This window comes from Prionailurus bengalensis, chromosome F2, assembly GCF_016509475.1.
Source record: "Prionailurus bengalensis isolate Pbe53 chromosome F2, Fcat_Pben_1.1_paternal_pri, whole genome shotgun sequence".
Lineage (NCBI taxonomy): Eukaryota > Metazoa > Chordata > Mammalia > Carnivora > Felidae > Prionailurus > Prionailurus bengalensis.
In genome coordinates this window covers 16,580,962-17,134,141 of record NC_057353.1, presented here as the reverse complement: position 1 = coordinate 17,134,141, position 553,180 = coordinate 16,580,962, and the positions used below count along the sequence as shown (strand labels likewise).

The window sequence follows — 553,180 nt, the reverse complement described above, 5'->3', positions numbered from 1 at the left end:
ACACACATTTTTCAGATTTACTTTTTTTTTTTTCTTTTTGCATTCCCATTAATCTCCAAGTCAAATGAGGGCACACTTCACAGTTTCTTATGACTCTTTCTTATTCTTTAAATATAGAAGTTGCATTTTAGACTCTTATTCGTCTCCTTTTTTTCCAGGGAAGATAGCGGGAGGTAGAGAAGATGAGTGGAAACCTAAGGGTTACATGATTCAGTGGGAGTGGAGTAAGGTGGTTAGGATTTTGAGGTAGAGTGGGTTGTTGTTTGCCCCACAACACTACTGTAGTTTAATGTTTTATCAGGTATCACTTGAAGATAGACTCAGACAACTATATAAAGATTCCCACGTCCATATCGTGTTTCAGATTTTGAGGCAACCATCTATACTTCAGACTATATGATTCCAGAGAATGTGCCACAAATCTATGAACAAATAAACTTCCAAAGGTAGTTGCAGAGGAACTGGCATTCATGTGTGGCTTCCCTAAATTCAGGGGACATTTCCTTATGTTTTAAAATAATATTGGGGTGCCTCGGTGGCGCAGTCGGTTAAGCGTCCGACTTTGGCCAGGTCACGATCTCGCAGTCGGTGAGTTCGAGCCCCGCGTCAGGCTCTGGGCTGATGGCTCAGAGCCTGGAGCCTGTTTCCAATTCTGTGTCTCCCTCTCTCTCTCTCTGCCCCTCCCCCGTTCATGCTCTGTCTCTCTCTGTCCCAAAAATAAATAAACGTTGAAAAAAAATTTTTTAAATAATATTGAAAAATTTAAACCACAGCTAAAGGTAAGAATATTCATTTGTAATGTCATTTAACACAGTAGGCTTTCTCCTTCTTAAAGAAAATGAATGTTTAATACCGAATTTTTATACTTTGAAATATAATAATCCTGCAGAACTTTCTAAACAATGATTTTCAGTGGCACAAGGAAATGGATATAAAGTACAACAGATACAGTTCAATACGTTGCCATGGTCCTTTGTATGTTTTCCCTGTGATCCACACAATAAGGCACAGAGAAGCTACAGAATTTCCTCCCTTGTAACAAAATCAACAAGTGATCAGTGTATCTCTTAATTAAAACCATATTCACATTGCTGAAAATATTCTCAGACAAAAAGAAATTTTGTGTCAATAAACTCCAAATGGAATGACACCATTCTCGCCTTAGAAATACATACCTGTCTATCACCATATTTCAACTTTCTTCCTTCCTCCCTTCCTCCTTCCTTTCTTTCTTATTTCTCTTTTCTCCTTCCTTCCTTCCTTCCTTCCTTCCTTCCTTCCTTCCTTTCCTCTTAAAAAACAAACATCTGGAAACCATTGTATTTCCAGGATAAATCTGTCTTCCTGCTGTGAAGAATACACACACACACACACACACACACACACACACACACACACACACCACCTCCTACATTTTAAGACAAGAAGGTAGATGAGCCACATTCAACTGATAAGAAATGGTTATTTTCATTTATAATCAGAAAGCTACAATTTACTAGCTTGATTTCTTCAGAATACTAGTGGTTGTAAATATATTCACGAACTTAATACTAAAGGGGTTTTCACTTAAAATTAATTTTAAAGGCTCACTTTAAGGCTGATGACTTTGATTAATCATATTCACCTATATAGGTCAAATCTCCATTTTCCCTTATGTTCCAATGTCTTTTTAAGCTTATATTGTAAAAGAAAAGTTGTTGAATGTTCAGCTAAATGTCTAGCTGATATTTATGCTTTTATTAAAGGTTTCATATAAATTGGGGCACCTGGGTGGCTCAGTTTGTTAAGCATCCAACTTTTGATTTCAGCTCAGGTCATGATCTCATGATTCATGAGACTGAGCCCCACGTAGGGCTCTGTGCTGACAGTGCAGAGCCTGCTTGGAATTCTCTCTCTCCCTCTCTCTCTGCCCTTCCCCCGTTCGTTCTCTCTCTCTCTCTCTCTCTCTCTCTCTCTCTCTCTCTCTCCCCTCTCAAAATAATAAACTTTAAAAAAATTAAAAATGAAAGGTTTCATATAAGTAAAATTTTAAAACAGAAAGTATTTTGTTTAGACTATGGGTTCCAATATTTTCTTTTAAAATAGGACTCCATACAGATAGGGCAAATATTTTGTTTATCTGTTTTATCTATAATGTAGAGATTATGAACACAAGCTTTGGCATTGAATAGACTCAGGTTTCAGTTCTGGCTCTGCCACTTTCTACTTTGGGCAAATTATTTTACCTCTCTGAGCTTTGGTTTCATCAGTAACATAAGGATAATAGTACTTTTCTCTCCTCAGTGAAACAGAGATAATAATAGTGTTTATCATATAAAATTGCTAGGAGGATCAAATGAACTTAGTAGAATGCCTGGAACATAACATCAGTAGACTGCTATTGTCATCATCATTATTATTAGCTCTAACACAGATATAAAAATACCAATATTTATATTTCTTTTGTGCTAGTTTAAAGAATGGTCAACATTTAGAGGTTTTCTTTTCTTTTTTTTTTTTTTTGTAGAAGTCCTAAAAGTAACAGGAAAAAAAACCATAAAAGAAATACTAAGATATAGTTATGTTCAGAACTTTAGAAAATTGGGCTGGTGATACTGTAAACTGTTGACCCGAATATTAAAAATAAAGACAAACAACTACCTAAGGAGGTAATATAGCATTTTTTTTTCTTTTTAGGTAATATGTTCCACTGAGATCAGTGCTTGGTTTTTACCTACTTTTCAAAATGGGAAACCTTTTCCCTAAACTGGTGCCTGATATGGAACCATCATGACTTTTTATATCATAATAAAGTCCTCTGTTGTTTGTAGTTCTTGCATTGTAACTTTGGAAGAGTTGAAGAGCATAACAATATAAGAAATACCACTTCCCGGGGCGCCTGCATGGCGCAGTCGGTTAAGCGTCCGACTTCAGCCACGTCACGATCTCGCGGTCCGTGAGTTCGAGCCCCGCGTCAGGCTCTGGGCTGATGGCTCAGAGCCTGGAGCCTGTTTCCGATTCTATGTCTCCCTCTCTTTCTGCCCCTCCCCCGTTCATGCTCTGTCTCTCTCTGTCCCAAAAATAAATAAACGTTGAAAAAAAATTAAAAAAAAAAAAAAGAAATACCACTTCCCATAAGGAGAAAAATTGATAAAGTGACACCTACGGGACCTGAATGGCTTCTATTCATTCATAAGTCAGTTGGTAATGGAAATGAGGGCCAGCATTCATTGGAATATTTGTTTTATAGCAGATAAATCAACAAGACTAGAGAAGTAAGAATAGTGCTACCAACCACATGATTACAAAAGCAAAGATGTTTTTGATTCATATTATTTGTATTGCTTCCATAGCACCTTTTCCTTCATTCTACTACAAACTCATCTACTTAAGTGGGTCAGACACCATGAGTTGTTGCTATAGTTTCCAGCTATGCTTATCCTTTGGTATATCAAATGCAGTATCCCACAGCTTCAAAAAAAATGAAAACCACTTTTCTTGGAAAGGCAATTTAAGGATATCCAAAGTCATGAATTGGCTCAGGAAATAATTAACCCGGAAAAGCCTGTTATAAATAGGTAAGAATATGAGAATTAAAGTGACAAATTTATTGAATTTTCTGAGCAAAACCATATAATAAAACACAAAGCCACCCAAGGTATAGGCAGAAAAAACTCAGATATCCATGGGAACTGAAATTGATACTGTTTTATACTGCCTTGGCACAGAGCCAAATTAACTTGTTTCCTTCATCTAGAAAATGGTTCAGAGTATTCTCATTCTGTGTGTTGGGGGTGGGAGTGGTCCACAGCTCAACATCTTTGTTGGGCCAAATTAGCCATGTTCAAACTCAAAACTGAAGTGCCCAAAGTTCAAGTGTGTTTTGTAACAATGTGAAAACCATTTTAAAGCAAGACTACATTAGGATCAAATATAAGGCCTCTTAGATTACAGGACTTTTTCACTTTCTGTATTAGACTCCTGAGAAAAATCCAGGGGAAGTGTTAAGAGACCAGAACCCTTAAAATGCTGGCACAGCTTTTTGATAAATAGTTGCTAGAAATTACTTTAAATTTTGCTAAGATCTGAAGTAAAACCATTATCCTTCCCTATTAAGGAAACCTCATTGTCTTCCAATCTAGTTATTATAAGTATCAAGAACAAAATACAAATCACCCTTTTTTTCTTTCTCATTTTTTTCTTTTTCTTTCTTTCCTTTTTTTGTTTTGATCTCTGGTTAGTCTGTTACATACATAAACTACATCTGTAAATAGTTGGCAATAACTTACATAAGTTGTGTCAGCAGTTACGATGTTCCTCAGAATCATATTGGGCCTGTGAGCTCAAACCTACTGGGTGGACTTTGAAGATAACAATTATTTTAGTTGCTTATCAGTAGGAAATAATAGCTTTTCTTAAACACTATTCATTTGGTGACTCAGTTATTTACTGTTAATTATGTGCAATTAATGATTGAACCCATTTCAAATGCAAAAGCTTAATAGCCCCTGGCTTAAAGAAGTGTGTTGCTGTTATTTCCACAACTGATTCTTTGAGGAGTCTGTGTCTGGCTCACCAAATGTGTCAAAGACTGAAATAGACTTTAAGGGATTATAACGCTTCATATATGGGGAAACCCTTAAATTCTCTAGGTTTTCTAGAATAAACAACCTCAGTCCTTTTAACTTTTTCTCACTTTTTTTTTTTTTTTTTAATTTACAACCAAGTTAGTTAGCATATAGTGCAACAATGATTTCAGGAGTAGATTCCCTAATGCCCCTTACCCATTTAGCCCATCCCCCCTCCCTCACCTCTTTTTTTTTTTTTAATGTTTATTTATTTTTGAAACTGAGAGAGACAGAGCAAGAGCAGGGGAGGGGCAGAGAGAGAGGGAGACAGAATCCAAGGCAGGCTCCAGGCTCTGAGCTGTCAGCACAGAGCCCAACTTGGGGCCTGAACTCGTCAACCTCAAGATCATGACCTGAGCCAAAGTCAGATGCCAACTGAGCCAACCAACTGAGCCACCCAGCCTCCCCTCCTCTTTTTTTTTTTTAAATGTGAAATGACTCTCATATGAATTCTTTCCAAATACTCCATGTTCTTATTTAGATGAGATGCCCAGTATGAGACATGGAACTCTATAAAAGATCAGGTAAGTCCTTAGTACAGTGAGAGCATTCTCTCACAGCTCTTCAATTCACGCTCCTATATTGGAACTTAAAATTATTCTCACATTTAAAATTATATTTCTTCATTATCAGATTTTAAAATCTGAACTCTAAGTGCTTAATTAGCCCATTTATGTATTCTTGCATTATATTTAAGAAGTTATTTTGATTATCCTATGAAACTCCCCTGTACCTATTTTATCCAAACTGTACTTTTCCTTGGTGATTTTGAATTTTGTATTTGTTAAGACAAAAACATCTAAGGTAGAGGGTGCATGTCCTAAGGGTGCTCAAGACAATCTAATACAGATTAGAAAGAACATACCCCAATGTCTATTTTATCTAAACACAAAGAGGATAAGCTTTCTTATTTAACATACATATTGACAATGGCTTGCTCATACAGTCCTTTGTCAGGCAGTCATTCATGTGCTCTGTGAGGTATCCTGAGAAGGGTGGGCTTCCCCCTTGCAGGGAAGCTCTCCTTTATCCAGCGTCACTGTATTGCAGTTTTGTGTAGCATAGGAGGTCATTGATGTGGTTAATTTTGTAAAAACAAATGCTTTCAATAGAATATATATAATACTTTGTACTGAGATGGAGAGTAATCGTGGAAACTCTTTATCTTCTATTGAAGTGTCCAAGATACTTCTTGGGGTCAAAAGCATTGTTCCTGCATACACACTGCCTGGTTCTGACCATAGTTCTGCCATGACCAGCCATGTAATCCTGGGCAAATTATTTAACATCTCTGGGGTTCAGTTTCCCCACCTGTAAATTGGAGAGCATAACTGTACCTGCTGTACCGGGTTGTTCTGAGGATGACATGAGCTAAAAATGTGAAAATCTACCACCAAAATAAGCACTACATAAGCACAGGTTATTATTGTTACTTAAATAAATAAATAGCAAGATGAATGATACATTTTCCTCTGACAACAATACAAGGGATCCAGATTTCCCTACATTTGTGGTGAGTGGTATTTTCCTTTTAAGGCAAACTTTTAACACTGCCTGAGAGACTAACTCCATCCACCCTCTCCTTTAAGTGTACATGTGTTTAGAAAGAAACACTTTAGAGAATGTTTGAAAATTACGTTCAGAAATATTTCTATCAGTGTGTAATTTTGTTGCAAAAAAATGTGTGTGTGTGTGTGTGTGTGTCCTTTTAAAACTCATATGCATAATTAAAAATTTTGGAAACAATTTTTTATTTCTTTAAATATTTTTCAAGTAATTTCAGTGGGCCTCAAACTAATTAAAATGCAATGCCTTTAAATTAGTTTTCAAGAACTGCTGATTGATAGCAGAGAAAATGAGAATGTACTAATAAGACTTCAGCAAAAACCTTTGCAGAACTGGTTGATAAGACTGAAGAAGAAAATGAGTAATTTAATAGGTAGAAACCAACAACAATGCATTTCTTCAATTTAAATCCAAATAGCTTTTTGAAGTATCTTTTTCAGCTATGACAGCTATTAAAATGTAATATCAAAATAAGCTGAACTTAGTACCCGATCTTCAAATCACTATATCATAAGGTGTTAAACCAAGATTTTTAAAAAGTAATGAATTACCAAGGAATAAAGCATCAAATGAAAGCAAAAAGGCTCTTCTACTATTAATAAAATACCATTGAATTATTTAAAATATATTGATTATTTCATGTTTTTAAATTTCGGGTTTCTGGTTTACAATGTGTACAATATATTAGTATAGGAGGTCATAAATTATATGTGTGTGCATGCTGGTTTGGTGTCATCTAAGAATTTAATGTCTTTTGTTCTTTTTCTTCTACATTCAGTAGCTTTTGTTGAGTACCTAGTGTGTGCCAGGTACGGTACTATGCTCAGAGAGGTAGAAATTAAAAATATAATTCTCACCCACAAACAGTAGTTTAAATAATTTATGAAGCATATAATAAAGAACTGTTCCAACAACTAATCTTCACAGAATCACCTATTTCTCAGCTCTCTCCCCTACCTCTTCTCCCAGCCCTTGGCATAGATAATGATTTCCTGTGGGGTCAGGATTTGAATTTGAAACTGGTCATTTGAACACCCACTTAGTTTTCATGTAGTTTATTTTTTTTTTAATGTTTATTTATTTATTGTGGGGAGGGGCAGAGAGAGAGAGAGAGAGAGAGAGAGAGAGAGAGAGAATCCCAAGCAGGCTCTGCTTTGTCAGCACAGCCCCACTAATGTGGGGCTTGAACTCATGAACCATGAAATCATGACCTGAGCCCAAATCAAGAGTAAGATTCTTAACCGACTGAGCCACCCAGGCACCCCTCATGTAGTTTAATTTTTTTTTAATTAAGTAATTTGTTTTGAGAGAGAGAGAGAGAGCGTGCACGCATAAGTGGGGGAAGGGCAGAGAGAGGGAGAGAGAGAATCCCAAGCAGGCTCAATGCTGTCAGAGCAGAGCCCAATGCAGGGCTTGATTCCATGAACTGTGAGATCAGGACCTGAGCAGAAAGCAAGAGTTGGATGCTTAACCGACTGAGCTACCCAGATGCCCCTCATGTAGTTTAAATAAACCATTTCTGACTTATTTTCTCTTTTAGATATCTGCAAGGTGCTTTTCTGAAATATAAATACCACTGATTCAACAAACATTTCCTCTTCAAAGCACTGTGTTAATACAGCGGTTCAAGGTACAACATGCATTGTGCTTTCAAGGGGATTTTATATCCTTGATAGAAAATGAGAAAAGCACATTAATTTTTCCTTATGCTGTTCACTATTGAATATTCCTCAGTACCTTGCCTTTTTAACTATCTCACCACTTCTGCCTGGTGTATTTCTTCAAGCCTGATACCATACTGTTTGAAAGTTTTACAAGTGTGCTATTTGGCTTTAAAAGTTTATCTCGTTACTTATAATTTCCACTCGTGACTGGATAAATTGCTTTTAATTGCTAATTATTTCCATTGGAGAACAATCATGAAAAAATGAAAAACAGGTAGAAGAAAAAACTGCTAGAAGCTAAGAGCATAGAAATTAAACTCCTACAATGGAATCTCATAACATTTCCCCAAATAGCAAAATAATAAAAATAAAATAAAAATAACCCAAACCAAACCAAAAAACAGCGCTGTGAGGTACTGAAGGCAAGAAACTGGATCACATAACTATCTGGGGTCTTATTTACTTTTAAACTCTGCAAAGTCAAAGTTCACAGCCTTGGAGGAACCTGTATCTGTTTGGCTTTTTAAAAGCAAGTGGTGTTAACAATCTGGGGCATAGTGTGGAAAGTCAGACTTAGTTGCAGAAGTCTGTGATAACATAAAATTCAATTTAGAAAAATATAAGCACATTAAGGCAATAAAGAGACAATCTGAATTTTAACTGATACATATGTACTCCTTGGGCTATCCCACTAACCTCCCCAAAATCCAATTTTCACTATAATAATCATTCTCATAGAAAATAGAAAGAAAAAACACCATTTGAAGAAATTTCAGAATAGTGTAGTGATTAGGCACATGGCTTCAGAGGAAAACAGCTCTGGATTTGAATCCTACTTCTGCTTACTAGCTCTGGACCCAGGCACATTTCCTAACTCCTCAGCCTCAGTTTTCTTACTCGCAAATGTAGTTCCTACTTCACAAGGTGGTTGTGAAGATTAAGTGAGATAAACTTATAGTAATGTACCTACTCATTATGGTAGGCAGAACGATGGCATCCCAAAGACATCACATCCTAGTCCCTGGAACCTGTAAATATGTTACATGACATGGCAAAGAATTAAGTTTGCATGGACAATATGCATGGACTTTGGGGCAATTATTGCAAGTGAATTAAGTCAGACAGGAAAAGACAAATACTATATGATCTTACTTATATATGGAATCTAAAACAAACAAAACAAAAATGAACTCAGATACAGAGAAAGGTTCGTGGTTGACAGCATCAGGGATTGGGGAGAGGGTAGATGAAATGAGTGAAGGTGGTCACAAGCTACAAGCTTCCATTTATAAAATAAATAAGTCATAAGATGTAATGTACAGCATGGTGACTACAATTAATAATGCTGTATTGTATATGTGAAAGCTGCTAAGAGAGTAGATCTTAAAATTTATCATAACAAGAAAGACGTAACTATGTGTGGTGATGGATGTCAACTAGACTTGGAGTGATTATTTAGCAGTCTATCGAATCATGATGCTGTACACTTGAAACTAATGTCATGTTAATTATATCTCAATTTAAAAAATTAATTTTAAAAAAGGTTATATGAAATAAAGATTGCTAATCAGCTGACCTTAAGATAGGAAGAATATCCTGGATTTTCTGAGTGGGTCCAAGGTGATCACAAGGGTCCTCAAAAGTGGAAGAAGAAGAAGGCAAAAGAAGAGTTAGAGAAAAAGATGTGACTATGGAAGGATGGTTGGAGAGATACAACATTGCTGGCTTTGAAGGTGGAAAAGGGGGCCTCAAGCCATGGAATGTGGGTGGTCTCTAGAAGCTGGAAAAGGCAAGAAAATGGATTCACTCATAGAGCCTGCAAAAGGGTGCAGCCCTGCTGACACGTTAATTTTAGCTCAGTGACACTGATGTCAGACTTCAAACCTAGAGGGATAAAAATGTGGTTTTAAGTCTCTAACTTTGTGGTAATTTGTTACAGCAGCAGATTAAAAAACAAGTTAGATATATAGATACATCAGCAACTCTACAAAAGTTGCAGTGTGAGGGCAAGTGTGGCATATAGAGAATTGTCTCCCTCCCTCACTCCACGTGGTTTTAGAAAACATGCCAACTCACAGACTTTTCCATTTTTATTTTCTTTATATAACTAATTGCAAGAGTTCAATTTACCATGCCACAGGATTATTCTCCAAGCAATCTAAGTGCTGTTGGCTAACAACTTACTTAACCCATCATGGGTCCTTGATGATGGCAGATGAGTTACAGAATATAAATTTTACCTAAGTACTATCTGGTTTCATATATTTTATTTATTTATTTTTATTTATTATTTTAAAAATTTATCTTATTTTTTAAACTTCTACCACAGCATGGGGCTCAAACTCACAACCCCAAGATCAAGAGTCCCATGCTCTACCTACTGAGCCAGCCAGGTACCCCTGGTTTCTTATATTTTTATTTGTGTCTAGACACCTGAGAATATCATACAAATTAGTTGTGAATTAACTATCCCAGAGACTTACAGGAGTAGCCCTGTCATCTCCTGAGAGGTGAGCACAGCAGTTGTCAAAGGAGGCAGGCCACACTCACTGAGTCCTTCCTGCCTCTTCTTGGCTTTATCAGAAACACATTATATACATTATTGCCTTTAATCCACATAACCATGCCATCATAATCCCCTTTTTACAGATAAAGGAACAGAAATTCAAAGAGGTGAAATAACCCTACCCAGGTCACATGGCAGGAAAGTGGCAGAGCTGAGTCCATTTGATTTGAAGCCCTGGTGTTTCTAGAGCCTTCAATGTCAATAGGTGGTTCTGGGTGAAAGGCAGCAAGGACCAGGTGTAGAAGTTTACAAACTCAAATGCCTAAAGCACCTGGGAAGCACCTCTAATGGTGAGTGTCAGAAGAGGTGAAAGTGAGGTGATAAATGGCAACTGACCATCAGTCTTCATGAGTGGCAAGAGGTGCATGCCCTCTCTAAATGGAATGGCTGATGGCTGCTACCAGCTGATTGTTGCTATGTGAGCACAAAGCCCCAATTGGCCAGATCCACTAATCTTTCAATAAAAACTAGCAATACACATTTTTAATGTGAAATGGCATAATTCCAAAATGCTAGGAACAAATTGAGATTTTCTTAAAATGCTGTGCAGGCCAAACGAGCCACATCTATCAAGCAAATTTTCCCGATCGGCTACAATTTGAGACCAGTAGTGTTAATCCCTAGGGAGTGGTCCCTAGTCTTGCTAAAAGAGAAGCTATGGAAAGGATTGAATTAGATTCTGATTGAGCTCACTGAGTGAAGAAATACCCTAATCTAAAGAACAAGGGAGGCTTATTCCAAGGCATTGAGGCACATTAAAGAAGGGAATATGACTCAACTTTTTCACAGAATCTTCTTAAGGAGACCAATAATTGGGGCACCTGGGTGGCTCAGTTGGTTGAGCATCGGGCTCTTGATTTCGGCTCGGGTCATGATCCCAGGGTCCTGAGTATGGAACCTGCTTAAGATTTTCCCTCTCCTTCTGTTCCTCTTCCACTTGTACTCACTCTCTCAAATAAAAATAAATAAAAGTCATCTTTTCTTAAAAAAAAAAAAAAAAAAGGAGACCAATAATTAAAGCAACTCTAAACACATCAACCCATCTGGGTGTGCTGATACATAAGCACTTTTCGGTGAATCATCATTGATAGATATGCTTATCTGCCATATATCTGTACATGATCATTAGAAGCCAGATTATTTTAATTTTTAAATAGAAAACAGCTTAATAACATGAATCTAATTACATATATATATGCAAAAAGCCTGACATATAAAATCTGTTGAGTAAGAAGAAATGGCATGACTTTGAAAATATTTATTCAAAATAGTACAATATCAAAAATAAAAACTACACTTAAAATTTGCTGATACATATATTAAGCAGAAAGCTCTGGTTTGAGAAACAGAAATAGTTGCAGGACACACTGAGGGATGAACTGATGTAGGAGAAATGCAAGTTGTACAATAGATATCATCTTCGCAGAGTTCTGCAGCCATGGTATAGGTATGGAGGAGACAGCCGCATTAAACCTGAGTTAGGAAGGTTGAAGAGAAGGACAATGGAGGAGGGGAAGAGAGCCCAAGTGGGGGCCAAGCCATTTACACTTATTAAGGAAAGGAGGAGGCAACAGACAGAGGATGAGACCAAGAGCAAGGGGGACTTGAACAGGTATAGAGTGAGGTTAACAAAAACTTACTACACGTTTACACTATTAATAATAGTTTACATTTGAGGTGCTGGATGACTCAGTCAGTTAAGCATCCAACTTCAGCTCAGGTCATGATCTCATGGTCCATGGGTTCTAGCTCCAAGTTAGGCTCTATGCTGACAGCTCGGAGCCTGGAGCCTGCTTCGGATTCTGCGACTCCTGTGCTCGCTCGGGTAGCACGTGTACTAAAACTGGAACAATACAGAGAAGATTAGCCCGCCCCTGTGCAAGGGTGACGTGCAAATTCGGATCCTGTGACTCCCTCTCTCTCTTCCCCTCCCCTGCTCGTGGCCTCTCTCTCTCTCTCAAAAATAAATAAACATTAAAAAATTAAAAAAGTTTACATTTTAAAGTACACTATAATTTTTTGGGGTGCCTGGGTAGCTCAGTCGGTTAAGCATCCGACTTCAGCTCAGGTCATGATCTCATGGTTCGTGGGTTCGAGTCCCGCATTGGGCTCTGTGCTGAAAGCTCAGAGCCTGGACCCTGCTTCGGGTTCTGTGTCTCTCTTTCTCTCTGCTCCTCCCCTGCTGGTGTGTCCTCTCTCTCTCAAAAATAAATTTAAAAAATTTTTTTAAAAATTTAAGTACACTGGGGGCGCCTGGGTGGCGCAGTCGGTTAAGCGTCCGACTTCAGCCAGGTCACGATCTCGCGGTCCGTGAGTTCGAGCCCCGCGTCGGGCTCTGGGCTGATGGCTCAGAGCCTGGAGCCTGTTTCCGATTCTGTGTCTCCCTCTCTCTCTGCCCCTCCCCCGTTCATGCTCTGTCTCTCTCTGTCCCAAAAATAAATAAACGTTGAAAAAAAAAATTAAAAAAAAAATTTAAGTACACTGTAATTTTCAAAGTATTTTTTAAAAGACTATTTTTTAAAGCAGTTTTAGGTTCATAACAACATTGGGTGGAAAGTGTAGAGGTCTTATATAACCCGTCCCCACACATGCACAACCTGCCCCATCAGAGTGGTACATTCATTATTATGGATGAACCTACATTGACACATCATTATCATCAAAGTCTATGGTTTACATTAGGGTTCACTCTTGTTGCATATTCTGTGGACTTGGACAAATGTATAATAACATGTTTTCACCATTACAGTACCCTACAAAACAGTTTCATTGCCCTGAAATCCTTTGAGCTCTGCCTATTCATCCCTCCCTTCCTCCCAACCCCTGGAAATCACTGATCTTTTTACTATCTCCATAGTTTTGCCTTTTTCAGATTGTCATATGGCTGGAATCATATGGCTTCTTTTACTTAGTGACATGCATTAAAGTCCCCTCCCCCCAATCTTTTCATGGTTTAATAGCTCATTTGTTTTTAGAATTAAATAATTTTCTATTGAGGGGTGCCTGGGTGGCTCAGTTGGTTGAGCGTCTGACTCTTGATTTTGGCTCAGGTCATGATCCCAGAGTCATTGGATCAAGTCCCACATCCGGCTCTGTGCTGAGCATGGAGCCTGCTTAAGTTTCTCTCTCTTTCCTTCTCTCTCTCTCTCTCTCTCTCTCTCTCTCTCTCTCTTTCCCCCTCTGCCCCTCTCCCCTGCTCACACACTCTCTTTATCTAAAATAAAAATTAATTAATTAATTTATTGTCTGTATGTACTACAGTTTGTCCATTCACCAACTGAAAACATCCTGGCTGCTTCCAAGTTTGGGCAGTTATGAACAAAGCTGTTATAAATTCCATGTTCAGATTTGTGTGTGTGAACAATACATTTTAACCTTCATAGTCTGAATATAGAACAAGTGTTCTAAGTCAAATCCTAACCAGTCAAATATAACTGGTAGAGTTTATCCTTTGAATATCCTTTGAAACAACAGACAATATGTTACTATGTTAGGAATGAAAAATTCTAAATTGATTTCAACTCATGTTTTGAGGAATGAACTCTCTGTTTTGTCATTTCCCCCCATCTTGTCTCTGCTTCACCCCTTCCCAACCTGGAACACAGTTAGCATGATACAGTGGATCAATGGATGGTGTAGCCAGGACTTTTGCGTTTGTTTCTGTTTGACTATTTGAGGCTCTGACGCTTATGAGCAATGTGACTTGCAGCAAGTTACTCAACATCTTTGGGCCTCTTCTGCCTCATCTGTAAAGCAGGGGTTTTTAATAGTGCCTACATCATGGATGAAATGAGTTTATGTCTATAAACTCTGAGAATAATTACCTGGCACATAAGTGTTTGTCAAATAAAATGAAATATATGTACGTGGATCTCTTGTATGAATGATGGTCTCCCAGGCTTGTATACAATTCTGAATTGTGCTGTTGAGTCAAACTGTCAGGTCTGCAATTTGTTTTTATGCTACTTACAAGCCAACAAGTTAACCTTTACTGTTTTACAGATGCTGAAAGAAGACATGGAATATCTGAGGAAGAGGGGGAAAAAACTTTTATAAAAGTTTATTTATTTATTTTGAGAGAGAAAGGAGAGAGAGAGAAAGAGAGAGAGAGCAGGGTCGGGCAGAGAGAGAGAAAGAGAGAGCGAATCCCCAGGCAGGGCTTGAACTCATGAACTGTTAAGATCATGACCTGAGCTGAAACCAAGAGTTGACGTTCAACAGACTGAGCCACCTAGGCAAAAAAAATTTTTTACCCACAGCACAGCATAAACAGCATGAATTATTTACATTAACTCCTCTTGCCTCAAGTCCCACAGGTGTGATACTAAGAGCCCCAGATAGATGCCACATGTGCAGTGGGTTTGTGTTCATTGGGGGTAACAGTGAGCTTGGGGAGCCCATTGCTTTTCTAGCAAGCAACAAGCTAAGCCAGCTTCTCTTTCCCAGAGGGAGAGGTTACTTCATTCCTCAAGACTGCTTGATGTAGGCAATCCTGGCTGGCTCAGTCAGTAGGGCCTGCTACTCTTGATCTCAGGGTTGTAAGTTCAAGCCCCAAGTTGGGAGTAAACATAAGTTTTTTAAAAAGGGCAAGAAACCTGGGTAGCTCAGTTGGTTAAATGTCCAACTCTTGGTTTCAGCTCTGGTCATGATCTCACAGTTGTGAGATCAAACCCCACATCAGGCACCGGGCTGGGTGTGGAGACTTCTTGGGGTTCTTTTTCTCCCTCTCTCTCTCTCTCTGCCCTTCTCCTGTTCTCTTTCTCAAAATAAATAAATAAACTTAAAAAAAAAGGACTGGGGTGCTGATTTCATCTCAGGTCATGATCTCCTGGTTCATGAATTTGAGCCCCAAATTGGGCTCTGTGCTGACAGCTCGGAGCCTGGAGCCTGCTTTGGATTCTGTGTCTCCCTCTCTCCTCCCCTCCCCTCTCTGAAAAATAAGTAAACATTTAAAAAAATTAAAAAGAAAAAAAGATTGCTTGCTGTAAACACCACCATGAGAAATGGCTTGCGTAAAGTGATATGGTAGAAGGCCTCTAAAATGGCCCATAACGATTCTTACCTTCTGGTATTCACTCCTTGGTGTAATCCCCTCCAGTTGACCGTGGGCTAGAGCTACTGACTCACTTCTAACTAATTTAATACAGCACAAATGACAGGATATTGCTTCTGACATGAGGTTATAAAAAGACTGTAGCTTCTGTCTTGGGCACCTTCTCATGTTCTCTCTCACTCACTGCGAGGGTAGACAGCATGTTGTGAGCTGCCTTATGGAGAGACCTGCATGGCAAGGAAAGGATGTCTTTGGCCACAGTAAGAACCTGAGGCCTACCAACAACTCTGTTGAATGAGCTTGGAAGAAGAATCTCCCTTATTCAAGACTGGGGATGACTGCACCCTGACCAACACCTTGACCTGGAACCAGGGGCACCTAGCTAAGCTATGCCCAGATTCCTAATCAAAAGAAACTGTCAAAAAAAAAAAAAAAAAAAGAAGTTTGTTTTTTAAGCCTCTACATTTTGAAGTAATCAGTTATGTAGTAATAGATATGTAATATAAGCTGTATAAGCTGTTAGGGCCTTACATTCTTGGCATACTGTCTAAGACATGAAGGAGTATGAGACACCCACAGATAACCATTCCCAAACAACAGGGTAAAGCTACAAACCAGAAGCAGACAATGCCATCTTTCTAGAAGAGGGCTGACATGTTAAGTGTCCAGTGTGTAGGGAGAGGCAGACACTGAAACTGGAAAGTAGAATTTGGAAGGAGGCCCTTAGCTGGAACTAGCCTTACTAATCTCAGAGCCAGTTTTTGAAGAATTTTGCTTGCTTGAGGACATAGTGCAGGATAGAAAAAAAGTTTTCTGCTTTGTGCATGCAGTGGGAAGCAAGGTATTTCAGTGTCAAATACTGAAATGCCTACTCTGCATTCAGTGAACCAAATTATCTAGTTGTATATTACTCTCTGTACTCATTTGCCTTCTGTTCATCTGAGCCCCTTGTAAACTTTGTTTAAATATTTTCCTGGTCTTATCTGTGCTTAAGGGAATTAGCAAAGGCTTGAGCCACAGTATTAAAGGGGTAACAGTGCCCCCTGGAGGCCAGAGTGGCAATGCCCAGAGACCACCAGAGGTAGAAGCTAGGATAGGCAAGGGTAATGACAAAATTCTTTATAAACGTTAAGAAAATATTTGATTAAATTAAAAACCTCTTTGATTCAAAGCTTGTAAGAAGTTATTATAAACCATTTATAACTAGATGTGGTGATGGATGTTAACTAGATTAGCGTGGTGATCATTTCACAGTACGTACAAATATTGAATCATTATGTTGTAAACGTGAAACTAATATAATGTTATAAAAACCCATTCATTCAAAATTTTAAAAAGAAATAAATTGGTATGGAAGATTTCTTTACGTTTATAAAGAGATTTTGTTTTCAAAGAGAGTTAACTTTATACTCTACATAATGGGGGGCCAGCAGTACTGTTATTAAGAACATGGACTTCGGCATAGACAGGACTTCCTTTTGTTAACTGTGTGTCCTTGGCCAAGCTGATAAATCTGAGCCTATTTCTTTTTTCTTTTTTAAGTTTATTTATTTATTTTGAGAGAGAGAGAGAGAGTGGGGAGGGGCAGAGAAAGGGAGAGACAGAATCCCAAGCAGGCTTCATGCTGTCAACACAGAGCCTGATACAGGATTCAAACCCACGAACCTCGAGATCATGACCTGAGCTGAGATCAAGAGTTGGATGCTTACTCACTCAACCCACTGAGCCACCCAGGATCTCCTGGGCCTATTTATTCGTCTGTAAAACAAAGATAATATCTCATTGGATTATAGTGATAATTAAATGAGTTCATGTATGTAATATCCTTAGCACTTGGTAGGCACTTAGTTTTTGAAAGCTGCTATCACTACCATTACTACTACTACTTCTACTAAGACTACCATTGTATGAATAAGATAAGAGTGTTAAGTAATACTTAATATACTATTCCCCATGATGGTAATGGAATTTTCAGATAAGGAGAATTTACAGAAGGGGTGCCTGGGTGGACCCTGCATTGGGCTCTGTGCTGACAGCACAGCACAGAGCCTGCTTGGGATTCTCGCTCTCCCTCTCTGCCGCTCCCCATGCTCATGCTCACTCTCTCTCAAAATAAATAAATAAACTTAAAAAATTTTATTTAAAAAAAAAAGGAATTTACAGAAGACATAAATTAGAATAGAGGAAAGGAAGAATCAATGGGCACTAAAACCTAAGAATATATGTAAACATATGGGGAAGAAATACAATCTTTTTTTATAATCTCTATCCAATTTCTATCCAATTTAGAGGGCGTTGTTACAAATATCTAATTAACATCACCAATCTATTGGATAAGTGGTCAAAGGAGATGAAAAAGAGGTTTAACAAGTATGTTATCTAGCAACCTACTTCTTGGTTAAGAAATGCAAAGTAAAACAACTTTCAGCTTTTATATACCTTTTAAAGTCTCAAATATAAATGAAATATAAAAAGTATGGGTATTAGATGGGGCGCCTGGGTGGCTCAGTTGGTAAGCATCTGACTCCTGGTTTTGGCTCAGGTCATGATCTCATGGTTTGTGAATTTGAGCCTTGAGTCGGGCTCAGAGCTACTGGTGTGGAGCTGGTTTGGGATTCTCTCTGCCCCTCCCCTGCTCTCCCTCCCTCTCTCTCTCAAAATAAATAAATAAACTTTTAAAAATGCTTTTAAAAAAAGTATGGGTATTTGAGAAGGCACTGACCATGGAACACAACACATCTGACTTCGCCTCCTACCAGGTGTGAGTGCAGATGTTAATCTCTCTGTACCTCAGTTTCCTTATCTGTCCATATGAGACAGCAATAGCATATTATAGATTCATTGTGAGTATTAGATGAAAAGACATGGGAAGCCCAGAGCATAATATGGCTCTTACCAATAGTCTCATCATCCTCGTCATCATTATCTTCATCATTATTACTTCATTTGCTGATATTATTATAGGCAGAATTGGAAAGGAGTCTAGCCCTTCAGGAGATTACTCAGAGCAATGTGTAATAAGAGCCATAAAGTTCCATATACTCTTTAAATCTGTTTTTCCATTTGTGGGAAGAAATTTAAAGAGAAAAAATTACCAGTTTAGAGATGTTTATAGCAAGGCTAATTATGATCCTCAAAGCTTGGGAACAACCTAATGCCCAGAAATGGGGGAGAGTTAAGTAAACAAAGTACAATAATACAAGATACTAAGTACAAAAGGAATATACAAAAATCATGATTTTACTATGTATTAAGAACCATTTCAAAAATATAATGGAAAAATGACACATAATAATCACAACTCTAAAATACCTACAAATTGGGGCGTCTGGGTGGTTCAGTCAGTTAAGCGTCCGACTTCAACTCGGGTCATGATCTCACAGTTCGTGAGCTCCAGTCCCGTGTCAGGCTCTATGCTGACAGCTCAGAGCCTGGGGCCTGCTTTGGATTCTGTGTCTCCCTCTCAAGATCTCTACCCCTTCCCCACTCATGCTCTGTCTTTCTCTCATTCTCTCTCTCAAAAATGAATAACATTGAAAAAAAAAAAACCCTAGAAATAAAATTAATAAAAAATATTCAAAACCCATTAAAATTATGTTTTACTGAAGGACATATCATTTTTTTTGAAAATGGAGAGTCATATATGGATAAGAAACCTCAGTATTTCCTAAAAGTCAATTCTCTCCATATCAATCTATAAATTAAATGTAATTTTTATCAAAATCCCAATGGAGTTTTTTTTTTTTAATTTTTTTTTCCAACGTTTATTTATTTTTGGGACAGAGAGAGACAGAGCATGAACGGGGGAGGGGCAGAGAGAGGGAGACACAGAATCGGAAACAGGCTCCAGGCTCCGAGCCATCAGCCCAGAGCCCGACGCGGGGCTCGAACTCACGGACCGTGAGATCGTGACCTGGCTGAAGTCGGACGCTTAACCGACTGTGCCACCCAGGCGCCCCCCAATGGAGTTTTTTTAATTTAAAAATTGATTCTCTAGTTTCTCTGGAAGAGTAAATGTTTGAAAATAGCTAAGAAGGTTTTGAAAGACAACTGTAACAAAATAAAAATAAAAGAACTATAAAACTATATAGTAAACAGGGTAGTATGGTACTGATCAGAAAAAAGACAACTAGATCAATGGAATGGAACAGAGTCCAGAAAGTAATCCAGGTTCATACTTACAGGATTTCACATGTGCTCAAGATGGCATTTCTTTACTTCTCTTTTCTTTCTTTCTTTCTTTCTTTCTTTCTTTCTTTCTTTCTTTCTTTCTTTCATTTCTTTCTTTCTCTTTCCTTTTGATATCTTATTAAGTAATCTCTACATGCAACATGGGGTTTGAACTCACAACCCCCAAGATCAAGAGTCGCATACTCAACTGCCTGAGCCAGCCAGGTACTCCTCAGGGTGGCATTTCAAATCAGTGGGGGAAGACTAGATAATTCAACGTAAACAGCAGAAGGATAATTGGCTTAATTACCCATAAACCATGGGTGATTTAAACATCTAAATGTAAAAAAACAAAATAATAAAACTATTTGTAAAAAATATATATAGAAAAATGTCTTTACAAACTTTGGGTAGGAAAGAACTTCCTTAGTCTGACACAAAAACCTGGAAGCCATGATGGATTGATGAGATTGTATGATGATTAAACACTCGTAAAGAGTGATGCCTTTCCTTATGGTCATCCTTCTCTCCTTGGAATCCCCAGGGGAGCAATAGCATGGGGTGAGAGATGGGAGTTGGGAAGCAAGTGGAGGGAGTCCAGGAAGGCTACCCAGGAGTCTTTTACTATGCTTTGCTTTTATCCTGAGCATTGCTCCCTGCTCAGATAAGCACAGTATTTCTAATTTGAAATGAATTTAAATGAAAGGAAAACTCTCTTGTATCTTCTGCCAAACACCAACATAACTTTCGAATAGCAAAATAGCAAAAGAGACTATAAAGTTATGAGTGACTCACAGAAAACATTCACAACCTGGGCAACAAGGGGTTATTATTCACCAAATATCAAGTGTTCTTTTAAAATAGGAAAAAGAAAATAAAAAATAGAACTGACCAAGAAAGTGAATAGGCAATTCAGTGAGAAAGGAATACATGCTGTCAATAAATAAATAAGCATGCGTTCAACCTCACTGCTAATTAGAGAAATGCAAATAAAGCAAGATGGTTTTTTTACCTAGCAGCAGCAGCATATAGAGGGATGGATAGGTGGTGTGAACAGTCAGCAGAAAGGAGGGTTCAAAATAATTATGAAACATATCATCATGCTAATTCTAAAATATGTCATTGGCAAAATATTCTTCCCTATGGAGACAGGCCACTCACACTGTCTGTGTGTCAGCAGGCCTGTATCAGAACAGCAAAAATGTATAAGAGTGATAGCATCCCATGTTAGTATAAGCCCACACACTGTTGGTAGAAGCATACAGCTGTTTTGGATGGCAAATTGGAAGGACTTAATCAATATTTTATTTTATTTATTTATTTTTTTAAATATATGAAATTTATTGTCAAATTGGTTTCCATACAACACCCAGTGCTCATCCCAAAAGATGCCCTCTTTAATACCCATCACCCACCCTCCCCTTCCTCCCACCCCCCATCAGCCCTGTTTGTTCTCAGTTTTTAAGAGTCTCTTATGCTTTGGCTCTCTCCCACTCTAACCTCTCTCTTTTTTTTTCCTTCCCCTCCCCCATGGGTTCCTGTTAAGTTTCTCAGGATCAATATTTTAAATGTGTATTTCCTTTGACCCAATAATTCCACTTTTTGAATCTAGAGTACTGAAATATCCCTAATATGTCTAAAGATATAAGTACAAAAAATTCACATAAACTTCGTAAAGGGGACAATTTGGGACACAACCTAAGTACTAATCACTAGGGGGGTGGTAAATAAATTATGGTACATAGCAGAATTCTCCGGAATGGTTGGCAGACTGGACTAGATAACTCCTCAGATCTCTTACAATTTTCCAATTTTATGACCTTTAGGTTTTTGAGGACAGTTCCAAAAGAGGGGCTTCAAAAATAATTAAACCAATGACATCATTAACAGAATAACCATGCACTCCCCTAAGATAATCATTTAGAAGAGGAAATTAGTATTTTAAAATGTCTGACTGTGATATAATTGTATAGTTAGAGGAGTTGTAAAGATAGTACAGAGTTCCCACATACCCTTTAACCAGTTTTTCCTAATGTCAACATTTTACATAACAATGGTATTGTTGTCAATAATGTTCATGCACTCACAACCTGTTGAATCAACAAAGCCAAAAGAACTAGTGATCTAATTCTATTTACTGCAAGTAATAAGACTCTGCTCCATTGGCAACAGAGGCTAATTATAGCAAAGAAACCAAAGTCGTCCTTCTCAGAGAGACTGACATTGAGGTGAAGAAAACATGTAGTTTGGTCACTGCTGCTTCTGTGCATCCTCAGAGTGGAACCAAACTGGGCTTTTATTAATGCTACCTCCAGTTCAACTATTTTTAATTTTCTAATTTCTGAAGTGAAAAAGGCTGAGGTTAGCAAACTGAAGCATTATCTTAATTGCTTTTAAAAACATCTGAGAAACTGCTATTTTCAGATTCTGTTAATTTAATAACAGTAGGCAAATCACAGTGAGTAAGCAGGTCAAGAACCTGAGAAGACTGAATGATAAAATTAAAACCTTAAGCACAAGCACTCTTATTTAACAGCTTGCATTATTTCTTGCCAAGTGTGGTGAGTGTTGATGGTTCACCAACTGTTTTGTATGCCAGACACTTCAAAGAACATTCCAGAGAGATGGTCTGACTTACTGGAAGTTTGAAGGCTCAAACCCCATATTTTATCCTGCTTTATAAAAATGGTTTTTATTATGAAATATTAGGCATTTTACAGGATTAACTAATCCAGTTTCTACAACAGGTCAATAATAGAAATTTTAAAAAAGGAAAAAAAGAAAAAAAAAAAGAACAAAGCAGTGCCGTGGATGAAGAGACTTAAAAGATTTACCAACCAAATGCATTGTGCAGATCTTATTTAGATTCTGATTTGAACAAACCAACTATAAACAGACATTTTTGAGACATCAGAGAAATTTTGTAATGGAATTGGCATTAGATGTTAGCAATAAATTGTTAATTTTGTGAATATGGCTTTGTGGTATGTAAGAAAATGTTCATATTTTGGAGGTGGTTCCTTAATATATGAAGGGACAAAATTATATATTTAGAATCTGCTTTTAAATAGTTCAGCAAAGGGGGGAACCTGGGTGTCTCAGTTGGTTAAGTGTCCGACTCTTGATTTCAGCTCAGGTCATGATCTCACGGCTCATGAGTTTGAGCCCCACGTGCGGCTCTGTGCTGACAGCACAGAGCCTGCCTGGGATTCTCTCTCTCCCTCTTTCTCGCTGCCCCTCCACCCCTGCTTGCACACACTCTCATTTTTCTCTCAAAATAAACAAATAAACAAACAAATAAACTTAAAAAAAAAGTTCAGCAAAGGAAGAAAAAAAGTAACAGATGAAGTAAATGTCAGCAAACTTAACAATCATTAAGTAATTCCCAAGGTAATGGGATGGGAATTAATTTTATTTATTTATTTATTTATTTATTTTGAGAGAGAGCGCATGCACAAGTGGGGTAGGGGCAGAGAGAAAGGGAGAGAGAGAGAATTCCAAGCAGGCTCCACACTGTCAGTGCAGAGTCCAGTGCGGGACTCGAACTCACAAATTGTGAGATCATGACCTGAGCAGAAATCAAGAGCCAGATGCTTAATAGACGGAGCCACCCAGGCACCCCTGTACTTTTTTTAAATGAAAGTTTAAAATTTTCAAATCAAAAGTTCTCACAAGATACCCACAAAATTTAAATTGGGGGTGGAGTTAGTTATAACTCTAGACCTTCCAGACCTGTGAAAAGTCTATGATGGTCATCACAAACTGCACAAATGATCTTTTACAGATGAATTAAAATCTGTTTCATTTGCCATTGTGGTTTTAGCAAACTCTCTGACAAGAATGAAACACCCGTTGAGCTCACCAAAAACCCCCATTTGCTAAAGTTGCTGTGAATGGGATCCCTGCTTCCTCTCTTGATCTCCTGTAGTCATTTCTACCTTCTGGCTAGAGTTACATTTAAAATCATAAATCTAGTCACCTCATTCTCTGCTTAAAACCCTTCAATGGATTCCAGTTTCTGGAATAAAATCAAAAGCTCTAACGTGGCTCATACAGCCTTATGTGAGCTAGCCTGTGTCTCTCCTAAGACCTCTGGGCTACTCACTGATCCCTCCTCACTGGCTTATTTCAGCTCTTCACTACCAAGTTCTGTTCTGCCCCACGACCTTCCCAGACCCGGTCACCCCTCTTGGAACATCCTCCCCCAACACATCTTCACAGGACACGCCCCCTCCATTTTCTCTCTTCTAGAAACAGTTCTTTTCTCTTTTAGCATTTTTCACAATTTATTTGGTTTTATTTATTTCATGTCTGTTTTCCCACTCTTCATGTGTATTCTGTTTATCATAATACAGCCAACAATATTCAATTTTTAGTGAATCAGTTAAGAAACATTTCTTCCCAAGCTTCTAGTCCCAGAACTACAAGAATATGGAAATTTAGTTTTGAAATATTAGCGAGAGGGAATTTGGTGAATATTATCCAAAAAAATTGGCTTAAACTTCAGAGGAATTATGGTTGAGGGACTGGGGGAGGGGGTGGGGGTAGGGTGGGAATGGTGGTGGGCATTAGAGGGGAGAAATATCAGAGTGTAGCAAGTATCAGAGTGTAGCAAATGATGATCAGGCTGCAGAGCAGCCTTACAAAAGGGAAATGTCAAGGTCACTGTGATTTTTGATGGGTTTGGATTCATAAACTTCCATTTCCCTGTGATGCTTTTTCTGTTCAGTCAGGGCCCTGATTTCCATCCCAGTTCTCTGCGATGAAACACTAACAAGGGTGGGATTAGAGGTGGGATGCAGACAACAGACCAGGGTCTCACTCCTATGCCAGGGAGCGAAAGTTGGTGGAATACACACAAACATGTACAGATCCACAATCACAAGATTTTAGCAAATTTCTTTAAAAATTGAGAGCTCAAGGGGGTACCTGGGTGGCTCAGTTAAGCATCTTGATTTTGATTTTGACTCTTGATTTTGGCTGAGGTCATGACCTCATGATTTGTGAGTTCCAGCCCCATATCAGGCTCTGTGCTGACATTGAGGAGCCTGCTTGGGATTCTCTCTCTCTCCCTCTCTCTCTGCCCCTCCCCCACTCATGCTCACTCTCTCTCTCAAAATAAATAAGTAAAAACAAAATTTTTAAATAAAAATTGAGAGTTCAAGCATCCAAAATTTGAATAAGACAGTTAACAAATCTGAGCCAGTGGACTTCTATGTGACTGTACAGCATATGATTATTTAAAAAATGTTAACACTATTTAGTGCTGATAATGTGCCAGGCACTATTGCAAGGGGTTTACAGCTATTGGCTCATTTAAAAAGTACATATTCTTTCTCAGGTTCTATGGAAAAGTTGTAAAAGTAATCATGTACTGATCACAAAGCAAGCCTCAACAAATAATGAACATTCAATATCTTTACATCTAATCAGATGTAGTAAAAGCACAGAAACATGTAAGACAGCAGGTTCCCTGACAAGGGTAAGGAGAGGCAGAGAGGGAGAGAAGGGGATGGGTGAAGCAGGGAAATATTAGCTCTAATGTTTTATTTGAGACGAAGAAAGGAAAGAAGGAAGGAGGGAAAGAAGAAATGATTGAAGGAAGAGGAAGGGAAATTTCTCTTAAGTGGTCCAAAAATAATCTGCATATGTAATACAGAGAGACAAGGATATGCAAGTATGGCAAAATATTGACATTTGGTAAACAGTGAAAGGTGTGTGGGAACACTTTGTAGTATTTTTTCTATTTTTCTAAAAGTCTGAAATTAAGTTATAATTTCAAAGATTTTATAACAATTATAGTAATGTCAATTTATGGGTAAAGGAGTATCACATTATCTTTTTTTAAGTTTATTTATTTATTTTGAGAGTGAGAGAGAGCGAGAGAGCAAGTGGGGAGGGGCAGAGAGAGAAAGAGAATCCTAAGCAGGCTCCGCACTGTCAGCACAGAGCCCTACTTGGGGCTCAAGCCCACGAAACCATGAGATCATGACCTGAGCCAAAACCAAGAGTTGGACATTTAACTGACTGAGCCACCCAGGCATCCCCATGGAAAGACATTTTGATTAAATGTGATAGATGTTAGAAAATATTAGGCAGAGGAATGAAGTGGTAAATTTTACTTTTATAGAATCACTCCACTTTGGTTATTCTATGGAGAATAGAAACTAGTGGGGTGCCTGGGTGGCTCAGTTGCTTGGGTGTCTGACTTCAGCTCAGGTCATGATCTCATGGTTCATAGGTTCAGGCCCCGCATCAGGCTCTCTGCTACCAGCACAGAGACTGCTTGGGATCCTGTCACTCTCTCTCTCTCTCTCTCTCTCTCTCTCTCTCTCTCTCTCTCTCAAAATAAATAAATAAACTTGAAAAAAAATAGAAAATAGACAACTAAGTAAAAGCAGGAAAACCAATTAGGAGGTTATTGCAGTATTCCAGATAACAAATAATAATAATGGTAATGTGGTGAGAGCATCTGGGATTTTTTTGTTTTTGTTTTTTTTTAGAGACAGAGTGAGTGGGGAGGGACAGAGAGAGGGAGAGACAGAATCCCAAGCAGACTGTGCACTGTCAGCGCAGAGCCTGACTCAGGGCTTGAACTCACGAACCGTGAGTGACCTGAGCTGAAATCAAGAGTTGGAGGCATAACTGACTGAGCCACCCAGGTGCCCCACATTATCTTTTTTACCTTTTAAGTATTTAATAATTAAAAGAGAAAAAGAAAACAATTAAAATCAAGCATAGCAAATTGTCTGTAAGAGGCACCCCTGATGTCAGGAGAGACAAGTCTGTCGTTCCCTCACAGAACACTGCCTTTGAGTGACCTGAAATAGGGAGTTGTCAGGGGGCTCTGCGAGCAGAAGGGGCTGAGGGCTTGGTCCCCACTCTCCTCTGCAGCTGCTGGCCCTATGCAGGGAACAACCTGCCTGGCTCTTCAGCCCTGGCTCCACATCCTGTTTACCTACATTTGGCAGTTTTTCTCTATGACAGGATAAATAGATTAATAAACATTAAGACACACCTAAAATTGTTGACCCATCATTCAATTTCTGTGCATGTATGCCAATGATGTTGTTACTATTTATAGGATGCTCACTGTAAACAAAGCACGGCCCTGGATATAGTAGAAAAGTATAAAAATAAATACAAGATGTAGCCAAACGCTCACTCCAAACCCACAACGTGACAGAGAAAGGAAAGGCATGGGTGCCTACATGTGCCAGAGGTTATACCTTCATTTTTGCTGCCTCATTTAATTTCCAAACCAATTCCGTGAAATAGATTTTATTATTCCTATTTTATGCATAAGAAAGTTGAGAGAAGTCATTAAATAGCCCAAATTACACAAGCACTAAGTAACAAAGTTTAGGCCTGTCCGATTCCAAAGTCCATGCTCTTTCCACATCACCATGTTTATAAAAGTCACAGAAACATACATACTGTAAAATTTCACTTACTCAACAGTCTTGGGGATGAGTCATGCTGGACGGATGAGTAAGTAAAAGGCCATTCTCTAGGCAACACTGTTCAAAGCCTTCTAAGGTTAGAGCAGAGAACACTGTAGAAGCCTCTGGGGAAGAGGATTTTCTTCCTTGCATTTCTTTTCTGTCTTGGGCTTCTGGCATTTGAAGCCCAGGACACCTGGTGTCTGACATGTAGCTCCTGCAGAAGATGCCCGAAAATTCTTTTTTCCTTTTGGCTCTCTCAAAGTACAAATGAGACAGACTGGCAATTCAGAAATAATTTTAGTACATACAACAGAACAAAACAAGAAATATTTACAGAAAATACAACTAGTGTAAAAACAGTTGAATTTCCAAAGCACAGTTTTCTGATACAGATTAGGTTGGGCACCCACTCAGTCCTGAAAATTACAACACTGTCCCTTGGTCCCGAAGGGTGGTGTGGCTCTACAGGTCTGTTTCTCATCTCCTTTCTCAGTGTTTTGCTATCTCCTGGTCAGGCACCTTTCAGTATTTATCTTGTCCTTAGTCCTAGAAATGGGTCTAATAACTCATTCTATTCCTTCCATATATAACCACCCTGAATTTTAAGTTCCTCACCTTTATAATAAAAGGGAATACAAATAAATATCTGAGATCAAATGGAGAGATCATGTAGGTATGTGGTACATAATGAACACTCCTAAGTAATTTTTCTTCTCTTCCCCATCTCTGCACATGTGCATCATCATCATCCTGACAATAATAGCTGATGGTTGAGCATTTACTATGTCACAGGCACTGTTCTAAGCATTTTTCATGTCAATTAGTTTAATCCTCACCACAATCTTATGAGGTGGCTACAATGACCACTTCATTTTAATGAAAACACTTTCATTTAAAAGCTGGGACTCAGTCTAACCAGTTGAGTTCCAGAACTAGGACTTCTAACTACCGCACTACACCACACACACAAGGGACTCCTGTGTTGAAAGTTAGCCATATGGACCTTCAGATCCCTCCCCTCACTATGCCTACAAGTTGACGCCAGAGCAAGAAGAAATAGAATACAGGGAACATAAAAAAGAGCCTACAAGTGTATCCACTCATATATAGTGATATAATTTACGAATAAAAGTACAGCAACTTTATAATCATGGGTACTGTTTGAATTCTTAGACCAGGCATTTAAGACTTCCAAAATCAACTTAAAAAACATGTGTAAAGGTAGATTCATTTGGGGAGAAACATTACCAAGCATAAGTAACTTTGGAAAGGAAGGAATTTCATGTAGGAGGAAGTTGTGGTTTTTTTTTTTTTTTAAGTTTTTATTTATTTTGAGAGAGACAGAGAAAGAGTGAGTGGAGGAGGGGCAGAGAGAAAAGGAGAGAGAATCCCAAGCAGGCTCTGCCCTGTCAGTGCAGAGCCCAACACAGGGTTTGAATTCACAAACCATGAGATCATGACCCTACCCGAAATCAAGAGTCAGGCGTCCAACCGACTGAGTCATCCAGGCACCCCAGGCAGAAGTTTTCTGCTTGTTGTTTATTTCAATGTCAGTTATACTACATTAGAACAATTGCTTATCAGTAAATAGTGAATATTTTCCCATATCATTACGATAGTGATTAAGAACAAGGGTTAAGAGCAGACATGGGTTGAATTCCAACAATACTACTTCACTAGCTGTTTGAACTGTTTTCTCTTCTATGAATGGGAGTGATACCTATCACCTAGGGATATTGTGAGACTTAAGACAATACAATTAAGGTGACTGGTACAGTGCCAGATTTGTAACAAGTACTCAATAAGGTAGTTTTCTTTTTATAACATCACTATAATGGCTAATGAGTATTCCATCTTATGGCTGTGCCAGGGTCCATTTAACCAGTCCCACACTGTTAAAAATCTGGAACATCTTCAATACTATGAACAAACAACAGCAAAATTTTCCCATACATTTCTGGTTATTTCTTTAGGGTTAAATCTTACAAGTGATTTAGTCAAAGAATATCCACATTGTAAACTTGTGACACACATTATCATATTATCAACCAGTATACAGTTTTACCAAGTTATTCAGAAATAATTTTAGTTCAGGGGCACCTGGGTGGCTCAGTCGGTTGAGCGTCCGACTTCAGCTCAGGTCACGATCTCGCGGTCCGTGAGTTTGAGCCCCGCGTCGGGCTCTGGGCTGATGGCTCAGAGCCTGGAGCCTGCTTCCGATTCTGTGTCTCCCTCTCTCTCTGCCCCTCCCTCGTTCATGCTCTGTCTCAAAAATAAACGTTAAAAAAAAAATTTAAAGAAATAATTTTAGTTCAAATATATATTGAAGGGACTTAATCAACTCTTGCCAACAACAGACATTTAAAAGAAATATCCTAATTTTATGGGTCTCCCCAAATCTCATGTTGTTATTTATTAGATGTTTCAATTTCTTTTGTTAAATTATAAAGGTCCTAGGCTCCATAAATTAAAGTATGAGACTGGCAGAAAAATAACTGAGATAGGCAAACGTTTTAATGTAGCATGTTACAGATGGGGTATTTCAAGCCATTCATGAGGGGGTGAGTTTTTCCAATGGTTTTCAAAGTACACCCTTTGGGGAGGGTGGAAAAGGGGGTAAGTACTGCTGGCAAGTTGGAATAATTCTCATTCGTTCCCATTTCAATCACATTGGTCTGTTTTACATATTGAACTTATTGGTAAATTGATCTGGAGGATTCTGGACCTGAAAACAAAACCAAAAACATATTTAATGCAAGGTTTTGGGACAACCGGTATTTTGCAATATAAAATAAGTAAATAAAATCATTTGAATCTTTCCCTCACATCCTATGCAAAAATACATGTCAGCTGTATTAAAACACTAAATGGAAAACACCTCCATAATTACCAGAGAATATGGGAGAGCATTAACTCCTTTTTAAGCATACTGAAAGTAGAGGCCATAATGAGAGGCACTATTTCTCTGTGTTGGTTTTTCCTAAAAATATGTGCCTCTGACAGATTCAAATGTTTTTGTGGCTAACAAAGTGCAGAAATGCTACATATCAATAATACTGCCAGGGTGGCTTAGGGTATTAACATCCCTGTTATCTCTATCAGCACACCCAGATTACCCCAAAATGTACACTGTAAACAAAATAATGTCCAAAATGAAAAATGTAATACATTCTATTATCTTAAGCTGCTAGCAGACTCTTGCCATTAAACCCTTCCTCTCCCTAGACATTTTGGAGGCATCACTGCTTTTTCTCTGGAGTCACAGTGTCATCAGCATAGAAAGGCTCTGAAAGTCCTCAGTAGAAAAACTAACTTTATTTACTCATTGTTTACTAAACTTACTTCACTGTAGAAGCCTCCCCTCAACATGATACCCATTAATATCCATAGAATTTGTGGACACAGTTAGCAAATGCCAGGCTGAAAATTAATATATGAATGGGAAAATGCTAGGCAAGAGGTGTCATGAAAGACACTCTGTCCATTTATTGCTATTTTACCAATGTCCAAATTGAGGCACTCTCCAATGTTGTGATCTGCTGACACCTAGTGCTGATGCTTTAATTTAGTACATGCATACATGATTTTCAATACTTTCCTGTCCACCTAAATAAAAATCCCTGCTTGCAGACTGCCTTGAATTTATATTCTTGTACATCATAATTATAACACACTTATATATTGGAATATTATGCAAGGATTTATGTAAATAATCTAAAGGACTAAGAAAGTATGTCACCTTGTACTTTTGCTCTTCTCTTACCCATTCACATATGTCTTATGAGACTATACATATAAAAAAAAGTAATGCTTATTCTGACTCTTTAGGTCATACCCACGAAAGGAACTGGATTAGACTGTGTTCAGGAGATAGAGCCGGAAGGTTCAGACAGAGAGATCAGGCCATTCTACAAAAACTCAAGAATGCTACCGGGATGAGGATAAAGTGTTTCTTTCAGTAAACCCTTGAACTTTACTTTCTTTTACCCCCAAAGTACCCTTTGAGTTCTAAGTAAAGGGAAAAGAAAAGGAAGAAGGAAAAGTAATAAAACTGCAGTGATAAGTATTCTCCTGGGGCGCCTGGGTGGCGCAGTCGGTTAAGCGTCCGACTTCAGCCAGGTCACGATCTCGCGGTCGGTGAGTTCTAGCCCTGCGTCAGGCTCTGGGCTGATGGCTCGGAGCCTGGAGCCTGTTTCCGATTCTGTGTCTCCCTCTCTCTCTGCCCCTCCCCCATTCATGCTCTGTCTCTCTCTGTCCCAAAAAAAAAAAAAAACGTTGAAAAGATAAGTATTCTCCTGCTCCACAGACATTGGTTATTTGGTCCAGCCATTTAAAATTAATGTTAGTTTGAATTGCAAGCTGTTAGGCTTACGAAGATTAAGATGCAACTTCTGATCTATATTAAATGTGTCTCTGTATGTTTACTTTAATAATGTCAATGCAAATGACACCTGTTTGTACAAATACACTGTATTAATATCTTCCAGGTTTCCTGCTGCTAGTTTGAGAAGATTAGATCACATATTTCAATAAAAATTCTAGTGCTACAAAATCCTGGAATGCCAATTTTGAGGATCACCTGATAACTGTAAAGTGGTCACTCATAAGATAGGGTTAGTATTTTTGAGTATTTGACATTCTCTTTTTTTTAAGTAAGCTCTATACCCAACATGGGGTGTGAGCTCAGGACCTCAAGATCAAGAGTCACATGCTCTACCAACTGAGCCAATCAGGCATCCCCCCTTTAAGTATGACATCTTAGTTAAGTAGTATCAAATCTGAGTATTGCTGGAAACCATAAAGCAATTCCTTACTGTGAGAGGGGCTCCTGGGTGGCTCAATTGGTTGGGTGTCCGACTTTGGCTTAGGTCAAGATCTCGCAGTCCATGGGGTTGAGCTCCATGTCATGGAGCTGTTAGCTCAGAGCCTGGAGAGCTGTTAGTCTGAGCTGTTAGCTCAGAGCCTGGAGCCTGCTTCAGATTGTCTCCCTTTCTCTCTGCCCCTCCCCCACTCTGTCTCTCTCTCTCTCTCTCTCTCTCTCTCTCTCTCTCAAAAATAAAATAAAAACATAAAAAAAATTCCTTACAGTGTATTTACTAGTTCACTTATGCTACTAAGTTCAGAATATATGAGAGTGTGTGTGTTTGTGTGTGCACACATGCATGCATGCTTTGTGCAATTTCTGTTTCTAACTGAATGTAGCACTGGCAGTTAAAGGCCTAGTTCTTTTGAGTTTGGCAAGTCTAGGCTACTGTGTGACATGTGATGACCTAACTCTATCAAAATTACTGTGAAATCTTTATCTATACGTTTTGTCATGATGTTCTTTGGTTTTTACCTGATACAAACAAAATCCTAAACTCTACATGAATTCAGGCATTCAAAACTTCATGTTTTAAGGTGCTCATTTAGGAAATCATAAATATTGTTTTAGATTAGTATCAAAATTACAACACAAAAATTTTAAAAAGTTTTTAGAGAATCTGTGGATTTTCAATGAATGCATGCTTCGATCTCAGGCTGAGAAACACTACCATGGATGACAGCCATTCATTCATTCAACAATATTTATTGAGGCTACTGTGTGCCTGGCACAGGGAATCTAACAATCAACAAACTGCTTGCCCTTATGAACAGCCTTACAGTCTAATGGGGAAGAAGGACAATAGACAAGTAACTATATAATTTCAGATAGTGATTAGTGCTATAAAGTGAGCAGGATAAGGAAATGGAGAGTGAAAAGGACAGAGGTTGGCAGGAATGGCATCTTGCTGGAGCTGACATTTGAGCAGACACCTAAAATGATTACCTGGGGAAAATTTTCCAATCAGAAGAAGAGCAAGTGCAAAGGCCCTGAGACAGGAATGTATTGGAGTGTTTGAGGACTAACAAGGTGGTCAGTGTGCCAAAGCATCCAGCCAAGGAAATGTCTGAAGTACCCAGGCGCCAGATCACAAAGGGTCCTATGATGTTGTAGTAATGACTTTGGTGGTTCCTAAGGAAAAAATGGGATTGCAGAAGGCATGCTTTAGATAGACTAGAGGTGGAACTTCTGTCCCTGGAACTCAGCCCTTTTTTTTTCTTTTACTTTTTAAAATCAACTTTATTGAGGTATAATTTACACACATAAATGCACCCCTTTTAAGAATTCAGTTGGATGAGTTTTGGCAAATGTATATATCCATCTCCTCATCACCATAATCAAAATAAAGAATATTTCCATCATCCTAAAAAAGCTCCCTTGTTCCCTTTTTCAGTCTGCATCCCTTGACCCAGCACCAGAACCAGGAACTCCCTGGAATCTGGAGAATCATTATTTTTAATGAAGACTTAGAGCTGTAAGGACCTAGATCTGTGCTGACAATTGAGAGCCACTAGCCACATGTGGCTACTTAAATTTAATTAAAATTGAATAAAGTTAACAATTCAGTTTCTGGGCGCCTGGGTGGCTCAGTCATTAAGCATCTGACTTCAGCTCAGGTCATGATCTCGTGGTTCATGAGCACAAGCCCCACATCTGGTGAGCATGTGCCCACGCTGCAGGTGAGCTTAAGCCCTACATTGGGTGAGCCCAAGTTTCCCCTCTCTCTCTCTCCCCCTCTCTCTCTCCCCCTCTCTCTCTCTCTCTCTCTCTCTCTCTCTCTCTCTCTCTCTCTCTCTCCCCTCTCCTGGGATTTTCTCTTTCTCTGCCCCTTGCTCACTTGTGCATGCTCTCTCTCTCAAAAACAAAACAAAACAAAACAAAACAAAACAAAACAAAACAACAACAACAAAAACCCAATTCAGTTCCTAAGTTGTACTAGCCACATTTCAAGGGCTACGCTAGTGGCTGCCATATTGGACAGGACAGGCATAGGACTTTTCCATCATTGCAGATAGTTCTATTTGGCAACGCACAGTTGTTACCCAGGTGGAATCTGACCTTTGCCACATGAAAGTAGGCTAAGCAGCCTGAAAACTGAGTAAACCATACAAGTCACATTACCTAGTTTTATGTTACTATCTGTGTTTATTACCTTTATCACCAAATAATTTTAAAAGCCCACGTATGGGCCAGAGTGTTGAAGGAGGAGAAGTGTTCACTGGGATGGCATAACAACAGTAATTACGAGGTTGTTTACTACATAGAAATTCTTCCTCCTTTATAAGTTTAAAGGATGTCCTATTTTATTTTACGTTTATTTATTTATTTTGAGAGAGAGAGCAAGCGAGGTAGGGCAGAGAGAGAGGGGAGAGAAAGAATCTAAACCAGGCTCTGAACCATCAGCACAGATCCATGGGCTCAGATCATGACCCGAGCTGAAACCAAGCGTCAGACACTTAACCGACTGAGCTACCCAGGCACCCCAGGATCCTACTTTTATTAAGGGAAAGGGTGATTTCTTTTATAACTCATAAGGCACCATTTTAAGTAAAATTAAATCTTAAAATCATGGTCTTACTAAATTACATATTTTTTTTCTTTTTTGAAAGGGGGGGTTCAAAGCAAATATGCTGAAATATTAACGTATGTTCAACCTGGTAGTCGGTACATGAGTATTTTTATATAATTTTTCTGTACACTTAAAATGTTTGAAATATTTTAAAAGAAAAAAATGTAGGCTTTCACTTTAAATGTTGGACAAGAATATTTAATGTTATCAAAATTGTTCATGATTTGATTAAACAATTCAGGTTAAAAGTAGTTTAGCACACTAGTACAGCATAATGGTCAGTATGACAGAAGACTCATTATAGTAAACATAATGATTAAGCATACAGGCTTTGGAGCCAGACTGCTTGGGTTTTAATCCTAAGTATGCCACTTACTAGCAATGAAACACTGAACAAATTAAATAACCTCTCTGTGCCTCAGTCCTCATCTGTAAAATAAAAATAATAATAATAGTACCTGGCTCAAAAAATATTATAAGGATTAAGTAAATATATGTAAAGACCCTGGCACATAATAGATCCCTAATTAGTGTTAATTTAATAGCTACTATTATGGTGATGATAATGATGATACAATTTTGGTTTCCTAATACTTTTAGAAAAAAGGAAATTGAACAGTCCATTAAAAATGTTAATTGTAACCTTCTAATTGATAAGACTAATTTTAATTTTTTTACTTATTTTCTAAACATTCTATGTAAATTCCTGTTGTACTTAAAACAACAGAAACCGGGGCGCCTGGGTGGCGCAGTCGGTTAAGCGTCCGACTTCAGCCAGGTCACGATCTCGCCGTCCGTGAGTTCGAGCCCCGCGTCAGGCTCTGGGCTGATGGCTCAGAGCCTGGAGCCTGTTTCCGATTCTGTGTCTCCCTCTCTCTCTGCCCCTCCCCTGTTCATGCTCTGTCTCTCTCTGTCCCAAAAATAAATAAACGTTAAAAAAAAAAAAAAATTAAAAAAAAAAAAAAAAAAAACAACAGAAACCAAAGTCTGGGTTTTAAGTCCTTCCCCAGATATGACCCACAGTCTGATAAACACTAGTTTCCCATGTATGATCCTTGGACCAGCAGTATCAGCAATACCAAAGAACTTGGTAGAAATGCAAATTCTCAGGCTCCATCCCAAATGCACTCATTCTGGGGTGGAGCCCAGCAACCCACTGTTACATTCGATTCTGATGATCACTAAAGTTTGAAAACTATAGTGCTAAAGCATAACCTTTAACTCTACTTGACCTCTTTCACCTTTATATAATAAGAAATACTGCCATTCTTCTTCAAATACTCTCTGCAAATACTCTCTGCAACTCTTGTTCACAAAGTCCTTCTTCCACCCTTTGAAATACCTCTCATGAGCCTTTTGAGAATATCTCCTGTCACCAGTTACTGCCTGACACAGAAAACTCATATGCTTTCTGGAGCCAAGCAGGTAATATGTCTCAAGGGACCTGGTATATGACCTTAGAGAGAGAACTGCTGGCCACTGCACAAAGATGTTCACATTAAAAAAAAAAAGTTAAACTGCTGCTGGCCAAACAAAAACACATGTAAGCCAAGTTTGGCCACTGGCCACCAGTTTGCACTCACTTCTTGGCTAATTCTCTCTCAAATCACTAAGCAGCTGTGATGTAGTGGAAAGAGTGAGTACTAAACATGGAAGAAAACCTTGATTTGAAGCCCAGCTCTGCTACTTGCTAGCTGGGTGGTAATAATGATGATGATCATGTTAACCTTCCAGAGTTAAACCTATCTCACAGGACTGTTTTAAAGACTAAGATAATATTCTGAAAAACACTCCCCCTACAACAAGCCCTCAATTTTTCATAGCATTTGTGGTATTTATTTTCTTATACTGTTTTGATTGATTACATACTTTATTCTACCTATATTTATGAACAATTTAGTTTAGCCTATTTCTTCTACTAGACTTGGAGTTCCTCGGCATCAGGGATGGCATTCTGCATCCTTTCAAGTTCTCACAATACCTACTTCAGTAATTAAGTCCCTCACATATCCACCCTCAGCTTCAACAAAAGCTGATGACTCAAAGTCTGATTATCTGGAGTAGAGATCTGGAGGAACACAGTCAACTCTTAGTACAGATGTATATTTCATATAAGAAAGTATGTGGCTGACTTATAACAATCCCCAAAGTTATGATTCCCTTCCTTTTCCAATATAAAAGAAAAACAATAATGGTTATGCTCTTGTTAAGTGGATGCCTCTTGCTTTTACATTTACTAGGTTTATTAAAAGCAATATAGGAATTTTAGGGGCGCCTGGGTGGCTCAGTTGATTAAGTGTCCAACGTTGGCTCAGGTCACGATCTCACGGCTTGTGAGTTCAAGCCCCGCATCAGGCTCTCTGTTGTCAGTGCAGGGCCCACATTGAATCCTGTCTTCCTCTCTCTCCACCTCTCCTTCTCAAAAATAAATACACATTGAAAAAAAAAAAAAAAAAGCAATAGAGGAATTTTAGAAGTGCCATACTAGAAATTTACGGGGAAAAAGAGGGTTTCAGTTTTAACTGCATTTTATCAATTCAGATAGAGGTGATGCTGGGGTAATGGTGATAGAAGAGGTATATATCAGAGCAGCTAACATTAGGGGCTCAGCTCATTTTCCCATAGGGAATACTGAGATGAGAATAAGAACTATTAGTGGGGCTCCTGGGTGGCTCAGTCGGTTAAGCATCTGACTTTGGCTCAGGTCATGATCTCACGGTGTATGAGTTTGAGCCCTGCATCAGGCTCTCTGCTGTCTGCTTCAGATTCTGTTTCCCTCTCCCTCTGCCCCTCCCCTGCCACATTCTCTCTCTCTCTCTCTGTCAAAAATAAATAAACTTTAAAAAAAGAAAAACTATTAGAAATCTCATCAAGATCTTTTAAAAGTTATTAGGCAATTAAGGTCATGGATTTGGGGAAGAAGAGGAAGGAAGCATGTATATCTCACATAAGCAAGTTAGAAGCTTGCTGCACTCCTATGGCCTTATAAGAAACAGCATGTCGTATTTTGTCTTAACAAAACGTTCTTACTTTACAGGTACCCATGCCTTCTAAATGCCTGTAAAAAAATAATTCACATACTGAACGTGGCATGGTTAATGCCCCTTTATTTGTTAGCCTTCTTACTTTCTGAACTTTGCATCTACAGACTCATTAAGTGACTTGAAGGTTAAATGACCCAATTTAATTCTAGAATTGATCGAAAACTTAACTCCTTTCCCTCCTCCTATGAACTGTGCTTTATATCAGGGTATTTTATTTTTTTCCTTTCAAAAGTATCATTCTTAAAATTAGAACTATAGTAACAAATGGGTTTAAATGTCAGATTTAGTTTTGGAAGAGTATTTCTAACTAATCATTCCACATGGGGAAATGAACATTGGATGAGTCAAATGGATTGTGCTTGACAAACCAGCAAAAGGCTACCCATTTTTTCAGTAAGGTGGGAAGTGGTTATTTTGTCAAGGGTGATTTAGAATGACATATTCACATGCGATTTAAAAAATCTATTTCACTATTCATATGTATTATCAGTAAAGAAAATTTAGCTTGGTGATGTCAAAACATAAAAGTGCATGCCCATGTGCACACTGCTGTCATTTTTCATGTGTTTTGAGGCTTTCATAATTCAATTCTTTGGATTCTGTATGACGAAAATAAAATTTCACTGAAGGTGTAACTTCTCAGTAACAGTAGACAATAATTTCCACCTACTAGGCATATTCAATTTCTCAACTTAAAAACACTCAATTAAAAACCAGTTCCAAGACCATGTATGTAGTTATCACCAAACTATTGTCAGAATAGAAATAAACAACTTTTCCTGCATGAATTAAGAAAAACTTTATTTAAAAAAATTATTTTTTCAATGTTTATTTAATTTTGAGAGACAGAGAGTGAGAGTGTGAGTAGGGAAAGGGCAGAGAGAGAGGGAGACACAGAATTCAAAGCAGGCTCCAGGCTCTGAGCTGTCAGCACAGAGTTAGACACAGGGCTTGAACCTACGAACCATGAGATCATTACCAGAGCCAAAGTCGGATGCCCAACCGATTGAGCCACCCAGGCGCCCCAAAAAACTTTATTGAAAATTATCCCTTTCAAGATAAGTAACATTACCTATCTTGTATTATGGTAACATCATTTGTGCCATGGGCCAGGAGAATTGGATAAGAGAATAATGTTTAAATAATTTCTCTTTCAAACATGTCATTTCTTTTGAAGAAAACTGTAGACAATAATTAAGGTGGAAGTCAGTAGTAATACCTTTTAGGAGTGTCTCACAGATGGTTCATTTCAAAGCATCAAATTCTATTTACCCAAAAAACCTAGTAAGGTAAACAATTCCCTTGGCAGCTACAGAAGACTCAAATGGCCTCATGGACTGCACTGATGTATATATTTTGTCCCAGACGTTTCAGAAATTTTGACATAGTTCACTTATCTAAGGTTTCAGAAAGCAAGACTTTCCAGAATAAGTGAAAGGGGCTCACTGTACAATAATAATTAAAACAATACTAGCTTTCAATTAACATATCAATGTGTTGTGCATGAAGAGGCAATTTCCAAGCACACAATAAAATAAAGCTCTGTTGCCTCCTTAAGGGTAAACATCCTTATCGCTCCTTCCCCCTAAGAGATCCAGAGGCCTAACAAAAGGTGTGAGCTTAACAGCTCTTTTCTTTTGTAGAAAACAGTATAAAAAACACTCTCTGGGTCTGAGATACACTGGTGGTTTGACCTTGGACGAGTCACTTAATTCCTAGTCTGTTTCCATAACTGTAAATGGAGTCGACAATACCTGGTATCGTATGACAGGATTGGTGCCAGAATGAAATGATATATGTGAACGTATTATGTAAACTATAAAGCAACAGTAACCGGAAGTTAGTTATTATTTTATATAATACTGGCCTAAACTTTCCTGCTATGTCCCGTCTGCAATATGGGTACATATCTAGATCTGAATGCCTAACCGTCGCTTGCTGGCTGTGTGAACCTAAGGAAGTCACTTCCTTTTGGGCATGTTTTCTAACAAGGTTTTTATGAAGAGCAAATATAATGTGTACGTAAAGATTGAGGCAGAAATATATTAAGAACTTAATAAATGATAGCTATTATTAGTTTTGAAGAGAGGATCGTAAGTAAATTATATCTAGTTAAAAGCCTTTGCATGTATATACAACTCTACACGCATCCAAAGTACTGTTATTTGTACTGTAAACTGCAAAGACGTACAGGGAACTAGGAAACAAATGGCGCCTCAGTGACCCTCAATACAGAAGGGGAATAAAGCAGAGAAGGGGACTTAGGCGCCTCAGTAGCTTGGAATAGCGGTAGGAATGAGAGGAGAAGTATGGCAGAAAAAAAGACCTTAAGAAATACTCCGAGAATCAATTCATTGTTTACCCCCCGCCCCCCCTCCCTTCTCTCTTACGACCTCCGGCCTAGATTAGGCCATTTCATTCAACTTCCCAGACCGCTATGCCGCTGGACATTTATTTACTGTACCTTCTTCACTGAGAGCCTTTCAATTCCCCTCCCCTTCTATGAGTCGTGAACTTCAGACCCTCGGCTTCCGACACCCATTCCCTTTAATTCTGTTTTTTACCAAGCTTCCCTGTATCCTTCTCTCCGCCTAAGGGGGAAGTGAGGCTGAACGCACCGCAGGGCATCCTAGGAAATGTGGTCTCTCATTCTCTTTTGCTTGAGCCCCAGAGTGAGGAAGACGACAAAGAAGATCCAGTTAAAACTACAACTCCCGGCAAGCAACACGAATGACGATCTCCTTTCTGCCCCCCCTTCCTATTGCCTTCCTCTTCCTCCTCTCCGCTGGTGCTGAACCGCATGGCCTCACGGTATTGTAGTTCTTTGCGGATCCAAAATCCTAGCATTCAATGGCCCGGAGAGAGGCTGCAAGACTCTAATTCCCAGAGGGCAGAGCGGTAGCTGCGCCTGCGCACTCCCAGTGAGGGCGTGTATGTCTGTGTGTCTGAGGGAGAGAGAGAGCGAGAGTGAGTGAGTGTGAGTGCTGGGTAGGGTGGTGGCCGTTACGTTCGGGGCAACGGCTACGGCAGTGGAGAAGTAAGAAGAGAAACAACGTCCGGCGCTTCCGCCTTCGCTTAGGAGGAGGAGGAGCTGGTAGGGAAAGGAAAGTGATTCGTCCTGGGCCTGGACTAGACAGAGTCGGGCCGGTGGGTGTCTGGGCTATGAGCCTTTGAGGGTCGCTTGGGACGCGGAGCGAGACACGAGAGCCGAGAGGTATGTCTCAGCCGCCGCCGCCGCCTCCGCTGCCGCCGCCACCTCCTCCCCCTGAGGCTCCGCAGACTCCGCCGTCCCTGGCGGCGGCGGCGGCGGCGGCTCCTCCGGGGGGGCTCTCGAAACGGAGAGACCGGAGAATCCTCTCTGGGAGCTGCCCGGATCCGAAGTGCCAGGCGCGTCTGTTCTTCCCGGCCTCCGGTTCTGTCAGCATCGAGTGTACCGAGTGCGGACAGCGGCACGAGCAGCAACAGCTGCTGGGGGTGGAGGAGGTGACCGACCCGGACGTAGTGCTACACAACCTGCTGCGGAACGCGCTGCTTGGGGTGACAGGGGCACCCAAGAAGAACACGGAACTGGTAAAGGTGATGGGCCTTTCTAACTACCACTGCAAATTGTTGTCGCCCATATTAGCTCGCTATGGAATGGATAAACAGACAGGCAGGGCTAAGCTTCTCCGGGACATGAACCAGGGCGAACTGTTCGATTGCGCTTTGCTAGGTGACCGCGCCTTCCTCATCGAACCAGAGCATGTTAACACAGTGGGCTATGGCAAGGACCGCTCCGGAAGCCTCCTGTATTTGCATGACACACTTGAGGACATCAAGCGGGCCAATAAAAGCCAGGAATGCCTCATTCCAGTTCATGTGGACGGGGATGGACACTGCTTGGTGCATGCTGTGTCCCGTGCTCTAGTAGGCCGGGAGCTCTTCTGGCATGCCTTGAGAGAGAATCTTAAACAGCACTTTCAGCAGCACCTGGCCCAATATCAAGCCCTGTTCCATGACTTCATTGATGCCGCTGAATGGGAGGATATTATCAATGAGTGTGACCCTCTGTTTGTACCACCTGAGGGTGTTCCCTTGGGCCTGAGGAACATCCACATATTTGGCCTTGCCAATGTATTACATCGCCCTATTATTCTGCTAGATTCTCTCAGTGGCATGAGAAGCTCTGGTGATTATTCAGCCACCTTTCTGCCTGGGCTCATCCCTGCAGAGAAGTGCACAGGGAGAGATGGTCATTTGAACAAACCAATCTGTATTGCATGGAGTAGCTCTGGTAGGAACCATTATATCCCCTTGGTAGGCATAAAAGGGGCTGCTTTGCCCAAATTGCCTATGAATTTGTTGCCTAAAGCATGGGGTGTGCCTCAGGACCTTATTAAAAAGTACATTAAACTTGAGGAGGATGGTGGTTGTGTTATTGGAGGAGACAGAAGTTTGCAGGATAAATACTTACTTAGGCTTGTGGCTGCTATGGAAGAAGTCTTTATGGACAAACATGGTATCCATCCTAGTTTGGTTGCTGATGTCCATCAGTATTTCTACAGGAGGACTGGGGTGATAGGAGTTCAGCCTGAAGAAGTTACAGCAGCTGCTAAAAAAGCAGTAATGGATAATCGCCTTCACAAATGTTTGCTCTGTGGTGCCCTTTCTGAACTTCATGTTCCTCCAGAGTGGTTGGCTCCAGGAGGGAAACTGTATAACCTGGCAAAAAGTACTCATGGACAGCTGAGGCCTGACAAAAATTATAGCTTTCCCTTGAACAATTTAGTTTGCTCATATGATTCAGTGAAAGATGTTCTGGTACCAGACTATGGATTGAGTAACCTGACAGCCTGTAATTGGTGCCATGGCACATCTGTGCGAAGGGTCAGAGGAGATGGGTCTATTGTGTATTTGGATGGGGACAGAACTAATTCTAGGTCCACTGGTGGCAAATGTGGTTGTGGATTCAAACATTTTTGGGATGGTAAAGAGTATGACAATCTACCAGAAGCTTTTCCTATTACTTTGGAATGGGGTGGAAGAGTGGTCAGAGAAACAGTATATTGGTTCCAGTATGAAAGTGATTCATCTTTGAATAGTAATGTTTATGATGTTGCAATGAAACTTGTTACCAAGCACTTTCCAGGTGAATTTGGGAGTGAAATCCTAGTTCAGAAAGTTGTCCATACTATACTGCATCAGACTGCCAAAAAGAATCCCGATGATTATACTCCTGTAAATATAGATGGTGCTCACGCCCAAAGAGTTGGAGATGTACAAGGACAAGAGTCAGAGTCTCAGCTTCCAACTAAAATTATTCTTACTGGACAGAAAACAAAAACTTTGCACAAGGAGGAGTTAAACATGAGTAAAACTGAAAGAACTATTCAACAGAATATTACGGAACAGGCTGCTGTAATGCAGAAACGGAAAACAGAGAAGTTAAAACAAGAACAAAAAGGGCAACCCAGGACTGTTTCTCCTAGTACCATTCGTGATGGTCCGTCCTCTGCACCTGCTACCCCTACCAAGGCTCCATATTCACCAACAACTTCAAAGGAAAAGAAGATCCGAATAACAACTAATGATGGACGACAGTCCATGGTTACACTTAAATCTTCAACAACCTTTTTTGAACTTCAAGAAAGCATAGCCAGAGAATTTAACATTCCTCCATATTTACAGTGTATTCGATATGGCTTTCCTCCTAAAGAGTTAATGCCACCCCAGGCAGGAATGGAAAAGGAGCCGGTTCCTTTACAGCATGGTGACAGAATTACAATAGAGATTCTAAAAAGTAAAGCGGAAGGTGGTCAGTCTGCTGCAGCACACTCTGCCCACACTGTGAAACAAGAAGAGATTGCTGTTACTGGTAAACTATCCAAGGAACTTCAGGAGCAAGCTGACAAAGAAATGTACTCCTTGTGTCTTTTAGCAACATTAATGGGTAAGATCATTTTAACTCAGATGGTATTTCTTAATTGTGAATATTTTTCTGTTGCCTTCATGAAAAACAATCTGTGATCATTATAAAAACGATTTGATTATATAAATATTTTAGGAAGAGATTATTTTCTTCCTCCTAAACAGATGGATGTTAGCATGATTCTCCATTGAGTAAACATTAGGACAACTAAGAAAGTGAAAGTAGTCCATTAACTGTCACCAGATTATTTAAATATAACTTATTCTCATATTTTTTTAATAGCTTATAATGTATCTATTTAAAGTCTTTTAAAATATTTTCCCCCCAGGGCTGTATTGAGCCTGGTCACTTTGTCCCTTTTCATTTATTTTAAAATTTTCTTTTCCTGCATGTCATGTGATTTCAGGACTTCCTGTTTGATGAATTGCAGTTTCTGGTGTTTATATTCTCACTGCACTCCCACCTAATAGTCTCTGTCCTCCATTTCCTGTTCTTCCTTTCCTAGTTCATCACATTTTTATTTGTACATTAGGATTTGTGTTTAAGTAATTTCCTTGCTCAGTGACTCTTTGCTTTCAAACATATTGTACTATTATAACTCCTGAGAAATACAAGAAACAGAGGTGGATGTTAATGTGTTTCTTAAGAAGCATTTCTTTTTAATAATTCAGCATAAATTAAAAATATCAACCAAATATGTAAACTAAAGCTTTAGATGATTTGGGATATGATCCAGTGGTGCACTTTTTACGTTATTTTTATTTGCTTACTCTTTGTTTTTAAATCACTGTTAATATGCTTTACTAAGGCTTAAAGTAGAGTTAAAATTTATATTACATATTAGAAGAGCCTTATTTTTGCTGAAATTAGAGTTTTTAACTAGAAAAGTGATCTGGGTTTTGATTCTGTTTTCTAAGAGTACTAAGTATCAGTGAGTTGGGCCTTGACCTACCAAAATAAAGATTATTCCTGGCTTGTTAAATTTGGGGGCCTAGAAGTTAATAGGAGATCTAAAAGCCCTGTACACATTAATAACTTGATATTGATATTGTAGATTTTATTTTGGCAGACATAGCCATCAAATCGGGGGATATGTCAAGAAATGTACTAGGCACTTTGTGTATTTCTATCTCTTAGAGTTTTTAGTTTCTTAGAGACTGCATGAAATGTAGGAAAGATTGTGTGATCTTTGGAGTCCGAAAGACCTCGAATTTGGCTCCACTACTTATTAACTTAGTGATTCAGGCAAGCTGCTTGACTCCCCGATACTTCAGTTGCCTCTTTACAAAATGCCTTTTGTGGTTGATACACAGGGCAACAGTAAAATCCTCCTAGAACTGTGAAAATCAAATAACATCAGCAAAGAATGGATAAAATTAGATACATGCAGAAGGTAGTTTAAAAACTGGCAATCCTCCAGGTCAAAAACAGGAAAAGAAAAGGTCTTCCTCAGTAGAAGATGAACTCTTGAGGATGTGGCTCATTTCTTATCTAACCTTGGATGCTCAGTACCTAGTATAGTGCCCAGCAGGTTGTAGGCACTCTGAATGTTTTTGATTGGATTAAATAGATGACATTAACATGTCTAAAGAAAGGCTGTGTCAGCAGAAATGGAATGGATGGTCAGCATTGAACATTGAAAAAGAGTTGAAAAGCAGAATTTGGCACTGTTTATACACTACTGTACAAAGGGAAAAGATACATCATCTGGGGTTCATGAAAATTCTGGTAACTAGAAAGATAATCTCTAGGGGCTGGAATATTTGATCAGTCCTCACCATGGCCTGGCTGAAAGAACTGTATCCGTTTAGGGATTCTGTATTCATCAAGTATTCTGATCATTCATTTAACTTCCTAAGTATTGATGTACAGGTGAGAGCATACCTGTAGTCTTCACTTAGAAGACTGTGTTCTCCATTGTAGATAAATAAATTGGCAAGGGTGAGATTATGATCAGTACTGTAAAAGTCTGATTAGCATAATAATATATTTTATAATGAAAATTAGTAAAATGTAGTTCTGGTTTATAATTGGTCACTTTTTGAGTTTAGTTTGAGGTTTCTCAACCTGAATATCTGAGTACTAGACTGTTGACTGCAATGAGTTCAGTAAAGTAGTGTCTTCTTGTTATGATCCCTTTCCTCTTTACCTCCAACATTTATGTTGCTTCCCTTCTCAATACACAAATCTCTTTAAATCTTCTATTCCCAACACAAAATTTGAGCATAAAAAGAGTGTTTTGCTGATTTCATAGTGTAGCACTTGAGAGACTTTCTGCTGTAGTGTACTAAGACACTGCGTGGCCTGTATTAGTCCCTGTATTAAACATTAGTTTTTTTACCTCTAATTTTCTTATAACTGTATTTGAATTATGCAGAAGACATTCTTAATAAAAGCTGATGTGTTGGTAAAAATGTCAGTTTGGGGATAGTTATATATACACACAACCTTATGTAAAGAGTGCTGGAGAACTATTGATGTTTAGTTTGGAGAGGACTGGAAAATGGAAAATGACAGGGCTTATTTATAAAATTGCAAATTTCAAAATGCAGAAATTACTTTGTGAATTACCAGATGTGAACTGAGCTGTTATGAAAATAGTTCATCAAGCATTATGCTGTTTGAATTGTTGGCTCCTTCTCGTTTAGGTGTAGGCTTAAATACCACCTTAGAGAGGCTTTCTCCTGACTACCTTTTCTAAGGGTTTGAGAGACCTTTGCTAACCACTCTAAGTAGGCCCCCTCTCTCATGGTACCCAGTTCATTTCTCTTATAGCACCTATTACAGGTTTCCATTATCTTATTTGTTGGTTTACTTATTCATTTGCTTACCCCACCGTATTTATTATAAACTACTCAAAGGCAGAGATAGTAGTCTATACATGAATTTATACTATCATATTTTGAAGATTAAGTTAAACATTGATTCTGTTCCTTTCTGTGCTTAGCTACTTTGATATTTTTTACTTTCCTTCATATTTTTCAGTTATAAGATAATATTTTTAAAAATTCAAAGAATTTAAGTGTGTATAAAGTAAAATATGATAGTTGCCTGTAACATTTTTACTCCCCAGAGACTGTGTGTGTGTGTGTGTGTGTGTGTGTGTGTGATAAATACATCATTTAATGCTAATGATGCTGCTAAAAGTTGTATGGGCTGGATATACTTCAGGGATTCAGTATAAGGAGAAAAACAGGCATGCCTTTCTTAGAAATGGTTTTGACTACTGATAAAGTAGATCCATTTTTAGATGGGAGGATCTGCAAGAAGGGTGGAGTGATGGCAATGGTTCTTTCAGCTAATGAATACCCTTAGGAGTATTTCTAGTAGAAACAGTCCCATGTTCCTAGTTTAAATTTACATTTTGGCCAGTTTATTTTATGGTCATAGATATTGGAGTTCAGAGTTAATGTTTAGTACCTTTGGGCATCTTTAAAAATATAAAGGGGGGGGGCATTTAAAAATATATTTCATTTCATTACTCAGCCATAAAGAAAGAACGAGATCTTGCCATTTGCAACAATATGGATGGACCTAGAGGGTATTATGCTAAGTAAAATAAGACAGAGTAAGACAAATACCATATGATTTTACATGTATGCAGAATCTAAAAAACAAAACAAAAAAGCAGAAACAGACCCATAAATACAGAAAACAAACTGACGGTCGTGGGGATGGGAAGTGGGCCAAATGGGTGAAGGGGCATGGGAGGTACAGTCTTCTAGTTGCAGAATGAAAAAGTCATGGGGATGAAAGTTAAAGCCTAGGGACTATAGTCAGCGGTATTGTAATAGTGTATGGTGGTAGCTACACTTATGTTGAGTGTAGCATAACCTATAGAGTTGTCAAATCATGGTGTTACACACCTGAAACTAATGTAACATTGTGTGTCAATTATGCCTCAATAAAAACACATAAATAAATTACATATAGGTGTTAGAATTTAAAATTTGCTCACTTTATAAATTGCAAAGTAGAAACTTCAAATTGCCTTTTTAAAAATCTAGTTAGAAAATTAGAATGACGGGGGTGCCTGTGTGGCTCAGTCTGTTGAGTGTCTGACTCTTTATTTCAACTCAGGTCATGATCCTGGGGTTGTAGGATTGAACCCCACATTGTTTAGTGTGGAGCCTGCTTGGGGTTCTCTCTCTCTGTCCCTCTGCCCCTCTTCCCCAAATAAAAAAAAGATTGGAATGATGAGCTTAAAGCCCACTTTTAACCCCATGATTTTATTAGTAGTAAAAGTTAGAAAAATGAAAATTTTAAAAATGTTTCATTTTAACATGCTTTTTAAAAATTAAATATTGCTTCTTAAGGAGGAAAAAAGTCAGATAAACCAAAAGAAAAACCATCTGTAATATCACTGCCATATATAACTTAGGAGAACTGAAGATTTTTAGGAGGAAGACAAAGTTTGGACAGAGATTATTGATGGTGATACAGACTTTTTTCTACATTTATACATACACACAATATGTTGAATATAAATATTTTACTGTTCACTGTGGAGAAACAAATGAATTATAAAGTAAAATTGGGGCACCTGGGTGGCTCAGTTGGTTAAGCATCCAGCTCTTCGGACTTCAGCTAAGGTCATGATCTCACAGTTTGTGAGTTCGAGCCCCACATTGGGCTCTGCACTGACAGCATGGAGCCTGCTTGGGATTCTCTCTCTGTCCCTCTTTCTCTGCCCCTCCCTTGCTTGTGTGCTCTGTTTCTCTTTCTCTTAAAATGAATAAATTAAAAAATTTTTTTAATAAAATAAAAGTAAAATTAATTGAGGACTAACAATATGAATTAATACAATATTTGTTCAATGTTTTACCAAGCTTTTCCTATTCTCCAAGAGTTTGCTTTCTAATGAAATGGTAGAAAAATAATTCTTTCCCTTTTTTGTAAGATTACTCTTAGTAACTTTCAAATAGACAATACAGTATTAACTATAGTCACCATGCTGTACTTTACATTCCCATGACTTATTTATTTGATAACTGGAAGTTTGTACCTAAAAGTCTTTTCCTTTGTTTTTGCTGTGATTTTTTTTATTAGATTCATGAAGAGGTATAGATGGTTCCATTAGTTATATTTTATCAGTATTGACACTGAAGAACAGTTATCATGGTGCTGCTTCAGTTAAGTTTTTCTGAACTTATTTGAGCACTGTTAAAAGGAAAAACATCATTTATACTGTTCATTCATGTACATTCATTCAGTGAATGTTAAGAATGATACTGTCTACCTAGCACCGTGCCAGGCCCTGGAAATAGAAAGTCAGATAGACCAGTGACCTTTTCCTGACTTTGAAAGGCTAGTCTAGAAGGGGAAACAGAAAAATACACTAAATTACCCTGTAGTGTGATGAGGGCTGTGGTACTCATATGCATAGGAGTAGCAAGGAAGGTACCTACCTATCCACCACTCTGAAGAATGCTAGAGAAAGTGACACCTAAATTGAGTTTTAAAGAATATATAGCAATTATTGGCCATTGGGAACCAGAGAGCATTTTGGTGGTGTTGCTTTGTAAAACTCAAGTTTTAGGGTATGATGTGAGATGTGGGATAGGAGAGAATGCAAGGGTTACTCTTATCTGCCATGAAAAAGGAGCTTGGACTTTACCTTATGTTTTTGGGGGAACCATTAAAGGTGCCACTCTGAAGGTATTATGGAGGAGGGATTTGAGAACAAGATTGGAGGGAAAACCAGTTAAGGAGATGGTGGCAGTAATTCGAATAGGAGACAGGCCTGAACCAGGGCAATTGTAGAATTGATGGAGACAAATGCAGTGGAGAGCCATATGATGCTAATGGGGCTCTTGTGCAGAATGTCACAATCCATTTTTCCTGACCTCTAATTTCTTTTTTTGGTTCTATTGCCAACAAATGGAAGTATCTGTATACCAAAGGAAATAATTTGCCTACTTTTTCCTCCTAACCAGTTGTTGATGCCATGGATTTCTGTAAGAAAAGACTGCGGATAGTTCTGTCAAATTTGTAGTAACACAATTTGACCTCTGGTAGAGGTTTAATATCAATGGAAAGGGTAGGTTTAAGCTTTGGAATGATACACAGGATTCCAATCCTGGCTCTGCCACTTACTAGCTGTTTGATCTTGGGAGAATTGGTTAAACTCTGAGCTTGTTTCTTTTTCTGTAAAATAGGACTTAGTTGTGATGAAAAAATGAAACTGTAAAGTTCCAGCTCAAAGCTGGGTAGATAATAGAGGTTTTGATTTATTTATCCTTCCCTTAAGCAACAGAGCATGCATACTCAGTGGGGCCACATATTGCTCTCAAAGGGGGTGAATTTGGTTCTTGGGAGATGGAGAGAGTAAAAAAAACTTTAATGAATAAAATTCTGATGTAGTACATAGACAAACAGTATATCTGTATATCTGTAGTATTCAAATGTAATGAAGGAGGCAGCATAGGAATATAGTGTCTTAAAAGGGTCCTTAGGAACAATTAAAAAAAAGAAGGATCCTTAGAGGGACAGAATGAAAACAAGATTAATAACCACTCCAGTAGAGTTCTAATCGGTTAGAGTTCCAGAATAGTTAAGGAATAGGAATAGTTAAGTTATGTAAAGCACTAAGAAATGTCATTTTTTTTTTTTACTAGTATTTAATGGTGGTCAATTCTGAAGAGTTCCCTAATTTGAGACCTGTTCAGACTTTTACCAAAAAAACTTAAGTGCTACCATTATAATGTTTTACGTTTTCCAAATAAATTGTATTCTGATATTTTATAAAATAGTACAAAGTAATATTGATAAGTAAATGAAAGGTTATCATAGAAATAATTCATCCAAATGAAGTCTAATGATAAATTCAGCAACCAGAACTTCTACTAGAAGTTATTAACATTCTGTATTTGGGGATTTTATTAATATTAAAATTTTAAATGTGTATGCCCACCCTTAAATTTAGCCATTTTCTGGTAATACTGTATCATTAATGAATGAAGTGTTTGTGTGTAAGTAAATGTTCTATTCAACCGAAACTTTAAGTGCCTGGCCTTTTAAAATTTGCATACTTTAAACTGATGTACTGAATAACTTTAGCCAACTGCCATGCAAATTCCTATTCTTGTTTATAAATGTGGGAAGGGGTTAGAGCTCTGAGAGATTGCATGTACATAGTGATTAAGCCTCATCATCAGTAACCTCCATTCAAAACTCAGACCCAGTATAATCTTCTAGTAGGAAAAATAAAAACCTTTCTTTGTTAAGATTAACTTAAAAAATTCTGATCGTACATGTACATTATCAGATGAGAAAATAGTGAAAGTATAAGGAAACAAAAACAACCATTCCTGTAGTTACCAGAAGTAACTATTATGTTCTTTCCATTCTTTATTACCTTTTTGAACAGTGATTATCATTCTTAACTTTTATTTGAACCTTCTTATTGAATAGTCACTGTCAAAGGATGTTCTTGAAAAAATATTTTCGTGAAATGGTGATTTGATTGCGGACATTTTGTGGACTTCTAAAGGTTCTTCTAAATCTCTTCAACAAGTCATTTCCCCTCTAAATTTCTATTTTAAAAAGTCAACTTTGGAACAACACAATACAACATCAATTACTTATCTTCAGTCTACCTATAGACTTTTCTCCCTAGCCTCTTTCATCTATTTTTGTTTAGTTTTAACATAAATATAGAATGTTCTGTATTCTACTTATTAAAAATAAATATCTTCCTATCACTCTCTCTGTTGGTTTAGTTCAGTGTTGAGAAATACTTTCCTTTGAGTTGGATTGAGTCTTCAGATACATTTTGTTTCATATGCCCAGTATTGACTCATGCAGTTTTAAAGACATTTTTGAATTAGTTTCTACATTTAAAAATAGGGAGAATTCACATGAAAAACCTAGCTTTCTGGCTTCTGAAAAGCCAGATGGTCTTACAGCATTGGGCTTACACTCTGCTATGATAGCACTTGGCAGTCAGTGGCTGCCACCTTTAGATAGGTCATGGATTTTCTAGTTTACCGCAGTCCCATCACTCCATATCATCTCCTTATGTTATACCAAGCTGCATCACTTATTTAGGAGATCTACCTTGCAATCTCTGTTCAAGGTTAATCATTAAGCAACACTGGGTGGAATTCTTTTGTTTGTTGCTAATACTGTTTGTTTTTATTTTACAGGAGAAGATGTATGGTCTTATGCAAAGGGGCTTCCTCACATGTTCCAGCAGGGTGGAGTGTTCTACAATATTATGAAGAAAACCATGGGTATAGTTAATATATGATTTTATTCTTAGATAATATCTCCATTTAAGCTATTATAAGATTAAGAAAGATCAGATAGTATTCTTCTAAAAGCTATTTCCAGGGCACCTGGGTGGCTCATTTGGTTGAGCATCCATCCGACTCTTGATTTTGGCTCAGGTCATGATCCCAGGGTCATGGGATCAAGCCTTTTGTTGAGCTATGTGACAGACGCTGAGCCTACTTAAGATTCTCTCTCTTTCTCTCTTCTCTGCCCCTCTCCCCTGCTCATGCTTGCTTTCTCTCTGAAACAAAAAAATTAAATAAAAATAAGGCTATTTCCAACATTTATTTTAGGTATATATTCTTCAGCAGTCTGCCTAATTAAAGTGGATTATTCTCTTGATATGGTCAGCTATATTTTCTGCTATAATATTACAAAAAGTCTCCTATCACTTTCTTGCTCCTATTTTCTCATTAAATTATGTATATGATTCTAAGGACAAATTGTGAAATTAGAAGTAGAATTGATTGTAATGCTAGTGACTTCCAGAACCAGATAATACAGTATTTTTGTTGTTGTTGTTGTTATTGTTGTTGTGTTTTGGCTATTCTTATTATATACCTCAGTGTTTTCTGGATTTTAAGAAATAGTTCATTTTATGTATTTAACTTCTCATATTGTATATGCATTGTTTGTAAAGATATATGCAAGTATGCAACTTCAGAGTTTTAAGGTCTTAAGAGAAATGTTGGCAATGTGTGTGTGTGTGTTTGGATCTCACATGTTTTTTCAAAGATTTGATGTGAATAATTTTGGCCCCACACTTTATCACTCTGGCTTTTCTCATTTTTCCACCTACCGGACCTCTGTAGACATTAAGTGCACAGTCACTATTTATGGATTTTATCTCTTACACACCTTTTTTTCCTTCTTACAAAAACAACCCAACTTGGCTGTTGTAGAAATGTTCAAACATATGTAAAAGTAGCAAGAATAATATAATGAACCCCTGTTAACCCACCACTTGTCTTCAGCAATTCTCAGTACATTTCTATTTACATCAACTGGACTATTTTAAAAGAAATCCAGACATAATATAATTTCATCTGTAAGAACTTTAGTATGTATCTCTAAAAGTAAGAACTTTCCTTAAAAAATTACAATATATTATCACATATTAAAAACATGAAAAATAATTTTTAAAACATCACCAAATATCCAGTGAGTGTTTAAATTTCCTTGATTTTTGATTGTCTCCATTTTTTTTTTCTTTTCTTTTATTTGAATCAGGGACCAAAGAATGGCTGGCTTCCTTCCTTTCTCCCTTGATCTTACTTCTTTCATTCCTTTCTTTCTAAGACAGGATTGTTGAAGCATATTTGCATATAATAAAATTCACCCTTTGTAGGTATTCAGTGTAATATGAATTTTGACAAACATATACAGCCCAGTAGCCACCACCACAGTCAAGATACAGAACATTTCCATCATTCCAAAAAGTTGCCTTGTGCTCCGTTCTAATGAATCCCTTACCCCTACCCCTAGGCCCTGACAACCACTGATTTTATTTCTGTCTCTTTATGTTTGCTTTTTTCATTATTGCCATATAAATGGATTAATTTAATACAACCCTTTGTGTCTGGCTTCTTTGATTTAGCACAGGGGTTGGCAAACTACTGCTTGTGGGCCATATCAGGTCTGCTGCCCGTTGTGTATAAAGTTTTATCAGAACACAGCCAAAAAGAACACAGCCATACTCACATTGTCTATGGCTGCTTTCACACTACAATGGCAGAGTTGAATAGTTGTAACAGAGACTATATAGTCTGAAAACATAAAGTATTTACTGTGTTGTTCCATTACAGGAAAAATTTGCCAATTTCTGTTTTAGCTTAATGCTTTTGAGATTCATCTATCTGGTTGCATATATTAGTAGTTCATTGTTTTTTATGCTGAGTAATACTCCATTGGACATGGATATGTAACATTTTTAAAAATCCATAACCAATTGAAGGACATTTGGATTATTTTCAGTTTTGGTCTACTATGGATAAGGCCACCATAAACATTTGTGAACAGGTCTTTGTGTGTGGACATATGTTTCACTTCCCTTTTGTAAATACCTATGAATGGGATTGCTGAGTCATATGGTAAGTGTATGTTTATCTTTATAAGAAGCTTCCAAACCATTTTCCAAAGTAGCAGGATCATTTTTTATTCCTACTAGCACTGCATTGGAGTTCCAGTTGCTCTGTATCTTTCTTTACCAACACTTGGTAGTATCAGTTTTTGTTTTTAAAACGATTTTAATAGGTTTATAGTACTATCTCATAGTGGTTTTAATTTGCATTTCCCTAATATCCAATGATGTTGACCATCTTCTCATATGCTTATTTGCTTCCTACTTCTTCCTTTGCTCATTTGTTTAAAATGTTTTATTTATTTTTGAGAGAGTGTGATTAGGGTAGGGGCAGAGAGAGTGGGACAGAGGATTGGAAGTGAGCTCTGCTCTGACACCAGTGGGCCCTATGTGGGGCTCAAACTCATGAAATGTGAGATCATGACCTGAACCAAAGCCGGACGCTCAACTGACAGCCATCCAGGCACCCCATCCTTTGCTCATCTTTAAATTGGCTTGAATCTTTATTTTAAGTTGAGTTTTGAGAGTTCTTTATATATTCTAGGCACACATCATTTATCAGGTAAGTGTTCTGCAAATATTTTCTCCCAGTTTGTAATTGGTGTTTTCATTCTCTTAACAGTATCTTTTGAAGATCAGAGATTTCAATTTTGATAACCAATTTAACAATTTTTTTCTTTCATGATTTATACTTTTTGTGCCCTATCCAAACAATCCTTACCTAATCAAAGGTCACAAAATTTTTCTTCTATGTTTTCTTCTAGGGGTTTTTATAGTTTTAGGTTTTGTATTTAGGTTTATGATCTATTTCAAGTTGATTTTTTTATATGTCACAAGGTATGAGTTGAGGTTCATTTTTTTATGTATGGACATCCAATTGTGCCAGCACTGTTTGTTGTAAACAGTATGCCTTGTCCATTGAATTACTTTGGTAGCTTCATCAAAAATCAACTGACCATGGGTTATACACTTGAAAAGGGTATATGCAAAATATAGCATCAGTAAAATTATTTTTAAAAATCAATTGACCATGTATATGTGGGTCTGTTTTTAGATATTATTTTCTGATTTGTTGATCTATATGTCTCTCCTTTAACAAATACTGTAGTCTTGATTACAGTATCATTATAGTAATTCTTGAAATCAGTTGGTATGAGTCTTCCATTTTTATTCTTTTTTTTCTATTTTCTAAAAGTTTTAATTTAAATTCCATTTGACATACAGTGTAATAATTAGTTTCAGGTATACAATATAGTGATTCAACACTTCCATACAACACTTAGTGCTCATCACAACAAGTGCACTCCTTAATGCCCAAACCTATTTAACTCATCCCCCACCCACCTCCCCTTTGGTAACCATTAGTTTGTTCTCTGTAGTTAAGAGTCTGTTTCTTGATTTGCCTCTCCCTCACCCCCCTTTTTTCCCTTTGCTCATTTGTTTCTTAAATTCCACATGAGTGAAATCACATGGTATTTGTCTTTCTCTGACTTATTTTACTTAGCATAATACTTTTTAGCTCTGTCTATGTCATTGCAAACATCTTTATTCTTTACCAAAAAAATTTTTTGGATATTTTAGGTGCTTTGCTTATCCATATAAATTTTAGAATCAACCTGTCAGTTTCTATAAAAAAAATCTGGGATTTTTACTGTGATTTGTTGACGATATAGATCAAATTGAGGATAATTGATATTTTTACATCAATTCTTCTCATTTCAGGAAAACTTTGTTTTTCTCCATTTATTTAAGCATTCTTTAATTTCTGTCATCAAAATTTTGTAATTTTCAGTATACAATTCTTGGAAATCCTAAATATTTCATGTTTTGGGAATGCTTGTAAAAGATGCTTTTTAAAAATTCCAGTTTCCTTTTGTTCTTTGCTAGTGCATAGAAAATTGATTTTTATGCATTGACCTTGTATCCTGTCACTTGCTAAATTCACATATTCTAGTAGCTTTTGATCAGATTCTATGGGATTGTCTGTGTAGGTTATCATATCTTTTGCAAGTAAAAAAGTTATTTTTTTCCTTTTCAGTTAGTATGCCTTGTATTTCTCTCTCTTGCCTTATTGCACTGGCTATAAGTTCATTGTGGAATAGGAGTGGTGACAGTGGTGATCTTTGGGGGCAGGCATTAGCATTCAGCCTCTAGGTTTTTCAGGTTGAAGACATTCCTTTCAATTGGTAGTTTACTGAGAATTTATATTTTGAATGGATGTTGAATTTTATTAGGTGCTCTCTTCCTGCATCTATTGAGATGATCTTATGGTTTTTCTCTTTAGTTTATCGATAGGGTGAATTATATTGATTTTTGGATGTTGAGTCAACTTTGCGGCTGGATTCAAATCACTTATTTTGTTGAGTGTTTTGTGACTTATGTGGGTATGATGGCATGTAATTTTTTTTAATGTTTATTTATTTTGAGAGAGAGAGAGAAAGAGACAGAGAGCATAAGTTGGGGAGAGGCAGAGAGAATGGGAGAGAGATTCCCAAGCAGGCTCCACACGATCAGAGCAGAGCCCAACACAGGGCTCGATCCCATGAACCGAGAGATCGTGACCTGAACCAAAATCAAGAGAGACATTTGACCAACTGAGCCACCCAGATACCCCAGAATGTAGTTGTCTTGTAATGACCGTTTAATCAGGGTAATATTGGCTTCATAAAATAGAGTTGAGAAGTGTTTGTTTCTCTTTTGTTTTCAGGTAGATTTTGTAATAACTGATATTATTTCTTTTTTTTTCCCCTTCAAATTTTTATTTAAATTCTAGTCAGTTTACGTACAGTGCAGTATTGCTTTCAGGAGTAGAATTCAATGACTTATCACTTATGTACAACACCCAGTGCTTATCATAACAAGTGCCCTCCTTAATACCCATCACCCATCTCTTTCATTCCTCCCCCACCTTCCTCCATCAGCCCTCAGTTCTTTATCATTAGGAGTCTCTTACAGTTTGTTTCCCTCTCTCTTTTTTTCTCTCCCTCCCATCCTTTCATCTCTTTTCTTCCTTAAATTCCATGTATGAGTTAAATCATAATGGTATTTGTCTTTCTCTCCCTGACTTACTTCACACTCTGGCTCCGTCCATGTCATTGCAAATGGCAAGATTTCATTCTTTTTTATGACTGGATAATATTCCAGTGTGTGTGTGTGTGTGTATGTGTGTGTGTGTGTGTGTGTTTACCACATTTTCTTCATCCATTCATCAGTTGATGGACATTTGGGCTCTTTCCATAGTTTGGCTGTTGTTGATAATGCTGGTATAAACATTGGGGTGCCTGTACCCCTTTGAGTCTATTTTTTTGTATCCTATAGATAACTACCTAGTAGTGCAATTACTGGATTGTAGGGTAGTTCTGTTTTTTAACTTTTTGAGGAACCTCCATACTGTTTTCTAGAGGATATTATTTCTTTCTTAACTATTTGGTAGAATCCATCAGTGAAGCCATTTGTGCTTGGAATTTTCTTTGCTGGACATTTTAAACTATGAATTTAATTTCTTTAATAGAGTCCTCTTAAGGTTATGTCTTTTTTCTTGAGTAAGCTTTGTTAGTTTTATTTTTCAATAAATCTATCCATTTCATCCAAGTTATCAATTTTATTGGCATAAAATTATTTATAATCTTCCCTTACTATCTATTTAATATCTGTAAAGTCTCTAACTCTTTCATTTTGATGTAGGTAAATCTGTGCCTCTCTTGTTTTGCTGGCCAATCCAGCTAATGGTTTATCAGTTTTATTGATCTTTTCAAAGAAACAGGTTTTGGTTTCACAGCTTTTCTCTATTTTTATTTTCTAATAAAGGTAGAATTATTTAAATTTAAAGCTATAAATTTCTCTCTTAACATCCTCCCCTCTTTTTTTAATCCTTTTCTTTTTGACTTTCCATTTTCACTTTATTCTACATCCTGAACTATATTGATACCAGCTAATAGTTTTTTTAAAAGTTAGTATTTAATTAGGATTGATTATGGTGTTTTCAGTAATTAGGGTAAGTATGCAGTGTCTTTCATGCAACTGAAAGTAACTTCCCTCAGTTTTTTGTGTGTGGGAGGGAGGAGGTGGATGATTGTGGGGATGACTCTTGATTATTTTCTGAATACTTATATGTTTCTGGTTTGAAATTATTTTTAAACTGTTAGCTGTAATGCTAAGACAATTTAATAAAGAAAGAATAATTTTTTCAACAAATGGTGCTGGGATAACTGGATAGTTACACACAAAAGAATGAAATTTGACCTCTACCTCACACCAAATGTATCCACCACCAGAGTATAGGAAGTAAAACTAGAAAACTCTTAGAAAAAAACATAGGCCTAAAACTTCCTGACTTTGGATTTGGCAAAACCTTAGATATGACACCAAAAGTACAAGCAACGAAAGAAAAAAGTAGGAAAATAAAAAGCAAACTTTTGGGGGCGCCTGGGTGGCTCAGTCGGTTAAGCGTCCGACTTCGGCTCAGGTCACGATCTCGCGGTATGTGAGTTCGAGCCCCGCGTCGGGCTCTGTGCTGACTGCTCAGAGCCTGGAGCTTGTTTCAGATTCTGTGTCTCCCTCTCTTTCTGACCCTCCCCTGTTCATGCTCTGTCTCTCTCTGTCGCAAAAATAAATAAACGTTAAAAAAAAAAACAAACTTTTGTGCTACAAAGGACACCATCAAGAAAGTGAAAAGACAGCCCACAGAATGGGAGAAAATTTTTGCAAATTATGTACCTGATAATAGATTTGCATCTAGAATATAAAGAACTCATCAGTAAAAAGGCAACTAACTCAATTAAAAGATGGGCAAAATCTGAATAGATGTTTCTCCAAAGAAAATATATAAACAGCCAGTAAGTACATGAACTGATGTTCGGATGCTCAGCATCATTAACCAGAGAAATGCAAATCAAAACCACAACGAGGTAGTACTTCACACTCACTAGTATGGCTATAATTAAAGAGGCAGATAACAAGAACTATTGGCAAGGAGATGTAGAGAAACTGGAACCCTCGTACTGCTGGTAGGAATGTAAAATGGTACAGTGAGTTGGGAAAACAGTCTGACAGTTCCTCAAAAGATTTAACATGGTTACAACCCAGCAATTCTACTCTTAGGTGTATAACCAAGAGAAATGAAACTTGTCCACACAAAACTTGTACACAGATGGTCATAATAACACTATTCATAACTGTCAAAAGTGGAAACAACCCAGTATTTCCATCAACTGATGAATGGATAAGTGAGATTTAGTATATTCATACAATGGAATATTATTTAGAAATAAAAAGGAATGAAGTATTGGTATGTACTATATCATGGATGAACCTTGAGAATATTATGTTACAGGAAACAAGCCAGTCACAGTAGACCACACATTCTATTATTCCATTTATATGAAATGTCAAGAATAGGCACACCTAGAGAGACAGAAATCAGTGTTGCCTAGGGCTGGGAGTTAGGGAAAGGGGAGAAAATGAGAATGATTGCTAATGGGTTTGGGTTTCTTTTTAGTGTGATGAAAATGTTCTAAAAGTGATTGTGGTAACAGTTGCACAACTCTGTGAATATACAAAAAACCATTCATTTGTACACTTACAACGGGTGAATTGTATGTGAATTATTTCTCAATAGAGCCATTATAGGTTTTTAAATGTTACCGGTGTTACTTATCCTTGTTAGGAAGTAGTTTAGAGCTCTGAAGTAAGAACATCTGATAGCAAATTTTGGTTCTACCATTTACTCCCATTACTACTATTTTTAAAAAGTTTTTTTAAATTTTTTTTCTTAACTTTATTTATTAAGAGAGACAGGGAGGGAGGGAGGGAGGGAGGGAGGGAGGGAGAGAGAGAGAGAGAGAGAGAGAGAGAGAGAGAGAGAGAGAGAGAGAATCCCAAGCAGGCTTCACGCTATCAGTGCATAGGGCTGGAACTCACAAACCGTGAGATCATGATCGGAGCTGAAATCAAGAGTCTGAAACTTAACCTGCCGAGCCACCCAGGTGCCCCTACCTGTGTGACTTCTAAGTCTCAGTTTCTTCATTTGTAAGTGGATATTATAATCTAGAGATTGTTAGGATCAAATGAGATCCTGCACATGAAACAGTTAGCAAAGGGCCTGGCACCTAATAAATAATTAGCTAATGTTTGTTATTATTATTAGAATTTCAGCTGGCATTTGCAGAATAATTAAAATTCTTTTGACTACAACAGCCATTTGAAATGGGTCATTGTCAGAAAATTATTTTACTGTTCAAAATACAATTCTAATATTTGTGGCAAAGTTTTACCTCTTTTTTTTTTAAATTAACTTATTTTTAAGTTATCTCTACACCCCACGTGTGGTTTGAACTCACGATCCTGAGATCAAGAGTCGCATGCTCCTCCAACCAAGCCAGCTAGGTGCCCCTGATCTCTCCTTTTTTTTAGGACAGATTTATGTGGCAAATCATTGTTATTATCTGGTGGTCAAAGAATCAAAGTATATCAAGCCCTCCTCACCCCAAAATTTACAACCATATCCTCCAAAAATTGGAACATACTTCTCTTACTTTTTTCCAATTCACTCTAACAAATAGGTGGTTATATCTACATTTGAACAGGAATATTTCCCAATTTAATTAACCAGACTGTTAATGTTCCTAGTCTTTATATTTGGATAGATATTTTAAAATTAATTTGTTTAAGGGGTGCCTGGATGGCTCAGTCGGTTGAACATCTGACTCTTGGTTTAAGTTCAGGTCATGATCTCACGGTTCGTGGGTTTGAACTCTCCATTGGGCTCCATGCTGACAGTGAGGAGACTACTTGGGATTCTTCTCTGCCTCTCTCAGCCCCTCCCTCTCTCTCTTTCTCCCTCTCTCAAAATAAATGAATTAAAAAAAAATTAAAGTTAATTTGCTTAAAGTATAGTAATTTTCCATGCAGGTCTTTATATAGAGATAAATGCAGACATGAATGAAAAATTTAGTTTTAAAACTTGTACAGGTATCTTTATAATGTGTTTGAACTTTGTGAAAATGGACATTGAAAATTGTGCTGTATACATTCTCTGTGATTTGCTTCTTTTATGCAACACTTTTTCAGATTCGTTCATGTTGATGGATTCAACTACATTCATGTTCACTGCCACATAGTATTCTATTGTATCATTTTAATATTATTCATCTACTGTTCTGATGCATTTTGGGTTTTTTGATATAAGGAAGAATGTAGCTATAAACATTAGTATACACATTTTTTGGTGTATCCAGTGTGATGGAATTGTTGATACGTGATATAGGAACTTTAATACACTTTGATTCTTAAAATTCAAAGGACTATATAAGTTATATAAAATGTAAATAATTATGCTTAAAGGGGTCACAACCCTTAACATATTTGCAGTGATTTTTTAATACAATTTAAATTTTTTTAATAATATAAAGGTTTAGAAAATATAGAAATGGGAAACATCACCTATAATTTTTAAATATTTATCTTATACATATATGTTTTGGCCAGATTGTAATTATAGTACTTAGATTTGTTTCCTGCTATTCATGCACATTTAACTATATATATGAAACATCATAGGTTTCTTATTTATGTCAGTTATTAATAGCTGGATATTACTTCCATTAGGGAGATAGACCATAATTTTCTTAGCCATTCTCTTCTTGTTGAAAGCTTATTTAGATTGTTTCTGGTATTTTGTTATAAAAAATACTGTGATGAACATGTGTGGGACTATGATTCTTTCCAGGGAGGGTCAAGGAAAAGCATCACAATAGCAGCCTGGAAACAATTACAAAACCTTTTTCGATCTAACAGAGGAATTAAAACTTTGACTGACTGATTAATATTAGGCAGTCTGTGGTATATGCTTTACATGTTTTTTCATTTAATCCTCAAATCAGTGAAATGAGTAGTATGCCTGTCATATATTTACCTGATTGTATTATAATGATCTGTTTGTATCTGTCTCCTAAGAATTACATTTTATTTGAATCTTCAGGGTCTGTTTTAGTTCCTGGCACATAGTGAGACTCAATAGATGTTATCTACTGAAATGAATGTTTGAAAAGTTTTGCCTAGGGTCATCCCTGGACTTAACCATTCAAAATTCTCTTCTCTGCTACCTTTGTTTCTCATGCCAAGTTTTACAGATCTTTGAGGGAGGGGATTGGTAATAAACTGACTCCAGGGTTGTGGCCTGAAAGGCACTTTTTAGACCACATCTCTGATTTTAAACTTTGTTTCTTTTTGTCAGTTATCTCTGCCAAAAATGTTCTGTCAAGAGGAAATTCGAGTTGGATTTGTATTAATGGATACTTCTGCTGAAATGAGTGTTTAAAATTACTATATGTTATTTATTCATTTGCAGTTTCGTTCTTTTCTTTGGTTATTTGGAATATTCAGTGAGATACATTAGAACCACTCTGTAGCTTTTTTTCAGTGGAGGGAGGAAGAACTATATATTTTTTTAAAACAACTTTTTTTTTTATTTTTTATTTATTTATTTTTAATTTTTATTTTTTCAACGTTTATTTATTTTTGGGACAGAGAGAGACAGAGCATGAACGGAGGAGGGGCAGAGAGAGAGGGAGACACAGAATCGGAAACAGGCTCCAGGCTCTGAGCCATCAGCCCAGAGCCTGACGCGGGCCTCGAACTCCCGGACCGCGAGATCATGACCTGGCTGAAGTCGGACGCTTAACCGACTGCGCCACCCAGGCGCCCCACAACTTTTTTTTTTTTAATGTTTATTGATTTTTGACAGAGAGAGAGAGAGAGAGCATGAGCTGGGGAGGGGCAGAGAGAGAGGGAGACACAGAATCCGAAGCAGCTCTAGGCTCCGAGCTGTCAGCACACAGAGCCTGACGCTGGGCTCAAACTCACAGACTGTGAGATCATGACCTGAGCCGAAGTCGGACGCTCAACCGACTGAGCCACCCAGGCGCCCCAGGAAGAACTATTCTTAACAACCTACAAAACTGGAGACTACCTAAATGCCCACTAAGCATTCTTGAATTCATTTACCCTACACCTCTGTGTTTCTACAGCGCTTACTAATAGTTTCATTCATTTTAAACTAGTTTGCTTTTGCCTTTATATTTTGCCATAAACATACCATTTTCATCACATGTTGTTGAGAGTTCTATACTTCATCTTTCTTTTGTTGTTGCTAACATGGAAAATCTTTGGTTTTATACCCCTATTTTTGTATACTTGGAGTATACTCTGAGTAACAAATTTAAAATGTAGGAATATTGGATAGTTTAAAACACACACATATTTCTTACATGTATGCTGGAAAGAATATACAGTTTTGGAATGCCATATAGTGAGGTCAAGACCCTCAACTAGAAAAGAAAGAGAAGCTGCTTTCAAGTTCTTCTGTTGCTGTATTAGTTGACGATCAGAAGTAAATCGCAGGAGCATCTATAAGTCAGGCTTATTTTGGTGATTGTGACTTACCAGAGAAGAATAAGAGAAGTAACTGAAATATAATTCCTTTTTTAAAGGAATTGAATTAAGATCTTTTAGCTCTTTTTTAGCTTTCCTGAATGTGCTCTCATAATTACTACTTTAACTAGGGGATATCTTATTTTGAAAGTACATATTTTTTTATATTTGTGAAAAGTATGTACCTAAGGTATGCTGAGAAAACTACTTTTATTCTGGTATTCTGTAATTCAGTAGAATTACTTATGATTTTTTAATTGTAATTCACAATGTGCAGCTTATTTGTGCAACACTTTGCCCTTATAAGTATTTTTGCTGAGTTTTAAATTTGAGTTTTAGTAAATAAAAATATATTTTCTAACTGCTTTACTGTAAGCAGTTGTTTTACTAATTTTGCTAGTATTTTCCCATAACTCAGTTGTTTGTTGCAAGCCCTTTTCCTAACTTTGTAATAGGTTAATGATGGTCTTTAAAAAAAGAAAAAAAAAAGTCCCCTGGGGAACTACAGTAAGGTCTGTTATATTTCTTTTTGTTTAGTAGTGTCAAATTCTATTAATAAATATAATGAGTTATTTTTAAATTAGTTTTGTTTTTCAAAACTGATCTGGCTATTATTGTTGCAAATTCACTATTTCAACTATAATGGTCTTTACTACACTTTTTAAGTAAGATTTTAATATGTTAAACACCTTTTTCCCCCCTTCTTTAGGTATGGCTGATGGCAAGCATTGTACTTTTCCACATCTGCCTGGCAAAACCTTTGTCTATAATGCTTCTGAAGATAGACTGGAGTTGTGTGTGGATGCTGCAGGACATTTCCCCATCGGTCCTGATGTTGAAGATTTAGTTAAAGAGGCTGTAAGTCAGGTTCGAGCAGAGGCTACTACAAGAAGTAGAGAATCCAGTCCCTCACATGGGCTATTAAAACTAGGTAGTGGTGGAGTAGTGAAAAAGAAATCTGAGCAGCTTCATAACGTAACTGCCTTTCAGGGAAAAGGGCATTCTCTAGGAACTGCATCCAGTAACCCACACCTTGATTCAAGAGCTAGGGAAGCCCCAGTTGTACGGAAGCATAACACAGGGACAGACTTTAGTACTAGTTCCATTAAAATAGAGCCTTCTGTATTCACAGCTGCTCCTAGTAATAGTGAGCTTATTCGAATAGCTCCTGGAGTAGTTACAATGAGAGACAGCAGGCAGCTTGATCCTGATTTGGTTGAGGCCCAGCGAAAAAAATTGCAGGAAATGGTTTCTTCTATCCAGGCTTCAATGGACAAGCACTTGCGGGATCAAAGTACAGAGCAGCCACCATCTGATCTTCCTCAAAGGAAAGCAGAAGTTGTGAGTTCTTCTGTGAAGTCTGGGAGTCTTCAGACTGGCTTACCTGAATCTTTTTCCTTAACTGGTGGCACTGAAAATTTGAATATAGAAACAACTGATAGCTGTGTGGCAGAGGCACTGGGAGCAGCATTTGCCACAAGGTCAAAAGCACAAAAGGGAAATTCAGTGGAGGAGCCTGAAGAGATGGATAGCCAAGATGCTGAAATGACAAACACAACTGAGCCAATGGATCACTCTTGATTTATTTAGAGGCTAATAATAAAGGCAGAATGTTTATTGTGAATATGTAACATTTGTTGGCTGGGCCACATAACTCAATTAGTCATAAAAAATCTTGTACGTATATAATTCAAAGATTATATCTTGTTATTCAGTGCATGACAGCAAGTGTGTGATTGGCAATAGCTTTTAATATACTGCTGCCCAGGCTGGCTCTGAATTCCTATAAATTAGTTATTAGATCTGCTGAGATGAGTTTCTTCCATACATGTGGTTCATTGGAAGTTTTTGTAACTTTAATTCCATGGAAGTCTTAATGTTTCAAACATGAAAATTCTCTTGCTAATGTTTGGTTTCTGAAAAGGATAGAACTAGGGGGAAATGAGATTTTGCTAATGTTGATGTCATCAAGATAACCATTCCACATATTTATTAGAGTGTCAAAAGATTTATGTAAATTTGAAGGTTATCTGAACTAAATTGTATCTTAAAATTCATAGAAAGATTTATTAGATACTGGGATCCTGACATTTCCGTGAGCATAAACACATTCATAGAGATATGTATTCTTGGTGAAAAATACCTTGAGAATAGAGTGTAATGATATAACATTTTGCTGATTTAAGCAAGGCTAGGGGGAAAATATCTATTCTAGAATGATAAAGTCAATGTGATTCAGTAATGTTGCTGTCTGAGCCAACACAGCCAATTGTGTGCTCTGTTGTTGATAATATGTTACCATTATTTTTTTAATCCTGGCCTGGTCAAGTACCACTGAATTTTTTTCTTTAATCTTGCAGAAAAGTTGATTTCAAAGTGTGGTAGAAAATATGAAAATAATGGTAGCAGTAGTTAATCTCTAATTTTCAGAGTTTGTCAGATTCACAGAGAATTTATATATAAGAATTTATCTTTATGAATGAGTTACATTGTTCTACAATTTTGATCAATGGTATTTAAAGCTTGTATATGCTAAATGTCTTTGAGCCCCTTTGAACCAAAAATGTTTCCTTTTTTCCCTTAGCATCCATAAAATTTTCTTTATTTGTTGGCTTCACTTGGATTTGGATGCAAATTTTACTGCATCATACCCTGATCAACTGGGCATTTGCTTAAATAGTGTATTCATCAAATCTTTAGTGCCAGTTTCCTCAAGAAGCAGCTTTCATGCTTATTATACCTTAAAGACAAAGAATGTTTATCCTGAGATTGGTATTGCACTATTTTATCCTATTCTGCAAAGCTGTATTCTGAAATGTACATTTCAATCCATCTTTTTCCTTTGTTCACTGAAATTAAGTTGAATTTGAATGGATGAAAGACAAAATGTATGTTAATACAATCTCTTATCTAGAGCATTCAAAGCCTGGCTGTCTCTGTTTGCACATGTAACAGATACAGAACTGTGTTTTCAGTCTAAGAAAATGTTCATCAGAAAGTAATATTATCAGGTGTTTCAAAATTTCAACCTGTTGATTTATTAAGGAATATATATACAGTACTTTGACTTGTGTTTCCAAAGAAGGGAGGTTTTAGATTTCTTTCTATGAAAGTATTTCTGACTTAATCCACTTACTAAATGAACTACTCCATTTTGAATCAGGAAAGAATGGAGAATCTAGACATTTTGCAAGTGATATCTGAGCAAGATATATATTTGGGTTTTATCACATCACATTTTAAACCATATTTTATCTCTTTTCTTCTAAATTTAGTTTCAATTATCTTAATACCTAGCAGGAAAATTTAGGACTTTTATATTGTGCACTCGTTTTGCATAAAGAACTGCAGCTACCAAATAATTATTTAGTTAGTATAGGTGGCTTCTGGGTATAAAACTAGAAATTAGAACTACCACTAACCACTATAATTATTTTTGGGCTCTTTCACCCACTGAAACTGGCTTTTTCTTATTAGTTTAAATACAGGAAAACTGTTTAGCAAGCAGATGCACTGCTTCCAGGTAAATGATATAATCACCTTTTCTTTAACAAATATTTTCTTCACCTGTGGCTTGGCATGTTTAGTTAATAACTGAGAAATACACTCTCATAGCATAAAGTAAAAGTGTCAGGAATAAATTTTATCTTCCTATTATATTAAATATTTGCATTTAGTCAAATTAGAATGCACCTGTGAACATTAGAAGAAGGGCTTTAAACTCTGATAACACTATTAATTTCTCTTGCCACAGCAATGCTATTTAGAAGCCAGTTAGGTATGAATATTATAATAGTTTGGGTTCTCCCTTGATAAAGAATAAAAGGCTTGATTTTGAGAGTGGTCAGATTTTCTGAAATTATTTTAAATTTGTTGAAATTTGGGTGGAGTAACTAGCAGGTTTTGAGAAGTGGGCCAGGTATCATCTTCACAAGTTTCAGAAAGAATTTAAGTGCTTAATTTTCATCCTTTGTCCTTCCATATGGTTATCATAATCAAATACATGACCACAGACTTCTTATTTTTTAGTACTGCCATTTGTGGTCACCACAACTTTGAGTTCAAGCTAGAGATCATAAATCATTAAAATATTTTTTTTAGCCCTAGATGTAACATAACCATAACTCAATCTTATAATTAAATTCTATTTGCGATGTTTCACTGAAACTTAAAGTAAAATTGTAAATTTTTCTCTTCAGTAATACATTTTATAAGTAGTCATACCAAGTTTGAAATGATGACCAAAAGTCCAAGTAGAGTTGAAGATGGTGTATGTTTAGAATAGTGGTAATGACAAACTGGTTGAAATTGAAGAAAACAAGACACTGCCATATATTATAAGCTAGAATATAATGAACTCCAAGAGAATGTTTACTCAGGAACTGGTTAAAAAGTAAGCCTAAGTTTCCCCTTTCACTATGTTTCAAGTATTCTATTGGAAAATGTTAGAATGAAGACCTGAGAGAAATTTAGCAAATGCTATTGACTGTGAAATTTGCTTTATATCTTCTGATGATTTTTAGTTTGGTTTTCACAATCAAGCCTACTGCTTGCAATTAAGACATCAATCTGAAATGCATCTGTGAATCCCAGCCACAGGTCCCTATTGCCATTCTTTTTAAGTATCTAACTTGATTTGAAATGAGCAGACTTTTGTGTATGGTCTCTTACCTCAGGGAAGATCACTTGCTAGCAATTCATATATTACTAATGACAGGTTTTTGAGAATTGTACTGACATCACATGTTAGCTACTAAATGCACAATTATAACTATTACTTTATGGAGCTGCCTACTAATACTGACTGCTAGTGAACATTTTCTTAAAAATTTAGAACTCGCTAATTACTAATCTTTAGCTATGAAGTAAACTCGTAACTTCTGTCATTAATTATGCTTTGATCAATATAGTGACAATATCTAATACTGTGTTTATTTCAGAATATCAGTACAATTTTGTCTTCATTTTTCAATAGGAATTTCAGTTGGCCCACACTTAAAATACTGCAGAGTAGATATTGAGAGTTTCATGGTTCCCAAAACAAGATCTCCATATTAAGATTTTCCTAGAAGCCTTTGCAAAATTGAATTAAGCTGCATTTGATACGAATTTAAAATGACCTTTATCATAGCAGTAGTGAGATACATACTCTACATAAGTTGAGTAGATATATCCTACAGTTCAAGATTATATAACAAAATTGTACATTCTCAAGGCTCTTCACAATATAAGAAATTAATTTGCAAAAGAGAACTATTCACTTGAAAACATACCACAGTAGAATGTTTACTTAAGAAATAAAATAACAAAGCGGAGCTATTGTAAGATTTATAGTTAACTGTAAGTTCTGCCATTCTTAATAATTCTTTGAGATACTGTGTTTCAATTCATATTTAATGATAATTAAATTGTGGGAATTTTAACGTTTGTTCCAAAATAGCAGAAATTGTAAAAAATTGTGAATTATTGGAGAAAATGCCATTACTTGTATATCTGACATTTAATTTTTTAAATTATGGAGTCTACATGCTTTTGTAGTATAATATTAATACAATGATTATTCTCTTGTAAAAGAAAAGGAAAATTAGTAAAAAAAAAAGTTTTAGTTGATATTATCTGCTTGTGAGTATCAATTACTTAGTATTTAAAATTTGAAGGTATTGCATATTTTTCTTTAGAATGCACAAGTCCCTGAGCCTTTTATGCCTATGATAGGGCAATAAAGGAGTGAAAAGGTTATCAATATTTCAGGTTTATTTGACTTTAAGAATTAGTGCCAAGAGCTGGAGAGTCTACTTTTTGGAGAGAAATACTCTTTAGAATATGTAAAAATAAGTGGTAATGTAAATATTTAGAAAAATCACATAGCTAGTGCTTTAATTGCTCAATTAAATAGTATAAATGTTCTATCATCCCTAAGGCACTGGCTGTTACCCATTATTTTCTGATTTTGTGGTTGCTGTATATATTACATTTGAGTAATAAATAATTGGTAATAGTGTATTATAACTATATAGTGTTCTATAGCACACCTCACACTGTACAGTATTTGAAGTTTTCTTTTATATTAATAAAACTATAAGTTAATACATACTGATTTTCCCCTCGACTTCTCCACAGTAGCTTTTTAAAATAATTTTTTATTCTTTAGTTTCCTGGAATTATACTTTAATAATATAATGCATGAAAATATAGTTCAGTTTTATAAAGGAATTCTTACTATAATAAAGTCTTTTCTAAACTTTTAGTGGGACATCATATAGGGACAGAAGTTTCCCCCTTAATGTGATCTCAATGGAAATGAAGTGGACTCAATTAGAAAAGAATGAGCAAAATTTCTTTAGGCATTTTACATAATTGGGTTATGGAACGCTTACTGAATATTTAAAGACAAAACAGACATGTTCCAATAAAGACAGAACTTAGTTTTGTGCTGTTTTTTAAAAAATACTGGTTAGACATAATGAAATGAAGGGAAATAAAGAAAATAGTAACATTTGTATAGCTTAGCAATCAACATGACATACTTACTTTGAAGTTTTAATATGTATGTTTAATATCCAATTTGTTAGACCTGTTTAACTTAGTGAGAGCAGAGTCTCAGACACTAGACTTCTAGAACTGAGTCTGGGCATGCTGCTTTTGGTATGATCCCTCTATGCTTCATTTTCCTCTCTAGGAGGATGATGAGGATATCTACTCCTGGGGTGGTTGTGAGGATTAAAAGAGTTAATACTTATCAGATGATTGGAATAGTGCCTGACATAAAGTAAACACTCAAATGTTTACTATTACTGTTATTTACATATCACAGTAATTCAGTAGAGTTCAGTTGCCATTTAAAAGGGATAAATCCTCATATACAGGACACATTATTTAAATAGTTCGTTTTGTTAGGTTAAAACCTGCTTTATTTGTGATATATGGTTAATGGGCTAAAAACTGAATGGTTTGTATGTTCAAATATTTATGCAAGAGCTTTATGACCACATGCAATACTGAAAATCTGGAGAACTGACAGTCTTGTGCTTCTCACTAACTTGTTCTGTGACCTAAGGCAAGTCATGGAGCCTCTCAAGGCCTCCATTTCTACTATAATCTTTTGGTTCTACAGTTGTTACCTTCTTGTTCTGCTGACCATGTCATCATGGGCTCACTTGCTGATGATCTAGTGCTTATGGGACAAGTGACATTGGTGTGGGCTCCAAGTAAACTAAACAATTAGCTTTGCTTTATGCTTTGGCTGGCTACACTTGTCCCAAACTTGGACTTGAGGTCTTGTACATGCATCCCACTGGTCACATACCGTATAGTTTGAAGCTCTCAAAAACTTCAGTGAATAAAATGAGATAAACATCCTACTCATGACAGTTCAATATGGATTTTATTTTTATTGACTGGCTTTTTCAGACCCCAGTAACTGCAATTATGACTGCATAGTTGATTGTTTCTAATCATTAAAAATGTATACAGAAAAATGAAGTAAGTCTTTAATTGATTTCCTAAACTGTATATGGTATATTGAGATGAAAAACTTACAGGTTCTTTAAACCTGTACTCTTTCCTGGGGCACATGGGTGGCTGAGTCAGTTAAGCATCTGACTTCAGCTAAGGTCATGATCTCGTGTTCTGGGAGTTTGAGCCCTGCATCCAGCTCTGTGCTGACAGCTCAGAGCCTGGAGCCTGCTTCAGATTCTGTGTCTTCTCTCTGTCCCTCCCCTGTTTTCTCTCTCTCTCTCTCTCTCTCTCTCTCTCTCTCTCTCTCTCTCTCCCTCTCTCTTGCTCTCAAAATAATAAACATTAATTTTTTTTTAAACCTGTACTCTTCCCTTGTTGGAACTAAACCTGTCTTTGGTCCATTTGTCAGACCACATAAATCTTCATCTAAAACAAACTGTGTGGGAATCTGGGGGGATTATTCCTGTTTGTCAGTTCCATGTATAGAAAGAAACACGTATAGTATGAGGTCTACCTGTAAAATAATGACTTATTTTTATATTTGATTTATGGAATCAACATTATACTTGAATCATTCATTCATTTAATCTGTTTATTAAGCACTGATCAAAAGCCAAGCTCCTGTTCTAGGAACTGGGGAAACAATTCTAAATGAGACAAAGCCCATGTAGAAGCTTACATCCCAATGATGGAGACAAGCAATAAACACATTCATAACTATCATTTAGTGACCATTTCCCTATATCCAGACAATAGATGAACCACAACATGTAAAATTAGTTAAACCCTCAAAACAACTCTTTGTGGTTGGGTAACGCCATTGTCTTCATCTTTCAGGACACAGACTCAAGTAGGTTAGGTAGTTAACCCAAGGTCCTGGACTTAATAGGTGGCCAAGTAAAATTTGGTGGTCACATAGGTCTATAAAAACGTCTATTGTTAAATCTAGCTCGTTTTCAGGTACGCCAACCTGGTTTGAAATTATTTCAATGTGTGTACCACCTGGCTTTAATTTCATTTCCTACAATTTCCCTTCCTGAACCTCAATCCTCTACCCCAAGTTCTTGGATTTTCCTTCTCCAAATTGGGAGGTGCTTTAGAGAAGGATTTCCACATTTCTTAGATAATTGATCTGGGTAAATTTGAGAATCATTGGTTAGATGAAAGTCCAGTTCCCTCATGGTTACTTGCATTTCCCCTAGAAAACATTTCTATGAAATCTATTATGTGCCAGGTACTTTGCTACACATAAGAAATAATAAAATGGTAAGAAAGACTTACTTCCTGCCATCATAATCTTTAGTGAAGGAGTCATTTAAACAAGCTCACTTGTCAGCATGGGCATCCCTTGGTGGTGAGGGTTACACTACAGGAGGAACTAACCTGACCTACTAGTGGTTTAGAGAAGGATTCCTTAGAAGTGATGTCATTCGAGATCAAAAGAATTAATATGATGTTTAAAAATCAAATTGGCAAGATTCAGTATTACCAAAAATATTTTTTAGGGCAGTGAATCAAACAAAATTAAGTGTGATGTTTATGTTTGCCACCCTTTAGACCCCAAATCCTTCCTGTAAGAGGGTGGTGATCCAGTTTAATGGATAGGGACGAAAAAGTTTGAGAAAGCTCGTGCAAATAGGGTTGCTAAGGAAAAGGAAACACACTGTAGCAGAATGAGATTCTAAATTCAGTGCATAAAACCAACTTGAGAATATGAGCCTATCCTTTGAAACTAAAAGGTATCTTTGCTACTGAATATGACCAGTATAAATAAGATGCATGGATGTATAACAAAAATTTTAGCAAAATAGTAAAGAAAGAATCAAATTAGGAGCTAGAAACCCTCAATTATTTGCTTTTTTCTCCAGCATTACCAGGATTATAGGAAGATTAGTTCCATTTCTTCCTCTAGCTTCTCATGGCCCTGTCATGGTATTTGTCATTTCCTCTGTGTCCATGTAGCAGTAGGACTGCCTAAGTGACTAGTAACCAATGTAAAAGTTGCACTTGGAATATTTCTTCTTTTTTTTTTTTTAAGATTTTTAAAAGTGTTTTTTTATTTATCTTGAGGGAGAGAGAGAGAGTTGGGGGAAGGGGCAGATAGGGAAGAGCCTGACGCGGGGCTCGAACTCACAAACCGTGAAATCATGACCTGGGCCAAAATCAAGAGTCTGATGCTTAACCAACTTAGCCACCAGGTGCCCCCAAGCTTGCTTTTCAAATTAAGACTATTTCATTTTGTGATCTTATGGCAAGTGATTTGGCTATGTCTTTAGTATAATAAACTTTACAATGTTATTAAATTTATTTTTTGGTACAGTGAAATAATTAGAGAAATTAAATCAATAGCTGAAAAAGTATTCTATAAAAGTTTTCATTGAAATGGGCCTTAATTGTATTCCTTTTTAAAAAGTTATTCTCAAAGCAATGAATGTATTTGGCTTAAAAAAAATTCAAAACTAGATAGAAAGACACCCAGTTCCTTCATCTCAATTGCTAAATCAACTATTTCTATTTTGGTGGTTACCTCCATAACAGGTCTAATCTCTTGATTTATCAACGTTAGACAGTATTTGATTCCTCCATTATGAAAGATGAATTCCCTTGCCATTTTTAGGTCATCTTCTAACTTCATATAATATACTTAAGTCTTATTGAGTCATCAGTTTTATTTTATTTCATTTTTATTTTATTTTTTTAAAGTTTATTTTGAGAGGAGAAAGAAAGTGGGGGAGGGGCAGAGAGAGAGAGAGAGGGAGAGAGAGAATCTCAGGCAGGCTCCACACCATCAGCACAGAACCCTATGCAGAACTCGAACTCATAAATCGTGAGTTCCTCCCATGCTACTTCCTAACTTTTATGAGCTATACTATTACTGTTATGTTGCCAAGTCCTAATGTTATTCAAAATATGTTTTGTAGCCATAATTGCTTTAAAAGTAAATATAGTTCAAAAATAGGCAAGGTGATCCCAAATATCAAAATGAGAAGGGTTTTTTGAGACTCCAGCTAGAAGCTGAAACTTTCCCAAGGCAGATATTAGAAGTTAAATAGATTTGTGTTTTAGGGGCACCTGGGTGGCTCAGTTGTAAGTATCCAACTTTGGCTCAGGTCATGATCTCATGGTTCGTGGGTTCTGGCCCTGAGTCTGGCTCTGTGCTGACAGCTCAGAGCCTGGAGCCTGCTTGGATTCTGTGTCTCCCTCTCCCTCCGCCCCTCCCCTGCTCATGCTCATGCTCTGTCTCTGTCTTTCCCAAAAATAAATAAACATTAGAAAAAAATTTTTTAACAGATTTGTGTTTTAAAAAATCCCTCAGGTGGCCAAGTAGAGAGGATACAGTGAATTGGACAAGTCTAGAGGATGAGAGATCAGTTCAAAGACTTGCTGTAATTGGGGTGCCTGGGTTGGTTAAGTGTCCAACTTCAACTCAGGTCATGATCTCGGGACTCATGAATGTGAGCCCTGAATTGGGCTCTGAGGTCTTAAAGTGCAGAGCTGGCTTCAGATCCTCTGTCTCCCTCTCTCTCTGCCCCTTCCCAGCTCACATTCTCTCCCTCAAAAATAAATAAACATTAAAAAAAAAGTCTTGCTATAATTGGTGAGAGATGGAAGCCTGAACTGACCCACTGGCTGTGGGCATGTCAAGGAGAGGATATTGCAGAGACAGTAAAAAGTGAATCCAGACTCTCAGGTTAGGAGTTGAGAGGCTGGATGGTAGTCCTACTAATTTGGAATAGGATACTGGAGTAATTCCAGATTGGTAGAAAGGGAGTGAATTCTAGTCTAGGAAGAGAGTGTACAGTGAGAAGACAGCTAAATGCAATTTGGGAGAATGCCAACATTTAAGGAGCTGGCAGAAGAGAGACTTCCAAAACAGTCTGAGGTAAGGAAATCATGGAGGTGAGGTCACGGAAAACAAGGGTGAAAGTTTCAAATAAAAGGAAGTAATAAAGTCAAATGCTATAGTAAGTTCAAGTAAAATGAAATTGAATTTCTTTCTTCAAGTGTCCATTCGATTTAACAGGGTTTGGTGACTTTTACAGACACAATTCCACTGCATGGTGGTAAAGGTTAGATTACACTAGGACTGAAGACTGATGGGATAGCCACGTCAAGACACCTTTGAAGTTTGCCTGAACGGGAAGAAGGGAAGATAGCAGACACCGGGTTATGGGAGGGAGGGACAGATGGATGAATGAATCGATTTAGATCAATATTTTCAAAACTACCAGAGCCTGTGTCCCCTTTTTATAACCATATACTCTACTCCTTATACCCTACTAAAGTGATATTCATAGATAACTTACAAGTTTTTAAAAAATCAATTTAATGTTCTCCCTATAATACGGAGGAGAAACAGAAGAGATTTATAATAAAATCCAGCTGATACATACGTAGAATCGCTATGAAAATAGCTAGAAACATAGATATTGGTGGGCTCCATTTCTGTCTTAAACCCTTAAGCTGAGTTACCCTCAGTGATGTGATTTTCTAAAATGGAGAAACAACTCTTGATTAAGTCTGAACAAAATAAAACACAACCTTCCTCTGGCTTACATAGTAGTTGTACTTCTGGAAATATTCAGTGTATTTTAAAACTGCAAAAAGACCCAAACACGTGTGTACTTGTGTTTATAAGTAAAAACAGTTGATTCTGGGCTTAAATATAATCAGGTTTATCATTTAGTGTGGGTTGAATGTTGAATGGAAGTCAGGATAATTCTTCCTTGTGCAGAACTGTTTCAAACATGAAAAGAGTTTTCTGTTAGTAGAACTGGCACACTAAATGCCAGTAATGATCTTCAATAACCACAAATTCCCTCCAAATCTTCCAAATTCATTGTTCCATTTGGGAGTTCCTGGATGTCCTAAGCCAGGAGAGTAGGGGAAGCTGAAAACAAAAACAAAAACAAAAACAAAAGAAAAAACAGGATATTGTCCCTGATAAAGTGGAAGTTAATAAAATTAAAAAGGTAGAAAGCTTAGAATTAAAGAGGAGAAGCACATAACCTTCGTATCTTGGCACATGTCATGTTTCCTATAGATAAGCAATAGTCCTGCTTTAAGGATTTTGGGGTATCTGGTAAATTATTTCTCTTGTTTAATGCTCTGAGTACTCTTAATTTGGAGTTCCTATTCTTCATTTTGAACCCTCAGTTATTAGGCTCACTTGTTGTAAATAAGTGCTAAAATTTGAATGCCATGAAAGATTACCTTTTGAAAAGAAAGCACTACTTTGATTACCACAGGCTAAAAATGTTGAAAATTTCAGAGGTGTAGTTTCCTATTGTTGCTATAACTAATTACCACAAACTCAGTGGCTTAAAACAGTAAAAACTTAATATCCTAAAATTCTGGAAGTCAGAAGTTCCACAAGAATCTGCCTGGGCTAAAATCAAGGTGTCAGCATGGTTGTGTTCCTTTCTGGAGGCTCTAGAGGAGAATCCATTTCCTTGATTTATTTAATAGCTCCTACAGGCTGCTTACATTCCTTGGTTCATGACCCTGTTCTCCATTTTCAAAGCTAACACATAACATCTCCAAATCTCTCTCTTTCTCCTGCTTCTTTCTTCCTTTTTTTTTTTTTAACGTTTATTTTTGAGAGAGAGCAAGCAGGGGAGGGGCAGAGAGAGAGGGAGACAAAGAATCTGAAGCAGGCTCCATGCTGTCAGCACAAAGCTGGATATGGCACTGGGCCACGAATTGTGAAGTCATCACCTGAGCTGAAGTCAGATGCTCAACTGACTGAGCCACCCAGGTGTCCCTCCTTCTTCTACTCTTAAGGACCCTTGTGATTACACTGGATCCACCTGGATAATCCAAACTGAATTCCCCAGGTCAAGACTCTTATTTTAATCACACCTGCAAAGTCCCTTTTGCCATGAAGGTATTATATTCACAGGTTCTGGGAATTAGGACACGGATATCTTTGGGTGGCCATTTACCACAAAACAGTAGAGCAAAGGATATTGGTTTGAAATAGGGACACTTATTTTTTTTTTAATTTTTGTTTAAATTCCAGTTAGTTAACATAGAGTGTAATATTAGTTTCAGGTATACAATATGGTGATTCAACACTTCATACAACACCCGGTGCTCATCACAAATGCACTCCTTAATCTCCATCACCTATTTAATCCATCCCCCCTACCCATCTCCTGAAATAAGGACACTTTAAAACATTTTTTCTCTTAATTTTTTTTTTCTTGCAGATCAACGACTTTTTTTTTTTACCTTTAAAAGCCAAACTAAGAATTCCATAGCTGCTTATAACAGTATGATTTCTACTTATAATTTCCATCAAACTTGAAATAGCATCCTTAATGTAAAGTACAGATTACCAAAATATATTGGTGGTGGGGAGAGAGAGGTTGGAGCAGACAATTATATATTCAAGATGTAGGGTTTTTTTGTTTTGTTTTTTAGAGAGAGAGCATGTGAACAGGAGAGAGGGGCAAAGGGAGAGAGAGAGAATCTCAAGCAGGCTCCATGTTCAGTGCACAGCCCAATGCAAGGCTCAATCCCACAACCCTGGGATCATGACCTGAGCAGAAATCAAGAGTCCAACACTTAACTGACTGAATCACCCAGGTGTCCCTACAAGATATCTGAATCTGAGTTTTGTTTTCAGATGGAGCACATAATATTTTGTTTCATCATTTCTGCCAAAGCATACTTACTTAGCATTATCAATGTTGTTTTATATACCATAGTTACACTATTTCCTTCTATTGGCAGCTCATTTTTTAAAATTAAAAAATAAACAAGAGTTTATGCTTTAAAAAGTCAGATAATATAAAAGTACATTCACTTTACATATAAAATGAAAAAGTTAAAGCCCATCCTGCTCCCATCTCATCCTTTTCTCTAAAGTGATACACTGTTAAACAGTTTGTGGTGTGTAGTCCATAGACCATTTTCTATAATGTTAGACACATACCCACATACACACATACCCTGAGTTCTTATGTATACGAATAACATATTAATCATACAGTTCTGCTACTAGCTCTTTGCTCTACATTATACTATGTCTATAGTATATACTATACTGATAGTTGGAATGCTCATGGATAGTAGGGTAGTAGAGTGACTGGAAGCTTGGTTTCTAATTCCAATCTTGGTTCTGCCATTATATGCCCTTGGACAAGTTAATCTTTTGGTGCACTATTTTTCCCATTTATAAAGTGGATGAAAATAATAGTACCTACCTCAAAGGATTGTTACAATTATACAAGTTGTGAATATTGCCTAAGATGAATGTATGCTCAACACCTAGAAGGGCCCAGTAATGTAATAGTCATTTAATTGCATTGCCTTAATATTATACTATTTCTACTAGCTGTATAATTGTTCTTCTCTGATGATGAACCATTCAAACTAGTCTTAAAATCTGGGGCACTTGGGTGGCTCAGTCAGCTAAGTGTCTGACTTCAGCTCAGGTCATGATCTCACAGTTTGCAGGTTCAAGCCCCGTGTAGGGCTCTGTGCTGACAGCTCAGAGCCTGGAGCAAGCTTTGGATTCTGTGTCTCCCTCTCTCTTTACCCCTCCCTTGCTCATGCTCTGTCTGTCTCTCTCAAAAATAAATAAACATTAGACAAATTTTTAAAAATTGGTCTCAAATGTGAAAACTTCCAAAGTGGGGTTTTAATGTAATATAATACTATAAGCACTAAATGACAACTTTTTTGCTTACATTGAATTACAGTATATTAAGATAAAATGTCTGTCATAGGCTATGCACATCTTTATGGCTTTTGCTCAGTATTGCTTTCCAAAAGGATTATACCAGCTTCAGTACTAATATCAAGGAATTACTCAAATTTAGTTGGCAGGATTTAGAAATATTTTGCAACCTTAGCACTCATGAAATGGTATTTCAAACTTAATTTGTACTTTTTATATTTATCCATGTGCTTATTATTTGCCTTTGTTTTGTTCATTGTATAGTGATTGTATTTGAGCATATTAACATATTACTATTCTAGGGACTGGGACTCTAGCAATAAATAAAACAGACAAAACTCTATGAGAATCACAGATACAACTCTATTAAAAGTATAGCCTCTCAGTATATTAAGCTAGCAAAAACTTTTCAAACTAACATAAGCAAAGCTTGGGAGTATTTGGCCTTTGTGGGAGGATAAGAAGTTGGTATAACCATGGGAAGGATGAGTATGGTGCATAATACTGCTGATTTAATATTAATGAAGCAATTTAGCAATGTATTTAAAGACTTGGAGTAAGAAAGTAAATTAGTACATGCTTGAAAAATCATTTTTATAATTGAAAACAGGAATATATTTGTCATGGAGTAGAAAGAAAACTTCATGTGAGGTTTTGTTTTTTTTTTGTTTTTTTTTTGTTTTTTTTTTTTTTGAGAGAAAGAGGGAGGCAGAGGGAGAGGGAGAATCTTAAGCAGGCTCCAGGCCCAGCATGGAGCAGATGTGGGGCTCAATCTCATCACCATGAGATCATGACCTGAGGGGAAATCAAGAGTTGGACGCTTAACCGACTGAGCCACCCAGGCACCCCTATATGAGTTTTAAAAGATAAAATAGTTTTCAAAGAAATTTCCAACACTTGTTCCCAATCTATCTTCCCTTGGTATACAATTCCCTATATCTTAGTGGAACAACTTGAGAAGCTTTAACAGACTATTCAAAACCAACTCTTGGTATTGAGAAGTGTGACAATGAGAAGATCCCTTTGAGTGTTTGCAGTTTTTGGTGATTACAGATAAAGCCACTGTAAACATTTGTTTTCCAAAGTGGCTTTTCCATTTGCATTTCTACCAGCAATGCATGAAAGCTGTATTTTCAGCATCTTCACCTTCACCAACACTTGCACAGTCCTTTCCCTCCCTCATTCTAGCTACGTGGTAGTATCTCACTGAGGTTTTAATTTGCATTTCTCTAATGATTAATGATGTGAAGCATCTTTTCAAGTGGTGTATTTCCCTTTCGTATATCTTTTTTGGTGAAGGGTCTGTTCTAATATTTTGCCCATTTTTCATTGCTTTTTCCCCCTCCTAATTGTTTTGAAAACTCCTTATATACTCTGAAGAAGAACACTTTTTTTTTTTAAAGGTTTTTTTTCAACGTTTATTTATTTTTGGGACAGAGAGAGACAGAGCATGAATGGGGAAGGGGCAGCGAGAGAGGGAGACACAGAATCAGAAGCAGGCTCCAGGCTCCGAGCCATCAGCCCAGAGCCCGACGCGGGGCTCGAACTCACGGACCGCGAGATCGTGAACTGGCTGAAGTCGGACGCCTAACCGACTGCGCCACCCAGGCGCCCCTGAAGAAGAACACTTTTAAAATGTTTCGCTAAAAAAAAAAAAAACAAACCAATTCTCAATTACATTTGAGTATATGTATTCAAATGACTGTGAACCACTTTAACTGTACACTTTGTCCTTCTCTAAGTGATTTAAATGAATTTGCAATCTGATCTTTCTGAGGAATTACCTTTTTCTCTGTCTCTAAAATGATGGGTATTTAGTTTATTGTCAAAATCTAAAATACCTGCCATCAAACTCTAAAAATGTATTCTGTATAAAAAACCTAAAATATAACAGAAATTCTGCTTCCTGTTAGAATATAAATAAACCGAGTAATGTATGACTCAGGAGTAAATCAGAGAACACTGTTTTCAAATGACATTACTTTCTAAATTAAGTTTTTAAAAAAGTGAAAGAACAACACAATAAGGAATGATTTAAAAGGTGTTTTACCTTCCCCAAATCCGTACCTTGAGAAAAAGGAGCTAATACATAAAAAGGCGTTTTAAGTTTTGAAAGTAGTGCATGCACGCTCTTCAATTCACATTTGCACCTGCATCTCTGATTTGCAAAAATTGATGCGTAAAATTTCAAAATAGCAAAATGTAAGTTTGTTATAATATTAACATGTGGTTTAGTGCTCTATGCAGTAGAGCATGGTACCTTGCAAATCTGGATCTTTTACCATTTGTAGTGGTTACTGTAATCTACTTTAATGCTATTTGAACTATTTGAACCGAGCAGCTCCTAGTTTTCATACTTGAATCCTTTAGAATAGTTACAACTGCTGAAGCTCCTTCGGTGCAGTTCTACCCTCTTCCGTCTCTCCTGGAAAGACCGTCACTTTCCACAGTTGACTACCATACTCATTTATCCGGGCAAAACTCCCAGTCCGCTCCTGTCTTCCTGCATTATTCTCCTGGATCAGGGCTTCTTCATCGCGCATCAATTACTTCCCGGAGAGCGAGCTAAGGGCAGGCACTGCCAAGACCAGACGCAGACCTGGATTATTTCCTTTTTCCGTGCCAAGCATCTTTCCAGCTAAAACCTTTTTCACCTGTCACTCCTGCTTATTCTTGATATTCAGTTTTCTGCCACAGCCTTCGCTACTCTAGTAGCTATGATGTCTGGACAAAAATAGCTCACATTTTTGCTTAAGCAATAACGGCCGCGCAAATTTTATGGTTAGATTTGTCTCAAGTCCGAAGACCGCGCCTCCAAACTAATGAGGCGGGATACACCCGGAGGAGTTCGGAGTGGAGGAACTGTGGCTGAGAGAAGGCTGTGGGGACTTGCCTAGGCGGGGCCACCCAACCCCCAGAGACCCTGACAGCACACTCCGGGAAGTTTGGACTCTTACCGCAGCTTCCGGACCCGCCCCTCTGAGAGCACCGGAACTCGCTTTCCCAGAAGGCCCCGCGCGGTGCGGCGCTGGGCGCGCTCCGGGTTCTGTCAAAGCAGGACCGGCGAGCCCGGTCTGCGGCCCCACCCCCTGACTCCCAGCTCCTTCCCCGACTCCCGCGAGTTCCAGTCCCGACTTCCAGCTCCCCAGCCCCGCCCTCAGCCGCGCGCGCTCTCCCCACCACGCCCTCGTCCCCCCGCGTGCGGCCGCTACAGCCAATGAGGTTCGGGGCCGCGTGCGCAGATTCAAACGGCGGCTCTTGAGGGAGGCTGGGCGCGAGATTCGGCGGTGCGGACAAAACCCTGCAGGAGGCTGCGAGCCCTGCAGAGCTGCTCGCTGCGGGGTGAGGGTGGGGGTCGGCGCCAGCCGCGGAGCTGAGCTCGGACCGCAGCTAGGAGGCTGAGAGGCGGCGGGAGGGGTCGAGGGAGGGCGAGAGCGCGCCTGCTGACATGTTGGGGGCATCCCTGACCGGGCCGGGCCGGGGCTAGGAGTGGCGCTGCGGGCCGGGGGCGGGTCGCGGTCCGCCCCTCCGTCCCTCCGTCCTGCCCTGCCGGGGGCGTGCGTTCCACTCTCGGTCGCCTCGGAGAGGGAGCGAGGGAAGCGGCTGGAGGGTCGGAGACAAGGAACATTCGCTTGAGGCTGGAGGAGGCTGAACTGCGTCCCCGCCCAGCCCGCGCCTATGCGGTACTTGAAGGATGGCGAAGAGGTCGCGCAGGTGGGTGACATCCCTTTTACGCAGGCCTGTTGGCACAGTCTCGGCTCAGATTCTCTTCCTTTTCCCAGTGCGTCCCCATCAGGCCCTCCCTAGCTAGGGCAGAGGTTTTGCTTCCCGCTGCTCCGCAGCCGCTTCGGCCCGGCTGGCTGGATCCCAGCCGTGACTTGTGGAGAGTTGGGGACCACTATGTTTAAGGCGCAGAAAGTGAGTAACAAATGGTCAGGTTGCTCTTTTGAGTTGATTCTCCCCACAGCGCACGTCCAGACTCCAATCTCGCACAGCCGCTTCTTGGTCGGAGTTTCTTGCCAGGTAAGTGTCTGTGCGCTTTTAGGGAGTACCCTGCGCACGTAGAAGTGCTAGTGTACAGCCCGGACTTGAAAATGGTATTCGGAGAGACTTTTTTCTGAACTACTGTACCAATTAAAATAGGAACTATGTGATAAACCTGCGCTGGGACTCCTCTGCCATCTTTGCTGCCTTGACAGGTATGGAAAATCCCCTTAGGAATAGCTGATGAGAGAGGACCGTTTTGACGTGTTCTGTAGTTACCATTACGGTGTCTCAACTTTATGTTTATCTTTTTAATATCTTCTGTTGGGAAGATGTCACACTGTTACCACCAGTAGCTTCATCTTAAAACAATGTTTGATTCACTGAATATTTTTAGTGCCCGTGTTTGGCTCTGACTGTAACTAAGTGTTGCCCAGAGGTAGGGCATATTTTTTTGTTGGAAACTTGCTAGGAGGAGTTTACTCATCTAATTTTTATTTATATGTTGCTATAGTAGCTACACCTAAACTGTGTGTAGTAACCACTTAGATGGCACAAAACTAGGGTGTCTTTTGTCACTATTATTAAATAAACCTTAAAAGATGTTTGGTAGGGTTTACAAATGGCTTTCTTTATCTAGGTCCACAACCTTAAGGTCTTAACGAGAGATGTATTTCCAAACTTGGAATTTAGTACTAGGATTCACTCATTGCAGATTTCTGTTAAAAACTGGCAATAGCGACACATAATATTTGCTGCCTTGTTCATTTATTAAGTATCTGCTGTATGTACGGTATTTTCGCAGAAATCAACATGAAATATATGATTAAGTCCTTGTTAGACTGTTATTTTGTGGCAAGTACATTATAGGTCAAACTCTTGAGGTGGAACAAATATACACATACACATGCATAAACCCACCTCTAGAATAGGATTTTCAGCCTTGTCACTATTGATATATTGGATTAGATGATTCTTTGGGGGTGGGGGGGCTGTCCTGTGCTTTGTAGTATGTTTAACAGCATCCCTGGCCTCTACCCAGTAGATGCCAATAACACCCTGTTTCCCCAGTTGTGACAATCATATGTCTCCAGAGATTATCAAATACGTTTTGAAGGCTGGGGGGCGAAATCACCCAGGTGAGAATTGCTGCTCTAATTAACTTCCTAATCTTCAAAAACAATATTAAAAGCTCCTATAATTATAATTACTGAGGAACTCGTTTAGGCCTTTTCTTTTGGATTTTTAAATATACAGAATTTTAAAAATAAAGTAACTTCATTAAGCAAGGTGACACTTGACTATGTCAACTCAGTAATGGAAGTTTGTTTATATTTATTGTGTGGCATTATCTACCTATCACTATTGATGTTAATCTTATTTGAAAGAATGTCTTAGCTAATGCTATCATCAGCATTTAGTTATGGTTAGACAGGGATGCTTGAATGTCAGAACCCTGCCCTCTCTGGTTGATTTTGTCTGTTCTTTTCATAGTTTTTGTATGCTTAATAATAATAGACTAAGAAAGGAGAAGTGATTTAATGACTAATTTGCCTGTGTAGGTTATTTTCTTTTATTGGCGGTACTGTGAGCCCTGAAATCTAAACATTAATTGTACTGTTGACTTTTGTTCCTTGTCAGCTGTATGAATTGAAATGTATTGTAGAATGAGTTAAAAAAGTCATAAGGCTGGAGTCACTAAATGTGGTGGGGTGAAGCTGTGTTCCCTATGGGAGTGTAGAGGTAGAGGATGTAGTGAGAAATTATCATCTCTGTGTGGTGTATTTCTTAGGGTCTTCATACTTGAATGTTTCTTGCTCTAAATTATATTGCTTATTTATGAAAATATGTCTTTTTTATCTTAGAAGAGAATAGAATGTGAAATGTTTTGAAGGAGAAATTATTTGTTGAGCAAAGTGTAGTCTCATGTCTCTTGGCTAAATATCTCAATAATAAATATGAACTTAATTTATAGTTGAATGAGAAAGGAAATAATTTAGTCAATTTAAGATCTCCCCTATACAACTATTTAAGTATTTGAGCAAAAACTGTAATTTGCTGTATAAATGATTTACATAAGACTATGGGCATAAATTCTGTAGTATACTTTTTCTGTATGATATGGGGAAAAAAAGAGTAAAAAAACTGATACCTCAGGTTGAAACAACTGAAGGATGTTGGCTCTTTTGCTTTTTGTTTAAGATTGCTGTAGTGTCTCTGAACTAGATTTACATAAAGGAAAAGGCTCATTTAATGTGACTTTAAATAGTTTTAGATCCCACTGGGGGGTTTAATGATATATTTTACAGGCAATACCAATTGGCATATCTGTTACTAACATGTATTTGATTAAAAAAATTGTTTTTAATGTTTATTTATTTTTGAGAGACAGAGACAGAGACAGAGTGTGAATGGGGTAGGGGAGAGAAAGAGGGAGACACAGAATCCGAAGCAGGCTCCAGGATCTGAGCTGTCCGCACAGAGCCCTACGGGGGCTCAAACCCACTAACTGTGAGATCATGACCCGAACCGAAGTCGGAAGCTCAACAAACTGAGCCCCCACATGCCTCAACACGTGTTTGATTTTTAAGCATCATTATGTATTAAGTAATTAATTTTAGTTTTTAAAAGCCAGAGCTACCCTTAAATAAACTTTAAAAAATGTCATTTAGAACCTAGAAGACCTATTTAAGTAGTAACAGATTCAGATATATATACTTGATAAAGGTAAAAGCCAGATTTTGCATTGGAAAATGTTTTTCAGTGGTTATGTATGTGTGTGAGGGGAAGCAATTTTACTATGTTGTTTCCAGCAAAATGAGTATTATGGGTGAAAAGAATACTGAAGTATGAGAACTGATTTTTTAATCAGCTTTGTCATTAACTAGCAATATTGTTTTAGGAAAGCAAGTAAACTCTATATCCAAGTTTTTAAATCCGTTTTATAGGGGGTTGGATTTTATGGTCTGTATGGTAATTTCTAGATTTAATATATATCCTGTTTTGAACCCTTTTGTAATCATCCTTGCTCATTTAAAAATATATACACTAATGGAATAAAATAGAAAAATTCTCTCATTATTTTCATTTATGAATAGCTAGGTAAAATTCCCTTCAGTATTTATTTCAGTATTGCTATTAGTAATGGTCAAATGAAGTCAATTTTGTCTTACTATAATGATGCTAGCTTGCAGCCTATGTTTGGAAATAAAATATGCATGTATGCAGTACATAATATTAACCACTGGGTGGCCTGATTTCACTTTATTAAATCAACCTGGTAAATTTTCATACCTTGAATTCAATTGGACTTTAAAAAATACAGAATTACCCTGTTAAGACAGTATAATAAAGATATAATTTTGGATTTTGATAAAAATTTCAGATTTGATGCAGTTCATGACTTAAAATATGATCAAGTTGAAGTGATTTTATTAGAGCCAATTTTAAAGAACTTGATATATCTCTAATTTCAAACCAATAGTTTCTTTTCATATAAAAGTAAATTTTAAAAAATTCTCAAGTTCTTCCTTTCAATACCTTTTATTACTCTTTTTAGGTGAGATAATTAATGTCCTTTAAAATTGAACTTCTCCCTAATGTTTTATCTTAATATTGTCAAGTATTTTGTGTTAATATTGTCAAGAATAGTTTGTGTATTATTTCACAGGGTAAGTTATGACTGTAATATCCTATTAGCTCATGCCTAGTGTAGAGTTATTCTTAGCCATTTTCCTGGCCTAATGAGTCATAGTATTTATGTGTGTATGTGTGCATGCATTTCACTTTGCTGTTTAATACTCATCCTAATCACTGCTCATTCATAATTAAAAAAAAAAAAAAACCTTTTCATTTTAATGTAGTGCTTAGCTTATGTATTAGACAGTTATAGAATAAATATTTTCTTTGACTTAAAAAATAGAACTGGAAGAGTAATTTTGGAAACCAAGTCCTGGATGAAGATTCAGAAACCAAATTCCTCTTCTATTTTTGCTTTGTGACAGGACCAATAATTTCACCCATTTTGCTGTCTTCTAGATCAGTCACTCTAGGTTAAAAGTGGCTTATTTGTTTATAAGGTAGGGAGTTGATTTTATTCAGTTATTATCATTATTGATTGCTATAATATAGAAATGCTAAAGGAAGACATTGAAAAGCAGAAAATAGAACGGATTTGTTTTGATGGTATCTAACCATTATTAAGCAATGGAACTTTTTTACTGTTAAATGGTGAAAGTGGGATGTTGGTGAGATTATTTGTGGAGTTTTATCCCTTCTCTTTTTTCTTGGCAAATTGTAGGCATTCTCAGGCATCATTCTGTTGTAGCTAGTGATATTGATAATTTTCTAGGATCTTATTCTGTCACACTTATTTAAAAGTTACATCATCCTTTAACAATTACTTAACTAATATAGAAATAACTTTATGCTAAAACTAAGAAGTAGCTGGGTGGATAGACTCTAGGAAAGTCCCAGTGGTAGAGAGATGATTCTAAGAATTCTACTTTAATCCTCCCTCACACTAACCCACTCAAAAAACCCAGCTTCCTGAACATTGGGCTGTATAACTCTGTCTGAAACTGATGACCATGCTGATGCAAAACAGAGAATGAAACCGCATGTAGAAATAGAAATTTCTCACAAATCAAGTATATGGTTAAAAAATGAGGCAGAATCTTAAAGTTGAACAAGTTTTGAGGAAAACTGCTGCTTGCACACTAGTCTTTTGACCCAAGTAACATCTTTAGACTCTTATCCTTAACTTAAAATATTTTGATAAGAACCCATGGTGAATTTTGTACAGATGTAGATATTTTTTTGAATACTCAAGATTTATATAGGCAGGTCCCCAAATTAAATATTGTTTTGATCCAGAAATAACCCAATTTTAAAAAGCAGTCTCAAATATGCTATTGTGGAAGCTGTTGGGATCTGAGGGGAGGGAAGAAAGAGGGGAAGCTATGAAAAGCATGACTGAGGGCTCTTTGGGATGGCAGGAAGTGTCAGTGTTGGTAGGGACAGTTTTAGGAAAGGTTAGGCAATATTAGTAGATACCCTAAAGAACCCATTCTGTACTGAATATTTTGTTTCAGCAAATAAACAATTAAAATTCTACCACTTGGAAGTGCATTTGGATTTTGAAAGTCCTTTTTAATAAATGGGAATGCCTTTCACCTTCTCCTAAGGATATTTTCATTTGTTAAAAAAAGAAAAAAGTGTTCTTTCTCATATCCACTTGAGGTCAGTTGTACTGAGAGAGGTGGAAATTTTGATTGGATTGGAAGGGAGTGAGGTAATTTTGGGATACAGAGTACTTGGAGGAGGTAAAAGTAAGGAAGATCATTCAATAATCATTAATTTTACAAATATTATAGGTACTGTGTTTGTGCAGAGAGGTCAATGTATCAGATATGGTCTTTGCACTCCTGAACTTATTATTTGGTTGGGAAGGTTGTCATATGTGATGAGCATTAAAAAGGAAGGGTAGGGGCGCCTGGGTGGCGCAGTCGGTTAAGCCTCCGACTTCAGCCAGGTCACGATCTCGCGGTCCGTGAGTTCGAGCCCCGCGTCAGGCTCTGGGCTGATGGCTCGGAGCCTGGAGCCTGTTTCCGATTCTGTGTCTCCCTCTCTCTCTGCCCCTCCCCCGTTCATGCTCTGTCTCTCTCTGTCCCAAAAATAAATAAACGTTGGAAAAAAAAAATTAAAAAAAAAAAAAAGGAAGGGTAGATGCCATGAATATATACAAATGGGGCAGAAAGCCTCAATATGGTGTTTATCTGATTTGGTAGCCTTAGAAATTTATGAAGTCGTTGGATCCTGAACCATCTCCATTGTAACAGTTTCATCTTGGCTAATCAGGTGATATTTCTGATAGCTGAAGATGGCAGCAAATAACAGGTATTTATTTTTTTAAACTTTTATTTTCAGATTAGTTCAACAAAACAAGCATATATGAAAGTGGGACTGGCAGATTAATGTTACAAATAGACACTGGCCTTAGTGAGAGAGCATTGGAATGTTGAAATGTATTGAACTGAAGCAGAGATAGATAGCTATATAGGTAGGGGACTTGGGGTTCTTGGAGTCTTGCTTGGTCAGATATGAAGAATTTTGGTCCTATAGAAGTGACAAATCAAGGGAAATCAAGTTCCTGCAAAGCATCTGTAGACAGTATATGTTAAATCTAGGCCTCCATTTTTCAGTTTTGTAAGAACTAAACTATGTGTAGATATTAGGAACTGCCCACATGTTCTTAAATATATTACATTGAGATTAAACAAATCATCAAACGTTAACTGTTTGAAATCTGAGTGAATTTTTGGAAAAGAGTTGAAATAGAAATAATCATGGATATTGCTGGTCATTCAGCCTATGCACATAATACTAATGTTGAACTACCTCTCTGTGCCACAATCCTATATGAGGTATTTTATGTGTTTTTTCATTTAATTTTATCCTTAATGAAGCACTATCAGGTAGGTGCTCATTTCACAAACAGGTAAACTAAAGCCCTAAGAGGTTAATATGTCCAAAGATGCAAAATAAGTAAAGTTGTAACTAGAACCTGGTTCTTCTGGTGTCTTTGGTGTCTTCCAGGTTCTTCCCTGTTTTTCTATTATGTGGTAGTATAGTGGTTAAGTAGTGGATTTTGGAGTTCAGTCATGCTGTGTTTGGCATAACTATGGGCAAGAAGTTAATTTTCTAAGTCAAGGCTCCCTATTATGTAAAATGGGAATAATAATAATATTTTCTTCTTGGGGTTGTTGTGGGGTTTTAAGAGAGAAATTTCATAGACGACCTAATGTCTGGTACTTAGAAAGTTTAAATAAATATTAGCTCTTGTTATTATCAGATGCTCATGACTGTGTTCAGTCCTCTAGCTACTCAAAGTCTTCTGATTCAGTTTATCATAAAGACCTGCCGTCTCTTCTGGGGATTTGTGCTCTCATGGCTTTAATTGTTCTCTGTATGCTGGTGACTGTCAAAACTATGTGTCCACCCTAGGCCTCCTACCTGAGCTGAAGATATTGGGCTTAGTTGCCTTCTAGATTTGCTCTGCCCATAGGATAGCCACTTCCCACATGTGGCTATTGAGCTGTTGACATGTGGTTAGTCTGAATTGCAATGTACTCTAAGTATAAAATACACACTAGATTTTCTTTAGTAAGAAAAAAGGAATGTAAAGTAGCTCATGATTATGTTGATTATGTGATAATTTTTAATGTATTAAATAACATAACATTATTTTGACATGTTTTTATTTTTAAAATGTGGCTACTAGGAAATTACATATATGGCTGCATTATATTTCTATTGGACTGTGCTATTCTAGATATCTCCTCTTATATATTTCTCAAGTGCCTTGAAATTAGCTAGTCCAAAACTGCCTGAGACTCTCCCCATTCTCTTCTCCCTCCCAAAGTTCTGTTTTTTCCTTCTATTCTTTATCTTGGTGGATAGCTCTGTTTATGCTCCCAAAGCCAGAAATTTTGGAGTCATTGAGTCCTTGCAAAATCTTTTTCTACTTTTTTCATATTTGTCATTTTCATGCGCTTCTTATTGTTGCCACTATTACTACCTTCGTTGGTTTATTCTTTTATGGTTTCTTGATTTTGTTATATTTAGATCTGTTCTACTCAAGGATATAAAAAGATGGAATTCTATCCTATTTTTTTTTTAAGTTTATTTATTTATTTTGGGAGAGAGAATGTGTGTGTGCATTAGTGTACGTGTTCACACAGGGGAAGGAGAGGGGCAGAAAGCAAGGGAGAAAGAATCCCAAGCAGGCTCTGTGGTGTCAGCACAGAGCCCTGTGTGGAGCTCAATCCCACAAAATGAAATGAGATCATGACCTGAGCTGAAATCGAGTCCAATGCTTAACCAACGGAGTCACCCAGCCTCCCCTACCCTATTTTTTTAAATTTTATTTATTGAAGTAATCTTTACACTCAACATGGGACTAAAACTCACACTCTTCTCTGACTGAGCCAGCCAGGTGCCCAGGCCTACCCTATTTTTTTTTTAAATAGTATTGTTACAGTTTCGTTTTTTTAAAAATATATTTGCTTCATCTAAAGTTTTTTATTTTATTTTATTTTATTTTATTTTATTTTATTATTATTATTATTATTTTTTATTTTTTTTAAATGCTCTTTGACGTTTATTTATTTTTTGGGGGACAGAGAGAGACAGAGCATGAACGGGGGAGGGGCAGAGAGAGAGGGAGACACAGAATCGGAAACAGGCTCCAGGCTCTGAGCCATCAGCCCAGAGCCTGACGCGGGGCTCGAACTCACGGACCGCGAGATCGTGACCTGGCTGAAGTCGGACGCTTAACCGACTGCGCCACCCAGGCGCCCCTAAAGTTTTTTATTTTAAAGTAGGACTCAAAGTTTGTTTTTAAATTTTTTTTTATTTTTAATTTTTAATTTTATTTATTTATTTATTTATTTATTTATTTATTTATTTATTTATTTATTTATTTATTTTTTGAGAGAGAGACAGAGCATGAGCTGGGAAGAGTCAGAGAGAGAGGGAGACACAGAATCCGAAGCAGGCTCCAGGCTCCAAGCTGTCAGCACAGAGCCTGATGCAGGGTTTGAACTCACGAACCATGAGATCATGACCTGAGCCGAAGTCGGATGCTCAACCAACTGAGCCACCCAGGCGCCCCTCAAAGTTTGTTTTTAAAATTTGTTACCCTCTGCCTTACCGTTTATTGAAAAATCCATCTTCACACCACTGATTTGATATGTTACTGTTAAAATTTACCGAATTCCCGTTTGGATTTTGTTTTTTTCTGAATGTTCTAGTCTCTTCCATTGATCTGTGTATCTGTGTGCCGGTAGTATTCTGTTTTATTTATTGTTTCTCTACAGTATGTCTTCACTGGGTAGTGCTATTTGTTTACTTTTCCATATGAACTATAGAATCAGCATGTTTAAATTCCTCTGAAAATATAATGGTATTTTAATTTAATTTAAATTTATGAATTATTTTAGGGAGAATGGACATCTGTAATTCTGTTCCTATCCAGGAATGTGGTCTGAATGTTTTTCCATTTGTTCAGATCTAATGTGTATTACAATAGTGTTTTGTTGTTTACTATATTTTGATCTTGTATATTCATATTATTTCTACATGTTTTAATTTTTTTGTTGTTATTGTAACATTAATGGATCATTTCTTCCATTGTTTCTTTTAACTGGATGTGACTGTGTTTTGTATTTTACCCTTACCAGTGTCAGGCCCTAATGATTTTTTACTTGGATTATTATCAAAAATTACTAATTGGTCTTCCTCCATTTCTCTACATCCTGCCAGTGATTTTTCTGAAACATGAGATATTTGTGTTTTACTCCCTTACTTAAAGTCCTTTGACCCTTTAGGATAAAGGTCAAATAAAGAATGAAAGTCAAACTCCTTAGCATGACATAAACTCTTTCCTTGTCTACAATTGACCCCTGATGGCATATCAACTCCTGGTGTCAGTAAGAACTATAGCTACTCTACATTGTATAACTCTTACTTTGTTATATCTTGAATAATCTGTTGGGACGTATGTTTTTAGTCTGGGTGGCTTCTTCAGTCATACCTGTATACACAGATTCAATGATTGAATTTACAAAGTTGCATAAAATTCTTGATTTCACAATTTTTTTTTTAAGTTTATATATTTATTTAGAGAGAGAGACAGACACACACAGTGGAGAGAGAGGGAGAGAGAGAATCCCAAGCAGGCTCCATGCTGTCAGTGTGGATCCCAACAAGGGGCTTTATTTCATGAACCATGAGATCATGACCTGAGCCGAAATCAAGAGTCAAATGCTCAACCGACTGAGCCACCCAGGCGCCCCAACAATTGTGTTTTTGTTGTTGTTGTTGTTGTTGTTTTTTTAGTGAGGATGAGGATGATGACCTCCAGTATGCTGATCATGATTATGAAGTACCACAACAAAAAGGATTGAAGAAACTCTGGAACAGAGTAAAATGGACAAGAGATGAGGTAATTACATGATAAGGTTTAGTAATTTCATACTTGTACTTATTGGTTAATAATATTTAATAAAGGAATTAAAGATCTTGAAAAGCAAAACATGAGAAAAGCTATTCATCAACTGATATGCACATATTTTTCTTCCACCAGAGGTGTGAATAGTGGTATGATGTTAAGACTGACAGAAACACTGTAGTAAATGGGAGAGCTTGTATTACAGTGGCTTATCCTTCTACTAATGGTAATCAGATATGACATGAAAGAATTAGACAGTTATCTATATTTAGCGATAGAGGAATAGGCAAAGGAAAGAAAGCTTTCTAATTTTCACACCTGTTTTAATAGGATGATAAGTTAAAGAAGTTGGTTGAACAACACGGAACTGATGATTGGACTCTAATTGCTAGTCATCTTCAAGTGAGTGAAATATTTTCTTCTATGTATAACATGGATAACATAAGCTATTGGGTTAAATTTGCTGTTTTTCAAAAATGTGTCTTCATTATTTCAGACTTAGATTTCCTTTCTAAAAACATCTCTGTTTTTCTGATCTTCCTATAGTGGCCAAAGGCTTAAAAAGTCCGATTTTTCTAGTAATTAGTTTATATAGGGGCCTAAAAAGATTACTAATCTAAAATGAAAACACTAGGTTTGGGTGGGGCTTTATAAATATCTGCTGATAAATGTTAAAACATTCTGAGAGAAGTTAAATGTATGGAAATCTTTTGGCACCTAATCAATAAAATCAGAAAAAGCTCTGTTGAAAGTTTGTCAACCTTTATTTGGATTTTAAGGTGTTATTGATCTTTAAAAGAATTCTACTTATTGTTCGTTCATCATACTATTCACATGCTATTCATTAGTATGTATGTATGTAATTTTATATTACATACATACATATGTATATAATTTTATAATTTACATACTATTCACATGCTATTCATTAGTATGTAAGTTTATAATTTACAAAATTTATAAATTTATAATTTACATATATTCCTTTTGTTCCTTACTGCATTAAAGGTAGGGAGGCAAAATAGTCACATTTGAATTTGTTTTGACTACTGTGGATATCAGAAATCAGATTACCTATGTTCTTTCTAAATTGTTATGATGCTTTTCAACATAACCTGAAAATTGAGACCAGATAATGGAAAGTGCGTAAGTTTTGGAGTCAGTCTGATCTATATTCAAGTGCCAGCTCTACTAGCTGTTTGCTCTTAGAAAAATTACTAACTTCTTTGATGTTCAGCTTCCTTGTCTATAATATGTAAATAATAGTACTCGTTTTTGTAGTATTGTTGGGAGAATTAGAAATGACATATAGGATGTTGGGCATATTTCCTGACATTTAGCAGGTGTTAGATAAATGGAAACTAAATTAGAAAAGTTATTTATATTAGGTTTACCAGTTTAACTTGAGGGTATAGCAGCAAATGAAGTGAACAAAGAAATGCTACAAGCACATACAGGAGCAGTCTGATTATTTTGAAGAAAATGATAGCCTTAAAAATGGATCAGCATTGATGTTTTGAAGCCATAAATGAAGAAACTCAGTTTAAATAAAAATAACTTGAGACCCACTAGACACAAAGGCAGTGACTGGTAAACAAAGTATTTGTATTTATCCCTTTATATACTTCTAATATTTTTATCATTCATGAAGTTAACTGTTTTACTATTGTTATTATTATTTATTATACATAGGAGTTAATGTTTATTTTTGAGACACACACACACACACACACACACACACACACACACACACAGTGTGAGCAGGGAGGGGCAGAGAAAGGGAGACACAGAATCCGAAGCAGACTGTAGGCTCTGAGCTGTCAGCACAGAACTCGATGTGGGGCTTGAACTCATGGTCTGCGAGATCATGACCTGAGCTGAAGTCAGATGCCCCACCGACTGAATAACCCAGGTGCCTCTAGTTTTTTCTTGATAACTTGGATGTCATCATGTATAAAAATCCTTTAAGTACCATGCAGTGGCCTAGTAATGCCTTTGGGGGTTTTTAAATTGTATAGAGTTAAGTACTGCTGTACTGTATGAATCCAGACCGCTGTGCTATTTGAGTTCATTTGTCTATTTTGTATAGTTTTCTGTTTACTCTCTTTTATTTCTCAATCTTAGATACATTTTTTTTTAATGTTTATTTATTTTTGAGAGAGAGAGACAGAATGCAGATGGGGAAGGGGCAGAGTGAGGGAGACACAGAATCCAAAGCAAGCTCCAGGCTCTGAGCTGTCAGCACAGAACCCTACATGGGGCTCAAACCCACAAACTGTGACATCATGACCTGAGCTGAAGTCAGACACTTAACCGACTGAGCCACCCAAGTGCTCAGATACATTTCTTCATGGCAGTATCTGTGTTATAAGGCACAGTGTAGAGAAATACACTTAAAAATATATAGTCTAAGCCCTGCCAGAGACTTTAATTTAAAAATGAATTGAGACACAGGCATATAAGATAAATATTACAGTTTAAAGAATGTTATTGAATGCATTATTCTTGAAGACTTTCTTTTTGAGTTTAGGCTGACTTGCTTTCTGGAAGACAATTGTTCAATAACAAAATTATCAATTCTTTCAGAATCGTTCAGATTTTCAGTGCCAGCATCGATGGCAGAAAGTTTTAAATCCAGAATTGATAAAGGGTCCCTGGACTAAAGAAGAAGATCAGAGGGTAACATGTTCATATATTTTATTCTCACTGTGTAGGTGGATTGGCTTTTTTTTTCTTCCTAATATATTGTTTTGTCACAAAGGTTATGTTTAAATCACTTTGATTTGGTTGCTGCTTGTAGAAGAATTGAAAGTTGAAGGTCTTGAAATATAGTTTTTCTGAATTGAGTCAAACCAAGTATAATATATATAGCTTTTCTTTGTGAGTTTAGTTTACAGAAGGAAAAATGTTATTAGCTTATTTATCTTATTTAGAGCTTAGGTTAGTAACATTTAGGGTATAGCTTGTTGAAAATTGAGTTAACATTTTAAAAAACAGAATTTAATTTAATTTTAATTTTATCTGATAACATGATATGTGAGGAAGTCATTCTTAACCTTCCCTCTTGACCTATAAAATGCCCCAAAATAAGATAGATACCAGAGCACTGTATTTCTAAAAGGTTTGGTGATTTCGATATTAAGGTAATTGTTTGTTTTATAAAAGACTGAGAAGAATGGGAAAGTTGTTGCCCTCCGCTAGGAATTGGCTTTAGTTCATGCTCTTTATGGCAGAAATGTTGTTAATAGGGTTGAGGAATTAGAGCATTTTTTCCTGCCACTCAAGGGAAAAAAAAAAGTTTACTAGGCTCAGAACTGGTAAGATTTACTTGATGGTCAGTGATAGGTTTTATAATGTGTGTTCTGTATCCTTTTAGTATGAGAAAGGAAGAAATGAGAAGACAATAACTTTGTAGATCCTTCTTGCTTCCAAACTGATGTATTTGGCCTCCAACTGAAGCTTTTTTTAAAGAAAGAGTAGAAAATCTATAAGTCTCAACATTTTTACCGTTAAATTGATTTTCAGTGATAACATTTTAACTTACAAGTCACTTTAATTAGCACATTGTATTTTAGATAAGTTTGAGGTAAACTTTTGTACTTGGCCAATGCTGAATTAGTATTTATTAGTATTTATTAGTTAACTTATTAGTAACTTAACTTAAATAAACTTAACAATTAGTAGTTGTGGTTTGGATTTAATGCATTTAAAAGAAATAGTATTCTTGAGTTGTGTTTTAAAATTCTATCAAGGTAATGCTTTTTCAAATTGAGATGTATTCTCACTGTGTCATGTTAAATTGACATGTAACACTATAGTAGTTTCAAGTGTACCACATAATGATTTGCTCTTGGTTTGTATTGCTAAATAATCACAACAAGGATTCTAGTTAGCATCTGTCATCATATATAGTTAAAAAATTTTTTTTTCTTGTGATGAGAGTTTTTAAGATCTAACAACTTTCAGATGTGCATTACAGTATAGTTTTTATTTATTTTTAATTTTTTTAATGTTTATTCATTTTTGAGAGAGACACATAGCATGAGCAGGGGAGGGACAGAGGGAGAGGGAGACACAGAATCCAAAGCAGGCTCCAGGCTCTGAGCTGTCAGTGAAGAGCCTGATGTGGGGCTTGAACTCACGAACTGTGAGATCATGGCTAAAGTCAGATGCTTAACCCCCTGAGCCACCCAGGCGCCCCTGCATTACGGTATTAACTATAGTCACTGTGCTGTACATTGCATCCCCATGAATAAACTTTTAAAAAGGTATTGCTTTTTTAAACTTTGTTTTTTCTGTTTCTTAGGTTATTGAATTAGTTCAGAAATATGGGCCAAAAAGATGGTCTTTAATTGCAAAACATTTGAAAGGAAGAATAGGCAAGCAGTGTAGAGAAAGATGGCATAATCATCTGAATCCTGAGGTAAAGAAGTCTTCCTGGACAGAAGAGGAGGACAGGATCATCTATGAAGCACATAAGCGGCTGGGAAATCGTTGGGCAGAAATTGCCAAACTGCTTCCTGGAAGGTGCTTATATAAATGTATATACATTTTCCTGTACTTAAACTTGATCTTTATTATGTTACTATTAAATATATTTGCAAGTACCCCATGACTTTTATTTTTTTTTTAGACAAGCAATTTTCGGGGGCCTATTTGTAATAAATTCTGTGTAAGGGATAAAATTACTTTTATAATTGAAATTTAGACAAGCATCCTTTTGGGCCTATTTGTAATAAATTTAGACAAGCAACTTTTTGGGCCTATTTGTAATAAATTCTGTATGAGGGATAGAATTACTTTTATAATTGAAATTTAGACAAGCAACGTTTTGGGCCTATTTGTAATAAATTCTGTGTAAGCAATAGAATTACTTTCTTAATGAAATATTTTATAGCAGTAATTTGTGCAGTAAAATGATAGACCTTCAGATTTGTGAACATTTAATAACTTCCTAGATTGTTTACTTATCAGTGCCAGTCAGACAGACCTTCTGTGTACAAACCTGGTTGGAATAGAATGTAAATTGAAGAGATTTCTTTCATACTAGATTCTATGCACAAGACCAGGGAATAGCAAATACATTGCCTGAAATAAACTATGAAAGTTCATTAGACAAAATTTAATTCTTAATTAATTATGGTATGATTCAAATCATGAGAGTAGTGTATATATCCCTGTGGCTAAAATACAGAATTTCCTTCTGGGAGAGTTATATACCGCTGTATACTATACATTGTAAGTATTACTATACATTGCACTGGTTGAAATTTTTCCCTATTGTAGTACAGTAGACCATCAACCTTGGGAAAATCCATACCTCACTCAGAAGGTATGCATGTTTTGTTTTTTTTTTTTAATTGCTGTATGTAGTCTCTATATTATACTTCATAGTTTATAAAATGCTTTTACCTATATTTTTAATTAATCTTTATATGTAAGTGAAATATGCAGAGCAAACAGTGCTGTCCTTTTTTTTTTTTTAATTTTTTTTTTCATCGTTTTTATTTATTTTTGGGACAAAGAGAGACAGAGCATGAACGGGGGAGGGGCAGAGAGAGAGGGAGACACAGAATCGGTAACAGGCTCCAGGCTCTGAGCCATCAGCCCAGAGCCTGATGCGGGGCTCGAACTCACGGACCGCGAGATCGTGACCTGGCTGAAGTCGGACGCTTAACCGACTGCGCCACCCAGGCGCCCCTGCTGTCCTTTTTTTTTAATAGATAAGGAAATTAAAGCATAGTGTTAAGTTTTTTATTCAGGTTACTCAACTTGGTTTAGAAAATTCTGATGTTTTCAGTCTTACATATATTTTTACTCAACTAGCTTAGTGTTTTAACATAAAGTAGGTTCTCAGTAAATGTATATTTTATGAAGGATAGAATTATTAAGTGATCACCATCTAAATCTAGTTACTATCTGCCACCATCACAAAATTGTTACCTATTATTAACTGTATTCCCTATGCTATACATTGTATCCCCATGTCTTGTTTATTTTATAAGTGGAAGTTTGTACTTTTAATCTCCTTCCCCTATTTTGCCCACCCCCTCTGGCAACCATCACATAGTTCTTTGTTTCCATGAGTCTGTTTCTGTTCTGTTTTGTCTGTTTGCTTTGTTTTTTAGATTCCATAGATAAGTGAAATTGTATGGTATTTATCTTTACCTGACTGTTTTCACTTAGCAGAATACCCTCTTGCTCCATCTATGTTGTAGCAAATGACAAGATTTTGTTCTTTTTTATGACTGAGTGATATTCCATTGTATGTATATGCCATATCTTTTTCCATTCATCTGTCAGTGGCCACTTGGGTTAATTCCATATCTTGACTGTATATAATGCTGCAATGATCATGGGGTGTGTATATCTTTTTGAATTAGTGTTTTTGTTTTTTTCAGATAGATTTCCAGAAGTGGAACTACTGGATCTTATGGTAGTTTTGCTTTTAATTTTTTTGAGGAAACTTCATGCACCTTTTTGCATTCCCAACAGTGCAGGAGGATTCTTTTTTATCCACATCCCTGCCAACACTGGTTATTTCTTGTCTTTTTTTTTTTTTTTTTTTTTTTAGTTAGAGAGAGAGAGAAAGAAAGAATGTCTTAAGCAGGCTCCATGCTTTGCACGGAGCCTGATGTGGGAGCTCGATCATATGACCCTGGGATCATGACCTGAGCAACAGTCAGATGCTCAGCCAACTGAGCCACCCAGGTGCCCTGTTGTCTTTTTAATAGTAGCCATTCTGATCTGTGTGAAGTGATATCTCATTGTGGTTTTGACTTGCATTTCCCTGATGATTAGTGATGTTGAGCATCTTTTCATGTGTCTATTAGCCATCTGCATATCTTCTTTTTTTTTTTTTAATTAAAAAAATTTTTTTTTCTTTTAAGTAGGCTCCACATCCAGCGTGGGGCTTGAACTTAGGACCCTGACTGAGATCAAGAGTCGCATCAAACACTGAGCCAGCCAGGTGTCCCCATCTGCATATCTTCTTTGGAGAAATGTTCATATTCTCTCCTCATTTTTTAATTGGGTTGTTTTTTGATACTGAGTTGTGTGAGTTCTTTATATATTTTGGATGTTAATCCTTACTGATTATATCATTTGTAAATATCTCCTCCCATTCAGTAGGCTTTTTGTTTTGTTGATGGTTTCCTTCACTGTGCAAAAGCTTTTTAGTTTGATGTAGTCCCATTTGTTTGTTTTTGTTGTCCTTGCCTGAGGAGACAAAAAAATACTGCTTAGGCCAATGTCCAAGGGCTAACAGCCTGTTTCCTTTGAATAGTTTTATGGTTTCTGATCTTACATTTAGGTCTTTGATCTATTTTGAGTTTATTTTTGTATATGGTGTAAGAAAGTGGTCCATTTTCATTCTTTTCCATGTACTTGTCCAGTTTTCCCAGCACGATTTATTGATAAGACTGTCTTTTTCCCATTTGGATGTTCTTGCCTCATTTGTTGAAAATTAATTGACTGTGGGTTTATTTCTGGACTATTTGGTTCCTTTGGTCTGTGTTTCTGTTTTTTGTCATTACCATACTGTTTTGATTACTGTCACTTTGTAGTATAGTTTGAAACCAGGGAGAATGATACTTCTAGCTTTGTTCTCTCTCAAGATTGCTTTGGCTATTGGGGTGTTTTGTGGCTCTATACATGTTTTAGGATTATTTGTTCCAGCTCTATGAAAAATGCCATTGGTATTTTGGTAGGGATTGCATTGAATCTATGGATTGCTTTTTGTAGTATGTGCATTTTAACGATCCTTCCAGTCCATGAGCATAGTATATCTTTCCATTTATCTGTGCCATTTTTGGTTTCTTTTATCAGTGTCTTACAGTTTTCAGAGTACAGGTCTTTCACCTACTTGGTAAAATTTATTCCTAAGTATTCTGTTTGATGTAGTTGTGAATGGTATTATTTTCTTAATTTCTTTTTGATAGTTTGTTATTACTGTATTAGAAACAACAGATTTCTTTTTTTTTTTTTAATTTTTTTTTTTAACGTTTATTTATTTTTGAGACAGAGAGAGACAGAGCATGAACGGGGGAGGGTCAGAGAGAGAGGGAGATACAGAATCTGAAACAGGCTCCAGGCTCTGAGCAGTCAGCACAGAGCCCAACGTGGGGCTCGAACTCACGGACTGCGAGATCATGACCTGAGCCGAAGTCGGACACTCAACCGACTGAGCCACCCAGGCGCCCCTAGAAACAACAGATTTCTATATACTAATTTAGTATATTGTAATTCTACTGAATTCACTTATTAGTACTAATGTTTTTTGTTTGTTTTTTTTGGTTGACTCTTTAGGGTTTTCTGTATACAGTCATCCATCTGAAATGGTGACAGTTTTAGTTTTTTTCAAATTTGGATGCCTTTTATTTCTTTTTCTTGCTATGGCTAGGGCTTCCAAAACTACGTTGAATAAAAGTGACAAGAGCGAGCATCCTTGTCTTAGAGGAAGAGCTTTCCTTTTTTTACTATTGACTATGATGTTAGTTGTGGATTTGTCATATAGGGCCTTTATTATGGTGAGGTATGTTTCCTCTGTACCTACTTTGTTGAGAGTTTTTATCATAAATGGATGTTGAATTTTATCAAATACTTTTTCTGCATGCATTAAGATAATCACATGGTTTTTATCCTTTATTTCATTACTGTGGTGTTGATTGGTTTTGCAGATATTGAATCATCTTTGCATCTTTAGAATAAATCCCACCTGATCGTGGTATATGATCTTTTTTTGTTAAATGTTTATTCATTTTTGAGAGAGTGCGTGAGCAGGGGTGGGTAGGGCTGGGACAGAGGATCCAAAGCAGGCTTTGTGCTGACTGCCGTGAGCCTGATGTGGTACTTGAATTCACAAACTGTGAGATCATGATCTGAGCTGAAGTTTGACACTTAACTAGCTGAGCCACCCAGGCACCCCTGATCTTTTTATATATAGCTGAATATAGTTTGCATTGATGGTTTCCTTCTTATTTTTTTTGTTTTTCTATTCTTCCCTCCTTCCATGCTGCCACGCTTTCAATGAGAATATAAGCCCCATGAAAGCAGGGACTTTCTTTCTTTTTTTTTTTTTTTTTTTAAGTGGTTTAAAACAACTAATTTATTTAGTTCATGATTCTTTGGATGGCAGGTGATTGTTCTAGTCCAGGCTGACTGCTGATTTCCACAGAGTTTTTCGTGCATACATGGGCAGCTAGTGAGTTGTCTGATGGCTGTAATTCAGGATGGCCTCATTCCCATGTCCATTGATTTTACACTGTCAGCCAAAGTTTTCCTCCCATCATGCTAGCTCAGTCTCATTTAACATGGTGAGCTCAAGGTTCCCACTGCAACAAGAGTGGACAAGCCCTAATGCAAAACCACTTTTCAAGTCTCTGCTTGAGTCATGTTTGCTGTTGTCCCATTGGTCAAGTCTAGTCACAAGACAAACTGGAGAAATAGATGACACATTTTGACTGAAGGAATTACAAATTCACTTTGCAAAGCAGTATTCATGTTAGGATGGAGAAAGTCTATGGCCTCTTTTTCAATATACCACAGTATATACAGCATTTAACAAAGATGTAACTTCAGTGGAGTAGAGTTAATGTTAAAAAGAAGTGAAGAAACATAGTTGTTTGCCCTTGAATGAGCCACTGCAGGGCTATTGCCAGGAGAAAGAAAAGATGACTAAGTTAACATTTTATGAATATTAATCTGAAAGTTGGGTAGAGGATAGTCTGGAAGAGAGAGAATTTAAGGAAGGATTCAATGTTTATGAAAGCAGCTAGCAGTATCTGGCACCTATCAGTTGCTTACTACATGATCCCTACATCTTAATCTGAATCCAGGTGTGAAGTAATAAGGACATGGACTCTGGTAATGGTATGAATGTAATGAAAGTGCCAGATGTGAGAAGCAATTTTGAATGAATTATTAGCATGCCTTGATTACTAGTGGATTTGGAGGTTAGGGGAGAGAAGTAGAAGGAAATTAAAAAGAAAAAGATAGCTTCAAAGCTTCAATCCTTGATGAGAGAAAGATTGATTATATATTAACAGGTACAGGGAAGGAAAGGAGAACTCACTGGAGTAAATTTTTGTTCAGATACATTATATGTTAGTATAGGGTAGCATCTCCCACTGATCATGTTCAGTGGGGCGTTGGAAATATGAGTGCAAAGCTTGAGGAAGGGTCAGGAATATAGGAATAAATAGATATTATTGTCCATCTTCCATATAGGGATGATTAGAAAATGTAAAAATTGGATGAAGTGCCCGGGACAGAATACAGAGAGAAAAACAGTGTGGAGATGATCACTGGAGGAGAAAAACAGAAAAGAAATCAGAAAGGGATTATTAAAAAAAAAAAAAAAAAAAAAAAAGCAAGAGGGAGGAGTGGTCAAAGGTTTAGGGAACAGGGGTGGAAAAAAATGTCATAAAATATCAGAGCTGCCAAAATGGGAAAGAGTTCAAAACAATTTCCTGAGTTCTTATCAGGAGTATTAGAAAAGAAAAATTTTGTTGCTTCAATAGGAACAACAATAACAAGTTGGGATGAGGTTGTCAGCAATACAAAGGAGCAGTCTAGAAAGATAGCTGATGGCAGATTCCCACTTGCAAGATACCTCTTTTGGATCAAGGGGAAGATCAAATCACTAAACTGTGTTTTAGCTCATCAACTTAGATTACAACTGTACCGTTGGAAACAAAGCAGTTTGACAGGATAAGAAAAATTTCTGACCTGGGCAGATGCATGGGCAGAGTGAATATTTTCTTCATTCATTTTGTTCTCATTTCTAACTTTTTAAAATGATTTCAGTGTGTTATTTCCTAGTTTTGCATGCATGTCCATTGTTTGCTTAGCCACTTTTTTTTTTTTTTTTTTTTTTAGTTTTTTTTAAATTTACATCCAAATTAGTTAGCATATAGGGCAACAATGATTTCAGGAGTAGATTCCTTAATGCCCCTTCCCCATTTAGCTCATCCCCCCTCCCACAACCCCTCCAGTAACCCTCTGTTTGTTCTCCATATTTAAAAGTCTCTTACGTTTTGTCCCCCTCCCTGTTTTATATTATTTTTGTTACCCTTCCCTTTACGTTCATCTGTTTTGTCTCTTAAAGTCCTCATATGAGTGAAGTCATATGATATTTGTCTTTCTCTAACTGACTAATTTCACTTAGCATAATACCCTCCAGTTCCATCCATTCTAGTTGCACATGGCAAGATTTCATTGTTTTTTGACTGCCAAGCAATACTTCATTGTATATATATACCACATCTTCTTTATCCATTCATCCACTGATGGACATTTGGGCTCTTTCCATACTTCGGCTATTGTTGCCTAGTGCTGCTATAAACATGGGGGTGCATGTGTCCCTTCAAAACAGCACACCTGTATCCCTTGGATAAATACCTAGTAGTGCAATTGCTGTGTCATAGGGTAGTTCTATTTTTAGTTTTTTGAGGAAGCTCCATACTGTTTTCCAGAGTGGCTGCACCAGCTTGCATTCCCAAAAGCAGGGACTTTCTTATTCACTGCTATATCTCCACTATTTAGAACTGTGCCTGATCTATAGATGGACAGTTTATCTTTTGAATTAAAAAAGTATTGGGGCTCCTGGGTGGCTCAGCCAGTTGAGCATCCGACTCTTGATTTCAGCTCAGGTCATGGTATATGGGATCGAGCCCTGTGGAGAGTCTTGGGATTCTCTTTCTCCCTCTACAGCTGCACCTCTCCCTCTCTCTCTCTCTCTCTCTCTCTCTCTCTCTCTCTCTCTCAAAATAAATAAGTAAACATGAAAAAATGTATCTAGTTTCATTGTTTGTAAAAATTTTTTTTAAGCACTTACATTTTATACAGTGTTAAAATTTGTGGAATCCTTTTTTTCTTTTTAAATTATACACTTTCATTTCTTAGGACTGATAATTCTATCAAAAATCATTGGAATTCTACCATGCGAAGAAAAGTGGAACAGGAGGGCTACTTACAAGATGGAATAAAATCAGAACGATCTTCATCCAAACTTCAACACAAACCTTGTGCGACTATGGACCATTTGCAAACCCAGAATCAGTTTTACATACCTGTTCAGGCACATATTTTTCATACCTTTATTATTTAAAAAAATTTCTTTAGTTGCTATATGGGAGGATATTTGGTTTCTTAATAAAACAAATACAACATATATTAAGGGGAATAGATATTTAAATTTCCAGACTGAAAAAAAATTGCCTTATCTAGCTGTTAAACCATTAGTGGTGGTTTATCCTACTTGTTTGATTGATAAATATTTTGGAAACAAACGCATTAAAATGTTTCCTTTTATATGTAATTTTTATATTATCTAATTAAGAACCTTAGTATGTACACTTACTAATGCTATCATTCTTTGAATCTTCATTTATGATTCAGTGCTTATAGTCATCTGTGCTTTAACATCCATTGCAGTTTCCTTTTTAAAAATATTTTATGTAATTGTAGTATTACTTATCTCTAAGAGATAAGTGTGTATAAAATGATCTTAAGAAGAAAATAGTCAAAATTCATTCATCATTTTGGGAGGTGTGGTAAATAATTAATTGGTTCTTTGATGACACTCAACTTTGCCTTTCTCCCTGGTAACCAGTCAACTAAGTGATGTCATTCTTTGTTTAGACAGGTTTATTAGAGTAGAGATTGCCCAAGTTCATAATAGGGCAAGCTCTATTTTCTTTACAGTGCATTTTCTTATCTGCAAGACATTAGTTTAGAAGTTTTCATAAGGTTTGTTTTACATTTCTGTGCCTGTCTGTCATACAATTTTTTATGTTGAACAATTCTTGGTTTTCGTCATATAAAAGGTAAAGATTAAATCAGGACTTAATAGTGTCTACCAAAAGATAAAATTTTGGTGTTAAAAGTCTGCTTAGTATGCACAGATTTCATTTGAATGTACTTCATTAAATGTGCATGCTTTTGCACATAATTTTAAAAGAATTAATTAAAAAAAGTATGACATCTTAATTTACAAATAGGAAAACATATGAAGACAGTACAGTTATCTGCTGATATTCACAGTACCTTAAGGTTTTTATTGTTTGTTTCTTTACATTTTTCTTTAGAGTCCTAGATTTCAGCAGCATAAACTGAAACATTCTGCTCTTAGAAAGGTTATCATTTACATTTATTGCTTTAACTCATAGAAACAGTTTTAAAAATTATCTGGGGCCAGGAGAGTATTTAACAGTCTCCATCAAAATATATTAGAAAATAAGAGTATTTCTTATGCTTTAAGAATGGCTTATTGTACTTTTAATAATTCTTGGAAGAATTATGTATTCATAATTCAACTCAAACTACTAAAAAGATGATTCTAATTTGGATTTGAAAGAAAAAAATGGATTGGTTTGAAATGCTGTTACAGATTAAATGAAAAGTTTGAGAAAGATAAGTTTCTAATTCATTGGAAGTTTAATGATAACTGATACAAACCAAGTATTGTGAAAATTAAATTCTTTGTTAGAAGTTATTTTTGTGATTTTGCAGCAGATAGTGATTTAGGTAGGCCATTATAGAAGATGAACAATTTTATGTTTATATTCATTACATATTTAGGTTTTTAAAAATACCTTCTCTTATATTTCATTCCACCATTGCACACTAAATTTGCATGAAACTTCGAAATTCTTATTACAGATGCTTTAGAAAAGAAAGAAAATAATTCTTAGTCTGTTGTCAGAGTATTAAAAAGCACATGAGTGATTATGACGTTCTCTGAGACAAGTAGTAGAAGAAGCTTCATATCTTTCACACAGAGATTGGCATGGGGAGTAGGAGTAGGAGATAAGAATATTGAAAAACCTGCTTTAATGTCTGTTCTTGTGAGTGCTTTGTATGGACTAACCCCTTCCTCTGAAAGATAAGAAAGAACGCAATTACTTTGTTTTCTCCAGGAGATAGAGCAATCCTTCTAAGAGGAGATTAAAAAAAATAATAATTTGGTGGGTAGTGTAGATAATAGATGGACTGATTGGCTGATAAATATAGGCCAAGTAATTCTCATATTTCATCCAGGAAAAGATACAGCTTTCCTAAGAGTTACGACTTTTCGTTAGTAGATTCTAAGAACAAAAATGTAGCTGTTAGAAACTATTATATGAATGAATATTCAAAGTTAACAGAGATACTTCATGAGTTTCTATTGTTGATATTTGTCAAGAGTTTTTATGCTCTGCCTCAGATTTTAAAAATTTATATGGTATTCTATGTATGATACTAATGTTTTAATTCCATTTTAGATCCCAGGCTATCAGTATGTGTCACCTGAAGGCAATTGCGTAGAACATGTTCAGACTTCTTCTGCCTTTATTCAGGTAATTTTTTATTTGTAACAAAAAAAAAAGAAAGGAAAAAAAAAAACCACACTTTCAAACATATATTTGAAAGTTCTGGGGTGCCTGGGTGGCTCAGTTGGTTAAGTGTCCAACTTTGGCTCAGGTCATGATCTCACGGTTTGTGGGTTCGAGCCCCATGTCGGGTTCTGTGCTGACAGCTCAGAGCCTGGAGCCTGCTTTGGATTCTGTGTCTCATCCTCTCTCTGCCCCTCCCCCACTTGGGCTCTGTCTCTCTCTGTCTCTCAAAAATAAATAAATGTAAAAAAAAAAAATTTTTGTTTTTAAAGTTCTAATAGTGCCTATTTCCTCATCCATAAAATTAGGATGAAAACAATACTATCTGTTCTATTTACTTTGAGTATTATTACAGTAAAGGAGAAACTTTTGTGAGTTTGAAAAATATAAGCTGTACAAATGTAAGGTGGTTGACAGCACCAGTAAGGTATTCCTTTCATTCTTCCAACATAAAGCATTAGGTTGTGAATGGACATATTTTTTGTTTGTTTCTTTTGTTTTTCAATTTTTTTTTTTTTTTAAATTTACATCCAAATTAGTTAACATATAGTGCAACAATGATTTCAGGAGTAGATTCCTTAATCCCCTTACCCATTTAGCCCATTCCCCCTTTCACAACCCCTCCAGCAACCCTGTTTGTTCTCCATATTTATGAGTCTCTTCTGTTTTGTCCCCCTCCCTGTTTTTATATTATTTTTGTTTCCCTTCCCTTATGTTCATCTGTTTCGTCTCTTAAAGTCCTCATATGAGTGAAGTCATATGATTTTTGTCTTTCTCCAACTGACTAATTTCACTTAGCATAATACCCTCCAGTTCCATCCACGTAGTGGCAAATGGCAAGATTTCATTCTTTTTGATTGCCGAGTAATACTCCATATACTCCATATAGACACACACACACACACACACACACACACACACACACACCATATCTTCTTTATCCATTCATCCATCGATAGACATTTGGGCTCTTTCCATACTTTGGCCATTGTTGATAGTGCTGCTATAAATTTGGGGCTGCATGTGTCCCTTCGAAACAGCACACCTGTATCCTTTGGATAAGTGCCTAGTAGTGCAATTGCTGGGTCATAGGGTAGTTCTATTTTTAGTTTTTTGAGGAACCTCCATACTGTTTTCCAGAGTGGCTGCACCAGCTTGCATTCCCATGGATATATGTTTTGATAAACTGGGTAGAATATAGATGATATAAGTTTTTTAATGACCTTTTTTTTTTAAATTTCCCAATTCTGGGAGCTCCTGGCTGACTCAGTCAGTAAAGCATGTGACTCATGATCCCAGGGTAGAGATTACTTAAAATAAAATAATAAATTTCCCAAATCATTTCTGTTAAATTGAAAATATTTGCTAGCATTTCTGATTTTTTATTTCTTATTTTATTATTTTTTAATATGAAACTTATTGTCAAATTGGTTTCCATGCAACATCCAGTGCCTATCCCAACAGATTCCCTCCTCAATACCCCTCACCCACCCTCCCCTCCCTCCCACCCCCATCAACCCTCAGTTCTCAGTTTTTAAGAGTCTCTTATGTTTTGGCTCCCTCCCTATCAGACAAATGGCCAGTATCCAAAATCTGTAAAGAACTCCCCAAACTCCACACCTGAAAAACAAATAATCCAGTGAAGAAATGGGCAGAAAACATGAATAGACACTGCTCTAAAGAAGACATCCAGATGGCCAATAGGCACATGAAAAGATGTTCAATGTCACTCCTCATCAGGGAAATACAAATCAAAACCACACTCAGATACCAGTAAGAGTGGCTAAAATGAACAAATCAAGAGACTATAATGCTGGAGAGGATGTGGAGAAACGGGAACCCTCTTGCACTGTTGGTGGGAAGGCAAACTGGTGCAGCCACTCTGGAAAACAGTGTGGAGGTTCCTCAAAAAATTAAAAATAGACCTACCCTATAACCCAGCAATAGCACTGCTAGGAATTTACCCAAGGGATAGAGGAGTGCTGATGCATAGGGGCACTTGTACCCCAATGTTTATAGCAGCACTTTCAACAATAGCCAAATTATGGAAAGAGCCTAAATGTCCATCAACTGATGAATGGATAAAGAAATTGTGGTTTATATACACAATGGAATACTACGTGGCAATGAGAAAGAATGAAATATGGCCTTTTGTAGCAACGTGGGTGAAACTGGAGAGTGTTATGCTAAGTGAAATGAGTCACACAGAGAAAGATACCATATGTTTTCACTCATGTGTGGATCTTGCGAAACTTAACAGAAGACCATGGGGGAGGGGAAGGAAAAAAAAAGCATCTCTTTAGATACCAGAAGGATTGTGATATTGAGCATTTGGGATTTACTTGAATTAAGCTTTATTAGAGAAAATAGATTTTATGTTGCATGAAAGAAAATAAAAATTAGAACAACAACAATAATAATAATAAAGGCATTATTTAAATAGTCTTTCTATTTTACTTATTTTAGCCACCCTTCATTGATGAAGATCCAGATAAGGAAAAAAAAATAAAGGAACTTGAGTTGCTTCTTATGTCAGCTGAGAATGAAGTTAGAAGAAAGCGAGTTTCATCGGTAAGAAATAAGCTTAAGTGTTTAGACCTTGTTAGAAGTCTTTTTGTGCTCTTGTAGTTTTCATCAGCATTGATTTTCATATACTAACACAGAAAGCCTATTCAGTATGACTTCAGATTTTAATACAGACTAAAAATAGTTTTTCTAATTTGCAACTTTGAGGTTGCCTGATTTTGATATACAGCTCTTTGAACGTATTTTACAGTGTTCTGTACTAAGATGCTTTTTGAGTCATAAATGTCAAGCAGACTTAAGGTATGATTATATATCTATACATATGTGTATATGTATATATATAAAAATATATGTCTATATATTTGTAAAATGTGTGGTTTAGATTAGTCTTTGCTTTTATTTTAGACATTCCTTGTAATGATGGCTTTAATAGAAAAAAGTTTAAAAAATAAAGAACTTAATAGACATGTAGAGATTTATGTGCTTCAAAATTACTTTTATTCTGTCCTTGAACATTTTTTCCTATTTACTATATTAAGAATACAAATTCGGTAATTTGGAAAAAAAATAATAACTTAAAAAATATAGGGAAAGGGAATATTTAAATTTTATGTTCTTTAAAGAAATTTTTATATGGATGTTGGGTTTTGGTTACTACATGTGCAAACTCTTGTCTGGGATTTGGTTGGTGAGAACAATTAGGAGTATTAAATTAGGATAAATGGTAATCATCCTAGCTAAACTAGGCTATGCTTGATGGATTAAAAGAAAGAAAAATTTGTACTTAAATGACAGTTTTAAAAGTTTAATATCCTGAGACTTTTTACATTTAGAAAAAGGTTATTCTTGGTTTGGGGCTTAATGAGGGGACTGTCCGTTTAAGGTGACTAGGAACTAATACAAAATTGCTAAATAGAATTACCTGAGATCTTGAAATAGTGTTAGGAGGCAACTGGTAATGTCTTTATACCATTTAAAACAGTATTAATAAAAATGACATTTGTTAACTAATGGACAAGATATATGCCATAGGAAGCATAGTTTTTGTTTTGAAACTGCAAAAACCATGGGCAAATAGGAAGACCTAAAGTGCACTTATTTTAAAGTTAATTTTGTTTTTTTTAAGAGAGTCCAAAAATTTTGGTTTTTTAAGAGAGTTTCTAGGGGCGCCTGGGTGGCGCAGTCGGTTAAGCGTCCGACTTCAGCCAGGTCACGATCTCGCGGTCTGTGAGTTCGAGCCCCGCGTCAGGCTCTGGGCTGATGGCTCGGAGCCTGGAGCCTGTTTCCGATTCTGTGTCTCCCTCTCTCTCTGCCCCTCGCCCATTCATGCTCTGTCTCTCTCTGTCCCAAAAATAAATAAACGTTGAAAAAAAAAATTAAAAAAAAAAAAAAAAGAGTTTCTAGATAATTATATCATGTTTAAACCATTTTTGGTTTTTTTTGAGTCTACCATTATTACTATTATTATTATTTTTATTTTATTTTATTTATTTGAGAGAGAGAGAAAGAAAGCATGTGGGTGGGAAAGGGGCAAAGGGAGAGGAGAGAGAATCTCAAACAAGTTCCACTCTCAGCGTGGAGCTGGACACAGGCTTGATCCCACGACTGTGAGATCATTACCTGAGCTGAAATCAAAAGTCGGATGTTCAACCAACTAAGCCACCCAGGCACGCCCATTTTTAATTTAACAGGAAGATATAACTAGCTAAAAGAAATGGCATTTAAAATGAAGAAAGATATTAATTTTTTAGAACTTGTTTATTTAAATATCACTCTTATAAAGATCTGGTTGGAGATTCTAGATTCTAGAGGGAAGTTGTTGCACCCAGTGAATTAGTCTATACACATAAAGTATGTATGTAAAAGTATTTATTATTAAAAATTATGTGATAGTAATTATTGTCATTTACTGGGTATCCATTATGTTGGAGCATTGTTAGATATGTTTTATGTATTCTTGGTAATCCTTATTATTAACTCTGAAGTTTGTGGTTTGTTGTTAGAAATTCATTTTTCAGGTGTGTCTGAAGGTAGCCCTGTGGTTTTTCCACTGGGCCTAGTCACTTTTGGAATCTTTTTCCCACCTCCAAACTTAATTGAAATGCTTATGGTTTGGAAGCTATCTCCAGAAAGTGACCATAAACTCAGAAGTTGGCTGTGCTAATAAAATAAGATTGCTTTAATTTCTTTTATTTTGGAGAAATTTTAAAACAGGTGGAACTTACTTTGTAACAATGTTGAAAACTTTTTTCACCTTACTTAACTTGAAACTTAACATTTTGTTATTATGAATATCTAGCACAGTCTAGTAATTTTTTTTTAAAGTAATAGGTACCATTTTTTTAGTACTTCCTATGGACAGGGCAATGTACTCTCTAAAATATGGTAGCTACTAGCCCCATTTAATTTTAAATAAAATTTAATAATTGAGTTTCTCAGTTGCACTAGTCACATTTGATTCCTCATATGGCTAGTGGCTCTCATATTGAGCAGTTTCAGATGCAAAAACATTGTCATCACCTCTGAGAGTTCTGTTGGACAGAGCTATTATTTTACATATTTTTCCCCTAGTTTTGTTAAGATATAATTGACATACAACACTGTATGTCTAAGATGTGCAGCATAATGATTTGATGTATATTGTGAAAGGATTACCACAATAAGTGTAGTTAACGTCTGTCATCTGATACAGGTACAAAACTATATTGAAAAAGAAAAAGGGAAAAATATTTTTTTCTTGTAATGAGAACTCTTAGGATCCACTCTGTTTGTTTGTTTGTTTGTTTGTTTATGTATTTTGAGAGAGAGACAGCATGAATAGGGGAGAGGCAGAGAGAGGGGGAGATAGAGAATCCCAATGCGGGCCTCGATCCCATGAACCATGGGATCATGACCTGAGCCAAAATCAAGAGTCAGACACTTAACCAACTGAGCCACCAGGTGCCCCTTAGGATCTACTCTTAACAACTTTCAAATTACATATTGTTTCTTAACCATGACTCTTCAAGGTCTCTTTTCATTTTTTATTATGAGATACTAGGAAACTAAGCTCAAAAGATTGCCCAGGGTACCTCTTTAAAGCGATAAATAGGACACAGTTTCTGACTTCAAAAGATTTACTCCGCAATGAGGACACAGACAGGAAATAGGATACAGTGTGATAAGTCACAAAGTTTTATGGGAACACGTAAGAGAGGTATCTAAGGATTGAGTAGTCAGAGAAGGGTTCCTAGAAGAAATTCTATTTGAGTGCAGTGTTGAAAGACAATGATTATATTCTAGCAAAGTAGGTGAACTGGAACATTATTGTAAATGAAACAGGTAAAAGTGGATGATCAGATGGAGTACTTTCCAGTATTTGAGGTGTATCTTAAATGAAGAATACAAGTTTTCCTTGGTCTGTGTTGGAGAGCATTCTAGATAAAGGGAGCAGAAGTATGTGCAAAGACACTCTAGGGTAAAAGACTGACTCGTGAGGGAATTGCAACAACTGTAGTTGGGTATTTGATATTTCATAAAAGGAGGGCTTGTGAGTGGAAATGTTGGGAGATGAAGTGTGAAAGGTAGAGAGAGGACAGATTCTGGGAGTTTGAACTTTATGTTGTATACACATGCTAATTTTATCTTACCATGACATTATACATTTAAAAAAAAAATAGAGAAAAGAAATAGAGTCAAGAGGTTTAATGAAAAAAATGTTTACATCCATTTTGAGGAAAGACAGTATATTTGCTGCTATATTTTTAGCTGAAATGTTGTGAAGTGTGTTATTCTAGAAAAAACTCATACTTAAAATCCAAATTTATGCTTAGGTTGAGAATGACAAATAATATTCACATTTCTTTTGTACTTTTAGCAACCTGGAAGCTTTTCTAGCTGGTCTGGTAGTTTCCTCATGGATGATAGCATGTCTAATACTCTAAATAGCCTCGAGGAGCACACTAGTGAGTTTTACAGTATGGATGAAAATCAAACTCTGTCTGCTCAGCAGAATTCACCCACAAAGTTCCTGGCCGTAGAGGCAAATGCTGTGCTGTCCTCTCTACAGACCATCCCAGAATTTGCAGAGACTCTAGAACTTATTGAATCTGTAAGTTTGAAATTGTGAGATTATAAAAAGCTCAATTTTAGCTACATGGTTTCATGTTCAAAAACTTAGTTTAAGGGACACTGACCAGTTTTATTTTAAGCATTCCTTTATATGTCATGCTTAATTTTGTTTTGATTTTTTGCAGTGGCTTTTGGCATAAAAAATTGTATCTATATCTCAAGTATATAGTTTGTCTAAAATTTTTAAAAGTTACCAATTTGTTTTTTATTGTACAAGTTGTACAAGTATATTGGAGTTGGAAACTAGAGGAAACTGTAAAGAAGAAAAATCCTCATAAGCCCAGAGTTAATAATTTCAAGTATTTTCTTTCAGGCTGTGTTCTATACATATAAAACATACATATATGCATATATTTTTAAACTGAAACGTACACTTACGTATTATGTTTGTGGATTTTTTTGACATTATATCATGAGCATGTCTTTGTTTTCTTAACTGTTTTTTAAACTTCAATTTTATCCTTTCATATGAATGTAACAAAATTTATTTACTCAGTGTACTGTTATTGAACATTTAGGTGGTATCCAATTTTTTAGTATTGAAAATTGCAGAGCATCTTATGTAAATTTTTGTATAAAATCATGATTATTTCCTTAGGTTAGATTGAATTTCTGGATCAAAGTGTATGGCCATTTTGAAGATGTTCTATACACATTTCCAAATGACTTTATAGAATTTGATAGTATTTTTCTGATACAGAGTAGAGTGCACAGTTTTATGAAGAATTGTACTCTTTGGTAGTAACTTAAAATAATTTATTCTTTTTATTTAAAATACTTTGGCAGTATTCCTCAGCTACTGAATTGGATGAAATATTATTTTAGGATGTTCCAAACTGGAGTGTAGTGAAACCATAATCTGTTTCTTTCAAATGGTCTTTAAAAAAAAAAAAAAAAAAAGAACAAGGAAAGCCTGTTTCTCCTAATAGAAATGAATAACTTTGTGAAAGTCATCTTTCTGTGTTCAATGTCAGATTTAACTAGTTTATAACATTAACTTAAGGATTTATTTTATTGCAGGATCCTGTAGCATGGAGTGATGTTACCAGTTTTGATCTTTCTGATGCTGCTGCTTCTCCTGTCAAGTCTACCCCCGTCAAACTAATGCGAATTCAACACAATGAAGGAGCCGTGGGATGTCAGTTTAATGTCAGTCTTGTACTTGAAGGGAAAAAAAAACAGTTGTAACAGTACAGACAGTGAGGCTGTTCCTGTAACATCCCCAAATGTGGCCAAGTTTAGCACTCCACCAACCATCCTCAGAAAGAAGAGAAGAATGCGAGTGGGTCAGTCCCCAGGCAGCGAACATAGCGATGGCTCCTTCAATGATGGTGGTAATACAGCACTAAAGCACACACCGGTGAAAACACTACCATTTTCTCCTTCACAGGTAGTAGTGTTGTGTTTGTTTATGTTTCCAAATGTTGATGAGCTCGATTACATTAGATGTTTAATCTTACTAGCAGTTTGTTGCTTTGATAAAAATGGATAAGGTATTTAAATGTATACATGAGAGTGCTGAGCTCTGGTAGATCAGAATGTATCTCATAAAGTATAGTAGTTACTTTACAGTATCTTAAAATTTTTAGAGCTAAAAGGGATGTTTTAGGTAAGTAGTCGCACATCTTTATAGGATTCATCAGGAAATAGGCCCAGAAAGGTAAAATGGTTTGCCCAAAGTTACCTGATGGCAGAGCTGAGACTGAGATTGTTTCCTGATTAACTGTTCAACAGGTATCAAGTGTATATTCATAGATGACTGCTCACTGGAAGAATTTCATGTGTCTGAAGGTTTTCTAGGCATGTCAGGAACTATCTGCTTTCTCCTGTAGTTACGTCCCTGGGCAGCAGCAATTTATAAGAGATACAGGGCAAACTGTATCTCATATTTTATAATACTATCTTTCTTAATGAATACTGTGTTTGAGGCTGTGTGCTAAACACTTTTCTTACAGCATCTCAGTTAATCCTCTTGCAAAAAACCTTAGAAGGGAGGTGGAATGAAATTCAGAAGTTAAGCAGTTTGTCCACAGTCAGTTAGTAAGAGGATGGAGCTGATGTTTGCTGAAAGTGTCTTGATAGAGGCTAAAAAGTTTTACAGGAAAAGAAGGAAGTTTAATGGTCAAATAAACTTGGAGGATGCTGAGATATTATTGAAAGTGTATTTTTTTTTTAATTTTTTTTTTCAACGTTTATTTATTTTTGGGACAGAGAGAGACAGAGCATGAATGGGCTAGGGGCAGAGAGAGAGGGAGACACAGAATTGGAAACAGGCTCCAGGCTCCAAGCCATCAGCCCAGAGCCCGACGCGGGGCTTGAACTCACGGACCGCGAGATCGTGACCTGGCTGAAGTCGGACGCTTAACCGACTGCGCCACCCAGGCGCCCCTGAAAGTGTATTTTGATGCTGGGAAAATTAGGAGGATCTGGCTGTATACAAAAACTGTGTTCTCTGAAAATTAAACCCCCTGTGCTTCAGGGGATGCAATTGACATGGACTACAGTTTGAAGAGTTGCATTTCCCAACATCACCCCAGCTCTTAGAGTTACAAAGCATCCTGAGGAAGGTGAAATGGGGTTGGGCACACCAGCAATTTTCTATTTTTGGAGTTTTGAACACTAGCAATTTTTGTTGAAGTATAAATTCTAAGGTGGAAAGTAGCTGAGAAGTTTGAGTAATGATAAGAAAGACCTAGTATCCCATACCAAAGAGCTTGAATTTTATCCCATAACTCATGGGCATCATTGCAGAGTTTTGAGAGGGTTTGACTGCTAATCTCAGGGTTAAGTATTGTAAATATTAGGAGCCAGAAGTGATAGAGCTAGAATTCATTTCAGTTATAAGTAGCCTTAAAGTAATTTCCACTTCTTCCTACCACTGCTTCTATTCTGTTGGCTACAAAAATAGTATTTCATGGTTGTATGTAAGTTAAGATTCAGTGAGTAAATTGTGTCATTTGGAAAATGAATTCTTGATACCAATTCTGGCTACTCCAAAGTTCTGAGAGCTGTATTTTAGGTAAGCAAATTTTCTAGACAGCTGTATTATCAGCAAAGCATGATTATTATTTTCTGAATTCAAAGTATTCTCATGGAAAAGGACACTTAAGATTAATAAAGACACTTATTAATAAAATAATAAAATTTTTCCAGTTACACTGTTGTATGAATCTGTTTTACTTAACAGTTTCTGTAGATTCCTATTTAATAATACACTGTTTTTAAATTGTTGTATGGTGTTTTGTAACTTTTGAATATTTTTTAAACAACTATTTCTTGAATGCCTATTATGTGCTAAACACTTAAAAGAGCTGAGGAGGCAGTGATGAACAAAATAAAAATTCCTGCCCTCATGGAGCTTAATTTTCATGGAGTGGAATGTAGATGAAATATTATTGATAATTCTATTCTAAAAGGAATGGAGAAATATCTTACATTTGAAAATATCTTTGAAAATCCTATCAGTGTAATATTTGTGTAGGGAAACTAATGTTCTAGAAATTGTCTTTAAACTCTCTTCCTTTTTTAGTTTTTCAACACATGCCCTGGAAATGAACAAATTAATATAGAAAATCCTTCATTTACATCAACCCCTATTTGTGGGCAGAAAGTTCTCATTACTACTCCTCTTCATAAGGAAACAACCCCCAAAGATCAAAAGGAAAATGTAGGGTAAGTAGTATTAAATAATTGTGTTAAAGAAAATGGGAAGCACAATTTTAAGAGTAGATTAGTGGGGTTTCTAGCTGGATCAATTGGTGAAGCATGTGACTCTTGATCTTGGAGTCATCAGTTCAAACCCTATGTTGGGCACAGAGCTTACTTAAAAATGTGTAATAAAAATGATCCTGTTTTTAAAAAAATAGGTTAACTTTTTGTCCACTTATACAAATATCCTAATCCCTATTCATATAGGACTTAGAATTGAAAAAAAAGATCATAACCTCATATTTTATCCCTAGTGAAAAAGGTAAACATAGTGGAAGACTTTGATATGAAGCAAACAACATTTTTAGTACTTTTTTACATTTGTTCCTTTTCTATTTTAAGATGATTGATTGCAGAATTAGTTTAGGCAAGCATACTTTAGAATACTCCTGGAATGTTTAAATAAAGCATGTGTATATGCAAGAAAAATTTAGTGTAATGCTTTTATCATGGCTTTGCCTTCCTTAACTCTTCTAAAATCAAATTTTGACTATAATACAAATATCTAAATGATTGGCTAGGTTTAGAACACCTACTATTAGAAGATCTATATTGGGTACCACACCAAGAACTCCTACTCCTTTTAAGAATGCACTTGCTGCTCAAGAGAAAAAATATGGACCTCTTAAAATTGTGGTATGTATACTCTTTTTAATCTTAAGAATTTTCCTAATTTTAATAAAACACAAATTTTGATATTTATCTTTGAATCTTTACATTTTAAAAAAGATGTGCACAGAAATTGATAAAATGTGATTTCTTGATTTATAAGTTAGAATTTGTTGTGTTAATCTTTTTCCTTAACTTGTAACTAAACCTTTGCTTGGCTTGTTTTGAATTTATACTTTTTTTTTTTTTTTTTTTTTTTTTTTACTATTATATCATCTAGAGAAAGCAAATCAAGTGTCAGTTGAACCCTTAATATTAAAACCCACATTCTAGTAGTTTCTGTGGTGGTTACCTGCAGTAGAATAAAATAATTTTAATATTTTGATATACATAAGCACTTTGCTGATAATACTTATGACTCTGATCAGGCTCAGTTTTCTATTCAACCCACATCTCAGAGGTTATTTCTGAAGATAAAAAAGATAGTAGAAATAAAGCAGTTGGTGCTAAGTTTCAAGTAGTATTTACTTAGTTGCTATTATTATTTTAATAATAGTGGTAACAATAGTAGTTCATAAATGGAGGTGGGAAGTATAATCTGTGCTTTTGCATATATAATATCAACTGGAAAGTATGTTAGATGAGTTATGGGCATTTTAATTCCAGACAGATAACAGATTTCTGACAAATTAGGTTCATTAGAAATAAACTATTTTTAAAATATTGGTCACTTCTAGGAAACTTTAGTTATGTTTTTCTATTTATTTTTTTTTAATTTTTTTTTAACGTTTATTTATTTTTGAGACAGAGAGAGACAGAGCATGAACGGGGGAGGGTCAGAGAGAGAGGGAGACACAGAATCTGAAACAGGCTCCAGGCTCTGAGCTGTCAGCACAGAGCCTGACGTGGGGCTTGAACTCACGAACCGCGAGATCATGACCTGAGCCAAAGTTGGACGCTTAACCGACTGAGCCACCCAGGCACCCCTGTTTTTCTATTTTTAGTCATATTTTGGGTTGATTCATTCATTAAAATCTGGTTTGTTTGATTTAATCAGTTTTCTACCAAAAGGAATGTCACACTCTCAAATCTTCTGCTCTTTTCCCTTTCTTTGAAATACTGGATTAGAGGGTATATAGTAGAATCAACGTACTATCTTGTAACATTCTTTAAGATTTAAGTTAATAAATGTGTATATATATCCCATAATTTTTAATATTTGTGTAATATTCCATTGTATGGAATTACCTAATTGATCTGACTAACCTATTTCAGTGTTTTGCTATTCATTTTATTTTATTTTGTTTTATTTTATTTTATTTTATTTTTTATTTTATTAAAAAAAAATTTTTTTTTAAACGTTTATTTATTTTTGAGACAGAGAGAGAGCATGAACGGGGGAGGGTCAGAGAGAGAGGGAGACACAGAATCCAAAGCAGGCTCCAGGCTCTGAGCTGTCAGCACAGAGCCTGACGCGGGGCTCGAACTCACGGACCCCGAGATCATGACCTGAGCTGAAGTCGGCCACTTAACCGACTGAGCCATTTTAAAATTCATCATTAATTCAACAAATAATTGAGTCCCTAATAAATAGGTGCCAGGCACTGGACTAGGCTCTGGGGATGTAATGTTGAACCTGTCAGGTATGGTGTCTGCCTTCATAGGAGTCTGTAGCCTAATTGGAAGTTAGACAAATAAATAATGATCTGAAGGCATAAGAATTCTACAGTGCTTCAGGGCCATTTGGTCAACATATAAATTGAATAAAATTGTTATTTTAGTAATAGTACATGAGAGAGCGCCTGGGTGGCCCAGTTGGTTAAATGTCAGGCTCTTGATTTCAGCTCAGATCATGATCTTAGTTTCCCGGGTTTGAGCCCCGCTTTGGGCTCTGCGCTGACAGTATGGACCTGCTTGGATTTCTTTCTCTCTCCTCTCTCTCTGCCCCTCTCCTGCTTGCGTGTGTGCTCTGTCTGTCTCTCTCTCTTTCTCAAAATAAATAAATAAACATTAAAAAAAGTAATAGTGCATGAGTAATTAGGTTTTAAGTGACCTAAAGTCCCTGTCAGTTTGTTCTTGTTTGGGAAGAATTTATCCATTGGCAAAACAGATGATTTTTGTCAACAATTTAAGATGAAAAGAAAGTAATGATTTAGTAATTACCATTTCTAAAATATCCATATGCTCATACATTTGTTTACAGCAAGTTGACTTTTCATTCTTCCTCCTCCTTCTCCAGTTGTTATTTACTGAGTACCTACTATATGCTAACCATTTATTTTTCTAATGTATCTTATGAGTCATATGCACTTCTTCGAGATGGCTCTGGAATTTTAATCAGGTACACCTTAAGTATCTGTTGCTTTCTTAATAAACATTGATTTTTCTAATGTTCATTGAAAATCACTCAAAAGACTAAAAACTCTGGAAGTCCTTTAAATATAAATCTAAATTTTGGTAGTATCAAACCTAGGAAATATTAAATACAGTAATTCTTTTCTTTGTCACATTAGGACAATTAAGAGAATAATTCATGGTAGCGAATGAATTCACCTATGTCTTAGTCACTTCTCTAGGACATTTGTATTCTTATGAGGGAAAAAGAAATTATAGATTTTTTTTTAAGAACACCTAATCTATATTATTTGTGAAATGTAATCCTTAAAACAAAAACTCGTAGAGCAATGCATAGGATTACTGACATAATTCTTTCATATCTCAGGGTGTAGGTGAGAGCACTTTAAAAATTCTATTTCTGGGGGCGTCTGGGTAGCTCAGCTGGTTAAGCGGTTAAGCATCTGACTTTGGCTCAGGTCATGATCTCTTGGTTTGAGTTTAAGCCCCACCTCAGGCTCTGTGCTGACAGCTCAAAATCTGGAGCGTGCTTCGGATCCTGTGTCTCCCTCTCTCTCTGCCCCTCCTCTGCTCTCGCTGTGTGTGTGTCTCTCTCTCAAAAATAAAATAAACATTAAAAAAAAATTCTATTTCCATTTTTAAAGTTTTTGTAAGTGCTTTGAAATATCATTTATATATGAATGTTATTCTCCCTAGCTTTGTTGACTGCTGGTCATTCTGTGCTGTCAGTTTGTTCTTTATTTGGTGGCACTTTGATTACTTATTTTTTTTAAAGCAGATCTTGGTTATGGAAGGTGTTTGATATACTTAAACAAATTTTTGCTTAGCTATTTGATAGAAAGCTAGATAAATAATATTTTGAGACTGTTTCACTATTCAGCCCACACTCAGGTTTCTTTCCAATATACGCATAGACATGCACACCCACACTGCTTCTTGAACACCGTCTCAGCTCTAAGCCTAAGGCTAGGTGTACAAAAGTATATACAAAGATGAAAAAGATGTGCTCACTGCTCTTAAGTAGCTTACACATTTAGTGGTAAGAAAAATGTGTTAACTAGTAATTACATGCTATATAATAATTACAATGAAAGTAGAATAAGAGCTAGTGTGGTCCCTCCCAATTTGTTATGTATTTCTTATTTTTATATAAAAATATTTGGGAAATTATCTCTCATCAGTTTAATTCTGAGGATCCTGATTGAAGCAGGAGCTACAGTAGCTTCCCCAAGAAGATTTTTGTTTAGTAGCCTGGAATAAAGAAAGTGCCACACTTCATTCAGTGCTTGCAATGTGCAGTATTAGTTTTGCCATAAAACTGATTAGTTAAATTCATTCAGCTTATGTATCTATAGGGACTGGGTGAAAATAATGCCAATAATTAAAAAGTATAAAAGATTGGTTTCTATATATGGGGAAAAAAGGGAATTGCCCTAAAAGACTTTTTAACCCTTTTAAAAACAATTTAGTCACAGCCACTTGCCTTCTTGGAAGAAGATATTCGGGAAGTTTTAAAAGAAGAAACTGGAACAGACATATTCCTCAAAGAGGAAGATGAACCTGCTTACAAAAGCTGCAAACAGGAGGTAATCTTTTAGTATTATTGTTAATAAAAGTCTTGATTTTAAAAACAAAAGTGACTTTACCATAATGTTTCTATTGTAAATTATTCATTCTAGCATACAGCTTCTGTAAAGAAAGTCAGAAAATCACTGGTCTTAGATAATTGGGAAAAAGAAGAACCAGGGACTCAACTATTGACTGAAGACATTTCAGACATGCAGGTTTGTAAAGAATTTTTTTTTTGTTAAGATGGTGGCTTGAAGTCCTAGTGGTTCTTGTTTCTTAGAGATTCATAGAGAGTTTCTTTTAGTATTTATTATTCTGCTTAATTCAGAGAGAAACTATTAACTGTAGAGAATATTTTATTTACTTCCTTGTCTTTTATATTTGTTTTGAGAAGAGTTCACTCACTTATGTATAATGTCAAAAAATGGTAGTTCTGAAAACTTTAAATTTCAGTATTTTTCTTGGGCTAATTTCTGAAATATTTAATTTTACTACATTACTAGAAATTTTATTGGAGCCAAAAGCTTTCTTGGAGGGAAATGAGCAGGGCTTCCACTACCACTTACTCAGTAGTCCCTCTATTTGTCTCCATTTTTGAATTATTTTCCTTTTTCTTTTTTCTCTCTTAGTCAGAAAATATATTTACAACATCTTTATTAATGATACCATTATTGGAAATACATGACAATAGGTGCAACTTGACTCCTGAAAAACAAGATCTAAATTCAACCAACAAAACATATACACTTAATAAAAAGAAACCAAACCCTAACACTTCTAAAGTTGTCACATTGGAAAAGAATCTTCAGGTATGAATTTATAAGTTTCTCTTAGTGATTTTTGTTGTTGTTTATTCAATTATCACTTTGGACTTACCACAAATTATACTTTTTCTTTTTAAATTCAAAATTGACTATAGTAGTAACTAAACATTCACCATTATTTTGTCACTCAAACTAGATTTGCGTTTTTGAGAGACTCCTTCATCAGGACACATATAAACTAAAAATTGGAGTTGTAGCCAGAGTCTCTTCTGTTGATTTCTTAAGTACTATTTAATTTTAATTTTAATTTTTTTTATTAAAAATTTTTTTTTAATGTTTATTCATTTTTTGAGAAGGAGAGACAGAGCATGAGTGGGGGAGGAGCAGAGAGAGAGGGAGACACAGAATCTGAAGTAGGCTCCAGGCTCTGAGCTGTCAGCACAGAGCCCGACGCAGGGCTTGAACTCACGAACCATGAGATCATGACCTGGCCAAAACTGGACGCTTAACCAACTGAGCCACCCATGCACCCCAGCACTATTTAATTTTTAAAATAAAGATATCTAAGTTTCCTTCTGGCATTTCTTCTCCTGTAACAAATATGTATATCCCTTATTGTTATCTTGAAAGGGTAAGTGGTTGGAAGCAGTTTCAGCTTGATTTTGTTGGTATAATTGTTTCCAGTCAACTTTTTGGCTCAGAAGTTGTAAAACAAAATTCTTTTTTCTATTGCTGTGCAGCCATTATGTCGCTGTAAATGAAGCCTGGAAAGTTTTTTTACTACGTTATCTTAAGAATTCAACCCAGATAATTTGAGAGTTCATTGAGGAGGAAGTTCTCTTCTTTATACCACAGTGACTGCAGCGCTAGCATTCTGACATTTAAGCAGTCCTTGAAAACATACTTGGCAATCAAATGTGGCCACCTCGTCTCAGTCCTTAGCTGCCACTCTTCAAAGAGCCATGAAGCACATTCTCTCAGTCCATTTAAAATGATTTGATTTCCCAGTGTGTAACATAGAACTTTTCAGGAAAAAATATATGTAGCAGGCCATACCTATAATGTAGTAATTTTTATAATAGAAGAAAACCAATGAAACAAACACAAACTTGATCTTCTGTTATGAATATATTTCCTAATTTGCAAAACAAAGCGTTCTCAGCTCATTTTTTGACATTGCATCCTCTCTTTGAATCTTTTGCAAAATTTTGAAGCAATAAAGACTGACATTTCTTTCCATGTTAAGACTGATTTGATTTGGGGGGAGTCGTGGGTAGAAACCTTTCAAACTGCCTCCACAGGTCTATAAACAATATAGATAGCTAAAAAACATGGACTTAAGAAAATAAAAATATGGACTTAAAAAAATTGGCCATAAATATCTTGGTATGTATTTTTAAAACATTGTTTAATAAAAAGAATCACAATGCCATTGTCAAAACATGTTTACAGTGATTACTTATCATTAAATCCAGTCAGTTGAAATAATTGACTTTTAAAAGTGTAATTGTGAAGTGGAATAGTTATTTTAGTAATTTTCACATTGCTATTAATATTTCCTTCACAGTCAAATTGTGAATGGGAAACAGTGGTTTATGGGAAGACAGAAGACCAACTTATCATGACTGAACAAGCAAGAAGATATTTGAGTACTTATACAGCTGCCAGCAGCACTTCAAGAGCTCTCATACTGTAATTGTTATTAAAATTGATGAAATGCCCCACTCTCTTACTATATTCTTTACTAAATTAGGTTGCAATGAAATTTTTGTCAAGTAATTGTTTTTAAAGTTTTAATACAGCACTAAAACGGTTTACATCATTTTTCATATTGGGCAGGCAGAAAGCCCAGCCACTTCAGTAAGGGGTAGGTAATTTCATAGTTTATTTTTTAAGAGATGAGATTTTTAAAAATTCTTTTTAAAGAACGAGATGGGTAAACCATATTAGAATGTTACAGATATCCTAAAATTCTCACATATTTTCTTCACAAGATACATGTTGTTACTCTCTTGATGCTGCAGTTTTTTACAGATAGGTTTATAAGTATGTATGACTTCTGCATTAGTCTGTGTATGAGAAGCACACATGGTTTTATGAAGTACTTTTGCCTATGTGCCAATTTCCTTAGGCTATCATTTACAAAGAAATACAATGGAAAAAAAATTGAAAAGGAGAGAAAGTTGCACTACTAATTTTTGGTATTTTTCAAAAACAATAAAATTAACTACAGTGTTAAATGTATTTATTTGAGCATAGTACTAAAAACAAAAAGCATTGAAAAGGGTTTTTTTTCCTTATTAGTAAAGAGTCAGTATTTTCTTCATAAATCTCAGAAGAGTTTTGTTGAATGTATTGTACAGTATGTAGGCGCAAGAAGACTTTGTAAATTGGAAAGAAGTCTTTTTATAATTTATTTTCATTTTTAAAGCTTAAATGTAGATATTTATACCTATACAGGGTGTCTAGAAGCCAATGTTGTTTCCTGTTATTTACAGCTAACATAGTAAAAAACAATTTTGACTTTTAAGTATGAAATAGTAGTAAGTTATAGCTGCAAAGAATACAGTATCTTTACTGTATGTCACATCTACCTAAATATTGCACTATGCCCTTTAAATCATGTTGGTTATAAAATAGTTCTAAAAATTTACTAAATAATAATTTAATATTTTCTTTTTAAATTATATGGGGGGGTCATATAAATTAATCTGGTGATTTGTATATGTGTTTGAAAATTTTGCATTTTGTTTAAACAAATAATATGGTACTTTGGTCCCTAAAAACAGTCTGCACTTAGAAGTTTATTATATTTACTCAGTGTTTCAGAAGTAGAGAACATTACCTTTTATTTATAAAAATATTTTGTCCTTTTATAAATGTTTTGTGTTTCTCTACAGGTTACAACAGTTGCTTCAGTTGCCTGTTTTAGGTGTTTGCACTTATTTCTTTTTTGAAAGAATGTCTTTATTTGCTTTTGTGTAGAGATTTTATGTACTTTTTTTGAGACATATAATGGTGTGCTGTCAACTTAAACACTGACAGGCAAATAGAATTGTACACTGTAGTTGTAATTATTTATAATTGACACACTCTCTCCCTCTCCACTCCTGAAGTATGCTGCTATAGAAAATAGCAGAATCGGCTTGCTGCTATGAGAGAAGGAAAGAGCCACCACCACTTGCACTGTGTGAAAAGGTAAAAAGCAAATGATGGCAAGTTCTCAAGTTAACTTAGTGGAATCAACCATTACCAGGCAAATTCTTGCAAATGCCAAAATACTATGCCTTAAAACAAAGACAGCTTAAGATTTTCTGATGTTTTTATGTTAATAGAAGTGGTAATACTAAGTATTTGAATTCCTAGCTCTTGAACAGTAGACCTAAAAGGGTTTTAAGCTATTTAAATCCACTTGCTCATTTTTGCATATTATATGTAGTGAGAAGTGAATAAAATGTATGGTACTAAGATTATGCCTTGTTGATAACAAATAGATGAACCAATTTGAATCTTCTTAGTGTGTTTGTTAAGTATGTTGATTGCTTCCTAATTAGTGAACTTCTCACAGAAATATCACTTTATAAAAACCAATGATTGTAGCAAAATCATACTGGATCATTTCTATTTCAGTTACTTTGAACTAATAGCACATAATGGTTTTTGTTTGTTTGTTTGTTTTAATGTAGCCCATAGCCCTTAGCTGGTTTGGATGTACATAGTCTCCAATCACCAAAGTATAATATCTTGGAAGAGCTATATTTTTTTAAAGCATAAGTTTTCTTGAGCATTAAAGTATCCCAAGTGTAATATATTGCAGATAAGCTTGGGCTTATTGGACGGACATAGGACATATTTGGGTTGGTATTGGTTGAATCCTTTAGTTAACTGCTTTGTTGCTTTTTGCAAGAAGATTTTTAATCTTAAATGTGTCAGGCATCTTACATCACCTTTATACTGTTGTGTTCATTTGAATTTCTTTCAGTATTTATAAAAATGCCAGACATACATGTAGCAGCCATACTTGCATGGAAACTGACTACACATATATAATATTGCATTTTGTTGTAAGGTTTTCACATTAATACAGCAATTACCCTGACTAAATTGAGTTTTTTGATGTATGGGAAAACTTTCCATTGTAAGAGAATCTTGCATACAATATTGACTATTAACATCCATAATAAAGCATCTGTGTACAAGCTGACTTAGCATTCCTCATTTCACTTTGGTTTTGTTTTATGATGTTCATTGCATCCTTAAGGAGTTGACCCAACATTCTGTTCTTAGACTTTTTCCCCCCTCCTTTAGAACTACCTATACAGGTGATTTTATCTGTTAACACAACTTGACCTCTTTACTCAGGAAGTGGAAATACTTACACAGTCTCTTGCAGAGCCATATTTTCATCTGCTTTTAGGTATTTCCATAGGACTCTTCTGTCAGTACCTTAAATGCATCTTCTCTTTTTCCGAACTTGGACCTACCTTTCAATTTTTTTTTTTTCCTTAGTGGTTTTGCCTTTTCTTCCATCACCCAGTGAAAAGTCTCCTGCCTCCCTCACTCCCTGCATTGAAATCTGCAGTAAATTTCTCAGCCTGCATAAGGCTGTTGCTCTAATTCCATTCTTTCATCTCTTACTTGGATTATTTCCATTCTATAGAAATATCAAGAAATTGTGCTAGTGACATCAGGGTGTCACCTGCAAGGCCAAATGGTCACCCAGTCAGGTCTGTGGAGTATTATATTGCTTCAGTGTATTCATCACCATTTAGATTTTACCTTTAGCTTTCTAGGCTTAGAAATCTGACGGATTAACCCACCAAAAATGAGTTTACCCTTCAGTAGAATGCTGATCTCAAATGTTCAAGACTGACACATGAAAGTAGAATGCCAATCTATTAATTTACAGTGTGAAATACAAATGCTAAGAGGATGAAGCACATTCTCTTCTTCTCTGTAAGCATAAAGAAACAAATACAAAAATCACAAAGAGGGGCACCTAGGTGGCTCAGTCAGTTAAGCATCTGACTCGATTTCAGCTCAGGTCATGATCTCACAGTTTGTGAGTTTTAGCCCGGCATCAGGATTCTTGGGATTCTCTATCTCCCTCTCTCTCTGTCCCTACCCCCCTTCAAATAAACTTAAAAATCACATAGATCTGATCACATATCTTCTGTTCAAAGACCTTCCATGGTTGTCTGTTGTCTCCTGCACTTCCTAACATAGACCTGGTGACTTGGATCTTCCAAGAACATGTATGTGCATGCCTCTGCTTCCATGCCTGTGCTTGTAATGTTTTCTCTGCATGATTACTTTGCTTTGTCTCCTTAGCCTCTTAAAATTTTACTCATCCTTGAAGACACAGATCTGTGAATCATTTCCTAATTATCCTAGTGCTTCCATAAAACTTTCCCACTAGACTTTGTTTTCAAGAGTGGGGACTGCTATTTATAGCTCCTTGTCTAGCATGGTGCTTAGAAAAATCTCAGTAAGTGTTAAATTGAAAGAATTTTTAAAAATTAGTCATGACTATCAGGAATATTAACCATACTTTATACAACAGAATATAAATGGCTTTGGTTTCTTAGTTATCTACATGGAACTAGTTTTACTTTATAGTCAATAAGCTATCATTTTGTTAGAATCTTTTAGCTCATTTTATAACCATGTAATTTCCTACTTAGTTTATGCAGCTATAGAGTGATAGGCTTGCCAGCTAATCAGACTTTTAATTATAATGTAAAACAGATAGTAGTTTTCTCAGAGGTACTTCCCACTCTGCGAAAAGTGAAAATTTATTTTTAATTAAGTAGTGGAGGGTAAAATGAACCAAGTGAAATTCAGTGAAAATTTATTTTTAATTAAGTAGTGGAGGGTAAAGTGAGCCAAGTGAAATTCCATCATAACTTTACATTTTCCCCTTCCCTGGCATTTTTTTTTTTTTTAATGAATAGATATGGTCAAGAATCTGTGAAATATATCAGTAGAAAACCAAAGTAAAGTATATCAGAAAAAAATTATTCATGGCTGACATGTATCGAAAAGAGAATGTTTTGAAAACTTTTTAGTGTCTTGGCATTAGTACATTAAAAGCTGTTGCATTTGAGCAAACTCAGTATTGAAAACAGTGTACTCTAATGCCCTTATTTCTGCAGGTCTCAGATCTGGTGTGCTTTTTCAAGTTCCAAGTACAGAATGTGCTAGGTTTGAGTGGATTTTCCTGGCCAGCACAGGGAAAGAGGGAAGGAGATTGACTTTGCTGTGATTTTACTACTGTAATTTTGTAACCATAGGTCAAAAGATTGGATCAAATTCTGACACATTTGCTAAGCCCCAATACAGTTAGCACTTATTTATTCGTTCAATTAGCAACCACTACTTAACCAAGTACTTGCAGTACCTGGTACTAGGTATTGGGGATACTAAGGTAAACATATAAGGTTTACCATGTAAGGTAAACATATAAGGACATGACCCTTCCCTTAAGGAAGCTGATACTCTAGAAGGGGATGTGAATAAGGGTGTAACAGAAATGGCATCTCTTCCTTAGGCTGAAAAATGAGGTGGATCAAGTAGCCAAGTTTCCTCTTATATTTGTAGATGCTCATTTGAGAATTCGGTTACTGCCTAGATAGTGTGGATTTCTTTTCCCCGTATACTATGGAGAATGGATAGGCTCGCACCACCCAGGGATCTTGCACCACCCGGAAGTTCACAGCCTGAAAATTTGAGTACAGTGTAGCAGATGGGGCCATGTGCCAGTCACACAAGTTATGTCATTTAATCCTCCCCAAAACTCTATTAGGTAAACATTGTTATAATCCACTTTTATGGATATGGAAACAGGCTTAAGAAACTTGTCCAAACACACAGTACAATGTTGAGCTGGTATGCATTCAATCATCTGAGATTTGGGCTGATTCTTTAAAATTAAGCATAGGTTGGGGCGCCTGGATGACTCAGTCGGTTAAGCATCCGACTTCAGCTCAGGTCATGATCTCATGGTACATGAGTTCGAGCCCTGTGTCAGGCTCGGAGGCTGGAGCCTGCTTCGGATTCTGTGTCTCCCTCTCTCTGTTCCTCCCCTGCTTGAACTGTCTCTCTCTCTCTCAAAAATAAATAAAGATTTAAAAATTAAAATTAAGCATAGGATGGGGCGCCTGAGTGGCTTAGTCGGTTAAGCGTCCGACTTCATGACTTAAGATCTGAGGTCACGATCTCATAGTTCGTGGGTTCAAGGCCTGCATCAGGCTCTGTGCTGACAGTTCAGAGCCTGGAGGCTGCTGCAGATCCTGTGTCTCCATCCCCCGCTCACACTCTGTCTCTCAAAAAATAAACATACAAAATTTTTTTTTAAATTAAGCAGAGTATACAGAAGAGTACATAGTGTATGATTTTTTTTTTTCTATGAAAGTACAAAAACAGATGAAACTAATGTATGCTATTAGACGTCAGGGTAGTGGTTATCCTGGGTAGGAGAGTTGTTGAAAGGCTTGAGGAAGGGGGCTTCTGGAGTGCTTCTCACTGCTCTTCTTTAGCATATCTTGAGCCCATTTCTTCTGGTAAAGTAAATTTATGCAAAATGTTTACATGAAATAAGTGAATATTTCCATGGGCTATAAATGCCAAACATACAAATTTTGTTTGTAAGAGCTTACAATCTGATTAACCCACCATTCCCAAGTTCCCTGTCGCCCAGGGCTAGTACACTAGTAGACCTTCACTAATTAATTGAACACTTTTTGCTCAACAAGGAGTGCAAATAGTGATAGATGAGAGGGCCTGTACATTTTTTAAAGTTTAACTTACTTTACCCAATTATAACTTTTAATAGACATTTTTAAATAAGGTATTTTACATTCTTTCCACCCCTGCCCCCACATTCTTTGAAATCCAAAATGCATTTTATACTTCACAGTACATCTCAATTCAGACCAGCCACACTTGAAGGGCTCAATAGCCACATATGGCAAATGGCTAGTGCACTGGGCAATGCAGTTTTAAGTCACCAGGAATTCACAGGGAAAATGTTTTGTAATTCAGAAGAAACACTACTCATTTCAGGCCACAACAGAATAACTTAGTAAATTACAGTCATTGGAATCTTTCCTCTCCGCCTTCCTTTCTCCCTGTGTCTTTTGGAGTTGATTACTTTAATCCCAACTCTTCTCCTTGCTGACCTTGGGACCATGCCTGTCACAAGCTTCAGTTTTTTCATTAGTAAGATGGAGGTCTAATACCTTCTTACCCTCCATATTGCCATCTCTTTCAGTGGATTGTAAGCTCCCTAAGAGAATGTGTCCAGCATTGAGTGCACCACCTAGAACTATGCAAAACACAAAAGATAGAATAGTGAGCAAAAACAAGCAGCCCTGGAACCATGCTTCAATTCTGCAGGGGCAGGGGGGCGGAGATAGAGCTCTAAGCACTATGAAGGAGAGAAATATGGCCCCATGAGAAATTATGACAAAGGAAACTGACCTGTTTTCCTCAAGAGAAAGTTACGTGTGAAGTGAGTTCTAGCAGATGGATCAGCATGAGGTAACTAGGTAAGGAGAGTAAGGCCTTGTGGAGGGAGCAGGCATTCCATATTCAAAGACCCCAAAAGACCCCAAAGACAGAGTGTAATAGTGAGGTTGGTGGAGGAGGACACTGCAAAGGAGGCTCCTGAAGAAGCGGGCAAGCCCTGGTAGGCCATGTAACCCCTGGGAAGCAGTCTGATGGAGATGAGCATGTAGGCTGTGTGTTAGAGGGTGCTCTTGTAATCAACACCTGAGGAAGGGGAGGGAACAGGACTGGGCAGAGGGAGAAGCTGGCCCCATATAGTGCTGTCTCAGTGAAGACCTTGGCCGACTCCATGGGGAGCTCTGAGGCTCAGGTGGCCCTTCAAGATGTCCCAAGTCAGGTGAGGCCAGGTTTTTCCAACCCTGGGTCTCATTGAAAGTGGGCTGTACCGGGGCGGAGGGGGGGGGTGGTGGTGCTGCCCTTTGGTGAGGACTCTCCTCAGAGAGCCAATTCATTGACTTCAGTTTCTTTTGTGGAGTAAGAGGCAGGGAAAGACAGGAGGAACTGATGAGGTGGGAGGCATGTCAGAGATCTGATGAGAGTAAAGAATTTGTAAATGATTGGTGAGAACGGGGAAGGGATTTATCAGGGAAACAGAACTGCCAAGTAGTACTGAGGGCTTGTTTAGGCGAGCATGAGTTCAGGCCCTCTGCTAGGTCCATAATGATGCTTTTGTGTTAATTAAGCCCCACTTGTGCCCTCAGCTGGGGTGCACGACCACAGGCCAGGGGCCCTGCGCTGATACATGGTGATACACATCTGCGTCACCCTTGGCATCCACTGCGAGGACCAGTTGATCCAGGGCAGCAGCAGAAGCAGATTGCATATCCATCTGCCAAATGGATGCAGCAAAAGGACTGAGGGGCAAGGGAGTGTGGAATATTATCAAGAAAGGTGGTTTGTGGGGGCGCCTGGGTGGCTCAGCCAGTTGAGCGACCGAGTTTAGCTCAGGTCATGATGTCATGGTTTGTGAGTTCAAGCCCCGCATCAGGCTCTGTGCTGACAGCTCGGGGCCTGAAGCCTGCTTCAGATTCTGTGTCTCCCTCTACCTCTGCCCCTCCCCCACTCATGCTCTGTCTCTCTCTGTTTCAGAAAGAAATAAACATTAAAAAAATAAAAAAAAAGAAAGGTGGTTTGTGGAATGAGGCCGGATAACCTCACTGCCTCATGAAGTGGAGGTCACTTTGCCTCTTCTGAATTTCCATTGCACTTTATCTGTCTCCTATTTGTAGTTATCATTACTTCTGTGTCTTTTTAGAGCTTTTTGTGTATGCCTTGGCTCCTCTTCTAGATTTGTACATTTCTGAAGAGCTCCAGCTCCCACTGGGCTCCAGCCCTCAACAAATATTTTCTAAATATTCTGGAGAGTTGTTTTCTGGTTTTTGGCTCACCTACATTGACTTGGTTTCTAGATTAGCCAAGTATTTGTTAGTGGAGGAGGAAGGGAGCTTTGGAGCCACACCTTAGGTTCATTATTAAGTCATTCATGCAACCAACATTGACCATGTCCTACCATAAATTAGTAAGGATAAAACAGACTTGGTTCTAATCTTATGGGATTTGATATTTGGTGATATAGGGAAGGAAAAATTCTTCTTCTACCCTTCAAGGTCTTTCAGCTGGACTAAGAATTAAATTTTCCCAGATTAATTCCCAGACAGATTAACAGAGAAAACCCCAAAGTTTTATCATGTGTGACAGAGGCCCAATAATGAAATCTGAGACAGAAAGAAATGATCAAGCCAGGCAGTTTTTATACATTTTGTTTTATTTTTTATTTTTTTTAGTTTTTATACATTTTAGACATAAAGACAATAAATTGTGAGGAATTGACAGGATAAACAAAACAGATGTTTGGGAGCTTTAACTAGTAGGGAATTCTAAGCAGAATTAGGGCCGAGGTAGTAGATTAGAAAAAAATAACAAGATTTGTTTCTACAGCTTTCTCGTCTTTAAAGATGTCTCTGGAGATAAAGATGTCTTTTTACTTCTTAGCACAGGGAGGATATTTTTCATATGGGAGATTTGTTTCCTGCTTTCAGGGTAACAGAGAAGGGTCTGAGTGTCCTTATATCAGCATTTTCTTACGTAGCTTTTATTTAAAATAATCAATATACCAAAGGGGCACATTTTTTGGTGGCCTGCCTTTGGCCCCTACAGTGGAGAGAGAGACACACTAAACAAATAACCGCCCTACTGACTATATAACTACAAACCATGATAAGCATTCTGAAGGAAAAGAATACAATGTTTTATGGATGTCTAGAACAAAAACTCCAGCTAATTGGGTGATTGGGCAGGAAAGGTTTTCATTGGGAAATGATGCTTGAGTAGAATCCCCAGGTGTAGAAGGGGTTAAGAAGAAGAGAGATAAAATATAAGAATATGAACAGAATGAGGGTCGCCTGAGTGGCTCAGTCGGTTGAGCGTCCGACTTCGACTCAGGTCATGATCTCAAAGTTTGTGAGTTCAAGCCCCACATCGGGCTCTGTGCTGACAGCTCAGAATCTGGAGCCTGCTTCGGATTCTGTGTCTCCCTCTCTACCCCTCCCCCACTTGCACTCTGTGTCTCTCTCAAAAATAAATAAACATTAAAAAAAATTTTTTTTAAAGAATATGAACAGAATGAGGCTAAAATTATTTATTGGTTGGCATTTGCTATATAGGCTCTATGCAACCTTTCAACAGGGCAGGCTTTCTAGGTTTCTATGCTACTGCTGAAACAATGCATTCCAAGATCAGAGGCCACAGCTGCAGGGGGTTAGGATGCATGCCTGGAAATGACTTATGCGTCTTTCAATGCTTCAAGAGGACCCAAGAGCTGTGGTACTGGTCAGGGAGTGTAGGAAGAAGGAATGCCAGCTCTTTGATCTCCTGGTTCTCAATTGCCAACTGTAGCTACTTCTGGCAGAAATTTTCCCTACAAATGTGTATCATCTGTTAATATAACTGTATTGACTCTACAAAAATCAAACCCAACATATACAATTAGAGCCTTATCAGTTATTATAATTATCAATATATTGTGTTTGCTATTAAGTACTATACATAATTAATTTACTAATTAGTTTATTGAAATAGTATTAAAAAAAACTTGAAGTGACATAAAGGTATATAAAGGCAGTTATTGGGAAGATTCTTTCTTTACAAACAATATAATAATAAATAGAGTCGGGGCGCCTGGGTGGCGCAGTCGGTTAAGCGTCCGACTTCAGCCAGGTCACGATCTCGCGGTCCGTGAGTTCGAGCCCCGCGTCGGGCTCTGGGCTGATGGCTCAGAGCCTGGAGCCTGTTTCCGATTCTGTGTCTCCCTCTCTCTCTGCCCCTCCCCCGTTCATGCTCTGTCTCTCTCTGTCCCAAAAATAAATAAACGTTGAAAAAATAAATAAATAAATAAATAAATAGAGTCTACTGGATTTTCCTTAGTCACGTCTAGGTTGGTTGGTTGGTTTCTTATCATCCATTCAGCTCTTGCTCATAATTTTGTCATTTCTGCTCAAGGACTATCGACTCATCCTATAGAAGTCACTGTACTCAATTATTTTGGATCATAGAAATTTGAAAGAGAAAGATCTTAGATATCTCTCTGAAAAAATGAACTTATTACACTACACTCTGCTCTATAGTTTCCTATTGCTGCTCTAAAAAATAACCACAATTTAGTGGCTTTAAATAACACATCTTTATTATCTTACAGTCTGGAAGTCAGAAATTTGAAGTCAGTTTCATTGAACTAAAATCAAGATGTGAGAAGGTCTTCATTCCTTCTGGAGGCTTGGGGAGAGACTCCATTTCCTTGCATTATCTAGCTCCTAGAGGCCGCCTGTGTCCATATCTCATGGCCCTTTCCTCCATCTTCAAAACCAGGAATGATTGGCGGTGTCTTCTTCATGACACATACCTGTGGCGTTCCTCTTTCTTTTTTTTTTTTAATTTTTAAAAAATGTTTATTTATTTTTGAGACAGGGAGAGGCAGAGCATGAACAGGGGAGGGTCAGAAGAGAGGCAGACACAGAATCTGAAGGAGGCTCCAGGCTCGGAGCTGTCAGCACAGAGCTGAACGCGGGGCTTGAAGTCACAAACCGTGAGATCATGATCTGAGCCAAAGTTGGAAGCTCAGCTGACTGAGCCACCCAGGCTCCCCTGGCATTCCTCTTCCTAGTCAAATTTCTCTCTGTCTCCTTTTTGATTACACTGGGACCACTTGGATAATCAAAGCTAATCTCCTCAGGTCAAGATCCTTAATCACATCTGCCAAGTCCTTTTTAGTATGTAAGGTAACATGCTTATGAGTTCTGGGAATTCACACATTGACATTTTTGGAGGTCATTATTCAGCCTCCCATATTAGGCTATTATTGTAGTGTGAATGGTTGCATTTGTGGCAGAGGTTTGTCCATGGGCAAATTTTGATTGAGCATTATATAACATATTAACTACATAATGTTTACATAATGCTCAGAAATTGTAGTCAATGAAAAGAAGCTGTCCAGAAAGCCCATTTATAAGGTGGACTTTATCTGAAATACTCCTTGCTTTTTCTGTTACATTATTTTAGTTTTATTCTCATTCTTTACAAACTTTTTTAAGTATAGAAGAGGTTTCTCTACCATTTATTCATTTATCCAATAAATATACATCCATGTATGTGTATGTGGGAAGCGTTCTCCCCAGGCACAGGGCTGGGCACACTCTTCTTAATAGGAACCACCATTCATCAAGCTACATTGATGTTAATAGAAAAAAATTCAAGGGGTGCCTGGGTGGCTCAGCCAGTTAGGAGTCTGACTTCGGCTCAGGTCATGATCTCACAGTTTGTGAGTTCGAGCCCCACATTGGGCTCTGTGCTGACAGCTCAGGGCCTGGAGTCTGCTTGACATTCTTTGTCTCCCTTTCTCTGCCCCTTCCCTGCTCATGCTCTGTCTCTCAAAAATAAATAAACGTTAAAAAAAATTAAAAAATATTCAAATGAGCTCAGCCTAATGTTTGAAAAATATAGAAGCCAAAATTCAAGATATAGAGAAGAAACTGGGTTGAAGGCTTGGGAAGAGCAACAGTAGGAATTAGTACAATTTTCTCTTGCTTTTGGTCTGGAGTGTAAATATGTGGGCCAAATATCTTGAGAGGTGAAATAATGAAGTTTACCATAAAATCAAAAGTTGATAAAACAGATACATGCTACCACTTTTATAAAGTTAATTTACAATTTGAGGTCAATTCTAGCTCTTAAAGAATGCACAATTATTAGACATTTACTTTTAGTATTTAGGGAAATTTCCCTATAAGTATTCAGTTATCTCTAAGTATATTTTAAGCATATACTCTTTTAGGGGCGCCTGGGTGGTTCAGTTGGTTAAGTGTCCAACTCTTAGTTTCGACTCAGGTTATATCTCATGGTTTCATGAGTTCGAGCCTGGCATTGGGCTCTGGGCTGGCAGCGCGGAGCCTTCCTGGAGACTCTCTCCCTCCCTCTCTCTCTCTGCCCCTCCCCTACTCACACTGTCTTTGTGTCTCTCCCAGTAAATAAAATATATATATTATATATATATTATATATATATTTATATATATTATATATATATTATATATATATACTCTTTTTAAACATGGAAGAGAATTTTAGTAAGAGAAATCTTAGGAAGTAACAGCCATACGTCACAACCCACTCTTTAAAATAAGTTAACGAGTAACTTGTTTCCTCTCTCCAGTATTCAAAGGTGGTATGCAGTCGATTTTCCTGCTCCTTTGTCCCAGATCTGCTTGTGAGATGGTGCCAAGCCTCCCTTTTGGGTGTGTTTCTCCTACCCACCTTGCAGCTCTCCCTGTTCATCCCTTCTTCCATTATTATATAAGGGAAGGTACCTGAACTGAGGTTGAAGTAGCTGTAACTGTAAAAGCGTTTCTTTTACAATGGCAGAACTGCACCCCAAGGTTCGTTGTTCGAAATGGAATGAGACACTTGGCATCTCTTGCCTTTTGGGGTATTAGCACCTTTCCCCACATTGTGTCTTATTTCACACGTACCTAATTAGTCCCCGTTTTTCAGAACCTGTAGAATATCAGGTGCAAAGCAGCCATATGAAAGTGGTCCTTAGAGGGATCTATGTTGTAAACTGTGGAATAAATGACCTAGGGACAACTTTCAGAGTTTTTGTAGCATTTTGGGAAAGTTGTCCCAGCAAAAGCTACCTTTTTTGGTGAGGAAGCAGTAACAGGATATAGTTAATCAAAACTTTTGTGGGTTACTTACAAGATAAAAAAGATTGTGGCAGTGTCCCAGTGGTTTGAAGGAAAGCTTTTTTGTGTTGTCCACACTGGATTTCCCTGTAGTGATTGGTAAAAGCCAGCTCATCAAGGGTGGTGAGTCCCTCTGATGAATACAGGCCACCAGAGAGGACAGCCCTGAGCAGTGTGCACCTCCAATGGGGCGTGAAACAGTCACAACTCCAGGCTTTTGTTCCCTAAGCAGACCAGCTTGGGCAGGATATTCATCAGAGACTGCTCCAAATTGGAAACTACAAAGTTATGAATAGTCCGTCTGCTCGCAGGCTAGAGCCGTTGAATCTCTTGAGTCCTCTAACTTTTTGTAATTGCTTCAGCACATCCCGAAACAACAACAACAACAACAAAACCTCAAAATAACCCCAAAAAGGCAAAACCCAAAATCAGGTTTTATGAGGCATTATTTTCAGAAGAAATAATTAAGGGGAAGACCCAGATAAAGAGTTGCTTTACTAAATTCCTAATTTTAGCTATAAATTGCTAGAGAAGGGTTTGTTAAAAACTAACAAAATCTATTGGTCTAAAAATCCATGAAAACTGGCATAAGAAAGAAAAGCATAGATTGTTGAAAAAATGACAATAACCTAACCGGAAAGGAAACAGTCTCTATAAGGAGCAGGGCGGAGCACAATGTTCCATAAGCAGCCTCTACCTCCCCATCATTGGCGTTAGGAAAGTAATAACCAGCCTGGGTGGTGCTGCATGGGTTCCAGCACTGAGTTTTGCATTATTTCATTTGGTTCTCATAGCAACCTCTGCAGGTAGCTATTATCCATTTTATAGATGAGCAAACTGAGGACCGGAGAGGGTATGCAACCTGTCCAAGATCATAATAGCAGATGTGGATTTACTGTAAAGCAAATGAAGGGAATGTTTTAGGGACTCCACTTGCAGGTCCTCTGTGAATTCAGGAGTCACACGGTGTGGAGGCTGGGAGGGGAAACCAGATTGTAATCAGGGAGCATCTCTGTACAAGCAGTTCTGGTAAATTGCCTGAAGAGAGCTCAGAAGAAAAGATCAAAATCTCCAAATCTCCAGAAATTTGTTGTGATTTCCTTTTTCATTCCAAAGAGATACTTAATTCTGCTCTCAACTTTGTATTCTTTTAAAAAAAAATTTTTTATGTTTATTTTCGAGAGAGACAGAGACAGAATGCGAGTGGGTTAGGGGCAGAGAGAGAGAAGGAGACACAGAATCCAAAGCAGGCTCCAGGCTCCGAGCTGTCAGCACAGAGCCAACACGGCTCTGGGCTTGAACTCACGAGCTGCAGGATCATGACATGAGCCGAAGTCGGACGTTCAACTGACTGAGCCACCCAGGCTCCCCTCAACTTTGTATTCTTAAAGACCACCTCTCCTCAAATTGTAAAAGCTTTGGGCCCCATAAGATATACATCTGCCCTCGTAGATAAGTGGTAAGGTGGTAGAAATGCATTTCGAACCTGGGCCTTCTGATTCCAAGACCTGTTCTATTTTTAGACTATGTAGAAACACAGAAAAGTATAAATAGAACATCAGGTGAAAAAAACAGAGTAAGAGAACTATAATTGTAATAATGTAAAATTTTTGTATCTGGTAAAAAACTCAAAGGAAAAACTTTCAAGCTAGCAGTGGATATGTTAGAATTTGTGGATTATGAGAGATTTTTTCCCCCAAATTTTCTGAAATGCTGAGTTACTTTAATAGTATAAGACAAGACTGGAACTATAAGAATTACTTGCATTTGAATTTTTTTTTTTTTTAAATTTTTTTTTCAACGTTTATTTATTTTTGGGACAGAGAGAGACAGAGCATGAACGGGGGAGGGGCAGAGAGAGAGGGAGACACAGAATCGGAAACAGGCTCCAGGCTCTGAGCCATCAGCCCAGAGCCTGACGCGGGGCTCGAACTCACGGGCCGCGAGATCGTGACCTGGCTAAAGTCGGACGCTTAACCGACTGCGCCACCCAGGCGCCCCAGCATTTGAATTTTTTACTGGTTTAACGAATTACAGGATTAGTTAAGTGCTGATAAGGCAAGGGCAATTTACCAACAATTGAACTTAGGAATTCAAATAAATTTCAGCAAGTAGTTAATTTTTTCTTAAAGCATTTGTATATGATTTATCTTATTTTGGTGGAAGAAGTAAGATTGAATTTGATTTCCAAATACCACGAGGTTGCATTTGTTTTGCAACATATCCTGACATCCATTGTGCTTAAATGTGTTTTCTCATTTATAGAGTAGAGCTAATATTGCTTATCCCTCCTCTAAATCTGGTTTCTGGAGGTGGTGGAAGTGAACAGGAGGTTAGAAGGCCAGGATCTTCATCCTGTATCTGACATCAGCCTTGGTCAGTTAACTTAACCTCTCTGAATTTCAGAGTCTTCTTGCTTTCTTTCTTTTTATCTTTCTTTCTTTCTTTTTCTTTATTTTAGAGAGAGAAAGAGAGAGAGAGAGAGAGAGAGAGAGAGAGAGAGAGAATTCCAAGCAGCCTCTGCATAGTCAGCACAAACCTGGACATGGGGCTCCAACCCACCAACTATGAGATCACAACCTGAGCCAAAATCAAGAGTCAGACACTTGGCTGATGAAACCACCCAGGTTCCAGTATCCACTTTCATAAAATGGGCACCTTTGAGTTGGCATAAAATGAAATAATGAATGTGTATGTGTCTGTCAACCATGGATTGCCTATACAAATGAGGCATTCTTGTTAGCCAAATGACCAACTATCAGGAAAATAAGTCATTGTAAATAGAAACGCTGCTCAAATTCTCAGAATAGACTGTCCAACCAGCAGAGGCAAGGATGATGATGAGGGCAGGAAACCCCATTTGTCTCATTAACTACTGTGGTTTGAGCACATAACAGGCAGATAGCAAGTGCTCAATAAATTTTTGTGGGATATATACACATATACATATATGGAAGAACAGTTCCATTTTGCTCTACTCCAATGTTGGGCTCGATGCTAGAGGGTAATTTCGATCATTGATGGATGATGGAAGAATTGCATTTTAGGCAGAGAGAATAAGAATGATTAAAGAGTGGAGAAATGGAAAATTAAGGACATTAAAATAGGGGATGACAAGTGGCTCACTTTGGTTCGAGTGTGGAGTGCAGAGTAAGAAATCATACAGTGAAAATGCACATTAGATCCAGATCCTGAAGAGTGTTTAAAATCCTGGAAAGAGGCTGAACTTTATCCTGAAGGAATTTAGGAGCTTATCCATCTCTGAGCATGATCAAAGAATTATGTGTATAAACTAGAGCCTACGTGTAAATAAGATATGGTATGTATTATTCCCATGGAACAATGGGAAAATTTGTTCTGGCAACAGGATGGGAGAGACGAACAGTATGGTTCATAAGTAATTAAAACTTATTCCCATTCAATTAATCAACCAATATTCATGAATACCTCCTGTGTGCAAGAACTTGTTGTGGGAGCCGTGTGTAGCAATCACAGATGTGCAAGACAAAAGCAAAGATTCATACTGCTTAAAGCTTCCCCCGAAAGATGAACATATACATGTGAAAAGTTTAGCAAAAACACATACATTCCTATATAAAGAAAGGGTTGTATATAAAGAGCTTTAAGAGTTCTTGGAAGACTGGAGGCTGGGCAAGAATAAACATTTCTATGAAGGTCATTGGAACCATTAGCGTATGAGTCTGCTTGAGCTGCTGTAACAAAATACCATATGGTGGGAGGCTTATACAACAGAAGTTTATTTTTTCACAGTTTTAGAAGCTGCAAAATCCAAGGTGCCTGCAAATTTGTTTTCCGTTGATGGCCCTCTTCCTGGCTTATTGAGGGACACCTTCCCTTGTATGCTCACATGACCTTTGCTCTGAGCTTGTGCTCAGATAAAGAGAGGGAGAGAGCTCTCTTGTGTCTCTCCTTATAAGGACACCACTCTTACTGGTCAGGCTCCCCCTTTATGATCTCATTTAACCTTAATTTCTTCCCAGGAGGCCCCATCTCTAAATGCAGTCACAATTGGGGTTTAGGGCTACAACATATGAATTTTGGGGAGACACATTCAGTCTAATAACAATTAGCAACACTTAAAATTCATAGATTAGATAATGGTATTGTATCAATGTTAAACGTCATGATTTTGATTATTATACTATGTTGTAAAAAGGAATCGATTTTCTAGTAAATATTCACTTACGTATTTAGGGATAAAGAAGTATGATGTCTCCGACTCTCTTACTTTAAGGAAACAGTGTGTGTGTGTGTGTGTGTGTGTGTGTAAATGTGTGTGTGTGCATACAGAGAGAGGGAAAGAGAAAGAATGAGAAAGCAAATGTGGCTAAAAGGTCAGCAATTGGTGGAGCTGGTTTGAAGGGCTTTAGGAAAGTCCTTTGTACTATTTTTGCTACTTTTCTTTTAGTGTGAAATCATTTCAAAAGGAAAAGTTAAACAGAAAATGTTTGGGGGAAGTGCAAGAAGGCTGGGATTGTGGGAGAGATAGGAACAAATACTTTCTTCCAAACATTGTCCCCCTAGCCTTCCCTACACCTTTGGTGTTGAGGGCCTATGCTCTAAGTCCATGTCTTATCTCCCTCCTTAAGGATTGCATCCGATTCGCCTCTGCCCCTCACAGGACCAAGGGAAGGCAGGCAGTTGAGTAGTAGGTGGTTGATAAACCTCATTTAAAGGACTTGAAGTAGTAAATTTAATTTATACTTTTATATTTGGTTTACTGTTCACTTTTGGAAGGAGAGAGTATATGATGTAACCAGGGAATCATAAATAATTTGGGGGATAGGTATGATAATAGTATCTAAAGGTACTGGAATTATTGAGCACTTTAGATATAATGATAGGTTAGTTGTGTGGCTTGAGTCCTTTAATTGTTTTCTCTCACTGTAATTTTTACAATGTGGTTATAAAGAAGAATGCATTCTCATGTTTGTTGAAGGAGAAAGAGTAGCATAAGAAATCATTTCCCTAGGCCATAACACAAATAAAAGGCATAGCGGGGACAGGATAAGAACACAAACTCTTTGGAATTCATTAGACCATTGCAGCACTGTATTATATTGTCTGAATTCTATCATTCAGTTTGGGATTGTTTTGATCAACCTTTCGATCTGATTAAAGAATTATAAAATGTTTTTCTAATTCCTTTGTCTATATGAAAAATGATTCTATCTTGGATGAGGATATGCTCTTGAGAAAAGTAGGTGGGCATAATACATTAAAAATTGTTTTTAATGTTTATTTATTTTTTGAGAGAGAGATTGACAGAGTGTGAGCAGGGGAGGGGCAGAGAGAGAGAGGAAGACACAGAATCCAAAGCAGGCTCCAGGCTCAGGGCTGTCAGCACAGAGCCCAACGCGGGGCTCGAACCCACGAACCATGAGATCATGACCTGAGCTGAAGTCGGATGCTCACCCGACTGAGCCACCCAGGCACCCTTGGCATAATACATTTTTAAGTAAAAAAGAATTAACTTATAGAATAATCATTCTGAGAACGTTCTTTTTATTTTGGAGGTGTTCAGATAATAACCTTTCTTTTTAAGCCAATGAGGAAGGGGCACCTGGCTCAGTTGGTTAAGCATTTGGCTCTTGATTTCGGCTCACGATCTCATGTTTTGGTTCATGAGTTTGAGTGATGGGCTCTGTGTTGACAACATGGAGTCTGCTTGGGATTTTTTCTCTCTCCCTCTCTCTCTCTGCCCCTCCACCAGTTGCTCACTCACACGCTCTCTCTTTCTCTAAATAATGAACATTTTTTTAAAAAATGAGGATATCTCTCTTTGGCAAAATATTCCAGACTCCAAAGGTATCACTTCTCTAAGCTCCCAATGTTTTTGAAATCTTAAATTTAAATGTTTGGGACCCACTCCTGGGACTCCTAGATAAAAAACTCCATCTCCAGAGCTTTCTACTGGAGGGTTCCAGAAAGATTTCTGACTTTTACTCTCTTCCAGACACTTCCTTGTATCGTCGATGTTCTTGGATGTGTTCTGTGGTCAATGAACTAGGACATCAAGCTTGAGCAGAAGTTAGGATTTAGGTCTTCTTGTTATTTTCCTGGCACATTGATATCAGAAACTGTACTCATAGTAGTTGGCAGGGTAGTTGCTTCTATAATATTAAATGTGAGATAAATGTGTGTCGTGATGGTATCTTTCTAGAGTCTGTGATGAAGAAGTTGGTCAATGGTTTCCAACCCCAAATCCTCATACAGAACGTGAGGTGTGGGAAAGAACAACTGGCCGGTGGGAAAACAAGGACCATTGCTCTCTCAACAGCTGCATGGATTTTCTTCTCTGATAATCCAGAGAAAATGTCTTAAATGACAAGTCAGGATATGTATTTAGTAAAAACCACAGTGAGAGTAGGTGGCCGAGAAGGTAGAACGGTTGGGTGAGCCAGAGCAGAGGAACCTTAGAGGCAGAACTACACTGGGCTGTGTAATTAATTATCAGTTGTCAGCTCTTGTTTTTTCCCCCGGCATTATAAAGAGAGAGAGAGAGAGATCTCCTCATTTGTGATATTTTCATGAAAACATAAGGTGGAGTGTGTCCTGGGAAAAAATACTAAAGTACTATCATGCTCAAGAATATGATTGCTGTTTTTTAATTCTCGTTTATTATCTTAAGAGTTGAGATGAAGTCATTTCCTGACACAGATATAAATTATTATAAAACTGAAGGAGAGAAAGTTCCAGAGTGTATATTTGGAGTTGTGTGCATTAAATAATTCATGTTAATAGAAAGCTCAAGATATACTTGACTTCCCACCTATAAATAAAATTAGTCCAATTATTTTGTTTGGTTTCACAACTGTGAGTTTACTAAAAATTGCCGAATTGAGCGAGTAAAATGAGTAAATTTTATGGTATGTAAATTGCACCTCAAAAAAGCTGTAAAAATTCAATTTCGTTTGATATGTGTAATCAGTAAAATCGTAACAAAATTAAAAAATAGGAGCAAAATATTTTTAGAAAGGTATAGCTCAGTTCACACCCATGTGTAATACACTGGGGTTGTGGAGGGATGGTCAAAAGTGAGAATCTGACACTGATCCACATGATAACCATGAAAAAGTTTTGAATTTTCAGTTTGCAGACTGTTCTGAAAGGTTTCACTCAAGCAACCAGCCCTCATCTGAATTCCACGACCTCTGATGACTCCATTAATAATTACACCGGGAAAATAAGCATAAGCAAATCCCATGCAAGGTCCCTCTAGCTTGAGTCATGTGTCTGATAGCATGACCAATGTTAATATGTTACTCTTGGTGGGTTTTATAAGCAGAGTTTGGAAACAGAAGACCTATGTTTATCTTTCTTAGTCTTTTTTTTTTAATATTTATTTTTGAGGGAAAGAGACAGAGTGCAAGTGGGTGAGGAGTATTTATTTTTTGAGAGAGAGAGAGAGAGACAGAACGTGAATGGATGGGGGGCTGGCAGAGAGAGAGGGAGATTCAGAATCTGAAGCAGACTCCAGGCTCTGAGCTGTCAGCACAGAGCCCAACTCAGGGCTTGAACCCTGTTGGTGTGAAATCCTCACCAACTGTGAGATCACTACCTGACACAAAGTTGGAAGCTTAACCAACTGAGCCACCCATGCGCCCCTACCTTTCTGAGTTTTTATTTCCTCAGTTCTAAAATGAGGAAACTTTTTCCTCCTTACCTTCCTCCCTACCCGCTCCGTCCCTTCTCCTTTCTTCCCTTCAACACCTGTGTACTGAGCTGCTAACTACTTCAGGAAATAAAGGTAAGCATAACCCATAAGCCCTCAAGGAACTCCTAGTTTAATTTTCAGATACCTAATTACAGTTCGTGTGCTTAGTGATAGCAACTCCCTCAGCTCTTTGAAGCCTGCGACCCCTAAATTAAGTCTTAAAGTCAGTAAATAGGCTTTGGGCCAAGGTGGAGAAGTCTTTGCCAGCAACCGGCTGAAGCACAGCAGAAAGGAATGCTTGGCGGGTGCAGGCAGCATTCACGACGCCCTGGCCATCCCCATCCGCACCATGGAAGCCCGCTCACTCACACAACACCGGAGCCGGGCTAGAGGCAAACACACAAGAGTGCCAACCGACCTCCTGTATAACGTGCATGGGTGCGGAGGCTGCAAGCACAACCCTACCCCGCACCCCTGCACAGCTGACTCTTCCCGGGTTTGAGGAGGTGGTGCCTACCTCTCTTCTCAGACTTCCCTTCACTCACAGCTTGCTCCTTTTTATTTATTAATTTTTAATTTATATATTTTTTAAATATGAAATTTATTGTCAAATTGGTTTCCATATTTGTTTGTTAAAAAAAAGTCTGGCACAGGTGGAAATACCTCACCTCTCCCCGGCCACACCTCCCAAGCTTCCTGCATCTCGCCCACCTGTCTGCTTTTCCCTCCTTGACGAAGGTGAGCTGGACCCTGCGCCTCTCACTCAGCCAAGCTTGTGCTTTTGCAACCCTCCCTTCTCTCCCAGCATCCCTCGCTGCTTGGCCATTCTTGTCATCCTTACAGCGGTGTTGAAATATCTCCCACCTTTAAAAAACAGCCCTCCCTCAGCAGATAACAGTCTCCACATCTTCCATTTTTGTCTTTCTTCACAGCAAAACTTTTCCTCAATTTCCCTCTTATTCTGCTTGCCCAGTTTGCTGTCCTAATCTGATTATCTGACCGCTTAGGACGAGTGACAGTGCCTCTCTCTTCTGCCAGAGCCACTTCTTTCACTCGGCCTCTGGGGTCCTTCTGGTTTTTCCCCTCTCTTACTAGCTGCCCCTTCTTGTTTTCCTTTCCTGTCTCTTCCTCCTCCTATGCCCAACTTCTAAATATTGGTGTTCCTAGTCCTCTGCCCTGGAACTCCTTCTCTATAGTTTCCTTCAGATGACTTCCTCTAGTCCATGCTTTAAATAATATTTGTAAGTAAGTGAAAGAGTGGTCTCCAGCATTCATTTTAAAATTTCTTTGTTATATAATTATAGAAAATGTGTAAAAGTCAGAAAATGCAGATGATCAAAAATAGAAAGAAAAATCAGCCATAAACTCAATATCCAGAAACAATGAGTTAACAGCCTGGTACATATATTTTTTTCTACATACAGACACACCCACGTACATGCATGTATATATCAATTTGCATAAAAATATTTTGTAATGACATAGGATTATATCATATATATCATTTTATAGCTTGCTTTTTAAATTTAAGAATGTTTTTGTGGATATCCTTGGATGCCAACATCCACAGGCCTCCAGCATCACCTTTCATCACTACATGGTATTTTATAGTGTGTACGTTCCACAATTTATGCAACCCAACCCATTCTTAATTGTTAGAGTTGTTTCTAAGTTTTTGCCATCGTGTGAAAAGGTGGTGCTGGGAACCTTTGAGGTCTTTGTCTTTGGGCCCTTCTGGATTGCAGTCTGGGACAGTCTTAGGAGTTAGGAATTGCTGAGTCAGAGGCAAGCGCATTTTAATGCATACTGCCAACTCAATGGGGTCCTGGGGCTGGTCCATCCTGGGGCTGGTCCATCCTCTTTCTCTGGCTGAGAGCCATAACCCCCACCCCCTGCCCTGTCACCTGTCAGTCCTGGGCTGACAAACCATGCTGGTGCCCGCCCTGAAGCACAGGCCCACCTCGCCAGGCACGGCCTTTGTCTTCCTCCCCTGAGCTGCCAGCCGGTCTGAGTGCCTGGGAGGCCCCTGGGCCTTGGCGCACGCCAGCAGTGCGCCCTGTCGGGCCTGGCAGGGTGGGCCTAGCCCAGGCTGCACAAATGCACAAAACTGCCCAGAGAAAGGCCGGGGGCGGGGCTGGGCCGGTGGCCTTTGTGTGTGCCAGACACCAGATGGGACGCAATTAGGGACCTGCGGAGCAGGTCAGATGGCAGGCTCTCCACGGACCTGCTGCTGCTGCTGGTACAGACATTTTGGCGGGAAGAGAAAATTCTTTAAGCACACACACACAAGACTTCTCCTCTGTGACAGGCCTTTTGGACAAATGTCTTTTTGACTTTGTGTGTGCTTAGGGGCGTGGTTGCTGCTCAGAACTGAGCTCTTTCCTTCTGAGATAAAAGACTTTAGCTCTGTCAGATGTGGCGGACAAATGAGGGGGAGTTTCCATATGGCCTTTCAGGGAGCAGAGAGCAGAGCCCTGTTTGTACTCGGGTGAGCGCCCGGCTGGCCATTGTTCAGAGAACTCTTTGAAGGCAAAGGATGTCAGTGAGGGATGGGTTTGTACTGGGTCCAGGCTGTGTGAGCTGCAGAGAGAGAGGGTAATGAAGAGGAAGGAGGGACACAGGGACCTCCCAGAGAGAATCCCCCTGTTGATGTCTTAGGCCAGGGTTCATGGGCAGAGCAACACCTGACAGGTAGGAGATGTGGCCAGCTCCTTGACCAGGTGTTGATTTGTGGAGTGTTTGTGTGTGTGGGAGTGAGGGAGTGGGGAGCAGGGGTGGGGTAGGTTGGTAGGAGATAAGTGGACAGAGCCTTACTCTATCCGCAGCCACATGCCTCATGGCCCTACCACCTGGGGTGATCCTATCTCTAGGTCTGCAACAGAACTGATTCCAGTAAATGGGGCTTACCCCAGTCTGAGGCTTGAGCACTATTTAGACGAAATGGTAAATGCCCTATAGTTTAGGTTTGAATGGGGCATTCATTTCTGTAGCACCACTGACCTGGAACAGTAGACTTAAAAGGAAATGATGTGAAGATCCCTCTCTATCTTCTGAACATCTGCACCACTGATTTACTCTCTTCAGGTCTAGGTGTTCTCTCCAGAAAAGGCCCCTGTTATATCTGCTGTGGTGACTTTGAGTCCAACACATGAGCATACTTCATCATTTAAGCAGAGAGAGCAGTGTGTGCAGGTAATGACACTTGGCCCAAATGTACTATGGGGCATGAGGAGCAGGGAGAGGTCCATAGTGAGTGAATCCAGGGTAAGAGCCCAGCGCAGGGGTGAAGGGAGGAGGCGCTCCAGAGGGGACACCAAAAAACAATTCTGACATGTTTGTCCATGGCCAGCCTTGCTTGAATCCACCTTCCCACCTAACCCCACATTTCTAGAAACCATCCTGGATAATATACACAGACGCCCATCTCTGTTGGGTTGATGTGTCATTGGTCTTCTAAAAAGAGAGTAAAATCTGTGTGGGACAGACAGAAGGATGTCACAGAGAGTCCCCTGGAGTTTCAGGAATTGTCTCCTGGAAGTGGGGCTCTTCCAGAGCATTGCATGGCCAGCATGAGGAGTCAGGAGGCCTGGGCTTGAATCCTATATCCACTTATTCCCCGGGGACTTTGGCCCAGCCTTTAGACTACTGACCCTGTTTCCTTATTGTTAATCAGGAGAGAATAATATCCAGTTCACAGGGTCAGGGTAAAGATGAAATAAACTCCATAAAGACGACGATGTGGTGGCATCTTCCCAGAGAAGCCATCCCCCTTTGCCTCGACTGCAGTAGGCAGGCAGCCTCTTTTCAGAATAGTGGTGTCCTTAGATTATCTTTCTCATTTATTTTTAGTTCTCTGACTCTGAGGGGTTCAACACAGGGGCCATTAACCACGTGTTGCTATTCATCACTTGTAATGTGGCTGGTTTGAATTGACATGTGCGATAAGGGTAAAATACACACCAGGTGTTGAAGACTTAGTACAAAATGGAATGGAAAATATATCCCTAATAATTTTTATATTGGCCAGATATTAAAATGATAATATCTTGGATTCATTGTGCTAAGTGGAAATATTAAAATTAATTTCTGTTTCTTTTTGCTTTTTAAAATGTGGCTTCCAGAAAAATTAAAATTCCATACGTGGAATGCATTATATTTCAATTAGACAACAGCTGACATAAGTATTAGGAAAAAGACGACTTTCTTACTCTCCAGCCCTCATCCTCCCTCATCAGGCTGGCTGCTTGGGTGACACAATTCTCTGATCTGTCTTTATCTTACTCTCAGGAATCCCAGTCTTTCTGACTTGAGTGTTTTTTGTTTTTTCTTTTAATGTTTATTTATTTATTTATTTTCAGGTGGGGGAGCAGAGAGAGAGAAAGAGAATCCCAACAGGCTCCATACTGTCAGTGCAAAGCCTGATAGAGGGGTCAATGCAGGGCTCAATGTGGGACTCGATCCCACAAACTGCAAGATCATGACCTGAGCCAAAATCAAGAGTCTGACACTTAACTGACTAAGCCACCCAGGCGCCCCTGGCTTCAGTGTTTTCTAGTACGAGATTGTTTTGAAGCTGGGAATCTTGCCTTGTTTCTAAAAATCAGGAGCCAAGCAAGGCTCTGCCCTCCGGTTGACTGGCACTGTTCTGGAAATGAATTCTGGCTCTTAGCCTTGTGTTTTAGCACCGGTGATTAGACAAAGCCCAAGTCAAAGGAAAATCTGCCAAGAACTTTCAATGTTTGTTGTCTTTTTATCTCACCGTGTCTTTTCTCTTTTATAAGTTTATTTCTTTAAAGTTTATTTCTCTATTTTGAAAGAGAGAGAGAGTACAGGGGAGGAGCAGAGAGAGAGGGAGAGAGGGAATCCCAAGCAGGCTTCGTGGAGGGATTCCACAGCCCAGAGCCCAATGCAGGGCTGGATCCCACCAACCTATCTGTAAGATCATGACCTGAGCCAAGATCAAGAGTCGGAGGCTTAACGGACTGAGCCACCCAGGTGCCCCTCTCCTTTATAAGTTTAAATCAAAGTGTAAGACAGTTAAGGCCTGAGGGGATATTTTGATATGGTGAGACCTGTGGCCGTGACTTGGAGAAGGTGTCTGTGAGCAGCAATAAGCCCTGAACACTTCAGCAGGGAATTTCCCCACGTGTGGTGGTTCTCCACAAGGACTCAGAGAAGGATAACTCCTTCTCACCTCTGCTGGGAAGCCACCGAGCGTGTCTCACTTAGTTCCCATTGAGGAAGTGATTTCACACCAACCTCTTTGTATTTTGGTCTAGGCCAAGCAGAAGAAGTTGTGTTCTCTTAACGTTGAATTCCCTTCTAAATAGTTTATAATTCCGTTACATTTCTGTTTTTAAGAGGAGTGAAAATGGGAGTCAGGCCAGGGGTGGGGACATCCAGGCCAGGCCCTGCGGGCAGGTCTCCTGCTTCTGCAGTCAGAGGGTCTGCCGACCTTGGCACGTGGTGTAAAGGAGCCTTCCCACTGGCCTGCAGCCCACACTGAGGCTGGAGCTGGGCCTCCTGGGCACCCACCCAACAGACTTGTGGACGTGGATGATGGGGAAGCCTCCCCACTTCTGTTCCAAGTGTGCGTGTGTGTGGGGTGCTAGGGACCCTCCTCCAGGTTTTACATTTTGTTTATTTTTAAAAACATTTTTTAAAGTTTATTTATTTTGAGAGAAAGAGAGGTGGCACAAGCAGGGGACAGGCAGAGAGAGAAGGAGGGAGGGAGAGAGAGAGAGAGAGAGAGAGAGAGAGAGAGAGAATCCCAAGCAGCCTCCACACTGGCAACGTGGAGCCCCATGTGGGGCTTGAACCCACGAACTGTGAGATCATGACCTGAGCTGAAACCAAGAGCACATTCTACCTACCGAGCCACCCAGGCACCCATACGTTTTGTATATTTTTAAAAGGTCCTGTTCTCGCCTGGCTGATAGCAGTTGGGTAAGTCACCCAGCCTCTCCAACACATGATGGAATTGGCAAAATGGTTCTGCAGTCCTATCCAGTTCCCAAGTCCTGTGATGTGAGAAAGAAGAAACAGCTGGTTCAGGGGAATCAAGTTCACCAGAAAAGGGCCTGGATGTTCTTCTCAGAACAGCACATACCCAGAAACAGAACAAACAGAAACAAGTACAGGTGAAAGGAGATTGTTGTCGAGTGGGGTTTCTTATCTGATCATCTTCTCATTTCTGATGATGAACATGCCCAGTGGTAGTCATCACAACCCCAGGCTGTGATAAATCGGAGCCTTTAATATTTACCGTCATAACACACCTATGTTCTGTGGCCATCTCCCTGGGAACAGGGCTTGTGCCACTTCCCAGCCCTCGGGCATGGCCTTGGGGTGGGGGAAGGGGTGCTAGACTCCACTCCAGCCCCTGTTAACTTCGAGATGCTGAGCAGGTATTGATTGCATGGTCATAAGGAAGTGGGGGGAGTGTGGGGATGGAAGACTATGAAGGAAGGGGATAATATCTATGTCTTCCACTGGGATTTGCAGGAAGCAGAAGTCTCATAAATTGTTATCCTTTCCCACTCACTCCCTCACCTGCAAAGAATGCCTGGCGTATAAAAACTCCAAAGCACAGATATGGTCATGTCAATGCTCTACTCAGAAATCTTCAGTGACTTCCTGCTGTCACATTTGGGCATTTGGGACTATGCCTGAACTCCTGGCCTTGCTTCTTGGCTCCCTCACACTCCTAAGTCGGCTTCTCTCATCTCCTCAGAGAAACGCTTCATTTTCCCGCCCCCATACTTCTTCTGGGCTAGCTGTTCTTTCTAAAGTGCTCTAATTCTATGTCTACCTCTTGAAATCCTAACCATCATTTAAGGCTCAGATGGGTCTGCTGACTTCTTCACAAAGCCTTCACAAAGCCTTCCAGGATTTCCTGAGCCAGGAATTTTCTCTCCCTTATCTGAACATTCATCGTCTTCAGTTTCTCTCTCTCTCTCTCTTTTGAGAGATACTACTTGCTTTCTACCTATTAGAATTATTTCTACACATCTTTGACCACTCCTTTATGTACCTGACAGCATTTAGCTCATGTTAGGTACTTACAGGTACTTAATAGATATCCCCTGCAAATATTTCTGGATCCACATATGAGATGAAACCAGCATAAACATGCACGCATTGGTGCTGATGTGGCAGTACAGCAGGACAGCTGCCAGGCCAGGTGAGACAGGGATCTAAGAGCAAATGGCCTCAGACCACCTCAAAGCACAAAGGCTTTCTTTTCTAGAACTGAATCTGCTGGTAGCTTGCCAGCCCTGTCTGCCTCCCAGACAGGATCTATTTTTTTCTCCTTCTCTTTCCTTTTTTGAGCCTCACACACCTGCATCCCTCTCAGATTGAATAAAGGAAGAATTGGAAATACAAGATGCACTTAAGGGAAAAGAAGGACTAATTTTGAAAGATTATGTTGTGGTTAGGCTAATCTCACAATACAGAGAATTTAGTTCTGCGTATTGTTTACCTTAAAAAAAAAAAACATATTTAAAACAAGCTTTAGAGCTGTATGGGCTCGAAACCAGTACTTCTCAAGCTTGACTGCACATCCACACCACCAGAGGGTTTTAGTAAAGTGCAGATCCTGGGTAGAGTCTGCAATTCTGGATTTCTTACAAGCTCCCGGGTGATACCTATGCTCCAGCTGTGTGGCCCACACCTCTAGAAGCAGGGATCTACACATAATTTTCAAATTGTGCATAGTAACTAAGTTTCTCAAACCACTTTGCTCATTTTGAATCCCTATAATATCTTCTTTGTGCTGTTCTCAAGGCACATTTGGTGGATTTCATTTTATTATAGCTATGGTATATATCAAAAGAAATCTCCCTGAAGACAGAAGCCCCAGAAAAAAACTAGCAAGTCCTCCTCGGGGCCCCTGTCTCTTTGCTCCTCATCTGTTTCATGTTCATCCCATTATGTTATTGCCAGAGCTCTACCTCTGTCCCACCTGCCTTCTCTTCTGTGTCTTCAGTCTTCTGTGGGCACTTCACTCATGGCTATTGAAGACATGAAGTCAACAAGGGAAACTAAATCACTGAAAACTTTCTGAAGATTTTGTCTGCAGATTTGGGGCCCAGAATTTAGCCATAGGCTAAAAATTGGGGCTCTAGGGACCTAAATCCCAGTAAGCATGCACTGAAAGCATGTGCCTCCTTAAAAAGGCTGATTGGTTGGGCAGGGAGTCTGTCGGTGGCATCTGAGTCACTCATTCCTGAACCAGGACTTCCGACGTCGAGTGGAATTTCCCCTCTTTTCCATCCCTGGTACATTCATGTGACTCAACCTGAGGGCACAGTAAGTAGGGAGCTCACTGACTTGGTAGGTATGACATTGAGGGTGGGGCAATATTTCTTAACCACAAGTAGCCAAATTATTTCCCCTTTCAAGAGGGGTTATTGTTGCTCATGGTCATGTAGCCATCATTTGAAAACATTTTCAAGAAATTTTTTCTTTTTTTTTTCCTGTTAAATTTAAAGACAAATGGTTTCATGCTTCTTGTGTAGTTCTTTCAGATACACTACAGCTGTGGGTAATGGGCCAGTCTAGGATTGAGGCCACACACAGACACACTTAGGGTCTGTGTGACCTTCAGCAAGTTCCTGAACCTCCCTGAGCCTGTGTGTCCTCATTTAGAAAATGAGATTGCAGGGAGGGCTACCTCATAGCACCTATTTGTGAGAACAGGTGCTGGGCCTATAGTAGCCACATGTACAACACCAAGGGAACCCTAATGTAAACTGTAGACTTTCATAATTTATAAATATTGGCATATCAATTGGAAGGAATGTACCATACTGATGCAAAGTATTCATAATAGGGTGTGAAGGGGTGAAGGAGTATGTGGAAATTCTGTACTTTCTGCCTATTTTTTTCCTGTAAAACTAAAGCTGCTAAAAAATAAATTTAGAAAAAGGTTTTTAAAAAAATAAGTAAGAGATGCATATAGTAAAAAAATACTCAGAGTTCAAAAAGATACGTTGTGAGGAGTGATGTTCTCCCCATTCTTGGTCCCCTGTGCCCTACATCCTGCCCTAGAGGTAATGGATCATTGTGTTTCAAAAAATGTCCTTCCAGGGGAACCTAGGTGCCTTAAACGGTTAAGTGTCTGACTCGGTTTTGGCTCAGGTTATGAACTCACAGTTCCGTGTGTTCATTTGAGCCCCACATTGGGCTCCGTGCTGACAGTGTGGAGCCCGCTTGGGATTCTCTGTCTCCCTCTCTGTCTCTCTCCGACTTGTGCTGTCTCTGTCTCTCTCAAAATAAATAAATAAACTTAAAAAAAATTTAAAAATATTCCATAACAAGCACATATAAATATAAACTGCCTACATTTTTAATATAAATGTTGCATGTTGTATATAATTTTTCATTAAAAAGAAATACTTTTATTTTATTTCTGACTAATACAGGTCATTATTTATTTCTGACTAATACAGGTCAGAAAGTAGTAGAGTAAGCAAAAATCCTCCATAAATGATGGTGACGGGGACAGAGCAAGTGTCAAGTGTGCCCATGGGGTTGGTTGATGGGGTGGTTTTGATGCAGCTTTGTCAAATAGTTGTCCTGTCAAAATAGCTGCGTCACAAAATCTGTATGCAAATAGTCTGCTTCTGCCTCTGATCAGATGGTAATATGACGATCATATGAAAGCTGTACATTCTAATGTGGGTTATTTTCTCCAAAACCTTGGCCAGCAGTCCGTTGATTCTGGTGATATCATCTCCCAAATGTTTTTGGAACATCTCCTTTGTAATTGTTCTTCAAAGCCTGTGCACTTGCATTTTTTTAATAGTGAGAAAAGGGGTCCTCTGATGACTGAACCCTGAGGGTGTAAGCCCTGGGACACCTGATGGAGCTGCCTGTGCACCTGAATTTGCCAATATAGTTACTCTGTTGTTTGCTTTTTGTATAACTGGAGCGACAGACAAAGCAACAACCCCAGCTTACTCCCACCACCTGCATCGTGGTATAAAAATGTGGATGCAGTGGGCTGCTTTGCATTTGAGAAAATGACCGCTAACATCGCCAGTTGATTTGTTTCTGACATTTCCCACCAGATTAAATTAAATGAAATCCAGGGAATTAGACATGAGATCTGTACTGTCCCATATGATAGTTATGAGCCACATGCAGCCATTGAGCATTTACTACTTACTAATATGCTATATCCAATTTACTTAGTTATTAGTTTATCGTTCATTGTTCCTCCGTGGTCCCGCATCTCTGCACCCCACACCACTAAAATATTAGCTCCATGAAGTCAAGGATCTTTGTTTTGTCTGTTTATGTATCTAAAACAGTGTGTGCATATAGTAGACGCTCAATAAATGTTTGTCGAATGAATGGAAAACCTTACCTCTACTTGAAGAGATTTTACTCTGGCTGAAATGTGCAGGGAAGAGCATAGGAGATATATATATATATATATATATATATATATATATTTCAGATCGTGTGATGTATTAGAATTCACAGAAAGAAAATAGTGAGATCTGGAGCCAGACTTGAAAAAAAAAAGTGTAAGAACTGGGGGGTCTGGAGTTTGGTATCAAGAAAGGATATGGATCTTTAGTTACATGGATTGTAGGTAATGCTCCAAGAGGGTGATGGTAAAGCAGGAGGAGCAAAGGGCTGAGGCCTCAGTGTCCGGGGACCTACAGTTACAGCATGCGGGCGGAGGAGGAGAAACTAGCCAGGAAACCAAGGAAGAAACCTAAGGAGAAGAGAACCTAGAGGAGGCTGGCCAAGGAAGCCTAGCAGGCAGAGTCTGGAGAAAGGGAATGTGCAATCATGAGGGTTCCATGCAAAAGCAGGTATGAGATGTAAACACAGTGAGGGTCAGTTTGGGCCTGAGGGGAGTTACTATTTGTTATCACTTACTAGATTTTGATTGCCTGGCTGGTTTTCCGGGTAGTTATTGGTATTTGGATAGCTGCCCTGGTTTGATTGGTTCGTGAATAACTAAGAAATCATAGAGGATCCTACAGTCCATTCTCTTAACGTTTTCCTTGAAAATGTGTATCTTCTTTGTAAAATAAGCTATTATGAATTTATTCTCATAAAGAGATCCATAATCTAAAGTAAATACAGGTTAAATTCCGTTGTCGTTAACCTTGATTATTAATTACCAGTAGCTACTTAGGTAAATCTTGGCTTGCTTTTCTTTTTTCCTAATTTAAAGGAACTATTAGAGGCACCTGAGTGGCTCAGTTGGTTAAGTGCTAGACTTACAGCTCAGGTCATGATCTCATGGTTGTGGGTTCAAGCCGCATGTCGGGCTGTGTGCTGACAGAGCCTGGAGCCTGCTTCAGATTCTGTCTCTCTCTCCCCTCCCCCGCTCTTGCTCTTACTGTCTCAAAAATAAACATTGAAAAAATTTAAAGGAAATATTAAATTTTCTTTCACTTTTTAGAGCAAAATCATAGGTCCCGGTTTACTTGGAACAGTCTTTATGATACCTCTTTTTCTGGCATCCTGTCTGGATTAGCCTTTGTCTCAGATTTCCCTTTTTACTTTATTTACTTATTTATTTTTAATATGTTTATTTTTGAGGGAGACAAGAGACAGAGAGAGAGAATGTGAGCAGGGGAGGGGCAGAGAGAGAGGGAGATACAGAATCTGAAGCAGGCTCCAGGCTCTGAGCTGTCAGCACAGAGCCCGATGCAGGGCTCGAACTCACAAACCATCAGACCATGACCTGAGCCGAAGTTGGACGCTTAACCAACTTGAGCCACCCAGGTGCCTCCAGATTTTCCTTTTTAAAAAGGAGGTATTAATACTGCTGGTTCCAAGAGAAGAAGGGATGATTTTGGTAGCCTCTACCGTGGCGTCTGGCCTTGGCAAGCAGTGTGTGAGATACAGCACAGCAGCCAGAGTTCTTCCTTCAACACGTGGTTAAATCTGAAAGACGGCAGGGCACACTGGTTACTTTTCTTCCAGTTTTCCAGATGCAGCATAACCAGCAGCTTGTTTTCAAGGACAGTGTGCAGCATGCTTGCTGAGAAGATGAAGTGTTCTTGGACAACAGCAGCTAGGGATAATTAACGCCCTCTTGCCCCAGGTGGTGGTCGTTGCTGCTGCTGTACCAGCTATTGATCACTCTTGGTGACTTGGTGTGCGAATCAATTGTGCGGTGACCCATGCTTTGGCCTGTGGGATGCCGTATGCTCCAAGTGCCCAGGCTGACAGTCCATGTGGCCAGTGTGAAGTATGGGGAAATACAGGCTAACATAGGTGCACTTGAGATATGTTTAGGAAATAAAGGCTAAGAAGTTCCACTCAGAGCATATAGGGAGTATCTGAAAGTTCCTGCTACATTGGCTGTGTCATTTATTGTACTGTGTGAATCTGCATTTAGTTTTTACATTGCTTAGTGTGGTAGGCTGAGTAATGCCCTCCTTCTCCTGAAGATGTCCCAAACGCTGGGAACTGTAAATATATCACCTCACATGTCAAAAGGAATTTTGCAGATGTGACTAAATAAGGATCTTGATATGGGAAGGTTATTCTGGATTATCCAGGTGGGCCTGATGTACTCAAAGATCCTTATATGAGGGAGGCAGGAGCTCAGAGTCAGTAACTGATGTTACCACCAAAAAAGAAGTTGGAATGATGTGAGGAAGGGATCATGAGCCAAGGAATTCAAGTGGAGTCCAGAAATAGAAAAACACAAGGAAAATGATTCTCCCTCAAAGCTTCCAGAAGGAACCAATTTTTTAAAAACATTAATTTTTAAAAATTCCAGTATAGTTAACATACAGTGTTATATTGGTTTCAGGTGTATACTACTGTGATTCAGCATTCTATACATTACTCAGGGCTCATCATAAGTGTACTCTTTAATCTCCATCACCTGTTTCACCCATGCCCCCACCCACCTCCTCTCTGGTAACTATCAGTTTGTTTTCTATAGTTAGGAATGTTTTTTTTGTCTCTTCTTCCCCCTTTGTTCATTTTGCTTTGTTTCTTAAATTCCACATAGGAGTGAAATCATATGGTATTTGTCTTTCTCTGACTTAATTCACTTAGCATTATACTCTCTAGATTCATCTGTGTTGTTGTAAATGGCAAGATATCATTAAGATTTCATTCTTTTTATGACTCAGTAATATTCCATGGTGTGTGTGTGTGTGTGTGTGTGTACACACACCTTCTTCATTCATTTATCTATTAATGGACACTTGGGTTGCTTCCATAATTGGCTATTATAAAAAATGTTGCAATAAATATGGGGATGCATATATCTTTTGGAATTAGTGTTTTTGCTTTCTTTGAGTAAATACCCATTAGTGGAATTACTGGGTCATATGGTAGTTTTATTTTTAATTTTTTTGTTTTAGTAGGTTTCACACTCAGTGTGGAGCCTAAAACAGGGCTTGAACTCATGACCCTGAGTTCAAGACCTATACTGAGATCAAGAGTTGGATGCTTAACCGATTGAACCACCCAGGCACACCAATTTTATTTTTAATTATTTGAGGAACCTCCGTACTGTTTTCCACAGTGGCTGCACCAGTGTGCATTCCCATGAGGTTCCTTTTTCTCTACATCTTTACCGACATTTGTTGTTTCTTGTGTCTTAACCATTCTGACTGGTGTGAGGTGATATCTCATTGTAGTTTTGATTTGCATTTCCCTGATGATGAGTGATGTTGAGCATCTTTTCATGTGTCTGTTAGCCATCTGTATGTCTTCTTTGGAAAATTTGTCTGTTAATGTATTCTGCCCATTTTTTAATTAGGTGGAAGGAACCAGTTTAACTGATGTTTTGACTTTAGCCCAGTGAGACTTCTGACCTCTGGAACTGCAAGATAATAAACTCGTCTTGTTTTAAGCCACTAAGTTTGTGTTAATCTGTTATACCAGGATGGGAAATCTCATACACTTGGAATGCTCTTTTGCTTTTGCAATAAATCATTCTGCCATAGTCAACTAAAAAACGAAAAGTTCATGTTTTATGAAAAATAGACACTCCAATTTATGTGTCTCAAGATAACTGATGTAACTTGTAACATGTTCTAACATGTAACTGATGTAACATGTAACTTGAACAAAGTGTCAACATTTATTGTCCACAGCGGAAGGCCATAGTGGCCACAGGAAAAACAGAAGACACAGGTCCACTGAGGATGCATCAGCATCTATTTCAAAAGTTTTTTTTTTTTAATTTTAAGACTGGGCAGAAAGATGATATAGCTGTAGAAGATGCATTTATGGATCACTCAGTGAAGCATGACTTTTCATTAGATCAAATTCCATTTCTTCTAGATGAATTTCAGTCACTTTTAATTCCAAGTTTCATGTATGCATTCAAAAAGTGAAACCATTGATATTAATGTGGTGGCTTCTTTAGTAGCAGAAGAAATGTTTTTTGGTAAATGAGTCCTTTGCATTTAGATTAAAATAAGTTTTAAATGTTTAATCAAAGTATTCAATGAAGGACCAAAAAACTTCAGAATTGGAAATTTATAACAAATTGCAGCTATTGAAAACAAAGTTGCAAATAGGACAATAGTGAAATTTACCCTCACAAGGCAAAGGAGAAATTTAACAATTAAACATTGAAGCCTTAAATGTTGTAGAAGTTTTAACTTAAAAAATCTATAATTGTGCTGATGCTTTGGAGAATTTTGACTTGTGCAGTCTTTTGACAAAACCCCTACTTTTAATTGGATGAATTTAGATTCTGTAGTGGAATGGAATGATAGCTAGCAGGCCTATAATTCTGCAACATTTATTAAAATATTTGTGAAAGAAATGTACTTTGACCTTAGGAAAGATGATATATCCATGAAAATATTTGGTCTGAATTATTCATTTCAATGTAGAAATGATACATTTCAATGTAGAGAAAATTAGAACAGTGAATCATTCTATTTAGCAGAATTTGTTCTCAGTTTACCAGGTATTTGAGCACCTGTAGAGAGTATTTTCCCAACTAAAAATATTGTTGTTCATAGAGGAATAAATTGAAGATGTACACAGTTTAAAATTTGTTAATCATAAAATACAACTTTGCAGAAAATTGCAGGCAACTTCATCAAGTAAAACTTATAAGAATGTAATAAAAAATACACTCTTCAAATTTTTTCAATGAGAAAGATATGACTAAGTAACTGAGTACACAAATATGTACTGAGAATGATTTTATTTTTAGTCTTCAGATAATCCATATGAATACATTTTTTTTCTTAGTTTGCTTTAATATACATGGTCATTGGCTGTTTATTTTAAAGAAAGAATTTTAATTCAGAATATAACTATTATATAGGTCCACTCATATAATAAATTCAATTTGTCCATTAAAATAAATATTTCAAAGTGTATATAATTTTAATTTATTTTTATGTTCACTTTTACTTTCAAGAGTGTGTAGGTTTGGGAGATAAATCAGATGGTTAGCCAGCTATGATTTTTCTCATTGCCTGTAAGTCCTGGGCCATTGGCTGCCTATGACCTCTTTGCTAGTGACATGGATTTTAGTTTTTGTGTTGCTCTCCTTGACAAGCATTGATGGCCTTCCTGCTTCATGACTGCACTTGGGGGTTAGCTTCCTCCAACCACTTAATGCTACTCTTGATAAAACTAATTTGCTCATCTCAAGGAAGCCCTTAAATTCTCTTTTCTTAGATGTAGTACTACTTCATATTTCCTCTTCTGGAGGAGAACACACACACACACACACACACACACAGACACGAGCCTATCTCTTGACTTAGTTCCAATGACTATTTTTTTCTAACCAAAAATTATTTCCTTGGAAATCAAGTTTCTGCTAATTTTGGCATCTCTCTTTTCTGTATGAGTTGCTTTGCATCAAATCACTTGCAATTGCTTAAGTAACCCAGCAATTACCAATTCTTTAAAGCATGTAGAAGAAGTTTTATCTTTCCCTCCTGCTGAATATTTAAAATATGTTTAATGGGGCGCCTGGGTGGCGCAGTCGGTTAAGCATCCGACTTCAGCTCAGGTCACGATCTCACGGTTCGTGAGTTCGAGCCCCGCGTCAGGCTCTGGGCTGATGGCTCAGAGCCTGGAGCCTGTTTCCGATTCTGTGCCTCCCTCTCTCTCTCTCCCTCCCCCGTTCATGCTCTGTCTCTCTCTGTCCCAAAAATAAATAAACGTTGAAAAAAAATTAAAAAAAAATGTGTTTAACAAAGTGAAGTGATTTTAAGAAAAAATTTCATACAATTCTAAAATGTGGTTTTCAGGAGATCTGGTCCAGTGAATTGACAGGTGAGGAGCCAATCATTGGAAAATGGTACAAGTTTAGATAGATCTTTTATTTATTTATTTATTTATTTAATTTTTTATGAAAATTTTTTTCAAACGTTGATTTATTTTTGATACAGAGAGAGACAGAGCATGAACGGGGGAGGGGCAGAGAGAGAGGGAGACACAGTATCGGAAGCAGGCTCCAGGCCCCAGAGCCCGAAGCGGGGCTCAAACTCACGGACCACGAGATCGTGACCTGAGCTGAAGTAGGACGCTTAACCGACTGAGCCACCCAGGCGCCCCTAGATAGATCTTTTAGATAATGACTGATAGTAGTTGTTTGTTGACATAAATTTTAATAAGTAATTTCAATGTCTTTTATAACATTTTATTTTATGAATAGGTATTTATTAAGAAAAATACTTTAAAATATAAGATCAAAAAAATTTTTTTTCAGTTTATTTCTTTTGAGAGAGAGAGAGCACAAAATGGGGAGGGGCAGAGAGAGTGGGAGAAAGAGAATCCCAAGAAGGCCCCATGCTGTCAGCACAGAGTCCCATGTAGGGCTGGAACCCCTGTGAGATCCTGATCCTAGCTGAAACCAAGAGTCGGATGCCCAATGAGGTCAGCCACTCAGGCGCCCTATTAGTGATTTTTTTTTTAAAACAAGGATTATTTCATTTAATCCTCAAAACAATCCTTTGAGGAGGGTGAAATTATTATCCCTATTTGCAGAGAAAGGAGCCGAGATTTAGAGAAGCCAAGCTACTTCCTGAGTTTATGTGGGAAATTATGGAACTGAAATCTTGTCTCAGAGGTGTCTGATTCAACCACATGTTCTAACTACTACTTTATAACGAGATGATTAGGAGAAATCCAGAGGCAGCCCTAGCCAAAACCAGACCAAAAATCATGATCATCTTCAAGAATCAAACCAGGTAGCTTCTGTTTGTTTTTCTCTCTTCATTTACATCTCCCAATTTATTTCAGTTCCTTCTGCTCTTTTTTCAACCTTTTTTAGGCACCTAATGATAGTCTTTTGCTGCTTTCTTTTAAAAGTTTCCTCCAACCTTGTTCTCCACCTATATTTATTTTCTCTGGATAGTAGTGTGCCTTATGAATAAAAGTTTCTCAAAGTGGAGGTCGAACAGAGGCATCAGTGAGAATTTTCAAATATGTGCTTTCATTTGTGATAATCTAACACCTCCTTGATGATCTGGGTAATTGTCTTGTTGCTGAAGTTATGACCATCCCTTCTCAGTGTCAGGCTTTTGTTGATGATGTTATAATGGCATCAGTGTCAAGTAGGTAAGAATATCTTTAATTGTCTAATAGAAGAAGAATGGAGGAAGATGGAATATGTAAATGATGTGTTGGAGCCAAGAGTTTGGACAGCAGCTGGTACAATGGAGGCTTCGTGGTGATTCAAGTAGAAAGTGGTAGGAGCCCTGCACACTCAAGTTTCTCTAGCATAACTTTGCTGCTGTGACCAGCACTGCATTCCTGTTGTGTGCCATGAATTAGCTTCAGCAAAACAGTTCAATGTGTCACATGAGAGTATGGAATAGTTTGGATTTTGTTAATATTTACATTTTCCATATTCAACATACATTTCCATATTTTAAGGTCTATTTTCCTACCTAATTATATGTTTGCACATATTTACGTTGCCTCAGAATAACACTAAATTGAGTCAGTACTGGGGATACAAGTGATTTTTTTCCTTTAAAAGGAGTCTGTGCATTGCTCATGTTTGGGAAGAACTGTAATAGATACTATTCAACTTCTTCCTTGTATCACAACATGTAATGCCTTCATCTCAATCCCTTGGGACTCCTTGCTGAGCACTTATGTGCTAATGGATTAATAAGCTGTTACCCTTGAATCCTTTTATAGATGATGCCTGACTATGGGCAGCTACTGGTGGTGGGGATTTGAGGGCCTCTTGTTGGACAAAGTAAGAGATCATTTTGGCTGGAGGGTCTCTGGACTATTTACGTTACACAGTACAGGCTGAATTTGCCTAAGAGTGAACTGTGGTCTGTGCAAAACTTTGACGCATTCTGTAGAAGACAGGGTGACCAAGTCCTTATGAAGCTCCACGAATGGACACAGGCTTCATTTCCCTGGACCACCCAACATGAATGTCTAGAAAGCTGGTCTGTGGCCTCCAGTGCAGGCACCACCCAGGCCCTGGTGTCAAATTGCCTGCTCCCTCTCAGCCGATCTTGGATATTGGATCTTCTCTTCACATAGCAGGACTTAGGGCTGGCAGATAATTTGGGGATTTTATTCTAAGTGAAATCCCCTTGTCTCAGGGGTACCGAGGGAAAAGTCCCTGTGGCTCAGGTCTTCTCGAGGGTCCTTCTTTTCTTCTAGGTGCAATCAGCAAGGGAATGAGTTTAAATTCTGTTGTCAGAGTCTCAGTGAGCAACAGTTCTGATATTCAAACACCACAAGCAAAGCAAAATAAAACATTCCCTATTTTATGTTATTATAACAATACACATTTGTTGTAGGAGATCAAGAAAACACTGATGTGAAAGTAATAAAAGTTAAATCATCCATAATCCCATTTTCAGAGGCCATCTCTATAAATGTTTTGGTGTATATTCTTTGTTTCTAAATATGAAGTTAGATCTCATATGTTTCTGTTTTTCATTCATATATCCAGCACATACTGAATAGGAGACCCCTGTGTGCTCTTGGTCATAGCAGAGTGAGACACAGTCCTGGCTTCTCAGGAATTACAGTTCGGTAGAGGAGATAAAACATTTCCACAAATATCCAACCCTGATTTCCACAACTCCCAAAGCAGCCAGCATCATGCTCTCTGCAGGGTGGTCGGACACCCACCCATATCATGAACAAATAGTGTGCTGGGGGATATTGGCTTGGAGAGATCATCCGTGTGGCATGCAAGGGTCGGGGGTAGGGGGATTAATTTGCTGGGGCCGCCATAACAAAACACCACAGACTGGGTGGCTTAAACTATAGAAATTTGTTTTCTCACAGTTCTGCAGGCCAGAAGTTTGACATCAAGTTGTCAACAGGTTTCGTTTCTCCTGAGGCCTCTCTCCTTGGCTTGCAGGTGTCTGTCTTCTCATTGTGTCCTCACATTGCCTTTCCTCTGTGCTTGGACACCCCTGGTGTCTCTCTCTCTCTCTTCTTATAAGGACGTAAGTCCTATTGGATGAGGGTCCTGCCCTTATGACCTAAATTAACCTTTATCACCTATGTAAAAACCCTATCTCCAAATATGGTTACATTCTGAGGTACTGGGGGTTGGAACTTCAGCATATGAATTTAGGGGAACACAATTCAGCCCCTAACACGTGGGGCACTTTAAAAATTATTTATCTAATTATTCTAATAAACCAAGCCTGTGAATCTGCTACAAAGCAGACACAGTGAATACGGAAGGGGACAAGCACACATGGGGAGCCTGCCTACTTCCATCCCAGATATCTCCTCCATAGCCTCCTACTTGCTCAGGGCTTCAACATTTGACTACAGGCCCTGAGCTGTAGGAAGCTATCAGTTTCTTAACATCTAGAAGATTCTCTGCAGGGGAACAGAGGAGTTGTTTCCTTAGAGATATACCAGCTTTAGTGCACAATCCATCCAGCTGTCCATCTGATTCTACGATTCCTGGGACTTTTCATCCATGTCCACCCACTGGCATTGCTTTATAGTGACACAGAGTCTTCCCAGCATACAAATTCTTCAGGGTAGTTTTCCTTAAAGTGACACCCCCAAGATCGCCACAAGAATTTTTAAATTCTGGGATTTTATTTCAGTTGATAATCTTAATGCAGAGAACATTTTGTTTTGATTTTTTTAATTCTACAAGAGCAGAAAATATAAATGTATGCTTGATTTTATGTTTGTAACTATTTTTACTAGTATTTATTTATTAATTTATTAATTTTATTTTTCACTTTTGAGAGGAGAGAGAGAGAACAGAGCATGAGTGGGGGAGGGGCAGAGAGAGAGGGAGACACAGAATCTGAAGCAGGCTCTAGGCTCTAAGCTGGATGTGGGGCTTGAACTCATGAACTGTGAGATCACGACCTGAGCTGAAGTTGGATGCTTAACTGACTGAGCCACCCAGGCACCACTATTTTTGCTACTTTAGAGATAATTAAAAAATAATTTAAATTGCCATGGGATAGGTATGGAGCAAGAGAATGTCCCCCTCCACCCTTAAAAGGAATCTGTCTGTGCATCATTGAAATTTGAGCACCACTTGAAGGGGGCCCGCAGTAGAGAATGGAGCAGGGCTGGCACCTGTGTTAGTTTGCTAGGCCTGCTGTAGAAAGTACCACAGGCTAGGTGGCTTCAGCAACAGAAATTGATTGTCTCACAGTCTGCAGGTTAGAAGTCTGAAATAAAAGTATCTGTAGGGTTGATTCCTTCTGAGAGATGTGAGGGAAGTCTCTGTTCCAGGCCTCTCTCTTTAGCTTGTAGATGGTAGTCTTCCCTCCACATCTCTTTGCACTCTGTTCCCTTCAAGTGTGTCCAAATTCCCCTTCTTACAAGGACATGTATTGAAGAAGGGGGCCCTAATGGCCTCATTTAACTTCATTACCTCTGTAAAGACCCTATCCCCAAATAAGGTCACATTCTGAGGTACTGGGAATTGGGACTCTAATCTGTGACTTTTTAGGGGGGACACAATTCAGCCCATAACAGCATCATTCCCCTGAAGTTTGGTTCCATGTCTTTTGCCCAGAGTTTCTTCTACTAAGAGGCACAACCAGGAATGGGGTGACATTTTTTTCCTGGGCCAGGGTGCCATGAAGTGGCACACTCTGGGCAAGAGCCTCCATCACTGCAGCTACAAGCACCATGCCTCTCAGCCTCCCACCTCTCCATTCAGGAATGATCTTGGCAGTTCCAGGGTAATCTGCCTCATGTTCTCATGGAACCCATGGTCTGTGGGGCCACCACCAATGCCTCTACTGTAGCTCCCCTCACATGGTTGGCAAGGCAGGAGTGTTAAAAGGAGTGGTTGGCAAGGCAGGCTCTTATTCCCTCCTTTGGAGGGCATAGTACCAACCCCACTTTCTTAGGAATTCTATTTTCCAGGAAAGCGATGGATTGTCTTGATTTCCTCTAGGTAAACTGATATAGTTAACTTTTAGTTCAACAAGTATTTATTGGGTCCCTACTTAAAAAAAAAGAGTATTTAGTGATCACTCCCCCCAAAACATGTTAGAGGAGTGGGTATCCTTACCACGTATATTATTATCTCTATTTTATCGGCAAGTAATCTGAGGTGAAAGCCTCAGATTTTATGCAAAGTATAATTAAGACCATTCTCCCTCGCTTCCCCTGCTCACCATGCCTTTTCAGTTTAGACTGATCTGTAGTGTCATTTTCCAAAGCCCTTAACAAAGAGTCCAGACATCTTGCCCAGGATGCTATCTGCTCTCATAGTAAGAGGAGTCTCCCTGAACTGACTTCTTTGCCCTTTGCTTCAAGTTCTTTGTAACTGACTTACCTTTGGAAGGTCCTCAGGCCCTTTTCCTTTCTTGGCAAAACTTGTATCATCCTTTCCTTTCATCCCAGCTTGAATGTCCCTGACTCCCCCAGTCAGATGCTTATTCCTTTATTTTTCCTTGGCCTCTAAATTCTCAACTGTGACTAGGATCATGGGGTTTTTGAATTGGTTTATGTCGGTATCTTCCACTAGACTGTTTCATTTTTCAAGCAAGGACTATCTTTACATTTTTGTATTCTCCATGTCCAGGATAGTTTGCTGAATGGTCAGTTTCTCCTGTCTGAAATCATCCTGCTTTCTGATTCTAAGCTTCTTTAAACTCCTTGTCTTTTCTTTCTACCTGCCCTCCCACATTCTCACATCTGATTCCCTGAGCTCACTTCTGCTAGCTCATATCTCCTAACTTCCTCTTCCTCTTGCTTGCCCAGTAATTCCTATATAGGCACCATTAAATTTGGTGTTTCCTTAGGATAAATTTGCTTTTTATTGTCTTATAGGAAGGCAGGGGTTGCATTTCAAAACAGTATTAAATTGTGGAGGAGGATGTGCTTCGTAAATCCCTGTCACAAATCCAAGTTTCATGTGAGGGAGGGGCTGTCATTCTGAAGGTCCTGTATAAATGACTTAGGTGGGAATTGGGCCCACAGTTTCTTATTAACTGTATTTCTAGGCAAAGTAAGGGGCCTAGAAGTGTTCCAAGACTGGAGAAGTGTTCTCACGTCAAGAAGCGTACCTGTTTTATTCTGTGCTCTGCCCCCTCTCAGCACACATGAGGTAGGAATTTTATGTGAGGGAGTACTGACCTGAACACCCCCCTCACTGTTTGTGCTGTTGCCCTGGACACTGGGACAACTGTCTTTCGCAATCAGCTCACCTGCTGAGTAACAGGCTAGGAACATCAGGCAGCATTTCCTTCCTCTGAAAATTAGCTGTGGTTCTGGTCAGGAAGGCTGGAGTTTCTACCCTTCTCTTGGTCCTTAAAATGAAAGACTATCCGACAGAAACAGATTATTGGAAATGCGGAAAATATCCATGCCCTTTGCCCTGAACGCAGAGGAGCAGGTAGGCATGATCTTCATGGTGTAGAAACTGGATAGGGACACCATTCTAGGAGCCTGGACAGTCCCAGGCTGGGGACATCATCATTAGACCTGGCACTTTCTCATACCTCCCTCCCTCCCAAGACATTTCTCCATCAATATTAACTAATTCCAGAAAAGTTCCTGCCTTTGGAGAGGAAACCCAGAGTACAATGACCACTTCTTCTTTAGGGTGATTGTTGCAATCAATAAAGTGTGATGAGACCTTGCAGGCATTTTTGCTGCGGGAGTGGTGGGTGGAGGCAGGGGTGCGAGTCTGGGCAGTAGAGAACCTGGAGGCATTGCTGTTTAGGTCATCTTTTCTGCTGGAACTCCCAAGTGGAGGCTGGAGGGCGTGAAGTGTCCCAGGGAGCATAGATCCACCAGGAAGGAAACCTCCACTCCCTGGGGACACTCAGAGCACCTGGTATTTCTAGACAGCTTGGCTTGGGTGTGGCCAGACTCCCCAAATACCCTTACTTTAGTGCTTCTAATGGCAGAAGACCATGGAGATACGCCCTGGGGGTCTCCAACCTAAGAGCAAATTTTCTTTCAAGGCTTATGTTTGGTTTGTGTGTGTTTTCTTGTTAATTTTTAAGATATGCTGAAACAATCTCAATATTACATTGCATTACACACATTACACACATACCACATTGCATTACAGTGCAAATAACTGCTTTCCTCTGAAACATGTAAAAGTCAACTGGCTATATATTTTTTTTTCAAAACAAACTATATTTTATTAACCTTTTTTGACTTTAACAACCAATGTAATGAAAGTTTCACAACAGTATTTTTTTTGTGTGTGTGTAGTGAGAATTAAAAAAATTTTTATTATTTTTACTTGGCTATTTTACTTTTTTCAGTTTTATTGAGATATAATTGACATATAACATGGTATCAATTTAAGGTGTACAACACAATGATTTGATATATGCATACATTGCAAGATGATCACTATGATAAGCTTAGTTAACATCCATCACTTCACATAGTTTCCATTTTTTTCTTGTGATTAGGACTTGAAGATTCTTTCTCTCCCTTATATATTTGTATTCTATGAAGATATCACCTTGATAATAGTGGTAGCTTCTGACAAAGGCACTGATAATTGAAAGGGAGGGAATGGTACTTTTATTTTTTAATGAATAACTTCTGTATTGCTTGATGTTTTTTTCACAGTGAGAGTATATGCATACATTACTAGTTTGTTTTAAAAATAAATGAAAAAGGGTTCTCTTGGCCTTAGCACCATCTTCTTGGACACCTCTGTGCCATGAGAGCCAAATGGAGGAAGAAGCAAATATGCAGACTGAAGTGAAAAAGAAGAAAGATGGGGCAGAAGTCTAAGTAAATTGCTAGCTTGCGCACCCATGGAAGCCAGCAGAAATAAGGAAAGCCAGAGGGACAGATTGTTGGACTGCATGCCTACTTTCTAGAACTTGATTCAATGCATCTAGAACATCCATCCACCTTTGAGAGATCCACTTTCCTCATACTAAAAGAGTCCATTTTGGTCCTTTACCTTGAACCTGTGACTCTCAGGACTAATTCTATTTTCATTTGTGGCTGAATGTAACCCATGTACAACAAATCATCTCTTTGGCTGTCTTAGCTGAAGGAAAAAAAAAGTAAACAAAAAGGTAAAAATAGTAAAGAAGAACATTTTAAAAGAGTAAGTCTCTGGCATCATCCCCCCACCCCCAAAGACATTACCTTATAAAACCCAAAAGACTCATCCAATCAGGAAACTCACATGGATACATGACTGCCATCTGCAAACCCCACTCGAGTTTCTCCAACTGACCCAGTAGTGTATTTTACCTCAAAAGGATCCAGCCTGCCTTCTCACTGGGTCACTGTGGCTCTGCCCCCTCACCCTGCATGGATACCTAGCTTGCTCTAAGGGGCCAAACTACATTAGGACTGAGTTATTTAGGAAGGGAAGAGCAAGAGGAAGAATGAATATATATATATATATATATATATATATATATATGTATATGTATATATATATATATGTATATGTATACATGATTTATATTTTACTTTACATCTAAAAAATAAATTGTATAGATTAGATGTTGTATATAACATATATAATTTATATTGTTGTTTGATACAACACACTCAAAGAGACCTCAGGCTTTAACTGAAATATTTGAGTGAACTTTGCCTCCACTGAGCAGGTGCCCCTTCAAGGCAAGCTGACAGGTGCTTGTGTGTCAGGCTCCTGAGCCAGGGCACATGGCACTCGCCCCTAGAAAGGCCCTTTAGAGCACTGAACAGACTGGACATGTGCATGTAGTGGGCTCTGGAGTCAGGCTGCCTGGGTTTATATCCAGGCCTGCCACCCACAGCTGTGGGAACTCTCTAAGCCTCTGTAAAGGGAGGGAGTAAAGGAAAGAACTATATCATAGCACTGTTTGCAGCACTGCAGGAGCTGAGGTACTTTAAGCACTTAGCCCAGTGCCTGGAACATGGTAAACACCCAATAAGTGTTTGCTCTGATTAATACACCTGTATTTATCTTAATGTAATGAAGTCCACCACGCCCTGCTGGAGGGCTTAGGGAGATATGTAGGTTTAGCCTGTGGCTTCAGGTAGACCTTGGCACACAGCCCTGGGCAACTGCAAGTTAGTTTCTCCAGTTTCTGAAGCCAGGATGGCTTTCCACCCTTCCTCTCCTCCCGCTGGAGGAATAGAGATTGAACAGCCAGAGCATCCAGGCATTCCTTCTCTTGCCCACTTCCTACTTCTTCCCCTAATCTCCACCTCTCGCCACATCCTGAGAAAGAACAAAGTAGCAACAGATGGGGGAAGTGAGACAGGGCCAGGCTGAATGCACTCAACAGCACCCGCTCCCCAAGCTTGCCCAAGGCAGCATGATGATGGCTCAGAGCCTGGCCAGGGCCCTAGAGAGCCCAGATGACAGATAGCTTTGGCTTTGTTTTGGTTTCTTTATGTTGTGGCAAGAGGGAGGACCCTGAGGTGGAAAATGACCCCCCTGCCCCAGCCTCCAGTCCCTACCCCTCTGCCCTGGAATGGTGGTTTCTCCAGACAGTAGGAAAAGAAAGCTCCCTCCCTGCTCCCAGCCTGCTTCCAGACTGGCCACCTGCTCATACTACAGGGTAGGCCTCTCTGGGACTTTTCATGACAAACAGTCTCCTGGGTTGTTTGGGGATGTGGGGTGTGTGTGAGACACTGGGGAGCCTGCTTTCCTGATGAGGTCACTGTTCCTTGAGTTATTACCTTGCTTTCCTTGGCCTGAGCCAGCAGCAGGAATGCCTTGGAGCAGTTTGTTTGTGAAACATCAAATCCCTGCCTAGTTACATCCAAGCAGGCCAGCTTGCCTCCAGACCCCAATCCCTCAGTAGGTCTTCAGTCCTGTGGGTACAGGTGTCTGTTACCTGCCTTGGAACAAAAGGGCTGGAACATGGTTGGGGCAGGATGGGCAGGGGCCATCTTCCTTCCTGGAGCGGGAGCATGTGGGCAGGGCCTGTGGTCCCCTGGGCCAATGTACTTTGTAGGTTTCATTTGCAGGCTAATTTCGCTGGTAGGGAATATGGGCAAGAGGCCAGGGCAGCATTTGGCAGCAAGGGGATATCTAGAGAGGGAAAGCCGTTTGAATTCACAGTGAAGTCACCCGAGTTGTCACTGCCCTTCACTTCCTGCCTGTGAGCCAATGGCCGTTGGCCTGCACTGACCTGGCCGAGGCACAGCCACCGGGCTGCAAGCACTGGCCCCACAGGCCATGTCGAGGGAGCAGGTAGCCTGGGCCCCTGCCAGCCTGGAGCTCCTGGCTGCCAGCTGCTGGTGGGCCTGGTCCCGCAGTCTGGCCCCAGGCTCTGAACATGATTCTATTTTAGGTTGCTGACTAGCTCTTCAGCCCTCATTCCTGTCTTGAGCTTCCTGAGTCACTTCTCACTCCCAGCTCTGTTTCTTTCTGAATGGAGTGGATTAGCATAACACCATATGTTAGAAGAGCAATTCACAATTTATAAAGCCTTTTTATGCACCAGCTCTCTTCTGGTCTTTCATCAGCCTGTGAGGTCCACCGGGCAGGTAATTTAATCTATGTTTCACAGATGAGCAACAATGGAGGCTCAAAGAAACTCAGGCAGCTTGATCAAGACACCCATGCCCACAGGCACACTGCAAGTCAGTGTGGAGTTGAGTCTTAAGAACCAGGCTTCCTGTCTTGAGTCTGGTGTTCATCCCTACCACTCTACCTGTCCAGGTGTGTCCAGGATATAGGGCACTGGCAAATGAGACACTGCAGGACCACCTGTGGTGGCCATTTCTTTTCTTCTTGATGGAGGAAGTTTGCTTCTGGGGAGCACTGCACTTTGGATCCAAGGTATTTAAAATGCTGGTGGGGGATAAGCAGGACTATAGACAAAGTAGAGGAAGTAGCCTGAATTTGCTCCCCCATGAGGGGCCCTTTCTAGATGCTCACTCCTTCCTCAGCACTTTACCCATTCCTTTCACCTTACCTCCAGGTTCCTAAGAAAACCTCTTCTCCCTTCCTTCACTCTCCTAAGGCATAAATGATTGACTACAGTTTAAAGGGCTATTGCTCCAGGCCTTAGCTTACCTTACAATTATGTAGTTTATGCCTCAACTTACAAGAAAAGCATATTCAAACCCACGGTCTTGTGAAAATGAATTAAAGAAAGTGTCACTAAAATGGAGTCAGGAGGTTCAGGAGGGGAGGCTCTCACACCCTTCCACTTCTCTTCAATTGCAAATTCAATAGGAAAAGGTGGATTTTGCTTGTGGATACCACTTCACTACAACAGCAGGAGGAAGGAAAGCTTTCTTCTCCCCTAGGTAACAGCCCAGCCAATGAGGGACAGTGATAACTCAGCCAATGAGAAGCCATTATACTTCAAACTCCCAGTTTATTCCAATGGGCTTGCTGTTTATAACAGCCGCCTTCTATAAAAGAGCGGTCCTTTCCTTTGTTCCCTAAACTTGCTTGTGGTGTTCGCATAGCTTCCGTGTCCCAGTTTGTAGTTCTCTGCTATTCCTTAATAAGTGCATTTTTGCTGGTTAAAGAACCGGAAGTTTTATTTTTAAGGTTATTAGTCTCCAAGAGAAAGTATAAGTTTTTAGCGACTGGCATAGCCTGAGCAGACAACTAGCGAGAACAAACAGCGGCTAGAGCACGGAGTGGGTGTTGAAGCCTCTGTCACCCCCTCCGTAGCACCAGGCACCACCTCAGCTGCTGATCCATGGGGAAGGTCTGCAAGAATCCCAGGAGGGGGCTGGGCAACCAGGGCAAGTGTGGCGCCTTGGGGAGCTCTGGGCATTGGCCATTGCCAGCTAGTGGGGAAGCGCTCTGATATTTCCACACTTGTACCACCATGCTTGGGGGCGCCTTTGTATATTGATGCCAATTGTCTTGTTTAGTCTTTTCTAGGATATTTGGAGGAAGATGCTACATTTTCTTTTCAAAGACTGAGGAAACGATATCCATGAGGTTCAACAGCTTCTCAAGCTCTCACAGCTGGTGAGTTTCTGGCAGTTGGGTAAATTTAGAGCATGGGGTATCCAAGATGGGAGGCTCTTTGTGAGACAGAGGAGATGGGAGCCCTGGGCTGGCAGAGGGCACCACACGGGCTCTAACCCCAGATGTCAAGGAGCAGATTGTGGGGAAGCAACAGAAAGAAAAGGTGTGTGTTTGTGTGTGTGTGTGTGTGTGTGTGTGTGTTTTGATGCTGGCTGGGAAGATGAAGGGGGGTGGAGGTGGGCAGACATGGGAGACATTGTTGGCTTTGCTTCTTGCCCTATATGGGAAGATTGTCACCCAGAGAATGTGATCACATTTGGAGCATTAGCTGTGGCATTTGATTTTAGAAATAGCTGTGTCTTGTTCATCAGGGGCTGCTGATTAACTCCTGATGCCCACCCCCACCCCCTCCCCCACTCCCTGCAATTGCTAAGCTGCGTAGAATCCTGAGCTCTGTGGATTGTGATGCGAGCAAAAACCTGGTTCATGTTGGAGTAGGACCTCTCTTTGAAGAATTGCTGGGGCCTAGGTTGTCAAAGATTAGGAAACTCAATTTGCTCCTCTGTGGATGGAGTCTGAAATGCTGATCAGCACTTGCCCAGAATTCTAGGTACCACCCCCCAGCCCTGCTATTTCGGGGGCTAGATGGGGTCCAGGTTCCTCCTCCCCTCCCCATTCTTCCTGGAAAAGCACATATGCTTCTTAGGGTATCAGGTAAAGGCCTGGCTGCTTGCCCCCCTGAGAGGAGAGTTTAGCCTCATGACAACCTGTGCTCCAGTGGCTCTGCCCAGGACTCGAGATTTATGAGGTCTCTAGGAGCACCAGGGGTGTGGGAAGGACTTATGATGTGAAATGCTATGAGTCTATCTACTTGGTTTCCCCACAGATCCTGACTAGGGGCTAGGAACCAGGTTGACACGGGTCCTGTGAGTGAACAAGTCCCATGTCAGGTTTCTTCTGCCACTCCCTTGATAGCACATGGCCTTTCCCCAAACTACATGCTCCCTCCCAACAAAGGATATTAATAGTGTGAGTCTTGTGCCAGGTCCAAAGTGACCAAAAAACCCCCAAAATAAAAAACTTTGTTTCTAGGCACATGGCCTGTCTGCAAAATGAAGTTTTTCTTCCTCTGCACTTTGGCAATGCATTCACCACCAGCCTCTCAACAGAGGCTGACATTTCTTATATTAAAAACTACATGCAATTCCTAAGAATTAGAATCCTTAGGCGAGTTATCTTCGTGTGTTTTTCCTTGCTTGTCCCTAGGTCTCTGCCAATTTAGAGTCAGAGACAACACATCACATGATTCCTTTTAAAATTGGGCTCTGGCTGCTGCTGCTCTGCCTGCCCACTGCCCATCTGCCTGCTCTGAAGGCAACCCAAGTATTGGGAGGGGTGGGGGGACTTCCAGAGAGCACACAAGTAAGAACTGAAATATTTGACTGGACTTGGTCCTAACAGAGGCGATTTTATTACCCTAAATGTCCTGGAAACCCTGTTGCCTCTGGCACAGGAAGGCTCGGGCTCCGTCATCCTGGACAGCAGTCTGCAGCTGGCCTCAGCGTCCTGCAAGTGGCTGCAACGTGAGTCACGGGGCAGTCTCCAGCGAGGCTGAACGTGAGGTGGGCACAGAGGAGAAAGGCTCTTCTTCTCTCGCCTCAGGGGAGAGAGAGACCAGCAGGCTGGGATGGCCACTAGCCTCCCCTGGACTTTGTGGTGGGACTGAGGGCTCAAGATCAGGGAGGAGGGTGAGCCCAGAGAGGATGGGTCATGCCAGGCCAAGCCCTGTCAGAAATGGCCCTAGTGTTGACCGTTGGGCAGGGCCTGTAATATCAAAACCAGACACTGCCTTAGGATGGAAAGAACATTCTGGATTCTTTCTCACAATCCTTTTCATTTAGGTAAAGGAGCAGTGAGGTCCAGATTCATAATTCTTTCCCTTGGTGAAAGCTTCTCAGTCTATGAGGGAGCCTCATACTCTTGTGGTGGTTTATTGAGGTCACAAACAAAGCATACTTTATTTTTATTTGAACTGGTCAGTTAGGATGTTTTATGCCAGGCAAACACTTAATCATGAAATATTTAAATTAAAAATAAGTTAGTTCCTTATAAGTTAGATCCTACAGAAATCTCCAGGTGCCACATACAAATAGAGAACATCAGCTATAAATTAAATAAGTTAAAATAAATAGTAGAATAGATACTCTGATAGGTCCAGCATAAATCACCACCCCCCCCCCCATTATCTATACTGTGCAAGACTATTAGTCCATTGAGACTAGGCCCTCACTGAAAGAGAACTCAATGCCCAAATATTCAAGTCATGTTCCAACGTGAGGATTGGGTGCTGAGAGTCTAAAACAATGGCTGAAGGGCAGGGATCAGCAAGGTGAAAGCCCAGAAGCCCAGGCCTTTTATTCCTCCATGCCTCCTTACAGTTGACCTGGAGACATGGAAACAGGTAACTCAGCAAAAGGCAACATGTGGCCACAGAGCAGTAGCCTATGAATAACCATTGAGTCTGAGACTGGTAACGCAGCCAAATTCTTCATTGTACCAAGACCTGACAATTTCCAGCCCAGTCTTGGACTTAAATTTCATCATGGAGTGTCTGATTTTGTTAAATGGGTTGGATTAATTGAAGCTTCTGAATTAGAAAACAAGCCTTTTCGGGGTAGAGTTGACGCTACAGATGACAGATATTCAGGACATGTGCAACTAATGCCCTCCACAGGCAGGCATTTCTAATGGACCACCACACTCCTTCATCTCAGACTCCTCCCCACACAGCACTCTAGGCAGCCTCTGCCCATCATCTGTGTTTAGCATTTGAGACGAAAATTGTTTGCTAACCATGATCCTTCTCTGTGTTCCGAACTATTCTGTGTAAAGGGAAACAAGCACAGGCACTGATGCCTGACACCCATATGGGTCAGGTACCTTCAGACTAATCATGTAACTGCTTTAAACTGTCATCCAGTAGATAGATAAGGCCATCTAACTTAGAGTTGTTAGAAAGATAGGGAGGATGTATGTAAAGTGCTCAGTGTTACGTCTCGTGCATGGTAGGCATTTAACAAATGAGAGCTGTCATTATCACATTATCATTGTAAGTCTATTGATATTAAAGATGGGATTGATGACATTTCCATTAAGAGAGGGAAAGCACAATATTATATATTAGGTTGAACCATATGAAATAAATGATCAATTTATTTTTGACCTATAGAAATGGCAATTTCGTCTAGTTCAACCTACTACATAATGTGTTTCATTTAAGTCACTTTTTCCAACTTTATCAAAATTTTCCTTTCAAACATTGCCCCCAGAGACATACTTCTGTCCCTCAAAACCTTCCTCAGTTACTAGAGTAAGCAAAGCAAGGAGTCTGGTGGACTTAAGGACCTAGTATCTAATACCACTAACTATATCCAGTCACATAACTTCATAAAGCCTTGGCTTCCCCATCTGTAGATTGGGAATAATTGTGCTTTCTTTAACAGGGATTTTGTGAAGATAAGAGATATTGGATGGGAAAGCACTTTTAAAAGTTAAAATCATTATACCAATGCAAGGTATTATTAATTTCACTAGACTATGCCACTTCAGAAAACATTAGCATTCAACATTTAATTTTTAATCATGTTTTTCTATAGAAAAACTGCATGTAAAAGAATAGAGAATTCATGCAATCATGCCAAATGATCAATATCAATCTTGACAATACTGTCAAATGGATATTAGAAGTAGAAGTAAATATATAGTGCTTTGTCATTAAAAATTGTACTTTGTCAAGATGAAATAAATGTGATAAGAGGAATAGTAAGAACCACTGTGTTCACAAGTGCCTCAAACATCAAGCTCTTATATTTATACCAGAAATCACACACATTAGAACAACTCACAAGGAAGACTGAGGAATTGCCTGCTTCCTTCCTTGGAGGTCTTTAAAATGGGTTGAGAAAGTTTGATTGTGGTGTGGTTTGCTTAAAGATAGGTATATAAACTCCATGACCTCCCAAAGCCACTTTCAGACCAATGGCTTTATCGATTCTAAGAAGGCACACTTTTCTTTTGCCTTCGAGGGAAGTTCCTTGCCTGTATCCTAAGCCGGGGCTATCGGTTAGTAAGGGGCGGTGATGTGTTTGGACCAGCTACTAGCAGAGGTGAATGTGGCTCAGTTCCCATCTGGAAGTTTTCTTCCCTTGTACGGTGAACTTTGGCCAACGCAGGGCACCTAGGGAGGGTCACCTTTAGTCAGCCTCAAAGGCGCTGTTAGTAGCTCCCACATATTCAGACTTCTTCTTGTGCCTTGTCCACATTTTCCGGAGGATGCTAGGGACACCGCAGGAAGCACTTCCTGTCAGCGGTAAGGAGGCTTCTGCCCCCTGGGGAAGGGTTGGATACTCTTCAGTCATCTTCTTGAGATGTCTGGATCTAAAGAGAAAAGCCAGGGGTGGGTAAGGAGGACAGTCATTTCACAGAGCCAGACTTTTAATTTTTTCCCTCAAGGAGTAGACCCCATTCATCACTCCCTAACTCACTTTTCCGCTATGTGCAGTATGGAGGATAGTGGCAGGGGCATAAATGTACATGTTGACTTGAGTTTTGCATACACGCTTGCCATCTTAATGCAACACTGAAGGCAGTGAGGGAGTTCCTGGTGGGGGGATTATCCCCTCCTGCTATTCTAGCTGCTGGTTCTGGATCAGTTAAATCGTGGGGGTTATAAACTTGATTAGAAACTTTTCTTACGTACCTCTTTACCTTTGGGCAGGAGCCCTTAACCTTATTTATGAAGCATTTTTGAGACCAGTGTGCCTACCAGCAGGCTCTGAATATGACCTGTAATTACATTTATCTAATTAACCAAAAAACCCTCCCAAATGACACTTCTCTAAGTCTACAGAGTGGTGTTAATGAAGTGGAAACCATCAAAAACACTTCAGCTTAATCCTAGGGAAACAGTTGAGAAGACACTGCAGAGACCCAGGATTATTGCCCTCATTAAAAGGTAATTTAAAGCTGGCATGGATTTTGTTTTAGCATCTTGAGAGTCTGTAAACCAGGCCACCTGTTACTGGTCTGTGGCAGGACCAGGACTGTGTGGGGAGCCCTGCAGGCAGCAGGCGGGGAGACAGCACTTACCCTCTTGTCAGAACAGCTCCGTTCTCTGAGCCTGTGGCTGTCGCCTCTAGCGCGGCTGGGGCTTTCACGGAGATCCGGGCCACCGGAGGAATCTGGGTTGTGTGGAAGGGGAAGGGAATGTGAGGCTGTGGCCATGATCCCAACTCTGGCACTGACTGGAGCCAGTTGACTAAATTGATCCACCACCTAGGACAATGGTCCTCACACTTTGCCAAGCATCAAATCTTCTCTGTGGGGCTTGTTAACACAGTGCTGGGCCTACCCCAGTTTCTGATTCAGCAGGTCTGATATGGGCCTGAGAATCTGCATTTGTGGCAGGTTCCTAGGTGCTCCTAGTCCCAGAACCCCACTTTGAGAACGACTGACCCAGAGAACTTGAAAGAGTTCTTAACTGAGAACCTGTCCCCCCTCATGTTCCCGTTGCCTGTGTCCACTTTGTTGTCAAATCCTGCAGATTCTTGCTTTGAAAGACTGCCTACATCAGTGCCATTCTCTCCATTTCCTCTGCTGCAGCCTTCAGATCCTGTCACCCGGGACCTCCTTGCTTCCAACCAGACCCACCACTTATCCCTGCCCCGCTGGATTTGCAGGGCCTCCCCGCTGCAGGCCAGACCTAGGCCAGCTCTGCAGCCCACACTTCCAGGCTCCTCAAAACTGGGCTCCACCTCATCTATGTGGCTCCAGCTTCTGGGATGCCTGTGGGTACTGTGACAGCTCTGGTCCCAGAAGGGCTGGTCCTGTCTGTCCTCGTGCTCATGCACAGCTCTGCATCTTCCCTTAGCTTTTCCTTGCTCTCTGGATTGAGCCTCATCTCTGCCTGTCCTTCAAGGCCACTTTTTCCAGGAAGTCTTTCCTCAGGCTGGTGGCCCAAGATGGTTTCTCTCTGCCCTTGTGTCCCGTGTCCTCGCAGCTCTGAGTACTTATGTGACATGTTTTGGCATTTCACCAATTCTGTCTTTGTTGTTGTTGGGTTTTTTTTTTTTTTTTTTTACCAATTCTATCTTTCTACCGTTCTCTTCTTGTGTCATGTGCTTGTCTAGTCTCCTGATCCCCAGAAACGTGGCATGGTGTGTGTCAGGGTCTGGGACTTAATCCCTTTGGTGGCCCACTGCAGCCCTCCTAAAGAAGGTGGTGAGTGCTCAAGAAACATGGATTGAATTGAAAAGTAACTGAGGGCCTAACCAGGGCTAATTCCAGAGTTTGCTCAGTCAATGGGTATATACTATGCTTTGTTCCTTCACCCCAGCCCCATTGAAAGCTCAGGGTCACCACATTCCTGGAATTGCTGGGAAATTCCAGGTCAAGGACATCATGATTTCACAGTCCCTTTCTCTCCTGAGCTGGCCAAATGTGTGGGCAGAGTTACTGTGCCACCTTGTGGCCTCTTAGGAGCTCTCCTCCCCATCAGGCCAACAGCCCAGCCCTGGGAACATACATACATACATCCCTCCTCTTCCACTGTCCTTAGTCCTCCTCCAGTGCATGGCAGCATTGAATCAGATTTAGCTGTGCAAGCTCTGAATCAGTCTTTCACCCACCCTGGGATAAGGGGCCTCCTAAGAGCTGCATGACCCCAGCAGCACTGTCTCAGGCTCAGAGGAAAGGGTCAGTCATGCTGCCCTGCCTCCTTGTTCTCTGCATTAGTATTGCCCTCCTCCTTTGAAACTGTGTCCCCATTACTACCCTATCCCGTCTCAACTCATTCTGGCCTCTCAAATGCAGTTATCTCTCTGCCAAGGGTACTGTCTGACTGCAGCCCAGAGTCTGGGGGCAGGTAATCCAAGACTGTGAGCCATCCTCTACCCCTTAACCTTAGTCTTTTCTGGGCTGAGCTGTGGGCAGCTGTTAGAACTGTTGCAGCCTGACAGTCTGCATTCTGTGGTAGTAGCTCAGCCATCTTCAGTTTCTCCTAGGTACTAGGTGGGGGCAGGGGGCTCCTGATGAAACAGCTTGTCCCATCCCTACCCTTTGTAGGGTTTTCCTAGTACAGGGATGACCTAAGTGAGGTATTTAGATTAGATTTTTCTCCTCAGACTGGGAATGAAGTGCTCACTGCCCACTTTGTTCCTTAAGGACGAGAGGGCTGGCCCACACAATCTCCAGGATCTTTTCTGGTCCTCACATGGAATGATCTATCAATCTGGAGAGCTGATGCTCACACAGCCCAGGATGCCTGAGCTGACCTCACCTGTAGCCAGAATTCCACTCCTACTGTGCTAACGCAGGGTACCCACATTCATGCCCAGAAGACAATGTAGATGTCTTCTGTGCTAGATCTGGACATGTACCACCTGATCTCCCTTCAGGGAAAGACAAGCTGCCCAGCTGCTAGGGGGCAGGCAGCAAATGGCTCTCAGCTCCTTTGGGTGGGCCTAGGATGCAGAGGGCCTCTCACCCCAGGGGATGCCCTCCCTGCTGACCCTGACCCACACTCCATGGGGCAGCCTACATACCATAACAAAGCAAGGAGGAAACAAAGGCTTGGCCAGTTGGGCCCAACTCAGGACAATCTGGATGGGTAACACTTGCCCTGGAGCTCCTACCAGCAGGTATCAGGTGTGCATGGTAGTTTAGCAGTTGACTCTGCTCAATCCTACTTCCCTTCTCCTATCACACATATTGACCCCTAATGTACATCTCATACCCCATACCCCACATCTGAGTCTGCTTCCAGAAAAACCTCACATGGAGCAGATGTCCTCCAGAGTTGTCCTGACCTAAGATGGCTGGTGTTTTGTATTTTCACAATGTTCAAGACCCTTACATCTCGTTACCCCTGCAGCTGCCCCTGGGAATCTGTCAGGCATTTCCACCTGGCATGTGCCTACCACAGAAACCACGCCTTTCCCCACCATGTTTGAGATGTCCACTAGGTAATATCTTCTGTTTGCCTAAAAGCTGAATTTCTGGCAAGAAAGAGAGCAACATCCAGTGGTGTGCTATAAGATGATAGACTTGGGGAGCAAAGAACCCTCAGGGAAGCTCTTCTGACCATCTTCAGGCCTGGAACCAAGGGCAGGGCAAGAAGTTTGAAGCACACCAGATAGAACTAACCAGGCTTATTTTACTTACCAAAGATTTTCCATATGCTCGATTCCCACACAGATTTGATGATTTGGGTTCTGAAATCCCCACTGCAAGGATGAACAGAGGAGGCATTAGTCAGTGGAACTCTGTGTTCTACTTCCCCCCTAGTTCTGTGTCGATGATCTCATTAGCTAACTGATCACAAGCTGGGAATTTCTAAAAACCTCCGTACCAAGCAGCAAAATCAGGCAGTAGGGTCAGGCAGTGGGGCAACTGTTGAGTGGGTAATCTGCACCCCTGGCACTCTTCCAGGGGGTGCTGAAACTAAGGTCTAATGAGATCACATGTGTGGAAGCATTTGATACTGTGTGTGCAGTAGGTACTCAGAGAATGTGCCCTTAGCTTGTCCTTCCCTCCTAGGGTGCAACATCACAAGAGGTTATCAGGGGTTAAGTCTTTACAGCTGGGATCTATTCAGCCTGCTGATCCTGGACGCCCCTCTGTGGAAATGAGCAGTGACGTCCTGCCTGTGTTGGGAAGCACTGCTTCAGAATGTGGGGGGGTTGGAGTTTATCAGAGTTCTGAGCCATTGGCTATGGAAGACACATGAGAACCTTCTTGCTAGGCCTTTATTCCTGAGGCCCAACCTACTTCTGAATAATCTCTACCCTGACATCTGCAGCTTCTGAGAATCAAGTTGTTGAGCTGAGGTAGCCAATAACAGGTGGGGGAAAGTTGCCTTTCAATATAATTCTCTCCTTGGGCAGACATTCCAGAACAAGCCCCATTCTTCACACTATAGCGGATAGAGATAAAACACTCCCCAACCCAAGGAAGAAAACATTTCAATGCCAATAAAATGAAGTTACAAGACTCCCAAGATTACATCATAACGTACAGTGCTCTGGCATAACAGCAGCTCATATTTTTGAGTATTTACTGTGTCAGGCACTGTGCGGAGTGTAAAACACATAAACATTGTCTCATTTAATCCTTACCATATAACCCCGTCAGGTAGATATCATAATAGTCCCCACTTTCTAGATGAGGAAATGGAGGCTTTGGAGATACATAACAATTAGAGGAAGCCGGGTGAGGATGATCTAGGGAACGGCAGACTGCTTTGGGGGTCTTGCAGGGCTGGGGAAGCTTGACTGAGGGACTCTGGGAGGTGTTTGCCAGGTAGAGACAGGGAGGGCAATGCAGGGTCAGGGAAGGACCAGGAAACTGAATATAAGGAAGTAGTCACAGAATCACCCCAGAGCTCAGGGTTGCTGCTTGTATGGACAGGCAGGGACAGGAGTGTCACAGGAGGTGGCCCTGGAGAGGTCAGCAGAGGGGGGTTCTGGGGGGCCTTGGGCATGGTCTGCAGGGCAGTGGGGATGGGAAGGACACTGAAGCAGAAGGATGGCAGAGGCAGATTTTTCTGCTTTAGAAGGACCCCTTTGGTAGCCTTGTATAGGGAGAGGGACTGGTGGCTGAGGGCCACGGTGAGGTGCTAGGCACCAGAGATGAAGGGGTCTGAGTCCAGGTAACCTGAGGTAGGTACCAAGAGGGAGAGATGAGACATCCAGGAATTGACATTGTCAGTATTTAGTATGTGGCATAGGGGGTGGAGTAGGGATGGGGAGGACAAAGGGGATGTTAAGGAAAACATCCTACTTGAGGAAGGAAGAGCGGTTTGAAGGAGGAGGATGCATTCCAGTTAAACAAGTTGATTCTCAGGTGCCTGAGGACATCCTAGTAGAGACATTCCAGGGACAGCCAACTCTCTTGGGCCCAGGAGGTGGGTGTCCCTATTCCAGGCACTTGAGGTTCACCTGCTCAGGGCCTCATGGTGAAGGCGTCTTCCTTCAGAGTTCCTGCAATTTCCGAGATCCTCAGAGAATCTTTCTCCCATGTGAGAAGTCTATGTCATCCAGGAACCTTCTCCTGTAGCTCAGAAAAGAAGCATGCCCCCAGATCTGAGGTTCCTGGAGACACACATCCTTTTGATGGGAGGATGGGAGACTCATTGCCCAAGGCCAATACCAAGCCTTTCCTGTGGAAAGCACTGGGTCTGGCTTTGACTCAGAAACCTGCTGTCTCCCCCAACCCCCTCTGGAGTCTATCAGATTGGGGGAGCTGAAGGAATTGAATCCATGCCCAGCTCGATCTTTTTTTTTTTTTTTTTTTAAACCTGACTAGCACATTCCCTGCATGAGCTGACTGTCACATGTTGGGCAGATTCTCTCCATTTCATTACTTACTGTTTTCTTTCAGAATAAAAGACTGACTTGGGCGGTTAAGCTTCCACAGACTACTTAAAAAGGAAGAAAAGTGGCCCCTAAAACTAGACAGTTGGGAAGACATTGTTCTCTAGGGGTGGAAATGAGGGGGGTATAAAGGCATTAGCTAGGAAATTAGAAGACCTAAGATTTACTCTCAGTTCTATTGCTAATAAGCAGTGTGACTTTGAGTCAAACAGTTTCTATGGTTTCAGTTTCCTTTTCTGTAAATGGGCACGGGGTGGTTGCAGATCAGTGGTTCTCTACCTTCAGTGTGCTTTAGAATCACTTGGGAGGCTTGTTAAATCAGAGATTATTGGGTTGTAGCCCAGAATTTGATTCAGTGAGTCTTAGGTGGGATTTACGGCAAGTTCCCAGGTGATTCTGCTGCTCTGGAGACCCCACTTCAAGAACCACCCATTAGACCATCTCTAAATCCTTGCTAATCAATATATTGTCTTCAGACCAACGTCATCAACATCATGGGGAAGCTTCTTAGAAATCTGGGGCCCTGCTAAGTCCTACTGAATTGAAATCTGCATGAAAACAAGATTCCCAGGTGATTCTTTTGCACATTAAAATTCGAAAAGCATGGCTGTAAATTCATTTTATGATTTTGTAGCGAAGATATTCTCTTTTTCTCTTTCTACATACACATGCACCCACCCACCCTCCTATATATAGACACAGAGAAAAATTTATCTCCTCTTAATTTGCAAGGCAGATTGTGGTTTTCCTAATGCTTTCACTCTACATATGTGTATATGTAATCACTTAGCTAGAGAATATGGCTTGATTTATGTGTTATTATATGTAGGATAATAAAAACAGGATCAGGGTGTTAGTGATCAAAGAAATCTTAGAGATCCAGTCCAGCATCTATGGAGAGAGTAGATGGATGGATAAAGATACATATTCCATGATGTATTATTTCAGTTCTTATATAAAATTGCTGACACTGAAAAGCCTTGAGAAGGACATCCCAGACTTTCTATTGTGTATTTTTGGAGTTAAATTATGAATTAGTTTAGGCTGTGGACATAACATAAATAACTTAAACCAGCGACTGAAGGGTGAAATACCATCACAGACTTCAGTGGGCTAGATGCAGAATCCTGTTTAACTGCTTGGGGTGGAAGCCATTTTTCAAAATAGTGCTTAAGGTTAAGACTTACAATGTTTCCGGTTTCCAAAACAAATTTGTCCCTAAATTCTTTTTAGAGATTGTTGAAATAGCCCTAAGTCATTCACATTTACAATTCTGAGATCTTAAGATGGCAGTTTATGAAGGATTGTATAATTTACACACACAGCCTGTAAAATAATGTAAGCTTCTGTTTCTTCATGAGTCATGTCTACACTGGTTTTCTGTCCCCAAAACATAATGATTTTCATCTCCTCTTGAATCCAGCAGGACTTCCTGTGGAGCAAGATGGTAGATGAAAGCATTTGCTCATTACACACAGCCAGGAGTGTTTTTCAGGTAGAAGGTGTTTTGTGTTGCAGCTGTAGGTGGGGCCCGAGAGCGGGTGCATTCAGAGCAGGAACATAACGCGCCAGCCCCGGCGGCGGGGGCGGGGAGGCGGGGGCGGCGGGGGCGGGGGAAGCGCCCGCACGCCCCACGCCACAGGTGCTGCGCTCACCTGGCGTGATGGAGGACGCCAGGGAGGATCGTGAGGTTATTGGACAAAATGCAAGCCAGGCCACAGACACTGTGGCTGCTGGTCTAAGCGCGTCGTTGCCCCCCAGGGAGATTCTAGGGACTCGATCCAGGACGCACATACCGGGTCTGGCTGGGGCCTTGGCAAGGTGGGGTCCCTGCTGCCGAGCACCGTGGAGCCTGCCCGACCTGCGGCCCTCGCCGTCGCGGCGGTCGCTGCGATGTGGCAGCAGCTCCAGGGGCCTCGGAGTGTAGAGGTCTGACTCGATCACCACCTGCCGGGAGGAGGAAGGACAGTCAGCTTGTTCCTCTCCTCCGATCTTCAGATGCACTTTGTGCCAACAGTGAATTACTGGAGTATTCCTTACTCCAGCGAATGCTACCAGCAGTGAGAGAACTTGGGTAAACTGGCCTCCAAGAGTCAACTGTTTTATTCAATTTCAGCATGCCAAATGGTGCCATGGTGTAGGAAAATGAAGTTTCTGGGGGTTCCTCACCAAGCAGCCCTTCACAGAGTCAGGAGCCTGAGCCATCACCTGGTTTGGTAACAGAACAGGCTATTTGAAATGAGAACAGTTCTGGAAATCAGGGTCTTCCATTCTTTGAGCTAGGCAGACACCCTTGTTCACACAGAGGACAGTTTTCTGAATGCTCTAGCAGAGGGAAGAGCTAGGGAGAGGACTCGGAGCCCAACTGATTCTGAGGTTTTAAAAAGAAAGAAGCTGCTGGCAAGACGGAGCAGGCACAGCCCCCCTGCTCGCGTTTCCCCTCCTTGCAGAACGCCTGTGTCAGGTGGAGCTGGGAGATGAAGTTCCACTGTGTGTGCTTCACTAAGTGGAAACTCCAGAAAGCCAGACAGAATGCTAGGAGCTAAGGTGTTTTCAGTAATGATCACCTGCTGAATAGTTATCTTGGGAAGTACATTAAAAAGAAACACCCCTTTCATCAGGACCCACCAAAATGGGCCTTAAAAGTTATAACAAACATACTTAAATCACTGGAATGATTTAAATGTAAAAAGTTGAGACAAATAGTACTGTATTTTATCTTAATACCAGGAGAGATGAAGGGAACCTTAGCAGTTCTTGGCTCATACCCTGCATAGTATTATACATATCTAGGACATTGGGGTCATTCATTCTGAATTTCTTCACTTCTTTGAAGCTGGTTAGTTATCTCCAGTAGTATGCCATGGCTTCTCTGAGGTTAGCATATACTCATTCTCTTGCTCCTTCAGCAGATATCCTGTGAGGCCATGTTCTGTGCCAGATCCTGGGCACTGGGGGCATCTGTGAGTTAGGTGGACCCACCTCAGCCCCGTAGTCTGACCTGTGATAGATCCCCCTCAGTTGTCCATACAGAACAACTGTGCTGCTTTTGGAGGATGCTGAAGCAAATAAGACTAAATTTATAAATATTTTAATAGGGTTATAATTCAATTTAGTGGAGAAAAATTGGATTTTTAATAAATAGTGTTAGAATAAATGTCAGGTCACTGGAGGAAATGAATCTGTGTTCACACTTCTCATACTAAAGTAAATACCAGACAGATAAAGATACATGTTCAAAACAAAACAACAAACACTAGAATTGAATATGGCTCAATACAACATTTGTTACATATGAGGAGGAATTATCCCATGTATGTAGAACTCTTACAAATCAATAAAGAGGAAGAAAACAACAGAAAAATGGGGCAAAAAACATGAGCTGGCAATTGACCATAGAAATACAAATGCTAAACATGAAAAGGTGTTGAATAATAATTAAATGCAACTGAAAACAAAGTTCTTTGTTTTGTTTTTTGTTTGTTTTCTCCTCTCAGATTGTCAGTGATGAAGAAGGGAACTCCATTTGGGGTCATGCAGACTGGAGTTCACACCTGACTTTTGACACCTTGTGGTTATGTGAAAAGGAGATCGATATTCTTGTGTGTCCTTGCTGTATTGGGGCATGGTAAATGCCTGTCATTTGTAGAGATTCTATTAGCATGGCTTGTGCTGTCTCTTTGTGCCACATATTTATCTACAGAATCAGAGAGCAGTTCATATCTCCCAAAGAGTAAAATGGGAGAAGCTGTCACTCTTTGCTTCAGTTTACCACAAATAGTCCTTTGCTTAGAAAATTAATATATCCCAAATTTGGTCTTATCTGGATTAGGAAATTAACTCTTCTCAAACCCATTTTAGGGCCCAGACTCATTCATTCTGTGCCTTTGGAGAAAGCTGATAATTGAGGAGCATGTAGGATTAGTCCTTTTTCTCCTCTGGGCACTGCAGAAGGTGGTCCCTCCACCCCCCCCTCCCCGATAACTTCAAATATTTATTCCTTTTTCCTCCCATTGTACCTAAGGTATACAATGTGTTGATTTGATACATTTATAAATTGCAGTATGATTAGAAGGTGGTGTTTCCATTGAGCTGGGGGCAGCATGGATCCACCTTGCACCAGCTCACTGGGGACTGTGAAGCATAGCAGTGGGTGTCCAGCACTGACCACCCTGTACTAACAGTCCCCTCTGCTCTCCCCTTACCTTCCTTACCCTTGGCACTGTACTTAGCCATGATGTTGCCCCAGAATACTGGAAATTTCTGGATTAATGGTTGTTCAGGGCTCCATTCCCCTGGACACGTAATCTTTGGCCTAAAGGCCTTCCTCTGGAACATGAATCTCCAGGTTGAACAGGAGAGACCTGAACCTCATTACTGACACAGGGCTCTCAGCTGTCAGTGGTATTTCTGGTTTTATTTTCATTCTGTCAGCATTCTTCTAAGTGAGGAGGAGTGAAAACTGGTATGTTTTCAGATCTACTTTGTACAAGGAGAAAGTAAGGCAGGTAATGAGAGCCTGAGGAGTCCATGGGGGAAACCCAACATTTCCTCCTCTGAAAGGGAAATGTTCCCTTTCAGGAACAAGAAACCACCTCCGCAGTCCCTTCTCTGCACTGTGGGGTGGAAGAAGAGAACTGGGAAGGATAGAGGCATTAGCTCCTCAGCCCTCTGCTGGATGCAGGAGGTTTCCTGGGGATGGGGATGAGGCTGGTTACTTCCCAGGTCATGACTTAGGGCCAAGTGCCTCTTCTGGGTATCTTCTACAGTCCCCAAAGGATGCCAATGGCAGGAAAGGAAAGAGAGAGGTGTTCAGCTCTAAGAGGGCTCCAGAGGAGTACATTGGGCCCATACCAGGGAATGGACAGCTGAATGGATGGCTGTGGCCTTCTGAAAGCCTGGGTTATTTTCTGGTCTGTAGGGCACAGTTTGAACTTGCTATTGCTGCTGGTCTTAGAAAAAAATGATCTGAGAGCAGGCTCTTTAGCACCCTGAGTACAGGGGTAAGACCGGGGAATGAGGAGAGGGAAGGGGGAGACCAGGTTAAATGCTGGATTTTCCTTTCCTAGTTAGCAAACTGCCTTTTGAAAGTAGGAGAATGTACTAGTGCAGTATGCTGATGATCCCCTGCTGGTCTTGGGTCAGAGATTGGAAGAACAGAAGGCATGGGCTAATACCGAAGCCTCAGGATTCCATCTACTGACATCCTTGATTCACACTTCTGTTTGAAGTCTAGGGGGCTGGTGGGGCGTTGGAAAGATAGGTGAGACCTAAGTGATGGAGAATCATCATGATTTAGGGCTGATGGGATCCATAGCAATGTTCTAGCCAACTCCCTAATTTTATACATAGGGAGGCTGAGGCCAAGAGAGGTCATGTGTCTTCAAAGTCACAGAGCTATAAGGGGCAGAGCCAAGGATGAGAGCCATGATTTCATGACTTCTAAGTGAGTGCTTTTTGTAAAACCTGTAGAAATGCCTACATCCAGATAAGAAATTTCAAGTACAATTGATTGCTCAGTGCATTTTGAAAAATCAGTAGATTTCTAGACCAATTTCTCCCTGGCAAGGTTGAAATCTGGGAAGAATGTGACATTTACACATTTTATTTCTCCATCTTTCCTGGTGGTGGTACTTATGCTGCTCATTATCCTGGGACTGGCAGTCAGTGGCAGTGGCTCCATTGTACTGGGAGGCCTAACTGACCATACCTTAGTGACGCTGTGGCACTAAGGATGGCTTAGAGAGGAGAGAGATTTGTAAAGGAAGGAACCTGACTCCACATGGTAGCCCAAGGAGTGGGAATAGAAACAAATAAGAATTTCAGGACAAAGAAAGTCATAGACATTGGTAGGTTTGAGCAGTTGCAAAATACTGTTTTTCTTGGGAACTCAAAGGGAAGCCAAGAGCCAGTTGGATGAAGAAACAAAAAATCCGACAGTTCTTTCTTTAGGACTCACTTTCCTCATCTTAGGTAGACTAAAACCTTTCTTGTCTTTTCTAATTTGAATGTTCTGTACAGCTAGGCTAAGTTTTGCAAGCAAAGGATGAGTCAGGCTGTTAGGGGAAGTGAGAAATTTAGAGAAGGGATCAAAGGCCAGAGGGTCTTATTAAGTTGTCTCACCCAGAAGATTGCATAGTTGAAAACAAGACCCTAGCTTCCGATTTTATTTTTTTAATCGAAAGCAAATTTTAATATGTATTCATATACTTGAGTCATTTTTTTCTCTGAGTAAAAATATTTTGGAGAGGGAAAGTCATAAACCATAAACATAACAGTCTTTCTCAAAAATTTCCACTCCCAAGAAACCTGAGAGCCTGGTTCTACAGTGCCCGGTTGAAGTCAATTGGATATTCCAGGAGACTGTGCCCCATGTTTTGGTTCTTTTGTGTATCTTAGGCCTGTGTGGCTTCATCATCACTGCTGAGAGTTGTCTCCTTTATTTAGGTTCTAAATCTTAACTATTGGAAAGCATAATGATTTAGTTTCCATTTTAAAAGCTTTTGTAAATACTGTTCTATCATTATAAAGCCAGTAGGTATTGGTATTAGGAGTGATTCAGACAGGGACATTGTTTAAGGTTAGAAATTCAAAGCAAGGACTTGGTTGAGAACCAAAGATTCCCAATTCCCAAGAGATCTGCTCTGATTCTTGAATGATTTGTGTCTCCTTCAAATCCAGATGCCCCTTGAGCGAAAAGTGTGTTGTGAAACTTTTCTTAAATTCTAAATTACCTGCAGACAATGATTTCCCTTTCCATTTTTGGTAACATTCACTACTCCTTGAAAGTCAGGAGCATTTTTCTTTGAGACTGTGGGCTTAAGTTTTCAAGGACCAGGAAAAAGGTAAGAATCTCTTGCCCTACCACAAAGAAATTTTCCATGCATTAAAAGCCCTTTTTGGAGCACCTGGGTGGCTCAGTTGGTTAAGCATCAGACTTTGGCTCAGGTTATGATCTCGTGGTTTGTGAGTTTGAGCCCTGCATCAGGCTCTGTGCTGACAGCTCAGAGCCAGGAGCCTGCTTCAGAATCTGTGTCTCCCTCTCTGCCCCTTCCCCACTTGGGCTCTGTCTCTCTGTCTCTCTCTCTCAAAAATAGAATTAAAAAAAACTAAAAAATTTTAAAAGTCCTTTTCTTTCTTAATATGTAAAATATTCTTAAAAGTCATTTTAGAAAGACATATGACAGAAAAATGGGCAGAAGACATGAATTAGGAATCTATAGAGAAAAAATATTCAAATCCCTGAAAATGTGAAAAATGATATTAATAATTAAAGAAATGCAAATTAAAACAAGATATTTTCACCTATCAGATTGTCAAAGATTAAAAACATTGTGACATACAGTATTGACTTGGGTATTCTGGTAAGAGTACTTGAAAACAGTTGCTAAGAATTTGGCAATGACTATACATTTTCTTCACGTTTATATCCTTTTAGCATTTTCTTATTTAAAATTGGATATAATTGATATATAACATTATGTAAGTTTAAGGAGTACAATGTGTTGATGTGATGACCCAGCGTTTTCATATCTATGAATTTATCCTCAAAAATATTTGCATAAGAGCATGAAAGATACATTCAAAGATATTGCTTGTGGCATTGTTTTAGTAGAGAGAAAAATTACCATTTGTTGGTAATTTGGTTAAATAATCTAGAAGACTTCAGATTTGATTTGGGTAGAAAATTATACAGTACATTCATATAATGGTATGGTATGCAGTCTTCATAAGGAAGAGGTAAATCTATATGTATTAATTGGCATGTAAAGATATTCAAGATTTATTGTTTAGTGAAAAAAGCAAATTGCACAACAGTATGTTATTGAGCAATGAAGCACAATAATGATATGCTAGTATATGGGAAATTTTCACTTAAAAAGTGCCAACTCTGGGGTCCTTGGGTAGCTCAGTCGGTTAAATGTCTGACACTTGATTTTGGCTCAGGTCATGATCTTGAGGTTCTTGAGATCAAGCCCTGAGTTGGGCTCTGTGCTTGCAGCATGGAGACTGCTTGGAATTCTCTCCCTCCCTCTCTCTCTCTCTGCCCCTTCCCCACTCATGCCCTTTCTCTCTCTCTAAATAAATAAATAAACATTTAAAAAAAAAGTTTAAAAAGAAAGTGCCAATATTAATTGAATGCTTAATGTGTCACAGGTTCTGGGCTAAGCACTTTACATGTATTAGGTCATTTGCTCCTTCCAATGGTTCTTGAGATGTGTGCTCCTATTATTCCCATTTGAATGCTCTTTAGCATTCAAATTGAGTCCAGTATGGTGGGCAACTTGCTCAAGGTTACCTAGCTAGAAATGGATAGGACTGGAATTTAAGCCCAGGCAGTTTGACTCAAAGTCTGTATACCTAACTGTTCTGTTCTACAGCTTTTTAGAATTTTCTGATGTTATACTTTATATGTTCATATTATTTGAAATTTTATAATGGGCACATATTACTTTGGGAATTAAAAAGTAATGTTTATAAAACAATGACTAAAACCCTGTCTCATTCCCAGGACACTTAAATTCTTTTTTTTTTTTTAATGTTCATTTTTGAGAGAGAAAGCATGAGCAGGGGCAGAAAGAGAGGGGGTCAGATGATATGAAGCAGACTCTGCACTGACAGCAGTGAGCCCGATGTGGGGCTCAAACTCACAAACTGTGAGATCATAACCAGAGCCGAAGTCGGACACTCAACCAACTGAGCCACCCAGGTGCCCCTCCCAAAATTCTTTCTAATGGAGAAGAGGCTTTAAAAAATTGAGATACTTAGAAGATCAAAATGGTGTTCTATGAAAAATTGTGATAGAAATAGAAACTCCAGCATAACTGAGGGGAAACAATCAGCAGTTCAACCTTTTCAATGAAAGTACAAAGATGTATTGACAATTTTTGTATAAAGAAATCTGTAAGTAAAATGAGAAATGTACAGTACCATTTGGCTTTAATGACATGTAAACTAATTTTAAGGTAATGTATATGCTTATTAGAATAGCAAAAGGTAATACAAAAAAAATGAAAGTTGATGTTAGTGAGGTTGGAGGCAAATGGAAAAGCATTGCTGGAAGCCTGGCAGCCATTCAGAATTCCTGGTAATATGTGACAAAACTGAAAGCAGAAACCATTTTTTAAGAAAAATCACTATTCTCCACATCTAGCAGTGTCTCTTACACATAGTAGGAATGCAAATATGGGATGGATGGATGGATAAATGAAACTATTCTTATCCTTTTACTTGTTAATTCACCAAGGAATTAATCCACAAGAATAATATTTACTACAAATTAATTGCACTGCTATTTATCATAGTGAAACAATGGAACATAGCCAATTGCCAACAATAGAAGAACACTTAGGCCAGGGATGCTATACTCACATCTTGGACTCTCTTTAAATAAGAACAACAATTTTTTAAGAGAGTAAGATTTACTCTATGTGTCTGGGGAAAATGGCAGAATTGGGGTGGTGGAGTCCAATACGGGGCTGTTTGCTGCCTAGTTGACATTTGTCAATCATTTTGGTGAAGTGGAGGACAGGAAATACAGAACAGAAGTATGCGATAGAGAAAAACTTCATGGTTATTGAGAGCAGGGCAGAGGGAATGAAGAAGCTATATGCTGCTTTTGAACTGAAAACCAACAAAAGGGATGAAAACTGAAGTTGTCCTTACATTCTTGGTCAAGAGGTGTTGAGAACTTTTGACTCTTCTTCTGGCTGGACTGGACACTGCAAAGAGAGAGAAAGGGATAGTTTTAGAGAACACTGGTGAGGCTGATGTAGCCTCAGAGAGGGTTTGCACCTAGAGTGGGGAGGGGCAAGTGGGGAGAATGGGGTGTGATTACAATTTTAGGTGTTACTAAAATTCAGAGCAGCATTACTCACAATAGCCAAAAGGTGGAAACAGCCCAAATGTCCACTAACAGATGAATGGGCAAACAGAATGTGGTATATACATACAATGGAATATTATTCAGCCTTAAAAAGAAGTAAAATTCTGATACATACTATAACATGGATGAACCTTAAAAACATTAAGCTAAGTGAAATAAGCCAGACACAAAAGGACAAATATTGTATGAGTCCATTTATGTGAGATACCTAGAGTAGTTAAATTCAGAGACAGAAAGTAGAATAGAGGTTACGAAGGGGTTGGGGGAAGAAAGGAATATGGGTTGTTATTTAACAGGGATGATGAAGAGTTCTGGAAATGGATAGTGGTGATGGCTGCACAACAATGTGAATGTACTTTGTGCCACAGAACTGTATACTTATAAATGGCTAAATGGTAAATTTTATATTATGTATGTTTTATCACTACAGTAAAAAGCTTAAAAAATCAACCATTAGGGGCGCCTGGGTGGCGCAGTCGGTTGAGCGTCCGACTTCAGCCAGGTCACGATCTCGCGGTCCGTGAGTTCGAGCCCCGCGTCGGGCTCTGGGCTGATGGCTCAGAGCCTGGAGCCTGTTTCCGATTCTGTGTCTCCCTCTCTCTCTGCCCCTCCCCCGTTCATGCTCTGTCTCTCTCTGTCCCATAAATAAATAAAAACGTTGAAAAAAAAATTAAAAAAAAAAATCAACCATTAAAACATGGTAGTTGGTGGGAAAAGGTGTGTACTTTGTTGAAATGGAGATACTCAGACATCTGTTTTCCATATTGCTGCTAAAATGATATACTTGGAACTGAAATCTTCCATGTCACTGCCCTGCCTAGAACTGAGATAACTTCTTGTCACCTACCAGATAAGTGATCAGAGGAGTGCTGGCTGGTGGTATTTTCTGCAGAGCACCTACAGCCATGAAACCTGGAGTACGGTGTGCTGGTTTATAGCCAGGGTTCCCGATTCCTTTCACATGAGGATGAATTGGAACAGGACCCTTTGCCAGTTACGTGACTTGGGCAAATTACCCATCCTTTCCACACCTTACTCTCCTCATCTGTAAGACAGGGTAATTAATAGCAACCATCTCAGAGGGCTGTGACAGGTATTAAATAAACTAATTTTTGTAACGCCCTTGGTCCAGTGCCTGGCAAAGAGAAAGTTCTCAGGAATTAGTGGTTTTTATGATTTTCTTTCTTCTATCTCTGCAAACTGAAGGCAGGTGGAAAGAATAGGTGATAACTTCTAAGTTAGCATTCCTTCAGGATTTCTCTTTCTGGAGTTTTCTCCATTTCTTCCTACTGTCCCCTGACTCCTCTCACGAATGCCTCCCCATTGCTGTTTATCCTCAGAAGAATTATTTTGAATGCTGTGGTATTATTCACCCTAGAATTAAACCTATTTTAGTGTGTTGCTCAGGAAATAACTTCTGGTATAACTTCTTGGTAAAACCACAGCTTTTATCTTTGGTATTTACTGTGAATTTTGTCTATGAAATCTTTCCCTTCAAGTAAGGTTCTTTCTCTCCAGAAAGTAAAAATCCACACTTATTCTCAGTCATAGACTTGATCCCATGCCTTTAAGCTGAACCCAATATATGTATGTATGTGTGTGCTGGACAGGAGGATATAATACAATAACATAAATGTAATAATAGCTTGCATTGAGCTTTACCAGCTGATGGCTAATTTGCCTTATCTCATTCACTCTTCTAGCAACTCTGTGAGCTAGGTATTCTTTGTTAACTACGTTTTATTGGTGTGGATACTGAAGGTTAGGGGCCGCACAGCTGATTGTGGAACAAGGCCCTATACTTTTAACCATTGGCCACACTGCCCATGCTGCTGAAGCTGTGCTCAGAAACTGTTTTGGTCATTTTAGTCATGCTAAACGATAGCATTTGGAAAAGGGCATACCAGGGAGGACTGTAACACTTGTTAGATAAAATTAAGCCAACTTCTATTTCTGCTGTTAAAGAATGTGGGGACATAATGAAGAGTTACCAATCTCTCTTATAAGCAGTGACTTAAGAAGACCTAGCACAGTCTTCTCTCACTGAAAGCCCTCTGCTTGATAGCTTTGGAGAAGGCAAGATGAGGCAAAAAAATAAAAACAAATAAAAGAGGTGAACTTCTTCCATTTATGGTTCAATGTAAAACTGCAAATACTCCTTTTCTAGAGAACTTCCTGAGCAGTGACATGTCCATGAATACTAATGAATATTTGGTTTATTACCCGGAGATGGTCATGAATGAAAATGGCAAGAAAGGAATATAGGATTAAACATTTATCTTTGACTGAATATTCATTGCTCTAAATATGGAATGAAAATAGAAATCATTTTGTAAGTGATATATTTAATGGTGCTTACTACATGCTGTTTTAGATGCATTATATATTTTATCTGTATTTCAGTTTTCCCTCCATAATAACCCTGGGAGATAAATTCTAGCTCTCCCTTTTACAAAAGTGGAAACTCAGACCCAGAGAGGTGAAGTAGCCTGACCAGGGTCACACAGTGTGGAAGTGGCAGTTGTCTCTTGACCACTATGCTAAGCAAATGGGATCAGAGGCCATATTTTAAATTATTTTATTCAGGTGAAGTGTGACATTGCTCTTGAATTGTTGAATAAGTTTTTAATTAAAAAGGGCCGTTGGGCTTTGATTTTTTTCTCCCTTTAAAAATTGTTAAATGGGAAAAAATTACAGAAAATTGACATTTTAACATTTTCATATTTGCTTCCAATTTGTTTTTTCGTGTAAAAGAAATAAAAAAATTAGGCAAGTTTAGATTCCCTTTCTACTCTCCCCCAATTCTGCTTCCGTCCCTCCCCCGGGCTAATAAGATCACTAATTTTATCTGCATCTTTCCAGCCTATGTTTTCATACTTTCTCTGGATATATATCCATAAATAATGTATAGTGTTGTTTTTTATTTCCAGATGTAGTAACTGTTATCATACATATAAAATTTTTCAGCCTGCTTTTTTTTTTTCACTCAACATTATGCTTTTGAGATCTGTGTATACACATAGATCTAGTTCATCCCTGTTGACAACTGTGGAATATTCCATAGTATGATGATACCACATTTTACCCCTCTCCTCCTCAAGGACATTTATTTTCAGTTTTGCTCTCCTAGAATCAATGCCACTGTGAACGTCCATGATAAAAGTATCCAGCAGTGCAACTGCCGGGTCAGAGGGTAGGCTTTGACTTTCAGGTACTTTTCAGAGTCTCTAGAGTTCCAACTCCTGCACGTGGGCAGACTCCTAGCTCTTTTTTCTCTCTCTGTATGTGGCAATAGATGTCAAAAGCTTTATTTATGTTCTGCTGGCTGTCTCTTTGTGACCAGGCTGAGTCTCTCCCTTCCCCCCCTGAGCAGTGGCCCTGTCAGTGGCTGACACGGGAAGAAGAAAGGAATTGTTTGAACAGGGGGTCACAACACCAGCAAACATCCAGCCCCCTCCATTCAAGTCTGACAATGAAACCAGGGCTAAGCCAGAGTCCCAGGCTCTCCCAGCAAGGCAGGGGCTGCAGGGAGGGACAGAGGGAGCAGGAGAGAGGGCTGAGCTTTGGAGGGGATGGACGGGGGAACTGTCCAGTAACCAGACACCTGCTGTCCTCTGAGCTCGAACACAAAGCCCTTCCTGGGACTTGACACCATTCACCCTGGAGCACAAGGGCTTACAGAGTCACACTTTTTGGCAGTGCTAGCTCGAGGTGAAGTTTGGGAGCATGGCCCTGGGATCTGTGTTAGAAGCCAGCCCTGGGTCAGGGCACTATTTGACCACTTTGTTAGACTTTAGGCCAGTGCTGGGAGTATTTCCCCTCACATTTCACAGCATAGCTCGGAATCATACTTTTGAGCCAGCTGGTTCTCATTTCAAAATCCACTTGCTCATTGGAGAACATGAAAGAATCTCTCTGGCTGCCCTGGGAATTTTGTTTTCATCTCTCTTTCCTAAAACAATGGCTTGCTGTTACTTTCATTCGGTGGCGTATTGGGTTGCCAGTGTTCAATTAAGTGAAACTGGGAGTATTTAACCGCCCTCATTCCCACCCCACCCCCTCGATCAATTGTTTCTCAATGATTAATGTCTATCCATGTACCTTATTTTAAACAACAACAATACCATCAAAACAGAGAGCCCATCAAACCCTCTGAGAGACCCGAGGAAAACCATAGTAAAACAGCACGTGATTGTCCTTACCCTCCGGCATAAGGTGCCGCTAAGGAAACAGTCAAGGGCAATTTTACTCACCCTTGGAAGGGATCACGGTGGTGAAAACTTCTATATTTTCATCACTGCAGCTGTAAATCTGATGCATCGTTTCAGCCTTCTCTCCCCCAAAGTGCCGGGAACCGGAAGCCTCTCTCTGAACCCCTAGTCGCGAGGTTTCCTAATCCAGTCTGGCTCGGGGATCATTGTGCAGGTCCACAAAAGACAGGCTGGTGCTGTGATCTCATCTCATTCCAGAGTCTTCACTGCAACATTTTCTAATCCCATCTGTCTTTTTTTTTTTTTTTTTTTTTTTTTTTTTTTTTATGAATCCTATTATTGTAAACCTTTGATTGAGTGTGGAGGCTTCAGTCCCCTCCCAGCCAGGATGTATTTAACATTTTTATTTTGCCTGTCTGCCGCAGTGATTTTGGAAGTCTTTTGTGAAGTAATGATGAAGTGAAATTGCCGACTTGGTTAACGCCAAGCTTGGCTGGAGAATTTCACCCAAAAGGAAACATGAATTTTGGTACCAGCAATTACTCTCTTCATTTTAGAAATGAAGGGGCTCCCCCCCTGCCCCCCCTTCCCAATAACAGGATATTCAGTAATTTGTGTGTTAATTTGGCGTCCTTCTATGTTTCTATTTTAAACAAAAGGACTATTTTTCCAGAGCCTTTTCGCCTCATGCCCGTATGTGACAAGGCTGACAGTTCTAGAGAGCCGTGTACAACCTTGCAGGTGCTTGCAGAGACATGGTGACAAGCAGTGCCCCGACACTCAAGGTGTTACAGGAAGATTAGATTTATAGGAAGATTATGTTTTTGTTATCCTAAATATGCTAATATATCTTATCCTATATATTTTATTATCCTATATTTATATAGAGTAATATATATATATAGCCTATATTTTGTCTTATATTTTCCATATATATATACATACACACACACACACACACACACACACAGACAAACAAGGTATGGCTGAGATGTATGTGTATTATGTCAAACTCACTGCCTTTCATTACACGGTGACAGACTTACTTCTTCATATTGGTAATGATGATGTAATCATATTAATAATGACAGTTGAGGGGCACCTGGGTGGCTCAGTCGGTTGAGCATACAACTTCGCTCAGGTCGTGATCTCACAATTTGTGGGATTGAGCCCCTAATCAGGCTCTGTGCTGACAGCTTGCTCAGAGCCTGCAGCCTGCTTCAGATTCTGTCTTCTTCTCTCTCTCTCTCTCTCTGCCCCTCCCCTGCTCATGCTCTGTCTCTCTCTGTCTCTCAAAAATAAATAAATGTTAAAAAAAATTTTAAATAAAAAAATAATGACAGTTGATATTTATCAAATGCTTGTTAGGAGTTAGGAAGCATGATATATAATTATTTTTTAATGTTTTATTTATTTTTGAGAGAGACAGAGACAGAATGCGAGTGGGTTAGGGGCAGAGAGAGAGGGAGACACAAAATCCGAAGCAGGATCCAGGCTCCAAGTCATCAGCACAGAGGCTGACATGGGGCTCGAACTCACAAATTGTGAGATCATGACCTGAGCCGAAGTCGGTCACTCAACCGACTGAGCCACCCAGGCGCCCCTAATCTCACTTAATATCTACAGCCACCCAATGAGATTAGCTATTATTTTTGCCATTTTATAGGTGAGGAAACTGAGGCCTGAAGAGATTGAGTAATTTGTCCAAGATTAAAATACCTAGTTCATGGCAGAATTAGGATGTAATAACTAATTTGACTCCAAAGTCAATGTACTTAATCACTAAATTATATTCCATTCTTTACCTCCAAAGCCTTGCCCCCTAGTTTGAATCTGGGGGTTCAGAGCTGCTCTTAGATTTGGAGTTGATGTCCACTGCTATTTCTAGAGTAGACAAATTTGGGGCATTTACTCATCAGTTAGTTGTCAGTATAACAATTGTTTCAAAATTGCACCCAGCCACAGAGGATGGCTCTGGGAAGCCATGTTTATTCTGTCAGAATTTGTCCCCTTGACCACATTTGATTTGACCAGGTAGACACCTAACCCAGACTGCTACTTCCTGGAAACAGAAATTGGACCTTAACCTGGGGCTAGAGGGAAGGTATAAACTATCAATATCTAGGTGGTTCTCAGGGTCAATGGGGATGACACTGAGGGGAAGCCAGTGGAAATAAATGGAGCCCATGGTCTGGAAGGGGCCTGAGGCCTCAATGCAAATCCAGGGTAAAGAGTTTTTTCTGGGGGAAGGAAGCAAGTACTTTCACCTTGACCTACACTTGGTGGGTCTGTTGTTACCTGCACAGGTGGGTGAGAGCCAGTGGGAGAGATGGGGGGTTGAGGGTAAGGAAAGCATTGAGAGAGTAAGGGGTGGGTATGGGAGATTGAGAAAGAGCATGAAGAGACAGAGATCAGGGAGGGAGAGTAAAATGCTCCAATTTGATAGTTTTCCATTTCCTGCCTTCTCTCTCTCTCTCTCTCTCTCTCTCTCTCTGGCCTAGTGTCATTCCTACTTTGGGGTCAATGAAATACCTAGGTCTCTACCTGATAAAGGTCCTTTTTGTTTAAGTAGGTTTTGGTCACTTTAAGCTAAAAATAGTACTGTCTAAAAGACATGTCTATAAATTTTATAATCTCCACACTGATTAAATTTTTGAATAACAGATATTTAGAGGAATATATAATGCAATTGAAAGTAAGGTCCAAAATTATGTTAACAGACTGTAGGTAATAAAACATACACGGAATTTAATAAAACTAAATGTAAACATTTACCTTTATATTAAAAAATTATACAGAATTGGGGTGACCTGGTTTAGCACTATTTTATTAAAAAGAAATTTGGAGTTTTGGTTAACCACATGCTTATTAAGAGGTAATAGTAAAGGGCAGGGGCTAAAAGACACAAATGTAGTTTCAAAGACCTGATACTAAATTAAAATTAAGAACACTCTAGGGTACCCAGAAGCCAATCAGGGTCACCTGGATTTAATCTCAAGGAATCCAGGCTGGATTATTTTTTTTTCTAAAACCCAAATTTAGTCAATTAGAGTATGTTGTATTAAGTCTAATGAATAAGCCTGAAACACAGAACTAAATGAGCTAATGTAAGGAAACACACCTAGAGAAAAACAATTCTGAAGAAATCATTTTTACCTGTTGCAAATGTTTTTTAAACAATAAAAATAATACATGCTTTTTATAACACATTCAAAAATTATAGACATGTATACAGAAAAAGTGAAATCTACTTCCCCTATTCTAGCCTCACTTCCTAAAAGCAATCATTGTTTACAGATTGGTGGTGCATTTCCAGATTTGTTGTACTACACACACACATGCATGCATGCATCTGTTCATGTGTGAACATTTATAGTTCCCTTGTTTTTTTAATTTATTTTTATTTTTTATTTTTTACATTTATTTGTTTTTGAGAGACAGAGAGAGACAGAGCACAAGTGGGGGAGGGGTAGAGAGAGAACACAGAATCTGAAGCAGGCTCCAGGCTTCGAGATGTCAGCACAGGGCCTGATGCAGGGCTTGAACCCACGAGCCACAAGATCATGACCTGAGCTGAAGTCGACGCTTATCCAGCTGAGCCACCCAGGCGCCTCTATAGTTACCTTGTTTTAAATTTTTTAAAATGCTTATTTATTTTTGAGAGAGAGAGACAGAACATGAACAAGGGAGGGGCAGAGAGAGAGAGAGAGAGGGAGAGAGAGAGAGAGAGAGAGAGAGAGAGAGAATCCAAAGCAGGCTCCAGCTCTGAGTTGTCAGCACGGAGCCCAACGTGGGGCTCAAACTCATGAACTGTGAGATCATGACGTTAGCTGAAGTTGGACGCTTAACCGACTGAACCACCCAGGTGCCCCTATAGTTTCCATTTTTAAAATAAATGTGGAGAAGACTACTGCTCTATAAGAATTTATCCATTCCTTTCTTGATAGATGTTATAGCTTATTTAAAAAAATTAGAAACAATGCTGCAAAGAACATTCTTATGTATATATCTTTATACATATCTTCTAATTTTTTTTTTTTTGGTAGGATACATATCTAGTTGTGGGAGTGTGGGTCATAGCATATGGGCATTTGAAGTTTTGAGGGATTTTTCCACATCGCTTTCCAATAATTCTGTATGAGTTGACACTTTCACCAATTGGATATGAGGGGCTTATTCCCCACACCCTAGGCAATACTTATTAAATTTTTGCTAATGATCCTGTTTGGCTTTTGGGCTCTGAGCTAAGAATCTTGATCATACTAGACAGTTATGGGGCTCCTAGCCCAGTTACTTTCCAATCCATGAAGGGGTGCATGGCTGAGACCTCGTTTTGGGACATAAACTCCATAATCTGTACGCAACGCGAGTGCACACTGCACTTATAATACTGGTAGCATTCTCTGCCCCTAAGCCTAAGTAAGGCAGTCTGTCCTGGTCTGGAATCCGCTTCTCTCGGATTCTGGGAAGTCACTGATGAGGATTCTACACCCCTGGGACTTGGGCGCCTACTTACTTTCATTTAAAAATTTTGCTTCAACACTTACTCCAAGGGCAGGCAATGAGTGTACTGGAAGACTTTATTTTTTGCATGCTTGACTACCTATCTGGCTGATGGGAAGGGCTGAGTAGTGCTAGCTCTGTGTTTTTCCAACCTCAGAGTTCTGGAGATCTACCTTCACAAAGGTACTAGGAGGAGTCCTGTTAGAAGAAGTTTCATTTAGGTTGAATCCTAAGCAATGCTTCTCAGACTTTAATGTGATAGGAATTAATGCCTTGTTAAAATGCAGATTCTGATTCCACAGGTCTAAGATGGGGTGGGGCCTGAGAGACTGAGTTTCTAAGGGGCCCTGGGAAGCCCTTGTTGTTGGTGCCAGGGCACGCTTTGGAGATAGAGCAGAAAGCTCACTTAAGAGAGTGGATATTCCCTGGCCCAGAGGCACTAGAATTATGAGGGGCTCAGGTCCCTCACCAGACCATTTAAATATGATTCTCCAGGGCCAAGGCGTAGGTATTTAAAAACACCCCTGATGATTATAATGTGCAGCTGGGGCCTGGATGGAGTGAGGTGGTTCTCAAATTGTCTTCAGACAGCAGCAGCAGCATCACCTGGGGGCATGCAAATTCTCAAGCCCACCCTGCCTGCTAAAGCAGAAACTCTCAGATAGAATGCAGCAATCTGTGTTTTAAAAAGCTCTCCAGGGCCTCTGATCTTCTCTCCAGTTTGAGAACCACTCTTGACAGAGCCATCCTCCAATTTTGGACTCGTGGTTCTTAGCCCTGATTGCCTATCAGACCTGCTAAGTCACTTGATATAGCCTGGGCTGCACTCCCATTTTTTTCTGATTCCAAAGATCTGGAGTGGTTCTTAGGAGTATGTGGCATTAAAGGCACCCAGGGGATGTGGATTTAGTGGCTGGCAGAGGGGTGATAGCCCCTCAACATGAATAGTGGCCTATGGTCCCTGGCTCATGCTGTACAGCATTCATCCATTCACTCCACATTTAAGAACCCCATTATGTGTCGACACCATGTTGAAGATATCACTGTGGAACACCTATTATGTACCGGGCGCTTTTTATATGTTAGTCCTACCACAATCTGGCAAGGCGGACCTACTACCACTTTTCAGTAGAGTGTCCCTAATCCAGGTCAGTCATGACTACTTACAACCCCACAGTGCTATTCTGTGCAGACTTGAGGGGCCTCTGTGTTCAATCTTCAGTGGCTCATTTTGTAAAATTGGAGGTACATTTGTAATTTTAGCGGGTGTAACATTCACCTTTCAGTTCCTCTGAGGGAAAGAGAGATGGTTTCAATCTTTAACTTATGCAAATTGACGTTCTTTGTGTGTGTAAAAGACTCTCTTTGTCAGAGGACAGGTGCTTGGAGGGTAGGGTGATCAGATAAAATACAGGTTACCCAGTTCCATTTTAATTTAAGATAAATAACAAAAAGTTTTTCTAGTATAGTATAAGTATATGGTTTTCTAGCATAAGACATATGCCCCATATATCGCATGGGGCCTACTTACATAAAAAATTATTTGTTTTTTACTAAAATTCAAATGCAACTGGGCATCCTATAGTTTTATTTGCTAAATCAGGCACAACTATCGCAGTGGGTTTTCTGGCCTGGTGATGAACGTACTCCATCTCCTAGTGATCAGTGATGCTCCTGTGTTAGAAGCTTGCAGCTAAGGCTGGAGGAGGGGCAGAAGACAAATTCACCCAGTCTTATTAGGTTCTGTAGTAATCAAGATAATCAGACATAGGCTTAGCCTAATAATACTTTAAAAAAAAATAGCACTTATTATGTGCCAAGCACTATGCTTGAGCCTTTTGCTCACTTTTTACTTATTACCACAAACCCGTAAGTAGGCCCAGTGCTAGTATCACCATTTAGCAGATGAGAAAACCAACGCCCCAAATAGCTTACTGATTGCTCTAAGACAGGGTTTCTCAACGGTGGCATTATCAAAATCTGGAGCCAGGTAATTATTGTGGGGACTGTCTGTCCTGTGCATTGCAGGATTTTTAGCAGCATCCCTGGCCTTTACCCATTAGCTGCCAATAGAGCATTCCTTCAGTTGTAATAATTAAACTTGTCTCCAGACACTATACCAAATGTCCCCTGGGGGGGGGGGAAGGGCAGCTGGCAAATTCACCCCTGGTTGAGCACCACTGATCTAAGGTTTGTTAGCTGTTCAGATGTTGAGCCAGGATCGAAACCCAGGCAGCCTGCCCCAAAGCTTGTGCTCTGAGACACTGCAACAATTTCATCCAGAAAAAAAGTTCAGGATACATGAGAAATCTATCATATCACATTTATTTGGAAGAAAATCATTTGAAAATGATATGCAGAGATTTTGCATGACCTGTTATTGCAGCTTGATTTCTTCTTTGGGGTGCTGTCACAGGGCTCTGTACAATTCAGAGTGGATCATGCCTCGACTTGGTAGGCATTTAATATGGTTGTTGAAACATGGCATGAATGAGAAGGTCCCACACTTGTTGCAGGGCGCGTTCTCCCTGCCCTGAAAAGAAAATGAGCTTTACCATGGTTCTTAGGCTGTCCTCCTGTGGCCTGAGGAAGGTACAACACCTCTCATCACTCCCCGTTCAGTACTGAAGACAGCAAAATCCTGAGATGTCCAGACCTCCCTCACCATTCCACAACTGTTCATTCATATTTGAGTTTTTGCTTTTTTTTTTTATTGAGGTCAAATTCACATAACATGAAATCACTATTTAAAAAAGTTTTTTTTTAATGTTTATTTTTTGAGAGAGAGAGAGAGAGAGAGAGAGAGAGAGTGTGAGCAAGCAGGGGAGGGGCAGAAAGAGAGGGAGACACAGAATCTGAAGCAGGCTCCAGGCTCTGAGCTGTCAGCATGAGCCCAATGTGGGGTTTGAACTCACGAACCACAAGATCAAGACCTGAGCTGAAGTCGGATGCTTAACCAACTGAGCCACCCAGGCACCCCTGGGATTCACTATTTTATTTATTTATTTATTTATTTATTTATTTATTTATTTATTTATTTTTAAATTCTTTTTCCCAACGTTTTTTATTTATTTTTTGGGACAGAGAGAGACAGAGCATGAACGGGGGAGGGGCAGAGAGAGAGGGAGACACAGAATCAGAGACAGGCTCCAGGCTCTGAGCCATCAGCCCAGAGCCCGACGCGGGGCTCGAACCCACAGACCGCGAGATCGTGACCTGGCTGAAGTCGGACGCCTAACCGACTGCGCCACCCAGGCGCCCCTGGGATTCACTATTTTAAAGCATACATTTAAAGCATACATACATTGGTATATTCACAATGTTGTGCTATCATCCCTACTATCACCACTACCTAGTTGCAAAACATTTCATCACCCCAAAAGGAAACTCTGCACCCATTAAATAGTCATTCCCCAGTCCCCCTTCCTCCAGCTTCTAGCGACGACTAATCTGTATTTTGTGTCTGCAAATTTATATATTCTGATATTTCATATAACTGAAGTCATACAATTTGTGAGCTTTGTGTCGGGCTTCTTTCATTTCACACAAACTTTTTGAAGTTCATCCACATTTCATTCATTCATTCTTCCAAACTGCTATTTATTGAACACCTACAATGCTTCAATCCCTGAGGATGATGAAGTGTAAACTCATGGAGCTTACATCCTATTGAGAGAGACAGATGATAACCAGCTGCTATGGTCTGAATGTTTATGCCGCCAAAATTCATGTTAAAATCCTAATGCCCAATGTGATGGTATAAGGAGGTGGGACCTTTGGGAGGTGCTTAGGTCGTGAGGGTGGAGCTCTCATGTGTGGGATTAGTGTTATAAAAGAAACCCCACAGAGCTCCTTAGCCCCTTCCAGCATATAAGGACAGTGAGAAAGCATCAGCTATGGACCAGGAATAGTGTTCATCAGAACACAACCAGCTGGTGCATTGATCTTGGCCTTTCCAGACTCCAGAACTGTGAGAAATAAATTTCTATTGTTTATAAGCCACCCATTTGTAGTATTTTAATACAGCAGCCTGAATGGACTGAGACACCAGAATAAATGAGTAAAATGTAAATGTATAAATTATAAAAAGGTAAAAAAGGAGAAAAAATACAGTAAGGAAGAAGGAAATAAAGGGTTGATTTGAAAATTTAAAAGGGGTGGCCAAGGAAGATCTCATCCAAAAAAATGATTTTGAATAGCCTGAGAGGCACGAGGAAGTTAGCCTGCAAATAACTGAGGGAAGAACACTTAGGCAAGGCAACAGCAAGTGCAAATATCCTGAGGCAGAGGTTTGTCTACCTGTTTGCAGAATGTTCTGGACTTACTGGAGTAGAGTGGACAAGGAGACAGGAGATGAGGCCCAAGAGGCCACCAGGCAGCTAGCTACATAAAGGGCCTTATAGGTAGGCTAACTATGGAGTTTATAATCCAAACTAGGCTACTTTTGATGGAGAAAGCAATTGCTATGAAAATTATTCTGGGCAATCAGGTATAAACTGGGATTGTCCTAGTCATGCCAGACCATAACAAGGATTTAGCTTTTACTGAGTGGAACGAGAGGTCACAGGTGGGCTTTGAGCCGAGCTGAGCCATGGTCTGGCTTGAGACCTTCACTCTGGTTACTCTGTTGAGAGAGACTGAAGGGCAGCAAGGGCAGAAGCAGGGAGAGGCATTGGGAGGTCATTGCAATACCATAGGGGCTTGGATCAGGGCAGTGGTGGGAGATGAGGTGAGAACTGGTCACATTCTGGACATAGTTTAAGGTAAAGCCAATAGAGTTTCTGACCAATAGGCTGTGGGTATGAGAGAAAGAGAGAAGTTAAAGATGGAACCAAGAGAAGAAAGAGATTTGGAGGGCAGATCATGTTGTAGATCCAGTTCCCAGGAAGCTGACTCTGAGATGAAATTTGCAGGTAGCAAGTTTGCTGACGAGGACCTGCAGGATCAACTCTTGGGGGCGAAGTGAAGGAAGTGGGGTCAGCCAGAGGTAGCTGCTGGGCTGCCATGTGGTCCCAACAAGGAATTTGGCCAACCCCACGAAGGAACTTTGAACCTGGGCAGCCTTCAGAGTTACCCAAACTGGTTCAAGTTAGTTGGTCAGGCCTCCTAATTGACTACCTATTGACTGGCACTGGTTGGAGGCCACCTTGGGAAGGGCATGATCTTGGGCAATGTAGTTCTTCCCAGTGGAGGACAAGCTCTGGTGGAAAGTCAGCTGTGAGCTGTCAGCAACCAATACTAAGCAGCTGGGGGAAGGGTGTGTGGGTCCAGGAGAATCTGGGTGGCAACCACAGCATGCACTATGGATCAGGACCTAAGTTTTGAAACTGAAGTTTGATATTTAAGGGAAATGTTAAATGACTCTTGTCCCTTTTCTGATACCAGAGGACTGTACAGTCTCTCAGTTCCTTCAAGGTGGCTCTCAACCCATAATGTTCCCCCATTTTACACTGAGCCACTAGAACAGCACTGTCCCATAGAAATATAATGCTAGCCACATATGTAATTTAAAACATTAAAGTAGTCACACTTAAACAGTTCAAAGATATAAGTGAAATTAACTTTAACAATATATGGGTTAAAAGAAATTATTTTAGGGAGAGAGTGCACAAGCAGGGCAGAGAGAGAGAGAGAGAGAGAGAGAGAGAGAGAGAGAGAGAGAATCTTAAGCAGATTCCACACTCAGCATAGAGCCCAATGCAGGGGCTCTATCCCATGACCCTGGGATCATGACCTGAGCTGAAATCAAGAGTTGGACGCTCAACTGAGCCACCCACGCACCCCAATAATATATGTTATTTAACCTCAAAGACCCAAGATATTATCTTTTTATTATATAATCAATATAATAATCCTAATGACATATATTATTTTTTTATGCTAAGTCTTCAAAATCTGGTACGTATTTTACACCTATATTACAGCACGTTTCAACTTGGACTGGTCACACTTCAAGAGCTCAATAGCCATGTGTGACTAGTGGTCACCATATCAGACAACACAGGTTCTCGACCTGCCAAATCTCCCCTGGCTCTTGGGCTTTGCACTTGACATTCTCAGTTTCAGCATCACTTTTACTGGAAGATTCCTGAGGCAGGTCAGGGGTCTGGACTCCATTGTAGCACTACACTGAGTAGTGATGGATTGTTTCTTTGTCTGCCTGCCCCCAAAAAGCTGTGTGCCCTATTCATTGTGTTAACTCCAGTGCCCAATGCAGTGTTGGGCACAGAGTAAGTTCTCAGTATAGCAACACTCTATTTGTATATAATTTGGGAGTTGGGAGGCTAATAGGGGCCCGGATTTTTCTCTCTTTCTCCTCTTCAAGACTTCCAACAATATCAGAATTGATAGAGACATATTTAGAGCTTCCTCTGCGAATCCAGCTGAACTTGAGACAATGTACCCTGGGTGACATTAGGAGGCTTTACCTAACAGAAATGAACTGAACAGTCCTTTGCAGAGGGCAGTATCATTTTCCTTTTGTTGCTTTCCTTTCCATTTGTTCTTTCATTTTCCATTTCTTTACAAAAGCCCCCAAATTAAAGACTGAACATGCACGAAAAGCCACAAAATGCAGAAGTGATGGTGACAATAGGTAACTAACTGCAGTGGAAAATAAACAGGGTGAGAGGTGGGAAGACTGTTGAGACTTCCCAAACAGTAATCTCCTGGCAGTAGAGCTTGAGCTTCAAGTGATGTGGATTCCTGAAAACTCATAGCGGGTGTTGCCTGATCTCCTCCCTCTGAAATGTGTTGCTTTCCTCTTTGGTGATGATGACTTACTTGCCATGTTAAATGCTTGAGCTGTTGTGTGAGTATAGCTTTTTTTTTTTCTTCTTCTTCTTTAAGAGAGAATTTGGCAAGGTGTGCCTGGGTGGCTCAGTGGGGTAAGTGTCTGACTCTTGGTTTCGTCTGACTCGTGTTTTAGGCTCAGGTCATGATCTCATGGTTCATGAGTTCAAGCCCGGAGTTGGGCTCTGTGCTGGAACCTGCTTGGGATTCTGTCTTCCTCTCTCTCTGCCCTCTCCCACTCACTGTCTTTCTCTCTCTCAAAAATAATTAAGGAAAAAGAATTTGGTAAAAATGTTTATGCTAAATAATGGAAACTCCCATATCCTCAATTATTTATTTATTTATTTATTTTTAAATTTTATTTATTTATTTATTTTGAAAGAGAGAAAACGAGAGTGGGAGAAAGGCAGAGAGAGGGAGAATCCCAAGCAGGCTCTGCAGTGTCAGTGCAGAGCCTGATGCGGGCTAGAACTCCAGAACTGCAAGATCATGACCTGAGCTGAAGTTGGATGCTTAACTGACAGAGCCACCCAGGCATCCGCCCTCCATATCTTAAATTAAAAACAAAACAAAACAAAACTTTTCATCATGAATAATTTTAAGCATATGAAAAAGTGAAGAATGTATTATAAGGAACTCCCAGATTCCCATCACCAAGCTTTTACAATGATCCACTCATGGCCCATCTTTTTTTTCATCTGTATCTCTGTCCACTCCCCCCATTTATTGTATTTGGAAACCAATTCCAGATATCAATATATCTGAGGTATCATACATCTCATCTGCAAATATTTAAGCATGCTGCATCTGAAAGAGTTTTCTTTCTTTCTTTCTTTCTTTCTTTCTTTCTTTCTTTCTTTCTTTCTTTCTAACTTAGAAAAACGACTTTGCCTTCCCTTGCTACCTCTGGTTTTTTGGTGAGATCAGAATTGCAAATCAGGTCTCTATGCTCAACTTTATGGTACATTCTTAGGTATTTCAGTGGCTGGTGAGTTAATGACATGAGCAACCAGAGTTGCTATTAGCTCTTGATTTATGAAGCCACATGTTCAGCTTGTATGACGGATGTCATTAACATCGGGCGTGGCGGGCTCATTCATCTGTCTCTGCCCAGCGCTCTTCAGTCATGAACCACTCAACAGATGGGGGATTTCATGGCCACAAATGGAATTGTTTATCCTCTCATTGTTCCCGTGTCAGCAATCAAACTAAATCCATTACCCACCAATAAAAAGATCAGCCTGCTGCCAATTCAGCCATGGAAGGAACCAAGCTATGTTGAAGGGATTTAGAGTTTTAGAGGGGATAAAAAAGTAATAAGCCCCATAAAAGTTAAGACCCTAGAGAAGAGTTTGAGTCTCTCATTCTAAAGCTGAAGGTTTTAAGAGATTTATTTAAAAGGGAAGGCCTAGAAATTCAATCTTTTCTGTAACATAAAATATACTCTAGAGACTCTAATTATTAATAGTGCATAGCTTTTATTGTGTGTTGATGGCTTTATTTCATTAAAAAAATCAAAAGCACTCAAATTGGGCTTTGAAGAAAAAGAAAATGTCAGATTCATAATGGAAAAGCTGCTAAGATGTTAATGGTGTTACTAATGGTAGGAAGATTTTCTTTTGTGTGGGTAAATAGTTGTCTGTTCTTTACAAAGTTGTCCCTCATTGGCCTAGCTAGGGGGTTCTCTGTGCATTGATCTGTAAGAGGGGGGCTCCTAAATTCTGTGGACCCCCCCAGGCTACCCTCCCAGTATTCTCAATGGACCAGGACTTTAAAAGACATCCTAGAATACTTTTTGCTTTTTGCCAGGTTGTTTTTATATCAGGATATAAAAAGATATCTCTTTTTGCAAGAGATATCAGTTCTACTGCTTGTTCATTGTAGCTGAGGGTCTGGGACATGCAGTCTTTGCATTTATTTACTTGAAAAGTTCAAGACTTTGGCCAATGAAAGGTCAGATTGTCTGAGTAGGAAAAAAATCAGGCTAATTGTTTCATGTTCTCCTTTCCATTCTTTTCTGCCAAGTTATCCATGACTTACTGCTGTCATGCTAAGTGATAAGGATCTAGAGATGATTAGGACAAAGTCTTTTACCCTCTGTTAACAGATTAAAGGGGGAGATAGACAAGGAAATACATGATTGCACAAAGAATAAGATGTATTTAAGAACAACAAGAAACAGAGTGATAAGTAGAGGCACGCAGAGAATATCATGGGAATTTGGAGGAGACCCCTAGGGAGGAGGGTGATGCGGCAGTGAAGTGTCCATGTGGAGACAGGAGTCTGGGTAGGGAGGCAGGGGCAGCCTTGCCTGCTTGATATGGAGTGTGTGCCCTCTCTTGAAGGACATGAGAAGCCACTGAAGGATTTTAATTAAAGGAAAGACATGGTCAGACAATTTGTGTTTTATAAAAACTACCCTGGGGGTAGTGTGGGAAATGGATTGCAGGGGTTAAGAAATGGAGGCAGGGAAACCATTAAGAAGGTGATTGCTGTAATCCAAGTGAAAGGTGGTAGGCCTGAGCCAAGGGGGTTGTGTATGTGTTTGGGGTAAAGAGGAAGGTATAATAAGTTGGTTGTAATAGAAAAGTTGTTGAAATGACAACATTGAAAAATATGTAAAGTGCTTAGAGTAGAACTTGTACAACCTACACTCAGTTAATGTTAACTCCTATTTCTTTTTCCTCTTTGGGAATGAGTATTTCCTAGTGGTCATAGCATAGCCCAGAGTAAGAACAGGGAGAGAGTAGGAGGAGAGGGAAAATTAGGGAATGGGAAGGAAGAAAGGACACTGTAGTGAGAATACAGTTCTCCGCAGTGTCTCCTAGAGTCTCTGCCCTGCAGGAAACCTTACCTGTGGATGAGTCTCTATGAAGAAGGAGAGGTGAACTTGGTGTTGGAGATCTTGTGAGATGGTGGCAGTTTTGGAAACCCTGTGGTCAAAGTTACTTGGAAAGGAAAGCCTACCATGGGCTCAGCCGTTCCTTAGCCGTTGTGGCTGAGCCCTTCTATTCCATGAAGCTGTGTGCGAAGGATTTACTCTTCTTTCTGGATGACCAGCTCCTGCCATCTTTTTTTTTTTTTTTTTGTTCTGATATTCCATAATATTGCTGTCCCTTTCTTTATATTTGATAGTTTTTAGTCACTGTTACCCAGCACAATTGTGCAAACTGACCAGGCTGGCTGAGGTAGGTATATGATTGGGCTTAAGGAACTCTTTCTACTTCTGGAAAGTAGAAAGTACTTTCTACTAGAAACTTCTATATAAGATATGCCAAACAGTGTTAGATTTGTCCAAGAAACCAAGAATATGGCTTCCTTCCTCCTTCCCTCACTCCTATCTACTTCCTTCTTTCTTTCCTTCCTTTCTTTCATTTAACCATCCAATCAATAAATATTATTGAGCTGCTCTAACACTTGTGAGATATTTTACTAACTGGGGCTGTGGCTTGCTTCTTCAGGAACCAAGCTACAAATATGCTGATCTGTTTCTCCTGCTGGATTATTAGCTCCTTCAGGGGCAGGGGACTCTCTCCTATCCATCTTTGTATCCCCAGAACCTGGCACAGGATTTGGCACTGAGTGGTTGTTAAGAACAAGATCTGTGTTGGGGCACCTGGGTGGCTTAGTCAGTTGAGTGTCCGACTTCAACTCAGGTCATGGTCTTGTGGTCCATGAGTTTGAGCCCTGCATCAGGCTCTGTGCTGACCGCTCAGAGCCTGGAGCCTGCTTTGGATTCTGTGTCTTCTTCTCTCTCTGCCCCTTTCCCGTTTATGCTCTGTCTCTCTTTTTTCAAAAATAAAGAAACATTAAAAATTTTTTTTTAAGAACAAGATCTATGTCTATGTTCAAATTACTTGCTACCATTTGCTAGCGGTATGACCTCGGTCAATTATACAGCTCTCTGAGACTTGATATTATCATCTGTAAAATGGGGATAATAGTAATATCTACCTCATCAGGCTGTTTTGAGCAATTAAATGACATAACACACCTAAAGCACTTACAGTGCCTGGCACATAAGGGTTCAACCATGTTGTCAATATTAGGTTTATAGTCAATATTATTGAACTAGTTCCCTAGGACTTAGTGTAAATCTGCTAATTTACATGTAAGTTGGGGCAAGACATTTTACCCCTTGGAGTCCCTATTTTTTTTTTTAAGTTTATTCATTTATTTGGCGGGTGTGGGAGGGAGAGAAAGAGAGGAAGAGAGAGAATCCCAAGCAGACTCTACACTGCCAGTGTGGAGCCCAACGAGAGAAGGGACTCCAACTCCCAAACCGTGAGATCCGAAATCAAGAGTTGGTTGCCTAACCAACCAAACCACCCAGGTGCCCCTGCAGTCTCTTCATTTTTTATTTTTTTAATTTCATTTTTTATTTTTTAAAATTTACATCCAAATTAGTTAGCATATAGTGCAACAATGACTTCAGGAGTAGATTCCTTAGTGCCCCTTACCCATTTAGCCCATCCCCCCTCCCACAACCCCTCCTGTAACCCTCAGTTTGTTCTCCATATTTATGAGTGGCTTCTGTTTTGTCCCCCCTCCCTGTTTTTATATTATTTTTGTTTCCCTTCCCTTACATTCATCTGTTTTGTCTCTTAAAGTCCTCATATGAGTGAAGTCATATGATTTTTGTCTTTCTCTGACTGGCTAATTTCACTTAGCATAATACCCTCCAGTTCCATCCACGTAGTTGCAAATGGCAAGATTTCCTTCTTTTTGATTGCCGAGTAATACACCATATCTTCTTTATCCATTCATCCATCGATGGACATCTGAACTCTTTCCATACTTTGGCGATTGTTGATAGTGCTGCTATAAACATGGGGGTGCATGTGTCCCTTTGAAACAACACACCTGTATCCCGTGGATAAATGCCTAGTAGTGCAATTGCTGGGTCATAGGGTAGTTCTATTTTTAGTTTTTTGAGGAACCTCCATACTGTTTTCCAGAGTGGCTGTACCAGCTTACATTCCCACCAACAATGCAAAAGAGATCCTCTTTCTCTGCATCCTTGCCAACATCTGTTGTTGCCTGAGTTGTTAATGTTAGCCATTCTGACAGGTGTAAGGTGGTATCTCATTGTGGTTTTGATTTGTATTTCCCTGATGATGAGTGATGTTGAGCATTTTTTCATGTGTCAATTGGCCATCTGGATGTCTTCTTTGGAGAAGTGTCTATTCATGTCTTTTGCCCATCTCTTCACTGGATTATTTGTTTTTTGGGTGTTGAATTTGATAAGCTCTTTATAGATTTTGGATACTAACCCTTTATCTGATATGTCATTTGCAAATATCTTCTCCCATTTTGTCGGTTGCCTTTTAGTTTTGCTGATCCCTGGAGTCTCTTTAAAAGAAATCTTTAAAAGGTTTCTTTGAAAATGGAAATTATAATACCTGCATGGGTACCTTAACAGGATTATAATGAATAGAAAAGATTTCTTTTTCTATTAATTAAAAAAATAACCAGCTCCAATAAATTATCTAAGCATAAACATCAGAGAATAATAAAAGCTACTATGTTATTATATTATTTTTAAAAGATGACAGATTCTTTCAGTTTGTAAAGAGCACCTACAAAACTCTACAGCTAACCTTACAGTAATGTGAAAATTTGGATGCTTTTCCCCTGGGATCAGGAACAAGGCAAGGATATCTGCTCTCACTCCTCTCACTGCTCTCACTCTTACTCAACATAGAACTGGAAGTTCTAGCCAGTGCAATCAAGCAAGAAAAGCATAAAAAAGACATACTTATTAACAATGAAGAAATAAAACTGTCACTATTTGCAGATGACATGATTGCCTATGTAGAAAATCTCAAGGAATCTACAAAAAAAAAACAACAACAACAAATAAAACCCCCAAACTTCTAGAATTAATTAGTTCAGCAGTGTTGCAGAATATAATATAAATGTGAAAAAATCAATCACAGATATATATACCAATGATGAACATGTGGAAACAGAAATTTTAAAACACACTATTTATAATTGATGTAAAGGAAATGAAATACTTAGGTATAAAAGTAACAAAACATGCCTAGGGACTATGTCCTAAAAATTACAAATGCTGTTGAAATGAAATGCTGATCTAAATAAGTGGAGTAAGACATTGTGTTTGTGGATTGGAAGAATATACTAAAGATGTCAGGTCTCCCTGAATTATCAATAGGTTTCATGCAATTCCTATTAAAGGCACAGTAGGATTTTTTGTTGGGATAGGCAAGCTTACTGTAAAATTTATATTGAAAGGTACATGATATACAATAGCTATAGCAATTCTGAGAAGGAAGGATAAAATAGGAATCATCTTAACCAATACTAAGGTCTATTCTATAGCTATAGTAATCAAAACTATGGCATTGGTGAAGAGATAGACATATAGAACAGGATAGAGAACACAGAAGTAGATCCATACACATATGCCCAATTGATTTTTGACAAAGGCGGAAAAAAAAAAACCAATGGAGGAAAGATCATCTTTTCAATATATGGTGCTGGAGCAAGTGAACATGCATAAGGAATGAAAAGAAAACCTTCGGGACACCTGGGTGGCTCAGTCAAAGCATCCGACTTCATCTCAGATCATGATCTCATGGTTTGGTTTGTGGGTTCGAGCCCCGCATTGGGCTCTATGCTGACAGCTCAGAGCCTGGAGCCTGCTTCAGATTCTGTGTCTCCCTCCCTCTCTGCACCTCCCCCACTCGTTCTCTCTCTCTCTCTCTCTCTCTCTCTCTCTCTCTCTCTCACACACACACTCTCAAAAATAAATAAACATTAAAAAAAAAGGAAACCTCAATCTAAGTTTCATACCTTATACAAAAATTAACTCAAAATGGATCATGGACTTAAATATAAAACCACAACTTTTAGGAAAAACTTAGGCTAAAATCATAGATCTAGATCTGTGGCTAGTCAGAGTTCTTAGACATGACACCAAAAGCATGATGCATAAAAGGAAAAAATGATACATTGGACCTAATCAAATTAAAATTTTTTGCTCTGTGAAAAAGCATCCTGTAAGAAGATGAAAAGACAAGCAATAAACTGGGAGGAAATATTTGCAAACCTTGTATTTGACCAAAGACTTGTATCTGGAATGTATAAAGAATTTTCAAAACTTAACAGTAAAAAAATAAACAATCCAATTAGAAAATAGGCAAAAGACATGAACAGACATTTACCAAAGAGGATATACAGATGGCAAATCAGCACTTGAAAAGATGTTCAACATCATTAGCCACTGGAGAAATGCAAATGAAAATGGCAGGGAGAGCTCACGGCATGCCTACCCAAATGGCTAAAACAAAAAATAGTTGTAACAGCAAATGCTGGTAGGATGTGGGGAAACTCACACGTTTCTGGTGGGAATGTAAAATGGTGCAGCCCCCTGAAACAGTTTGGCAGTTTCTTATGTAACTAAACAAGTGCTTACCATATGGCACTCTTAGACATTTAACCCAGAGAAATGAAAACTTGTGTTCATCCAGAAACCTGTGCACAATTGTTCATAGCAGCTTTATTTGTAATAGCCCCAAGTTGGAATCAATCAAAATGTCCTTCAGTGGCTGAATGGTTAACAAACTGGCACATCCACACCACGGAATACAACTTAGTAATAAAGAAGAAGGAACTATTGGTAGACACCGCAACCTGGGTGAATCTCCAGAGAATTATGCTTAGTGGGAAAAAAGCCAACCTCAAAAGGTTTCATGACTCAAACGTACAAAATTATGGAAATAGGAAATAGATCAGTAGTTGCCAGGGATTGGGGAGGGAGAGAAGTGGCTATGGCTCCAAAAGGGAAGCACAGGGCATCCTTGTGATGGAACTGTTCCAGATGTGGCCTGTAATGGTAGTCACGTGAATCTGCACATAACACTTGCTAGAACTAAGCACATACACAAACGAGTTCATGTACAATTGGTGACATTGAGTAAGGTGCAAGGAGTGTATCAAGGTCAATTTCCTGGTTGTGATATTATACTACAATTGTGCAAGATGTTACCATTGGGAGAAACTGGGTGACAGTATATGGGGTCTTACTTCTTTCAGTTGCATGTGAATCTACAATTATTTCCAAATAAGAATTTTAAAAAAGGTACAGAGAAAGATGAAAGAAATATTAGATTATTTATAATTATCTTTTTTTATTCTATAATTGTTAATCAGTAACTACTTAATCTAACTTCTTGTCCAAGTGACCGATCTGTAATACAGATCTGTCTGTGGCATACCAGCCAGTCCCTGATGGTCTTCTGCCACCTTTCTGAATACATTCCAAGTTCCAACAAGGCACCAGACTTGAGCCATGTTTACTTCTTCAGCCTCAGCTTACCACCTCTAGCCTTGCATGTGACACTCCAGCAATACTGAATTGTTGAAAATTTTCTGCACACCCTATTTTTACTCTGTGCTGTCTGTCATTCCTGCTGTTCATTTTACTTGGAATGTCTCTGTGACTTCCTACTTCTCATCTAATTCTGACTTTCCTTCAAGGTTCAACACAGGAGTCACCTCCTTCATGAAGCCTTTGTGAACTGTGTGTGTGTGTGTGTGTGTGTGTGTAAGTGTGTGTAATTATAACCTTAACTCCCTGTAGTTGAATCAGTCTTGGCTTGGTGTTGCATTTAGTAAAAGTATCACAGCAAAAGTCTGACATGCAGAAATAATTTTAAAACAATCTATAGCATTACTGCCATCTCCCAAGAAACTCCAAAAGGGGTTCCATTCATAACACAGAGCCAAACTTTAAAAACCAAACCAAACACTCTCCTTCCCCTCTTTACCTTCCAGTGCCTTGCTTGTTAGCTGCCCATAATCTCTCCTTCTCTGCTCACCTCCCCCAAGACTCTCTACACTCAGTTTGCCACACATCAAGGTTTTCCTTCTCTTTCCTGCCTCTTGACTAATTACTTTCTTTTCTGCCACTGGCTCTTAGCCCTTTCTCATGTAAATCCTTCAAGACTGTCATTTGCCAGCAAACCCTAGGTTACTGGGGTTACCTTAACAAAATCTGCAGACTGGGTGGCTTAAACAATAGAATTTTATTTCCTCACAGTTCTGGAGGCCGGGAGTGCTAGATCAGGTGTCAGTAGGTCTGGTTTCTCCTGAAGCCTCTCTTCTTGGCCCACCTTTTCACTGTGTCCTCACATGGTCTTCTGTGTGCACACATCTCTGCTGTTTCTTTTGTGTCCAAATTTCCTATTCTTATAAGGACCCAATCAGATTGGATTAAGGGCCACACATATGACCCCTTTTAACCTTATACCTTTTTATGGGCCCTACCTTCAAATACAGTCTCATGCTGAGGGAATTAGGGCTTTAACATATGAATTCTGGGGAGACAATTCAGTCAAGGGAGGCTGAGAATCCAAGCTAGCAAAGATAATATCCCTCCTGTTTGTCATAGGGAGCAATCGATGAAAATTTGAGAGCCTCTCCGTCTCTCTCCCTCCATAAAGTTAGGGAATATCTTTTTGTACTCAATTTTAAGTCAAAAAAATTAAATCTATAGATTTTGGTGTTTCAGGAGCATGACAGCCCTCCTGGCCAGTGCTCATTTCTGGCGAGCTCATCCGAAACCTTTTATCAAGGGTGTGAAAATTAATAAAAGGATATCTTGTTTAGAGTAGAGTTGGATGCCAGCAGGGGGTGCTCTTAGGCCCCACCACTTGTCAATTGCAGACCCAACAGGAAGAGCCAGATCTTGCAGTGGACACTGCTGTCCCAGCTGGAAGAAGAGATGCCCAGCCAACGAGAGACAGTCACAACTCAGCCAATGAAAAGCCACTATACCTTAAACTACCAGTTTACTCCAATGGGCTTTTTGTTTATAATCGCCCTCCCAACTTCCCTCTTCTCCTTTGTTCTGCCTGCTTGCTTCTGTTTTTGCAGTAGTATGCTTGTCCTTGATCGTGATTCCCTGCTATTCCCAAATAAAACCATCTTTTGCTGGTAAAATAACTGGTTGTTATGGTTAATGGGGGCATGTGGTAATTAATTAATGTTCAATGTCAGCAAGAAGAGCCAGAACCAGGAGCCCTGTGGTGCCTCTCAGTGAGCAGCAGGACCACCACCGGGTTGTCTTTTTCTAACTGGATGTGAGTAGTCGTTCTTTTCTCCACTTTGACACTTTTGCCCTTGAAGCACATTTTGATTCTAATTTGTATCCAAGGAGCTACTGTACCAATAATTACATGCACTACTATGTATGTATTCACTCTTTCAACATTCCTTTCCTGTTAAAATGGAAACTGTTAACAACATAACTTTTTTTTTTTAAGTTTATTTATTTATTTTGAGACATAAAGGGAATGAGAGAGAAAAAGAGAATCCCAAGCAGGCTCCACACTATTAACACAAGAGTCAGATGCAGGACTGAAACTCACGAACTGTGAATTCATGAGCTGAGCTGAAATCCAGTTGGACACTTAACTGAGCCACCTAGGTGCCCCCAACATAACTTTTAAAATAATATAACAAGGAGGATATTTCCCTTTCTTTCTTTCTTTCTTTCTTTCTTTCTTTCTTTCTTTCTTTCACACAAGTGAGTGAGGAGCAGAGAGAGGGAGAGGAAGAGAGAGAGAAGCAGGGCTCCCCTGATGTGGGACTCGAGCTCACGAATTGTAAGATCATGACCTGAACTGAAGTCAGATGTTTAACGACTGAGCCACCCAGGTGCGTTATTTTCTTTTTTAAACAGAGATAAGACAGAAGTTTTATCAGTCTGGTAACCTTGTAGCTGGGAGTTTTACATTCTTTAAAATAATTACACTGAAATGAAACTCAGTGTTCTGGTACTTTATATACTTTTTAATGGTCTCATCATGGTTGAAGCAAATACCATCAAGTCTAGAGTCATAAGCAAGCGTCTCCTTTCTGCTCAGGCTTTGATGGGCACATCCCGAAAGGTCTCAGCCTTGAAAATAAAGTGGAAACGAGAGGCAGAAGCTGTGTGGCAAGCCAGTCACGGTGGAGAAGAGATAGGACAGCGCTCAGGCATGGGTTCCCAGTCTGGTGAAGTCCTGAGGTAAGTTTCTGGGCGTTGTCCTGACTCTCCTCGGGGTTTCATGGTCTTGCCACACACTGGGTAGAACTAATTCCAGCTGAAATCTGAGCCAGCTAAGTTTGAAATGTGAGAAAATTGCAATCCTCTCAAAGTGTGGTTCCTGGAGCAACAGCATTACCTGGGAACTAGTTAGAAATGCAGATTCTCACTCCCCACCCAGACCTATTGAAACAGAGACTCTGGGGACCCAGCCCAGCAACACATGTTTTACTAAGGCTTCCAGAAGCTTCTGATGTATGCTGAAGGTTGAGACCCCCACTGCTCTGTTTCTGTCACCACCTATGCCAAGAGGCTGCCAAACAGGCCCAAGTGCAGTTTAACTTTCCTTTACCAAATCAGCGCAACCACAGACCTCTGGTTCCAACCCAGGTTGGCAGGATTTGAATTTCTGGAGGGATAGGAGGAAAAGACTGACCTAAAACTAGCGTCCCAGGTAATTCTTGTTCTGAGGGAAGTTTGTAAGCCCTTAGTACCCAACTGACATCGCTGCAGTGATCTGATAGCTGCTGGGGTAAAAGTCTTCCTGCAAGCTTAGCATTCAGGAAAGGGAAGAGAACTAACATTTATGAGCCAGGACAATGGGACTATGGGCTAGCCACTGTTCTAGACATGTAGCATATATTACTTCCTATTGCTGTTTATAACAACCCTATGAGGTAAAGTTTGTGCTCAGACAATCTAAGTGTTTACCCAAGGTTACTCAGTAACAAGCAGGGCTGGGATTCACCCCCAAGGTGGTTTTGTTACCTCTAATGCCCTTCTGTGTGGCCACCAGCATGGGCAGCTCAACTTCTCTCTGACATGTCAAAGGCTTGCAGAATCTTCTTTTTCTCTTCCTTTTCCTTCTTCCCCCTTTAATAAAATAGAATCCTTTATTTCACAAGTACTTATGGGGTCCCTACTGTGTTCAAAGCACTGTGTTGTACACAAGTGTATACAGTATTTAAATACAATTTAAGAAGCTCTTAGACAACAGAAGGCACTTGGAAGGCAGTGAACTTGGTGGCTGGGAATGGAGGGTCAGGATGACCTTGGGATCAAGTGATAGTCTTACCCTTTACTAGCTGTGTGAAGTTGACAGGTGGGGTGTGTGTGTGTGTGTGTGTGTGTGTGTGTGTGTGTGTGTGTTTATATAACTTAAGTCTTAGTTTCCTCATTTGTGCAAAAAGAACATAGCAGTGCCTCTCTCATAGTGGGTAAACCCTTGATAAAGGGCCTGCCACAGGTTGAGGGTGCATTAAATTGACTCAATAAATAAAATGTTAGTGTCTTTAGTTGATTATTATTGCCAGCTGTAGTAGATGCCCTAGTAAATTGGCTGCTGCATTTGATAAGAGTTGATATTTGTATTTATAAAGTGACAATAATTTGGCTTAAAAATACTACTAAATGTCATGTTCCTATAATCATTCCTTAGCACCCCCAAATCACCCCTACCTGCAGAACCCCCATCCTCCTCTCCCCAAATCCATGGTCTCCTTCCTCCTTTGGAAAACTGTTTTGTCAAGGTATCAAGCTATGTTTTGAGTATATAATAGTTAAAGGAGATGTGAAAAATGAAAGGAAATTAGCCTGTTCTTACTCAGGTGGCCACTCCAGCCTGGTAGTACTCTTTGGACATCTTTCCATTTATATGTTGCCTTACAAACATTCTTTTCTCATATGTAGTGCTTGGTATACCAATCACATGGGTCTCCAGTAAATGTTGCCAAAGCCACTGGGACCAATGTGCGTAATTGCGGAGATTAGAGAGGTTTTTGATGAGAGAAGCAACTTAGACCCTTGGGAGGGATCTTGGTGGAGATGGTTGTTGGTGTTGCCTCTTCCCAGTGCAGCAGTCCTTACACTCACAGACCTGGATGGTTCTAGAACAGCCTTATAGAAAAGGATATTTATATCTTCCCTTGGGTCTTTTTTCTTGGCCAGGAAAACTGGGAACCATGAATGTACTAACACAAACCTGTAGGTTTCGGGGCCCATGGAGGGTTCTAGAAGGAAAAAAAAATGTGAGTAGCAAAAGCAGACTTGGTGGTCTACAGTTTCACTTAAAAAGCAATAATGTAACACTAAAGTAAGTTTCATAATTTTATTTGGGAATTTAAATCTGTATCTGTTCATGTGAACTGTTTAAGATATACTGACATGAAAGGAAAAAAAAAAACACAGGTGACTCTTGCAGGTCTGCACAAATAGCCCAGTACTGGTCGCGCATGTGAGCTCTGTTTCATTTCTTTCTGGTTTGCACTACTACTTATTTTGAAGAGAAGATTGAAGGAGAGGGGAAACAAAGTTAAGACAACAGCGGAGTATAAATAATTTGACGGTGTGAATCAAAAGCCATAAAAATGCCCATATTCTAATTTTTTTAAATGTCTATTTATTTTTAAGAGAGAGAGACAGAGTGCTAGCAGGGGAGGGGCAGAGAGAGAGAGAGAGAGAGAGAGAGAGAGAGAGGAAGAGAGAGAGAAGCAGGCTCCAGGCTTCAAGTCAGTCAGCCCAGAGCCTGATGCGGGGCTTGAACTCACGAACCGTGAGATCATGACCTGAGTCAAAGTTGTATGCCCAACTGACTGAGCCACCCAGGAGCCCCAAAATGCCCATTTTCTAATATAAAAAGTCAACTTGGGGATTAACTAACCTAAGAAGTTAATTTAGAATATGAAAAAAGCCAAATATACATTATTCATTGCTATGTCATTGGTAGGAGTAAAAATTTGGAAGCAATCTTGATGCCCTATAAGGATAAATTATTAAATTTCTATTCAACAAAACATTGTGTACTTTTAAAAATAGTGATTGTGAAGATTATGTGGCAACATAGAAAATACTTAAAATGTCATCCCTCAAGGGAAAAGAGCTGAAAATTACACTACCCAAATGAAAAAGATGGAAAGGAAATACATCAAATGATAACAGCTGTGTTTGGGTAATGGCATGATGGTAGTTTTTTCTTTTGCGCTCATGATTATTTTAATCAGTTTTCCAATTTTATAAATTGGAAAACCAATTAAAAATACCCAAATTAAAAAGCCAATATTTAAAGCCAGAAAGAATGAAATGTGGTTACTTTAATGTTGACTGTTCCGCACAGAGCTTCATGAGGGATTTCACAGGGGACAAAATTGCAAACAGTTATTGCGATTTGTGGGGGGTGTGCATTTATTCCGAGTTGTTACGGTGGTTGGAAAGACAGTGGAATAATAGCAAGAGAAACTAGACCCTCCCACCCCCAGCTGCCAGTAATTCAATCTAGGGCTTCAAGAACCAATTTCTGCCCGTTCAAAATGCGGCTCATCCCTGGAGACTACCTCCTGCAGGCCATTGTGATAGTGATGGCGGGGATGTGGGCTGGCCTCTGCAACAGCTCCCAGAGGGTCAGGCGTTTGATGGAGGGCCTGGGCAGCTGTCTGGGCTTGGGGTTGCTGGTCATCAGAGACAAGGCAGCCTGTGCAATGTTGACCTGGAGGTGAACAGTCCTCTTTCTTATGCTCACTCCCCGGAGGCAACAGTCCCTCATTAGGGTACAGTTTCTAATCCAAACAGCCATTAATCTTTCTCAGGGTTAAAAGGCCAGAAAAGCAAGTTTTGCTCTCTATTTTGGTACTGTACTTGTCTGTCTTTTGCAAGAGCAGACTTACTTCACTGACCACTGGAAAACACCCCACAGCTGTGTCCACAGCTATGCAAAAATGCTGAGCCCAGCATGGACCTGGTGCACAGAGAAGGGATACAAGTGCAAACCGAATAGTCTGTTTATTGTGACCCTTGACAAAAAGGATAAACATGACGTACTTGAAACAAATTAGTATTCTGTAGCATAGGGAAGCGCATGGATTTTAAGTGAAAATTCCACCATATATGATAGTTGACTGAAAGTGATATTATACAAACTTTTGAATAATATTCTTTTAATTTTTCTTGCCTTAGCAAGTAAATGAATCCAAATAAATAGAGCTATAACCCCTAACAACTTTTGGTCTTTTAAAGGTAATCAATAACAAAATAGGATTTGAATTAGAAAGATGCACTTAATTGTTGTCTCAGAAACATAACAGTGTTTGGTTTACAGAAATGGGCTGCCTTTCTTATCTCAGACTCTTTTAATAGCCAGTAAGTCAAGAAACACATCTTTTCCATATTCTCAAAGTGTAAGGACCAGCACGATGGGTATAAAGATAAAAAACATGAAGCCTTCCTCAATCTGTTTCTTCATGCTTGACCTTTAAATCCTTCCTCTACAGAGTGATCATCACTGTGAATACCAAACACTTCTGGTGAGTCACATTTAGACATCTGGCTACTGATAGTAAAGACAGCGAACGTTTAAGAGATAGAGAATTCATTTTTATGTCTCACACTATTTTACATTAAATTTCCCAAACTCAAAATTTCACATTAAGGATTAGGTAATACATAAAATCTAGCCATAGCATATTCAAGCTGGAAGAGGCCTAGGTTGAATAAAATAAAACTCAAGACAGACCAAGGGACTGGAGTGGAACCTAGGGCCTTTGACCCCTAGCCTAATGCTGTTCTAATGATACCACATCACTTTGTAGAATGTAAGAGTTCTAGAACTTACTTGGACTTTTTTTGGGGGGGTGGGTGGGTTGGTGGGGAGACACATATATGTTTTTTCTCTGCCAAATGTATTTTGAGACATTAACAACTTTTACTAAAGTTTCCTGAAGGATCTCAGATTGGCAGAGAATTTAGCTGTATTCTGCCTCGTTCACACAGCTTCTGCTTTCAGAATCCATGATACTCTTGAAATGGAGGGAATTTTAGCTAGATGTGGTCTGCAAGGTATAACTGAAATTCTGTTGGCCCTGTCCTATGCTTGCCTTTAGAGCACTTGATGTAAATAACTTGAATGTCCTATAGGAATTAAAACTATGTCTTAATGATACCATTTCTAAGTCAAAAATATATGCACACATATAATATATATAATAAAAAACATCTACCAAATTTTTAACAGTGGCTATCTTTTGGATGGTTCAATATTAACAAATATTTTCTTTTGTGTTTACCAGTTTTGGGTACCAAATGTATTTTATGTTTATAATTAGAGAAAACTCTAGAAACATTATTTCAATGTTATTTAAAAGATCTCAAGGACATAAAGACTTTTATACAGATACAGTGGGCCTGGTCAAGCTGAATGGCACAGTAAGGCACTTCTTTTCCATTTTTAAAAATCCTGATGTAATTATATATAGCATTACTTATTTGATTAAAACTTTAATTCAGCTTAAAACACAAATAAATCCACAAGGGCACTGAGATCCAGACTGCCAAAGACTTGAGCAGGCAAAAAACATCAGTGTGGTTACCTTTGTGAGGCGAAATGAGCCATAGAAGTTTCTGTAGGCTGGGATTGACAGAGAGGCAAATGATCATGCTACTTAGATTCTACTGGCAAGGCTGAAGTCTATTAACTACAACACTGCTTGATTTTGAATTAATTTATTCTGAGCACCAAAAACATTTTTCCAAAGAGGGAATTACCCTGTAGGGTGTTAGTGTTTTTCTCCAAAGAACAATTTGTTTATTTACCACATGATCAGTCTCTCATATTTTACCTCTTTGGATCTGCTTTAATCTTTAAGTATTAGTTACTAGTATTTTCATAAATTAAGATGAATCTGACTTAAAACAATAAAATGATATTTCTCTCTTTTCTCTGGTCCTTTTAAAATGAGAAAATATGTGTTTATAACAAATCCAAACAATACAGATGTTTATAAAATAAAAAGGGGAAGTATAAAATATAGGGTGAATATTTTCTCTTAATTTTCTGTACCCCAAATTCTATTTCTCTAGTGATAACTTTTGTTATTTTGATGTGTATCATTCTTCTTCCTATATATACACAAATACTTATGTATAATTAAAAAGTAAAAATCAGACCATGCAAATATTTAATTGTTCTGCTTTTTTCCAACTTAGCAGTATATCATGGGCATATTTCCAATATGTTTATCTCATTCTTATTGATAGCACTGTAATATTCCATTACTTAATATACTCTGATTTATTTATCTGTATACTATTAATGAATGTTTAGGTTCTTTCAGATTTTTTATTAGAGTGCTGCCAGAAACATCCTTGCCATCTTCCTTAACACACTTGTGCTCATATTTCTATAGGCTCAATTTCTAGACTAGGGATTACTGGGCACGGGATATGTGCATTTATGTTTTTGATAGATACTGAGCTTTTGCCCATTTTATAAATAGAGCAGTTGAAATCCGTGTGGTTTGGGGCAGGAACATGAATGCTGATGTCTAGCCCAAGGTCCAACATAGTGGGCATTCTTCCACTGTTTACAGAAGTAGTTTGACTTTGAGCATTAGGGAATCTTCTGCAGGATAAACTTATTATCACATTCAGATTGGTAACAGGTATGTCATGTGTGGAAATAAAAAGACAAAGTTCTGGCTAGCTTGGCTTCTGTTGTCAGGACTGTGATGGCCAGTGGTAATTCTTTCAGTGAGAATGAAAATTAATACAGTTTCATTGAAGCTTCAAACAGAGCAGACAGGTCCTCTTCTGACTGAGGGCGTGGTGCAAGCTTGGTGACCCTTTCCTGAAACAGTAAATAAAAGCAGTTACCCAGGGCTTTGAAAAGACAGTTTGTAAAAGGTACTAGGTTATGTAAATTAACTTGGCCATAAGAAACAATGACTTGATAATAGTTATATCTCTGAAATCATATTTTGGGGCACCTGGGTGGCTTAGTCAGCGAAGCATCTGACCCTTGGTTTTGGCTCAGGTCGTGATCTCATGGTTTCATGGTTCAAGCCCTGCATCAGGCTCCACACTGACACTGTGGAGTCTGCTTGGGATTCTCTCTCAATCTCTCTCTCTCTCTCTCTCTCCCCCCCCCTCCCTCCCTCCCTCTCTCCCCCCTCCTTGTCTCTCTACCCCTCTCCCACTCATGCTGTCTCTGTTTCTCTCAAAAGAAATAAACTTAAAAAAATCCTATTTCTTGTTTGCCCTATTCTAGCTGATCCCCAAGTCAGAAGTTTATCGAATGACACCTCTCCCACAAAGCCTTCAAAAGCCATTATGCTTACGTTCTGGCAATAGCCTGCCCAAAGTATAGAACCAAATCAACCTCGGGTAGAACACCGCCTATAATGACCAAACTGCATTGGTCAGCAGCCTATGCCAGGTAGGTCGTCTGGGCAGAGAGCACTGTCCCAGGCATAGCATGTGCTGCCAAGGAAAATAGAACTGGGTTGTCCTTGACTTCAAAGACTGTATACTTTGCAACTTGGACTTAACGTATATTTAAAAAAGATTTCATTAGGACTTAACTCTCAGGCTACAGGCAACAAGTGACTCCTTTTTTTCCTTTTTAACGTTTATTTATTTTTGAGACAGAGAGAGACAGAGCATGAACGGGGGAGGGGCAGAGAGAGAGGGAGACACAGAATCGGAAGCAGGCTCCAGACTCTGAGCCATCAGCCCAGAGCCCGACGCGGGGCTCGAACTCATGGACCACGCGATCGTGACCTGAGCCGAAGTCGGACGCTCAACCGACTGAGCCACCGAGGCGCCCCAAGTGACTCCTTTTTAATATTAACTAAGGTTTTCTGCCTTCCCAAATGAATTCAGCGACTTCCTTAATTTCTCCAATGTTATTGAATGGAGTTAGCAAAGACAGCCAGCACATCCTATTGCTATATATACCCCCATCAGTGTCTTCTTAATCCCAATGGGACAGAGGATTAAAAGATACTATAATGACCACACTGTGTCCAAATTTCTGGGCCTAAGTGAAATTAAGGTATAGGGATTGAGTGTCCAACTCCTGATTTTGGCTCAGGTCATGATCCCAGGGTCATGGGATCGAACCCCATGCCAGGCTCTGCATTGAGGGTGGAGCCTGTTTGAGATTCTCTCTCCCTCTCCCCCTCTCCCCTGTGCTCTCTGTCTCTCTAAAATACAAAATAAAAAAAAAATTAAGATGTATGCTATATTTTTGGTTCCATTCTCACGGGTATCTCAGTTTATTTTCTTTTAAGCACCTATTTGGGAGCATAGCTGGTAGATGAGGCAGCTCTATGAGGGCAGAGCTGTGTTCAGTGCCTATGAGAGTGCGTGACATGTACATAGGTGCCCAACAGTTATCTGATGAATTAATGACAGTGGTGGGAGGGGGGATGTTGACATTTCAAATATTCACATATTCAAGACAGAACTCTGCCTCCTGCCTCCCATTTTCTTCATCTCAGAAGTGATACCCAGTCACTCAGGCAAAAGCCTAGGAGTCCTCTTGATTTTCTTTCCTTTCTCTACAGGTTCACTCCATCAGCAAATTTGTCCAATCTCCCTCCAAAGTAAATCCCAAATCTGACCACCTCTCACCTCCTGTTCCACCACAACCCAAGTCTAAGTCATCCTCACTCTCCCCTCCACAAGTCTGTTTCCACTTTTGCTCTACTCTCGCCCCCTACAGGTCATTCTCCACAGAGCAGCCAGGTGATATTCCCCCCACCCCCCCCACCCCCCCAGTATAAATTGCTCCTATCATTGCTTGCTTCATGCTCTCTGATGACTTCCCACTGCAATTACAAGACTATGCCTCCAGTGCCACCCTGTTCAGGCCCTGATGCTCACCTCAGCTCTGACTCTTCTCCCATCAGTTCATCTCACTTAGCCCCACCATCCCCTCTCAGTCCCACAAAAATGCTCATCTTCATGCTGTCTTAGGGCCTTTCCCCTCTGCCTGGAGCGCTTCTCCCAGATCTCAACGTGGCTGCCTCCACCTCTAGTCAGAAACCTTCTGTGACCACCCTCGCTGGAGTTCCCTCTACACTGTCCCATGTGAAATCACTATCTCATTGCCCAGGTTTTCCTTCATATCATTAATCATTAACTGGAATGATTTCATTTATACCTTATTTATAGATTTGATTAGATGCCCATTGTCTGTCTTCTCTCACTAGGATGTTAGGTCTACGAGGTAGGGAAGAGACTTTATTTTTCTCCTTACCATATCCTGTTCAATGCATGTAAAAACAGGACCTCAGTAAGTAAAAGGAAGGTAAGGTAAAAGGAAGAATGAAAATAAGAAGGATGTATTAAAAAAATTAACTCAGGGGTGCCTTGGTGGCTCAGTTGGTTAGATATCTGACTCATGATTTTGACTCAGGTCATGATCTCCCAGTTTGTGAAATTGAGCTCTGCACTGGGCTCCGTGCTGATAGTGTGGAGCCTGCTTGGGATTCATATACAAACTCTCTCTCAAATAAATAAACATTAAAAAAAAATTAACTCAAAATTGATCTAAATGTAAAGACTTACATGTAAGATGTAATACTAAAACTCTTAGAAGAAAATAGGGGAAAATTTCATGACATTAGATTTGGCAATATTTTCTTGGCTATGACACCAAAAGCACAGGCAATAAAAAAAAATAGGTAAATTGGACTACATCCAAATTTGAAACTTTTATGCATCAAAAGACACTCTCAAGAGAGTTGAAAAGACAGAATGAGAAAAATATTTGCAGATTATACATCTGATAAGGGAGTAATACCTAGAATATATAAATAATTGCTACAACTCAACAGCAGAAAACCCTAAACAACCCAACTCAAAAATAGGCAAAAGACTTGAATAGATATTTCTTCAATGAAGATATGTAAATAGCCAATAAACACATGAAATCAGTCATTAGCAAAATGCAATTCAAAACCACAATGAGTTCCCACTTCCCATCCATCAGGCTATCCTGATGGATATATAAATGGATGGATATATATTTATATAGCTGGATATATATTTATATAGCTATCCTGATGGATATATAAATGGATGGATATATATTTATATAAATGGATGGATATATATTTATATAGCTATAAAAAAATGGAAAACACAAATCTTGGTGAAGATGTGGAGAAACTGGAACCCTTGTGTATTGCTGACTTCACTTACTGTTGGTGGGAATGCAAAATGGTACAGCCTCTATGGAAAACAGTTTAGCAGTTCCTCAAAAAGTTAAACAGAGAAGGTGTACCCTATGATCTATAATTTTATTCCTAGGTATATAGCCAAATAGATTGAAAGCAGGGACTAAAACATATTCATACAACCAATGTTCATAGTAGCACTATTCACAATAGTTTAAAGGCAGAAACAACCCAAATGTCCATCTGAACATAAATGGAAAAGCAATATGTGGTATATCCATGCAATGGAATATTACTCAGCCATAAAAAGGAGTGAAATTCTGACATTAAGGATTTATGCTAAGTGAAGTCATTATACAGACCCAAAAGAACAAATATTGTAGGATTCCACTTATGAAACGAGGTACCTGTAACAGGCAAATCCGTACAGACAGAAAGTAGAATAGAGGTCATCAGAGGTTGGGGAAGGGGAGTTATTGTTTACCATTAAGCAATAGAGCAGAGCTTCTATTTTCTGGAAATGGATAGTAGTGATGGTTGCACCACACTAAATGTACTCATTGGGACTGAATTATGCACTTAAAAATGGTTAAATTAATACATTTTATATTAGATATATTTTACCATGATTAAAAAAAAATAAAGAAAGGAAGGAAAGGGGCGCCTGGTTGGCTCAGTTGGTTAAGCATCAGACTTTGGCTCAGGTCATGATCTCATGGTCTGTGGGTTCGAGCCTCATATCAGGCTCTGTGCTGATTGCTCAGAGCCTGGAGCCTGCTTCTGATTCTGTGTCTCCCTCTCTCTGTGCACCTCCCTTGCTCTCTCTCTCAAAAATAAATAAACATTAAAAAAGACAAAAGGAAGGATGGAAGGGCAGATGGGAGAAGGATGGGGGACAATATGATGAATGTGGGTGAAACCAAATAAGAGTTTATACTGCAGCAGATCTTCAGAGATTCTAAAGAATTTTGAGAATCCAGAGCAAGGCAGAGACCTGTTCATGGCGACCTGCATACCTGTGAGCGGCAGGGTCAAGAACAGAAATTCAGCATTTGCTATGGCCGACGATTATTGCCACAGTATTCTGTTTATAACAGGAGAGAATCTTATTTGGTGATCTCAGAGTCCCTTAAGATGATTCTGTTCATCTTTGGCGAAATAGTTCAGGATTCTCAGAATTATTTCAGGCCAAGTGATTGGGGTTTCTCCTTCACATTTCTAAAGCTCCATGATTGGTTAAATGGGGGCAAGGATGTAATGTTTGTGATATATCCCCCCATGTATCATCTATGCCATAGAAAAGCCAAACTCTCAGAATTAAGATGTGTTCAGCGCTATTATTTATAGATGCATAAAACCAAAGGACAACTGATTAACATGGGCACTGAAATAAATCCTGACTACTACTTTTAGCACATTCATAAAATAACAACATTTTGACTGGCCTGTCTGCCAGGGCGTGGAAGTGCTCATTTTGGTAGACAGCTCTCCTCAGAAATGAAATGTTTGGATTTGAAATGTAAATGTTTTTTTCCAGAGGTTTCAGAAACCCCACTTGGAAGATTAATTTATTCTTGCCTGCTCCCCTTGCAGCCTGGGTATGGCGGTTGGAAGCCTCTGCACACAGGGCTGCTGTTTGCTGCCATCAGTATGGGATGTGGTGTTCGGTCAAGAATACTGGCCTGGTTGTTCCTTCCAGAGAAAACTGATCCCTCCTTGCTGAACATAAAAGAAGCTTTATCAAATGTCGACTACATAAATAATCTTTCTGGCAATATTCTTTGCAGCAACCACTATATCCCTCTCACTACCTTAAATCCTGTAGATACTAATAAGTGAAGATTAGCTTGTGCATGTGTAAAGTTCTGAAGTTGCCATAGCATTCCTGTAAAATGTTCACTGCTGCCAAAAATACCAAACAAAAAACCCATAGTAGTTCTTCATCTGCAAAACAGACAAGCTGATTTCTAAGATGCCTTCTAAGTTCCGTGCATCTCTCCTGTCCTCTCCATATATAGAACACATTGACTCAATTACATGGACTCCAAAATGGAACTAGTGCTACTTTATTAAAATTAACTATGTATGTTTCTCCCAATCATAGAAACATGATTTAAAAAAAAAAAAAGCAGGATACGTGTTGGGGCTGCTTTATGAATACAACTTGAGGAAATCCTGGCCGCCTGCTTTTTGACTTGTATTCAAAGGATTCAATTTGTTTTGCATCTTTTGTGAAACTAAGAAATTAGCTTTGTCTAATTAAGGTTTTGCTATCTGTGATTTCCCAGTGTGACATGTACACTGAGGCATTTAATATGATACCTAATTAACTTGCTATTTTAGTGGATGGTCTCAAATGTTAGTTTGGATTGCTATCTGGAACAGTTTCTGAAAGTAAAAGACTGAGCACAGTAGAATTTAAACAGTAAACACTTGCCAATGTGTGCTGATGGCAAGAAGATGCGTTGCCACTAGCAATCAAATGGCCAAGAATATCACACAGCTTCATCTGAAAATCATGGATACCATCCCTGGAGGTTGACAAACACACATTCCTGAACAAACAGAATTCTTCAGAAATACCCTCCTCCCCCAGTCTTGAAGAATGGACACTATCACTGGAACCATGCTATAAGAGCCAAGCACCATGTCAAAACTGTGGTGACCACTTGGTCTCTGGTATCCCTGGACAGGCTTTCATGGCTTCTTGTCATAAGTTGACTCCTATTAGGTGTAAGGAAACTTCTTAAAAAATTACTACCATTCAGCCATTAAGCTCACCTGCCCAGAAGACTTAGGAGGAGAGAGGGCTGCAGGTTTACAAACATTTGACATGTTTACTAGCCTGTGCTAGGTGCAGTAGAGGATGAAGGAGCAAAACACGTCCTTGCGCTCCTGGAACTTACAGTCTAGTAAGTTTGGATAAAATAACTGTGATGGTCATATTCTTTGGGTATTTAGTCCATTGGACTTGTTGGTTAGAGCTAAGTGTTTCTGTGTTAGCCTAGGAGCTCAGTTACACTTTGAGATGTTTCTTTTTCTCATTCATTTATATTTTCAGATACAACTGAGGCTACTGGATTTGAGTGTAAATGAAGGAAACTGCTGGCCCATGGGCCATGTTTGGTTTGTACAGTGGGTAATACAGGGAACGCAATACAAACATCCAGATTGCTGATACATATATACTTTTAATTGGATGCTCTATGAACACTGGGACCTGAATTTCTGCTTGGAGATAATAAATTGTAACTGAAAAGATGCTCACCCAATGAGCTGGATTATGAGCTTTCCAGTTCACGAAAGTCCCTGCCACTCCCTACTGCTTTAAATTACTTTGTTCATTGCAATTGCCTACCTACCTCCTGAGGACATGTGAGTCCGTTAACCCAATCCATACAAATAACATCTTATGTGAGTGGTGAGATCTTCAACATTCTAAGCAGTTGCCAAGTGGGGAAGAAGCTAGTGTGAGGCCTTTGTTTAGCCAGAGGGATGAGGGAAAAGCACTGCTACTTGTGGTAAGCGGGAATCTGTGTAGCAACATTTAGATAAATAAGACCCAAAGTGACACAGATGTGTGTACAGATGTTATGTATATAAAATGTACACTCTCCCAGATATGTTAAAAAGTGATTTTGTAATGGTATCCATTTAAAGGCCATGCCTATTTTTCACAAAATAGTAGGAATTTTAACTGTTTATAATATAAAACAATATCAGTGGCCCTTTTGGAATGGCTTCACATTGTTTTATAGAGGACTCTTAAAAGAGCAGAAATGGTAAAAAGGGAAATTCTGCTACACTTCAAGACAAATATGGATGTTTTTGCCTTGATTTTTTATAAAAGATCCTTTCAGTTACATCATAACAGCTCCAAAAAGCCACAGGTTTATGGAAGAATATATAGGTAAGGGAGGCTGGCCCCTCCCATAGGGGAAGAGAAGAGCTGTTCTCTGGTATGGAGGAGACCTGGGTTTTCCTCTCCCCTAAGACCCCTCCCCCACCAAGTGGACCATGTTTTTCCAGCAGCTTTGTGCTTCTCCGAAAGGCATGAGGACGCACTGCATCTCTTACCTGGGGCAGCGTTCCTTTCACTAATGCAGGGATATCAGCCTTGGAGTAACCAATGGCAGCTAGGCCATCATCAACATCCAGATCGAATAAGAATTTCCGGAGCGTGTCTGCCAAAATAGGCCCAGCGTCTGGGATCCTGGCAGTGCGGGTGTCAGCTCCTAGAAGACACAAAGTGCTGACTGTAGAGAGAGAGGGTGTCATTCAGTCACACGATAGCTGAATACATAACCTACTGCTGGCTCCCTACCACCGAGGACAAGGGCACTGCTGTGCCTCCACATGGAGGCCAGCCCAGCATCAACCCTGCAGAACACAGATGGGCCAGGCCAGCCTGCAGGACCCTGATATCATTTGCAGGGAAGTCGTCTGGGGTGTGCTAACCTGGCTCTCACATTTCCAATGGGCTCCTTGCCCCTAGTGTTGTGGGAAGAAGAGAAACCGAGCCAAGAGAAGAGACATAGGGAGGAGACCAAAAAAGAAGGCTGGTGTTTGGATGAGGAGGCAGGAGCATTCGTAGGAGAAAACACAGGTTATGTAACTATCAAGGCTTGGAATTTGCTGACATCTAGAGGTATATGTGTTCAACGTCTTTTCTCCCAGCAACATCTTAGGCAAAGAAGAAAAACCCTTTACAAACACCTTGTGAGGCAAGGATATATTGAAGTGCAAAAGCTCCAACACTGACTGCCCAAAAGGAAGAAAATGACAAAAATGGACTATGTGTGGCCAGGGGAGGAAATACTTCCTCTCTATTGCTATGAAACTTTTTATTTTAAGGGCCAGGGCAGGTTACTTTAAATAAATATTACAGGACTAGTCAGGCGGAACCAAGAACAAGACTCTGAGAAAACAGTGTTTAGTATGTAGATAATAATGATGTTGGTGAAGAGTGGAGAAGGTTGCCAAGGGTTGGAAATTTGTAAGGAAAAAATGTAGACACGATTCATAGTTAATACATGAAATCATAGAGACATCAGTCTGGACGAGCCAGGGGTTCTGCCCTCAGGCAGGGGTAGCAGTGAGAGGTCCAGACCCTTAGCACTCCAGCCACCCTCCATTCTAGCTGAACACATTTACTAACAGGAAGTGAAGCACTCTCCAAACAGATGTAGCATTATTTATTATCCGAAATGCCTCATGTTGAGTCTAAGTCCACTTTCTCTGTATTGTTCACCAGGAGACTAGAATGTACAGTTTACCTCCATGCTGAAGCACACTATTAGTTTTAACCTTTTTCTTCAATGGCAGCAAGAACTGTTTTAGTAATCCAGAAAAAAGTATAAATAGACCCAGATAGAAGGCTAGTTGGGAGAGCAGCTGGATGGAAGGTAAACCTTGCCTGACAAGACCAGTCTGTATTACACAGTGGCAGCTGAAATATGGATTAGGTGGAAAGGTGACACACGATACAAGGTTTATGAGGTTTTTATGTTCCTGCGATTGCTGCCATAAAACACACATCAAAGCCTCTGGGTTTTCCTGTGAAGTGTTTTAGAAAAAAAGAGAGGGTGGGAAAGAGAATAAATCGGTATAAAGCTAAGAGAATCTAAGATTACACAAGGAATTAAAATAGTTGATGGCTAAGTATGGAATAACATTAAACAAAACTTCCTATGCAAGGAGGAAGAATTGGTAGGTTCTTCCACCCTGAGCTTTGTCTACCAGAAGAATTGCTTTTCACAGTAGTGTTGTTGATTGCCTGGAATTTTATTTACCTTTAGGTTTTCTAAGACTTTCCCATTTCCCAGATGTGTAGCTGACTACTTGGGCTCCCTCCTACTTACACTGCATATTTACAAGGCATCTAGGCATCTGAGTCCCCAAAATGGCTGAAAAATAAACCCCAGTCCGAAAGGGAAAAGAAACAAGATCATTGGGAAGGTGGACGCCATATTTCCAGCAGCGCATGCTGGGAAATCAAGCCCCTGCACAGCTTCTCTAGCCTGGCTTCTCTCATTAGCATTCCCAGCACAACACCTGGAACTCTGTGAAAGCACAAACGTCAGAGTGTGAAAGAGAAGTGGAGGGAGCAGCACACGTGGAAGGAATCTGTGGTCATGCCTACCTTTTTGGAAATAACCTCTCTAACGGCTGGAGCTAGAAGAGCATAATGAAGTTTTCTTTTTAGCTTTTCCCTTCCTACCCTAAACACAAGTAGGGGAATAAAATGCTTGGAAAGTTAATCAAATACTCAAAGTCTACTTGAAAGAGTTCTCATCTTAAAAAATACCAAAAATTTTTACTTAACACTAAAGCTATCCTGAATATAATTTTATTTCTTATAAGATTCAAAGAGCACTGTGGGTGTCTTATTATAGACATTATTTATTCGACAGAGCAGCAAAACAGATTTTTCTTTTGGGATCTTTTTATAAAGTTTCTAGTTGTTTAGATTCTTTATAATTGGGAATGTGCTGTTACGTCCAATTTAGATTCATTTTATTACCTACTAAACATAGCAAAAGCCAGTTGTAACATTAACAGTATATAAAGATTCACTTTTCTTGGGGATGAAAACAATAGAAATATTATTACTCCAAATTTAACATAAGCAATATTTGGTTCCATTTCATTGTTAATAGAAGCAAAATTACAGAATTTTAGTGCTAGACAGACTTCAGGTAGGTTACTCACATTTTATTATTAAGCTATTTCAAAGCAACTTTCTAGGTATTATTATCCTTTCTGGATTATCTTCAGAAGCAACCTTATGATATGCTCCACATATGTGGGTCACAGATTTATGCGTCATGGTTCATACCCAATATTTCTGCCGTTTCCAGGTGCCGTTCAGGAGACATCTGTGCTGTGAAAGTGAACACTGCTGGGGAGGTGAGTACCACAGAAAGGCCATGAGGCTGAAGAGAAACAAACTGTGGTGACCAGTGGGGCAACGTTGGTTTTCAACATGCATTTTCTAGATATTAAATTACTTTACCCTATACTCCAAACAATTAAGAATTGACAAATATATTTAACAAATACATTTATGGCAACTGTGAGGAATATGAAATTAAAAAAATTTTAACATTTATTCATTTTTTGAGAGACAGAGAGAGACAGTACGAGCCAGGGAAGGACAGAGAGAGAGGGAAACACAGAATCCAAAGCAGGCTCCAGGCTCTGAGCCTGTCAGCACAGAGCTCAGCGCAAGGCCGGAACTCACGAACAGTGAGATCATGACCTGAGCTGAAGTTGGGACGCTTAACCAACTGAGCCACCCTGGCGCTCCAGGAATATGAAATTTAATTAAAGAGTTTATGTTTTTACCACCAGTGGGTGATCCACATTATAATCTTTTGCTTTGTATGTCTTCACTAAGCCTGAAATTGGGTAGGACATTCCATGGCTAGAAAAGAAAGAAAGTCCTTATGTTGACACATCGATACCAGAAATTCAGGTTAACAAAACAAAGATACTTTTATGGGAGAGCCTTCACAGTCTGTTGACCATATAGTTATCTCACAAAGTTATACATTGTGTTTTCTTTGATACAACAATATATGATTATGCATTGGACATTTTGTGTGTTCATTAACAAAACCTCTGAAATGTTCAAATTCAAATGCTCATGGAATTGTATGCCACTAAAAAGTGTTCATGCAGAAGTTGATCCCCAAACACATTGATTAACTTAATGATCTTGAAGAATTTACTTTGAAGTTTCTTTAATAAGCTTCAGGGCATGTGTTTTCTATTTCGCTCTGCACTGCCTTGGCAGTGTGTTCCTGCCCAAGCTCATGATGTGGGTGTGAGTTTTAGGAGCCAAGATGTGCTGCATTAGATATGCAAGCTTGACCTGCCAGTCATCTGTCCCATCAATAATTGATATATCCTTTCAAATGTTATATACTAACATAGTTGGATCATAAATGATTTTTGCAGTTTGAAAGGTTATCAAGAAAAGGCACCATGGTTTTTATTTGTGGGTTTTTTTTTAATTTGTTTTAATGAAAAAAGAAAAAACAAAACCTCTTTATATCCTCTTGAATTCTTAGTGAACAAATAGGACAGTATTATAGTTTACTAGATGACCCAGAATATATATATTGTGAGAAGTTAATGTATTTATAGTTAAAATATTGAAAGTGAAATGCTTTATAATAGTAAAATGGTCTGTAAGTCTTTTTGTGTGGGTTATTAGACGACTTTGGGGTTATTCACCAAAAGATTTACATTTCATAGAAAGATGAAGTATTTTGGTGAACTGTATGAGTACTTATCAAAAAAGGTATCCCTTGCCTATTAGTCTTCATGAGACAGATCAGAAGGTGTTGGTTCTCTGAATTGCTGGGCACTTAGGAATGTACTTTACCTTTCTCAGGCTTCACAGTATTTGGAAAAATATTGCGTAGTGTCTTTTCCTGAAGTGAAAGAGTTCATGTATTTTCCAAAAGTAACTTTTTAATGATACCGAATGACTTTCCTCGATTTATTTTAACAGTTGTATATATTCCTTGTAAAAATTAGAATGATCCATAATCCTATTTCTTCAAGATAACCATTATAAAGTACATCTTCTGGTCTTTTTATGCATATCTTTAATTTATGATCGTATGTGCATACAGTTTTAAACATTGCTTTTGTTACTTAATATTCTTTTTAAAAAATGTGTATTTATTTATTTTGAGAGGGAGGGACAGAGAGAGGGAGAGAGAGGATTCCAAGTGGCCTTTGTGGGGGAGGGCTCTATGTCATGAACCATGAGATCATGACCTGAGCCAAAATCAAGAGTCAGACACTTAACCTACTGAGCCATCCAGGTGTCCCTGAATTATACATTTTAAATGGGTGAATTTTATAGTGTGTGGATTGTATTTCCATAAGGCTGTTACCAAAAAAAAAAAAAAAAATTTAGGGGCTACCTGGCTGGCTCAGTCAGTAGAGCATGTGACTCTTGATCTCAGGGTCATGAGTTTGAGCCTCACATTGGGGGTAAAATATACTTAAAAAGAAAAACTTAAAAAAAATCTATGACTCAACAAATCACATTTGAATTAACAAAACATTCCAGTACCTAAAGTTAAATTTCTTCTTTCTATGGCATATTTAGATCTTACACCTGTCCCAAATTATAAACATTTTAAAAGTAAAAGCAATAGCTTAGGTGAATAAATATAGTCTCAGATTTGCTCACCACAGATGAACACCAGCATTTCCAAAGCCAATGCCAGCAAAAGCACTTGCCAAGTGCATATTAGACCTTGCTTCAAGATCATCAGGATTTCTGACAGCCCTGTGGATGATATAAATATCTACATCAACATTGGCATTTCCTACAAAGAAAGGGCAGCCTTAGGGAAAGATCTGGGGAAAAAAGAAATGCTACTCAGTAGGAAGAAAAATTAGGTAACTTATTCAAACGACATCTTGTCTTCTAAATGAAAACTGAAGGGAAACATATTTTCTCATCAATGGTTTTGGGCAAAGGCATAATAAATACTCTGTCAGGCTGCTCCTGTGATAAAAGTGCCAGGGGAAGAAAGCACTGACCCTTGGGCTGTGAGCTGCTCTAGAAAAGTACCCTGAGAGTCATTCTTCTTCTTCATTTGTCAATGACCTTGACTGCAGCTGTGAATGGACTTCAAGTAAACATATACTCAGAATGCATAGGGCTCAGACCGCTTCTCAGAGTCCCTGCTGCCTCGGGCTACCTGCAGGCTAATTACAGCCTGCCCAGCCATCTTTTTTTTTTTTTTTTTTTTTTTTTTTTTTTTTTTTTTTTTTTTTTTTTTGTGACACTACCCCAAATAGAACCCTCTGGAGGCCTCTTAGTATCTGTGGAAACTACACATGTTATTTTAATATTTATCATTATAGAAGTGGGATGTTATTGTAGGACGAAGCTTTGCTCGCTCTAGATGTCCCCAGTGCCACTTTGAGAAAAGCAAATTCTCAAAGGCCCCTTGCAGATGGAGCTCAACCTTCTCATACACACTTGCTTAGAAACCCTGCCCCAGGGAGGAAGCTGAAAACTGCCAAATGAACCCTCTGTCGCTTGCTCTTTCTGATTTTGCCTGGAGTAAGGGTTTCTGTTATGTAGAGTGCTATAGCCTTTTATCTCCTTTCATTTGGAATGGTGAGGCTTCTGTGGCCCCTTTCCAAACCGGGGTTAGTTTCTTATTCCTTGAATAACAAGATGAAATAGCAGATGATGGGGCTTTAGCTTGTCCTCTGTCCATTTTACCCCCTTTACCTTCCACCATGCTCTGCCAAGCCTTCTGTCCCTGTCGCACACACTGGCTGACCATTATCTGGATCTGCATCTACCCAGTGAAATGCTGCCATGCTCTCTGATGGTCTCCTGAAATGGTTCTATGTCCCTTCCCCCTGCTGCACTACAAAATACAGTTTGAGCTCCCTCTCTAGTACAGCTTCTAACCAGGGGCCACAGGAAGCACCATGTTCACATCTAGGTCCAAACTGCTGTGTTCTTTCCCTCCATTATGTATAAGTACAGAAGTGAGTCTGGTTTTGCATAGTTCCTAATGTTTCAGGGATCAGCTTTCATCTCTAAGTATATCTTTGCTTTCTTAGGAGCCAATCATGGATACATCATTCATAAATCTTTCAAAATCTTTTAGGAAGCTTTTTATATCTCCTGGGACAGACAACTCTACACATGTATTTCTTAAATTCAGTTCATATGAGTTTGCTTAATGGGTTGACTCAGTGTACCTTTGGACAGGGCCTGCATGGGCACAGCCAACATCTGCCTCTCTGAGTCTCATTACCGCTCTTGGTGTAACCAACTCTCAAAGGACATCTCCCCTCACCTTAGCTTTGGTTTTGAGGCTTTGATGAATAATCCTTCTATATGCATCCTTCATAAATCAGGGGCTCATATCTTGTCCCCTTGCCTTTGCCTTTTCAGACTGAAGGATCCAGGTTTCATCCATCCTCATGTGTCTCCCTCCCCGACTTTTGCATCCTTCCGGAGCTTGCTGGTCTCTGGTGCTTCTCTATGTCCACTGAACTGATCTTTTCATGAACAGACTTGCTCAGGATATTTCAGGATCTGGCATGCTACATTTTATGTGAGGGTGGAATGTGGTTTTCTGTTCTGTTTTTTTTCCTTTTTTTCTAAGATTTTATTTTTAACTAATCTCTACACCCAATATGGGGTTCAGACTTATAACCCTGAGATCAAAAGTCACATGCTCTACTGACTGACCCAACCAGGCACGCTTTCTGTTTTGTTTCCATCTCCTCTGGGCCACATACCTCTTCAGATACTTAGCGACGATCCGTAGTGCATGGACAGCCCAAATGTCACTGACTGGGTTGCTGCCCTGGTATGCTGGCCGGGTGATGGGATTTGAAGGGCAGGGGCTCCGCATGTGGTAGGGAAGGGCAGTGTAGGACTCCAGGGCATGGCTAACAAGAAATATTGAAAACACACAGATTGAAAGTATCTTCTTCATTTTCCCCCTCCATTCAGGTTAGAAACTCTCTTGTTCAGTACTGACTCCGCTACAGATGTGCTATGTAGTAGTGATAATCACAATGCATTCCACCAGACTCTGGTCTACAATAGTCATTACTTATTATAGAAGTTGACACAGTGAAGTTTACATTAATAGCACTATAGTGTTTTTTGACCAGTGTGTATTACTGGATTACATATGACTCTTTTCTGGTGCAAATAAATCTTCATGATGTTGAATTTTTAAATATTTGAGTCATGAGGAAAAGCACTGAATCTAAAAAATGATTTCCTTTTAAAATATATTTACCATTTTATCTCTTGTATTTGATCAAATACCATATTACTCAAGGAGGGTCATAGTTACACAAGCCTCCTATTAAGAGTATGCTGCAGTGGTGAGAACACAGACCCTGGGGTCAGCTGTAAATCCTTCTCTCCACTTTCTTGGCAGGCAATGTAATACAGTGAGAAAAGCAGACCATGGACTTGGGTAGTCCTGGGTGTGAATCCTAACTCTGCCACCTCCTGCTTGTGTGAATTTTATTTGAGAGATATTAACTGAATACCTATGATGTGACAGTCACTGTGCCAAGGGGCGGGGATGGAGAAGTGAGTAAGATGGTCCTGTCTTCATCAAGCTCACAGTGCAGTGAAGGAGATGGGCATGTGAAATGGAGGTGTCTCAGAAAGAATGTTTAGGCCACCCAGTGGGGAAGAGTAAAGAATGGAGTGGTCAGTTGTACTTCAGGAAAGGAATGGGGAAGGTCACCAAAGGTTCCATCAAGGCAAGAATGCTCCAGTGGAATTGGAAGATAAATTCTCCAAGCAGATAAACAGCTGAGCATTGGGGACATTCCAGGGCCAAATGTGGCCTTCAGGCAGTAGAAGTGGAAAGCCACTGAAAGACCTGTCAGGTAGAGGTGTGTGTATGTGTGTGTGCATGCATGTAGATGTGTGATGGTTATATTGCATTCTGAAAACTTGCTAAGGCCAGTATGGAGAACAGATAGAAGGACTAGAGGGTGGAAGCAGGGAGACTGATGAGGAGACTACTGCAACTGTCCAAGCAAGAGCTGGACAGGTCTGAACCATGGCGGAAGTAATGAGGCTCGAGAGGAGGGAGCAGACAGGAGAGAGAGTCAAGCGGAATAAGTGGTAGGAAATACCAGCTGTGTGTGGGCATGAGAAAGAAGTTAAGGGACTGCTGCTAAGTTAAGGGACTCGGGAGGAGAGGCTGTGAGGGTGGGGGTGGGGGGTTTAGATAGTTATCAGATTTCATCAAATTTAAGATGTCATCCATTATAAGATACACAATTAAAAAAAATAGTACCACTGAGGAAGAAAACCATACTGTCATGCCACAGATTTTAAGATGTATTCTGAGTTTAGATATGTTAGAATGTGAAAAAAAATGTGCATGTGCAAGTGGATGAAATAGGCAGCTCGGGACATGCTGAACGTGAAGTGTCTGTGCGTCTCTGTGAAGCCGCTGGAAGGAACACTGCTCAGGGATCCATCAGCACATTGCAGCTGAGGTCAAGAGAGCCTGCAGTATGGCTCTGGGAAGTTACTAAACATCTCAAAGCCAGGTTTCTTTTTCGTATGGCACAGAGGTGTGGTGAAGTGGTGGTGTGTAAAGTACTGACACGGTGAGCACAGTCCAGCTTGGGAAACATTAGCTCCCTTTCCTGCCCTCTTCCACAGTGTGGCAGCCCTGGGCATTTCCTGCTTCGTGTAGCCCTAGAGGCAGGCGTCGTGGGTCTGAGATGCTGCATGCCAGCTCCAACTGCTCCTTTCACTGTGTCCCTGTGGCTGCAGCTGTGGCTGGAATGGTCAATCCTGAACAGCAGCTTTGTGGCGCACCCGGGAGCTCACCTAGTCACCAACCTTTATAGGTTCCATGTTTTCAACTAGGGAAGGGAATAATGAGAACCAAAGCTGGGGTTGTTGTGGAACACTAACCAATGAATGCTTAGCAAGTGCTTTTGGCAAGAAAGCACTATCCATACTGTCCATAGACCCAGGAACTGGAGCAGCCCCTCCAGATGGCACTAGTACCTACCAAAGCACATCGAAGCCACTGTTGGCGACCACCCGGTCAGGCATGTGCAGGGTGTGCAGAGGATCAATCAGTCCCAGCGTGGGTTTGATGGCTCTGGAAGCAATGCCTAAGACAGGGATTTTCAATAGAGGCTCTAGGTATGGACACCATTTTAAAAAATTAGATTACTTTAGGATAACAATTTATTCTTAAAAAATTAAAAATATGAGATGAGATTCATTCTCATGAAGGGAGGCAGCAAGACCAGTGGAAAGAGATTTGGAGCCAGAAACCTGGGTTTTACAGTGGGTCTGAAGCTCCTTCTGGTTTGAAAGAGTTGAGTATGTGCATCTCTTCCCAACTCTGGGTTGAATGATGCCACTGGCTATGCTGGGAGTATTATACACCAAAGAAATTGGCCAGTACTACAAATCAGTGCTTACTTGGCTGATTAAATTCCCAAGAGCTGGTTTACTAGCACACCACCGGTTTGTGTCATCATTCTGCAACTTACTATGTATCTTCGGACAAGTCATTTAGTCTGAATTCTTTGTTAGATTAGCTCATGACAATGTAGGGCTTCTATCCTTCATAGCTGTTGTAAGGATCACATGAGAAAATAGTATGTAAAAGTCTTAGAAAAACTGTAAGGTAGAATTTAAGTATTGGCTACTATTATCTTTAATAATGTCAAAGGATAATGTAATTTAATTTTAAAAAGAGAAGTTACTGTAAATGTGCAGTTGAATATCAATTTATTCTGCTACAAAGGCCTGGGACCTCTGGACCTTTCAGGAGTGATGGGAATGTTTTGTTATTTTGATTGGGGTAGTGGTTACATGGGTGTATCTATTTGTCAAAATTCATCAAACTGACAATTAAAATGTATGCATTTTATTATATAAAAAATGTATCTCAATGAAATTGATTTAAAGTGTAGAAAAGATGTCCAAGAAAGGGAATAATCATTTACCACTGACATACAGTTACTAACTTCGGCCAAAAAATGGCCAATCGAGATTATGGCATTTCAATATCCTTTTGTAGGTAATTCTCAGAAAGAAGTCTATTGGACTGTTTCATAGTTTATATGTACTTTGAAAAAGAAAGAAAATGTGTAGGGGCCCCTGGGTGGCTCAGCTGGTTGAGTGTCTGACTTCAGCTCAGGTCATGATCTCCTGGTTCCTGAGTTTGAGCCCTGCATTAGGCTTCTGCTGTCAGCATGAAGCCTACTTCAGATCCTCTGCCCCCCTCTCTCTCTGTACCTCCCTGCTCATGCTCTCTTTCTCTCAAAAATAAAAAATAAGAGAGAAATAAAATGTATATGTATACATATAACCCTCCCCTTAACTCTATAACTCCTTGATTTTTAAATATTAAGATTAAAGAAAAGGAGGTGGGGTTGAAAGGTACGAGAGAGAATTTTTTAAAAAGTTATGGGCAAAGTTCTTACCAGTTTTTACTTTCAAGTGTTCGTAGTCAAAGATGGCAACTCCTGTAGTTTCACTCCCAGTTCCTGAGGTGGTTGGGACTCGAACAAAATAATATCAATTTAAATAATGCTTCTAAATAAAGGTCAGTGGAGATACTTAATTCAGCCTTGGGAAGCAAGGAGCAAAGTTAGAGAAGGAAGCTTTGCTGCGTCTGTTGCTCACCTGATGTCTGTATCTATATTAATAAGCGTGTATGCTTCACATGTATAAGGGTGCCTGCATTTACATGCATGCATAATAGTATGCCTGTCAGCATTAACGTGCATGTTTAACATGTGGATGTGATGGCACCATCCGCATTAATACACACACATGTTTAACATGCATCGTGTCCATGTCTGCATAACATGTAGGCATAGCTAACGTGAATTGCCCCTTTTGATGAGTATGTGTGGTACTTGTATCTGTATTAACACACATGTATGAAATCAGTGCCTGTGCTAACATGTACCTACACCTAACGTGTATGTACAGTGTCCATGTCTATATTAACATGTGTGTATATTTAACCTGTATGTGTGATGTCTGTTTCTGTGTAAACAGCTAGGAACTCTGGGAACTCGAGCAACAGAACTTTAGCAGCTGCAGCCGGGTATTCAAACACAAGCTGCTCAGCATCTCTGGTTAGAAAACTCATATTCGCCTTTTCTAAAAGACATCTTTATTCCCTCTTGGCAGCAAGCACAGTAATGCTCTGCCTTTGCTGGGCTCCGTGGTTTTGTAGTTCTGTCAAGTTTCTAAACTTTACTAATCACCCCTCTGTGTGACGCTGACACAGTTTCACTAGAGGGTTCCATTTTGCAGACATCAATTATGTTGCTCCCTGCTGATTGCTCATTCATGTCAAAGCAGTTCATCTGCCTTCAACTTACTCCTATACCATCACAAGGCCCATTCGCAGTAGGGGCAGACAGGAGGGAGAAGAAAAAGGACAAAACTTGAGACAGATATTTTCCAGTTACCAGTTAGTGCATTTTAACTATAAGACTTTACACAGTAATATGCTAACAGCCATAAAATGGGAGGAAAGAAAAGACCAAAAGATCCTAAGGTCTGTGTGGGACAGACAAGCTATTCTGATCTGGATTTGCATGCATGTCTGTCCCCAGGACAGCCACAGAGCAGATGTTGCCCAGAGTGATGCAGCCTTGCTGGCCACATGTCCCAGGGCAGAGACAAAGCCCCAGGTCAGCTGAAGAGCCATTGTGTGGAAGAAAGGGTTGAGTCAACACCAGAAAAATAATAGCGAATGTTCCCCTTAAACTCCACAGTGGCTGGCAAAATGGGACAAAGCAGAGAGGGGTTTAAAAGACAAACCTGCCAATAGAGGGATCTAATAATATAGAAATGATAACCTTCCCCCCTCCTCCATACAGTGACTTCCTAGCATAAATCGGCAAACTTTCCTACACTGACCCAAATTGTCTCTATCTGTACAATAACGAAGATCAGAATTGTAAACATAAATGAACTGATATCTGTTCTGTTCTCCAAACAATGTAGTGCACTGAAATGAAGAAATCAGAAAGCTTTGGAAACATATATCCTAAAATCCCTGGCTTGTATCTTTCCTAAGGCCTTTTGCCAACTGCAAAATAAAACAGCCAAACAGACAAACAAACAAACAATTTTTACCTGCAATCAGAGGCTTAAGAGGCACAGACACAGGCTTTCCCATCCCAATGGGGGCATTGACATAATCTAGGAAATCAGAGTGAGGGCTAGATGCATACAGATTAGCAGCTTTACAGGTGTCCATGGTGGAGCCACCACCGACAGCAACGTAGGCATCAAAAACTCCCTTTTTGGCAAACTCAATAGCTTCCATGAAGCTTGGAGAAGGGAAAATAAAAGCCATTATGTCATATTTTTTCAGAAATAAGTTGCCGTGCCATTAAACAAGACTTGGGGCAAACTTTAAGCAACAGTGGTGTGTTGGCTTCTACATAAAGTAAATAACAACAATAAAATATACCTTCTATCAGTTGGTTCCACTCTCACATTATCATACATCTTAAAATTTATGCCATTCTTCACTAGGGAATCCATAACCATTTGTACAGGAGGGAGCTGGGAGAGGTTCTTGTCTGTCATCAAACAAACATTTTTAGCACCCATATTTTGTAGGTCCTACAATAACAAAAATAATTTACAAGTTAGGTTTGATTGCCCTAGAACTGTAATAGGCTCTCTTTCTCTCTCTGGTAAACTTAACATTGTACATTTTTCAAAACAAAGGACTCAATTGTTGTCAATTTGTACTTGTTTTAAAAGATATATAACATTTATAGTAGAAGACTGTAGGAATTCTTAAATACTTGCCATTCCCACTTCCTTTGTAACTCCTGCTCCATATCTAATATTTGAAACGGCCATCTGAAAAAAAAAGATTCAGGTACAGGCTGTGTTAGAGGATTGGCCATTTCATTTCTAAAAACTATGAATGAAATGAATCGTTCCTTATTGTGTAGAGAATAAAGTGTATGTTCTTAGGGTGGCCTTCATTTTAACTTATGGCTCCTGAACTAGGAGGGGACAGAGATAAAAACAAGTGATTATATAATTGTAGTGTGATAAAAATTCATCAGAATTCATTGCTCCTTTGTTTTTGCTTCAAAAGATTACTTGGTTCTCTTTTGGGATTGTTATAAAACTAAAGAAGATATAACATACAATGTATATAAGCTAGAGAGTTTGTAGAACTGGGAATTTGTCCTATTTTTCTTTTAATTTTTTCACATTTATTTGTTTATTTATTTATTTAGACAGGGCAAGCACGAGCAGGGGAGGGGCAGAGGGAGGAGGTAAAGAATTCCAAACAGGCTCCACAATCAGCACAGAACCCCATATGGAGCTTGATCTCAGGAAGTGAGAAATCATGACCTGAGTCGAAATCAAGAGCTGGATGCTTAACTGACTGAGCCACCCAGGTGCCCTGGGAATTTCTCCTATTTTGATGGCTGAACAAAAGACCGTATTTTAGACATTATTCATGTTATCAGAAGAATTATATTCCATTACCCCAACAAAGTACTTTTCTAAATAAGGTCTGATCAAATAATGAGATTAGGGAACATCAGTTAATAGCAGATTTCAAATGAGACAATAATGCATTAGCAAAATACTGGAGTTTTTTTTCAAGTCATTCCTAAAGGAAAGAATGGACTTATTATATCTACCTCAAAGGCATAATCTGTTGTTTTCCCAGAAGGTGCAAGTCCAAGAGCTAGAAATGTAGAAAACAGCATCAGCGTAAGCCTCAAAAACAAAGCAAAAATATTTTTATTTGATAGTAAATTGGTATTTTGCCAGTGAACATAAGCATCTCCCTTAAAAAGCCTTAACTAAAATATATTTTCAGGTTTCATTGTTTCAGGTTTCATATCAAATTGGAATTAAAACCTGCATTTTAAGAGACTGTAATGCTAACTTGATGCTGATTGTGTGACAATAAAGTTATTAAAAATATTTTCTTCATTGAAGTTAAAATATACTTTTGAAACAAGGTGTAAAAACCCTCTAGAAAAGAAAAACCTTCTAGATGCTAGAGTTGGGTTACTGTTAGAGAACAACTATTAGTAAATTCATTAATTAGAGTCCTGCTTATACTTCTTATAACAGCTGTGATCAGTTGTTTGAATTTAAAGTTTTTCCATGGAAAAAATTATCACAGTAAGATATTTACATTTTTTCAAGTGAACCCATGTGGAAATTTTAGTTTTCTTTGTGAAATTTAATAAAAATTTTTATAAACTGATATTTCTTTGTAAAGTATCAGGTTTTGGTTATGGCAGAAATGATTTCCTGTTGTGTTAGAACAAGAAGGCTCCACTTAATGAGTCTTAGCCTTGTTTTAATCCACTGATTTTTATCACTCTTGGGTAGGCATAAGAGTGAAAAAAAGTCTACACAACAGTTTTTACTGCCTTTTTTTTTTTTTTTTTTTAAGGAAAAGAGACTACACTAGACGACAGTCTACTTTTGGCTTCCCAAGAGCAAGGGTATCCTTAATTAAAATTCAAATTTCTTTTGATCCTCATCAACTTTAAAGAAATAACCTATTACTCTTGCTACTGAAGTTTAGAAAAAGACCTAAATCGAATCTTAGAAAACAGCGAGGTTATCTTTCTTTAAATTATTAATTTTATTCTTCCAAATAGGAAACTACTAATTCTTTGTTGAAATCAACTAATAATTGGAAAAAACCAGCTTGAAGACAAAATTCTGCATATGTCCCTTAGGAGCTAAAAGGCTGGGCAAGCTTTCACCTAGTAGAAGGTCCTTAATGACTGGGAGGTCCCTTGGCTTATTTTATTCTAAATGGTGAACAACACCAGTGGCAGGAAAAAGCCTTCAGTTAGTTACTCTATCTGTTCTATTCCCCAACAGGCTTCTCTGTGGGTTCTGCTTAGTTTCCCGTATGGGCAGGCCCCCTCGTTTCCATTCTTACGGTGCCCTTTAGATTTGACCTTTTCTTCTACGAGGTGAAATCAGTTTTTGTGTCAGTAATTCATGTGACGTTCTGAGGATAACGCTGAAGCTACAATGAGCTTCCTGCTGTTCTGTGGACAATGGTGTTGGTAAGGATTAAGACGTTTGTGGGAACTGAAAACTTAAGTCATTATTTTTAATTATTAAGAAATAGAATGTTAGTTTTAAAAAAATGATAGACACAAGTTTTTTCCTTCTAGGAACTGCTTTGTTCTTTAGCGTCTTTCTTTTTTGAGATAAATTAAAACCTTCCAAAGATTTCATCTTAATTCTGTTTGATTGACTCAGACAGTATTAAAATCTTATCTGTGCTTTTACAAAGCACAAAGCTTATACAAATCTTATTTGTAGCTTTGGCAAAGAATTCTGTTTGAAATAGAAAAACAGCATAAATAGTATTAAATATATACTTAAGCCAAACATATAATCAGTAGCATGCATTCAGCTACCATCATATAATTAGAACTACATATTACCAACTGCAAGTGAAAAGGCAACCATTTCAATTTTCCTCTCATATCCCTTGATTTTCTTGATTTATCCTTTGCCTAAATGTAATATGAGTGTCAAAGGGTGGGGTGGGGGGGGGTGAAATTGGAAATTTTGGCCAGTTTAAAAACACAAAATATATTATTACCTTGGGAGTAAGTATGAGAATGAGTAGGGCACTGGCATCTAGGGAAAAGAAAAAAAAAGTGAAAATAGAAAATCAAGAGAAGAAGCTTTAATGTAACTTCCACTACAGTCTAGTCTTAAGATTCTGTCAAAACAGTAGCTATTGGCAAACATTACATAGGAAAACCCAGAAATCATCATGGACAAAAAAGTTGACTCAGGATTTTCCCGGTGTTGCGGGATCCTTCTTTCAAGAAGTATTCAAGTGGTACTTAATAAATGTCTGCAGGGAGCTGAGATAAGCCCTCTGGAGATACAATTAAGTTTGAGATGGGGTCTCAGTGCTCTGTGAGGTGTCAGCTCTTTTACTAGGTTAGGTGCTTGATCAAATTGACTGCTCAAGTTAGTTGAGTAGGTTAACTACTCACTGTGCCTCCCCTCCCATTCCCCCTACCCCGGGGGAACTCGAACTTGTATTTCCCCATTGTCTTCAAGGTGTTTAATTTTCTTGAAACTGGCTCTGGACCCCGCCCTATGAGAAGCCCTCACTTGCCTGCAGGCCACCAGTAGGTCACCACCTACTGCTTCCATCCTTCCTCCTCCCAGCCCCAGCGACCTGCCAGCCCCTGGGCGCCTCCTGCTGGTCCCCTCTGTGTCACCCCCTCCCCAGCAGCCTGAAGTGTGCTCATGCCCATCACCCTTTCCTCCCTGAATCCCTCACCTTATCTCAGTTCCCAGTCCACTTCTCTACCCTTGGCTCCGTGTCCCTTCCCAATCCTGGTTGCCTCCTATTTCCTGGACAGTCCCCCTTCCTCCTGTTCGCTTATGCATTTGAGTGTCGCGTAAGGTGTTGTTTTTTTTTTTTAATGTTTCTATTTCTTGCCAGAGGATCTTGTCATAGTGGGATCCCAACAGATACGTGAATGTATGCCCCCCCCAACTACCTTGTTCCCCCTTAAAATTTGGAGCAAAAACATCTGAGGGGGAAGATGGGGAAGAAAGGAAAAGTGCTGAGCTCAATAGTGTTCAAGACCTCCGAGACAGACTTAAGTCAAAGCTGACGTGGGAAGTGGTGAGAGCACTACCATGAGTCAAGCCTGCCACCTCCTGGACACGGCTGAAAACGTCCAGTGTAGTGGAGAGTCCTGGGAGCATCCCAGTGGGGTGAGCAATCCTCAGGCTGCTGCAGGGAAATCAAAGTGGGCAAGGCCAACTTTGTTGTCCGTCAAAGGTGGGTTTTACTGTGAACTTTCCCTGCTTTACCCCCTCCAAGGACAAGGAAGCAGAGGCAAAGGGAAGAAAACAGCCAGACTCAAAACTTTCCAATGCCCACTACCATGGGAACACATGCTTCCTTATACCCTTCCCACTTGTTTTTATTTTGTTTTTAAGGTTCTGAGGCTACCTTGATTAATCATTTCTACTTCTTACTTATGGTTTGAATCCCATCCCCTCTTCCCTTCTTGGGACCTCCATTTGTCCAGTATTTTCCTGGTCTTCCTCCTCACTCAATCTTTGTCATCATATTTAAGAGTTTCATGCTTAAAGGTCTCAACCTCTTGTCCCCTCTGGCTTGATCACCCTCTGGGTCTCCCCTTCTGGCATACATCTGTTGGCTCCATTTTCTTGCCTCCCACACATTGCTTGGCCCCCTGAAATCTGGCTGCTGTCTCAACAAGTTCCAGCTTCTGCTGTACCCTCACTTAGACCTCCTCAGCACCTTGCTCTCCTAGCAATGAACACCGTGGACCACATTCTCCTCAGGTGGGCAAAGTGCTCTTCTCGGCTTTCAGGACTCCCTACTCACCTGGGCTTCCATTAATTACTCTTTCTGCAGCTCTTTTTCCACCCTCCCCATTCCTTAAATGTTGGGTTCCATACTGGGCTCACACCTCACCTCTGTGGCAAACCACGCATCAAGGCCTCAAATATTTCTCTACCCAAATCCATCCACTTCTCTTGGGTCCTCTGCCAATCTCTGGTTTCAGTGTCATCTCTCATCTGGATAACTACAGAGTTCCTAGCAGGCTTCTCTTGGCTCCACCTTTGCCACACAGTGGTCAGGGGCTTATTTCCAGTGATGTCACTCCCTTGTTTAAACGTACTTTGATGACCCCCTCCTCATCACTCAGACCCCACTTCCCACCGCCCTGTTTCAGATATGGCCCTCTGGGCATCCTCACTGGTCCAACTAATCTCTCTAGCCTGGCCTCTCATCTTGCTCCATCTCTGGAGCTCCTTGAAAATTTGTTCTTTTCCTTGAATGGGCCACACATTCTCTTTCTTGCCTCCAGAACTGAACTTTGTGCTTGCTATTTCCTCTTCCTGGAACATATCTTCCCCTGTTCTTCTGGGTAATTAGTGTCCTTTCTACTGTCAGTGCACATGTCACTTCCCCTGGGCAGTCTTCCCTAGGGCTGGAGGCCCCAGGTAGGTACTGTCTCTCTGTGGTCTGTACCATGCCTCCCTCCCCAGAAGAACTGTTATCACATGTACTGTTGGCACCATTCTCCTGTTTCCATCTGCCTCTACATTGTAAATTTTGTGGTTGCAAGATAAGATCTCCCTTGATCATGACTTTATTTGCAGTGGCTACCATCGTACCAGGCACAAAGTAATACTGATTGAAGAAATACTGACTGAAGGCCCGAGTAAATGAAGAAATAAATAAGTGTAGACATTTAAAATCCTCTTAGCTTCTTCTCTCTTTTCCTGTGTACCAAGACACAGAACCTGACATGGGGTAAGGAGAATAGAATAAATTGTGGGTTCCCCCACTTTCTTAGGATAGTCTGAAACCACTGGTGGGCTTCTCTCCTCCTCCTGAGAGGCAGAGGAAACCACAGTTAGAGCAAGGCTCTCATCTACCTACCTTTTGGCTCTGGCCTGATTATTCTGGCCTTCCTCCTGGTATCACTGGCCAGGATAAACTAGCCAAGCTTTCAGCAAAGGTCAGTTCCTCTCCTGTGGAATCTCAGCCTCCCTCATTTACTCAAGGATAGCAGTGCATCATCTCTCTCCTGCATCATCAAAATTTCCCTCTCGATAGATCTTATTCACCAGCATAAAATATTATTTTTCCTGTTTTATACTCACAACAACCTTCACTTGTCCCTCTTCCCTCTCCTGATGTCGCCCCCACCTCTCTTCTTGATTTTAGCTGACTATACATGCTCTCTCCAATTTCTCTTCTCCCATTCTCTCTGGGACTTCTTCCAATTGGCCTTTGCTCCATGACTCCACTGTCTAAGCTTACCAGGTCACTAATGCCTTTCACCCCACTAATATATCACTCAGTTCTCATTTCAGTCCTCATCTTACCCAACCTATCAGTGGTATCCTCTGGTCCACTCTCTTCTCCCTGACAATACTTTCTTCCCTTGGCTTCCAGGCTGCTCCTGGCCTAGTTTCTTTTCATGCTATTGACTCTGAATGCTCTTTTCTTCCCACGCTCACTCCCTGAGTGACCTCACCTTGTCTCATGGTCTTGAATGCCTTCCATACTGACGGTTTCCACCTTTGTCTGATTTAGACATGTTGCTTGAACTCCAGATTCAGCTGCCTACTTGACATCTCCACCTGAATGTCTATTAGGCATTTCATATTTACCTGCCTAAGACTCAGCTCCTGGTCTTCCCTTAAAACCTCTTCCCCACCCGAGTTTAATGGTAACTTCATCCTTCCGATTGATCAGGGCAAAAAAACCTTGTACTCCTCCTTGGCTTTCTCTATCTGGCCCCCAACAACTCTGACCTTACCTCCCCCTCACTCCTCTCCAGTCGTCATGTTCTGAAACCATGTCAGGTATTCTCAACCTCCACGTACCTTCCCAGAGAGCCACATGGCTCGCTCCTTCCTTCCACTGATCTTTCCATAACAGTTACCTTCTCAGTGAGTGTGGTTGGCTGAGACCCGGAAGATATTCAGTTCTTAATCCCTGAAACCTGTTAACATTATAAAGCAAAAGGGACCCTACGGATGTGATTATATTAAGGATTTTGAGATGGAAAGATTATCCTGGATTATCTGGGTGGGCCCTAAGTGTAATCAGAAGCATCATCCTAAGAGGGAGGCAGAGGGAGATTTGACATAAAGGCAATGTGACCACTGAAGCAAGTTGTTACATTGCTGGCTGTTAAGATGGAGGAAGGAGCTATAATCTAAGGTTGCAAGAAGTGCATCTCCAGAAGCTGGAAAGAACAAGATAATGGATTCTCCTCTGGAGCAGCTGAAGGGACTGTGGCCCTCTTACACCTTGTTTTGGGCCCAGTAAAACTGAGTTTGGACTTAAGAACTGTAACAGAATAAATGTGTGTTGTTTTAAGCCACCAAGTTCATGGTAATTTGTTATAGCAGCAATAAGAAACTAATACAGTGAGGTCTTCTCTGACCATCTTCTTTAAAATTGCATCCCTTCTTCTAACCCATCCTCCTTTACTTTCTCTTTAAGTAACATGTAATATACTGTAAACTTTACTAGTCTGTTGTTCACTCCACCTGCCCCACCTCTGCACTTAAGCACCAGGGATATTAGGCTGTTTTGTTTCCTGCTGTACCCCAGGGATGAGAACACTGCAAATCAGCAGTGGAGGTACAGTCCTTCTCTCCTGGGCTTTCTCCTATATGTCTGGCTATGTTCCTGTCCTTTAATGCTGGCTCCTTTTCCTTCATTCGAAGTGCAAATCATTTGCAACCCCAAGCGCTAAGGAGGCTGGCAGATAATGTAAATGAGAGGCTGCTGGCTGGCTGTGCAGCTGCTGTGCGAAGTAAGTGGTGGGCTGCATGCCAGGGCCTCTCAGGAAGCTGGAGTGCTTGCCCTGTTCAAAGGAGGTGGCCCCCACTTCACCTCAGCCTTAGCAGACTTTCCCCAGATGAAATGTGGGCCCAAAGATGCCATTCCTAATTTTCTAAAATTTTTATCTGAAATCTCCCACATTTTAAATGCTTACCCTATTAAAAAAAAAAAAAAGCCCCATTTTGCTACTCTGCCTTAACAATGCTGCTCCCTAGGACCTATTCTCAACCCATCTAGGTTTACAGTTTGCCAAGGACTTTGCTTCCACATCCTCTGTACAGTCCTCTATACACATGGGTGAGTTCCTACTCGCTCCTCAGCTCCAGAACTATATAGTCAATTACCTGCTGGAGGTCTTTGTCTGGACTTATGAGGGATGTTCAGTTTGAAATCCCTAAGGGAAGTTATCATTTCCCTCCTAAAGCTAGGCTTCTTCTAGTTCCCATCTTGGTAAATGGCCCTAATGTGTACCTGCACCCCAGCCAGAAACTTCAACTTCTCCTTCCATCTCACTAATCAGATACAAAATCCTGCTGATTTTAACTGACTCCTCAATATTTCTCGTATCTACTCCTTGTACCAACTGCCTCTCTTTGGTACCTGAAGCTATCACTTTTTAGCTGGAGCATTACAACTACTTCTAGTCTTTCCTCTCCACTGTACACTGCCACCAGAAAGCTCGAACGTGATTTTAATCATGCCACACTCCTTTGTCATACAACCATTCCAAAAACATGTTCTACGTGACACTGGTTCCAAAGGATATGAATGGTGTTCCTTGATAGAAAGATTTTTATGATAACACAGATTTAGAACAAAGAGTTTAAATACACTAGTTTAAAGAGTTTAAACTATTTTTTTTATATCCTATAGGACTTCTCAGAGCCTTTCGTGTGCTAATTATCCTGACTCTCCAAAAGCACTATGCAGCAAAGAACAGTTTCCCATTTATTTGGCCATGGAATTTTTCCCCCCATGGGGCATCTCAAAGTATTAGTGGTTCACAATGAGAACTATTGCTTCCATAGCTTTCGGTATCTATAGGACATAATTCAAATTCTTTAGCGTAGGACTAAAAACAAGGACTGTGAAGCTAGAATATCTGGGCTCAAATGATGGCTGTGCCATTTGCTTAGCTGTGTGAAACTGGACAAATTCTTTTTCTTCATGCTTTTATTTTTTTAATATGTAATATGAGGATAATAATACAGTCTGGCATAGGGGTGTTCTAAGGATTACAGTTACTATTAATAGTACATGTAAAGCCTGTAGGGCAGTGCCTGGCACATGGTAAGTGCCTGATAAATGCTATATTCTTATTCAGGGTGGGTCTTCTGCATTCTCATCTCCTTCTATGAAACTAGGTCCAGATTTTAACTACTTTTAGCTCCTGGAACTACATCTCTTGCCAAAGGGGCTGCTCTTTGCAGTTTGTCTGAAATTCCTCTCTAATCCCTCTCCTTTCCCCTTACCTCTACCTATTGGCTCAAAATTTTACATGTTTTTCCCAGGCTGACTTGTGCATTTGCACATTCCACAAGGATTTATCAGGTGGCTACTATACACCTGGAATTTCTGGAGGGGGGAGTCAGACATGTCATAACATTTAATACCTTGACTGCCTGTACATGCCAGGGAGTGAAGCTCCTGGTGATTTAACACAGCCATCTTTCTCTTCTACGTTCTCTGTCCCCTGAGTTCCCCACAGGCCCATTTCACAAACCCTGTTCCTTCATCCAATTACCTGCTAGACTTTAAACTGCTCCAGAATCTTTCACCTTTGTACCCCCAGCACCTGGAATGGTTTTTGGCATGTAACATACACCCAGTACAAATGTGTTGGTTGGACACATGAATGTGTCTTTTGTCCACTGTGTCAAGACCTCCATTGTTTGCCACGACATGGGATCAGGCACTGACCTCTCCGGGCCTTTGTTTCCTTACCGTAGACCTGGCAGGGTACAACCTGCCTCACCGCGCTGTGCATGGCTGCTTGGCACCCTGTGACAATGCTATCCCACCGGGCGCACGGCTCTGACGCGGAGCGGGTGCAGGCAGCAGTATACCCTACCCCAGGTTCTTGTAAGTAACCCGAGGAAGAACACGTGGAGCCCGGGTGGCTCGCCCCCGGCATGGGCACGCAGGCATCCTCTGGCCCCCCGCCTTCCCGCCCCGCACTCACGCTGCTCGCTGCAGTTGCCTCAACAAGTGCGCGACCCGGGCACGAGTGGCTGCAGCCATGGCCGTGGGGTCTCCTCGGTAGCCAGCCCCTCCTCCTACCCCTCCACCCCCTCAACTGGCCAATCCTGGCTGCCGCCTTACTGTTCCCGCCCACTCGGCCGAGCTTGCCTATCCCCTCAGCTAAGTCTCCTGTCACAGCATTAGCCCTTTTCGGATCGGGACCGTTTTCCCACGAGTCAAAATCTCCGCTGCCTTAGCTGCAGTCCCACCATCCACCTCTGAAATTGCGGTAAAGGTAACTTCTCCGTAGGATCTTGGGTACTTCCATAAGTCTCTCTACTTAAAACCCTTTATTTCACATGTTGGGGACGTAGGGTAAGGGAGAGAAACAAGGGCATTCTTTTTCCACTGATTCCTTTAAAATGCTACTGTGCCTTCCTAAAGTGTTTTCCTAATAAATTCTTAAGACAGTGCATTTAAACTGTTTTAATAGTAAATAAGGGCCTTGCAAAAAGCCCACCAAGGGTTATCTCTTACAGGGCCAGTGCTGTGTCTGCTGAATCAAGTCGAAAAACAAAAAACCAGAAAAATCCCCAAACAAAACAGTAACAACAACATACCCTGGACGGTTGAGAACTTAAAAGATGTTAAGTGCTCTATGAAAAGTTTGGCTTTTGGTGAAGTTAATGTACCATTAAATGATTTCATCAGTAGTTGCAAACTTGCCAGGATTTCACTGTACTCTGTGGCTTAGCAGGGCCAAGTGCTTCACGTCCCTGTGGAAGAGTTGATCATTGATGGCAAAGCATCCTAAGATAGTAACAATTGGACATCTGTGTTTTTAGTAACGTATTGTGAAATTTGAAATTTAACATATTATGAATTTTGAAATTTTTGTTACATATTATGAAATTTGGAATATGAAATTTGCTTTTTTTCCATAGCAATTTCTAAAGGTAACTTATAAAAATGAGGCAACACTGGAAAAAAAGGCAGAATGAACTCCCAACTTTAATTTCCTATCAATTGACAGACCAAAAAACAGTAAGAGTGGCTCACAGGGCTGTAACAGCAGCAAAAAGGCCCTCCTGGAATCTAGATCTACTATGAATCCTTTAAAGAAGATACTCATTTTTACAGATAAGTTACTGAGATTAGGGAAAAAGACCCATAATAGCTATCAACATTTGACCTCCTCATCAAACCAGGTCAGTTTGACAAATGAATCACAGATAACAGCGTACCAATTATAGATTTGGTGGGTTTCTTTATCTCTTCTTAAAACAGACCCCACTGAAGTTAAAAGAAAAATTGGGGACATATATGTTGAAGAGGATTTAAGTATTTTCTGGATTAATGAGGATTAGTACTATTATTTAGTGAAGCCCAAATTTATAATTTACAGCAAGCCAATGTTTTCACAGTATAAAAAAGCAATAAAATCTTTTTACAAAGAGGTATCAGTTTTACTACACTTTCAATATTATATCTGATACCAAAAGAAGTATGAGTTTTCCTAATAAGCCTCACTGAAATCATCATAAATTAACTGCTTTATGTTTTTTAGAAAGTAAATGAAAATAATCTGAACCAGGTATCCCCTTGGTTTTACTTAGGATTTCTACCAACACTCAAAAAGTCAAAAGCAACATTAGACACAGACACTTTTGTTAAATAACCTTGGTTAACAGTTACTTGTAAGTCCAGTTTTGAAAATGTAATCTTTCTGTTCCCCCCTCTGCTTTGATACACTTGTCATAAAAATAATGCAGAAATCAATTACAAGTCTGAAATATGACCAACTCTCCTCTCCCTCTCACCATATTCAAAGTTAAAAAGAAAAAAGATGTGTTTTAAAAAATAGAACTCGTTCCCAGTTTCCACCAAATTCTTTCCCTTATTCTTATGTCCTTTAATCTCCAGCCAAATTCTTGGTTGTGGGAAAAACATTCATTTGCAAAGTCCAACATTTACATCTCTCTTGGGGGGAGGTCAGCCTATCCCTTCAACCTCAAGTTCAACGAAGGCAGCAGAAGCCGCTTTCTTTGATTCCCCCCCCCCCCCCCCGCCCGCCCCGAACTTAACATTTAGTATAGTTCTTTGTTTACAGGCGGGTCCGAGGATGAAAATTACTTCCTTCTCTTTCCTCCTTGGTGTTGTCCTCCTTTCCTCTTGCCACCCAAGCGAGGCGGCCCGGAATTCACCTTGCCTCCCAAGCCCCCTTTCCTCTTCCCTCCCTGGCTGGGCGGGCCACCTTTCCTCTGGCCGCCAGCACCTTGCCGGCCCCCCTTTCTCTTGCCCTTCTGGCTCATTTTCCTCCTCTTGGCCGCCTCCTCCTGGTCCTCCTCCCTCATCTGTTTATTGGTGGCCCTCGTCACGTCCAGCTGAGGCTTTTTGCTATTCATCACACGCAGCAGCTCCAACTGGCTCTTTTTCTCGGCTGCAAAATCCCCGAAAAGGGGCTGAAACTTCCTCTTTTTGCCAGAGCCCCGGGGCGCCTTCTCCTTAGGTAAGCGCTCTTGGAAGCGCCCCACAGAGGCAGTGGAAACCTTGGCCACCTGCATGGCGCGGCCCAGTTCCTCCTTACTCTGGTGTCCCGTAGGGTGCATGCCCGCCGTGCTGGGCAGCTGCATCTTGTGCGCGCGGGCCAGGTTACGCAGCCGGTTCAGCTCATTTTTGGCCACCCGTTCCTTCTTAGCCTGGATCCGCTTGGCGAACTGGTCCTCCAAGGGGTCGGCACCGCCGGGCACCTCGATCAACCACTCCTTGGTGTCGTCGCGAGCGCGCTGGTAGCCCCAGCGGCGTCGCCACTGGCCACTCACCTCGTCCCACACCAGATTGGTCTTCTTCTTGGGACGGATGCCCTTCAGGCGCGCGAACTGCTGCCAGCGTGTAAGCGGCCGTGGCCGGGGCACCGGCTTCTCGCGCGGCAGGCGAGTGGTGGGCTCCGGCAGCCGCGCAACCAGCGCTTCCTCTACGCGCTCCGTGGGCAGCTGCCACAGCTGGTTGATGAGCAGTTGCGTGTTGTCCCGCGCCAGGGCCTGCAGCTCGGCCTCCGGCGAGGGTCCCGCGCGCCGCAGCCCCGTTGGGGGGTTCCGGTCCGAGGCCAGCAGGTTACCCAGGTCGAACTCCAGCTCCAGCTCCTTGTGCACTGTGATGCGCTGCAGCTTCTCTGCCTCGTCCCGCTCAGCCTTTGCCAGCAGCTCCTCCACGTTCTGGCCCTCCATGGCTCCGCCTGGGCTCACTCGTTTCGGGGAGACAGTCCAAATACTTCTCTGCAAACGCCGGCAGAAGCCAGGGCACCGCAACCACGTGCGGTCGCCCAGACGCTTGTTCCGGAAGAGAAAGCTTCGCTTCCGGAGCACCCGGAACGGGCTTACAGTCCTGGCAACCTGAGAAAAGGCCGGCAGAGAGCAGCATTGGAGAGCAGATGGGATTATCGGAGGCCCTTCACCAGCGGCCCGGAGGTAGGCGGTGCTGGCTCGACGAGTCCAAACTACAAATTCCAGGCCTAATTGGGACTGTGGCTCCCAGGATGCAGCGGCGTTAAGGGGGCGGTGCAAATTTGGGGGGTCGCGGTTTGAGGGGGTCCCGCTGCGACTGTTAACAATTTCAGTGTAAATCAGTTCTCAGGATGTTTAGCTTCTCGGTTTTTTCTGGGATTAGACAAATTATATTTTGCCAGAGCCCTGACGTGTTCATGGGGGTCCTGGGTGTGAGCCGAGAAAGACACTTCCCACAGGTACACATAAAGCTAATTGTGGAAGATTTGATTTGCTTTGCAAGCGAGCAGGGGCTGGCAATTAGACCTCCCTAAGTGGACGCGAGGGTGCGCCCACGTCGGCGAGCTGGTGTCTGGTAGCCCAGAGCCCTGGAATCGCATCCTCTCCAGGCTTGTGGTAGAAGAGCACTGAGCTCTGCCGTGAGACTGCCTGAGTTCCAGTCTCTAGTCGTGAGACTGCCTGAGTTCCAGTCCTGGCTGTGCTGTGGGATCTTTGGGTCTTTGGGCCTATTTAAAAACCTGTAAGGGGCGCCTGAGTGGCTCAGTCGGTTGAGCGTCCGACTTCGGCTCAGGTCATGATCTCACGGTTTGTGAGTTCGAGCCCCGGGTCGGGCTGTAGGCTGACAAGCTCAGAGCCTGGAGCCCACCTCAGATTCTGTGTCTCCCCTCTGTCTGTTCCTCCGCTGCTTGCACTCTGGCTCTCACATTGTCTCAAAAATAAATAAACATTAAAACACACACACACACACACACACACACCTGTAAGATGGGGTGCTAACAGTACCTACCTCTTAGGGCTTTTATACGGTTAAATGAGTTAATATGCTTCCAAGGGAGCTTGGTCTGGAACATATGAGCGCTCAATAAATGTTAGGTGAATACCAATTATCATTTATTAAAAAATTTTTAAAAAATTTTTAAAAAATGTTTATTTATTATTGAGAGAGAGAGAGACAGAGCATGAGCAGGGGAGGGGCAGAGAGAGAGGGAGACACAGAATCCGAAGCAGGCTCCATGCTCTGAGCTGTCAGCACAGAGCCCGACGCGGGGCTCCAACTCACGAATAGTGAGATACTGACCTGAGCGGAAGTCGGACACTCAACCGACTGAGCCACCAGGTGCCCCTGAATACCAATTATTTATCTGTGTAATGGCTCTAGGAGCTAAAAAGTCTTACACAGAGATTATACACTAGGTTCTTGACTCAAACTACCTAGAATCAGATCTAGCTTTACAGTACCTGCTTTGAACAGGTTGTTTAACCTAAGTCCAATTCAATTTATAAATTGATAAATATGGAACATTAATTCTTGGTACGTAGTAAGCACTCCGTAAATGTTAGCAGTAGTTAATCACCATATTCCACCGATGGCAAAAGAAGGCTCAGAGCTGTAAGATGAGTCTGTGGTTATACAACAGGAAATGTGGGAGCAAGAGGGATCTTAACTCCAGCTTTAAGATTGTATACATACTCTCTGCAATGTCTTTCAGGCTCTTGATACATAAAAAGTGTGGTCTGTTGACCAGCAGCATAGCATCACCAGGAAGTTGTTAGAATTGGTTTCTGGCTTTAACTGAGATGTAATGATTCAGAACCTTTTTTTTTTTTTTTTTTTGAGAAAAACAAAGTAGCTCCAAGCTTTAATTGAGGCAAATCTTGGAAAAAAAAAAATGAACTGACAATATTACATGTAGGATAATCTTAACCAATAATTTGGATGTGGTTTTTTGCTCCAAAAAATTTATGTTCCTTGTCATTGAGATCAGGAAATTCTGAGTTCAGAATGCCTAAAGAGGACAGACAGTAAAAGTTTTGAGCACCCTATATTTTTGAGATGTCAGTTCTTCTTTTGAGATAAGGCCCCCATTATGCAGCGTTTACCTTGGAATGCACTAAGTTTTATGTATCTTAGATTTCTACAATGGATAGTGTAAGTCTCTTTTATGAGAGGTTTCACCAGAGGGAGATAATCAAGTGATTATATCTGATGGCTTCTTCTAGGTTTTAAACCTTTAGCAGGGATCAGATATGGGGATGGAAAAACATCCCTTGCTTTCAGAACCTTCTTTTATGAATTTATTTTTTTTTTAATTTTTTAACATTTACTTACTATTGAGAGACAGAGAGACAGAGCATGAGCATGGGAGGGACAGAGAGAGGGGGAGACACAGAATCTGAAGCAGGCTCCAGGCTCCGAGCTGTCAGCACAGAGCCCGATGTGGGGCTGGAACTCACAAACCATGAGATCATGACCTGAGCCGAAGTCAGACGCTTAACCGACTGTGCCACCCAGGAGCCCCTCAGAACCTTCTTTTTAAGGAGATCTCTGGGTTATGAGTATGTACATCAAGTTTGGGAGGCATACTGCTGATTTTTCAGTTTATTGGCTTGGTTTTTTGTTGTTTTTTTTTTAAATTTTAATGTTTATTTTTGAGAGAGAGACAGACAGAATATGAGCAGGAGAGTGGCAGAGAGAGAGGGAGACACAGAATCCGAAGCAGGCTCCAGGCTCTGAACTGTCAACACAGAGCTTGACACAGGGCTTGAACCCACGAATCGCAAGATCATAACTTGAGCCGAAGTTGGACACTTAACCAATTGAGCCACCCAGGTGCCCCCTTTATTTATTTTTTTAAAAAGTAATCTCTATCCCCTACGTGGAGCTCGAATTTACAACCTTGAGATTAAGAGTCATATGCACTACCAAGTGAGCCAACCAGGTGCCTGTTTTTTTTTTTTTTTTAAGTTAGGAGTAGTGTAGAGGGGGGTTATGCTGGAAAATTAACCCATAGATATCATAGCCCTTAGGAAACAGAGTCGGTTGAGTCTCAGCTAGAGAGGACATTAGACACAGCCCTATCTATTGTACCTGCCCCCTGAGTTTGGTTTCTGGAGCTCATTGTCTTTCCTCAGCTCTCCTTTGTTCATTCACTCATCAAACATTTAGTGAGCACATTTCATGCATCAGACAATGTGATACAATCTTCTTTCTTCTTCTTCTTCTTCTTCTTCTTCTTCTTCTTCTTCTTCTTCTTCTTCTTCTCTTCCTCCTCCTCCTCTTCCTCCTCCTCCTCCTTCTCCTTCTCCTTCTTCTTCTTCTTCAAGTAGGCTTCATGCCCAATGTGTAGCCCAGTGTGGGGCTTGAACTCACGACCCTGAGATCAAGACCTAGTTGAGATCAAGAGTCAGATGCTTAACTGACTGAGCCATTCAGGCACCCCTCTTCTTTTCTAAAAGCATTTTAGGATTTTCAGGAGTTTTTCTGCCTTTGTCTTAACACTCACCACCAAGTTTTTAATAGCACTCATATTGTGGGGTTAAGGCTAGGTCGAAGGCTGTAGTAGGTAACTGCCTTGACCCTTAAAAGGTTTTGTGATTTGCCATAGGAGAATGTTACGAACAGTGGTAAAGCTCTTCTGGGCTTGGCTTAGCTTCTGATTCATTCATTCATTCAACAAACATTTGAATGATTGCCGTATACCAGACACTAGATACAAAGATTACTGAAACCATATGGAACAGTGGAGAAGAAAAAAGGTTAAGAGAAATTTACAGTGTGGTATGATTGAGCTTTTAATAGGAAGTACATGTTTGTAGGTTTTAGCTCTTCTGTCAATCTTCTGAGTTAGGGAAAAAAAAAAGCAGATGTCAACAGGTGTTAAATGGTATGAATTCTCACTGTATGAAATGCTATTTGGTTTGAATCATATGTGTCAGCTCTTAATTGAACTCTAATTGTTTTATTTTTTATTTATTAAAAAAATTTTTTTAACGTTTATTTATTTTTGAGACAGAGAGAGACAGAGCATGAACGGGGGAGGGTTAGAGAGAGAGGGAGACACAGAATCTGAAACAGGCTCCAGGCTCTGAGCTGTCACCACAGAGCCTGATGCGGGGCTTGAACTCACGGACCGCGAGATCATGACCTGAGCCGAAATCGGCCGCTTAACCGACTGAGCCACCCAGGCGCCCCTCTAATTGTTTTATGATGAATGTTTTTTATTCTAATTTTTTAAAAATTTAAATAGAAGTTAGTTGACATATAGTGTAATAATGACTTGAGTCTCCCATCATTTACTTTGCCAATGATAACTCTGGATACATAACAGATGTTTGATACATGATTGCTTAAATGAATAAACCTATTAAATAGACTTTTTTGAATTAAAAAAAGGATTAATGTTGGCTGTTAGATTCAAGATGAGCAAAATTAGTAAAATGGCTTAAAAATTTCTTAGTGAGGCAAGTAGGTAAGTGCTGGTCTCCATTCGTATCATTTTTATGTTAGGTGAGACTTGGTAGTGTCAGGAAAAAGGAAGCCTACCAAGGATGTGTAAATATATGGGAATATATTTTAGCAGTACAGCCAATGGCTGTACATCGTTTGTTGTTTTTTCCCCTTTGCCTTTTCTCTTTGTTTCCCTTCTTTTGTCCCATAATACAGACAGATCCCAAGTTTGGTCATCAGACTCTGCTTTTCTCTTTATACCTGCTCTCTATGCCATTTCATCCACTTTCATTGTGTCAGCTGCCACTTTTGTGCAGCTGGTTCTTAGAGGTACATCTTTATTCCTTTCCTTTTCAGAGTTCCAGAATCAAGTCTCAAACCACTTGGTGGGCTCTTTCACAATACTCTAAACTCAATACATCTAAGACTAAATTACACATCATCTTCCTGAAAATTTGTTTCTTCCATCATCCATCCATCCACATTTTTTCTCCCAATAAAAGTTTATGGAAGTCCTTTCATGGCCAAGGTACTATGTTGGATATTGGGAATACAATGGTTAGTAAAAGCACCTCAGTTGAAGTTATCATCATTCTAGGCTAGTTACTCAAGCTTGAAACTATGATGTTATCCTTGACTTTTCTTTTCCCAGCTCCAAATCCAATCAGTCTAAAAGTTCTGTTAACTTTGACTCTGTACTGTATCCTTCTCATTCTCACTACTGCAACCTTGCCCTTAGACTGGGTCTCTTGCATCTGCTTCTCCAGATCCTCTCTCCACTCTGCTCTCTGTCCCTGGCTTCCAGTGAGATGTGGCCAGCAGGAGGCAATGATCCAAGATCACAGGGTATAAGAGGTTAAGGTGAGGGCATCTATGCCTCTAGCTCTCTGCAGATTGCTGTGGTTGGTTGGTTCCTTCTGAAAGGCCATAGCTCCAATCAGGCAGCGCTCTCCATTTAGCTATCCTCTCTTAGATCCTCTAGTTGCTACCCTGGTTGCTGGAGGCCTAGAGGTTGGTATGGCTCTTGCTGTTGTAGCACTACTCTTTGTGATTTTCCTTAAACCATGCCCACATCTTTGTAATATTCCCTTTGTTGATCTTTGTTAAATTACCTGGCTTGACTGCTACCTGTTTCCTGCCAGGACTCTGACCGATACCCAGGGAGCTATTCTAGGAGCATCCTTCCAGTTCCTTGCTTTCATTCTTCAGGTCAGTCCAGAAGATTTATCTTCCACCCATCTGGCAAAATCACGCTTCTCATAAACTCCCTTTTCTACCTATCAAAATAATGATTATTCTTGGTCTTGGATGGTCATGATCTGGCCCCGAATAGCTCTTTACTCTATGGCGTCATAGTGCTCCTTAGGCTTGTTTTCTAAATATTTATTCCTCACTCTTATTTTTCTATCTTAGCTACCTTTCTAGAGCCTTAAGAACATTTCTCAAGAATGGCAAAAATGAGGCACAGGACAGAAAAATCAATTTTCGTAGCAACTACTGAGAAATATTTCAATAATAAAAGTGAATCTAGAAGGAGATTTTTTTCTCCCCAGTCAAGGGCAAGAAGGCACGAAAGTAATACCTTTATGTTTCCTCAAAACATAACTTTGTTTAGTAAAACGTTTTTGTAAGCGTTTTTTTTCCATTTTTTGGATGGTGCGTTAACTTAGATTTACTTTCTAAATGTTTCTCAGTTGCCCCTTTTTGGTAGCGGAAATTGCTAGGGATGATTCAATCTTTAATCCTGCTGTGAACATAGTTATTTTGATTGTTTTTGTCTAGGAAGTTCAATGTGCCAGTAATTTGATAAAACAGCAGAAAAGGGCCCTTGAAATGCTTATGTTATTTCCACATGGTTCATTTTTACTGATTTATAATTTTAATTTGGAAGTACTTGAAGGCAAAAATTAATTTTGAAAATTTCTTCATTATAGACAAAATCTGCGTATTCATGTGCAGTTTTAGTCAGAAACCTATATAAAAACCCATTGTTTTGTTTTACAAATGAACATAGAAGACATAGCATTCAGATTTTGTGTAGTTAGTACTGAAGCAGATAGAATAATTACCAAACATTGTACATTTGCCTAGAAAGAACTTTGGATTTTAGGATAGAAAAATGATGGTAGCATTTTAGAATTGACTTAAGTTGATTGCTGTCTGTAAAATACACAATGGTTTCTGTTTTTCGAAAATTGGCAAATGCAGTTTTCCGAGAAAACTGCATTTCCCAAAATCTTATCACCACCTGTAAGATATGTAAGCATCACTGGCTGATGGTTTTCATTCATAAGACTTCTTCACTAAATCACAAGGGATTGAGATTGGTGTTAGGCTTTATATTTTGTCTCCGTAAGAAGTTCAATATAAGAATAAAAGATTGATATAAAAAGAAAACTAAAGTTCCAGAACTTTAGGATCTTTGCACTCAAAGAATCCAGTAACAGAAAATTTAGATCCATTTATTTAAAAAATCATTTTCTATTATATTTTAACTTATGAAAGTAAAATTGCAAAGAACAAAGAATCTCTTTGTGTTTTTCTTTTCTTTTTTTTCTTTTGAAGTTTGTTTTGAGAGAGAGAGCACAAGCAGGGGAGGAACAGAGAGAGAAGGAGAGAGAGAGAATCCCAAGCAGGCTCCGCACTGTCATTGCAGAAACCAATGTGGAGCTTGAACTCATGAACTGTGAGATCATGACCTGAGCTGTTAAGAGTCGGACGCTTAACTGAGTGAACCACCCAGGCGTCCCTGTTTTCCTTAATAGAGTCTGAATGATTTTTGTAAAAGTTTAGAGTAGATTTACTCTAGGCATCTGAGTTCTGAATTTCTTTCTCCTAAGGAAAGCAACTTCATTGCCATGCAGATTTCAATTTGTCCTTGTAATCATCGGCCGTGTGTAAACATGTATTAATCTGCCAATAAAATTTTTCTGCTAAATTTCCCACATAAGCAATATAAAGAATACATAGTGAAGCTATTGTTATGCCAAATAAACAGTAATTCTTGGTTCCTCTTAACCTAGAATTGTTTCTAATCTTTGTTAACTCCATTATTTTTAGAATACATTTATGAAAAATAAAAACAATGGATAGAAACACTAAAAGTATGACCACATATAGGGTAAATTCTGTAGCCTACAGTTTTTCTAGGTGTTTTTACTTGCTAAAGAAAGCAAACGAAAAAAGCCTTAAGGACAATTAGGTGTGACACTGTATCCTTGTCAGCATCCGGAAGTGCACTGCAGTCTAATCTAGGTCCCTGAGCCACTTGTAATGCAGACGATCCTGTTGCTTGTGGTGTGTGTACTTTCCTCCAAGGCTTAAGAAGGACTTATTATTTAGAATGTATAAATAATGTTCCCGGAATTTTCCAGTATTTATTATACTTGCCTCATTATCCAAGACAGCATGACTTTTCAGCTGGGCAAGCTGACTTCTTTAAAAAATTTTTCTTTTTAATATTTATTTTTGAGAGAGAGAGAGAGAGAGAGAGAGAGAGAGAGCGCGAGCATGAGTGGGGAAGGGGCAGAGAGAGAGAGTGAGAGAGAGAGGAAGAAGGAAGACACGGAATCTGAAGCAGGCTCCAGGCTCTGAGTTGTCAGCACAAAGCCTGACACGGGGCTCAAACCCATGAACCTCAGATCATGACCTGAGCTGAAGTTGGACACTTAACCGACTGAGCCACCCAGTAGCCTCTGGGCAAGCTGACTTCTTATGCTGGGTTCTCAGATTCCCTTCTCTGGAAAGTGTATGAATTTTAGAGGTGATACAGTTTAGGTTTCAGGCTTCAGTTTATTCATCTGGAAAATGAAAGGTTTTGGCTAGGTGGGCTTCACCATTCATCTCTAAGATATTTTTCTTTTGTTAAAAACTTGTGCTCTTTAGGCACTCCACTATTATTTTTCTATAAAGTACTTTTTTTTTTTTTAATTTTTTTTTTCAACATTTATTTATTTTTGGGACAGAGAGAGACAGAGCATGAACGGGGGAGGGGCAGAGAGAGAGGGAGACACAGAATCGGAAACAGGCTCCAGGCTCCGAGCCATCAGCCCAGAGCCTGACGCGGGGCTCGAACTCACGGACCGCGAGATTGTGACCTGGCTGAAGTCGGACGCTTAACCGACTGCGCCACCCAGGCGCCCCAAAGTACTTTCTTTTCTGGTTGCTAATTAAAGTTTTTGACCAATATTCCTCATTTTACAAACCTCCTCCTCTTCCTGAGTCATTGATCTCATTTCCTAGGCTGGTTGTATGACTCCACATAGTGAAACAACTCCTTGAATGCACAAGAAGACTGACTACATGAGTACTAATCAATTTTTAAAAATGTAGAGGTTGATTACTGTGTTCTGTAGGTTATTTATGACATTTTTCTTTCTTTTTTTTTTTTCCTTACTATTAAACTTCTTTGAGACTTGGAACATAGGGTAGAGAGTGAGCAGGGTATAATCCATTTTACTATTTGTTAGTTGCTCTGGAAAAATGTCTCAGAGGGAAGAAGATAGACGATATATTTATAAAATGTTTGTATTTATAAAGTCAGGTCTGAGAATGAAAGATTGTGAATTGACTTTATTTGTGTCTGTCTGCGTCCAAGATCTAGACCGTATCTAGATCTTTGAATGTTGCAGTTGTAGAAAAGTTTTTTAAAAAGCTTCGAAGTTAATGCCCTCACATAATAAAATTGGGGCAGTTTTGTGTTTCCTGGTTTGGTGTTGCTTCAGATAAAGCTAATGAGAGAATTTCAATATCAGGAAGGGAAAGTAGAATAAAATACAATAATATTGCTGGTATGTTTAGTAACTATCATTCTGAGAATAAATCTTGCTAATTTCTGGCCTGATTACCTGGGGACAAATTATCTAAGGGGTCATTACCCACCTGAAAAATGGGCTAACATTATATCTCAATTTTAGAGTTCTGTGAGTTGGGTATAAATTATTCAAGCCACTTTTGCAAAGAAACCTAGAGGGATAATCAGGAGACAGATTCTGGCTCCATCTCTGCTACTCTATACGTTTGTGTAGTTTTGTAAGTCACTTCACTTCTTTGTCAGTTTCCTTATCTATGAATTGAGTTTCACTCGCTTCTTTATGCTGCATCTAGCTCAATGTAGCATCTTGTTCTTTTGTTAAGATGGTCTCAGGTAGAAAGAATGAGTGATGGTGAAACACACTTGAAGACACAAGTTCTTTTTAAATTTTTTTTAAGTTTATTTTATTTTATTTTTTAGTAATCTCAACACCCAACATGAGGCTGGAGCTCATGACCCTGAGATCAAGAGTCGCATGCTCTTCCAACTGAGTCAGCCAGTCACCCAAATACAAAGATTCTTAATTGGGGTTCTATGGGTGAACTTACGAAGGACACGAATCCCCTGATGTTTTATGCAAATGTATGTGTGTATGCATGTGCATTTTTTGTGAATAGAAGATTCCCCCCACCCATTAGATTCTTTAAGGCATTTTTGACTCTCTCCCCCTCCTCCACATGGTTAATAACTACTGTACTTTGTAGAAGAGGGAGATAAATGAAGTCTCCCTTAGAGTAATGATGAAGGCTTTTTGAAAGAAGAGATACTGCAGTTGGCCTTTGAGCCTGAGTAAGGTTTGAATAGATGGGAGGACGAAGAGGGGTGTTCTAGTAGATGGTAACAATATGAATAAAAGCATGTGTCAGTGTTTATGGAGCAGGTGCAATATACCAGGCACTGGTTATCTTTATAAATTCTCACAATAGGACTAGGAGTTAGATATTAACAGTGTCTTGTTTTATCAATAAGACTGATGATCATAAGGGTTAAGTAGTTTACCCAAGTTCATGAGGTTAATAAATGGTAAACCAGGATGTGAACCTTTTTAATCTAATCCCAACCCAAGCATATAGATGCTACACGATAGAGATTCCATTAGCAGTTTGGTTTGCTTAGGACAGATGACTTGTATTGGGGACAGGTAAGAAATAGGCTTGGATGAATGTGTAGGGCAGTACCAATTTGGAGTACTTTTAGGATCAAGAATTAAGGAGCCATGGAAGATTTTAGACCAGTGTAGACGTAACTAAAATGGTATTTTCTTTTTTTTTTTTAATGTTTATTTTATTTATTTAGAGAGAGAGAGCACAAGCACAGGAGGGGCAAAGAGAGAGAGAATCCCTAGCAGGCTCTGCATCATCAGCGCCGAGCTCGACATGGGGCTCAATCTCACGAACATGACCTGAGACAAAATCAAGAGTGGGATGCTTAACCGACTGAACCACCCAGAAGCTCCAAACTGATGACTGAAATCCTTTTTTTTTTTTTTTTTAAGCACAGAGCCCAGTGCAGGGCTTGAACTCACAACCCTGAGATCAAGACCTGAGCTGAGGTTAAGAGTCTGACACTTGGGGTGTCTGGGTGGCTCAGTCAGTTAAGCATCCGACTTCGACTCAGGTCATGATCTCATGGTCCATGAGTTTGAGCCCCATGTCAGGCTCTGTGCTGACAGCTTGGAGCCTGCTTCTGATTCTGTGTCTCTGTCTCTCTCTGCCCCTCCCCTGCTCATGCTCTGTCTCTCTCTCTTTCTCAAAAATAAATAAACATTAAAAAAAAAGAGCCTGATGCTCAACCAACTGAGCCACCCAGGTACCCCTGGTGGCTTTTTTTTTTTAAATCAAATCTGACAGTTTTTAATCAATGCATTTAGACTAATTAGTACATTGTGATTACTAATATATTTATTTCAGTTTTATTATATACTTTTTATTTACCTGGTATGTTTTGTATCTATTTTTTTTTTTTGCTTCTGTATCTTATTAGCTTGATTGAGATCTCTTTCTTTCTTTTTGTTGAGATATAACTGATATATAATATTATGTTAGTTTCAGGTGTACAACATGATTATGTATTTGTATATATTGTGAAATGATCACTACTATAAGTCTAACCATACATAGTTTCGTTTTTTCTTTTTTTTTTTAAATTTTTTTAACGTTTATTATTTTTGAGAGAGAGAGAGAGAGAGAATGAGGGGCAGAGAGAGAGGGAGACACAGATTCCGAAACAGGCTCCAGGCTCCGAGATGTCAGCACAGAGCCTGATGTGGGGATGACCTGAGCCGAAGTCAGACGCTTAACTGACAGCCACCCAGGCACCCCTCATTTGTTTTCTTGTGATGAGAACTTTTAATATTTACTCTTTTAGAAACTTTCAAATATGCAACACAATATAATTAACTATAGTTGCCATGCTGTACAATACATTCCCAGGACTTATTTATTTTATAACTGGAAGTTTATACCTTTTCATCACCCATACCCCTTTTTCCTACTCTCCACCTCCCATCTCTGGAAACGACCAAGGTTTTCTTTGTATTTATGAGTTTGGGTTTTTGTTTGTTTGTTAGATTCCACACATGATTGAGATCATATAGTGTTTGTCTTCCTTTGTCTGACTTATTTCACTTAGTATAATGCCCTCAAGTTCTACTCATATTGTCACAGATGAAAGACTACTTTCTTTTTAATGGCTGAATAATGTTTCATTATATGTATATATCACACGTTCTTTATTCATTCATCCATTGATGGACATTCAAGTTGTTTCCATGTCTTGGCTATTGTAAGTAATTGTAAGCAATGAACATGGGAGTGCATAGGTCTTATCAAGTTAGTGTTTTTGTTTTCAGACACCCAAAAGTGGAATTGCTGGGTCATGTGGTAGTTCTATTTTTAATATTTTGAGAACTTCCATACTGTTTTCCATAGTGGATGCACCGATTTACATTCCCGCCAATAGTGCACAAGGGTTCCCTTTCCTCCACGTCCTCACTTGCACTTACTATTTCTTGCCTTTTTTGATACTAGTCATTATGACAGGCATGAAGTGATATCTCAATGTGGTTTTGATTGCATTTCCCTGATGATTAGAGATTATGAGCACTTTTTTAGGTACCTCTGGGGCATCTGTATATCTTCTTTAGAAAAATGCCTATTCATATCTTCTGCCAATTTTTAAAATTGGATAGTTGTGGGTGTTTTGTGTGTGTGTGTGTGTGTGTGTGTGTGTGTGTGTGTTGTGGGTTTGTCTTTTTTTTTTTGCTATTGTGTGGTATGCGTTGTTTATATGTTTTGGATATTAATTGTTTATTAGATATATGATTTGCAGATATTTACTCCTGCTCAGTAGGTTGCATTTTCATTTTATTGATGGTTTCTTTTGCTATGTAGAGGTTTTTTAGTTGTATGTAGTTCCACTTGTTGATTTTTGCTTTTTTTGCCTTTGTTTTTGGTGTCAAATCCAAAACATCATTGCCAAGATTGATGTCTGGGAGCTTATTGCTTATGTTTTCTTCTAGGAATTTTAATGGTTTCAGGTCTTACATTCAAGTCTTTAATTCATTTTGAGTTATTTTTGTGTATGATGTAAGGAAGTTGGGGCAGTGGAGGTGCGTGGGTGGCTCAGTTGGCTAGACGTCTGACTCTTGGTTTTGGCTTAGGTCATGATCTCACGCTTCGTGAATTCGGGCCCTACATAGGGCTCTGCACTGACAGTGCTTGGGATTCTGTCTCCCTCCCTCTCTCTTGTATGCGCACTCTATCTCTCAAAGATAAACTTTAAAACAAAACAAAAAAAAGTGGTCCAGTTTAATTCTTTTGCACGTGGCACTGCCTAGTTTTCCAACACGATTTGTTGAAGAGACTACCCTTTCCCCATTGTATATTCTTGACTCCTTTGTCATAAAATTAATTGACCATGTATGCATGGGTTTGTTTCTGGTCTCTTGATTCTGTCTCACATATCTGCTTTTTTGCCAGTACCATGCTGTTTTGATTATCATAGCTTTGTAATATAGTTCAAGATCAGGAAATGTGATGCCTCCAGCTTTGTTCTTCTTAAGATTGCTTTGGCTATTTGGGGACTTTTGTGGTTCCATACAAATTTTAGGAAAGTTCTATTTCTGTGAAAAATTCCTTTGGAATGTTGATAAGGATTGGAATTTTCTTTATTAAATTTTAACACCCTGCTGGTTTGGATATTCAACATTCTATTATTATTCCTTTATGGTGACTCTTTAAGTGCTAAAAGCGTAATTGACTTAACTATGCTAAGGTCAAACAACTTTACATTCCTCATATCAAATATATGAATCTTAGGATAGTTTAACTCTGATGGCTCCCTTTTCATTGCACATTACTATTTTCCTGAGCTTTAATTCCATCTTGTTTTTATACCTTCCAAATTAATCGTCTTAAAAACACATACAGTTAAATTTAGCCATATGTTTATATATTCCTTTGCTTACTAGTTCTTCTTACATTTTAGCCCTCCCTTGTGGGTTCATTTTCTTTCTTTCTGATATACATCTTTTAATAGTTCTTTCAGAAGATCAGTTAGTGTTGAGCACTTTTATTTTTAATTAATTATTTTTGACATAGCTTTATTTCATTTTTACTCTTGAATGATGAATTGGTTGGGTTTAAAATTTAGGTTGCCAGTTACTTTCCTCGTTTTTTGAAGTTACTATCTGGTTGTTTTCTGCATTTTTGTTGTTGTTGTTGTTGTTAATAAATGCTGTCTGTTGAATTGTCATTCCTATGTAGATAACTTCCAGGGTAGATACAGAGATGTACCAGATCCCCATTCAAGGAGAGACATGCTCTCCAACTGTGGGGACATCACACAGCACTTACCTGTCAGCTCTTTCAGGGTCTTCTTTAGCAGAAGAGAGCTGCATTGCCTGAGTTCACATCCTTCCTGGGTCAGCCTGTATTCTGTGACCAAACAAGATAGAGATATAAAGGCCTAACTATTTCAGTCCAATGTAGGGCACTCTGAAGGTTAATTCTAGATCCTGAATCTCTGCTGGGTTGACTGAAGCTTTGTCAGGCCACATCACAGTGTGTCTTTTTCCTCTGCTCAATCTTGCTGCCACTGGAGTCGATCTCTAATAAACACTTTGTACCCAAAACTCTGTCTCACTGTCTGCTTCTGGAGAACCCAACCTGCATAATTTCCCTCTTCTCTATGGCTTCATTCAAGGTCTTCTCATTGTCTTTGGGTTCTGCAGTTTCCCCATGATGTCTCTAAGTTTCAGATTTTGTATTTATTTATCACATCTAGGATTTTTTTCCTGAATCAAAGGGTTCATGTCTTTTATTAGCTGTGAAATATTCCTAATCATTATAATTTTGAATATTACATTTGCCATTTTCTGTTTTTCCTTTCTGGATCTACAGATAAATAAATTGGAACTTGTTCTGTCCTCCAAGTTTTAATCTTTCTTTCTTATTGTCTATTGCTTTGTTTCTGTGTGTTGCCTTTAGGGTAATTCCTGAGATTTATTTTCAGTTCACTGCTTCTCCTTTCAGCTGTATCTAAACTAACTTTTAAAAATTATCTATTGACTTTTAATGAACACATTATACTTTTGATTTTGGTTAGAAAGCCTAATTGTTTTGTTTTCAAGTCTTTTCACATAGTATCTTGTTCTTTTCATACTTCAAGTTTCTTTTTTGCTTCTTTAATAATTTAGGATATTTATTTTATAGTCCTTTATCTGTTCTAATATTTGAAGTTGTTGAGAGTGTAATAGTGCTTTGGTTGTGTCTGCTGATTGGTTTTTCACATGTTTGTTAGTTTTGAATTGTGTGTTTGTTTTCAGCAGGGCTTTCTTTATCTGTAGGCATCCTATGTGGTTTGGATGCAGGGTATGTCCTCCCAGTGAAGTTTTGAGTTTGCTTCATTATCAGCCTGGAACCCTTTTTATATTAATAACTTGGTTTGGGGGCTTCTAATCATTTGAGTTGTATAAATCCAAATCCCAAGTCTACATGAGAAGGAGTCCATAGCAAAGTTCTAGGTAACACTTTTTTTCCCCCCACAGCTGATCCAGGCTAGGTCAGATAAGATTCTTTATTATAGGGGTGCCTGGGTGGCTCAGTCGATTAAGCGTCCGACTGGCTCAGGTCATGGTCTCACGGTTCGTGAGTTCAAGCCCCGCATCCGGCTCTGTGCTGACAACTCAGGGCCTGGAGCCTGCTTCAATTCTGTGTCTCCTTCTCTCTCTCCTCACACTATATGTCTCTCATAATAAATGTTAAAAAAAAAAGATTCTTTATTGTAATTTACTTGTACTAGTAGTTAGATTTGTTTTCTAGTTTACTCTTTCATCTAAGTTCCTCATAAATCCTGGCTTCTTTGGGCATCTTGGTTTTAACTTCCCACCTCATGTTGCTCGAGACTTTATTCCTCGTGAGCGGTAAAACCAAATCCTTAGTAGGTGATGGAGAAGAGTGCTACATCATTTTCACCTCCCAGGGCTGCTATCACATCTGCTTTTTAAACTACTCTGGTTCCAGTTCTTTATTTGCTTTTGACCCCTGAGATGATCTTTTCCTTTCCATATCCTTTCCACTATGAATTTAAGATTATGTTTTCCTATTTTAGCCAATCATTTTGAATGTTTTGTAGCAGGAAGATTTCAAGCTATCTAGTCTATAGTATAGTTGGAAATGGAAGTGTGGTGTTTGCCACTTGAAATTCGCAGTGGCATAATGTGTGGTATTTGTAAGAATTTTGAAGTATGAAATGTGATGGGCCAAATATCAACTCAGCAACTTTGGATATCAGCAGTATTTTTATTTTTTGCTAGTATTGTGATAAAAAATGGTATTACTTTTTAATTTGCATTTTTCTGATTAGTAGTGAAATTAACATCTCATGATATATTTATTATCTGTATTCCTGTATCCTTTGACTATTTTTCCATGGATTTTTTTTCTTTTCCCTGTTTGGAAGAAGTTTCTATTAATGTATATGTGTGTCTGTGTGTTTAGGTGTGTGTATATGTTAGGTGTGTGTATATGTATATGTGTGTGTGTGTAGTCTAGCTTGTGGATTATGTTTTAACTTTCTTTTTTTTAAATTCTTTTTAACATTTATTTATTTTTGAGAGACACACAGCATGAGTGGGGAAGAGGCACACAGAGAGACACACACACACACATACATACATACATACATACATATACACATACATACACACAGAATCCGAAGCAGGCTCCAGGCTCTGAGTTGTCAGCACAGAGCCCGATGCAGGGCTTGAACCTGCAAACGGTGAGATCATGACCTGAGCCGAAGTCAGATGCTCAACCAACTGAGCCACCCAGGCGCCCCTGTTTTAACTTTCTTTATAGTGAACTTTATGGGCCATTCTTCATTACTGTATAGTCATATTTATCATTCTTTATGTTTTATTAGTGATTTTTAAATCTGGTATAATAAATCTCTACTCTGAGGTCATAGATTTACTATATTTTCTTTGAAATGTTTAAAGTTTTGCCTTTTATACATGAATATGTCTAGAAGTGATTTTTGTTTTTGGTGTGAAATAGGAATCCAATTTTATTGTTTCCTTATAATCAGTTGTTCTAGCACTATTTAATTAAAAGTCCATTCTTTCCCCTTATAACCAACAGTGCCATCTCTGTCTTTATCATTATAATGTATACAGAGTTGTGTTTCTTAGTTTTCTACTGTTTTGTTGTTTATTTTGTCTCTCCCTGTGTCAATAGCAATACTATCTTAATTAGTATAACTTCCAAAAAAAAAAATCTAACCACTAGGAAAAATCCCATTTCATTCTTGTTAGCAATGCCTTGTCTAATTTTGGGTTTTTCTATCTGATATATATTTTAGAATTGGTTTTTATAAAAAAGCATTGTTGAAATTTTTATTGTAATATCTGCATCAGTTTGGGAAGAAGTCATGATATTTCAACATTTTTGAATCTTTCTATGTAGTAACATGACACATCTCTCCATTTACTTAGGCTTTCTTTAATGTGTCAATAATTCTTCATAAATGTCTTATTCAGCTTTTTTCAGATGTTTTTAGGTACTGCATCTATTGGTTTCTATTATAAATGATATTAATAAGCTATGTTTGCAAGTTGCTGTTGTGTAGAAGTACAGTTGATTTTTGAATATTTTATATCCAGCAACCTTGCTAAATTCTTTATTAATTCTAATAATTTATTTTTATTTATTATGTATAAAGTAATATCTTATGTGAAAATGATTATTTTTGTTTCTTCCTTTACAAACTTAAACTTTTTATTGTTTCTTATTTTACTGCTGCTGTTAGGACCTTCAGTAAAATGTTTAGTAGATGGATAATTGTAGGTATTCTTGTCTTCTTCCTGATTTTCAGAGGAATTCTTCCATAATGTTTTACCATAAATAATCATGCCCTGTACAGGGTGAGGAAATTCTACTCCTAGCTTACAGTACCTTTCTTGATGAGTTAGTGTTGAATTTTATCAAAACTTTTCTGTATTAATTAAAACTTTCATATAGTTTTTCTTCTTTTAATCTGTTAATGTGGTTAATTATATGTATATATATATATATATATATATATATATATATACACACATACATATATATACATATTTGATAGATTTTGCATTCTGGGATAAACCCAGCTTTCTCATGATATACTATCTTTTTATACTGCCAGTTTGGGTTTGCTTACATTTTGTTTACATTTCTACATCTATGTTCATGGGTGAGGTGGGCCTGTTATTTTTCTTCTTTGTATATCCTTGTTTTCTTTGGATATGACTATTATATAGTAACTTCACTGGCTAAATTGGGGAGTAGTCCTCTTTTTCCGATCTCTGTGGAGTTTGTGTAAGATTGGAACATCTGATTATTTGAAAGTTTGGTAGAATTCACCTATGAACTTAGCCACCAAGGTGCCTCTTAAAACAGTTTTAGTAGGATATATATTTCTAGAAATTTGGATATTCTTACATCTAAAATTTATTGGCATAAAATTTTTATAATAGTCCCTTTAAAAAAATTCTTCTCTTTATCTGAAGTTACAGCCATCATCTCACTCCTAATATTATTTTATTTATTCTCTTTTTTTCTTGATCAATCTTACTAGAGGATTTTCTATTTTATAAGTTTTTACAAAGATCTACTTTTCAGCTTAATTGATACTCTCCACTGTATCTTCATTTTCCATTTTATTAATCTTCATTCAACTTAGATTTTATTTTGTTATTCTTTTTTTAATTTAATTTTTTTTTTTTTTTAATTTTGAGAGAGACAGAGACAGCATGAGGGGAGGAAGGGCAGAGAGAGAGGGAGAGAGAGGATCTCAAGCAGGCTCCACACTGCCAGCACAGAGCCCAGTATGGGGCTCAAACCCACAAACTGTGAGATCATGACCAGAGCTGGAACCAGGAGTTGGACACGTAACCAACTGAGCCACCCAGGCACCCCTTGTTAATCCTTTTTTTTTAAACTTCTAAAGTTCAACTTAAGTTCTTTAGTTTTCACACTTTATTTTTTAATATGTAAATATTTGAAAGCTGTATCTTTCCCTTCAAGTAATGCTTTCACTGCTTCTTATAACATTTTGATTTATGATATTTTGAATTTCATTTATTGCTCTGTGTTTTCCTGGAATGTATTTTTCTTCCTTTTATATTCAGTTTTTCTATGTCTTTATGATTTAGGTATGTTTCTGGTGAGTAGTATATAGCTGGAATTTTAAAATCCACCTGACAGTCTTCATCTTTTAACTGGGAAATTTAAGCCATTAACATTCAATGGAATTTAGTATATATTTGCATTTGTCTTAATCTGCCTTTTAAAAATTTGTCCTATTTTTCTCCTTTCTTATCTCCTCTTGCTCTTCATTTTGCATGATAGTGTATTTGTTTTCATTTTTCCATTTTTTCTCTAATTATTTAGAAGTTAGGCATTGTTTTTCTTTTCAAGGTTTTATTTGGATTTTTTCCATTTATATGTATTAATGAAGTGTGAGGTTAATCAATGTCTTAACACTCCTGACTGAATAGTAGAAGGTACTGAACTTTGATCACCCTCCATCAAATTATTTACTATTCTTGGCCAGTATTTTTGCTTGCTTGCTTGCTTGCTTGCTTGCTTGATTTATTTATATGTTTATTTATTTTGAGAGACAGAGAAAGAACACATGTGAGCGGGGGAGGGGAAGAGAGAGAAGGAGGGAGAGAGGATCCCAAGCAGGCTCTGCGGTGCCAGTATGGAGCCCAACATGGAGCTCAAACCCATGAACTATGAGATCATGACCTGAGCTGTAACCAAGAGTAAGACGCTCAACCAATTGATCCACCCAGGCACCCCTTAGTTTTATTTTTTTTAAACTCCTAAATTAGAGATTATTTTATTAAAGATGATATGTTTAAATTTATCAGTTTGTTTAGATGTTTACCAATATATTTGCTCATTTTTTTCCTTTTGTCTCTTAAAACTTCTTTTGGGTCCATTTTCTTTCTTCCTAAGTACATTTTTAAAAATTCCTTCATTAAGTTTTTCTAATGGCAAACTCTTATTTTTTTTAATCTGAGAATGTCTTTAGTTTACCCTAGCTAGTAAAAGATAGTTTAGTTGAATATGCAAGTCTCAATTGACAGTTACTTTCAGCTCTTTGAAGATATTGTTCACTTTGACTTTTGGTTTCATTCTTGTTCTTGAGACGTGTGCTTTCTTATACAAACATAATACCACCATGTATTTTGACATAACTATATATTTTGCTAGGTTCATGGACCCCATTATTTATTCTACTTTAGACCCCTACAATGAATTTATTATTTAGTTTTAATTGTCTTTAAATTGAGGTATTCTGTCATTAATGATTTCCTCAAAAAGTATACTTATGTGGTATAAATTCTGAATCCTTTTATGTTTGAAAATGCCTTTCTTCAACTTCTTATGGTTTGGCACTGCCCACTGCTAGGCCCTCTCTTCCCTCATTTAAAGGGATTCATGTCAAGACATACCCCACCAGAGCCACAACAGCAAGTAATTCGAAGGTTTATTACTCACTCAGGCATAGGCAGGTTGAGGGAGGCCCCAGGGAGAGGGGACCCACCAATGAGAACTCTCTCCAACTTCCATATAAATGATATTCTGGCCAGGCATAGAATTCTTGGATTACATTCACTTCTTTCAAAAGTCTCTAAACAGTATTCCTTTTCTTTTTATTCTCCTGGACTCTAGTACTATCAATGAGGATTGTGATAGCAGTTCTGATTCTCTTTCCTTTTTAAGTAACCTGATCTCTCTTTGAAAGTTTATATAATTTTTTAAAAAAATCTTTCAAGTTAGGAAATGTCACCAGAATGTGCCTACATGTGTCATTTTTCATTAATCCTGTCTGGTACTTGGTGTGCTCCTGCTATTTGAAAAGTCAAGTTTTTTTTTCAGCTCAGGAAAACTCTCATTTTTCCTTTTTATTTGATTGTAGTTTCTCTTCTATTCCTTTTCTTTCTTCTGGAATGCCTTTATTTTCTTAAAAATTTTTTTTTAATGTTTACTTTTGAGAGAAAGAGAGTGTGAGTGGGGGAGGGGCAGAGAGAGAGGGGGACACAGAATGTGAAGCAGGCTCCAGGCTCTGAGCTGTCAGCACAGGCTTGAACTCAAGAGCTGTGAGATCATGACCTGAGCCGAAGTCGGATGCTTAACCAACTAGGACACCCAGAAGCCCTGGAATGCATATCAGGCTTCTTGAAACTGTCTTCCATGTTTCTTTTCATGAATGATTTCCTTTTATTTGTATTTTTCTTTTTGTCATTTTTTTTCTTGTGATCTCATAGATCTTCTGGCTTACTACTCATGATGACTACTTTGTATTTCAGCAGTACTAGTTTTTGGATTATTTTTGTAGGTGTTAAATTCAAAAGTGATGTTTATTTTTTAACTTGCGCAGACATGTTTCTTTCCTTGAAATAAATCTACTCAGGAGTCGTCTTCATCAAAATAAAAATCTTCTGTACAGTGAAGGAAACAGTCACCAAAACTAAAAGACATGGAATGGGAGAAGATATTTGCAAATGACATATCTGATAAAGGGTTAGTATCCAAATTATATAAAGAACTTACAAAACTCAACACCCAAAAAACAAATAATCCAATTAAAAAATGGGCAGACATTTTTCCAAAGAAGGCATCCAGATGGCTAACAGACACATGAAAAGATGCTCAACATCACTCATCATCAGGGAAATACAAATCAAAACTACAATGAGATATCACCTCACATAAGTCAGAATGGCTAAAATTAACAATAAAGGAAACAACAGGTGTTGGCGAGGGTGTGGAGAAAAGGGAACTCTCTTACACTGTTGGTGGGAATGCAAACTGGTGCAGCCACTCTGGAGAACAGTACGGAAGAGTTGTCATTATGTTTTTATTAAAATTCTTCTTAGGTTTCTTCTGCCATTAAATCTGCCTCAATAGGAGCCACCTATTCAGGTATGGTCCACAAACTCTGCTCATATCAGCTGTGGAGGGAGATGGAGTTGAATCCAGTATGGGTCAGGATTTGAAGTCTCTTTAAGCAGTGTGGTTCTCAATGGTGGAGAGGTTCAGTGGGTTCCAGCTCTGGTTCTTCCTTAGGCAGTCCTAGCATTGCCCCATGCTTGGTCAGAAAAGCCAATTTCCTCTGCAGTAGCTGGGTCCTCCTGGAGTTATAAACAAGATGTGTCCTACACTGGCTGCTCTGCTCAGTTTCCTTGGGAGCTAAATATCTCAGATGAAGGTAGGATTGCCTCTGTCTTTAGCACATAATCACATACACACACCCTCTTCCCCCATTGGCTGTTTTGCTTATTAAATGATACTGAATGAAGCATGACACTTGGATGTATTTATAAGCCACCCCAAACCTACCTTTCTGGTCTCTTTTTCTGCTTCTGTTTTTATGATACAAAGTGTTTCGTAAGTACTGATTTATCCTTCTGTTTCCTGAACACATGGTATAGTTTATCAAAAGTGGGAGAGATAACCATGAGAGTGTTAGAAACATACACCCAGGCTGAAATTATCCCAGAATCTATTTTCCAAGCATATTTTTACAAAACATAAGGAAACATAGTCTTGTTCAGGATCACATAGCTAATTTTAGTTAATATTAAGTGGTGGAATGTGAATCTTGACAGGAAGGAGACTGGGGGAACAGTGTTCATAGAATATTCCTGCCAGTGAGATGCAGAAATAAAGGCAAGGTATTTTGTGAGGGTTGTTTGTTATGCATTCGTTTAATATGTATCAGTCAGAAGAACTTCACACATAAATTAGGAGGTGACAGTAGAAATGGGTGAGAAATATTTTAAACAGGGTAGCTCCATTAAAGACCAGAAATGTGAAACGCATTGTGTGTTTGAGAAAACAGCAGTTTTGCTGAAACACTTGAGGGGATAGCAGAAAGTGAGGCTGCGAAGGTTAGATGGAGCTAGATTGTAAAGGGGTTTTCATGTTAAACGTTGTGCTACATTTAATCGGTCATTTACTGAAAACTTGTGTGCCAGGGGCCATGACAGCAATGGGGATACAGGAGTGAGAGAGACAGTGTTTCTGTTCTCTGGGAGCTGTAGGCATTAGGGAGTTGATGCAGTGAGGTGATTTAAGGTCTTGCTGCATCTCAGGTCTTGTTTCTGCTTCTGATGGGCTTTTGGAGAAAGAGAGACAGAGAGACAGAGAGAGAGAGAGAGAGAGAGAGAGAGAGAGAGAGAGAGAGAGAGTCTGTGTGTGTGTCTAACTACCTATCTTGCCTCCCATTGCTTGAAGGATTGCATCAGTATTTCCAGTAAACACAGGATGTTGTTAGCTAGGTTAGAGTTCACATTCAACTAGTTAATCATAATTGACTTATTGGAAATGGTCCTGTGGAGAAGTTAAATTATTTTCAAAGTTTCTACTAGAGCAGTTGGAGATTCCTTTGAGGTAGTTCTGTGAATTATTTCACATAGCTGTTGTAAAAAGAATTGCTAAGTAAGGCAATATTGTGTAATTGTATGTATAAATATATATAGTCTGAAATTTTTAATGACTACTAGTTTTTGTTGTCTCTGTTGTCTTTTAACAGCTATAAAAATAAAGGGGAAATGACAACTGCCATTTTAACAAAGTATATTTTACCAAATATCCTTTCCCCTTTCTTTCCTTCCTCTTGGAATCTTGTATAAATCTGTTTTCTTATAATATGCAACGAACGGATTTATTTCTTGACAATATATTTAATAACAAGATGATTTAGCAGACACTATGGATACCTTCTAAATCGTAATTTTTCAATTTCTTGTAAGCAAGTAAGTGTTGAGAACATTTTGTTACATTCTATTTTTCTTCCTGTTTACAGCTCCCAGATTAGCCGTGTATGTAAACTGCGCACCACAGCTTTTCCATTTAACATTCATGATAGCATCCCATGCTACTTGCAGCTTTGAAAATGGACACATGATAGGTGGGATATCTGTATTTTTTACACTTTCTAGTTTGCATCAGTCATGAATCAACAAATACTTGGTGAATGTCCAATGCAACAGAATACCAAGTGCCATAGAAAGATAATAAGATGCCTTTATTGCAGGGATTGTTAATCCAACAGAAAAAACAAAATGCCATTATGGGAAGGCATATAAAAAGTGTGGCAGTAACTCCCAAATAATGTAGTGTACCGTGGTGCATGTATTTGCTCTGTCCCTTACATACCCCCTTACTGGTCCCAGTACTCTTCATGGCCACGTGCTTCCTACTTATCATTTGTGGAAAGAAGGGAAGTCACGTACCTCACTATTTTGGAAATAAGATCCAGTACCTACCAGGAGGAAACAAGATCTGAATGAAGTACCATCTAAATAAAGTGGAGGATAGAAGTTTGAAAGGCTATCTCAATATTTATGAAGTCCTTTCTGATCTGTTCAGTAGTAGCCAGTGCAAAATAAAAAATGATATAACTTATAAATTTACTGCCTGCTAAGAGTGATAAACTTGTAAGTTTAAGTAGAAAAAGTCAGTGTTTCCTTATTTGATGCTGCTGCCCCTTCTGGTTACGTGCAGAGAAGAGGAATGACTTCCCCAGGGAACCTTGTCCTCTAACTATTGTCTTTGGCCTGGAGCCTCCACTGTGCTCTCCTCTCACCTGCATCAGGGCCCAGGCAAGAGCAGGTGCTTAGGATGCTGCCAGAGAGTCATCAGCACTTTCTGACTCTGCAACATTTGCCCTCCCCCTTCCTGGGTCCTGTTCTCTTTGGGTACAAAGGTCAAGTCTGAGCCCATTTGGGAGATGCTCTGGGCCTGCAGTCTGGGACTCATATACCACATGGTCATACATTCTTAGGAACTCTAATTTCTGTTTTGGACTTTCAGTCTTTGTATACTCTTGCTGCATTTAGGTGCAACCTATCAAACTTATTAATGTTTTCTGTAATGAAATTATAAAAATTTAATGTGATATCATTTTAGAATTGAGATAAATGAAAGTGACAACTGTAATTTAAAATGTAAACTATCTGTCCAGTAGAACTGAAATCAGAGATACACAGAATTTTAGAAAATAAAACCTTGAGATACCACAAATACGGGTTTTATAATTTAAAAATGGTCTAAGACCTTTTGTAGCAACGTGGATGGAACTGGAGAGTGTTATGCTACGTGAAATAAGTCCTACAGAGAAAGACAGATACCATATGTTTATGTGGATCCTGAGAAACTTAACAGAAGACCATGGGGGAGGGGAAGGAAAAAAAAAAGTTAGGGAGAGAGCCAAACCATAAGAGACTCTTAAAAACTGAGAATAAACTGAGGGTTGATGGGGGGTGGGAGGGAGGGGAGGGTGGGTGATGGGCACTGAGGAGGGCACCTGTTGGGATGAGCACTAGGTGTTTTATGGAAACCAATTTGACAATAAATTTCATATTAAAAAAAAAAAATGGCCTAAGAACTTTCTAAAGATTCTCTGATACCAGATTCTCCATAGCATAGCATACTTAGTGTTTTTTTGTTTTTATTTTTGTTTTTTGATACAGTGTATTGAAAATGTAGCTCCAAGATCGTGAACCTATGAGAACAATTGATGTAGGTTAGGAATGGTAACTAGTAACCACAGGGCCATTCAGCAATGGACCTGAATGAAGCCCATAGCTCACACATTATTACAATCTATTTGAAGTGATCTTTGGTTTATGGCTTTCTTGGTCTAGAAATTTTGAAAATATTACTTAGTTACTATAGGTTAATCTGGGCCTGGAAATGATTACTCAAGAAACCTCTTAAGTGTGTTAGCACAATCTCCTAGAACTAGCATTTCTGTGAAAGGGTACCTGGGTAGGCCTTCCAAGTGTCTCGTGTGTTTTTTTCTCTGAGTAACCAATCACTTTGAAAGGACCTTTCCAGTTTCTGAGACTATAATATAGTCTCATGTACTCTTAAACTTTATCAGCAAGTAAAAAATAATTAAAAAAAAAAATCAAGATTACAAAGAACTGAAAAACTGTCATGGGAATACAGGTTGTTGAATGTTGACACCAGAAAATCAGATATGGTGAGAAACAGCAGCATCTTTCCTGAAACAATGCTCATATGAACCAAAGTTGTTAGAACTTAGAGTAAGAGAGATCTTTTTTTTTTTTTTTTTTTTTTTTTGATGTTTGTTTATTTTTGAGAGAGAGAGAGACAGTGCATGAGCAGAGGAGGGGCAGAGAGAGAGGGAGACACAGAATGCAAAGCAGGATCCAGGCTCTGAGCTGTCAGCACAGAGCCCAACATGGGGCTTGAACTCAGACAGGGAGATCATGTTCTGAGCCAAAGTTGAATGCTTAACCAACAGAGCCACCCAGGCACCCCTCAAGAGAGATCTTTTTTTTTTTTTGTAAATGTACAAATGTATCACTATTTTTATTTGCATTTAAGCCAAATTTCTGTGAGCTAGAAAGTTAGACAATGTATAATCCATATTTTATACATTAACACAAATTTCAAAACATAAAGTATAGCAATATTCTCTATTATTCAAATCCACATTTTTTTAAATCTAGAATACAATATTTATAAAACTTAACACCTCCTGCAACAAAGCCAACATTATTAGGAGAGTTGTTTGAGGAGTTTTTAAGTGGTTGCAGTGGAGACAATTTTCCTCATTAAGTAACTGTATAGGGATTTAACACATTCTTTTTTTTTTTTTGTTTTGGATTTAACACATTCTTTAAGTTGTTTGAATGCAACCTAGAATGTGGTAATGGTAACAAAATACATATCAATTCAAACATTCAAGACAAAAAGACTTATTTTTTACTTAAGCCAATAATGAATTTTGAAAATACGTTAAAAAACACCCTCCCAACCACTGTTAACACACTCCTTTATGCTTTCACAGCATGTTCCAGGAGTTATCATTTTCTGTGCCTCCACAGGTCTTTCTATTGGGACAGTTATCAATCACCTTTCTCATCTTTGCATTAACCTGTCCGTCTGCCTAGCCCGGTACCTATCTCTAGCCAACATTACAGTTTCTTCATTATTTTGCCTTGCAGACTTGTTCCTCACCTCGTGTGGTCCCTCTTGTTCTTTGCCCATCTCTTGGCATTCCTCTGTGAATCTATGTTTTGCTGCCAGTGATGTTTCAGAACTGGAGGGTTTCTCTGAGTTTCTTTCTTTGTCTCTGTTTCTCATTTTATTGGATCTTCCCCAGTCAAGAAACCCATCCTTTGCCCTAGAATTCGGGCTGCTTTCTTTTTTGTCTCGGTTTCTTTCTGGACTGAACACTTATTTCTCGTTGTTCTCTATGTCTGTACTTATCACTGTTTTCGTATCTTTCTTTCCTTGCTTTCACATGCTCTTCTTTGCTTTTCTCAAGAGAGATCTTAAAGGCAAACAATCAAGGTTGCAGGAAATGATTCAGAATATTACCCATGAATATATTTCCTTGAATATTGATAAATTCCATGCAACATGAGTCAGTCTATGGCTATTACAAAATGAATTGGATATCAGGGATTCCTGGTGCCTCTGTCTTTAGGTTCTTTCTATCATGTGTAGCCTACACTTATTGCCATTAAAGTGGAAACTACCAGATAACACTATGCCACACACACAAAGTGTTTGAGTTACATACACAAAGTGGGTGTTTTTCAGACTTGCATATGTGTGAGAATCACTAAGAGTGTTTGTTACAAAGGTTGGTTTTATTCTGATTCAGGGGATCTGCAGACCACGTTTTGGGATGCATTGCTTTAAAATGAAAGAATGAGAAACAGCATAGAGGTTTCGGTTTGTTTTTTTGGTTAAAGGTCTTGTTCACACTCTTTGGAAGTCATTCTTGTAGTTGCAAAATGTTAGTATTCGTTCAGGAAGGGAAAATAGGTTTTATCATTGTTCAGAGCCCATTTTTCATATATACATGATGAAGTTTATACTCCTAATCGAGAACTTTTCTTTGAACTCTAGGTGTGTATATCTAGCTGTCTGCTGGTACACCTCTACCCAAATGTCTAATAGACTCCCACCTCACTCAGCCACACTAAAATCCTCCTTTCAGGCCTGGTTCACATGCAGTTTTCCCAATTTTGTTTAATGGCAAAATCAGTCTTCCAACTGTCGAGGCCAAAATACTTGGAATTATTCAAAGAATTATTTTTTTAAATTTTATTTATTTTGAGAGAGAGAGAGCAAGTGAGGGAGGTGCAGAGAGAGAGGAAGAGAGAATCCCAAGCACACAGCCAGCATAGAGCCCAGCGTGGGGCTCAGTCTCACAAACCATGAGATTATGACTTGAGCCGAAATCAAGAGTTGGATGCTTAACTGACTGAGCCACTCAGGCACCCCCCCCCCTTTTTTTTAATACTCCACATCCAGTTGACTGACAAATCCTTTTGCTTCTACCTTCAGAATATATCTAGAGTATGATCATTTTATCCCTACCTCTTGCTACATCCTGGCTCAAGCTTTTAACTATCTTTCATCTGAATTATTGCAAGTCTCCTTACTATTGTTGCTTCCATTCTGATTCCTTTATAATCTGTTCTCAACCCAGCAGCCAGAGTGTTCTAAAATTAAAACCACATCATGAACTCTGCAGTGGCTTCCTGCGTCACCCAGAGTAACAGCCAAAAAACTGAGACCGACCTACAAAGTTTGAGATCTCTCTGATCTTTTCTTACATCTCTCTCTTCCCTGCTTACTTTCTTGTAGGTCCACTCTGTTCCACATTATTTCTTGAAGCCACAGGGCCTTTGTACTAGCTGTTCCCTCATTGTACTAGTTGCCTGGAATGATCTTCCCCTGGGATATCTGAATGGCTCCCTTCCTCACCTCCTTCAAGTCTTTGCTTTAATGTTGCCTTCTCCAAGGACCAACTCTTACTCCTTTATTTATTTAAAACTGTGATCCCTTTTTCCTCCTGCCCATCTTTTCTACCATGAGTCCCCTAATCCCCTTTGTCCTGCTCTGGTTTTCCAAAGCACCTCTCCCCTGGTAAAATTCTAGATTAGCTTTTTTTTTTTTTTTAATTGATTGATTGATTATTTTTCTTTCTCCCACACTGGAATGTAAGAGCCACAAGGAAGCAAAATTTTTAGCTATTTTGTTCACTGAGGTGTCCCAGTTCTTAGAAAGGTACTCAATAAATATTTGCTGAGTAAACTCAATGAAATGTTTATGGAATAGTTACTGAAAGTCAAGTGCTGCTCTGAGTTCGAGGAGCACCACTGTGAATAGACAGGACAGTTCTGCCTTCTTGGAGCTTACATTCCTAGTGGGAACTAACTGCACAATAGCAGAACTGCAGAATGTGCAGCATTTTGTGTGGAGACCAGCACAGTGGGGCTGATAAAGTAGCCAGAGCAGTCAGAGATGGAGGAGAATACCTAGTAGCGCCCTCTGCAAAATACAGAGTGGACCGCAAAAGCTGTGGTATGCAGGATAGTGAAAACTTCCAAAAAACAGAGAGTGAATTACAGTATACGAAAGCATAAGAATTACAGGAAAAAAAAAAAGTGAACACAAACAAGAAAGCATTTGTGGGGGAAAAAGAAAGAAAGCTATGTAAACAGCATATAATAGAAACTCCAATAATAGTGGCTTAACCACACAATGGTTTATTTTATCACATAAAAGAAATCCACATGAGGGAGCCAGGTGCCGGGTGGAAGCTTCAGGATTCCACCAGTGACTGAGTGTCCCATCTCTTCCACTACCCTCAGCACATGCCTCTGTCCTCAAAATCACTTCCTGGAAGGAGGCAAAAGGAAAGGCCAAAGGAACCTTCCAGAAAATGACATAGTTCTTATGGGCTAGAACTTGATCACCTGGCCACACCTAGCTGCAAAGGAGTCTAAGGAAACTAGTCTTTTATTTTTTTATTTTTTATTTTTAATTTTTTTTCTTTTTATTTATTTTTTTAATTTTTTTCCAATATATGAAATTTATTGTCAAATTGGTTTCCATACAACACCCAGTGCTCATCCCAAAAGGTGCCCTCCTCAATACCCATCACCCACCCTCCCCCCCTCCCACCTCCTATTAACCCTCAGTTTGTTCTCAGTTTTTAAGAGTCTCTTATGCTTTGGCTCTCTCCCACTCTAACCTCTTTTTTTTTTTTTTTTCCTTCCCCTCCCCCATGGGTTTCTGTTAAGTTTCTCAGGATCCACATAAGAGTGAAACCATATGGTATCTGTCTTTCTCTGTATGGCTTATTTCACTTAGCATCACACTCTTCAGTTCCATCCACGTTGCTACAAAGGGCCATATTTCGTTCTTTCTCATTGCCACATAGTACTCCATTGTGTATATAAACCACAATTTCTTTATCCATTCATCAGTTGATGGACATTTAGGCTCTTTCCATAATTTGGCTATTGTTGAGAGTGCTGCTATAAACATTGGGGTACAAGTGCCCCTATGCATCACTACTCCTGTATCCCTTGGGTAAATTCCTAGCAGTGCTATTGCTGGGTCATAGGGTAGGTCTATTTTTAATTTTCTGAGGAACCTCCACACTGTTTTCCAGAGCGGCTGCACCAATTTGCATTCCCACCAACAGTGCAAGAGGAAAACTAGTCTTTTAATCCAGAGCATCGTCACCACAACTATCTTTGCCATAGTAATAAATGGGTAAATTGCAATTTATTTGAAGAGAATTCAAGATTAAAATACAGCACATACAAGAGCTGGAACCAAGACCTTGATTAAATCATATCTGGTTGGAAGGGTTGGTAGTTAGAATTGTACTGTGTGCATAACTTGATATGCATAACTTGATATATCACTAGTTCTTTGTATTTGAGTGTTGAGGGTGATTAACAAGGAGGGAGATTTAAAAGTTACGAAACTGATGTCCCTTGAACAGATGGTGAGAATTTCAAATTGAAATGGTGCTTTTGTAGTTATAGGCTTTATGCCACTGACATGCAACATTGACTGTTTTTATGTCCTTTGAATAAAGGAGTATAGAAACCCAAGAATTGGTGTATCTTTTGGATCACATTTAGGGAATGTTTGTAAAGAGTATCAGAAGTCCTTTGTTTTAAAATTTAATATTAGTATTTTTTAAAAAAGGAATGAATGTACAGTGAAAAGTACATCATTTCCTACCCCAGATCATTATATCCCTAACCCTCCAGACTTTCAGTGTCTCTCCCCAGAAGCAACTACTCTCACCAGTTTCTTGTATAAGAAGTCACATAAAACTCATGAACCTTGAGAAAATGAATGCTTGGTTCTTACTGGTAACAGTGATGACTCTGATATGTAGGCATTAAGAGGAAGAGCAACCTGAAATGATACCAGCTCTAAGAAACCCATCCTTGGTTAGGCCAGGCAGATGTTATCACTGCCTCTGAAACTCCTTCGCGTCTTTTTATAATTATCATCATTTTTTGCTGCGGTAAAATATAACAAAGTTTGCCATTTTAACTGTTCTTAAGCATACAGGTCAGTGGCATTGAGTAAATTCACATTGTTGTGCAACCATCACTGCTATCCATTGCCAGAACTTTATCCTCTCCCTCCCTCCCAAGCCCCCCATCCCCACCTGCTGAGCCCCTGGTAACTACCACTCTATTTCATTTCCTGTCTCTATCAAGTTTCCTATTCTGGGTATTCATATAATTGGAATTGTACAGTATTTGTCCTTTTGTGTCTGGCTTATCTTAGTTGGCCTAATGCTTCAAGGCTCATCTGTGTTGTAGCATGTGTCAGCATTATCTTCTTTTTAATTCCATTGTATTGATATTCCGTGTTTTGTTTATCTGTTCATCTGTTGATGAACATGTGGGTTGTTTTCACCTTTATGCTGTTGTGAAAATTGTTGCTATGAACATTGCTGTACTAGATTTGTTTTGAGTTCCTGCTTTTAATTCGTTTGTATCCTTTATGTCTTTTTATAAAGTACTGTGGTTTATTGTAGTTGATACACAGATGCTTTAAGTTACCCATTAGATTCCAATCCCTTGAGAGCGGGGCCCATAATTTTTTTCCACTCGCAAATGTACTCATTTGGTCATTCAGCAGTTATATATTGAGTACCTGCTGAGTACCAGGCATCGGGGTAGACTCTGGGGACACAGAGTGCTATGACAAATATGACCTCTATCTTTTTGCAGCAAAAATCTAACGAGGGACATTTTTTTTCTCATTGCATAGAAAAATGACTTGTACATTGTAAATATTCAACAAATATTTGTTGACTTGGTTAACTTACTGACTTCACATGTCCTCAGTGATTCTTGAGGGTATCATATCAGTGACTGGATAGCAGTAAACATTTGGAACAAATGTAAGCTCTGTGAGATTAGGAATCATGCCTTTCTTGTTCACTGTTGTATTTCTAGCAAATAGGATGGTGTCTAATACACAGTATGGTCTCAATAATTTTTAAACAAATACTGATGACATAATTTGTTCTAATGAACTCTGCCAAGTTCTAATGAACTCTGCCCATATATTATGGTTGGAAAAAAGTGAGGCATTTAAGAAAGCCAGAAGAGTAGTGACCAGGTCAGGAATAGAACCTGGGTGTCCTGACCTTCAATTGATGCTTTATGCCCTTGATCACACTAGTATATAAAATTAGAACTGATGTTCCACCTTTCTGCGAAAGATGTGAACTTTAATTAGCTATACTCACAGTATGGAGGTTTAAGGTCTTTACATTTCCTAAAAATGATAATGAATCAGATTCCAAAATAGGCTTGTTAAATGCTATTCTTAAATAAAAAAGATAGTAGCATATGACGATGAATTGCTATTTCTGCTATGAAGGATGAGGTGTTACTGTGCCGTCTGCTTGGGAAGGCCTCACCAAGCCATGTCTAACCTGATATGTCATTTCTTTGCTCATCCAGCTCAACCCCATTTTGGGGGTTTGGAAATGATACCCAATTCCTGGCTGTAAATTAATTATTTAGGCCTTTTGGATCTTTTGAGCAACCTGGTTTGGAAATATTTAATCCTATGTTATAATGAGTTAAAGTTTATCTCGTTAGGAATTCTTGTTACATTTTTCATGAATGAGAAGGCTGAGTCCTTTGATTATTTTTAAGTTTTTGGATTTTTTGTGGATCTTAAAGCCAAGCTATTTTTAAAATTTCAGATATTTCCATTTCCAAGAAGCCTCCATTATTTGAAATGTGCAAATTCATTTCATAATAAAATCTAAGAAGAGTATAGACTAAATTTACACCCAGCGTTAGCTGATCAAGCTCTGAGACCCTCAGAATCTGCTGATAGTACAGGAAATAGAGGACCTTAATTCATAAGGTAAACAATTTTGTGTAAATATGTAAAGAGTTTGACAATTTAATAAGAATGAATTGAGTAGAAATTCTCCAGAAGAACTTGAAGAGAGTAGGAATTTGTCCATTTCTTCCAGGTTGTCCAGTTTGTTGGCATATCATTTTTTCATAGTATTCCCTGATAATTGCTTGTATTTCTTAGGGGTTGGTTGTAATAATTCCATTTTTGTTTGTGATTTTATCTATTTGGGCCCTCTCCCTTTTCTTTTTGAGAAGCCTGGCTAAAGGTTTATCAATTTTGTTTATTTTTTCAAAAAAACAGCTCTTGGTTTCATTGATTGGCTCTACTGTTTTTTTAGATTCTATATTGTTTATTTCTGCTCTGATATTTATTATTTCTCTTCTTCTGCTGGGTTTGGGGTGTCTTTGCTGTTCTGTTTCTAGTTTCTTTAGGTGTGCTGTTAGATTTTGTATTTGGGATTTTTCTTGTTTCTTGAGATAGGCCTGGATCGCAATGTATTTTCCCCTCAAGACTGCCTCTAGTCTTGAGGGGACCCTTTGCTGCATCCCACAGGGTTTGGATTGTTGTATTTTCATTTTCATTTGTTTCCATATATCTTTTAACTTCTTATCTGATTGCCTGGTTGCCCCATTCATTCTTTAGTAGGATGTTCTTTAACCTCCATGCTTTTAGAGGTTTTCCAGACTTTTTCCTGTGGTTGATTTCAAGTTTCATAGCATTGTGATCTGAAAGAGTGCATGGTATGATCTCAATTCTTGTATACTTATGAAGGGCTGTTTTGTGACCCAGTATGTGATCTATCTTGGAAAATGTTCCATGTGCACTCGAGAAGAAAGTATATTCTGTTGCTTTGGGATGCAGAGTTCTAAATATATCTGTTAAGTCCATCTGATCCAATGTATCATTCAGGGCCCTTGTTTCTTTATTGATTCTCTGCCTAGATGATTTGTCCATTGCTGTAAGTCGAGTATTAAAGTCTCCTGCAATTACCACATTCTTATCAATAAGGTTGCTTATGTTTGTGATTAATTGTTTTGTGTATTTGGGGTCTCCTGAGTTCGGTGCATAGACATTTATAATTGTTAGCTCTTCCTGATGGATAGACCCTGTGATTATTATATAATGCCCTTCTTCATCTCTTGTTACAGCCTTTAATTTAAAGTCTAGTTTGTCTGATATAAGTATGGCTACTCCAGCTTTCTTTTGACTTCCAGTAGCATGATAGATAGTTCTCCATCCCCTCACTTTCAATCCGAAGGTGTCCTCAGGTCTAAAATGAGTCTCTTGTAGACAGCAAATAGATGGGTCTTGTTTCTTTATCCATTCTGATACCCTATGTCTTTTGGTTGGAGCATTTAGTCCCTTTACATTCAGTGTTATTATTGAAAGATATGGGTTTAGTGTCATTGTGATGTCTGTAGGTTTCATGCTTGTAGTGATGTCTCTGGTTCTTTGTGGTCCTTGCAACATTTCACTCACAGAGTCCCCCTTAGGATCTCTTGTAGGGCTGGTTTAGTGGTGATGAATTCCTTCAGTTTTTGTTTGTTTGGGAACGCCTTTATCTCTCCTTCTATTCTGAATGACAGACTTGCTAGGTAAAGGATTCTTGGCTGCATATTTTTCCACTCATCATATTGAAGATTTCCTGCCATTCCTTTCTGGCCTGCCAAGTTTCAGTAGATAGGTCTGCTACTATCCTTATGTGTCTGCCTTTGTATTTTAAGGCCCGTTTATCCCTAGCTGCTTTCAGAATTCTCTCTTTATCCTTGTATTTTTTTCCAGTTTCACTATGATATGTCGTACAGAAGATCGATTCAAGTTACGTCTGAAGGGAGTTCTCTGTGCTCTTGGATTTCAATGCCTATTTCCTTCCCCAGATCAGGGAAGTTCTCAGCTATTATTTGTTCAAGTACACCTTCAGCCCCTTTCTTTCTCTCTTCTTCTTCTGGACTTCCTATGTTACGGATATTGTTCCCTTTGATTGAATCACTTAGTTCTCTAATTCTCCCCTCAGCCTCCTGGGTTTTTTTATCTCTCTTTTTCTCAGCTTCCTCTTTTTCCAAAATTTTATCTTCTAATTCAGCTATTCTCCCCGCAGCCTCTTCAATCTGTGCTGTGGCTGTCTCCATTTTATTTTGCACCTCATTTATAGCATTTTTTAGCTCCTCATGACTATTTCTTGGTCCCTCAATCTCTGTAGCAATAGATTCTCTGCTGTTGTCTATGCTTTTTTCAAGCCCAGCAATTAATCTTATGACTATTATTCTAAATTATTGTTCAGTTATATTGCTTAAATCGGTTTTGATCAATTCGTTAGCTGTTGCTACTTCCTGGAGTTTCTTTTGAGGAGAATTCTTCCATTTCATCATTTTGGCTAGTTCTCTGTCCCTTATGCATTTTAAAAACTTGTGTGCTCTACACCTGGGAGCACTGCTCTATTAAAGGATGGTCATACACCATCCAGGGCCTGGCCCTTCAGGAGGTGTTTTTTCAGAGATTGTTACTTGCTCTCTGTTGTTGTGACTTTGTTTTTTTTATTACCCTACTCATAGTGATATTTTGGACCCTCCAACAGGTGTGCTTTGATTTGTTCCTTGGAGTAGCCCTGTAAAGGAAAACAGACAAACAGGAGACAAAAACACGCAAACACACAAATAACACAATAAACAATAGACAAAAACAAAAAACCCAAAACACCAACTACAAGTAAAGAGGAGGGTGGAGGTGGTGCTGATGGAAGAGCACATACAGGGAAATGAGGGTGCGGGGGAGAGAAAAAATAAACATCGATTAGGCCGAGAGACTGAAAGGCTTAATCGAGAGAGAGAGAAAGGATAATCAGAAAGGGGGCAGGGAAAACGAAAGGAAGATAAAGTTACCCAGACAGAGAAACTATATGGCTTGATTATTCTAGAGAGAGAGAAAGGAGGGTAAAGAAGGAGGTGTAGAACACTATCAAGACAATGGATTAAATATGTCTGTTTAGGCAGACCAATAACCAGAGTAACCAGCCTAGGGATGGGAAGAGATAAGGAGGAGAAGTGGGGGCGGGGGGAGGATATATCTATATATCCAGAATTGATCCAGAGTCAGTCCAGGCCATGCTGCAGAGTTTGTCGGGAGTAGCCGTCTGCAGGGATTGTGCCGCTCTGGTGGATGCACAGTTACCCAGTGTGAAGGGGCATGGTGTGGTGTAATCTGGACCCACCTCTGCTATGGGCCCTGGGAGTGATCCCTGAGGCCTCGCCTTCGTTGGGGGGGTGGGGCGGGGAATGGTGACCCCCCAGTCTCTTCTCCATGGAGCCTACCCGGTGGACTCCGTTTGAGTCATCCTCCCTGTGCCAGGGGCGCAGACAGGGCAGTGCTTCTCGCTCTGCCAACTGCCCTGACCCTAGGCTTGGCTAGGATTCAAAGTCCCGCTCCGTGTGCTCTGGCACTAGGGAAGCGCCTCTCAATGTGGCCGATGTGTGGTCCCGGCTGGCTTTGTCTGTGCCACCGCACTTCAGGGAGGACCGCCTTCTCCTGTGGAGTGAGAGCTGCCACCCTTGCCGTGAGCCCCTGGGGTTGGTGGTTGTGTTTTCCCACAGCACTCCAGGGAGACGGCTGCCTTTTCCTACTGCAGACTGTGCCCTTGGCCCAGCCACTGAGGACGCAGGCAGGCTTTGTACTATCACGCAGCCCTCCGGGGAGGGAACTGCTTTTTCCAACTGTGGTCTGAGCCCCTGACCTACAACTACACCCAGGCCCCTGGCTCCCCTCCTCCCCAGGTGCGCGAAAAAGGAGCCGGCCCCAGTCAGAAGAAAGCCCCGCAGTTAGAGATCGGATCCCTCTCAGTCTCAGTCCGAGGTCTCTCTCCTGTCCAGATATGGTCCTACACTTCCCTAGCCGCTCTTTCTCTTCCCTTTGTCTCTCCCCAGAAGGAGGTCCCTCCCCTCCGTGCCCATGCGGCCTTTTTTTTTTTTTTATCTCCCCCAGTTTGGAGTTACCCACCCATCTTTTTTCGAGCTTTCCCATTTTCTTCCTAGTAGATTCAATCTCTTTTCCTCCCAGGCTCTGGTGTTCAAAGTCCTTTGGCTTCTGCACTTCTTTGAGAGACGAGGCAAGTATGGATCCCCCAACTTCTCTGTCATGTTGGCCCCTGCTTTCATCTCCGGGCCCTGCTCCAAGCTCTTGGGGCATCCTCCTCTGACACCCACACCTGCACCTGGGGCAGTGCAGGATCCAAGTGGTACTTGAAGATAATAGAGTACTACCAGTGCTCACCCCAAAGTTAAAAAGGACTGGGATGATGTTGGAAAGAGAATAAGCCTAAATATCAGACTTGTTGTCCTTGCTTGTAATATTTTTTTTGCTTAAAAAAATTGAGATATAATTGACATATAACATTGTGTAAATTTAAGATTACAGTATGTTGATTGGTACATTTATATATTGCAGTATTATTACCACTGTAGCATTAATGAACACCTTCATCATGTCACATAATAATCATTTCCTTTTTGTGGTGAGAACAATTAAGATGTAGTCTTTTAGCAACTTTAAGTTTATAAAAAGTCAACAATATTGTTGGCTAGAATCACTATATTGTGCATTAGATCTCCACGACTTGGTTATTAGTTGCAAGTTCATATCCTTAAACAGTATCTCCCCAATCCTGCCCTTCCCCTCCCCCCACCAAGCCCTCACCCCTGTGGTCTCTGTTTTTATGAGTTCAGCTTTTTTAGATTACAGGTCTAAGTGGTATCATGGACTATTTGTCTTTCTCTGTATGTCTTATCTCACTTAGCATAATGCCTTAAAGGTCTATCCATATTGTTGCAAGTGTCAGGATCTCCCTCTTTTTCATGATTGAATAATGTTCTGTTTTGTATACATATCACATCTTCTTTATCCATTCATTTGTTGATGGACACTTAGGTTGTTACCATGTCTTGGCTGTTGTGAATAATGCTGTAATAAACATGGGAGTGCAGATATTTCCTTAATTTCCTGTTTCATAACTCCTAGAAGAAAACATAGGGAAGAAGCTCCTCGACATTGGTCTTTGCAATGATTTTTTGACCATAATACCGAAAGCACAAGTAACAAAAGAAAAAAAATGAACAAATAGGACTACATCAAACTAAAAAGCTTTTGCACAACAAAGGAAACCATAAATGAAAAGGTAGCCTATGAAACGGGACAAAATATTTGTAGCTGTATATTGGATAAGGGGTTGTTGTCCATGTTGATGTTCAGACTTTTCAGATAATGAAATTTGTTTTTGCCTTTATGACAACAGGAAATGCCTAAAACCTTCAGACTTGCTATCATTGTCATAAGAATGCAGGTATTCCATCAGTTTTGTTTTTGTTCTTATTGTTGCTTAAGAATTTCCATTCATACACTTTTTTAGAGTCAGGAGTAGAAAGATACAATGACCAAATGGTAGCTCATGATGTTTGGTCCTTTACTACCAACCTTACATGATTTGGAAGAAATATCTACAAGTATTGTTATAGGGAGGGCCAGAGCAATAACTAGAAGCCATAAGGTAAAATTAAGGAACTGAAAATGGATTTTGATCAAGTTGTCTTTGTAACTTACTCAGTATTGTTGTATTGGTTTTCTTGGTACTGTCCCTGTTTGTGTTCCAAGAAGGATGGGGGATCTTCCTCTAGTAGGCCACCTTTCTCCCTGCCCAACTATGTGTAATGAAAGCAGGAGTTGAAGTGGAGAGCATTCTTGCCAATAAGCTCCTCTCCTGATCCTGCCAGACAACTATCAGAGTCCTTGAGAAGAGATATCAGTAGTTCCCTTTCTTTCTTTTCAGTAGTTCCCATTATTTTGGTCACTTACATATATCCTTCAGAAGAAGGTTTGACTTTTTTTAATACAGGTGGAGAGAAGCTGTCAGGATAGGGTGAATTGCAGCTGGAGGTGGGAGGAACATATGGGATTACAAATCTAGGGTGGAGTATTTTCACCAACATCTAAGACAGTGAACAGAATCTAGACTAGTAAACAGAAAAGTAATGCTTTGGCAGTCCTAGCCTCTACTAACACGAACAACTTATTGAGGGCTTGTATACTATGCTAAGTGCTTTGCAGCTAGCACCTCACCTCATTAAATTCTTATAGTACCCCACGAAGTAGGCATTATCTTGTATCTTTACTTTATAGATAAGAAAATTAAGATCTGCAGAGACTCACTCTGCTAAGATTATGCAGCAAGAAAGAGTAGGAACCCAGAATTCATACTCAGTTATGGTCTGTCTATAAAACCACTCTGCCATTTTGCATCTTCCAGAATAAAATCTGTCCTTTCCTCAACCTGTACAGCTTCACAAAAGAAGGCCACTTATGGTCTGAAGACTGCCTCCCTAAGATTAGTCAACTGGCCAGCTGGAGCCCCAGGCCAATCTTGTGCCTCCAAAGGAGTTTGGTAAGTATGGATGACTAGGTATGGATTCTGAATATATGAATTTTCTTCACATTGTGAGAATTGATTTTTAGAAGATCTAGGCTCCTACTGTCCAGCAGAGATTGTGCTCCTGTTAGAAGAGAGAAGTTTGCCAGACCTCTATTTCACAGTTTCACATATTCTTGTGCAGTTGTCATCAAGTTGTTATTTTAATACCACAGTCAGTCATACATAATGTTACAGCAAAACACACCTGACATGCTCATTAAAACAAATATCACATTTGCATAATCGCTGTTGATGGAAAGATACACACACAGAGGCAGCTGGAAAACTAATGAGGTTTGTTTAAGCAGCAGCCACCCTCCTCATGCACACACATTCTAGGAACTTTCATGGGACTTCCTAGTCTCCTCCTACCTTCCTACCCTCAATTCTCTTAGAAGAGTCTGAACTAGTATCATTACTTGGAAAATTGTAGCAGAGAATGGAGGGGAGTAATCTGATAGAAACTGAAGCTAGTAGTGAGAGGAAGTGACATTGGAAAAAAGGGGTAATTCAGAGCTGACACTAAATAGGAGTGAGGCCAAAGGAGGGTTTTCAGATAGGGCAGTCTTCTGATATGATGATACGATGGTTTCATATATTTGAAGAAGGGGGTGATTTATTTATTGTAGCTCCCAAGAGCAGAAATGAGCCTGTCATACCAGGGCTCATCCACGGTGGAATGGGCTGGAAGGTCTACGGCCTGCCATATGATTACTGGAAATGGAGAATGCAAAGAGGCCTAGGATATGCAGAATGATTTCCAAAGTGCTTTTAATAGGTCATCTCATTTGATCATCCTGACCACACTGTGAGATAGTTATTACCCTACTTTTTGGATGAAGACTCTAAGGCTGCAAGCAGTAAGCAAACTTCCCAAGCTCACATAACCAGGAAGTATCAAAATGAGGACTGGAACTTAGGACTTCTGGCTTCAAGACCAAACTGATGGACATTCTAACAGTGTGCAAGCCTTACCTGACTTTGGGAGGAGGGCGGAGCTCTATCAGCAGGAAATAAAGGGTGATCTATGGAAGTAGGATTTGGTGGTAGGTTCTGAGTCTCTAGAAGGGTCCCAGGTGGCAAGTAAGTATTCCAAAGTCCCATAATCATATCCTGGGACCAAGGTGGGAAGAATGGAGAACATGACAGCTGTCAGTTTGATAAAGCGCTGTGCTGGCTTTTTAACAATCTTGTGAAGGCAGAATTATGATCTCTGTCTAAAAGAGTAGTTCAGCTTTGAGGCAGGGCTAGATTTATTTGGGTAGTAGTAAAGTGGCCTCTGCCACAGTGGCAGGAACATAAGCAGATCATCCCAAGTCTACTGAAGTAGTTTATTGACTGGGTTCCATGTCTCTGATTTGATCTCTAGTCCAGTCTCCACAGTGAGCTTTCCAAAATACATCTCTGATCACATCACCCCCTTGCTTAAATCATCAGTGGATTATATCCTACTGCTCTGAGGGTAAATATCAGAATCTTTGAGGAGACCCACAAGGCATGGTCTGGCCCTTTCCTACAGGGCCAAACCTCATATTTTACTTCTTCCTCTGTGTTCCAGCTATGCTGATAGGAGCCACGTGCTCTCCTATTCAGTTCAGTCTCCAGATATTATAGATGAGACAACAGAATGAGGGATATTAAATGGTTTGCTTAAGGTCAAAGCAGACTCTTGTTTTCCAGGTCAGTGCTCTTTCTACCACACAGCCTTCACTGCTTTAGTTCATGAGTGTTATCCTATTCTAATGTGACCAACAGAGCCCCACAGAAAAGAAGGAAACAAATAGTGTGTGACTGCTTATTCAACTCTAGTGGAACCATTAATTTTACTTAATTAAGTTCTTTTTTAAAAATTCAGGGTAGAGTCAGAGTCTGGTAAAGCTAATAATAGTGTCTTTCTTTGGATGAAAAGTCTTTAGAACACCTTCAGTCCATCAAATCATATTTGAAAAATGCTCGTGTATTATCCTTGGCTAATGATAGGATGATAATGTGAAGTAAAGATTAAAGGTCAGTTGTCAAATGTAGCTATTAGCCAGAAAAAAAGTCTTCCAGACAGTGTTTCCTGAAACCTTTTGAGCCCTGACATGGTTGATGAACAGAGTGGGTCAGAGCTGTGAATCATCAGAGCCTCCTGTCCGACAGTGTTTCCTTGGGTAGCAGCCTGGATCTGTTCAAGTCCTGAGTTATCTGATGTTCCTTTGTTAAACTGCCTCAGAGTGTACTTTGTCACACTATTATTGATGGAAGACCAAAAATGACACTGCTCAATTGTGAAAAGCTTTGGAGACTATTATAGGAAGTGCTTATTTCATGATTTAATTCCTTTTGCTGCCACGGAGAACTGAGTTAATACTTTCACTCAGTTGGGAAGATATGGACAGTCTATAAGAATGATCTTGAGGTAGGAAATGATGAAGTGATCATTGTCAGAGGTGTAATGCATGTCATATTGTGAATAGCTGTGCTCGATTCGATTGAGTCCACGGTAAGGCATTGAAGAGAAAAGCATTTTCAGCTCCTTTATCCTCTACAACTTGTAAAAGTTCTAGAATTTTAAAAATAAGCTTTGGAAATGACCCCTCCAAAGTACATTTCAAGTTTACTAAAGATTACCATGGCAACTAAATTACTGAATGACTAAAGGAAGTGTGTTTAATGATGTTTTCTCAGCTCATGTACGAGTTCCCTGTTTATTAAAGAGGAAATGCCAGGTATTGATACAACCATGCTCTTTGTAAAGGCAGAGAATGAACATTCTCTGGGGGAGGTATATTGCTTAGCATTATGAAGGAAGTGTGTCAAAAGCCTCCGTATTCATTTTTACAAAAGTACCTGATGAAATTGTTCAGTGGGACACCATTGCTCCTTACATGAGAGTCACAAAGGCAGAGTTTTTACTTTTTAATGGAACCAGTTATTATTATTATTATTTTTTTGAGAGAGAGAGGCAGAGAGAGAGGAAGAGAGATCATCTGAAGCAGGCTCCATACTCAGTACAGAGCTCAACACAGACTCCGTGGCACCTGAGATTGTGACCTGAGCCAAAGTCAAGAGTCAGATGCTCAACCAACTGAGCCACCTAGGTGCCCCAGATAGGCAGTTTTAACTATAGGAATAGCTTTGAGATGATCTGGTGGTAGCTTCTTTCTTACATGCATTTTTGTGTTCACCTATGCTCACTGCATTGAATTTCATACGTTACTGGGTGATTTCTTTCATGGTCTGAAGGTGAAAGGAGGAACCAAAATCAAGCCCCCCCCCTTTTTTTTAATTTAAACTTCCAGTATAGTTAACATACAGTGTTATATTACTTTCAGGTGTACAACGCAGTGATTCACACAAAGTCAAGCCTTGTTACACGTTTTCAGAGGACATTATATAATTGCTGTTCTGGGATTTCACTTAAGCTTTTATAGACCCAGTCTTTTGTTTGTTATTTATGTATATATTCTTAGAAAACTTGTTTCTTTGTAATATACTATAAGCATTTATCATTAAAATATCCTGCTCTATTACTTAAAAAAAATGAAATCTTTAAAAGATTTCATAAAATCTTCATAAAAGAGCATGCAACTCTTGATGTCAGGGTCATGAATTCAAGCCCCACGTTGGGTGTAGAGATTACTTAAAAAGAATCTTTAGGGGTGCCAGGGTGTCTGGGATTTATTAAGTGTCTGACTTCTGCTCAGGTCATGGTCTCACAGTTCATGAGTTCAAGTCCTGCATCGGGCTCTGGGTTGACAGCTCAGAGCCTGGAGCCTTCTTCAGATTCTGTGTCTCCCTCTCTCTTTGCCCATCCCCTGCACGTGCTCTGTCTCTCTCTCAAAAATATATAAACATTAAAAATTGTTTAAATAATCTTCAAAATACAATACCTTGGTGAAGAAAATAGCAACAAAACCATTTGAAATGGATGTTTTCATTTTACTTTCTAAATTAAAGTGTTTATAGTAAGTGCACATGTGTATCATTTCAACCTGGGTTCATTTATTTATATACTCAAGTGATGTTTCTTCCTTGACTCCATTTGAAATTACCATACCATTGTATAGATAGAAGTATAGATTCTTGTGGTTGGCAGGGACTTTAAAAATAATCTAGTTTAACTGCCCACACCCACCTAACTTCAGTTCTGATACTTCCACTGACGGGGCCATTGCTATCCCCAAAGACACCCCACCCCATTACTAAACAGCAATAATGGTTAAAAAATTCTTTCTCTTATTAAGCTAAAAATGGATACCATAAAACTTCACTCTGCTGAACTTGCTTCATTCTCTGGACAAATGAAAATACAGCAAACAGCAAACCAAACAGCAAAAATGAGAAGACTCCCTTTGGGTTATTTAGCTGCCAGTGGGACAGAACTTTTTAAAGCCTTATGTAAAAAGAAGTGAGATTCCCCTAGAAGAAAATTGGGCTGTCTTTGGGCTAGACATTGAAGGAGGTGATAACCTTGTTTTGTGCTCATAGCTTCCTCTTAATCTTTCCCCAAATGAGAAACATCTTTGGCTGTTTCCGTTTTATGAGAGGAGAGAAGGGCAGTTGGCATAGGGAATATAGGGCAAAAGTTGAAAGCTCCGATGATCCTGGAATTTGGAGATACAGGATTTTGGTCTTTAGATTTTTGCAGCCTTGAAGTAAACTTAACCAGTGAGACATTCAGAGAGAGACTCCACAGAGTGGAGGGGGCATTAGAGGATTTTCACTGATTCACAAGAGTGTCAGAGTAGTTATGGAACTTCCCACCACTAAAAGATTCACCACTTTCCGTGGCAACAGCATAACTTTTGAACTGCTTATTGAGCATTCTACCTATGTTGAGTTAAAACCATTTATCCTCTTGTAACTTAGAGTTGTTGGTCCTCGGTCCTTCATCTTTGTGACAACCTTCAAATGTTTGAACATAGCAACCCCATGTTCTTTTCAAGATGACTCTTCTCCCAGCTAAATCTTCCTGGTTTTATGAATAATTTTTATATGAAATGAAATCAAGGAAAATTCACTGTCTTATATCCTTCATTGCATTTAAAAGTGTTTAAACTATTTTTTTGGGAATCTCACCTTGGCTAAACATTGTGTTCAACATTTTACCTTTAGATTATAGTAAATATTACTGGGTATTTTCTGATTTAATTTTCACAACACTCTCATGAGATACACATTACTAGTATCAGCACTTAGCCAGTAAGGAAACTGAAGCCCAGAGTGGTGAACCAACATGCCTGAGGTGCTGGAGCTGACATTCTAATCCCTATCTTTTGAACTTAGGATTCCATGTTATTAGTCATCACAATAGATCGGTTCTGATTTACCAATGAACCTATTAAAGGGCCATATCTGGTCCCAAATACATGACTTTCGGTATGATCTCACTTGCATGGAGCAGAGCAGAACTCAGTTTATTTTGGAGACTTTGCTTCTGATATTGTAGTCAAGATCTTATGAGTTCTTTGGCAAACACATATCATGCTATTGACAAACAATTCCTTGGTTCTTAAAATATGTGCTCTTATCAGGGTATGTCTTCCTAGTTATACTTGTGTGGTTTATCTTTTGGACATAAGTGTAGGAATTTGCATTTATATTAACTTTAATTTTATTTAAATTCTGACATCTAGCACCATTGGTTTTTTTCTTGGCTTCCCACAATAGGTCAGGGTGCCCCTGTAAGTTTCGGTGGTATGTTCTTTATTATATTTTTATTTTGATGATAATTTAACAAATAGGAATACACATTTTCTGGCTAATGCCATTGACCATCTTTTTGCCAAAAACAGATAAGTAATCTCAAAGCCCGCCTTTGTGTAATACTTTGTTATAAACTGATGGGCATAGAATAGAGGAAGACAATGGACAAATGATGCATTTCACCTCAGGAAAAGGTCATAGCCGTCCTGGTGGACTGGGCAAATGCAGTTTTCCCAGTAGTCAGAATATGATGGGTAATCTGAGTCATCATACAGATAGTAGTATAGGTATGTGAGACTCAGCCTGTCATGGCTCAGTACCATATTCATGTTGGTTATTTGGTTTCAGCAAAATATCATGTGTCACATTATATTCATTCAATTTGCATTTTATCTGATTTCATAATAAAAGTTATTGATTTTGTAATAACATTAATCATTAATACTTTACATGGATTATTTAATTTAATCCGGAAGCAACCTATATGATAGGAATTATTGCTCCTATTTTACAGTTGAGGAGACTAAAGCCTGAAGAATTTAAATAACACTCAAAAGATATAATTTATATCAGGTAGAATTGGAGTTTGAACTTAGACATTCTGATTTTAAGTGCCCAGTCTCTTAGCTGTTCTGTTTTATTTCATGAATTTATTTTGTTTTTATAGTTGTACAGGAGATAGAATATAATATACTTATAACTAGTTTTGTATTTGTATATATTTAAGTAATGTATAATCAAAATAGTTTAATTCAGCTTTAAGTATTTACAAGCACTTTTTTTCCCCACCCAGGAGAAGTCATTATATATATTTGATAAACTCTGTCAAGTGCATATTTCACCAGAATTCTCTCTATGACAAGCAGAGCTCAGAGTATGAGACTTGGGTGGGGATTGGAAGTCAGGGCCATGCATTGGAGAGACAAGGGACTGGCCATGGCCACAGACTGTGCTTTCCAGGGAGATGGTTCATTAGGCCATACTAGGCCATACTAGGTCCTGAGCCTCCTGAAGTCAGGACCATAATGACAAAAAAGGACTGGAATGAAGGTGGGAATTCTTTGCTGATTAAATGATCAATCAGAATCAACAAGGAGAGGCTTACTCTATATAATTTGTGAAGACATAAAATATATTTTAGAGGGATTTAATAGGGACTAAAACATTAAACATTTTATTAATAAAATAAAATTCACATACATAAAACAACTTGATCCACCTTTGGTCCACCAAAATTTGTGTCCTACACAAGTTGTAACGTTCTTTCTTTGGAAGGAACCTGGTAGCTATTCTAGTGGTGTGAATCTCAGGTACACAGTTTTGGATAGGTTTCAGGCTGCCTGCAAGGGGTGTTATGTATTCCCAGCCTCCACTGTGGACATTATTATTTTGTAGATATGGGGTGGGATCTGGGAATTTGTACTAAAAACCAAAACTCCTCAGGTAATCAAGATGTGTAGCCAACCTTGGGAGCCCTTGACCTTGCCTATCCTTCACTAGCTATGACTGAGATTCGTACAATTCATCAAATATTTTCATTTCTTCCTCCTTTCTGATTACATGGTGGGATTGCCATTTCTGGCCTTTTTGTGATTCTGGTGAGTAAACTATGAGTAGAAATGATCTGTGCCACTTTAAAATGGGAACGTTTAATATGTGGTACTAGACCTTCAAGGGTCTCTCTTTGCCTTTGGATTGAGAATCAGAAGCATTCAAGAGGATGACTGTCTCATCAGTCTGGGTTCCTGAGGGACCACAGTGAACAAAGCCACCCTAACACCTGCAGAGAACATGTATCATGGGCAAGAAATTCATCTTTGCAGTGTTTAGCCGCAAAGCATAAAATAAATCCATTCTGATGATATCATAATATTTATTTGAATAATGTTAGAATTTTTTATTAAAGCAATCCATACATAATTAAAACATCAAATGGTGCTGAAAAACATATTTTTTTTTAAAAAAAACCCTTTCTTTTGGGGTGGCTGGGTGACTGTCGGTTGAGTGTCTGACTTCAGCTCAGGCCATGATCTCACGGTTCGTGAGTTTGAGCCCATGCATCAGACTCATTTGCTGTCAGCGCAGAGCTTCAGATCCTCTGTCCCCTTTTCTCTCTGTCCCTCCTCCCCTCTTTTTCTCTCTCTCAAAAATAAACATTAAAAAAAAAACCAAAAAAAACCCCTCCTTTTTTCTTCCCTTCTCAATCTCCTTGTCTGCTTCTGAGAAACAGCCATTTTAATCTTTCACCTTGTTATATCTGTTTTTTTCTTTGCTTTCATCTATCTAAACAGTGTTTATCATGTCGTTTCTTGATTTGCCCTGTGTAGATGTTAATCTTTTGTTTCAGTTGTTGAATACTTAGCTCTCTTATATCATGATCACCTCATTTTTTTTTGTGCCCCTAAGCTCCTATATTATAGATTTTGATTAAAGAATCAGTTTTACATTATAAGATTAGGAGCTAAGAAGTGTTGAGCTAAGAAGTGTTCTTCAATTGTATTTCCTTTCTTAAACAATGGTATCTTTTTCTCTCTGGAGTTGATAACTACCTAAGTTTTTTTGTTTTTCATTTGCTTAGTTTTCTATATATCTATGTCTATTCCTGCCTTCTCCCTTTTTACAATACTCCATGTATCTGGCTTAGCAGTAGTTTTTCCAAAATCTCTAGCATATTGAACAATATTTTAGTTTCATCCCTGCTCAAGGTCCCTCTCCCACAGTCATTTGGCCTCTTGCTCTGATTAGGACTGATGTTCTCTAGACCTCATCTACCACAGTCAGCCTGGGACTTCCTTTGCCATTTTCTTGTGTTGGATATGGTATCTTCATTTTTCTTGGAGCTCTCTTAAATTGCAGAAGACCCTACTTGAGTTGCTTCCCAAGAAGAGGTGCATGAGAAGTAATTTTTTGAGTGCTTCTTTGAAAATGTCTTTATTCTGCCCTTACATTTGTATAATAATTTGGCTGGGTATATAAGTTTAGGTTAGATTTGGTTTTCTTTCAGAACTCTAAAGGTACTTTACCTTCTAGAATACAGTGTTCTGTTGAGACTTTAATGAGTTTTGATGATTCCATTCCTTTGAATATAATTTTATAAGGAACTTTACCCATGATATTTTGAAATTTCATGATGATGAGCTGTAGATTGGATTTTTTTGAAAAATGCATTGTGCTGTGTACTCTCTGGTAGACTTCTGCCTAATTCTGGAAATTTTTCTTGTATTCTTTCTTTAATAATCTCCTCCTCATTGTTTTCTTTTTGGGGAACTTCTATTGGTTGCAGAGTTTCTGAACTGATCCTCTGAGTTTTATTTTTTCACTTTTTATTTCCAATGACTTCTCTTTTGGCCCCAGTTTTAATTTTCTGAGTGATTTTCTTCCTTCAACACTTCAATTAAAATTTTCACCTGGTTATAATTTTTAATTTCTAGCGGTGCTTTCTTATTTTCTGATGCTTCCTTTTCACAGCCCAGTTATACTTTATAAATATGATGGATTCTCTTATTCTTTGAAGATATAGATTTTTAAGGTTTGTTTCATTTTCCTCTATTGCTGTGTGGTTTTTTTTTTTCCAGTCTTCTTTTCCCTTTTGTTTGTTTTGAGTTTTCTTTCCTTAAGTGTTTTAAATCTTTGGCTGTTCATTTTTACTTAAAAGGGAAGCAATGAAACGATGATTAAATGCTCTGGGTGCTTGTTGGGGGCTTGTCAACTGGTGAGTTTCATTTCAAGAGTGAGTTCCAAATGGCAGCATATTAAAGTATTTCAGGAGGAGACCTTCAGTTCCCTCACAGAATACTAAAATATCTTCCTTTCTTGATTGTGTGTGTATGTGCATGTGTTGTGCATGCATGCATGTGTATGTATACCTGTCTAAAGATATTCTGGGAGTGGGGCGGGGGAAGGGGACTTTCATTATTTTCCTTCCCTCTCACGGTGTTTCTTCTGTCATACCAGTGTGGCAGGTATACCCAAGATTAGAGCTTCTCAGGTTGTTTCTCTGGAGAATAATCTTCCTGTTTTCTTTGGGGGAAAGATTGTCACTGATAGGGCTGTTAGTGAAGGAAGCTAGAGATCAGCTAATTAGCACAGGTTTTTAAGGTATATACCTGTTTTTAACCATACCTCCAACTCTTACTTAAAAAAATTTTTTTTCTAATCTTTATTTATTTTTGAGAGAGAGAGAGAGAGAGACACAGAGTGTGAGTGGGGAAGGGTCAGAGAGAGAGGGAGACACAAAATCTGAAGTGGGCTCCAGACTGTTAGCATACAGCCTGGTGCAGGACTCAAACTCACAGTGAGATCAGACCTGAGCTGAAGTCAGACACTTAACTGACTGAGCCACCCGGGCATCTTCTTCCCCCAACTCTTACTTTTAAGTGCTGAACTTTGCAGGGGCTATGCAAGGCACATGGCTCATTTCTGGCCATATTCCCTTTCTGCGGGTTCTAAGGTTGGAACAGCATCCACTCTTTAACATAGTTTTAGACAGTTGCTTTCCTCCTGATTTCCATCTTCCAAAAATATGTTGAAATCTCTCATCTGCTGTTGTTTTCTCTCATTCTCTTTTTTTTTTTCTGATCGGATATCATTTTATTTTATTTTTTTTAAAGAATTACTTTATGGGCTTTGGGACGAGCAGAGATCAATGCCAGTCCTCCAGGTTTAATGGGAAGTCTACCACTCCCTCCCTTTTCAGAGGAAAAGGAAGCCCTGGGAGGTTGAGGGACTTTCACAAGGTTATGCACTCACTGTAGCAGAGAGGAGAGCACAGACTTGAATCAGAAAGCCTGATTTTGAATCCTGTATCTGTGGAATACTACTTATTTGATTACTCAAAATTTTAGTTTCTCATATATAAAATAAGGATAATAATAGTGCCTGCCTTTTAGGGTTGTTGTGAGAATTAAATGAACTATGTCATATAAAGAGTTCAAAACAGTGCCTAATATATGTTAGCTATTGTTATTATTACTATATCTTTGTAATTATTATTTACCCCTGCCTTCCCAAAGCTCAAAAACTACTGACAGGAATGTAAAATTCATTGGACATCTTTAGTCCTTTTTCTACTGATAGAATTAGAAATATACATGTGGACCATCTTTTTTATTTTAGTGCATTTTCTTTTTTTTTTTTTTTTGTCTTTTATTTATTTATTTATTTATTTATTTTTATGAAATTTATTGACAAATTGGTTTCCATACAACACCCAGTGCTCATCCCAAAAGGTGCCCTCCTCAATACCCATCACCCACCCTCTCCTCCCTCCCACCCCCCATCAACCCTCAGTTTGTTCTCAGTTTTTAACAGTCTCTTATGCTTTGGCTCTCTCCCATTCTAACCTCTTTTTTTTTTTTTCCTTCCCCTCCCCCATGGGTTCCTGTTCAGTTTCTCAGGATCCACATAAGAGTGAAACCATATGGTATCTGTCTTTCTCTGTATGGCTTATTTCACTTAGCATCACACTCTCCAGTTCCATCCACGTTGCTACAAAAGGCCACATTTCATTTTTTCTCATTGCCACGTAATATTCCATTGTGTATATAAACCACAATTTCTTTATCCATTCATCAGTTGATGGACATTTAGGCTCTTTCCATAATTTGGCTATTGTTGAGAGTGCTGCTATGAACATTGGGGTACAAGTGGCCCTATGCATCAGTGCTCCTGTATCCCTTGGATAAATTCCTAGCAGTGCTATTGCTGGGTCATAGGGTAGGTCTATTTTTAATTTTCTGAGGAACCTCCACACTGCTTTCCAGAGCGGCTGCACCAATTTGCATTCCCACCAACAGTGCAAGAGGGTTCCCGTTTCTCCACATCCTCTCCAGCATCTATAGTCTCCTGATTTGTTCATTTTGGCCACTCTGACTGGCGTGAGGTGATACCTGAGTGTGGTTTTGATTTGTATTTCCCTGATAAGGAGCGACGCTGAACATCTTTTCATGTGCCTGTTGGCCATCCGGATGTCTTCTTTAGAGAAGTGTCTATTCATGTTTTCTGCCCATTTCTTCACTGGGTTATTTGTTTTTCGGGTGTGGAGTTTGGTGAGCTCTTTATAGATTTTGGATACTAGCCCTTTGTCCGATATGTCATTTGCGAATATCTTTTCCCATTCCGTCGGTTGCCTTTTAGTTTTGTTGGTTGTTTCTTTTGCTGTGCAGAAGCTTTTTATCTTCATAAGGTCCCAGTAATTCACTTTTGCTTTTAATTCCCTTGCCTTTGGGGATGTGTCGAGTAAGAGATTGCTACGGCTGAGGTCAGAGAGGTCTTTTCCTGCTTTCTCCTCTAAGGTTTTGATGGTTTCCTGTCTCACATTTAGGTCCTTTATCCATTTTGAGTTTATTTTTGTGAATGGTGTGAGAAAGTGGTCTAGTTTCAACCTTCTGCATGTTGCTGTCCAGTTCTCCCAGCACCATTTGTTAAAGAGGCTGTCTTTTTTCCATTGGATGTTCTTTCCTGCTTTGTCAAAGATGAGTTGGCCATACGTTTGTGGGTCTAGTTCTGGGGTTTCTATTCTATTCCATTGGTCTATGTGTCTGTTTTTGTGCCATTTAGTGCATTTTCTTTTTTACTCATTATGACAGAGCTAGAGTCATTCCCTTTTGTTGAGCCAGTTATAATTAGTTTTAGACTTCTGTTTTGTGAATGTATATGGGTACTAATGGATAAAATTACCTTCAGAGTGCAACTAAAATTAAGTGTGATAGAAGAACACACAAGGCATGTAAGGATTTGGGCTTAAACTGTCCCTGGCTAATAGGTGACTGTAAGCAAACTGGGCTGGTCTGCTTGATGTGCTGATCTGGCCTGCCCTCCTTACAAGGTGCTGAGGGAAAGAAGGTGTTTCCTGTGCAAGCTGTCTGTAGAGGTGGAGGGACTTCTTTTTTTACTGAAAGGTCTGAGGGTGGTGTCGTACTTCTTGGAAGGCATGCTCTGGAGCATGCTCTGGCACTTAGTCCTTGGTCTCTATGGTGAGTCTAGCTGAGGCCAGAGGAGATCCTGGATGCCTGACTGGGAGAATTAATCCAGTATTGGTCAAAAATGTTTGCCCTTAGTAGTGAATTCCTGAGGTATTCAATGAAATACTAAAAAAACCCCTAGCCTGCTAGGGAATGGAAGTTCCTGGGAAAGGCAGTAAAGGAGAGATAGGATTAGAAAAATTAGAGAATCCCCCAGGGAAAAAACGGAGCAGGAGTGGGATGCTTTTTGCTTCTTGTTCTTTTTACATTTGCTCCCACAGCCTGGGCTTCATTCCCCTCCCCTGGTAAGGAAACATAGGAAGAAAAAGCTGAAGACTCATGATGAGTTTGGAAGAGCCAGGAAATGGTCCTTGTGTCATCTGCTACTTGAAGAGATTATTGATTTCACTTCGTTTGTTGGTTTTAACCTCATGGTTTTGGCATGACTGACCATCTTAATGTAGGAATGATTCCGTACTCTAATATCTAATTCCCCTTTCCTTTACCAGCACATTTCCTAAAAACCAATGATAATATTCTGACAAAATCAGAACCCATATGTTATTCATATTCTGTATCGTGGTATATTATCTGTAGTGCTAATATTTGATTCTTGACCCTTGAGGTCATGGCATGAAGTATTGGTCTGTTTCTCATCAAAGAACCTCTCTGGATGTAGAATTATTCTTCCCTGACAGCAAAGCCACATGTGGGCTCCTTGTCAGTGAGGAAACAGAAATCATAAGTGCCTTATTTGTGCTCTCCTGGTGAACCATCAAGAATAGATACCAGGACCACTAGCATTTATTTTCCTATTTGAATTATTAGTATAAATATTAGAAATATGGAATCCAAAAAAATTCATGTGTATTGAAGAATAAGGTTTTTTTTAAGATTCTCATCAATATGGTATACTTTATTTATTTATTATTTTTCTATGTAAATATGGTACACTTTAAACATGTATCAGTGCTGAACTGACAGTTCCATTAGAAGTTGGGGGAGGTGGTGTTTGTGTGCCACCTAGGAGCTTGTATACTGAGAAAACTCTCTCAGAACTTCTGGGTCTGCACTGTTCTTACTAGCTTTTGTTTCTAAGTTGCCCCACTGATACATTGTAAGAAAGCCAAGAGAAGGAGAAGGACAAGTGAGAGGGAGAAATGGAGGGAAGGAAAGAGAGATACTGATTCATTGTTATTTTCCTTTGTGTGCTGTAATTTTCCCATAGAAAAGTTAAAAGTTCTGAGTTACTTGAATAAGGACATTGAGTGTACAGTCAGCCGTTTAGAGTGAATGGAAACCTTCAAATTTGTCAGCATGCCTACATTCAGCCCACGCTTAAGCAGTGAGTGATGGAAGATGAACAGGAGAGAAAAGCATATGGATTGGTGAGTTAGTTATGGAATTATGAATAATGAATAGGTATATCTCAGGGTATTCAGAGTACAGAAAGCCGTGTTTTGGGGCCTAATGTTAGTGTATCTACACTACACTAGTGTATCTACAGATATTAGCCAAAGTTTTAATTTTTTTTTCTCCTTCCAAAATTTGGGCAAAAGCATGGCACAATGTTACTTATGCTTAACAACAGTTCTTCTTCTTCTTCTTCTTCTTCTTCTTTTTTTTTTTTAAGTTTATTTATTTATTTTGAGAGAGAGTGCAAGCTGAGGAGGGGCAGAGAGAGAGTCTCAAGCAGGCTCCATGCTTCAGCATGGAGCCTGACACAGGGCTCGATCCCATGAACTGTGAGATCATCCCATGAACTGTGAGAACAGGGCTTGATCCCATGAACTGTGAGATCCCGTGAACTGTGAGATCCCATGAACTGTGAGCTGAATTCAAGAGCTGGACGCTTAACTGACTGGGAAACCCAGGCGCTTCTATGCTTAACAGTTCTAACAAATGTTTGGTGTAAGTGGAAGCAGAAATAAGTAGCTAAGATGAGACTATAGAGTGATTTGCAGCTTTCTTTCTGTCTGTTGTTCTTCCTGGGAAGACAGTAGAGAGTCCAGAGTAAGAGCTTGGAGTCAGACAACTTGGTCCAATCCTGGTGTTGTGGGTGGAGGGGTCTCTGGATACTGTTTGGTGTGCAGAGTATTTATTGCTACCAACTCTTGTGGACAGGAGAGGGAGGAAGCAGGGAGTAGAGGGAGGAGTGGAACTATAGCGTAGGTCCAGCATAGCATCAGTACCCGCTGGCCCGTTGGGGAGTCCTTGAGTGTGTATGAGCCATTACACCTGTCCCTCAGAGATCCCCAAAGGTCAGACCTTTATACCTCAGTGGTACTCAGCCATCGGGCTTGGGCTGCCCTGGGAAGGGTGTGGTTTTGGGTGAGGTACTGTCTGCAGCTGAGGAGTATCCTGAAGGAGCTGACAGCTTGAGGCTGTCACTGATAGCACTCTCAGGAGCTGGGAGAAGTCCTTCCTTGAAGGGAAGCGGGGGGCAGGGGGTGTCTGGGTGGCACAGCTCCATGTCTGCTACACATCTCCCTTTTTAAAAGGTATACAATCTTGGACATGTTACTTAAAACCTCAGTGGGGACTTAGTTTCCTTATCTGTTAAATAGGGATAATAACTACCTCTCTCTTAAAGTTTTTGTGAGGATTTAGTGAATTATTGAAAAGCCCTTAGAACTGTGACTGGCACATAATAAATGTTAGCTATTATTCTATTTAAGTAATCTTCCCCTCCCCTAATGGTGTCCCATTTAATGGAGAAAGGTTGTAGCATTTTTCAGACTTTGTAAGATATAGTTCACACTCTGGGGAGAAGGTCACAGCAGCCCTTTTTAAAAGAAATCATAATTGGGATACTTCATGTTCTCTCCTTGTCACTTGATGTTATGTGATCTATACTGCTAGCAGAATGTGCTAATGACCTCTGAGTAATAGAATATTAACAATTCCTAATAAGCTGAACATCATAGAGAGCTATTTAAAAATGATTTGTAAATTACATGATTCTGTTCTTAATACTTGTGCATTCCCCTCATAAAATAATATTTTAGGATTGATAATTAAAGGATTTGGTCTTTAACCCTCTAATGATTCATAAATGCTCATTTTTACTGTTTTGTTAAAGTCTAAATGGAAATTTAAGGCCTATTGGAGTTTTTTTAGGTCCTATAGTTTTGAATTTTTCAAATTTTCTTTGAAAAGCACTGAATATGAAAAAAAAGAAAAGCACTGAATATATCAAATAAAGCCCTTTAAATTCCATTCATGACTGAATTTGAAAGGATTATGCTCTCATCTGAGAAGTGGCAAATTACCAATGATGATGATGCTATTGAATTATCAACTAGGGAGAACTACTGAAGAAAATGGGTGGGGGTAAGGCGATGGGGAAAGGAGAATCTGCTAGAAATAAAGACCAATTACTTCTTTCCATCTATTTGTTCACTGAAAAGATATTAATCTAGCACCCAGTGTACCCTAGGTAGGATGCTGGGTGCTGAGGTAAATAGAAAACAAATCCTTCTTTTGAGGAGTTTATGGCCTATTAGGGATTACAGTTGGTGGGGGTGCAGCAGGGAGATGTGCACAGTGTTATAAATGTTGTAATAAAGATACAAGCTGACATTGAGGTGGGAGACCTGCATTTAGGGTCTCACCTGGGGAATGGCAAAGAAGGAAGTGATGTCAGAGATATCATGGATGAAAAACAAGAGGTACTTGACCATCAATCTGCTGATGGAATAAGACAAGGAACTGACTACTTAATAAGAGTTAGACTTTCAAGCCCAGGTGGTAGGAAGAATGGGAATATCCTTGGAAAAATAGGATATTTGGGGAAGATGACAGATTTGGTTTTAGACATGTTAGTTTTAAGCACATTGGAACATCCAGGTAGAAATACCTATCAGGCAGGTATATCGGCTTGTGAGGGAATTCATGGATCAGAAAAGAAAAGAAAACAAAGTTTGCATTGATGAGTCAAAAACAAAGTATATATTCAGTCGAATAGTTTGAGATCAAATGTGTATTGTGCATCCCAAAGTAAAATTTTCATAATTCTATTTTTTATTACATTGAATTTTATTCAGTTGAAATGCCTGAAATGAAGCACAATGATTATATGCTTAATGCTTCATTTGCTAGTATGTCTGTATCTGATTTGCTTCATTATTCTGTGAGTGGCTAAGCTGAAAAGTATGAGGCCTGCTAATGTTTCAAAAAATATAAAATATCACTTGCTTGTCAAATTCAACTAATAGAGAACTATATAAAGAGTGAAAGTCTGCTTTCTTCAGGCCCCAGCCCATCTTGCTCCCCAGAGCTACTGACTGCCTAGTGTTTGGTTTATATCATTATGGTCTTTTAAATGCAAATATAAATATGTGTCTGAATATTTTATATAAGTGGGTTCATACAGTATATGCTTCCTTGCATCCTTTTTTTTTTTCACAGAATAGTATATCCTGGATCTGTTACCTTTTTGAAACATATATATCTTATTCTTCTTACTGCATAATATGTACCTGTGTACAGATGAATTCTAACTCATTTGACCATTCCTCTATGGATGTATGTTTACTTTGCTGTTTTTCCAGTTACATAGTATATCTGCAAACATCTTTGTGTATACATCTGTATACTTGTTCCAGTGTCTTAGAAATGGAATCACTAGTTCAAAGGGAATCCACATTTTTTTAAAGTAAGCTCTATGCCCAACGTGGGGTTCAAACTTACAATCCCAAGATCAGGAGTTGCAAGTTCTATCATTTAAGTCAGCCAGGTGCCCCAGAAATCTACCTTTTAAATTTTGATATATTCAGCAAATTGAATCTGAAGAGGTTATACCAATTTATATTCCCTTAAAAGTTTCTTTTTTTTCTTTCAGTAATTACAGCTGATTTTCATTGTGTACAAAGGAATTTGTATACATTATTTCATTTAATCCTTAAAAGAGTCTTTTGAGGTAGGTGCTATTATAATCTTCATTTTGAGGCATAGGGAACTGAGGCTCAGAGAAATTAAATATGATGCCCAAAATCACATAGCTTGTAAGCAGTAGAGCCAGTATTTGAAACCAGTTTGATATGGGAACGCATGCCCTTAACTACTTCCTGCCCTGCTTCTCCAAAGGAAAAAAAGACCACAAATTGCAGACAATAGGGACCTCTAGAATACTGTGCTTGAGCCTCAAATTCGGTTGATTTTCTTGGGTGCCAAAAAGAAAGGAAAACAGTTCTTTAAAACTAATGTTAAAGACTTCTTTTGAGTCAGATTGTCATTTCCCTGTACCTGTACCTTTCCAGTGATCTTGTCTTGCATCCTGCTCTAGAAAAGCTCAAAGATTCTTTATCTAATCTCATCCCCAAAGATTTAAGTTACTGAGGGACTAGAGGGCTCAGGCCAGTGTTGGCTGTATTCACTGCAACTGTCTTCAGCATCTGCTGACAGTGGCATAGTTTGTGTTCATTATTCTGATGCAGTGGGGTATCTGAGCAAGGGGCACAGAGGAGAGGAACATGGCCAAGACCCAGTGGCTCTCCTTGTGAATATTTAAAAGCCATTTAAATAGATTTCTTTTTATCTCCTAATTTCCTATTGATGACAGCACTGAAACTACTTGTCTCATTTTTCAAATTAAAGCTTCCTAGAGCAAAATGGCCTGGAGACTGAGCAGCTCTTGAGGCTCTATTAATCACACGGGTGAGGGTGGGGAGCCCAATAAATTGTTCAGGGAGTGGAAAAGTACTTGAGACTTATTAAGACCGCCTCTCCCTTCAGCCAACCTCTTCACACCTGCTTCTTTGAGGCTGGTTTCTTGTGAAGGGTCTTTTCATTTTTTTCTTCAGAAATGATTTCATAAGTACCTTTTTTTCAACATACACCTACTGATTTCTCTCAAAGACCTTTGCTGGAGTCAGGCAGCTGGCCCTGGGCCCTTCTGATGCATCTGCTCTCAGAGGACATGACTCTGAGAAGGCATCATGAAGTCCTAAGCTGTAGTCTGCTCTGGGCCATTGTCTCCCTTGGGTTTAGGAACCAGAGTGATGTGGGATGGAATCCTGACTCAACCATTGTTAGTTATATGACACTGGACAAGCAACTTAACTTATATTTGCTCATCTGTAAAGCCTTGGTGTGTCCCTATTGGGATAATATCTGTCTCCCAGGGTTATTTTTAGGATGAGTTATAAGTTGTCTCTCTTTTGTCTGTAACTGGAAAATCAAGTACCAGCTTTGTCCTTCATCTGTTGTGTAGCTATAGAATTTCCAGAGCAGTTGAGCTAGGTTGGTAAGTGTTAGGGCTTTGAGGCTACTTTTCAGAGCTCTATACATAAGATCCTGAGAAAGCACCATTTACTCATTTCAAATCTAGGATTGGGGTGCTGGTAGAGATATCAGTGGGTAACAGTGGTTATCCACTGTTTATCAATGTTAGCTCCATAAAATTTGTGCAAGTTACTTAACCTCTCTCAACCTCTTTCCTTTGTATTTAGATTTTTTCCTTTGTATTTAGATATTTAATGATGTACAACATAATACCAAAAAAAAAAAAAAAGAATGAGACTAATTTCTATGACTTGATGTTGCTTATTGCATCATCCTAGAGCAGGGAGCTGGAGGGAGAGGCTGTTCTCCAAGTAGAACTGAGGTGGAGTTAGTGCTGGACTACTGAAATCACAGCCTGTTTCTCCCCCACTCAATGTACTGGGAAAGGGCCAATGATTTCTTAAACTGATGACTGTTTCCTAAATCAGAGGGCTCCAAAATCTTAGTAGCAGAGGATTGTGGTCCAAACCAAGCCAAAAGAAAGACTGAGGCGTGGAAGCATAGTAACTGACTGGCAGAGAGGCAAACTCAATACCCCATGGGCAAAAGGACATTCTTTGCATCACAGAGACGTTGCAGGACCAGTGTAGCACTAAGAGACTTTGTTAAAAGGAGAAAAAAAACAAAAACAAAAAAATCCTGGGAGAACCTTTCACTAGCACTAAACTTAGAGCTCAGTCCATCAGTGCAGGGGAGGGAAACATCTAGCCCTAAAGCAGCACTGAGTCTGGCCCTCCCACCCCTTCTCCCTGACTCCTTTTAACAGCTGGGCCAGGTTTCTGTTCAGGATGTACAGACCCCAGAAGGACCAGGAAATCTCTCTGAAGGGCCGAGGTGGCGAGGACACTTCTCAAAATACAAATACATTTAATATGGAAGGAGCCAGAGCAGTTCTGGAGGCTTTCCTATATCCAAATCTTTCCTACTTTCTCCCCAGCTCAGAGACAGGCAAGCACAGTCTCCATACCTTACCCTCCACCCTCAAAAGAAAATGGTAAGTGTGCTCCTTCCTCCTTGTACATTCTGTGCACCTAGACAAGACAGAGAGGGAAGGCATCCGGGAGATCAGGTCTGAGGGAGTCAGGGTTGGCATCTCTGTGCCACTGTCTGTGTTGAAAGCTGAAAGCCTAAGAGTATAATGCCAACTGAACTCACTGGCACTACTTTGGGTGCAAGGCTTTAGGGAATTCCAGAAGGTGCCATTATGGAGATTGGATGTGTTATGGAAAGTGCTTGTCAGCTTGGCTGTCTTCTGTTTGCTATCATCAGAGTCAAGTTTGGGGAAGAACAGGGATTTGATATTGCTTACTGCAGGAATTGGGGGGAGGGATACTTTGAAAGATAGTGACATCTCATAGTTGCCCAGCTGTGTTAAAGTTATAAAGCCACTGGATGTGTGAAGAGGCTTGATATCTAGGGTTGCCCGCTCCAGGGATGCCAGGACTTCCTCATCCTGTAACACTGACCCAGAGCCTCCTCTGGGCAAGTTATTGTCCAATAACTGAGCCATAACGGGTTCAGTGGTTCCTACTAGAATGTTTCTCAGCTCTTCCCTTCTCAGTAGTTTTAAACTCCAGATTGCCCAAAGGGTGTTCTTCACACTTAAAGTCAACAGGATTGAAATCTGTCTTTATGTGAGGTGGGCTGACAACTTTTTGTTTCGTGATATTGCTGCTGACCCAAGGCAGGGTGAGGATGCTATGTTGTAAGCTGTCAAGGAAGGGGGTAGATAGGAGATGGCAGTGTGGCTGTACTGTATGTCTCGGAGAAGCTCGTTTTGCTGTCACCCGCTGGGCCACTCTTAGAATTCACTTTAGCTACTATTTCCTCAGTCTTGTATACTCTGCTTCCTGGTGGGCTTCTTGGATTTTCTTCATATCTTCAGCCCATTCAATAGTTTTCTTTTACGAGGAGAAGTCATATACTGTACTTCTCCAACAATGTGTAAACAATCAGGCAAGGAGGAGCCAATAGGTAGACCAACTTTAGCTGGTGTTTTGAATTTGTCTCCTGCCTTAAATGGGACATCATCAAGGTAACTGAAAATCTCATGAAAATCTGTGCCCAACTTCTTAGAAGCCATTTAGAACCTGAACGCCGCTGCCATCCCACAAGCTAAAAGGTGCTGGCACTGGCTGGCCTCCCAGGCTCAGTCCCCACTGAGATCCTGATGGTCCCTAGGGAGAATGACCACCACCACCTCCAACTCTGTCCACCCTGGGCTAGGCCATCACCATTGCCAGTTCTGCAGCCACCTGTTGAAGTCCTCTCAATTTTTTCTTTTTTCTTTTTTCTTGGAAAAAAGGATATAGTGCAAGTCTCTATTGGATATAGTTGCTGTGAGGTTTAATGAGAACTTCATATCCCAATTGCCTGCTTTATTTTTCCATTTAGGTACCTTTCATGATTTTACGTCACAGTTTCCTTGTTTATCTTCCTTGTTTATCTTCACGACTGTCTCCCTTTTCCAGTGTAAGTTCCATAAAGCCAGAGATTTTGTCTGTTCTTCTTTACTCCTCATTTTGCCTTACAAAGTGCCTGGCACATAACAGATACTACAATATTTTGTTGAATGAATGAGTATGTAATGCATGGAATAGTGCCTGAAACATAGTAGGCACTCCATTAATGTGAACTTTAAAAAAAATCAATAGCTACTATCTATAAATTGAGGGTAATAAAATACCTATCTCACAGAATAAAATAGAAGAGCAGAGCACACAGTAAGCCTTCAATTAGTGGCAACTGGATTATGTATGAATAAGTTTTAGTCATTTTCAGCTAAAATATTTTGTGAAGAAAGCACTCCTACTACTCTGTGTTTCAGCTTACAGCTTTTTAAAAGCTTGACTTCATCCTTGTGTGAGGGATGAATAAGGGTTCAGGAAGAGGCTTGTACAGGCAGTGGGTGTTAGGCAATTTTATTTTATTTTTTTAAGTTTTTATCGAAATTCCAGTTAGTTAACATACAGTGTAGTATTAGTTTCAGGTGTAGAATTTAGTGATTCTTCACTTACATACAACACCTGGTGCTCATCACAACAATCTTTAATCCCCACCACCTATTTAACCCATGACCCCCACCTACCTCCCCTCCAGTAACCATCAGTTTGTTCTCTATAGATAAGAGTCTGTTTCTTGGTTTGCCTCTCTTTTCTTCCCCCCATGTTCATTTGTTTTGTTTCTTGAATTCCACATATGAGTGAAATCAAATGGTATCTGTCTTTCTCTGATCAACTTATTTTGCTTGGCATAATACTCTCTGGCTCCATCTATGTCATTGCAAATGGCAAGATTTCATTCTTTTTGATGGCTGAGTAATATTCCATTATATATATGTACACCACATCTTCTTTATCCATTCCCCAGTCAATGGACATTTGGGCTCTTTCCATAATTTGGCTATTGTTGATAATGCTGCATGAACATTGGGGTGCATGTAATCCTTCAAATCAGTATTTTGTATTATTTGGGTAAATACCTAGTAGTGCAAATGCTGGATCATCAGGTAGTTCTATTTTTAACTTTTTGAGGAACTTCCATACTGAGTGGCTGCACCAGTTTGCATTCCCACCAACACTGTAAGAGGGTTCCCCTTTCTCCACATCTTTATGTTAGGCTATTTTATTTAATTTTTTTTCAACGTTTTTTATTTATTTTTGGGACAGAGAGAGACAGAGCCTGAATGGGGGAGGGGCAGAGAGAGAGGGAGACACAGAATCGGAAACAGGCTCCAGGCTCTGAGCCATAAGCCCAGAGCCTGACGTGGGGCTCGAACTCACGGACCGCGAGATCGTGACCTGGCTGAAGTCGGACGTTTAACCGACTGCGCCACCCAGGCGCCCCTATGTTAGCCTATTTTAAAGTGAATTCATTCATCCAAAAAATATTTAGTGAGTTTTTAATCATATTCTTAACACTGTACTGGGTATGGAGATTGTGACAAAGAAAGATGACAATGGCTTTCTTTCACAGCTAATCAGGAATCAGCAGCTTTTCAGAGCTGCAGTGCCGGTTCTCAAGGGGAGCTGTTGGAGGTATTGTTTCTGGAAGGCTTAAAGTAACCTAGCAGTTCTTACATAGGAATTTATACTCTAGATATCATCAGTGATACATACAAAGGTACATACTCACCTACCTACTCATGAATATTCATCACAAGATTAAAAAAATTTAAACCAGTCTAAATATCCTGCAAGAGGGGGTTGTATAAATAATGTGTTCAAATGATGGGATATTATTTGGCCATTAAGATAATATGTGGGGGGCACCTGGATGGCTCAGTCCGGTTGAGTGTCTAACTTTTGATTTCAGCTTAGGTGTGATTCTAGGGATGTGGGATCAAGCCCTATGTTGGGCTCTGCACTGAGTGCAGAGCCTGCTTAAGATTCTCTCTCTCTCTCTCTCTCTCTCTCTCTCTCTCTGTCTCTCTCTCTCTCCCCCCGCCCCCTGCTTCTCTCCCTTGTTTGTGTGCTCTCTCTGAAAAAGGGGGATAATATGTGGAAGTATCTATTACTATGGAAATATGTTCACAATATATTTATTTAAAAAGGTTATAGTATGATCTAAATTTTGAAAGAGTATTTGCAGAAATAATTGATTTTTATAGATACTAAAATTTTTATCATTTTATTTATCTTATTCTAATATTTAAGGTATACATAAGTATTAATGTAAGCACATAGAAATCTGGTATGACACACCTCACGCCAGTCAGAGTGGCTAAAATGAACAAATCAGGAGACTATAGATGCTGGCGAGGATGTGGAGAAACGGGAACCCTCTTGCACTGTTGGTGGGAAGGCAAACTGATGCAGCCACTCTGGAAAACAGTGTGGAAGTTCCTCAAAAAATTAAAAATAGAACTACCCTATGACCCAGCAATAGCACTACTAGGAATTTACCCAAGGGATACAGGAGTGCTGATGCATAGGGGCACTTGTACCCCAATGTTTATAGCAGCACTCTCAACAATAGCCAAATTATGGAAAGAGCCTAAACGTCCATCAACTGATGAATGGATAAAGAAATTGTGGTTTATATACACAATGGAATACTACGTGGCAATGAGAAAGAATGAAATATGGCCTTTTGTAGCAACGTGGATGGAACTGGAGAGTGTGATGCTAAGTGAAATAAGCCATACAGAGAAAGACAGATACCATATGGTTTCACTCTTATGTGGATCCTGAGAAACTTAACAGGAACCCATGGGGGAGGGGAAGGAAAAAAAAAAAAGAGGTTAGAGTGGGAGAGAGCCAAAGCATAAGAGACTCTTAAAAACTGAGAACAAACTGAGGGTTGATGGGGGGTGGGAGGGAGAGGAGGGTGCGTGATGGGTATTGAGGAAGGCACCTTTTGGGATGAGCACTGGGTGTTGTATGGAAACCAATTTGACAATAAATTATATTAAAAAAAATAAGGAAATGTGGTATGACATACATCCAAAAGTCAGTAGTGTCAGAGGGATGATTCTATTGTCTTCTTATTTGTTGCTCTTGGTTATTTTTATTTTCTAAACTAAATTTTTCTTCATTATGTATTAAGTTTTAAAAATTATTGCTCCATCCATAATTGATCTCTAGGTGGTTACATAAGAAATTGTTAACATTTGTTTCCCCCAGGGGAGGGGGCTGGGTGTGGGGACAGGGGTTTGAGGAGTTTTCATTATATGCTGTCTGTACTTTGGAATTTTAAAATACATGAATTCAGTACTTATTGAAAAAAAGAACAAAATAAAAAAGATTATAAATAGTGGCCTGAGAAATTGTGGTGGGTCCCTTGGCTGGACTTTCTGTATGGGTAAAGGAACTCTCTTAGGCAAGTGGCAGCTCCCACAGGTGGGAATGGTGGTTGGGACCATAGAGACTGGCTTGGGAAAGACGTATATGCTCCTTGTGGCAGGAGAGACAAGGCAAACAGGCAAACCAAATGTCTTGAATAAAACTATGCTGCTGACTCTGCTAGTCTCTTCTTCCCTTTGAAGAATCATCCAGAACTTTGGGTATGTCTGAGAGCCCAAGATATGTATCTAATAAATTTATTAGTTTTTTTCTTAATACAAAAATAGTACATGTTCATTGTAGAAGTTTTATAAAGTAAAGACAATGAAAAAATACTTGTAATCCAGTTATAAAGATACTATTATGTTTTAATGACAGCCCTTGATTATCAGTATGTATAAAATATGTGTGTATACACACATGTGCATATAGGAGGTTACACAATGAATACTGCTTTGTAACCTTCCTTTTTCCAGTGAAGATTTCTTTTTTGAGGGGCTGGATAGAGAACAATGACAAAAAGTATTCTAGGATTTCTTCTTTTAATGTTGCTTCTGAAAGATATAAATATTAGGATAGAGAATTTTAGTCATTGAACAGATTCATTCATTCATTCACACATGTATAACCTAGTCTTCCTCCATCTTGATTAGCCAGCGTCCATGGTCTCAGTTCTCATTTACTCATTTAAAACTGAGCCCTCCAACACCAGAGTTTGTGACCCTTGGGCCCCTGAAGACTGATTCTTTTTTTGCCTTGTATCTTCTATCACTTCCTCTCCACTGGATCATTTCCATCAATATTCAAATATGTTCAAACTTCTCTCATCTACCAGTCATCCTCCTAAACCTTCTCTGCCTCAAACATTTTCCATATCAGTCAATGCAATATGCCCAGTTGCTCAGGTCAGAAAGCTAGGAGTCATCCTTAATGCCTCTTTTTCTTTCTCCTTACATGTAATCCCTTGACAGGTCCTATGGACTTTATCTCCAGAATGTACCCCAGATTCATCTACTTTTCTCTATCTTCACTCTCATTGTTTGACTAGATATGGGAACAGCCTCCTTATCTGGTCTTCCTGTAATACATTCTCTACACAGTAGCCAGTGAAAACCTTTGGAGACAAATCCGAATCCAACTATCCCTTTCCTCTGCATAAAGCCCATTGATGGCTTCTTCACATTTAAAAGAATATCCCCTTTCTTATGATGGCCTACAAGGCCCCTGGCCCTGTCTGCCTCATCTACTTTCCCCCTTTAGCCACTCTGGCTTTTTCCTGTTTCTTGAACACTCTTGTATCTCTTGCTGCAGAGGAAGCTTCATGAAGGCAGGGACTATGACTATCTTGTTTATTGCTGACTTTTCAGTCTGTCTTGGTTCCTTGAACATAGTAGTAGGTATTGCATACTTATATTGAGCAAGTAGGTGAATTTATGAGCTAATGAGGATGATGAAGACAAATACGCTTTAAATGAAAGCCAACTGTGGTAAGAGAGGCTTGAACTAGGTGCGTGGAGTTCATGGAGGGGATACTTACTGTAGTCAAGGAGGTCACGGAGGTCATATAGATGAGGAAATGTTCAAGATGGACATCAAGCTTAGACGTAAAGATTTTCTAGGTTTAAGAAAAGGAGTAGGGTCTGAAGAGAATGATGAGTAGTAATTCTGTTGAATTGGGACATAAGAGATATATGTAATAGATCTACACAAGTTAGGGATGCAAAAGTAATTCTGGATCTGATCATGGGGGATCTAGAATGCCAGGTTAAAGTGTTTAGATAGTTTATCTGACAGGTGACCTACCCCTACATTCCAGGGAACAAAATAATCAGAGTCTTCGGAAGGTAAACTGGTCCATGGTCTTAGGTGGTCAACAGTGGAGATGAATGAAAAAAAGAGGGAACAGATGTGAGGAATACCCTAAATAAACTGTTGATACAAATTGATAACTGATAACTGAATATGAGATGAGGAAATCAATGCAGATTTGAACTTGAGTGATTCAAAGAATAGTGGGACCAATAATAGAAATAGAAAATCATAAAAAGAAGATATTTTTTGAGGGGATATATAATGAGTTTGGTTTGTAACCTGTTGAATTTAAGGTACTAATGGAACAGGAACATGCAGTTTGTGATGGAATTTGGGACTAAAGACAGGATTAGAGATGTAGTTTTCACTTATTCATTTGTCCAGTAAATATTTATTGAGTACCTAGCATATGCCAGACACTGTTTCAGACATTGGGAATACAAAGATGAAAAGCATAAACCGTGACTCTGCGATTTCCTTTTTCCCATACCCAGCTTTTTTTTTTTTTTTTTAATTTTTTTTTTTTCAACGTTTATTTATTTTTGGGACAGAGAGAGACAGAGCATGAACGGGGGAGGGGCAGAGAGAGAGGGAGACACAGAATCGGAAACAGGCTCCAGGCTCTGAGCCATCAGCCCAGAGCCTGACGCGGGGCTCGAACTCACGGACCGCGAGATCGTGACCTGGCTGAAGTCGGACGCTTAACCGACTGCGCCACCCAGGCGCCCCCATACCCAGCTTTTTAACCCAAGACCAAGAGAAGACACTCCTCTATTGATAATTATAAATTATCAAGATCGACAATATAACTGTTGTAATATGCCTGATTGTTTATATGTTTAACCTCTTTTATGACTATAAGCTTGTATTAGAAGGGGTTTCATCATGCAAACACAATTGCTTATAATTTATAACCTAGGGTTCAAGGAAATGCTGACATGATGATTAGAGGAAACAGTTTAAGGATGTATAGGTGTCTTTGATTTTGACCAATGATTAGGTCATTTCATCTGCATATCTAACACAGTAAACTGGCACTGGGAGAAGAGCTAAAAATACCAACTCCAATATGCTGGAATTTGGAAGAATTCTGTGTCTCAAAGGGGTAAATTCTGTGGATAGTTTTAGGAGGAGTGTCAGTCTGAAGCCATCTTCAAAGGGGAAACAGTAGCACCTACATTCAACCTTGGATGAAGCAGGGGCGACTATTTAATGAGGTTCTTGTTACTATTTTTCTGTTGGGTGAGGATGGGGTATTGAAAGCAAGGTGAGGAAAACTGTAGGGAGAAATGCAGAGCAAACAGGGAGAAAGAAAAGGGGATACAAGTTATTTACAATCATGCAATTTAACTGCTTTATTATCCTATTTTATTTCCACAATGGCATGCAGGTTTGAAAAAGAATTATCTTTTCCACTTTATAGAAGGGTTAAAAGGACAGGACTAAAAGCCAGCAAAGCTGGGGGTTGACCCAATGGTTTTGAGTCCAAATCTACGATTCTTTGCACTGTACTGAACTGTTGGGAGATGCTGTATGCTCTGGTGTTCTGTCCCACTGCTGTATTTGCTCAGGCTCGTGGTTGAGCTTAAATGTCCTTCACTCCTTCTCTGAGGTCTAAACCCTACTTATCTACACATGTCAGCACATGTCACTTTCTCTGTGAAGCTTTGTCAGATTCTGTCAGCCTTCCAACAGCTCTTTGTCTTTACCTCTCCTATGGAGTCTTTCTTTCTCTATGGATTGCCTCACATTCTTTCTTGGCATTATAATGTTTATTTATATGCATGTTTTATCTCTGCTTGTAGACCCTAAACGCCTTCAGGATAAGCCCTGGATCTGAATCATCTTTATTTTCTAACAGTACTTGGCACAATGGCTCACAGGCATTTAGTAAATATACATTGAATGAGTGGATGAGTGAGCGAAAGAGTCTTCAGGTCTCCTGAAGCAAGTGTGAATCAGCTGGATAACTGCCAGGAGTCTCTTTGCCTCTCCAACTGGAGGCAGGACTGATGTCTCCTGCATGTTATGGAGGGGGATAGCCAGATGAAAAAAAGAAGGTAAAGTTTGATTTGCTTTATGCAGGTGAAAATAGGAAGATGTAAAAGTAGTGAATGGATAAGTTGAGAACTGAGATGTAATCTGTATGATTGTCTGAAGGTTTTAGGAAGACACTTCCAGTCCCTTAGTTCATGTAAATTGGAATAATTGGTACTCTCGGCTGTGTAGATGTGCTACTTGGCACAAAGAGAATAAAAATGTATTAAGTGTGTTATAGGGAGATGAAAAAAGACTGAGAATAAATCAGGATTGTAGTCTTTTCCAGTCATTTTCACTTTGGGCTGAGGTCTGAATTATCCATTTTGGAGTCACATGTTTCTGTCCGCTGCTAGACTGCCCGGTATGCTTGGAGCAAAGTCAATTAATTCAGCGGCTCCATGGCTCACTTCTAACAGACTGTAGTGGAGAAGTTTAGCATTATCAGTGAGAGAGAACTGAAGATTAAGGATGAGGAAACAAATGGAACTATTGCCACATCCCTGGATGAAATCATCCTTGTGCCAAAAAGGTATTACTCTCTCAGCTGTCAAGGGGAGATGCCCAGGGGAGCAACTCAACTTTAGCCTCTGCTATAACAGTTTTGAAGAAGAATGAAAGACTACTTAACTTTAAAGCATGGGACCAAGTAATGTGGGCTTGAAGTATGAGAACATGGTAGCCATGCTTTTAAGGAATCCATAAATGTGTTGTGAGATACTTTGTAAGACTTAAAATATTACATAAATTCTATTATTAAACATGGAAATAAGGGTATATTAATTTGAGTGTTCTATAAAGCCTATACAAAATAGAAGTTTGTTATGTTAAAAATTTGAATTATAGTTAATATGCTACTTAGAATAAACAATATTAAATATCTAATTAGTAATCATTTTTCTTGAAATTCTAAGCTTGCTTTGTTATATTTTCTTTTCTTTGAAAAAGGGGATAATTTGGGGCACCTGGGTGGCTCAGTTGGTTAAGTGTCTGACTTTGGCTGAGGTCATGATCTCTTAGTTTGTGGGTTGGAACCCCGCACTGGGCCTTGTGCTGACAGCTCAGAGCCTGGAGTCTGCTCAGATTCTGTATCTCCCTCTGTCCCTGCTCTTCCCCACTTGTGCACTCTCTCTCAAAAATAATAAACGTTAAAAAAATTTTTTTAAGGGGGGATAATTTGAATGATTTATTTCATTTTTTAAGTAATTGTTTTTATTTTAATGTTTATTTATTTTTGAGAGAGAGAGATATCACAAGCTGACTGAGCCCTCCAGGCGTTCCTAGGTCATTTCTAAGAACTAGAATTACTGTTTCCTTTTTTTCTTAATTTCTGATGGTAAAGTTGATAACTTAAAATAATTTGGTTAGGACTATAGTTTAAGTAGCATATGTTCAGTTTATATGGCTACTTTTAATGCTCCCCGCCCCCCCCCATTTTCTGAAGTAGAAGGACTTTCACTCCTTACTACCTGCAGTCTTTTCAAATGTACAGGTGTTATCTAGGCTAGTGTATTGAGAGGACATTCATTCATTCATTCAGCAAGTGTTTTATTGAACATCTACTATATGCCAGACACTGTAGCTAATGGCATGTAAGAGTGAACAAGATGGACAAGGTGCCTACTTTATTAAAGTTTGTGTGTCAAGAAGGAAAAAATGTCAATGAGATAGAGTGACTGGGTTAGGGAAAGATGTGTGTGTTGGGAGCCATGCAGATTAGGAGACCAGAGAATGATTCCTGAGGAGGTGGTATTTACTCTGTTATTTGAAAGACAAAGAAAGGTCAGTCATATGACAATGATCTGGTAGTAAGGGACTCCAGGAAAGGGAACAACAGTGAGTACAAAGGCATTAGGACAAGGATGAGCCTTGCCAGATAAAATACAGGATGCCTAGTTAAATTTGAATTTCAGATAAATAATGAGTATATACTATCTTAGTATAAGTATGTCCCAAATATTGTATGGGTCACACTTATACAAAAAATAATTCATTTTTACCTGAAATTCAAATTTAACTAGGCATCCTGTATTTTTATTTGCTAAATTTGACAACTGTAGCCTGAGGTATTTAAGCAACAGAAAGAAGTCCAGTTTTGTTGAAAAAGAGTAAGTGGGTGGTAATTTTGGAGATTTTGGTAGCAGCTGGATTGTTCAGAGCTTTATCAGCTAAAGTAAAGAGTCTGGATTTATCCTAAGTGGAAAGAGAAGCCACTGGAGTATTTTAAGCAGGGGAGTAACAGTCTATTAAATACATGGATAGATAAGAAAAGGATGGCCACATATTAATTATATCTTAAGTTTTTCTCTTCTTGGTATATGTAGGGGGATACCTTTACAAATGAATTTCTTTTATGAAAGGGAAATTTATGCCCTGCTTTTAGTCAAATAGGAGTGCAGAGAACTCCTCCTGTGTCTACGGCTTCTCAGTTACCTTCAGCTCAAAATAATCCTTACGCCAAAGTGGCATATTTTGAGGTGGCATATTCTGATCCCCTTCAGTACATTTTATAATCAGTAAGTCCCTGTGCATCTTAAGGTGTTTTCTTGGTAAGAACTCTTTCAGGTTTGAGATCCTGGCCCTTTTTAAATTCAAGGCAATCTGTTGTTTGAGGCTAGCTAGTCCCTCTCTGCCCTCCCCACCCATACCAGTTCTCCTAAAGAGTCCTTATTAAAAGCAAAAGAATTAAGTTATCAGAAAAGGATTTTAGTATCCTGGGGAACCTAATTATATAGAGTCAGTCTGTCTTTTTGGAGAGTTACTGAGTTATCTTAAATGACATAAAAATAAGTTTCTAAATCAAAGTCACATTCACTGCCCATTGTCATCACTCTCTCCCCTCTCCAATGCTTCCTCTTCTGATTAGATTGTATCATAGGCACTGAGTCAGGACACTCTCCCTGTAATCTTAATTCCTGTTGAATACTTGCACTTGATTCACTGCAAGGGGGAAAAGCCATGGTTCTCTTTGAAACTTTGAGTCCCTGAGCTCTTTCATCAACTAATTATCAGCAAAGGACCTGAGGAAGGAAACGCAGTTCATTGGTTCATTAACTCGCACCCTGTAGATCTGTGGGGCAGATGGGGAAAGCTCCAATTAAAGACTGGGGATTTAGGAAGGCTTTCCTGTCAGTCATGAGCTGGAGCAGCAATTGTGATGGGGAGTGGGACTGCTCAGTGTGCCTGGGCTGAGGCTTTCTCCTTAATGAGGGTGAGGTTCCCCGGCCTCCCACAGTGCAGGAAGAGGCAGAGCCCAGCAGCTCTACACACCCACTTCCTTTCTGTCCTTAAAACTTGGTTCAGTGTTTCTTTGTGATATATACATCACTTCTCCTACCAGCTGTGAGGGCAGGAGCAAGAGCAATTAAGGGCATTATTAATCACCAAGTTCTCAGTGAAAGGGGTCAAACTGCAGCAGGATTTGACAAAGCAACAATTCTATCAGCAGCGGAGTTATAAAAGTAGATAGCTCAACATTTTAGAGCTATATTTGGGCTTGTTCTTTCTTGGCCCTAAAAAATCTTATTGAAAGTGAACATCCCAGAGGTGATTAAAAACTCGCCTTCCTTTGAGTTTTGGAATTGTTTGAGTTCTAACAATATTTGAGTTTGGCAAGCTTTGAGTCTCCTTTGGGAGGTTGCAGCAAAGTGAATTGGAAAATGTATCTGTGCTTTTACAGAAGAGAAAGGGTCTCTGCCTTTTATTGTAACATGTGTACTAGAATTTCTTCTTCACTAAAAATCCGTGGAAAATGAGAAAAACATTTTATGGAATTTGTTTTGTAAATGCATTTAAAATATCTATTGAAATTTTGTTGATTTTATAGGATTAATACTATTCAACATTTTTGAAGCAGGCAGTGTTTTTCTTGGTGACAACCCTTCACCCAAAAACAACACTCAACAGAGGGGTCCGCTGATGACTGCCTCTGGGTGATCAGACTGTTCTTTGTGCTGCACTTTGTGTGGTTCTTTCATATTAATTTTCTCATTTAATCAGTCAAGAAATGTTTATTGAGCATCTATTATGGGGCCAGGGATACAGTAGAGAATAAAGTAGACATATTCTCCTTCCTAGTAAAGTTTATAATTCAGCAGGGAAGACAAATACTAAATGATTAGACTTATTTAAACATAAATTATAGCTATCACATTATTTTATCTTTAAAACTGTGAGTATGTACATCTAAAAAATAATCTCACATTTTCTTACCTGGGCTTCTAATTATATTATCTGTGATACAGGCAACAAATAGGTGGTTGGCTTATATGCAAAAGACCAGTCACTTCTCAATTATATCAGTGGCTCTGATATGCTTGCCTCAACTGGGGTGAAAGCCTTGGCAATATGTTTTGCCATGTGAGAACACTGGTTAAGGTTTTTTAAAGAGTATTTTTGGGAATTGTTTCTGTTGAGATGGTGGAATGGGGAGTGGGGAAGAAGGAAGAAAACTAAGTATGAAGAACTTTAATTTTATAGCCTCAACCCAAATACCCTAAAAGCAGATGGACTTGAGGAAACATGAGAAGGGAAATCCCAGGCAGAGTCAAACAAGTGTTCACTGGAGCAGCAATTACAGCCCTAGGTAGGAGGAGGCTCAAATTTCCCCATTACTAGGGCTTTTTCTTTAATTTATACCCTAAATGACTCTTCTCTGGTCTCAGAGGGGACTTCGCAGGGGACTATGAGAAGTAATTAAGTGTTTCAGTAGCCCCTTGAGATCTACCTAGGGAATGTACAAGGTAAAATATAATAGTTTAAGGTTGAGATCAGCCAACAATTTAGCTGGGGCAACCTTTGAAAAGCAACTTACCCAATAAGGAAAAAGTGTTAGCAGAATGCCTAGAGAGAAGCTCAAAAGACAAAGGGTTGAATGGACATTGTTAAGTCCTAGGCTACATCTGGATTAATACTTCCATTCCATGGTGCCCCAAACCACCTCCTTTGCACAGTGTGCAAAAAGAAAACCACAGGCTCAAAATGGAGTCACTTAACGCTAGGCAAAGTCACTAAACCAGGGCTTAATACCTAACCTAATTGCAGTTTCAGTCTGCAGAAATAGATCTGGTCAGCAGCAACGTGTAATCTGTTGCATGAACCTTTCCATCCTTCAAAGGAAGATGAGGTCGTCTACCTAATAAGACCCCTGTTTTTCCCCCTAAGGGAAAGTGACCTTGCCTGGAACAATCCTTTATTTTCTTTTACTAATAACTTCCTTATACCATCCTCCTTCCCATAAAAATCTTCCATTTTATACAACTCCTTGGTGTATCTCTCTATTTGCTAGATAGTATGCTGTTGGATTCATGAATCATTGAATAGAGCCAATTAGATCTTCAAATTTACTCAGTTGAATTTTTGTTCTTTAACAAGGGCCAAACAGAATAACTCAGCCAAAAAGTACTTCTCTTGTTTCTCCTAAAATAATAGTAATTTTGCTCAAATCTTAACCATTGCACAACGTTTAACCAGAAGTGTTAAGATCAGTTAAGCCTGTCCCAAACCCTGGTATTGAAAAAGTTACCAAGAAACCTTTAACTCTTTGGTAACATTGGCTCCTTTAGATCATTAGTGACCAATCAATACTTGCTTATTTCTTTGTGAGGAGGATCAGTACTTTTGACATGGGATTTGTCAGTTTATATTTCATATTATGGCTTGATTCAAAGACATTATGTTATGATGTAGTGGTTAAAGGCATGGTCCTCAGAGCAGACTGATTGGGCTCACTATTTCTCAGCTGTGTAACTTTGGGAAAATTGTAAGATGGGATTAGCTATAGTACTATGGTATAGGGTTATTTTGAAGACTGCATGTGCGTGTGTGTGCGTGTGTGTGCACGCGCATGCCTGCGCTTAGAACAGCACTTGGCGCGTGGCCAGTCCCCAAAAGGGTTAATTAAATATTATCATTTGAATTGTTTAGAGTAACTTTTCTGCTCTTTGGAACAGACATGGTCCAACTTTAATTTGGCTGGTAGTCGTGACTTCTGTCAGTTGCACTGATGGGAGAGGTGTGGTCGTGTGGATGAATCTTTCCTTAAGGACCATTTGTTTGGTTTGTAATAGAGTAAATGTATCCTTTGGGTCTCTTGAAGGACCCACCCAGGCTACATTATAATAAAAACACTTACGTGTCAGGCACTTTATTTGCGTCATTTTATTAAATCTTTACAGAGGGCTCCAAGAGGAAGTACTATAATTATTCCCCAGTTTACAGTTAAGGGAACGGAGACATAGAGAGGTTAATGAAGAAAGTGCACAAGGTCAAACAGCTGGTAAGTGGTAAATGAATTTTCACGCCAAAGCCATCTGATTCCAAAGATTGCTCTTAACAGTGATGCCGTGCTGCCTTGACCTCTTCTGAGCAAGCCCTTGCCCAGAAATATGAGAGAACACCTTCTCTGGGACTCTTGGAAGCCAACAGCAAGGCCTCCACTTGCAAATAAAATGCACATAATGTCACAAAAAGAACTTGTGCCATTTAATGGAGGAGAATCATAAGTTGAGGACATGCAAGGACTAGAGATAGTTCCTCAGGTAACTTTAAAAATTAAGTCCTTGGGGCACCTGGGTGGCTTCGTTGGCTAAGCATCCAGTGTAGCCGACTTCAGCTCGGTTATGATCTCATGGTTTGTGAGTTCGAGCCCCACCCACATTGGGCTGTCTGCTGTCAGCGCAGAACTTGCTTCAGATCCTTTGTCTCCCTCTCTCTCTGCCCCTCCTTTGCTGTCTCTCTCTCTCTCAAAAATAAATAAACATTAAAAAAATTAAATCCTGAGATGGTATGCAACAGATTTCAGTAATCCCAGTCTTTCAAGTAGTCATCAAGGTCACTTGCTGCTGGGCCTGGGGGTGACCTACCACAGGACTGTCCAGGTCTCCTGCTGCTTGGGATTCCCTTCTGAGCTTCTCTAGCAGTGTTCATTCACTCTGTGCTCAGCTGGTCCCTTCCAGCTCTTGCCATACAATTCTGAAGCTAGTGTCTTATGAGAGTTTAGGAATTCTCTTCGAGCAAGGCACTTATTAGTAATTGTTTCTAGCGCTGCTGTGATAAATTTTCACAAACTCGATAGCTTAAACAACATAAATTGATTATCTATAGTTCTGGAGGTTATAATTTCCAACATGGGCCTGCCCTAGGCTAAAATCAGGGTGGTGGTAGAACTACATTCAGTTCTGAAGGCCCTAGGGGCAAAATCTGTTTCCATACCTTTTTCAGTGTCCTTGGCACGTAGCCTCCTTCCTCTGTCTTCAAAGCCAGCAATGGCCTGTGGAGCCTTCCTCATATAGCCTCTCTCTGCAACTGTTGTACCATCCGTCTCTGACCATAGCAGGAATGATGCTCTGCTTTGAGGATTTGTGCAATTAGATTGGGCCTGCCTGGATAATCCAGGACAATTTCCTGAGTTTAAGGTCCTTAACTTTAATCACATCTGCAAGTGACCTTTGCTATGCAAGGTACCACATTCACAGGTGCTAGGGACTAGGACATGGACATCTTTGGGAGGTCATTATTATGCCTACCACAGGAATGAAATTGAAACTGGGGTGTATAATGCCATCAGTTTAGAATACGAAAAATGTCACCCTGTACTGGTTCCCCAACTGCTACCCTTGAACCCCCACCAGCCTTTTTAGCCAGAGATCCTGGGTGAGGTGAGGCTGGGAGTGGGCCCTCCTGTGATCAGTCCATGAACACCAGGAATTTAATCCAGGGGGTCAGCCTCAGTTAATATACATGTATTTTATTCAGAGAGAGTGTGCATATGCGTGCAAGCAGGGAAGGGGCAGAGAGAGAGAGAGAGAGAGAGAGAGAGAGAATCTTAAGCAGGCTCCATGCTCAGTGCGGAGCCTGCAGTGGGGCTCTATCTCAATACCCTGAGATCATGACCTGAGAGGAAATCAAGAGTCTGATGTTTAACTGACTGAGCAACCCAAGCACCCCAGTCTTAGTTAGTATTGCCTTGCAGGGAGGAGGGTGGTCAGTACTATAAGAGTACTGTTCTAGCCTGCTGCTACTCCTACCCACTGGTGGTGTCACTGCCCTGTCCTGGGCATCCATTCTGCTTATTCAGGGGCTCTGCCACAGAATGCATGGCAGTATTGAAGTTGCCAAATACAGAGCTTGCTTCCATGGCCATTGCTGCACTGGCCAGAACTGACTAGCACAGGATGGGGAAGGAATTCTTCCCTCACCCATGGGTGCCCCATGCCCAGGCAGCCCAGGTTCTCAATAATTTCCTTTAATGAAATGGTCTTTTCCATCTGTACTTGTATCAATAGGATTAGTTGGGGTTAGCTGCCTTCAATACCTGGTGAGATCCCTTTACCTGAGCCCTGACCTCAGGGCGATCTTGAGGAGTATTGTTGAGCTTGCCTGCCTCCCAACACAGGTGACAATTATGGTAACTTTGAAGCAGGAAGCAAAGAAGGTAAGGTTCTCATTTCCTTCCTAATGACTCCCACCTGAAGCCTTCAGGCTTCTTACACAAATTCACTACCCCTCATCTTGGGCAGTGTTTAAGCTTAGTCTCTCAATGGGGTGACGGTGAGGGTGAGGGCGTTGGACCATGTTGCCAGCACAATGTCTATTAGTAATTCAAGGGCATTTTGGTGACTTGGCCAGGAATGTGAAGGCTTCAAGGCAACTCCTTGTGGCTACCATCAGAAACCAAAGAACAACTAGCAATTTCCAAATGGCAATTTTTTTAATAAATATTTAAAATTCCATTTCACTGGGCATAATGCCAGGGTTATCAGTCTTCAAACATTTTTGTTTCAGGACCCCATTACACTCTTAAAAATGATTGAGTCTCCCAGTTTTGGTTGATGTGTGTTGGATCTATTGATAGTTTCCACAGTAGAAATTAAAACAATTATATATCAATTCATTAAAAAAAAACCCATTAGGTTAATATAATTAACACATTTTTATGAAAACTAGCTATGTTGTCCAAGACAAAAACATTTTTTTTATTAAAAAAAATTTTTTTTAAGGTTTATTCATTTTTAGAGACAGAGAGCATGAGTGGGGAGGGGTAGAGGGAGAGGGACACATAGAATCCGAAGCAGGCTCCAGGCTCTGAGCTGTCAGCACGGCGCCCAATGTGGGGCTTGAACCCATGAACTGTGAGATCATGACCTGAGCTGAAGTTGGACGCTCAACCAACTGAGCCACCCAGGTGCCCCAAGACAAAAAAAAATTTGAGAGAAGAATCGCCTTGTTTTACTTTTTTTTTTTTTTTTTTTGCCAATTCCTTATGTTTGACTTAGTAGAAAACAGTTGAGTTTTTTATATCTGCTTCTGCCTTCAGTCTGCTCTGATATCACAGTTTGGACCAGCTATCCTGGGGTGATTTCAAATCCTATGTGCAAAAACGCTTTGGAGATGGTAAAGCACCATAAAAAATGCTAGGTGTTTGCTGTTTCTATACAGGGCTGCTAAAAGAGGGAGTAACAGGAAATTCCTTCTCTGAGGCTCATCACACCTCTTTGATTAAACACAGGAGAACTCAGCCCACCCAGAGATGAGGTGTTTCTTTTTACAGAGTTTCAGAAATAACATTCTCACAGAAACTTACATGGAAAAAGTCCATCAGTTTACCAGATACTAAAGTAAATCTGACTCCATACTAGACAAACTGTAGTTCCAAGAACTCCAAGAGATACAGTTGGGAAAATTGACATGACTCTATACTACATTTAAAAAAGAGTTTTTACATACTTTCTTTTTCCCTCCCAAATATGTATACCTTTGAGAAGTAGGCATTCTGAGGCCAGAGAGATTAATGGCAAAATGACTTACCAAAATGTCACACAGTCCTGATAAATGGTAAAACTGGGAATCCAGTCTAGGTTTTCTGATTCCAAAATCAGTAACTTTATTCCATTGCATTACAATGCCTCTGGGTAGTTTATCTCATGCTTATGGGGCCCTAAAGGAGAGGAAAGTAGGAAAGACATGTCTAATTTGGAGGGAAGAACGTAGGGAACATTTTTAACCATGGCTGCAGCACACACAGCTATGGGAACTATTGCTTTCAGGGATAATAGTGTCTTGGGAGATGGAATGGGAAATTGTAGGACACTAGATCATTGGCAGCGGGTAGGATAAGGATACCTGAGTCAGATTTTCTCCTTCACAATTATATCAAACTCTGTCTCTGATTGTAATGTGGTTTCTTCAGCAATCTCTGACAAAAAAAGAACCTGAAGATAGAAAATTAGCTCAGCATTAGGTATTATTATCTGAATGCCCCCAAAATAGAGTTGAAGATGCTGTTCTTTTGCTGCAAGTGGCCCCCAAAGATCTTGAGTGGTTTATCCATCCAGCTACCAGCCAGGCCTACAATAGCGAAGGACAAGAAATGATTGTTTGTTGAGTTTTTTATTTCTCTTCAGATGGCTCTCTTTTGTCTTCCTCAACAACCCTTAGAAACAGGTATTTTACTTTTTCAGTATGGCATAATCAGATGGATACTTCCTAGTCATTGTCTTAACTGACTTATCTACAGCAGAAAATCATGTGAAAAGACTGTCTTTAGTTTCCTTTGAGTTCTCTGATGCCTATGTGCCTTAGCTCCTTCTTACCTCTTTAGTGAATCATTTCAGCTTTTTCTGCAGGCTTCTCTTCTAGGCTAGCACTTAAATGATGATGTCACATGAGACCCTCTGCTGTTTTCTTTGATTCACTGTTCCTAGTCAATGCATTTAGTCTTTTGGCTTCTGTATCCATCTATTTACTGGTAACTTACGAAGCTCTATCTCGGGGTGCCTGGTTGGCTCAGTTGGTTAAGCATCTGATTTTTGGTTTCAGTATGGGTCATGATGTCACAGTTTGTGAGTTTGAGCTCTGCATCGGGCTCTGTGCTGACAGAATGGAGCCTGCCTGGGATTCTCTCTCTCTCCCTCTCTCTCTGTCTGTCCCTCCTCTGCTTGTACTCTTGCTGTCTCTTTCAAAATAGAATAATAGAATAGAATAGAATAGAATAGAATAGAATAGAATAGAATAAAAACTCTATGTCATGTCCAGATTTCTTTCTAGCTTCAGATCTATTTATTCATTTGCGTTTAGGAAGACCTACATTCTCTTAAAACCAAACATGTCCAAAATGGAACTTATTACTGCTGTCCCTCAACTTGTTTCTACTCTGGTGTTCTCTACCCAGCAAATGGCACTACCATTTATCTAATTGTGTAAATCAGTGGCTTAGAGTTACGTTGGACACTTCTCTCTCTTTCACCCTGTAAGGGTAAACTATTTTTCTCCTCTGTTCTCAATACTTCTGATACTAGATGTGTGAGAGTTTCACACCATGCAATTCTCTAATTCTCAATGATACTGACAGGGTGTCCTACAAATTTAATTCTGACACTATTATCCAAAGATAGATTTTGGGCTCTGTTTCACAAGATTTTCCACACTTGCCATGGAAAGTATTTTTCCATACTTTCCATACATACCAACCTCAAGTCTAGGTTGCTACCTGTACCTCTGGCTGATTGGCTATAAATTAGGGTTCCTAGTGGAGCCTGGGTGGCTCAGTTGGTTAAGCATCTGACATTTATTTATTTGTTTGTTTATTTATTTATTTATTTTATTTTATTTTATTTTATTTTATTTTGAAAGGATGGAGGGGCAGAGACAGAATCCCAAGCAGGCTGTGCCCTGAAGCATGGAGCCCAATGCAGAGCTGACAGCACAGAGCCTGCTTGGGATTCTCTCTGTCCTCCCCTCCGCCCACCTTCTCTGTTTGTCTCTCTTGCATGTGCGTGCTTTCTCTCTCATAAATAATAAGAAAAATCAGGGTTCCTATGGGCGCCACCCCCCAGCACCTCCATATGTTCACTAACCCAGAAGCTCACCAAATCTTGTTCAAGAATAATCTACAGCTCCTCCTTCCCAGCATTGGTGGGTGGAGCTGAAAGTTTCAAACCTCTTATCACTTGGTCTTTCTGGTGACCAGTCCCATCCTCAGACTATCTAAATAGGTCCTAGCCTAAATCACTCATAAGCATAAATCTGGTGTGAATAACAAAAAGGCACTCCTGTCACTAAGGAGGTTCCAAGGGTTCTATGAGTTCTGCCAGAAACTGGACACAAAGACTAAATATATTTTTTATTATACCACACACCCTATATACACAATTAATCACTAAGCTTAATTCTGACATAATATTAAGCTGGGATTATTGCAGTGATTCCTAGAGTGGAGAGAGAGAACTCTGAGACTCTGGTCTTCTTCCCACCAATCCGTGCTCTATGGCCTTGTGTTCTGAATGTAGACCTGATCATGCTACTTTACCTTCTAAAACTCAGTGGGTCCTCTTTCTTAGGGCATAAGAATGAGGACATAATGTTATTTTCCCACTTCTTTTCTTGCCACTCTATTTCCTTGCATTCTCCACACCAAACCATACTAAATTTCTTTTAACTCCTAGAATGAACTGTGCCCTTTGTCTTGCTTCCTGATTTTACAAGTGCGGTTTACTCTCTCTTGGAACAGTTTCCCCTTTTCTCTACCTCTGTGCGTGTCTAACTTGATCTTCAGGTTAAGCCAAAATATCAGTCCTCAGGAAATCTTTTCAGCATCCCAAGGGAAAGCTAATTACTCCCTCTATGTGCTTGCATAGCACACACAAACTTTACCTTGGCTCTTATCACAGTGTGTTGCAATTGCCTATTTCCTTGTTTGTGTCCCTATCTGTGGTATAAGTTCAGTTAAGTCAGGAACCATGGTTACGTCATTCAAGGTTATATCTCCAGCACTTGGCATTATTTTTGAGATACATTATAAGTGATTTTAGGCAAATTTTTAAACCTTTTTTTGTCTTTCAGCTTATCGGACTGTAAAATGGGAATAGAAATAGTACCTGTTTTACAAGGTTGCTGTGAGCAACATCTATATATTTAGAGCTTAGAGTGAAATAATACTCAGGGGCTGTCTCAGTATTCATGTTTGAACAAATTCTGTCATCTAACTTTGGAAACCTCCCACCTTGGCTCACAAAATCAATGTAGAGACAGCAGAGCCTAATAGTTAAAATATGGATTCTGAAGCCAGGTTGCCTGGTTCAAATGCGGGTTCTTCTGTTTACTAGCTTTGTGACCTTGGGTGAGTTATGCCTTCAGTGCCTTCTGATTTACTCATCTATAAAATGGGAATAGAAATTGTATCTACCTCATAGGGTTGTTGTGTCCCTGGCACAGAGTAAGGACATTGTAAATTTTTAAGTGAAGTAAAAAATAGTAGTAAAAGTACACAGACATTTGGCATCATGTGATTATCATGTGACAGTTGATATGGAATGACTTCTCCCTGGGTCATTGAGCTCCTGCTCGAACACCAAAGCAGGCCAACATCAGTGGCTCATTTATTGGCTATCCACACCTGCCATTGAATAGGTTCCAAGACCCAAACTTTGTAATGGAATGCAGCCAGTTCTCTAGGGGAGTACAATGTCTGTGAAGCGGGTGGATGAGTACTGATGACTCTCAGGTCAGGATTCACATAATTGCAACAATTTGCAATGCCACTTAATGGCAGCAGGTGTAGGGGATAGAATAGGTTTGAAGGGGCCACCACAGGTGGGCTCTCCACAGATGTGAACTTTGTGTCTGGGGCTTGACAGACTTCAGGATTATTTCTGACAGTGGGAAGAACAACTGCCCTTTGCCTAAACTCTTGTCACACTAAGTCTGAAGGCAAATGCTGACATATTTGTGATAGCTCAGTTCATTTACCTTGGAAAGCACAAATGTTCATAATTAGCTCCCAGTTATTCAACATGTGGCCTCTCTTCTGTTCTCCCTCCTACTGTCTAGCTTTTGACAGTTTCTGTATGAAGTAACTCATGCATAAGAAGGCCTTAAATTAAATATGTCCCTCTTACTGTTCACTGATGGCTTTGGTGAGAGGATTTTAGGCCAGAAAACTAAAACCATTGGCTAGAACAGAGTTTGAACTAGCCTTGTGTTTTAGGTTGAATTGTATGCACCTCAAAAAGATATGTTGGAGTCCTAACCCCCATTACTTCAGAATGTGATCTTATTTGGAGATAGGATCTTTACAGAGGTAATGAAATTAAAACGAGGTTATTAAGGGCATCTGGGTGGCTTGGTTGGTTAAGTATCCGACTTCAGCTCAGGTCATGATCTCACGGTCCATGAGTTTGAGCCCCACATCAGTCTCTGTGCTGACAGCTCAGAGCCTGGAACCTACTTCGGATTCTGTGTCTCCCTCTCTCTCTGCCCCTCCCCCACTCACACTCTGTCTCTGTCTCTCTCTCTCTCCCTCAAAAATAAACATTAAAAAATTTTTAAAAAAATAAAATAAGTTTAAAGTAAATAATAAATGAATTAATGAATTAATAAATTAATTAAAAAGTAGGTTATTAGAGTGGACCCTCATCCAATGACTGGTGTTATTTAGGAAAAAAAGGGGAAATTTGGGCACAGAGATAGACATACATAGAGGGAATACAATGTAAGGAGATACAGGGAGAAAATACCTGTATGTAAGCCAAGTAGAGGAGCCCAGATCAGATCCTTCCCTCTCAGCCCTCAGAAAGAATCAACCTTGGCAAAACCTGACCTTGAAAAATGTAGTTTCCAGAACTGTGAGACAGTACATTTCTGTTTGGTACTTTGTAATGGTAGCCCTAGGAAACTAATACTGGATTTAAATTGTTACTTAGGTAAGTTCTGTATAAAAGGAACCTATATATCTGTTGGGCCAAACATTTATGAAAGGTGTTTCACCACAGAACAATTTTGTCATGTAACACATGGAACATCCTTTGGGAATTACTACCCATAGTGTTTTTGATGTTCTAGGAAAAGATCAAGGAGACTGTTCAAATGGAAATCAGGATTAAGACAGTGGGGTGGGAGACAGAGTCCTTAGAATTTCCTTAGGATGGACATTATAGTCATTAATCTAAGGCAGGTGATGTCAGACTAGATAGTTCTTTGCTGTGGGGGGCTATCTTATCCATTATAGGATATGTAGCAGCATCCTTAGCCTGTACCTGGTAGATGCTAGTAGTGGCTACCTCCCACTCACGACAATATAAGTGTGCCTAGGCATTGCCAAGTGTTCCATTGGGGAGCAAAATTTCTCCTGGTTGAGAACAGGTAATCTAAGGTTACTTAAAAAGTTGGAAAATTAACACTTATTTTCCATATTAAAAGCACCAAGATTTAGAAGTGAGTCAGGAGGTTGAATTGAGTGTGTGTGTGTGTGTTTGCATGTGTCTTGGGGAGGGATAAGGTAGAAAGATGGGAACCTTCATGGAGTCATTTGCAAAGAGATGCAGAAAAGAGGTACAAGACAAATCTAGGCCCCTTTTACTTTGAGATCTCTGTGAGTTTACTGGTATCTTAGTAACTTTCTCATTTTTGTTGATTTTGTTATTGATTGGGTATGCCTCATTATAGCAAGTGTTAGTAAAACTCTTATGACAAAAAGAATATGTGTGTTTTAAGGAACAAAAACGATGAACAAAGGTACACACATAAATAATCTAGACTTGGTAGAAGACTTGAACCAAACCAAGCTCCTTTTTGCCTCAGAATCTTTGCATGGGCTACTCACCTACCTGGAATGCATTTATCTTAGGATCTTCTCAAACATTGCTTTCAAGGAAAGACTTTTCCTGACCCTTCTCTCTAAAGTAATGCTCCCTAAGGCATAAATTTATTTTCTTAACCTCAGTGGTTAATTTTATTCCAATCAAGGGACAAAGATTTTTTTTTTGAATTTTATTTTATGTACTTTCCTGAAAATATTTTCTTGTCTGTTGTGTGTATGTTAATTTCACCCATGTTACTAAAAAAATTGGTATCATAAAGTTATGTATGAAATAAAGAAAATCCTCTTAAACACATCTCGGGGGAAAATATCAAGTGGGCCATTTAGTAATTTGTATATTTTTAATAGACTATAATACAATGTCTGGTTTGAATCAAACATACACACATTTTGCCATTAGTGTGTTTTTCATAAGTTAACAATCAGTTATTAGGTATAAAACATTGTGTTTTTTAGAACCAGGCTCAGTGATTTGTTAAAATTATAACCATGTCAGTTTATATTTTTTTTGTGTATCATTTTATATAATTTTCATAGTAGTTGCACTGAGTGTGTCAGTATGCAAATGTGACTTACCACCATCTAATGGTATCAGCATTTACCACTTCCCAGTGAAGTGTCGAACCCTCACTTCTGTTTAGGTCCCTTTCCCTTTTCCCCTTTTAAATATCATCGTCTTGAGTATCAGATAGTGTTATCATTTTTGTCTTAATTACCAAATATAACTTAGAAAACTTGTAAGAAGGGTAATCTATTCTGTTTGCCCATATTTCTGCTCTTTATGTTGTTTCTTCTTCCTTCCTGATGCCACAGGTTTCCTTCTTCTGTCATTTCCTTTCTGTTTGAAGAACCTGCTTTAGCTGTTCTTTAAGGGTAGGTCTTCCAGCAACAATTTTTTGTTGTTGTTGTTTTCTTTCATCTGAGAAGGTCTTTATTTCCCTTTTTATTCCTGAAGGATAGTTTTTCCAGATATAAAATTCATGGTTGACAGTTCTTTTTCTTTCTCAGCTCTTGAAATATGTTCTCCTTCCTTCTTGCCTCCATGGTTTTAGATGAGAAATCTGAGAGATATTCTGCCATTTAAGTTGGTGTCCTCTATAGGTAATATAATTTCCCTCTGCTTTTGGTTTTTCTTTGGCTTTCAGTTTTCAGAAATTTGGCTTCAGTTTGCATTTATTTTATTTAGGATTCACTCACATTTTTGACTATGTGGCTTTATTTACTTTAGTTACCAAATTTGGGATTTTTTAGCCATTATTTCTTGGAATACCCTTTTTAAAAATTTTTTTTAATGTTTATTATTTTTGAGAGAGAGAGCATGAGTTGGGGAGGAGCAAAGAGAGAGAGGGAGACACAAAAACAGAAGCACACTCCAGGCTCTGAGCTGTCAGCACAGAGCCTAACGTGGGGCTTGAACCCACAAACTGTGAGATCATGACCTGATCTGAAGTCGGACACTTAACCGACTGAGCCACCCAGGTGCCCCTTGGAATACTCTTTTAGCTATTCTCTTTATTGTCTCCTAGGACTCCATATATTGGATCTTTTGTTGTTGACCCACAAGTTCTTGAGACTATTTTTTGTTTGTTTTTGTTTCGCTTTATTTTTAGTCTATTTTCTGTTCATATGGGGTAATTTCTATTAATCTAGTCTCAAGTTCACTGATTCTGTCCTGTTATCTCCACTTTGCTACCGAATCTATCCAGTCAGATTTTAAACGTTTGGTTATTGTATTTATTAGTTCTATAATTGCCATTTGGTTCTTTCCTTTAACTTCTAGTTTTTTGCTGAGATTTAAATCTTTTTATTTGTTTAAAGAGCATTTTTAATTGCTTATTGAGGCATATTTAAGGATGGTTGCTTTAAAATCCTTGTCGGATATTTCCAACATCTGATTCATCTAGGTATTGGTGTCAGTTGATTGTCTTTTCTCAAGTTGTGATTTTCTTATTTCTTGGTATGATGGTTTGTATCCTGGATATCTTGGTTATTACATTAGGAGACTTTGAATCTTATTTAGTATTTTATTTTAGTGGGTAGTCACCCTTTTTAGGTTTAGCATGAAAGTCCTGGCCTACTTTTGTAGGCTGTGATTTCAATGAAAATCTAATTTTCAGAGCCTTTGTTGTACTATTTTTGGTCTGATTGGTGTCCTTGTAGTTTTAACAGATCCCTTCTGGTGCTGCCTGAGTGGGTTGAAGAAGCTTCCCCAGGCTGCAAGGATTCCTGGTAAAGACAAAAAGCACTTCCTGGGTTGACCACTTGTGTCAGAATCCTGTCTCCTTCAGAGAAGGTTGTCTTAGGCCCAAGGAGGAAGGAAAGTCCTTGCCATTAATGCCAGTATAGCTCCAGATAGATTCTTCTTGCTGGTTCTGTAGGTTTGCTCAACCCAGAAATTTTGTATCATAACACCCTATTTCCTTCATAGCACTTGCTGTCTGAAATTGTATTTATCTATTATTTTGCTTTTAGTGTCTGTTTCCCATACTAGAAATAGCTCAGTGAAAGCAGAGTTTTTATTTTTATTTTTTAAAAATTTATTGCTGTTTCTCAGAACCCAGACAAAATAAGTTCTCAATAAATATTTGTTGAAGGAAAGAAGAAATCCTAAGAGGTAGAGAAGATAATGACAGCTATAAGGAGGAGGGAGAGCATACTGAAATCTTAAAATATATTGTCCATTTGGACAAGAGGGCTGAGATTTTTTTAAAAAATTGTTTTTATTTTATTTTGTTTTTTTTTTTTTTTGAGTAGGGATTTAAATTTTTATTCTATTTATTTCTTGATTAGCTCAATAAATACTTATTGAGTACCTATTAGGTACCAAGCACTGTGCTGGGGATTTAAAGTTGAGAAAAGAATTCTGTGCTCTGTTGGGCACCACAGACTATGGAGGAAAGACGAACTGAAAAATAAATGACAATGCAGTGTAGGTTATGAAGGAGAAATGCAAGTTGTGGGGCAGCAGGTCTTATCAGGTTCCTGTGGGTGGGGAGGGGTCTCTAGTCTTTCACATCCGCATAGTGGATGGAATACTGGGAACTCTATAATCTTAGAATCCTCACCATCACTAACGCTGTTTGAACACTTTTTAGGTGCCAGGCACCCAGCCATTGTTTTCCAAGTCCTGGCATCTTCTCTCTCTCTCTCCCTCTTTTTTTTTTTTTTTTTCCTTTTTTTAAGTAGGTTTTACACCTGGCATGGAGGTGAACATGGGGCTTGAACTCATGACCCTGAGATCAAGACCTGAGCTGAGATCAAGAGTCACATGCTTAACCGATGTAGCCACCCAGGTGTCCCTTTAAGCCCTGGCTTCTTTAACCCCCACACCAATCTTTTATCAAGGGTTCTCTTATTGTTACTCCCCTATTTTATAAACAAGGAAACTTGTCCCTTGCTCCCTTGTTCAGGGAGGTCACCTAACTGGTAAGGAGTGGAGCCCAGTGGCTGCTTCCAGGGCCCATGCTCTTAAACCCCACCACTCCCCCCCACCCAGGGGGGAGAGCTCATCTCTACCTCTCCTCAGCCTTGTGCACTTAGGTCAGATTCCCCCTGCCTCCTTGGTGTGCTGGTTGCCTGAATTGCCTTTCTGTAGCTTCATTTGTACAGAAAGAGTGACAGGAACAGGTTCTCCTGATCCAGGATGGTTTTGATGGAAAACAAAATGCTGTTCATAGTCAATGCTGGGATCAAGAGGATCCTCTTCTCTAGGAACTGAGCCCTGGATAATGGTCCATCTGAATTGCCTGAGGTTCTTTACCCCTCTAATGTCCATAGGTGTGGAGTTAGTACTGGGTGTTCCCAACCTAATGGGCTATTCATTTCACTGAGGGCTGCTCTCTTCCTTCCTCAGGTTCTTAGATTCATCTTTGAGACAACCATTCCAAAAGAGGGATTTGATGATGTAAAGATTAAGAGGGCAGACTCTGGAGCCACATAGATGGGCACAAAACCTGGCTCTGTCACTTATTGGTGATGTGACCTTCTGTGGCCATGTGATGATTACACAGCTCACCTGCAGGTGATACTCTATGTGGTTCCTGTGGCACAGGTGGAAAGTGAAAGGACCACTTCAATACTAATACAAAAACACCTATAGCCGTTGTTTATTGAGCACTTACCATGTGCCAGGCACTGGGCTAAGTAAGTACTTTCTATCACTGTTTCATTTTATATGCATAGTCATCCTAGGTAGGTGGCAATTTTCAAAGATAACTACCCAGTATTTTCCATCCCACATGCTGTTCTCACAGGGTGGTAGTATCCCTTCTCCCTGAAATTGGGTGGACCTTTGTGATTTGCCTTGACCAATAGAGTACAGCAGAAATGATACTATGTGACATCCAAAACTAGATCATAAAAATGCCATGTACTTACTTTGCTCTCTTGGGTCACTTGTTCTTGAAACCCGACCACTTCATTGTGAGGAAGCCCAGGTCACATGCAAAGGCCCCATGTAGGGTATTCCAGCTGATAGCCCAGATTATATCCCACTAAAACGCCAGCATTAATTGCCAGATTTGTGAATGAGGATGCCTTCAAGGTGTTTCCAGCCCAGTCACTATCTGATTGCAATTGCATAAAAGACTTTGAGTGAGAACTACCTAGCTGAGGAAACTGAGGGTCAGCAAGGTGAAGAAGCCATGGTCACGTGGCCAGTAAGTGGCAGAGCTGGGATAAGAACCCAGGATACTTAAAGTCTTGACTGGAGAAATGATGCAAGGGGATGATTTATGCACAGACGCAGACTTCATCTGTTGTTCCAGAGTGATCCAGCTGGGACCCCAACCTCAGGGGCTATTGACAGATTTATTTCTACACATTTATTGAGTTTCTCTTCTAAACCAGACACTCTGTTATGACCTGTGAATTCAAATTCAAAGTGAATAAACAACGGCTTTTGTCCTCAAGGGGCCTATGATCTAGGTGAAGAGACAGACTGTTGATTTCTTCATTCTTGTGTATTTTCCAACATTGGCAAAGACCAACGGGTGGCTATATAAAACATTGAAAAGATTACCTGGCCCAAGACAGTCTGTTCTACCTCCTCAACTTTGAATTTCTACAAATATATCAAAGTGAAATAGAAGTAGCTGGTTATTTCCATATTTAAACAAAGGTTCTTCTTGCATGACTGCTCTGAAAAGGAGTTCTAAAGACCTTAAGCCTTTTTACTTGAGTGGAAGAAATGGTGTCTAGTATACCAGTAGCCATCAGAAGAAGGAGGTAGGTGGATTCCTTCCTCTCTGCTGTATTTTCACATATATTTGTTGGGTAGCAATCATATGTACTAGGCTAGAGATACAAAAATAAGACAAGATCCTTGCTCTGAGTCTAATGTGGAGGGAGATGTGAAAAGTGTTATAAGACCATAAGATGGTCACTTCAGTGGAGGTAAGGATAGGTGTTGGGGAAAGACAGAGGAAGAAGCTCCTCCATCTGCGGTGGAGTCAGGAAAGGCTTTCCAGGGAAGTTAGGCTTTGAGCTGGCCATAAAGAATGACAACTTGCCAGATATCCAACCAGGAGAAGGGCAGCCTCCTGGAGGCTGGAGGAAGGAGGAGCCTGTGTAAATAGTCAGGGAGGCATGACATGTTTGAATATCTATAAGAAATTTAGTATTGTTGGTTTAAAAAAATGTAAGAGGGCCAAGAGGTGGAAAAATAAGTGGAAAGTGAAGTCTGGGACCCGAATACAAGGTCCACCGTGTAGGTACAAGTATTTGTCTTTTATGGTTTGGTATGCTGGTTCTCTAGCTGCAATTAATCTGGGAGCCTTTTAGAAAAGACGAGTGCCTGGTCTCAGTTACAAAGATTTTTATTTAGTAGGTGTAGGGTGAGGCCTGAACATTAGTATTATTTTCAAACATTTTATTGGAATAAATGATACATGTTTGTCTCCATTGTGCTGTTCTTGTTTCTCCCCATGTATCTTTTCTTTTGTGCATTATTTTTGACCCTGTTTCCCTAACTCTTGATTGGCCATCATGACTCCAATCTAGCATCACTTACTTCAGGAAGCCTTTCCTGATCTTTCCTGGCTGAGTTATGAATCCTTTTTTGTTGTTCCATAGCACCTTGTACATAATTTTCAGTGAGATTGGTGTCCAGTTGACTTAGTTTGGTTTTGGACATAATACCATGACTGAATTATTACATCCAGACTGGCTCCAGTGGAGGAGGCAAAATTGGATGCTAATATCAGAAGGGTGGTGGCTACTAGGCATCAAAATAGCAAATATATTTTTCAGTCTTATATAAACCTGCATTGTTCCTGAAAATACTTAAAATGGTTGTCTTTCTACTGGAGTAGGAGTTCCCTAAGCACAAATACTATGGTACTGACCTTTGTAATTTTTTAAATGTTTATTTATTTTTGAAAGAGAGAGAGAGAGAGAGAGAGAGAGAGAGAGAGAGAGAGAGAGCAAGCACGCAAGCAGGGGAGGGGCAGAGAGAGGGAGACACAGAATCCGAAGCAGGCTCCAGGCTCCAAGTCAGGTTCCTGGCCCAATAAATGTTGAATAAATGGTTCCTGCTCTCAGATTCAAAAATGTAGTTTATTCTGAAGTCTGCTCTGAATACCATTCATCCTTTCTAAAAGTTAGTTTCCACTTTATTCTTTCATGCCCCCAGGACTTCAAGGATGGGGGAAAAATTTGCACAATGGCTTTTGAAATTATCATCAACCAGAAAACATCTCTGAGAATTTTATTAGCTCCTTTCCGTTTGGCCTCCTGAGAAATGCAAGGATCAATGATAGGAGAGAGGCAGGCAGGCCCAACAGCTGGCATCCAAACCCAATAATTCCATGGACAAGTACCCTTTGTCCTGGCCAGAATTCATGTGATGATAAGCAGGAAAGTAGAAGTTCCTGGACTCAGGTTGAGAGGTGCCCAGCACAAATTAAATTGATTGGGTCAGCTGGCACTGTGGAGGTAGAAAATGTTGTTTTACTTCTGCCTTATCTGCTGAACTTTCTCTAAGGGTCTCTTTTAACTTATATTTTAAAATTGGAGGGAGAAAAAAGCTGGCAGGCAAGGAAGTTTACATTTAATTGCTAGTTTGTAAGCAATTTTCCTAAGTCCTAGGTCATTTCAAAGTTGCCGTTTAATGGGTATCGTAGTGTTTCCCTGGAAAAAGCAATGTATTCCATCAAACTCACTCTCCTTCAGGGGCAGATTGGATTTGGTTTTATGAATATAATGAGTTTTCCATAAGGTTTACTTTGCTTTCCACATAGGGTAGTATGATTCATAAAATAAACTTTTTATGCTTTCATTATTCTTTCCAGAATAAACCCTATATCCTACAGCTATAATTCCCATTGTAAATCAGCTAGGTCCTTGTGCATAATACTGTGCATTGGATTGTTATCTTGTGTAGCCACATTAAATGTCACAACATGCATTGGAATAAGAGATGAAAGGGAAGAAGGAAGAGGAATAGGAGGAGAGAATAGATGGCAGAGTAGCACCTGGGGGACTGAATCTCCCCCTGCTCCACAAAGACAATGTCTCCAACACCCAGATATCCACTGGAGCTCTGGCAAGGAAGATGGAACAGATGGTTGAACTTTTTTATTGAACTCACCATCTCCAGAGACGTTTCCTCCGAGTGATCAAAGCACTCTTTCCAGTGCTGAAGAATGAAGGGTTTACCTCAGAGCTACTGTCTCCTTTCCTCCTCTGTCCCTCATTGGCCAAAATTTATCTGGGCAGATTGGATTGCTGGACCGCTTATTTAATTTGATAGAAATTATGAGTGCTTTAGTGGCCTACCTATCATTCATTCTTCATGTGCCCTCTCACCCCCATGGTAGCAGCACCTTTATTTTCCCTTGGAGTAAGGGAGGGAGGCAGGTAACCAAGAAAACTGCTTACCTGCATTTCTCCCATCTGAGACCTCACAGCTGGCTTACAGGAAAGAGTCCAAATTCTTTGGCATGGGTTACAAATAGGCAGCATAATAAAAGGATATTTTGGGAATAATAATTTGGCAGCCAAAACCAGAGACAGGGAGTAAATTAGTACTCAATTAGAACAGTTTGGCAGGATATGGGCCTCAACCAGGAAGATGTTGTGCCAGAACTATTATTTATTATTTAGAGAGAATTTGGCCAAAGAATATACATACACTGAGAGCCCGTTAGGAACCAGGCCCTATGCTAAGTGCTTTACATATATTATCTCATTTATGACAAAAGTAATTCCCTCTTTAAGAGCACCCACACTTTTTTGCTGTGGCACCTTTTACAACTGGTAACTGTATATTTATTTGTGTGCTTAGTTTTAATGTCTCGCTCACTCACTAAGTTTCTTTTTTCTTTTTTTTAATATAATTCATTGTCAAATTGGCTTGTATACAGCACCCGGTGCTCATCCCAACAAGTGCCCTCCTCAATGCCCATCACGCACTTTCCCCTCTCCTCCACCCCCCATTAATCTTCAGTTTGTTCTCTGTATTTAAGAGTCTCTTATGGTTTGCTCCCTCCCTCTCTGTAACTATTTTTTTCCCCCTTCCCTTCCCCCATGGTCTTCTGTTAAGTTTCTCAGGATCCACATATGAGTGAAAACATATGGTATCTGTCTTTCTCTGACTGACTTATTTCACTTAGCATAATACCCTCCAGTTCCATCCACGTTGCTGCAAATGGAATGATTTTATTCTTTCTCATTGCCAAGTAGTATTCCATTGTATATATAAACCACATGTCCTTTATCCATTCATCAGTTGATGGACATTGAGGCTCTTTCCATAAAAGCACTGCTATAAACATTGGGGTACATGTGCCTCTATGTGTCAGCACTCCTGTATCCCTTGGATAAATTCCTAGCAGTGCTATTGCTGGGTCGTAGGGTAGTTCTATTTTTAATTTTTTGAGGAACTTCCACACTGTTTTCCAGAGCGGCTGCACCAGTTTGCCTTCCCACCAACAGTGCAAGAGGGTTCCCATTTCTCCACATCCTCTCCAGCATCTATAGTTTCCTGATTTGTTCATTTTAGCCACTCTGACTGGTGTGATGTGGTATCTCAATGTGGCTTTGGTTTGTATTTCCTTGATGATGAGTAATGTTGAGCATTATTTCATGTGTCTGTTGGCCATCTGGAAGTCTTCTTTAGAAGAGTGTCTATTCATGTCTTCTGCCCATTTCTTCACTGGATTATTTGTTTTTTGGGTGTGGAATTTGGTGAGTTCTTTATAGATTTTGGATACTAACCCTTTATCCGATATGTCATTTGCAAATATCTTTTCCTGTTCTGTCGGTTGACTTTTAGTTTTGTTGATTGTTTCCTTTGCCGTGCAAATGCTTTTTATCTTGATGAGGTTCCAGTAGTTCATTTTTGCTTTTATTTCCCTTGCCTTCAGACAAATGTCGAGTAAGAAGTTGCTGCGGCTGAGGTCAAAGAGGTTGTTGTTGTTTTCTCTCCTAGGGATTTGATGGTTTCCTGTCTCACATTTAGGTCTTTCATCCATTTTGAGTTTATTTTTGTGTATGAAAGTGGTCCAATTTTATTCTTCTGCATGTTGCTGTCTAGTTCTCCACCATTTGCCAAAGAGACTTTTTTCCATTTGTCCTGCTTTGTCAAAGAGTAGTTGGCCATACATTTGTGGGTCCAGTCCCGGGTTCCCTATTCTATTCCATTGATCTATGTGTCTATTTTTGTGCCAATACTATACTATCTTGATTATTACAGCTTTGTAGTAGAGGCTAAGTCTGGGATTGTGATGCCTCCCGCTTTGGTTTTCTTCTTCAGTATTACTTTGATTATTTGGGGTCTTTTGTGGTTCCATACAACCTTTAAGATAATTTGTTCTAGCTTTGAGAAGAATGCTGGTGAAATTTTGATTGGGATTGCATTGAATGTTTTAGATTGCTTTGGGTAGTACTGACATTTTAACAATATTTAGTCTTCCAATCCATGAGCATGGAATATTTTTCTATTTTTTTGTGTTCTTCTTCAATTCCTTCATATTCCTTCTTCGATTTCCTTCATAAGCTTTCTATAGTTTTCAGCATACAGATCTTTTATATCTTTGGTTAGGTTTATTCCTAGGTATTTTATGGCTCTTGGTGCAATTGTAAATGGGATCAGTTTATTTCTCTTTCTGTTGCTTCATTATTTCCACCCACTAAGGTTCTATTTATGTGCCTGTCACATAGTAGATGCTTGAAAATGACTATGTCTTAGTTACCACTCTTGTGCAACCTAGATTCATGAGAAGAAACTTCATGGAATTCTAGGAAAACTGAATAAGGACACAGAATGGGGCTAAGCCAGGCAGCTCTGGGAACCTCACCAACTTGATCACTAGAGAATTTGGCCATTAACTTGACAGCTCCTAATGCTTCCACACTAGCGCTTTCAGTTTAAATTCTTGAGAGAGAGATTCTGACTGGCCCAACCTAGGTCAGGTGTCCACTCATGATTCAATCAGCTCTGATAAAAAAGGTGAAGTAACATAGTAGGTGCGTGTTGGCAAGATTCTGCCTCTGTGTGTGTGTGTGTGTGTGTGTGTGTGTGTGTAGGCAGTTCTCAGAAGAAGAGGGTTACCGGGGCTGTGAAGGTAACCTAAATGGTGTTTACTATGATACAGTACTGGAAGGAAGAATGTGACAACAATCTATAGAGATGTTTTTGAAAAGAAATGCATTGCAGCACTGTGTCTGGATTCCAGGGTTCCATTCCTAGACCCAGTACTTCCTATGTGATCCTGGGAAAATTACTTATCTCTCAGTTCTTCATGTCCTTATCCACAAAGTGAGGATCATGACAGTATTAGCTACTTGGGCTTGTTACAAGTTTTAAAAGAAATAATGCATGTAAACCATTTAACAGTGCCTAGCACTGTGAGCACTCAGCAGATGTTAGCGAGCATCATTCTTGCAACGGAAGATTAGGAATATCTTTTTTCCTCTTAATGAAATAAAGAATCCCATCAGGACTCTTCTAGGGTAGTTGACTTCTGGGACAGAGTAGGGCTTAGTGTGCTGAAGAATTTCAAATTTGGAGAGAGAGGATTTCAACAAGTCCCAAATGTTCATAAGATCATTTGCTCTTCAATTTTAACTGTTTATTAAAACTGCAGAGCAGATTTAACATCAGTCTCCACAAAAGCCCTTAAAAAAAATCAGTTTTCTTACTTGCTGGATGCACTGGCAGCAGAAGACAGAGATTGCAGTTCAAAAGCATGGCTCTTCACCCAGACCCAAAATTGAAGGCCAGGACCCATAGACCTGTGCTAATAGGGAAGTGATTGAGTTAACCATTTTGGCTGTTCGAGGCTCCTGACCTAATCACCTACCAATGCTTTTTTTTGTTTAATGTTTATTCATTTTTGAGAGACACAGGGGGCGGGGAGGGGCAGAGAGACAGGGAGACACTAAACCCGAAGCAGCCTCCAGACTCTGAGCTGCCAGCACAGAGCCCCCAGCACAGAGCCCTACGCAGGGCTCAGTCTCACAAACTGTGAAATCATGACCTGAGCCACCCAGGCGCCCCTCACCTACTAATGCTTTATGTACAAGGTGAAAAATCTCGTAATCTTGTAGCTGTTATAGCAGGCGAAACAGGCAATTGGATATGCTTATGGATCTATTTGAATTAAAGATCATTGCTTTTATTTTTTCACATTTAGCAACATATTATAACCTGAAACACATATTACAAATGTCAACCTGCACTTCTCAAAGCCTAATGAATTACTTTATGAAGGTCACAAGGGGCAGTGAGAAACAGCTTGGATAAGGGCCCTTCAGAAACTTTGTGGAGTGACTGTACTATCAAATGTGTGGTTTTCTTTCAATTTAATCATGTCCTGCTTTTTGTTCCCTAAGGTCTGAGTTCTTGTTTTACATGCTGAGGGATTTATTGATAACAACCTGCATTTTAGGTCGATTTACATAAGGGAGATTAAAATTATGATAATTCCTTTGCAATTCTGATTGTTGTTTTTTTTTTTTGTTGTTGTTGTTTTTTTGTTGTTTTTTTAAAGTAGGCTTCATGCCTAGTGCAGAGCCCAGTGCAGGGCTTGAACTGACAACCCTGAGATCAAGACCTGATCTGAAATCAAGAGTCACAAGCTTAACCCACTGACACCCAGGTGCCCCCGATTGCCTTTTGATTATATTATTTTCTTTGGTTGTCAGGTCATTTATCATTTAAATGCAGGTCAACGCAGGTTGAGCATTAAGGTGAAGGATTCTCCTTTAAAAAAAACATTTCACTCGAGGGGCCCCTGGGTGGCTCAGTCAGTTACACATCCCATTTCAGCTCACATCATGATCTCTTAGTTCCTGGGTTCAAGCCCTGTGTCGGGCTGTGTGCTGACAGCTCAGAGCCTGGAGCCTGCTTCTGGCTCTGTGTCTCCCTGTATCTCTGCCAGTCCCCTGCTCATGCTCTGTCTCTCTCTAAAAAATAAACATTAAAAAAAACCCTAAAAAAAAAACAAAATAAAAACATTTCATTCCAAGTTTCAGTGTTAGTACTGGAAAGCAATTTAGAGATTGCTGGCCCACACCCTATGTACTGAAGATGAGAAAACTAGACACCTGAGAAGTTACATGATTAATTCAAGGTCACTCATCTGTGTAGGGCAAGTGATGGACTCTGGATTAATAGATGAAAGGTGAATCCGCTGAATGTCATGATCAAAAAAGAAGTTATACATCCTATAGAAAAGTTGGTTACTGTGACGATTATTTTGTTTTGCACTTTGTGGCTTTGATGTTGCGTAGACAATTCAACTTTTTGTGTTTGTTCTCCAAGGTGCTTAGAGATCTCACGACTACACTTCTATGTAGAAGGTTCTAGGTACTTCTACCAGATACAATTTTATGCATTAACTTTTGTGGCTCAGATATGGCTTTGTCTAACTTCATGATTCCCATCTGCTAGTTTAAACCAAAAAACTCAGTATTAGTTATTGGATTGACCAATATAATCTCATTTGGTTACTTCCATTTCATGGATGGGTGTAAATACATTGTATTCATTACATCTTTTGCCTATTTAATTGTGAGATAAATAAAGCCCTCCAACTCAAATATAATATTAAGAAAAAGCAAATGAATTGATGTATGCTCTTATTAAAGTGGTAATCATTGGGAAAAGCTAAAAAGCCTCTTTGCAGATAGGTCTTGCTTGCCTTCCTTTGCCCATTTCATATAGAAATCTTACTTGGGGAGCATTCTGACCCTTCTAAAAAACATTAAAATTTTCTTTTTATTAAAAAGTATACCATATATGCAGAACAATGTATATAAACCTATGTGCATAGTTCAAATAATTGTAGTAGTTTTGCCTTTTTAAAAATGTGTTTAAAAGATTTTTTTAATGTTATGGGGTGCCTGGGTGGCTCAGTCGGTTAAGTGTCTGCCTTTGGCTCAGGTCATGATCTTGTGGCTCATGAGTTCAAGCCCCATGTCAGGCTCTGTACTGACAGCTCAGAGCCTGGAGCCTGCTTCGGATTCTGTGTGTGTGTCTCTCTCTACCCCTCCCTGCCCCTCACTTTCTTTCTCTCTCTCAAAAATAAATAAACATTAAAAAAATTAAAAAAAATTTTTTTAATGTTTATTTATTTTTGAGAGACAGCGCCGTGTGTGCGTGTAAGTGGGGTAGGGGCAGAGAGAGAGACACAGAATCTGACACAGGCTCCAGGCTCCAAGCTGTCAGCACAGAGCCTGACACCAGGCCCCAACTCAGTACTGTGAGATCATGACCTGAGCTGAAGTCAGACACTTAACTGACTGAACCACACAGGCACCCCCAAAAATGTTTTTTTTCTTAATTTATTTTGAGAGAGAGAGAGAAAGAGAATGCACACATGCAAGCGAACACACATGGGGAGAGGGAGAGAGAAAGAAACCCGAGGAGGCTCCATGCTCTCAGCGAAAAGCTCAGTGTGGGGCTCCTTCTCACTAACCATGAGATCATGAGCTGAGCCGAAAGAGGTAGACACTTAACCGACTGAAGCCACCCAGGTGCCCCATTTGGCTTTTCTTTATAGGACCACACCTGTTTGTATTCTTCAACAAAAAATGAAGTATTAAAAACTCTATGTTTTATAAAATGGGATCATGCAGTGAGTATTCTTTCATCCTACACTACATTTGCATGTTATCTTTCATTCTACACTAGTGACAGTCATTTGTATTGTTGCATACAATTGTAGTTTTAAAAAAATGCTGTATGGTATTGCAGTTATGTAACTGTTCTACAATATATTTACGCATTCTACTAAGGATAGGTATTTAGGTTGCTTTCAGTTTGTGTCTATTATGAATGATGTATTACAAATAAATCTGTGTATATCTTCTGCTGAACACTTAACAAGGATTCCTTTTATTTTTTATTTTTAATTTATTAAAAATTTAATGTTTATTTATCTTTAAGAGGAGAGAGAGAGCGAGCAGGGGAGGGACAGAGAGAGAGGGAGACACAGAATCCAAAGCAGGCCCCAGCTTCTGAGCTGTCGGCACAGACAGAGCCCAATGCGGGGCTCGAACCCACGAACTATGAGATCATGACCTGAATCAAACTCAGATGCCCAACTGACTGAGCCACCCAGGTGCCTTTACACGATTTCTATAATGTTTACATCTAGGAGGGAATTGCTGGGTTATAGTGCATGCTCATAATTCAATTGATTTATAATAGTTATTATAAATGCTCTTTTCCAAAGTACAGTTTATCTTATTTGCAGAGTCTGCATTTATGATTTCTCCTACTTGACAGAATTCATCTGTAACTCCAAAGTCTATACTCATGCTGTTTTCATGGTGAATTACAGACAGGTGCAGGGTGGTAAAATATTTTGAGTTGCCAGTGTGCACACTCCCAGCTGAGGCTAAATAAGGTGACACTGCCTTCTTGTTTCAGCCCTCTTACTATAAACAAGTATCCTTTATATGTCTGTTAGTGCCAAGTTTTTCATATTTTTGTGCTTTTCATTGATTTCACCATTTAAAATGGCCCCCAAGTGTATGCAGTGCTGAAGTACTGTCTAGTATTCCTAAGCACAAGAAAGCTATAATATGCCTTACAGAGAAAATATGTATTTTAGATGTTTCCTTTAGGCATTAGTTATAGTGCTATTAGCCATGAATTCAATGTTGGTGAATCAACAATATATATTAAATAAGGTGTCTTTGAACAGAAACACACATAAAACAAGTTTATGTATTGATTGATTGGCAAAAACATTGTGACTAGAGACTTGCAGGGAACTATTCCTTTCCTTCCCCAGGAGCAGTGGGTTCACCATTTGTTAATTCAGTGTTTGTGGCAACTTTATAGAACATAACTACTCCCGATAATGAGAATCAACTGTAGCTGGATATATTTGCACTTCTACCAGCAATGGATGAGAGTTCCCAGAGAGCCACATTCTTTTATTTTTTCCAATGGGCCACATTCTTGAAAACATTTCTTAATGTCAGATTTTTAAAAATTTTTCCCATCTTGTACATGTGCAATAATATTCCATATATATGTCCTTTTAAGTTTATTTATTAATTTTGAGAGAGAGCATGAACAGGGGAGAGGGGCAGAGGGAGGGAGGGAGGGAGGGAGGGAGGGAGAGAGATAGAGAGAGAGAGAGAAAATCCCAAGTAGGGATTCTCTCAGCAGGAATGTCAGTGGGAGCCTGACATGTGGCTCAATTTCAAAAACTGTGAGCTATGTCCTGAGCTGATATCAAGAGTCAGACCCTCAACCAACTGAGGCACCCAGGGGCCCCTCCATATATATATGTTTTGTGATAATTTTTCCCAATCTGTGACATGCCTGTTCATTCTTACTAATGGTAGCAGTTATTCCCTTATGAGGCTGCCATAAAACAGAAAATAGAGGGTATAGAAATCAGAGACTATGCATGATTCACTTCCTGTAGGTTTCTGTACTCCTTCAAAATAAAGATTCTTATACGTCACAAATTCACTTTATAGACAGTAAATTCAGATTACATATTAGAGTTATACTGATCCACAGCCTCAGTGTTTTTTGTTGTTTTTTAATGAGCTAGTCAGGGGCCAGGCACAGATCTCTAGTGAAATTAACAGTGAGCATTTTCCATTTTTGGATTCGTGGGTTTGATCTCTTTATTCATGGATCTTGTCAGTAGCACCTGTGCTTTAATTTATTTCTATGACCAACCAGGTAGTAACTGAAATCCTGCTGTTCTACCTATGCTAGGTGACATGGGGTAGGCAAAAGACGTATAGGATTTGGCTTTTGCCTGCTGTAATCTGATAGCTCACTTGAGCAGACAGGACCTGTGTGACTGCAACATACCATAGAATATCAAAGTGCATAGTACAGACATTTAGAAGAGAATTTAGATTTAAACATGTGTCAACCATTGATACACAACAAGTGCACAATAAGTAAAAAGGGAGATTCTTATTCCTTATTTGGAGATCGCATTATCCACCTTTTTTCAGCTTTTATCTGAAAGTACTATTTATGTATTTGTTTGCTTTCTTACATTTTTGTCTGTCTACCCATATGAATGTAAATTTCATGAGCTGCTCAGGTTTGCTATGAGGAGAACACCTTGTAAACAAATAGTTAACACGTTTGTGGGATAAACGATATATGAAAGGGGTATTCTTTGTGCTATTGAAACATGGGCAAGCCTGTGGCCTGGCCTCAGAGTACAGAAAGAACTTTCTAGATGAGCTAACGTTTGCCCTGTGCAGGAAAACCTCAAGCATACATTTACTGAAGTGGGTAGATGGATCAAAAGGAGTGCATATTTAACATTTTGTTAGATATTGCTAACTTGCTACATTGTGTTTTGAAGAAAGAGTAGGAGTTTATCTGGCAGAGAAAGGTACAAGAAGGATGCTATTCTAGGTGAAGGGAACAGCAGGGGCGAAGACATGGCGTGTACAAACAATTGTGCAGTTTGGTGGGATGTGTGGTGGGGAATGGCCAGACACAGGACTGTAAAAGAATTTAGGGCCAAGTTAAGACTTGGGTGCGCTAAAGGCAGTAGGGGCAGATCTCTCAGTGGAAGTAATTTACATCAAACTTTAAAATGTGAATAGGATGTGAGGTAAAGATGAGCAGGGACATGGATTCATTTCTGTGGATTGTATCTTACCTCCCCCCCCCCCCCCCTTATTTCCTGGATGCCTGCCTTACCTTCCCACCATTTATTGAGTACCTGTTACATGCCAGTCACTATTCTAGGCACTGAAGAGAACGAGGCAAAGTTCTGCTTTCATGGAACTTGCATTCTAGCGGAAGAGATACAGAATGAACAGGTGAAAGAAGGAGAGGAAGGAAAGAAGGAAATCCAGATGATGCCATGGAGGAAATTGTGAAGTGAAGTTCGAGTGCAGGGTGAGAGGAGGGGAGGGTGGCTCAGACGGCCTGGAGGGCAGATGTGGCACTTACCTCCTGCCACAGCCCTGCCCTGCCCCAGATGGTTGCAGCCTCACTGATCGGCCAGGATATGATTTCTCTCCTCTCTGAACTCACCTTCTGATCTCATGATACCATCTCTTGCTGCCTTCTACTTTTCATTTTTCATCTCCTGTTCCTTGTAAACTCCTTGAGGACAGGCTGAGCTTTTCCATGTTTGATCCCACACTAGAGCACAGTGCCTTGAAGCACAGAACTCTAATTTTAAAACCATTGCCGAGAAACTTAGCAAATTACATTTGTGTTTTTTTTTCTCTTCTCTTGATTTTCAGGTCATTGCATGAAACATGGTCACTGTTGCATCCTTTTGCTCCAGCTGAGTCGTGCCCACCTGCGTCTTCAATCTTTGCGTTGACAGCTACATTGTTCCACTCTCCACAAGACGAAGGACCTCTCATATTGTGCTCCTTACCTCATAATGAGAATTAGCAGCAGGCCTGGATGGATTCGTAAGCAATGTGAGCCTGCTCTCCTGCAAATGTCTTTAATAATAGATGATGAGAAAGGCAGAAGGTGCGATATATTCATTTCTTTATTATAGAATGTCCCTGTGGGTTTTCAGTGCCTAAACTTAAACTAAAAAAGAAAGAAAGCTATAATTTTGGGCACTTTGTTTGCAAGGAAACACTTTCAGTGTGGAGTGCAATAATGGCTCTTTTGGTTTCAGATGGATTTCCAGAGTTTATGGAGGCAACTTGTTTCTTGGTTTAATTGGAGATATTTTTAATAAGGGTGATGTGAGATTATTTGTGACCAGTTGATTTAAGCAGGAAATGGATTATTATTAGAAACACGGGTTAGATCCATCTTGAAACCTTCAGAAAATTATAACTCTAGGCCTTTGTAGGAGAAGTTATTTTTTTTTTCTAATATGGCAGTAAAGATGTGGTGGTACCAGCTTTTAGAAACGTGGGGTGTTAGAACTGGAAAAAGCATTACTGATCCAGCCTCTTCATCCAGTAGATGTGAAAATGAGGTCCAGAGCCATAAAAGGACTTACTGAGGATCACTTGTCCCAGGCAGTGATTGAGGCATGCTGACAACTTAGGTCTTTTAACTTGTGCACATTTCCCTCCATCTTTGATATGTGATAAGTAAAAGAGCTTGGTGGACTGTAAGATGTTATACATATGTGAACTGCTATCATCCCATCATCTCAGTGTGCTGCCTCTTATCCTCATTTGACCACTGTGGGCCTTAGCTTACTTGTGTATAAAATAGGTGACCTTAGTTGATATCCCACTTCTCTTCTATGCCTAGAATTCCATTCTTTCATGACTCTTTTTTAAGAAAATAGAGATTGTGATTGGGAGAACCTTGGAATTCACCAAGAACCTCTAGACTTTTGCCTCCATTGACTCTTCTTCTGCAGTCTCACCTCTTGCCACATCATGCCTATCTCATTCCCTGACCTACTGGCTGAACTAAAAGTACAGCTCCCCAGGTGTCCCAGGTTTTCTCATTATCTCAGACCATCTGCACATGATGTGCCCTCTGCTGTCTCTGCCCTGCTGACTCCTGTTTGTTCTTTAAGGCTCGGTTTGAGCATCAGCTTCTCAGGAAGCCTTTCCTGATGTCCTCTTATAAGCTTCTCCAGAACCCAGTGCTTCCTGTAGTAACTGTCTACTTAGATCTCTCATTCTCTCTCTTTCCAACCTGTGAACTCTTTGGTCTGAATACCAGTGTCTGCACTGTGTCTGGAATATAGGAGAGGCTCAATAATTGTTTGTTTTTAATAATATGTAGATAGATTGCTGATTGGTTTTCTCCAGGAGATGACGAGCAGTTCCACACTAATGCCCATGTCTTGTTTTTCAGCAGAGTTTGATTTCTGGGTACTGGATGGTGGGCACAGCCCATCTATGTCTTGGATGGAATAATGAGGGTATTACGATTCTTTTTCATGAGCCACCTCTGAACATTGCCCCTGTGAAGTCCTTTGGTGCCATTTATTGGTGGAAGAAGCTCAAGGTGAATGAATTCTGAACCTTCATCACTGAGGATAGCATGAAGCTAGTCACTTGCCATCTGGCATGGCCTAAGCCCATGTTTCATGGAGGGGGCTCCGGAAAGATATGTTACAGACCCAAAAAATGAATGGCTCCTTGTGAGTTTACAAGATCTAGTGTACATTAGCAGTCTCTTTAGAATTCTGAGGAGATAGGCGTAAGGCTTCTCTCTGCAGCTGGAGGATGGGGAAAGGTCAGCCATTCCCCAAAATTCTGAGATTTCTCCGTCTGAGTTTGCTGAGTTGCTTCTAAAGTATGTTAACTCAGGCTGCTGCTAATTGCTGCTAGTTACTGGTAAATTGCTGGCAGTAGCAAGTGGCTGTCCTGGAAGAAGCAAAGGCATATCTTAAGATAGCAGGAGTGGGGATAGAACACTGTAAATGGCACTAAGGCGCCAGAAGACCCAGAAGCCTAGTCCTAGGCGGCCCAACAGGCCCATTAGCAGGGAAGCCCAGAAGGAAAAGCCCAAGGCCACTGAGATTATGGGAATGGTGTGATTCTGGGAGGAACGGGGATTCTGGTGTGTTAATTTTCACACAATGAATGAAAGCTGGACACTAAGCTTGAGGAAAGTTGTTTCTCAACACCTTAGTGTGTCTGAATTCTGAAGGAATCTAGAATAAAATAAGATAAATAATACCAGATGGAAATACGGAAATTCAAGATTGTGAAAATTAATGGAGGATATGTACACAACATGCAATATAAAAGTAATTCCAGACTGTTGAAATTACTTAATTGTTGGCTTTCTCCTCCTCTCTCCAGCATAGTTGTGAGGGAAGCTTTTCCCCTTCATCTCTTCTTTTCTAGGCTGGGGTGGGGATGTGGATGTGGGCAGTCCTTTCTATTAACAGAGGGAGAGAGAGAGAGAGAGAGAGAGAGAGAAGACAAATGAACATTGCTAACCCAGAATTCAAGGAGTGAGGCACTTCTACCCTATCTGTACCCTATCTAAATGTGTTAAATTACCCTGATCATTTTTCTCTTCTTTCTCTCTGTGTGTTATAAATGGATTTTTAACAAACCATTCCACGACTTCCTCATAGTATTTTTGGCATTTTTGGTAGCCTGAAATGGCATCAAGATAATTTTCTATAGGACACTGGTAGATATTGGCTATCAGAACCTCAGTGGGACCCTTGACAATTGTGCATGAGATCCTTGTGGGCAGAGATAAGCTGGGAGGTACTATAAACAAAGAGACTTCTGTTTGCTGTTGGAGCAGTAATCTGTGACTGGTGCTCCAGGTAGGAGGTTTCTGGTCATGCTCCATCTCTATGGTCTGTTCTGGTGATTAGGTGAAGACATACAAGATAAGCTAATCAAATTTAAAGATGTGGTAAATATTGAAAGGTTTTCATGTTGGAGAGAGATTTCATCTGTTCTGATTCTGAGTTGAGTTGTGGGAAATCAATTCCATTTGGGGCCCAATGATGGGATGTAATGGGGAGGGGCAGTGTGGGGACTGGTCATGGAATAGAATAAGGTGCTGTCGAGTCCACAGAACTCTGAGTGAGGTGAAGTGGGGAAGAATGAGAACAAGGCTCAGTCCTAAAAGGTGTGTATGGCAGAAGGGAGGTAAGAAAACAAGTCCCAGATGAGGAGTTCCACAGAGCAGGTGAACAAAACCCAAGGTACCCTAGTAGAGAGGATCAGTGATTTCCCTGGAGAATATGAAGGAAACTGCTAACCCCCAGCATACTGGGAACCAGATCTTTCTAGTATTTAGGGTCTTCTATGCCTGTGATAAGTCAGCCTGGCTCACTACATACTATTCATAGATATAGGGAGTATGGATACCCCAAACCTGTTCCAGCAATCACTAGAGATTCTGCCCTCATACTCTTCCTAATCAGTTCCCATCCTGATTCCTTCAAACGCTGAATCACTGTGATGTGAACCTTTGGGCTGAGATTTTGAAACTTGGCTTTTTTAAAGAAGTGTTTTTCAAAGTTGTTTGACCTTGACCCTCAGTAATATATATTTTCACATCACAATCCAACATACATACATTAACATATACATATATATGAAACCAAACCAAGAGTTTCATGAAACTAACCCTTATCACATTAGATGAACTCTAATGTAGTTGATTCCATTTCACTTAAAAAACTGCTAATCACAGCACAGTAAATTGATGTGCATCCCACTAATAGGTTGTGACCCATAGTTGGGAAAAAAATAGTGTTAAAAGATTCAGGCTTGACTTTTGCTTTTTTTGCTGTGAGGCTACTGTGCGGCCTTGGGTAGCAACCTCTGACCTTTATCTCATGGAACCCAATCCCTGACACCAACCAAATGCCTAAATTTCTTCCTCACAGATGACCACAGATGAATGGGAACTTGCTAGGGAACCCAAACACTTATGACCCAAATAATTTGCGTGTATTTCTTCATGTGATTCTCTTAATCATCTATCCATTTGAATATTTTTTATTTTTCAAATTGTTTTCATTTATTTATTTATTTTTAATATTAAATTTATTGTCACATTGGTTTCCATACACCACCCAGTGCTCATCCCAACAGGTGCCCTCCTCAATGCCCATCACCCACCCTTCCCTACCTCCCACCCCCCATCAACCCTCAGTTTATTCTCAGTTTTTAAGAGTCTCTTATGGTTTGGCTCTCTCCCTCTCTAACTTTTTTTTTACCTTCCCCTCCCCCCATGGTCTTCTGTTAAGTTTCTCAGGATCCACATACAAGTAAAAACATATGGTATCTGTCTTTCTCTGTATGACTTATTTCATTTAGCATAACACTCCAGTTCCATCCATGTTGCTACAAAAGACCATATTTCATTCTTTCTCATTGCCAAGTAGTATTCCATTGTGTATATAAACCGCAACTTCTTTATCCATTCGTCAGTTGATGGACATTTAGTAAGTGTAGGGAACCCAAACACTTACGACCCAAATAATTTGCATATATTTCTTCCTGTGATTCTCTTAATCATCTTATCCATTTGAATATTTTAATTCTTCTTTCACAAATGAGGAAAATGAGGAGCAAAGATGTTGTGTGATTCATCAGTGGTTACAAAGGTAATAAGTGGGATAATTGGGACCCATAATTGTTCAACTATAGTTTCATAATGTGCCTCTCCTTGTACCAATGAGACTCATACCCACTAATCTCTCTCATAGAGCAACTCTGGAGCTTGAATTCCTTTTCTATTTTCCCTCTTGAATCTCAAACCCTCTCTTTGCTATATATGCCACTGGAGTAACTCAAGAACGAAGATTTTATGTAGCATATTTTTTTTGTCTTGTACACATATGTTTGGTGACTGTCCTCAGTCCTGTGGGTAACAGTATATATAACCTTGTCTTATCCTGACAAGTATTTCCTAAGCAATATTTTGACTAATGCAAAAGGTGGCATCACAGAAGCAGCTGTCTGTTATGTTGTCTCCAATGACATATGCCAATCTTCTTCCTTATATTAGGAACAGGAGGTATATATGATTTATATCCTCAAGCCATGCCTCTCCAACAGGTGAAGTCTCAGTTGTTAGTATTTGACATATCCTTTATAAAGCCTAATGTAAGTACAGCAGAATGTGAATGGTAAAATGGTAGACAAACCAGGATCTGGTAAAATTACTTATTATCCTATATCTTCTTTTTTGTTTTAATATTTTTATTGATTTTTGAGAGAGAGAGAGACACAGACAGACAGACAGACACAGTGTGAACTGGGGCGGAACAGAGAGAGAGGGAGACACAGAATCTGAAGTAGGCTCCAGGCTCTGATTTGTCAGCACAGAGCCACATGTGGGGCCCAAACTCATGAACTGTGAGATCATGACCTGAGCCGAAGTTGGAAGCTTAACTGACTGAGCCACCCAGGTGCCCCCCTATATCTTCTTTATGGATGAAATAAATGTGCCAATACATGGAATATGGAGAGATCTAGAATTTTATAGCTTCAATGATTTGTGTTCAAATTTGGGGTCAATGTCTTTGTGCTTTAAGGATATGTGGTGGTTGGGAATGGTTTTATTGCTAAAAAGGACATGAATAAGTAGACAAGATTGTAGAATTATTTCAAGAGAATGGAAGCTTGGTCACTTAGAAAAAGACAACCTTTTTTTCTAATAGAATGAATAGACATTTATTATAGACAATTTTGAAACAAAAAAATATAAAGTAGAAAATAATATACCCTTAACACCCAAAGTTGAAATAAATGTGTCAATACATTTATTTCACTTCAGTCTTTTTTTCAGTTAGTCAGAGAAAGACACGTATCATATGACTTCACTCATATGTGGAATTTAAGATACAGAATAGATGAACATAAGGGAAGGGAAGCAAAAATAATATAAAAACAAGGAAGGGGCAAAACATAAGGGACTGTTTTTTTAGAGAGAGAGGGAGCAACTGAGGCTTGCTGGAGGGGTTTTGGGTTGGGGGGATGGGCTAAATGGACAAGGGGCATTGAGGAAAGCACTTGTTGGAATGAACACAGGGTGTTATATGTAGAGAATGAATCATTGGATTCTACTTCTGAAATTACCATTGCACTATATGCTAACTAACTTGGATATAAATTTCAAAAAATAAAAAAATAAAAAAAAATAAAAAATGTATACACATATGTTTTCAAAATTGGATCAAACTCATCATTATACTGAAATATAGTTCTGTACCTCTGCTTTTTAAAAAAAAATTAACACTGTATAAAGAACTTTCCCCTATGCCACTATATATTCTTTGGAAATAAATATTTTAAAATTTATTCCTTCTTGGACATTCTGGCTTCTTTTTAGGATACTGAAAGTATAATCAATATTGCTATGCTTTTACACACAAAATTGTGAAATCCCTACCTATAGGAAAAGCAATATGAGAAGCTGGAAAACGTTAAAAACATAAACAGTTCATGTAAAAGCAGTGTTAACATTAACATTGCCTGCTTCCCGTGGTTTGACTTATGAGAGCTCTATAGGTACACTGTTTTGTTTTGCTTTTTGACAGCATAGGTATTTGTTTACTGTACATATATTTGACTTTGTGCAGCACACTTCCTCCAAAACCTTTCCTTCTGTTCTCTGATTGGAATGCTACCCAAGTACCCTCAGTGATTGATGCTAGCTGATGATGCTGATCAATTAAATTATTGGTGTCAACTTTAGAAAGTGCACCTTTCATTAATTAGCATTTGTTGACTAATAGATTTCTCTTTAAATGTCATGTTTCCATAGTAAGATGTTTAAGTCAGATATAAAATGTTTCAATAAATTACTCTTTTTAAGAAAGTTTATTTCATAAAAAAGGGAATTTCCCCTACCTTTTCCTATACTGTATTACCATTCGCCTTATAACTCAGTGAAGCAGACACAATAGAAATCACCCTGGCCTGGGCTTAGTCTTTGGCATCCTAAAGACTGACACTCATGCTCTGGATCCCAGGACCACCTGTGGTGGCTGCCCTTTAATTGTTTACTATGCCTGGAGACTTTTGTGCTTCTGTTTCCACCTAGTATTCCCCATAGAGATCTGATTTTCTCTCTGTGTTATGCTATTAATCTAACCATAGCACAGTGATTTTCAAACTATGTTCCACAAAGTACGAAGGCAGAGATCTCCCAAGCTACTACAAGTTTGTTAAATATGCTAGTCCTGGACCTTAATTCTAGAGATTCTGATGTAGTAAGTCTGGTATGGGGTCCACATTTTGAGAACCACATTTTGAGGGGACTAGGTTGTGGTAGGCAGATGAGTGGGCTTTAACAATCCTTTCCTATTTTCTACCAGGATATAAGTTTTTTAAAAAGCCTGAAAACAGCCTTTGTAAAGAATGCTGTGTTTATCCCACCCTAATATGACTTTCAGAAACTCAAAGAGACTTGAAGAAGTGACTCTATAACACACAGTAGTTACCAGCTGCTCCACTTCTGGAAAAACTGTAAAATGCTTTGTCCATTACTTCTTTCTTCCCCCTGTCCTTTATTTCTCAATGGTTGAATTCTCTGTGATGTGTAGGGGGATGCTAATGGGTATTTTCATGAAATGATTGATTAAAAAATTTTGGAGACACTCTCCCACTCTTGCATGAAAGGGGTATCAGAAGCCTTCCCCCTCACATATGGGGTTGGTACCTGAGACTTGAATATAATAATTGTGTTCCTACAATTTAGAAGATTCTGGTCACTTGAAGCTGATTGAGAGATTAACTGAATTTTGCCTCTAGAATTCATATGTTACTGGAAAAAAAATACAAGGTATGGTTAGAGCATTGAGGAAGTCAGAGCCTGGGGCTTCATCCAGCTAGAAAACAGGTTGCTTTCTTGCTATCTGCTATTAGATGCTTGTATTTTTATCAGAAGGTAATCTGAAAACTTTATCTATAACCTGCCACAAATTAAAGGATTTATTAACAAGCTGATACAAAAGTACTTTCATATAAGAACATTTATATTATCAAGATTACAATTGATCAATCTTTTGAATTATTAAAATGAATCATTTCACATTACAAGAAAACTCCTTTTTGTCTTAAAGATAAACCAAATTTTCTGATAATAATCAGAATAAATAAAGGTTCAATTTAAACTTTATGATAACTAGTATATATTTATCTAACAATAAATATATTTATCTGATAATGAATATATTTATATGACAGTGTAATGGCTAGCTGGTGCTTTGTCTTTTCAAAACATCCATGCCAATAGTCCTTCAGTTCTTTTAAGTGTTCTTTATTAAACAGCTAAGGAAGAAGCACTTAGCACTTCTGGGAAGATGGAATAGACATACTTTCCCCTATTTCTTTGGTTAAATATAATACAAACCCTGGACAGTATATAGAAAACGCACATAAGAAGATTATGAAAGGTAGAAGGAAGAAGGCAGAACAGTTAGGAACCTTCGTACTCAAGGACAGCATAATGGTAAATTCCCTGGGTCTTCTTTTTGTCTCATAAGTCTCATACTTGGAGCTTGATAAGCCAGTAACCTAGAAACACCAAATGCAGACAAAGAAATCTCCAGTAGAAGCTTGCTGTCTGTAGCCAGAAGACTAGGAGAGGGACAGTTTAGGAAGACAGAAAATTCTTATTATTTATTTAAGAAGAAAAGTTTTAGATAATAATTGCTGTACTCTAGTCAAACATCACAGAAAAACTATGGCCCTACCTTAACCCATACTGGAAAAGACTCTGACCTTCTTCACATTTTAACAAGGAAACCCCTTTGCTGGAGTGCTGTCAGAGGAGACCTAGTGGAGAGTTAGGACTTTCATCACTCCTCAGTGGTAAGGAGACCACCTCCCTGCCCCCATGGTATCAGTAGAGGTATAAATTATCTATATATAATGTAATACCTCGAGCAACCACTAAAAACTCTATAACACTAAAAAATGTTTAAGACAGTCAAGAAAACAAATGGAAAAAGAAGAACAAAGAGAAACAAAAGATATAATGGCAGCTTTAAGCCACAACATATCAATAATTACATTAAATGTCAATGGTTTAAATATACCAACTATAAGTCAGAGATTGACAGAATATATTAAAAAATAGCCCAACTATATGATGTCTGTAAGAAACTCATTCCAAATATAATAAAATAGAAACATTGAAATTAAAAAGATGTATTATGCAGACATTAACCAAAATAAATCAGGAGTGGCTATACTCATGTCACATAAAGTAGAAAGAAAAGAAAATATGGATCAGAAAGGAACGTTATATAATTACGAAAGGTCAGTCTCCCAAGAAAAGATAGTAATCCTAAAAGGGTATGCACTATATGACAATAGAGCTGTAAAATATGTGATGTAAAAATTGATAGAACTATAAGGAGAAATTGTCAAATCCACAATTATAGTTGGAGATTTCAGGACTCCTCTATCAATGTTGATAGAATAACTAAATAGAAAAATTAGCAAGAATATAGAAGAATTCAACATCATCATCCAAGAAAATCTAATTGACATTTATAGAAAGCTTTGCCCAACCACTGCAGTATATACATTCTTTCCAAGTGTCCATGGAACATATACCAAAATAGAACATATTTTAGGCCATAAAACCTCAACAAATTTAAGAGAATAGAAGTCATAAGTATGTGCTCTGTACACACAATGGAATTATCTAGAAATCATTAGCAGAGGAATGACAGCAAAATTTTCAAGCATTTGGAAATTAAGCAGTGCAATTCTAAGTAATCCATGGGTGAAAGATTATATTGAAGTAAAAAGAAATTGAATTGATGAAAATGAAGATAGAACATAATAAAAATTTGTGGGGCATAGCTAAAACAGTACTTAAAGGGAACTTTATAGCACTTAATGCTTTCTTTCATTAGAAAAGAGGAAAAGCATCTCAAAAAATTAAAAATAGAGCTACCTTATCACCCAGCAATTGTACTACTGGGTATTTATCCAAAGGACACAAAAATGCTAATTTGAAGGGGCACGTGCACCCCAATGTTTATAGCAGCACTGTCAACAATAGCCAAATTATGGAAAGAGCCCAAATGTCCATTGACTGATGAAAGGATAAAGAAGAAGATGTGTGTGTGTGTGTGTGTGTGTGTGTGTGTGTATCTATATGTATATAAGTATACATATATATGTATGCATACCACATCTTCATATATATATATGTATACATATATATGTATATATACACACACACACGAAGGAATATTACTTGGTGATAAAAAAGAATGAAATCTTGCCATTTGCAACAACATGGATGGAACTAGAGTGTATTATGCTAAGGGAAATAGGTCAGAGAAAGATACCAAATGATTTCACTCATGTGGAATTTAAGAAACAAAAGAGATGAACATAGGGGAAGGGAAGGAAAAATAAGACACAAACAGAGAGGGAGGCAAACCTTAAGAGATTCTTGAATACAGAGAACAAACTAAGGGTTGCTGGAGGGGTGTTGGATGGGGGGATGTTGGCTAAATGGATGATAGGCATTAAGGAAGGCACTTGTTGGGATGAGCACTGGGTGCTATATGTAAGGGATGAATCACTAAATTCTGCTCCTGAAACCATTATTGCACTATATGTTAACTAACTTGGATTTAAATAAAATGAAAAACAAACAAAATTAAAATAAAATACTAACAATGATTCTAAGGGGAAAAAAAAAAGAGGAAAAGTCTCAAATCAACAATATAAGTTCTCAACCTCATGAACCCAGAAAAAAAGCAAAATACGTCCAAAGCAAGCATAGGGAGTGGATAACAAAGATAAGAATAGAGAAATCAATGAGATTAAAAACAAAAGAAGAGAAAACTAATGGAACAAAAAGTTAAAATTGACAAATGTCCAGCAAGATTAATAAAGAAAAAACAGAAGATGCAAATTACCAAGAGCAGGAATGAAACAAAAAATATTTTTTTAAGTTTTTACATTTTACTTATTGTATTTATTTATTTTGAGAGATATGGACAGAGGGAGAGAGTGAGCAGGGGAGAGGCAGAGAGAGGGAAAGAGGGAATCCCAAGCAGGCTCCATGCTGTCAGCGCAGAGCCAGATGTGGGGCTCGATCTCACGAATTGTGAGATCATGACCTGAGCCAAAATCAAGAGTTGGTATGCTTAACTGACTGAGCCACCCAGGTGCCCTGAAACAAGAAATATTACTAAAGGTCCTGCAAAAATTAAAAGGATAATAAAGGACTAATAACAAGTCTACATACATACATTTGACAATTTAGGTGAAATAGACCAATTCCTTGAAAAATAAAAACTACCACAACTCACCCAATATGAAATAGACAAGGCCCAATATGAAGGTCCCTATAACTACTCAGGAATTTTAATTCATAATTAATAACCTCCTAAAATAAATCTCCAGATCCAGAAGTTTTCACTAGAGAATACTAACAAGTGTTTAAAGAATTAATGCCAATTCTACAAATCTTTTCAAAAATAGAAGAGAAGGGAACACTTCCAATTTATTTTGTGAAGCCAATATACCTGATACTAAAATCAGACAAAGATTGTGCAAAAAAGAAAAAGAAAACTATGGACCTATTTGCACTATGAATATAGACATAAAAGTCTTAATAGAATGTTGGAAGGAGAATTTGGCATTCCATAAAAACAGTTATGCACCACAACCAAATGGGGCTTATTCTAGTTATTCAAGACTGGTTTAACATTTGAAAATCATATAATGTAATCCACCATATTAACAATCTAATGAAGAAAAATGACATGATCATATCAGTAGATGCAAATAAAAAAAACTCAACATAAATTTTTTTTTTTAATTTTAGAGTGTGCAAGCAGGGGAGAGGGGCAGAGGGAGAGAGAGAATCCCAAGCAGGATCAGCATGGAGCCTGATGTGGGGCTTGATCCCACAATCCTGGGACCACGACCTGAACCCAAATCAAGACTCAGACACTTAACAGACTGAGCCACCCAGATGCCCCCCAAATCAACATTTTTTTAAATTAACAAAAGCCCTCTCAGAAAAAACAGTACTAGTGGGGAATTCCTCAGCTTGATAAAATGAATCTACAAAATCCTAAAGCCAACATCAAAGTTAATAGTGAAAGACTGTATGCTTTCCCCCTAAACGTGGGAAAAAGGCAAGGATATGAGCTCTCACCACTCTTATTTAGCATAGTGTTGTAAATTCTAGCTAGTGCAAAAAGCAAGAAAAGGAAATAAAAGGCATACATATTGGAAATGAAGAAATGATATATTTCTATATGTAGATGACATAATTGTCTATATGAAAAATCCTGAAATCTGCCAAAAAAAGACTCCTTCAAAAGACATGCTTAGATAAATGGGCTGTGGCACAGAGAGAACTAAAATTCCTAGGGGATGTATTAGAGTGTCTGGGTCCTTTGGGTCCTTCGGGTTCTGCCTGGTTGCCTGACCTCCAAATCCAATAGCAGTTCCAGGGGTTTCTTTAACTGTGAAGTGACTACCTGGAGTGATCCCTCCTCCATGGAACCCACACCTTCATGGGCTCTTGAATCCTTCCTTGGGATTTAACCAGACATTGGTCCAAATCAAACCGGTAGCATCCATAGCCCCAAATGATGCTGCCCTCTCAGTAACAGTGCATTTCTAACAGGAGATGAATGGTGGTTTTGAGGCAAGGGAAGGTATTTAATGTGTGCTCTCTGCCTGATTGCTTTTGAACCCTGGGGGTCTGGGCTCTTGCTATTTGTCTGGCTGCCCTGATGTCTTAAGCTTCAGGAGTGACGAGTACAATGTACTGGATTGGAAAGGTCAGCCTTGCCAGAAAGAGATTCTGTCCTTGTTAACATCTTGGCTTGATTAATCTCTGCTGTTTCTGTTTTTCCCTGCATTTTTTGTTCACTGAATCTTTGGTTCACCAATAATTTTATTTACTGAAATTTGCAGGGTGGAGACAGAAGAAGAAAAGATTTTTAAACCTTGAATTCTCTCTGTTTGGGGTTCAGCATATGATTTTTTGATTCAGATTGGAAGTATTTGGATAAGGCCAAATTTTAATTTTCTCTTTAGTAGATTATCCTTTTTAATTTATCATTGCTAAAATTCACTGTAAGTTTGTGTGTATAAGGATTGCTTTGTATTGCAGAATTCTTCAGGCATGAGTATGCTTATTTAGTCAATTGTCTTCAGTATCCATAATACACATATAGATATTAAGTCTTTCTTTTTAAGTTTATTTATTTTAAGAAAGACAGAGACAGCACGAGTAGGGGAGGGACAGAGAGAGAGAATCCTGATGCAGGGCTCAAACTCATAAAGCCATGAGATCATGACCTGAGTGGAAACTAAGGGTCAGACACTTAACTGACTGAGCCACCCAGGCGCTCCAGTATTCATTTTTGATGGTAAAGCTTCCTAGGATGAAGAGTGGCATAGCTGTTCATTGTGGGAAGTTCTGGTTGGTGGAAAATAAACTTCATTTCTGTAACAATAAAACACCAAAGAAAATAACCACCTGTCATACTTATTTATAAACTACAATCCCTTGTAGGATCTTAAACAATAATGAAAAGAAAAACAGAAATGAGAACTTGCCCCTCCAGAGAGTTAACTTTTTTCACTCTACATTCCCTAGCCGGAAGCCTCAATTTTTTAATCGTGAGTTTTTAAGAAGAGCATCATTTTGCATTTCCTGGACAATATATCATGCAGTGACTCACAGAACTGGGGTGTACAGGGCAGGCACATCAGGTTGCTCTACTGAGAACAAGACGGCATGATGTCACAGAGTCATCTCTGTGTAATGCGTCATCCACACAATATTACCAAGCAGTTCTTGGCTTGAGTCTGAATCTCAGAAGATGCTGCAAAATGCTGGAGGGAAAAAAATCTGTCTAATGGGATTGTCTGCTTCACGCATAAAATAAAAATCATTTTGATCCTTTGGAGGTACCTTTATTCCCAAAGGATCCCAATGTACTCGGCTCCTGCCCCAGGAGTATTAGTCATACATCTCTGAAACATCATCTCCTCTGTGCTAGAAAAGACAGGCCCCCTCTGAGGCAGCCTTCTCTGCAACAGGTTTTATTTTGAATGGGATATTAAATAGTATTTCTAAATAAATGATGGGTAATTATATGGTGGCAAAATACAGTTTCCCCTGTTGGAATTTGAACAAGACCTTTTGGTTAATAATCCTCCTTTTCTTAGAGGACTGTATGGTTTAGGAGGAAAGTCCCTTCTTTATTGCAGAGAACATAGTGTGAGTTCACAGGGACTTGGATGGGATGAAAAGGTCAGAGGAAACAGGTGAGAACAGTTGAAGGAAAAGTAGACAGTAGTCAGTAACTCGGAGAGGAAATCAACCAGTAGGTTTAAATGGATGAGAAAGCTATTAGGTCATTGCCTATAGGAAAATAATGTGTCAAGTGTTTCAGAAATGTTTGTTAGAATTGAATTGGCCATCAAATGACAAAGTACAATTTCCTTTTGAAGCTCTTAAATGTCCAGCTTCTTGAATATGGAGAGTCTTTAAAAGACCATCTGCTACATCTTTTGCATTCAGGTTAAATTTAAAAGCATCTCAGCAAGATGAGTGTCTACCCTACCTAAAAAACAGTTCCTGGGAAAGAATACCAGAGAACAAAAGTTAACATATTATCTAACCTAAATTCCTCAGGTTTCAACTAAAACCAGGCTCTCCTTGTTCTTTGTTAAATGAAAAGTAGCTTCTCGCTGTGTGAAAGCCATTCCTACATTTGAAAGATATTATTGTGTGGCTCTTTGCTAAACTCTAATTCCATTTCCTTAAAGGTTTTTCTAAGTTTGTTTCTTAATTCTGACTGTGAAAATTAATAAGAGGTTCTGATATTGAATGGGAAAGCACTTGAAACCTGCCAGAACTTCACTTATTTAAAGCACTATTATCATTATTATTATTATTATAACTATTATTATTATTACTATTATTGTTATTATTTTATTATTTTGTATTCATTCTAAAGAATCCACAGAGCCCTTCATAGAGAATATGACTGAGAGCTGAAGAACTTGACCGCATATGAAGGAGCCAGTGTAATCTTTGAATTTTCTTGTCTGTGTAGCATAAGAATCAGAGACATGTTGTAAACTAACTATAGGAAATGTAGCACAAAACCAACGTTGATTGAATTGGGCTTTCAATTTTTGATAGGTGGCACCTGCAAAGTGCATCAGACACAGCATCATTGGAGACTCTTGCCAACACCAGTTCTCCTGGTCCAGTCACCAGTTGTGACGTTTCAACATGGCTGCTCCTGTTTTCCTCCCAGCGCTGGTACCAAATGGCTGTCCCACAGGTACTCTTTCCGGCAGTGGTTAGGATCAACTCCTCATGGAACAAGCGCCATCACTCCATGGGTTCAGGTTTGCCAGGGTAATGTTCCAGAGGCTGTTGATTTCCTCCTTTGTAATTTGTCTGTGATCCACATAAGTTGCACTAGGTGGCTGGTAGTGTCTGGCTTTGGCTTCTTTCTCTTGTGTGTAAATAACTGTGTTAAAGGTGACACCACATGTTAATTTGGCCAATTTTAAAACTAATTAAAAGAGTACAGTTATTTGTCCAAATAACATATAGTCATAAATTAAAAAGCCCGGTGCCTAAATATGATAAAATATAATTTTTACTAATTTAAACTCACTTCAGTTTCTACTAGGGCTAATCCTGATTATAAGAAAATATTTAAAAACCATTCAACAAATTGCTTGAAGCATCCTTTGGTACCATGTACTATGCTAGGCATTGGGGTTGCAGTAATGAATAAGATAAAGTTGAAATTTGTCCCCAGAGAGATGATAGTATGCAGGAATGTGGTCTTTTTTAGGGATTGGAAACCTCTGGAATTGCAGCTCTTTAAGGATGTGTATGGTGCCTGGGGTCTGACTGTAGTTCCCAAGAGTTTCAGAGCAGAAAGTGTGCTAAAACCCTTGTAAGTAGGAGAGGAGTCAAATATTAAAAATGGACCAGGTGAAGGCAGGCTTCCAATGGTCTGCTTCTGGTTCTCAGAAGATAAGTGTTGTGTGATCCTTTGTTTCCCTGTAATAAAGCAAAGAAGAGAAAGGAAAAATGTGGGGTCATATCCACAGCATAAAGTCTCATGATTTCTTTTTTTTCCAGAGGGCACTTGCCCTAGTAGCTTCTAAGTCACTCCAGCTTTCCCTCATCTTTCATTGGATGACCGGCTTAGTTTCATATAGTGATTTTCTTACCTACTTTTTTCTGATTCCATGTAATTTTTATAGTGTATCCTCTGAGGCCACTTACTTATATTTTAAAATAAGTATTTATTATAAAATATGTTCATTAAAAATTTTACATGTTCATTAGATTTGGAAAACACAGGTATATAGAAAAAAGGAAAGAAGTGTATACTCCCACTACCTAAACATACCCACCATATGTGTTGCGGTGAACTGTCTGCCAGACTATATTTTAAAATGTGAAATCATAACATATATTATGCATTCTTTGGTTCCCTTTGTCATTTGACTTAGCATTTCATCTTAAGCCTTTTCCATAGTATAACATTCTTTTCAGAATCCTTGTTTTAATTATGTCAGTATTCCATTGAGTGAAGTCACCTTATTTTAACTATGTTCTCTCATATATAGACTTCCAGTTTTTCATTACAAACAGTGCTAAAGTGAATATTGCTGTGCACATTATTTTAATCTAAAGCTAAGAAGATATCAGTTTATATAAAAACTAATTCATCAAGGGGCACCTGGGTGGCTCAGTTGATTAAGTGTCCGACTTCAGCTCAGGTCATGATCTCGTGGTTTGTGAGTTTGAGCCCCAGGTCAGACTCTGTGCAGACACCTCAGAGCCTGGAGCCTGCTTCAGATTCTGTGCCTCCCCTCTCTCTGCCCCTCCCATGCTCCTGCTCTGCCTCTCTCTGTCTCTCAATAATAAATAAACATTAAAAATTTTTTTTAAAAACCCTAATTCATCAAATGGTTTTGAATAAGACATAAGGCTTTAAAATAGAACTCTAAACTTTCCAAATACCTACTGTAAGCTTCTCTCTGGTCCCCCTCTCTTTTCTATGAGGGGGGAAGTCGTGCTGCTCCTATAGGTTTCTCCTTTCTCCCATCAACTATGTCATTTCCCCAATCCAGTCTTGCCTGAATTCAGCCCTTGACAGTCAGGTTTTTGGAATGGTTCAATCAGACTGTGTGTTGCTGCCTCTAAGTGAAGCATAAACTTTGGCAACTGTCTGATAAATTTGCCTCAAGCTTCCTAGAAAAAATTTAGGTCTGAAATATCTAGTTTGGTTGGTGTCAGAGACGTCGTAATTTAGTGATAATTGATGTTTTGTCAGGGGAGGGGGCCAGGACCTCTCTTTGGCACAGTGTGGAGGAATGGAGTGAGATGACTGGCAGGAATAGTGGGCACAGAAGCGCCAAGAGATGTAGCTTGGAAGTGGGGGGACATCCTGGGAGAAGGTCAATGAAGGAAGGCTTGGTAATTAGTCATCTGAAGTCAGCTTGCAGCATGGCCATGAATGACAAATTTAGACATGGTCACATGCTTGGTCGAATGTCTTGTTGAGGATCTGAATTGGAAAAAGAATCTCATGCAGCATATTATCTGTTTTGGTTGATATTTCCTAAGATGCTCAATTGGAACCTTAAAGATTTGGGGGGCCAATCTCATGCTTTAGAGCTATACAATGGCATATAATTAATATGATACATTGAAATGGAAAGTAAGATACACATGATTTAGATAATTTTGTCATTTGATTATAAGTTTTGAGCTTGACGGTTTAGGCAACAACCAAGACCAATGAGTAAGAGGATGTGAAACATCACTGCCATCTCATCTACCCGTGACTATCCAGGACTTCTTCCTATGTACCGTAGCACCACACACAGGAGCTGCTTCAGGTTCAGGAGGCAAGAACAGGGTGTGTGTGTGTGTGTGTGTGTGTGTGTGTGTGTGTGGTGCATGTTACTCTGCTCTGAGTACCTAGAGGCCACTAGAGGCCAGACCCTACTGGGCAGAATCTTAGAATGGGTCATTACTACTGTTCTGTGTGCCCACATGCTGATTGATGGGTGTGACTCTGTAGACCTGTGTACCCAACTATCATTGGAGCTTCCTTGGAGGTATCTGCATTTGGTCAAGGATATTGCTTGGCCCCATGTAAATTGTCACTTTTACCAGTCAGGGCCTCCTATGTCTTCTCTTACCCATCTGCATGATCTCCTTGCTTAGAAAGAAGTGGGCAGTAGTTGGACACCAAAGAGACTGATTTTCAAGTACCAAACAATTTCAACTCCTTACTTTCTTGAGGTTATGCTAGGGCCCTGGAAAACATACGAAATTGTATCTTACCTGCCATGTTGGGTATACAGCTTTTCCTCCCACAACTTCTACTTCAAGCAGGGAATCACACTACTGACCTGCTCTGTGACTGTGTGGGAGGAAACTCTATTGCTTTCTACATACACAGCTCTTATGTTACACAGAGACCAAGAAATAAAAGGGGGTTGAAGTGAGGTGCAGGCTCAGTTATACACACGTGTATAATTGCAGTTTTCTTTGCAGTACTTCTTCCCATTAGGATTTAATTGCTCAGAGATAATTGAGTCATATACAGGTTATGAGGGCCTTATAAAAGGAGACTGGATCACCCCACCAACAGGTGTTGTCATTCCTGAGGCATCTTCTTTATCCTGACTCTGTACAGTGGGGAATAAATGAACGATGTTATGTTTTGGTGCTGATAGAATATAAAGAATCTGGGATATTATTCATGGTGCCTAATAAATTGTCTTAGAGAAGTGCCAAAAGCTGTAATGTCCACTCAGTTCAATTTTAGTGAGGAATTAAGGCACTCTACTAGGATACATTCTAGTTTAGCTGCTTTCATGAGCCAAACTGACCAGAATTGACTCAATTCTCCTCTTTACTTAGCATATGAAATCTCAGCCATGTAGCTACCCTGAACCAGATATCACTTCTCACCAAGCCATTCCCAAATGTTACCCCAAAATGGGTTCTGTGTAACTCTGAGGAAGAATTACCGATGATTGGAATTATACCATGGGCCGATGAAGGTCCAATGTAAGATGGGGAGAACTCATTTGAGAAATGCAGCTGAGATGGGTGGATGACTGTGATGTCACACACCTTGGAGAGGAATAGCTGCTGCTGGCTTTTTGTTTGGGTTTGTGTTTTTATAAGGGAGGAGGAGTGGTGTCGGAAGCAGCAGTAGGAAGTAGGAAAGGAAGAATGTCCACCTGTCTTCATGGTGTGTGGGAAGCAAGTGAATGAGCAGCCTCCACTGAGAGGCCTTCAAGTAAGATGATATCATTACTCATTCAGTAAATAGGTGTTGAGCATATCCAAGTGCTGGGGAAGCAATGTGTCTGTGCACTCGTGATCTGGGGAGGTAAATGTGGTATGGTACTGAAATTGATGCTCTTCTGATCCAGCTTTCATTCAAGTCAAGGAGGATCAGTCAGGCAGAAGCAGATCTCCATGGAGTCTGAAGGTGTCCAGTAATTCATTTACAATGGACAGGAATCTAGACCAGGAGGGAAGGTGTTAGAGAAAGGGAGCAGTGTGGGTCTAGGTGAGGGAACCCAGCAGGTCCCTCTCTTGTCACTGTTACTTACACAGCTGCTTCCAGCTTCTTTTTTCCACACACTGGCTTGCTCTGCTCCTCAGAAATTGGCTGAAAATGGCTGTCCTCAAGGCCCTTGGACGTTGTCTGCTCAAGGGACCAGCCCAGGTTAAAACTGGACACTCTTAGCCCCAATTCCAAATATCCAGCTCTGGCCCAACACAGGTCACCTGTAGCCAGGAGGGTAGGGCACAGAGTACAAATATGCCTGAATGCCTAGCTTGGCAGAGGATGTTTTCTGGGGAAGGGAGACTGTTGAGAACTTGGTGAAGAGCCTAAAGGGTATCTTCTCTGGACCACTTTTCAAGGTTGGGGAGGATGTTGGGTGTGAGTCCTCTGGTGTAGAGTTTGTTCAAGGGTGGCTGCCACAGTTGGGTTCACTGGCACATTGTCAAACAACTCCAAAGGCGGAAAAATGCCAAAATATTCTCCAGTCTAATTAGATTAACCTTAATAAAGAGACAGCTTACTCCACCGCTCTAGTATTATAAGGAATCTACATTGGGTTTCCATTTCCTGAGCAGTCGTTGTTAATTGGCAGCATGGTTTTGTTTGTAAAGAAAATGTAGTGTATCTTTAATCCAGATGAAAAATGCATATACATCCAAATGACAAAGTAGCAGTTTACAAATTTCTCTCAACCTGTGAGAAGCTAAGCTTCATATCCGTGCAGTTCTCATCTTGCTGAACAGGAGACCTCTTTGCTTCTTAGGCATGCTCTTTGTGCATCCAAGGCAATCCATCAGAGCTGGTGCAGCTGCTGGTGTCCCTGAGCTACTGGGCCTGCATCACTCTTCATTTCCTGGTGCTGATGGCACGATCAGCCCTGTTATTGATGATGTCAGGCTTGGCCTTTGGTGTCTGATGGATGGAACCTTGGCCTGGGTTTATGGATTATATTTTTAGTGGGAGACAGTCAAAACTCAAAGAATTTGAGTGGATCCTTGTCTTGGCACTCCCTGCTTGGACAGACCTCCCAACAAGATGAGAGGGATCCATTTTTAGAGCAGATGGAAGAGACCTCTCAGAGGCAGAGAGAATAAACCAAGCTTTATCCCTAAATTCATTTACTCCATTCATTTATTAATTTGTGTTTTCAGTATGATATTGCTCACTTGATGCACAGTAATGACACAGTGATCTGGCTCCTACCCTCAGGGAGCTTTCTGTCTGGTAACAAGCAATTTCCATCAGCATGAGTGATTCAGTAGGGAGCAGAGGTGTTAGGAGAGAACTTAGAAGTGTATGACCTGCACATGGGGGGAGCTCAGAGGGCTCCAGGAGGAGGTGGTAAGTAGAGATGTGAATGACGAGCAGCTGTCAGCTGGTAAGGCAGGCATGGAGGTAATGTTCTGGGTACAGGCACAGCTACTTTGCAGACAGGAGAGCAAGATGTGTTAGAACATATATGGAAGCTCAGGAGCATGGGCACGGGGTGGCTTGAGGTTAGGGTAGGAGCCACATTGTGCAGGCCAAGATGCTGGGACTTCCACCCAAAGAGAATGTAAGCCACTGAAAGGCTTTAAGCAAAGGAGATGCAGGCTCTTCTCCTCCTTTAGTGCCTCCAGCTTCTCCTGCAGGGTCAACAATGCTTTAATTAAGTGTTATGATTCCAGTGTGGTAAATGTTCCCGGGCCCATAACTATTTTATCCACATGCATGAATTAGAAGTGAATTAAAAAAAATATCTGTTTGGTCCTGTCCGCTGGGGTCAGCTGAGGCCATGTCTCAGCTTCCTCTCTTTATGTACCCAGTTCCTGCAGACCTTTGGGACTCAAACCCTGGACTGCTGTCCAGACTGGCATCTTGCCTTGGTGGGAGGATTGACTTCTGTAGGATCCCATGACATAAGTTTGCCTTTACTCGCCTGGTGGGAGCTGGGTTACTTTCCTTGTGAGGCATATAGGAACCTGTGTCATTGCTGCATAGTCTGTAGAAAGTGTGGGGACAGGAGCCTGTGGGGACAGCTGTTCCATTGCAGCAGTGCAAGTATCCCCACAGGGTCCAATATGCTGGAGGTTTACTTTGGTACAGGGAAGTTATTTTCATCTCTTTGGAGCTGCTTCATTCTCTGCTTCCACACAGTCTCCTTGCCTCATCCCACCATGTGCGTCAACAACTGGGGGTGGCAGGGGGTGGAGGAGACAATTGAGGGAGATTCCAGTTATGTCAGTAAGATCAGTTTATGTGCTCTGTGCTGGAAGTCCAAGAGGACAGAGTTAAGTTTTGTTCCATTCAAAGTTTTATTTTTGACTGTGTTCTGAAGACCTGAAGGTGTAAAAGGTGAGTTAGCAAGAATATGGGCCCAGGAATTGAACACATCCAGGCTGGTCTGCTGGCTCTGCCACCTACTAACCATATGTGCATTTGGCAAATAAGCCATCAGTTTCTTTTCTAATAGAGTGAGGACAAAGGTTCAGAGAGTTGCTGTGAGGGCTTTTCTTTTCCAGTTGTATTGAGATATAGTTGACATACAATATTGTGTAAGTTGAAAGTGTACCATGTGATGATCAGATCAGTAAAAGAAAGGACAAGAACCATATGATCCTCTCAATAGATGCAGAGAAAGCATTTGACAAAATACAGCATCCTTTCTTGATAAAAACCCTCAAGAAAGTAGAGATAGAAGGAGCATACCTCAATATCATAAAAGCCATGTATGAACGACCCAATGCTAATATCATCCTCAATGGGGAAAAACTGAGAGCTTTCCCCCTAAGGTCAGGAATAAGACAGGGATGTCCACTCTCACCACTGTTATTCAGCATAGTATTGGAAGTCCTAGCCTCAGCAATCAGACAACACAAAGAAATAAAAGGCATCCAAATCAGCCAGGAGGAGGTCAAACTCTCACTCTTCGCAGATGACATGATACTCTATATGGAAAACCCTAAAGATTCCACCAACAAACTGCTATAACTGATTCATTAATTCAGCAAAGTTGCAGAATATAAAAATCAATGCACAGTAATCGGTTGTATTCCTATACACCAACAATGAAGCGACAGAAAGAGAAATCAAGGAGTCGATCCCATTTACAGTTGCACAAAAAAACCATAAAATACCTAGGAATAAATCTAACCAAAGAGGTGAAAAATCTATACACTGAAACTATAGAAAGCTTATGAAATAAATTGAAGAAGACACAAAAAATGGAAAAAGATTCCATGCTCCTGGATAGGAAGAAAAAATACTGTTAAAATGTCGATACTAACCGAAGAAATCTACATATTCAATGTAATCCCTATCAAAATAACACCAGCTTTCTTCACAGAACTTGAAAATTTGTGTGGAACCAGAAAAGACCCCAAATAGACAAAGCGATCTTGAAAAAGAAAACCAAAGCAGGAGGCATCACAGTCCCAGACTTCAAGCTATACTATAAAGCTGTAATCATGAAGACAGTATGGTCCTGGCACAAGAACAGACACTCAGATCAATGGAACAGAATAGAGAACCCAGAAATGGACCCACAAACGTATGGCCAACTAATCTCTGACAAAGCAGGAAAGAATATCCAATGGAATAAAGACAGTCTCTTCAGCAAGTGGTGCCAGGACATGCACAGCGACATGCCGAATGAACCTGGACCACTTTCTTACACCAAACACAAAAATAAACTCAAAATGGATGAAAGACCTAAATGTAAGACAGGAAGCCATCAAAATCCTCGAGGAGAAAGCAGGCAAAAACCTCTTTGATCTTGGCTGCAGCAACTTCTTACTCAACAGGTCTCTGGAAGCAAGGGAAACAAAAGCAAAAATGAACTATTGGGACCTGGTCAAAATAAAAATCTTTTGCACAGCAAAACTAAAAGGCAACCGACAGAATGGGAGAAGATATTTGCAAATGACATATCAGATAAAGGGTTAGTATCCAAAATCTATAAAGAACTTCTCAAAGTCAACACCCAAAAAACAAATAATCCACTGTAGAAATGGGCAAAAAACATGAATAGACGCTTCTCCAAAGAAGACATTCAGATGGCCAACCGACACATGAAAAAATGCTCAACGTCACTCATCATCAGGGAAATACAAATCAAAACTACAATGAGATACCACCTCACACCTGTCAAAATGTCTAACATTAACAACTTAGGCAACAACAGATATTGGTGAGGATGCAGAGAAGAGGATCTCTTTTGCATTGTTGGTGGGAATGCAAGCTGGTGGAGCCACACTGGAAAAAAATATGGCGGTTCCTCAAAAAACTAAAAATAGAACTACCCTATGACCCAGCAATTGCAGTACTAGGTATTTATCTAAGGGATCCAGGTGTGCTGTTTCGAAGGGACACATGCACCCCCATGTTTATAGTAGCACTATCAACAATAGCCAAAGTATGGAAAGAGCCCAAATGTCCATCAAGGGATGAATGGATAAAGAAGATGTGGTATGTACACACACACACACACACACACACACACACACACACAGACACACACACACACACACACAGACACATACACACAATGGAGTATTACTTGGCAATCAGAATGAAATCTTGCTATTTGCAACTACGTGGATGGAACTAGAGGGTATTATGCTAAGTGAAATTAGTCAGAGAAAGACAAATATCATATGACTTCACTCATATGAGGACTTTAAGAGACGAAACAGATGAACATAAGGGAAGAGAAACAAAAATAATATAAAAACAGGGAGGGGGACAAAACAGAAGAGACTCATAAATATGGAGAACAAACTGAGGGTTACTGGAGGGGTTGTGGGAGGGGGGATGGGCTAAATGGGTAAGGGGCATTAAGGAATCTACTCCTGAAAGCATTGTTGCACTATCTGCTAACTAATTTGGATGTAAATCTTAAAAAATAAAAAATAAAATTAAAAATAATAAATTTTAAATATAAAATAAAATAAAGTATGATGGCTGGACAAGATGATTTTTAAGATTCTTTTAACATCTAAAATCCAGGGGATTTTATTTGCATTTCTCTGATGATTAATAATGTTGAGTACATTTGCATGTACTATTGGCTACTTTGTATGTCTTTTTTGGAAAAATGTCTACTCAGATTCTGCCCATTTCTTAATCAGATTATTACTATTATCATCATCATTATTATTATTTTGCTGTTGAGTTGTATGAGTTCTTCATATATTTTGGATATTAACCCCTTATCTAGTATATGATTTGCGTATATTTTCTCCCATTCCATAGATTGCCTCTTCATTCTGTTGATTGTTTCTTTTGCTGTACTGAAGATTTTTAGTTTGATATAGTACTACTTATTTTAGTTTTGTTTTTGTTGCTTGTGCTTTTGGTGTTGTGTCCCAACACCAATGTTACCAATTGGTAACACCAATTGTTACCAATACCAATGTCAAGGAGCTTTCTCCCTATGTTTTCTTATAGGAGTTTTACAGTTTCTCATATATAAGACTTTGATCCATTTCAAGTTAATTTTTGTGAGCAGTATAAGATAGAGGTCTAGTGTCATGTTTTTGCGTGTGAATATCCAATTTTGCCAGTACTATTTATTGAAATGACTGTTTTTTCCTCATTGAATACTCTTGGCTCTTTTGTGAAGTATTAGTTGACCCTATATGCATAGGGTCTTGATTCTGTTGTATTGATCTATGTCTGTTTTTATGTTAGTACTATACTGTTTTGATTACTGTAGCTTTGTAATATAGTTTTTTCCAATATATGAAGTTTATTGTCAAATTGGTTTCTATACAACACCCAGTGCTCATCCCAAAAGGTGCCCTCCTCAATACCCATCACCCACCCTCTCCTCCCTCCCACTTCCATCAACCCTCAGTTTGTTCTCAGTTTTTAGGAGTCTCTTATGCTTTGGCTGTCTTCCACTCTAACCTCTTTTTTTTTTCCTTCCCCTCCCCCATGGGTTTCTGTTAAGTTTCTCAGGATCCACATAAGAGTGAAACCGTATGGTATCTGTCTTTCTCTGTATGGCTTATTTCACTTAGCATCACACTCTCCAGTTCCATCCACGTTGCTACAAAGGGCCATATTTCATTTTTTCTCATTGCCATGTAGTACTCCATTGTGTATATAAACCACATTTTTTTTTATCCATTCATCAGTTGATGGACATTTAGGCTCTTTCCATAATTTGGCTATTGTTGAGAGTGCTGCTATAAACATTGGGGTACAAGTGCCCCTATGCATCAGTACTCCTGTATCCCTTGGGTAAATTCCTAGCAGTGCTATTGCTGGGTCATAGGGTAGGTCTATTTTTAATTTTCTGAGGAACCTCCACACTGCTTTCCAGAGCGGCTGCACCAATTTGCATTCCCACCAACAGTGCAAGAGGGTTCCCGTTTCTCCACATCCTCTCCAGCATCTATAGTCTCCTGATTTGTTCATTTTGGCCACGCTGACTGGCGTGAGGCGATATCTGAGTGTGGTTTTGATTTGTATTTCCCTGATGAGGAGCGACGTTGAGCATCTTTCATGTGCCTGTTGGTCATCTGGATGTCTTCTTTAGAGAAGTGTCTATTCATGTTTTCTGCCCATTTCTTCACTGGGTTATTTGTTTTTCGGGTGTGGAGTTTGGGGAGCTCTTTATAGATTTTGGATACTAGCCCTTTGTCCGATATGTCATTTGCAAATATCTTTTCCCATTCCGTTGGTTGCCTTTTAGTTTTGTTGGTTGTTTCCTTTGCTGTGCAGAAGCTTTTTATCTTCATAATATCCCAGTAGTTCATTTTTGCTTTTAATTCCCTTGCCTTTGGGGATGTGTCAAGTAAGAAATTGCTACGGCTGAGGTCAGAGAGGTCTTTTCCTGCTTTCTCCTTTAGGGTTTTGATGGTTTCCTGTCTCACATTCAGGTCCTTTATCCATTTTTTTTGTGAGTGGTGTGAGAAAGTGGTCTAGTTTCAATCTTTTGCATGTTGCTGTCCAGTTCTCCCAGCACCATTTGTTAAAGAGACTGTCTTTTTTCCATTGGATATTCTTTCCTGCTTTGTCAAAGATTAGTTGGCCATACGTTTGTGGGTCTAGTTCTGGGGTTTCTATTCTATTCCATTGGTCTATGTGTCTGTTTTTGTGCCAATACCATGCTGTCTTGATGATTACAGCTTTGGAGTAGAGGCTAAAGTCTGGGATTGTGATGCCTCCTGCTTTGGTCTTCTTCAAAATTACTTTGGCTATTCAGGGTCTTTTGTGGTTCCATATGAATTTTAGGATTGCTTGTTCTAGTTTTGAGAAGAATGCTGGTGCGATTTTGATTGGGATTGCATTGAATGTGTAGATAGCTTTGGGTAGTATTGACATTTTGACAATATTTATTCTTCTAATCAATGAGCACGGAATGTTTTTCCATTTCTTTATATCGTCTTCAATTTCCTTCATAAGCTTTCTATAGTTTTCAGCATACAGATCTTTTACATCTTTGGTTAGATTTATTCCTAGGTATTTTATGCTTCTTGGTGCAATTGTGAATGGGATCAGTTTCTTCATTTGTCTTTCTGTTGCTTCGTTATTAGTGTATAAGAATGAACTGATTTCTGTACATTGATTTTGTATCCTGCAACTTTGCTGAATTCATGTATCAGTTCTAGCAGACTTCTGGTGGAGTCTTTCGGATTTTCCATGTATAATATCATGTCATCTGCAAAAAGCGAAAGCTTGACTTCATCTTTGCCAATTTTGATGCCTTTGATTTCCTTTTGTTGTCTGATTGCTGATGCCAGAACTTCCGACACTATGTTAAACAACAATGGTGAGAGTGGACATCCCTGTCATGTTCCTGATCTCTCAGTTTTTCCCCATTGAGGATGATGTTAGCTGTGGGCTTTTCATAAATGGCTTTTATGATCTTTAAGTATGTTCTTTCTATCCCGGCTTTCTCGAGGGTTTTTATTAAGAAAGTTTGCTGAATTTTGTCAAAGGCCTTTTCTGCATCGATTGACAGGATCATATGGTTCTTGTCTTTTCTTTTATTAATGTGATGTATCACATTGATTGATTTGCGAATGTTGAACCAGCCCTGCATCCCAGGAATGAATCCCACTTGATCATGGTGAATAATTCTTTTTATATGCTGTTGAATTCGATTTGCTAGTATCTTATTGAGAATTTTTGCATCCATATTCATCAGGGATATTAGCCTGTAGTTCTCTTTTTTTACTGGGTCTCTGTCTGGTTTAGGAATCAAAGTAATACTGGCTTCATAGAATGAGTCTGGAAGTTTTCCTTCCCTTTTTATTTTTTGGAATAGCTTGAGAAGGATAGGTATTATCTCTGCTTTAAACGTCTGGTAGAACTCCCCTGGGAAGCCATCTGGTTCTGGACTCTTATTTGTTGGGAGATTTTTGATGACTGATTCAATTTCTTCGCTGGTTATGGGTCTGTTCAAGCTTTCTATTTCCTCCTGATTCAGTTTTGGAAGCGTGTGGGGTTTAGGAATTTGTCCACTTCTTCCAGGTTGTCCAGTTTGTTGGCATATAATTTTTCATAGTATTCCCTGATAATTGCTTGTATCTCTGAGGGATTGGTTGTAATAATTCTATTTTCATTCATGATTTTATCTATTTGGGTCATCTCCCTTTTCTTTTGGAGAAGCCTGGCTAAAAGTTTATCAATTTTGTTTATTTTTTCAACATTTATTTATTTTTGGGACAGAGAGAGACAGAGCATGAACAGGGGAGGGGCAGAGAGAGAGGGAGACACAGAATCTTGGGACAGAGAGAGACAGAGCATGAACGGGGGAGGGGCAGAGAGAGAGGGAGACACAGAATCGGAAACAGGCTCCAGGCTCTGAGCCATCAGCCCAGAGCCTGACGCGGGGCTCGAACTCACGGGCCGCGAGATCGTGACCTGGCTGAAGTCGGACGCTTAACCGACTGCGCCACCCAGGCGCCCCTGTTTATTTTTTCAAAAAACCAACTCTTGGTTTCGTTGATCTGCTCTACAGTTTTTTTAGATTCTATATTGTTTATTTCTGCTGTGATCTTTATTATTTCTCTTCTTCTGCTGGATTTAGGCTGCCTTTGCTGTTCTGCTTCTATTTCCTTTAGGTGTGCTGTTAGATTTTGTATTTGGGATTTTTCTTGTTTCTTGAGATAGGCCTGGATTGCAATGTATTTTCCTCTCGGGACTGCCTTTGCTGCATCCCAAAGCGTTTGGATTGTTGTATTTTCATTTTCATTTGTTTCCATATATTTTTTAATTTCTTCTCTAATTGCCTGGTTGACCCATTCATTCTTTAGTAGGGTGTTCTTTAACCTCCATGCTTTTGGAGGTTTTCCAGACTTTTTCCTGTGGTTGATTTCAAGCTTCATAGCATTGTGGTCTGAAAGTATGCATGGTATGATTTCAATTCTTGTATACTTATGAAGGGCTGTTTTGTGACCCAGTATGTGATCTATCTTGGAGAATGTTCCATGTGCACTTGAGAAGAAAGTATATTCTGTTGCTTTGGGATGTAGAGTTCCAAATATATCTGTCAAGTCCATCTGATCAATGTATCTTTCAGGGCCCTTGTTTCTTTATTGACCGTGTGTCTAGATGATCTATCCATTTCTGTAAGTGGAGTGTTAAAGTCCCCTGCAATTACCACATTCTTATCAATAAGGTTGCTTATGTTTGTGAGTAATTGTTTTATATATTTGGGGGCTCCTGTATTTGGCACATAGACATTTATAATTGTTAGCTCTTCCTGATGAATAGACCCTGTGATTATTATATAATGCCCTTCTTCATCTCTTGTTACAGCCTTTAATTTAAAGTCTAGTTTGTCTGATATAAGTATGGCTACTCCAGCTTTCTTTTGACTTCCAGTGGCATGATAAATAGTTCTCCATCCCCTCACTCTCAATCTGAAGGTGTTCTCAGGTCTAAAATGAGTCTCTTGTAGACAGCAAATAGATGGGTCTTGTTTTTTTTATCCATTCTGATACCCTATGTCTTTTGGTTGGCACATTTAGTCTATTTTCATTCAGTGTTATTATGGAAAGATATGGGTTTAGTGTCATTGTGATGTCCGTAGGTTTCATGCTTGTAGTGATGTCTCTGGTACTTTGTCTCACAGGATCCCCCTTTGGATCTTTTGTAGGGCTGGTTTAGTGGTAACGAATTCCTTCAGGTTTTGTTTGTTTGGGAAGACCTTTATCTCTCCTTCTATTCTAAATGATAGACTTGCTGGATAAAGGATTCTCAGCTGCATATTTTTTTCTCTTCATCACATTGAAGATCTCCTGCCATTCCTTTCTGGCCTGCCATTCCTTTCAAAAGAGAGATCCGTCACGAGTCTTATAGGTCTCCCTTTGTATGTTAGAGCACGTTTATCTCTAGCTGCTTTGAGCATTTTCTCTTTCCTTGTATTTTGCCAGTTTCACTATGATATGTTGTGCAGAAGATCAATTCATGTTACATCTGAAGGGAGTTCTCTGTGCCTCTTGGATTTCAATGCCTTTTTCCTTCCCCAGATCCGGGAAGTTCTCAGCTATTATTTCTTCAAGTACACCTTCAGCACCTTTCCCTCTGTCTTCCTCCTCTGGGATACCAATTATGCATATGTTATTTCTCTTTAGTGCATCACTTAGTTCTCTAATTTTCCCCTCATACTCCTGGATTTTCTTATCTCTCTTTTTCTCAGCTTCTTCTTTTTCCATAATTTTATCTTCTAGTTCGCCTATTCTCTCCTCTGCCTCTTCAATCCGAGCCGTGGTTGTCTCCATTTTATTTTGCAGTTCATTGATAGCATTTTTTAGGTCCTCCTGGCTGTTCCTTAATCCCTTGATCTCTGTAGCAAGAGATTCTCTGCCGTCCTTTATACTGTTTTCTAGCCCAGCGATTAATTTTATGACTATTATTCTAAATTCACTTTCTGTTATATTGTTTAAATCCTTTTTGATCAGTTCGTTAGCTGTTGTTATTTCCTGGACGTTTTTCTGAGGGGAATGCTTCCGTTTCGTCATTTTGGATAGTCCCTGGAGTGGTGTGGGACTGCGGGGCACTTCCCCTGTGCTGTCTTGAATAACTGTGTTGGTGGGCGGGGCTGCAGTCAGCCCTGATGTCTACCCCCAGCCCACCGCCAGGGCCACAGTCAGACTGGTGTGTGCCTTCTCTTCCCCTCTCCTAGGGGCGGGATTCACTGTGGGGTGGCGTGGCCCGTCTGGGCTACTTGCACACTGCCAGGCTTGTGGTGCTGGCGATCTGGCGTATTAGCTGGGGTGGATCGGCAAGGTGCACAGGGTCGGGAGGGGCAGGCTCAGGTCACTTTTCCTTCGGAGATCTGTTTCAGGAGGGGCCCTGTGGCACTGGGAGGGAGTCAGACCCGCCAGAGGGATAGATCCACAGAAGCACAGCTTTGGGTGTTTGCACGGTGCAAGCAAGTTCCCTGGCAGGAACTGGTTCTCTTTGGGATTTTGGCTGGGGGATGGGCGAGGGAGATGGCGCTGGCAAGCGCCTTTGTTCCCCGCCAAGATGAGGTCTGTTGTCTGGGTCAACAACTCTCCCTCCCGTTGTCCTCCAGCCCTCCCATTCTCAGAGCAGAGCTGTTAGCTTATAACCTTCCAGATGTCAAGTCCCACTTGCTGTCGGAACACACTCCGTCTGGCCCCTCCGCTTTTGCCAACCAAACTCGGGGGCTCTGCTTGGCCGGCAGGCCGCCCCTCCGCCCCAGCTCCCTCCCGCCAGTCCGTGGAGCGCGCACCGCCTCTCTGCCCTTCCTACCCTCTTCCATGGGCCTCTCGTCTGTGCTTGGCTCCGGAGACTCCGTTCTACTAGTCTTCTGGTGGTTTTCTGGGTTATTTAGGCAGGTGTAGGTGGAATCTTAGTGATCAGCAGGACGCGCGGTGAGCCCAGCGTCCTCCTGCGCCACCATCTTCCCAGGATCCTCCTGTAATATAGTTTAAAATCAACAAGTGAAATACTTCCAACTTTGTTCTCCTTTCTCAAAATTGCTTGGAATATTCAGGGTCTTTTGTGTATCCATATGAAATTTAGAATTTTTTTCTCTGTATCTATGAAAAGTGCCATTGGAATTTTGATAGACAGTGCATTGAATCTATAGATAGTTTTTGGGTAGTATGGACATTTTAACAGTATTAGTTCTGATCCACAGACATTGGATATGTTTCCATTTATTTGTGTCTTCTTCAGCTTCTTTCATCAGTAAGTTAAAGTTTTCAGTGTAACAGATCTTTTACCTTCTTGGTTAAATGTATTCCTAAGTATTTTATTGTTTTTGATGCTGTTGTAAATGGGATTATTTCTTTTTCTTTCAGATATTTTCATGTTGATACATAGAAATGCAATTGATTTTTATGTTAATTTTGTATTCTGCAATGATACTGAATTTGTGTATTAGTTTTAACAATTTTTTGGTGGATCTTTGAGTTTTCTGTATATAACATCATGAATTCTGCAAACAGAGACAGTTTTAGTTCTTTCTTTCCAATTTTGATGCATTTTATTTCATTTTCTTGCCTAATTGCTTCATTTAGGACTGCTGCGAAGGCTTATTGGTACTTAACAGATACTTAATAAATGACCACAATTATTATTAATGAGATGATACACAATATAAAGCTAGCCATTATTAGTATCACAACAAGTGGTGGGAAGCAAAGGCTCTAAGGATGGGGAATCCCTATTCTGGAGAACATTAAAGAATCTGCAGCATGGAAGTGGCAGGATTCTTCCTGAATGACTGTGTTTCCACCTTTGTTGCATTGGTCCTCTCAACCTGATCACATCCTTTGCTATCACCATAGGGGATCTTAGCATATCAAAAGGATGTATATAAGAAAAATTGGAATTATGCTGCCACAAATCCACCAGAGCACATTGGGAACAAAAGAGTGCATTTAAACAAATGTTCATTAACTAGACTCACTTGGGTGAGAAGCCCTGCACAGAGGCAACAGCCCTGTTTCACAGTCCATTTAGTTAGAGATGAGAGAGTCAACACAGGCACAATCTTAGGCATGGCAGTTGTTGAAGGACAGCTGTGACCCATGCTTCCAAATGAATCTTCACTACTATTAACTGTAACCGAGGTGGAAGATAGTGGTTTTTAATTTCAAAACTTGCTTTGAGAAAGCCAAGTGCAACATACAGAAGCAAAGGAGCTGGCACCAAGCACTGCTCTTGGCTGCTCTAGCCACAGCAGGGACTGAGGCCAGCTCCGGGTAGCCTTTGGCATACAGGGGGTGTGGATGTGAAGAAGCAATGACTTCTCCATATGCTGGAGGGGAAGTGAGCTGCACATTGTAGTCCTGAGCCTACAGTTGCTGTTCTACCTGAATGATCTTCGTCTAGAAGAATGGGTCCACAAGGCTCAAAGAAAGGTCAGTAAGAAAAACAACCAGAAAAATAAATCTTTCTTTGTTTTTGGCAACCATTCATGAATAGAGCTTGAAAGATGGCGTTCAAGGCAAAGGTTTGGAGATCCTGAAGTTTCACCCCATGGGTCCCTGTGTTTGCTGAAGTTTCCAGCTGTCAGGACCATGCTGGTATGAGACAAATGGACTGAATTTTCCAGATCACCTAGTTGCCCTTGAGGCTGGAGTCTGGACAGAGGTCACTCAAGCCTGCTGACCATGTGTTCCCTTGCACTCCTGTGGTGAAGGAAGGTAATGGGGCCAGCGGCACAGCTTGCAAAATCCATCACCATCTGTGTTCATTCGTCAACGAACGTTTGATGCCCATGATGTACCCAGCAATGGGCTGAGGAGGACCTGGAACTACAGAGGGGAGGCTCTTGGTTCCTTTTCTCAGAGTCGTGGTAGGGTGGAGGACACAGACAAGTAGACTTTACAGTATGATAAGACAGGGACTAGAGAAGCATAGGGGCAGGGGCACCGAGCCCGGCTCAGCCAGGAAATGACGCCTAAGCTGTGGCTTTAAGGACTGGTATGAGTTGAATAGTGTCCCTTCTGCAGAAGATATGTGGGAGTCCTAACCCCCAATACCTTAGAATGTGACCTTATTTGGAGTTAGGGTCTTTATGAGGTAATCAAGTTAAATTGAGGTCATTAGCATGTGCCCTAATCCAGTATGTATCCTGATAAAAGGGGGAAGATTTAGACACAAAGACACACACACACATACACACAGGGGTAATGCCACAGGAAGATTAAATTATGCTGCCACAAGCCAAGGAGCTACCAGAAGCTAGGAAAGAGTCCTGGAACTGTTCCTTCCCCTAGCACCTCCAGAGAGAATACAGCCCTGCTGACACCTTGATTTCAGACTTCTGGTCTCCAGAACCCTGAGATAATAAATTTCTGTCCTAAGCCAACCAATTTGCAGTATGTTGTTATGGCAGTAACAGGAAACTAATACCTGGACTTGGGGTTATCCAGGTGGAGAAAAGGGGGGAGGGAGGCCCCAGCCCAGGAAAGGAGACAGGGACATGATATATTGCTTGTTGGTACAACTGGGGCATAGGAACCGGGTAAGGCCATGGTAGGAGCGGAGGTGTAAGAAGACTGAAGGGGCCCTTCCCTGCCTTCTCCACCTGGATAATCTCTGATTCCTTGAATTAGTTTCCCACTTCCTACTATAAAAAGGCTGGAGAAGAGGGTGTATTGCTTAAATCATGAAGATCTTGGCCTATGCCATACTAAGGAGTTTGGGTTAATTCCAAAAGTGATGGGGAGCTATGAAGGAACTCTGTCACAGCCAGCATGGCAGCATTGCAGAGATGTATTGTGGCCTGTGGGGCTTAAGGAGAGAGGTTGCTGTGGCAACCTTGGCAGGGAGCGATGAAATCCAGAATCAAGGCAGTGGGTAAGAGAAAAGGGACCAGGAGGAGGTGCTGCTGAGGAGATGGTGACTGGCTGTCTGTGGCGCAGAATGGAGGGGTCAGGGAATACCAAGCATGGTGGATGCTGCTGGTCTTCACTGAAATAGGGAAGACAGAAGAGGAGCACTTGCCTGCTGGGGAAGATTGGTGCTGTTCTAGGTCTTGCTAAGTTTGAGGAGCCAGTGAAACATCTCAGTAGAGAAATCCGGGAGGCGCCTGAATGGCTCAGTTGGTTAAATGTCTGACTCTTGATTTCAGCTCAGGTCATGATCTCACAGTTGGTGAGTTCCAGCCCTGTGTCGGGCTCCTCACTGGCAGTGCAGAGCCTACTTGGGATTCTCTCTTTCTCTGTCTCTCTGCCCCTCCCCTGCTTGCCTGCTCGCTCTCTCTTTCTCTCTCAAAATAAATAAATAAACTTAAAAAAATTGTGCAGAGCGCACTTGTGGTTGTGTGGTTGTGTGGTATGTGTGGTCCCTTAGGGGACCCTGTCCAGACTCTTGCCTGGTGTAGAGTCATCTGTGAAAAGTGTGGAGAGGAAGAAAAGGCTGAGCGTCGCCTAGAGGATTCACCCCACCCTTTGCTGTAGTCAGAGGGGCTGTGTTGCAACCTGAGGGGGCCCCACTCTGGGATTCCTGGTTCACAGCAGACAGACCTCATCTGGCCACTCAGTCTTGCTGACCCAGGGCTGGGCTAAGAGGTGGATGTGTTTGGTCATAGGGCGGTCTTTGGGGAACGGATCTTAGAGATCTGAGCTAGTCTGGCAGTCTGAGCCTAACACCTCCTAATCCAGATACCTCATTCTTCTGATCTTACTGATCTATACTATCCTTCATCACTATAATTTTGAGACACGGGCTAATGTCAGTGGACAGAATCCTGAGCTGTAAATCTGGAGACCCCCTCGTGTAGGGTTTGACTTTTATCAGGTGGATTGTGCAGGCAGCTTCATTTTGCTTAGTCTCCCTATGCCTCAGTTTCCTTACCTCAGTCACAGCCATAGTCATCCAATCAGATTGTGGAGGGCAGATGTGAGACAATATAGAAAAATACTTTGACCTCTCTAAAGGAAAACTACCTCACAACTGTACATTTTTAATCTTATCAGTGGTATTAGGTATATCTTGCCTGCTAGAAGGACCACTGTATTGTTTTGGGCTCTCTGCTGGGAGGTCAATGCTTGGTATTTGATACCTTACATTTTCTCAAACTGGCCCTCTTTCAAAACTTACTTTCAGATTACCTTAAGACAGGTTTTCCATTGGTGTTTTTCTGTCACCTTTTCAAGTGACTCTTGCAGCACTTGATATGCTTTTTTTGAAGAACTCACTTTCTCCCAGCCTGAGCTGAGGGCCTGGCCTCTCTCCCAGCAGCTGCTGGCAACATTCAGGAAGGTTACACTCATTTTCCTGCCTCATAACTAGGTGAATTATATTATATTCAGCTCAAGACCTGTAAGCCAACCATTCACAGTGAGATGGCAGAACTAGATTCCTCAGTAGAAGATACTCAGAAGGTTTAAGGGAAAGGCTTTATTACTGTTAATATCAGCTAACATCTACCAGATGACCACAGGGCACAAGGTTCTGTACAGCACAGAGAATGGCACAGCTTTGTCATTATCCAGAAATTCTGGGCCATTGACCAAATAAAGGAGAAAATCCTCATATGGATTCCAATAATCAAGAAATCCTTAATATTGGATACTGTGATTCCCCAGCCTGGCTGTACATCAACTCCCTAGCCTGGACGTACAGAATCTTGGAGGCTGAGATCCAGAAAATCAATATTTTTAAGAAGTCCTCCAGGGTGATTCAGGTGCATGTTTAAGTTTGAGCCCTGCTGTAGTACTCTCCAAGTACTCCAAAGTCCACACATTGATGGACTGTGCCGTAAGGGACTTCAAGCAACTTGATTGCCCTCACCCTCACCTTCCGCTGTGCTCACTCTTATTTACTTAGTCAACACGTATTTATTTTATTGAGGGCTGGCTCAGGTCGGATGCTGTGCCTCATGCTCAGTGCTCCAGACAATACTCCAATGAGTAGAAAGGACATATAGTCCAGGCTCCCAGGAATCCAAAATCTTCTGTTACCTCACTGAGGCTTGGCTAGATGAGAGAAGGCCTGGAGTTTTACAGATGGGAGGCAGAGTCTTTGTGGCTTGAAGCATGAGGAACTGTACAAATAGGGGAAGATCCAGGCAACTCCTCTATTCTGCCTTTCTTGCTTTTGCCTTTCTGCCACAAATATTAACAGAGGCAACACTTTATGATATGGAGGTTCTGGGTCGAAATGTCATCCACAGGCACTGTGGTGCCAGGCCAGTCCCTTCTGTGACATGGGACCTCCTAGTGTAGGGAGGATAGCATGAAGGTGTGGTTGTGTGGTATGAAATCAATACTGGGACACAGTAAGAGCTTGATGAGGTAACGGGACAAGGTCCCCCTCTCATGGAGCTCACATTCTGGCAGGAAGAAGCAACATAAACAAGAAAAAAATGAGGAAAAAATAAGTTCAGATGGTAATGCTTCCATGAAAGAAATAAAACCAGGTGGTGAGATGGACAATGTATTTTTGGGGTTTGGGGTGTTAAGGGTGACACTACTGAGGAGGTACTGGCCTAGCTGAGATCTAATAGCCAGCCTTGCAAAGAACTCAGATAGGGGACATCTCAGGCTAAGGAAGAGCAAGGTGAGCTCAGCCCTTTAGGTCATGAGGGAGCTCTGGTAGCTGAAGCACAGTGATGAGGGGAGAGGGTTGGGAGGTCACTCAGACAGAAAAGGACCATACCCTTGTAAGGTCTGGTAAACAGGGGATTTTATTTCAAGTGAAATGGTAAGTGATATATTTTTTTAAGCTACCTAGGCACCCTGGTTTATTCACTTATTTATTTATTTTTTATATAATTTATTGTCAAATTGGTTTCCATACAACACCCAGTGCTCATTCCAACAGGTGCCCTCAATGCCCATTACCCACTTTCCCCTCTCCCCCATCCCCCACCAACCCTCAGTTTGTTCTCAGTATTTAAGAGTCTCTCATGGTTTGCCTCCTTCCCTCTAACTTTTTTTCCCCCCTTCCCCTCCCCCCTGGTCTTCTGTTAAGTTTCTCAGGATCCACATATGAGTGAAAACATATGGTATCTGTCATTCTCTGCCTGAACTTATTTCACTTAGCATAATACCCTCCAGTTTCATCCATGTTGCTGCAAATGTCCAGATTTCATTCTTTCTCATTGCCAAGTAGTATTCCATTGTATATATGAACCACATCTTCTTTATCCATTTGTCAGATGATGGACATTTAAGCTTCTTCCATAATTTGGCTATTGTTGAAAGTCCTGCTGTAAACATTGGGGTACAAGTGCCCCTCTGCATCAGCACTCCTGTATTCCTTGGGTAAATTCCTAGTAGTGCTATTGCTGGGTCATAGGGTAGATCTATTTTTAATTTTTTGAGGAACCTCCACACTGTTTTCCAGAACAGCTGCACCAGTTTGCCTTCCCACCAACAGTGTAAGAGGGTCCCCATTTCTCCACATCCTCTCCAGCATCTGTTGTTTCCTGAGTTGTTCATTTTAGCCACTCTGACCAGTGTGAGGTGGTGTCTGAGTGTGGTTTTGATTTGTACTTCCCTGATGGGGAGTGATATTGAGCATCTTTACATGTGTCTGTTGGCCATCTGGTTGTCTTCTTTAGAGAAGTGTCTATTCATGTCTTCTGCCCATTTATTCACTGGATTATTTGTTTTTCGGGTGTGGAGTTTGGTGGGTTCTTTATAGATTTTGGATACTAACCCTTTACCCAATATGTCACTTGCAACTATCTTTTCCCATTCTGTTGGTTGCCTTTTAGTTTTGTTGATTGTTTCCTTTGCTGTGCAGAAGCTTTTTATCTTGATGAGGTCCCAATAGTTCATTTTTGCTTTTGTTTCCCTTGCCTTTGGAGATGTGTCAAGTAAGAAATTGCTGCGGCTGAGGTCAGAGAGGTTTTTTCCTGCTTTCTCCTCTAGGGTTTTGATTCTATTCTATTCCATTGGTTTGTGTGTCTGTTTTTGTGCCAATACCATCCTGTCTTGATGATTACAGCTTTGTAGTAGAGGCTAAAGTCTGGGATTGTGAGGCTTCCTGCTTTGGTTTTCTCCTTCAATATTACTTTGGCTATTTGGGGTCTTTTGTGGTTCCATACAAATTTTAGGATTGCTTGTTCTAGCTTCGAGAAGAATGCTGGTGCAGTTTTGATTGGGATTGCATTGAATGTGTAGATTGCTTTGGGTAGTATTGACATTTTAATAATATTTAGTCTTCCAATCCATGCGCATGGAATGTTTTTCCATTTCTTTGTATCTTCTTCAATTTCCTTCATAAGTTTTCTATAGTTTTCAGCATACAGCTCTTTTGCATTTTTGGTTAGGTTTATTCCTAGGTATTTTATGATCCTTGCTGAGATTGTGAATGGGATCAGTTTCTTTGTCTTTCTGTTGCTTCATTATTGGTGTATGAAAATGCAACTGATTCTGTATATTAATTTTGTATCCTGCAACTTTGCTGAATTCATGTATCAGTTCTAGCAGACTTTTGGTGGAGTCTGTCGGGTTTTCCATGTGTAGTATCATGTCATCTGCAAAAAGTGAAAGCTTGATTTGATCTTTGACAATTTTGATGCCTTTGATTTCCTTTTGTTGTCTGATTGCTGATGCTAGCACTTTCAACACTATGTTAAACAACAGCGGTGAGAGTGGACATCCCTGTTGTGTTCCTGATCTCAGGGGAAAAGCTTTCAGTTTTTCCCTACTGAGGATGCTATCTATTAGCTGTGGGCTTTTCATAAATGTCTTTTAGGATGTTTAAGTATGTTCCTTCTATCCCGACTTTCTCGAGGGTTTTTATTAAGAAAGGATGCTGAATTTTGTCAAACGCTTTTTCTGCATCGATTGACAGGATCATATGGTTCTTATCTTTTCTTTTATTAATGTGATGTATCACATTGATTGATTTGCGAACATTGAATCGACCCTGCAGCCCAGGAATGAATCCCACTTGATTATGGTGAATAATTCTTTTTACATGCTGTTGAATTGGATTTGCTAGTAGCTTGTTGAGAATTTTTGCATCCATATTCATAAGGGATATTGGCCTGTAGTCTCCTTTTTTGCTGGGTCTCTGTCTGGTTTGGGAATCAAGGTAATGCTGGTTTCATAGACTGAGTCTGGAAGTATTCCTTCCCTTTTTATTTTTTGGAACAGTTTGAGAGGGATAGGTATGAACTCTGCTTTAAATGTCTGGGAAGCCAGACCCCTGGGAAGCCGTCTGTCCCAGGACTCTTATTTGTTGGGAGATTTTTGATAAGTGATTCAATTTCTCTACTAGTTATGGGTCTGTTCAAATTTTCTATTTCTTCTTGTTTGAGTTTTGGTAGTATGTAGGTGTCTAGGAATTTGTCTATTTCTTCCATGTTGTCCAGTTTGTTGGCATATAATTTTTCATAGTATTCCCTGATAACTGCTTGTATTTCTGAGGGATTGGTTGTAATAATTCCATTTTCACTTGTGATTTTATCTACTTGTGGCCTCTCCCTTTTCTTTTTGAGAAGCCTGGCTAAGGTTTAACATTTTTGTTTATTTTTTCAAAAAACCAGCTCTTGGTTTCATTGATCTGCTCTACAGTTTTTTTTAGATTCTATATTGTTTATTTCTGCTCTGATACTTATTATTTCTCTTCTGCTGGTTTGGGCTGTCTTCGCTGTTCTGCTTCTATTTCCTTTAGTTGTGCTATTAGATTTTGTATTTGGGATTTTTCTTGTTTCTTGAGATAGGCCTGGATTGCAATGAATTTTCTTCTCAGGACTGCCTTTGCTACATCCCACAGGGTTTGGATTGTTGTATTTTCATTTTCATTTGTTTCCATATATCTTTTAATTTTTTCTCTAATTGCCTGGTTGACCCATTCATTCTTTAACCTCCATGCTTTTGGAGGTTTTCCAGACTTTTTCCTGTGGTGATTTCAAGTATTGTAGCATTGTGATCTGAAAGTGAGCATGGTATGATCTCAATTCTTTTATACCTATGAAGGGCTGTTTTGTGACCCAGTAAGTGATCTATCTTGGCGAATGTTCCATGTGCATTCGAGAAGAAAGTATATTCTGTTGTTTTAGGATGAAAAGTTCTAACTGTATCTCTCAAGTCCCTCTGATCCAATATATCATTCAGGGCCCTTGTTTCTTTATTGATTCCCTGTCTAGATGATCTGTCCATTGCTGTACGTCGAGTATTAAAGTTTCCTGCAGTTACCACATTCTTATCAATAAGGTTGCTTGTGTTTGTGATTAATTGTTTTATGTATTTGGAGGCTCCTGAAGTCGGTGCATGGACATTTATAATTGTTAGCTCTTCCTGATGGATAGACCCTGTAATTATTATATAATGCCCTTCTTCATCTCTTGTTACAGCCTTTAATTCAAAGTCTAGTAGCGCCTGGGTGGCTCAGTCGGTTAAGCGTCCGACTTTGGCTCAGGTCATGATCTCGCGGTCCGTGGGTTCGAGCCCCGCGTTGGGCTCTGGGCTGACAGCTCAGAGCCTGGAGCCTGTTTCAGAATCTGTTGTCTACCTCTTTCCCTGACCCTCCCCTGTTCATGCTCTCTCTCTCTCTCTCTCTCTCTCTCTCTCAAAAGTAAACAAACATTAAAAAAAAAAATCAAAGTCTAGTTTGTCTGATGTAAGTATGACTACTCCAGCTTTCTTTTGACTTCCAGTAGCATGATAGATAGTTCTTCATCCCCTCACTTTCAATCTGAAGGTGTCCTCAGGTCCAAAATGAGTCTCTTGTAGACAGCAAATAGATGGGTCTTGTTTCTTTATCCATTCTGATACCCTATGTCTTTTGGTTGGAGCATTTAGTCCCTTTACATTCAGTGTTATTGAAAGATATGGGTTTAGAGTCATTGTGATGTCTGTAGGTTTCATGCTTGTAGTGATGTTTCTGGTTCTTTGTGGTCCTTGCAACATTTCACTCACAGAGTCCCCCTTAGGATCTCTTGTAGGGCTGGTTTAGTGGTGATGAATTCCTTCAGTTTTTGTTTGTTTGGGAAAGCCTTTATCTCTCCTTCTATTTTGAATGACAGACTTGCTGGGTAAAGGATTCTTGGCTGCATATTTTTTCCATTCATCACATTGAAGATTTCCTGCCATTCCTTTCTGGCCTGCCAAGTTTCAGTAGATAGGTCTGCTACTCCCCTTATGTGTCTACCTTTGTATGTTAAAACCTGTTTATCCCTAGCTGCTTTCAGAATTCTCTCTTTATCCTCGTATTTTGCCAGTTTCACTATCATGTGTCATACAGAAGATCAATTCAAGTTACATCTGAAGGGAGTTCTCTGTGCCTCTTGGATTTCAATGCCTGTTTCCTTCCCCAGATCGGGAAGTTCTCAGCTATGATTTGTCCAAGTACTGTTCTGCCCCTTTCTCTCTCTTCTTCTGGAATTCCTATGATACGGATATTGTTCCATTTGATTGCATCGCTTAGTTCTCTAATTTTCCCCTCGTACTCCTAGATTTCTTTATATCTCTTTTTTCAGCTTCCTCTTTTTCCAAAATTTTTTCTTCTAATTCAGCTATTCTCCCCTCTGCCTCTTCAATCTATGCTGTGGCCACCTCCATTTTATTTTGCACCTCATTTATAGCATTTTTAATTCATCATGACTATTTTTTAGTCCCTTGATCTCCGTAGGAATAGATTCTCTGCTGTTGTCTATGCTTTTTTCAAGCCCAGCAATTAATCTTATGACTATTATTCTAAATTATTGTTCAGTTATATTGCTTAAATCGGTTTTGATCAATTCGTTAGCTGTTGCTACTTCCTGGAGTTTCTTTTGAGGAGAAATCTTCCGTTTTGTCGTTTTGGCTAGTTCTCTGTGCCTTATGCGTTTTATTTTTATTTTTTATTTTTTATTTTATTTAATTAATTTATTTATTTTTTTAATGAAATTTATTGTCAAATTGGTTTCCATACAACACCCAGTGCTCATCCCAAAAGGTGCCCTCCTCCATCCTTATGCATTTTAAAAGCTTGTTGTGTTCTCTGCACCTGGGAGCACTGCTCTATTAAAGGACAGTCATACACCCTCCAGGGCCTGGACCTTCAGGAGGTCCTTCAGGAGGAGATTGTTATTGTCTCTCTGTTGTTGTGACTTTGTTTTTTTTATTACCCTACTCATAGTGATATTTTGGACCCTCCAACAGGTGTGCTTTGATTTGTTCCTTGGAGTAGCCCTGTAAAGGAAAACAGACAAACAGGAGACAAAAACACGCAAACACACAAACAACACAATAAACAATAAATAAAAACAAAAAACTAAAGACTAAAAACAAAGAACCCAAAACACCAACTACAAGTAAAGAGGAGGGTGGAGGTGGTGCTGATGGAAGAGCACATACAGGGAAATGAGGGTGCGGGGGAGAGAAAAAATAAACATCGATTAGGCCGAGAGACTGAAAGGCTTAATCGAGAGAGAGAGAAAGGATAATCAGAAAGGGGGCAGGGAAAACGAAAGGAAGATAAAGTTACCCAGACAGAGAAACTATATGGCTTGATTATTCTAGAGAGAGAGAAAGGAGGGTAAAGAAGGAGGTGTAGAACACTCTCAAGACAATGGATTAAATATGTCTGTTTAGGCAGACCAATAACCAGAGTAACCAGCCTAGGGATGGGAAGAGATAAGGAGGAGAAGTGGGGGCGGAGGGAGGATATATCTATACATCCAGAATTGATCCAGAGTCAGTCCAGGCCATGCTGCAGAGTTTGTCGGGAGTAGCCGTCTGCAGGGATTGTGCTGCTCTGGTGGATGCACAGTTACCCAGTGTGAAGGGGCATGGTGTGGTGTAATCTGGACCCACCTCTGCTATGGGCCCTGGGAGTGATCCCTGAGGCCTCGCCTTCGTTGGGGGGTGGGGCGGGGAATGGTGACCCCCCCAGTCTCTTCTCCATGGAGCCTACCCGGTGGACTCCGTTTGAGTCATCCTCCCTGTGCCAGGGGCGCAGACAGGGCAGTGCTTCTCGCTCTGCCAACTGCCCTGACCCTAGGCTTGGCTAGGATTCAAAGTCCCGCTCCGTGTGCTCTGGCACTAGGGAAGCGCCTCTCAGTGTGGCCGATGTGTGGTCCCGGCTGGCTTTGTCTGTGCCACCGCACTTCATGGAGGACCGCCTTCTCCTGCGGAGTGAGAGCTGCCACCCTTGCCGTGAGCCCCTGGGGTTGGTGGTTGTGTTTTCCCACAGCACTCCAGGGAGACGGCTGCCTTTTCCTACTGCAGACTGTGCCCTTGGCTCAGCCACTGAGGACGCAGGCAGGCTTTGTACTATCACGCAGCCCTCCGGGGAGGGAACTGCTTTTTCCAACTGTGGTCTGAGCCCCTGACCTACAACTACACCCAGGCCCCTGGCTCCCCTCCTCCCCAGGTGCGCGAAAAAGGAGCCGGCCCCAGTCAGAAGAAAGCCCCGCAGTTAGAGATCGGATCCCTCTCAGTCTCAGTCCGAGGTCTCTCTCCTGTCCAGATATGGTCCTACACTTCCCTAGCCGCTCTTTCTCTTCCCTTTGTCTCTCCCCAGAAGGGGGTCCCTCCCCTCCGTGCCCATGCGGCCTTTTTTTTTTTTTTATCTCCCCCAGTTTGGAGTTACCCACCCATCTTTTTTCCAGCTTTCCCATTTTCTCCTAGTAGATTCAGTCTCTTTTCCTCCCAGGCTCTGATGTTCAAAGTCCTTTGGCTTCTGTACCTCTTTGTTTGAGAGACAAGGCAAGTACGTATCCCCCTATTTCTCCACCATGTTGGCCCCCGATAAATGATATTTTAAGTGAAATCACTGTAGGGTTTTAGGCTAAGGGGATACATATATGATTTAATTTATGTTTTAAAAATACCCACCTTCCTTGTGCAATGAAAATGTCACCAGCACCTGCCTAGACCTGAAGTTAGGTTTGTTTCTGGCAAAATTTAGGTTTCACCATGCACTGGTGACATTTGCCTTGAAAAGGCAGCAAGATTTAAGGTAGACTCTGTGTCTCTGAAACAATGCCTAAATCTTGCTCCCTGTTGTTTCTTGGGATGGGGCATCTCTCTTCTGCCTTGGCAGGTGCTAGTGGCTCTTGGGTAGGCACTGGCCTTCTGAGAAGCCTCTGGACCTTCTTTCAAGCCTGTATCCACCTGTGGTCACTGGTTCTATTTTCCTGCCCCAGTTGTACTGTTGTACAAAGTTAGGTGGCGGTGGCGGCAGCTTCTTCTTTTTCTTCTTCTTCTTCTTCTTCTTCTTCTTCTTCTTCTTCTTTTAAGTTTATTTGTAATGGGAGAGAGAGAGAGTAAGAGAGAGAACACATGAGAGCTGGGGAGGGGTAGAGAGGGAGGGAGGGAGGGAGGGAGGGAGGGAGGGAGGGAGGGAGAGAGAGAGAGAATGAATCCCAAGCAGGCTCCATGCTCTCAGGACAGGGCCAGATGTGGGGCTCAAACTCAGAATCTCACTCCATGAGATCATGAGCTGAGCTGAAATCAAGAGTTGGATGCTTAACCAACCGAGCCACCTATGTGCTCCATAAGGTTAGGCTTCCAAACCTCTGTTTCTTCTCTGTCTCTGGTTTGCCTGGAGACCTGTGTCCAGGACAGTCACAAGCTCATTCACAACTTCTTGAGGCTCAGTGAGGCAGTTTGGTGTAGCTTTGTTGTGAAGGTGTGCAGGTTTCCTGTGTAACTCACCTGGCACTCAGCAGGGACGGGCTAGGATACAGGGCTTCTGTTTCCTATTACAGTGCTTTTGTTGTGAAGTGTTCTCTCTAGATTTTCCTGGGGCATTCAAGTGAATCCTCTGTGGAATATGTTTGTTGGCTTATATATCATACTCCTACCTTACTCCAAACATGCTTTAAGATTTCTAACAAACATACATAAAGTACAGACCAGAAAAAGTTGAGAAAAAAGAAAAAGGGTAGAAATAACATGGTACAAAAATGAAGCCAATTTAAAATGCAGACTGGAAATTCTTTACACTTGCTTATGAGTGGGTGAAAAATTTGCTTCTATTACAAGCCACATGAAGGACAGCCCTGCCCCTGCCTACCATGGGCAGTCTCCGTGGCTGACAGATTCATGAGGGGTGGAGGTGTGCTGGGTCTCAGCCCTGACATGCAGGGTAAAGTTCTTTCCAATACATGTCCCTCCAGGGGACAATGCAGACAGGGTAGGCAGGTGTTTGTGGGTCAGGGCTTGCAAAAGTAGCAGGACTGAAACAGAAAAGATTGTGTGCTCTGGGGCAAGGTACATGTCAGTTTTAATCCTACTGCTCTGCTTATTAGCTGTGTGATGTCAAGCAGGTTTCTTATCCTTTATAAGTATCAGTTTCTACATCATAAAATAGGGCTAATAAAGCTTACCTTATGAGGATTGAATGATCTATGTAGACTCATAGAATGTGTACCACAAGCGCAGCCATTAACATTGTCACCACCAATAAGAGCATGTTGATTGACAGTTGGCTGGTCTTTATTGAAAGTCACCTATATGAATATCTATGCTACCTTACTTATCCCCACAACAACCCTGGAAGGAAGGCATGACTGTAGACTCAGAGAAGTTAAGGAATTTGCCTGGAATAACCAGCTTTCATCTACCTTGCCTCTAAGGGCTTGAAAAAAAGTACTTCTATGAGAAACTTCCTGCCCAGGGAGTACTAACAGTAAAATTAATTATAAAACTGGGGGCTCCTGGGTGGCTCATTCACTTAAGTGTCCAACTCTTGATTTTGGCTCAGGTCATGATATTGTGGTACATGGGTTTGAGCCCTGCATTTCACGACAGCATGAAACCTGCTTGGGATTCTCTCGCCCTCTTTCTCTGCCCCTCCCTCAACTCGTGTACTGTCTCTCTCAAAATAAACTTTAAAAAATTATTAAAAAATCCTTACTGGACACTTTTTTGTGTTAGGGATTATGTTAATGTATTTTACATGAACTATCTTACTTAAGCTTTAAAACAACTCTGGTATATGTATTGTTGTTATTATCTTTAAAGTACTGCAGCTTAGAAAAGTTACTGTAGCAAGTTGAGAATCCAGAATTCTTTAGACAAACACAGGAGACTTTGTTCATTTCTTTGTTCAACAGCTAGTCATCAAATAGCTACTATGTTCCAGTCTGAGAATTCCATGATATACAAAGCAGAAAGGGTCAGTGCTCTCAAGCAGCCTGGGAATCTTACCGGGGAGACAGTCACATCCAGTAGAGCAGGGCTCAGATATTAGTCTCTTGTCTCTAATTTTGGGTTTGTTTCTCCTATACTACATTGGGAGCTATAGGTCACCTTCCAGCCTGCTGGTCTGATTTTAGGCCATTCATATTTTTGTAAAACTAGATGGAATTTCATCAAAGCAAATGGCCTCATTTTATGGATTGGTGTTTTGTTTGTTTTTATTTGTTTGTTTTAGCTATAGACCTCTTCCTTCAAGTCGAATCTTTCATAGAAGCCCTCTGTAGGCACAAACAGTTGTCCATGTGACTATGTGTATATAGACATATATATACACATGCCTGTATGTATACACATACACTATATATGTGTATAAATACAATATACACACCTATAGATTAGTGTGTGTATAGGGGAGGAAAAAGTTTGCCTCCACCCTCTTAGGTTCAGTGTTTGAAGGTTCAGACCTTCAAAATTAAACTGGCAAGACAGATTAGTGACAGATTACTCATGTAAGTATATGCATGGGAGTTCACAGAACAATGTGACTCAAAGTGGTGATTAGAATTTGGGGCTTATTTACCATCTTAATAGGGAAAAGTAAGAGGAAGAAGTGTACTTATGGAAAACAAATGACTTCTTAATAGGGGAAAGGGTGGGGATCAAAGGGCATTTAAGGCAAAACAAATGACTTTTTGGAAAGATAAATGGGCTTTTGGGAAAATAGATAGGAGATACAGTTTTTTGACAATGTCTGTTTGGGTGGAAGAGTGAATCTTCCATGGCTGCTTCTGGGGAGAGGATTTATGACAACTGAGTTCTTTTGAGTCTTTTTTAGTAGTTCTGCTTTTAGCCAGAAAAAGCATTTCAGGAATTCAAATGCTTTCAGCTCAAAATAATTTTTATGCCATAGTGGTGTATTCTAGATCCCTTCATGGTATATATGCTTCCATGATTCATGCCCATATCCCATCAGGCGCAGAGATAAGGATTGGTGAGAGGGCATCGAGAAATGGTATCATTTCTAGGTTTCTTTTCTTGGTCAGGGGTTTAGGCCTACTTTGAGCAGAGGTCATCCATTTCCATAGTGTGGGATTCACAACCTTCCAGGTGTGTGGGAGAGCTGGAAAATCCATACTTACCACATTTGTATCCCCTTCTGTTCATTCCATAAAGACTTCTTGATTACTTGCCAATTGCCAGCCATGGTGCTAGCAGCTGGGAACATAAGAATGAAAAACATCCTCACTGTAAAGGAGCTCACAGACTAGTGGGGAGACAGTAATGAAATTAATAAGTAACTGTTATGTGATAAATATTAGGATAGAGAAGGGCCCCATGGTGCTATGAGAACTAGCAGACAATTCTCCCCTCTGCTCAGGATGGGGGAGAGAAGTGAGAGACTTCACAGAGGAGATGGCTGAGGAGATGAACTGAGTTTGGAAGGACGGGTGGGAGAGCACCAGGGGTACAAAGAAGTTGCAGGCAGAGGGAATGTGTGCAAAGGCCTGGGAGCAAACACCCCACAGTGTGTTTGGGAATTGCTAGTGATTAGAGCATAGATATGTTACTGGGGTTGGGTGTTATGGGGATGCAGATGATGAACCTAGAGGGCTGTCCGAGGCAGGCCAGGAGAAACCTTAGAACACCCTAGCAAGAGAGTAGGTTGAAGGGAGAAGGTGCTGTAGACAAGAGGCTCAACAGCAGAAGTGAGAACGCATTAGGATTAATCCTATGAACAGGCAGCATTTTCATGCAGGCACTTTCACTATCCACCTGGCTGGGCCAAGGGGAAGGCTGAAAGTTAAATAGCCTCCTACAGCATGTTGGAAAAATGCTCTGGAATATCTTCTTTGGCATCTAGCTTTGATTATTTTTATGGCACATGTATAACCAGGAAGAAATTACACATATGCATTTCCCAGTGGCTACTGCTAAGCCAAAGGGAAAAGAACATTTGCATTTCTTAAAGAATTGATTGAGATTCTAAAGCTACACTGGAAAGTTAATAGTAAAATGCACAGCTGGAAAGACTGCTTTTTGGCACGAGAGTGCAGACCAGATTGACGCTGTGACACAGTTTTTAATTAAGTGTTTATAAAGAGACATTTATAGCCACTCAAGAGGCCTTTTTGGTCCTTTGGAAAGGAGACATTAAGGAGGAGATGTTTATGGTTCTAACAGAAATTAATATATAAACAGACTTCAATGGGGGTGCCTGGGTGGCTCAGTTGGTTAAGTGTCTGACTTTGGCTCAGGCCATGATCTTACGGTTTGTGAGTTCGAGCCCCGTGTCAGGCTCTGTGCTGACAGCTCAGAGCCTGGAGCCTGCTTCGCATTCTGTGTCTCCCTCTCTCTCTGTACTTCCCCTGCTCGCTCTCTCTCTCAAAAATAAATAAACATTAAAAAAATTTTAAACTAATAAACAGACTTCAATGTATATTTAGGAAGAATCAAATAGGAGGAAGCACTTTGTGAGGTGAAACTTGTCACACAAACTAAAATTGAATACAATGGGGAGAAAACGTGGGAAACATACTGGTTAAATGTTTCGCTCCAAAGTGTTTGGTACTGGAAACCAGCGTTATTACGGATAAGAAAATTAGATAACATTCATGTTCATTAATTCACATTATTTTTGATTTGATAAGCATTGTTAAGTAAACACCAAATGTTTTGTTAAAGCAGTAGAACTAGAAATTAATTGCCACGAAGTAGGTGCATCTCTATTTCTGTGAATTCATTAAGCTCTGGCCGTGGCTTGAATCCACAGTGACAGGACAGGCCAGTTAAACAGGGATTTGACTAAGGAAACTAGTCAAATTAGTTTCAAATCTAAACTAGTCTAGATTAGGAAACTAGACTAAGTTACGTTATTAGTAGCAGGAGTGAGCTATAAAACAGTAACTAAATTTCCTCCTCCTTGCTTCATACCTCTAAGCAAATGGTTTCAAGCTCTGCTTACTGCTCTTATTTCTAGGTATGTCTCTCTTAAGCTGGGCTGTGTCAATGAGAGGAAGGATCGGTGTCCAAAATTTGTGCTTTCTTTTGTATTTGGCATTTATGCCTATTTAGGAATCATAGTGTTGGCTCAGTTCTTTCCAACTAATACTTGGCTGCCTTTATGAAGACCTAAGGTTAAAAAACAAACAAAAAGAAAGATATTATTAAGGAAAGCTGCTTGAACTGGCTAGACCAACTGATGTTTGTAATTATTACACTAGTTCCCATTTCAGACACAGCAAGAAAAATAGACTATCTTCTAGAAAACAACACCAGAGTGAATTCCCATTTGTGTGGCCACACGGTGCTAATATTCTGGGAAATAAGTAAATATCCACTTCCTTCAAAACTGTACACCCTGGCTATGGTCCTTCCTACTCTTTTCTTTCCAGAAGCAACCTGCCTACTCCTGGAGGGCTCTCAAGGGCCTAGAGCATTCTTATTTGTCCTAAGTTGCACTTTCTCTGCCCTAGTGCAGGGGATGATTAGGACCTGAGAGCCATTGGGAAGTGAACACTGTTTTTATTTGTTTATTTTGTTCTGTTCTGTTTTTTGTTTTTAACCTCTCAGAAACACAATTTTTGAGAGTGCACCAGTGTCTTTCCCTGCCAGATTACTGACCAGAGCTCAGCAATGAGATTGTTTACCTCCCGCCTCAACATTGAAGTATACACAGAATGAGATAACTGGTATAAAAAAGCCACAATTCTCTCTCCTCTTTCCCTTGCTCTCTGGGCTAACATACGCCATTAGACAGCAGGTTCTGCACTGAGCTCAGGTAGAACAGCTCAGGGAGTTTTCACTAGATCTTTAGAGAAAGTTCTGTTCAATTGGAATTGCACTAAGAAAGCTACCCTGTGGGTAGACTGGTCTCCCTGCACTTCCTAGTACTGAGGGCCTGGAACGCTCTTTGCTCTAAGAAGTTGGAATATGCTTTCAAGTCTTTGCTCTGCTGAGATCTTATCACTCAGTATAAAATTGCATCCTCCCAGCACAGCTCCTTCAGCCTACTGGACTTTTCTCTTTCCCACAATACTGTCATTTTGTAACATATCATATAATTTCTTTATTATACTTTTTCCTCATTATCTGTCTCTTTCTCCTGACTCCTATCATGAAAACAGGCATTTTTCCTTCTTCTCGTCTTTCTCTTCCTCTTCTTCCTCCTTCTTCATTTCCTCTGCTTATGCTGCTTCTTTTTTTGTCTGTTGATGTATCTCAAGTACCGAGAATGGACAGGCCAGTATGCAAATATTTATCTTGAAAAATTGTATGCCTGTGAAATTATAACCTCAGTGAAGATATAGAACTTTTACTTTGCCCCCAAAAGTTCCCTTATGTCCCTTTGCAGTCAACCCAGAGGCAACCAATACCACATGTCTTGATTATTGTAGCTTTATAAGAAATTAAAGTCAACTAGTGTGAATTCCCTAACATTGTTCTTCTTTTTCAGTGTTGGATTGACCACTCTACATTATTTATATTTTCATAGCATCAAGTTATTAAATCTTACAGAAAAGCTGGTGCAGATTTTGATGGGGATTGCATTAAATCTATAGACTAGTTTGGGGAGAATTGAGATTTTAACAATATCAAGTCTTCTAATCCATGTACATGGCATCTATTTCTATTGATTTAGGACTTCTTTAATATCTCTCAGCAATATTTTATAGTTCCAATATGAGGTCTCACCCAACCTTTGTTAAATTTATTCCTAATTATTTTATGTTTCTGATGCTATTGTAAATAACTTATTTGCTTTATTTTCTAATTATTTGTGACTGCTATATAAAAATATAAATTTTATATTTTGACCTTCAAACTTTACTTATTCTAGTAATTTTTGTAGTTTCCTTAGGATTCTCTATTTACACAATCATGTCTTCTGTGTACTAAAATAGTTTTCTTCCTTTCCAGTATTTGCCTTTTTATTTTCTTGCCTTTTTGTTTTACAGTACTTACTGGAGTGTGTTTTTTTCCCCTTAGATTTACTGAGATATGATTGACATATAACATTGTATAAGTTTAATATGTACAAATGTGATGATTTGATACATGTGTATATTGTGAAATGATTACCACAAATAAGGTTAAATAACACATCTATGACCTCATATAATTACAAATTTTTCATGTGGTGAGAACATTTAAGATACATTTTCTTCCTTCCTTCCTTCCTTCCTTCCTTCCTTCCTTCCTTCCTTCCTCCTTTCCTTTCCTTTCCTTTCCTTTCCTTTCCTTTCCTTTCCTTTCCTTTCCTTTCCTTTCCTTTCCTTTCCTTTCTTGTTTATTGTTTGTTTTTGAGAGAGAATCCAATGGAGGCTCCACAATGTCATTGCAGAGCCTGATGTAGGGCTCGAACTCATGAACGATGAGATCATGTGCTGACCCAAAGCTGGACACTTGACTGACTGAATCATCCAGGTATCCCTAAGATACATTTTCATAGCAACTTTCAAGTATATAATACAGTATTATTAACTACAGTTACTGTGCTGAATGCTAGATCCCCAGAACATATTCATCTCATAACTGGAAGTTTGTACCCTTTGACTGCATCTCCCCAATTCTCCTCCACTGCAGTCCTTGGCAACCACCATTCTACTCTCTGTTTCTATGAGTTTGGCTTTTTTGTTTCTATATATATTTTTAATATATTTTATTGTCAAATTGTCTAACATACAGTGTGTACAGCGTGCTCTTGGTTTTGGGGGTAGATTCCTGTGGTTCATGGCTTACATACAACACCCAGTGCTCATCTCAACAAGTGCCCTACTCAATACCCATTGCCCCTTTCCCCCTTCCCCCCCATCTACCCTCAGTTTGTTCTCTGTGTTTGAGAGTCTCTTATGGTTTGCCTCTCTCCCTCCCTCCCTCTCTGATTATAACTATTTTCTTCTCTTTCCCTTCCCCCATGGTCTTCTGTTAGTTTCTTAAGTTCCACATATGAGTGAAAACATGATATCTGTCTTTCTCTGAATGACTTATTTCACTTAGCATAATACCTAGCAGTTCTATCCACGTTGCTGCAAATGGCATGATCTCATTCCTTCTCATTGCCAAGTAGTATTCTATTGTATATATGAACCACATCTTCTTTATCCATTCGTCAGTTCATGGACATTTAGGCTCTTTCCATAATTTGGCTATTGTTGAAAGCACTGCTATAAACATTGGGGTACATGTGCCCCTATGAATCAGCACTCCTGTATCCTTTGGATAAATTCCTAGTAGTGCTATTGCTGGGTCATAGGGTAGATCTATTTTTAATTTTTTGAGGAACCTCCACACTGTTTTCCAGAACAGCTGCACCAGTTTGCCTTCTCACCAATAGTGCAAGAGGGTCCCCGTTTCTCCACATCCTCTCCAGCATCTGTTGTTTCCTGAGTTGTTCATTTTAGCCACTCTGACCAGTGTGAGGTGGTATCTGAGTGTGGTTTTGATTTGTACTTCCCTGATGGGGAGTGATGTTGAGCATCTTTTCATGTGTCTGTTGGCCATCTGGTTGTCTTCTTTAGAGAAGTGTCTATTCATGTCTTCTGCCCATTTCTTCACTGGATTATTTGTTTTTCAGGTGTGGAGTTTGGTGAGTTCTTTATAGATTTTGGATACTAACCCTTTACCCAATATGTCACTTGCAACTATCTTTTCCCATTCTGTTGGTTGCCTTTTAGTTTTGTTGATTGTTTCCTTTGCCATGCAGAAGCTTCTTATCTTAACAAGGTCCTAATAGTTCATTTTTGCTTTTGTTTCCCTTGCCTTTGGAGATGTGTCAAGTAAGAAATTGCTGCGGCTGAGGTCAGAGAGGTTTTTTCCTGCTTTCTCCTCTAGGGTTTTGATGGTTTCCTGCCTCACATTCAGGTCCTTCATCCATTTTGAGTTTATTTTTGTGAATGGTGTAAGAAAGTGGTCTAGCTTCATTCTTCTGCATGTTGCTGTCCAGTTCTCCCAGCACCATTTGTTAAAGAGACTGTCTTTTTCCCACTGGATATTCTTTCCTGCTTTGTCAAAGATAGTTGGCCATACTTCTGTGGGTCCAGTTCTGGAGTCTCTGTTCTATTCCATTGGTCTATGTGTCTGTTTTTGTGCCAATACCATCCTGTCTTGATGATTACAGCTTTGTAGTAGAGGCTAAAGTCTGGGATTGTGAGGTCTCCTGCTTTGGTTTTCTCCTTCAATATTACTTTGGCTATTCAGGGCCTTTTGTGGTTCCATAGAAATTTTAGGATTGCTTGTTCTAGCTTCGAGAAGAATGCTGGTGCAGTTTTGATTGGGATTGCATTGAATGTGTAGATTGCTTTGGGTAGTATTGACATTTTAACAATATTCTTTCAATCCATGAGCATGGAATGTTTTTCCATTTCTTTGTATCTTCTTCAGTTTCCTTCATAAGCTTTCTATAGTTTTCAGCGTACAGCTCTTTTGCATTTTTGGTTAGGTTTATTCCTAGGTATTTTATGATCCTTGCTGAGATTGTGAATGGGATTGGTTTCTTTATGTGTCTTTCTGTTGCTTCATTATTGGTGTATGAAAATGCAACTGATTCTGTATATTAATTTTGTATCCTGCGACTTTGCTGAATTCATGTATCAGTTCTAGCAGACTTTTGGTGGAGTCTGTCGGGTTTTCCATGTGTAGTATCATGTCATCTGCAAAAAGTGAAAGCTTGATTTGATCTTTGACAATTTTGATGCCTTTGATTTCCTTTTGTTGTCTGATTGCTGATGCTAGCACTTTCAACACTATGTTAAACAACAGTGGCGAGAGTGGATATCCCTGTCGTATTCCTGATCTCAGGAAAAAAGCTCTCAGTTTTTCCCTACTGAGGATGATATTAGCTGTGGGCTTTTTATAAATGGCTTTTATGATGTCTAAGTATGTTCCTTCTATCCCGACTTTCTCGAGGGTTTTTATTAAGAAAGGATGCTGAATTTTGTCAAACGCTTTTTCTGCATCAATAGACAGGATCATATGGTTCTTATCTTTTCTTTTATTAATGTGATGTATCACATTGATTGATTTGCGAACATTGAATCAACCCTGCAGCCCAGGAATGAATCCCACTTGATTATGGTGAATAATTCTTTTTACATGCTGTTGAATTGGATTTGCTAGTAGCTTGTTGAGAATTTTTGCATCCATATTCATAAGGGATATTGGCCTGTAGTTCTCCTTTTTTGCTGGGTCTCTGGTTTGGGAATCAAGGTAATGCTGGTTTCATAGACTGAGTCTGGAAGTATTCCTTCCCTTTTTATTTTTTGGAACAGTTTGAAAGGGATAGGTATGAACTCTGCTTTAAATGTCTGGTAGACTTCCCCTGGGAAGCCGTCTGTCCCAGGACTCTTATTTGTTGGGAGATTTTTGATAAGTGATTCAATTTCTCTACTAGTTATGGGTCTGTTCAAATTTTCTATTTCTTCTTGTTTGAGTTTTGGTAGTGTGTAGGTGTCTAGGAATTTGTCTATTTCTTCCATGTTGTCCAGTTTGTTGGCATATAATTTTTCATAGTATTCCCTGATAACTGCTTGTATTTCTGAGGGATTGGTTGTAATAATTCCATTTTCACTTGTGATTTTATCTGTTTGGGTCCTCTCCCTTTTCTTTTTGAGAAGCCCGGCTAGAGGTTTAACAATTTTGTTTATTTTTTCAAAAAACCAGCTCTTGGTTTCATTGATCGGCTCTACTGTTTTTTTAGATTCTATATTGTTTATTTCTGCTCTGATCTTTATTATTTCTCTTCTTTTGCTGGTTTGGGCTGTTTTTGCTGTTCTGATTCTACTTCCTTTAGGAGATTTTGCCATTTGTATTTTTCTTGTTTCTTGACATAAGCCTGGATTGCAGTGTATTTTCCTCTTACAATAGCCCTTGCTGCATCCCAAGGGTTTGAACTGTCATGTTTTCATTTTCATTTGTTTCCATATATTTTTATATTTCTTTTTTTTTTTTTTCAACGTTTATTTATTTTTGGGACAGAGAGAGACAGAGCACGAACGGGGGAAGGGCAGAGAGAGAGGGAGACACAGAATCGGAAACAGGCTCCAGGCTCTGAGCCATCAGCCCAGAGCCTGACGCGGGGCTCAAACTCACGGACCGCGAGATCGTGACCTGGCTGAAGTCGGACGCTTAACCGACTGCGCCACCCAGGCGCCCCTAGATTTCTTTTTTAATTGCATGGTTGACTCATTCATTCTTTAGTAAGATGTTCTTTAACCTCCATGCATTTGGAGGTTTTTCCAAACTTTTTCCTGTGGTTGATTTCAAGTTTCATAGTATTGTGATCTGAAAGTGTGCAAGGTATGATCTCAATTCTTTTATACTTATGAAGGGCTGTTTTGTGACCCAGTATGTGATCTATGTCTGTCGAGTCCATATGGTCCAGTGTATCATTCAGGGCCATTGTTTTTTTATTGATTTTCTGCCTCGATGATCTATCCACTGTTGTAAGTGGAGTATTGAAGTCCCTGTAATTACCACCTTCTTTCCAATAAAATTATTTATGTTTGTAATTCATTGTTTTATATATTTGGGCACTATGAATTGGGTGCATGAACATTTACAATTCTTAGCTCTTCTTCATGGATAGACCCCACAAGTTATAGACCCCACTTGTTATTGCCTTTAGTTTAAAATCTAGTTTCTCTGATATAAGTATGGCTATTCCAGCTTTCTTTTGACTTCCAGTAACATTATAGATGGTTCTCCATCCCCTCACTTTCAATCTGAAGGTGTCCTCAGGCCTAAAATGGGTCTCTTGCAGACAGCAAATAGATGGTTCTTATTATTTTTTTTTAATCCATTCTGATACCCTAGGTCTTTTGATTGGAACATTAATCCATTTACATTCAGTGTTATTTTTGAAAGATACAGATTTAGAGTCATTGTGTTATCTGCAGGTTTCATGCTTGTAGTGATGTCTCTGTTACTTTGTGGTCTTTGCAACATTCCACTCACAGAGTCCCCCTTAGGATCTTTTGTAGGGCTGGTTTGGTGGTGATGAACTGCTTCAGTTTGTGTTTGTCTGAGAAAACGTTTATCTCCCTTCCTATTCTGAATGACAGCCTTGCTGGATAAAGGATCCTTGGCTGCATATTTTTCCTGTGCAGCACATTGAATATTTCCTGCCACTCCCTTCTGGCCTGCCAAGTTTCAGTAGATAGGTCTTCTGATCCTGTTATGTCTATCTTTGTAGGTTAAGGCCCATTTGTCCCTAGCTGCTTTCAGATTTCTCTCTTTATCTTTGTATTTTACCAGTTTCACTATGATATGTTGTGCAGAAGATCTATTCAAGTTACATCTGAAGGGAGTTCTCTATGCCTCTTGGATTTCAATGTCTGTTTCCTTCCCCAGATTGGGGAAGTGCTCAGCTGTGATTTGTTCAAGTACACCTTCTGCCCCTTTTTCTCTCTCTTCTTCTTCTGGAACTCCTATGATACAGATACTACGTTTCATTGAATCACTTAGTTCTCTCATTCTCCCTTCGTGGTCTAGAAGGTGGTCTCTTTTTCTCAGTTTCATCTTTTTTTGTCTTCTATTACACTTATTCTCCCCTCTGCCTCTTCAATCCTCGCTGTCACCACCTCTAGTTTATTTTGAACCTCATTTATAGCATTTTTTAATTCATCATGACTATTTTTTAGTTCCCTGATCTCTGCAGCAGTAGATTCTCTGCTGTCTTCTCTGCCTTTTTTCAAGCTCGGCAATTAGTCTTATGACTATTATTCTAAATTCTTGTTCAGTTATATTGTTTGTGTGTTTTGATCAATTCTTTAGCTGTCATTTTTTCCTGGAATTTCTTTTGAGGAGAATTCTTCTGTTTCATCATTTTGGCTAGTTTTCTGTCTCTTATGTGTTTTAAAGGCTTGTTATGTGCCCTGCACCTGCAAGCACTACAAGGCATGGCCCTTCAAGAGGTGTTTTTTTGGCATGTGTTACTTGCTCTCTGTTGTGACTTTGGTTGCTTTAGAGCCCTACTGGTAGTGATATTTTGGACCCTCCACCACGTGTGCTTTGATTTGTTCCTTGAAGTAGCCCTGGAAAGGAAAACACACAAACAAACATACATACAAACAAACCAAAAACAAGAAACCAGAAACACCAGCTATAAGTAAACAACAGGGTGCAGGTGGTGCTGATGGAAGAAGCCTTATCCCATACAAGAAGAGAAATGACAGGGTTGGGGGAAAAGAAAAGAAAAGAAAATTGACCAGAGAACCTCTAACGGTTAATCGAGAGAGAGAGAGAGAGAGAGAGAGAGAGAGAAGAGGAAAATAAAGAAGGAGGTGTAGAACTGGTATAAAGAGAATAGTTTAAATATGTCTGCTTAAACAAACCAACAACCAGAATAAGCAGACTAGAAGAGGGAAGAAATAAGAAAGAGAAAAAGGAAGGAAAAAATATATATATAATAAGAATTGTCCGAGAATTAAATAAGAAATGCAAAACCACTGGGTGCCTTGGAACCGGTGGCAGTGCTGGTCTGGAGGTCAGCGTCAATCAGGCTCCAGTAGATATGCACCGAGGGGCGTGGTTTCATGTAGGTGGGTCTCGCCTCCACTTTGGACCTGCTGACCGTTCCCTGAAGTCCGACCTTGTTGGTGATGGGGAGAAAAATGGTGACACCCCAGTGTCTCCTCCACAGACCGGGTATCCCAAACCACTCTGGTCAGGCTGTCCTAGCAGTGCCGCAGGCAAGGATGAGGCGGTTTGTCCCGCTCCACTGACTCTCATGCCTCCCTGGCGCTCAGCTGAGATTTAAACCTCAGTGTCTTAAAGGGTCCATCTCCGTGCAGCCCGGTTCTGGGGAAGAGCCTCCCTGAACTGCCTCACAGTGCCACAAGTGTGGTTTGTCTCACTCCACTGACTCCCACGCCTCCCTGGCGCTCGGCTGGGACTTAAGCCCCCATGTCTTAAAAGGTCCCGCTCTGTGCGCCCCAGTTCCAGAGAAGTGCCGCTCTGAGCCACCGATATACGGCCTCTGGCTGGTGGGCGCAGGCAGTCTTTTTCCTTTGAATGGTTATATACCTTCTTCCCATAGCACTCCAGGGAGGGGATTGCTTTCTCCCACTGTGGACTGTGCCTCGAACTAGTACCTGAGACTGGGACTGGCTCCCTTCCTTCCCAGGTGCGCAAACAGGGCAGCTGGCCCCAGACTGGAGAAAGCCCTGCAGTTAGAGATTGTATTTTTCTCCTTCCCAGTCTGTGGTTTTTCTCTCGTCTGGATAGAGTCCTACCCTTCCCCAGCCTCTATTTCTCTTCCCTTTGTCTCTCTGCAGAAGGGAATCCCTCCCATCCGTACCTATGTGGCCCATTTTATCTTTCCCAGTTCCCATTTATGCACCTATGGCCCGTCAGGTTGTCCCCGTGGGTCCTTGGAGGTGTTTCTGTCACTTTGCAGTCCGGATTCTTGGAGTTCAAAGTCCTTTGGCCTTAACACTGCTGTGTTTGAGGGACAAGGGAACTTTGGGTCCCCCTACTTCTCTGCTATGTTGGATCCTGAGTTTGGCTTTTATAAAAAAAAGAGTCCACACACAAGTGAGATCATATAAGCATTTGTCTTTGTCTGACCTGTTTCACTTAGCATAATGATTTCAAGGTCTATCCATGTTGTCACAAATGGCAGGATTTCTTTCTCTTTTATGGCTGAATAGTATGCCATTATATGTGTGCGTGTGTGTGTATATATATATATATATATATGAAATAAATGTTTTATTATTACTTATATAATAATAAATATATACAATAAAACATTTATTATATCATATTTTTGTATATATATCTTATATATGTGTGTGTGTGTGTGTATCACATTTTCTTTATCCATTCACCATTCACACATTTCTATGTCCTGGCTGTTGTAAATAATACTGCAATGAACATGGTATGAGGATGCAGATTCCTCTTTGAGATAGTGATATCATTTGCTTCGGATATGTGCCCAGAAGTAGGATCATATGGTAGCTGTATCTAAAAATTTTGAGGAACCTCTGTACTGTTTTACATAGCAGCTGCATAGGATCCTTTCAGGATCTCTGGGTGCATGGATGGGAGCGTCTCTTGCTGGGACTTTGGACCTTCAGAACTTCTGGCAAACTGGCAGACTATGGCTGTAAGGAAAGTGCAGCCATATAGAGGGCCGTCTCTGGATCTCCGGAAATGCAGATAGGAGCATCTCGTATGAGGTCCCTGTACCAGCAAGACTGTTAATGGACCTGTGGCTGGGTTGAGCTAGAGTCAGTTACAGGTACTTTTCAGAATTTACAGTCTGTGATGAATGTATAAAGAAGATGTGATGTGTACACACACACACACACACACACACACACACACACACACACACTGGAATATTACTTGGCAATCAAAAAGAATGAAATCTTATCATTTGCAATGACGTACATGGAACTAGAGTGTATTGTGCTAAGCAAAATTAGTCAGAGAAAGACAAATGTATGACTTCACTCATATGTGGAATTTAAGATACAAAAACAAATGAACATAAGGGAAGGGAAGCAAAAATAATATAAAAACAGGGACGAGGCAAAACATAAGAGACTGTTAATACAGAGAACAAATTGAAGGTTGCTGAAGGGGTGTTGGGTGGGGTGATGGGCTAAATGGGTAAGAGGCATTAAGGAGGACATTTGCTGGGATGAGCACTGGGTGTTACATGTAGGGGATGAACCACTGGATTCTACTCGAAATCATTATGACACTATATGCTAACTAACTTGGATGTGAATTTAAATACATACATACATACATACATACATACATACATACATACATAAGAATCTGCAGTCTGACTGAGTTTGACAGGCTCCAGGGGTTCCTGGGTCATGGCCTAGATGGAGTAGGGCTGGTTCATGGACCACTTCAGGGTCCACAGCCAGGACCAAGGTCTATATGTCTATTATGATACACATGGGTTGGCACGACTTCTCCCAGATCCCTTGGCATAGGGTACTGGTGACAGAACCAAGTCTAAATGGGACTATATTTGTGTTCTTGGGGGTACAGAGCAGTGTCTGAATCTGTAGCCAGGACCCTGGTAGGTGTGAGGAGAGCTCACTGTACTTAGTATTGGACTGCATTGGGGTTTTACAGTCTCCTACCTGGATCTCAAAGCTCCACCAAAGGCCCTTGTGTGTATGAATGGATACCAAATTTTTTTTGTTGAGGAGGGTATATGTAGGAGGGACTGTCGTAGACTCTGGGTCTGGAGGTCTCTCTTGTCCAGCAAGACAGCAGGCACAGGATTAAAATGCGAGAGAGGCTAATGTCTGGGAGGAGACAAGAGACCCAGGTAAGGGTCCTTGCTCTGTTTTTATTAGGATCCGAAGGCTTACAAGCGTGATGCACGTGTACAAAGAGACAATGAAATAGTGAATATTAACTCATGGGTGTGAGGGAAAGGGGGTTTTGAAGATATGCAGTGTTAGGGGTTTGGGTTAATGCAAAACAAAATCCTGGCACCTGATGGATGGTTGTTTACAGCAGACATGAGACGCCACCTCTGCTTACCTAACCTTGCCTAGGGGACAAGAAAGAGCATACTACCTTAGGGTCAACAAGACACCTTTCTTTTGCTAATTAGCTCTGCTCTGGGCAACTTTGCCCTGTTGCTGTCTAAAGTCATGTTTTCCTGTTTTTGTCCTTCCTTCCTGTGAAAGCAGCATTCTGCTATTGTACTAAATTGGGGGGTGTTTCTGCCCTGAATACCTAATCTTGTTTACCTAATCTTGGATACTTTCATCCTGATATTTCCTGTTCCTGTACCTTTTTCCTATACTGGGAGCCTCTGCCCTGTTTACCTAATCTTGTTTGCCTAATCTTGTTTACCTAATCTTGGATGCATTCATCCTGTGGCTATTTCTTTATGCCTTGTGAACCCATCAGGGCAAGCTCAGGGAATTCCTAAGTTTATTCCCCACAAGGGTCATCTTTTTTTTTTTTTTTTTTTTGCTTTAGTCTATATTTTAAAATACTGAGGTACAGGGGCGCCTGGGTGGCGCAGTCGGTTAAGCGTCCGACTTCAGCCAGGTCACCATCTCGCGGTCCGTGAGTTCGAGCCCCACGTCGGGCTCTGGGCTGATGGCTCTGAGCCTGGAGCCTGTTTCTGATTCTGTGTCTCCCTCTCTCTCTGCCCCTCCCCCGTTCATGCTCTGTCTCTCTCTGTCCCAAAAATAAATAAACGTTGAAAAAAAAAATTAAAAAAAATAAAATAAAATAAAATACTGAGGTACAAATGATGTATAATATTATATTAGTTTAGATGTATAACATAATGATTTGGTATTTGTATGTACGGTAAAACTTTGGTTTCTGAACATATCCATTTAGGAAACACGCTTGTAATCCAAAACACTTGTATATCCAAGTGAATTTCCCCACTGGAAACTCAGATGATTCGTTCCACAACCCAAAAATAGTCACATAAAAATGCTTCCAATACTGTAATATAATACAAAATAATAAAGAAAATACAAAACATAAAAAAATATAAACAATTAGCCTGCATTTAACCTTTGAAATTCTTTGGGGCTGGTGTGAGGGAGACGGGAGACGAGAGAGGAGGGTTATAGTGTAGGACTACTTTCACTATCACTAATAGAATCACTGTTGTCTATTCGCTCAATGGAATCTTTTTCTTTTCATGCAACTTTAACAAGGAACCTATCCAATGACACTTGCTTTTGCATCTTTTTGAGGATTTGGGGGAAATGTGACATTGCATTGTCTTTAAACAGATTCACTACTTGAACTGCTACAGCCTTATTTGGGTGGTGCTCTTCTACAAAATTTTCATGGTTTCCCACATTTTACACATCTCCCTAATCTCATTTGAAGGGAGAGATTCCTCTGCCTTTTTCTCCTCTTCCCCTACAGAGGAGATGCAGACATAGACTTATAAAATCTTGTACTTTTGGCCACTTGCATACCTCGTTTGTATTTCTTGATGATTTCCTTCTTCCATCGTAATCATCTCCTTCTTCTTACCTCCTTTCTTTTCAACCTTTTTCTGCATGGGGGACATTGTATACACTCACATGGATGTTGATTACAGTACAGTATTAACAAACTCTTGTCATATACTACATTTAATGTGACTGGCAGTAAGGCAGCAGAGGAAAGGCTCTGTATCTGCAGGCAGCCTGACCTAGAATGAAGCAAAGCATTCCTAAACTTACTCTTGTATGGAAAAGCAAAGGACTGTTCATAGGCGCTGTGAAGTCAAAAAATACACTAATGCCCGTTGTGGGCACCTTCCAATGTTCTGAAGAATCACTGATTTCTGCCAAACACCACGGACTGAGACTGAGCATCCAAGCATGGGAGATGATTCCCACAATCCTGCAGTGAGAGAGAGAGAGAGAGAGAGAGAGAGAGAGAGAGAGAGAGAGAAGAACCATTGGCTTAGTTGTGATTATGTGATGTTCAGCATCACATACTGCTCTTATTGCAAGACATTGCTCATTTATCAAGTTAAAACTTATTAAAACTTGGCTCATATTGTGGAACACTCACAGAACAAGTTACTTGTAATCCAAGGTTTTACCATATTGTGAAATGGTCATCACAATGAGTCTAGTTAACATCTATCACCATACATAGTTACAATTTTTTTTCCTGTGATAAGGACTTTTAAGATTTACTTTCTTAGCAACTTTCAAATATCCAAAATTATGCACTATAGTATTAACTATATAACTATGCTGTAAATTACATCCCTATGACATATTTATTTTATAACTGGAGTTTGTACTTTTGACCACTATCACATATTTGTGCCCTCCCATCCCCACCCAAGCCTGGTTCTGGCAACCTCCAATTTGTTCTCTGAGTTCAGTTTGTTTAGATTCTACATATAAGTGAGATAATGCAGTATTTGTCTGTCTGATTTACTTCATTTAGCATAATGCCTTCAAGATCCCTCCATGTTGTCACAAAAGGCAAGATTTCATTCTTTTTTATGGCAAGATAATATTCTTTTGTGTATGTATATATCTATTCATTTGTGTGTATTTATTTATTCATTTATCAATGGACACTTTGGTTGTTTCCCTATCTTGGTTAGTGTAAATAATGCTGCAATCAATGAACATGAGGTGCATATATCTTTTTGAGTTAGTGTTTTCATTTTCTTTGGATAATATCTGGAAGTGGGATTGCTGGATCTTAGGGTAGTTCTGTTTTTAGTTTTTGGAGGAATCTCCATCCTGTTTTCCATAGCGGCTATACCAATTTACATTCCCATAAATAGTGTATGAGAATTCCCTTTTCTCCACATATCTGCCAACACTTGTTAACTCTTACCTTTTTGATAATAGCCATTCTGTTATCATGTGTGAAGTGATATCTCATTGTGGTTTTGCATTGCATTTCCCTGATGATTAAGTGATGTTGAGCACCTTTATGTGTACCTATTGGCCATGTGTATGTCTTCTTCAGAAAATGTCTTTTCAGATACAATGCCCACTTTTTTAATTGGATTTTTTTTTTTTTTTTTTTTTGCTATTGGGTTGTATGAGTTCTTTATATATTTTTGGATAACTTCTTATCAGCTATATGATTTGCAAATATTTTGTTCTCATTTGGTAGTTTGCCTTTTCATTTTGTGGACAGTTTCCTTTGCTTTGCAGAAACTTTTTAGCTTGATGTAGTCCCAACTGTTTATTTTTGCCTTTGTTGCCTTGGATTTTGGTATCAAGCGAGGAATATCTTATTTGGCCATTTTGCTCTGTAATGTTGAACGGAAGAATGGAAGAATGGATAGGAAGAATGGATATTCCTGCTTTGTTCTTGAGCTTATGCACTCTTTCCATTTCCCCAACTGTGTGTACCTCAGAAGACATTTCTTCCTTTCTCTTCCTATCTTTGGGTTGGTGCTTTTAGCTATTGCTGTCGATGGCTAACATTCCTGCTTTAGAAGTAATGGAAATTCTGCTTAATCCTGGAATTTCTGCCAGTAATACAAAACTGAGCTCAAATATTCATGGAGCCTTCCCTGATTTCTCAAAACATAGTTTAGAGACTCTCTTTTGTATGTTTCCTCATAGTTCTTTACATATCTGTGCTTTGTCAGTAATCATATTGCATTGTAATTATTTGTCTCTCTGTCTCTCTCACTAGACTGTGTCCTTGAGGCACTGTGCCTTACTCACCTTTGCATTCCCAGAACTGTGCTTAGTGCCCCCCAAATGCCCATGGATGAATATATGAAGAGATGGAAGTCAAAGTTTTATAGGTGAATATATTTTCTCTTTTCTATTTGCAGTGAAAATGGTTCCTTCTCTTTCTGATGATACGTGTGTGTGTGTGTGTGTGTGTGTGTGTGTGTGTGTGCATGCCTGTACACCTCTACCCCTGGAGATATTTCCTTCCAAATCTTCTCCTCTTACCTTTACATTGGTAACTGTGTTGCAAATTTCTGAATTTATTGAAAAGAAAAGATTCTGTGTAGAACAGAGTGTAGATTTCTTTTAGATGGTGACAAGGTAAAGGGGCCAAATTTGCTGTTTAACTGAAATAAAAGAAGAGGTATTTGTTCAAGATTTAATTTGCTTCCTTTATTTCTTTGTTATGGGATGTCATGTGATATTGATGTTTACTTTAAAATGAAATGGACTGAAGAATGTCTTGCTGAAATAGGATACAAATTGTATTTGGATTCTAAGTGACGAGGTAGTTTATTTATGAAGGTAGAACTCTTCACTGATGAACCTACAAGTTCTTTTTTTCTTTCCTTTAGTATTCACTACCACGGTAGCGATGATCTGGAGAAAGTTCTAGGTGAATTATTGAGGCAATTTTGCATGAAAATACTTTTTCCTCTCTAAGAAAAAAGTTCTTTTACTTTTGTCTCAATACCTTGAAGAATTGAGAACATATTTTCTTAAAGATTTCAAATTAAGGGCATTTTTTTTCTAGCTTAAACTCTCTCTTTACTTCTTCTAGAGAAGGGCCTGTCTTCTCTTATGGAAATTTTACATTATGTCATTTTCTTTTCTCAGACTTAAAGAATAGAACTGAGAGAAAGAGCTTAAGAAAGTCAAATTAGCCATATATCTTCCCAACAAGAACCATTGTCTGATTTGCATCTTTTGTTTCATTATAATATTCATTGGGCATGTAGCAATTTTGATATGATAAAGAACTTATCATTTAAAAAAAATTTTTTTTAAGTTTATTTATTTTTGACAGAGAGAGAGAGTGTGCGAGTGTGAGCTAGGGAGGCTCAGAGAGAGAGGGAGACAGAATCTGAAGAGGCTCCAGGCTCTGAGCTGTCAGCACAGAGCCCAATGTGGGGCTTGAACTCACAAACTGCAAGATCATGACCTGGGCTGAAGTCGGACGCTCAACTGACTGAGCCACCCAGGCCCCCCTAAACTATCATTTTTAAATATAGAAATTAGTTAATCATATTCATGGCAGACAAAATTTACTTAGACAAAAATTTAATTATTTATTACATTGGTAATGTATCTGTAAAATTGATGTATTAATTGTTAAATACAAATTAAAAATAAAGTATAAAACATAAAGTGAAAAATATTTAATTATATTTTATAGGCTCATAGAAATGTAAAGTTTATTAGGGAAATCAGATAATCTAGTCAAAATCCTCATTTTATAGATAAGGAAATGATAATCCAGAGACTTTAAGAGGCAGAACTAATATGTTCCAGGGCTTTTTATGCTATTGTATTTCTCCCAAAAGGAGATAAAATTTTGATTGTTTGAATGTTGTTGTTTATGAAATTATAGAATATTGTATAAGTGGTACATAATTACATTCTTGTAAAAGATTAAAACAATAAATAAGGATGTAGAATAAAATATGGCAATCTTCCTTTAAAACCTCTTCTCACCCGAACATACACATACACACATACATTCCCCTATTCACAGGTGAGAACATAATTCTCTAGTCATTTCACTGTTCTTTAATATATGTATATGTACATACATACATATGTCAGTATAGTGATTGTTTTGTTTTTGTAAGGAAGCATCTGACACTTGCTCATTTCCAGTTGATCTATTTTACAGATCTTTTATTCCTGTACAATTGGTCCACTTTGTTCTTTTTAATAAGTGTATAGTATTCCATAGTATAGATTACTGTAATTTGTTTAATCATCCTCATATTGATAGATACTTAGTTTCAGGGCTTCCCCTTTAAGTTGTTTCTATTACAGATGGTGTTGAAATATTCTTTTACATATGCCAGGGTTTAGGACATGCTATCACAAAATATGGTAGGTTGACGTTTTGAAAATTTTAAGTCGAAAAAATATGAGAAATGGCAGGTGCATGAAAAACTCTTTGATCAACCCTTTCTACCTCAAAGCAAGTCATAAGGTCCTCATGTGAGAGGTGCTCTCCTTATCCTTGGAGGAAAGAAACACTCTTATCTCTGAAGATGGACGGATCCCAAGAGGAATCCAAACAAACTGGCCTTGTTGAATTTCTCCTGGTTTACTACCCTTCTGTCATACCCTTTTGTCCTATATTTTCTTACAACTTCCTACCCTTCAAACCTAGTATAAAAACATTCATATTTAACCACTTCTTCAGGTCTTCATTCCCTATGAAGGCTTCTGTGTCATACACGATTTATATTAAATACATTTGTGCTTTACTCTTATTAAGCTCTTTTGTCAGTCCAATTTACACGGCCCCAGCAGAGAACCTGAGATGGGTAGAAGAAAAGATCTTTCCTCCCCTACATCTCAAATTCTCAACTATTTATTTATTGAATATTCTGTTTCAGTCCTCTGTCCCTGATATGAAATGTCACATCCAATAGTAGCCAAACTCAAGAGTGTGCTCATGCACACAGGTATGTGTGTGGCGAGGGATGGGAAGGAGTGACAGAGCCTACTATGTCTGCATTTGTTATTATTCTCCATTTATTTCTTAACCCATGCTATACTATTTTAATATTAACAACCTTTTAGTGTTTTTTGAAATCTTATAGGAAAAGCTGTTGTTTTTCTGTTTCAAAAACATGTTGGCTGTTTTTATATTTTTTTCTTTCATGGGAATTTTTCCAACCATTTTGTCAAGTTCCCTTAAAAATATTCTGTTGGGGTTTGTATTGAGATCACATTGAATTTACAGATTGATTTGGGGGGAAACTGACAATTTTAAAATAATGGTTTTTCTCCTTATTTATTCCAATCTTCTGTTATGTTGTTCAGTTAATTTTTATAGATCCTATGTTAGTTTATTACTAGGTTTGTTTGTTTATTGGTTGCTAGTTTGAATAGAATCATTTTTTAATGACCTTTTAAAATTGATCATTGTTAATATGTAGGGTTGGGGGATTGTTTATATCCTGCAATTTTAGTGGTTTCATTAATTCTAATAGTTTTCAGTTGATTCTGTTGCATTATATAACATTATTTTGTACAAATAATGATAATTTTCTCTCATTCTTTCTGCCATCTTAATGCATTGGGTAAAAGCTGCAATATGATATTGCCTAACTGTCTGCATTTTTGTCTTCGGATTTTAGTAAGAATTATTTTAATATCAACTCTAAGTGTAATACTTGCTCTATATTTCTAGAAGATATATTTTACCTTAAGAAAGTCCCCCCCCCCATTGCTAGTGTATTTTTTTTAATTCAGAAGAGGTTTTTGCTTTTATCAAAAACTTTTAGAGTAATTTGAAATTATTAAATTTTTCCATATAATTTCTTAATCTTGTTAATTTCATCAGTAGACTTCCTAATAAGGAATTTTTGCAATCCTGGGATAAAGTCTGCCTGAATATGATGCATATTCAATAATTATCTTGCTGATTATGTTTTCCAGTATTTCACACAGGAATGTTTATTGTCACATTCATCAGTGAGAATGGCCTGTAGGGGTGTGTGTGTGTGTGTGTGTGTGTGTGTGTGTGTGTGTGTGTGTGTTGTGTATGTGTGTACGCGTGCGTGCATTTGGTTTTGCTATTTTTACCCAATTATGGTATTAGGGTTAGGATAGACTAGCAGAATGAGTTGAGAAGTTACTTATTTATGCTCCGAAATAGTGTAAATAACATGATATTGTCATAGACTCTGTGTCTAAAGTTCCCTTTTGTCTAGCAAAAGAGCGGACGCAGGATTAAAACGAGAGACGGCTAATGTCCTGGAAAAAGAAAGGAGCCCCGAATAAGGGTCCTTGCCCGTTTTATTCAGATCAGAAGGCTTGCAAATGTGATGGGCATGTACAAAGAGACAAACTAGGATGTGAGGGGGAAAGGGGGATTTTGAAGATATACAGTATTTGGGGTTTGGGTCAATATAAAACAAAATCCAGGCACGGGGCAGATGGGTAGATGGTTTTTAACAGCAGACAGGAGGCGCCGCCATGCCTGTTTATCTTTGCTAGCCTAGGGATGAGACAGATAGGGGGAATAACCTCAGGGTTAACAAAACACCTTTATTTTGTTAACCATCTCCACTCCGGGCTGCTTTGCCTGCAGTGCAGCAGTCCATAGTCCAATTCACCAATTTACCTAACCTGGCCCTGTTCTCTTATGAAAGCAGCTTTCTGCTATAGTACTAAATTTGGGATGCTTTCACCCTGAATATCTAATCTTGTTATTCCTATGTATTGGGCACCTTTGCGTCATTTCTATTTCAGGCCTTTGCCTCTCCCTCTCTATTCTGGGGGCTCTGCACCCCCTCTCTATTTTGGGGTGCCTTTGTACCTCCCTATTCTCAGGGTGTCTTTGCACCCCCCTATTCTTGGGGTGCCAATCTGGTTTACCCAAACTCGGGTGTGAGCATTTTATTGACTTTGTATTTCTTTGTCCTTGTTAACCCATTGGTGTAAGCCCGGGGGATTCCTAAGCTTATCCCCCACATGACATTAATGTGTTCCTTAAGCATTTTGTAGAACTCAAACCTTGTCACTTTAGTACCTTTTCATTAGGGTCAGATCTGTGACTGCTTTTTCATTTTGCCCCAAAGTTACCTATCTATGCAGGTTTCTGCTTCCTGAGTTAATTTTGATAATTTGCTTTCCTTAAAAATGACCCATGTCATCTAGGTTTTTACATTTATTTCCACAAAATTTTTTATAGTATTTTCTTATAAATCTAATATTGTTCTATATATCTCTATTTATAATTATTTTCTCTTTCTAGTTTTTAATATTTTTATTTATGTCATTTTTTGTCATCATACTGCTAAAGGTTTATTTCATTTGTTTGTTGAAAGAACTAATTCTTGATTTAAAAAAATTTTTTTTAAACATTTATTCATTTTTGAGAGACAGGGAGAGACAGAGTGCAAGGAGGAGTGTGGCAGAGAGAGAGGGAGACACAGAATCTGAAATAGGCTCCAGGCTCTGAGCTGTCAGCACAGAGCCTGATGTGGGGCTTGAACTCACGAACCATGAGATCATGACCTGAGCCGAAGTCAGACACTTAACTAATTGAGCCACCCAGACAACTCTAGTTCTTGATTTTGTTGATCATTACCACTCTTTTGTATTTTCCATTCTATTAATTTACCTGCATTATACTATTTCTTAATCCTTTCTACTTCTATTGATATAATTTCTATGCAAAATTTTTTGTGTGTTTATTTATTTTTGAGAGAGAGAGAGAGAGAGACAGACAGACCATGAGCTGGAGAGGGACAGAGAGAGAGAGGGAGACACAGAATCCAAAGCAGGCTGATATGGGTCTTGAACTCTTGAACCCTGAGATCATGACCTGAGCCTAAGTCGGAGGCTTAACTGACTGAGCCACCCAAGAGCCCCAATTGATACATTTTTTAAAATGTTTAATTTATTTTGAGAGAGAGAAAGAGAGAGCAAGCAAGCACAAGTGGGGGAGGGACAGAGAGAGAGAGAGAGAGAGAGAGAGAGAGAGAGAGAGAGAGAGAGAATTCCAAGCAGGCTCCTCTCTGTCAGCACAGAGCCTGACACAGGACTCAAACTCACAAACCTTGAGATCATGAACTGAGCCAAAATCAAGAGTCGGTCAGTTAATCAACTGAGCCCCCCAGGTGCCCCCGGTATTTATTTTGTTCTATTTATAGTTTGTGAATTTGATGCTTAGTTGATTTTTTCCCCAATATATAGGAGTTTTAAAAGAATATATATTCCCCTTTGTGGTATATGAAGTGATATTTTATTAGATTTAGCTTGCTATTCCATGATTTCCAGGCTTATTTTTGTCTGTATGACTTGTCAACCTTTTAGAGATAGACTCCTCCCACTATGATTATAATTTTGCTATATGTTTTTATTTTCTCAAGTATATATATGTAGATATTTTAATGAAGAGTTGGCAGAAATTGTGATAGGACCTTTTAGCCAGGTGCTATTAAAAACTCTGTTTGGCAAGTTATTTCTTAGTGACTCCACAAATATTGTTGTTTTACCTAGAAGTAGTTTCTACTAAATCATACCAATTCTTTAGATTTAAATAAATCACAATAGTGTCTTTTTGCTTAATAACCTTGTCTCTACCTTGGCATTCCACCCTATCACTGTGGATAATTTGTGATTTTTGTTTTTTGCCCTGCCTAGATTGTATGTCCTTAAAGCAGCTTTTAAATGCTTTTAAAAATTAGTTGGGTCTAAAGACCCAGAACACATATATATAAATTATAATTATAAATATAAACATAAACATATATATATAGTCTTTTAATTGTTCTCTTTGCTCTCTCTTATAACCAGTTCTTAAAGAGCTGATGAAGGGGCGCCTGGGTGGCACAGTCGGTTAAGAGTCCGACTTCAGCCAGGTCACGATCTCGCGGTCCGGGAGTTCGAGCCCCGCGTCAGGCTCTGGGCTGATGGCTCAGAGCCTGGAGCCTGTTTCCGATTCTGTGTCTCCCTCTCTCTCTGCCCCTCCCCCGTTCATGCTCTGTCTCTCTCTGTCCCAAAAATAAATAAACGTTGAAAAAAAAAAAAAAAAAGAGCTGATGAAAAGATGATTTCCTCCATCCTCTCTCCCTTGCTTCTTTCCTTCCTATTATTATTATTATTATTATGGAAAAAAACCCCAGTTTATAGAGGATAATAAAAGATACAGATGAACAGCCAGATGAAGAGACACATAGGTGGGGCCTGGGAAGGTCCCAAGCACAAAAGCTTCTGTCCCCACAGAGTTTTGAGTGTTTCCCTCTTGGTATGTGGATGCGTTCACCATTCCAGAAGCTCTCCAAACCCCATTCTATTGCGATTTTATGGAAGCTTCTTTACATAACTACAATCAGTTATTAACTCCATTTGTAGCCTCTTTCCCTTCTCTTAAGCCTGTTTAATTGGGCTGAGAAATCTAAGTTTCTCATCTTGGCTTAGTCTTTCTGGTGGTCAGCCCCATCTAGGAGACATCCAGGAGCTCACCCAGAGTCACCTCATGAGAACAGAAGATGCTCCTAGTATTCTTATCACTTAGGAATTTACAAGAGTTTCAGGAGCCCTGTGTAGGAACTGGGGTCAAAGACCAAATATAAGAACAAAAGATGCTCTTAGTGCTCTTATCACTTCTGAATTTTGAGGGTTTAAGAACTCTGCCAGGAATAGGGAAAAGACAAAATATATTTATTTCTTATTATAAATCATGCATCACAGGTGTATAATATCATGATAGTTTTATTCAACTTATCATTGGCTTGGGTGCTTTATTTTCAGGCTTTGTTTTCATTTTGCTACTTGTTACATTCTATCATCTTTTACATAAGAATTCATAATGCAATCACATTAGCTCAAATAAAATATATGTTCTCATTATTATTGATATAAGACGGGGAGCTGGAATGTGCCATTGCATTTATTATAAACATTTCCCCAATTAATATTAATGACTATTTTATTGAATTTACTGTGTGACAGACACCCATTTTATAGCAATTCTCACAAAGATTTCCTTGTGTTTCTCAAATTAAGGTAAACTTATATTCTTATGGGCATAAAAAGAATAATCACTATGAAAAAGAAATTTGGATAGGACTTAAACCTGAATTCTTCTCTTGCCTTCCCAAATCACGGTTTTTATCACATTCTCTCTTACTGGAGAATCAGCAATCAGGATAGAACTCAGTTTTTGTTTTGTTTTAAGTTTATTTATTTATTTTGAGAGAGAGAGAGAGAGAGAGAGAGAGAGAGAGAGAGAGAATAAGTGGGGGAGGAGCAGAGAGAGAGCAGAAGAGAGAATCCCAAGCAGGCTCTGCATTGTCAGTGCAGAGCCTGATGCTGGCTCAAACTTACTAAGGATGAGATCATGACCTGAGCCAAAACCAACAGTTGGAAGCTTGACGGACTGAGCCACCCAGGTGCCCCTAGAACTCAGCTTTGAAAGGCCAAAAGCTTACATAATTTTGTTATTTCTTATTAAGAAAAAGAATACAAAACTAGAAATTCAAAATTAGATACAGAATTATGTATACCAAGAAATCATAGCAAAGTACAGATTTTAAAAGAGCTGATTAAAACAAATGTCACAAAATTAAATGCCTAACACATTGCTATGGAACTTTTCGCCTACATTTTTGGCTGTAAATTCTTTACCATTCCTTCCTATGACAACAATTTTGTAATGTTTTCTATAGCAAGAATGGAAAGACAATTCAGTCTTTTTATCATGGTTGTTAAAATGTGTTGTTATTATTATTATTATTACTGAAAAGTTTCTCTCAGCTTCACAACTTGTTGTCATTATCATGTAAATATTTAGAACTGTTGACAAATATGAGAAGCCTCTGTCAATTTTCTTTCTATGAACTGTCACAGATGTGCTTGCTCTGTGTAGTATGCTCTGCACCATAGATCAGGGACTTTGTGTATTGTTTTAAGGAAGCTGGGTATACGTGAGCTAGGGGAGCTGTTCCGAGCACAGGGATTGATGCTGACCCTTGAATGCAGTGCCAGCATTCACTGGATGTTCTCAACTTTGGGTTATTAAACTGTTCAGATAAAGATTAGACTACAAAGGGCTTTGAAGCCAGTTTCTTTTTTATTTAAATAAGCTTTTTATTTTGGAATAGTTTGATTTACAGTTTTAAACCACTTTTCACTGTGTTATCTCATGTAATCCTCTTAAAATTGTGAGATGAGTATTTTGAGGTTTAAAGGATATAAGGATCTTACCTAAAGTGACAACACATGTCCGTTATGGGCTCCCTGCTGAAGAGACAACATCTGTGTTAACAGCTTTTATACAACAAACATGATTAAGGGGCAGTAGCAATAGTTAAAAGATCATTATGTGACTAATAAAAGCAATATCTTTTTTTATTTAAAAAAAAAAGACCCTCTTTCTTTTGGTCAATCCATTTTAGTTGGGTCAAGTTCTCTTCATGAATTTCATGAGTTTCCTTGACAATTTATTTCTCTGTCCAGACTTTAAAGTGCTTAATAAAGTCCTCAGAGGATCACACACCCCACTTCTCTTAGAATGACTGTCTTTGGGCCCAGGAGAGCCCTGAGAAGCTGATCTGACCTCTTGCAGATTGGCATTATTTAGTGACCACCCAGGAAAAGAAGGTACCTTTGCAGCTGACATTGTGCATCTATGTTTTGTGCATCTATGTTTTAATGCGATAATTTTCTCTCAATAGACCTACTATAATTGGTGAAGGAAAATCAGTTCGAAAGGAGGAAAATATATTATTAGAACAAATCGACATGTACAGGGAATGGTAATTGTCTGTTCTCTGTCACCTAAAATGATATTAATACTAATGGAGTGAAGAGTGAGAGGGAAGAAAAGGATAGAAAAGTTGGCAGAGCTGTTTGTTCCAGCTTTTGAAAAATTTTAGATCATTAAAAAAAAAAAAAACATACTCACTGTGCTAAGATGTCTTTGCCTTCAGCAGCATGACAGGAGAATGAGCAAAGGCTTTGGAGTAAGACAGAACTTGATTCAAGTTCTGGTTCTGTTGCAACTGACTATATGATACTGGGTAAGGTATTACAACTATTAGAAACCTTAATGTTTTTAGTAGTAGAAGAGAGACAGTTGCAAGCTGGCAGGATTGGTGGGTGTTATCATGGTGAATGTATGCAAAATACCTAGTATAGTATCTGGTATATTGCATTCATGTAACAGTATTAACTATATTATCATTCACACTAAGTTGGAGTCTTTTTTTCCTTTAAAAAAAATAAATGAAAGGGATCTACCAATTCCTTATTGTGATTGCAGTAGACAAGCAGAACAAAGCAATCATTAGTTTTTCTGGTGGAATAAGCTGTACATGGAGCTAAGAAGACAAGATATAATAAAAATTGTATTGAGGTGGTATTTACCTGTAACATAGTGTGATATTTAATTTTGTCTATCAACTTGGCCAGGCCATAGTAGCCAGGTATTTGACCAAACACCCATTGGACTGTGTCTGTGAAAGTATTTTTTAGATGAGATTAACATTCAAATAGACATTTAAGTAGACTTTGAGTAAAGCAGATTGCCTCTATAAGGTGGGTGAGCTTCATCCCGTCAGTTTGAGGAGAAAAAGACTGAGTTCCCAGAGGAAGAGGGATTTCTGCCTCCAGACTGTCTTTGGACTCAGGCTGTAGTATCAGCTCTGCTCTGGGTCTCTGGTCTGCCAGCATTCCCTGCAGATTTTGGACTTGCCAGCCTCCACAATTGTGTGAGCCACTTCCTTAAATCAATCTCCTGCCCTTCCCCCGTCATTCCCATTGGTTCTGTTTGCCCATAGAATGCTGACTTATACACATAGATTAAATATTGATTTGTGGTGACATTGCAATAAATTTGGTTGGGGCCCTGCCTCTCTGGCTTATTTTTCTTTTCCTTTTTACCCTTATTTTGATTTTCAGGTTTTTAGAGGATAGAAACCTATGCACCTTTGTTTGGTATTTGCTCTCTGTTAGGCATCTATGTTGTGGATGATCAAGAAAAGTCAGAAAAAGCAAATGTTGGGTAATTTGTAACCATTTAGAAGGTATGTTCATACACATTATTTAATATTTACACCAATGCTGTGGGATAATTAAAATTATCCCTGTTTTAGATACAGAACGATAACAATAAAAACAATATTGAGCATTTATTGAGTTCTTCTGCGCTAAGCATGTCCCAAGAATAATCTCATGTAAGAATCACAGTTTACTATTCCTAATTTACAGATGAGCACACTGGTTAAAACTTGAACTCTGATTTACTGATTCCAAAGGAGCCTATGCTTTTTTTCTCATGTGGAGAGGTGCCTTTTTAGATCCTGTCCCCCAAAGTGGATAGGACACATCTCAGAGCCCTTTTGTGGCATGGGTCTCTGAACTACTATCATTTCTGGAACTCAGCTAAAACTCTGGTATTCAATTAGGACAGAGATCGAATGACTCTAGGCTGCAAATGCAGAGCCTTGCCACTCCTGAGTTAAAGATTCTCATTAATGGCTATTAATATTGAAAGGGATGAGGTATATCTTTGTATCAGTCATCAATTTTCCTCTGCCTTTACAGTGGAACTGTAGGACAATTCAAGGCAACTGAGGAAGTAAGAGGAAATAGAATTAGAGGACTTAGGGGCTATGGGGCTTTTAGCTTCTTATCCTTCTCCCTCCTTTGAGAGACAAGGACACTGAGGCAGAGGAGCTGAGTCACCTGCTCAGGTACATTAGACTGGTACATTTAAGGTGCACATGAAATCACCTGGAATCTTCTTAAAGTGTAGATTCTGGGGCCTGGGAGTCTGCATTTTCTAACAAGCTCCCAGGTGAAGCTGATACTTCTGGTCAAGGGCCTATGCTATTGTGAGTAGGAAGGAAGACTGGGCATTATGTTAGGATAGAAGTGGAAGGAGGGAATGAGGTCTTAATAGGTACTGTAATAGGTGATAATTGGATAGGCTGGTCTCTACAGTGTTTGTTAACTCAAAACACTAATACTCTTTCAAAAACACTAATTTATAAGTGATCACATGATTTCAAATGCTACCATGAGGTTAAGAACTTTAACAGGCTGGAGCAATAGACTGATTTTTAATATGTTTAAAGTTAAACAGAATGAATATGATTTTTAAAAAAAGCCACAACTCTTACCAATACAGAATATGTGAAATACAATTTAATAATGTGATAAAGACCTAGGGATTTAAGTTCTTATAAGTTTATTGAGTCAGTAGCATGATGTGGTTGCATTAACGGAAGTATATAGTGTGTGGGGTGTAGGAGGTGATGGTTTTCTTCCACATTGTACAAGTCATAAGATGCCTGGAAGATGTGTTTACTTTAGGGTGTGCCACATTAAGAGGGATATTAGAAGTGTGTCTGGGTGAGCATGTTTGGGGACATCTGGGGATTGTGCATTTGAGGAATTGCTGAAGAAAGTGGATGTTTAATCTGGATGTTAAAATGTCATAGAATAATGTAAGACCTTATGCAAATATTTGAAGAGACATCATGTGTGTAGTAATATTAGGATTATTCTGTGTTAACTAGAATCTATAAAAGTGGACACTAGAGACTGATTCCAACATAATCTAAGGCATTTGGGAGAAGACTAAGGAATAGAACTGGGCTTGAAGTTGAATTCCAGCTGTATGGCAGTGAGCACATCAATGGCCACTCTATCTCAGACTCCCCATTTTTAAAATGGGAAAAAAATCTTCCTCCCTGGTCATTATAAGGAGTCAATGAAATCATTTGTGAAAAACGTGGCCAAGTATGGCGAAGAGTACTGACTCAATCACTTTTTAAAACATCGTAGTGTTAGAGTAGTCTAGCCATAAAATGACTACCTCAGGAAGCAGTGAGTTCCTTGTCACTGGAGGTGTGCAAGCCAAGGATGATTAATCTCTTGGGAATTTGGGGTGAGAACCTTGCACAGAGGTTTGCTACCAGGCAGGAGGTTGATGTACAATGGATATGATTTATAGGGTTCCTTCCAGTTTTAAGAGTCTGTGCAGGCTGGCCCACCAGTCTCTTTCCTTAGCTATTAAAAATGCGGGTGGAAAAATGGCTTCATTCAATTGTAATACTACTCACTTTTCAGCCTAAGATAGGCAGAAATGGGCTTTATTTTGAGCAGTTCTTTCCCTTTCCCAAACCATTTTTTGAATTATAAAATAGTACTATTTCCATTTTATGGGAATATCAAGGGCATATGTGTCATATAGAATAGCTTCCTATATAGTATGATTTGAGGAGAGTAAAGAAGACTCAATTGCACCAAATTATTTTTTCCATTGGTCCTGTTATACATCTTAAAATTACTGTTATTGTCACATCTTTGTATAGAACTATCAAAATGTGAATGTTATTTAGAGTGACTAATGCCTCAAGCCATTATCAGTCATTAACATCTTGGCCAGACTTAGTTTGGTCATTAGTGCATTATTTGGTGCTCATGAAAATGCACTGCTCAGATCTCCTGCTGTCGGGAGCATTGTTAACTGGCAGACCCAGCTGCTAGCTTGCTGGAACTTCTGCCATGTTTATACCATGTCATGTTTCCTGTGGGCCACTTGCAACGAATGACTGACCACAGCAAGGGTAGTAATGCAGGACTGTTCCTGAGAGATGTGGGTCTCTAGCAACTTTTACTGGAAGACTCCCTTCAGCCCAACTGAACCCTTCTAAGAACTGTGCTATAGTCCTAGGCCCTTCCTACCCAGAGCCCTCCCATTCCCTTTCCTTCACAGGTGTCAGACCCGCATTGTGGTTTAAGGCCTTCCCTGCCTTCTCCTGCTCCCTCACCTTTATCCTTCATAGGCACTTCCCTTAACAAACCTCTTGCACATATAACCCTTGAAGGATTCAAACTAACACAAGTGGTGCCAAGAGTGGTCTGAGGAAGCAGGTGGTAAGATGGATTTGCGAAACAGGCTTCCTCACAGCTCAGCAGGCAAAGAGGGTACCATCCTGAGTGATATAGTGCATGGTAATCCTTGGCACAGGGTGGAGGCCCAGACGCTCAACTTTTAACCTGTGGTGACCTGAGAAAATGCTCTTTTAGTAAGGCGAACTGAAAATCGTGGGGAGAGAGGGAGATGTCTGCAAAAGTTGGTTACTACTTAATTGCACTGATGCCCTGGAGAGAATGAGATGGGGGCCTTTCTATGAGAAAGTGAGGGCCTTTGACAAGAAGTTAAAGGCTAACTGTGAGAGCCAGAAGCTGTCTTTGATAGCTCACAAAGAGACCCAGCTGAGCAGTATCTTTAGACAGAATTGCAGCGCTCAGAGACATTCAGAAGTTCAGCTGAGGCAGATCTGTCATATTAAGATCAGGGCCCTGGTTGAGAAAACCTGGGATCTGGATGGATGTTTCTTCAGACTTCCCCAAATCGTCAGAGTTCCCCCTTATACATGGTAGCACTTGCCCTGCACTATGAGATGCTGTGGAGGCCTCACCTCCATAACACAAGAGGAGCTGTTCTCACTTCCTCACCTGGCTGCCTGGTGGATAACAGGTTAAATCCCAGCATAACCTGACTGAGGACATGCTGAGCCTGAGGAAGAAGGAAAGAGACTGAGCACAAAAGGAGCTTCAAGAATTAGCTAGAATGTACCTGCCATCAAGGAAATACCTCTTGAACTAGGTTTGAGGACACTTGATCAAGGGGGCTGGAATGTCTGGCTAGATTAACAAGAATTCATTTTCTTGGGATGTGGGATTTAACACCTGGGAAGGACCAGGTGGTATAGACTGAATATTACCCCCCCCCCCCCAAATTCATATGTTGAAACTTGAATCCCCAATGTGATGATATTTGGAGAAGAGGGCTTTGGGAGGTAATTAAGGTTAGAAAAAGTCATGAAGGTGTGTTCCTTAGGATGAGATTAATGCCCTTATAAGAAGGAGAGACATGCACATACCCAGGAAGACCGTGCACAGGAAGGCCAGAACCTGGAAGAAGGCCTTCACCAAGAACTCGATGCTGGCCCCTGACCTTGGAATTCCAGCCTCCATTACTTTGAGAAACAAATGTTTTTTTGTTTTAGCCACTCAGTCTATGGTATTCTGTTATAGCAGCCCAAGCTAAGACACTGGAGAGTGAGGCAAACTCATTGCTAAGGTGGCTCATAGCAATCTGGAAAAAGCTATGGCAAGTGAAAATGCATGTGTTTCTTTAGCAGACAGTAGAGGAAGTAATAAAAAGGCATAGACAGGTGGGCATGTTGGAGTGGATATATTATGTGATACAACCAGAGGATTATATTCCATGGGAGTTCCTGAGGACACAGCATTCATCAAGGCCATCAGGGAAGAGAGAGAGGCAGCAGCATCAGTAAGATGTTCACTGGTGGCCCTCCTCTACAAGCCAAGGTCATAGTAGAAGAGATAATCCCCAAACTAGCTTTGGTAACATCATGAAGACGTGGCCCCAAAGTAACGGAGGGTAGGTGGCAGTGCTTCCTGTAATGATTGGCCAAGTCAGGGGGGCAGCCAAGGGCTGGTTCCCCAGGGAGTATGGGATGGTTAATAGAACATGGCCATCCTCAAAGTGCAGCAGCTGGGTAGCCTACAAGGGTGCTAATTAATCTACAAACAGGGAAAGGCAAAAATTTGGGAACAGGAGGCTGAAGGCAGTATCCTAATAAAAAGTCAGAGTCCCTTGCTCAGTTTTCAGACCTAAGCTCATTACAGATCTAGAACCCTATTGACTGAAGTTTGAAATTGTCAGTGATGGTAAAAGATCCAGTATGGAGCTTATGGCAAGTCCCAGTGGGAGAATCACAATGCAGGTTCCTAAGAATCTAAGATTTGGCTGTAGACAATTGAAATGCCTTTTTTAAAAGGCTATATTGAGGTATAATTTCTATTTGAAAATTATTTTGATAGGTTTTTTTTTGATAGGTTTGGACATATGCATATACCCATAAAACTGTCACCACAATTAAATTAATAAACATATCTTATCACCTCTAAAAGTTACCTCTTATTTTACCCCCCCTTTTTATGGTGCTAGGAACAGTTACTATGAGGCCTACCTTCTTAATTTTTTAAGTGTGCTATACAGTATTGTTAATATCTTTTGAGAAGCAGTTCCTGGTTTGTTACTGGGCCCTGGTAAAGATGGATTGCTTGGCCATATGGCACCAAATGATTATGCATCTGGAGCTACTCATTAGGAGCTGGAGCCTGTGCCCTCCCAAGTCATAAAGTAGATGGGCCCACTAGCATTTCTTTGAGAGATGCAAATCGTGCATCTGGAGTCAAGAGCAAGCAGCACTTGAGGGCCCAAGTGAGCTCCATAAGTAGGTCGCCCAGATCTCTGTGTAGCCCAGCACTATTGCCCTGGCACCTTTTTCCCTGCTTGAATCAGTGACCCTGTAGGGTGTCCTGTAGGAGGACCAGCTGAAGGAGGAGGAAAAGGGCCTATCTTGGTTTAGAATGGGCCAACTTGGTATGTTGGTACAGCTGAAATTGACAGTGGCTGCGTTACAGCTACATTCAAGGATGGCTCTAAAGGACATGAAGAGAAAAAGGTCTTCTTGATGGTGAAGCTGCAGGCAGTGTCCCTGGTCATCTGTTCTCTGTAGAAGAAGTGGCTCAAGTTGAGAATATATATAGATTTCTGAGCAATGGCCAATGACCAAGACATTTGGCCAGGGATTTGAAGAAAAAGGATGGGATGGTTGGAGACAAGATCTGGACTAAGGCCTGTGAATGGAAGTATAGAAGTGGGCTGAAGTGGGAAGGCTTTTATATCACACATTAGCACTCACCAGAAGACATCCGCCACAGAAGAGGCATTAAATAACCAAGGAGACAAAATGGTTTGGCCAGTTAGGATGAGCAGCCTTCTCATCAGTCACCAGACTGGCATAATGGGCATATGAATGTAAGGGCCAAGGTGGCAGGGATGAAAACTTAGTTTGGGCCTAATAGCATGGACTCCCACTTACCATGCATGAGAGTTATTGCTGCCTCCCAGTGTCCAACCTTTCAGCAACAGAGATCAACCTGAGCCCTCATACATGGGTCTAGAAACCAGAGGTAGAAGCAGGAATGGTTCCACTTTCCATCACTCCAAATGATCCAGTAGGGGATTTTGTGCTTCCTGTTCTCAAGATTGAAAGTGTTGGTCCCCAGTGGGTATATGCTCTTGCCAGAGTGCACAACAAAATTTCCATTGAACTATAAGCTAAGATTGCCATCAAGGCTCTTTGGACTCATCTCCAAGGACCAGCAGCAAGCAAGGGTCATTGTCCTGGTAGGGGTAATTGCCACTGATTGGCAGGAGGGGGTAGGGCTGCTGTTACACACAGAGGCAGGTAGGACCACAGGCAGAGCCCAGGCAATCCACTTGGATATCTACTGATAACACTTCTGCCCCGTTTTGACTGTGAATAATCACATGCCAGCATCCTATCCTAAGGAGGATGTTGTTGCCAAGGCCTCAAACCCCTTGGGAATGAAGATTTGCATGAAACTTCCAGGCAAGCCACCAAGCCCTTTGAATGCATAGTGGGGGGAGATTGCATAGGAGAACCAGACATGATCCCAAGACCAGCTGCAGAAATGGGTACTGTTGTTCATACACCTACCTCTTTTTGTCCACATTTCCCCTCAGGAAGAGAGGCCTCTGGGATGCATGGAGGAGCTGCTTCTACTTCCCATGTGGAGAAGTAGATCAGGCCATGAAGTGGGGTGACTGTGGTAGCCATGAAAATTCATAACTCAAATCTCCTCCCGTGGGAATGTGATGATCTGACAGCACCAGCTGCTTCCTCTCTAGATTCGCCCTCACATTCACACTGAGGCCAACTTCCCCAGGCTGCTCCCAGCCAGTGGCTGAACATGATGCAGCACTGGCACAGGTCCTCTCCTGAGGGATGCAGGACTCCTCCAGCTGGTGACTTTGACTCGAGACTCCCCATCAGAGCTGCAGTCTGAGGCTCTTCCTACCCAGTTCCCTCTCTCCCCCTCTCCCTCACAGGAGTCAGACCTGTCTCTCCATCGGAAGGCCCTCTTGTCTGCTCCTTTCCTTAAGAAGGTTCCTCCAACACACTCTTACATGTTTAATCTTGTCACCATGTCTGCTTCTCAGAGGATCCAGACTAGCACATATACACTAGAAAATGATGGCTTTTGACTCAGACCTGGATTAGAATCTTATTTTGCTACCTATTAACAATATAACTGTCCTTCAGTCTTTCCTTATTTTCCTCACCAATAAAAGTATCTTATGCCTAAAGTTCTAGTGAGTATTAAATGGCTTATCATTTGAGGAGTACTTGTGATGTGCCTCCTCTGTTGAGTACATGATCGATTCCTTTCTCATCTCTGTGATTTAGAAGACAGTGAGGAAGTGGGATGTTGCGCTCCCAGCCTATCCAGCTTTTGAGTTCTCAGGAGCATGAAGATGCTGGGTGCCTAGGGAGGGAGGAGGGGAGAGGGAGGAGGGAGGAGGGAGGAGGGGACACAGATTAGAGACTGAAATTGATCACTTTATTTTAAAGCCTGTCCCCAGTTCTATATAAATTCTCATATAAAGTTTTTCAGAAGAACATTAAAGGCAACCATGAAGAAAAGTGACTCTTCCTGGCTGTGCAGTGCTCTCTATGCCTGACCCCTTCCCCACCCCCCTGCTGGGAACACATGCCTTCCTCTTAGGACCCTTCAGAACCTCACACAAAGGGCCACACATAGGATTTATGCTCTGATGAGAGCAAGTTCATAGAGCAGAACAATGTGACTGTTGTGTGACTGATGGCAGTGGAACTTTCTAAAAAGCCCTGAAAATTTAATTATCATCAACCATTTAGCCCATTTCAAATGAGGTTTTCGCAAGCCCACATACTTCAGAATTTGTTTGATAACATGAAATAAAGTTTTCTATGGCGTTTGTAATGTGTCAGGGACCCCACTTAAGCTGGGCCTCCCTGTGAGCACTGTCTGGGCTCACTTACAGAGGATACACTCTGTGAATTTTGTCCCTGAGGTGTGGTTGGGAACAAGGGGGAGGGAAGGAATTGAAATAGGGAGAAGATGTCAGGACTTTAATTATTCTCTATTATAGGTGGCCTTTAAAGCTAAGTCAAAATGAGATTTTAAGCCCCTGCTCTCACTGGCTTGATGTGAGGATTAGATTGAATGTGAGAACACCTTTAAAGCACATAGAAAATGTTTGACATCTAAGTGTTCAGTAAATACCCATTGATAATAACAGCACCATCATCTTTTTCGTGTTGCCCTTCCTCCTCCCCATAGTACACTCCCTTCTTCTTCTCACCTGCCTAATCTTACCTGTCCTCCTGCTGCCTCCTTGAAGTCTTCCTGCTATGGTCCAGATGACATTAATAAGTTTTTTGCTTAATGCCATTATAACTTCTATCTCTACCCTCATTGGGCACAGACAACATTTGCTTGTATTCCGCTCTAGGGATGTATCTTCTCTTGCTTGAGGAGAAAAGTAAGGCAGTGTAGGTAGTGATTTGGAGATAAATATGCAAAACTCATGATACAGAGAAAAGAAATTATTTGTTTGTTTGTTTGTTTGTTTATTATTTTGCCCTTTTATCTGCCAGAGAATCTAGCAGGAAGGACTCAGCATTCACTTCATAAATATTAGAAATAAAATTGAACTCTTTTTGCAATCACTTTTTTAGATAAAGATTTTTATGAAACTGGTGCTTCTCATACCTTCCTGAGCCTGTGAATCCCTTGGAAAATCTGATTTGATAGATCTAGAAGAGGGTATTTTAACATGCATCTCAGGACATTCTGATGTTCACGCCACATGGGAAAACTGCTATAAAGTAAACTCAGAGCATGCTTTAAACCCTCAATGATTATGTAAGGTTATCTGTTTCATTAAAAGAATGGAGTTATACCAGCCTCTTAATAATTGACTCACATTGCTGCCCAACTGATTTGGGCAAAGTGACCACCATGAAGAGGTGGGTATGTGTGGATAAGTAGCATTGCCATTGAGCTACCATTAGGTCAGAGCCATTAGCTCCTATGGTGGATGCTGTGTCTCTAAGTGGGATCTAAATGTATTTTCTTAATTGAATGAAATCCAAAGTTTCATTTCATTTCAAAGCTGCATAATGTGTAATTAGAAACCTAGTTACATCTAATGCCCTGAATGGAGATCCCAGGGTTGTCTCACAACAGTCAAGAGGCTTGAGCAGATAATTACAAGCACTTCACTGTGATAATTGCCAACCTCAGAGAGCTCTAAGAAGAGAATGCCTGTGAAAGCAATGGCTTTGAAAAGGTGAAGCACTGTTCCAGTGTCAGGTATTGTTATCAATAAAGAGATTTTGTCTTTTATGAAGCTGGGATTGTTAGGAAAGAGGTTCTTTTACATGTCATTGGTTTCCTTACCATTCATCAGTCCACAGTGAAATGGTTTTAATGAGGCATGGATTGGGCTGAGACCAAGATGAAAGCAGAACCAGGGCCAACAGGGAAGAAAAAAAGAATATTCAGCCCAGGAGCATCTTCCTTTGTGCAAGGAGATTTCCTAGTGGAAGCATTTGAGATTTAAATAGCAGACTTGAAAGCTAAGCTCTTTCTATTTCCAGGCATCAGAGGAAATATCTTTAGAGATATCCAACTTATCTTAATATTCAGATAGATTTAAAATGAATTTCATAGAGTATAACTCAAGCACCCTCAAGCAAGTAGTACTCAATCTGCTCAAACCTCAAAGCCCAGAAATACAGAGGCTGGCTTGAATTCTTGGACTAGAACCTGAAAGACCAGCCCACAAAGCAAAGATATATACATACTTGAGTTACATGTACTACCTCATAGCATACAGTACTTGACATCACTCCTTATCAAAAATATCCCTTCCTTTCTGAGTCTTAAAGTGAATGGTGTTATCTTCAATAGAAACTATATTGAATTAACTGAAAAAATTGAAGTTCTCCTCCAACCCAATAAACAAATGCTGAAGACCAGAAAACCCCATATTTGATCCCTGTCTTACTTTATAGAAAGTATTTAGAAATATTGATGATATCAATGTCACATTCCTCAGCTGGTTGTACATATGAGATTTGGTTGTTACTGAGGGAGTCTTTTTTGATAAGAGAAGTCATATAGTGTGAGTGGAGGTGGCCTGGAAGTTGAGATATTACATCACAGGGACTCAAGTTGGGAGCAAATTCTGTGTGTCATATTTCTAGACTAGTATGTGAGATCAAGACCTTCAGGTAGTGAGTTCACCTAGCTGACTGCCCAGACCTCTGCATCTTTTGTGGCGTTCATAAAATAAAAGAATTAGAATTTTCTGTGGTTTTTAGAAAAAGATTTGAAAGAAAGGTAGCCCAGTGTTGCTTATAGAAGTAAAGAGAAAGTTGTGGTCGAAGACAGTTATAGTTTAAGAAAACAGAAGTTTTGGGTAAGTCAGGCAGTGGAATGTGAAATTTAACAGTGACCCTGTTCTATGAATATAAGTAATTCACCATATATTCTCCACAGAGAGAAGAAAAAAGTACTTTGTGAAACTATTTCAGCTGGTGTCTCAGCTAGTATAAAAATTGCTCATCAAGTGAGAGATAAAATTTTAGTGGAAATTGAAAAGACAATTTGTGGTATAATGATATGCATGGAAAGCCTATGTCTGTACAGAAAACTGATTTGGGTGAAATCCAGAATTTACATAATTAAGATCTTGGGGATTTGTGAAAAACTAGATACTTGTCTTTCAAATGCATTAGGTATACAAAGAAATTTATATCTGTCTATCTATCCATCCATCCATCCAGTCATTCTTGTTTGAAAAGCCGAGTATTCTGTGTGCCAGGCATTGTGTTAGGAGGAAGGATACTGAGTTTAAGGGACAGTGACTCCTAAAGGAAGAGGTCTAAGGCATATTGTCATGGAATACCACTTATTATGGAAAAAGGACCAATCTTGATATAGGATTAGAGAGAAGGTAGCCCTTATGGTTTACTTATTATCCATTTTCTACTCACTCTACTTTTCTGCATTAAGCAATTTCACAGCTAAGCAAATCCACTCAACCTTATCTACCCTTGATTTTTTTCCCCCCCAAATGTTTTTCAAATAATCCTTGATTATTTGGCCCTACAAATTATACATCACAGGGAAGCTTGTCAACAGGTTATAACAAAGCATATACAGTAATAAAAGCAGGAGATCTCACTTTGGTTTTATGTGACTTCCTTTGGGTTTCTGGTGACTTGAGAGCAAGCATTAAGGGCTCTTTCTTCTTGCTGAATGTACTTTCCACACAGGTGGGAGGACCAGCATGGATACTGAAGTTTAAAGTGGTTTCAGAAGGAGGATCCAGAATCTGGGACTAGCTTTCTATCTTTCAGGGTCTTGGTTGTCTCATCTTATTCCGCTCTTTTGCTCCCTTTCCCACACTAATAACAAACAATAAAAACACATTATGGCACAGTTATTATACGGCCTTTTTTAAATATTAGCTCATTTATTGACTTCAACTATATTAGAAGATAGATGTTCTTATTGTCCCCATTTTACAGATGAGGGAAAGGGGCACAGAGAGATTGTTTGAAACTGCATGGCTAGTAAACTGCAGAGCATGGATTCAAACCCACCAGGTTTGGTCCAGACTATAAATATACTGCCTCTCACACTAAAGTTAACCTGATGACAGAAATATCTCTCATTCATCATATGTTCAGTCACTATTGTGTGTGACAGGAGACTCAAAGAGGCCTTCCTCCCGTTGGACCTTCTATTGACCGTTCATGTCCATCTCATTTGATTAACTCATATGGAGAAAGGGCAAACATTAAGAGCTATAGAGCATATTTCAGTTGGCTGGGAGAATTTTGAGACTATTTCCAAATATGCTCTGGTTGTGATGCTGTCTCCACATCCACTGGACATAATAAAGACAGTTGAGTTAATAAAAGGTTCGCAATAGCAGACACTGTGTTCTACTGGTTGCAGAGCTGGTTGAGTTGCTGTCTGATGAGCAGAAACAAGGAATACTGTTTGGCTTTTAGGGGTTTCAGTCTCTCCCATTCCTCACAGATGACTAGTAGGTGCTGCATATGATAGACAGTCTGTGGAAGTCCCAGACCAAACTCCTTCCCTAACTGAACATTCCCAAATGCCTTTCACTCTCTCCTTTTATTTTTTTTTAAGTTGATTTATTTATTTTTGAGAGAGAGAGACAGAGCAAACAGGGGAGGGGCAGAGAGAGAGAGAGGGAGAGAGAGAGAATCCCAAGCAGGGTCTGTGCCTTTAGGGTGGAGCCCAATGTGGGGCTTGAACCCATGAACCATAACATCATGACCTGAGTTGAAACCAAGAGTTGGCTGCTTAACTGACTGAGCCACCCAGGTACCCCTCACTCTCTCCTATTAAAGCAATAATAAAATTTATCAGAAATAAAAATCAAAGTATTCATCTTAGCTCACAAAATGGTTAAGCCAGATCCATGTAACTTTCACCTTTTCTCTTTCCTGTGAGACATTTTTGGAAACTAATTTTAAGTTGTTGAAGGAACATTCCACTTGAAGAAAAGGTTAAAGTAGTCGTGACTGGGCTGAAGGGACAAAAAGCCAGGAGAATGAGCTAAAGTTCCAGGAGCTTCGTTGACCTATTTCTGCCAGTTTTGCAAAACAGTACAACACCCTCACCCTTCAAGTGGTTGGATGACAGTCAGGGCCGTCCATCACAGACACAGACAGAATTGTTTCTCTGCTCATCTGCCCAGGTGACCACTCTGAGGGACCATTGTGGCCAGGCTGTTCTGAACATTGGACAGCAGGAAAATGCCTTCCTCCACCAAACATATTCTCTCTGCCTTTTACTCCTTTTCCTTTCCTTTGGGTCCTGGAAGGGTATATTTTAACTGAAGGGAAAATGAGTCCAGAAAGTGAACTCATCTAGATGTGATCATGGGTGTTTTTGTCCCAGCTGTGCTAGATTTGATCTCATGGGATGCCTTGGGCCACTGAGAGAATGTGGAGCAATTGCTTGGATTCATAGGACACAGCTAAATTTCACATTTCACTGCTTGATTTACCATAAACTTGTTTTCTAGTTTAGAACTTTAACTATCATTGACCTCAACTTTCTCTCTGCTTCTACCAGCAAGGAAACCCTATTGTCCCTTTTTCCTTGTTTTCTTTATTTTCTCTCGTTTTCCTAATCAAGACACTTTCTTTTGAATAATTCAACTTTGGACTGAACTAAAAAGATGTTTGTTTACATGTCTGAATCTTTAAGGCCATAAGACTGAGCCTTCCCAAAGTGACACAGTAACACAGAGTAGAATTCAAGAAATGTCCATTAAGTAAGCAAATAAACATTTTGGTCACTCCTGCACTGGAAACCAGCTGCAGCACATCCATTCTTCCCAATGACTGTAGTAAACTCCTTGATTCTTGGTGCCATTTCCTTAAGTGTGAAGCCTATGCTTTACTACTATGAACTGTGTGATTCAGGGCAGGTTTCTTAACCTCTTAGTTTATATTTATAAAAGTGACCCCAAAATAGGACCTACTTCCTTGGGCTAAGGATTCCATGAGATAGTCTACATGAAATCCTTTACGGCATTGCCTGACTTATCGTACCAGTTATTCCAGGTTCGATGCCCATGCTTCCTGCAAAATACCCAATTGAGTTACTCTTTTCTGTGGATGGACACTCTGCTGCTGAGCACATTTTCAGAGCAGAGATGACTGGTCTGTCTTTTGTGTAGTATAGACTGAGGTTCCTGGTCTCAAGCTGCTGTGCCTGAAACTCCGATGGCTCCTGCTCCACTTACTATTAGGATGCGACAAAATACTGCAAACTTAGAAGCATAAAATAACTCCAGCTTCACACATTCTGTGGGGCAGGAATTCAGAAATGGTGCAGTGGGGATGTCTTGTTTGTTCTACAGCGTCTGGGTCCTCAGCTGAGAAGACTCGATTGGCGAGGGGCCGGCATCACTGAGGGCTTTGTCACATGGGTGTTTGGCACCTGGGCTGGTGTGTTAGTTTCCTAGGGATGCTGCAAGACAATACTACAAACTGGGTTGCTTAAAACAACAAAAATGTATTCTCTGACAGTTCTGGAGTCTAGCAGTCTAAAATCAAGGTGTTGTCAGGGCCATGTTCACTCCAAAAGCTCTAAGGGAGGATCCCAGCTTCTGGCAGCCCCAGGTGTTCTTTGGCATGAGGCAGCATAATTTCACTCTTTACCTCCATCTTCACATGGCCATCTTTCCTGTGTGTCTATCTTCACATGGTGTTCTCCTCTCTCTGATAAGGACGTGTTAAGGGCCTTCACTACTCCAGATGCTCTCATCTTAACTAATTACATTTCCAATGGCTATATTTCCACATGAAGTCACATTCTGAGGTACTTAGAGTTAGACTTCAGCATATCTTTTGGGGCAGGGGGACACAATTGAATCCCATAACAGCTGGGATTCAAAGGCTCGGGCTGAGCTGGCATTATTGACCAAAACACCTACATGTGGCCTCTCCAGGTGGCTGAGGTACCTCACAGCATGTATCTAGATTCTGAGAGGGAACATCCTGAAAGTGATCATTCCAAGAGAATCAGATGGGAGCCACATGGCCATTTATGACCCAGCCATGAAGTCACACGTATCACTTCTGCTGTAGTCAGTTGGTCAAACCACTAACAGTCTACCCAGATTCTACCTGTTTAAGGGAGGGGACATCAAAGAATTTGGGGACCATGTTTTAATTTTTTTTTAACATTTATTTATTTTTGAGACAGAGACAGAGCATGAATGGGAGAGGGTCAGAGAGAGAGGGAGACACAGAATCCGAAACAGGCTCCAGGCTCTGAGCTGTCAGCACAGAGCCCGATGCAGGGCTTGAACCCACAGACCTTGAGATCATGATCTGAGCTGAAGTTGGATGCTTAACCAACTGAGCCACCCAGGCGCCCCTGGGGACCATGTTTTAATCACCCACTTTCTGCCCCTACCACACACACAGCCTGGGAATAGTTTTTCTGAATTTTCTCATTTAGTTTTCATATTAAAATACAGAACACAGGATCTTCTCTAAAACAATAGAAAGGTTATTCTCTTGCACATTCCTATAAAATATTTTTCATTGTCATTTTGAAGATAGGATACTAGACTGAACTGGCTTATCTTTATATTTTAATTTAAAAATCAAAGAATTTTAAGGAAGAAAATTTAGACTTGAAACAAAGTATTTTTGAAAAAAATTTTTATATGAGCTGAAAATAGACGACATAACTGGGGTGATTACGAGCCGTTGCCAGGAGGAGGGAAGGGTCTGTCAAGTGAGAATGCTGTGATCCTACAGCAGTAGGAATTAAGGCTGCAGCTTAGTGGTTGTTGCTTGATTTTAGAGAATAAACTGCCAAAATATTGTGGAGAGCTGATGTGAATGTCTAATCACCTTATTTTTTTCTAATAGATTTCTAAATACACCCAGATGTACTCTCTTACCGAGCTTTTTTAAATGTGGTCTGGAAGAATAGATAAATACATGATCATCTACTGCAGGGCCACACATTATAAGAAAATATGGCTCACTATGTATGTTTATCAAAAACAGGTATCAAGATGTTCATAGCAGCACTATTTGATAGGCCTCAACCGGAAGTACCAAAGTACCCATCACAGCAGAGTGGATACGATGTGGTATGTTTATAGTGGGATACCATAGTCCACAGCAGTGAGAATAATCTACAGCTACACCCAACAGTAGGGATTAATCTCACTAATAATGGTGAGAGAAATAACACAGATACAAAAGAGAATATGGTGTATGATTTCAGTTTTCTAAAGTACAAACCCAGCAAAAACTCATTTATCCTGTTGTAAGGCTGGATAATAGTTGCTCTTCAGGGGAAGAGTAGCTGAAAGTGGTGAGGGAAAGAGCTTCTGGTGGTTTTTGGTTTCTTGATCTGGGTGCTGTTTGCAGGGTTGTGTTCAGTTTGTAAAGCTATGCACTTCTAATATGTGCACTTTTCTGGATGTATATTTTGCCAGAATAAAAAAAAAGTACTTACACTCAGATAACTACCAAGCTATGACAGAGGAATGAACATTATTAAAGAACACAGAAGAATGCATGTTGAGACTTTCAGTGCTCATGTCCAAATGACTGACTTTCTTGGCTTTTCTGGTGATACATTTTAATTCTGCAAGATATTTTCATTTTAATTACAGTGAAATGGGTAATGTCACCTAAATCTCCAAAAAGTTAATTTCTGGCCCTTGCTTAAAGGGAGAATCAAGGAATATAGAGGCCTTTGGAAACAGAAAATTACTCACTTGTCCCTTTGAAAGTATCCAGGACTGCAGAACAGAATCATTGGCTCCATCAACTGAAGAGGAGAGGGACTAAGGAAGATAACGAAAATGCCCACAGAAAATATGGGCTTTGCTAGATTTCCAGTATACTTCCATTGCCTTCAGATCCAGGGCTCTCTGTTACCAGGATCTTGCAGAATGCCAGTTTTCACTCCACCATCCCTCCCTCACTTCCGTTACCCATGTCCTACTTCCCAGGATATTCACATGGAGTTCCATGAAAACTTTTTCTTCTTTGAGTATCCTCCTTGTTTTATTTCCTCCACTGGGACTAACGGCCACCTGTCTTAGAGGTCTTGTTGTTTTGTGACAAACCACCCTCAGCAGGTTTCCTTGAGGCTCATTTGCTCAAGGGCCATAGAGTCTTTTGGGGATGCAGACCAAGCTTCCAGACTCCCTTGCCCTGCAATAAACTAGTCACAGGTTAGGGTGCAGATGGTACACAACGTGTTTCCTGTGCTTGGCAGGAAGAGAATGGGGTTCATTGGTTATTTTGTCAAGCTGGCAGCAGTTCCTGTAGAGAAGACTGTGTCACTTGTGCTGATTCAGAGTACCTTGATGTAGGGAAAAAGCAGTCATGGGCCAAGGCATGAGCTGAGCAATTCCTTGAACGCAGCCATAGAGAATGTTTTCCCTGGCACCACATACACATCACTAGTTTGAACAGCACTCTGCTTTCCCTGTCTTGGTGAGGTGAACAGCACATTTAATTTCAACTCCTGTGGCCTTCTGCAAACCATCTCAGCTCTACTTGATTCCTCAGCTGTGTTTGCTCCTCTGTTCTTGGAGAACAGCATTTTCACTTGGTATAAACTGTGAGGCACCGTCTGAACAAGCAGATTGGTTACTAATAAGGAAACTGGCACTGACAGCTTTTTAGGCTCTGATGAGAGAAAAGAGATATCTTTACCTCAGAATGGTTTAACTCTCAATGTAGCATACCCACTAGTTGAAATTTAGAGAAAGAGAGAGAAATTTAATTGTCAGACTGTGGTGCATAGTGTCAAAGTTACTTAGATTATGAGAAATAGGACTTTTCAGTAGCTTTAAGGCCACAGCTCATCTTTTTTTCTGGTGTGGGCAGCTTAGACAGGGTCCAGAGGCCCCACCCTATAACTCATAGTTCTGTCAGGCACTCAACAGAAAAAAACAAGAAGTATTTGACTGTAGTGTTAGCTATGGAATGTTCACTGCTAGTCATACAATTCTTTATCTCAGTTCATACCTGTCAGATTAATAGGTATATCAGAAATATTTAGAATTAGAAGGGTCCAGAGAGATAATCTGCTCCCATATTCTATTAAAATTTTTTATTAAAAAAAAAACAAACCTAAGTTCAGAGAGTTTAAGTAGCTTGAAATATTCTATAAGTGACAGAGCTGGGACTAGAGTTCAGTCTTTTGCAGCTCCTGGCCTACTAAGGACCCTATTCACTGTACCATTGTGATGAACCAGTTTTTATAGAAGTTTTGAAAGTCAGAATGATTTCTTGCTTGAGAGGTACATGTCTCTAGGATAGGACCATTTGAGGGTAACCAGGAAAGCTATTAAGATGAGTTACCCCATGCCCTCCTTTCTTCATGAATCCAAAATGTCAAGGAATTTGCAGCATCCCTTGTGGGGCTGGGACTGAATACCAAGGATTTCTAGGAAGACTGATCTAATCTGAAATGACTCCACAGGAGTTGGCTGTACCCTTTATATCTTCCTGGTATATAGGGCCCTACTGGACATTCTGTAGAAACATCTGCAGAGGGGGGGCTGCTCTTATTTAAGCCCAGGCATTCAGTTCTTTGTGGGGTCCCCAATGCCATCTCAAGTCTGAGCCATGATTCTCAAATACCCAAGAGAGTAAAAATGTCCACCTTTCTCTCTGAAGTCTTTCTGATGTTGGAAGACCTAGGACAAAGGCAAACTTTTCAAAGGCTTTTCTGCTGGGGTTTAACTTTATGTTTAGCAAACTTTGGACATCAGAGGATGGTAGTATTTACCCAGATAAATTTTCTTTCCCACGGCATTGTTTATCCTTGGAAGACATCCCTGGTGAGTTCAAGAGAAGATTCTGCTATCTTCTGCACTCAGATAAAACCTAATGCTGAGATTTTCTGGGCATGGTTTACAGCCAATAATGGCAGAGGTAAAGCAAGTCACAGGTAGTACTGTACCACACACATTGCAGATCTCAGCACAGCTATATAGGCTGACAATTAATTCCAAGTTTCTGGCCTATCTCCATGACTAGTACAGCTGTTGGAATTAGAGGGACCATCCCTGGGAATCTTGGGGATGCTTTCAAAAGATAAAACATTTCAGGCACCCAACCTCTTCTGTTTGCTTAAACATATCCTCCAATGTACCTCCTATTCCCTAATTTATTCAACAAGCATTTATTCAACCCTTGCTAGAGTCTCTTGGAACAAACTGGTAAATGAGCTTTTATTAAGCTCCTACTCTGTGCCGAGCACTTACACATACATTGTCTCAGTTTGTGCTCAAAATACTGTTGTGCACTAGGTTCTCTTTCTTACAGATCATGAAACTGTGGTTCAGAGAAATTAGATGAATTGTTCAAAATACAGAAATGCAGAGCTGTGGTCTTCAGGATCTTCTGGTTTGGGGTTCTGGGTAGTTTCTACTACATCTACCTCTTCTAATATTGTACCATTGAAATTGTTGACAGGAAAACTGTGTGGTTATTTTTAACAAAAATCACGCACCAAATCCAGTATCTTTGGCTTGGTTAACATGCTAATTTAACTATACTCAATATGTAAGCAATAGTGATTTGGGTGATAAATGGATCCATCTACCTAGAAATTATTAGCATGTCTTCTTGACAACAGATTTGCCTTCACTCTTTGACCCAAACTAATTTTAAAATTATTTTTGTTTCTTGGGCTCATATTAATTTAGAAGAAAAGTAATCTGAATAGCCAGCAGAAGTCAGCCCGGGACCATTGGTGTGGTCTAACCTTAAAGACCCAAATGGAGGCAACAGCAAACAAGTACAACAGTATTAATGATTAAAAACTACAAGTGAATATTGTTGAAAGTACTGGTATAAACATTGGGGTAGATATGTTTTCACTCTTATGTGGATCCTGAGAAACTTAACAGAAGACCATGGGGGAGGGGAATGGGAAAAAAAAGTTACAGAGAGGGAAGGAGGAAAACCATAAGAGACTCTTAAAAACTGAGAATAAACTGAGGATTGATGGGGGTGGGGGAGGGGAAAGCAGGCGATGGGCATTGAGGAGGGCACCTGTTGGGATGAGCACTGGGTGTTGTATGGAAACCAATTTGAAAATAAATTTCATATTAAAAAAAAACTACAAGTGAAAAAAAGCAGAAAGCACACACCAGACATCCTGCAAAACAATTAAGTTCTTTAAGGGTCTTACAGTCCTAAATCTGGAACCATCACAGCTAAGAGGATAAGCTTTGGATTCTGAGAAAGCTGATTCAAAACTAGGCTCTGCCAGTCATGTACAAGCTACAAGAAGTCAGGAAGAGAGTTTAACCTTCACTAAACCTCAATTTCTTCTCTGCAAAATGTTGGGGATGGTAGGAGAAGTGGACTCTGATAATACTTCCCTCATAGGATTGTGGGGCATCATAAATGCCCCATAGCACAGGGTGGGGCACATGAAAAGTGTATCCTAAGTAGCAGATATTGTTAGTATTATTAAATAGGATATATAAGGATATGCAAAATAATAACTAGCATTATGCATTTTTACTCAATAAATTAAATTTATATCAGGCAAGCTAAGGAGTTTCCTAGATTAAACATCTGATGAAAGCTCAGACTCAGAAAAGATTGACCTTTACATTCATTTCAACCCTGAGAGTCTTGATTTTATAAGCCCTTGTAGGGATTGAGTGCTAATTCTAAACAAGGTCCTGGTGTCATGTTATTTTCAAGTAAATAAAATGTTAATGAATACGTAAATTAAAAATGCTGAGAAAAAAAATCACAGATTGAACACATGCATTTATCTCCACTCCTATGCAAAATCTCACAGTAAAGGAATTTAATATGCATGAACCTGTAAGAACAAGAGAAAGGAGAGATGGTGAAAGGGAAAAACTCAATTTTGAAAGCGAAAAAGCAAACAGAAAGGCAGTAACATGCTTAGTAGACTAGGGACAATTGAAAGCTGCATGTCTGCAGGGGAAAGAAGCCAACAAGAAGGAATGAGACCAAGCCAATTCTGAGGTAGAACCTTGGAAAGGCTTAGAGTAGGAAACATATGGAATCGTTGAAGGCAAGGATGTTGAGCAGGGCTGAAAGCAGGAGGCTTTGTTGAGTTTGTAAAAGGAGTACTTAGGACCCCAGATCTCTCCCTTGCTACTCAGCCAGGTGGCTACCCTCGCCCCACCCCTCTTCCAGCATTTCCACCATCACTTCTGGCCATCTCGTAAGAATTTTTCTGATGTTGTCACAGCCTTCTTTAGTTCACTCTACTTCAAAGCATGGATATAGAAGCTTCTTTTTATTCACCAGTACTTAGTAAAAGACAACAATATATTGGGGCGCCTGGGTGGCGCAGTCGGTTAAGCGTCCGACTTCAGCCAGGTCACGATCTCGCGGTCTGTGAGTTCGAGCCCCGCGTCAGGCTCTGGGCTGATGGCTCAGAGCCTGGAGCCTGTTTCCGATTCTGTGTCTCCCTCTCTCTCTGCCCCTCCCCCGTTCATGCTGTCTCTCTCTGTCCCAAAAATAAATAAAAAACGTTGAAAAAAAAATTAAAAAAAAAGACAACAATATGAGGTAATGATGTTCAACAAACCTTACTACTGAGAAAAGGAGAACCTAAATCAGATACCATATATCACTATTCTCAGATTCCATTGTCATGTCCCTATGAAGACAGTCTTCTACTGGTTCTTTCTCTCCTCTGTAGGCCTTAGCCTCCTGCCACTGAAACAAGGGCCTATTCTTGTCCATGCTTAGAAGTCTCCTTTATCTTATCCTCTCCAGACATACAAAGTATGGGAAAGCTTGTTGACAATGTAACAGGCAGTATATTAGTTGACAGCATATTGATGTATCTTGCCCAGTCTGAAGATAGAATTTATCATTGGTTAGACTAATGAGCCCTCTCCATGTGAAGCCTTTACAGTTGGACCCTCCTTCATTCAGGGTTCTGCAAGGCCAATGAGTAGGTACTTCCAATCTATGCATAACTAAAAAAGACACCAAAATGAACTCCCAAGAATAAATGGGGGAGGACTTACCCTCATAGATGTATTCCAAATTCGATCCATAAAGCAGATGCTTCTGACAACTCTCTAGAACCAGTTTTTTGTTTTTGTTTTTGTTTTCAAATTCATATATATCAAGATTGGGACATAATCTCTGAGCAATAAGAGATTGTTGGGATCTATCTCTAATATATCATTTGGTTTCCCACTTCCTTTCTGATTTCCCTCAACAGTATTTGTTGCTCCCTTACTGGTGTTTTCATTCTTGTATGTTTATGCAAACAATAATAAAATTATAGCTCTTATCATAGCATATTATTGTTCTTTGTTAGTGGGACGCCTACGCTGATAAGTTGTGAGCTATTTGAGGAGTATTTTATTCATCTTTATATCCCTGGCACATAGTAGGCACTCGGTAATGCTTGTGCTGAATTGAATTGGCTGTGGGAAAAGAACAAAATGCTTCTCCTCAGTCAGCATTTGTTTTCCAGGATCCATTCCAACATACTTCCAACTCAAAAATGTGATTTAAGAGATAGGCAGAGAGGGAATTGAGCTGAATGTTTTGCAAAAACACCTTGTCTTCAAACGTGGGGGAAAAAATCAGCTACTTTCCCAAGATAGCTATTCTGTCCTGCATCTTGAAGCAATGAAATGATGAGTGTTGTGATCAGAGAGGACCCTCAGAAAATAAATAAAACCCAACCCTAGTAATGCAACCATTAGCTAGGAGGGAAATGACGAAAGATATCATTATCATCCTGATATTTTTAGAAGTTCTTTGGTGACAGGTCAGATTTTGAGAATCAGAAAATGATAAAAATAATCTTGTTATTCCACAAAGGAGGCTCTATATATATCAGGACGATTTTGAGCACTGCTTGAGAAATGTGTAGAAAATATTTTTAAGTGTTAGTGAAATGATAGGCTTTGGGGGCAGACCCAGCCTTGTTTTATAAGAGATTTCTCTTGTGGGGGGAGGAGGTGTTGAGAGGTTCTGAGATGTTGGTGTCATAGAAAATCAGCAGTTGATGCAGGTTTTTATTTCTGAAATTTTCGAGAGAAGGGTCCGTGTGGTAGAATTTCATGCAGTATATAGAAAATTGAAAATTGCTTTTGAAGTTATTAGAGGTGCCTGGGGAGTCCTCTGGTCCCCACCAGATGACCATGCTATCCAGATCCTAAGCCTCTTTGTTTTTCTTTATTTTCAAACTACAGGATTCTATAGGATTCCTTTTGCAGCCTCCTTTTGTAGCTATTGGTGAGTGGCCCTATAGCCATATATCTAAAGGGGCTTGGGGCTCCGGGATTAATAGAAATGGCCCTCTATTTATTTGGGATGCTTGCTTCTTTAAATACTCAGCCATCTGACTCTCTAATGGTTTAGGATTAGTCATAAGTTAAGTAGAACAGAGAAAATGTTATAAATAGTTTATTGCATATCCATTCACGAAATTTAGGCTAAATTTGTATATCCTAGCCATTAAAAGAGAGCCTATATGTTTATTTAAAACATTGTGTGACTCCTGTTTCATTTAGAATATGAAACATGATTCTATAAGATTTATATGTAAGTTGCTCTTTTCCTCATATTTATTTCACTACCTTTTTATGTCTTGTTTTTCTTAGGTCTGAATTTGAGCCTTTGAATGTATTCCTTTTATGTCTTTTTGTATTTTTAAAAACATGAATTAAAAATATAAGTCCCTATATCAAGGAAACTGTCGACTTATTTCTTTGGAATGTGAAAATAATCACTATCAATACTCTGAGTTTATTTTACTAAATAGTGTAATTTTGGTAAATTGGGTCTTACTGTGGCCAGAGACCTGACTATGAAACTGAAATAATATTAAATGTAATATTAAGAAATACGTAGAGGCCAAGGAACAATATCTGTAAAATACCATTGACAATGGGACTTTTAAATGGCCCATGTCATTCATAGTGTGCCCCAGGATGGCTCTGGCACACTGCATCAGTGACATCAGGTGTTGGCTCTTTGAGGTGATTTGAGGAGTTCTGAGTTATTTGCTTCAAAATAGCCACTACATCAGTAGACCTGCCAGAGCCCACATGTTCCTCTATCTGTCAAGCACTTAGACTTAGGCACTGAAGGCCTCTTGTGAATGCAAACGTGTTACTGGGAGAGACAGTACATCAATGTATAGCATACAGTGTCATTAGTTATCAAGTTAAATGGCCTGTCTCCTAAATGTGGCCCAGAGACAAGAGGGAAGGAAGAGGAAATCTGGAGAGGCAGTGTTGTTCTGGCCCAAATGGTGGGTGCACTGTGGAGTTCCATCTCTGGAAAGCCAGTGTTGGGGGAGGGGAAAGGAGAACACTTAGAAAAGGAAGGAGAAGGAATCAGGTGGGGTCCAGGGGACCACAATGACTTCACAAAATTGCTGCGAGGCTGCAATTTGCAATTTGGCAGAGCCACTGGAATAAAAAATATTTTCAGGGGAAATTTATATAAGCTCTCTCCTGCAGGTCAGGGACTCTATTATTATAGTAACATGAAACACACCCTCTTCAGAAACTCTGTAGCCTTGTGGAACCAAGCAGGAGTCTGATGCAGATAATTTGAGTGGTCTAGTGCTCCCTGGGAAGACAGGTTTGGGGAAGTTCTCTCTGGCAGGCATGAGCTGCATCTCACCCAGAATCTTCCTGGAGTGCCCCCACTCCTGACCACTTGTCCTGGAAGCATCCTCCAGATTGCAGCATGACAAAGAAATGTAGGAGTATATCACCATGACTTGGGATTTGCAAAAGTCAAAGTGGGTCAAACATAAGGAAAAGTGCTGCAGTTGGGGAGCCCAAGTGGTCATAGCTAGTGCCCTCTGGATGTTCTACACTACAATGGTGCCAATCACTTAGGTGGGCTTTTCCAGGTCGGTCTTTTGATAAGTTCTTGAAGCTTTGGTGAAGTGTGCTGATAGATTGCCAATGTTCATGAGCCCAAGTAGAGAAGGAGGCTCTAGTTTACCAGACTTCTCCATTGGATTCCCAAAGGAGCTAACCTGTAATCACAGGGCAGTGCATTTATGTAAACATCTTGCTGAGCTACTGGCTCTTGGGCAGAAAATTATTCTTATTTTTCTCTTTCTGCCCAACAAGAGGCATAATATCATGGGAAAGAAAAGGACTTAGAGTGATGAGGAAACCATGCATTCAACTGCATTCTAGCAATTTAAAGCTCACATCACTCAGGAAAATTAATTTAGTCTCATTGAATCACATCTCTAAAACCCAGATGATTATAATAATTGCTTCATAGAACTACTGAGAAGATAAAATAAGGTCACGAGTGGAAATTTGACATATTTCAAAATAATGTTTGTGAGATTCCCAATGGCATGGACTAGCTTCTCTTCAGAAGATAGACTTTCTGAAAAGAAAAATTCCAGGGTTCCTTCTGAGAGGACTAAGATTTGGAAGCACTTCCCTTGGATTCTAGATGTTAAAGAATCTTAAAAATCATCTTGTCCAGCCATCATACTTTAGTTTATTTTATATTTAAAATTTATTATTTTTAATTTTATTTTTTATTTTTTTTTTTAATTTTTTTTTTCAACGTTTATTTATTTTGGGGACAGAGAGAGACAGAGCATGAACGGGGGAGGGGCAGAGAGAGAGGGAGACACAGAATCGGAAGCAGGCTCCAGGCTCCGAACCATCAGCCCAGAGCCTGACGCGGGGCTCGAAATCCCAGAACTCACGGACCGCGAGATCGTGACCTGGCTGAAGTCGGACGCTTAACCGACTGCGCCACCCAGGCGCCCCATTATTTTTTATTTTTTAAGATTTACGTCCAAATTAGTTAGCATATAGTGCAACAATGATTTCAGGAGTAGATTCCTTAATGCCCCTTACCCATTTAGCCCATCCCCCCTCCCACAACCCCTCCAGTAACCCTCAGTTTGTTCTCCATATTTATGTCTCTTCTGTTTTGTCCCCCTCCCTGTTTTTATATTATTTTTGTTTCCCTTCCCTTATGTTCATCTTTTTTGTCTCTTAAAGTCCTCATATGAGTGAAATCATATGATTTTTGTCTTTCTCTGACTAATTTCACTTAGCATAATACCCTCTAGTTCCATCCACGTAGTTGCAAATGGCAAGATTTCATTCTTTTTGATTGCCAAGTAATACTCCATTGTGTGTGTGTGTGTGTGTGTGTGTGTGTGTGTGTGTGTGTGTGTGTATATATATATATATATATATATATATACCACTTTTTCTTTATCCATTCATCTACCGATGGACATTTGGGCTCTTTCAGTACTTTGGCTATTGTTGATAGTGCTGCTATAAACATGGGGGTGCGCGTGTCCCCTTTGAAACAGCATACCTGTATCCCTTGGATAAATGCCTAGTACTGCAATTGCTGGGTCATAGGGTTGTTCTATTTTTAGTTTTTTGAGGAACCTCCATACTGTTTTCCAGAGGGGCTGCACCAGCTTGCATTCCCACTAACAATGCAAAAGAGATCCTCTTTCTCCGCATCCTCGCCAACATCTGTTGTTGCCTGAGTTGTTAATGTTAGCCATTCTGACAGGTGTAAGGTGGTATCTCATTGTGGTTTTGATTTGTATTTCCCTGAGGATAAGTGATGTTGAGCATTTTTTCATGTGTCGGTAGGCCATCTGGATGTCTTCCTTGGAGAAGTGTCTATTCATGTCTTTTGCCCATTTCTTCACTGGATTATTTGTTTTTTGGGTGTTGAGTTTGATAAATTCTTTATAGATTTTGGATACCAACCCTTTATCTGATATGTCATTTGCAAATATCTTTTCCCATTCTGTCGGTTGCCTTTTAGTTTTGCTGATTGTTTCCTTCGCTGTGCATAAAATTTATTTTTTATCAAAGAAATGCTTCATATAGTTTTAAAATAAAATATTTGTAGTGAAAAATAACTTTCTTACCTCCACTCCATCTCAGATCCCACTCTGTAGAAGATAATATCTTGCTGAATTCAATTTTAGACATTATCTTGTATCTAGTGCTCTAATATATGAAAATTTAGTTCATTATACCTACCACATTCCTATCCAGCCCCCCAATATAGTCTTATCACTTTTGTTAGTTTCTTCATGGGGTAACTTTGTGACTGCAGAAAGTATACCATTTTATTTCTAAATTTATCATGGGGCTGTAATCTGTAATCCTTGACTTTACACTTTAAAAGATGAAGCCAGGGGCACCTGGGTGACTCAGTTGGTTGGGCAACTGACTCTTGATTTCAGTTCAGGTAATGATCTCATGGGTTCATGGGATTGAGCCCTGTGTCAGGCTCTGTGCTGGCAGCATGGAGTCTGCTTGGGATTCCCTCTCTCCCTCTCTCTCTGCTCTTCCCATGAGAGTCTGCTCTCTCCCATGGAGTCTGCTCTCTCCCATGGAGACTCTCCCATGGAGTCTGCTTGGGATTCCCTCTCTCTCTCTCAAAATAAATAAATAAACTTCAAAAAAGTAAACAAATAAAAATAAAAGATGAAGCCATTGGCACACCACCTTTTCCTTTACCCCTCTTCCCACTTCTCAGTTTCTATCATTTGAAATTTTATGTCTGTGTTGCTAAAGTTGATGACATTTACATTCTGTTTTATGATCATAATTAAGTGTCTCATGTCTTGTTTATAAGATATTTATAAAAGGTTACAAGCAAGTGTGGTTAAGTAAATGTGGTTTACTGTAGAGCCCAGTAGAAGACAATGATTAGATTGCCTCTCACCAGCATTTTGTTCTTCCACAAGATTCTAATTGACTTTTTTTTTAATCAAAATTTTGCTTTTGTTATTTTCTCATTTCAAAATTTTAGAATTGAATTAGCTATTTTTCAAGTGCTCTTTTTTCCTCCCAGAAACACTCCATTCTCTTCAGATCTATACTAACTGATTTCCAAATTTGTGTTCATATTTGTTATTTTGAGATTTCTCTTTTCTTTTCTGGGTTAAATCTCCTATGTCCTGGATCCAAGACTTCAGGTTTTTTGTTTACATTTTTCAAATTTACTTGATGGTCTAATGCAGATCCTAAAAAGAATTTCCTAAATATAGGGCTGCGCCTAGGTATATGAGGCCGCAGACAAATAATTTTTGAGGCCTCTTTCTGCATAAATAATTGTATTAAAAAGTATTATAAAATCCATAGGCACATGTCAAATGTAGTGTTTTATTGGATCTAATTTAGAATACTGGATAGAGCCTTATATATTTAATATTCAATCAGTATATGTGAGGATTCTTCTTTATTCTCCATGTTCTTTATGGTCAAGTGCATTATTTCTATCTCCTACCATGAGAAAAAAATAGCAATACTCTTATTACTCATGATACTCACAATACTATACATTGAAGCAATATAGATCTGTATTTCTGCAATTCTGTAATACCATTATTGAATGCTGGTTGTTGTTAATTATGATGCTGTGTCATCCATCAAGGCACTTGTGAATATTGGCTTCTAATGACTCCCTCAGAGGCTTTTGATGCATTTCATTGATGATGACCACAAATGCATTTCTTATCCAGAGTATGCAGGAAAATGTGAACAATAATTGTGTTCTGGTTGTGTTTAATTTACCACTTGGAATTTTGTAACATAAATATAGAACAATATATCTTTCAACTCTGTCTTCTCTTGAATTCTTTATGCAGCAACCACTATATTCCTAGAAAGTGATTATGTTAATGTTAAGTGCACCCTACCTTCCATTCATTGCCACAGGCAGAGAGGACTGGAGAAGGAATGACAAAAGAGGTCTTATTTGCACAAGGAATGTCTGTCTCTCAGCAGGCATGGCTTTAGAGACCTGGAAAAGCATGATGTCCTCACACCAATGGAAGCAGGAGAGGACATCAACCAGGGTCACTCAGAATAAAGGATACCTGCTGCCACCCTGGGTTGCCCTTGGGTGCTAATGATCAGACATAGCACCATAAAACAAAGCCAGACAAGAACTGACACATGGGTTCACACATGCAGCTTAAGTCAAGGGTCTGTTGGTGATGAACAAACGTTGTCCTATGTCCAGTGTTTGAAAGTCACTAAAAATCATCACATCACTGCCATTCTGACAACCCAATCTACATGATTCTATGAAAGGATTTTTGAACCTTGTAGCATGAGCATTCCACTTGTTAGGATGTCCTCCTGGAACCAGGGTAAATCAGGACCTCAGGAAACCTTTTGGCATATGGGGAGGGTAAGATGTTGGAAGAGCACCAGGAATGGGATGAAAGAGGACTAGGGCCCATGTGGATCCTGGTCTGGGCTAGGGTGCCTCCCAGGAGGGTTCTGCTGAACCTGGCTGGTCCCGGGCACTGGAGGAGGCCTTAGGAAGTTTCAAAGAAGACACTTCTGGAGACCAGATCCCATGCAAAACCAGATCTGAGCTCGGTTCTCTCCATCTGGCATGATTAACTCCCAGACACCAGGAGGGGACTTAGAACTTCAAGGAACTGCATTCCTGTAGGGCAGGGATCTCAGGGTCGTGTTGCTGACAAGTGTGAAATGTGGTATTTTTCAGTTTATGCATTTGTGGAAATGGCTCTTTTCACCCTAATCCTTGATTGTTGGGTTGAGTATGGAATTCAAGTTCGACAGTCATTTTAACTCAGAACTTTGAAGGCCTTTGGTCCATTCTCTTCGCAGATCTAGTGTAGCTGATAAGATGTCTGATGCTGGTCATAGTTTTAATTTTTTATAAGTATATTTTAAATTTCTCTTTTTCCTACTGAAGCTTCTTAGTATCTTCTCTTTATTACTGAAATGCCTGGCACTGGGTGTTGCTGAGATGTCCAGGGCGGGCAACAGACTGCCTAGGAACCACTGAAGTATCACCTGCATGGAATGATTTATTGTGCCTTTTTACAAGAGCTATTTTTTAAAAAGGAAACTCAGTACAAAAGGCCAGGAGGGACCACACCATTAAGCATGATGCTGTGTATAGCACAACCACTACTTGTAACCAGGTGTGGGAGGGATGTTACTTCCAAGAGCTGGGCTTTCCAGCCCAAGAGAAATGAGCTGCCACTGTCGCACAGAGCAAGCAGGAGAGAGAAGAAAGAGAAACCAAACCACAGAACATCTGTCCAATTCTGCACAGTGTATTATAATAACCCTCAAAAATATAGGCAATTTTTTTCAGATATAATTCAAATACCCACTTTGCTGCAAAAGATTTTGAGAAGACTTCTTTTGATGGACAGCTTCAACACTGGAATTTAGAATTAGTATTTCATCAATTAATAAATGTCAAATCTCAAAAAAAACCTTCTATAATACTGAGTCTAGAGTGTATGTATGCACGTGTACATGCATTATGCGACTTAGGTAGCTTATTGCCTTGGGCACTTGATTGGCATCTGAATTTATACACTCATGTCCTTTGACTTTTGGAAAACCATTGTGATGTTTCCTTGATGATTACTTCCTCTTTGTTTTCTCTCTCTGTCACTCCATTGATTTGGCATGAGGCTTTTTAGACTGATTCTCTATATATCTTAGATTTTCTCTTAGTTTTTCACATCTCTTTGTTCTACTTCGTGGTGATTTTATTAGATTGTATCCATAATTTATTTGAATTTCAGAGTCATATTTTCATTTCACAATAGTTCCTCCTCATTAGCTATTTATATTTTGCTGATGCAATAATTTTTTTTACTCCTTTTTAAAAATATTTTTTTAATGTTTATTTTTGAGAGAGAGAGAGTGTGTGTGCGTGCATGCGTGCATGAGTGGGGAGGGGCAGGGAGAGAGGGAGACACAGAATCCGAAGCAGGCTCCAGTCTCTGAGCTCCGAGGTTGGAGCTGTCAGGACAGAGCCTGACACGGGGCTTGAACTCATGGACTGTGAGATCATGACCTGAGTTGAAGTTGGACGCTTAACTGACTGAGCCATTTGGGCGCCCCTATTTCTAAAAATATTAATTAGAAAAATTTTTGAAGTTTAAATTGTGTTTTTCCAAAGTATACCTGTTCCTTTCAGAATGACATATTCTGCTGGTTTATTTTGGCCTCTCTCTTATGTTATGGAATTTCCCGAAAAGTCCCGTGGTATTTGGCTATTGCATCATATTTAAGAACCAGACAATAAACTGATCTTGAGGGGTGTGTGTGTGTGTGTGTGTGTGTGTGTGTGTGTAAGGGGAAGGGGAGTGGTCAATGCTTTCAGGTTGGCAGTTGCCTTTAATGTGATGTGCAGAAGTGGACAATAATCCTGGGGACCCATAATTCTCAGGTTTGAGGTCTTTTCTCTGTGGGCATTCCATTGCTTTGGAAAAGAATCCTCTTGTTACTTACATAATGGGTATATTAGTTTGCTAGGGCTGTCATAACAAAATACCATGGACCACGTGGCTTAAACAGCAGAAATGTATTTATTTACAGTTTTAGAGCCTGCAAGTCCAAGATAATGGTGTTGGCAGGTTTTGGTTTCTCCTGAAGCCTTACTCTTTGGCCAGCATAAGGTCATCTTCTCACTGTGTCCTCTCATAGCCTTTCTTCTGAGTGCGTGTATCTCTGGTGTTCCTTCCTCTTCTTATAAATACTGGCCTATTGGATTAGGACCCACCCTAATGGTCTCATTTTAAATTAATTACCTCTTTTTTAGGGCCCCATCTCCAAATACATTCACATTCTGAGGTACTGGGAGTTAGGACTTCAACATATGAATTTGGGGGAGGATACTTTTCAGTCCGTAACAGTGGGTAGATAGATATCTGTCAGTCTGCCAATAAGAAGAGGGTTTTAAAGTGTGAGATCAACTGTTGGGTCAAGAGCAAGATTTCTTAAATTTGGCACTTCTAACATTTTGGGTTACATAATTCTTTGTTGTGGGACCTGTCCTGTGCATGGAAGGATGGTTAGTAGCATCCCTACTTCTACTCACTAGATGCCAGTCATGACAACCAAGTATCTTTAGACATTGACAAATGTCCCTGGGGAGTAGGGCAAAATTCCTACCCAGTTGAGAATCAATCTGTGGCTTTCTCTATTTTAGGAAGTCTAAGGGCAGAATATAGATGAGTATGGATGGTCAGTGCACTATATGTAAATTAAAGGCTCTCCTACCTCACCTTTATTATAAATTATAAATGATAAAGCTGAGACTTTGAGAGAAGAAGTAATTTGCACACAGTTGCATCTAACAGTAGTAGAAAAGACAGGATTGGAATCCAGTTCAGTTGACTCCTAGTCTCGTGCCCTTTCCACGAACTCAACTTTTCTGCTTCAGCATGATTTGTTCTCTTCAGAGAGATTTCTCCTCTTTAAAGGAAAAAGTCCCCAACAGATTATCTGGATTCCTTGAATTAATAAACTCTAGTAACAGCAAAAGCTTTTGGGAGGAACCCTTTAACTCAAACTTTTGCATGTTTTAAAAAAGAAATTAAACTCTGATCTCAGTAAGAAACTGCTTTAAACTGGGAGGTTGAGAGTAGATGGCTACTGTGTTCTATCCTCTATTAAATGATTACAGATAAAATACCGACTTCATCCATTCATTCGTGTATTATTTATTTCTTCCAACTCTCTGGCTGAGGACAAGCATTGCAGTGTGTGTGTGTGTGTGTGTGTGTGTGTGTGTGTCCGCACACACACTGAGTGCCTGCCTGTATTTGTGTATTGTGGGTGTGCGTGATGTCTGTGCATTTCTATGTGGCATGTGTATGTATGCATACACATTGGGTGCACTAAATTTGGGTTTGCTCAAAAAGGAATAAACAGAATTTTATCAGAATAGTCCAGAGTATAGCAGTATTACCCAGTGCTTCCTCTAAGGACAGCACACACTCATTTGGTGTTGCTGATTTTTCATCCTTAGCATCCACAAAGCACTCTGAGATCTCTTCTAACACCTTGACAGATGGTGATTTGACCCCCAACCCCCCATCACCCAATTTGGGCTGACAGTATTGGCAGCCTGCTGCCTGGAGGACTTATGCTGCCCATCAAAGTCAGCTCTGATGAGGCTTTGAAGACACACACGTGTCAGGTGTGAAAGAGCTTCACAAGTGGGCCCAGACCTTCTAATCTTACTCCCAGGAGGGGCCAAGAACTCTGCCCACTGGAGCCCATGACCTTGACCTTGACCAGCTGAAGACACTGAATCCTGGGCTTGGGAGCAGAAAGAATGCTGTGGACATTGAGTCTCCAGGGATCCAAGAGAGAGAGAGATGATTGGAGACCAATCTGAAGGGGAAAGTGAAGTCTGGGATGAAGGAGGGCAGGGTTCAGTCACTCTTTTGTTACCGTATGGGAAAATTTGTTTCATTTCTTCAAATATTATAAATTCTATGATAGAAGAGACTCCTCCATATTCTTTTCCCATGTCCGCCATAAGGCCCAGCAGAAAGTGTCTGAATACTAGTTGAGTGATACGTGTATTCCATTCTCTGTTTCAGTAGTACTTACACATGGGGGTTTCATTCATTCATGTATTCAGCAAATACTTAGTGAGTGCCTACTTTGTGCCAAGGATTGTCTTAATTCTGGATTACAACAATGAGCAAAACAGACAAAAATCCTTGCCTTTTGGAGAGACAACAAATAAATCTGATAATTAAGATAGAATGTGAACACTAAAGAGGACAAATAGGGGGGGGTTCCATGTATGTGGGAAGGATGGGTTAAAATTTTAGATAGAGTGGTCAAAGAAGGCCTCAGTGATGATCTGTGTGAAGACCTGAAAGACCTTGGGGAAGAGAGGAGAGGAGAGGTGCTTTCTGTTTAGATCATTTTGTAGGACTCAGCACATCACTTACAAAGTGGGTGTTTTGTTTGTTTTTTTGTGAAACATCTTCACCTCTCACAGGAATCAGTGTTCTCTTGCTTCTGCCTTCGGCCAATCCTTGCACCTATGCACTGGGTTCTATCTTTCCTACCTCCTAGAAATGCTTTTACTCATCAGTATGGAACTCACCTTCCTATGGGCTCAGGTTGAAACTTGCTTTAGGGTCTTCCTTCTTAGTACACAAACAAACAAACAAACAAACAATGAAATTCCCTTCCTGAACATTGTATTTACCTCTGCCTACCACTTTATTCTCTTCTCTCTTTTATGGCAAAACTTATTGAGAAAATGGTCCTGATTTACTGTCTTGACTTTGGCTTCTCAACCCATTGTTAGATGGCTTTCCTCCAAACCATTAAAATTCTACTTGTGAGGGTCACTATGCAGATTAAAAAGCCAGTTGCTCAGCCTCAGACCACCTTTCTAGACTCTCTTTTGGGATCCTGGGACCAGGAGTCTGCAAACTCCATTTGTCCTTTGTCATCTGGTTTCCACTGGGTGTTGCTGAGAGGGGACACTAGAGGGAGACTGTCAGGCAGGAGGAGGTGGAAAGGGTTTGTTCTTCCCCATTTGCGTGCTGTTTTGGTCAGCATCTCCCCAGAAGCAGCCCCACACCCCAGATGGAGTTGTTGGCTCCAGTCCCCTGCTTCTGCCAGCACCCTCATGCCCTTCTCCTCAGAGGTCGCAGCCTCTGCTCTGCTGGGCCCATCCTTCAAGTTTCTAAGGCATCAGCTCTAGCTGAGTAGGCTCCCTCCCCTGAGTCCAAGCTCCCCAAGGCCCTTAAATGAGCTCCAGAGGTATCAGAAGCAGCTGGGCAGCACTCCCTCCTTTGAGGCCAGAGCCCAGCTCCATGGGGCCTCTGCTCCAAGGGCCTGGATTCGAATGGCTCCCACCTCTGCCTTTGTTTCCCTGGCCCTAGAGGAGGTGATTGCTTCCTGCAGTTAAAATCTCTGTGCTTTCTCAGTCTTCCCTTTTGCATTTTCAGCTCTTTAACCCCTGGATTTGGCTGCCAAAGCAAATGGATCTCTCTCCATCTTTTGTATCAGGTAGCATTTTCCCTTTCTGACGGCTCTCTCCTTCAAGAGCTCTCTTCCCTTCTGCCTCTTGAGACCATTCTTTCCTGGTTCTCCTTCTCACTCTTGAACTGCCCCTTCTCAGTCTCCCCCTTGATCTCTGGCTACCCTTTAAATCTTGACTGTCCTGAGCTCCCTCCCTGGCTTCTCTTCTTACCCTGCTCCATTCCAAGCCCTGGCTTCAACCTCTTGTTAAGGATTCCAGTTCTCCAGGCTTGTTCAGACTTCTCTCTAGAGCTCACACTCCTGTTTACAATTGCTGGTTAGATCTTTCTTCTGAATATTTCACAGGCTCTTTAGTCTCAGTATTTTTCAAATAAATCTTGTCATCTTCTTATCCCAAACTGCTCTCCTGCTATGTTCACCATCTGCTCCATTGCCTAAGACATAATGATAAGATCTGTTTGGGTTTCTCCCTCTGCCCTACATCCTGCCTTTACTTGCACTTAACGTTTCTTTAGGCTTTGACTTCCCTCTCCAGCTCCTGCCATAGTTCAGATAATGAGAGCTAACACACAGCACTTAATGTGTTCCAGAAGCCATACTAAGGACTTTGTATAGAACTCATTTAATCCTCACAGCAGTAATTCTATGGGGTAAGTCCATTTTTATCCCCATTTTACAGACGAAGAAACTGAGGTATAGAGAATTTATGTGACCGACCCAGTCACTCAGCTAGTAAGTTACAGAGCTTAGATTTGAGTTCAAGAAGGTGGGCTCTTAACCATGCCGCACAACAGCCTCTCAAGCACCTTGGATGAATCCCCAGCTTGCCTGAATCAGTTTCCTTCTGTGGAGCTCTTCCCAAACCTTCCTCCTCCCCACTGTCAGAGTAGACTCCCTTCTTTGTACTTACAGACCCCACTTACCATAATTGTTGTTAACACGTCTTCCTTGATGAGCAGTGACTACTTCAAGGGCAGTGGGGATTTTACTTGTTCATTTTTCGCTCCAGCATGTAGTATGGGGGCTAAGACATAGTAGAAGCTCAGTAAATATTTTGGGGACTAGAAAGAATTATTTTCAGTACTCTTTGGCCAGTTGAGTTCAGTGGTTAGAACCTGAATTGGGGTCTTCCTCTGGGCATATGTTTGTCAGCTGAGGGACACACCCCCAGGGACAGTCACTTATGTCAGAGTGAATTTGGCAAGGTGATCTTGGTTGCCTGACAGTCCCTGCCTGACAGAATAATATAAGAAAACTTTCACAAAACAGTGTGATCTGCTCTTGGCTTTGAAAATTCTACCAAATGGTGGGGAAATAAGAAGCAAGACTCACGGCAAAGGCAGCATGCTAATCAGCTCCGTGTGTCTTATCTCATGTTGTAAGAAAAAAGAATCATGCAAATGTTGTATAATTGTTTGTCTTCATTATGTGAGCTTGTTCCTCACTTCATTATGCACAGAATTTGCAAGTTGCTTTCTGCCTTCCTCCCATTTCAAATAGCTGATTTGAAATTTCAGGAGAGGTACATATTAATTAGCAGGCCTCCATATAGCAAATATTAATTTAGAAACTGGTGTGAAGCATAAACATCAGCATAACAGCCATTATAGAATGAGAAATGATATAAATGTTTTCAAGGTCCAGATAGATGGGAGGTTGTAATCTATTTTGAAGATCTGGATAAACACATTTTTTTTTTTTTAGTAGATTGTCCCCCTTGCTCCTGGGGATGACAGCAAAGGGTGGATGGAATGGGATGTTCAGCATGGTTTATATAGAAGAGGTGTGAGGATTAAAATTAAGGAGGAAAAAACAAGAGCAAACAGCGAATAACTATGGATAATACCTAGGTAAGTTTCCAAGGATGTTCCCATTGAGCCCAAATGTTTTAGTTACTGTTCTTTTGAGTATAATGAACACAGGCAGTGATATTCCTCATAATCACACCTTGTGGTTAGTGCCAAAGAAAGAGACAAACCAGGAGCATGGGGTAAATATGGGGCCTGTTCCTTCAAACCCATGTGTCCTACCTCAACCCTCCCTAGAGCTCCTGGGAGGCCTGAATAAGAAAGGGGAGGAAAGAACAGAGAAACTCTTTGGGGATCCCAGCACCCCTTCATATATTAGCTGGGAGACACCAGCCAACTTACTTGCCCATTCTGAGCCTCTGGTTCTTCATCTACGGACTGTATATAATAACATCTACTTTTTAACAAGGTTCCAATGAAGATTAGAGATAAGGAAGGTAGAGACTTCTAGAAGAAGCATAAAAAGGAGACACTTTCCTTGACCAAAAGGGAAGGAGCTGCAGTGTCTCAAAGGTCCAGATGAGAAGTCTCAGTGGCTAGTTTCTGAGAACCTGCTCAGCTCCTTTCATAGTACCCATCCACCCACAGAAGATTTCTGATAAAATCCCAACAGATACAAACATGGGTTGACATTTTTATATTTCATTAAAATCTCAAAGCCCCAATTTTCAGCCACTGTTTATGTTTATCCTTATGTTTATTCATGACCCACTGAAGGTGCTCAGTGTTGAAGAGAACTGACATGGTTTCAGGGGCCCTGCCATTATTTTGGGGATGTGATTGAGACTAGGATAGACACAAGGGCCCTTCTTTGAGCCATCCCCTTCTTGGTGCTCCCAACCCCATCCAACCAGTCTCACCACCCTGGCCCGATATCAAGGAGGCCACCTGTGTATATGGGAATGGACATCTCAGTGGCACTCTGCTTCAAGATCAAGAGCCTCCCCCACGATTAGACACAGAAATAGGAGCAGGAGGAAAATGACAGCTCTTTTACGGAAATCTAAATGACGTAGCTTCAGGAGGTTTGGTGAAAAGCCTACTCTTTGCCATCTTCCCCCACAAAAAGCCCTACGGAAAGTTCAAGCACCCAGGAGGGTGGCTTTTAAGAAAGCCACTGAAGGAGCCAAATAAATATGTTTATGCATTTTCTAAATTTAGACCAGTGGGGAGAGACATACTGTTTATAAGTGCTTGAAAGGTGTAAACATTGTGGAGGTAAGAGGAAGCTGAAGGGGTGCACAAGAAACTGTATCTCAGAATATTTGATGGAACAGGATGAACATGCAATTATTAAAGAAATGATATTTGGAAGAGGCCTGCTAGTCTAGGGCTGGCCTCCTGGGAAGACGTGAAGGCAGCTGCACCTATGCTGTCCCCACTGCCTCCGTCTGGCTGAAGAAGGGGGTGGAGGGGTCATCTGGGGATTGAGGCAGGAAAACAGATGAGTAAAAGAAGATTTTTAAAAATTGTGATGAATGATTATTTTTCATTGCCTAACCTTAGAGCAGAAACTAAGAATGAACAATAGTAAGGTCATCCAAGAACATTTAGGGTGTGGAGAAAAAAATGGACTCTCAGCTACCTTGATGCAAGTGGCCATCCAGGTCAAATTTGGAGAACCTGGCAGGTCTGTAGCAGCCTGTGGGGCAATGGAGCTCCCGCTGGGAAGTGAAGGACTCACTGATCTTAGTATAGAAAAGGGATGTTTATATTCTTGTATTTTATTTTTTATTAGGAATTTTATTGTTGTCTTTAACCCCTCCTTATAATGTAAAATTCCCCCTTGAGTACACCTAGTTTCAGTTAAATGGATAAATGATTAAGTTAAGAATAGAAGTTTCAACACAGAAATAATCCTTAAGTGAGCAGACATTTACCAAATAGAGTGACATCAGCCAAACAGATATTTCCCAGCTCAAAATTATGCTATTCTGAAGTAAAAGTGTATCTTTGAGAAGACAAGGAGGAACCTGAAATGCATAGTGGAAGAAGTCAGTTTGAAAAGGCTGCAGACTGTGTGATTGCAACTATATGTCATTCTGGAACAGGCAAAGCATAAGGGCAGTAAAGCGATCAGGGGTTGGAGGTAGAGGGGGAGGGAGGAAGGCATGAATAGGTGGTGAATAAGGGATGTTTAGGGCTGTGAAATGACTCTGTGTGACGCTGTCATGGTGGATACATGACATTATACATTTGTCAAAACTCACAGAATATACAACACAAAGAGTGAACCTTAACGTAAACTGTAGCTTTACATTAGTAATAATGTAATAGTAATGTAATTAGTAATAATGTAATTAGTAATAACGTATCAACGTTATTGGCACATCAGTTGTAACAAATGTAGCATCCCAGTGCAAGATATTAGTAGTAATGGGGGAAAACTTAGGTGGAGGGAGAGAGTACATGGGAGTTCCTTGTACTTCCTGCTCACTTCTTTCTGTAAACCTAAAACTGCTCTTAAAAAACAAAAATTGTTGATTAAAGATTTTTTTCTTTTTAAAAGAATTTTTTCAAGTTTATTTATTTTGAGAGACAGGGAGAGACAGAGGGTGAGCAGGGGAGGGGCAGAAAGGGAGGGAGACACGGAATCTGAAGCAGGCTCCAGGCTTTGTCAGCACTCGAACCCACGAACCGAACCGTGAGATCATGATCTGAGCCAAAGTGGGACACTTAACCGACTGAGCCACCCAGGCGCACCCACCCCCACCCCCCAAATTTTCTTTTTCTAAATCATCTGGGTGGCTGAAAAACCTCCGGTATTAGAAAAAGAACATCTCAGTGATTACATTTATTTTATTTCATTAATAAACATAAGCCTAGTAAATACTGAGCTAATGCTAGGCTCTGAGGAGCTGAGATTAAATAGAATCACTGCCTTCAGCAGTAACAGTAACCACATCATTAGCCCACAACAGCAATAACTAATGTTTATTGACTGCTTCTTCTGTTTTAGGCCCTGAATTCACTCTCATTTAATTCCATAACCCTAAGAGGGGCAAATAAAGAAAGTTACGTTTTATATTGGCTTGACAAATAAGGAAATAAGTTTTGGAAATTTAAATAACTTGCCCAAGGTCACCCACCTAGGAAATAATAGAGTCAAAACTGTATTGAGGTAATCTGACAACTGCCGTACCCAACTCTAGGGTATATCCCCACAGGAACACGGAGCCAGGTGTTCTATTTGCAAGGCTGCTTTGAAGAGTTTTGTTGTTCTTAGGGAAATCTCCAAGTAAAGAGAACAGATTCCATTATAAGCAGGAATGTGATATGGTTCTGCCTCAAAAAGCTGAGTAACTCTTTTTACAGAAGAAATCTATCAGATTATATAATTGTATTTCTCCATTCAAATTTGAAAAATCCCTTTATTGCAATTATTGTTGTTGCTGCGAAGAGTACATTAGCACAAGACAGAACTTTACAGCTATTGAGACTTAAACTACAAGGAAAACAAATTGGAAAATGAGGTGAGGCTCAAGTATGTATCTATATTTAACTTTATATGAATAAGAGGAGCATTAAACTTCACCGCCGCTTGAGGCCATTAAAATCTTTTTCATTATCCTGGGAACACTATTGCTCAGATCACTTCTAAAATTCATGGAAAAGAGAACAGTGACTGTGGCAAATGAGACAGATCCTTTCTTTCCCACACACAGGTTTCATATAGCCATCCTTTCAAGAGTTTGTTGACTCACAGTTGTGAGACCACCTTGAATTAATGTCCTCTTAAGTAGGACATAGTCAATCTAACAACCAAGCAAACACCACATGTAAGTAGTGTACTAGGAGTTACGGGCTACAAGGTGGGAAGTAATCTCAAAAAGAACTAGAACACAGATGAACAAGCACATACACATAAGAAAAATAACTGTAGCTCTCATAATGAAAGCTAGCATCACATTTCCCACAAATGGATGATGGAAGCCTTGGAGATGAAAAGAGCTTGCAGCAAAGTTCAAAAAAGGTCTACACCCACAATGAGAAACAGCATCTTTGAAATCCACAGCTGCTAAAGGTTGGCTACTTGTCATCTCTGTCCATCCTTATGGTCCTCACTGCCTACTACTTCTTGAGTGACTGAATTTTTTTGTGTGAAAAACCCAGTATCACCCATTACAATCAGTTTTGTCTAGGACACTAATGCCTTTTCACACTCAAAGAAGTTCCTCCTTTGCAAGGTAGGCCCACAGATTTTGACTGGGCTAAATTACTGTAGAGACCAAGTCCTTCTCCTCACCAGGAAGTGTACTTGACCATTTATGGGTGGTGAGAGAGAGCTCTATAGCTCTTTCTCAGGTGACCCTTCCCAGGGCAGGTAATCCTGAGAAGCATTGGAAATGGCATTTCCCCATACCCTGAAACCCTCTCTTCAAGGGTAAAAAAAAAAAAAAAAAAAAAAAAAAAAAAAAAGTTATCTTTAAAGTTTCTTCCAGGAGTGGTAGAAAATGACTCAGTAGCTCTAATCATGGACTTTAATATGGATGCCAAAGAAAGTGTAGCTGGACTCCACATAAAATGCCTTGAGTTATTGTATCTCCCAACTAGTGCCACAATAAACTTGCTTTGTGGTCAAATAAGTCTGGGAAACACTGAAGACTTGAGGATTTACACTGCAGAAAAAATTTTAAATACTAGAAAATCCTGCATTAAAAAATGTGTTTAACCTTTCTTTACATCCCCCTCCTCCGTCTTTCCCTATGGAACACCAGTAAATTCCTAGGAGAGTTCTTTGAGAAATCTTTCTTTAGAGTCAAGAGATGTTCATGAATATAAATACCTATGCAGGATGCTTGGTTGATGGATTTCTTTCTTATGACCAACCATTGTAAGATGATTAGTTCCTGCAAATTGCCCTTCGTGACAGAAAGTTCACACACATCTTCTCACTGCCCTCCATCCATTATCCGGAGCCTAAAACAGAAAATTCGATGTATTATGATGTAAATAGAAAGGTCAGTCCTGTCTGTCAACACAAGGCCTTGTTAGAGAAGCAGAAACGTGCCCCTTTTCTGTTGCTCTGAGTCATCTCTCCAGGGTAACTAACTTCCTAACTTTTGGAAAAATAAAGGGATGTGTAACAAAATTCTTGCCATTTTCTGAGGAAAGGAGATGAAGCACACCATGATTCTGGATGCTGAGAGAATTATTGACTGATGGGGAACTGAAAGGAAGCCCTGCCCCTGTAAACCCCCAAACAGGAGTGTAGCTGCCCATGGGTAGTGTCCCAGGCTCCTGGAGCACTCACGGGAGACCCTGCCATTGTCTTGTACAGCTCCTGTCATCACTGGCATGTGATGTTCATGCTACAGAGACCCAGTGTTAATGACCTGAAGACCATAATTCATTTGTCTGCCTCCATGCCCCTCCAATCTACTCTCCAACACTGTGTTCAGAGAAGTCTTTCCAAAACACATGTGTGTTTACCTCCCCTCCCTCTGAGATTCCATCAAAGTGGTAGTATAAACCCAAAATGATAGACTAGGATGAGGACTATATGCAGGTAAGAGGGCTTAACAAACTTCTGAAATAAGTGGAGCAGAGAGGATGAAGGGTCTGCAAAGGGGGTAGCTGAGGAAGGAGAACACAGAAAATGGGAGTGGTGTCTGAGGAAGAAGGTAAGGACGCTATTGCAGAGGCACACAAAGGAACAGGCAGCTGAGGAAGGATCCCACCTACAGAACCAAGGAGGGGCTCAGGACTTAGAAATTCCAAGTATCACCAAAGGCAAGAAGGAGAAAAGGGGTCAAAATAGGGAGGATACTTGAAGGTCTATATTTGGAAGAGTCAAGCCCTCTAGCAACATTTCTCATCCCTTGTGGAGAATGTTGAACATTCAAACATCTACCTGTTAGGCAAAAAGAAAAGAAACATTTGCAAAGTATGTTATTATTGGCCAAATTGCATCCCCCCAACATTCCTATCTTAAAGTCCTAACCCCCAGTACCTCAGAATGTGACTGTATTTGGAGATAGGGCCTTTAAAGAGGTACTTGAGGTAAAATGAGGTTGTATGGGGTCCAGTATGACCCCAGTCCTTATAAGAAGATGAGATTAAGAGAGACGTGCACAGAGGAAAGACCATGCGAAGGCACAGGGAGAAGACTGCCATCTGCAAGACAAGGAAATGAGCCTCAGAAGAAATTGACCCTGCCGACACCTTAATCTTGGACTTACAGCCTCCAGAGACATGAGAAAATACATTTTTGTTTGTTTCAACCACCCAGTCTGTGGGACTTCATGTTGGCAACTCTAACAGACTAATACATGTATTTTCCTTAACTGAAATTGAATAGCTCCAGATAAAAGTTCTCTGTAATTTGACACTGACGGGTGACTGTTTCACTATCTGATCACCCTAAGAGGTAGGCTGCTTGGTGACAAGATCCTTGCTCTTCACAGAGAGTTCCCAGTAAGCTTTGTATCACCTAATTATTAAAAAAAAATTTTTTTTTAATTTAATGTTTATTTTTGAGAGAAAGAGAGAGACAGAGCATGAGTAGGGAAGGGGCAGAGAAAGAGGGAGACACAAAACCCGAAGCAGGCTCCAGGCTGTCAACACAGAGCCCACTGGGGGCTTGAACTCACAAGCTGTGAGATCACGATCTGAGCCAATATCGGTGCTCAACTGACTGAGCCATCCAGACACCCCTTAAAAATATTTTTTAATGTTTATTATTTTTGAGAGAGAGAGACAGAGCATGAGCAGGGGAGGGGCAGAGAGAGAGGGAAACACAGAATCCGAAGCAGATTTCAGGCTCTGAGTTGTCAGCACAGAGCCCAATGGAGGGCTTGAACTCATAAGCTATGAGATCATGACCTGAGCCGAAGTTGGTCGCTCAACTGACTGAGCCATCCAGGCGCCCCTGTATCACCAAATTCTTAAATATGAGAGCGCCACCATTTATACATAGTTTACCTTAAGAGATTTAAGGATAGTCTCCAACATAAAATAGAGAAACCAAGAAAATACATTTTTAAAAATGACCGTGGATGGAACAGATAATTCAGGGAAAGAAGGTTAATGTTTACTACTTAATACTCTTAAAGAAATTTGAGAAACAGTTAAATTATACAGCAAAAATAAGAGCTATGAACAAAGGATGGAGAAAGAATAAAAAGCCTGGAAGTTGAATATATGTTGTAAAATAAATTTAATTGAAGAACCGTAGGATATTTAAGGCCCTCCCAGAAAGTAGAACACAAAAGAAAGAGCCCTAAAAGGAGAGAATATAATAAACATAGAGGGCCAGCAGAGGGGGAACATCTTATAATAGAAGTCCCAGAAAGAGGGGTGCCTGGGTGGCTCAGTCGGTTGAGCGTCTGACTTAGGTTCAGGTCATGATATTGCAGTTGGTGGGTTTGAGCCCTGGGTTGGACTCTGTGCTGGCAGCTCAGAGCCTGGAGCCTGCTTCAGATTCTGTCTCCATCTCTCTGCCTCTCCCCTGCTTGTGTTCTCTCTGTCTCTCTGTCTCGGTCTCTCTGCCTCTGTGTCTCTGTCTCTCTCTCTCAAAAAAAAAAAAAAAAAAAAAAAAAAATGAAGTCCCAGAAAGAAAGAGCAGAAAGTGGAGGAAATTATCATAGAAGTTAGTAATGCAAGAAATTTTCCTACACTTGAAGAGCAAGAATCTCCAAATTAAAATGGATAAGTAAAGAAAGACCCAATAGCATTGTGAAATTTCAGAACATCAATGACAAAGACAAAATACTAAAGTCTTCAAGTGAGAATGAGAGAGGGAAAAGGGTCCTATAAAGAAATGAGAATCAGAATGACATTGGATTTCTCATCAGCAACATTGGATGATAAAACACAGGGAACAGATTTGTCATGATTGAGAATCTAAAAGAAAAATGGGAACAAAATTAAGTCAGTAATTCTAGGAAATTCTAGTAATTCTAGGAAAAATCAGACTGAATATAAAAAAAAGGTGATTTGGTATTATAAAACAAAGGCAAGGAAATGTAATCAAAGTCTATGACTTTTTTATTCAGTGAACAATTTTTACACAGTCAATAATTACAAACTGTATTGCTTTTTAACTTTTAGATCAATCTATAGTAAAAATACAGAAGACTTAATGATTATAAAAGTATTAACATGGACAATCTAGAAGTGAGACGAGTATTAACATGGACAATCTACAGATGAGAAAGCCTGGTAGATCAAGGTGCAGAAAGCTATGTGAAAAGCTGAAGTGATACTAATATTCTCATTTACAGTCTGGAGGGTTAAGAGATGTTGTTTATATTTGAAGTATCAGGAAATGATTCTGTGGATGTACTTAAAGGTACAAGGGTCAGATGTAGATGAAAAATTTAAAAGCAGGTCATTAGGATGGTGATCTACAATGAGGAATGAATAGAAATTGTGGTACATCTCCTTGTAGTCAATAAAATGGGTATCATTCAGACACAGAAACATGTCTGAGATATTTTAAATGAAAAAAATAAGTATAAAATTTTAGTTATAAAATGTTCATCTAGTTATTTCTTGATGATAGGCTTATAGGTCATTTTCTATACATTCATTCAACAAGTTTTCTATATAGTTCATCCATTTAGAAGGTTTATTGATTATCAACTATATGTTTCAGCACTATGCTAGGGGCTGGGAGTAATGAATATGGAAGTTTATAATACTCAAGTCTCTGCCACACAGCTTATAGTCCAGCAAGAAAGATACATATTGTACAAGTAACTATTTGAAAATGTGAGCTTTATGGTGCACCTGGGTGCCTCAGTTGGTTAAGCGACTGAATTAAGCTGAGGTCATGATCTCATGTTTCATGTGTTCGAGTCCCACGTCGGGGTCTGTGCTGACAGCTCAGAGCCTGGAGCCTGCTTCATATTCTGTGTCTCCCTCTCTCTCTCTGCCCCTCCCCCTCTTGTGCTCTGTCTCTTTCTCAAAAATAAATAAATAAATAAATAAAATAAAATGTGAGCTTTATGGATGGAAGACAATCATGATGTTAGGAGAGCATTGAGCACAAGTCCTAAACCTAATCTAGGAACATGGAAAAGATTGCTTCAACCAACTTCTTTTAAGTTTTAAATGAGAGAGATTTGTTTTGTTTTTGTTTTTGTTTTTTTAAAGCAGAGATTCAAAGATAGGAACATATTGTTATCTCAGTTACATAAATGCATGTGCTCAGGAAAAATTCTCAAGGGAAACAGTAAAACATTAACTGAGATTATATTTAGATTCTGGAATCTGAGGAATTTTGTATTCTTCTTTATATGTTTATGATTTTTTCCAAGTTTTCTGCTAAGTGGATGAATGGCTTTGATAATAAAAGTTATTGTTACCGGTGAGGCAGTTACATATTTGTGCTTGGAGATCCGTTCCCTAGTACTGCCTATGGAAGCCAAAGGCAGTTCCTAATCTATCTGAAGCACAATTACAGTTGCCAAAACATCTGTCTACCTTAGGCATTTCTTTCTTTTTTTTTTTTTTTCCCAACGTTTATTTATTTTTGGGACAGAGAGAGACAGAGCATGAACGGGGGAGGGGCAGAGAGAGAGGGAGACACAGAATCAGAAACAGGCTCCAGGCTCCGAGCCATCAGCCCAGAGCCCGACACGGGGCTCGAACTCACGGACCGCGAGATGGTGACCTGGCTGAAGTCGGACGCTTAACCGACTGCGCCACCCAGGCGCCCCACCTTAGGCATTTCTAAAGGCTGTCACTGGAGATGGTAGATTCGTTTCAACAAATATTCCAGTTAGCAAACTTAGAGACTTTGTTTGCATTTTGCTAATAGAAGCACATATTGGGATACTCCTCAAAAGTGCAAGGAGATGCAGATGACACGAATAAGCCAAGCAGTGACCTATTATTTCTGATACTTCTTTGTTTATTGGGCTACTGTGTCATGCCTCTAAAAATTTAACTATACCCTATAGTATGTTTTTATTGAAAAAATGTGGTTTAAAATGTAAAGTAATCCTTGTTTTTATGCCCATGTTCCTTGGGTTGTGTTTCTGGGTTCTAAAAGCATTTAGATTAGTTTTCCGTGACTACTTTCAAGAAGTTATTCCTACATGTAAAATCAAATCTGTCAGTGGTAATTTTTATGGACTTGGACATTAAGTGTACTGCACATATACGTCCTTTGCCTTACATTATGTCTTCAGTCGCACGTGTATATCATTACTTTGAGAACCACATAACGATATTTTATCCAAAGATCTTTTTTCTCCAACATGAACTAAGGTGGAAAATCAAATTAATGTATCTTAAGTTGGCAATATATATAAAAACCTCATGTTATAACTACAAGATTCAGCTGAAAGGTAAATGGCAGTGTGTGCACCCAGAGATTTAAAATCAGGTTCCAGGGGCGCCTGGGTGGCTCAGTCGTTAAGTGGTCAACTTCGGCTTGGGTCGTGATCTCGCGGTCTGTGAGTTCGAGCCCTGCGTCAGGCTCTGTGCTGATAGCTCGGAGCCTGGAGCCTGCTTCTGTTTCTGTGTCTCCCTCTCTCTCTGCCTCTCCCCCATTCGCGCTCTGTCTCTCTCTGCCTTTCAGGGATGAATAAATGTTAAAAAAAATTTTTTTTTTTAAATAAAAAAATAAAATCATGTTCCAGGTTAGGGCGCCTGGGTGGCTCAGTCGGTTGAGTGACTAACTTTGGCTCAGGTCATGATCTCACGGTTTGTGAGTTTGAGCCCCGAGTCGGGCTCTGTGCTGACAGCTCAGAGCCTGGAGCCTGTTTTGGATTCTGTGTCTCCCTCTCTCTCTGCGCCTCCCCCACTCATGCTCTGTCTCTGTCTCAGAAATAAATAAACATTAAAAAAATTTTAATATAAAATCACGTTCCAGGGGCATCAGCACTTACAGAAAATCTCCTGTGTTCTCATTCCTTAATATAAGGAAAGGGTAGGAATGGTGTATAAATGCGTCACTTTATCTAACTTCATCTTCTTACTTCTGTTTGTTTCTGTGTCTCTGCTAGAAAGGGGGGCGGGTTTCCAAAGGGTATTGTTATATTATGGAAATAGTACAGTCTGCTAGTCCAAAGAACTGGGTTCTGATTCTGACTGTACCATTAACCAGTTAAGTCACTTAACTTCTCTGGTTCTCATTTAAACAAATGACCTCTCTTAAAAACTGAGAATAAACTGAGGGTTGATGGGGGGTGGGAGGGAGGGGAAAGCGGGTGATGGGCATTGAGGAGGGCACCTGTTGGGATGAGCACTGGGTGTTGTATGGAAACCAATTTGACAATAGATTTCATATTAAAAAAATAAAAGATTTAAAAAGAAAAAAAATAAACCAAATGATCTCTTCAAGTCATTTCTAATGTAAATGTTCAGTGATTTGATGAGATCTAACTGTTGGATAAATTGTGGAGAGTAAAGGCTACTGTGCACAGTTCCTACTCCTCTGGGATCCAGACCTTTTGTCGTCACCCCTATTCAGAGTCACTTTGTCCTCTACCAACTACCTACTTCAGGAAAATCTCACAGCAAGGATTCAACAGTGATGAGGGAGCTATAATAAAACAACATCCTCCATATGGCCCAAAGGAGAGAGGTCTTAAGGGGTATGGGTTTAGAGTCCAAAACATGTGTCTTCTCTGGAGGGAGCTCTCAGGCCTCCCCAGCTAAATTCATGCTCTTATCCTTTTCCTAGTTCTTCTTCTGAATCCATTTACCTGAACAGTTTCTTCCAAATCTACTTTCAACTCCAGATTGATATCTAAGCTGATTCTGCCAATGGGGACAGTGAAGGGGTCATAAAGGAAAGTAAGCAAAAAAGTCAATATCCATTCAAAGGGGGGGGGGGAAAGCCCACAATAACAAAAACCAAAGTTCTGTATGCCCCCTACCAACATAAAACACTGCTTTCCTATAGAAGCTCACCCATTTTCTATAATTCTGATTTTCTTTTAACAATCTGCATCTTTCCTAGAAGACACATTTTTTTGTTCTCTTATGTACATTCCGTATAAAAGTGCATTCCATAGCACAATGAGCAACTATGGGCTGAATTCTCTGGAAACTGCCATCATTTCTCTTTCTACCTTCCTTTTGTTTCTAAGAGCAGTTGTGAATTAGTATAGACCCAAAATAGGAGTTGAAATATGTATTGCATCATTTGTCTTGTAGCTACAAAGGAAGCCGCAGAGCTAACCAGAAATGAGCAATGGGAGATTTCTGATAAACAACTCTGATGCTTATCTATAAGCTGAATTAAATCATAGACACCAGAGTTTGGAATTGCATTTTGAATGGCAAAATTAGAGGTAATTGCCTCCCACTTATATGATAGTGTCAATTTAATGTGGAATTTGAGTATGGTTTTACAGACTTATCATTCCATTTTGTGTTAGTGCAGAGAACATTTATTTACTTATCAGGCTTCCATGGAGCACGTTTAAATTTGGAAAAAGAAATGATTAAAAAAAACCAAACAAACACCTGGGTGTCCTGATATGGATACCATAATGGATGTTGATAGTATTTAGAAGTAAAATGAATGAGATTACCTTTTTACAGACTCAGTATTCATCAGTGAAAATATGCAAATGATGAATTCAGCCTTGTTATCAGGCAGTTTACGCCTCTCCCAATATAGAGCAGGAAGTTAGAATGGATTCTTCTCTCATTGGGTTTTCATCAAGTAGACCAAATGAAGATTGTGTAACTCATGCACCTTTGGCTTGTCCTTTCTCTAATTTGGGAACAGAAAAATCAACAATTAATTTTGGATTCTGACAGAGACAAAGGAGGAGCAGTGAGGTTCTGGGGGAATTTAAAATCTTGCAGCATCCCCAACTGACCCTGGTTTGGGCCCCTTCATCATGGAAGCAGCTCCTGCCAATCATTTAAAAGACTTGAGTCTTGTTTCAAGAGACTTATTGGTCTTGCTTCTGCAAACTCACAATTCCTTTATTTACTCTTGGGAAGAAAACTCAGGTAGAAGCTTAAAAGCTGGATGTCCCTGCACTTCCATCTCCTTGTTCATCATCCTGAACCAGGCAGAAAGGTGATGGCACAGTTTGTCTCTAGCAAAAGGATATGTTTAGATGCTGAGTTGTTTCCAGAGACAACTGGTCAGAGAAGTCAGGGGGAGAGAAAAAAGCGGGATCCAGATCCCCTGTAACTGCTTGCTGCTTTCCCCACAGGACTCTGCATTGATAGACCTCCTGTCCCATACTCTTCCCTTCCCCTCTCATTCGATGTCTCTTTTCTGACCCTAAATTTCACCTTTCATAGTAAGAGGTCAGTATGTTTTCATACTTGGGAAATCTCATTCAAGAATTTTTGTCAATGGACAAGTCATAAGAAGCCCTTCCATTTTAGGGCTCGTTGACGTCACCAAGGAGGCGATAAATATCTGTTGATATAATTGGATGTGAGATTCAGTGTTGAGATAGCAAAACTCTGCCCCTCGTTCTCTGGCAGGGCCCTATGATTTATGCAGGAGCAGAGGCAGCACGCAATCGAGCTGTCAAGAGAGCGTCAGCTTATTAGGCAAATGCTGCGTGGTTTCTGAAGAGGGTCGACGCTATAAAATCCCACTCCAGGCTCTGGTGTGGAGAAACTCAGAGCCCAAATCGGTTGAGAGACTGGAGAGAAGGAGAAGAGAAGAAAAAGAGAGTGAAGACAGAAAGGAGAAAAGAAGAAAACCCTTGAAAAAGCCCCGGAGACTTTCCTCTGCAGAGAGGCGGCAGCGCCCCACTCACCTGCAGAAGCACCTCAGAAGGTAGGGAGCGCCTAGACGGAAATGTGCCTCCAACTTTGCATTGCCTGGGCTGCCACGGTGTGCGAGGCCGAGCCAGGTGTCCCGGTGGGGCCGAATGTTGAGTGTGTGCGTGTATTTGCTGACTGTGCCTCAAGATTCTGATAGTAACTGGGATGTGTCAAAAGCAAAGTTAGACGGTTGCTAATCGTTTTTCGAACTGCCAGTTACTCGTCACTGGCGGTGTAGACGAGCCCCCACCTCCCCCGCCATCGATCCCGACCCCTGAGAGAAGGACTTCAGGGCTAGGATAGAGAAAGAGGAGAAGGAGGAGGAGGAGGAGGAGGAGGAGGAGGAGGAGGAGGCAGTTCTCATTTGGGAGGACAACGCTGAAACATCCGGAAGGCGGGCGGGTATTTACAGCGGGTGAGACATGAAATTTGTAGATCTTCTCGAGAGCTCGGGGAATCAGTTTTGGGGATCGTTAGAAAGGGGACTCAGAGACCCTTCGAGGGTCTCAGAAGGAGAAGGGTCACTCCAGCCTGGCGTGGGGCTGAGTTTTGGTGCTGAGCCTTGTAGGCGTCCCCTTTCCTGCCCCGCCCCGCCCCCCAACTCTAGAAGTCCCAGTTCGGGCGCTTCAGCACCGCGGACAGTGCCTGCCCGAACGCCTAAGGCAGGTCCACGGGTGTAAGTGTAGGAAGACCCCCCAAGCGCACCTTCCGTTTGAGCTCAACTCTGACCAACTCTTTCTTTCTCTCTTCCCTTCTCTCATTCCGCTCTCCGCCCACCTCTGTGCCGCAGCGAGCGCCCCTAACATGCGGCTGCCGCTTCTCTTGTCCGCGGGCGTCCTGCTGGTGGCTTTCCTGCCCTGCCCGCCATGCAGGGCCCTCCTCAGCCGGGGACCCATCCCGCGCGCCCGGCAGGCCCCTCAGCAGCCCCAGCCCCTGGATTTCTCCCAGCTGCCGCCGCAGCCCCAGCAGCCCCAACAGCCACAGGCTCGGCCCATCCTGCTCCGCATGGGAGAGGAATATTTCCTCCGCCTGGGTAACCTCAACAAGAGCCCCGCTGCTCCCCTCTTGCCCGCCTCTTCACCTGTCTCTGGCGGCAGCGGCAGCCACCTTTCACCGGACGAAGCGGCCGCCAACTTTTTCCGAGCGTTGCTGCAGCAGCTGCCGCTGCCCCGGCGCCCGCTCCCGCTCGACAGCCCCGCAGGTCCGGCTGAGCACGGAGCCGAGAACGCCCTCGGCAGCCGCCAGGAGACACTCGAGAGGCAGAGGCGATCCGAGGAACCTCCCATCTCGCTGGATCTCACCTTCCACCTCCTCCGAGAAGTCTTGGAAATGGCCAGGGCTGAGCAGTTAGCGCAGCAAGCTCACAGCAACAGGAAACTGATGGAGATTATTGGGAAATAAAACTCTGCGTTTGGCCGGAAGGATGCAGTATTTAGCACGCAAAAAAAATAATAAAAAAATCAAATACAGTATTCTGTACCATAGCGTTGCTCTGATACCATTTGTTTGTTTTTTTTTTTTTTATAGCTTGAAGTCTAGACGATGTATAGCAAGAGAGCCTATACTCCTTAATTAGCATGCACAAAGTGTATTCACACACAGTAACAGCAGCAAAATGTTATTTGTATTGTCTACTTTTAGTTTCCATTTCCAGGTGTCTTTAATGGTGTTTAGAAAGTATGGACCCAGAATGAAATGTTTTGAAGCAGGCAGAAGTCACTCAATTTATTTTGTTGTGGTCTGAGCCAAAGAGAGTGTCATTCTTTTGGATAGGTGAAACAAAATCTGTAAGCTCTTTGAATCAACCTTTCCTTGTAAACGTTTCAGTAATAAAAACATCTTACCAATCATTGGTCAATTTGGTTGTGTAAGAGAATGTCGAACATTTATATTTTTAATAAAAGCTGCAAAGGTAATCATGACTTTATTTTTCCTTTTCAGTATTCATAGGAGTAAAACTTCCAGCCCCTGGCTTCCTTCGACCTGACAGCAGCACAAGAAGTGCTGAAAGCTCTTTGCATTAATTTCCTACTAAAAATACAAACATATGTCAAGTGGCTTACACAGATACTGCAGTCGCCTTGGACTCATCTGTGTACCTCAGGTTACTCCTCTGAGGTTAAGTTAAATAATTTGGGAAGTTGCTTCCAACTCTAAGACTTGGTAGTTCTATGAATGGTAGATCAATTCATAATAGAAATAACATTTAACCCTGATTAACTATAAGATGTTAAATAATTGGAAAGGGCAGAGAAGGAGGAAAGGAAAAGAGAAATGTTGAGGCAGGGCATTCCTCCAAACTCTAGGGCCAACATGCTGCCTTTTTTTTTTTTTTTTTTTTTTTGGTATGAGGAAGTCTCACTTTATGAAGCTACTACATTAGCACCATAAAATATACTTCTTCTATGCTATTTGTCAGTGCCTACTTCTAATAGGAGAAACTCAATAGTTTCTACACTTAAATATAATGCTGTGAAATGGCACTTGGGAAACTTTTTATATAAAAAGTATTTTGACTTTAATAACTTCACAAGTGCGCTTCTCATTTATGTCTATACCAATCTTAGTTTAATTCTTAAGGATACAAATTATCTCTAGCATTTCTAAAATGGAACAGGTGCAGCCAATTAGTTTTATAATGCATTTATCTTTGGTAGTTGAGTTACAACTTACAGAAATTCAATTGAATGTTTAATACTTCAAAATTAATTTGGATGTCTGTAGATGCTTCTTCCCTTGGGACCCCTTAAATACACTTGACTGATGTATTAATAAGATAACATGAAACACTGAATGAGTCATTATAAGACTAAGTTGTTAAAAACAGCATTTATTTAAGAGTTCATACAGAATAAAGTTATACTTATGTTTTGAGAGAGGCATCATGGTGGGACAAATAAAGCATGATTTAAATATACATGTATTTTATATGTGTATTGTATGTGTACATATATTTAAATACATGCAGTTATTCTATAGTTCACCAGGTTGGTGCCTCAGTAGATACATAAGGAAAGTAGACAATTGCTGATGGAAATTCTTTTTCAATTTAATTGCTTGATATCTGCACATCTAACTAAGATTAGAAAAATGTCACAAGAAATGTCCCAGGCCTTCAGCCTTCTGGACTATGGAAATATCACCAGAGTTAAAGAACATTTCTGGATATATGAGTGACATCTGTTATGGAAATGAGGAAACCTTTGTAAAATGTTTCATATCTTTGGTCAATGATTTACCTTTTGTCCATATATTGATAAATCAGTCACTTCTGAATTAACACTGAATTTCACTGACCAACTGCACGGTTAAAGAAGAAAGAATAAGAGCTACTATGATATAATAACAAAAGCCAGTGCCTATTAGAGACAAGAGTGTAGTGTATACTTTTTCAACACTTGCCACTTGTTACAGACACACGCACACATATCACACCTACATACTCTTTATAATGTTTCCCACACAATAAAAGATTTTCATAAGATCAAGTTTCTTTTTTCCAATGCTTTCAGCAACTATGTTTTTCAAAATTGTTTTCCCTCTGGAAAGTCATCTGGAATTAAAGGGGTTTTTGTTTTGTTTTGGTTTGGTTTTTTGCAGAAATCCTGTTCAGAGGTCCCTTTCATCACCTGCATTGTATTAATTTCATCTAGGTTCCCTGCTGCTGGTGTGCATCTCAGCCAGGCAGACAGAGGGCAACAGTTGGAATGAACATCATTCATTCAGGGAGTTCAACCAGGAAAAGGAGAAGATGTGGCGAGCTGGCTCAGAATCAGCTCCATTCCCACTCCCCGAAGCTGCAGCCTGTACCTGGAGGGGAGGGTCCTCAAATCCAGTCTGCAATAGAAGAAAATCTGAATCAGAGGAAGAAGAGCCTAGTCCTTTTGGGTTCGTCCAGTCACTTTTCTACTTAGGAGAAAGGATAATAATAATAATTATTATACAGGGCATAATTATTATTAGGGATAGAAAGCAAGCTCAGGCCCTCTTGGCTATGGCCAAGAGTCCTGAAAGTAATTCACGCTCATGATCCAAAAAGGGGCAGCAATAATGCATGCAGTGGAGGGAAGTTCTTGGGAAAGAGTCCAGGCTATTCTTTTTTTTTTTTTTTAAGTTCACTTATACATAATTTACTGAGGTAAAAGTGGCATTGAACTAATAGGAATTTGGATTTAGAAATGTCTGCAGCATACAACATGATGGCTATAGTTAATACTGCTGTATGACATATTTGAAAGTTGTTAAGAGAGTAGATCCTAAGAGTTCTCCTCACAAGGGAAAAAAACCACAAAGGAAAAAAACATTTTTTTTCTTTTTGGCACGTCTATGAGATGATGGATGTTAACTAAACTTTTGGTGGTAATCATTTCATAATATATGTAAGTCAAATTATTTATACCTTAAACTTATACAGTGCTGTATATTACATATGTAAATAGTATAATTTTTGCAATGCTGCAGACTTAGTTTTGAGCAAATCATGAATGAAAGGACTTTTTTTCTCTAGGTAATAAAATCTAATAGCGTAAAATTTTATTTTTTATATAGCCATCTCTTTAAAAGGTACCTATCTTTTATAGATACCAGACAGATACAGCTGTGATTTTTGAAGTAATTGATCAATCTAACCGTGTAAGTGAAATTTATTTCTGTTGTTTTAAGCTTAAAAAATAACAATGAAATGGGGGACAATTATAAAGCAGTCTTGCTGAAATGCAATGTGATGTATAAACTCAAACTCCGTACATTTAAAAGTACTCTGACAAACACAGTTCTTCCTAGAACTACTGAAGATGGGCTAATATATTCTGATGACTTCACTGGTAAAATTATCCCACTGGGTTAGAATGCCAGTGATTTCAAAGCAATGAGGTAGGCACATGCATTCAACTCTGAAGCCCTGAGTGATTTTATGAAGCTGCTACATGAATGGACACTAGCTGGCATGACAAAGCAGAACTTTGGTAAGTATAGTGTTTTGTTGCCACTTAAAATAGTTTTGAGTGAAAAATGAGTATTTTTCCTACACCTTCCCAGATTTTACCCTAAATATAAGTTTGGGGGTAACGTTTCAAGTTTAATAAATTTGTCCCAGGTCCTTGAGATTATCCTTCCCACTGCCATGTTGTTCGTCAATAGAAAGTTTCAAAGGGCCGGAGTGCCTGGGTGGCTCAGTCAGTTAAGTGTCCAACTTTGGCTCAGGTCAGGATCTCAAGGTTCCTGAGTTCAAGCTCCACATGGGACTCTGTGCTATTAGTACAGAGCCTGCTTCAGATCCTCTGTCCTCCCCTCCCCCCACTCTCTGTCCCTTCCCTGCTCTCTCTGTCTCAAAAATAAATAAACATTTTTTAAAAAAAAATAAAGTTTAGGGGCGCCTGGGTGGCGCAGTCGGTTAAGCGCCCGACTTCAGCCAGGTCACGATCTCGCCGCCCGTGAGTTCGAGCCCCGCTTCAGGCTCTGGGCTGATGGCTCAGAGCCTGGAGCCTGTTTCCGATGCTGTGTCTCCCTCTCTCTCTGCCCCTCCCCCGTTCATGCTCTGTCTCTCTCTGTCCCAAAAATAAATAAACGTTGAAAAAAAAATTAAAAAAATAAAAAATAAAAAATAAATAAATAAAGTTTAAAAGGGCCATGAAATCATATTAGATACAGTAGAATAAAACTTATGCATGTAGTTTTCCATGAAGGAATAGTTGACACGTCAAATGAAATTGGACTATTGAACAAAGGCTGCTATTATGTTATTAGATTCTGTTGGTAATAGATTAGATACCTCAGTGTCCTTCAAGTTGATGTGGAAAAAACAACATACAGACAGAATTCTGTGCCTATTTATGTACCTCAAACTCTTCTCTTCCCTACCGTAGTCACCTTACTCTAATCCTAAAAACAAAAAGCCCATACCAAACTAAAACAAAACCAACAAAAAACAACAACAACAACAACAAAAACCCAAACCAAATGATCTGGGCATATCAATTGTTCTGTAAAAGATCAGATGATTTCTAAGCATCCTTTAGGTGTGAATACTGAATTTTGCCTAAAGAGACCATCAGTGTTCATGTTGTAGCCTCTTTTCCTTGAAAGCAATCCTGAATCTAGAGGAATCTTCCATGACAGCTGTTCTGAAATATCTAAAGGGCAAAACTAGTTGGGTAAGGTATTTTCTGTAGAGGGATATAATCTTTGCAAAACTTCTGGTAGCTAACAAACCATTTGGTACTGCTTTGGGATTTGTATGTATTTTTATACTTTTCTGTACTTGAGATTAAAATCTATCTTCCATTTAAACCGTTCTAGCTGTTACTACCTAACAACCTTCAAAACTTGGTATCGTGTAGTTTGGTTTGTTGCTTTTACATCCCCATGTTTTCATGCAGTTAGTAGATTTTCCTCTAAACAATATGGACAGATGATACCTATCAGAGAAGAAAGGCCAGTGTCAAAGTGGGTGCCAAAAGCAGAGATTTATCCTGAGTATTTTTAGATGATTATACCATCCCCTTGGTCTTGTTTATGTAAACTTGAGGACCCACCAACCATCTCAGCAAAGTTCTGTGCCAAGAGGTTTAGCCTGGTTTTGATTCCCAGACTAACCACTTCCTAGCTGTATGACTTGGACAAGTCAGTCAACCTCTCTAAGCCCTTAGTGTTTTCTTTTGTAAAACAGAGATGAGACCCTATCTCACAAGGCTGTCGTAAGTACTGAATAAATAAATACACCCAAAGCACTTTGTACATACCTCACTTATATTAAGTGCTTTAAAAATGTGTTTCCTTCCTTCCTTCCTTCCTTCCTTCCTTCCTTCCCCCCCCTTTCTTTCTTCCTTCCTCTCATCCTCCCTCCCTCCCTCCTTTCTTTCTTTTTTCTTACATTAGTAAAGAGCCTCCTCTACCATGCGGAATTGCCTGGGACTTCTTATGAGGAACTATACACAGCAGCAGTGACCCTCAGTAAGGAAAGACAATTATATTTGCAATGCTCATCTTTTCAGAATTGGATATTATTTATAGGATTTAATTCCTGTGGCATATTGTAATAATGATTACCTATGACCCTGTTGTGTATCTCCAAGTGGCCGAACACTATATGTGGCTCTTTCCTAAAGGAAGAATGAATTAAAGATTTAGAAACCTTCTTTCTGTAAGTACAGCCCATTAAATCATAAGCAGACGTTTTTCCTATAGCCTTCCTCAAATGTAATTGTATATGTGTATTCCTTTAAATAGTTTTCCAAATGCTGGTTCTCCTCCATACAGGAAATGCTATTTCTTAGGAATATAGATGTTCTTTGAAGCCAAACAAAGGACAGAAAATGGCAAGCACTGAACTTCCCTCTGCTTTTGAGCTTGTCCTGCACTTCAGTTTACCTTGAGATGTATAAAAAGATGAAGAAATGATTATTAGTCTTATATTATTTCTAAATATTACACATTTTCCTGAGGTGACCCAACTTACAAGCATCATTTAACACTGGGCCGTATCACTATGGGGCTTCAGATAATTTGAGAAATGAGTTTTAGTCATAAAATAAAAGCAGGAAGTGGAATAGGGAGGCAGCATTTTCCCCTGTCTCAACCATGAAATGCAATTTAGTCAAGATCCACAAAAGACTATAGAAGGGAGTGGCATACCTTTGCTCAGGGAAAGACTATTTTTCTTAGATGAACTTGATTAAGAATGCTGGTTATTCATGAACCCAACCTACTCAGAAACAGAATCTTGAATTTTTTCCCTGTTACTACCAAATGTTTTGTGAGAGAAAAAAAATTAATGTCAGATTATAGTATGAGGGTTTTACTCCATAGATGAGTAGGGTCATAGATGAGAGGTTCTTCCACCAAGAACTGCATAATGTGCTGGCATCATCCTTGACAAGTTAGGTCATCTAGAATCATTTCTTGCTGATGGGGATTAAGGAATATGCATTCTGTCAGAGGTTTGCAGACATCTGTCTTTGTGCACAGGACAGTTCCAGATTATGGACAGTGTTTACTTGGTCTGAACTGTGTGGCTGAGTGGTATTCTGACAAAAACTTCAATTAGTTGCAAACATTAAAAAATCAGGACCAAGGGTGCTTGGGTGGCTCAGCCGATTAAGCATCTGACTCTTGGTTTCAGCTCAGGTCATGATCTCACAGTTTGTGAGTTCAAGTCCCATATCAGGCCATGCACTGACAGCACAGAGCCTGCTTGGGATCCTCTCTCTTATCTCTCTCTGTCCCTCCCCTGCTTGTTTGTTCTCTCTCTCTCTCTCTCTCTCTCTCAAAATAAATAAATAAACATTTAAAAAATCAGGAGCAAGGATGTAGAGAAATAGAAGCTCTTGTGCACTGTTGGTAGGAATGTAAAATGGTACAGCTGCTGTGGAAAACAGTGTGACAGTCCCTCAAAAAATTAAACATAGGATTACCATATGATCCAGCAATTCTTCCACTTTGGGGTGTACACCCAAAAGAGTTGAAAGCAGAGACACACAGATATTTGCACACCTATGTTCATAGAAGCAATATTCACAATGGCCAAGAGGTGGAAGGAAGCAACCCATGTGTTCGTCAGTGGGTGAATGGATAAACAAAATGTGGCATTTGCATATAATAGAATATTATTCAGCTGAAAGGAAGGAAATTCTGACACATGGTACAACATGGATGAACCTTGAGGACATTCTGCTAAGTGAAATAAGCCAGTCACAAAACAACAAATTCTTTGTGATTCCACTTACAGAATATAAGAAGTATCTAGAGTAGTCAAATTCATGAGAACAGAAAGTAGAACGGAGATTGCCAGGGGCTGGGGGAAGGGGGGCAATTGGGAGTTGTTTTTTAATGGGTACAAGAGTTTAAGTTTTGCAAGATGAAAAAATTCTGGAGATTGGTTGCATAGCAATGTGAATACACTGAACACTTGAATTGTATGCTTACAAATGGTTAGGATGGTAATTTTTATGTTATGTGAGTTTTAAATTAAAAATTAAAAAAAAATAGGAGACTTCACATTAAAATCTGGATCTGCAGGTTCTCTTGACGAAGAAGAAATGTAGCAATCCAGAACCTACATGGAGAGCTGAGCAGCCCTGTCCCTATAAATTGGGTATGCTCCCTCTATCTCCTGATTTCCATCATGCCCACCACTCCATTTTCCCTCCTCTGCTGCAAGGCTGGTTTCGGTGGCCATTTTTCATTTATAGTTGCTATGCTCAGAATTAAGAGGAAAGCAAACTATAGCTCGTATTTATGCTTTTATTAACATTTTTCTTTTACCTGGCTTGCTTTTTCATTAATGTTACCTTTTTGGTCTCTATGGGCACACAAGCTTGTTGCTGTTAACCAAAGGGTAGGCTAGTTTTTAGTAGGAAAGTGTCAAAGAAAAGAGAGAAATGATCAATGGGGTCTTTGGCTTTGGCTTGATGCTAAATGTAATGATTTGTTTTTTAAGCCAACATGCTTCTTTTGGCAAGATTCTTGACAATTAAAGCATGAAACTGCCTTTAGTGCTCAGTTGAAGCCAGATGTGTCCTTGGGCACTTAGCATAGGGATATAACTGGGTGCAGTTTCGTGAACATGCTCTTATTTTGGTGTGGGGGCAATACTAGCAGCCCCCTCTACTAAATGCATCCTGCACCACATGATTCACTGACTGAACAAAACTAAACAGATGCTTTCCTGATATTCACTCTGGCACAAGTCTGGGTAGCCACGTTTAGGAGGGAAAATATTTTTTTAGCTGGCCTAAAGTAAAAGAGTGAGCTCTTTGACCAGTAACCAATGCCCTCAGGCCTCCTCTAAGCTTCCCAGGGGTTCCATGAGGTGCCAGCATCTGCCTTTCCCCAAATGATCATTCTCTACTCCACCCATGATCCTGATCCGTTATCATTTACCTGCCTGTGTTCCAGTTCCTCAGCTTATCCAGGTGATAGTAATTTATCTGATAAACTGAATTACAGCTAAGACATTAATGGATGATGATGGCTTAATGTACACCCCTGCCACACATAGCATGGAAATGTCCATGTCTTATCCTGAGGGATAACTGTGGTGGACATGGGAGCCGCTATGCCAGGCCATTGAAATGATATTGGGGGCAGTGAGGACATTTGTGTCCAGGCCTCCACACTTGGGCTCCATTTGCTGTCTGCCACTATGAATGCCAATCACAAATTCCACCTGACAGAAGGATCTGGTTATTACTACCTGTTAAATGCCAGTCTTTCTTGGCCAATTCAAGAAGACCCTTGCACATTTATAATTAAACTCATTTGCCTTAAAGGAATGTGGATAGAAGGGGTAAAACTAGACCTGAGGCTGCTGAATGGGCAACCACCCTGTCTCTACCCTGAACCTGCTAGGGTAGGTTAGAGGCTCAAAGCCAGATGCTAGAAACAGGTGTGAATAGGATTGCTGAGGTCATGCTTAGAATGCTTATTCAGAAAGACTAAACTCAAGCACTGGCCTGCCCCCTACAAAGCATTCCTGAACCACAGGCCCTTGGATAGCTTAAGCATTATGGATTCCAGCCTGGAAAAGAGAATGCAACCAAAAGCCTGAGCCAGGCAGCAGTGTCTGAAGAATAAGTGAGGCATGGTCTATAATTCCCAGCTGAGGGTCTAAGCCCTGGAAGTTCTGCTGGGCAGGTCTTCCATTGTGGGCATTTCTTTCACAGGAATACAGACATTTCTGCTTCGTGATGGAGCAACTGGGATACATGAGGAAGCACAGAGCTGTGTAAATATAGCACACTCTCCATGAGTGCTAGAGGACGAAGAAAAGAGGTTAGAAAGAAAACACCCACTGAAAAGCGTTTTTTTGTTGTTGGGAGTCTGCCACTGTATACACTAAGTAAAGAAATGGGGGGAGGGAATTGATTTGGGGGCTTCATTGTCACTAACTGCTTCCTTTTTGCTGAGGTAAGACCAGAAACCAGAGTAATTTCCTCAGGCCTATGAAACAAGAAGAAATTAACCTCACTCGCTTTTTCTTAACCCAGAGTCAGATTCATGGTGTATACTGTTTGGTGTGTTTTGAAACATGGTTTAGGCATTGATGAGGTCAATAGATGGGGTGGGGAGCAGGAAGAAGCTAAAACATTGGTATCACAGCCTGGCACAAACTTAAAGCCAGCATTCTTCTCAGATATGGACCTGCCAATTATCTCTATTCTGAGATAGAGTGTGTGTTCTCACCCTTTCTGACAGAACTGAATTACAAAGAGCTGCTGGTTATATCATTAATTCCTACCTTGTGTTAGATAAATAGGCCAAACAGGCTGTCTTCAAGAGCAATGGGAAGTTGATAGTATTATTATGCCCAATTTATGGATGAGAAATCTCAGGCTCAGGAAGGTTAAGGAACTTGCTCAAAGTAACTCTAACGAGAGAGCTGAGGGTTATTAATATAAATGACTACAAATCCAAAGAACAAAGCTAGAGCTGTTGAGCATGTGAGACTCAAGGGAGGGGCCAGCTCCACCCTTGGAAGTCAGACTGAGAGCCAGCAGTAGCACGGGTGCAACTAAGGGACCGGAGTGCTGTCACTGCAAGGGTCAGCCACAGTCCTGCAAGCAGTGGAGGCCTAGACACGTCCTCTGACTGCCCCGTGAGGCTGTGCCGATGCGCCAAGAGTGGTCAGTCAAAGCAGGGGAGCCCTTCCTCACACTATTTTTGCCTCAGTCATCAATCACCCCGGGTAAAGTGGGGATTCACTCACGTTTCCTAGATGCGGGCTTGGCGAACAGTATACTGCACATGCGCACTCTGTGCCATGGCGGAGGGCAGCGGATCACTGGGCCCTAAGCGCCAGCTGCTCTGTGACCTTGAGCAAGTCACTCCTCCTCTGTGGTCCTCCACTGTAAAATGTGCAAGTTTAACAAATCCTACTTTACAAGACTGTCCTGAGGTATTACTGAGAGGACCTCTGTGAGAGACTAAATGATAGAGTCATGTACACACATTGGTTACAGTCTTGCCGCTGGGCATTGGTTTTTCAGATGCATTAACGATGGTGGATGAATTCCCTGCTTTGTGGGTTGCACTGGGGGAAAAGGCATTTTTCATGGAATCCACTGAGATATGTAAATAAAGACAGAAAAAATCCACAGGATGTACAACACTAACAAGGGTCTTAAGGTTAAATCCGAATAATAAACAGTTTTCAAACACAGGAAGCAAAACTCAACTAGCTGTGTCATAACAACTCCCCCAGAGAGCTCTCCCTGGTGCCTGCGTTACTGTTTTCATGGAATTGTGGAGCTGCAGGTACAGGTTGCCAGGGGGGATGAATTCATTACACCCCTCACAAACAATTTATATTACATTTCCCTCTTTAAAATGGATACATCCGTTTTAGTTTCCTATTAAAGTAACCTTTACTAAGGATGCTATTTGATCCTGAGAAATACAGCCTACAGTTTTAGTGTAGGGTTTGTTTGGGGTTTTTTTGCCCTTCTAGAAAAGCCCCCAAATTGACAGTGATTAGAATGTCACTTTCCCAACAGGAAAAAAAAAAAAGCCAGAGAAAGAATTGCGGTTGTAGGATACAAATGAAAAAGCATTAATAATGTTTATGTAATGGTCTCTCCTATAGCTTGCTCTCTCCTATAGTTTTTTATGTAAAATGACTGCATTTTATTATCATAACTTCTTATAATTTCCAGGTTTATTAAGTCCTGGATAGTGTTATGCAGTAAATGTAGGCCAGTCCTGAGCACTGATTAATTTTCTATTTTTACCAAGCTTAAATTCCAGCACAGTCAGGGCGCTGGTATATCAGCGATTTGTAAGCTCGAATCTCCTAATTTGTAAAACACAAGCAGTCACTCTCAGCAGGGATTTCTGTTTGAAAATAATTTGACACCCTGAATCCCTCAATTAAATTGAGAGAACATAGTTAAATTTTCATTCATTTCAGTTTGTTTTGGAAAATTAAATAGATCATTTCAAAGAATACAGGACCTATAGTCACACTCATGGGAAATCATGTTCTTAGTCTCCTGCTTTATTTTTAAAAATGTTCTATAATACTTTGTGAGATTAATCTCACTCAGAAAAGCAGCTTTTCAGCCCTCTAGCCTCCAACATCTCTCACCTCTCAGTCTCAAGTGGCAAGTAGAGCTTGCCCCTGAAATCAGGATGAATGGTTTGATCTCAGAGGTCATTTGTGTGAAAATGATTTTATCTTTTGGCCTGTGATACCTATGGAGACCCAGGGCTCCACATGGCTGCTTTTGTTTGGAACTCTAGCCTAGTGTTCATCCTGGTTTAGGAAAATATAAATATTTTCAAGGAAACTGAATTTTGGGATGATGAGAAATTTGATAAGGTCTCAAATCGGGGGACACATGTATTGGTTTCTGAGAACCTAGGAAATAAACCCTTCAAGAAGGGAAAAGACTCTTTGCTAGCCGCTGCCTGTCTTTTTAACCATTTAAACCATAGATTTTTTTTTCTTCACTCTTCTCTCTCTCTTTCTTCCTTCCTTCTCTCCTTTCCTATTTTTCTCCTTTCTCTCCATTTCCTTTCCTTTCCTTTCCTTTCCTTTCCTTTCCTTTCCTTTTTTTTTCTCTCCTCTCCTTTCCTCTCCTCTTCTTTCTCTTTCCTTTCTTCCTTCCTTTCCCCTCCCCCATTCTCTCTCTCTCTCTCATGAAATGTTTTTTTTTATTTTCCTCTGGGAGCACCTTTGTAACCTCATAGGACAACATTTATAGTGCCTGGGTTGGGAACTAAGATAGTATGGGCTGGTGTTCCTTGGTGACACTTTCCCACTGGCCTTGACTTCCACACATCCCTTTTGCTATTTTAGAGTAAAGAGCTCAAATGTGTAGGGGGCCAATGTGGTTCTGATGTTCTGCGTCTGAGCTCATGATACTCTAGATAGGAAGAATCTGGAAACACTTGTACCATGTACATCTGCTTGTTAACACTTGGCTTGGGAATCTTGGACTTCTTAGCAAGAAGACAGCTTGGTGCTGGAAGTCCTTGGCCCATGACAGGGTGGCCTCTGCAGTTCTGTAAAATCTGGTTTAGGTAAGATAAGGAGTGAATTAGGGCATAAGTGTGTCATGAAAATATACAGAGACATTAGCTTATAGAGTAATTTATATCAGAACTAAAAATAGGGAACCACAGACCAGTGACGACTAGTCATTGAATCATTAAGCTCAGCTTAGTCACTTAAAATCATTAGGTACCTCAGCTATCTCAGCTCTTGCTATGCTTGGCCCCAGGCAAGGGGAGGAAGGGGAGGAAGGGGAGACAGGATTGTTGGTTTTGGGCTATGAGGCCTTCCCCATTGCCAGACACTTGGAACATCTTAAAGATTATCAGCACCTTTCTCCTCCAGGCTCTCCCCACCTGCCTTCTAACTTTGCTAAGCTACTTTAAATGATAGTACATGTGTATAAGGACCTTCTTTATACCCATTAAAGCAGGTACACACACACACACACACACACACACACGAGATAGAAAAGGATTTTGTTTAACACTTATCTTGGGATATATTCTTTAAGAAAATGTAACAATGCTAAATGTGAATGCACCTAAACAAAACTTCAAAATGCATGAGTCAAAAGTGATAGAATTGCAAAGGTAAATAGACAAACCCACAGTTATAATCAGAGACCTCAAACTTCCTCTCTCAGTAATTGATGAAACAAGTCAACAGAAAATCAATAAGGATATCAGAGACTTGATCAACTGACCTAATTGACCTTTACAGAACATTTATCTAAACAAATACTATGTTTTCAAAAGTGCACTTGGAACATTCACCAAGATACATCATATTCTGGGCCATAAAACCTTAAGCTTCTTAAATTTAAATCTTAAATTTAAAAGGACTGAGATCATATAAACAGTATTGTCTCTACACAACAGTATCAAACCAGAAATCAAGCAGAAGGATGTCTGGAAAAATCTCCAAATATCTAGAAAATAAACACTACTCATCTAAATAACTCATGGGTCAAAGAACAAATCCCAAGGTAAATTAGAAAATATTTTGAATTAAATGAAAATACAACATATCAATCTTGTGAGATGCAGCTAAAACAGTGATTAGAAGAAAATTTATAGCATTAAATGCTTGTATTAGAAAATAAGAAAGATTTCAAATCAATAACTTAAGTTTTCACCCTAAGAAACTAGGAAGAGAAAATCAAATTGAAAGTAAGTATAAGGATGAAAATAATAAAGAGCAGAAATGAATGAAATAGAAAATAGATTTTAAAAAAAGTAGGGAAAACCAATAAAGCCAAATAAAACCAATAAATCAGAGAACTTAAATTACCTGATTTAATTTTGTTTGTTTATTTATTTTTGAGAGAGTATGCAAGGAGGGGAGGAGCAGAGAGAGGGAGACACAGAATTGAAGCAGGCTCCATGTTCTGAGCTGTCAGCATAGAGCTCAAACTCACAAACTGCGAGATCATGACCTGAGCTGAAGTTGGACACTTAACAGACTGAGCCACCCAGGCACCCCTTACATTACCCGATTTAGAGACTTCTATAAAGCTATAATAACCAAGACAGTGTGGTATTGGTAGAGAGACAAAGATACAGATTAATGGTTCAAAACAGATGGTCTACAAGTAGACCTGAGCATATATGGTCATTTGAATTTCTATGAATCATCAAGGTAGTTCACTGGGGAGAAAAGATAGCCTTTTTAATAAATAGTGCTGGAATAAACAAATATCTATATAGAAAATAAGCAAACAAGATCCAAAACCTTGATCCTTATCTCACAATACAAAAATTAACTTAAAATGATCTTAGACCTAAGAGCTGAAACTATAAAAATTCTAGAAGAAAATGTGAGAGAAAACCCTTGTGGTTTTTGAGTTAAACAAAGATTTCTTAAAACACAAATCATAAAGGGGAAAATGAAAAATTGAACTTTATCAAAACTAAAAATGCTTGTTCTTCAAAATACACTTAAGAACATGAAAAGGCAAGCCATAGACTGGGAGAAAATATTTGCAAAACATGTCTGATAAGGGAGTTTTATGCAAAATAACATAAAGAACTTCTACAACTCTCTAATAAGATAAGCAACCCAAAGAAAGTGGGCAAATACTTCATCAAAGAAAATATTAAACTGACTTAGAAGCACATGAAAAGATGCTAAGCATCATTAGTCATTGGGAAAATGGCAAATTAAAACTATGTACCATATATATCCATTAGAATGGCTACCAAGTAAAAGATTGACACAGTACCAACTGGGATGCAGGGAGGGGATTAACTGCAAAGGCATATGAGGGCACTTTGGGGAGAGATGGAAATATTCTACATCTTAATGTGGTAGTGGCTATCTAAGGCTACATATTTGTCAAAAGCGATTGTACTGTGTAACACTTAAAATCAGTAAATTTTTAAACCACATATCTTCCATCTCTTCATACATGTAGTGTTCTGTTACTTCCTGTATATCCTAATAATTTGCTATACTGGGCAGTGAGGGCTGTAAGTGCCTTTAGATGGACTTCAGAGTTGAACCATCATAGATTTTATGGAGTTTACAGCATCGAAGGGGATAAGTGCAGCTGGGGAAACATTCAGCCAAAGGGGTGCCTAGGAAGAGATTTAGAAAACAGTTTGGGAAATGGACATTTATATAAGAGCTTCAAGGCAAGACATATTTTGAGAAATGCACTGGGCTATTTCACTGAGAACTTGTTATTATTGTCACTCAGCATGGTTTGTGTCAGGCCTGACTCCATAACCCTCCCAATGAAAACATCCTGAAACAATTTATAAAGTTCTCAGTACTAAATTTCTCACTCTCTAATGTGTAAATAGATGAATCTTTTCATTGAGTAGTTGCTTCCTTTTCTCAGTGGGAAGATGAAAGTAAATAAAAGTAAATGCCCAGAGTCAGTTCAGAGAAGCGGCAGGATGGGAACCTAAGTCCTTTTTACTAACTTTAACTTTATTGATCTTTCCAGTGCCCGAGACTTAGCAGAATTTCTACCCAACTTGTTTGTCTGTTTTCAGGCTTGAGAAACGGAATGTGAAAAGTAGATATTCTATTCTTAAAAAAACAAATAGTTATAATATAGTAAAACTTTTAGGTTCTCTTATAATTGTAACTTCAGAGTCTGGTGAAATATATGAGTTGTGGTTCTCTATAGAGACAGAAATCATAGAGATTTTAATGTGAAAGTCCCTATCTCCAAAGCAAGTGACTCTCACTGGGATGTGGTGGGGGGGGAATGGGAGGTCCTGTGACCTTGATTGAGGCAGCTGCCAGTTTAATCCACCAAATAGGAAGACATTTCTCTGGAAAGTCTTGTGCCCTGAATAGCTCCCATTAAACAGCTTGGACAAATTCTTCCACACAAGGCTGCTAACCCTCATTAGGAAGGGAGGAAGGGGAACAGGGGGTATCTTTCACTGTTGCTGCTCCCACTTCTAGAAAAATCACACTGCCACATGTATTCCCGATAAAATACTTAATTGTCCGCGGGTATCGATGATGGGAGTGGTCCCTGTGTTAACACCCGGGTGTAATTTGCATGAAAGTTGTGTAGGAAGAGGAAGGGCAATGGAGGGAAGCAGATTGGACCCAGAAATGGCCACAACAAGGCATGCCTGGGAGATGAGGCTCACAGAAACTGCTTTCCAAGGACAGCTGACCTGCTTTCTTCCCACCTTATTATTGCCCTGCTGTCTAAGATTGACTAGGGTGGGATGTCACTTTTGCAAAATAAATTTAAAAATTAACACATGAAGTAGATCAAATGTTATTTCCCCCAAACTCTCTTTGCATTGAGGGAGCGTACAGCCTAGAAAGGTGGAGACTTAGAGGGCAATTTTGTAGTTCATGCACAGGGGCTTTGCACAATGTGACCTGTGACCTCTTTCACAGGGGTTCCTGGGAGAAATCTGATGTTAACAGGGCTCAAAGTGCATCCTGCAGAAGAATCTCTCTTCTGTGAGATTCAGTTTTTCCACAAGGCTGAACCCAAACCTTGTTGAGGAAAAAAAAATTTTTTTTTCAAGAATGAAGGCAGGGAAGACAACAGTGCTCCTCTGATCCAACAAAAAGCAAAATCCCAGTTCGCCACTGGTGGAGACTGCTGATGTCTAGTTTTTGCCATGACCAGTTTCTAACACATAATCTGCCTATATGATTAGGTGAAGAGAGAAGGTAAACAGGTTAAAGTAGTGAGTGCCTGGGTGGTTCGGTGAGTTGAGCATCCGACTTCAGCTCAGGTCATGATCTCGTGGTTCGTGGGTTTGCGCCCTGCATCGGGCTCTGTGCTGACAGCTCAGAGCTCAGAGCCTGCTTCAGGTTCTGTGTCTCCCTCTCTCTTTGCCCCTTCCCCTCTAATGCTCTGTCTCTCTGTCTCTCAAAAATAAATAAACATTAAAATAAACAGGATAAAGTAGAGATTATATGGTATCAGAAATCACAGGCAGCAAAAGCAAGGGCAGGTTTCACTATGTGGATGGCTATGAAGAAAGCATGTAGGAACAGAACATTTGCCTTCTTAAAAGTTTGAAGGTGACTGAAGTGAGTTTACAAATCAGCAAGTGGGCCTGAGATGCTTCTGAGATTCTAAGGCAACATTATTCCCTGACATAATAAAGAAAGTTGAGACCATCAGTGAAATCCAAGAACTTTTGTATCGCATCCTAAGTGTCCAGGGAACGACTAATGATAAAGTGTGAAATTCCAATAAGCTAACTTTGCATTGAACAAATACTAGTCTAGTGAGTTGGATTCTGAGGTGTTGAAAGTAAATCAGGCCGGCAAAAAATTCACAGAGGCCAGCAATATCTGATACTATGGTGAGATCTCTATCAACCTGTCCATATTCTTTGCAGTACTGAATGTCAATCACCCTACTCCACTGCTCTCCCATCTGCCTCACCCTTATCTTGCAGGCATGTGAATGTGAAGGTGCACAACATGGGCTCAGTGGATGGCAGACGAGAAGCATGACTCTCCCCCTGCAGCCTCTGAGACGCATTACAAAATGTATGGCAACAAAGCCCCAAACCTGAATTCTCAGAATGTAAACTGAACTCTTCAGACAATTATTCAGATCCACAATTATTCAGGATATTCCAATAAAATATGGAGTTTTCTCTCTCTCCATTTGCCCCACTGAGTCCATGGCCAATACTTCTACCCACTGCTCTTCACTGCAAAAAATGAGCAGACTATAAAGACACTAGGAACATTCTAGGGTACAAGGTGTCTGGCTATTAGACATTGGGGGCAGATCCTACTCACACATAGTTGCAGACATGACAGGGACCCATGGAGATCCTACTGTCATTGCTGAACAGACAGCTAATGAGGCAGAAAGGAGCTATGATGGGAGCTTCCAGAAGAGTCAATGTCAACGCAGGAAAAAGTCAATGAGCCAGAAATAGCTGAGGGCTTTCAGTACCAGTCACCCTGAATTGCTTTTGAGCTACAGGCACAGGGAGCTGGGCATCAGGTCCAGCAGGGTCATTTACTCAAAAGCATGTGAGGTTTGAATCTTTAAATATTGTTAAGCTGATAATATTCAAAAGGCTATTAAAAGAGTAAGATGTTCATCCCTAAGCAAATCTTATAACAGTAATTAAGAAAATGCTTGACTTTGAGAAAGGTGTCTCAAAAATAAAGGGTGTTGGCTTTATGACTCTTCTTTGGTTCTCATTCCTTGTGTCTGGTAGATGAACATTGCTCCTTCTGCTTTTTATTCATTCAGAACTGACCTGGCTGAAATCCCCTTGATGTTGCTGCACCCAGGATATCTTTCAGAGATCTCTCTCAGGAAAGACTGTAGAGGTTTCAAAGAGACTGAGAAGTCACCTGGCCCACATTCCCACCAGTGCCAAGAATTTCCTATGTATCTTTGACAGGAGTCATCCGGCTGCCTCCTGGGTGCCTCTGATGTAAGCAAATGAAATGCGGTTTCTTAATCTGTGGAAACCCTGAATATTCCTGAACAAGTCCTTTGCTGGTCCTCCCTCTACTTTAAAAGCCGTGAATCCTCATGGCATTATTGACAACTTTTGAAACTGGCCTGTCCTAATGGCCATTTTGGAGGGTTCACTTATACTGGATTACTGAATAATTGCCCACTGAGTCTCTATTCTGAGTCAGGATTTGCCCCTCCATGCAGGTTTAGATAATGGAGCAATTACCCCTCCGGAAGTCACCTTGAGATGATTACATTGTAGAGAGTTTGAAGCCATTACTATTATCTAGAACTTGGTTCAAATTTTTAGATGGCTGAACCTCAAAGTTGGGGAGAAATTTATCTCTGAGCCTATAGAGTAGGGACATTATGGAAGAAACTATATGAGATGTTAGTTAAGGGAAAAGAAAATATTTCCTACCCATTAAAGTAAAAATCAAGCACTGAATCTGACGCCAGATGTAGTGAAGTATAAGAAAAGCCAAAAGTGCTAGGCAGATTGCTAACTCCTGTGAGAAAACAAGAAGAAAACTTCACTGATATTATCACAAATAATATTTGTCAACATCATTTGGATGGATTTTGCATTTTGGTTTGGAGCCCTATTATATGCTCCTATTATGGGGTATTTCACACGGTTTTCAGAAAACAGCTCTTCCTGACTCAACTTCCACTAAATATATAAGAAAGTTAATTAACTTTCTAGAAATAAAATTCCCATAAATTTTCTAGAAAACATTATACTCCGTTTTTTAACCTAAAAACTACCTCAAGATGTTTCCTCATACCAATTATTTTTTGTCATTTGTCATTTGTGAAAATAAATATATGACACAAAAGCATGTTACTTTTAGTTTTCCAAACATAATTTCGTTTTATTATCTCATGAAATTAAGGTTTACTTGAGCAGATAGTCAAGACAATGAGTACTTTTCTGATTTTTGAAAATTGCTGTTTTTTGTTCATAATCACCTGATGACCCAGGAGCATGGAAACAGAATATTTCTTTCACATCCCTTGTCTGAGCAACACTCAGATCCACACATCATTTAAGAATGTTCATGGGTATGGAGCAACCATGAGCATCCTTCCTTGTAAAGAAATTGTAGAATATTTCTTCTGTGGAATCTTTGAGCCATGCAAACATTAGGAGTTTCTTAACTCCTTATAGGAAAAAGACATGGCCTTCAAAGATATTATATTTAAAAAAAAAAGTATTAAGTGACCCTTAAAACCCCCAAAGTAGGAAAACCTGTGCTTTTCTGCTCCCAGCAGCACATGTTTAGGAAGCACTGGTTTAATCAAGCAAGACTATCTTTGTCTAGCCATAGCCAACACACTCCCAGAATCCATGAATTAACCAGAGGTTATTTTCCAGAGCAGACTTAGAACTCCGTTCAAACGTGCTCCTTCAGGGTTGCTGGGAATGACACAAAAGCAGGTGATTAGTGTTTAGAAGCCCAAGGAGGACACAAAAGGCTGAGCAAGGGCAAGTGGCCTTTGCGAAGGGGAACCAGTCACTGCAGACAAAGCAGCTTTAAACTGCATGCTTAAGGGCCAGGCTTGCGTGGACCACCTCCCTGGGGAACCAGGTGTGAGGTCACCACATATGGGTAGAGTGAAGTCCATTTTTTTTTGTTTTGTTTTACAAGGCTTAAAAAACAAGCCAAAATTGGGGAATGAGTTGTTTCTGTGTTTTTCCCAAGGCCATGGTTTCTTTCTGCCCCTTTGAAAGCCCTTCTTTCTTGCTGTGATTCCAGCAGGACGCTAGATGGCAGGGGGAAGCATTCAGACACAAGAGCATCAACACTAACCTGAGAAGTAGCTGCTGGTGAACTAGTTTCCTTACCACTCACTGCTGCCCTCTCACTGGCTGCAGCTTCTGCCACTTCTGCCTTCTGCACATTCGAATCCTCAGAACCAGGAGGCCCTATGTGTCCCAGACTTTCGCTCCCTGGGGTGGAAGGTGGGTTGGTGATGGCTTTCCGGGTTTGGCCTTTATACCAACTAGGGTAAAACAAGGGATCCGCAGTGTCCGTTGCTGCAGGGACTGGAGTTTCAGACTCTGTGGTCTGCTGAGAGCCAGTGGGCACAACCTCCCCCTTAATCAGGACAGATAAATTCAAAAGTAAAAAAAAAAAAAAGAAGAAGAAGAAAATGCAGTTGATTTTAGTTCCCTTTGGGTTTGAAAACTGTGAGCTCTCTGTGCAGTGTCTGATTTAGCGCATGTTTTAGTTCATCCCACCCTCTGCAAGTGCTAAGGGAAGGAAAGATGATAGCACACCTCTCTCTGGGCACCTGCATGTGCCTTCTCTTTTCTGGGCTTGTCCTTCCCTAGATGGCAGCCTGGGCAGAAAGACAGTGGACAACTAAAATGAAGGTTGCTTATAAAATATCAGATATAGGAGAAAGGTCAAATTATTGGCCACAATTAATTTTTTGACATTCTTGGTGGGCTCCCCAAACCTCTTTCCTAAAATCCCAGATTGGTCTTATTGATCAAATCCAAGTCTTGTTAAGTTACCACACCTCTTTCAAATTCAGTGCAATTTGATTTCAAGATTCTAGGAACCATTAACAGTATTTCAGCCTGGTTTCCTATGGAGACAGAGCATAGAATATAATTCTATAATTCAGAGTTTCCCCTCTGAGGTTTTGTTCCTATAGATAATCTCAATCCATTTTGAAAGCAGGTGCAAAACCAGGATTCCTTTTTGATGAATCTACATTGTCCACAAACTCCATAGGTTGAGACCTCTCTGCTGAAGGTGCCATGAAGTCAGCACAAAGACTTGAAAACTGGACAGTGACATCTTAGAAGCTAAGAGTCAGCCAATCAGATACAGAATTTGGGATGAGTTATCTCCTAAGAAAATTTTAAAACAATTCTATTAACACATAATCTCATCAAATGACAGATACATAGAAAACTAGATGGCATTTGTTTGCCCACTTAATGAAAGATATGGTTATATTTCAGGGTAGGTGATAGGGACATAAACTAACATGGCTTCTCTGTTTACTTCCTTTTTTATCTACAGAAAATTCAAAGTTCTGAAGGGACATTCATTTTTATTTCTCACCTTAGATTACTTATTACTCTGTACTCCATCTCTGTATCCAGAGCAGACCCAATCTGCGTGACATGGCTGTGAACTAACAGGTTATACACATACCCCTCCCCCATGCACACACAATTTCCAAAGATTGCCTCAGATTCTAGTGGGAAAATTGTGTTAAACTAGGTGTTGCCAACCAGTTATAATAACACCAAACCTGTTGAATCATCTAGAGGACTTTTCTCCCTGACACTGCCTGTGCTGAATTCTTTGGTCTTCCAGATACAAATGTCTGGCCTTGTATGACCTTTCTCTTAAGGCAGAATAAATTGTTTAGCCTATTCAGCAAGGACACACCTGTGAATCCTGTAGGAAGGCATTTGTGAACAATTACCTGTGTCCCTGGGGCATCTGTGGCAGGTGGGAGGGCCGGAGGTGGCTCCGGGGAGGAAACTGGAAGCGCCCCTGGGGCAGCCTGGAGCTCTGAGGCCAGCTGAGAGGGCTCCGAGGCTTTCTCTGGACTTTCATCCTCTCCTGATGACTCTGTTCGAACATTTTCTACCTCTTCCACTTCTACTTGCTCTCTTTCTTCTCCTTCTTCTCCTTCTCCTCCTCCTTCTTCTTCTTCTTCTTCATCTTCATCTTCATCTTCTGGTAAGGTAACGTGTTTTTAAAATCATTATAACTACCACCGCAGCTATGATATCAATTAATGGCCAGTACTTCCAGCCCAGATTAAGGTCAGGGCTAGGGAAATCTTCTCCATCAGATATTGGACTGTGGCCCAAGTATGTCATGCTGGGGCTTGTGCTTCTAGTTAAATGTGGGCAGGAGAAATGTGATGATGGGCCCAATCATCACCATCCTCCTTGTTTCCCTCTCCAGTACAAAGTGCGTCTTCAGTACCACTGTGCAGAGCCTGGTCACATTTATATCATGCTCTGTCACATCTGCAAGCTCCTGGAGGACTGGGATTGTCACTAACGTATCTCTGCCAAATTAAATGGAAATGCAACTCTCTTCCCTATCTCAGAACGCATACATTACCCTTGTCTTCTTTTACTTTCTTACCTCCTCTGTTCAGTGAACGCTGACTTTTGCCACAGTTTATGCCATGAGTCTTTTCCTAACACATTGATCTTAATATTCCCTCAGGCAATATTAAGGAGAGACAATATTAAGTAATTATTTTAGGAAGATTCATCTTGAAGATTTGCTTCTGAAGTTACATCTGTACACACTAATACAGCTTCATGGCATTATTAGAGGTCTAGCCAAGGAGTCTTGTGACCTAGATGGGCTAGAATGAATCAAGACAATCAAAGTTTTGATCAGCTCCAAGGTAATTGTCCTCTTTTTAATTACTTCATGAGGACAAATTTCCAGGAGGGTCTCTGGACCACATGGTAGGGGTGCATTTATAACTCATGAAATATAGCTGGTCACATAGAGCCAGTTTTATTTCCAGATTTTTTTTATTCTATGACTCATTACTATTCTTGCCCTCTGATGTTTGATTAAGTGGATGTGCTACAACATCTATCCAAATGTCATCTACATTTTATTTTTATCTCATCCTTAACCTTGCACTTCATGACACTTCACATCATTGTAGTCAATACCTTGTGTAGGGTTGATGTTGAGACATCATCACCACCATCAATTATTAAGTATTTGACTACCCAGAGTCAAATGCCCAGTAATGGCATTATAATAGGCACTGTGATGTGCAAAGCCAAATAAACACTGTCAACCAACTCTATGAATCTGTAATGAAATGGAGTTTCACATTGGATTATGATCCTTGTATAATTGTCGACATCCATTCTGGAGGTGATTCTGAATCCCCCTTCTCTCCTGCTGAATCCATCTGCAGCTTTCACACACCTGCAACTTTGGCCAAATGGTCACAAGAATAACAAACCTCTGTAAAAATCAATTTCGCGTATTATTTTTTCTTCTCTATTGAGGTTGACTGTGAAGTGGTTCATGTTCTCATAACCATGTTCTATTTTCTCCATCTGAAATGCCTTCGATGCCTCAGAAATTCTGCAACAAAGACAAGTTGCCACTTTTTGTCACCGTTTAACATTTGATAGCCTTGGGTAAAAATGAAAAGTATGCATTTTTCCATAAAATGAAAATTACTTACTTTTGTAACAGGGTTTTGGCATTCTGTGAAAGCAAACAAAAGACAGACCTACTTAAATTCTTTTCATCAAAGACTTTATTCTTTCCTCCGCTGACTCTGAAAATCTCAGAGCTTAGTTTCTAAATGCCATGAATAACTGCTGTTTTATACCGGAACCCTCTTATATTTAAGCGATATCATGGTCCCTTAAATATATGCTTATGAAATTGTTTAAACAGATGGAGACATGAACACATAATGAGCTTATAGTTTAGTTGGTAAAATAAATCAAAATGCTGTGTGCATAAAATAACAAAAATATGATGACAACTACTTCTCCAGCACCCACCTTCTTGGTTAGTTCCATCAGGTACTGAAAGAATACTTACCTGCAGAAACACTGCCATTTCTGGCTCATCCATGAACTGGATTCCTGATTCAACCAACTTTGACACATTTTCCAAGTGATCAGAATACTTTTTGATCAGAGCACGGACACGTTCCAGTTTCTCCTCTTGGGTTCGGGTAATGACTTGGGTCATTTCATTCTTCCTTTCCTCCAGGATGCCATACAGGTAATCAAACTTCTCACAAAGTTCCTGTTTCTGTTTTTTACAGCATTCCTGTTAGTTGAAGTTAGCTCATGTTAGAAGGTGTTTAAAAGAGTGCCTATTTGGAGAAATCACCTTGGGGTGCCTTGGTGGCTCAGTCGGTTAAGCAACTGCCTCTTGATTTTGGCTCAGGTCATGATCTCATGGTTCATGAGTTCGAGCCCTTTTGTTGGGCTCTGTGCTGATAGCACAGAGCCTGCTTGGGATTCTCTCTCTCCCTTTTTCTCTGCCCACCCTTCTCTCTCTCAAAAATAAATAAATATTTTTTAAAAATCACCTGGATACTTCGGGAGATAAATTTACTTATACAGTATATTTTTTCTTTTCCTTGAAGTTGTCCTTTGGGTATAGATTCCCATTGTGCTGATGTTTTGAAAATCTCACTTTGATACTCAGACAATCTAAAATCAACCAAATTGACTAAATGGACCAATGAATTTTCAATATGTTCTATGTAAATGGGGAATTTCATAGAAATTAAAACAGTTTTTTAAAAAAATACATATATATTGGTTATATATATATATAAGGTTATATATATATATATAAGGTTATATATATATATATAAGGTTATATATATATAAGGTTATATATATATATAAGGTTATATATATATATAAGGTTATATATATATAAGGTTATATATATATATAAAATATAAGGCTTATATTTTGCTTTAGAGTGAGTGTGTGTATATGTGTGTGTATAAGGAAAAACTATGGTACTTCCTGATTTATACCCTTCAGTCTCTCTCTGCTCCACTTATACTGCTGCTGTTCTAGTTTCAATCTTCCCTTGGGGTTTCGGAAGCTGCCCGCCAGCCTCTGTATCTGGAATTCCCTCCTTCAAGCAAACTCATACACTACAAACAAATTCATTTTCCTGGAGTACATTTATCTGGGGAATGGTGTTTTTCTCTGACTAATCATTGTCCAGAGAATAATATTTAAACTTCATAACTGGCTTTCCAGCTTCTCCATGACCTGGTTCCAACTTTCCTTCATAACATTGCACTGTTCTTCATCACATACCCTGTGTCCAGCAAAAACGAACCACTCACTTTCTTTGCTCATCATCATCCCTCTGTATAGAATGTTCTTTCCCAATTCATAGTTGCAAACTCTAAGTAATCTTAAAGACATGGTTGAAATACCACTTCTTGCATAAAACTGTCTTTGATCTCAATGACTGAATGCCGTCTCTTAATTCTTCTGAAATCCCATAATAGTTACCACTATGCCATACACCTGTATTCACCTGGTCCTCTATTTATCCAATACTGTCTAAGACAGAGAAATATGGGATCTGGTCTTTGATTCCTGGAGAGAAAGGCTGTATGGGAATTCAAACTTGTGCATTTGCATTGTGTGCCGGAAGCACCTCCAGTACCATCTAGCTCCCTTCTCTCTGAGTCCATGTTTAAAACATCATTAACTTTCCAGATGGCCTGGTCATTGTCCTTTTGCTTTTTCAAGTTCCAGTAAGCTTGTTATGTATACATGCCAGTATCATTGGACCTGACCATCTCTGTGTCCAGGAACTTTATAGCTAACAGCAAGTTTTGAGACCTGATGATCCAACATAGCTTTCCTGTCTGGTGGGGGCTTCTTGGGAATGCAGCCAATTGATTTGACATCTCTGAACTTTGTGTAACCCTTATTACATGTTCTTTCATTTTAGTAAACATTGGTCTCTTAGATGTCAAGTATCACTTTCTTCTTTCACATGAGTTTCTTAAATATCTAAAGTATAGTCTCTTTAAGGATAGAATCTGAGTCTCTCTGAGACACATACCACTTCGGACAATAGATGTTCAGTATATATTGTTGAACAGATTTTTTAAAACTGTGTTTTTAAAAATGTGTTTCATTTCTCCACAATTTTTCTACTATTCTCAGAGTAAGGGAAAAAATGGGTAACCTAAAGCAAATTGTTGATTATGAAGATATTCCACAAATTAACAAGAAATAACACCCCTCACTCCACTGCCTCCTTTGGAACACAATTCTCATCACATTTTCTGACCAATAATAAAGCATGATGGAGATCCAATGATTCTAACCACTTTAATAGTAATTACTGGTTAATGCTATCATCCTGCATCCATTCATTCATTTAGCAATCGGTTCTTAAGCATGTCATTTGTGTCAAGCACTATGCAAGGTTCTGGGGACCCAACAATGAACTAAAGCATAATTCCTGTTCTTAAGGAGCTCAGGTTCACTGAATGAGAAAGACTATGGGCCAATAATACAATAATAACCTAGTAGGCTGAATAATTTAAATATCTTGGAGCTTTATACCAGGTTTTATAGAAGTATGTGGATGGGGGCCATTCAAAGGGAGCTGGGGTGGGTGGGTGGCTCAGGAAAAGCTTCCTAGTGGAAGTAATGCCTGACTAAAGGAAGAGCAGGAACAGAGGAGGTTGGAGGAGGGGATGAAAATCCATGGAGCGCCTTGGCAGTTGTCAAAGTAATAGTACTAGGGTCCATACAGCATGTCCAGACATGGAAATTGCTGGGCTTGCCAAATTTGCGTCTATTTCCAGCCCTTTAGCATGAGATCTGGACTATTACGAGGCCTCAGAACGGAAGCCAATTAGTAGCTTCCCAATCAAACTTTCTTTCACTGGACTGCTTTCTGTTCTAAGCTTACAGGCAAACTTGAGCCCACTGCATTCCTGAAATATGTCTCTTTGACATTCAGAAGCTCTACTGTTTACTGCAAACATATGATGGTTTCTAGCTTATGAATTGTGCACTTGAAACATATATACTGAGTATTAAGATGTGATACTGGTACAATGTCTTTGTTTCTCAAACGTTTTCTTCTAAGCCAAATTATTTATGAGACTGATGTCATGTGTCATGGCTAGTGTTTGATTTAGTGGTTTAAGTGAAATAGCCACTTTATTTATACATTATTTTCAATTCCAAGTATTATTTTATTTACATTCTGGTTTTCTATTGATTTGTACTATATTGAATCTATCATTTTAATAGCATCTATTATTTACTTATTTACAGTATAGGAAATTCTATCCTATGCATGGCATATGCTTGATTATCATTATTATTATTATTATTATATGACTACATACTGTATAAAGCACTTATAATATTACATGACATATTATAGGTACTATATCAGTGCTTATTAAATTTAGATCCAATTTTCCTTGATTTGAGGGAGGGGTCAACTTGGCAGAGAAGTAGGGGGATCCATACTTCCCAGGTCTCTCAAACAAAGAAGTGCTGAAGCCAGTTTTCCTTGATTTGAATTATTTAATTGTGGAACTTTGAAGCTGCATGGAATATCAGAAGTAACCTGCTCCAAACCAATCATTTCACTCATGTGGAAACTGAAACCCAGCAGAGTTAAATCACTTTCTCAAGGCATTCTGCCATTTATTGTTAGTTCCTGGCCTATAGCCAAAGACTTTGAACTCCTGGGTCATTGTTACTCCTACCACACCTTGCTGTGAAATACTTGAAAGTAACTTGAAAAAAATTTTATGTGAAGTACTGTGAACTGAATATATGTCTTTTAACAAATCTACTCTGTAGTAAGTAGGTTTTTAAAGATGAGAAAACTCCAATTGTTTCAGAATTATATTCATTAGTTCATTCTTTCAGCAAAATTCACTAATTACTATGTACCAGGCATTAGAAGATCTGAAAACCTGCCGTAGTTTTCCAGTGTTCATAAGAAGGGTAGAAAAATTATTATATTTTCTAATCTCTAATTTAAAAAAAACCCTTAACTTCTTTTTTTTTCTTCATTAATGTGCCTTTAGTATAATTCTGTGTAAAATATGCTAAGAGTCAGACAAATCGGTTTCTGAAATAGAGAAAGTATGCTTCTTTCTTGGAATTATGAAACTAGTACTTACAGACTTTTAGAAATGAACTTGAGATGTTCAGGTTAACCTAATGTCAGATTAAAATGAGAAATAATTCCCTGAAATTAAAATTCTTCTATTTTTTTTATTCTCTCTGAGGTAGAAGCAATACATGAAGACTAAGGTGGGCACCCTTCCATCTTTCTGGACTACAAGACCTTCAAAATGCTGTGAAGGTCAGTTAACAACAAACGCCTCAGCTTATCAACTCCCTCCTCCGAGGTAATTAGGGAACAAGTATATGCTATGAAAGAAAAATATGCTCTTAGAGGCCAGCTCACTAGTGAGTGATTACTCTGAATTTCAGTACCTACTGTGCCTTTGTAAATGTGGACCTGAAATGCTTTCAACAGTGACTTTCCAGTAACCTGAAAAATGGAATGGGAAAAACGTGGACTTCTGCATTATCAAAATGTCTGCAGGTAGCACACTTTAAAGGATGACTGTTACCTGCAAAAGCGTGATAGCAACCGTCTTTATCTCTTCTCCACAAAAACTTCCTCACCTCAAAGATTTCTTTTTGCTTTTAATGTTCTATTTTACTTATTTCAGTAAAAAGGCTGGGTTAAAAAAAAGGCTTCAGTAAAAATTCTTGGCTCTGTACCTTCTCCCTCCCCCAACGTCTCTGGATAGTAATTGAATCAAGATACATACTTTTTAAACTTTCAAGTTTATGTTTTCAAATATTCTCCATTTTCTTCCTTTTAATATCTGTGGTTCCTATGTCCTGTGTGTGTGTGTGTGTGTGTGTACACATGCACATGTGCATGCATGCATACCTGGGTGAGTGTGTTTAGCAACTGAAGTAACTTCCATCATGAATGCCCTAGGCATTGGCCTCCAAGCATATTCTGATGCATAGCCTCCAGCTGCAATATGACCTACCTCCTGGGTCTGCCGGACAGTTATATGTATTGGCTTCTTAGAAGAACAAAATAAAAGTTGTCCGTGATCCTTGAATGAAAATAAAATCCATCCCATCTCTAAGGTGAACCCAGTATGGATGCAATATACCAAAAAGGGGTGATTTTATAAAGGGAAAACTATGGTGCCCATATTAAAAAGGCAAAATGATGACAGGTAGAATATCTGTTTCTAACCAATGTCATAATATTTGGCTAAAAAGAAAAAAATCAAGTAATCATTTGGTCATTTCCTTCGAAGTGAGTAGGTAATCTTTAATATTCATCTAAAGCCCATTGTTTAGCTGTTGCTTTCATAGAAATGTTAAAACTGACAAGTTCTAATTTTTAGCCTGCTTTATATTTTAATGGTAATAAAATATAAGATATGCAGTTGCAAAAAGGAGCTTTCCATGGAAAAAAATCAACAATAGACAATCTTATACTAAAGAGTAGATAGTTAGACAAGCAAAGTACCGTCATCCTGTTGTTTTTAATGGCTAGATTTTCAGTGGCTCACCTTCTCCCCAGGCACTTATTACTCTCTGAGATGATCTTGTTATTTATTTGTTTTATTGTCTAACTCCTGTACTAGAATAAAACCTTCCTGAAAGCAGGAACCTTTTCTGTTTAGTTCATCACTATTTTCCAGTATTATGTGTGCAGAATATGGTGTATAATGCACACCTGAGAAATATGATCTGAATGACTGAGTGAATGAATTAAATATGATTTGTATCTAGGGATATTCAGTCCTCAAAAGTTTCTATGTTCCCAGAAAATAGATATTTAAGTAGATACTCCAAGACTCTGCTTCGTTTAGTGCTCAAAACTGTACAACCTTAGGGAAGCCATTTAATCTCAGGATGATTTTCTTATCTGTACAATAAGGGTTGGGATTGGATGATTGCCAAGGTCCCTTTTGACTACAGTTCCAAGACTCTATGACTTCAGATAAATGTGGGGATATTTCAGTGTCTTAAGGGTCTAAAATGCCTCTTCCTATTCCTGGCAAGTTTCAGAGTGGTTATCTACAGTATTAAGACATAAATTATATGTCCGGACCCTGCAATGTCAGTCCCAGCTTGGGAATGTGCCAGGGCTATGACAGGAAAACCTAAGACAATTGTAACCACTGCTCTTACCATGTAAGGAACATGCCTCTGTGACCAAAATAGAGCTGGAGATAAGCTCTTAGCCCACCATTTGTCACTGAGCAACTGTGGCTCTACCCAGCCCATTCACATACGCACTGCATACCTCCAGCACTCATCCACACACTCTCGTTTGGGGCTGCAGCTTTGGGTCTGGAAGTGCTCAGTCAGCTACATTTGAAATACAGTACTTTAGAATTCCCTTCATTAAGCCAAATAGGGTTTCCTTTCCCCACCACCCCCAAAAGAAGGGGGGGAAGCAGATTAATATTACTAAAGAGAGAACTGTATTAAAATAGAAAGATTCTCCTGAGGAAATCAGTCAACATTTACTGGTAAAGCCCCAATTTCTAGCACTTGGGAGAAGTTCCACGAGTGCAGACTAGGATGAAAAGGTGGGTCTCCACTGGGCTATACAAGAAAAGAGGCAGACAAATGAGGATAACGTGTTCCTTCCAGGCACATGAACTGGAGTTCAGCTCCTCTCCCATCAGCGGGGTCCCCTTGTGCAGTGCTCAGCAGAGCAACTGTACCCAGCAGCCATGGGTCTCCAGACTCCCAAACTCATGCTGTTTCTACCATATCACGTTGCCACCCACTTCATGTTAGAAGAACAATTATGTTCTAATCAATGGATCTGTAAAACTTACTCCTGGGGTTCTTCTCCAGATCATTTAAAAGCTCCTTGAGCAAACTCTCTAAAGCAGAGAGCCCAGTGAGCCATACTGACTTGGGTCCTCTGGTTCAGTGAAAGCCACAAGCCCATGGCAAGCTGAGAAGTTATTTAATTTGCTCCCATACGTAGTAGAGAGTCAACTTGTCTCCCAGAAGAGCCTCAGCCTCCCTTGGTTGCCAGTATTTTGCCTCTTAGATAAATAATAGGGCTAATATCTCCTGCCATTCATGTTCAGTTTTTCCATCTGAAGGGGGTTGCTTAGCTCTGCATCATAATTACTCAGGACCCTGAAGGTCTTACTCTGATACTGCTTAAAAGATGCTCCAGATGCTCCAGTGGTTCAAATGATTATTAGCATTGTTACAATAAGTGTGGTCTTTCCAAGCTGACTATGAGAATAATATGAGGTAACACTTATCAAGCCCCTGGCATGTGCCTCTTACCCCAATTTAGTCATCTCAATAACACTGTGAAGAATGTAGTATTAACCCCAGTGTACCAGTGAGGAAGTTGAGGGACAAAGGGCTTAAGTAACTTCCCAAGGTCATATAGTTAAATGACAGCTAAAAGTCTAACTCTGAAACCTGTTCTTTTAAGCCTATGTTCTATTGCCTTTGAAATGTTGCCTTAAAAATTCTGGAATGCTTATTAAAGTGATTCTTACAATATTTATACGTCATATTTGTAACTTCATGGACAGTGTCCTAAAAGCTATTTGGGTAAAATTATTGTTTTGGAAATACAATAGGTTTGTTGTCATTGAAGAATCATTGGCGGATCTTATTAAAGTCCTCATTTTTCAGATAATGGAAATGCTCAAGATCAAATAGTTATTATTCAACTTGTAGCTGTTTCCTTTAGACATGCATCCATACAAAACAGGATTATTTCTAGGCCTGCTTGTCTGTCAGCCTCAGGAGGACCGGAATTAATAGCCTACTCTCTTGGGTATCTAGTGACATAGGATAAATGCCCTTTGTAAAGACTATAAGATGGAGACAGAGGTTATGATTTTTAGCAATGAGGAAGGAAAGCCAAGCACAGTATTCTGGAAACGGAGAGCTCCCAAGGCAGTGCACTTGTCCACTCCAATCAGCAGCCCTCTTTCTGAGTCCTAGCCTATCCCAGAACATTTCCTGGGCTGGAAAGGCAAGTATAGCTCCAGACCATGCTGGGCTTATATAGAACAGCCTAGAAGGCCCTCCAACCTGCAGTCGAGAGCTCTGGGAACATCTCAGCCTGTGCGACATTCAGCTAGGAGTACTAAAAAGGCTGAAGGCTCCTTCACCCACTGTCAGATCCACAGCAAAGAGAAAAAAAATGCCACTCCTCCTTTTGACACAGTTCAGATTGCCCTTTCATGACTACAGCCCTTTTCAAAGCCACTCTCATAATCATTGTAAACTCATATCAATTGCATACATTATTTAAAAAATTTTTTTAATGTTTATTTATTTGTTTTGAGAGAGAGAGAGAGAGAGCAGGGGAGGGGCAGAGAGTGAGAATCCCAAGCAGGCTCTGCAAAGTCAGCACTGAGCCGGATGCGGGGCTCCTTCCCACAAACTGGGAGATCATGACCTGAGACGAAATCAAGAGTTGGACACTTAACTGACTGAACCACCCAGGTGCCCCTTTTAATTTTAATTTTTAAAATGTTACTTATTTTGAGAGAGAGTGAGCAAGCACACATGCATGAACTGGGGAGCAGCAGAGAGAGAGGGAGAAAGGGAAAGCATACGTTATTTTTAAATGATAACAAGGAGTCCCCAGTGTGATTTAGCCTAAGCTCGGCAGCTCTCCAGGGCTGATCCTGGGCCAGGTGCCTGACCAGACCAGCCCTGCAAGACATTACATGATCAAGGACAAAATTAGACACGTACAAGGGATGGGCACTCCTACCAAAGGGCAGGTGTCTGGGCCCCATGTGGGAAGAGGCAAGGTAATTGGGGAAGGATAGTGCCCACCCAGGGACTACTCCATTTCCCATCCCTAAGGGGTTCTTCACCAATCAGAAGAGCGACTTCTTTAAACAACAGCTCCCCACCCCCTGGCCAGGAGCCACCAATGGCTTCCCAGAAAATGTTTCCAGGCAGGTGGTAAGCAAAGTCAGGAAGGAAAACAACTACCCCAGCGAGAATGGGAGACACAGGAGCTCTGCTCTGTGACCCTGAACTCTGGTACAGAATTCACCTGCTCTGCAAGGTAGGATCATTTCACTCTAAGCCAAGAACCTCGTGTGCTTCACTACATGCAGCTTTGCAGGCTAGTGCTCACAAAGTGAGCCTCTGGTGTTTTGCCCAGGCTCTGTGGGAGAGCACTTTAGTGATTACAGGTGCACCATGTGGCCATTTGTGGCAGTGTCTCTGTCCTCTGTCCTCTTCAAATGGAGGATATTTGCATCAAATAGGGATCATAAAATCAGAGACCTCCATGAGGCTCTGAGCCAATACCTACATCTGCAGATGAGCCACCTAAACTGATCGGAAAGAACTGTGCTTTTCTGAGCAACATTCATTCTATATTTATTTTACTGATTATTAAAAAAATGTCCAGGTCTCTTTACAAAAATGCGAAATATAGGAGTATATAAGGAAGACAGTAGTCCCACTGTTCGTTACTCCTAACCTTTTGGTTTCTGGAGTTTTTCCCCATATAAATATATATAGGGGTTATTTATGAATATATACATTCTATACTGTTTTATTTCCTTAAAGTAAAATCTCAGAAGTGAAATAAATAGGTAAAAGGGATGGACACTTTTAAGACTCCTGCCAATTTACAGCTTCATCTGAAAGCCCTACAGGGAACAATTACATTTGTCTAGTAGCCTGTGAAAGTACTTATAAAAGTGTGTCATGTTTGATGAATACTTTTATCAGTAATAATAGGAGTAATAATCCTAAACCTCACTGCCTGGAAGTTCCTCCTGATATCTGCACTAAATCCCTTCTCCTGACTTAATTTCAAACCTGTTCCTGCTTGTCTTGTTCACAGTGAAAGAAAAAACAGCTGCTCCCTATTGTGCCCCTGACGGGCCTCCAGGAAGAAAACCAGTTGTCAAATCTCTCCCCGCCCTCTCAGTGTCCCCCACTCCCCATGCTGGCTACAGGGAGCCCGGTTTGTTTGCATTTCTTTGCTCACGGCCAAATGTGACCCCCAGAGCTTTTCTCCTGTATGTGTTCTGCAGCCTTGATGTCCCAGACAGAGATCTCTGATGAAGGCTTGACCAGAGATGAGTATAGAGATTACCTCACTTACCCACAAGCAACCCACTCCTATTTATACACCCAAGACTCAACATGGCACCACACTGGAGTGCTGATTCATGGTTTACTGATTAAGTTGTATTTGGCCTTTACTGTAAATAAGTAAAACGATGAGTTTATATTGTCCATTTTGTAATCTCTTTGGGCTCTTCACCAAAAGAAAACCTCCCTTCTGTAAATGGATCCCAGATTTATCATGATCTTTACAGGAATATAGGTATGGAGAAGAAAGGACATTGATTTTAATGGTGTAGAAATCTAAAACGAGATGGTTATGGCCAATGTCTTGAAGTGATTATGCAGGAACCAGCCTTTGGCTTCTGATAGAATTTGCCTTTCTAATGATAAAATAAAACAGGGTATTTATCAGGCACTCACCATATACTAGGCACTGTGCTAAGCATTTTGCTTATGCTTAATTTTTCACAGTAACTCTGTAAGGTGGGTACTGTGCCCCATTTTTACAGAGGAGAAAAATGAAGGATTGAATGTACATGAGAAGGGATCTTTAAAACATAATACATAATTTAAAAAAAGCAGAACAAGAAATATAGTACATTACCATTTATAAAAGTAAAAGACGTGCATATAAAACAATCAACATTTTATAAGAGTATAAGTGAACGGAACACCAAACATGTTAGAGTGGTTATGTACAGAGAAGAGAACAGGACTGGGATATGGAGATAAAAAGAAATAAGTAGTAAGAGGGGCCTTGCCTACAGCAATACAGACAATATGCTACAGACTGAGCAGTACAATGCCTCAACACTGCATCTGAGGTCCAACTACAAGAACCAACAACCCCGAAACTTAAAGCAGGGAGTAATAAATGGCTCCAGGTTACAGATCCAGAGACCTGCACTCAACCCAGTTATCTTGCACCTGTCCTCTGTGCAGCCTGGCTTAACTAGTCTGTGAATCTTCAGTTCTGAAAAGGTGTCTGCCACATAGCTAAATCTCTTTAGGTTTCAGCTTTTTGCCTTCAGCAATTACACAGTTTATACTTGATCTTGAGGAAGGGTGGATTTACAGTATTTTTCATATGCCAAGCTTCAGTGTGAGCTAAACAGCCAGTCATTTATGCATTTGTTCACCAAGTTTGTATCAAGTGTTTATTATGTTCCAGGCACTGGGCCAGGCAGAGGGCAGATATGAATGAGCCAGAGCTCTGGTCTCAATGAAATCCATGTAAATCATTCTGTAACCACAGACACATCTTCCTCCTTCTGCTATCCCCTTTGTGGCCCCGCTGTCAGAGTGTAGATATGCAGCTCAAACCTGCACATGATTTTCCAAAGCACTAACTAGTACTCCTTAAGACATTTGGATTTCCACAAAGAAATAGTACTATAATGGTGGATAACACTTATTTTCATTACTGGGAATTGATTTTTCTTCTAACTAATCTTTTAAAATGGGTTGACCAACAAAAAACAGCAAATGTAACAACCACCCCAGTAGATGTGGTAAAATCTGCCTTGTTGACTCACATGGTAACTTCTCTTCCTGAGCCAGGAGGAGAATGTTTTAGAGACATATGAGGAAGGCGGTCATTCTATAAGGAAAGATTGTGTGGCACTGAGGCAGCCACAACCCCCCAGGAGTCCAAGCTTGGTGTATATTCAGCTGGAGTTGTTTGACTTACCTCAATAGTTTTACAGGTGTCCTCCAGCTGGCTGATTACTCCCTGGACTCGATCATTGCTTCCCACAAGGACAGCAATGCCATCACTGAGCTCAGACTAATGAAGAGAAAGGAAGGATGCAAAGTTTTAGGAGTTTTCTAGTCAGCCCTGATTGTAAATAAATTGTAGTATTATCCTCATGGATTCCTAATCCAGCAGCCACTGAACCCCATAGGAGTAACAGGCTTATAAGGCCTGTGAACCTCCTGGTCTTGTAATAAAATTCTGTCTAGATGTGTATATAAATGTATTTGTCTGGGAAGAAGTTTCATAGTTTTCACCAAATTCTTAACGGAGACTGAGATCTGACCTTGGTAATAACATCATAAACACTGAATTATAGATTATAGAGAATAGCATATTCAAGCTAAGTAATTATAAATATTGTTTATAAATTCAGTGGGGTCCAATATGTGACTTCAGAGACCCGAAATGAATTATTTTCCTAGTGTAGCTCAGGATCCATTTTACTAGGGAAATGAGAATAGTAAATATTCATTTATTCACTGACTCAACTAATACACACCTTCTATGTGCTAGGTGTGCAAATACATACATACTAGACTAAGTTATTACAAACTTGAAACTCTAGCATTTGACTGTTCTAGGGGAGGGTTTTCAACTTGAAATTCCTCTCCGCTCTCCAAGACTGGCTATCAGGGAGCACTGAATGGGGACTTTGGAGACCTACCTGCTTGATCCAACTCTGCCTTTAACTTGGTTATGATGTTGGCCAAACATGTAATCAATGTGGACCCTAAATTTCTTGGATATAAAGTGGACCAGAAGGTTGGACCAGAACAGTGGTTGTAAAACATTGTAAAGCTTCAGAACCCTTTCTTCAGAAAAAGGAAGCTAATGTGGAATTCCAGTAGATAAGAGTGAAGCTGCTCTGTCCAAACAGGAGTGGGGTAGAAGTCCTGCCAGTCTGTCCTATCCATCCCACGAGAGTTCCTAGGGCTCTGAGGGAAATCGTGTGAAACAAGTACCATTCGGTTCTAACATGCCATGACTTGAGGGGGATGGGTGGGTGTGGAAGGATAAGGGGAAATAAACCACAAATGGATTGAAAAATAAATAAATGTTACAGATGTCTTGCTAAATTCTGCTTTTTTGGCAGTTAGCACTCACTGATCATGACTGGTATTGCCCAAAAGTTTGGCTTTCACATTTGATTCCAACTCTGACCCTCACAGTAAAATATCTACCAAATGTGGGATGTGTGATTCTTCATAGAAAGGAGCTAGATATGGAGCTCCTCAAATTCTAGGTGTGGGGACTGGCTGCATCTATTTGAGCACATAACTGCACGTTTATTTGCATCAAATGGGCAAGTTGCTACTTGCCAATGGATGAAACTGGGTTGGCAGGTTAGTGATAAGCTGGGGACATGCTGTGGTTGGTCAGGGTGAGGAGGCTGACGCCCTGGCGGGGGGGTGGGGCATGTGTCAAACTGAGAGGAGTCCTTTTAGCAAGCGGCCTAGGTTGAAAGCCTAGGAAGCCAGTTTAACCTGGACTTGAAGGCTAATACAGTAGGAGTTGGGGGAGCAAAGGCCTGGGAAGGGTGCAGGAAACAGTAGCTTTTTTTAGTGAATGAAGAAAAATTCCTGTGACTGGCGTGAAAAGTTAATCCTTTTCTTATCTATAGTCTAAACTTCAAACAGCTCTGACCAGGTCCCAACACATTGCTTGTCTTCAGCAACCTCCCAGATGCACAAATAACAAGCGACCCTTGCCCTCTGCGCACCTTCCTGAGCCTCGGCACCCCTTCCCTCGCTAGCAGTCCCCTTACTCTCTTGGGGATCTAGTGTGTGGCCATGTTTGCACCAGCACTACACCACTCCATGCTCTGAGCCGCCAGGCCTCAGGGCTATGTGGCTTGGGCAGTCCCCTTCAGCAAAGAGAGCCAATCACACAGCAATTCGGAAGGGGCTGGAGAAGAGGAAGAGAGGCTCTGTTACCTTCTGCCTCTGGAACACGTGAGTTAGGGGAGCCACCTGGCAATCCTTGTGTGCCCCAAAGACCTTGCACAGAGAGCAGGTGGGCACTTCACAGTTCAGACAGTAGATGTTGATGCGTTCCTCTTCATGCTCCTCACACATGGGCTGGTCAGACTTCTTTTCTGGTCTGGGAGGAGGTGGGCAGATAAATGTGTCAGCTCCCATTGCAGCAAAGCAGAGTTGGTGGGGGGGTGGGGGGGGGTGGGATTAGTATTGCTATTCCAGAAAACTTCCAAGGTCCTGTTCTTGTCCTCGGAAACCTCCATTCAGTTGCCCTTTGGGCTTAGCAGTGGTGTGCTGATAGGTATCTAACGACCAGCCTGGAGTAGGGGATAGGACATGGACACTCTGATCTGTAGTGTTTGACAATTTCTGTGGTGAGGGTTCCCATCATGGCTGATTTAAACTTATTGACGGTTTAAAACACAGCTAGTAAAATTCCTGAAAATTGTGAGGAGTGTGCTCCAGCACTGTCTGCACACACTTACAAGTCTCTTGAGATACTTTCCAATTATGGGTAAAGAAGGAGTGTTTGCTGATAAGCTAAATCTCAAGTTTATGCTGGCTTTGCAGAAGCACTGGGTCCCAACTCTACAACCTCCAGCAAACACTTCTCCCACCAAAAGGAAGATAGAGGTGGGCTGGAGGAGTCCAAATCTCTGATTATTAGTCTAGGCACTGATGGAAATAGCTCTGTGTAAGAAGGAACATGTCCGTGTGTGCTTCATTAATTTGTTTGGGTCTCTTCCTGCCATTAAGAAAATTAAATGTAAATAATTTCCCGATTGAGGACTTGGCAGGGACTAAGAGTGGGTATTATGTGCTCAGTGACTGTGAACTGTACTTTAAGCAATAAGAAAAATGCAAAATGCTGTTCTGGGACATGGTGGTAACCTTGGAAGTAAGGACCTCACAGATAATCCCCAGGTTTTAGTTTTCCCAGTAGTTCAGCACCAGCCAAAACTTTTCGGAACTGCAACAGGTAATAATGGAGCATTGGGTTTGTATGTGTTAGTGAGACGATGACCAAGCGATGAGGAATTGAAAGCATGAAAGGGGAGTGACAAGTCATTACTATTTAAGAATAACTTGCTGTGGAATCACCTGGAACGGCCCAAGTTCACAGCGTGTGGTGGGGCCCTGTATATTCTCCTAATGATCAGTGTGATTTATGTGTTATGATCAAGATCAAAATTATGTCAAATTGTAGTGCTCTAGGCCCCCTCTGGAGAACATGGTGAGAGATGTGGGTGTAGCCTGCCTCGCAAAAACCTGGAATTCTTATACATCCTATCTAAAGACCAAGGTTGTTAATAGTTTTCAGAGGTACCTGAAAAATGTAAATACAAATCCAAAACCTTTCTTCATATTCCCAAACACATATTTATAAGCATCGTTATTTAAAAGATTGGGACTGAATTTTTCTGTTGTTACCAAGATCCACTTTTTAAAAAACCGCAGGTATTTATGGGCTGTGAAATTGATTATTATGGGCCATGAAATCAATTTAGAGGTCATGACCAGCATTGTTAAAATCAAACTAAAATAGACAGTAAATACATGGGCTACACCTAGTAAGAATAAGTAATGATACCTGAAACTTTTGTTTCTGGTGTACATAGATGCACGTGTATGTTTTACATGCATATGTGTGTACATGTATCTAAGTGCACTGGAAACAAAAAGTATATATTTCATGTCTATATATCTATATCCATCCATGTATGTAATGGTCATTGGATCACAATGTAAAATGTACTTCCAGTGTGAGACTGGTTTGTAAACCATTGTTTACATTGTTTACATTGTTTACTGGTTTGTAAACCATAAAATGGTTTGTAAACCATTGATACTGATGTGTGGTACCACATACCTGCAGCCCCAGAACTCAGAGAAAGGCAGAAAATATATTGATTTATATCTATAAATCACTAGGTAGGAGTCAAGTCAAGGAGACTGGGCTGTGGGGGTAGGACCTGGGTCTGGTGAGGAAATTGTATGGGCTTCCAGCTTTGAGATTTTTGTGAAAAGAATTTTCACCTGGTCTCGTAACAATATGGTTTCCATGAAATCTGTGGCTTCCTAACTTGAAATTCTGCCATATCCTTGGAAGTCAATTGAGAAAAGTAAACTCTGCAACCAAGAAATGTATCTTCCTTCCCAGGTCTATCTGTTTCCTCCACAAATATGTGAGTTCCATGAGGGCAGGTTTGTCTTGTTTTTTTTTGCTGAATCCCTGGTGCCCAGAACAATGTCTTGCATAGAGTGGTACTCAGTAAATATTTGTTGAATGAATGAGAAATGAAAGAGACTTTGCCAGATTAATGGACAGTATTCCTTGTGCTCTAATTCATCTGGGGAAAGCATGTGAAATATGGGGGAAAACCAGGGTCACTTGGCACTCATGAGTGACAAAGAAACCAGACAACATTCTGAAGACTCCATTTATAAATGACAAAGCCCTTTGGAGGTTCTCTAGAGACTAGAAGTGGTTTGCTCTTCGCTTGTTCAAAGGCTTCTCCACCTCCTATACCTTCTGTCCCATATATCTCCACCTCATAATAATAAATGTCAAGCATGTATCTGGAGTATGTGTACTGGAAAATGGCACAGGTGATGCCTCTGTGGCTCACTTCCCTGAAGCATTTCCTGAGGGCAGCTTGCATCCATGTGCTGTTCTGATGTCAGCAGCTGGACCAGAGCTCAGGTCTGTGAGTACATATATGTATGTATACAATATATATATGTGTATATATATACAGTATGCGCAAACACTTTAGAAATGTGGCAACAGCCATAAGGCTGTATGCTTAGTTTTTGGTTGTGATTATTTTTCCATAATGCAATACAGACTGAGAACTATGTCCCATATTCCTTATTAGGTTTTTCTTGTTTAGGTGGTTACACAGGCCCAGAGTCGTCCCCACTTAAAAGCGGGTGTATAATAGAGACCTTTAGACAACTTAAAACATATAACAGACTTGGGTCAAACAGGCATGTAGAATAAAGATGTAAATGCACTTTCATGAGGTGAGGGTAGCTGAGCTCACAGTTGTGGCTCAGGACTCAGCTTCAGATGCTGGCAGTGGCCCCTAGCCACTCAGTGCTGCCTAGTCTCCAGGAGTCTGTAGCCTGCTGTCTCTGGTCTCAGGTTCCTGGAACCATCCTGGTGAATCCTGAAGGGTTGGCATCTGGTCTTGGTGAGGCATTACAGGTGGTACCTTTGAAGTCAAACTTATCTCAAAGCTTAATTCCAGCTGAGCTTCTCCAGGTGGTGGTTGTGTGACCTCAGGCAAGTTACTTAACCTCTTTGAGGCTCAGCTTTTATTCATATCTGAAAATTGGCCTGAGGGTCTTCTAATTAAATACAGCAGAATGAACATGTGCCTTTTTTATTTGTGTTTCCTGTGGAAATCCCACTAAAATGAGAGTAGGGAAATTTTAAAAATCGCATTCTAATATAAGTCAAGAAGGACAAAAAATGAGCAACATGACAGCAGATAAGGGATGTCAACCACATGTGGGAAATTGAGAACTTCTGGATGAAAGGAAGTGACTCTTCTTTCTGCTAAGCGCCTGCGGGGGAGAACGCTGAGAGGAGCAAGCTGACTTGAGCTGAGGGACCCCAGAAAGGCTCTGCAACTGTGGCAGCCAGATATTTTGAAGGCAGGAGTGTGGGGGGAGGCTAAAAAGCGGGGCACTTTTTTTGCATATTTTGGAAGATTGCTTGAGGATGTGGTCCATATAACAGTAGCATAAACCAACAAAGAGAAAGACATAGGCTCTAGGAAATAAGGATACAACCCAGGGAAGAGGAAAAGTAGGTGAAGCCCAATGACGTGAGGGCACTGTCCTGACTTTCTGCAGTGAAAAGTCCATAGAGAATGTCTAAATTGAAAAATCAGAAATAGGAGTACACAGATCTGTAATATACAGATGTCACCGGGGGATAAAGAACAGAAAAACAGCTAAAACAATTAAAAGTGGTTGGCTCTGGGGAGTGAGACTTGGGGGTGGAGAGTGGAGTGGGAGCGTGGGCCTCATTAGAGGTGTCCTAGTACTATTTGAATGTTTAAATTATATATATGAGTTAGTTTGAGTAGAATATTCAGAGTTTTTAATAAGGTAATGATAATAATCACAATCTCACAGGATTGTTGTGCAGATTAAAGAATTACATGTGATTAATGTGTAAAGCACCCTGAACAGTGGTTGGCATATATTAGTTTTACTTATTATAAAGTTAATTATGATTTTTGTGATTACTGTTAATGAAATAAATTCCTTCTCGTGTCCACCTCTCCAAACCGTGGCTAGTTCAGCACCAGGCAGTTATTCTAGATAAGGCCAGGTTTTGTTGAGATCTACAATGTCTGGTCTTTCTGTAGGAGGTCAGAGTTGACCAGCCCCTCTCCTTTCTGCCCCCACACCAATGACTGTGAGCCAGAGATGGGTGCCTCTCACTCTGAATATCCAAGGTTATTCTAAGGTTGCCTAATGTTCTCTGAGGGGCAGGGTTCTGGGCTGGCAAGGCTGACAGCCTCCAGGGAACACCTGGGTGTATGCCCAAACATGTACCTGGGCCCTCTGTGCAACTTGTGATTTTACTACCAAGTAAAAATGTCCCAAGGCGAGTCTCAAGTTCAAGAAATAACAGTGTAAGAAGAACTTGATAATCAGAAAAACACCACTGGTCCACCCAGCTATAAGCTTCATTGTTGGAAATTTGGTTCATTACCTTTATACCGTTTGTGCACCTGGGCACTTTTTTGGCAGATGCACATGTAGACTTTATTATTTTTTTTTTAATTTTTTTTTTCAACGTTTATTTATTTTTGGGACAGAGAGAGACAGAGCATGAACGGGGGAGGGGCAGAGAGAGAGGGAGACACAGAACCGGAAACAGGCTCCAGGCTCTGAGCCATCAGCCCAGAGCCTGACGCGGGGCTCGAACTCACAGACCGCGAGATCGTGACCTGGCTGAAGTCAGACGCTTAACCGACTGCGCCACCCAGGCGCCCCATGCACATGTAGACTTTATAGTTAAAGTAAGGACATGTCTTTTGGTTTTGCTAATGCTACAAGTTTTAACATCTTTCTTCTCTGGATTTCATAGCATTGTTATTATTTCCAATGTTTCAAGCTCTCACTGTAGCAAGTAGCAAAAGGAAATTATTGCAATAAATAGAACATGTAAGAAGCTTTTTGGTGTTGCTTAATTAGCTGGCACTTATGAAGCAACTATTCTATGCAAGACACTGTACTAGGCACTAAATCAGCTCTTATATCAACACCCTTAATAATTGGTTGGTTATTTGTTGACTTTTTTTAAAGAGACAGTGTGTGTATTCGCATTTTAAAGTAATGTAAAACAATGAAATCAGATCTGTGAAGCAACAGCAGCAACAACAGTATTTTCCTTCTTCTGCAGACACTTTGGAAGCAAAGGAAATAGCTGACTCTGTATCTCTGTAATATGTCATCGGTAATTACTCTTCTTCCCCCACTTCCATCTAGATCCTGGCACTATCTAATTTAGTTTGAATCTTAAGCAGAAACTAATAGCCATAATGATTATAATAATTATATGTTAGATTTATGGAACAGCTTTCCTTCTAAGAGTGCTAGGCTCTTAAAGCCCTGCAGATGTTCCATAAATACATGTCTCCTAATAAGAATCACAATGAGTTCATTTCCAGATGGTCTCAATATTGCTATCAAGCTTTGTGGACTGGACTGACCTGTGTACAATTGAAAAAGGGCTCTTCACACCATACCTTCTAGGAATGAACTACTACGGTGTTGTCTCTAGGAAAGGAACTCTATAGCCAATGTGATTAGATGAGGAAGAAGCCTTTTTTTTTTTTTAATGAATGGATGCATATACTGAGTATCAATCCAACAGGTGAATGCTGAGAGTATGCAGCAAATACAATCTAGAGAGTAGAGAAACATAACCCAAATGCCATCTTCTTCCCCCCACCCACCCATGTCACTAAACTTTAAGTTGCTGAAGGGCAGGACTATGCATTGCTTTGTAACTTCCCAGAGTCCATACAATATTAACTATGTTAGAGAAATTTGTTTTTTATTATGGTCATCTAGACAATTTTAAGGTGAGACTGTTGTCTAAACTAGGAACTGGACTATTTTGGAAAATGCCATTTCTGTTAGTTCTCCTTAAAGTTTTGTACTGTGAATTTTCTGCTATGTAGATTTGGGAGCTACGAAGGACCTGTGAAGTGCAGAAATGTCTAAAATATGCGTAATACAGGGCTGAAAGGGGTAGGCCGCATTATGCCTCTCTCAGTATTACTGAACAGATTAGTGTTAATGAATTACTTCATTCTTAAATTGATGCAAAGTCTTGGGCACCAGCTCCCTTCTCTTTCCATGAGTGATTCTCACACCGGTAAGGACTCACTTGGAAAAACATTTTCCTATAAGACAATGTCTATGATTGGCAAACGAGCATTGGATAGATTGATCTGTTAGAACAAACAAACAAATACACAAAACCAAGCTTCAGATGGGTGTGACACATGAAGGGACAGTACCTGGTGGACTCCTGCTTATAGATGTCAATGATATTTTCCACCAGCAGGTTCCTCTGAAGGCCATATATCCCATGTCTGTCCAGAACCACTTCGTGTCTACAGGATGGGCAGCGAAACCGGCCCCCTGATGCCACAGTGGTGCCGCCTCTTGTGGGCAAATACGGGTTAGAGGCCTGTTCTTGCCAAGCAAGAAAAGAGGAATTAAGTAATGCCACAGGTAGCTTTTCTGAGACTTCTTTTCACTCTCTGTTACTACAAACAAGATCAACTTCTACTTTAAGCTGGCCATAAGATAATCCCTTAGGGCTTTAGCAGCAAGTGGTCCTAAAATACAGGCCCAGCACTTTATCCACAGTCAACCGCCATGTACCATTTTCAGCATGAGGCACTTTTCCATCCAACATTTTTATTACCAAAAGCTCTAGCCAGAAACTCTAACATTAATGTCTTAGGAACCAATTCATTTACAATTTTGAAGCAGATTCAATGTTTTGAAGATTTTGTTTTGCTTTGTTTTGTTTTGTTTTTAAAACAAATAGGATTCTTAGTATTTAAGTTAAAACTAGATTTGGGAGTAAGGAGGAGTAAGGAGGAGGCAGACAGCAAAGCACAAAGCAAATCATTTAAAAAAATGGTTTTCTTAAAAATGAATGTAGCCTTATAAAGTTTTCTGAAAGAATTCACCTACAAGATAAAGACTTGATTCCAAGAAGAGAGAATCTTTTTTACCCTCTAAATTCCAAACAAACCTACCTGGAAAATATCACTGGCACATTTCCTACACAGGTTATGCTGACAGGGGAGAATGACCACGGGTTTCGTGAACATCTCTAAGCAGATAGGACAGATGAGTTGCTTCTCCAAGTTATCCATGGTCTGCTGCTCTTTGGAAAAAGACTTATAATTCAAAGATGCGCTCATCTCCTGGCCGTCCCCGTGTGCACTGCCAGGGAAAGGGTGCTCCGAATGGTTTCTGCAAGTGTTTCCTGGAAATAATTCCAAGGATTGGGTGATCAAGTGTCCTTTACGGTTTTTTCGATGGAAGACATTGTTTCAGGCCCAGGTTCAGAGGGGGTGCCTGAGCTGTTTTTAGCAGCAGGGGGGGTCACGTGACAGTGGGCTGACTTGTCCATATAAGCCAGTGACAGGAGGATGGATTCTGACAGGTGACAGAGAACAGGAGCCAACATTCCTGCCCCAGGGAGTGAAGAGAGTGAGTGGGAAGAAGGATTACAAACCCCATTTAGACAGAGTTGTGAGGAGAGGGATGTTGAAGCTGACAGTTGTCAACAACAAATGCAAATATGCATGCCTAGTCACTGAGCCATGCCCTCTGTGAGCACTCAATAAGAACGTGGTGACGGGTTTCTCCAGGACTGGGGAGAATGCAGCCCAAGAGTCTAACTGTATAACAAATGCATTTCTGTCTGGAGAATTGAGGAAGCAGGTCACCAAAAGTAGTGTGATCATACCATCTTACATGAAAACAAACAAAACATGTCTCAAAAATCATTTTCCTGACTTCACAAGGGCAATCAACTAAAACGATTTGCTTCACTTTAAATTTTTCATCTTTGCAAGAATGGCGGTCTGAGAAAAATTCAAATTTAAAAACTGATTTCAATCCTTTTCACCATAAAAGTATCTACGAAAAAAAAATCCAAACACCAGTTGATGATCCCATGTTTTTATAAGTTGTGAATAAAATTCTAGTAAATTCTTTTTTCTTCCACACTGCTCTTCCTCCTCCCTAACTCCCTCCTTCATCCTGTAACCCTACAGTCACCTTCCCCCTCACACACACCAAAAACACAAAGAAAATTTGGCAATCTTTTAAAATATAAATTTAGTTTGCAACAATAATCAGTAATGAGGTAGTAATGGCATGTAGGATAACAGACCCATTGTTTCATTTTTCCATAAAGCAGGGAACAGATATCTGTGCTGCTGCCAACCGAAGTGAAAATGGAGTCCTGCTTCCATACCCGGGTTTCATCTGGTCTGAAATACCTATTACACCTCTCTGCATTTGCCCCCTCCTCTTCCAAGTTGATTTTTTAAAATGATAGTTTCCCAAGTCATTTCTGATATTCTTGGTCTGCTCTTGAGTCACAAATAACAATTTTGATATTTGCCAGAATTTTGTGAAACTGTTTCATCAATATAGAGTTATTCAAAAATTAAAAAATCAGATCAAAAATGAAATAGTATCTGTTTATATGTGATTTACTTGCAGGTTTATTTCACCTTGATTTAAAAATATTCAAACATTGAGCACATCTTGTCAACATATCCCCAGTGTGCACTTAATTACCAGTAAACAGTAGTCCAGTGTGACTGGTTATGTGTGGTCTTATTGCTGTGTGCACTGAAAGCTTATTGAGAATCTAATAAACTCTATTAGTTAGTAATAAGTTACATGTGTTTGTAAACATTTCAAGGATCTTAGGAGAATTTTGTTATTCCTTTCAATATCTATTGAGTAAAGAAGGGAATTGGGTAACATTTTTTTATTGAGTTAATTCAGTTCACCTAGCCCAGGCAGTTAACAGTATTTATCATCACATGGGCTATGGAGGTTATTTTCTAGGAAAGATAAAATTTCTACTGTAAAAGACTCATCAGTCTAAGAAAAAAACAAACTAATAATGTACAATGAGCCAAGCCCATCCTTATTAGAGGAATTCATTCTTTCAAAAAATATTCATTGAGTGTCTATTGTGCATCCCCATTGTGTTCAGCTCTGTGGATTGAAAGACAAACAAGACACAGGTTACTGTCCTCAAGGAGCTCAGTCTAACAGCAGAAATAAGACATGCATGTACAGAACCACAGTACAAAACAAAATGTGATAAAGAGCCACAAAATTTCAGAGTTGGATTCATCAGGAGGGCTTCATGGGTGGATGGTATCTGAATGATCCACTAAGAACTTGGACAAATGGATGTGTAGTTATGTGGGGCATAGTTGGGGCTTTCTAATAAAAGGCACAGAAGCAAAGACAGTGAGGCACAGGAGTGTGGGGAATGCTCAGAGCGTATGGTGCTTTGGGCTGGAGTGCAGAGCATGCTGCTGGCACATGAGCAGGTCACAAATACTGGGCTAAAGAGTTTTTAACACTTAATAAATTAGTCAACAGGAAGTTGTTGAAAGTTTCTCACAGAAACATTTCTGTGAGAGCTGTGCATTGGTTAGATTAGTATCACAGTGGTGGCTAGAATACTGAAGGTGACCTAGATAAAGACCAGATGGGAGATTGTTGCCAATGCCTAGGTGAGAGGTCATGATGCCCTGGCACTGGGCGATAGCTGTGGGGAAGAAAAAGAGGAAAGGGACTCTGAGGCTATGAAATTAGAATCCACAGAGGTGACTCAGATGGTCTGAGTATGAGCAACCACCAGTGATGCAGTGAGAGGTGCACAGTGAGTCAGGAGAGAGGCCTTCTATCCAGTTTCCATGTCTACCTTGCTTTGTCATCTTGGGAAACTGACCTCACCTAGCTGGATTTCTGTTTAATCTGTAAGTGAGTGGTGTTCATAACCTAGGCTTAACAGTATTTTTAGGGGAAAAGAAAGAAAAACCCTTGAAATATTAATTTTGACATTGAGAATCCCCAATTCAATTATGTGATGCTAAGTTGATCCTCTCCTCTCCTCTGTTTTTCTGTTTCCTACTTTCTACCTTGTACTTTTTCTTAGAACTGCCACTAGGAGACTACCCAGGAAACTAGCAAGAATCTCATAGGAATAAGAGTCAAATCAAGTCAACTATATGCCCAAATTATCGCCTTTCCCTCTTTATCTTCTTTTTTCCATTCTTTGTTCCTCCCCAATCTCAGATACCAGGAGTCCATGAGGTGGGCATGTGAATTAAGAGTGGGACATAAGAGTAGCATTCTGTTCTAAAGAAGAACCAGAAAATTTTAGTCTGCTCCCAAATCATTCACAAATTTCCCTGAATGATTCTGAAAATTCTGAAGCTGAATGAGATTTGAAGCTAACTTCAAGGCTCTGGGATTTCCACAGACGTGAAAGCCGGCTTAGTTTCCCGAAGTTGTCTTTACTGTGTAGGAGTGATGTACAACTTTCCCTGCTTCTCGTACCCCAACCCGCCACAATTAGGACAGGGGGTTAAAACCAGTTGGGGCAATTTTACATGGGGGATTGGTTTAGTTGGAAGCCCCAATCACTCCTCATTCCTGAGTCCCACCAAACTAGGGCGGGGGTATGTTTACACACATTGAGGAGATGAAGCAAAACCACCATTGCTGTCACCTCCTAGAGGACCAGCAGTTTCCCAATCCCCCCTGATAAGTCAGAGGAAGTAAGATGGATCCCTAAGAACCTGACTATATGCCCAACAGCAGACTTGGCATTAAGGCATGATAACAAAAAGAGAAGACTTTTGACTTTTTTCAACCTCTCGCTACCAGGCTAAATGGACCCAGACTTCAGAGGACAGAGCATAGGAGTGAAATGTGGATTTCAGTGTGTTGCTCATCTCAGGAAGGAAGAAAAGGGAGTTCTAAAGCCTGTTACTTTTAGTACTATGGTTGACCCTTGAACAATAACTTAGGTGTTTTTTTTTTTATGGTACAGTACTATAAATATACTTTCTCTTCCTTACGATTTTCTTAATAACATTTTCTTTTCTCTAGCTTACTTTATTGTATATAATACATATAACATACAAAATATATGTTAACTGACTTGTCAGTAAGGCTTCTGGTCAACAGTAGGCTATTAGTAGTTAAATTTTGGGGGAGTAAAAATTGTATGTGGATTTTCAACTGCACGGGGGGTCAGCACCCCTAACCTCCACATTGTTCAAAGGTCAACTGTATACTGCCACAACAAACATAATAAATCTGTACAGAGTACCAATCACTACTTATTAAAGCTCTTTATAATAGGTATTATTTCCACTGAACCAACTGTAACTCAACAAAGTAGTTGCCTAGTCATATGGCTGCTAGCTGTGAAGCAGATTTAGAGACACATCTTTTGACTACAGAGACCATGACCTCACCGGCTAAGCTATACCACACTGCTCTATAGCACACTATCCATTAGAATTTTCTGCAGTGATGTTAATGTTCTTTATCTGTACTGTCTAACCTCTATCCAAAGGTGGCTATTGAGTACTTGAAATGCGTATAATGCAATTCAAGATCTGAGTTTTAAATTTTATCAATTTAAACTTGTGTTTAAACAACCATATGTGGCTAGTGGTTACCATATTGAACAACCAGCTCTAAAATATGTGATATGAAAAAATCTTGGGGAAAATTGGAGTGTATTTGAAGGATTCTCCCATAGGAACAAGGTCCCCTTCTTTTGATGAATTTTATACCTTCTGGTCAGAGTGATATGAAAGTCTTCTAAGCCTAGAATAGTTACAAGAGCAACATCAACTCTTCATCCCAACTTACAAGACAAGAGAAACCATCCTGGGAATAGGAGGCATTAGAAGAGCCCCAGGAAATCAGTGTCAGGAGTGCTAACTTTCCTGAGGATTCCAGAATTTTCTCAGCATTTCATTTACCCATGTTCTCTTTGTCTCTTTAGCCCAGGTAACTGAAAATCCAGGTACTTTAAAATCATCAAGGTTTAACTCAAGGAGCTAGTCATTCATCAAACAGAGCAGCAGACTTATGGTCAGATGGAAGGTGAGCTAAGAGGAAGTAAAAAATTGATTTGAAGCAAAGCAGTGAAGCAGAGACACTGTAGCCCTGCTGGAAGGAAGAGAAAACAAAAGGCACTAGAATGCTGACCTTGCTTCTGGCTCAATGTTTAAGGTAGAGAGGGAGGAGAATTCTTACTTCTTCTACCCACCAGAGGTGAGAAAGTTGGTGGCTGACTAAATCATTAAAACAGGGAAAGAACACTGGATGATGTGGATGTGGAAGCAGAGAATTAGGGACTGCTTAAGAAGGAGGTTTATTTAGCCTGGAACGCTAGGGCATGAGTGGACCAGACCTTCAGGTCAACTCCAGCACCAGTCACACATCTCTTGAAAGTCAATTTAATTCCATCCTAAAACAAGACCAATTCTTAATATTGTGCAGACCAGGTCCTCTTAAAACCAAGACAATGAGGTTATTAATTGTTCCCTGCAATATCCATCCATCCAGCCATCTCTCCCTCTCACCATTCTTCCCTCTATTAGTGAGAGCACTAATATATGACCAGTGGAGATAAGGCAGCACTTCATTTGGGATTTAGATGAGCTGGTGTTCCAAGAGCCAGGTTCTGTTGATCGGTCCTGTTAGATATAACTCATCTGACCACAGGAGGCGTATGTAGAGTATAATGTTATTTCTTTTGGTATTCTGGGGTTCAGGGTGTGATCTGGAAAAGCACCTTTGAACCATTATTTAACCATATAGCAACTTTACAAGTTACTTGAAAAAAATATAACCCAGAACTCTATTTCCAGTAAAAGGATTCTTGCAATCTTTTTACACCAAGGACTCAACTCATGACATCTACAAAATACTTAACATTTTTCCTCTGTCTACATTGTCAGTCTCTTCAATTTAGCTATCTGGCAATAGGTAGGTTGTATATCTGATTTAAAAATTTTTAATGAAAAGAAACATTTTACAAAATATAAAATCAAATGAGCTAACTTGAAAAGTACTTTACAGAAGCTAATAACATGGCATTTCTTTCATTAGTTTGCAAACTTCTGGCTGTAAGCTTTTCTTCTTGATAATTACTCCTCCAAATCCATTGTTTATACATTTCAACTTATCATAAATATCTCTCAGGATATATTAGAAAATTAACATATTTTACTTTCCTCTGAACATTTCTTGGCATAATTCAAATGCCAGAAATAAATAGTGACAGCCCCAACAAATAAATACTTTAGCCTAAGGCCTTCCCAATGGCCATGTCTGAACTTATATAGGCTCCAGGCCCTTCTTGACTCCACCTTCAGCACACACAACCCTCTCACCTTCCCTCCACCTCAGCCCCCTGATTGATTTTTCTGAATTCACTCTTGTTTTCTGCAATCTGTTTCTCATATGTCAGTCCTTATTTAAATTGCACTAATGGTCATATTACCCATAGGATAAAAATGTTAATCCTCATTGTGGTCTCTAAGGCCTGACATGATCTGCCCCTACCTACCTCTCTGACCTAATATCCAATAGAAATAAGATGTGACATACATATATATATATATGTATATATATGTATATATATATGTATATATATGTGTATATATATGTATATATAGTGTATATATATACATATATATAATTATAAATTTCTAATAGCCACATTAAAAGACATAAACAAATGATATTAATGTTATTAATATATTTTATTTAACCCCCCAAAATATAAACTATTATTTTAACATGTAATCAATATTTTAAAAAATGAGACATCTGTGAATAGAGATAGTTTTACTTCTCCTTTCCAATCTAGAGGCCTTTTACTTCATTTTTCTTGCCTTATTGTACTGGCTAGACACCTCAGAATGGATATCCTTGCTTTGTTCCTGATCTTGGGAGGAAAGCATTCATACTATTAAGTATAATGTTAAGTGTGTGTTTTTCATTGAGGCCCTTTATCAAGTTGAAGGAGTTCGGTTCCCTTCCACGTTTGCTGATAGTTTTATTTATTTTTTAATGTTTATTTATTTTTGAGACAGAGAGAGACAGAGCATGAACAGGGGAGGGTCAGAGAAAGGGAGACACAGAATACAAAAAAGGCTCCAGGCTCTGAGCTGTCAGCACAGAGCCCAACACAGGGCTCAAACTCACAGAGTGCAAGATCATGACCTGAGCCGAAGTCAGCCGCTTAACCAGCTGAGCCACCCAGGCACCCCATGCTGCTGGTTTTAAAAATCAGGAATGGATGTTGAATTTTGTCAAATGCTTTTTCTGCATCAAACTAAGATGATCATGTGGTTATTCTTTTTTAGTCTGTTTATTATGATGAATTGTTGATTTCTGAATGTTCAACCAGTCTTGTATTCTTGAAATAAATCCCATGTGGTCAATGCTGTATTTTCCTTTTTTGTATTGTTGGATTTAATTGACTAAAATTTTTACGTTTATGTTCATGAAGGATATTGGTCTGTTGGTTTCTTTCTTTTTTTTTATAATGTCTTTGCCTGGTTTTGGATCAGGACAATGTTGGCTTCATAGCAAGTTGGACAGCATTTCTTCTTATTCAATTTTCTGAAAGTCTGTGTAGAATTGGTATTATTTCTTCCTTAATTGTTTGGTAGAATCCACCATGCAAGCCATCTGGGCCTAGTGCTTTTTTTATGAGAAAAATATATGGGTTAATATAAGTAAAGTAACTAGAACTGTGCTTGACTTACAGGAAGTGCTGTTAGCTGTTAATTTTTTTAAATGTGTCTATATTTTCCATTAAAGCTTATAATGTGTACTGCAGAAATTAGAAAATATTTTAAACTTTTAAGGAAGAAAAAAATCACAGTGATGCTACTATCCAAAGATCACTACTATTAACATTTCAATTCATTCTTCAGTCTTTTCTACAAATTAATGCTTGTTTATATTGTTATTATTTATATTGCCCTGTATGCAATTTATTAACTTAGCATTTGATTAACATTTCCCATGTAAATAGTTCTTAATAAGTATAATTTCAATGGCTACATATACTCCATTATATGGTCACAACATAATTTAACTATCATTTTGTATTTTTACAATTGTCCTACTTTCCCTCCACAGTAGATCCAAGCATCTCTTTCCTGTACTCCCATATATATTTATATAAACACACATGCAAACCCTCAGAATATTCCCTCCAGGCCTTCCCTTTATGGTAGTGTTAACATACTCTGACAACAGTTCATGTTTACAGTATGTTCACTATGTATTAGGCACTGTAATAAGGGTATCATTATTATCATCCCTATTTAACAAATGAGGAAACTGAAGTACCATGATGCCAAGAAACTTGCCCAATGTAACTAGGTAGGGAATGTGAAAGCCAAGAAAGGCCATCAGGTTCCACAGCCCATGTGACTAACCACTATGCAATAGTGCCTCTCAGCTTATACCTTTAGACTTAAAAAAATTTTTGTTAAACATTTGTTTATTTTTGCGAGACAGACACAGACAGATCATGACCCAGGGAGGGGCAGAAAGAGAAGGAGACACAGAATCCAAAGCAGGCTCCAGGCTCTGAGCTGTCAGCACAGAGCCCAACGTGGGGCTCCAACCCATGAACGGTGAGATCATGACCTGAGCCAAAGTCAGATGCTTAACCAACTGCGCCACCCAGGTGCCCCCCTTTAGAGTTTTTAATAAGAATTCCATTCCATACCTAAGTTGCTGATCCTGAGATGTTTGAGTTCTTACCCAGCTCACCTGCCCTAACCATGTGCTCCCACCTGGATTTGGAGAGCATTCCTTCCCCTTATTACCCATTCCTTGATCTTTTAGTCATTTATAATTTCACTGTCAGCTCCTCCAGTCAGCCAGTTAGAGTACTCATAATCTCAACTGGAAATTGAGACCTAACATCTGATAAAAGGGTTCCTTTTCCTACTTTATAAATTTGTTTTTATGAAAATAATGATATATTTTAAACGAATCACTATACATTCAATTTAAAGACTTTATTGAAAAGAGTAAAGTGAGATAAAAATGGAGACTGCCCTAGAAAATGAAAGATATACCAATAAAATGCAGCAGGTTGTATACATTAGTACAAAAAAAATACAGGTTGCCTAGAACCCTAAAATGAACACGAGATAAAAGAATTATCATGTACTAATTGTAATCCTCAAAAAAGATAGTATTTCTGCCTTTGTCTTTGTAAATTTATGTTTTGTGTTGAGAACCACAATATAGTTTCAACAGCTTTTTAAAGGCTATATTCTAGTAAATTAGCATAGGGAGCATGTATTTCCAGAAAAGCCTTTGTGTGTGTTCTGCCCAACTTCTGAATCTTTCAGCGAGTGTGTATTTATTTTGTTTTTGTTTTGTCTTTAACAAACTAGACTATGCTCAAAATCAGCCCTAAGTAAAACTTTTTTCCATTTAATTCCTTTTCAGTGCTGGTCTCCAGTTCTCCACAGTTACTCCCCAGGAGGAAAAGGGCATTAGAACCCCTCCTTCAGTAGCCAGCTTCTAGGTTTAAACCCTTCCGCTTCCTCACCTCTCTTCAGGTATCTTTATCCTACCTTAGTAGATCGGCCCAGAGTTGGTCACCCCACTGAAAGTTTATGTGGAGCGGAATACTTCTCTCTTCGGCTTAACGCTAAGTTTAAAGTAGCCAGCGCCCTTTTCCAAGTTCAATGTTTTTTGCGTTGTTTTTCTGTCAGTCCCCCCTTAAATCCGGGCAGTTTAGTATCAAATGGGTCCTTGGAAGTGCAGCGATCGAGTACAAATCAAAGTGGGAACAGATGGGACTGCAATCTGTAACCATTTTTGGACAGAAAAAAAACCAATTTCGTGAACCTCCCAAAGTAACTGGGTCTAAAATTTTTAAGTTGTAAGAATAAACTCCGTCAGCACCCATTATCCCTCGTCTGGGGAGTTTTAGGAAACGGTAACCTCAAGTTCGCCTTGTCTCCCACTTGCCTGAGAGCTGATTTCAAGTTCTACTTGAGTTGAATGAGAATCGAAAGAAAAACTATTACACGGAATGAGGAGGAAAAGGTTGGAGGATGCGGGCATCGATCCCGCTACCTCTCGCATGCTAAGCGAGCGCTCTACCATTTGAGCTAATCCCCCACCGCTGGGCACGGCCGGTTATCTCTTCCCCTAGAGAGAGGTCAGAGCATTTAGAAATGGAAAAAATGTTTTTCTTAATCACGTTCTTGATCTTGCGTCACAGCTGAGGCCAAAGTAACAAAAATCAATAAACACTCTCCTTCGAGCCGGAATCGAACCAGCGACCTAAGGATGGCTAGGGACATCAGGGCCTACAGTCCTCCGCTCTACCAGCTGAGCTATCGAAGGGAGCGGGGAGACAGAGTGCCGACTTTTCTTTATAATGTTTACCCATTTTCTAAGCTTCGTGTGCTTTCTACCGCGTTTCTTTCCCGATTCCCAGGTTTGCCCATCACAAGGTATCCTTCTGGTGACCCCACCCCCCCACCCCCATCTTCTCACGGCCGCTGGAAAGAGCGTTCGAGTTGCCCCCTCTCCCCGGAGCTCTGAGGAAAAGAGCAGGCGGCTGGCTGGCTCGGGACCTTTCTCTGTGTGCTCAGGGGACTCGGGAAACGCCAAAGACGATTTAGAAAGGAGCAGAAGGCCGGGACCTGGCAGCCGCCCCGCAGAGCGCAGACTCACTTCAGCGCTTGTTACTAGGACAGCACGTCCCCGCTTGGGTAATTCACAAAATATTTCATACGGGGGTTGCTGCCATAGGCCAAAACTGGAGCGAAAGTACCAGAATCTCCAAGTGTTCGTTGGAATATTATACTAGGAAAGGAGACCCGTGGAAAGGGCCGTAAATCGTAGAAAGTTGACAAAAAGCATACTTGTCTCCTTCGAGCCGGAATCGAACCAGCGACCTAAGGATGTCTCCTGCCAGGAAGTCAGCTACAGTCCTCCGCTCTACCAGCTGAGCTATCGAAGGGACGGGCAAACTGTCCGTGCCCCTTGAGACTCAATGTTCAAGAACCCGAGCGAGCACAGCTGCGGGCTAGAGACTGAATAGAGCATGCGTATTCCGGGATGGGGAGGGGAAGGGAGTAAATGCCTGTGTATTGTTTCACGCGTGCGCAGAAACACAACCTGGCTCCCCTTCGTGGGATCCTGACAGACCCCGGAAAGGACCCCCAATGCGTGTGTCCTAGAGCTAGTGGTACCAAGACTCAGCAACTCCGACACCACCTTCCTTTACTTTTCCTTTACCACCCTATATTGGGAGTGACTGCCCGAGTGTGGCCTTACCACTCTAATCTGTATGTCCCCTCAGTTTCTCTTTGTGTGGAGGGCCAGTGGCGCAATGGATAACGCGTCTGACTACGGATCAGAAGATTGTAGGTTCGACTCCTGCCTGGCTCGGCATTTTTGTCACAATGATTTTTTTTAAAAGCAAAAAATATTATTTCTTCAGGGTTCCTCAAGTCACAAATGCCGAGAGTATTTTACTGCACTTCGAGTCCAGAAATCTGTTGTGCGTCGCTTCCAGTGCCGCCCCGTCGAACTCTCTCGAGCACTAACGAGAGGCAGCCGCGGCCGCGCGGCTAACTGCCCGCGAGAGCGCTTCCGGCACGGGCGGGGGGAGGCTCTGGGGAAAGCTGGGGAGGTCAGCGCAGGAAGCTGGGTTAGGGAAAGTGAAGCCCGCAGTCCCCGTGAGGAAGCTGGTTGAAATGCCAGGGCTGCTTCTGCAGCAGCTTCATTCGTCGGGTCTTGTAAAATAGTTGAAGACTTTAGTCACCAAAGTCACGAGAAAAACTGCCCACGCACACGCCCTGACAGTGCTGACGAAAGTTAAGGTATTTTTGATTCGGTTCCTGTTTTACATTTCATCTTAATTAGCGTATCGAGCCCCTCCTAGGTTGTAAGCATAGCATAAAAACCATCGAATAACTTGGATTCTGTTCTCAAGGGTCTTTTAACCGAGAGGGCATAATGTTGGTTTGAATACATTGGATTTTTATTTTGAAGTTATTGATCTTATTTGTGGAGAGTAGTTTAGAATTCTCTTAAATTTCCTCAAGGAAAATAGCAATTTCCAAAAGTAAAAGCTTAAAAAAAAAATGTGAAATTCGGGAAGATATAAGTTAGGGAGGAGAAAATGTGGGGTTAGGAGAAAGGACTAGTTTTTAACTGGGAAAGCAGTCTCCTTAAGGTCACATAAACAGTTAAAGGAAGCTAAAAATTGGGGAGGGGGGACAAGTACAATTTGAACAAAATGATGGTGGGTTTTATTTTTGTTTCCTAGTGAACATTTTGCCATTTTTGCAGGTAACAAGCTAATATTTGTTTCAAGTTACATAGTATTCCTGAGAGTTTAAAAAAATTACCTCTGTGGGAAGTTGCGGCCATATGTTGCAGGCCTTCTCCCAAGTTTGTTGACAGAACTTTCAAAATGAGTCTCCAAGGAAAGAGCCTCCATCTTATTCTTACTTTCTTCTCATTTTACAAGGGTGACAAGTAAGGGGTTGATTATTTGCAGAGGTCACGGTCATGGCCATCATTGCACTGTGGGAGAAACTCTAGCTTCTTGGTGTATCCCCTTCTTGCACTCCTTCCCCAGCAGTCAGCCAGACCAGAGTAACACCCTCCAAGAGGGCCAAGATGGTGGGTGATTTCTGGCTCTCTTACTTGTGACAGAAAACAACCATGCCTGGACAGCCTAGTGAAATGTAAAATCATTGAGGATAAAGATGAAAGCCTAGGCTTTCAGAGATGGGGACAGAAAGAAATAAAACAAAACAAAAAACAGGCTAGCTACAAAAGAATGAAAATCAGATTTTGATCAGATTTCTTATCAGCAATACTGGGTGCTAGAACACAGTAGAGCAAGATTCTTGAAGTTCTCTGGGGAAATAATTTGAACCCAGAATTGTATAAACAATCAAAGTAGCAATCACATATGAGAATAAATAGTTCACACTTGCAAGGTGTCATAAAATTTAAATCCTATTATTCCTTTCTGAAACAAAAAAATAAACATTACTTGAAGATGTTATACTGATTGGGTTCTCTAGGAAGCAGGAGTTGACACAGAACTAGAGTATAAAATTATAGTGGGGAGTAACATCTGTGAATGGAAAAGGAGAGGACACGGTATTAGGTAGGGGTAGTTAGACAGCAATGTGGACCTGATAGGCTTGGTACCTGCAGAGCAAAGATTTCCCTTCAGAGGAGTCCTGAATTGGGTAGGAATGACTAGGTTTTCAGACCATCACTTTGCTCAGTCATAGGCCAAAGACTGAATACCTCCTCTGGAAAGCTGAGGTAGACCCTAAAGGAGGTAACACCTGGAGGCTCTCAGTTAACTATCCTCTCTGCAGCTGGGCAGTTCTTTCTTGAAAGGCAATCAATCTAGCAGCAAATCTCTGTGTCTGCCATAGATGTACTTCAGTAAAAAAAAAAAAAAATCCAAGAAGAGGAGTACATAGACTTTAAGTAAAAAGGGAACCAGCCAAGAAAGCAATCAGGACAAATTAGGAAAAAACAAAAGGTGTGTCAGAGGGCTCTAAGAAGAAAGGGGAGTCTTTCATAACAGTGTGATTAAGGACCAGGAAGACTTTAGAGATATGATAACGGCTTGTCACTTTTCTCAAAAAGCAAGCCAAAGATAATTAGAAATTTCTGGAAAAAAATACAAAGAGCTTTATAAAGAATTCATGGTCCATGGCACAAAAACAGACATATAGACCAATGGAATAGAATAGAGACTCCAGAATTGGACCCACAAAAGTATGGCCAACTAATCTTTGACAAAGGAGGAAAGAATATCCAGTGAAAAAAAGATAGTCTCTTTAACAAATGGTGCTGGGACAACTGGACAGCAACATGCAGAAGAATGAAACTAGACCACTTTCTTACACCATTCACAAAAATAAACTCAAAATGGATAAAGGACCTGAATGTGAGGCAGGAAACCATCAAAACCCTAGAGGAGAAAGCAGGAAAAAATCTCTCTGACTTCAGCCGCAGCAATTTCTTACTTGACACATCTCCAACAGCAAGGGAATTAAAAGCAAAAATGAACTATTGGGACCTCTTGAAGATAAAGAGAAAGGAAACAATCAACAAAACTTATAGGCAACCAAAGGATTGGGAAAAGATATTTGCCACTGACCTATCTGACAAAGGGCTAGTATCCAAAACCTATAAAGAACTCACCAAACTCCACACCCAAAAATTAAATAATCCAGTGAAGAAATGGGCAGAAAACATGAATAGACACTTCTCTAAAGAAGACATCCAGATGGCCAACAGGAACATGAAAAGATGCTCAACATCACTCTTCATCAGGGAAATACAAATCAAAACCACACTGAGATACCACCTCACACCAGTCAGAGTGGCTAAAATGAACAAATCAGGAGACTATAGATGCTGGCGAGCATGTGGAGAAACGGGAACCCTCTTGCACTGTTGGTGGGAAGGCAAACTGGTGCAGCCACTCTGGAAAGCAGTGTGGAGTTTCCTCAAAAAATTAAAAATAGATCTACCCTATGACCCAGCAATAGCACTGCTAGGAATTTACCCAAGGGATCCAGGAGTGCTAATGCATAGGGGCACTTGCACCCCATTGTTTATAGCAGCACTTTCAACAATAGCCAAATTATGGAAAGAACCTCAATGTCCATCAACTGATGAATGGATAAAGAAGTTGTGGTTTATATATACAGTGGAATACTACATGGCAATGAGAAAGAATGAAATATGGCCTTTTGTAGCAACGTGGATGGAACTGGAGAGTGTGATGCTAAGTGAAATAAGTCATACAGAGAAAGACAGATACCATATGTTCTCACTCTGATGTGGATCCTGAGAAACTTAACAGAAGACCATGAGGGAGGGGAAGGGAGAAAAAAAAGTTACAGAGAGGCAGGGAGCCAAACCATAAGAGACTCTTAAAAACTGAGAATAAACTGAAGGTTGATGGGGGGTGGGAGGGAGGGGAAAGTGGGTGATGGGCATTGAGGAGGGCACCTGTTGGGATGAGTACTGGGTGTTGTATGGAAACCAATTTGACAATAAATTTCATAAAAAAAGAAGATATTTTTGGAAATTAAAATAATATCCTATAGCAGCTAGTACAATGACAGACACTTAAGTGTTTGATCTAAAGTTGGCACTAATATAATGTCCTTATTTCATGAGTTATTTTTGAAATTAGTACCTATGTTTATTAATATCTATATTCTTGACATGGTTTCTAGCATGCATCCAGCATTAAAAAATATTCATTACAGATCTGCAAAGTTTTGCCAAAATAAAATGCTTGAAGGGGAAAAAAAAAAAAAGAATTCATGGTGCAAATATAAAGCAAACCAAAATCTGGCACAATTTTGAGAGACTGATGGTGTATATTATGGACTAATTTTCTCCTACCCCTCTCCAAATTCTAATACTAACCCCCAGTGCCTCAGAATGTTACTGTATTTGGAGATGGGGACCTTTAAAAAGATAATTAGATTAAAATGAGGTCATTAGGGTGGGCCCTCATCCAATATGACTACTGTCCTTATTAGATTAGGACACAGGGAGAGAGAACACCAGACATGTGTATGCATGGAGAGACAACCACGTGAATACACAGCAAGAAAGTGGCCATCTGCAAACCAAGGAGACAGGCCTCAGAAGAAATCAAACCTGCTGAAATATGCATATGAAAGAACTTTCAAGTTCTTCCTTTCAGTTGAAACCCTTCTGCAGAGCAGGAAGCTCTACCAAGAAATGTTAAATAATTTCTTCAGGATAACTCTTCAGGTTGGGGGAGCAGGGCTGAACTCAGGTTTACTGATTCCTCATCCATGGCTTTCTGTAAATGTGTACTGTTTCCAAGAAGGATTCCAAAAGATTGGAATGAGAACATTTGCTTGTTATGAGAAACCACAGAGATAGCATTTTCAAGGTTAGAAAGGGAACTATTCCGGATAACTCCAGGAGATACAGTTCATTTGTGTTATTTGCAGTAGTTAGGTTCTATATAGTCACCACAAACAGTGGTTTAGTGACTACTGAACCTTTGCTTTTAGGAAAAATACAAGGTTAAGTTCCTGTGAGCCTCTGTTCACAACATTATCTTAAGTGATCAATATGTGTTTTGTGTGTTACTGTTTATATACCTTATTTAATATATATTATTGTGAATGACCATGAAATAAATTTTAGCAAGTAGGAAAATTTGCAAATATGGAATCAGGATGATTAAGCCAAGCTAAATCCTGAATTATAAGCCAAATCACTATATCAGAAGATTTTAATGAGAGCAACCCTTGGCCCCCTACTTCTCTTAAGGAGGTTAAAAGGAACCATTTGCACTACAGGGAGATTGCAAGACTGACCCATCCAATTCCCAGGGCTCCATAAGACTGCAAGTTCATTTGCAGTCTTTCACACTCAGGAAAAGTAGAGCTATCATCTTGTTCATACAGTGTCTTTCCCAAAGGTAAGATTTGGAGGACTAGGGCTGGGAAAAGATGTTGCAGGGAGATTTTCTTCAGAGATTCATATTTATTCCTTTAATAAACATTTATTCAGTCTCTACTATGTTCCAGGCACTATTATAGTGCTGAGGATGCAGCAGTAAGCAAAACAGCCACAAATTTCTGCTCTTGGAGCATATATTTTGAAGGGACAGACAGACAACAGGTTGACAATAAATAATATCTATAGTAGGCTTAACAGTGGGGAGTGCCAAAGGAAAAAATAAAGACTGGTAGGTCCAGAGTGTGGAGGGTACTGTGCTTTTCACAATGGCAATTTGACATACACAGACTACCAGAAACAAAATAAATTGCTGTGGAACACACACGTTTATTTTAAATGATGGGAGATAAAATTCCAGGTCCTTTAGGAAAAATTAGTTTGCCATGTTGTATTTCCTATGAAGAAATAATAAAGGGTTATTAATTTAGTCATCTGACATAATAATGGTATATTTTTACTAATAGAAACTTCAAAAATTGTACCTTATTTTGTACAATGGAGAAATTGAGTATAATTTCTTTTATTATGAATAGATAATTAAAGTCATGGAAAACTGTACATCCTATTGTATAAATGATATTGAAATGCCTTGTTTTTACATATAATAGCAAATGTTCTCATCCCAATCTTGTGGAATCAGAATAATGGAATAGAATGTATTAACTTGGATTTATAGACCTATGGTATTCACTTTTAATAGGGGAGGAACAAATTTGAGTATACTGAGTATAAATGCTGTTTTGATATTAAATAAGTAGTTACATCTGACTTTACAGAATTCAAATGTCTTATGGTGCTATGGTGGTGTCATAATTAGGCAGACAGACCCTAGAGCTAGACTACCTGAGTTCAAATGCTGGTTCTCTTGTTATTAAAGTCACAGGTTAATTAACAGCTCCAGTTTTCCCATCTATGAAATGAGAAATAATAGTACCAACTTCAGAGTCTTGCTGTGAGGATTAAATGAATTAATCTATATTAAACACTTAGAATAGTGTCTGGCACATAGTAAGTACTAAATATATATATATATATATATATATATATATACACACACACACACACAATAAATTCATATATGTACTAAATATATATAATATACTATATATATATATATATAGTACTTACTGTGTACTAAATACTATTTAAAAATATATTAAAAGTTTTCTTAGCACTGTCTATTATCCTGTAAAATTATGGCAGGAACTTTACCAAAATTTTTAGTCAGGATTGTTTAGTAATATCCACAGCTCTAGAATCACTTTTAAAATTAAAAAAAAAATCCAACTTTTCACTCACTTGATTAATGCTGCAGCTATTCATTGGTCAGACAAGAGAAAGTGGCAGACAGCTACCAAGGCTACACAGGCTTCCCAGGTAAACAAATGCTACAGGGAGCTGGGAGTGGAGGGGGTGGGGGGGGGGGGAGGAGGAATAGGAGCAGGAGGAGGAGGAGGAGGAGGAGGAGGAGGAGGAGGAGGAAGCAGCAACAGAGGAAGTGTTTGGGAATTTGCTCTTGCAGAATTTGAGGATTTTGAGTCTTTGAGGATTTGCTTTTGAAGAAGGCCCTGAGAATTAAGTGAGGATGATTACTCCAAAGGGCAGTTAAAGAGAAAGATACATAATAGAGTGACAGAAATGAATATTCTTTTGAAAATGAGAGCTCTGGGACGGAGTTGGGCAGGACATGGAGAGGGTTAGTTTTCAGGAAGGACAAATGTAGTTGGAAATCTAAGATCACCATGGAGAGGCAATATAGCGCAGCTGTTAAAACCATGGATTTGAGGACAAGCCTGTTCCACGTCTTACTAACTGGATGATGTTGGCCAAGTTTATTTAAACTTTGTGTGGTTTAGTTTCTTAGTGTGGAAATGGGGGAGTGATAATGCTGATAGTACTTGTCCCTTAGATGGTGTATTAAGTGAATATATAAATATAAAATATATCAAGCTAATAAGAAGCTCTTAGGGCAGCTTCAGGTAGTAAGCACTATAACTATTGGTTATTATTGTTCATTCGACAGATTTATTTTTAATTCATGAAAGAATGAATCATCTTTTAAAAATACAAATGCTCCTGTGATCCTAAAAGCCATCACTTCCCACCTCCTTTCAAATCCTTTAGTTTGAGGGATGGCATGTGCTGAGAAGACTTAAGAGAGAACAAAGAAAAGTAGAAAGAAGGGAAGTGAATCACTTTTATTCTTTTTACCCTCTTACTCAGAATAACCTGCATCTTTCAGGTTTCGGTAGCTAAAATTTTATTTTCTGAGTATACTATGTATTGTTTAAAAAACAAATTTCATGCTAAATACAATGAAGCAACTTTTGAAATGAAGGCATTTTATATAAAACTGTTATGCTATAAGTTAATCAATAAGTAGACTTAATATTTTTCTGTTCCTGATGGCTATCATTTGTTACTTTTAAACCTAGGTTAGCTTTAACATACTGCTTTCTGCAATTATAATAAATAATCCTGAAAAATGTCAGTTTAATAATTAACATGCCCAAATAGATCATTCTAAAAATATTTAAGAAAATGTTGGAATTTCATTCCCAAAGTGAAAATTTTCACTAAAAATTTTCTCCCCAATTATTCTTCACCAGAAAATAAAGTGCATTATTGATGACTCTGGACAATGTTTCGGGAGTAGAGATATTTGGGTACCAGGACAGATTACTCAGAAGGAAAAAACCTTCACGAGGTAAGATCCCCTCTTTCTGGGCCTGGGAACAAGGACCTGCCTGGGGTGGGGGGGCTCTCAGGAGCTGAAGAAGTTGATACAGTAATAGGATTTTTCTGCTATTACAAAGCTGAGTTGGCAGCCCCAGTAGCGAGCAGAAAGTGTTAACAGCTGTCCTATTACTGCTGATTGGATTCTGGGAATTT

At 39.6% G+C, this 553,180-nt stretch overlaps 7 protein-coding genes, 1 long non-coding RNA gene, 5 other non-coding genes and 1 pseudogene across 18 annotated transcripts; 5 read left to right on the top strand and 9 right to left on the bottom strand.

The window, feature by feature from the left end:
* Nucleotides 1-12,216: 12,216 nt before the first annotated feature.
* LOC122496186 lies at nt 12,217-12,322 on the top strand. Its single transcript, XR_006300722.1, has one exon. It is a non-coding gene; the product is annotated as a U6 spliceosomal RNA (small nuclear RNA).
* Nucleotides 12,323-29,567: 17,245 nt separating this feature from the next.
* On the bottom strand, nt 29,568-40,160 carry LOC122496027. Its single transcript, XR_006300650.1, has 2 exons — nt 40,013-40,160; nt 29,568-29,796 (listed from the first exon to the last, which is right to left on the bottom strand). It is a non-coding gene; the product is annotated as an uncharacterized LOC122496027 (long non-coding RNA).
* Nucleotides 40,161-40,346: 186 nt separating this feature from the next.
* On the top strand, nt 40,347-70,721 carry VCPIP1 (valosin containing protein interacting protein 1). Its single transcript, XM_043602212.1, has 3 exons — nt 40,347-43,477; nt 51,604-51,690; nt 63,949-70,721. Exons 1-3 carry the CDS (start codon nt 40,765-40,767, stop codon nt 64,818-64,820), a joined length of 3,672 nt encoding a protein of 1,223 aa, XP_043458147.1. The 5' UTR covers nt 40,347-40,764; the 3' UTR covers nt 64,821-70,721.
* Nucleotides 70,722-81,627: 10,906 nt separating this feature from the next.
* Nucleotides 81,628-126,600, top strand: MYBL1 (MYB proto-oncogene like 1). Its single transcript, XM_043602211.1, is given in 17 exon segments — nt 81,628-82,098; nt 92,269-92,374; nt 92,711-92,782; nt 94,967-95,059; nt 96,687-96,907; nt 104,285-104,459; nt 106,645-106,719; nt 109,222-109,326; nt 113,138-113,371; nt 114,412-114,558; nt 114,560-114,781; nt 116,921-117,063; nt 117,621-117,735; nt 121,533-121,649; nt 121,743-121,847; nt 122,262-122,441; nt 123,964-126,600. Coding segments are annotated over 17 exon segments (2,259 nt in total). The 5' UTR covers nt 81,628-82,078; the 3' UTR covers nt 124,093-126,600.
* Nucleotides 126,601-175,218: 48,618 nt separating this feature from the next.
* VXN (vexin) lies at nt 175,219-198,313 on the bottom strand. The gene is made up of 6 exons (XM_043602210.1): nt 197,780-198,313; nt 193,307-193,362; nt 185,437-185,587; nt 181,431-181,492; nt 178,359-178,450; nt 175,219-177,647 (listed from the first exon to the last, which is right to left on the bottom strand). Exons 1-6 carry the CDS (start codon nt 197,844-197,846, stop codon nt 177,464-177,466), a joined length of 612 nt encoding a protein of 203 aa, XP_043458145.1. The 5' UTR covers nt 197,847-198,313; the 3' UTR covers nt 175,219-177,463.
* Nucleotides 198,314-225,566: 27,253 nt separating this feature from the next.
* On the bottom strand, nt 225,567-257,246 carry ADHFE1 (alcohol dehydrogenase iron containing 1). 2 transcript variants are annotated; one of them, XM_043602208.1, is made up of 14 exons: nt 257,162-257,246; nt 250,207-250,244; nt 248,258-248,304; nt 247,401-247,454; nt 247,054-247,208; nt 246,714-246,910; nt 245,039-245,116; nt 243,607-243,712; nt 241,340-241,492; nt 239,253-239,351; nt 237,386-237,464; nt 236,877-236,973; nt 234,116-234,273; nt 225,567-226,701 (listed from the first exon to the last, which is right to left on the bottom strand). In XM_043602208.1, exons 1-14 carry the CDS (start codon nt 257,218-257,220, stop codon nt 226,618-226,620), a joined length of 1,404 nt encoding a protein of 467 aa, XP_043458143.1. In that variant the 5' UTR covers nt 257,221-257,246; the 3' UTR covers nt 225,567-226,617. The 2 variants fall into 2 exon arrangements, with proteins under 2 accessions (XP_043458143.1, XP_043458144.1); XM_043602209.1 differs by lacking the exon at nt 248,258-248,304 and having other exon boundaries at nt 257,162-257,240.
* A 1,565-nt stretch (nt 257,247-258,811) lies between these two features.
* Nucleotides 258,812-260,503, bottom strand: RRS1 (ribosome biogenesis regulator 1 homolog). The gene has a single exon (XM_043602205.1). The coding sequence runs from the start codon at nt 260,385-260,387 to the stop codon at nt 259,290-259,292; it is 1,098 nt and encodes a 365-aa protein (XP_043458140.1). The 5' UTR covers nt 260,388-260,503; the 3' UTR covers nt 258,812-259,289.
* A 39,221-nt stretch (nt 260,504-299,724) lies between these two features.
* On the top strand, nt 299,725-489,206 carry CRH (corticotropin releasing hormone). 2 transcript variants are annotated; one of them, XM_043602207.1, is made up of 5 exons: nt 299,725-299,887; nt 361,780-361,965; nt 377,120-377,264; nt 487,003-487,303; nt 488,081-489,206. In XM_043602207.1, the coding sequence occupies exon 5, from the start codon at nt 488,095-488,097 to the stop codon at nt 488,689-488,691; it is 597 nt and encodes a 198-aa protein (XP_043458142.1). In that variant the 5' UTR covers nt 299,725-299,887; nt 361,780-361,965; nt 377,120-377,264; nt 487,003-487,303; nt 488,081-488,094; the 3' UTR covers nt 488,692-489,206. The 2 variants fall into 2 exon arrangements, with proteins under 2 accessions (XP_043458142.1, XP_043458141.1); XM_043602206.1 differs by having other exon boundaries at nt 361,780-362,020.
* On the bottom strand, nt 319,104-321,189 carry LOC122496019 (annotated as a pseudogene).
* An 894-nt stretch (nt 489,207-490,100) lies between the features above and the next one.
* TRIM55 (tripartite motif containing 55) lies at nt 490,101-534,256 on the bottom strand. 4 transcript variants are annotated; one of them, XM_043602203.1, is made up of 11 exons: nt 533,908-534,255; nt 533,155-533,327; nt 526,559-526,724; nt 524,559-524,654; nt 512,789-513,022; nt 512,421-512,443; nt 512,193-512,317; nt 510,663-510,919; nt 509,024-509,311; nt 507,631-507,718; nt 491,013-491,127 (listed from the first exon to the last, which is right to left on the bottom strand). In XM_043602203.1, the coding sequence occupies exons 1-11, from the start codon at nt 534,073-534,075 to the stop codon at nt 491,117-491,119; spliced, it is 1,629 nt and encodes a 542-aa protein (XP_043458138.1). In that variant the 5' UTR covers nt 534,076-534,255; the 3' UTR covers nt 491,013-491,116. The 4 variants fall into 4 exon arrangements, with proteins under 4 accessions (XP_043458137.1, XP_043458139.1, XP_043458138.1 ...); XM_043602202.1 differs by lacking the exon at nt 507,631-507,718 and having other exon boundaries at nt 490,101-491,127; XM_043602204.1 differs by lacking the exons at nt 507,631-507,718; nt 509,024-509,311 and having other exon boundaries at nt 490,101-491,127.
* A 9,563-nt stretch (nt 534,257-543,819) lies between these two features.
* On the bottom strand, nt 543,820-543,892 carry TRNAA-AGC. The gene has a single exon. It is a non-coding gene; the product is annotated as a tRNA-Ala (tRNA).
* Nucleotides 543,893-544,029: 137 nt separating this feature from the next.
* On the bottom strand, nt 544,030-544,120 carry TRNAY-GUA. Its single transcript is given in 2 exon segments — nt 544,030-544,065; nt 544,084-544,120. It is a non-coding gene; the product is annotated as a tRNA-Tyr (tRNA).
* Nucleotides 544,121-544,649: 529 nt separating this feature from the next.
* TRNAY-GUA lies at nt 544,650-544,742 on the bottom strand. The gene is made up of 2 exons: nt 544,706-544,742; nt 544,650-544,685 (listed from the first exon to the last, which is right to left on the bottom strand). It is a non-coding gene; the product is annotated as a tRNA-Tyr (tRNA).
* Nucleotides 544,743-545,100: 358 nt separating this feature from the next.
* On the top strand, nt 545,101-545,173 carry TRNAR-ACG. The gene has a single exon. It is a non-coding gene; the product is annotated as a tRNA-Arg (tRNA).
* The last annotated feature ends 8,007 nt before the right edge of the window (nt 545,174-553,180 follow it).

Coding starts and splice junctions, on each gene's coding strand:
- VXN (XM_043602210.1), bottom strand. CDS start 197,846: ATGCATCAGATTTACAGCTGCAGTGATGAAAATATAGAAGTTTTCACC. Junction 193,363..197,779: donor CACCGTGATCCCTTCCAAGG/GTGAGTAAAATT, acceptor CTCTCTTTGCAG/TGTCCAGTCCAGCCAGAAGA. Junction 178,451..181,430: donor GAGCATATGGAAAATCTTTG/GTAAGTAAAATA, acceptor CACACAACCCAG/ATTCCTCCGGTGGCCCGGAT.
- VCPIP1 (XM_043602212.1), top strand. CDS start 40,765: ATGTCTCAGCCGCCGCCGCCGCCTCCGCTGCCGCCGCCACCTCCTCCC. Junction 43,478..51,603: donor TCTTTTAGCAACATTAATGG/GTAAGATCATTT, acceptor TTTATTTTACAG/GAGAAGATGTATGGTCTTAT. Junction 51,691..63,948: donor TATTATGAAGAAAACCATGG/GTATAGTTAATA, acceptor CCCCTTCTTTAG/GTATGGCTGATGGCAAGCAT.
- TRIM55 (XM_043602201.1), bottom strand. CDS start 534,075: ATGAGCGCATCTTTGAATTATAAGTCTTTTTCCAAAGAGCAGCAGACC. Junction 512,318..512,420: donor GCCAAAACCCTGTTACAAAA/GTAAGTAATTTT, acceptor TCTTTGTTGCAG/AATTTCTGAGGCATCGAAGG. Junction 510,914..512,192: donor CGAAATTGATTTTTACAGAG/GTTTGTTATTCT, acceptor TACCAGAAGATG/AAGATGAAGATGAAGAAGAA.
- RRS1 (XM_043602205.1), bottom strand. CDS start 260,387: ATGGAGGGCCAGAACGTGGAGGAGCTGCTGGCAAAGGCTGAGCGGGAC.
- CRH (XM_043602207.1), top strand. CDS start 488,095: ATGCGGCTGCCGCTTCTCTTGTCCGCGGGCGTCCTGCTGGTGGCTTTC.
- ADHFE1 (XM_043602208.1), bottom strand. CDS start 257,220: ATGGCTGCAGCCACTCGTGCCCGGGTCGCGCACTTGTTGAGGCAACTG. Junction 247,209..247,400: donor TTACAAAGGAAGTGGGAATG/GCAAGTATTTAA, acceptor TTGTTATTGTAG/GACCTACAAAATATGGGTGC. Junction 239,352..241,339: donor GTCGCTAAGTATCTGAAGAG/GTATGTGGCCCA, acceptor TATCATCCACAG/GGCTGTCAGAAATCCTGATG.